Genomic DNA, 447,996 nt, shown 5'->3' with positions numbered 1-447,996 from the left:
ATCATGAGAGATAAATTGTCGATTGCAATTGAAAAAAATCTCCAAAATCGAGACACACATGAGACACACGTTTTTAAATCTGGATCTACAATAGATAAAGCCTTAAGCCTCAAACCGTAAAAAATTGATCAATTATAGCCGAATGCGAGGAAAATAATTAATTGTGTAATTGATCTAGTTCTTATAGATCTTATGTCCCAATCTTGGACTTTGTGTTGTTTGGGTTTTTATGCTCTTTTCAATTGCAGTTGATAATTTTAATTTACAAAAAATTTGTTTAAAATTATTTCGAACTAGATAAGATGTTTTTTTTATTGATTTTTGGATACTGAAAATGATGCTGCAAATTAAATTTTACTGGCGCATTGTTCCTGAATTATTGAAGTTTAATGTACAAAGAATGGATTATTTTACATTATTAATGAATTATTGAAGTTTAATATACAAAAAATGAATTTTTTATGTTATTTAATTACATTTTTTTGTAACATAATAAGTGGAAAATTTGTTATCTTAGAAAAATCCTGTATTTGAATTCTTTACAACTTAAAAATAAGAGATATCAAAATTGAAAAAAAAAATACATTTTACAGGAGATGAACAATACTTCCATGACTTTTAATCAAAATTTCAAGGTAATATTAATATTCTTTAAAAAAAAAGTCAAATATTGTTTCAAAAAAGCTATTTTTTTTACATTAAATCTCAATTATCTTAAAAACCTGACATACTAAAATGTTTTAACTTGTGATTTCTATCGTGGTTGCTATCGTTTTCAGCATTCAAAAATCTATAAGAAACATCCAATCTAGTTTGAAGTTGAAAGCAATTTTTTATTGTAAATTAGTGTCTATAATTTATCCATTAATTTATCCATTATCGATAAAAAGCTGGTTCAATTATTAATATTCACTTTGTGCTAAATCCAGATACCCATCTGAATGTCATATAAATAAGGAAGCATTTAATCGAAACAAGATGGTTTATATGGAAATTTAACGCAGAAACTGGCATCGTGTATTGGCACGGTACTAGCGCCCTCTCAGCGATAGACGGCTGGGGCGAGAAACAGTAAGTCATATCGAGAAAAAACCAGAAAAAAACTCGCAATATCATATTTCGATAGAATTCGAATTAGTTACATCGAATTTTATTTCTGCATTGAATGTATAAGTTCGTTTTAGTTGTGTACGTTATAAATACATAGAAAATGTAGAGAACGAATCTGAAAGCATCTTATAGAATATAAAGATCAGATCTGATTATTGTGGTCACTTTGATGTGTTACTTCGAGAATCATAACGTCGCATCGATAAGTTCCGAATCATGAAATACGCCATGTTGAAGTCATAAAGTCGCATTTGAATCATTCAGCCGATCGATTTTTCAATTTACTTTACGAGCGAGAATCCGCTTAATGCGCAATCATCACTCAACAGAACATCAAGTTACGTTTTTTAATCATTTACGCTTCTATTTAACATTAAAATAATTTTTAATAATTATTTTGGAGTTATTTTGATATTAGAGAAAAGTCACTCAATACCGACATAGCACTTCCCATACAGTACAGAAAGATTGCAAAATAATTGCAGATACAATATATCTTATTGCAATATTGTAATATTGTAAATAGATTGCGCAATGTATTTGCAATGTTGTTGCAATGTCATAGCATCATAAAAATGTCTGCCTTCAGCAAAATTGCGCTGTAATGTTGTAGAAATGTTGCAGCACAATATATTTGCAACTATTATTAAAAATAGTTCTTTTATTATTACTGAATGTAATTTGAAATACAATTTATGATATAAATAAAAAAATACAGAAAAAGAACTAATCAATATATATTTTATATTATATATAATTTTATATGCAATTTTATATATATAATTTTACATAATTGTTATATTTTGTACTTAATTGCAAACTTTGTATGCATATATATATATAGGGTATTTGATAAATAATGATAAAACTCTCGCTTGGGAAGAACGGACTAAACTGAGTCGGAAAATTCTCTACCATTTTGTAATTTTCGCAATAATTGACAAGATATCAATTATTAAAAATCATCAAATATTGATTTTCAATAATTTTTTACTCAAGTATTATCAACTTTGCAGAAAAACAGCAAGAGACAAAAATTATTTATTTTCTTCTTATAAGGCTCTAACTTTTTCAGAATTTTTTATGTACTTTTTAATACTATATTTTTTATTGATAGCTATATTTATCAACATGAGAACTATATATATATATATATATATATATATATATATATATATATATATATCATTGCCTTTTGCTCCGAGTTATTTGATGTTATTTGACAATATAAAGCAACGTTAAGCTTGCTCATGCTTTACAGCCGAGTGTGCCGGTTTATACTGCACCCTGATTTTATATTTAAAACCGTATTAAAAAACTTCTTTATGAAAGAAAATAATATAAATAAAACTAATTTAGGAAACTACAAGCATTAAAAACGACATAATATTATTAACAATATAGTCATTACTACTTACATTACGCAATTTGCAAAACAAAATCGTAAGAATTTTATTTTTGCATTCATAGAATTCATTTTTAGCTGATTTCGTATAGAAACAAGCCACAAATATACGAATTATACGTTTGTACTTCTTTAATTAATTTAAAAAAATTTATGATTTTATTAGTATTAATAAAGTGCAATAGATTCTGAGAAATAAGGGGGTGTCACTTTAGGAAACCCATGTCAGTATCTTTCCTCTACCTATATGATGACTTATGTTCTACTTGAGGAAGTACAGATGCATATTCTACAATTAGTTATTGATTCTATAATTAGTTGATTATTGTCGCAATAATTCATTATGCAAGCAATGATATATAGTATCACATAACATCATAATTCAGTGGCTGTTATATATTAGTTTAAAGATTGATCTCGCGCGCGAAAAATCCGACTCAAATATTTTTCATGACGCGTCAGAGGGTCGCACATAATCGCTATTTCTCATTATCAGTATTGTAATTTCAGCATCGAGACCTGTTTCCATACGCCTGAAGAATTAGAGGGTTCAGAGTTTCAACTTCAAGAGTTTCAACTTCAACTTACTTTCTCACCAAGGATGTAATTGCGGCGAAGATGCAGTGCGATCGTCATTAGGTATGTGCATGCATTGTCATGATTTTAAAACTAAACAAAAAAATCTTTACGTATTAAAAAATATAATATATATTTAAAATTTAAATCAAATATCTCAACTTATATGAATCATTACTGTATCTCAAATGACAGATCTGACATTCTTGCAATGTTATCAATTTTATTGATATTCGATTTCTATTCAAACTTGAAAAAGTTCCAACTTTATGATTTTTAAGTTATTTTGATATGTAATAAAACAAAGGTCGAAGCTTTTAAAAAGCTTAATTTACAAAAAAGCATTAAAAGGAATTAATATATTTTTTAATGTGTTTAAATTTTTTTTTAGTTTCTTCGAATTGTGTTTATAAAATTTTTTTTTTATTAACTATAAAAATTATTTACACTTAAGCATTTGAATCATGATTCATGATCATAATTGACAAATATTTTTGAAATGTTCAGGAATTGTTGTAAGTAAAAATTTTCTGATTTATATTAGAATATAAATATATTTATGTTATTATTAAAATATATATTTAACATATTTAATATATTTAATATATTTTTATTATTTATATGTTTTCTGATTTATATTAATTAGATTAAATTAAAACGGTTTATTTTTGTTTATTTATGAGAACAATTTGAACCGCCAAAAGGAGAGGATTAGATAGGATTATGTAATGATTTTTTTATACTTCGAATAATTCTAAGATGACATCTAAATAAAACAATCGGTCACATTTTTAGGGTATTTCAAATAATTCGACACGTCTGCGCAACTGTTTGAGCACATCCAGATTTTATTTAACCATGTGCAACAATTTCTGATAGGCATATTGATTCGCAGCTATATCAAAAGACTAGAAACCAGTCTCACTCGCGTGTTCAACTCTCAGACTCATACTCGGAAAACATAACACGCTTGGGGAATTTTATGAAAACTAATGAGGGCACTCTGATTTAACTGAGTTCCACAATATCTGACCGCAATTCGACTGACGTCAATTAAAATTAAAAAAAAAGAGAAGTGTTAAATTACTTTGATTGCTCACAGTTTGAAATCATTTGATCTGAATACATACGGATAATGATGGAATTTATACGGAAATATAAATGAATTTTGCGAGTAACATAATTTATGTACTAATTTATGTATTTTTATAACTAATTTATGTACTTGCCGAAGAGTCAATAGTTTGACAAAACTCGAACTGCGGAAATAATTGGTGGACTCACGATCATGCGTCACAGATTACGTATGTTGCATGCACGATTTAATCCTATCATTGCCTCCGTTTGTGAGACATTGATTTAACATAAATGTATCACCGCTCGCTATGTGCCTACGATCTTTACATATACGTAAAGATCTTACATACATACGTAATGAGATTGAAGGATAAATACTTCCGGACTTACGCGACTCCTCAAGTCAGTCTCAAATTAAAAGAAAAATCTTGTAGGAAATACATAATTTTTATTTATTCACGTATGAAATTGGAAATGCGCTCTGTTTAAAAATTTTTCACTTATAAAATTTAAACTTGTTGAAGTTCTTTATGTACACAATTTGAAACTCATTAAATTTACTTGCTTATGAGATTCTTTTATCTCATGATTCTCATGAAATTCAAAATTTTATACAAATTAATTTCTTACACGATTAAAAATATTTTTCAAATATATCTGCTTAAATATCTTTTTTATCCATAAAATTTATGAAACATTTTAAACTTATTTATTTGACTAAAAACTTTAAGGATTTAATTAAAATTAATAATTCGATTTTTTTTAAAGTAAAATAATTTCTTTTTAATCATGTCTGTTGCGCATCTCTCTCTCTCTCTCTCTCTCACTCACTCACTCACTCACTCACTCACTCACTCACTCACTCACTCTCTCTCTCTCTCTCTCTCTCTCTCTCTCTCTCTCTCTCTCTCTCTCTCTCTGTTATCGCGGAGATCGCTCTGAAGAAAGATTTAAGATGATAAAACAATTATTTAAACTGCGCTTGTTTTTAACTTAAACTGCCATATCGTGGAGCAGCGTGTCCGTGAGTTCGATTCGCACATTTTCAATTCATAAGCGTCATCATCACCGATTCCTTCGTACGCCGAACTGTATAGCCTAGAATGTCAAGATGTGATACAAAAAGATTGTCAAAATTGAATTCATCATCATCATCACCATCCTCATCCTCATCATCATCATCATCATCATCATCGTCATCATCATCATCATCGTCATCATCATCATCATCATCATCATCATCATCATCATCATCATCATTATCATCATCATCATCATCATCATCATCATCATCATTATCATCATCATCATCATCATCATCATTATAATTATCATCCACATCATCATTATCATCATCATCCGACGACGCCGACACATTCACACATACGCTTCCTCGTGTTCTACGGGATTACGATTATGAGCAATGTCGTTGTGAGGTGCAACGACCGACCGTCAAGTTCACTAGCTACCTAGCCATCGACTAAGCATACGTGTTTTACGTAATACCGTTGTCTACGTATTATCGCCTTAAAATCTACGGGCAACAGTCTTCTCGGAATCTGACGTGTGATGTATACGAGATCACTTCCCTTTGATACTTTTCCTCTTTCTTTTCTTGGGCTATGTAATCTTTGCCCTATGAAGATTCGCCATTTCGTTAATTATTTCGATATTTTGATTCATCGTTTTCTACTCTGGCAATTGAGATAGTGGAAAAAACTCGAAATTAATAGAGTATTCTTTTTGAGCGTATTTTCCTTTACAAGAATGTTTTCTGGAAGTTATGTAAATATGCATTTATTTGGTTCTATAATTTTCATACTAAGTTTTACACGTCTGACGTCGAAACTTTGAATACATTAATTCGAATTTGTGCCTAATTCGGTTATAAATAATATTGAGATTTTTATTTCTCTTTATTTTATTTAAATTGTAAAATAAACAATGATAGAATATCATAATGAACATGATACTCTATCTCTGTCATAATTTTTCGATTAAAAAAATTAAATCAGTTTTTTGTTGAAACATGATCAATTATCACATTTCGATCTATTTTACTTTTTGTTGAAAGTTATTCTTTGACTTGAATATAATTTTTTTGTCTATATTGTCAGTTTTTTCAGATCTAATTAAACTTGTTTTTTTTTCAGAAGAATATTTACTTTTTACAAATTACTAAATTTATTGTTATTTCTTCTCATTGCAAATTTTTTTCTGTCTTCTTATCTTTTATTTCTTTTGATCGATCTTATATCTGATCAAATATTCTTAATTAAATGATCATATATAGAGATTTAATTAGCGCGAGCGTAACATGATAGACAGCGCACTGGTCTATCATGCCAAAGGTCCCGAGTTCGATCCTGGAACCAAAATAATTTACTCGTGTCTCGTCTCGGAAAAGGCCGGCAACTCCTGACAGTATCTTGCCCACAGAAACCTCTCGAAAAACCCGCCATTCGGAACTGGCATTAAAACTGTAGGTCCCATATGCTTGTAGCAATTGAATAATCAGCGTACGCATACAAGCATATGAGAGGTGTAACACAGGCCAGAGGCCTAACATAAGAGAAAGAAGGAGAAGTGATTATTTCTACAAATATCAATATTTTTTCTTTTAAGAGTTCTCTCAAAGGATTCATTTCCTGTATGTATTTCGCTGCAACTAAAAACAGCCTCAAAAGAGCTTCAAATTTATTCGACATCATTCTACTCTTCGAGAATAGTCTGACTTAGTTATGGAAGCAGACAATATTGTTCCTCTAAGAGCGATTTCTTGGTTCATTGGGCCTAAAGCTCTCTTTCAATGATAGCTCGCGTCTACACATCTGTCAAACTTCAGCTTCCAGGCAGTATCAACATTAAAGGTTTTATCTTTCGCGACCTCTCTGGAAATTGCGATGTGTATTTAAATATTTATTTCCAAGTATCGTTATCTGTTGACCCATCATTCAGGGATGCTTTCGAGCGTCGTTGAAGTTAGCCGTCAAATGAGCAGGCACAGTTTGTTCCGATTTTTTCTTTCCGGGAGTAACGCCTTCGACTTACCGGCATCCTCCGAGCTGCTTCTCGCGTAAAGAGATCTGCTGATGCGATGTCGGACGCCTTTGCTCAACGTACGTCCACCCTTTCTCAATGAGGCGAACCTGCCGAGCGACGATCTGTCCGGCATTTGTTCCTTCTTGTCAGCATGAGCGCAGTTTAAAGTCGTGACCGTGAACTCAATGTCCTTAGGCTCGTAAGAAATAAATTCTTCCACTGGTTCCTCGATCGTGTCGCGATCGATCCATGTCAGTCCCATCTCGACTTTTTCTGCCAAATCCTGCCAGTGCTTTCGATTCTCCGTGGTGCCTTCGTAGAGCGGCAGTATCCATGGAAACGTTTCCGATAAGACTTTGTAGAGTGGCAGGCAGATCACATCAATGAAGCCGACCTGCATTTGTGGTAATTCATCCCTCCTCTCGCGATCCATCATCGCCACCGGCTGCTGATTAAGCTGAAGGCGCTCTAGATCGCCTTGGTCGAAGAATTCATCAGCTACCAGCTTTGCTACGCGATGCTGCACATCCCAAGGCTTTGCTATCGCGCTCACGTCACATGCTGTCATCATCATGCCACATAGCACTGCAAAAAAAAACAGACAAAATTAATTAATTATTTGTAACATTTGACTGTTGAATAAAGATTATTATCAAGCAATTACATTCTTTCTTCTCCTCGCTCTGCCAATCAAACTCGCCCTCGTCGATCACTTCCATGAAACGATTCCTCTTTTTAAAATACATCGCTAGGTCGGTTGACAGAATAGCACTCTCCACGACCTTCATCACGCGTCTGTAGTCCTCCATCGATAAACTCTGGAAGATGTTGTTGCTATCAGAATTCAGGATCATGACGCACTGATCGAAGTGATGATGTTCCATTGTGCTGGTTGAGTAGAGGATTGCCAGTGGAGATTCAGTTTTCATCTGAAACGCATTGTTGGTGCCACGATGATCCAGATCGTGACAGAGACAAGCCACTAGGAGTCCAAGAATTTCCAGATCGGTCATAAATTGCTCCATTTTGCCGGTCTTCAACATCGCAAACATCGTTTGCGCGACATTCAACGCGTGCCGCCAATTATGATACTTTACTGGCCTGTCAAGAATAATTCCCAATTGTAATTTTGTTTAATTTGTTAAGATTGCGTGTTTAGAAGTTTCGTGAAGAAATAGCATGGAACAAAATAAATAATGAAAGGATATCCACCTATAATTCTTCTTCACACTCAGGATCCACCTACACAGAATGTCGTACGGTATGTGGAATTTCTGTATAAGATCACATTGCTTGAACATTCTGATGGTAGCACGGCACGTGTCTTCGTCGGTGAGATCAAAGTCGATGAATGTAAAACTGTAGAGGTTGTACGTTTCCGCGGACGGTATAGGATCAGAGACGAGGCGTAGAGCGTCTTCGTTGTTGGCGGTCGCATGATAACTCAGACACTCGAGAGCCACCTTCTGCTTCGCCATTAGCTTGCACGCGGATTCGTACATCTGCGTATTATGAATACCGAGACCGCAGAAAATAGCAAATGCCTCGAATATTGACACGTCCGAGTCGGTAAAAGATGTGCCGTTGTCCTGCAAAGAATTTTGTTCATTACTAATCCTACATTACTCGCATAATTTTTTTTAACGTAATTATTCGCGTGGGGTGATTCTGATATTCCAATATCATACTTCACTTTTCATTGTTCTCTTTGATGATTTATAATTAAATAAAATATAAAATATTCTACATCCTTTAGATAAATGCAAAATTTTTTTAAACAATTTGTTAAATAATATGTTTAACAAATTGTTAGTCTAAATAGCATTCATACATTTAGCGAATTTATTTAGCGAATTTATTAAGGCTAAAGTATAGGTATATCTCCTCACACGAATAATGAAGAATTAATAAATAGTCGCTATTAATAATTTTATCTAGTGGTTGTTAACAAGGGAACGTCTCTTATTATTGTATAATATCAGAAATAACATCTATTTTTTTATCGATGAATTTTATCATGATACAATATCATTGCTTGACACCCAGCGATCTGTTCTCAAGCAACGTACAGTTTAAAAAGTCAATAACATAAAAATTGTGTGATATTTAATGCAGCACATGCAGATTATCATTAACGGATTATTAAGGATTAAATGCAAAATACATATATCTAAATGCAAATACAAACTATCAATAACAGATTAATAGATTATTCAAGATTATTGTGGATTATTACGGATTATTATTGTACTTAAAAATTAAAAATGAAATTTTATCAATTCAAACCTTGTTGATCAATTGAGCAACTCCGATGACAATTCTTTGTCCGTTGACGATCGGCATACACAGAATACTTCTGATAGGTTCCTTTCCACTCTCCATTACGTCTTTCTTCAACCACGTGGCGACGTCGCCAATGTTGAGAATTTGACCCGTCACGGCAACGTATCTTGCTATCTGTCCCAGGGAACTCGATAGATTGTTGTTACTTGGTCGATACACCCGAGCTTCTTGTGTTTCATTCTCCATCTCGAATACCATGGTAAATTTACTACCTTCGGCCGATGCCTGAAAACAATAGATTATGAAAACTTTGAAGAATAAAAAAGATCTGTGATATCTCCCTTAGATGCATCCAGAGTATAACCGAACATCGAGCCTGTGCATTCACATGATGTGAATCTACATTCATTTCGATAATGGCTGCGTTCGGAAACGTCGCTTGGATGCCTTCGATGTTTTGGATTCATCATCTTGTTTAACATTAATGTTAAACAAGGACAATATGATGAATTTAAAGCATCTATAGGATCTTTGAATGTAGACGCAGGCTCGCGGCTCGATAGTTTGGATGGAGCCTAAGCAAATAAAATCTTAAACTATTAAAAGGATTTAAAGGTGTTGATTAACGTCACAGAAGTTAAGCGACGAAGGAATATACGTTTGCTTCGTCGGAAGGGCTGAAAAATTTCGTCTTCTTGTTTATTTACGTAGATATATATTTGATTTATAAAGTCGAAATTACTCACATGCTGTTGAATAATGTCCTCCATGTCGATGTTATTGCTCTGAGCCGCCAGGAAAGAGAAAAAGATCATCAGACTTACAAATTCGAGTAACACGTGGCGGTGCCACTCACCTCTCTTCTCGACAACGGCTTTCTGCTTTCTTGCACCGACTTCCCGGGCCGCTCGACGATTTTCTCGAGATGTCCCTAAAATAGATCTTTGCATTTTTTATTGTGTTTTTAATTGCCATGTAGAGCATTTAAAATTAAACACTGGGATATTTAAAATTAAAACACTAATTTGTTTTGTGACTTTTAGAGTTTAAAAAAATTGCTCTACATTTTCTGCGACTTTATTATACAATCCGATACAATATTATTGTAGGTAATATATCGTATATGAAAAATTGAGTTCGTGGAGAGAAAGTACTTACTGCCTCGCCGCAGTCCAAATCCAGCAGGTAAACGGCGCATCTCTCGCACTTGAGCAACTCCTTCGCCTCGGTCATGATCTTTGTGACGAGACACTCGAGATTGTTCTGTTCCTCGAATATGTTCCGCGCCAGATTGAGGAGTATCTGATTGCGCCGGTATTCCTGCACGGACAACTCGAACAATTGCGCGTTCTGTATGCCGATGCCACAGAATGTGAGGTATCTGCGATAATCGATGCCGTCGTAAAATTAGACGTGCGATCGTATTAATAAACGTATCGATCGCCCGCGGTGCCGATTATAATTGCGCATACATGGCAATTACATAGTCTTGTAACTGGCCTTGCGCCATTATGTAATCAGTTAATGTAACTATGTTCCAACGTTTATCTAAGCGTCCAGTACCTGATTATTATACACAGTTATGCGAAGCTATCAATTTTTGGAACATATGTTTTACAATTTTCCCACCTTTGAAACACTTCGACGTCTCTGTCTGTAAATTCGTTGCTGCCGTTCGTCTTATTGATGATCTGAGCAACCCCGATGACATCGCCCTCGTAATTGCAAATTGGCATCGACAGAATCAACGTCGTTTTGTATCCGGTTCGCATATCAATGGCGCTGTTGAATCTCGGATCCTGATGAGCGTGAAATATCTATTTTAATCTTGTCGACAAAGATACAAAACTGGTCATCGATTATAATTAGCTCTTATACAATTACTCAGAAGGTTAATTACACATTTTTTTCTTTATCGAGCATACGGCGTCGTAATAATTACAACGCCATGAGGTTAAACAGAAAATTCAAAGAAATGTATCGAAACATTCTAAGAAAAAAAAAACGTGAACTGAAACCTTGTAAGCGTCTTTGATGTTGATAATCTCCTTGGTTTGCGCTACGTAACCGGCGATGCCGACTCCGAACGGTATTTTGAGTTCCTCATTCTTAGCCCGTTGGATGGCTTCCTCGAGCTCGGTTTCCTGAGTGACGTCAAATAGTTTCGCTACCAGGTACCGATCCTCCAAAGGTCCTTTTGCCAGGAACAGGCTGCCACGATCGGCATAAGTGAGTAGGCCGACGTTTACCAGGATCTTGTGGCAGAGGACATTAATGTCCAATTCGTTTGCCACGTCCCTTATCAGCTCCATAAACAGATCGCTCTCGTCCAGTCTACCGAGCTCCTCGCGGCGATCCAGCATTAGCGTGCTGTAAGGCCTGGAAGATTTAATACTTGCGCTACCTAAGCGAGTTTCAGTTAAATTCAAAAAGATTTTTTAAATATTTATTATTTTATCAAAATATAAAATGAGTTATATATGATATTTATATATTATTTAGTTTATCATGTTTTATTTGTCATGTGTTATTTAATGTGACTTGGAGCGATTTGATTATATAAAACAAAGATATGAGATAAAGTTATTTTGTTGTTAATCTATTGTTTTTTTTTTTACCTGTTGGGACTCCTGCTGCGCTTTGCGGGTGAACTCGAGGCCAGCCAAGTCTGAAAGAGATCGGATGTGACGCTGTTACGTTTGTTCCGATTGAGAAGGTTCTCTTCCTGCTGCTGCACACTGGGCGCGCTCGATACGTTCGGTGTTATCGTTTGCAGCATACACGTGTTCTGCAATCTCTGTCGAAGCTGGAGACTCGCTTTTTCCCGCAGCCACGTTTCGACCATAGCAGGATGCGTCTCCAGATATCTTTGTCATAAAAATTTAACAATTGTGCACACACAAATTTTTCACAGTTTTTATAAATTTTGATTTATTATTTTCTATAATGGTTAACAATAATAATAATAATATCTAAACGTTATGAAAAAATAAAATAAAAATAATTTGTGTAAAATGTAATATGTTGTTGTATGACATCGCTAACATTTCGTTAAAATTCTTCAAAAAAATTTAAAAATAATTAGTTCGACATTATGCTGTCATTGAGTAACACGAAATTGATATGAGTCAATTACCTTCCAACTCTGTCCATAGTGAGGTTGTCGTCCTCATCGTACTCGTGTATAGTGTCTTGGCAGCTGATTCTCTTGCTTCTATACAGTCTGGCGATCTCAATCTCCTTTACATCAGTCTTTGTGCTTGTACTTAGGGGTACTTTTGATTCTGATCGCACGGACGTTTTCAACTTTTTGGGACTGTCGTTAGTGGAGCCGACAATGTCCGATTGCTCGAGATTGGATGAGCGCACTAAAGGACAGTCATCCTTCTCCGGTGTCCTCTCGGACACCGGTTTTGTAGAGATCTTCATCGTCTCGAAGTTTTCGAGGTTGTTGTTATGATTCGCCTACCAAAGGTATCGGAAATCGAAGCTATCTGTTTATTTGCCACAATTTATTTTTTATCTCGCTATTCTGATTCTATGATGTTATTTTGTGAAATTGAAAAGAGAAGTATAGTAAACTGAAACTCTAGTAAATTGAAAATTCTAAACTAAATAAACTAAACTGAATAATGATTGACTTTTAATTGACTGGGAGACCTGGATTTTAATAATACGTTTTTATGAAAGAACAGTTTTTAAAATACATACGTTTTGTCAATTGGTAAACATTATTTTTTTTTATTTGGATGTGTTATTACTACAATATTTTTACGTGCTAAACTTTTACAAAACATTTTGTATTTTTGAAAAGTATGTATGAATCTTTACAGTAAAAATTTATATAATAGAACATAATTTTTTACTTTTTAATTTTTATTTTTTATAAAAGAGAATTATGAATAAGTAACAACATTAGATAAAAGTTTTAGATAATTATTTTGTTCTAAAGTATTAAAACCGATATTCAAGAATTCGTATAGTCTTATATTTTTGTTATATGTAACTTTTCGACAATTTTTAAGTCGTTAATATCCAGGTTCTCTAGTCACAAAGTGTCTTTAATTTGTTTAAATTGCAGCCATTCTGTTATAACGACAAAAGCATTAATGCAAATTGTTTAATTACTTCCGTGTCGACGGCCTCCGACAACTCATCATCCACTTCGTCTTCTGCTTCCATATCACCTTGAGCTTAATGTAACGTGCATCGAGCGCAATAGGAACGTTCACTTATGCGACGAAAATCATGCGAATAAGAGGAAGCTTCACATCTCGTCGCTCCTTCGTTTCCCGTACATCTTCGCGAGTCTCAGAAATATGAATCTGAAAAGATTTGAAGTTTCTTCATAATACTCTGCTCTAATAATTTTTTTTTTACATTGTTCTTATGCTCTATTCTATATTACTATTGATAATATTGAAATATCGTTTTTGCTTTCTTTTTATAATTTGTTAGTTTACAAACACAATTTATTAAAGGAACATTAGTTAAATTAATTTAAATAAATTAAACAAACAATTCTCATTACACTGAATGTGTCAATAAAGATATGAAATTATTATTGTTGTAGCAATGAAATTACTTTATTTAGACGAATACCTTTGATAATTTGAACTGATTTTTAAATATGTATGTGTATGGCAATATGTAAAATATTCAATTTTCTATTTTAATCGCTTCAATTAATAATATAATTCATGACGTAATTCATGAAGTTATTACTTTTGGAATAATCTGTCAAGATCTCGTGACTTAAATATACTTTAACATTTTACAATCTTATTTAAATGTATGAAATGTTATCTATGAATGTTAAGGATCGAAGACGAATGAATTTTATATTTTATGGGTTGTGTAACTGTTATATGGCAAGGTCTTTCTTTTCTTTTCAGTTAGTCGTTTCTCTTGCGCGTTTTCGTCCTCTTTTGTTCTCCTTCGTCCCCTACGAAGGATCGAAGGCAACGACCCACTGGGGAAATTCATGTCTAATCACTGAATTATGAAATTACGCAATTCAATATTCATGAAGAAAACCGTCCAGCCGCCGTCGTCTACAATTCTCAATGAGAATAACCGCTTCGTATTAAGTCCCTTGTTAATATGTTTCCTGTCGATGATTATCCTCCCCGCGCCGCGTCTCTAGCTCATACAACTCTGACATTTTATCCGTTAAATTGGAATCGAGACTACGGATAATTAGAATATCACGACGGTACGAGTAGATGCGAATTCAATGAGTATTTTTGTGAATTTTCTATTCTGAATATAGCATCGCAATTATTTTTATTACGAGATACCATCGCATTATATTACATCTTTTGGTAAATAAATCATTATGTTTAAAGTACTTGAACACATTCTATAAGCTTATTATATTTTTATTTTTAATTTGAAAAATAAGAATATGTTTTCTTTATCTGTACGGTTATAAAATTATATTTATAAAATTAAATAAAATTTAATATAAAATATGTTGCATTTTATATATATATCGTTTATTTGCGTTACCAAAGTTTAATTCAAGATAATTTAATAACTTTAATAACTAATAACTAATATCTTGAAAATTATTGGAGTATAATGATGTTCTCGCAAATAATAATAAAAATATAATAATAATAAAAAATAATAATAAAAATATTTACTGTCAAGACAAGACTACAAGTCCATTTTTTAAATTCTTTTTCATGTTTATTTTTAATTTTTATATTTATTTTAATTACTCGAATCTAAAGCACAAGTCTTTAAAAGAGTTATCGATTTAACATCAATTTTTAATTTTTAGAGATTTAATTTAATTTTTGAAAAAGTGTAAATGTATTCGTATTTATATTAAATAGTCATAGAATTTGCGTATTGATTGTCTAATTAGAAAGGAACGTCTTAATTACTTGCTCAAGGAATTTACACGTTTAGGAATTCGCGATTAAAGAAGTTTTCCTTAAGTTTGGTCATTTATTTGCTTACAAAACCTGAATAGATATGCCAGCATAAACATAGCCATCTGCATTGCTCACCTGCAGTAAACCATTCGCGAGGAATGTCTTATAAATGCAGCACACCCGCGTGTCCGGCCCGAAATAGCCATCACTCCTGCAAAATGTCATTCGCGATTTCTTTCCGCACGTGAACGCTCGCCTTTACGTACAATCGAGTCCTTCGTCGACAGTCACCACGTCGAACACACATCATTTCAAACAAATCACAACGTTCCTCGACGTTTTGTCATCATTTTTTCTTGAACGTGGGCGTTATGGAAACGTACGAATAAGTATATACAAAAGTTGCATTTTTATTTTTATTCCACCCGCGATTCCCTCTCAGTAAACATGCCCTCCTTCATTTCGTCGCGTCAATATCCTTTCTTTAATTCAAGCATGTCAAGGATACATTCGATCTACTGCGTTTCGTTCTCGTCCCGGCATATGTCGTACACGATGTACTTCCGAAAATGTTCAATTGCGATCGACTGGACGGAACCGATTGCTCAAAAAGCGCCGACCATTGTCGCGCGATCACGCAGACGCATCTCGATGTAACTCGCATAACTTTTTTTTTTTTTCACGTTCAAGTTCGTCGCCGTTCGATATATCCGTCACAGCGTGTTTCCCAGTCTCTGTATCATCTACGAGACTGCATCACTTGTAGCGTGTCTTATCCGTTGCAAGACGGATCAAGCACGGAAAGCTTCGCCTCTCCCAAAGTTGAACTCAACCTTGGTTTTTTTTTTTAATCACACATCTTTATCGCGTTATTTCCTGTACTAATTGATCTTTCATTTCTTTCTCACATCAATTTAGGAGGAACAATTTAGCGACAGGATCACGCGCGATCGACATGAGCTCTAAATGGGAGGATCTTGAGCCGCTTCCGGAAGCGAGATCATCACCTCCTCCGCACGCGGCTTCGATCGCCGTCTCCACGTCGCGTCGTCGGCCTCAAATAGAAAAGTTGTTCCCTTCCTCCTCACACCTTCCCCGCAAGTTATTTACCGAGGTTCGCTCTGATCTCGCGCGGGGCAGGATCAACGCGCAGCCCGTTGACACGCGACCGCGAACTCGAAACCCTCAAAACCCTCAAAACCGCATCGACCGGTGCGTCCTCGCGAGCTCCTCTTTCTCATCCTCATCCTTTCTTTGCCGACAGAATCGTCTCGTAATAGAGTCAATGCCGTCGCGAGATGTTGAGACCAGCAACCGTTTAGTAATAAACTAGTCTTTGAAAAATCTTCAAATCATCGGATAGATTATTATTCGTTTTCAAAGCACCATTTCTCGAAGGTGCATCACTTTGTTCTCTCGATATCATAATCATTTCAGATCAGCTCGCTGGCACTCGCTTCGCAGCTTCCACTTGCTCGGGACACCTCTTGTTTCCGTTTTTACAGTTTCGGAGATTCGTATTTCGAAGGATTTCCCTAATGATAGTCCGAATGGAGGATCGTCCCAGGTCCGGAATGATCGTTGCACTACGATCACCAGCAGCGCTATCGTGTATCGCAAATACGTCTCGCACCGGGACACGTCGCGACGCGACGGTCGACAACGACGTCGATAGCAGACAGCTACGGACCGGTTGAAAGCTCCGAGCTTACTGAAGTCTCCCCCTTGGGTCAGGCGGACGCGGGTGTTCGAGGAGAGTGGCGCGGAGTAGTAGAGCTCGGCTGGTTACGCGTCCGAGCCTCCCACGGCTTCTCCGCTCCGTTCCGCTCCGCTCCGCTCCGCGCGTGTCTCGTACGCGCGCTACCGTCCGCGACCGTCTTGGGGTATTACTATCTCCGCTTCGGACGTGGTCCGAGTATGTATACGTCTGTATACGTCTGTATACTTGAATATCTCTTCTTAATACACGTGAGTCCAACTAATTCTTATCCTTACGATCATGAATACTACTCAAATAGGTATCAGTACATCTATATACGCAGCGAAGCTCACAGACGTTTATCTCATCTTCGTGAGTAAGGTAGCCGCGATATGCGCGTGTGCACAGAGCTCACGGATACTTATCTTCCAACTGATGTGGACAAAGTTGCATGTGTGAGTCTGTGTACATGTCTATACATCTTTATATATATATATATATGTATACGTGTGTGCGCACGTGCGGCAGGGATACCGAGAGGAGACGTCTTCTCTCTCGCGCGCTCTCTCGCCGTGCTCCGGGAAAGATCGATAGTAGCCGGTGGAGAGAGAGTATCCCGGACGCAGGCAGGCAGGCAGGCAGGCAGGCAGGCCAGACGGGTAGACGAGCAGGCAGGCAGGCAGGCAGGCAGGCAGGCAGGCAGGCAGGCAGGCAGGCAAGCAGATAGGCAAGCAGGCAGGCAGCAATTCCCTACCGCTCGCGAGATTTTTGGCTTGAAATTTCGCAAGCACCCGCCGATGTGCGTCGATATTCGATGATGCCGCGGCTCGATCGATCGACCCGCTTCGCTCTTAGCCGCGCCGCGCCACGCTTCGCTCTCCCGCGCGTGTTTTGCGGAAGCTAACGAGCGCGGAACCATTAATCGAACACCTGTTCCTAATGCGTTTCGGGAAATTTAACTATCGACGTGTGCATCGTTATTAATACGGGTATTTGTACGGGTGTACGGCGTCACGCGGTTGAATTTCATTTTCGCCCTTAAGAGCACTGGTATTCCACTCATGAAATTTTCATGAAATTTAGGCAGTATTATACCAAAAGTTACCACACGATGTATCTATCATTAATAGTCGGGCTGTTAAAATAAATGAGATTACTTTTTTCCACGTGCGTGGCCTTTGATATTCGATATAATAATTGAGATGCGTAGAGAGAAAGAGAGGGAGAAACAGAGAAAAAGGGAAAGAGACAGAGATTCTGCAGTATAGTACTTAAGAATTTAATCCTTCTTCCAACGTAATGAGAAATAATCCTATTAGTTTTTATGACTTTTTGTATGATCGCACTTACGATAGATATTAGTTTTTAGCCTCATAGAAAATATTGGAGCGAGGAACTGGAGTATCTACAACTTTTAAGCTCTACTTAAACATGGCTTGACATTTAAAAGTAGTCTCGCAAATTATGATTTTCTTGTGCTTCTGAGTTTCGATTAATTTTAAGTGTTGTCAACGGAATAAACAGCATCGGTATGTTCTCTAGTAAACAAGATTTAGATCGGCTAACAATCATCGCATCCTTCTCGCTCTTAATGCCATATAATCATTTGGTATTATATGTAAACCCTTATCAATGCTAATTGGCAAGCGTTTCGTGTTAACACTGCGTGGTTTGTTACGCAACATACGCACATGCGTACATACGTAACTTTGACGTACGTCCATCACGAGAAAATCGGACGTTTACATCTATATATATATACAGTGTGCCGCACATTTTCCTTTAAATTTTTTATTTTCGCTGTTTTTCTCCTTTCACTTTTGACTGAGATTAGCACAGTATTTTAATTTCCAGAATAATATACTTGGATAATCGGACTTCCAATTAATTTTCCGTCAAGGCCGAATTTAAATGAGACGCCTAATTTGCCAAAATCAATAAAGTTTTAACCTTAAATATTAATACAATTTGAATGTAACATGTAGTTAATTCTGCATTTAAGTCTTTTATCAAACTTTAACTAAGACATTATCGATTATGCATTCACTCAGAAAATTGCCAAGTACGAGAAAACAGAACACGTTTTCTGAATATTTTGTATATTCAGATAGTGTATAGTGTCTTCTTTAGATTCTTCTTTGCATAATATTAATACGTGAGTCGGAAATATGTATTCTTTCTTGAAGTTATCTTGATTATGTTAAAATTACGCAAACGAACTGATGCACGTCTGGTCTCTTGCTATTATTTATGCTAATATGATTTTTATCTATTTAATTAGTTAACATTTTTATCCTTTTATCTTTGACAAAGATATTATTTATTTGTTTATTTTTTAAAATAGATTAATTGAATAAGGATCACTATCTATTTTACGAGCTTCTATCTATGACGTCCAATCTTGCCACCGAAATCAATGTGTTTACATTGATGTCTGTTATGGACGAGAAATCAAACGCATTTCTGAATTCCCATTTCTCAAGATTCTTTTTAGGACAGCCAGTCGACAATTAGTTGTTCCGATTTAAAATGGATGTCCTCACGAATAACAGATATAACGTCGAGGTCATTTAGTCAAACTGTCACAGCTTTATCTTCTTTTTTTGTATTTTTCTTTTTCTCTTTTCATTATCTACTTTGCAATTTGATTTTAACTACGATTCTAATTCTATCGCGAGATTAATGCAGCAAGATTGAATTGTATTTTCTGCTACGTTACAAAAATAAGTCACGCGTTTAGTAAAGCGTTTTTTTACGACAATCTGCGAGGTCTTGCCGTTACTTACAAAGTTGTATCCAAGTATTTTGCATAATTACAATCACCAAAAGGAATTATTTATACTCTTGCGATTAACTTACTTATGCAATGTTTTGTGATATGAAAGTCGAGGTGTTAATATTGGTGGAAGTTTCTAAGTATCATGAAAGGTTAAATAAAAGAGCGCATATAGGATTTTCACAGAAATATGAAGCTGTGATAGAATCTTCAATATTTTCTCGCAAAATTATGTTTTTTAAATTATAACATTTTTATGGAAATAATTCATTTTGATCAAACTACATGGATATTATTCTCAACTTTTTCTTGATTTTTTTCTGCAATGATATTAAAGTATGGAGGAAGATTCAAAGGATTTGGGATCTCAAGGTCTGCTTCGATTTTCGCGTATCGGCGAATTAAGTTTTGCGGAGCCGCACACGATAAAATATGTGTGACACAGCCGATATAGGTGGACAAATTGCCAGGAACATCGATATCGCCTAGGACAGGATTTCGTCCTGTTGGATTCTGGCCAGGGTTATGGTTTCGAAAATGGGATAACGGTTTAAAGGATGAGAAAAAAGAAGATTGTGGGGAAAATAAAAATCGCGAAGAGGATCATCGAGATTTGATAGTTGCTAAATGACTTTTTAGCGATGACGAAGAGGAAAACGGGTCAGGGATTGAATGAAGGCATTAAATTTCACTCAGGGTCGACGACGAAGGCTAACGTTTTATCGCGTTTACTTTACGATCTTGCATGCAACGCCGCGTTACTAATCTCTGCCGCATCACGGAATACGGAGATGGCGGTTGGAATTGGGATAACGCGCAAAAGAGGTGTGAATGTTTAAAACTGAAAAGCCTTCATTGAAAAAAAGAATAAATAAAGATGTTATTCGTATAGGTCAAGTGCTAAGAATGAACATTTCGAGAGAAACTCGTGAAACTCATTAGATATGAACATATGTGTGTGTGTGTGTGTGTGTGTGTGTGTGTGTGTGTGTGTGTGTTCCGTTTTTGCCAATCGCTTTTGTGTAGATAGAGCGGACTAAACTGAGTCGAAAAGTTTTTTTACTATTTTGCAATTTTCGTAATAGTTAACAAAATATTAATTACTAAAAATTGCCAAATATTGATCTTAAATAATTTTTTACTCAAATACTATTAACTTTATAGAAAAACTGCAACAGACAAAAATCATTTATTTTCTTTTCATAGAATTCTGAGAATTTTTTCAAAATTTTTTCAGAATTTTTTAATACTGTATTTTCTCATGTTAGTAAAAATGAGAAAATGCAATACTAAAAAATTGATAAAAAATTTTGAAAAAATTTTTAGAGTTCTATGAGAAGAAAATAAATGAAAATAAATTTTTTTGTAAAGTTGATGGTATTTGAATAAAAAATTATTCAAGACCAATATTTGGCAATTTTTAGTAATTAATATCTTGTTAACTATTGTGAAAATCGGTAGAGGACTTTTCGATTCAGTTTAATCTGTTTTATCTACACAAAAGCGATTGGCAAAAACATGCTGTATATATATATATATATATATCTTAATATTACGCATATAGCTTACAAATTCACATTGAAAGAACGATTTTGCTGAAATTTCTATAAATTTAGTTAGATATAGATCTAAAAATATTTTTATTTGGATCATAAAAATAATGATATAAGACACTCAAACAACTAGTTAGAATAGTAAAGCCCTTACAGTTTTACGTAATTATTTTTATGGCATAATTATTTTCAAATTTATCTACACTGAAAAAAATTTTTAATTTTAATAAATTATTTGTTTGAATAGTACCCATTAAATATTTATATCAAATATAAGATATATATATATATATATATATATAAAATATAAAGATATATTTATTTAATACAAAAACTATTAATTTGATTTAATAATCATTTTTTTTATTGAGTAAATATGTATTTATTCACTCAATAAAGAAATGATTGTAAGTAAAGTAAGTTTAGTTGGCACTATTCAAATCAATATTTATTAAACTTTAGTACACACATACATTTTTATAGTGTAGCTAAATTTTTAGATACTTCAGAAAAACCATGCATGAAATGTATTGTAGATAAATACGAATTTTGTATTTGTGAAAAAGACTATGTAAACACACGATATATAACGAACAGAAAATTTCTTGTGAAGGATAGGTTATTTTATAATCATCTAGTGAAAATGCTTGATTAGGAAGATTACAGAAAATGATCTCATCTTCTCGTCATCTTCATCTTCCGTCTCTGTATGCTACAATCATTATTGCTATATCTCATTTATTTACTTTACCATGTTATTTTGTCATTATTCCGAAGCTTTGCATCACTAAAGGAGGTCATCAACGTTTCGTTATACAGGGGCAGTCGAAAAAACCATTGGACCATCATCAAGCTCTTCCATTAAATATGTGTACGACGTTCTTTCGTCCATTCAGTCGTTTAGTCGTTCAGTCGTTCCTTCTTCTCTTCATCGTCGTCATTTGCGTTTTATTACGGTTCTCTTTACCTACCTCATTTCTAATGATGTGGTCGACAGCTTTTGTGCACGACGCGCTTTATTTCGTATAGAATTGAAGTCGCAATATGGACCCCACGTATATCGATTTTCTATTTATAGGATAATTTAACTAGCTTTATATATAATTATTTGCTCGTTATGGAATATCAAACAGAATTGATCTCTTCGGCTAATTACAGATACATACGAAATGATAAAAAGAATGATTATATTGTCTCTGAGGAAATAAACTGCAAGGAAATAAAATAAGAGTGAACAAAAGTTACACAATTTATATAAAAAATCATAATGCAATAAAATAATTATTCTTTCAATCTTTGTTTAATGCTATTATTTCTATAATTCATATATAAAGTCATTTACTATCATAGAAAAGAAAGAAAATATGTTTTATTATCGATTTTACAATTGAAATTAGTATACTCTTGCGGAATATACATTGGGGTATTATGAAAAAGATATACATACATGATTCGAAAGGCAATGTTAATTATAGCGATATATAATTTCGTAACAAACTCATCGATTAATTAATGACGTTAGTTCTGCACTATTAATAATTCCAGCCCTGCTGTTAAATTAATATACAAAGTTTTTCGAAGGGATACTTCATTTTTAGAATACTGTCCACATATGTCCCATACGCCCACGGGGTTGATGTTAGCTTCTTTCGTGGCGACGATGGCGGTGGCGCGATTAGTTTAACACCCTTGCTAATGATGATCGGCGTTGTTCACCGAGTAAACCCCCGGGGTGCGAAGTTACGCCCCATTTCGCCTCCTCTCTTTCTGTCTCTTTCCCTCTCGCCCTATCGTTCCTCGTTTACAAATCCTTCGACCACCAACGACATCACCGTCCTGTTTACGTTTCTCCTCCGATTTCTTCGAAGAAAAATAGTCAAGATTTATCTATGCTCTTCCTACGATCGATATTTACGTCAATCGGACAACCGAAATTATTAGACTGTTCGCGTGCGAAAAATCGTACAGCTAAAAAACGCTAATACATAATTAAAAGTACGAATGATCCTTTTATTTTGTATTATTACAATACTATAACTTAAATAAAAGATTCAAATGTAACCAAAATATAAAAATTTCGCGAAATTAAATATCTAAATTAAGTATACTTCCACTTATATTTGGAAAAATATTATTGATTTTTAATTTTTCCCCGCGTTTCTAAATCCCGCGCACAAATTCCTCGTAATATCCTCCGATTTTGTACGCACGATCGATCGAATACATTGTATACTGTACGGTGATCTACGTGAGCTAATGACAAGTCAATGCTTGCGGCATTGTGTAGAATTGTTAATGCAACGTAAACGAATTTCGCTGTAGATTGAGTGCATTAATAAGCTTTCAGAGCTATCGACTACAGCGATCAATCGATCGTCGTCAATTCCCACTAGCAGAAGCGCGCATTTCTTGTCCTGTACCGCTCTTGCGAATTCAGCGAATTCCTGCTCTTCGATCCGAGAAACATCGTCGTGCCATGGATGACAGCCTCGGGGATGTTGTTCGGCCAATAATTCACTTGGGTTATCAATTACGATGAAGATATAGTTCTGTATAGCGCACTTAATTGGAGACACAATAACATTACTAGACACTATTTTGAGGTGTCCAAAAACAGATTTAATGATATTTGATGTGCGATTGTCTACTAAAATGAAGACAATAGCTCGCGAAAATTATATAATAATTAGAAGATATATTGTCTCAAAAAACATAGCGAGTAACCGACACAATGTATCTCTTGAAATGGAAAGAAAAAAATGTTAACGTACATAACAATTTACAAAATTTTCCGAGTTAATTAATATGATATTCAGTTTGTGATTGTTGCTAAAGTGAATTATTTATTGTCAAAGATCTTCGTCGGAATCATGAAATCTTTCGTAGGGTGTGATGGATTGTTGAAACGTTTCGTAATCCTTCTTTTCCTCTTTCTTCGCCAACAACTTTCTCCGTTCCAACGTGAGATATATTAACAACGGACAATACGCCACGTTCACGATGCCCACGATTCGCATAACCCATGGGAATCCAATGGCTTTAACCATTTCGCCGCCTGTGATGGGTCCTTAAAAAAAGCGGTTTACGCAGTATATATTTTCTATAATATATTCGAGTTCTTTTTAACCATAAATTGTCTCAATAGGAATTGGCGTCTGCCAAGGGCGGATTTGACTTTCACTTTATATTTCTACTCTCTAAAATTATTTTCTTTTGTTCTATATATACAATCAGGCAAAATTTTTCGATTGGAGTATCTTACCTAAGGAGTAAGCCAAACTGACAGCCACTTGTTGGATCGAATAAACGGGTCCATAATTGCCATTTCGATCTACTAAGCTGGCTAGTAATGGTACTAGAGCTGCATCCGCGACGCCGATGCCCAGACCCATTCCCAGATGAGGGAATATCAACTGCGACATTGTGTTCGCCAACGGGATTAGAATGGCGCTAACGCCAACCACGAACATAGCCAGGATCGCCACTTTGCTGCGCCCGTAACGATACGCTATTACGCCGAAGAAGTTGGTCCCGATTAAATAACCCACGCTGTCTGGTATAAATACTGTACCTAGTTGCCATTTCTGCAAAAGTTAAATAGTTAATCAAAACAGTCCTTTTCTGTATTTTAACAAAATTAGAATTTGCAGAATTATTTGCAGACGTCGAGCGTCTTAAATAATTACTTAAATAATTAAATTAGGTTTCTAACTTTTTATGCTTAGTTCATCAACATTGATCAATGTTAACTGTAATTTAATGGAATTTTGATTGTTATATGTATATTGTCTGATTAATTGTGATAATGATTATACGAGTAGTAATTAAATATTGAATTTATGAAATTGTATCCAAAACTTGCCATTGATATGTTTCTTGAAATAAGATCTCTTTGTCACAAACCTTAGGTTTTATGTGAGTCCGAAGCCAAATTGGCAAGCAAGGCTCTAGTATCGCCATCGGCGAAGTTGAGCACCAAATTGCACCGGAGATAATGAGGATGTGTGGATTAGATAATAAATGTAACCAAGTAGGTTGCTGCTTGCTTGTCTGATATATATAAAAAAATAAAATTTAATTAACAATTTTTTCTTTAATACATATAAACACGCAGACTTTAACATAAAATACGGGTGTGGCGACTCACCACTAGAGGTCCAGCGACGCTCGCATCCGAGCGAGTTGGACCTCTGATGGTGAGTCGCCACGAAAAATTTATTATTATTTTAAGTCTTTAGAAATATAACTCTAATATAATTTTTGCAATACTATTAACAGTTACAATTTATTTAAAAAACGATAGAATTGTGTAGCAGACTCTAAACTTTTTAAAAAATGATTCTTTGAAAAAGAATATCTATATCTAATATATATATATATATTTCGAATAATAAACTTTGCTCTACGCATTTATTTGTAAATATAATTTTATTTGTAAATATAATATAATTTTTTTTATTATCTTAAAAAACGTACGTAAAATACATATTTTAAAATAATGAATGTCACATATACCTCGATGTTTGTTTGAACATCTAATGTTAAAATTTGCAGACCTGAGAAAATAATGTATTTTTGTGCAAAATATGCGCTTTCGACAATTACAATTATAAAAAAAGATTTACTTACAAATTAGTATAATAATGAGACTGGATACCAATAGAAATGGTGCCATTTTTCCTTCGAGATCGTAGAGCACGGAACCGATCGGATAGCCTAAAAGAACGCCTAAGGCGATGCTACCAAGAACGAAACCCATGATTTTAGATCTTTCATCTTCCTCCGAGTATTGAGAGGCGACCAATGACATGCCGGAAACTGCTATACACGCTGAAGCTATACCTTGAATGCTCCGGGCCAAGAATAATATTTCGTATGTTTGTCCAAAAGCGAATACTACGACACAATGAAAATTCGAGTTTATAGAAGTTCCTTTGAACTTTATTTCAAGTCTTTAACTTCAGGCACTAAATTAATGGTAGTTTCGTGAAAGCAAACGGTAATTTTGTAAAAACAAATTTAAATTTCACAAAATAATCGAAAAATTTTTTAATTTAAATTCAACTTGTAACAATATTTAACTGATATTTCATTTTTTACTTCATTTTATTTATAATAAAACAACGTTTTTGCCTGAAATCATGAAATGAGAATCAGGGATGAACACGGAATTCCATTCGTTGAAAAAGCACAGATACGGATGAAAGCTCGTCTGTAACTTACGTAGAGCAGCCAGCAAGAGGCTGAGATTTCCCAGGAACAGAGGTCTGGCATAGCCTAGAGTACCGGTGAGAATGCCCACGGCCGGATTCAAAATTAATTGGACCAGAGCCTTTGAGCTTAGCAATAATCCCACTCGACCGTTTTCGTCCTCTTCGATGTTCGAGGTCGTATTCGCGTCGAGCGTGCACAGGTAATCGGGGATAATCGGCACTGAAACATGTCCGAATCAGCGAATTGTTTAGTCCGTGATTTGTCCTCTTCGTCTTTCTCTCGGGTTAGTTGTAATTACCGACTACCGTCAACAGGACATTATCCAGGAAGAGGCTGAGATAGACCACTACGATGGTGATCATGCGACTGTTTTTCAGATCGCTTAATCTCATCCTTGCTCATTGATCTCGGTTTAAAGTAAAATAAAATTGAATACACTGATACGAGTCACTATATCCACAAAGAATTTAGTAAAAACTTTAGGGATTTAGCTTTAATAAAAGTTCGAAAACAATTTTTTTAATTCTAGATAATTAATATATTGATAATTAATGATTTTTAAATAGATAATATTATTCAAGTATAAAAGTAAAATATAAAATAAAATTTAATATTCAGCATTTGAATCTTCAAAATAAATTTTAAGAAAAAAAGTAAACATGAAATGTGAAGTATAGATAGGTTCTTTTATTTAGAAGTATACTATTTTGGACGATCTACATTTCTCGATCTATTTACTCAAAACGAATCTCTTTTGAATTCCAAAAATTGCACGTTTCTCTTTTTTCGCTCTCTCTCTCTCTCTCTCTCTCTCTCTCTCTCCTCCTTCCCCCTCTCTCTCTCTTTCCGTCGACTTGATAAGCACGTAATTCAAATAGTTCGAGAATTTTTTCTTAATTTTTCTTTTTTTTTTGTCACTTGAAAGGCCGTTCTAAACGTGACTGGAAAGCGAATGAGTTTCGTGCGGGCTTTTATAGCCGCTGGAGCTCGTCCTTGCGCAGAAGCTTTTTCATGGGGGGCAACATGAAGGTTGGTCTGGATAGCGCGCTGTTTCACGAGCCGATGCACTTTTCGATTTATCTCCATTATAGCGACTTATCGGCCGTCGCCAGCCGCTCTGATTTTCGCGGTTTTCATGATGGTCTTATGATGTGGAAATAAACCTTAGCATGTGGTATAGGAAAACGCCGGCGACGAGGCTGACGAAGGAGCTGCGCGCGTTTGATAGAATTTTCGGAGGGTTGCGTACGTGTATGTTTTTTTTTTTTTTAGATATGAGCTACGTATGCGATTGGTTAAAATTAAAGATTTGACAAACTGAAAATTTTATTACTATTGCGTTTTCGATCGATGTCAAACTTGAGTTATTAAGCAGCTATCATGATTAAATAATTTTCAAAGCGTAGACAGTCACAGTCGATGTATTATCAAGTATTTATTATAATATCTTATTTGTCTTCATTATTTCAAAAAATAAAACTCGAAAATTCAATGTAAATTTGTAAGTACTATTATTTAATTGTAGAAGCTTTATTTATGATGTTTATTATAGCTTCAACATTATTGATATTTCATACATTTCTTAAAAAAAAAAAAAAAAAAATTAGCTCTAAAACCGTCAGTAACTGCTGTTGAAGTTTTGAGAGAGATTTTCAATAATGGAATAATTTTATATATCGCTGAATTTTAATGAAGGTAGCTTTGCATTTAGCATCACCAGAAAAATAATTAAAAGGGATGAAATGGGCAAATGACGAATTGTTCTCTCATACGTCGCACTGCGGTGAACGCAAATTTCATTTTCGCGAGTCCCTTTGTTGTATACTCGCTATTTCGCTATCTCGTCATCGATATTCCCGCAGAGCACACACCTGTGTCCTGCTTGCGAAATTACGATCGACCATAATGCAATTTTGACGTTGAGGTACATGCCAAATTGATTCTGCGCCGTGTACGGCACAGCTTTCCATTCGTGTCCTCCTCGCATGTAGCGACGAACTTCTGTCGTCGAATTGATCAACGAGCTTGTAAATAATTACGGAGAAGTTCAATGTTTAGCAAGATTTATACTTATATTTATAATTGCGTTTCCGTTAAAGAAGTTAACTAGAATCTTGAGATACGATTTATTAAATAGATCTTGAGAATCAATTTAATATCATATTTATAACTGCGATTTAATGGGAATTACATGAGATGAAGAAAAGACAATCTGAGTTTTATTTTATAACTTCAATAATACAGACTCACAAAAAAAAGTACCCTGGGGTGCAGACCCAGCTATTCTTATGTATTTTGAGTCGCTGAATACGAATCTGACATAAAAATAGGACCATCCAGAGCAAATTTTCAATCTAGAGCAAAAAAATGAGTAAAAAAATGAGAAAAAATGGGTCATTTTTTCGCTCTAGATTGAAAATTTTTCCTGGATGATCCTATTTTTATGTCAGAGATTCGTATTCAGCGAAAAGTATTCACTCAAAATATATATATAAGAATAGCTGGGTCTCCACCCCTACTTTTTTTTGTGAACCTGTGCGCGCACAGGCCCACTAAATATTATATTTTCATAAAAAGTCTGGGATACATCTATCAAATTTGTAAAACATTCTAATTGTTTACCGAGCAACACGAAAATAAACTTTAATCTGTAAATAATTACAGGTTTAATAATCTGTTGAAATAGAGCAATTGATTGAATTATCATTAAAAATAAAAATTGAATAACTCGCGTGTAACAATTAATTATTTTTTATTATATAAGTAATATATATGTATATTAGGAATACAACGAATATCCAGCAATTATCGAACCAATTTGGCTGATTTTTTTATAATTCGATCATCTGGCCCTTGTGAAAAAGTCGTTTTCTACAATTTGAATAGAAATAATTATGCATACTTAAAATATAAATTCTCAAAATATTATATTATACATATGTATATCTGGCCAATCTATAAATTACATATTCTTTTATTAATGTTTAAGTATTAATTAATGTATTGTGTTATGTAATGTAATGTAACATAATTAAAAAATTAAATTAAAATAATTTTTATCTTTTTATTCTTTGCATATTATATTTTTGCTACATATTATTTTTTAAATATTTTACATTTTCCATAAGAAATATGAACATTTCTGTGTTATCAGACAATAATCTATTTCCATCTTCTGTATAAATATTAAATTTGTACAGCATATTTATAATAGTTTACACAAAAAGATTCTCTTTTTATTTTAATAAACAATTTTCAATTTTTCATTGTTGTTGTGAAATTTCTGAATAAAAATCTGATTATCCGATTTTGCCGGATGATATCCGGTTATTCGACAAATCCGCTGTGTCCTTAATATTTACATACATAACAATCAAATTGAAATTGTCTTATTAATTAAAATTTAAATAATATTTTTATTTCAAAATATTACTTTTGATCGAATGGAATTATACCTTAGGCAACACTAATTCATAAAACAAGACGCAAAATATGCGATAACGGCCTATCTTTGAAATATAATAAATGAAATATTGCATGATTTTATTTTATAAAGTTTTACATTTTTCGAAGCAATAGCAACCTGCTGATGGCAATAACAATGCGGCCTTGGTATTCGTTATTGCTCTGTATACTGTGTATACAGCGCGTTGTGTTTACGCAAGGTCGTCACCATTTGCACATTGAAACTCGAACCGGCAGGTTGTTGCGAGAATCGTTCCGTGTGTCATCGCGTTATTACTCTTCGAAATGTGATCGCGACAAGTAAATATTAGAAAATATTAAACACCGTCATATTACATGATTACTAAGCCCTCCGCCGGCAATATTGGACTTTAAAAATACAGTCGATTTTTGGATTGAATTCTGGTTGATAAATTTAAATCTATAAAAAATAACTAAAATACAATCCAACTTCTATAGTAGTGAAATCTCATTGTCAAAGCTTTTACAAGTATGTAAGAATTTTTTCAGATTTTTATACACTGAAATAATAAGAATTTGAAGTTCGAAGATTCAGGTTACGAAAGATGAAAATTTTATTATACATTGCCAACAAAGAATTAGAATAAAATGATTATTAGACCACATAATTAAGGATTTGTAAATGTATCGAGATGACTATTGCTTATCGCAAAAATATTTTGTGTAATTTATTTTATTCGGAATAGGAATTGTATGGAACGGAATAGAGAACGGGAATAATAAACTATTGTTTCGTGATAATGGGGTAATTAATTATGTACACATCGCAATGTATTTAGCGATACCTTTTGAATATGATAAAGCTCGTATCGTATTTTGAATTTATGATTTAAATATAATTTGCCTATTATTTAGTGATTAATAGAGCGGAATAATATACAAATCACCTGATCAAGTTATTCTAGTAACGAGAAACTGCGTTATATCGATTATATATTAATAATTAATTTGAAATAGAAAAAACGGAACAAAAATTAATAAATGTTAATAATCGGGCAGTGAGAGTATTATTACATCGCGATAGTTGGAGCGCAATTAATGTAATATATTGTTGACAATTTCACATTTGGTTAAATACAACTAATTGATGTGTGATTGATGTCTGAACGTTTCGATTTCTTTTAAATCATTGTCAGTAATGTTGATATAATTAATTTTCTTTCAACGTCGATACATAAAATTTTTCCAATAATTTCATATGACATGTTGAATATGGAATTACTGGTTATGATCTATTAAGGAGGATAGAGGATGAGTTGAACAATATAAACTTATATCATTTCATCATAAATAAATTCAAATAAATTTACGAGTATCATTATTGTACTCGTTCATAATCACTTGATTAAGCAGCGGAGAGACAAAATTCTCAACTGTAAAGTAAGAAAAAGTTTATCCTCTGTCGGTTTTAGAAATTAAATTTCAACAATTGCGGATTAAGAATTGCGGATTCAATTTTATGTATAGACATTGAAAGAAAATTAATTATACTCAACATTGCTGAAGATGGCTTGAAAGAAACTGAAATGTTCACACATCAATCAGTTTGTATTTAATCGAATATGAAATATTGTCAACAATATATTATAGTAATGCGCTCTCACTATCCAGTTATTAACACTTATTAGTTTTCGTTTGAATCTCTATTAAAAATTTAATATAATTTAAAAAAAAAACGGAATGTTTAACGTACAATTATTTTCCAGGATACGTTAAACGCATGTCGGCGGGACTAAATTGTGTACGACCTTGTAACGTTTGTTTGGGTACGCAAGATTATTACAAGTCGAGATGTCATTCATGTGGCGATACTTGAGTCAGCAGGTAGCGCGTCATGTAATGATCGAAAGTGCCGTGCAAAGTACGAGCGATTATTTTATTGCAATGATTAACATGCGCGACCGTGTTTTTGCGAGAGTTATGTTGTGTCGTGTACGAATAAGCAATGAAGGAATCTAACAATGAGAAGAGCCTCGAAGTCTATAAGTGGAATCGAGTGACGGCGCTATAATAACAATGGAATGAGTAAATAATTATCTTTTCATTCATTGTTACTTGTTACGGAAGTAATCATTGTACGCACAGATAATAATGATTTTTCTAGATATTTATAAATTATTTTAATCGTTGCTATAATTAGATACGTATATTTTTATTTTGCAGATCAATGCAATTTCTATCACAACCCTGTTCAGTGCATCGTATCGATATGTGTATGTGTGTGTGTGTGTGTGTGTGTGTGTGTGTGTGTGTGTGTGTGTGTGTGTGTGTGTGTGAGTGACCGAATATTACTACTCTATAAATCTGAATTAATGGATAATCTCGTCAAGTATGCCACTGATAATCAGTGAATGAAAGGTGAAATCCCTAACGTAGCTAAAATTTATTATGTGATCTAATGATCTAACCTTATTAATGCAAATTCATTGAATATGATATTGAAAGAATATGATATTAAAATGAACATGCAAAAAATATCAGTATTTTAATTATATAATTTTCAATTATCTTCTCTATATGAATATGCTTGATTATCTTCCCTCCCCCCTCTTCGAAATGACACGTTATGTATAGAGAATATCATTATCTTCAAATAGTAAAAGTTTCGAACAAATCTTAAGAAAAAAAAGTTATTTTGCAATATAAACCACCTTTTGTTCAAATTTCGTGAAACACTCCGCAATATTACGGGTCTTTGAAGTTAGTACTTTTAATATGTGCCAGATAAGGAGCAACAGTACATTTTTAATTATAGCGCAAAAATGGTATTTAGAAATTCGAAAATTTAAAAAGAACTATAGATATAATATAAATTTCCTAAATCAGAGGGATAAAAATGGGGGATAACCAGATAAATATTAATTATAAAATCTTAGAAAGTTGCTTTATTATTTCACTAATATCCACTTCGCTTACAATTCATTCTCAAATACCAATGCACAGTAGGGAAATAAAAATTATTGTTCAAAAATTGCGATCTACAGGAATTTTTGAACAGTTATAATTTTTTTTTGCACCACCGAACGGTGCCTTCATGCGCTGGCGTTTCGGGCAACTGCCTTCCCCTCCCCCCTCCCTTCCCCATCGTTCCACTTTTTTAATGAATGTCATTGTAACGTTTGTGTCTTAAAATATAAAATTATACTCTTATACATATCTTACTTGATACACTTTTTAATACATTACACAATAATCGTAAATATGAATTATAGTTTAGATGAATTAGAGCAATAAGATGTAATGAAGAAAAGAAATCTTGCAAATTATAAATTTTATTTAATCATCAGTGCTGTTTTCTGTGATTTTAATCTATTAATTATATTTTATGATAAATAACCCCGCACAGATCTTATGGAAAATGGATTTTGATCAAATTGCTTTAAATTTTAATATTTTATAGCTTATGTCAAGCTGATTAAAATTCTTCCCGGGCACAAATTTCCGAATGTCTTAGTTTTTGCTTTAGGTCCTTCGGAAAGTCTTTATATTTTATATGAAAAAGTACAAAAAATCGAAATAAATCTTTTTTACTACACTTGCATATGTATCAATGTCTATGATTTTAGCTTTTCTCAAAATTATCCGGAACGAATGACATGTACGTGACAGGGGCATCTCATTTTTTTGAGATGCTTAATCTACATGAGTTTCCTTGCTTCTCACAAACAGAGTGCTTGATTTTCCTGAATCTCCTTGCTTTTTTGGAATTATTAGGTGTTGGAATTAATTCGTAGCGTTTTTTAATGAAAGAATGTTATTTATTTCACATGAGCATTAAAAAATACATTAATGAAAGTACTTCCCATCACTTGTAAAACGCTACGAATTAATTTCAACACCTAATAAAAAATAAAATAGAGCTTTTTCAGGTTGTTTTATATCGTAACAATATTTTTCAAAATATTAAAAAATGATATTTTTTTTGTGACATTATGTCCGATGATTTTTTCCATAACATATGTATACAATATATATTCATGATGTATTAGACAGTATTTATAATTAATGTTAATAAAAAAATTTGTTCGAATTATTTTTCCATACAATATATGATGATCTTTCAAAGATCCTGGAGTAAAAAGGCATTTGGAGGTTTTTGCTCATAAGGACTTTTAATCAGTTTGACATGAACTACAAAATATTAAAATTTGAAACAATTTGATCAAAATCCATTTCTCGTAAGATTTGTGCGGGGTTCTTTATTTATATTTTATGAAAAATTTATAAAGATGAAAGCATTAAAAATTAAATACTAGATTTTAAAGTAGTCATAAGCGGGTAATTCTGCTAGCACCTTCGTCCTCCTCATCATTTTCGTCTTCTTCTTTTTCTTCTTCTTCTTCAATCTCTTCTTCATCGATTCTTCGTTCCCTTACCATATTCGTTGGACTAGTGTATCGTATAGAATACATTTCGATATGTTGCTTAGAGATAGGTGAAGAATTATCTCTATTACAAGTGGTTTCTGTATTGCTTCTCTCTTCCAAACTTATTCTCTGAGATTTATAAATTTTTGGCTGCGCGTAAATGACATTATTTGTCGCTAAAAACTGAAAATTTAAAAGATTTTCCAAATTAAAGATGTACGACGGATTTTTGTAAAATGATTTTTATACAATTCAATCGTTAACATTATTACATTCTAATTATTATCTTTTAATATACGTAATTGCATTTATATTGAGCATATTAAGAAAAGAGTGTTTTTTTATTTATTATTTGTAAAAAATATATGTCTGATTAATTCTTTATGGCTTAATGAATATTCACCTCCGTGTTCTCGACGTACATTCGCGGGGTAATGTAAGTAGCATCGATTTCCTTCATTTCCGCGTAACATTCGTAATTATTGTATGTAGGCATTTCGTAGTGATTCGGACTTCTGCATCTCTCGAAGTATTTTGAGTTCGAACTTAAATTACCATAGTAATTTGGACATGCTGATGGCATTCGCAAAATCTGACTTTCTCGAGCAGGATAAACATAATCGTGAGAAGAACATGACTGCAAACGCAGTTCCTTTAATGTAAAAAAAATTAAATTTTTTGAAAATAAATTAAATTAGTTTACATAATATGATAAAAATATCAATTAAGAGAATTAATTAATTATATTTATAATTAAAATTATAATAATTGATAACACACTTTAACGTTTTTGAAAACAATATTAATATCCAAAATTCGTTATTACTTTAATAATTAAAACTCTTGAGTAGCCACCACAACGATATTAAATCGTGACGTCAGAAGCGAGAAACACATTAATTTTTATTGCGTGCAATTTGTAAATAAAGATAATTTGGATAAAACGAAATGTTAACATCGCTTTAAAACAATTACAAAAATGAACGAAAACTATCCTTACCCCCTTGAGTCAATAAATAATCGATATTTAAAAATCAATAAATAATCGATAAAAGATACTTGGAGTGCTTTTATTCAATGCGTAATCTATTTTCATATACCTTTTATCACTTTTTTACGATTATTTACTGATTGTCAGAGGGATAAGCATAGTTTTTGTCATTTTTACAAATATTTTGAAATGATCTCATCATTTTGTTTTATCCAAATTATCTTTGTTTACAAATGGCACATAACAAAAATTAACGTCTCACTTCTGACGTCACGATTCAATATGACTGTGATGACTATTCGCGAGCCTTAATCAAGAGAAAATATAGCGCATTGAAAATGTGTAAAAAATACGTAGCATTCTAACCTGCCTGATAATTGTATTAACAGTCGAATCGGTTAGTAGATTGACAGGATCGAATCTTTGTCCTGTCGAATCTTTCCTTTTGGGTATGTGCGTGATATAATATATCCTTGGTACTAAGACACCGAAAATAATTAAATAAGCCGTGGCAACTGTACCAAAGAAAATGACTGCGTCACGATTTTCCGGTTGCATCAATATGAAGCAAGTCAACCATATTACCCATATTACTAGAAGACCAATAGAAGCGCCGAAGAAGTATTTTTCTTCGTGGTAATTATGTTGTATTCGGATAATGAAGTAGCAAGTGACGAACAATGCAATTAATAAAAATATATCGTATCCTGGAAACATACAATATTGTAATTATAATTTTAACAAGAAAAGCAATACTATAACACAACCTTATAGAAAAGTACTACTAAGCATTAGGAGTATTTTGAGGCACTACTGTACTACACTACTGTAGTAGTGTAGAAGTGTTCAGTAAAGCCCATTCTACAATGCAGTAGTAAGACTATCGTAAGAGGGAGTAAAATATGACGTAAAGCATTAAAACCGTAAGCGAGTAAGCGAAATGAGTTATTCCCATTTCGTACGTCTTATTACTTTACTGCCAGCCAAGCTTATTATGAGATAAGGCGCGAAAAAAGCGCGCAAGAACTTCTTACTTACTACTGCTTACTACCATTGTAGAATGGGCTGAATAGTGCTAAGATTTTCTATATATCCGCGTTTCGGCAAGATACAAAATGCAAGAAACGAGTACAGTAGTGCCTCAAAATACTTCTAGTGCTCAGTAGTACTTTTCTACAAAGGTTGCTTTTGAATAATTTCAAAAAAAATCATTAAAATATAAAATTTGATATATATCGAAAAGTAAGAAAACGCATAAATAATTTTAATATTAATATAATAAAATATTAACAAACCTTCTAGAGAGATAGAAATCAAAATAAGGCAAACTACACAAATTAAGATTTCTAAGAGAAAAATAATGCACTTATAAGATTCAGATATTAATGAAAAATTAATAAACAATCCAGTCAATATACCTAGTAACGCAAGAAAAATGAGACTCCTGATGACGACAGCTGAGTTCATTGTGCTCAGAACGAAATACATGATCGACATGGCGATTTGCACGCCGCATGCGAAGAGCGCCATAAGACTCTGTAAATATCCATTAATGTGAATGATGAAAACACCGCCTGTAGACAAGGCTAAAAAGAGTGCTCTCGAGAGCATGATTGAGAATGTGAGGCCGAATGCGAGAGTGGTGAGAAGGATCTTCCAAGCGTTCAGGTTCTCCGCGCCGAAATAATCGTCCGTCATGTAGAAGGACAGTGCCGTTAATAGGATAAATAGGTTGGCCAGGACGAGGACGATTGTGAAGACTAAATTGCCGTGAAGAATTTCCTTGGCCGTGGTATAATAGATAATAAAAATTATCATGCCGCAGCACACAAGAATACCACATATGATGACAATCAAGAAAACAGGAACATAGAAGCTGTTTTTTAGAACATTTTTGCCAACGACATCTACTGAAATGTCAAAAATAATCGATACGTTATAGACAAGTGATATTAATTTCTCAAAAAATAAGGCGTGTGTAGTTTAAGAATTTGTGATAATCGTAATTCCGATAGAGATTTGTAGACATAATATTTTAGGTATATAAATTTTTAGATAAAAATTATAATAAAAGAAAACTAGAATTTAATATTTATACACGGAAAGAACGATTTTGCGCTGAGCAATTTAAAAATAAATAAATAAATACATATAGATGAAGTATTTAAAAATAAATAAACAAATAAATACAGATCTGAAAATAATTTTATTTCGATCAAAATAACTAGGATCTAATCTCAAGTATGACAAACAATGCTGTAAAAAGTTTTGACATTTTAGCAATCAGTTTGGATGACCTGTATAATTATTTTGATAGTCCAATAACATTATTTTCATATCTGTATCAGAGAGATTATTTGATAGCAATTCGGTGTGAATGATTCGTGTAATTTATGTACTCATAGTAATTACATTTATATCATTTTTACCTTTGTTACCGCGACTCTGAAAATTCGTGCAGTTTTCGCAATTCTTAATGAGATGCTCCAGACAGAGCCCTGGCATTTCGAATATCGTCCTCTTCGGAAGAACGCGTAACTTGGGCATTTCGATCTCGTAAAAAGCGACGTCGATGAACTCGTGCTGCATTTTCGTGGTAACCACGTATCTCAACAAGTGTGATTCCGGTTGCATGTGGAGATACTCGTAGACATCAAAATCGCGAATTTCCCGTTGCGATTCTAATGTCTGCGATTCTGAGGATTGCGTCATGATGCTACTCTCCTCGTCGATAGAGCAGTTTCTCTTGCGGAAATCCTGGAAGACTTCCGCCAACTTGATGACGGCCTTCCCAATGTCGAGAAGATACGGAGAGTGGTTCGCTGAGTTGTTGAAGTTCTCCAGGAATTCACCCGCGCTTGAGAACTCGCCAAGATCGAAACGAGGAATTTCCGGTTTAATGACATACGATTCTGATGGTATGAGGTCTGGAAAATTGAAGATATTGTTGGTATGCTAAATTTAGATTAATATCTCTCTCATTTAAACTTCAGCTTACTGTTAAATATCATTGGTAATATAATAAGTTATCGAAACTAAATTTCCAGAAAAAGAGATTATATGAATCTTCTTTTTATAGAAACTTAATAAAAACGTTTATATAAAATAATATAATATTCTATAAGATCATATATGCAAAACACAAATTGTAGAAATGAATGCCTTAAACAGTCTAGCTGGATCTTAAATGCTTGTCTGTGAATTTATATACTTGTACTACGTATATAATTTATATACTACGTATATGTAGTCCTTTGATATGTGCATCAAAATGATGTTTCGGTCTTGAAACGCTTAGGCCCGATTGCATCAACGTTACTTTAACTTTAAGCGAGGCTTAAAACTCTCTCTGTCTCGTTTTTTAAAGCGAAAGAGAGACAAAGACAGAGAGAGAGTTTCAAGCATTGCTTAAAGTCAAAACAACATTGGTGCAACTGGACCTTATTCTATTAAACTATCTCAGTAATATCAAGAGTTAAATTAATTAGTAATATAAATATCACGAGTTAAATTAACTAACAATTTTGATGCTTCTTTCGTATCTTAGAATAATCTTAATAATGCTGACATATTAAAATATGACATATTAGTAAATAATTAATTCTTATTGCGAAAAATATTACCGGGAATCGAACTCGGATCTCTTGCATTCCGAGTATATAAAATGCGTATATAAAATGTGAACAGATTTCATTTTAATTTTGCACATTGTGAGAATTTCTTGTTATATTAAATTCACGTGAATTAATTTATCTAATCGTTGTAACAACATCGATTAACTATGTAATCGTAGTTTAACTACCTCCTCGTTTCGTTTTAACTTTAATTCTGGACAGAAACAAAAGGCCGCTCAAACTAAGGTTAAAGTTAAACGATGTTGGCACGAAACTGTCTCTTAACTTTCAATTACCACAGCTACACTTGCGTAATGTAGCTGCTATTACGAACACAACTTGACGTCAATATTTAATGTAATGTAATATTTAATGTAATGTAGTATTAATTTAGATTATTGTTTCTATGTTCACACAACAGATAATTGTTGCATTAAAATTATGAAGACAGATAAATACTCCCACTAGCCCGATTCCCTTCAGTCCTTTTCACTTTTATATTTGATTAGATAAATGATCTTTCTTTTATTATAATATAAAATATAGACGTTTTGCTTTATAAAATATATCATCGCGCAGAAATCAAACTATTATCCCTTAACAATTTCTCCATTATCCATGGATACTTAAATTTACTTGCCGTTAATATCTGTATTATCAAGAGGCAGCAGGATCCATGTTTCTCCGAAATTTCTCAATTTCTCATTCTCTTCCAGCCATCGTTGCACATCATTTCTCTTACCGATTGCGACTATCACCGTTTCCGTGACGTTCACGTACCTGTCACCGTTGACATGCCTGTCACTTCGTTTCACGCACACACCAGCGTCCTTGGTAACTTCTAGGAAATGATCGAGAACAGATTCCGTGTTGGCGTGCACCAGATCGACGATCTTGTACTTGGTGCTCAGATAATGCGCCAGGATATCAATCATGGGCACTGTGAAATCTCGTTCCTTGTAGATGCCGATTCGCAAAGCGTTGTAACTGTGAAGATACTCCATTATGGCTCCATACTGGGATGGCATCAATATACCCATCTCATAATCTGGTGCGCAACTTTGTTCAACCGCCATTCGCAAAACTTGTCTAAACACTGTAATCCTATCATGACACGTGTCGAAGATTCTCAGTCCTGTGTAACATACATAATAATTATTCATGAGAGTACTTATATTTCAAGTATTATACTTTAAAGCTTATAATTTTTGAAATATGTTTACAAACATACGGATACATTTCTAAAAACATATGTACATTTGATGTATTTGCTAGCATATACATTTATTTTTTTAATTTTAGACAATTTTTTAGAAGAAAATTTTATATTTGCAATGATATTATTTGATTTAATTGATTAACTATCATTAACATTTAATATGTGATTAATTTAATTTACTCTCTGCTTAACAATATACTCAGAGAAAGATTTCTTCAATTCAAAGAAATATTCCTTTGCTATACGATTAAAGTCAATCAGAGAAATATATCGATTACTTGACACTTTGTATTCGGATTCTTGACACATGTATAATTTCACATTTTTGTAATGTGAAATAAATAATTTTCCGACTAAGAATTAAATTTATTTGTTTTTTTCCAAAAATCGCTTTGTTACAGTATTCCAAAGAAAATAATAATTTTTCAAAATAAATAATTAGAGTTGTTTCAGCGAGCATCTCTAAATTATTTTTTTGAAAAGTCATTTCTCAAGAGTACGAAATTTTTTCTAGGCAGATTTTTTTTCTTTCAACGCCTTGCAAATACAACGCATGATTTTTTTAACACAAAAAATTTTTTATGTTTTCCTCTGTATTTTTGTTACATAAAAAAAAGAACAATATGATATCTGAGTTTAAAAAAACATTTAGAATACAGAAAGATGTAAAACAAAAAATTTTTTTCCAATTTTTTACAACTGATTTAACTCACAATTCATACGTAATAAAAAATAGCAATTTACAGGATTAATCGCACAAGTGCACGTTGAAAAAGTTTGTTTATTTCTTTAAGAAATTTATATTCTCAAATTAATGAGTTTTCACGAAAATAAAATAATATTTGACTAATTGTAAATTATTAATTATAAATTGACTAACTATAAATTATATAAATTTTTATGATATTTCTATTTTACAAATTAATTTTTTTACCGTTATGCAGTACAGACACACACAAAAGTGGTCTATTTCACTTACCTAATTTCACATTCGGTATATGGTTATATTTGTTTAAAGTCCGCACGACATGCAATATCGTTAAAATTTGTTGAAGACCCTTGTTTGACGATACATTGCAATGCTGTCCGTAATTCGCGTCCACGAAGACTGTCAAATGTCAAAAGTCAACAAAAGTAAACGTAAAAGTTCTTCTCAATTTCTCTTATTATTAATTATATCGAAAAGGGGATTCGCTCTCATAATCTTGACCTTGACATATATTGTCAAAGTCATGACCTTGAGTAACCTTCAACAGGTTTTAGTCATCGCCCGTCTTTCACTAAAAAGTTATTAATAAAAGAAGTTTATAGAAAATAATATGTCTCTTTTCTACTATATAAAATAGAAATTTTCTGTTTTGAAATATATTTTACAACTTTTTACACGAAGTTCGAACAAGACTTTCGAAGTCCTGTTGGAGACTTAGGGTCACTCAGGGTCACGATTTCGAAAATCGTTTCGCGTGGAAATCATTCGCCGCTTAGCAGGAGGGGTGAAAATCGTTTTGCGCGGAAAGTTGAAACGTTCTTTTATAGATAATATTTCTTGAATTCGTCTACCTCACACGTCTCTCTCTCTCTCTCTCTCTCTCTCTCTCTCTCTCTCTCTCTCTCTCTCTCTCTTTCTCTCTCTCTCTCTCTCTGTTTAAATTTAAGATATCTGACTTTTCATGAAATAATTGCTAACTTTAACTGTTAATAATTTTTTAACGAATAACGAGCGACGGAGTAATAAAACTTATTACTCAGAGTCATGATCTTATGATATATCAAATGATATCAAAACACATGATATATCAAAGTAAAGGTCATGGGAGGGAGGATCCTTATACTTATTCGGTATAATTATTTTCTTATTGAAATAAAAAAGTATTTGAGAGATAGAGAAAAAATTCTTGTAGAGGAGACCGAGGCAAGTTATCACACGGAGTAAGTTACAGTTAGTTTTTTAGTTATCACAGATGGCAGTACATTTTTATGAATTTTTATATATGATTTTTTATGATACTCTACAACTTTACTTTGTTTAATCGCCATATTTGAACTTTAAAAGAGGCTACGTATGTTTTCTTGATTTTCGCTATCAAAAATAATATTATATATATTATATATATATTATTGTACAAATCGCTTGTGTTATTTTATATATAAATTAGAGGTGATTATCCTTTTGTACATTTCTTTTATATACATTTGATTATAATAATATATTTTGTTTGAATCGATATATGTACTGGTTTTCGAATTAAAAATGGAAGGTTGTTACACTTTGATCGACGCAGGTTGTTACAGCATAACAACTTATCCCTAAAAACTATTTTTTTTTCTACGGGATGATGTACAGACTTCTATAAGTAGACTGCCGACTTTGTCTCCATGTTTGAAGACAGCGCTGGGCAGCACCATATTTGTGTTCACTCACTCTCAAATGTATAAATCACACGGATAATAACGTTAGTGTTTTTATATAAATTTATGCGATATTCACAGACGCATACGTGAACTGAAACAAAGACAGCTTGGAATCTGGTTCATCTCTTTCTATCAGCAGTCTATTGAATCAGCAGTCTAGACTTATAAAAGTCTGTGGAATGATGCGATCTTACAACAAAAAAAAAAACAAACAGAGGATCTGTAAATGTAAAAACATATGTGAAAGTTAAAGGAAGTTAAAGATGGCTACCTTTCTGTGAGAAAAGCAGCAAATGCATGTAATATTAATTTTATGACTTCCCAACGTTAACTTTAATAACTAATTAAAAAAAAATTTTTGTAATATAATAATATATTTTTGTAATTTTATATCATAAATTAATTTTATATCATAAATATTTCTTGTGAAGTACTTTGTGTTTGATTTAATTGTAATCTTGAATTTGCTTACATATACATATACATTTCAAATAATACTGTAAATGTAACATTTTGCCCTAGCTCAGTAACAACTTGCCCTACAGTTGGGTAAATTGTTTAATTGTGACAATTTACCTACTGATAGAAAATTTTAATTTTCAGTATTTAAAGACATAGATACAAAAAATGACTATCTAGTTAAAAATGTATTTGAAGCAATGCGTAGGTATTTATTAATTTAAATGTATATATTACGGAAAAAATTGCTAATCAAAAATTGTAACAACTTGCCCCGGTCTCTCCTACTTACATGTTTTTTTATTATACTCTAGATAAAATAAAATTTATAAATTTATAAAAAAAGTAGTGGTGGTGGATGGTTAAGTTATATATTTGTTAAGAGATAATGTATTACATTTAATATAGTTATATTTATAACTTTTTACTGCTTTAAATTAAATACAGTGCTAACTAATTTCCTCATAAATATAAATTATACGTAAAGAAATTTTCAGATTCAAATCTAATTGATTAAAGTATCTGATTATTAAATTAACGGCTTACCAGTTAAAATAGCGTCACCTGTGGTCTCCAATAATGCATTATTTTCACAGCACAGTATTTGTTCGCTCGTGCTCAAAGTTAATAGAATACTTAGCAAGAACGAAGCCTTAATGAGCATATCATTCGCCATCGTTTAATTTGTCATCAAGGCATAAATTACGCGCATGCGAACTTCGGCAAATAAAATCTGTATTCTGATCACTAATAGCTTTAAATTAATTTTGTAAGATTTTCCTAGAAGTCATATTTTCCATAGTTTATTATTTATTTTACAATGAAATAACATTAAAATAAAAAAAGAAAGATAAAGAAGATAATTAATGATTACATAAGTCTTTGCTGCTATTTTATATTTATTTTATATTATATTATACTGTTATTTTGTGTTATTTTTATATTTGTATTATTATTATAGGTTTCTATTACTTCGATTAGCCATAAAAATCAACATTTAGCAGTTGTGATTTTAAGTGACACTATGTAGTTTTGCAAAGAAACATTTAGCACGAAAGATATTTTTCGTTTTCTTGAGCGTTAATTTCGATTTATTAAGTCGCATTTATTAAGTCGCGTGACAAGCATTACTTCGGCGTTTAACAATCAGTATGAAACACGCACATCCCGCTTTACCTTCGCTGTTCCAATTTTTGTGATTACCGGCGGACGTCAGAGTCTATTTTACGCTTGGCTGATGGACCTAAAGCTTCAGAACCTTAACTTTGATATTGATCTTCCCTCTTGAATAATCTTGTTACTCGGAAAAATTCTACTCTCCGAATATAATTTCCGTCGAGATGCACATGACTGCCCTTTGAATGACGTCGTTGACGAATTTTCACCCCTCGTTTCGCCACTTTGAACGTATTCGTCCCCAAGCGCTTGATAAATTAATCTGAGTGGTTTTGTCACTTTGAAAAATTCTCCCCCCGAATAATAGTGATCCCAGATTCCTCAGGCGTAATGGTCGTCGCGAGAATCGCTACGTGCTTTCTCATTCCATGTGGAGTAAAAGTCGCCATGACACTACACGACATTCGATGCTATCTCTGGAAGCCGTACTCTTGTCAGGCTAGTTCTATGTTTTTTTAAATGGATTATATGATTAGTCACGTTGCTGCTAGGCGTGATACGTAAAATGACAGTTGACTTTTTCTTTTTGAATGCTGTAAAAAGGTGAGCTGTAAAATGTTGAGTAAAAAGATTTAAGTAGAATTTGAATAGAATTTGAATAGAATGGAAAGGACAGTTTTGCTCAAGAATTTAGCTAGATACAGATTTGAATATAATTTTGTTGGACTAATTATATAGAACGCTGATTGCTAGAATGATTATACATTTTTCGCAGCTTAATGCTTGAGATTCCTACGTAATTATTTTTATAATCCAACAAAATTATTTTCAGATCTACATTTAGTCAAATTTTTAGATAATTGAACAAAATTGTTTTTTTCCTTTTTTCATTGATGTGATCAATGTACATTAAGCTTTATCTCATTCAACTTTATTACACTCCAAAATTAAAAATACAATTACCTTCGATATTTTCTTTATGTATTACAATCATTATTATACAAGAAATACATGCTATAAAACGTCGTCTTGTTCTACTTTGTAAATATTTAAAAAAATGGCATTTGATGTTAATTTTATTGGAGTCAGAACGATAGTTTAATCACCCTCCGACCTGTTAAGCTGTTTCTTCGTTGAGAAGAAGGCTGAGAATCAGTATAAAGACGTGGCTAACTTAATTTTCATAAGTTCGTTTTACGACACTGCATATTCGTGTGATTACGAATTTAATTTGTCTAAAACATAGGGCGAATGTTACGACGACTGTTATATAATGATTTTATATCCTTCGTGATATTTTGCTTTCTGCCAGAAAGATTAGCAGAAACATCTTCATGGAAATTTTCTCATTTGAACCTTTCTATGATTTTGAAATACTAAATATATATTTTGTGCTCTTTCCTCTTTTTTTCACATAAATGTTGGATATTTTATAGATAGTCGTGGAAAAAGTTTGAAAATTGTAACTTTTTATTATAAATAAGATAAGCTGATATTTCGTGAAAAATTATATATTTTATGTTGATATATTTTGATATAATAACATATGAAATATCTCTTAAAATATTCATGTTTTGATGATCTTATAATATCATACCTTTATATGTTATTTAAAACACATTAGAAAATGTCAAAGTTACACAAGAAACTTTTACTCATGGGAGTTTGGAAAGTCGACAACTGAAAAATCGCTACGATTTTTTTATTACGAGTGCTTATAAATCGCTTTATAACTAGATTGTCAATATTACTAATGGAATTATCATAGTTCATCTATGATAATTAAGATAAGATTATCGTAGAGCGCATTTATTTGCTAGTTTTTCAATTAGCGTTTATCTTCTAAAGCTTTCTAATATATTCGAGACACTCTACAAGTCTCTGCCAGATGGAGTCCAATATAAACTCCGGAATCAAAACGCAAAGCCAGCAACGCAAAAAAATTCAATGTGAGTAACATTTCAAGGACTGTAAAGTGTTGATACGCATCTGAGTGACGCTTATCAACACTTACAATCCTTGAAATGTTATTCACATTGAATTTTTTTGCGTCGATCCCAATGGTTTTGTGTTTTGGTTCCGAAATTAAAATTGGACAAGCCTACTCTATAGGAACGAAAATATATCATTCTAGCTATAGATATATCTGTGTGGGATCACCTGCTAACAGGTGGCAGGTAGCCGATGGTTAATGTCCAACATAGCATTCGAGCGTGACGCAGCACGCTGCTATCCTAGACCCAGTCTAGGGCAAACTTGTATCTCTGATATGACTGCGATAATCACTTTCCCCGGAATCATAATTAACGTACGTTGCCGTGCACGTGAAATTAGACAATCTCTCGGGATCCCCAAAATAACGTAAACGCCCGTTTTGAACTTTTATCGAGCACAAAGACGTTTTGTCTATTATTCTGAGAGTTGTTCTTTTTCCTATAAGAGAATCGCGTAGCCACGAACATATCTAGAGCGGTTCCACACGTACGAGAAACGTCTATAAATTCGGTCCTAGACTCCGAAACTTGTGATTCCGTACACGGCCAGCATGCCAGTCGAGGAAGTGGCCAGCTAGCGAGCTGCTTCGATCTGTACACTCGGTTGCTTCTCGCTAGGCGCACACAGGTCTAGACATCTATATAATCGAGCTACGTTAGTAATTACCTGGCTAAGGTCGCACCATAGTGCTCTGTAATTATCCGAAAAGTTGCGTGAATGGAAACGATAGGGTTTAGAAAGCCGACAGCGGAGACCGGTTATTCAGTGAACATAAAAGATGCTTTTTTTAAGACTGCCTATTGTTCTAATTGTGTTGTATTTGTAAATTTAATGGAAATAGTAATTTTAAAAGAATCATATACAGTATAATAAATATGTAAAATGAAAGATACAAAATATTGTATAAAGCAAAAAGGATTGAATTTCTTCTTATCCTATGTAATTTTAAATATATTTTTTAATGTTTTTCATCTCCAAAGTAAGATAATTTAATCCATTACAGAATGTAAAATATATACTTAACTAATATAATAAAATAAAATACGTTTTTAGATTTGAATTTACATTATAAATAAATAGAATCATAGTAATTTAGGAACGGAGGTTAAAATTGAACCACTGTATTTCAAAATTGCTTTTATTTTTCATATTAGCTTTTCTTTCAATTTATAATTTTATTAGAAATACTTATAAGATTATAATAATACGCTAAAGATATCTAAAAATGAATCTCTCAACTAGTGTAATAATTTTAAAACAGCAATTCTGTTTCCATTCATTTTAACGCAGGAGAAAAAAATTGTCATTTTTTAAATTTCATGATGTACTTTACTTCCAATTGAAATTCTACTTTTGAACTGTGAAATTTATTCACGAATCTATCGCAAGGTCGCAATGTATCGTTTCTTGTTCGTCATGTCCAGTTAACGCCAACGCGCTTGACATGAATCTCTCACCCTGTAGATTGTCTATCTAGCTAAAAAAATCTCTGCAATCGTGTACACATTGCATGTCAAGGACGTCCCATTACGCAACTATGGACAGTTGCAAAAGTTTCTGTATAAAGGAGGCGGCAGATCGCCGCGTTGTTATCGAACGACATCTCACCAACTTTAAATTCGGGATTTACCGCGACCTGGAAAAGAAAAAGCTACTCATCTCGAAATCCTCTGGAGAGTGATGGACTCGGAGTCCGCGATACTCGCAAACTCGCCTAAAGAGATCTCGTATTTGATATTTATGAAAATGACTTTATTACGACCGTACCTTGAGCGTATAATGTCCTGGCTCGAGCTCGGAAATATCCACCCACTGGCAGTCGATATTGTGCTTGTAAATGTCACTGCAATTAACGGAAATACCTTGGTCTCCGTAATTGGCGCATTTGTATCTAAAACGGTAACGATATTTCAAATTGTAAACTTCAACTAATAGACTGATTTAATCGCGATCATAAGCGCAAAAAGAACAAGAAGGAATAACGATAAAATTACACGTGCGTGTCAAATATGAAAAGAGGGGCTTACTATTGTTATCATGTGTTATTAGAATTTTTACCTGGGTTGAACATCGGGTATACATTGATTGTCTTCGAGGCAAAAGGACGCTTTATGACCTTCGGCAACTTTATTGCCGCTCGAATCGATTACGTCGAAAGTGGCGAATACTTCCATCGAATGATAATGCCTGCAAAAACGGAAATGGTCAGAATTAATGTTTCTTTCCTGCGTCAAAATTTATTTTTATCATTGCAAAAATAATTCCCAAATTTAACCTCAGTGTTTTAAATAAATCGATAAATTTAATTAAAATCATTTATTGCGAAACGTCCGAGATTCTTCGCTTAATGTTTTAGACTAATTAAAATGTTTTATTTTCTTAACAAAATTTTCCAAAAAAATTTAATTTTTATTTCTTATGGCCTGGTCACAAAATGGTTAAATATTATTTATATTGGACTATTTTTATCTGATAATAACTCAAAAAAAAATTGAAACGTTATAATACAGGATGCATCACTGAATACTATTTATATTAAATTTAATTTTGCGCTCCGAGAACTGACTAATGATCATTTTTTCTATTAATAATTTTTATTAGGACTGTATTTATTTTTCTATTTAATTTTGCTTTTTACTTTTTATTGGAGATGTTAATAATCAATTATCATACTCCGAATAATTTTCTTTATATAACTCATTGATTTCAGATATACTGCGGTTATTATTCATTAATAGATAAGTACTCGTACTAAGAATGCTGAAAATATCCTGTTTATATCTATATATTAACTCTCTAACGGTAAAGTTTTTTCAAAACGTATTTGATAAGGTAGAGTTAGATCCAATTTAATGCTTTGTTTACTTTGTTTACTTTTCATGTAGTCAATGTAAAAAATGAATAAAAAAATAAATAATAATATGAAACTTCTTCCTCTGTTTACTTACAGAAAAAATATATAGATACACACAAAGGGCCACATTTGATTAAAGTAAATATTGAGATTAATATGTAATATTTTTTAGTGGACCTTACCATTTTCAGTTCAAGCAACAAAATTTAAGTAAAAAATATAATAAAGTTTATTAACTAACTTTAAATAATTGCAGTAAAATAAAAAATACTTTGGTATTCATATATTTCAAATTTTATATTTATATAGGCCCGTTTTAAGTCTTAAGATGATATGAATCAGTCAGAGGTCAATCAGTCTGTATTAACATCTTAAGGCATTACTTAAGACAATGTTAAAATAAGAACCGACTATAAATAGGCCTTTGATTGACAAAGCTATGGGATCTTATATATTGGACCAGTTAACAAAAATTAAAGCGGAAAAAGATTTGTTATCAGTGCTCATTCAGCGCCATTATTATTGATTATTATTGACTCACATATGACACATGTGCCATTCCCATAGATGTTTAGGCACAGACGGACGGAAATCCGCGGTACCCGCATTTAAGATTCTCGCGGTGAAGCGTAACAGTCGTCTTGTCTCCAGGTGCCAATTTTCAGACTCGCTTTGCATCTTGTAGGCTTGCGAGGCCACGCAATTTTCCTCCATTGCGCATTGCAACCAGTACAGTTGACGGTCTTCCAAATGCGCCGTGCGCATCAATTCGATGTGATCGAACACGAGATCAGCCATCTCCCGATGACACACCACCCCTGCCATGTTCTCCGTTGACCCTAAAATTACGATGAGATTATTTCATGTCGATCCATTCTACAATTGCATAAGTAGTTATAAGAATTGATCAATCAGTCGAATATTCTCCTCAAATTCGATTGTGATTGAATTCTTACAACTACAGCCACTTACAACTATACACTTATTCAATTGTAGAATAATAATTTTTACGCGATACCGAATGTACGATGAATACTAAAATTTCACGCTCACTTTTTGAAATAAACACGTATCTCCTTATAATATTTTTTATTTCAGATGTGTATATTAACATTTACTATGAGCACCCGATATATTTGACAAATACTGCATGGGAGATGAGAGAAAATAGAAAGATAATATTTTTACTATCAGATTTACATAGAAAATCAGCTGTGGCATAAATCGGAAATAAGGAGTTTGTGAAAAAAAATTTTTTGTTCACAAACTTACATTTTTTCAAACTTCTAGACATAACTGCTTTTTTATGCAAGTCTGATAAAGAAAATAACCTCCGCAAACTTTTCTCATTTTTTTTATATTTATGGAATATTTCTCCTTCGCGAAATATTTTAGTTAATCTTTAGAATACACAATTAAATACTTGAACGATTAAGGAATAATTGGTATTTAACTTTTCGTCTGTAATTTGGATCATTTTTAGCATAAGCAAAAGGACTGCCTAGTTTTATAGGAGAATTTGGGCTCTGGATGAACAACTTTGAGACATGTCTAAAATTTTAAGGTATCAAAAGAGAATCAAAAATTTCATAAACTCAACTTTGAGTGCCAGAACTATCTAAAGTTCGCTATTATGACCACTAGTCTTATCCAATTCTCTGCGTCCAGGGCATCTCCCCGCGGTGACGGTAGTAACGGATTGTATCAAAGACATTAAAGTAATATCTAAAATGTATTTGCTACAGTTCATTAATCCGGCAAAGTCCTTGGTCGCGATTCATGTCGTCATGTCACAAAAATTCGAATTTGCTCGTAATGACGGCGATGCTCTTGAGTTCGTCCTGAGGGAGGGGAGGGGGGAGGGGAATGGACAAGCAGTGAATGTACCAATCAGGGTAAACCAACCTTTGGTACGGGGTCACCCCGAAGCAACTATTGGTCGTGATGAGATTCATTGTGGGCAATGTGGAAAATATTTAAAAAAACTAGTCGCGTAAACATTTGTTGGCTGAGGAAGTGCTAGATTTCTTGGAACAAGAGTCTAGTAGTTTCACAACAGCCTCACTCAGCACATTTAAATAAATATGTCATTGTTGGTACCATTATAAAAGAAAACGTATTGAAACGAGAGATGGAAACGTTACAGTTAAAAATACTGAACCGCAGTTTCTTTGTCAAATCAATTAAAACCTTTTGTTTCATACTTTGAGTGTCTCTTTCCCCTCTCTCTTCATCGATTAATATATATCACTTATAACTATTCATTTGGGATTCAAAAAAGATTTTAGTTGTCTTTGTCAAGACTGAACATATTCCAGATGCTAGATAATTCGAGAAATCGAATAAAACCAGTTCTACATGGTACACAATACATGGTCACAATAGCGAACTTTGAACAGCTGTAGCACTCAAGGGACTCATTTTACAAAGTTGTGCATATGGAAGTTTTTAATCCTTTTTTTATCCTCTATAATCCTAACTAGACCTCAATGCTGTTCAACCGGGGCCCAAACTAGGCATAGTTCTTTCACTTTGAAATTTTTCTGAAACAAAAGAAGGCGGAATCTGATTTCTTCTTCTAACATATTTTGTTAAAAAAAAAAACTATTTAGTAATATAATAGAGATGTCGAAAAATAACTCTGAATTTTTCCACATTTTGTAGAAGGCTTAGAAAAGTAAAAAACTTGGACTGGACAGAAAGAGAGAGAGAGAGAGAGAGAGAGAGAGTAAAAATTTAATTACCGATAGAGGAAAAATCTTTCTCTATATCAATTTTTGCAAAGATTACTTCATAAATAAGATAATTAAAATCATGTGATAATACCGCATTATTTGTTACATAAATATTACTCTGATAATATTTTATAAATCATATCTCATCGAGGATCAGGTCAGAAGTACCTGGACAATCTGCAACCTTGTCATGTAGACACTCTGCCAGATTTCCCTCGTTCCCATTGCACTGTACCCCGCTAATTGATATTGGGATGATTTCCCCATTGCCGAAGAAATTAGTCTGTACTGCGTCAGAGGCGTAACCAAGGCCCAATTGACGGCAAACCACGGCGGCTTCGAGAATGGACCAACTGTCGCCGCAGATGACACCCCAATCTGAAATTAAGTGGTCACACGAATTTGGTGTGTGTCTGGTGAATTCAAACATTATTACAGTTTTCTCGCTGATATATATATTTAAAATTTAAATACATATATAACCGGGATTTAAATTCGAATATATTTTTACCTTTTTATTTTATTTTAACGATTTAATAGAGGGATTAAAATATTGTTATTTACAAAGAAAACACGTCTATCTAACAAATATTCATATTAACTATTTTGGTTTTCAATATTTATCATAACTCACGTTTTTAGTGATTCTTTAGACAAAGTTAAAGTTCCTGCTTTAAATTATAATTAAAATTAGTTTAATTTTGTATAGTTCTACACATATATAATTAATATACATATGATTAATTATAATCCTCAAAGTAAATTGTTTTGTTACCTGTACTGCCCAATTTAATTTCCACTCGACCCTCGGAATGTACGCGTCCTCCGGATAATCGTAGAGCCGTGCCTTGCTGATATGTATCCTTTAGTCTGGTCTTTACTGGCTTTTCTTGCGAAATTGGTGGCGATGATCTCGTTTCCTCATCGCGCGAGCAAATGACGCCGGCAGCTTCGTTACTACCGCAGTCGGAAATGCCCCATCCGTCGAAACGGCATTTCGCAAGTTCGATCTCGGATCCGTCGCAATAAACGTTATCCATCCAATATCTTCCTTCGAAATATTTTTTATATAAAAAAATTGCACGCTTGTGTCTCATATTTTAATTAAACGCGTTGACCGATAAATAAAAAATAACATTGCACATGCTTGAACAAATAACAGAGTGAAATAAAATAAATTGTAAAATAAAATTGGAAATATAATATCTATATGATATTATTACTATAGTTTTTCAGAGATAACTTAACGCCATACACTAAAAATATGACGCGTGTCTGCCGATAAATTGAAATAAACGAACGACTTATTATAGATGATCTTGCTTGTCTCGGTCATACAAGCAACTGTTGCGCTCGACCGTGAAAGACAGTGGTTTAAAATGAAAAAATACTAAATATCTCATCTCACTTCTAGCCTGACCAAAGTAGCCGTATGTCGTTGCTTTAATTGCACCGTTATAGCCTAATTGCTTGCAAACCACATTGGCCTCGAAGTCGTCCCATTCGTCGTCGCATATACTGCCCCACTTCCCGTCGTGAAGTATTTCCACGTTTCCTGTGCATATAGCAATAAAATCTCTTGCTTACGTTTTTCCTATTGCAGCAACTTGACACAATAAAAAGGAAGTAGTCGATGTGCAAACTTTCAATTCATGGAAAGCATTGTCACAATAACATTTCAACAACAGTAATGAAAGTCATTTAACTTAAAGACAAAGTTTATTAAAATTTAGTAAAATATTAAAATAGTATTATTAAATAATTAAAAGAAAATTTGCATTATTATTAATATTATAAACATACGATAACATAAATCATAAATGTAATACTTAATTTTCAACTACAGTTATAAAAGTACATCTAAGTTTTGTGTCTCAAGTGTCCTGTTTGAAATACAGATTCTGTACCGCAGAATGCAAGAACCTCTGCCTTATGGCAATACAAGGAGGTTTAAAGTCTTTTCACTTGTAATTTACAACCTGATAATAACGATCATTGTACAATCTTCTAAAATTTTTGCTTTGGTTTCAAATGCTCTATTGCTTCGTAGAAAGATTTTGCTGAAGTTTCTAAAAATTTAGTTACATACAGATGTGAAAGTAATTTTATTGAATCATAAAAATAATTATGTGGGACTATTCAAATAATTATGTAAGAATGTACTCAAACTTGTTGCTGGAATATCAAAACTTTTTGCAGCATTGCTCATCATGAAATTTTTATATACAGTGAGAGCAAAAAGTATTCGTACAAGGAAATTTGTTATAAAAAAAGCCTTATTTTTAAAATAAACATTAATTAGCAATTTTATACAATAAATACATTCTGTTCTAACATAAACAAACGAGCTTTGCATGTATTCCTAATTTTAGAAGCTAAATTTCTCGTCTGTATGAATTTGAAACTTTTTGCATTCAAACAATACAGTTTTTAATTTTCGCTTATTTTTCAAATGACATATTTTATATAATTAATACACATCTTTTTGGTATATATAATTTTAAGAAACATACAGTCTATTTTATTCTTTATGAATAAATTGTTAATTATCCAACAAGAAATGATTGTCTATTAAACGTCGAATCGACGATAAATTGATATTGAAATCATTGTATTTATATTGACATCAATTCGATGATTCATTTCTCGCTGGATAATATTTACTTTTTAAAAATAAAGTTTTTTTAAAAAATATTTTCTTTCTACAAATACTTTTTACACTCACTGTAATTATTTTGATGATCCAACAAAGCAAAATTAATTCTTTCTATGAATAGTCGATTTTAATTATTACGAACAGTAATTAAACAACAGTAATTATAGAGAAAGACGCTTAATTTTCTGTCATGTCTTTTATTAACGGTTTTAAAAATCAGTACTGTCCTAATTGTATTAATTTATTTGATTGTTTTATATAAATAAAAGCATTAAGTATGTATTAAACTTTAATTACAATTTTTTATTACAACTTTGAACATCACTTGCATTTGGTTCAATAAAACGCGGCGACTGCGACTTTCTGTTTTAACAACATATGTAGAAAAGCGTCCTGCAAAGTCGGTCGGAGTTGTGGAGATCGCGATCCTATTTTACGATCTGATTTTATGATGACCATGCTATGCTGCGATTTCTGGTATTGCGTGTACATATGTGACATATGACACATGGTTGTTGGCATAAATCTTCCTCGAGTTGACCTCTTTTTAATCGTCATCGCGCGAGAGCGATTTGAATGGCCGCGCGATAAAACTCGCGCGCGAGCCTCGCTTTTTGTCCCCGCGAAACGGAGCGGGAAAACAGAGGAAAAGAGAGAGATTTATAATCCGTTTATATTGTAGCCGCGCGCTTTATCGCGGGGAAAATATCAACCCTCAACGAGTTGTGCGTCGTGCTTTCATCTTGATCGGATTTACGATTCGGGATGCATCCAGTTTACGGCACGTCTCGTTGGTGTACAATCGATACAATCGCCGTACTCGGTCTGTGTAGTATAATAAGAAGACCGAGAAGATGCGTAATTGATTTTAGTGCACCAATTGATCCGACTAAACGACGAAGTTCTTCTTTTGTTCCGCGTACGTCACAATGCGTTTCATATGCTTCCTTGAATCGCGTGAATTTTATGCGGGATGCATCGTCTTAAGATAAAATGAAATAAATCGTAAACGAGAGAATTCGCGTTATTATTACTGTTATCATTGCATTTATCATTTGTTATTTACGCTAAGTTGAGTCCCGGTGATTTTAAAGTAATCCTTTTCTCAACGAAGACTATCGTTGCTCGATATTAACCTTCTGAGGATCGGCATGTTTTTGATCGATTTCTTTATTTTAAGGGCTAGAACTTTTTTTGTCAATGTCATAGGATTGAGTGACGAAAAAGGTAACGCCATTGTCGAGTCTCTAAAGGGGTTTCCTCCAAAGGTTAAATATTTTAAAGATTAAATCTAGCATAAAATAAGTTTTTATTGCACCTTCATGTTCGCCGTTTTCACCTCCTGTCAGCTTTAATGCTCCCTCCTGCTTCTTTAACTTTCGGAAGTCCTTTCTTAACTTCCTAACTATACGCATCTTCTTGTCACGGTTGCTGGCCCAGGTAGCGTTGTTACTTGTGCAAAATTCAAATATAACTAACAGCATTATCAAGCTAAACGCGATTCCCGCTCGTCGCAGTTGCAGTCTCATTTTTCTTGTGTGTTTTGAAAATTTTAACGTTCAACTAAACAAAAGCTTTATCAATTGCCAGAGTCTAATCACGATTTGCACGACTTATATTCAACGTTGCATGTGATCCATCGTCCGATATTGCATGCGATATTTTAAAATAATTAGAATTTCGATGAGCACTCACGATTTAATCACACTTTCCTCGGGTTGTTGTTCTTTCGTTACGAAGAAGGACAGAAAAAAATTTACGTTGTACTGAAATCGTGTGCGCACGATTCCACGGACTACTGATCACGCAATATAACGCAATGCGTTCGCTTCTTGTTTCATAACGCACACTTGTAATATGTGACGCCGGCTTATAAGATCATCGGCGGTCCAGATGGCGAATTGTTTCTTTTCCCGCATCGCCGATCTCTTCCTGAATGATTCGTTAGCCCTGATGACCCGTTTAAGTCACATGTCGACGCGATTAGAATAGCCATGACTCGTCCCTGACGAAAGACTTTAAGAGGAAGGGATGTTTCTTCTCTTGATTTACGGTTCTTGTTTTGCAACTTCTTTCGTCATTCTTATTTTGCAGGATATGTGTTCCAAAATTTATAATGCAGCTTTACTTTTAGTTTAGATTATAAAATGCATGACGATGAATACGTAAAATACAATTTCGAAGAGAATACATATATGTGTAGGTTTTTATATGAGTAATAAAAAAATAATTTTAATTTAATAATAGGATTTAAAATTAAATAATAATAACAATGTGTATATAAAAAGAAAAATGTAATTATTGAAAATATCTTTGTGTGCAACTTAAGTCGAATTTGAAGAAACGATCTAAATTCGAACATTATTGTAAAATTATGAATCAAATCTTATTTTAAAAGAAAGGATCAAAATTACATGCTTATTGTGTCTAGAATTTTTCGTTCATTCTGCGTTTGTTCGCATGCTGAAGCTGTGTTTTATTTCCGAAAAATTTACACCCGATTGATCGATTGGTATCGATAAATCTTCTTGATTTTACGAATGAAACTATGTGATCCACTGTGATGATTAATACTGACATCCGCGCGATTCGAATCAACTGTTTATAACGCTTCGGGTCTCGTAACGTTGCGGAAACGCGCGGCATATTGTTTCGTCGTGCACGTAGATGAAAATCAATTAGTTTAACCCTCAATTATTACGGTTAAGTTTAGGCAATCATGATGAGGTCATATTGTGACCCCAATAATAAATTACATTAACAACGCTTAGAAAGCAATTTTGATTTTCATTACTTAGCCCTCTTTATAGAAAGAATATCCGAGAGAATATCATACCTTTAAGATCTGATGACAGAAAAAATAAGATAAATAAAATAATAAACTTTAACTATTCGAGCGCTTTCTCTGATAATCTTTACGAAATATCGCAGATCAAGTTTGACCTCGTTATGGTACTCGAAAACCGATACGTCTATATATATATATATATATATATATATATATATATATATGTGTATCTATATCGCGACGGCTTTTCAAGATAGAATATTTCATATACCACAATTTATCATCGCCCCACGTTGGACAGCATTAAAGTCTAATAGATAGAAAATAAATATACAAAAAGATGGATCTGACAATAACCTTCTTCAATGTTATCTAATGTAAAAAATATTGCAAAATCCAATAAACTATTAATTTCCGTATTAATTGTCGCAAATATCTTGAAAAAAATGTTATATAATGGACATATTATATATATATTAGGTGTTGGAATTAATTCGTAGCGTTTTTTAATGAAAGAATGTTATTTATTTCACATGAGCATTAAAAAATACATTAATGAAAGTACTTCCCATCACTTGTAAAACGCTACGAATTAATTCCAACACCTAATAATTAGATATAAAATATGTCAATTTATTTATATAATTATGTATAAATATATACGAAAAATTTTTTTCCACGGGACCGTATATAATGAAATTATATCAATTAACAAATTACAAATGGGCCTTTAGGAATCGGTGCTGTAATAATTGCGCGTTAATTTCGATTGTTTTATAAACCAATCCTCTATAAATAATATATTTGTCGAACGTTTCGGCTAACTTCTAACCTTTATCATTAAATTTTAATTCACGAGAAAAAGAATTTGCGTTACAAGAACTATGGTGTTAGGATTAATTTGTATTTGAAGTACTCCTAAGGTGAATCTCCATAGCAATTCTTTTAAGTTTTTTAAATATTTTTCGACTCTAATATTCATTTATTATCTTTAAGATTAAATATTGTTGATCATTCAGCTTATTAAATGGTTATAAATTTTTATGGATTTTATGTAATACATTCGCTGATGAAGGCTAGAAATTAGCCGAAACGTTCGACAAATATATTATTTATAGAGGATTTAAAACAATCGAAATTAACGTGCAATTATTACAGCATCGATTTCTAAAGGTCCATTTGTAATTTGTTAATTGTTTTAATATAAAGAATCTTATTTTATTGTAAATATTGTAAAATTATATATTATTACTAATATATAATTTAATATATTATTTATTTCTTTTCTTTTAGTTTTCATTATTAAGGATTTTGAATATTGAGTTCAAATTGCGTGTTTCATTTTACGGATGAAAAACAGAACATTCCTATGCGTCACGTTAATCTCATATTTTTTCATTATCAGTGAGTCGTTCCGATAATATACCTGTCCCAAGAAAGTGAATAAGTGCACTTGCGTGTTTTCTCTTACGATTCTTCGCTCTGATGGACGTGAGGTTGGGTGTCATCATCCATTACCAAGAAAAAGTCTATGGTTCGAAAAAATAGTTTAGAAAGTCTGCGGTGAGACGCGGGTCTTGTCATTCAATATGTATCATTCGTAATCATTGCGCAACCATCGTCGGGGATTGCATGTTTTATATTAAATAGAAGGCTTGCAAGAAAGAATCGAGGAATACGTTACTTCATTAATAATTAAGTCGCTTTTATGGCACTAAGTATATTGTGGATAATTTTTAATATTTCGTATAAATTCTGAATAATGTTTCAATAATTAATCAATAATTAATTGTATATTAAATAAATACAAACAAAGAAAGTGTCACGTATCAATTATTTTGTGATTATTATTCATTTAATCTTTTATAAATTTACGTGTGTTTTATCGGCATTCATATTATACTTTAAATTACTTATAGCTCAAAAATATAAATAAAAAAATATTCTTTGTAAACACAATAATTCAAGTGCGATTGAAAGCATGTGTCAATTTTTTGCCTCCGTTCTCCGATTAATTGCAACTTCATCGTAATCATTAATTCGATGTGATGTCGGGATAAAAAAAATTCATATAATTCATGTAATGGGCCGTGCTTTTAACACGCTTCATTCTGTGACGTAATCGCGCGAACGAACGCGTGGTGAAGCAATTATCGTGTGCTATGCTCGAGTGAAAACGGCCTACGGCTAAATTCTTGACATACTTAGGTCATGAAGCGCCTCTAACATCGAGGGATGAAGGGACCCGAGAGATTATTTGGTCCATAAACGATTTCTTGAGCTGAAGAAAAAAGAATCTTTTTTTTTTCACTCTCCCTCATGTAAAGCAGATAATTGCTTTCGTCATAAACTGGAAGACCCATTCAAGTTTATATCTATATTTCCTATTCATGATTTTTAATAAAGGCAATTAACGCGCGATAGGAAAAATATAAGATTAAAAATCTACTAAATAATAATACTTATTATTTTTAAAAGTAATATAAAAGGCTCTGTAGTAATAAGCAAAAGGTAGTATAAAAGAAGGGCAACGAGCCAATGACGCAAATAAAAAATTATAATTCAGCTAAGAAAACTTAATACAAAAACAATTAAAATACAATAAAATGAAACAAACGTTTCAACTCCAATTGAGTCATTTTCAATGCCATCATACGATAATATAAATGTCGTTCTAAATTGAAAATTAATACATAATCTTACAATATCTCTTTCTTAAAATTAACAAATAATTCTTTCCTCTTTCGGTGTAATACGCTGTGAGTCATTTTTATCAAGAATTAACAAAGTCATAAGAAAGTTCTGGAAAAGTAACCGTATACAAAAATAATTAATATTAATCATATAAAAATTAAAAATATGATGATATACCTTAGTAAATCTGTTAAAAGTCCCATAATACATAACGAGAAAAAAATGTAAAATGTGGTCCATTTTGTGGTACAGTAAAATAGTCTTATTAATTTAATAGGTTATTAAAGCAAATTCGCAAAAGTAACGAGCATCTAACTTAAACGATGTCACACAACGAAATGTCAAACAGAAAAACATTATCAATAAACGGAAAAAGGAAAAATAGGAGGAAAAGGACAGAAGATGTTAGAAAGGAGAAAGTGAATGTATAATGTCAGAATACAAATCCGGCAAAGACCATGTCATTTTGTCTATTAATCCCATGCTTCTGTTTTTTAATATGAACCATTTCTGATATCAACCTTTTGTTGTATGAAGGCTCTATATCCAATATTTCTACTTTATCCCATTTAAAGTTATGATTCTCCACCATACGATGGTTGGAAATCACTGATGGAGATTTTGAACTTATATTGATATCAGAAACATGTTCATGCAATCTGGTCTTTAATTGTCTTTTAGTTTGGCCAACATAACTGGCATCACAATCATCACAGGATATTCTATAAACCACATTTTGACTCTGAACGTGTTCCAAATCATCCTTTCCTCTCCTTATGAAACTTCTCAATGTGTTAGGAATAGTAAAAGCCAATTTACAATTAAGCATATTAACAACAGGTATAAATCTTTCGGATATCGTATTAACATATGGAATCGTAAAGAACCTTCCCCCACTGTCATCCTTATTCTTATTTAAATTGTTAAACTTATTAATGTGATATTTTATTCTATTATGAATGGTCGAAAAAATAAAACTTAATGGATATCCATTCTGTAAAAAAACCTTAATAGCGTCAATCAAATTATTTTGTTGGAATTTCGGATGACACAAACAAAATATCTTATCCACGACTCCTAAATCACACCTCTTTTATGACAGAGCGGGTGGTGTGAATGGAAATTAAGAAATCTGCCGGAAAAGATTGCTTTACGGTAAATATCAAAAATGAGATTCCGTTCATCGATAATTACCATCGTATCTAAATAATTTATTCTTCCATCTCCATGGTGAACTGTAATCTAGTATGTAGTGAATTGAAAACATCCAAAATATCATAAATACTTTCAGAAGGAGCGGCTAAGATAATATCATCGACGTATCGGTAGTAAAACAACAGACGACAAGGCAGCATTCCAATCGCCATCTTCTCGAAATCCTGCATAACAATACTCACTTATTATTTTTAACTATAACGGTAAAAAATTGCATATTTTACAATATTCCTTTTTTACCGAATGTTTTTTATCTTTTGTATAGAATATTTGGAGTTATGTGTGTAAACTATAAATATGAGCAAAGAAAGGACAATAAAAGATATCTAGTTTAATAAAACAAATATTGACTTTATGATATTATGTTTTTATTTTCCACAGTGTGTCTAAAATACTATCATAATTTTACATGGCATATAATTTTCTTTTCTTTCTTTTTTAGTAAACGCTAGAATTTAATTACGACTTATCGTTCATCGAATCAAAGATGTACGATTGAAAAAGTGTTTGTCACGCCTTTGAATAAGTAAAAGTTTACTATTGGCGCTCCCTTGCTGAATTGTTAATGTCCAATCGATACTGGCAGCCTATTCGGCTGCTGTATCGAAGGTGCGCGCGTGTATGTGAACGACAGCGAGTATTGGATTGTTACAAAGCCTTGAATATGGAGAAGCGAAAGTGGATCGCTTTTTTGTCGCGCCCACGGTAACGATGGACATCATAAATCGCGATCGTATATGCGCAGCAGCACGGGGATGTTGCAGATGCTGGATGTAACGATTGGCGTTCACTGTCTGATCGCAAGTGCACATTTCACCCGATTAAGCACATAGCGTCGTTGAGTGGCTTGTCGATCGTCGATTTGCTCGCTCGATGAGTACACTTAATTTAATAATCGCGATTTCTTCGCGTTCGGTTATACAATCGGCGAAAGTACAATATATACCGATTAAAAAAGAGAGATTAAGAATTAATAAAGATCGAGAGAGAGAGAGAGAGAGAGAGAGAGAGAGAGAGAGAGAGAGAGAAGAATGGATTTGGAAAACAATTCGAGAAATTTGCAACCATAGCCAACTAATTTACAGAAATTCCTCGTATTCAGTCATTTAAATTGAAGAAAGAAATTCAAGGGAAAAAAGAATATTCAATTATTCAAATTTTTTAAATATCCGTTTGAAATTCTAAATTCTAATTGTTATATTGCCACGAGAATAATCTATGCAAATAGCGGCGCGAAGGCAAATTTTTAACTGAAACTAAATCCGTCAGTTGAAGAGTTGTTCAGAAATTGGATTTTAAAATAGTTACACCCGATTGAGTTTGGAACTTGTAGTAATTTATTTCGTTCCATGAATCTCCCTTTGCGTTTACATAGACTATAAATGTATGTAATACGCAATGTTCAGCGACTGTCGAGGGTCTTCGAGGAGAAGTATATCATTTTTATATATCATGTCATTTTTATATATCATGTCGTTTTTATTCGTTGTTGAGCACTTAAGCGTAAAAACGAGTCTAGACGTTGGTGCAATATTTATTATACTGAATCACTCGTAATCGCTTGCGTATCGAAATATGTGGACTATTTTCCAGAAAAGTTTATTCGTATCATCGAAATTCATCGAGAGACTTTAAGAAAGATCTTAATTTTGTCCGGATATTCTATGTGCTCTGTTTGTCCCGCAAATATTTCCCACTCCGCATTTCTTACATATCGCTGCAATCTGTTTGCTGCTATGTATATTAAAACAACTCGTCAGTTTTAGTTTTTCCGATAAATATAACGATAATCAATATACTTTGAAATTATTAATTTTATTATATATGTATATTACATTTGAATGAATTTTAAATAATATAATTTTTAAATGATTTTTATTTTCGGATTTATTATATATATATTTATTATAATATATACATTAATAGAAACTATAATGACTATAATAAAATCACACGGAAAGAATAGTTTTGTTGAAATATTTAATAATTTAACGAGATACAGATCTGAAAATAATTTTGTTGGATAAAATAATTACCTAAGATATTTATATAAAAAAAAAAAATCGTAATTAAGAAGCTCAATTTAAGCTAAAATTAATGACAGATTTCTTCATATTTTGACATAAAAAAACAACTGTAAGAAATTAAAAAAACAAATCAGCTTCTGTCATTTCATGAGGTACTGTAATTGTACTTGACGCAAGATAAACGATATATCTCTTTAATCTTCCCTTCCGCACGCGTTTGAAATTCGCGCGCCGGCCGGCGGCCAACAATGGCGGCCGCATCGGCGGCGGTCGATAGAGTCTAGGGACTCTACCACGCCCAATCGCGGCCATCCGCAGGCGGCAACGGCGGCAGGAGTGCAGGACGTGCGCTACGCGCCGTCTCGATTTCACGTCTCACTCCCGTGAGTTCGCGCGCGCCCGGCGAGAGTAGACAGTAGACACGCTGTGTCCTTCTCACGTCACTCCGCATCGCTACGCAAAGGAGCGCAGCACGCAGCAGTCGCAGCAGTCGCAGCACACCGCGCCGGCTCCCGCTTCCCCACCACTTATAACCTCTCATCCGTCCCGTCGCGCTCGCGGGTGTCTCACGCCTCGCGGCCTCGCGGCACGCCACTCGCCAGTCAGTCGGTTTTTGTCCATCGCGTGCTGCGGCTTGTAGCGACTTGACGCCGCGAGAGCAGCAACTGAGCGGGATTTTACACAATCAAACACACACGGTGACGGAACCGTTCGTCAAGTTTGAACATTTATATATTTTATTCAGTATCTTTCGTGCCACGACGACGCCCGACGCCCGCGTCGTCGTGTGGGGCGCGCGTTTTCGATCGGAAGGAAGGAAAGGAGAAAGACAGCCACGTTTCTCATTCTATCTCTTTCTGTCAAGGGCAGGGGGAGAGGAAGAAACGCACCTCGTGGGCCCGTGCGACAGATCGTGGTCGCGACTGCCAGTTGAGTGCGAGTGCCGCGAGACCGCGCGGTCGGCCATTGTGCTTTCTTCTTGTCGCCGATACTTGTCGCGCGTTGTCTGTCAGCTTAAACTAAAGTGTTCAGTGTCGACTTATACCGGACGAGTCTGCGAGAGAGACCGAGAGACGTGTACGTGCGCCGTAGCTCGCTGCCGGCTTCTACTTCCGGAGCTGCACTGCCGTCGCTGTGTCGCCGTCATTAACGTCATCATCATTGTGTTACCGTCATCGTCATTGGCGCCTTCAGCCTGCGGCCAGCCAGTACCAGAAGTAAGTGCGGCAGACAAAGATGGGACGAAAACGTCGTTTCTTTACGGAGCGGAGCGCGGACGCGAAACTCTGTCGGTAACGACATCCCTCTTTCCCTTCCTCCTCCCGCGACGTCCTTGCCTCTTTCTCCTCTCGCGTGGATGACACGCTCCATTCTGGTCGCCGGATCATGTCTCTGCCCCGCTTCACTCCGAATCGGTGGTTCCAGGTGCCACCTCGATCGTTCCTCACGAGAGCCAGCGTGACAGATCTTGAACCGGCGTCGAGGTAAGACGTTTGAGAAAGGCTAAGGAGAGGCCGGGGGCAAGCAGTGGACGAGAATGAGAGCTCACGTTTCGATCTCACGCTCCCGCGTTTCTCGCGACACACGCATGCACGCACGCACGCATGCACTCACGCATTCACGCACTCGCGACCCCCTCCCAAGTTCACGGCTGTCACGGACAGGTGCTTGTTTCGGAGTTGCCAGAGAATGTTAATCCTACGGACATTTCTCTATGAATGGCTTTTATCTTAATTTCTATTACACACGATGGATCATTCGAATTCCCAGATTAATTTTCATCACTTTAACAAACATAGGAAAATTATTAAGTAATTTTTACATACGCAATATATATATTGATCAACAATATTAGGTACCTTATTAATCATTATGTAAGGTTTTTAGTTAAAAAAAATGATTTATAGCATTTGCTGTAAATTATCCTTTATTTATAATGCCGGTAACTAATAGACGACAATTCAGATAAAAGAATCAGAATTTCAGATAATTTAAATGAAGAAAATATAGGTGCTTAATATTTTTTTGTCAAAGCTGTTCTTTAGAAAGTGTTTATAAGGTTGTATATTTTTAAAAGAATTGTATATAAATGTTATAATTAATTACTTGATGCTTCTGATTTTTTTTTAAGAGCAAAAAAGTATGCAGTGGATCGATTGTGTACATCTTGAAATAAGATGAAAATTACAAAAGTGAGCAAATTTACTAAGTGCTGACCAATTAAATTATAAATATTCTAGTAAATTTGCTCACTTTTGTAATTTTCACCACATTTTAAGATACTCAATCGACTTCCAGGATACGAACATCTAATCGTGTGTACACTAAGGATTAATTGTCCCCAAGTTACGCGCACTTGATATCACACACATTACACATATTATCAAGTATGCGAATATCTCGTCCGCTTTTACATTAATGCTTGATAGCAACTCGCATAGTAACCATCTATTATAGTTTCTATTGTTCAATAATACTAAATTATCTGAAAATTTCATGCGAACATTAGCAGTGATTTGATAATAAAGTGCAAAAGTGACTTATTGAAGTCGATGTTTTTATAGCACCTCAATCGTTTTTCCGTGGAACATTATACGTAAAGTATTCCAGAATATTATTCTTTTGATCCTCAACTTTTCTTTGATCAATTTGTGTGAAGTTGTTTCCTTTAACTAAAATATCGAGGGAAATCTTTTTATTCTTTCAATATTTAACATATTTGTTAGTCAATTAAATTTAACCGAAGTTTACTTGAAGGTAATAGAAAAGTGTTCTTTTATCATTTATCTTTTCACTTGAAATTTAATTCGTTAGAAAGACCTTGGTCTTAATTATTGATCTAATATTACTCAGGTATTTTTTTTTTAATGTAACTACTCATAGATTGTTTCTGACACCTCCAATATCATATCATTTTTTACCTTTTTCTTTGATAATTTCTAATTAAATATTGATAATATTTTATATTATCTTTTAGCTAAAGATAAATATAAAATTTTTTTTAATTGTGAAATGATTTGTATTAAATTAATATATTTAGTTACCATTTAAACAAATATTTATTAAAATATACTAAATGTAAACATATTTATTCCTTACAAGAATCCATTAATTTGACTTAATAACTGTCATTTTTATTAAGTAATACTACTGAAATGTATTTAAATTTAATAAATCTTTTTCGTTATATATATTAACGTCTAAACGTGTGTATGTGTGTGTTAGTGTGTAAATAACTTTTATATTTACATTTAAAATTTATAGAGCGAGAGACTTCACGCGAGTAATGAAGGGTTAATTACTCTTCAATCGTTAATTATTCGATACTCTTGATCGGGAAAAGTTGATTCCAGTCGATCGTAGAATTCGCATCGCGCGACAGGAACACGTGCTTGAATAAACACTTATTCTTGGAGCTTTAACTTTTCGGGTTTAAAGGGATTTAGTGTGCTCACGCGGTCTTCTACTTGTCGCTGACGAGGACAAATAGGAGGCTTATTAAACCGTCATTGTCGTTAGACGCGATTGCCCGATTGTTTGCTCTGCAAAGAAAGAATCTGGACCTTCAGAGTCAGATATTTCGCTGCTTGATAGCTCTATTATCAGTCGTAGACGCGCGATTAATTTGTCGTCTACCTCTTTTTATCTATCCGTATGCTAAGCACAAATTCACGTACAAATTTGCAACCGCCGAGTTGGATATTCGACTAGGTGCACTCAGATTGCTTTCAAATATTTATAGTTTGCGAGCGCACGCACGTAAGATACATCTGTGACGTACGATAATTTACATAAGATGTAAATTCCAATAATATTAAAAGCAAGCAGAAATAGCATTAAAAGATCACGTATCGATAAAGCTTTTTTTAGTTTTTTTTTTTGCTTTCTTCATCTTATACATAGCATCAAATAAGATACGTGACTGTGACTTTGTGCAAATTTTCGCTTTTTTTTTTCTTAAACTTCTGAAAGCATTATTATCACATTATGACAAATGTCTAGTTTCAGTGACAAGTGGGATCCTCAGAAGCTGAACAAATTCTTCTAGACAAGACCCTTTTATTTCGCTGCACAGTTAAACATACATGACTGAGCAATGACGTTCTTCATCGATTCGATGACATGCAACAAACGTTTGTTGACACAGAAGCGAGGTGAGCAGGAATACTTGGCAATAAATCGTAGCATCCGAAAATTGGTGCGAAAATTCGGATATTGTCCGATGAGAGAGATCGGTGCAAATCGGTTAAATCGAGAGAGAAAGCGAACTTCAAGGTCGTTGAATGAGGCTTTCTGGACCGATGTGAACCCTGCGTTCAACTTTATCAAAAATAAAAATTAATACCGTAGCGCGTTTGTATCTGTTTGTACCGATCATTATTTCGTTTGTACCTCAAACAGTTAAACAAAAAATGAAAAATAAAAAATGGCCAGCGCGCAACTTTAAGATTTTTTAATTTCATTTAAATTTGCCAATTGAAAGAGAATCGTTTGTACCTCTCTTACTTTCGTTTCTCAAAGGATTCGGAAAAATTCGGCAAAAATTAAAAAACGCTGTTTCTTCGGATCTTTTGAGGTACAAACGAAAATCAAAGAGATACAAACGGGTACAAACAATTCTCTTTTGAATGCCGTTAGTCTTAATATCTTTTCAAATGGATAATTTCCCAATATGGCGATTGCACAAAAATTGAAAAGTGCTGTATTTCCGAACTCTTTGAAGTACAAACGAAATAATGATCGGTACAAACTGTTTTAGGTTACAAACGCGCTACGGTATTAATTTTTATTTTTGATAAAGTGGGCGCCAGGTTCACATCGGTGCTTTCTGGATAGAAGAGGTATATACGTGCATATATCTGAAGGCCAGCGACATGCCGGTAGCAGCCTGTACCTCTGTCTAGCTAGCAAAATCAAATAAGCAGAATCGAGAAAAACCTTTTGAACTATTTAGTGCTCATTTTGTACTAATTTGTGCTACAAAAACAATTTTGTTATCATATGCCGTTTAGAAGAAACGTATGCTGCTGCCAGCTTAATATGAAGCTAGCAGGACCACAAGAAAAAAAAAGAAAAAAAAGAAAAATAAACTTAGATTCGAATAGTACTGATTTTGTGCTAATTTGTGCTATCAAAAAAAAAGTTAATATATTGATCCATTTCTCAAGAACCAATCTCTAACTAAATTGTACACAATACATTGTTAGGTTCAAGAGCAAAATATCTTTCGCCACGAGCAGAATCAATCTGTTCATTTGGTCTTGCTAGCTTGACAGAGATGCAATCTGTAGGACTTGCAATATTCATTTACGTCGCAAAGTCTATCCGCTACCGCGAGTTGTAGTACGGAAAAGCTTACACGGTTCCACACGCACGGCCGGTCAGTAGTTGTCGATCGAAGTGCTTATTCTCCTGTAATTATAAACGTTAATACGTCGTCGGATAAATAAATATGATGTAAATCTCGCTCTCGAGCCCACCTCAGATGATATGTAATTCGTCGATGTAACTCTGATTCTCTTTGTGTAACGCGAGGTAGGAAATTTCTCTACTGAATCAAGTAAATTCTTTTGGAATCTCATCAAAGAGCGAAAATTGAAAAATAATGGCTTAATTTTTAATCTTTAAGAAATTTCGCTTTTCAAAGTGAGATTCATCCTAAGAGTTTTAGAGAGCACAAAAAAAACGATTTTGTTGAAGTATACAGGATGTTCAGCGTAACGATCCGCACGATTTTTCACACTTCCGACAGTTAAAAAAAAGATTGATTGGTGAGTATTCATCTATTTTATATAGGCTACAACATGTGATAAAAAAATTTAAAAAAAAAATGATTTTTTCATAAGGAAGTCAAAGCCATCTTGAATTTTTTAAATAGCATCGTACAATTTTTTTCCATAATATTGTAGGAGTCTTTAAGATGAATTCAAATCACTGTTGAAATATTACTTTTATTGATGTTTTATTTATTGCATATTTTATTAAATAAGTACATGTATATACGTTCTGCGTTTTAGTCAGAAGTTCTAAGTACTGTTGTTATAAATTTGATATTAAGTATTAATAAAATCAATAAATATCAATAAAAGTGACATTTCGGTAGTAATTTGAATGTTTTGAAGACTCCTATAATATTATGGAAAAAAATTATATGGTACTATTTAAAAAATTTTTAATGACTTTGATTTTTTTATGAAAAAAAATTTTTTTTTAATCTTATCGCATGTTGTAACAGATGAATACTCACCTTTTAACTTTTTTCTTAACTGTTGGAAGTATCTGAGAAATCGTACAGACTGTTACGCTGAACATCCTGTATAAGATTGTCACAAAACTGAAAATCAAGGTAAAGTCAGATAATTTTGCAAAATTAAAAAATTTCTGAAAAATTAAAATTCTTGGCTTTAAAAGAAAGTATAATATGCTTACATCATACGCAGAAATTTTGGAACTACCAATTTAACAATTAAATGCAAGCTATGTAACTGTGTAGCAACATTAATAGCAAATTACATTGCTATGTTAAATTGCACTGTCAACAAAATATTTGGCGGTTTTCAGAAGGATGAATATACAAAAAAATTTCAAAATATTATTGAAAGCAGGAAAAATGAAATTTTGTCTGGATATCAGGGAAAAGTTATGGAATTTTACGATAAGGAATTTGTGATAACTCTGAAGTATGTAAATATTTAGTTAAATACAGATCTGAAAATAATTTTATTGAATCATTAAAATAATGCAAAACGTTCAAGCATAATGAGCATAATGCTGGAAAAAGATTCGACATTTTAGCAATCAGACATCCTGCATTATTTTGATGGCCTAAGAGAATTATTTTTAGATCTGTATGTAGCTGAGTACTTACAATTAGATATTTTAACAAAATCGTTCTTTCCGTCCGCAATCTTTTTTTTAATAAAAATAAAAACTGAATAGGCACAGTAAAATAATAGATTTAATAATAATAATTTGCAATATTTACGACTTCAATTATATCTATATTTTATACGCATGATCGCTTCTTGTAAAGATTTTTCGTTTTATTAATTAATGCTATTAAATATAAATAGCTATAAAGTAGCTGGATTTTATATATACATTCTTTTATTCTTTAAAGAGAGAAAAACATGATTTTCTACCGTTATTCTGTTCAATGGTCTGTCTTGTGTGCGGATATTACGTACATAAGTACACATCGGTATCGCATGGACCGCAAACCGTTGAACCACAATCATGAAACCGTCTCACTAGACGAACCACAGACAAGGAAACATTCTTTTGATTCATTACAATCGACGAGTGTCGCAAGTTGTTGAATATCTTATCTACAGTTAGAAGTGTTGTAACACGATAATATATCGTCAATGAAGCTACCTACTCTAATGAAGTCTATGTCGACGGATTGCAAATTACGGAATCTGAGATTGAGGCACGGAATTTGAAACTTCCGCATGGTATGACGCGTGATCGAAATTAAACGCAACCGTGGAATATCGTACGAAATTAGATACTCCTTTCTAGGTATTGCTGACTAATATTGAAGGTAAAATATTGATATCAAAGGTATTCGTTATCACATTCTAAATATACTGTATTTTGATATTGACAAATAATCTTTGTTAACGTGATCCCCATTAACGTAACTCGCGTGGAATAAAACGACAAACTTTTCGGAACTTTTACTATATTAATTTTTAATCACGAAGTGCAATAATAAAACAATTTTAAAATTTACAATTTAATTTCTTCGATTTCTAATTTTACATTGAGAAAAAAGTTATAGCAATGGTAACAAAAAAAAGAATTACTCACAAATGGTCATTTTTCTTAGTTAGTTTTGTTAAACTAGCAGAGTAAAATATTATTTTGTTAGAAAAACAAAATTTGGTAAATTTTTTTTATTTAATTTTATTTAATATTAATTTTTTATTTAATTTTATATAATATATTTTATTTAATTACTCGCGTCTTGTATAAAGAATAACATAAAATTGAATTACAATTATAAAATAAATTTTTTTTTGTAATTTTAGCTAAATAATCTATTATCGTGGAATTATAAAGCGGAGATGATTAAAAACCAGAGTTTTGCACTTCTCGCCACACCATGGCCAATCATGTGATAGCCATTTTTTCAGAGCGATTAGTAATCAATCAATCTAAATTTATATACCCTTGCTAAGCTAGAGAAGTTAAAAAATGCCTGCAAACATAATTAACATAATAACATTTCATTCTGTAAAAAGAGAGATATACTATTCTTATATAATTATTTTGTTTTGATAATCGAAATATTCTATTTGTAACTACAAATCTATGAATATCATACAAATAAATAGTTTTGTCATTAAATTTATTTTTATTAGTAAAAATTTTAATGTCGGCGTAGTAATCAATAGTTTGGTTAATCATACAAAACATTTCTTTTATTTAGTATATATTACACGGAAAGAATAGTTTCGTTGAAGTCAAAACTTAGCTAGATTCAGATCTGAAAATAATTCTATTGGACTATCAAAATAATTGTTGGACGTTCAAGCATGATAAGCAATGTTGCATTCTAGCAACCATTTTGAATGTCTTTTATAATGATTTTGATGGTCCAACAAAAGTATTTGCAGATCTTTATTTAGTTAAATTCTTAGATCCTTCAACAAATCATTCGTTCTGTGCAAATGTTGTGTTTAATTTTTGGCGATATTTTTAAGAGAAAGATATGTAAATTAAATTTGGTGTGCCAAGAAACAAAGGGATTGCATATTTAATTATGCTCCTTTCGTATATAACGAGAGCGAAATACAATGCGCTCTACTCGGTCGACCGTCGTCACTCGCATCGGAGCAACTTTCATCTAGCTTAAACTAATTTCGCAACGCTCGTTGTACGTCGAGCATTTGTCAGCCGAAAATAAAGCAAGCTCTGCATCCTGCGTAATAGTAGCGCACTCAAGGCTGCTTCATTATTATATCCAGACACTCTTTCTTCTATAACAATTCACATAAATCTGTGATTAATATCTTTCTTAATGTCATTTCATTTTATCTCTCAAAAATATTTTACAATTTATACCTTTTTTTATAATTATAATTATCGATCTACAAAATTTATATTAATAAATGTACAAAGAAATGTGAGGAAACAAGGGCGGATTTAAGTCGAACACACGTAAGTTCTTTTCTTTCTTTTTAATGAAAATGAAACCAAGCACTGAGCTCGACAATTTGACTACTCTTTCGTGTACAAGTATGACTAAAACGTTGCAATGACCTAAAACGTACACAATTTCTCTTTTTTTTCTTCCGGACGTGTGTACGATTGTAGTTTTTCTCAGATAAATTTGAAGAACTTGAACCAACGATCTATATTGCTGAAAGTCTCGCTAAAAATTCCGAAAAAAACTCATCCGCGTTGCAAGTTACCGGTCAGTATTTGAGACGAAAGTGAGCCAAGGTGATCCATAATCCGAGATGGATAAAGGATGCGGATATTGAAATATCGCGTGAGCTAAAGGCTGATTGTAAAAGAAGCTCTCGCGCTTCAATTTCGCCGATCGTAAATGTTTATTATTATCGTCTTCTGCGGAGAACGCACAGCGTTTCTTCCTGTCGGCCAATAGCCATTTGCGCTGATACGACGGAATTGGCTTTTCCATCCCCTTTGGACCCTCACGTCTCTCTCCCTCTTTCTCACACACATACACACACATACACGTGTACATTGTACATCTGTACATGATATCGTTCGTATACACACACACACATACACATGTATATGGTGTCCCAGATTAACTGTACTTTTTTTGAAAGAAAGCCTGCGAACAATTCCGAGGGAATGTTCTGCTCGATTTGATGAGACATTGTACTATTACAAATTTTTCAACTTTCAATCAATTCCTCAAAGATCAAACGTCAACGTATCAAGTTTATCTTGAATTGTTCAGTACGTTATTTAGCTTTTAAGAGATTCCTCGTTTTTATTCGTTTATAATTTATAACTTAAATCCTTCTCGACATCTACGTAAATGAAAATTCGATTTCCGAAAAATTCATCGATTGCCTAAAAAGAGAACCCAATCGATCTGGGACACCATATATGCGATGGACGCATCGCGTTGTACTGCCTATGATACCGTCAGTCACGTATAAACTGCATTACTGATTGACACAATGCGAACGCCTTTAATGCATATCAACGTCAGTGGTGCGTATTGTTCCATCGCGGCGTTATTGGCAATTTCTATTTCATCGTGCAACGCATGTATCGCGAGCGGCGATCGGCGAAGAGGATCGTCCACGCGAGCGTAGTGATTCGCTTCGTTCTCGATTTCATCTTTTTTGAGGATTTCAGAAGTGGATGGTGGTTTCTCTCTTTTTTTTCTCTCCTTACTTCCATCCCTTTTTTCCAAGCATTAAATCGTGCTTGAATCGCATTTTATCGTATACACGGTTATCGTGGCATTCAAATTAATTTATCATATCGATGTATATGTGTTTTGCGTCGATTTTCAGCGGTAGCACATCGTAGTTGTAAACTGGCTCGTCGCACAATTACTATGTTGGTTCCCTCTCTGTCTCTCTTTGCCATGATAAAATGTACGCAATTCCGCTACGTACTAAGGAAAAAGAGCTGGTAAATCTAACGATAATGCACTGGAAGGAAAAATGATTATAGTTATCGTAATTTATAGTCATTTTGATGCCAACTATATATCCTTTGATAAAACTATAAATATAATTATTACTAACTTTAAGTAATTGTACTGTTAAATTTATAATATCAAATTATATTCAATTTGAGTTGTTTGTAATAATTTCTATAAGTCGCTATTTTACCTACTCAATATATCATTTGACTAAAACAATGAAATTAAATAATTTAACTCGAGAAAATGTATTAAATTTGAATCACATTTAATTCATTATTTGACTGAAATTTAGTTTATTATTTACTAAGTGCATTTAATATACCCTGAGAAATTTCATGCATTTTTTGAGCAGTTACTAAACAGTTATACCAACTTCTGTCTAATAAGTGAAAAGGAAAACTACTTAGAATCCCAATCAGGATGTAACGCTTTGCTTGCAGTTACTGCATACGAAAGTTGCGTAAAATCTGAATCTAGTTAGAGTTGGAAAAAACTCGGGCTTTTTTAAAAAAAACTCAATCCACTGGATTTTATGGAGATTTTATTGAGTTTTATTGGAGTTTTTTTTTTGGATTTTTTTTAGAGGTTTTTTTTAAATAAAATTGATTATTTAATTTTTTTTTCATGTAATATTTAGTTTACATTGTATTTATTATTATTTAATTACATATTCAAAAAAAATTAATTATAAATAAATTGTAAAAATATTATAGTGATAAATTTTTTAAATGTAAAAAAAACACTTCTATATAATGAAAACTCAATAAATAGAAAATAAGAAATGTCAACATTTTAATACTAATCTAGAAAATAAAAATATTACAAAAATCGTGCAAACATTTAAAATAAATGATTGTCAAGGTTGTGAATATAAGATACTGTACACATTTTTTTAAAAATTTGAAAAATTTTGCCAGTTAAAGATTGTTTAAAAAAAATCTATAAACAGAATTTTTTTTAATATTATAAATAATGAAACAAAAATTTCTAATCAATGCAGTGTCTACGTAAATTGCACAAATTTTTGAAGCAGGAAAACTGTTTTAATCACTGAATAAAATTCTATCAAGTTCTTGCCCATTTCTTACTCAGCATTGGCACAATTAATGAGAATACAGTAATATTAGACAATAACTGGATGTCTAGGAAAACTGCATACATTTCTATTCAGGATAGTGCAGTTAATATAGACGATGTTTACTTTGAAACTGACAGAAATGGACTGATTTACATTTTCATACACATGGAAATTAAAAATAATGTTATTTAATTTACATCTTTTAACTCAAGGAATTGAATTGTCATTGTTCCTTTGATATATCTAACAGAGTAAAAATATAATTATTATTACTAACATTATAGCTTGCATTACAGTAATAACAGTACAGTAATAACTATAAAAATAGAATTTCTAATCATAATTATTTTTACTAGGCAATTATAATCACAAATACCAAACACTTTTCTCTCAACGCAAATTTGCAGAAAGAAATAGAATCGTTAAGGTTATGCGAAAGGATCTTAAAAAAGAGAAATACATACATACGGCACTCCAGGCGTTCTCTTCTTCGGTAAGAAGCAAATATTGGCGGTGAAATGGAATTATGTTTGAAAAGGCAATTAAATGAAATTGCACAGTGAATTGAATGGCTCCGAGAGGGAATGCGATCGCAATTAATAGCGAGGATACTCTGTTAGCGTGCTCGGGAATCCAGACACGCTCGACACGTTGCGCATCGTCGTGTCGTCAATTTACAGTCGCATATCGCCGTATCTCGAACAATGGTATGAAAACCGCGTCGCATTCCAGAGCGCGCTGGGACGGTGCATCGCAAATGGTTAACACTCTTCGCCATTCAAAAACCTCTTTCCATCCCAATCATATTTTCTTGAGAAGAAATTCTTGCGGGATGTATTGTCGAAAGAAAGCGCGACTCATCAAGCGCATTTAATATATCATTTATAACGATATATACGTGATGATATCGTTTTAAAGAATACGAATGTGAATTAAAAATATTACGTATTGTAATAATGTATTTAATAAAAATGAAGATGAATAAATACATTTATAATGTGTTGTCCGGAAAAAAATCCGTGCGGTTTTTCAAGATAAATTCAAAAATAAAATTTTATTTTAATTAAAAATAATTTTAATCTACAATGCAGGTATGCATCATTTTGCACCACAATATTTTTCTATAAATAATTTCACAATTTCTCTTTCGTAAGAGTCCTTTTAAACGTCGTCTACTGATAAAATCGCAAGATCATCCAATATAAAATCGGAATACAGTTAAAGCAACATACCATATACAAATATATATCCTATGCTCATGTTCCACGTGACGACGAACAGTATATTGCGAATAATAATCTCCAATTATTTGTGGCTTATGTCAAAGAAAATTTACTGCACTATATTGCTTCAAAAGATCGTTCTTTACATTCAGTAGAGTTAAAAAACCTCAATTTTGACACGCCGAAGAATTCTCTCATTCCTCGAACGTTTGTCTAGGTTCGAGCAATCCGCAGAATTAATCGAATCGACTTTCAGCGAGACGAGGCACGATATTGGGAGAATTAAAAGAAAAGAGCACCTCGTCGGTCAAAGTCCGTTTGCGCGGGAGAGGATAATTGGAAGGGGCGCGAGAACAATTTGCATCGAGCAGAGAATCTATCTAATTCCATCGGTTTTCTAATCTCCGTACGTTTCCGCGGTTACTCATAATTTATATCCCCGCTGTGATGCAGGCGAGTCACATTAAAAGCCTCGATCGTATATGAATACGTGGAAATTACGCACATTCCGCGCGGCGCTTATTAAATTACCGTCGGCTGTTATCGTCAACGATATAGTTGCGTCCTCGGTTGCGTCGTTATCTTTATCTCTCTACTCCTCCCCTCGTTCTCCGTCTCTTTCTCTTCTTTAATGCACCTGTCCGCTGCATCGCCATTCATGCGTACGCACATGTGTGCCAGCGACGATGAAAGAAGCTCACACACGATATCCGTGTGGCAAGGAATTTGTTCGGATTCTTAGACTTTGAGAAAATATTTATCAAAAATATGACGATTCATATATGATCCCGTTGATGTGTTCGCTTTAAAATACTAATGAGAATTATCAGTGTGATATATTGATATATGTAGAATATAAAATGAGCTAACATATCGTATTTTGCATTCAATATTTTAACTTGAATTTTTTCTATAAATATCATGTCTTTTTTATTTCAATCATGAAATTAAGATTTTATATTGTATGCAAAATAGTATTTTGATAGTAAACTGTGTATGTACGCGCATGAAGGGGGAGGGAGAGTAATTATTATTTTTAAAATAATAACAATGATAAGATAATGATATAATAATGATATAATTATAATGATAGGATGATTAATACTATATTAATTTGTTATATAATGTCAAATTTATATCAAAATTAGGTTTTGATAAAATGAATTAGTATTTACATATAAAGTATGTATTAATTACTCATTATTGAGTCTTGTGTCGATGACATCTTTTGTTCACCACATTATAAGCTATATTATACGTGAAAACGGATTTCACTGGAATGCAACCCAATCTATGATATAATTAGTAGAACCTTCACTTTCTAATTATATGGAAAATTGAGTCCCGGAAATGAGTTAGTTTTCACATATAACATGGAACAAATGATGTCATATAGCAATTTCAATTGAATGCACTCAGTGTGCACTGATGCATATTAAAGTTATACACAGATTTGTGAAAAAATGTGTGTTTATTATAAATATAGAAACGCATTAAACCGCGATCTTCATTACATTTTATTATGCTGTAGATAAAAAATGTATTTTATAATTCAAAATATTTGCATTTCACTTTTACACTCAGATTAAATCAGTGTATCAACGGCTTTAATATTCACCAGTACGCACTAATGCATCCTACCGAATTCGTTAATACACAAGGTTCAATAATAAATAGTTTTTGAACTATATGACGTATCAAAAGTGTAAAATTTGCTCACAGAGCATCTTACATTATAAGTTAAAAACTATATTATTGAGTTTTGTGTCAATAACATCTTTTATTTATCACATTATAAGTCGCATTATATGCGAGAATGAACTTCTTTTATCGGGATCTAATTTTCCATCATATAAATAAAGGTCTTTTGATTTGAGTGCTTGAAATGTCGATAAGTGATAATACAATAAATTGAGAAAAACTCTCTTTGAATCCAGATTAAGCTAACAAAGACGAACAAATGAACATGAACGAGTATTACTAAAGCTCTATATTTATAAGAATAGCGTAAAAGACTGCTGTTTGTGTAATAATCATATCATATTAAAAAGTTGCTAAGCGCTTGAATGATAGACCAATTAGATAAAAAATGGCGGTTGAAATAGCCAATAGAAAAATGCAATAGGAAAGCAACCAATAGGAGGATTGTCGATATTCACTCAGATAAAAACAATTTATAGCGTTACTCTTAGATCGACTCTACACATGTTCAAGTAAAGTATAAATGTCAAGTATAAATGCGCATATATACGAATTTATATCGTGTATGAGACAAAGCTGCATAGTTATTCCAATAAATTTGTATTGCATTGTATATGCGGCGTGCGCATGCCATACTTGACAAATTTATTTGAACGTGTGTGGTCGGCCTAAGAGAATACGTTTATTACAGTACATTACTTTACAAGTATCATTATTTAATATTTAATAGACATCAAGGATGAATTGATGCTTGACAGCGTGAAAACAGAACGTATTCTTATAAATATAAAGCTCTAAGCGTAACAAATTATTCCTTTGTTTTTCTTATACCAAAAGAAGATGGAACAGTAGTTTGTTTGTGTTTTTTGCTTGATTCGGATCCGCCTTTCCGCCATACTTGACTTCACCAGATTCTAAAATTTAAATTTTTGTAATATATAAACACAAGTCAAATTCGCCATTGTTTTTCAGGATGCGCGTGTACAGGAGCGAGACGGTGCGCGCGAGTAACTCGCCGATGAACGCGCGAAGAAATGAAATGTGCGAAGAGGAGAGCCATTAGGAATCCGCCATTCTCGGCGAATGTCATTCACCCTGCGTGTACATCGTAAGAAGAAAAAGAAGAGGAAGGAGCATCATCGTCACGAGGAAGAAGATCGAACGAAGTGAGTGAATTTGCCCGCACCCGAGATTTCAGCACTTATAGTTCGTCATCGCTCGAATCTTCTCATTTCGTCGGAAATCAGCTATCCGTAAACGTGTTTCATCGGCTGATCCCTCGCCCCGTCCAATTCGCCGGCGTCAGAAGAGTGAAAGGCAGTACTTCGCTCCACGCGGCGCATCTCTTGACTCTTGAGACGCAGCAGATTGAATCCCAGCAGATTCGCGCGTTATTTTCGCGAGGTCACGCTGAGGCACGCTCCGGAGACTTTCTTCGTCCATTAACGCCTCGATACAGTGCGCTTTATATACACGTATTCTTCAAAAGCGTCTTGATATAGTCTTGTCGCCTAATGTCTACGCGAATTTAATGTACGCGAATTTAAATGCAAGTTTAGGTCACGTCGTTATACTCTCACTTTTTGGTCAAGTAATCCCTCGACCGACCGTTCTTTCTTATTCGCTATAATACAATTCTAATGATAGAGATGAGAAATTCTATCTGAATGACCGTAGTGAAAGAGCACGCTTGTCGATGCTCGCAAGGCCTTCGCCGTCTTTGTCGAGGAAAGGATTGATGGAATGTTCGATTGAGGAAGAGTCGATGAATGTCCGTGAGGATCGACGATTGCTAGCCGATCGTTAAACGCCGCGGCTCAACAGCGAAGAACTATGCGGTCTATGCGGACGAGCTTGAATGTCGAGAGATCAAATTCCATCAAATTCAGAGATTCTGTAGATCCACTGAGTGATCTATGAACGGCGATAAAGCTTCTTCTGTAACATGCGCACATTATTTGACTTTGCCTATTAAGATAGAAGAGGTCCCAGACTGATAAAATTATCCAGCAATTAGTAAAACCGGAATCTTTACCGTTTACTTGGCGATGCGTTCTAGTTTTCCTCGATCGAGGCTCAACAATTTCTCTGTGCACCGGGATTACTTATCCTAATTAGCCTAATTCCAAGCGAGAACAATTTCGGAATCACTCGCTTCTCGCACTCGCGCAAATTAATCTAAAAGCAAGTGCTGTTTTTCCTTCAAGGAGTTACTGATCGTAAGAACGCGTCTTCATTCGAGGCTCACTTCTCTTCCGGGAGTCGAATCGATTTCAAATAAGTCCAGCCCATCGATTGATCGAACAGAGAATCATCTGACGTAGCATTGAGATTCGTAAGTCACGGTGCTTCCGTATTGAGGTACATCGAGAAGATACGCGGATCTCCGTTTGATCCTCTCTAAAAGGGGACCGATTATAGACTCCAGTAGTGTCCGCGGGGACGCAGATGGGAGCTTGTCTGATAGAAGTCCCATCAACTCCGTACGACAACAATCTAACGTGTTCCCAGCGATCGACTTCACGGCTGCCGTCGCGTTCTCCACCGACGTCGCTCACCGACGTCACCATCGACCATAAGGCCTCTTCTTCTCCCACCCGATTCGGCCACAAAAATTTGATCAAGCTGGAATTGATGGAGTTGGAGAACATCGTTGCGAACACCGTGTACCTGAAAGCGAGAGAAGGTGAGTCTCGTTTATGCTTGTGTTTATTGCTGTTTGATTTTAAATTTTATGTTTATACAGGGTTGGCCATATTCGACGGAAAGATATTTTTTTTTTTCAATCATGGGAAACGTCGTTACTCGATCTAACATCTCTTTCCCATGATTGAAAAAAAAAAACATCTTTCCGTCGAATATGGCCAACCCATGTATTAGGTCATTTAAAAAGTATCCGCGGTTTTTTGTTCAATTTTTGAATGAAAAAACCGCGGATACTTTTTAAATGACCTAATATTTTATGTTTTATATCAATATATTTATTCGCGGAAATTATCGATCATGTACACATACACTCTCATGTACAGCATGAGGAGCGATTAAAGACTAGCAGAATAATTAAACGAGTAATTATAAATTAAATTCATTATAAATAACATAAAAATCTGTTTTTTTTTTATCGAAATATATTGGTTAGAATAATATATTAATGAATGATGTTTTATGATGTCGTAATATTTTACGTTTCATTGTTTCCATTATTTTAAGAGCGACAAGGTAATTAGGAAACTGAGAAAATTCACGCGATAATGAACAAAAATTGTTCCATGACGGATAATAATTGCGCTTTGGTATAACATGTGTCAAGAACAGTTATTGAGTTCGGTCGATTAGCGCGCGCGCTGAATGTACAATTCTGGTATTGTGTATCTACATATAATGGCCTTCCCGGAACACCCTATGGCCTATACACAGCTTTCATTACCGAGAGTTCGGCTGGGCGACATTTATTACGCGCGTAAAGTCGCTCCGTAGTTTAGCTGCGAGATTGAACGTTCGGATTTAACGCGCAATATGCAATCGTTACTTTCGCGTTTAACGCGTTTCGAATTGCCGTCATGGAGAAAATTAAGATCATTAGGCGTATTTTTTTGCAACACGTGCGATTCGTGGGATAAATATTTCCGCAATCCCGTGATTACGTTCTCGATGGGATTCAGACTGTCATTTACGGATGAAAAATTAAAAAATTTTCCTCCTTAGAATTTTTCTTATTTACGAGAATTACGTCAATTAAACAGCTTTAGATTGCGGAAGATAATAAAACAACGCATGAGATTTGCGCATTTAATACTTTTATACGTTGCACGCAATTTAAATTATTTTTATCGATAAGAAAATTTGTTATTTATAACTAACTATGAAAGACGGCAATTGTGCAGTTGTAATATACGTACATTTAGACACGCGCTGGATCGACAAATACTTATCCAGCGTTTTACGATGGCTTGTTGTAGGTGTCCGTGTTTTAATGCGCGCGTAAAACGATGCTTGCGCCGACAGCTTAAGCGCCGTAACGCGAGCGATAGATCGAAGCAAAAAATCTTCGCTGCGAGAGGATCATCTTTTTCTCTCTGCTCGGCCCGACGCGTGTTTTAGCACACCTATCATCGTCATAGGCGCCGGTAGAATGCGAAATAAAATAAACAATTGTTCTTATTTCTCTTTTATCTTCGTCAAGATTTTGATTTATGACGCTGTGTTAGTTTAGAACAAATTTATTTTCGTAAAACGCTATGCTATAAATGACTCTAAATTCTTTAGCCTCTCTCTTTAATATGTAGAAACAAATTGTAAAAGAGTAACAAAAATAGCAGGTTCGACAAATATGATGACGATGGATTAACAAATGTACGAAAGCTATTTTATTGTTGTAATTTTTTAAATATAATTTTCTGAATACAAAAGAGGCCAAAAATAGTAAATTGTTCATTTTTAGAGAATATAAAGAGGCACGTTGTCATATTTAGAACATCCGTAGCGTCCCGACGCGACGCCCATGTCTTATACGAGGATAGGCACCTTTGTGGTAGACCAAAAAAAATTACAGTGTATATTAAGCACGCACAAGCTCGGTATCATCGCCGTAGATTCATTATTTAATTTATGTACAGGACGAGAGAAAGCGAGAGAAAAAGAGAGAGAGAGCAAGATATTTTGTTATCTATTTTGCTCTTTTATTACCTCTAGGCGGAAAGATCAATGGCAATCAAAGAAAAAAATATTTAAAAATTATAATAATAAATTGAAAATAAGTGAATCTCTCTCTCTCTCTCTCTCTCTCTCTCTCTCTCTCTCTCTCTGTCGAAAAGCGTCTTGATTTAGCGCTAATCAGCTTTCTGACTTTAATTATTTAATATTTAAACATCTATAACCTAGTTCCTTTGTATGGCAGTCTCGTGTAAAACTCTTTCATATAAACGGTTAGTTCCTCTCGCAATTAGCGGTGTTTGTTTTTTTTTTTTTGCGAGAAATTCAACCAACGAAAATAACATCTTCCGCACACCTCAGACACGTATGCCAAAAAATAGGGACTTGTGAAATTTTTGCAGGGACAAATGCTTGATTCGTTTTCATTTTTCCGTCCTGCTCGTCGTATATTTTTAGCCTCGTTACAGGGTACAGTGAACTTTTGCTGACAGGAAAACGTGACGCTTTACTTCTCGTTATGCTTTGTAACGCGTCCCCCACGAGATATGTCATATAGGAATATGACAGGTATTTCAGAATTTTTCACGTTTTTTTCCCCCATGGGAATTTATAGTTTAATCAATTTTTACAAACAAAACTTTAATATGAAGTTCTTGATTAGAAATTTCTATTTGTGTCGCAAGAAAAGAAAATATTTTGAAAATTATTCAATTTTGAGATTTAATATCTCTAATGATTGACAAATTCTTTTTATGAGTACATCTTTCTGAATTTAAGAGAACTTGCAACAACAAATATCAAGCTATCTTTTTCGAGATTAAAGATAAAATGCCGACTACTCAAACTTAAAAAACAAAATTTAGGAAGCTTTACTATGAATTAAATTTCAAAGATACGAATGAATACACTAGTTTTTTGATTTGTAAGTAAACACTAATTCGAGTGATTGAATGCCTGAAATCTCCTTTTCCCGGGAGAACCGTCAAATAAAATTTGCATACAGATCACGAGGTTACATTAGCTCGAGACGCTCGAGACTAAGCTTTGTCAATCACTGTAGTTAGAATTGATCGGTTGCAAGTAGTAAATCCAATGGGGAGGGTCACCCACCATTGGCCGGCATCCAATTAGTGCATTACGAACGACGTCCTGTCGAAGAGTGCAGGCGTGTTGATGGTCGGAAAGTAGGTAAATGGATTCGCGTGATAGCGAACCACGTCAATGGCCTTGTATAATCGTATTGCCTTGATAAACTTTATAAATGAAAGCCTTGCGGGATAGATCCAACCGCCGCGAATTACGTAAGTATACAGGATACCCAACCGTTGAGTTATAAGGATAACGGGTTAATTAGCGGTCTTCTGTGCTCGTAACGCAGCGACGACGTAATTAGCGGCCGTTCGATCGGGAAATGTCTATAATCAATTTGTTGCGCCGACGAAAAACTTTTCCATTTACGAAATCCCAATTTATCACGACCAGTTATTTTCTGTCACCATAACGTTTGCGTGAGGACAAGAGCAGGCAATAGGTACGTCGATAATTCTAGATTATCTCTAAATTAGATTATCTCTGAATATGGCTAATTTTCACGTACACAATTAGTATTAAGCTCTCCTTTGAACAATTCCAAACATTAACATCTAATTTGATAGAAATGTTAACGCATTTTTTTTTTAAATATCGAATTTGAATTATATTTTTTCGATGAATGCTGATACGTCTTTTTTAATAAACAATAGATTTTCTGATAACAACAAAAATTTTAACATTTTGCAGAAGCGAAAAGATTTTAAATTTTACTTAAGAAATTGAATAGCCTTAGTATTTATACAATAATTTCTTCGTGCAATTGTTTTAGAAATTTCCAATGGTGTTTTTAAAAGTTCTTCCAATCTCTCGATTTTTCAAACATTTAAGAAATATTTTAGGAAAACGTTTGAATTTATGCAAAGATACGGTTAATAGTATGATAGATGTGTTTTTATAAAATTCATAAAAATGTATTTATGCAATGACGTCAAATGAAATAACGATGCAATAATACCGAGATGATGTATTTTACGCGGCTTTCCTCGTAAGCCAAAGATGCGTTTCGCGGGACCGACATACGTGTAATCGAAAGTCACGTTTCGTCGTGTTGCGGGAACTTCAATTATCATAATGATAGCAATAAGTATTTGTGCGCAATGCAATTATTGTGAATAAAGCTACAGAGTTATGCTTGTCGCACACGCTGATATAATTACGTGATGACGATGGGGCGTGAGAAAATTTCATGATCGCGAGAACGCGGTCGAGAAGCGAATTGTCGCGAATAAATTTCCACGCTCGGGATAACAATAATTATTTTAAGTGCTACGTTTAACGATATAAATCGCGTGCGTGTTATGTGTTTGTATGGAAGTTAATACACGAAGAGAGAGAGAGAGAGAGAGAGAGAGAGAGAGAGAGAGAGAGAGAGAGAGAGAGCAATTTTGTTGAAGAATCTAAAAATTCAGCTATAATAGATACAAATCTGAAAATAATGCTGGACCATCAAAATAATTTTGTAGGAATCTTAAGTATAGTAAACAATGTTGTAAAAGATTTTGATATTCTAGAAACCAATTTTGTCGTCCTACCTAATTATTTTGATGTCCAACAAAATAATTTTCAGATTTGCATGTAGCTAAATTTTTAGAGTTTTCAGTAAAATTGTTTTTTCCGTGTGCAATTTAAAAGGAGCACCAGTGTGGATCTTTATTTTCCACTATTAAATTAAATATGTACAAACAACACACCGCGCTTTGTTCATATCCGTCAGTTAACGTAAAAAATGCGAGAAAATTATTATTCATACCAGAGTTGAAATTCGCGGAATAAATCAATTTACGAGATTCGATTTAAATACGTCTTCACTCTTGCGAATTATTTTATTTCGACTTTCGATTCCGGGCTCTGAATTCTTCTACTCTTCATTTTCGCTCGTATAATTTCGTCGAATACCCTTTTTTCGTTCTTTTCTTTTTTTTTCCATCACTTTCCAGGATTGGACGAGATGCGCGCGAGTGCTCGAACGTTGTGTATTTCGTTTTATCTCTCCCCTTCACGTGATTCACTGAGCCGAATGTGGTTTTTCATTTTGCGGCATTGTCGACTACACACCGATTGAACGGGATCGCCAACAGCTGTACAGAGTAGTCCGCTGCAGAATAGTAAAAATTTGTTGAGAAATTTCGAATACTTAGTTCAGAGAGTGGTTCAATAAAGAACAGGCCTTATATTTCTAATCCTACGAAACTTTTATCATCGCTAATGATTATCTAAAATTAATTTAATGATTAATACAAAAACTCTTTAAATCCTTTGAAATGGAATCTCACTCTGAAAATTGAATCAGTCTTGAAAAAGAGGCGGCTCATTTTTCAATTTTTAAGAGTGAGATTTCACTCTTTAGAGTGTCGGTTCTAAAAGTTTTAGAGAGGGGAGGCAAAAAGTAAAAAAAATTTTGAAGCGCGAAATGTTCGAGTCATAAACCGTACGTAATTTTTGTACCGTTCGACGTACCCCTTTCACTTTTAACAACTGATCGTGAAACACGATAGGTTTGTTCTATATTCATATATATAACATACAGCATGCATTAGACAGGTCCTCGTCCCGCGCGATGTAATTCGCATGCATCACAGCACCCGCTTCCTCCCCCATTTTTCTCCTTTTTCCTCCGCCGATGTGGAAGAGAAGGTGGAGCTTATGCGACCCTCGACTTCCGCTTGTTGGGGATCAAACAAGCGGGTCTGTGCACGCGTGTCGACGAGATACAGGGTGCCCCGAATGTGATCGCAAGCATCGAGAATTGTATTTCAATCTCTCGAATCCGAATTATTTCAAGTTTAACGAAAATGTTCAGTAGTTGAGTAATATCTTCTTCAATATTGAATAACTTGCTTAATTTTGGCCAATGTTAACTCGATTCACGTCAGTGAGATAAAAATACGATAATACTCTTGAGGTTTCCTGTACGAGCACTTTCTATACAGAAATTATGCATTTTGCAGATTATCTCTGTGTTCAAGTACACTTTTAGAATGCCAACGTTTCGTGAACATTCACTTCATTAGGACGAGGAGCAGCCTGATACTGAGTGTGATTTTATCTTATTTCTCGCGGATTATTCATCGGATGACAATGAAAGTAAACTACACAGACCGCATAGAATTTACGTTATTCGAACTATTCTCATTGTTCGAATTTTCTGAACCCGTTTGACATCTCCATTCATTATTCGTCAAAGTTTCTGATGCATCGCTTTAAACGGACAAATATGGAAAGTTCTTATCTTGACATATGGTTCTCTATCTCTAAATCGACTTTCCATCAGATAATCTATTATCTCTCGGTGCAGTAGGGATATAAACTTTCTTGGAATAATCTGTATGATGAGCTTGTTCATGGAAGCGAAAAATTGGGATCATACATCTCCTATCGCTTTTCCCTGTCTCTTACGTTTTTCTGCACGAGCGATACCGCGGGGGATTTTTTTTCGACGAAAGCTGAGGAGTCTTTTTGTCACAACCAGAATTCATTTAACGCAAATGAATGTATAGAGAGTGATTAAAGAACTCACTTTCATTTATCCTTTTTATCCGGGAATTGTTCTTTTATTGATTCAAAATTGATTCAGTTTTAAATACTTTTTTAATTAACTTTTGAGTTTATTCCCTGACAAAACAAGATTCACTTGAAATCGTATTCATATAAACTTTTTCTTCTTCTTATATTCTTTGTTCTTTGTTCTTATTGTAGAAATTTAGTTTGTGATAGATTTTTTTATCATTTATTCAGTAGGCAACAGTATGTTAACATTTAAATATTTCTTTGTTAGGGATAGATTAATTGTACGTTGATGGAAGAATTCGTGGAAATCAGAAAATGATTGAAGGATCTTGAATAATTCGCATGTACTGCAAAAGACGAATTATTCTCGCATATTTATCGACAGTAAACTTTTTAAACTGTTCTTTTCTTGCCTCTACGTTATTAAATAGCGGGATTATTCGATAGAAAGTCTCATAATAAGGACTAATACACCATAAATCATTATTGCTGTTTATATCAATGCGCGTCATCGCGTAGAATGTGCATTGTAACGCCACGCGCGTTTTTACAACGCGTTATCTAATGTTATGACGTTCGCTTCAAAGATATTAATAAATTTCTGTCGACGTGCATGATAACTTTTTTCTGTCAGGATTTACCATCGCAACGTCATGCATATGAAGTAATTAATGAGTTTTCAGGTTTTGCAATTGAACGATGCTAAATCATGTGAGAAGCTTAGTTTATCGAAAACCGCGATTTTCGAACATTGATTAATTTTGACGTTATAATAATATTACAATTTTAACCATTACAAGGGAACGACACGAAGTGTTTTTTTTCAATTGATCTGAATTTTTGCCAATAGGTTGGGCATCGAAAAAAAATCGACACGATTATTTTGCTATTTGTTCAGGCATTCAATACTTTATTAAGTTATGAAACTGGTCGGACAATCTTAAAACTTTAGATCGTCGGTTGAAATCTTAATAGTGATAACTTCTAAAATTTTTAAAAAAATTTTTTTTAATTTTACCTATTAGGTGTTGGAATTAATTCGTAGCGTTTTACAAGTGATGGGAAGTACTTTCATTAATGTATTTTTTAATGCTCATGTGAAATAAATAACATTCTTTCATTAAAAAACGCTACGAATTAATTCCAACACCTAATATATAAAAATACGTCTCACGTCATTTTTAATCAGAAAAACACCAAGAATTAATTTTAAAAGACTTTTTATCCAAAAACAACTTATATATTACGAACAACTTATATATTAACATTTTAGAAAAATTTAGAAATATTTTGAAAATGACACATTAATTCTATTAATGTGTTATTTTCAAAATATTTTTAAATTTTGCTAAAATGTTTATAAATATTTTTAAACTTTCTAAATACTTCAAATTTTCTAAAAAGATAAAAAAAATTGTCGTTACTGATATTTGAACCGGCGATCTACCGACTAATAAGCCAAATTATTTGTTTTGTTTTTTTTTAATTGGTTTCAGAGCATATTCATGAATTAATATCAAAATTTTTGTAATGATATTGACTGATATTATAGTTATAGTTCAAAATCCAGCTAGACCGTTAAGGTCTAGCTTTGATTGCTACAGTTTGTGATATTAGTTTATTTTAACTGGAGGTGCAATTTTATATAACGAAAAAAAGTTGGCTTTTATCCCTGTACTCTACTGCAATCAAAGCTGTTCGCTGTTCTCCTGCTTCCTTCATGGAGCGTATCTTCGCTGACTTTAAGCGAAGACCAATGAAGACACTCATTTATTTTTGTTAGCTTTTAATTTAAAAACATTAATATGGTTTACAATACACTAAGTACGTTTACGTACACTAAGTACAAGAATACAGCCGTATCATAGTAGTAGTTACAGTTGCATCAGAGATTTGGAAACAAAAATATTACACTTAAAATATATACATTTATTCATTTAAAAATTGTATGGTTATGAAGTAGGTATGTCATGTATTTCAGCGAGGTGCTTCGCTATTAGTTGAACAATATCGAACTTTGAGTTTAAATTCGCTGTATATAAAAATTGATGAAGTGGAGGTAAAATTCCAGCTTTTCTTAGCTGCATAAAATGGCATCTTGATTATTTAATTGATATTTTCAGTTAATATTGTATAGTTAAAACATCCTTAAGAAAAATAAGTGTCGTATTAATTTTTTTTTTTTTTTTTTTTTTAAATAAAAAAGCTTACTCGCTTATTCTTGAGCCTTTAATCAAATAAAAAAATAATGTATATGGTCTCAAAAAATGAGGTTTCATCTTCATCTTTTGTTCTTTAAATACGTATGAAATTTTTGGAAAAAACGAAATTTTTTTCCAACTTTGACATGTGTATCTTTGAAACTAAGCTGTTTTGGACATATGATTATATCGGAGATTATATGAAGCTTTCGTTTCGAATTTTTATGAAAAATTACCTCTTAATCTTTTAGCGTATCTACTTAGGACATACCCCGTATCTAAAAATTTTATTTATATCTAAAAATTATTAAGTGATTTTTATAGGGCTGAGTAAAAAGTCCTGGGCTGACGAATCTCGAAAAAACTAAGCATTTTTGAAAAAAATGTATAAAAATTGTAGGATTTTAAATGATCTATTTACTGATCTGGTCAGTCTGATCTTGAGTGGCGTCTCCAAGGTCAGAACAAGATCACATCGATTTTTATGACATATCCTATTTTTGATTCCAGAAACTAGCTGGTGTCAAGAGCTTTTCAAAACACTGTAATAAAGTTATTTTTTATTAAGTACTTTTCGACGAGTTATGAGGTTTAAAAGTCACAGTACCGCCAGCATTATGTAAAATATCCGATCGACGACTAACCTCTTGAATGTTGTTCAGGATCCTAGATAATATTCGTTAAAATCAAGGCCATTAGAGATTATAGCTCTTATTTAGAATTATCGTTATTTTTCACGTTATTTTCATCAAAAAATTTTTATTTGAAATTTTTTTTAGTGTTTTCTTTAGAGTTCTGGATAGCGCTATAAGAATTCTAACAATTACCTTTAGTAATCGAGGCGTTAAAATCAAGACTAGTTATAGTCATAGTGTTTGTTTCCTAGAGCGAAATTTTCTAAGTATCTAGGCGTGAAAAATTTTTATCAGATTTCCAAAAGTTTGATAAGAGTTCTGAGCAGCTCTAAGAGTTCTAACGATTATCTTTAATAATCGAGGCCTTGAAACCAAAATTAATAATTATCATTATTTTTTGAAAAATCGAATTAAAAATAAAATCGAATAAAAACATTTTTATTTAAACAAATTTTTTTTTTAGTGTTCTCTTTAGAGTTCTGAATAGCGAACAAGAGTTTTATCAAATAGTATAGTCACTTTTTTCTTTCTGACTTGAAAAGAAAATTATGTCTAATTTTCGTTTCGCGAAAACATGAAGTTGATTGAAAACACCTCAAACTTTCAAATCACGTTTTTTTTTTGCATTTAATCGTCAAAATCTATCAAAAACTCTAGAACTCTTTGAGAAAGAGCCTCTAAAACTCTAGAACTCTATTAATTAAATCGAAATTTTGACAATGGAATGCCAGCTTCACAGAAGTTTATTATTGTGTATATAAAATCTTAAATATTTATGTATTCTTCACGCCAAATTGGACGGCCTTTGTCACTGACTCCTATAGATTTTTTTATTGATTTTTTAATATATCCCTCAGATTAAAATACGTATTCAGTTATTTTTTAAAATGTTTATCTCTATTTCCTAGATATGAATTTTTTAATATTTTCAATTTATTTTATTTAGCAAACGTTTAGTTGAACATAACTTCTGTTTAAATTATTGAAAAACAAAAAATAACTATATCAATTCTGTTTAAATCAGAGCTGAGATTTAGTTACACATTTCAGCCGATTTTCAGTTTGGTTCCTGCTCCTTGTGCCGATCGACCTGTTTTGTACTAGTTAGGAAAAAAATATGAAAAATACTTCAAGTTTTTATTTCTATTTGAAAAATTTGATCGAAATGAAACAAAGTCGATTTTTTTCAAGATCGATATTTTTAATTTTTATTAAAAAATGCTCCAATATTCTTAGTAAAAATACAAACACTTTTGATTATGATCAAAATTTCCGTTTCATGTTTTTTAATTTTTGAAAATATTAAATCTATTATTTAATGTTAGTTGAGTTTTAATTTACTGATGAGTTACATAAATCATATTATTTCATGACGATACTAGAGAATATATTTTTGATTTCACAATTATTTAGGGAATAAGAATTTATAGGAATATTATCTGAATAAAATAACGTCTTTTAGAATATGTGCACAAATTTATTAATAAATATTGGATCAGATTTTTTTCTTTAATCCTACGTTTTTTTATAATCTAAAGACAACTTTTTTACAAGAAACATACCATTTTTTTTTTTAGGGGTAATACTTTTTGAGTTTCAGATACAGGCTTTGCTCTTTCAAATTAAGTCGCAAAATATTCTTTTGCTAAGTTATATTCTTCTGTTAATGAGAACTTTATTTGGCAAATTATTGGCAATTTATTGGATCTGGTCCACTCAAACAGTTCATGTAGAGTAATCTGGCAATCAGATGGGCGTTGAAATCTTGCACGAGTAGTCATTCTTTTTATTATATCATACCACCTATTCCATCACATATGGTAGACCTTTGCCGTAGCAAAAAATGCTATTCAGTCTAAAATCTTCTTCATGATAATAAATATTTGCAAAGCCCTTGAAATTTTTGAATTGTTCAGAAGCACCATCAGAAAAATATATTTTAGACTTGAAGTAATCCTTACAAATTGATTGATAATTTTGGAAAACACACCTAAAAAATGGCTATATTAAAAAATCAGTAAAATAATCAAAAGGGTCGATGACGAAGACCATCCGATTTGGCGACCCATATATATTTACGCTTTATATTATTTATAATATTGTTGAAAAACGCAAATTATTCCTGAAATTTTAACTTGGCACGTTTTTATACAATGAGGAAGAAAGCAGACTTTTTCCGAAGGATGGAAAAAGAAATGTAGGAATTGAATGTAGTAATATTGTGTATATTTTCGACAATAAATTACGAATGATAAAGGGAGAAATAACTTTCTTCTTATTTAGTGTTTCTATCGCGACGGATCTCTCGAGGCGTCATTTCGAATTCTACGAAGTGCCGGGCTAAATCTTGTAACGTTGATCCAATATCTGCTGTTATCCTCGTTTGAGTGAATTCCGTAACTTCCGGCAGTTTTCAATCCAATATTTTGTACTTTTGTATTTTACTGTCCATTCGCCTTCACCAAGATGTTTATGACTTATATCTGCTTCAGAATCCAATAGACGTAACATCTTTAAGGATAAAGTCTTTCACAAATGACTTGTTATATTTTTCAAGTATAACTTATTAATTGAATTATTCATGGGGCATATTTTATTGTAACTTTAAAATTATAGTAATTTTTATACGTGATTTTTTATATGCGATTTTATGTTTTTAATATTTTGCAACATATAATATTTATTTAAGAATTTTTTAACAAATTTTAAATGAAATAGTTATATCTGTTAAATACAAGTTTACAGTTTTTTTCCCTAAATGTATGATTTTAACATGTCACTTTATCGTCGAACAGAAGTTACACTGACATTGAATAAAACAAATTTTATCGCATTTTTAATATATCTTTTGACGCACAATCGCACGCACGCAGAATTACTGCACAATTTCATTCGAGTTCTAATTAATGGTCATCAAACAGGAAAACCATGCTCGTATTCGTTTTTAATTAACGTACAGCGTTATGGATAAAAATTGGAGAATTCTGCCGTGACGCGATAAATTTTTCGATAATAAAAATTTTTACTAATTTACAAAAATACAAAAATAGAGAGGTACGAATAATAAAATACAATAAAATGGGTAGAAAATAAAAGCGGCAAGTTGTTAAAAATCTTAAAATTGCAATAAGTTTTTTTTTATTGTTTACATATTTCACTTGACATATTTGGACGTTTTTCGTATGTATGAAAATTTTTATATTTTTTGGATAGGTGGTGGTGACAGCAATAAAGGAAAGAGTAAGAAATGGCGGAAGATACTTCAGTTCCCACACATTTCTCAGTGCATCGGCCTAAAAGATAAACTGGGTGAGTCAGTAATAATTGAGGTCACAAAAACTTTGAAATAAAAAAAGAAATTATAATAAAAAGCTATTTTACCTAAATAATATTTTGCGGTCGTAATTTTCTTGGCAATGTAGATGTTGTGTATATAAAATAGCCGCATTAAAAAACTACTTAATAGATCTGTGCGATTATTGAATCACGGGCCTGCATCATGTAATGCGCATTATGCAGTTGAAAAAACGCTGCAAAGGGCGGAGAAACAATGTTCGTTGCGTGTCCCGTTAACCTACTCTGATAATGCTCTCCCCTGATTTGAAATAATGAAAACTTGCGAACAAATAAGACTTATTCTCGCGAATATGAGCTATATAAAATACGCAAGAAATTATTTTTTCTACTATTAGAAGTCGTTACTCTAAACACTGCAATAATATTAAGAAGATTTTGATGAATTTATTGTTCTACTATTATTTATTTACATAATTATAAATTCGAAAAGGGATTATAAAATCGCTAATTATTTAAATAAGATTTTTATATCTTAAGATTTTATAGTTTTAGATTTATTTTATTTTGTGATATAATTTTTAATTGATATTATGAGGATTAAAATATACAGAATTAATTTTCAGAAGCATATAAATTATTAAAAATTGTCTTTGGTTGAATAAATCTATTCAAAAATATTTCCATTTATTTTTCCAACAGTAAGAAAAAATAGACAGAAATCTTTTCAAGCAACAAGCAAGTAGCATTCTACGACTTAATTTTAACAGGATCAATTAATTAGATTTTACGGACATAAATTAAATTTATTAAAAAAATTTATATTCGTGCGCATGACGTACAGTTCATTTCGGAAAAATAATCAACGTAATTCATGTCGGACAGACATCAGGTACAGTTATGTGGTGGACCAGCAGCCGATTGGGCGGCTGCTCTTCCGACAATTCTGCCAGGACAAAAAGCCAGCCTATCACCGCTACAATCTCTTTCTGGACGCGATCGAGAAGTACGAGATTGAGCTGGACGAGAATCGCATCGATCTGGCAAAAGAGCTGTTCGAGCAGTACTTGAAGCGGGAGGGTTCGGAGGTGGTCGACATTCTGAACGATTCCTTGATCTCTCAGTGCGAGGAACGACTCAGCACCGGCGGCAAGGAGCTTTTCACCGAGGTCGCGCAGACCGTGAAAAATTTCCTGGCTGGCGAGCCGTTCTCAGCCTTCCTCAGCAGTTTCTACTTCTACAGGTGAAGTGCCAATGAATAAATTGTGTGGCAGATAGATAATATAAATTTGTAGAAAAGAATTTTTTTCCATGAGAATCTGATTCTGACTACGAGAAAGAATTGAGAAATAGAGAGACGTTTTTCCTACGTTTCTTCAGGTATCTCCAGTGGAAATGGCTGGAGGCGCAACCAGTGACATACAAGACCTTCCGGATGTATCGGGTATTGGGCAAGGGTGGCTTCGGTGAGGTCTGCGCTTGCCAGGTACGCGCCACCGGTAAGATGTACGCGTGCAAGAAATTGGAGAAGAAGCGCATCAAGAAGAGGAAAGGCGAATCGATGGTACTAATCGAGAAAAACATTCTGCAGAAGATCAATTCCAAGTTTGTTGTCTCGCTCGCGTATGCGTATGAGACGAAGGACGCTCTCTGCCTCGTGCTGACTATCATGAATGGCGGCGATCTCAAGTTCCATATTTACAATATGGGCGGTGAGCCAGGTTTTGACATAAATCGCGCCCGATTCTATGCGGCCGAGGTCGTGTGCGGTCTGGAACATCTTCATCTTCAAGGTATCGTCTATAGGGACTGCAAGCCGGAGAACATACTGTTGGACGATCATGGTCATGTGAGAATATCCGATCTCGGTCTCGCGGTGGAAATTACGGAGGGCGACATGGTGCGCGGTAGGGTCGGCACGGTGGGTTACATGGCGCCTGAGGTGATCGACAATGAGAAGTACACCTTCTCGCCAGATTGGTTCAGCTTTGGCTGCCTATTGTACGAGATGATCGAGGGCCAAGCACCGTTCCGCGCTCGCAAGGAGAAGACCAAACGCGAAGAAATCGACAGACGCGTCAAGGAGGATCAAGAGAGGTATTCGCCCAAGTTCAGCGAGGATGCCAAAAGTCTGTGCCAACAGCTGTTAAAGAAGAGTCCGAAAAACAGGCTGGGTTGCAAGTGCGGTCGACACGGGGCGAAAGAGGTGAAACTCCATAGCTTCTTCCAGTGCCTGAATTGGAAGAGGGTCGAGGCTGGTATGTGGGAACCGCCGTTTGTGCCGGATGTAAGTAGGTGTTATTTGATGATCGATCGTTTAAATCCACATCGAGGTTTCATGTTTTCATTTTTATTCTCGTTTAATCTATTTGTTCGTCTATTTAAATTCCGAGAGTTTAGATTAAGTTTGCATATAAATTGTAGCTGTATATACAACTTTAACACTAATTTCGATAATTATACTAAATCAGTATAATATTTACAATTTTTAATTAGCATATATTGTCATAAAATGAAATGGTGTTTTAAGAAATCGCATAAATTGCTAAAAATTTTAACGTTATAATATTTTTGTTTTATTATATTTTTGTGCTAGTAATAAATTGTCCTTTTTGTATAAAAGATTTAATGTATGTGTAAAAACATTGAAGGTGGTAAGAATATGAAAATTATTAATCGTTGATACGTTTATCATTACAGCCTCGTGCGGTTTACGCTAAAGATGTTTTGGACATCGAGCAGTTCTCCACGGTGAAAGGTGTTAATTTGGATGCCACGGATGATACCTTCTACAGCAAGTTCAACACCGGCAGCGTGTCCATTCCATGGCAAAATGAGGTAAAATAATCCTACACGTCGCATCTGTATCATAATCACCGATTGTGAGACATATTGCGCCTCAGGAATAAGGCCTTTGACCTTTCTTATAAAAATAATATTGTTGCTACGTCACACAGTAAACGACCAGTTAATAAGATCTCCATTATAACATGAATGTAAATCGCATTCTTCGACCACCTACGCGTCTCAAGCACTTATATTGATATTGATAGTACTTTAAAGGATCCATATATCACCCAAGATTATAATTTAGATAAGATGATTCAAAATAATTTTAACAATATTTTTAATAAATTTAATTTTCTTCTTTATTTAGACTTTAACTTTTGTTAGAAAAATTTTAAAAGATAATGGTCTCCGTTTATTGAGATTGAAGTTATTATTTTCCGATCGTAAATTTCTGTCAAATGGGTTGTACACTAAAATAAAAAATGATACAATATTTAGCTATCAACGTTTTAGCAAACATAATTTTTAATCTTACAAAGATATTACATAAATGACATTTTCTCATCTCTTAAGTAGATATAGACTAGAGTCTATAAACAACAAGATATATTCTGATTTTTTACGGCGAAATGTTGAAACTTAAGAAATGAGAAAATGTCATTTATGTAATATCTTTGTTTATGTAATATTTTTGTAAGATTACAAATAATGTTTGCTAAAAATCGAAATGAAATTCTGAAAAAATAAAATTGAATTTAAATTTAAAGCGTAGCAAGGAAATAATAAAATCTCGTTATCTAATTGCACTTCAGAGGATTTTGCTTCGTTTCGTTTTTTGAAATTATTACATGTACATGCAGAACATCTGGAGAATGGCACTTGGATCAAAAAATATAGAGCTCGTGTTTTCCTACGTCAGAGGCAACGCGAGAGGCTCGTTATCACTGGCGTTATTCGAGTAGATGTATTTAAAGCCGCGATGCTGCATAAGACGCATTACGCACGAGCCACCTTTAGCTGCCTATGTTAAATCACTTACTACGCACCTCACGGAGTTAGGATTGTCAAACAAATCACAATCTAACGCGCTTCATTTCTTCCTCTTGCAGATGATAGAGACTGAGTGTTTTAAGGAACTGAATGTATTAGGTCCTAACAACACGCCCACCCCAGACTTATTGATAAACCATACACCACCCAACAATGACGACAGAGGCTGCTTTCCTTTTCGGAGAAAGGTAGTATTTTTCGAAATTTTGAGTTTCATAAAATTATTTAAAATCTAATTTCGAAGAAAAGCAACAGTAAATCCCAGATACTCGAAAAACAGAGAATCGAAAGAGATTTTGAATTCTTTAGGACATTTAAAAAAAGTTTTAATTTTAGTTTAAAGAATAATCGAAGAAGATATTTAGATATATTTTTTACTTTCAACTTGTGAAATATTTTTTATGTGTTATTAAATTAATTTTACAATTACTGTGTAGGAAAACATTATATAATAATAAAATTATGCAATTACAGAGGAAACAGAGCGATCGCACAAGGGAGATCCCGTTGTCGGAGTGCCACTTGCTGGAATTGTCTCAGACGCAGAGCTCGGAAATGCCAGCCAGCTGATCTATGGTGAACAAGAATAACAGTCTGAATCGATTAATGTCGTCATCATTTCGACGTTGTCGCCATCCTGACGTTACTGACGGCGCGCGTTCGAGTGCCACTGGTGGCTACTGCGTTAAGAGCAAGCCGATCTCATTCTCTCTTTCGGTAGCACCCGAAGCCACGGCAACTATCCCTGAAAATGGCTGCATAGTTCGCATAATAAGAAGTCGCAACGACTGCGGGTCCGAAGCATCCTCTCAGGTTTATTGGGGTGAGATTAAAGATCTACTCCAGGATAAAACATGTATCCGCGCAATTTTACGCGCGCGCTTACAGCTACGCATATGTGGCAAACAAACGCGACACACGGAAGCCAGACGCATTGTATGTTTCTGTCAAATTCGAATGACACGTTCGTTACCAAATATATTTTCCTCGAGCTCGAACGCGGGAATGCTCGACGTGCACTTTTGCACGTCCATCAACGTATATCGACGTGTTTTATCGAGCTTCGATGTGTCCAGATTCACGAGTCGCGGGCGAGAGAAAATTTAGGGCGATATGTAGATAATGATTGTGTCACTCACAGCGCGATTACGTGGCATACGTAATATTCTGAACGCGGAAATTCGATTTTCGGAATGTATAGTCAGTGGTAACAGTAATTTCATTTCTCATTAACTATGAAATGGCGTACAAAATCTTTAATTTTAAGTTTCGGTCTTATTTTAACTTGAAATGAACGAGTACGTGTAGATGTACGAATGGATGTGCAATTATTTACAATTATTTCTTCGACGTACTTATGAATCTTTTTTAAATTGATGAATACAAAAATTTAATTTGTATTAATTTTCAGAGAGCATTTTCTCTTAGGATAGATGTTTATTCCGTATCATTTTATTTTTAATGATTGAGGATGTTGCTATCCCATCGAAAGTATCGGAGAGAATCACTTTGGCGCACGATTAAACATGAGAAATCGTGAGTATGCTGCAATTTTATTTATTATTATCCCAAATTGCTCCCAGTGCATTTTTAAATACTTCCCAAAAATTTCGAGACAATCGATTTCCTTTATCTATCTTTTGATTGTCAACGATTCTGATGTACTGTTTCGTTAAGGTCGTATATGTCTGAGGCGAATAAGCTACATGGAGAGAATTTTGGTCGTAACCGCGTTCGCACTTCGATGATTTATTAACGTGCTCGATAGAGTCTAGAATGGAACTCGTGGGGGCCAAAATAAAGTAGAAACAGCTTGTAGGCGAGCGATAACGAGTACACACGTGGAACGGACGGGTCGTAAAAGAGCACGTGAAGAGCACGGCGCTTGTCCTCCCGCCCGCACGTCTGTTTCCTCGCTCGCTCGTTCTCGCGTATCGCAACATTAAGCTACCGGTAAACGGACACCCGACACTACCGCGAGACAAATAAACACTCGCGTGCACTCGCGCGTTTATAAACGTTAACCCGATATATCTGGAGATTGTAATTACGGAGACATGTGCAACATATGATACAGCGAGTTGACGGCGCCGAGAAGACGCTACATCTAAGAGCGCGACGAGCGAATTAGTAGCGAAGTATATTGATCTAGCGTTGCTAAATGGAGACATTAGATAAGTCTTATAAAATGACGAATGATAAACTCACGATAAAATGTTTAATAACGCTGTCACCATATAGCAACAAATATTATTAACGGTAAAAAGTAATTTTTATCTCAGATGCCCTTAATATACTGTATAAATTCAATCGAGTTCAATCGCGAACGTGGATTAGTGGACCGTTACAGCATTTTAAAGCTGGGCAAACATCTAGAAAACATCCAGAAAATAAAGAATAAAGAGTAATATACGAGAACCGCATCTGTCGACAAATTGCAGTTTCCGGAAACCACATTCGAGCGTTATATATTTTTGAAATATTGTAATAGTTTCGTATCAAAGTTGTGATACATTAATTCTATCACGATCATTATCTTAATACGAAAAATTTCCATCTCACACTAGATTGGTCCAATATTTGAACCGATCTGAATATGATGATTTGATTTTAATAATAAAATTTCTGACAAATTATAGATTTAACGGAAAAAAATCTGTCATTAAATAAAATTAAGATTCTTTAGGTCTACCCTGAAAGGGGGCAGAGTTTTAATATTTTATTATTATAAAATATTTGAAATCTCAGTGATGTTTTCTTTATTGCGTATCGCGTTAAATTCTCGCGCGTGCACTTTGGAAAACACTGTTCGTAAAACAATCGAAAAGCTCTTGAATTGGATTAACGGGCACATTCGGACAGTTCACGAGCAATTTGGCCGTTCTCCAATTGCGAGTAGTGCCAACGATTTGAGTTCCTGTCAAAGAATTCTCTCCTGCCAGACAGTCGTCGCGAGTCAGTCGAATATGTCATCTCCTTTCGATCTTATAAATCCGGATGTGAACGCCGATGCACTCGGAATTCTTAATCTCATTAAGAATCTCTCCGCAAAACTCGACTCCGTTATGTAAAATAATATTAAAAAATCGATCGACGTTAGATAAAAATAATGAACAAGAAAATTAATTTTTACTCTAACGATCTTTGCGGTAACTGCTGTATCAAGTGAACACATTGTACGCAGTTAGTCTTGAAAGTTTGTTATCAGTATAGTTTCTCGTCGAGGAAGTACAAAGATGAATAGAAATTCAATTAAAATAAGTGTTTGAGGAAAATCTCATACATTTATAAGCGACAAAAAGCATACAAATGATTTCTCATCTTCGTATGTTTTTTTATATTTTTTTTTTATTCATACGGAACCGGTGTAGAAAGAGAGATACACAAATGATAGAAACAGGTTCACATGCGTATACAGTTTTATATAAAATATGATTGAAGTAGAATTAATAAAATATACTCGAGATTTTTAAGATTGAATTCTTCGAATCGATAAGCAGAAACTTAGATTAATTTTCGTGGATTGAATGAAAGATTCTATATTTATTATCACAATTATTTTGCTAAATTAATGAATTGAATATAAATTGTATAATTTAATTGTTATATACTATTAATTATGATATTGTTATAATATTTTATAAGACGTATAAATTACGCCTAACAATCGCCATGTGAACAATACCCCGAACAAATTTCTCTTCATAACTGCGTATAGCTCTGTAAATTATCTTTTATTGTAATTATGATAAATTTAGCAAGATTTAATTTACAGGAATAGTTGAAGAATGGCGTCAAATAAGTGTCAGAAAAGTTGATTTCTAATATGTGTATATATTTTATATATTAAATTTTTTATTAATATTAAAATACTACACATATTAAATATAAATAAAAAGTTTTTTTAAATATTGACATATATTTTTAAAAAATATTAAGAAAAACAATGTTATTTTATTTGAGTTTCTGTACAGAGAATTTAATACACAAATTTAATAAGTGACTTCCACAAATTGTGGATTTAAAATCTCTCTCTTTTATAACTCAAAATATTATTTCTGACACTTGGCTGACATTTGACATTCATTTCTTAACATCCGCGTAATAATGCATAGGAAAATATATGTTTAGCGGAACGATGATTGACTGAATGATGGTTAACAAGTAATTAAACTTCTTTGACGTCTATATCTTTGGCCTCTAATCATCAGTATGTACATGTATCGTGTGCACATAATGTATGTGAGAAACACTAATCTATCTGCAACTGTTCGAGATTGGTGTTGCGATAAAGTAAAAAAGGGGATAGTATGACTTAACGATCTAGATCACTTTTTGTCGGATAAACCCCAAGATAGTCACTATGTCGCACAAATCGCAATTCTCCCGACGCGAATGCGAAAGTATTATATTTGCCAAACAAAAAAAAAGCAAAAAAAATCCTTACTTTTGTTAAAAAAAAAAAAGAAATGTGTAAAGTAATCTTCGAGACCAATATATTTAATAATTTACGCGATCTACGTGTACAACAAATCGTAAATTATTTAATTATTACTTAATTTCACAAAAATGAATTCCTGCCCATTTGTAATTTATTTACCTTCGCGCAGACATACTTGAATGACATTAGATTGCTAACAAAATTAGCGAAGAACGTACAATTTATAGAATTTTTTAACGTATCGATTTGTAGTCTTCATTTTCTTTGCTGGCAACGCACGAGTTCGCTATTCAGTATAGAGAATCATATATCTTTTAACTGTGATTTTTCAAAGTGTCCTGTTTAATTTTGTTATTAGTATATCGAATATTTTAGAAATATTTTTAAAGCTTCTTATTTCTAATTACTTCTTATTACATTATTTTATATTATTTCTCTTATTATAAGACATACCTATCATTTCACATTATTTATAAAAACATGGATAAGAGAAATCTGGCTCTAACGAGATCCGTCGCGAGATCTACTTGTAGATAATGATGTCCAACTACTATATATTCACAAGAAGAATACCAAACTATTTAATAATTTTTCTAAGGAGAAATAAGCGCGTAATACTCTCTTATTCCCATAGAAAATATATATATTTTTCTGTCTGTGTATGTAGCGTAGATAGATAGTTATACATACATATACGATAGATTGCTGAATATACTTTTGCAAATAGTATGTGTTTCTCTTGCACAATTCGTATTTAAATTATGGATCTATGTAAACATTTTATTTATGAGATTACCTATCTAATTCATAGAAATTCACGCACGCAAATGTATATGTGAGATGAGAGGCGGAGGATAAATGTATATGAAACATAGTTATTTAATCTGATCCAAAAATTCGAAGCATATATGAATCATAAAGGATATTCTCTGATCAATATTATTCATATATATAATAATATTTTCTGTCATTATATATAAAATCTCATCGAAATCATACTTCGGATCATTAAATAACTCCGTTCCTGATTATTACATAATTATTCAAATATGAATTCTCTAAGCCAGATCTAAGCGAATAATGGCCATCGATGATAAAGTGATCATTGACTAATAATTATGTAACGTTAAATTACCGGCTTAAGTGATGGATATGTCCTCCGCGTTAATATTCGCCATGTCGCGTTATAATCATCGTTCGATAGTTCATTCCATCCTATACGATGCGTGTAACGCATCTTCGTGTTACGGAGTGAGAGAAGAATCCGAAAAGAAAAATTAGCTAAACATCTAGATAAGCTAAATATCTAGATAAGTATACCGCTTGTTCGTGTCTATTAGACGTGAACGAGAGAGAATTTTGCGAAGCGAGCTAGGAATACTCAGGGGCATGCTTCCATCATTATCAAATCGAAGACAATTAACGTAAATATGCAGGAAGCGAATGCTGATGTTGCAGAATGCGAAAGAGGTAAATATTACTCGGAAGAACCGTCGTCCGATTTTATGCGTGTTATTTCAGTGGCGTGACAGTTCTGAGTATCGCGCGGTCTCCAAATGTGCTATGTAATTTAGAATCGATTGATAATAAGTAGACGAAAAAAAATTATCGCCTATTATTGTTATATTTTATATATCTCATTCGAGTATTTTTTTCTGTACAATGTCTGTCTCGTAATTTTGCGCATCATTAGATGGGATTCGTTAAATGAGAGAAATCGAGAACTGTCATTAGCATAAAGAGACGATAAGTAGCGAAGTTTTAAATTGATATCGCACGCGACACATATACGTATACCGGAAGAGGTGAACGGTAATGTCGGATATGACGATTCGTCTTTTATCACATCGACTTCCCGCTTATATTATTATATGAGTAACATTACATGAAGAGGCTGACTGTTCTGTATAAATACGTCAGTGATAATCATAATAATATTAATAATAATATTGATAAGGACTAATTAAGCACGGATGTAAATGTATGTTTTGTACACTGTAAAAACAATACGTAAAATTACACGTATAGTGTTACAGGAGTAAAATTACACGTCATTACACGTATGATGGATATAAATTATAATTGTATACACTTCTCTTATAAAATTTTACACTTGTTGCTCGTGTTATTTTACATATTATTTTTACGGTTTAGGGTGAATGAGAAATTTGCGAAAAATCATGCTGTTGAAGCGACATTATCGCTGTACGTATCTATATCTCGTCTCCCCATTCATCTTTCCTCTCTCGTCTTCAACGTTTGTTGCCATCAACAGCTATAATAAACGCCTCGGCACTTCGTTGTTATGTCGTATTTGCCATGCCAAGATAATGGAGATAATACGTTGATTGACTTATCACGGTGATGTTAACGCGTAATAACAATACCAGTAATATATATATAAGCGATCCAGAGACCACCGGAATAATTGTGACACCGCGATATGTTTTTCAACGACGGAAATAATGCAATTACAAGATTATTGAAGGACGATCTTCTTAATGATCGCTATATAAAATTATTCAAAAACTAACTTTTACAAATTTATTCAAAGATTTTAGATTTACCTTCCTCTTTGCGCGCACAATTCTAATTTTATAGTTATTCATTATGTACCGCGTAATGTGACACTCGAAGCGCCCGGTCCTTTATTAACAATTGTCATATTGTTGCAATGGGAGACTGTCGCAAATCAGCTCGCCTCAGAGTTAATATGTAATTATCGTGACGTCGTCCTGTAGATTATAGCGTGCGATATTTTAACCAAGTGAGTTTCAATAAACTTCCGCGCGAAAACGCATTTATAAGCGTTTAATTTATTGTTACCGCAAGTCTCGCGGAAAATGACGAAAACACAAGTTGTAGCAACCGAAAGCTCAATTAAGAGCGCGAAAAATTATTAATTTAAAACGTTTAATAAGCTCATTAATTAATGACTATGCGTAATATCATTTCTACGCTTGCATTCTTTCGATTTAATCGGTTCCAGAGAAGGAAAATCGGAGAATTATTGCCGAATGAACGATCGTCAGACGATGATTGATACGGAATTTGACACACTTGTCAATTCGTTTTTTGTAGAATCTTCGCGACAGATTTCGATGTTTTTCACTACACGACTTTAGCGACCTGCGAAGTTACATGCTTTCGGAACGCTTTTTAACGCGGAGTTTTAAGTAAGTTTTAAGTAGACCGATGATATCTTGATTCGTTTCGCAGATCGACAATCTTCGGGAAAAAAGCCCCAAACAGGAAAATATAAAATAGCGTTTTATTCGAAAAGCCAAAAATTCCTGTTTTTCTTTGTTTTTTTTTTGTTTTTTTTTTTTTATAATTTCGATATGTTGTACGATTATGGGGAAAAACTAAATATTATACATATATCAATATATATGTATATATTTATATGTATAATATTTATAGTTTTACTACACACGATAATATATATATTATCGTGTGTAAGTTATAAATACGCGGATATCTACTGTATTTATAACTTATATGTTTATACACATGCAAATATAGAGACGTATATAATCGGACTCGATCTTGTTAATGTTTTTTTATTATCTTCTTTCCTTTCGCAGTTAAAGATGGTTCGCCAAATGTCACAGCTAAATTTCTGCGATTTCGACAAGATCGATTTTATTTGGTTACGAGCGAGAGGGTTGCATAATTAATGTACAGGTATTTACACAATAATTATATATATATATATATTGTCACATTTCGCGTTTTATACATATATTTTTTCTTCTTTTCCTTTTACTTTTTACGTGCTCAGATCCTAAGCTACAGTTCTTAATTCGCATGATTGTTTAATCTGTAACGCGAGAAAGTGATGCTTTATATAAGATGATTCCAAAATCGATTCGAACACACTCCTACACATTTCAACACAGAAATTAATACAAAAGATACATTCATAATATTAATAATATTCTTACTCGCTTTCTCGCTTTCTTTCTCACCTAATTTTACCAATTCATATCGATATCTTATTGTCACGAGTCAGAATGCCTGCTGGTTTATTATAATATCTAATATTAAAATTTTCTATCAAAATCGATGAATTTACAATGATTATTTAAAGTTTCATTAAAAGCGTCGTATCTTATTTTTTTATAAACTGTCCTTATTCTGGTTAATAATGACATTGATAATTATTAATTTAAAGATTTCTCAAATATATATATATATTCGATCAACATTTAATAAAAAATAAGTTATAAGTGGCATAAAATTTTAAATATTTGTCATAATCGAGAACGTTTATTTAAAATGCGTTTTACTAACGTAATTACAAGGTCCGGTAGTTCAGTATTTTACGTAATTCCGCGCTTGCAGGCATCCTGAAGAATGTTGATGAGTATTCATGATTCTCGAAACATTCATAAAAATATAGTTAAAACGATGAAGAATTATAAAATTATCACTTGCTGCGAGAGAGCAGCATCAACGATTCGCTTTTCGATTACAAATATACGTTCATCTTCAAGTTCGCAAAAGAAAGTTATTGTCTTGTATGCTGAGAAAAATCACGACGATAACAGCTTTACTTTATGCTACAAAAGCTATTGTAGTAAAAATGTCACAACTATATGTTTTCTAATTTAAGTATATCTAATTTTTAGAGAGGGCGAACGAATCGCCGAGCTGCCTCTTAAATTCGATATTGCGATAACTAAAGCTACATACGTAGGAATAACATTTAGGATAATCTTTCAATTAGGCAAGATCTCGGTTCATTAATATTAAAAACACGTCTTTTGGTCCTAGAACAACTCTGCTAAAGATATGTGCAACGGTGTCATTTTCTGGTCCGAAGACTATTTTCCGTTCTTAAAAATGAAAGTCTAAGGAAAAATAAAATATGTAATAATAATGTCGTTAATTAAATTGAATAAAGAAAACTTTTTGCCAAAATAATTAAGAAAAGAAATGGCGAGTTTTGAAGCTGTCGAAATTCACCCATTGCTCCGAGCATTTTAAGCCTTATTATTCATACACGAAAAAATCGAGACTTAAGTATAATCACAACATTTTAAGAGACACAGATGCATTCAAAAATCGAACAACGTACACACCATTTAATCTTGTCAATAAAAATACATTTTGATGGCATCAATGGCGGGCGAAACTTCTTTTTTTTATTAATTAATATCGAGATAGATGAAGATTTTAGAAATTTAATAATGATATTTTTTTGGTAATTATAATTAAAATACGTTTATAAGTTCATGCGATTTTCAACACAGACCAGATAAAAAGATTGGAGAGACAGAAAAAATAATTTAACAAATAATAATTTGTCAAAAAAAAAGAATATGTATTATCTTAAATAATATTAAATATGTATTACATTAAATAATCATAAAGTTACAACATTAAATTTAAAAAATAAATTGTATGTGATATTTTTTTTTGTTTTATTATTAGAAATTTTTGAAAGTGCGCATGAGCTTACAAACTCTCCTAAAAATTATTTTTTTCAAATGCGAAGCTCGTCTTCTTATTCTTTAAATTGCCTGCACACATCACTTTTTCTCCTTAGCATGTATTAAACGTAAATGGAATGTCTTTGAAGAGCCGTTTTTTTACTGTTGCCGTTTTGACAGAATTACACACACGCACGCATACACACACGCACACACATATGCATTTTATCACCTGTGGCAGTAAAATATAAAAAGTATTATGCGACGTTGACAATCAAGTGCCAGCGCGTAACAAATGCGCTTTTAACTCTTCGTTTTCTCATTTCAAACGCAACAAATCGCAAAATTGATAATGAAAATTAGGAATTAATGGTTTAATTTAATAATAAAAGCAAAAGATAACGCGTTAAAAATGCGTTAACGAAGAGTTAAATCTCCGCACATACGTGCGTATAGATCTCTATTAGGGATGCAAGATATTAACGATATATCAAAATATTCTGTATTTCTTACAATACGATACTAAGACAATTTTGCAACAATCACAACACATGTTGCTTGAAATCGCACTCTTCCGTAAAATATTCCATAATATTTTTTCATGAGATACTCGATCTACTTTCTCGTAAAATTTTCATAAAATAGCATTACAAAATCTCTATAGTATATTCTGTGAAGATTCTTATTATAAGCATTTTCAATGAAATCATAAAAATATGCGAGAGATGAAAATATATATATATGTTAGCTGTTAGTATCTACATTTAACATCACAGTTCTTTCGTTATTTCTTCTGTAATAATTTTCTCTTAAAAGCGAGTCTTTTCTCTTAAAACGAGTTTGCAACACGTTTTGATTATTCGATAATTGAAAAACGATAACGTATTAAGCTATCTTTGCAAAAAATGTACTTTTCACGGATGTTAAAGTAATATCGTTTCCGGATGTTGCATCCCTAGTTTTAATCTAAAACGGAACGGATCGCGGATGTGTAGAACGAAATGAAGCGGTAAATATATGAAATGTTCGTCAGTTTGAACGGACAATTCTCGGTTAGAGTTCAATTACAAACGCGTCCGAGTGCCAAAACTACAACGGCATTGAGATAACGAAGATCATGATATACACATAGACAGCAAACATCGCCCATCGAACGAACGCTAAGACTAATTATAAGACTAACAGCTTAAACAGTGCTTAATTAATTATAGTGACACTTGATCGTTACCTCAACTTTTTGGCACGTCGGTCGGATTTTTTAATTCAACTCCTCCGTTGGTTCTAGCACATTTCATTTGCACGGCGAAAGATATAATCGCGATGAGACCCGCGGTCGCAACCATTTCTCTCCTTCACCATCTCAAATATGATACGTATTGCTTGTAGGCTTGTATTTAGAAGTATATACATATCTTTGATCACGCGATTTCGATGCATAGTAGGTATACATTAAAATCGCGTGTAACAATTTATGGACCATATAAATAGAGTTACTTCGAATTAAGGCTCCTTTGAGATGAATCGATCAATGAATAGTCTTTGTAAGCCATGCACTGGATCTCGGTGTGAAGTATTTTCTTTAATATTTAATATTTAATCTCTCATACAAACTCCAAACGTTTCGATCTTTTTCAATGTCAGAAATTTACCTTCATGAAATAATTGTGTTTCATGATATACAATAACAAATGAAAGCATTACAATATATTACTAATAAACTCAGAATATTGCTTAATATTTAAATTAACATATGTAAAATTTAATTTAACTTACATGAGTTTCGTTCAAAGGTAATGAGAGAATGACATGTTAACAAAACGATAATTATAATTCATCTAACAAATAAGACAATATGTATCGGTAAAATAACCAAACATAGATAAAGAAAACGGAAGAGAGGAAGTTTTATTTATTAATCTATAGGTTGTCATAAGCGCTGTCTAACAATTCAGTGTCGGTATGTAAATTTAAACTATTTTTTTATTTGCGAATGAAAATCATTTCCGAAATAAACCTTTTATTTAAAATTCTTTCTTTATCAAGAATCTGTATGTTATTCCAATCGAATTGATGTCATGTTCTAAGCGATAGTCCTCGTAATTACAGAACTATTGTGTTTTCCAATTTATATGATTTTTGTGTTCACCTATCCTCGTTTTCAAAGTTCTGTTCGTCTAACTCACATATGACACACTCCTCAATTTATTTGTACATCACATTGTTATGGAGCTTAGAAGATTTTCCTTCTATGCTAAACCGAGATCCAGTGCATGGCTTACAAAGGCATTAATTCATTGAACAATTTATGGATTTATTAATTTAATTTGGGGAAGAAGGCTTGCATAATGTAATTCGCTCACATGTATTCTTCATTTAAGATCAATTAAAAATTAAACTTCTTAAATTATATACAGGGTGAATCAGAGTCGTTGAATTAACTTTTTATCCTATGAGAAAATTATCGACTTCATATCTAATTGAATTATAACGTGTGCAATTATTTTTTCATAAGTAAAAAGCTGATTCAACGACTTTGAGTCACCTTATATAATTAGAATTATGATTTTTAAAATTAAAATTTATTTTGCAAAATTTTTTTAATTTTTAACGCTCTACATGTTTGTTATTTTTAATCTTTGTAAGAAATAAATCAAATATAATTGTGATAGAAAATAATTTTACCAGTGATAAATCTCGATATTTAAATATGTCAAATTTACAAACATGATGTAATTAGTATTTTTAAAATACATTCTTAATAACGCTTCGTAATAGTAGTGATATTCGCTGACACAGTGAGTTAATCGTATCTCCGAAACATTCAAATAATCAATTATTTTATCCAGATAATCCAGAAATATAACGTTTTTGGATTATTTGGATTGCAATATTTATTTTACAAATTTCTTTATAATTATTCTATTCGAGCAAATTATTAAGATTTACAATTATTAAGTGTTATCTGCAAAGAAAAATAATGGCATTGTAGTTGTTACTAACAGTACCAATACAAAATCAGTTATATATTTATCTTTGTGAAAACATGAAGACTTTGACGCTAACTGTCTAGTAAAATCAATGAATTCAGAAGCGTGCAGGCGTGTCATCGCATATATCTCTTTGCCGTGAAATCGAACGAGAAATAACAGCCTTGCTTCGAAATTTGGGCGGGCACGTCTTGACGGGAGTTCATCAAGGACGAGATCCGAATCTGGAAGACGAACCGTTTCGCCTTAATTTTTTTGGCGTCCTAACACGTAGATATGGCTGCCTCTTGTTCTAGGACGCTTGTTCTTCAATCCAGAAGAGTCAAGAGAATAATACCGTCGATCCTGTGGAATCGATGTGCTAACCAATCTCGCTCCCAATCGCATTTTTTCCCGGCAGAAGGAAGCGATTATAACTCGAAGATCGACAAAAATCCTCTGCGTCTTCCGATTCCGGAAAAGCCTCGTCTTCATCGTTCTGATTTCGATCCGGTTCGTCTTGACTGTTTATACCTGAGCGGGTTTCGCCTTGCCGACTACTAGCATTATCTTCTGCAACCGCCTTGTGGTGTTTACTGTAACAAGAGTAAGCGAGATATTATAAATGTGATAACCACGATAACCCGAGGTCATTGGATGCAAGTGTGAGTCTAGCAAAGGAAACGCGATCAATCGCGTCTGTTGATTGTTAATATCTGAGATATTAGGGTTCTTTGAGAGAGATTCGATTTGGTATGTTTGAATGTGTATCATGTTTGAGTGTGTCTGTGGTGTCGATGTGTGTGACGTGCAAAATCAAATCTCAATAATGTCCTAGTTAACTTAAGTGAAAGCGCCAGCAATTACTCAATTAATTATTTACGACTAAAACGACGTTAAACTCTTCAAATTTGAAAAGGATGTGTCAAGATTTTAGAAAATTAATAATTAAAAAGATTATACGATTTGAACAAAATCATCGATGTGCATCAAAACAGTCGTATGCTGATTTCCAAATCGAAGAAATGATAAGCGAGATGAACAGGCAAGCAAAAATTTAACTTTTATTTTTGAAAGCTTATAAATTATACAATATTGTTATAATATATAATACAATAGAAGATAGTTAATAATTAAGATAGTGCGATAAAATGTACAATAGAGCGAAGAGAAATTGTGGTAACAATTAGAAGCATGCATGAATCGAGAGCAATTTTGAAAGATGAGATAATCCTAGCAAATGTTCCAATCAGATAAAACGAAAAATAGAAAGCAAAGAAAATATATGAGTGCTAAGCATGCGTGACATGACAAGAGTAAAATTATGTTACTGTGTGTTCTGAACCTTTGCCTTTTGTGGCCCCACGACTACCATCATCTTCTGCAAACTTTGGGTGACGGCGCCTGTGGGAATAAATAAATTATAGAATAAAAACGAAATAAAAGAAAAATCGTTCACCACCACATGTAAAGATAACTCCTTAACTTATGAATTAAAACCAGGTAATGAACGCATGTCTTATTAAAAATCACTCTGTGGTTTTGACTAAAGTAAATTTAGAGCTCTTTTGTGATATTCTTCCTCTCTTTCTCTATCTTTCAGTTTTATTCTTAAAAATGATATGTGATCAATGTCTTAATACATTTTCACAAAATAAAGCGAAGGAAGTTTATATTTAATATTTTTTAACAACCGACATTGTGTCTATAAATGCTCGATATGTTAATATTGATCAAAGTTTATAATATATTATGTAGAATATCATGTTACGTTTGTTAGACTTACCGACTTTTTGTTGAAAGAATTTCGGTTTGTTTTTCCACGAGATAAATAGGAGGTAGACAGGTATGGAGGAAAATATCATTAGACAACCGTATCCTAAAACAGAATTGCTTTTGTGAGATATTAATTTTTACACAATCATATCACGAATCGTTAATAATATGACGGATGCTCACCAGTTTCAACGGGACTCGCGTACATCGGAACAATCGTAACGAAGAGAGTGGCTAGGATGTAAAAGATCGGAAAAATGAGATTCACTTTGATCGGTCTCAACAAGTTCGGCTGGCTCCACCTGAGCCATGGAAGGCACAACACGGAGACGCCTATGCTGAGCTACAAGTTGAATTAAATTGTGCTAAATATTGGGTCATCTAAAAAGTATAGTACTTTGTCACTAGATATATGACCATCAACACACATCTAGTGACAAAAAACCGCGGATACTTTTTAGATGACCCAATATAAATGGAAATTATAAATCTATAAAATCTAAAGAACTTGTATATAATTAAAATAATAACGTATAATTTATTATTAAAGCATAAAAAAATAATTTATTATTAAAGTAGAAATATTTCAAATACTTGCTAAAAATAATATTGTTGATGAGATATCATAATTTTTTAAGATATAACGGATTAAAGTTGAAATTATTTAAGTTAACAATTAGAAAGTTAGGAATTATAATTTTATAAGAATCACATATTATTTTTTCTAATTTAATAATGTACAAATATATAATATATTTCGCGAAATTAAAAGTTATGTTATCGCTTAGAATTAAAATACGCGTGTTGAAAGAATTATCGAAAAGAAATCAAATATATATACAGATGCAAGAATCGACTGCAAATTCATAACTCAATTGCGTCAAGTGATCAGCTAATTGGAAAATTATTGTTGTTCCAATTGAGCTAATTAATCGCGGGCGAGTATATATATATATAAGCTTCTAAGAAATATTTAGTGGTCGCACTATAATTACGTTACACGACCTTCGAATGACGAGGTATCATTCATATAACAAAGTCGGGAAGGTCATTTACTTCGTGTTAATTAATGGAAAAAAGAAATCTGAAGTCATGTTCACGAAACGGTATCTCTTTGATATCATAACATTATTACGCAAAATTTATTTTCGTTATCCGACAAACGTAAAAATCGTACGTACCCAGGTGGCGAAGCCGACATAATTGATAAGACGGAAAATGTTGGAAGAGCACAAGTACACCATAGATAATAAGGCCTGGAAAAAGATTGTGTTTTCAATTAAGGGTCCATGCTTATGATAGAGTGCCTTTTCTAATTCTGACAAAGTAAATTTGCCCACCGCAACAAGTTTGACAATGGAAACAATTTGTCCGTTAAATTGTCCGCTCATGTGTTTATTGAGTCTAACAGTAATCAAGTTGGTCAACAGGCATGAAGGGTTGATTTGTACGTGAAAATTTTGTGTGTGTTGTTTCGCGATATAAAGATAAGATAACAAATCGAATTGAAATCAATTGTTGAAAGGAAATCATATATCTCTCTATTTTATGAATTAATTTATTAGGTTAATATAAAATTAACAAGTAATTAGTTAAAAATTAATAACTTTAATATTAATCTTTAATAATTTAAAGATAAATTCTTCAAAAGTTAAGTATTATCTTACAAATAAAATTCAGATATGTAAAATACGATTTTACGTATCTGTGAATTGGGAAAGAATTACTATGTTATTGATAGAATGCATTTTACATGACGTAATAGTACATCACCAATTAATATCATAGTCTTCAGTCGATTTATATATATATACATTCTTTTTTCTAAATTAAGAAGCTTTCGAATTGGAGAGAAGAACAGTTTACCATGCAAATTACAGCGGGCGCAGGTGTCAGTCTGGAAATTTGGATCATTGTCAGTATCTCTGGCATTTGACCCTCGCAGGCACCCGCATAGAAAAGTCGCGAGGACGTGAGTAAAATGCCGTTAACTGCGCCAAATGTAGATAGAGCTACGAAAACCGGTATCGTCCACGCCATCACGCCAAACAATCTGTTTGCGTATGTCTGCCAAATAAAGACAAGAGCTTTAGGTAACAAAGTAATTATACGTCTGCTAACAATAAGGCAGTTTAGGAGCTTTAAACAATTAACTAATTAGAAAATTTTAGAAAATTATTAGTTCATACACACGTAGATAAGAGTTAATTTTAATACGGTTAATACAAAAAAGATAAAATGATTCTAGAGTACAAGTAATATATAAATATTACTTATTTTCAAATGTAGAGACTAGAATAAATATGAACATTTATAATGATTAGAATGTACAGATAGAAATTATTATTTGATTATATTAAAGGAAGATTTAATGTTTGTATATATTTTAAATTACATTTCTTCTAAAATTCTTAAAAGACTCCTTTTTTTTTTATTGGAAAAGTATATTTGTTGTTATTTACCACCGCCACAGCTTCGCTACCGAGCACTTCGACGGGACTAAGAGTAGTGTAAAAGGCCATATTCGTAAAGACGTAGACAACCGTAACGAGAGTGCACGAAATGCCGATGGCCTTCGGTAGATTCCTAAATAAATACACGGTTATAAGCGTACAGGAGTAACATAAATTTTCTGCAGCGGCTATTGTCGCTGAATTAACGTTCAGTTATGAACTTCCTCTGAATCGCGTTTAATTTATTGCGCGACAGGCTTAGTTCTCACCTAACGGGGTCTTTCAGTTCTTCAATTATGAAGTTCAAGTAGTTCCAACCGTTGTAAGCGAACAGGCCTGAATAAAAACTGAGTGCTATAGACGTGACTTCCGTGTTGCTGTTGTCAAACGTAAAATACTGTGTATGTCCTAGGAAAATAAAACATAAAGATCATGAATATCGAAAAATTATTGTTCTATTAAATAAGAATAATTAATTATTAATATTGTTAGTAATCAATATTAATAATAAATGTATAATTTTAGTAATCAATTTTTAACGTTTTTCTTTAATTTATTTAAGTACATTACGTAAAAACGTAATCACAAAACGATATCTATTTACAATGTCTAAAACCGGAGGCATATTTTTCTACTGGATTGCTAGCTAGATTAGAATCTTGTATTGGCTGCGATTCTGACAATGCCAGCATCGCAACCGATACATGATAGCAAGAATCTAATCCAGTTAGCAATCCAGCAAAGAAACAAGCGTGACTATGCCGCTGACTATGTTGTGACTATGCCGCTGACTTTAGTAACAGTATCTCGCTGACACTTCGATTTCTTGTATTTCATAATTAGAATTTCTTTTTAATTGGTCCTTTAATGAATGAGGCTGGATTGAGGGATCGTTAACGAAAGGCGAGCGTGAAGTTCAGTGGCGTGTAAGATCGGACGAAAAGTTTCGTCAGAATTGAGATGATTGTCGCATACCATGGTCAAGGAACCATTTGCTTCGTTGAATAGTCCAATTTAAGCGATTCCTTGCACGCACACCGACTACATCGCATCGCCTGCGCACCTTTTTGATTGGGTAAATTGTCTCGTCCGGGAAGCATACGATGTTGAAAAAACGTTTAAGTAACTTCCGTTGGACGGTTGATTCTTATAAAAAAAAAAACATCTTCCTATATAGATTATGTATGAAGATGATTTTTTCAAAATTACAATCTGAGATTGAATCATTCTTGATGCTAATTTAATTGCAGGTTGCTTACAAGAATTTTTCTTAGCTCCATATTTTTTTTACATCTTTCATATCTTTCTTTTCTCGGAAGGACGTTCGCATGGAATGCTAGAGATCAGAGTTCGAATCTCGGCCGAGATAATATTTTTTGCAATACATATTAATTATTTACAGATTTTAATATGTCATTCAGCATTATTAAGATGCGTAAAAGCATCGAAAGAGATGTTAAATTACTGGTTAATTTAACTCGTGATATTACTGATGATTACTAGTAGTTTAGTAGAGTTTGCGTTTTCAAGATTGAAAACTTATTTCGGTGCACAGTTTGAAGGATTGCATACGTAATACATAAATTCACACAGAATTATACAAGCACTTAAGATCTAGCTAGGTCATTATAAATGCATTTATTTCCTATTAGTTATGTTCTCACATGTATGTACACTGTTAGAAATGTAACCACGAGCTTCCTTTACATGTAAATGAAGCTCGTGGTTATGGACGAAATTAAAAGTAATGAATGATTTCTTAATATATCTGAAAATACTTAAGTTACAGTAATTACTTAAATGTAATGAACGTATACATTAAATTTCATAAATTTTAAAAAATACATTAAATTTTATGTATATGTACACAAATATAATAACTTTTTAGTTATAAATATATTTAATAAATTTAACGTAATATCATGAAATTAAGTAACTTAAAATTGTGTAACTTAAAATTTAATGAAATTTAAGAACATTTCTAACAGTGTACGGTTTTATGAAATTTAATATTTTTTCTATTCCATATCTTTGAAGGAAATATTAAAAATTGATTGCTACTAAAATTATACATTTATTATGTTGATTAATAATAATAATAATAATAATTAAAAATATCGATCGAATTAATTAATTTATTATATACACTTCATAATTTTATTCTTCGATGTCGGCAAGAATGAAAGAAGTGACGGGAGATACGATCGCGCGATGTATTAAAAAAAACGTTAGAACTATCGATCGATTAAGTTAGACAATTTACGGAGAGAAAGTCTGTCTGACACAAGAACGATTCTTTCGACTTGTTGAAAGTATTGTATATACATTATACCGAGAACCTCGGTGTCTCGATGTTCCGTGAAAATGTTCGCATTGCTGGTTAAGGAACGAGAAAAGTTCACGATGCACGAAAAACGAAGAACGTGATCACGTGGCGATTAACATCGCTCGGGATCGTTGCAAATCGCTGCAAACTGCACGCGATCGAGTGATGTCGTTGACCTTTCACCTCATAATGCACTCTAGCAAGTCTATTCACTTTGTATTATTAATTTATCTCGCGTACTACTTCGAAGATATTGGATAGAAAATGTCTAATTCTGTCTTTGTAAGAATATTTCGTGACATAAAGATATTAGGTATTTTATTTTATTCCGAATTATATTATTGCTTATATTTTAAAATATAAATATAATATGTGTATTACAATATAATATGTATCTTATAATATGTTTATATTTTTTAATAATAGAATTTATTATCTTTTTAGATTGAATATTTTGCATTGTAGATTTATTTTAAAGCGTGATTAATTTACAATTTAAGCGTGTTATTTTAACACATTAATATGTTTAAATGTATAATTTCCTTAGTCTTTATTTCTTGTTAATTTTTTTCCAAACTCGTTTATCTTACAAATTAAGTATCGTGTGCAGAATTTTATCTTGTTATTGTATAATTACAATAATGGACAGACTCACCAGTGCAAAGCTGATACGCTCCGGTGAAGATTATTATGAAAAGTGCGAGTAATTTCGCATACGTGAAGATGTCCTGCACTCTCGTCGCCCATTTGACATCCCAGCAATTTATGAAAGCGAGAATACCTGAAACAATCAATGCAAATAATCGAATTAATTACCATGCGACAGAGGACGTATTCAATCAAGACGTATATAATTTCTTTAATTAAGAACAAGATTAAAAAGACATCTCTTATGTTAATTTGTGAATATCTCTATTGTGAGGTAATCAAATTACTTAGTTTTCAACACATGATACATTGTTCACAGGTGTGATATATGAACCTATTACGCACGAGTGAAACTAAGTCAATCTAATTAAGAGTTATGTGTAGTCACGAATGCCACTCGGTATTACATGTGTCGTTCACTTTGAAATACTTATACGACCTTTCGCTGTAATTTTATACTAAAGAGAGGCCGTTTTTTAAATCTAGCTTTAATCGAACTGGTTGCACACACGATTTCATTACTTTATCAATATCTATCGAATAGAATGGATATATGTTAATTATCAACTTATTTTAGAAAAATAGAATTTACTCTAATTTATAAGGTAAGGGAAAACACTTGCAATCGGTTTTCTTTTTTTTTGTCTATTAACGATTCCGCAAAAATGAAAATCGTTATATGAATTCATTGGTATAATTTATTGGTGCAAGTTGAACAACAGCGGAAGTGTGATAATTTTTAAAGTAGTTTTTATAATAATCATCATGATTTTACGTTGATTTTTACAAAAAGAAATTATAAATCTTTAGTTTAACTATAATTGTAATAACTTTGATTACAGTCTTTTCTAAATTTTTACAGATAAATTTTTCATCATATTTTAAATTTTACTAATTAAAAGAATTTTCCTATATTTTTAGGTTGAAAATATGATTTATAAAAAAATAAAACAAACATATTTATATCACACATATCGATTATTTTGCTTTTCAATTGGATATCTATTATACTTCTGCCTGCTTGCCTCAGCCTCTTTGTTTCCTCGTTCATTGAGGAATTATACACAGGACAATCTCATCGTGAATGCTCGATTTGCACGAGGCACAATGCTAATATTAATTCGTCAATAAAGGATTTCATTCCTTTGACGCAGAGTTTGAGGCTCGGAGTTATGTCCTTGACAGATTCGCGTAGAACAAAAGGAAGAAGAAATGTCAAGAGACTGATGCAACATCTCGCAGAAATATCGCGAGACTCCGTTTCCCCTTTCGCCCTTTCCCCTTCGAGCGCTGCTTTGTGTTTCCTCCTCTTTCTTCTCCCTTCGCCCACTCGTTTTGTCTTTCCTTCCTTTGCCTTTCTTTTCGTCCCGTTATCCCCCCATCGGTGAATTATGCTGTTGTGGTGGCCAGTTGTCACATTATTAAATTACATTTGTTCACAATGAAGCGTGATTGCCATCAGGCTTTTGACTCGCGAGCGGTCTCACATCGACGTTTCCATTCGGTCTGCGACGATCTTCTTTCCACTGATCCATGTGTCGACATGATTAATGTGTAAATTAACGCATGTTATATTTAAATTTATCTTAAACGATCTGTTAAAACTTTATCTCCGAATTAAATCTCTTAAATTTGTCCAATACAAGAAAAGTGCCTCTTAAATTTGTGCTTACTAAAAAAAATAGAAATTTTGTAACAGAATTGAATTACGACAAAGTTATTATTTTTTAACGGAATACATTATTGCAGTTAATTTGTCAATTCATCAGCGAATGTCAGTTACAATTAGGAATAACGATTAATAAATCTCCATCGCGAATTGTTGCACTTAACACGAATAAAAAGTGAAAAGATGCGAACACGTTCGCTCTGGTCATTGATCTTTATCACTTACTAGTGTGAAGTGGAAATGGATTGCCATTCATTCATATGAGAAAAAAAGAATTAAATCAAATGTTCGTGAATATATATATCTACATAAAAAATAAAATGCAAGGTATGGCAGAACTTTCCGTATAATCTAAATCTCTTACAATTAATTAAATACTTTTTCTACTAATTAATTAAATATTCTTTTTACTAATTAATGAAATTATATTAGCAGTATATTTTTTCTAATTTTATTTGAAATGTTTAATTTAAGAAAATATTCAAGAAAGTGGGAAAAAATTTTCTTAAGAAAAAGAGAAAGAATAAATTGTCGAATAAATTTATAGTTTTTAGATTTCCCCAAAGACGAAACTTTATTACTAATTTATAATCTTATTTGAGACACTTGATAGACTTATCATAAATATTGAAAACGCGACGCGTCATTTATTCAAAATGACATCCTCAGCATCGAGAACGAATACGTTCGCGTTACATTTTCCTTCACGAGAAAACCTATTCCCGGTTTGTCAAATGATTTATCGGGAGGAATAAATGAAAGAGACTATATGGCGGAATCTTATTTTCTTCAAATACTATAGAGAAGCTTTACTGACAATGTCGCCGATAATCAACTTTTTACTTTATATCTTATAGCATTTCTTTTCAGCAATTTTACGCGAAATTTAGAATAATCATCGCTTTATATCTCAAAGCATTTTTCTCCAATTTTATGCGAAATTTAGAATAACATAATTGATTTGTTGATTGAGAAAAACGAGAGAAGTCTGAACGTTCAACTAATGATAGAATGGCTTAATTGGAACTACACTGTTAGAAATGTTCTTAAATTTCATCAACTTTTAAGTTACACAATTGGATTAATTTCATGACATTACAAATACATTATAAATTATTATAAATTATATTAAATTTAATGTATTTATAATTAAAAAATATATTTGTGTACATGTACATAAAATTTAATGTATAATATTTTTAATGAAAATTTATGAAATTTAATGTACTTTTCATAAAATTTTATTAAAAATACATTAAATTTCATAAATTAAATGTACACATTCATTACATTTAAGTAACTACTGTAACTTAATTTTTAATTAAATCAGTCGTTACTTTTAATTTCGTTTATAACCACGAGCTTCATTTACATGTAAAGCCGCGTAAATATTTACGAGAGAAACACTTCGTCAATTGTCTCCCCCCCCCCAGAAAAAAAATGACTGAAATGCAATTACTTCTACGTATTTGTAAGGCGATCTGCAGGGGTGTCATCGAAGCAAAAGAAATGCGTAGTCAAACGACCGCAACCGCAAAGAACACGATACGCTTATTCGTGGTCGTATCTTCGTCCGCAGAATAAATTTCTAAAAATAAAATTTTTGCATAATATGCATCGTGTATCTTATGTAAATTATCCTTTAACGTATCTCGTAACTAAAATTCTAAAGAAGTATATTTCAATTTCAGTGAATCCGGATTATTTCAATAAATGCAAACTACAATTATCAATAACTATTAAATCAACAATGAATTAATAGTTAAACTTTAATTAATTAGTTATCTCAACATTATGTATCAATATACACTATTTAATTCGTTATAGATGAATTCTGAATTTTATTAATGATATTTCAGTCAAAAAAAATATTTTACGAGAATACTTTATGATACTCGATTAACACACATCTGATTGAACTCGCCCGCGAAAACGTTGAAAAAAAGTGAACATTACAACACGGAAACGTGCGTAAAATTACGTGCATCCTCGGATTTCCGCGAGAATACGCTCATAAGATCAATCCCGATATGATCGCCAGTTGTTTATTCCTATCGACGACCATGAACAAATTCTTTTTTGTTACAATATTAACTACAATATTAACATTCGATCACAGATTGCACGCCCGAGTCTCTCCCGCGATCCGCGATTGCTCGCGGAAATTGAAAGGGAATAAAAATCACGTATGCATAATCGCTCATGATTTCTACATTGTGGAAAGGAAAGGCGGAAAAACGGAGTGTATCTTGATCCGTGGGAAGGGTGTTATTATCGCGCATATTCGTATGAAGGATGCGAATCACGATTTGCTGCACAATCACGTTACGCCACTTAAAAGAGAAAATGCTTATTAATTTAAAAGTTATTTTTTCATTCTGATCAATATTCTCGCGTATATGCGGCATTTCATACCTCCTCTGACAGAAAAAAGATTTATGTCGAGCGAATGTATTAAATAGAGTAAATAAATATCATAAATTAAAGCTTGTAATTGTGCAAAAAAATCAGAATCTCTTTTTTGTATATTTCTTAACTATATTGTTTATCAATCTAATTTAATTTTGCTCTTCTATTTCTTTTTTATCGTTATATTATATTTTAGAGGATTATTTCGAAGCTTGTGACTTCTTTTTTAAACTCTTGCGTCTTGTTAGTGATTTAATGCGTCGACATAACTAAGAACTGCGCTCTATACCATGTTTGTTACGTGAAAAGAATAGCAGAATCCTTTCTGGAAAATGAGCAGAAGAAACAAAACATCAAGGCTAAAATACATGACATAGGGAAGCTCAAGGTTGTCAAGAATATTGTCGGTGTCACTGCTCAGGGAATTCCGTGCCCACACGCAGCTTCCTCGAGATACATATAAGTGGTTTTATCGTAAATTCTCGAGTAATGGTCCAACAAATTGCCGATCCAATATTGCATGAGTAAATAAAATATTTCTGTAAATCATTTTTCTTTACCTAACAGCATTTCTTTTGCAATGAAAATTTTACGTTTGATGCGATATTTCTCTAAATGCGCGCGGAGATCTTCAATTTTTTTTATCCATTACTATAAAATACTTTAAATTAGAAATTTAAGTACGTTTATAATTTCGTATAATAAATTTATGAATAGATTTTTATTCGTGCGCGCGATAATTATTGAAGATATTTGTATCCTATTGTTTGTACTACAAAAGTTACGTTTATTTGTTATATATTAACATGAACATTTTTTATATTTGTCAATTGCTACATAGTTACGTTAACTAATATGAATTCCTGTAAAAAAACGGCAATTCACATTTATTTATGTTATATATTAGGTTATATATTAAGTTCTGCTTTACATATGTTAACAAAAATATATAATTGTAAAATATTAAAGATTATATGTCGTAAACAATTAAAAAAGCAAACAAATGCTGCAAAACATTTTTTCTTATTTTATTGATAAGAAAAGATAGGACATTTTAAAACTTTTTTATAACTTGTATAAATTGTATAAATAAAAAGAGATATTGGACCGAAAAAAGATTGCGAGACTAACTTACTTTACGCTCACAATTTGTAATCAGTGAATCAAGCGGCTCATAAAAAATCTATAAAAAGATGAAATAGAAATTTTTTATTCGAATAAGATCTGCTGAAGATCTGTCGTAAGCAATTAAATTTTGCAATCAAGCCAACACGACAGTTGAAATCAGTAGAAAGGAAAGGCAAACTACATAAAAGAAGAAAAAATCTGCGAACGCAAAAGAAAATAAATAAAAAAAAATGACAAATCAGACAGATGAATTAGAAATAAAAAATTAAATTAATTTAATCGGGTGTTATGTTAGATGCATGATAAATTATAGTATCTTGATGGATACGATCGCTTCTTCGAGACGGGCGATATAAAGAGGAGCTCTGAAAACAAGTTGAAAGATAAACGACGGGTGAAGAGGTCGAGAGAGGAAGAGCGGAGGATTATAGACGGAAATCAAAATCATCCGGGATGACATTCTTGACGCAGTCAGGGGCACGATTGCTGTGGGAAAGACGAATTTTTTGTGGGTCACGTTGTGTCGGCCCGTTTGAAACCGTTACTACTGACGGACGCGCGAGTCAGTTAAGTTTAATCATCATCCACATACGGTATTGTACCGCGATTATTCATCGCCACAGGAGCGGCATCGCTTCCATGCTTTGATTGCAATTTCGTGCAACAAATATCCACTCTGTGGATAAACTAAATCATTGCGTTCCTCCGCATGCATCTCAGTATCCGCGTTCGGTTGCGTAATGTTAGTTGCAAAGCAATACATTGAATAAATTAATATAACGGAGTTGTGGAAAAAGAAAATTTTACGAATGCAGAACTCGATCTACACGTTAGATAATATTGCGAAATCCTTCCATTTTCGTCAACTTCTGCAGAAAAACAGAGAACTGAACGCATCAATTCTATATCAAGTACACGTATAATTATTTTTACTATATCAAATATTTAGCGCACATGGATCACAATTTTTAAATAGGTTTCCCGTGTAAGCCTAAAAAAAAAACAATTTTTTTTGCTTTGTTTTATTTCGCAGATATATCACGACTGACGGAGAGGCTCTGGATTTTGTTCTTGTGTCGCGGAGATGTGTCCCTCGATTTTTTATTGTCTACTTACATATGCAGCAGACAGCGAGCATTCTTACGGACTCTTCGGGTGGCGTGCAGTCCGGAAAAATCGGCTTGAGGACGTAGACGCTGAAAGTTAAAGCCACGATAGCCTGACTGCAAGGACGCACTATCATACACTCAACCCATAGTCTGATAAATGCCAAAAAGGGTCCAAAAGTCTCCATAATGTATGCATAATCCGCCCCCGATTTCTTGATCATGCAACCGAGCTCGGCGTAGCAGTAAGCCCCTATCTGTCGAAAGATATGGAAAAAAAAACAAGAATTTAATTATTAGGTGCGCAACTAAGTTCTCGCTGTTATTTTGATGAAAATGCATCAAAATAACAGCGAGAACTTAGTTGCGCATCTAATAATACATGTGTTATTTAATTTATTATATGTGTCACTGCATACATCGAAATGTATTTATCAGAATTGATTTGCAATTGTAGCAATTTGAATTTCTATGCTGTCACTTGAATAAACGGTGTGAGCTGATACATTGAAAAATCCGAATTCAATGCGAAAGAATTTTATTCATACAGACATTACCGTCGTTAATCAATCATTCTTCTTTTTATTTGTAAATCTATCAAGAAGCAATTTTTTTTACTTTTATTAATACATTGGCATCAGATATAATAAAGAAATCAATTAAATAAAAATCGACAGACCAAAAGTCATCGAGAAATAGTTTTCCAAGAAAAAAACAAAGGGATAGATTATGCGTACCATAGAATAAATTCCGGATGCCGTCCAAACGAGAAGACTTGCATTCACGCTTCCGGTATATTTAAGGACTCCTGTTGGACTGACGAAAATGCCGGAACCGATGATGGACCCGACGATGACGGTGACTCCATTGAGAAGCGACATTTTCGCTTCCAGCTTAATCTCGTCGTTGCCCTTTTCGGCGGAAGGGATCGGATCGTAGGGCCCCTTCTCGCCATCTTTAATGCTCCCTGATTTTGACATTCTTTCTGAAATGCACAAGGAACTATACTTTGTACGCATTTTTTCATTCGTCAAATATTTTTCTTAAATCTATTTGACATTTTCTATTATTTTATATTTATATCTCGATTATATATTGTCTCGAACGAAATAGAACTGGCTCTATCTTACGTCATTATGGTAAAAATGTATATGATAATAAAAAAAACTTATTATAAATGTTTATTATATCGCATTATAAGAAAGTTTTATATTAGTCTTAGTGAATGTTTATTTATTAATTATATCGAATATTAGATAACAGAATTTAGTGTAAAAATCGCAACTTTAATTTTTATGTAACATCTAATTCACACTCTCTTTGAAATAATAATAGATGCATTTATCATTTACACCAAGGAAAATCACGAGCATTTGTTGATTATAGAATCACTATCTTATTGATGTTTGCTTTTATTTATAAATTAAAATACTTTGTATGTGGAGTAGATGAATTTATGAGCAAACTTGTCAGGCTATCACGATATCTTGAAATTACTTTAAACGACGGAACATACAGTGCGAATACTTTTCGATGTCACAACGCAGCTTGACAACGCAGCTAACAATTAGATCAGTTTTATCGTTAAGATGTATAGAGAAGACAAAGATACATTTTTGTGGAAATATTAACAAACCGATGTACATGAAAATATTCTTTTACCTATTTCAAAAGCCGTGGCAATAAAGCCTTTGTGTACACATGAATACATTTTATGCATTTGAATCTTGCTTTTTTAAATTTTGCTTTTTACCTTATATATAATAAGGAAAATTGTTCAAAGTTTTGTAAAGTTTATGATAATTAATGTTGTTATTCTCGTTTTACACTGTTACTCGACATTCAACAAAGATCCAGCCAAGTGTATCCTCTTGACTTTTCATTAGACAATTCCTTAGAAAGATCGTGCAGATAAAAGTGTTGCAATTTGTTTAGATATATGCAATGTATTGTAATGTCTTATTACGTAACAAATTGACAACCCTACTATTCTATTGATATCCGCGCAATAAGTCGAAAAATAAATCGAAAATTGTACCTCATCACGCAAGAATCGTAAACTACCGAAGAATCATTCATGCGCATTTTATAGTATTCTTTATTTCCTAAAGATATATTTCTTTTCCATCAAAAGAGCAAAGAATTTCCTCTTGAATTAATGAGCATTCTTTATTTTACATCTTATTCACGAGATATTACAAGCTATTTAAAGACCGATGATATCTTATTTTGTGAGATGATTTGCATTTTCCAGAATAAAGATAACGTAATTTGCAACATTATCTTGTAAAACGAGAAATAAAGCGCGAAGAATTCATCTTCACATTTCTATTTTTCCTCTCATCGGTTCTAAGTAACAGGATCGATACGCGTGTATAAATCGCGATTCTGTATTTCATTGCCCGAAGACTACTCTCGAAGGATTTCTTGTCCTGAATAATGCATCTGAACAATCGCGCAAAGCGAGACGAGAACACGATCTTTCGTAATGAACTGTGTCGATTTATCTATAGGATAGAAAAATCTCGTTGTACGTGAGAATATAAGCGAGGATTCCGAGTGGGCGAAAGGTTGCTTTTATTCCAATTTTTACCGATTCTCAGCATACAGCATACAGAAGACAAGTTTGTCCTGTGAAAAAAATTCAATCTTGCCATCCTTATCATTTATACAAATAATAGGTCTTTATCACTCAAAAAAGTGATCTTGCATTTATAGTGGAAATTATCTAAGTACGACAAATAGCTAAAATAGATAAATTTCTAACAAGTACTGTGATATTGGATATATATTACATCTAATCATATAAATGACAGAGATAGAATTTAGATTTATGCTATAAATTCTACGCGTATGTAATTTTCTATCAAATAAAAATAGCTATAATTCTAGCTGAAGCAAGAAAATATTTTTTTGCGTGATTAAAATTAAATAATCGTTGAATGTGCATCTGGATCGTTCTAATACTGATATTATTAAAAAAAAGTGTATAACTTACAGGCATGTAGTCTCAAAAAGGAATCGGTATCTAGAATAGTGAGGAGAGTTATTGAAAATTATGTAATAATATTAACCGTCGTGTTTCTTAATATAATTAATGTAACCAGATGTTCCGATTTCGATGGTCTCGCTTTTAAGATGTTTATTCTTTTATCCCGTCAAACGTGTTAAATGCTCAGATTTTAGCGATATAATAACAAAAAGAACCCGCTGAAAAATATTTTTTATAAATTTGGACAAATTGCAAGAGCATAGAATATGTATCACTTCCAGAAAGCAATATAGCAGTTGAAAAAGTTCTCTGCGCGCACAATGAGCAAAGTATGGGCAGCAGAAAAACTTTGTTTTGATAATTATTTATTTTGAGAACAATATTATATATTAGGTGTTGGAATTAATTCGTAGCGTTTTTTAATGAAAGAATGTTATTTATTTCACATGAGCATTAAAAAATACATTAATGAAAGTACTTCCCATCACTTGTAAAACGCTACGAATTAATTCCAACACCTAATATATATATATAATAACAAAAACTAACTTTAATTCCATTTATCAAGGATTTTATACATTTCTTAAAGATTTATCTTTCTTATTAAAATTGACAATTTCGAACGATAAATAATTGCATTATTTTTTTAAATAAATTGCTATTCTTGTATTTATCTTTACATCCATACATTCTTCCCCACTCGCGCTTAATAAAAAAAAAAAAAGTTTCCCGTTTCAAATCTAAAAATATCAAGTCACGTTAAATGTAACAGATAAAATTCTGATTCCTATAAAAAGGCATAGAACTTTTTCGGCTTTAAAAAGTATGTCTTTTTCATGATTTTTCAAAAAGATATATAAAATGCAAACATTGAATTTTTTATACATGAAGATTAATCCGATTAATCGCAACTTTTTATTTTATGTTTCACTGAAAAATACTCTTTTCTCTTCTAGACTTTGCATGGCATACAGCGTTTCACCACGGTATTAAAAATATCTCCGATCTGGTTTATGTGAAACAAAAAATTTAAAAAAGATTTTAAAATATATTAAAAGTTGTAGTCCCTATCGGATGCTTTTTTTATTTCTTTATTTTTTTCAGAAAGAAAATTTAAATTTTTGTAGAAATTGATTCCTTAAGTTTGAAAATTCGCCATTTTATTAAAAATAAAAAATCATATCCGAGGGATTATAATTTCTAATATACTGTAAGTACCTTTCTGAATTTTTTATTTTTAATAAATTAGGTCGAAGATATTTCTGGTATCGCGAAACGTTGCATGCTATCGAAGAAAGAAAGGGTATTTTTCAGTAAAATATAAAATAAAAAATTGTGATTAAGAGTGCAAAAAATATGTACTTTTATTTACAAAAAATTCAATCCTTGTAGCTTATAAATATTTTCCAGAAAAAGAGGCATACTTTTTAAAGGTGGAAAAATCCTCCTATGCCCTCTTAATAGGATATAATTTCTATTTAGAGTGTCTTTTTAAAAAAGGTGATATTAAACTTTAGAAATATATAATACTCGTCAAAATAAAAAAAGTCAACAGTTTGTCGTCAAACTAAAAGGGTCAACAGGAGTGACAAGCTAACTCATTTACACCTCATTTGTGGTGTAGCTACAAATCTGCACTCTATCAGACTCTACCATATATTAAGTCTCGTAGAAGAAATTTTTTGCCATGAAATTTGTTTTGGTTTATATTTTATGAAGCTACGAAGCTTATTAAAGAAACCAAATTTTGCAATTTTAATAAAAATATTTTCATGAATAAAATGGCCCTTTATTTACAATACAGATACCTGTCTTTATGCTAATATTTTATCTTCAAGAAGTAATATTAGAGTTGGGCAGTGCTAAGTTAAAAAGATAAAAATTAAGTTAAAAAGTTAAAAAGTTAATTAATTTTAACTTAACTTAGTTTTAAACTCTTAACTTTTTAACTTAATTTAATTGCATTTTATCGGTAATTATTAACTTTTAAGTTGATTTTTTTTAAGTCAATCTTCAGATACAATGCGAAAGCCTAATGAGCATATAATTTAGTAATTTTATATTGTATAATCGTTAAATGTGAACAATAATCAAATTCATTAATAATCTTTTCTTGGTGAAAGAAAATATACCAAATATATCAACATTTGATGTTTAAATTTTAATATATTATACTTACTTTGTTCATATTCGGTAAGATATTGATAAAATTTTATTATGTTGCTTATATTCAATTTAAAAAATTTCGCTTTAATTTAGAGCTGTTCTTGATTACATAAATATTCAATTTAAAACGCTGATTAATCATAAATTTTTAGTCCATTAGATTTCGGTAATAAATTGCAAATTGTCTTCAAATTAATTCATTTACTTCTGATTTATGTCGAATACTTAATAACATTTATTTGTTTTCAAAAAAATTTAGATTTAGCTTGATTGATTAAAATTTCTCTTAAACGGATAATATTTTACCCTTTTCGGTATAAGAATGCCAATAGGTCTTATACATTGCGACCTCTATAGCGTATTCAAACTCATCCTAGTTAAACATTTCTATATGAATGTTATTATATACATGAATATTCATGCGATGTGTATATTCTTATAATTATGGTTAAGTAATGATTACATTTTAAACATTAACTATGACTCGACTACTGACACAGAAAATTGAATACTATTGTCAATAAACATGAAACAAATTTGTATTGAAATCTTTGAAAATATTCGATTTTCAATGAGAAAATGCCGAATTATGTGTTCAAATAAACAGAGAACGGCATTGAATATCTGCTATAGATTAAATTTATTTTTTGCTTAATAATTCGAAAATAAATAATTTTTAAAATACTGCTTATTAAAACTTTTTAGTTTGTTTTCACAAGTACTACATATTCCTAAAGTTTGATATCACCTTTTTCGAACATCTTGTATTTTATTGCTATTATTATTGATATAATTTTCTGTTATGTTAATGTTACCGTATAAGCGAAATTTGCGGCACTTACAAGACAAAAGAACGTTTACGTAAATAAGCATAATTTGTGCTTGTTTATGATTTGAAAATCCTAGAGAGGACCTTTTCCTGTCTCACGTCATTCTCACCAAAAAATTACAATTATATTATAACAGAACACAACAACAGCTAGACAAAACAATATTATTATTACTATTTACGATATCTATTTTATTTCGATTTAAATTTTACTTACTTTTTTTACAAATTTACAAATTCACTGCAAAAAAAAATTGGCTTCCGTTATCACATTTTCTTTCTCTGCTCAATGCTTCCTTATTCACATGCTTTGCATGATTTCGCTTCGTATCAAAGTTGACGTTGTCGCAAACGCGGCCGTACGACTAGTGGGGAAAAATGAGTTTTGGAGAACACACAGTCGTGTACGTAACCGCGAAATTAATTAGAATTTCTGCGTCATTGTCACAATGTTTATCCAGGTTTCCGGCCAATCGCACGCGCAATTATCGACACACCTTCACTATCGTCTGACAAACAACCTGTTCTTGGCAAAAACCTGTTCTATGGTGCAGTATGCCTGTATCTGTGTGCTCGTACGCTTATTAATCGCATTCATTAGTATAAAATATCAAAACACATAATAGTGTCCACTTCAGCTGTCATTCGATTCGCCGATCAACACTGACGAGCCCGCGCCGTGCCCTACAACTGTCAACGTTACATTGGTTCCACTGATCTGCCGCGATTAATTAATCGCGATTCATTAATGTTTAATTGCCGATTATACCTAGATCGTATTTCCACGGAGTTCCCGAATGAGAAAGTGATCGAATATCAGACTTAATATTTTTTCACAGAATGTCTTACGAAATTTACGATGCAATAAAATTTAATAGGTAAAATAAAATTGACAGCTGTTGCTTTCTTATCCCATATTTCGTTGCCCTTTTTTGTAATTAATATTTATTTGTCAATTGACAATTGAAAAGAGTGGATTGGACGTGGATATAGATTCGTGAATGTGAAAAATAATGTTAGAATTTAAGTGGCTCTTCGAAACATCATCAATACTAATCAGAGCGTTGAATCATTCACCCAGCAGCCGGTCACATCTACGGTAGATGGAATTATGGTAATGAGGATAAACATAAATTGTTGAAGCAAATAAAAACGGTGAAAAGACACTAGGAATTGCGAGGCTTCTTTTTCCATGAATATCCAGTAGAATAAATCCGTACTTCGTACTCAGTGGAGCATGTCGGAACTTTGCTTGCAAGGCTGCAGTCTTCAGAGAAGAATTATTTTTATAAACATTTTTGACACAATTTTTTAACATTAATCTGCAGAACGATTAAACGATGTATGATTTAGGGCTATAAGGAAAAGTCGCCTACATCTCTCTCTCTCTCTCTCTCTCTCTCTCTCTCTCTGTCGTACTTACTCTAGGATTAAAAACAAAAATTACTAAAACAAAAGCACCGAAGAAATCAAAATATTTCTTTATTTATATCAAACATTGATTCATTGGTAACATAAGAAAACAATATTGTTTGAAAATAAACAAATAATTGAAAATTATTTAAAACAGTTTTTTTTAAATAGCTTTGAATACGATTTGGAGACTGGATCATTAAATTGTATCATTGGATTTCTAAATCGTACTTCTAATAAACAATCATTAGTTTTAGAAGAGAGATCTACATTTTCTTAAAATCCAACAAATAATATATACAAATACGCTTTTTTATACAAATATCAAAATATAGTAATTATAAAAATATTATTCAATTATTCAATCTTATCATGCTTTATCTATATATATATTTACGTTATCTTATTTAAATATAGGCACAATAAAAATTAGTACGATTTATTCAATTCTCTCTATTTTAATTATTGACAACAAATTTATTGACAGCAATATAATCCACAAATATATGTATTGTTAATTTGATGCTTGTATTCGAAAAGAGTTTAAACATCAAACATCAAACAAAATCAATTTTAAATGTTACTTAATCGTAAACGGACGACTCGAAGACAAAACAAAAGTAACTTAAGCAATATTATTAGCGTCACATCTGGTTTGTCACTTATAAAAAAAAATATTTTGTTTAGAAATTACAATAAAAGTATAATTTAGCCAACTTTCCTGATTTGTTTTGATTTGTTTATTTGATCTATAGAAAATCTCCAAAAATAACAAAAAATTTTTATTCTTTGTAAATATGCTCAATTCTTTTCTAGTAAAAATATAACATTAAACAATTGATAAAAAAAATCTATAGAATAATATAAGAGAGTAAGTGAAGGATTAGTAATTTATTTATAGAGATTATAAGGATCTTAAAATTCTTGGAAAATCTCTGTATATTATTAACAATTTTACAAAATAGTGCATGCACTATTTCACTGAAAAATACATTATAGTCCTGAGAACGTCCATAAGATGTCCTAGGACATCCTAAGAGCGTTCTCAAGACATCACTCTGGACATCTTTAGGAAGTCTCTTGAATAATTATGTTGTAAGTGATAATCTTACAATCAGCCTAAGGTCAACGTCCTTCCAATCTTATATCAGTTGTAAGTCAGTTGGAAGCGGTTTATTCACACTTCTAAATCGCTACGTGCCCGTGTTTTTAATCATATCATGCGATGACATATCATCTCGCTCGTGACACGATATGTCTAGCATTGAGCATAACATGATCTCATGTTGCAATCTAAACAAATCTTGTAAAACATTCCGTACACCATTTTTTTCCGCGAAAAAAATTTCAGCAGAAATGGGAGAAAGTAAGCGCGAGAACTAATTATAAGGAAATAATTATAAGAATACTTGTCCGACTTTCCAAATAAAAATTATTATTATTATTTACGTTACGTACACTATAAAATTTTAAAGATAAAAGTTCGCTTTTATCGAGGAAAGCGCGTTCTATAATACGCACCTATGTCTCGCTGCATAATTAATATGCTAATATAATAAAATCATTTATATCCTGCAAGTAATTTTTTAAACTATTGAATTTTTACACGAAATCTGGACGTCATAAATATTTGTTGTACTGCCGTAATTTTCTACCGTTGTGTTTCACGAATTTTACATATGAAGTACCCCTTTGATCCAAAGCCATAATGCGTCAAGCTGGCACTTGTACTGCTTCAGCTGCTGGAGAAACTCGCGACAGAATCGCGTGTTTTGTGTGTGTGTGTGTGTGTGTGTGTATGTGTTGTGTGTGTGTATATGTATGTGTCCTGCCTACCAACATCGCTTGTTTCATTTTTACGCGTGAGTATACACGCATACACGTGTACACATGTGTATTATATGTTCCTGAAAGAAGAGGCTTTGATTTGTTCAAGCTGGTATTATCTAGGGCCCCTACCGGTTCCCAACGAATTCGCTTTGAATCAGACATCCCGACAATGTTCCACGAAACGGTCCTTTTAGTTTCGTCCTATACAGTTTCAGTTTCTAACGGATTTTCACACGCAATTTTATTTTTTAGATACTTTATTATTTATTTTTTCTTAATTTTTTAACTTTTGATTTACAATATTTATTAAATAGAGATAATAATATAATATAATAAAATATTATATTCGAGAAATTAAAAAATTATAAAACGAATGAAAATATTTATTTACATATCGAATCGTTATGTCTTTTCTTAGGTTTATTATTATTTTATTTTAACTTATGTCAGAATATCTATTAATTTGTCATTTGTAGTTTTTCAATTTTTTATAATTTTATATCTAGAAATATTAAACTTTTTAAAAATATTGTTTTAGCATTATAAAGTATTTAACAGATAAAAATATCTTGGTTGAATACTTAACGTGCTCAGTAAGATTAACCATGGTATCCATGAAAGTTTGGGCGAATGTTGCATCATGTTTTTTATTGATCCTAAACCCTATCGCTATATATACTTACTGTCGAGTGTCAGTCTGAGGCAAACTGTACTTAAACCTGAGGTAAAAACAAAGACATCGATGTTATCGATTACTTTTCCTGAAGAATGATGACATGTCTTTTGCGATGTGAACATGACAAATTGCCTTTTTTCCATTAATTTACATCTCAGGTCTATAAATAACCCAATATCGTTATAATCTCAGTATTTTAAGTAAAATTTATCATCAAGAATTAAATACGATAATTTCCCAGAATATCTTATTCTCTAAACATTAATACAAATTTTTGAAATTGAGAAAATAAATAATGAATATTTGTGTATAAATATAAAATGTTTAAAACGGAGTAAATATTTGCTTTTAGAATCTCCAGATAATCTCTTTCTTTATACTAAAAATTGTCAAAATAAATCTTACATCGAAAAAGCATTAATATACATTGCTGTCAGTATAAAAACTCAATTTACATATCTTCGAATAATAACACAGATAATATGAAAATATTTTAAAATGATTACAATGGTTTTAAGAAACAATTTCATGTATGTACGTAGTAATAAACAAAAGCTTTATTATTATGTACATGAAATTTTCGTTTAAAACTATATTGCATAAAACTAAAATTATATTGTATCAAATCTATAATCATTTTGAAATATTTTTGGTGTAAAAAAAGAGAGATTATCTGAAAAACATTTTACACTATTAGAATTGCGCAATATTATGCATTCGTAACTGTAGAGTCAATCCAATAGGTTTAACCATTCTATAAAATTAAGATTCTTGATATTTCGATATTAAAATATTAATAAATATGTATACCGCGAAAGAATTATATTTCTATCATTTTTCATCTCAATTTTATCGCGAGACATTATAATTATTAATATTTATTTAATGCTTATTTCTATCAATGTAGATTATGTAATCTCAATTCAATTTACTCTTCTCATCTTTTTCTAAGAATTAGAAAAAAATGAAAAATAAGTTGATTCGAGATTAAAATTAATCTACATTGAAACGGACATACATAAATCGTAGCCGTTAAGCCTTAATGTACAGTTAAAAAGCATAAACAATAGAAACAGGCAATAAGAGATTTCTACCTATCAGAAATCGTGTTACGAAAATACACGATTTCTAATAAGTTTGTCATTACCTGTCTCTATATTATTTATACTGAAAAAAGAGTTTGATTATATAGCTATCAAAAAATTTAGTAAAATAATATTAAATGTTTGGTTGTATTAATCAAACACATTTAATTAGAATTATTTCATTAAACGTAGTAGCTATTAGTAAATTCTTTTTTCAACGTTTTTTTATGGTGTTTCAGACTTTAAGCGTCGCTGGCGAATGTCGTAACTGTATAAAGAGAGAACAGTTTCCAGATGATATCCGATGAAGACCATTTCATGATTGTTTCAAGCAGAATTACAGCGTAGGCTGCGTTTGTCACCGAGAAAATTACGAGTACGAAGCGTGAGCGAATTCGCCGGTTCGCGTGATTTCATAATTAGCTCTAAATTATACGCGTAACGAACTTCCGACTTGCGTATCGGGTAAATAATACGCGAATCTCGCATGTTCTCGGATATTCTTCTCGAGTATCTTCAAGTATCCTTATATTCGAGCGATGTTAACCGATGGCAAAAGGGCTGTCAATTTCTAACGGCGGCAACGGCAACGAATAGAGAGAAAGAGAGAGAGAGAGAGAGAGAGAGAGAGAGAGAGAGAGAGAGTGTATCAAGCGACGAGAAAATCAATAGGCCACGTGGGTCGCCGACTGGATTTTCCGAACCCAATTTTCACCCTTAATGCTGCAAGCTAATAACTCATTGGCCAAGTCGATAGAAATGCCCGTTATTCCACACGAAACCGATAACAAATCTTGTGACACCACAAGCTGATTATACGAGCGTCGAAAGAGTTCAGGAATTTCAAAAGCGATACTTAAGCAGTTGCCTTATTTCTGAAAAGTTCTTCAGGAAAGGAAAATTCAAATCAAAAAGAACTATAATTTGTACATACTCTCGCTGAGGGATCAATTATGTAATTTTTCCCTAAAGCGGAAACGTGAACAGTGAAAATTTTGTGTATGTACATGTATATATATACACGCACACGCACACACGCGCACACATACACACACACACGCACACGCACACACGCGCACACATACACATGTATACATATATACACTAGATGTTTCAAACTACCTGCTGTCGAGAGCTTTTCAAAACACTACAATAAAGTTATTTTTCATTAAATATTTTTCATTTATATTTTTCGAGTTATAAGACTCGAAAGTTATAGTATCGCCGGCATTAGCACTACACAAAATATTCCGATTAAAACTTCTTGAATATTCTTCAGAATATCCTGAATAACATTTGTCAAGATCAAGGCTGTTGAAGATTATTCTTCTTATTTTCATTTTTGCACTAAAAATTCATTTTTACGTAAAAATAAAAATAAGAGTATAACCTCCAATGTAAATACTGTATAGAAAAAAGAATCCTTTTTTACGATAATATAAGGTTTTGTTAAGAAATCTTATATTAATCTTTTGAACAAGATTTGTTTCAAAAAAAGATTATTTTTAATTTTTTGTATCAAAACTTTGTTACATTTAGGAAGTGAATAACTAATTTAGAAATATCTTGATTTAAAATTGGAAGAAGTTTGAAATACAGCTTTTTAGCCATAAGTATAAATATCTTACAAATTAACGTAAATATTCTATATGTAATGATATATAAATTAAAAAATAATTTTTATTAAATGTTCATTAAAAAATAATATTTATTTTTATAACATTTTGAATATTTTTTAAATCTTCTATGGCTTTGATTACTACTTTTTCTAAGAAAATTTAATAAATTTGAGGATATTTATAGTCAAGATTGTATAATAGAAAAATAATATAATCGTAAGGAGCACCGTAATATTTAATATGTATAGTTACAGCGTGTTGTTATTACAAAGTTCACTATTTATAAGATACGATCGATGTCAACATATATTACATACTTAACACGTGCCTCATGCATTGGAAAAATCTTTTAAAGTTATTCGCCATTCTCCAAACTATATCTCTTCTGAAAATATATCACTTGCGCCAAAAACTTAGATGTTTTTTACGATATTATTAAATAAAATAATTAACTCACATTTCCATTAGCAAGATAGTCATTTTAATAATAATTTTTAATTAAAAATGATAGTTTTCATTTTTATACATTTTATATATTTTAGTAATCTTTCAATAATATTTCTAATATATATATTGTCATATCTTTCTGCCTTCTTAAAAGGATTTCAAAGAACAATAGTATCTGCAAAATTAATTCTTGTAATAATTTCACTTAAGATTACAGGATTAGTAGTTTAATTGAAATAAATGTCCACGACAAAAGACGTTTTTACTCAACGAAGCAGACTGGCAAGCGGCTGCAATGAGTGATTTAACAATAAAGTATCGGCAGAAATTCTTCATGCTTTACTACATCCACGAGAAATCTCATAGGATTCCTTCGCGTGACCAGACGAGTTTCACTCACGCTGTTTGAATTAAATCACCCTCTCTGGATGCAAAGCGTCCTTCGAGAGCGGCCATATTGCGCGAAGCGCGAGACCGCCACGCCGAGGGTGAGCATCACCACTCCGCATTTTCACGATTTCGCTGGGGATGACGAGGATCTCCGTGTCCACGTCATGTACCTCGTCCCCCAGCCCGATATTTCCTAGCGTTGCCAAAAAATTTTGCGAGACTTTTCATTCAACATATCACTGGAGAAAAGCGCGACGCACACCACGCCACGCCGCATTTTCCCTCTCACCTGTTTCCTAAACCTCGCCGTAGATCCTCGACGCAGGCTCGTCGACGAACACCGATGTCAAAGTAGAATGACAGTGAGGTAGAATGGGGACAATTAGTTTTGCACTCAGGAATCGATCTCAGACGATAGCCATGGCGTGAATTTTACCTCCGAAATGGAATGCCAGGCTCACTCCTTCTCTGTCTCTCTCTCTCTCTCTTTCTTTGGTCCTCGATCGAACTCGTGCACTGTCACGAATATTGTATTGTTATACTCGTCGTCTTCGCACACTGCTCCTTTTACTAGCGAACACGAGAGCTCGGAGACGGAGGCGCGAAATGCACGGCGCGGTAGTCGGGCTCTCAATGATTGCCGTTCTTCGCCGACTCCGACCCGTAGCTCCGAGCGTAGCTCCGTTGATTTTAAACGTATGTGTGTATGTGTGTGTGTGTGTGTGAGTGTATTTTTTGTGTATGTATATGTGTATGTACGTGAGTGCAGGGGAAAATCGCGCCACCCAGACCACGCTACCCCCAGACAACGTATCGAGCGGCCTATCGCGCAGTGCCCACCTCTAGTACGCCTTTCTCTCCGACTTTAGAGGCAAATACGGGAAATAAACGAGCGTAGGTGGATGGATTAATCATGCGAGCTAAATGGAAAATTAAAAGATGTCCCATTACGATAATTAAAAGAAAAATCCATACAACAACAACAATAATAATAATAATAATAATATGCATGTATCGTAATTAAATTTACATTTAATTAACTTACTTAAATTGTTTACATTGTTTAATATTTAAAAATTAAAATTCTTCTCGAATTCTCACAATTCTTCTCACAGTCGAAATGTAATCAAGTAAATATTATAACACTTTAAAAAAGTTATTTATACAATAATTTAAATTATATCTTTCGACATGCATTTTATTAATGGTAACTTTGATACTGATTTTGATAAAAAAAATAAGGAGGAAATGAAAAAGACGTTATTTAGATAAATGTAATGTGTTTCGCATAAAATATTACGTTACAATGCGACGTCCGCTCTTATTCATTTCACAGTTTACGTCGCGGGAATTTTAAAACACTTCAAGAATCGACGCTCTTGACGTACGCCTATAAATTATGTTAGCACGATTTATAGCACGCGAAAACCAAAGAGGAAGAATCGACATTCTGTTTAGCTTAATAGTCACTTCGTATCTAATAGTCGTTTAATTTTGCAGTTTAATTTTGCAGTACTTGATCATCTTTTCTCATTTTTTTTAAAGATAAGTCGTCCTTAGTCACAAGTTCAAATTGCTAGATAAAAACATTCATTTGCAGCTGAATGCTACGTTCACTATTTCCGTTGAAATTTTGCATTGCCCATTCGTCATGTTGAAAAACCTGCGCCGATTTGCAATAACAAGGCTGGAAAAGACCTCATCTAAAAGAAAGAACAATTCAACATCATTATGTGTCGATACGTGCTTTCTTCTCGGAAAAAAAATTTTTCTAGCTCTCATTAAAACTTTCCTCGATCGAATTCGTTGTTGCGTTATTTTTACCACAACACGTGTCGGTATCGAATATCACGTTTCGACATGTCGTACATTATTGTCCGTAAACAAAATATATTACTACTGTAGTCATAGATTATAAACTTACATTTAGTATTCTTCCTTTAATCTATATTATTTAAATAAAAGTAATTCTGAGGAATATTCGTTATACGACTTTCCTCAGTGCCGTAAAGTATACTATCGTGAGATAACGAAGAAAGAGAATGCATAAGATATATTTCAATCAACTGTTAGGTCTACAATTTTCTTATCTCACTGTAATAAATACCCTGCTTTATTGTTTTTACTCGAGATCGTTCCATTTTCGTGAAACACTCTTTGCTTCTGCTGCATCGATAAAACATATCTCATTAAAACCCGATTGCACCAACATTACTTTGACTTTAAGTGAAACTTAAAAATCTTTTTCTTTCTTTAAAGCCAACAGAGAAGGAAAGAGTTAAGTCTCACTTAAAATTAAAATAACGTTACTTGTTAGTGCAATCGGGCCTAAGATTAATAGACTCGTTAAGGCTTGTTGAGGCAGATAGACACTTTGCAGCCTGAAGTACCGATTAGTAATAAAAAAATTGAAGACTGGTCTCATCTCGTTTGATGGTGATAATATTTTTATTTTATCGGAATGTGCTCTTCTTGCATCGAGGACTCAATTAACAATTATTTGCCTCTCTTATTTTATATATATATATATATATATATATATATATATATACATATATTCCGCGTTTGCTTAATTAAGTTTGCTAAATTGTTGTCAAACAGTCGATCCGCTCGTTAACGCGAATAATTTAGAGTTGAACCTCGTGAAAAAATTAATATAATACTTACAGACGAACAATTAAAAAATCGTTACCATGGCAATCGAATAATAACTCGCAAGATTCCGTCACTTCGTTACAACGTGCAAATCAATTATTCGCAGGTTGCGTAATCTTATTCTATCAATTATCTTTGATAACTTTTCCTTTGCACTCGCAAACATTTATCAAAGTAAAATTTAGCGATTGAATAACGATTGAATTAAAACGATTGAATAATAAGATATTTCAATGCGTATTTTAAAGGATACCTTTGTCTTTTTGAGATATGAACCTGCAAGTAATAATACCTTTTATTAAACATGTTTTAAAAATGTATGTTATTATAAAATATAGAAGCTTGATGTAAGTTAAATTATTAATTAATATTAATTATTAAGTTTTGGTATTTAATATTTTTCTGTAAGTTAATTTTTATAAGTCGTCTCACACCCACACCCACACCCACCCCCCCCCCCACACACACACACACACACACACATTTAGAGCCCGACAAGTGAATTTATGTAAGAAAAATAAGTTTTATTACACGCAACGTAAAAGAATCGATCACCGACGTTATCCGTTAGAAATTATTTGAGAAAGAAAACAATTACTTTATTTTTTATTTTTTACTGTATGTACTGCGTCACGCTACACTGAAAGTTTTCTTTGTTCTGTGAAAGACCGTACAATTCACTCAACAATTGTTAAGAGTTGAACAATGAAGAAGGGCAGACTAAAAGGTCTCAAAAAAAAAAAAGAAAGTTGAAAGAATTAAATTCTTTGTTCCTTTCTATACCTTTTTCAGTCTTGACCAGATATATTGATTTTCTCTTTCGCCTCGCATGATTGCTTTGCGAATAATTTATGATTTGTTGTATGGAATAATTTTACAAAGCGGTAAAAGTGAAATAAAACATTCATTTCTTCAAAAGATGAATGGTTATTGATGGTTATTGATGGTTATCTTAAAACATTTTTGTATTTCAGACTGTTTGATAAATATACAAAAACATATGATGAATCTTTTTATAATTAAAATATAACGTTATCAATTAAATAATGTTAGTCATAATACTATTGTTAGAAAATAGATTTTTCAAATTTATTTGTATTTTTTATCATTTGCTTTCAATTATACTCACGTAATTGGTTGCAGAAAACTAATCAATTAGCGATTAATGATTTTTTAATATGATTGGTTTCTATATTTAGATCCATTAAAGAACTAAATACAAGAACTAATCACATTAAAGAATTACTAAACTCTAACTGATTGATTTTTTTTGCTGAACGCAGCCATTCTCTCTCTCTCTCTCTCTCTCTCTCTCTCTCTCTCTCTCTCTCTTTCTCTGTCTTATTATACTATAATGTAGATTTTTCTTTTTTTTATTATTGTTATTCTGTTGTAACATAATTTTCTTATATTATTGCTATTCTATTGTACTTCCAGTACACCTGAGGAGATATTATCCCAGACTCTAAATAAATGTACGCTTTCTCTCTTTCTCTCTCTCTCTCTCTCTCTCTCTCTCTCTCTCTCTCTCTCTTTCACTAAAATTCTATATTTTAATAATTATATTAAATTAGAATGTTACAATGTACATATGAGCAAATTTAATTTTTTCATTTATCATTGAGCAAGACATTTACAAGGCTGCTATGATTATTGATATTGTTTTATGGAGATTGAATAAATTATACTTTGAAAAAAAAATAATAATAATAAGTTGCTCATACGTGGATGAATGACGAAATGTCATTCGAAAATCCGTAAGATCCGTGGAATTATGGAACACACAAAAAATTTCAGGAAACGATGCAAATTTGTTTGTATAGCGACGTTTAATCATGTATACTGTATACCATTATTACATTGTTTTTACAGAAATCGGAACGGATCATTGAACATGGAAATGCTGTGTGGCGACATAAGTGACGAAAGAAAAGAAATGTGATAATAAGCAATCTTTGCATTGGTTACGATTGGAAACATGTTATTACATGTTATTACTATGTAAATTCTTTACATAACTTAACGACACGCGCCTTTCGGAACGGTAATAATATCACGTTACCGAGCAATGTAATGATCGAACTGATGATTTGTTTCGAACGCAGGAAATAATAAATATGCGATTCACTATTAAAAAATATTTAAATTCTCCTGTTAGCTATTATTTGAATCATCTGAACATATATATTCTGAATGGAGAATAGTATAAGAGATTTGACGTAACCCGTTGCAGTATTAAGGATTCTTGTTACGTAAATGTATTTTAGTGACGTCAAAGAGGGAATCGATTCCGAAATGCGGAGGAAAGGTCCGCTTACGTCATTGTGATGACATAGTTATAATCTTTCTTCTTTTTTGTTTTACAATTAACTATGTCATTGTGCTGACATAGTTATAATCTAGCTTCTTTTTTGTTTTACGAGAAATATACAAATAAAAGGAAAAATCGACACAAATTGTCCCTCGAAAAAAATTTCTCCAAAAATCAAATGAATATTTATCCAGTTATCATTTAAGATAAACATGCGAGAAAGAGAGAGAGGGGGGGGGGGAGACAGAAAGGGAGAGACAGAGAGAAAATATTATTTTATACAAACTCTTAAAACTATGTTACTAATTTTAATTTAATGGTTAATTTATTATTATATTTAAAATAAAAGTAATTTTACATGGAAAAAATGATTTTGCTAAAATATGTAGCTGTAGATAGATGAATTAAATTTGAAAATAATTTTGTTTGAACCATCAAAATAATTATGTATGACGCTGTAGTAACTAGAGTGTAAACTAAGAATGAAAATACTAAACTAGAATGAAAACACTTAAAACCTTTTGCAGCATTGGTCACGTTCAGCAGACTCAACTGCGGAGCAGTTATATATAAATATTATTACGACAAACATACACAAAATTCGATTTAAACACTTCTTATCAGCTTGCGTAACGGTTATCATCCTGTCATGTCATCGTGATGTCATATCACTGATTTTGTGTTTTAAATGACGACGGTCTTTGCTTTAATATATGCTTTAGTTAATATTTGTCGGTCGATTATTGATAATGAAGCAAATAAATCCAAAAAAGCGAATCCACACTTCATGATCCGGCGAACCCTAACTGGACGTAACTATAGATAAAACATGTATAAAAGCAGAGAATGAAAATAACTCGTTTCTTATAAATTACAGTTACAAGTTACTTTTTTGGTAACTTTACTGATAACTGCATTACTTTTTTTTAATAACTATATAACGATAATATAATTACATTTTTTTGGTAATGGTAACTAATTTTACAATTACTTTTGTCGTTACTTTGTATACAATTGGACAAAGTTCGATTGAACACAATAGTCACTCAATAGCACTTGAGACTATAGAAAGCCTAGGCATCCGTCCGCTGTGATTGGTGGTCGTCGATTTTTAAAAAGTAATGGAAAAGTAACAAAAAGTTACTTTCTTAAATAACGGTAACTAAAATAAGTTTCTTTTAAAAATCGGTAACTATATAGTTACTATATATAGCCATGCAATACAGAATTTGCAGCAATATTGTTACAAAATCTCTGCAATATTGATGCAAGTGTTACTGCAACTTTTGTGCTGTAGGAGTAGTAACGAGTATAACTTGTTACTTTTTCTACTCAGTAATAAGTAATTATAACTTATTAAAAGTTACTTTTTAAAAAGTAACTTTTCATTCCTTGATAATAATAAGTCGTTAATTCTCACATATTCTATCACTATATGATAATAAGCACGTGAAATTTATGCGGGATAAACAATCCATACATTACAAAAGTTTGTAGCAATATTGTTACAATGTTTATAAATGTTACTGCAATGTTGCTGAAACACTAATACAATATTATTGGATTAATGTGTGCTGTATAAAAGCTATCGAAACACTTAGACGCATCAAGATAAATCGATATTAAAGATCTAAAGCGGCTTCTAAACAATGAGTATTGTTGCACAATATTATAAAAATAATAACGAAAATATTATAATTATAAAATATCATAATTATTTGATTATTTCAAATTATATGTTTATTTTAAATATGAAATCAAAAGATTGTATAACGTCGATTTTAGATACAATCAACACATTATTATCAGAGTAATTAAGCTACTGAAAATGATTTATTGAAATATTAATTATGTCATTGATGATGATATTTATGCTAGTGCTTTCAGATTAATAACGAGAGTTAATCGAGAATCGAGTGGAGGAGATGAGCACGGAAAAATAACCCAGCACCTGAACTTTATCGAAATTTCATACCATCGTTTTTTAATCGATTTCAATTAACTTTGAATTAAAAAGAATTACTATAATTAACTTAATCCATGATTATCCAGATAGCACAACTGTTCCATTTGAACTCGAAAAGAATTCATTTTCTTGATTTGTTTGTGAATTAACGTAATATAATTTGTCCGAAATGAATTAAGAAGAATGCCTTTCCGACAATTAACAAAGGATTCCTGGCAGTATAAAAGTACTTCTTATAAAGTTAAATTGAAGTAAATTTAAAGAAATCCTTTTTCTGTTCGTAATAGGTTCGAAAAAAATTCATTTCTAGCTTGGTCACAATATATTTGTAAAATTATTTCCGCTATAAGTCATGTGCCGCCACTAAAATTGTATCGTGCTTGAGTGATTACTGCGAGCGTAATAGAAGTTAATTTTTGCAATAGCGTTTGGTATACATACATACAAAAATATACATACAAAATATATATGACTACTGATATGAAATATATGAATACATATGCATGATATACATGATCATACGTGTTTAAATATAAAAGTAAAATTTAATTTGAATAAAAAATAAAGTTACTTTTAAAAATTAAGAAATATAAATTATCGATTTATTATTCAAATTTCAAACAGCTATAATTTTGTTAAAAATAAACAAAATTTAAATTTAAAAAAGAGTTTTAAAGCTTGAAATCTCTACTTTCAAATGATTATTATATTTTTTGAATTTATGTAAGTTTTATAATTTTTACATATAGAAAACTACGAGTTAAACAAAATGGGAAATATTTTCTTCACTTTGTGAGCATGTCCAAAAAAAAAAATTACAAAACTTTTTAAATTTCTAATGTAAAAGGTTAAAGGTTTCTTTATAAAATCGGTTTTAAAAAATGTCCCTACGATATTTTGTTACTAAATTGTAGCAAATTAAATAAAATGAATATTTTATATACTTTTTTATATTTTTACTTTTTATTTTTACTTTGAGTGCTCATTTTTAACTCCATCAAAACCATCAAAATTTTAAAAAGTAGATTCTTAAATTCTCTCATCAGATAGAGTAAGATTTAGATTTTATTTCATTTTTAACAAAAATGGTACCTGTTTCAAATTTGAATAATAAATCGAACCACGAATTTTTGCACTGTAATAAAAATATGTGCTGCAGCAAAAAATATGACAATACCCACACAACACGAGTGATTATTTTCCCATTTACAGTCAATTTTTCCCAGTTGACCTACAATCGACTATGAAAAGTCAATTGTCAATTAACTATTCTCAGTTGATTTAAGTTACTGAAAGCGTCCAAATTGATCGCAGCCTTAATGTCGATTTTCAACAGCTGTTTTAAGATGCATTCACATGCAAGCGTCAAGCGTCAAACAACGGAAGCAACCAATCTGCTTACGGGCAGTGATGTAAAAAATATTTTTTACGCCACTGTAAAAATCACCTCATTGATTGCTGCTGTTTGACGTTTGCACCTTATAGTCAATAGCAGTCGACTGAAAGTCAACTAAGCATAGTCGAGTATTAGTCAACTATGGCTTAGTTTCCACCGACAATTTAAACCGGATCAGAATGTAAGAACCAATCGCTCGGTGAGTAGACTGCATTCCGAAAATCATAAAAAAAATTTGTTGCAATCTTTTAGTCGGTAAGTATATCTGTTTGGTCTATATTTTTAGATCTAATGGAATATGCCAATCAGATGCAAGAGCTCATTGAGCGCTCAGAACGGTCGTGCTTCTGGGGATTGATTCTGTATCTTGAAATGAGGTAAGGAAAGTGATGAGTGAGACTCTTGTCATTGGCCAGTGCTAATTGCGCATTCCGGAAATTCCGCTCCATGGAACATAGGAAAACACATTTTAATGGAACGGAATTGGCAGAATGGAGCTACAATCACGACAAAAAAAATTTGCTTTTTTGCGTATATCTCGGAAAATATTGATTTAAAAAAAAATGTATTCAATAAAAAATAAAGCTCTTAAAATTCTCTATAAAGAAGGTTCTATGCATAATTTTCGTAATAATTTTAACCGTTTACGCGTAATATGAATTACAAGACCCTTCCAATTAGGCTATAGGTTGTACAGACTATATGTAGCACGATTATATGAACCAATATCAATTTATCATCTCTAGCCTTGAAAAGTAGACGATGTATCCTAAAAAAAAGTAGACGTTGCTATGTAGTTTACATCCACTTTGTCAGAGGACAATAGTGCGCGACATTTTGCGGTTACAGGTTTTGGGTCATGTCTTCTCTCAGGTTTCTCTTTGGTATGACCTACCAAGCAATGCTGAGTTCAGATTCCTACTCGAGTCGTCACCCAAGTATCACTCCATTCTTGTTGTTTGTCGTACATTAGACAAGGATGACATGACACTTGGGGAGCACCCAGGTAGGAATCTGGACACGTCTTTGAACTGCGAGAACGATGTCGTGGAACGGAAGCGACATCTAGATCGAACTAGTTCAGATGATCACTTTTGACATGCTTTTTTTGATGGCCTCGTCCATGTAAGTTCGGTCTTCTATTTTCTATACTCCATGGCAACGTCTATGGATTCCAACTATATGAAGTTGAATATAAGCTGCGTCGGAGGTTGGACTAGTTGGAGTACTCTTTTTCTACACAGTACACATGACATATGCTATAAGAGCATTCCAATGTCTCAGATTTGCATTACATAATTGGTTAGGTTAGATTAGATATGTGTGTACGTATTTATACATTTGATTTTTATCCGACATTTTAGGAATTTGTACGCACATAACAGTCTGACAGATAAAACGTAAGATTAAAGAATATTAATAACAAATTACACGGTACAAAATTAATCAATATTTAATACCAGCAAGGAAAATTTGATTATGGGTAATTTTTATCATACAATTGAAAATCACGTTTATTTATAATTCTGAGATATAGTTTTATAACTCTTTTATAAAATGTATATAAGTAAAAGATAATTAAGATTATAAGTGAAGGAATATAAGGTTCGCTTGGAAATAGTAAGATGTTTAGTACAATTATTCGAAAAAATTTTTAGCCAAAACTCATTGTAAAATTTAATTTATTATGCAAATAAGATTTATAATTTCAAAAATGTAATACGAAATAACATTAAAAAGATGATAGTTAAAGTAGAAGTTACTTGGAAAAGTAATATTGTTTGTACGTCATTATTTGTACACGAAACTTAATGCAAAATTAAATTCCATTTAATTGTAGAGGCCTACTTAGCATCGAGACTCTCTTTCTTTGGTAATATAGTTTCTAGTTCACCTAACTCATTCATCTCTTTTACTATGTCCAATCCGCCAATTAGATCTCCGTTCAAATACAATTGTGGATACGTCGGCCAATTGCTAAACTTTTTAAGTCCTTCTCTAACATCATTGTCCTGTAATATGTCAAACGATTTGTAATCTGTCTTGTAACTGTCCAGAATGGAAACAATTGTTCTGGAGAAACCACACCGTGGATTTGCAGGATTTCCCTTCATGAACAGCATACATGATGCTTGATTCACCAGTTTCTTCAGTCTATCGTCAAGAGATTCCTTCGCTTTCGTTGTGTTGAGCAGTGGAGCATCCTCGTTCAGATGATGCTTGATCTTTTCGGTCAATGCAGATATGTTGACACCATCTACTCTGCTTATCACATTGCTGTTTCTCAACAAAAGAACCGTGGGTACAGCAGCTATTCCAGACTTTAGAGACACTTCGGGTACATTTTCTGCTTCAATCTTAGCAAATTTTACTTCCTTGTACTGCTCCAGCTTGCTCATCTCCTCGAGTACGTCATTTACTTGGGAACATTGCTCTGCCCAGGGCGCATAAAAGTGTAGGACAGAAAGTTCCTTGGACCTTGTACAACAAACACATATTTATTAAAAAAAATATACAGAAGAAAATTGTAAAAGAATGTTTATCATACTCATATGGACTATCCCTTACAAGAAGAGAAAAATGCATGAATTAATTCTTGATAGAGAATAAAGAAATGTTTACAATTATGTCACATTTTTGTTCTAAAAGGCCTGTCACTTGAAAAATATGAAACATTTATTTTATAAAAATGGACATTGGATTGAAATAATTTTGAAAGAAAGGAATTTACTCATAAAAATTATTGAAATTAACTTTATTCGATGCGTTTTTGAATAATTTTGTATAAACGTTTTGAAGCGTTTTTTAATTAATCAGTTGGTAAAATTCTTTTTTCTAATTGGTCCATCAAATGCTTCAAAGCATTTGTAGCAAGACTTTGACCTAAAGTAGAGAATGAGTCATCATTGAATTATCATTATCATTAAGTACACAAACGTGATCGCAACATGTGCAGCATGGTGGAAGTAATATATACTTCCCCCATGCATATGCAGTTCATTAATATTAAGTCGACATAACAGATTTTCTAAGGCCCACGGTTTCACAACTCACGATTAATTCTTAACCGAGGTTCAACTTGTTTCCCATCTCATTCTAGAATTGGAAAGAGATAATGAATAATGCCCATTTCATAAGTAAACCTTCTTCATAATAACCCATATTTTTTAACCTAAATGATTGTAAACTTTAACAATTAATATGTTGATTCGCAAGGCAAAGCGACATTTTTTTCTGCCAAATTCTTTCATTTTATGCAAAAACGCATTGAATAAGGCTAATTTCATTGATTTTTGTAAATCCATCTGCTTCATAATTACTATAATTTTAGAAATAAAATTTATAAAAAATTAGATAATTCACAATTTTATCTTATTCCTAAAATTCTATGTTAAAGAAAAATTTTTTAAAATTTTTAATTTATTCTTTATCTTTTTCTAATCCTAAGAATTGAAAAGATAAATCGTAAATTAAAGTTAATCTTATATTGGTGGAATTGGGTCTAAGAAAAAAAAAAGATTATTCTCATGGGAAAAGTAGGTATTTGGTTTAGATGTGAGAAGAGGTTAGAAAGCTTCTTTCGACGCGGTTACTCACTTGACGAAGTCATCGAATGCTTGCTCCGTGGCTAGCTCGGTGATCGCCATCGCGTCATTCGCTTTCAATTAGCCGGATCACTTCGTGTTCCACTTCACCGTAAAATGACTCCCGAATTCTTGATATCCAATGCGTCTACGCGACTATCGGCGCCGCTCTCATGGCCGCAACTTGCAAATAGATCATCTCTCAGCGCAATCGCGTCGCTCGACGGAGCTTCCGGAATTGGAGGATCGCCGCGAAACGAGCAAATAAACATGAGAGTGGATAGAAACAATAAAATTAGTGACATGAGTTAAGAAATGAAATTCCGTTTAATTTAAGTCAAACTATAATATGAAAAATATATAATATGAAAAATGTATTGTAGAATGATGAAGAACCGAAGCTCTTTAAATCGATTATATATTTTGATTGATACTTTTTTCGTCATCAAACGTACATTAACAATGCAGTAATTCGAAAATTGTTGATGAAATATGTTTGTTATTTCTGTTTGACTTAAAAAATGGCATTGTTAATGTTTAAGACCACTAGATTAATTTTAATCTCTATTTAATTTGCTTTTTATCCTTTTCTAATTCTTAGAACGAGAAAAAGATAAAAAGTATATAAGTTAAACTAAGATTGAAGTTAAATTATTTTGTTAGAAATAGGTATAAGGTAATAGGTGATAATAGGTATATAAGTGGTAGCGAAGAAAGTATCAATGAAAATATATTAATTGATTCAATTCCGATTCTTGATCAGTCTATAATATTAACATTTTTTATGATTTGAGTTTTTGATTTATTTATCGAACGTCGAGGAAAATATTTATCGTAATTTAATAAATGTTTATTTGTTTAAACTCTGGCGGAAAAGATTTACGAAAATTATACAGATTAAGACAAAATCTTAAAAATTATTAATTTTTCATATATATTCGTAGGGACGTAGAGCGGCGTTGTTTCTTTAAAAAATCTAGAAATCCTCCGCCCTCATATTATTTTTAGATTGAAAGACATAGAGATATGTTTCATGCAATTTCTATAAATGAATAAAAATGCATTCAGGATTGAAAAGCATTCATTTTAACATTCGTAAATTAATATAATATTTCTGAAAATCTGAATCCATTTCAATTCATTTCAATCCATTCTCGTTTGCTGGGAGAACTACATGATACTACAACGTTGTTAACGCTGTTGCGTTATATAAAGCGCAATAGAAGTGTTGTTATTTACGTAAATAAAAAAATCATGAGATAATGTTGCTGCTTTCCAACGTATTTCATAGCAAAATTACAAATCTTGATCATTTCCCAATAAACGAGAATGGATTAAAATGGATTGAAATTTTTTTCTATCCGAATGCGTATTTTAAAAATAGCGAATACTTTTTTTTCGATTTAATTGGATTCAATTGGATTCAATTAGATTCAATTGGATGCAATTGGATTGAAAAATTGCAATTCCTATTCAAAATTTTGAACAGTATTCACAATGCACAGAAAAAGCTAATATTATTTTTAGATTGAAAGGGATCATAGAGATATGCTCCATGCAATTCCTATAAATGAATAAAAATTCCGAATTGAAAAGCATTCGTTTTAACATTCGTGAATCAATATTTCTGAAAAATCTGAATCCATTTCAATTTATTTCAATCCATTCTCGTTTGCTGGGTTGTTGTGATTAGAATATTATTAAAATTAAATTAATATATAGTTAAACTTTGTTTTACGTTTTTGTTTATAAGTTAAATATTGGGTCATCTAAAAAGTATCCGCGGTACTTTGTCACTAGATATATGACCATCAACACACATCTAGTGACAAAAAACCGCGGATACTTTTTAGATGATCCAATAAATAAAAGTTTACAAAATTCTCTAGTTTTTAATGCACTGTGATATAAGTCTAGGTCTGTTTTTTTATTGCTGCACTCTCTGAACTGATATATACAGTGCAATAAATTGAAGTGAAATAAATATACATTTGTTTCAAGGTAAGTATTTCTTATTTGTTTTACTATATATTGTTATAACTTTTACTAAAAGCATTGAACGTCGATGGATTTCGTTTCACAATCATTGTCGAGGGCGGATTACAATAAGAACTGATATGACTCATTCTTATTTCCAGTGAAGGGGATATAAGCTTTGACGAAAGAGAGATTTTGGTTTCCATCAATCTATCAAATATCATTTTTCTTTGGTATTTTTTTCAAAAGGAAATCGAATTGATCAGGAGAGTCAGAAATTAAGATTACGTGTCACGGGACGGGAGTCATATGTTAAAGAATAATACTTAGACAGTCACAAGCGTGAAATTAGGCATAGATCATAATTCAAATATGCTAGGAGGGAAGGGCCCTCACCTTACGCGAGACAGGCCTGGCAACGCAGGTGCGCCACGAGAAACTAACCAATCGCGAATGGACATTGGCGAGGGTGGTGGTCACGAGTAGGGCAGAGTGAGGAATGAAAACGACAAGAAGAGAGAAGAGAGAAGGGGAGACCTGTCAGACGGTCGCGCGGTCGGCGCGGTCACAAAAAGCTGATGCAGACGTCGTCGGACGGTGAACGTGCACGTGCGGTGATTAGTTTTTTTTTCTTCTTCGCGTGTGCGGTGGCCCGCGATGTCCAAGAAGCTATCGCGGGCCGATGCCCTCAACAACATCTCCGCCTGGGACACAGAGGGAGTGTTGTGCCTGTTGCGCAAGGTAAGTGAAGTTCGTCGCGGTTGGCTTAACTTCTGCCGCGCCGCAGTCGCGCCTCACTTCGCGCCGTTCAAGTCGTAGAGCGTTGAATAGATGCAACTTTTCGGCGGACACTGACTGTCACAGTGGTCACAGTTAAAGGCGTGATCGCGAGGAGGAACGTCGGGAACACCTAGCATCGCGCAATAGGAAAAAAAGAGAGAGAGAGAGAAAGATACAAGGCGCACGTGCGCATCAAAAGCGGTAAATACGCGAGTATTTATAGCATGACTTCTATAGAGAGGAGAGGATCGCCGCGGAAAAGGCACAGGCAGACTCGCTAGGATTCCTGAGCAATTTTCCGACGATTAAGTTGAGGCTACCGACCTTTGCCGATTTTCTCTCTTATTCGTAACTTTCCACGTTTCTCATATTTGTAAATTTTTTTATCTTTTTCCAAAAACCCAGATAGCCAAGTAGAAAGCAGATTTTTTTTAATGTCTGCTACACACTACCAACAAAATGACAACAGAATTAGATGTACATAATAGTTTTGACAGATTGCTAGGAAAAAACATAACAAAATCTGTAAGCGTCAGATAATATCGGCAGAATCTGTTCAATTTCTGCCAACAATTTGCCTTCATGTTATGTCGATAAGCGATGTTAATAGAATATAAGCCTAATGCGAACACAGTTGATAGTAGACCGTCATTTTCTGTTCGAACCTGCTGACAGTCTACTAGAAAATTGCAGACATTTGGCTATCTGGGTATTATCTTATACGCTGAAGATACTATAAAGGGATCAAGGATCTAGCAAATCAAATTCTGATGCAGAAATCTAACAAATATATGAATATTTTGGATAATTATAGACTTATAAAGTTAGCGAGATGTGAAGAAGAAGATTCTATAATTTTATTAGGTGTTGGAATTAATTCGTAGCGTTTTACAAGTGATGGGAAGTACTTTCATTAATGTATTTTTTAATGCTCATGTGAAATAAATAACATTCTTTCATTAAAAACGCTACAAATTAATTCCAACACCTAATATTATAAGAATAGATTTTTGTTTAATAGATTAATTTTATTATAAAATATGTATATATATATATATATATATATATATATATATATAATAGATACAAATTCTTTGTAATGCAACTTTTATCTTATCCGAATTTTTTGTGTATCTAATAGAAGTTTTGAAAGTGTCTCAGAGATATCTTTTAGATAAATGTCTAAGCATTCTTTAAAAAAGGCATATTTGGAAACGCCCTCATATCATGACCGACCCGTATATCATTTTTTTTTGTTTGATATTCAATAAACGATAAAATAACAACGATAAGAACGAGTGGTGTTTCTGAACGCAAAAATAGGATCTTTGTACTTATTGATTTAATATATGAATTTCACATTATTGCAGATTATCACAGAGAAACAGCTTTCTTTAGAAAGACGAACTTCTGATATACGAACTTCACATATAATGAGAGCATTTTGCCTAAAGCATTACTCATCAAGTGTTAAAGACATTTCTGAAGAACGCGGCCAGCGAAAGGGACGCATTTCATTTGCATTTCTTCGCGCGTGATCAAGATTGCGCTTAACTTTCACGCATTCCTCGATAAACGCGTTTGCCAGTTTAAGACTACGATCGTTGTTTCCTTACCGCAACTTATTTCTCTTACTTCACGGAAGAAATGTTAGTCGGCTCCGATTTCTTCCTCATAGTCATCATTCTATATGACTGAAATATAAATTAATTATAAATCCTTTTTTTTACTGAGATATTTAATTTTGCGTAAAATACGAAAATCTGGAAGTGTATTAAAATTAATGAGCGATAGTATATATGTATTCTTTAAATGAATTTATATCTCAGAAATATAACTGCGCGCCGCGCGCGCGCGCGATTACTTTTGGATTTTCAACCTAATTAATTTTAAATATTAATAATTCCTCCAAATTATACTAAAGTATTTTTGAAGTGCTTTTAAGAGCAATAAACAGAATTATGCTATCTGTTATATCTTAGATAATACAAGCCAAAGAAGTCGTATATAATATATGAAAAAATAAAGTACCTTTTCAAATCGACACGGAGGATTGTTTCATTGTAAATAACTTTCTGATACTCCTGATTTTGATACTCCTAAGATATATACACAGTATGCCCCTTGTTGTTGAAAAGGCGTCTCAAACTTGGAATAAACAAGAGTAAAGTATTTCCTAAAATCGAGACAAAGCACCAATTGCAGCATCAACCTATTTATAATTATGTTTTGTTCATTTTTTATGTTTTGTTAGTTCAATTTTGTTTATTACTTCTAAAGTAATTTTGTATTTATTTTTTTTATATATTTTGTTATAGATTGGGTATGAACTTAGCACTCCCACCTTCAAACACGGATAAACAATTAAACAACTTGAGCTCTAAAATTAGAAATAAATAATTAAAATGAGTATCTAATTAACATTTGATTTTGATATCTTATTCCGATTTCAGCAGAGAAACTAATTTAGGTTTTTTCCCGTAATTTATTATACATTAAAAAGATATGAAATCACATAGGAAAAAAACAATGGGAAAAGTAGGAAATATTTTATCCTATCTATTCTAGTAGTCCATCAGCGAGATAGAAATGTTAGAATTAGATAATAAATATTCGCGCATAGTTATGTTTATGAAGATACTTTTTCTCGACACATCATCATTATCGGACCGGATTTCCTCTTTTTTATTATTAATTGGAGAATATTTCTTGATATATGACAGATATCAATTTCTATATACATATATGTACGTACTCTTTATCAATACCATATATCCTGTGATATTTAACTGAGAATATTCTTCATTTACAGAACGGACTGGAAGAATGTTGCAAGGCTGTGGCGAAACGGCAAATCGATGGCGATGAGTTGCTGGTGAGTCAATTAGTATATTGCTATGAAAAGAATGACCATTCAAGCAATTTCCTGATTTTCATTTTCGGTTAATCCATCCTATGCCTTGCCGGTGTTCCTGTCGATAACCCTTGAGTCACTCGAATATGGATTACGAAGTGCCTTAAAAAATGGAGCGTTCAGACTGGAATCTCAGTTTTCGCGTTATTAATTTAATTAATTTGTAATTTAAACAATTTGAATAATATTATTTTCAACAGACAAAGTTATATCAGCATATTTAAATATACTGGTTCAATTTTATAAGTAATATATATGATTTTTCACATATTAATTATTATATGATAATTATTATTATGATTTTCTAGAATTTATATCTTAATTTGTAAGAAGATTTTTAGATCGTAGCTACGCGCATCTATCTTATTTACGTGACTATGTATAACGATAATTTTTAATGCAAAAAATGATTTATCTGTCTGAAAATGTCTTTTCGATAACTTAATAAATTTCCAAAATTGCTGATTTAACTTGTAATTAGACACTTATAGTTAAAGACGCGTGTCAGGCGATAATTATCTACCCACTTCCACTGATAACGCACGGACTGCATTTTTTTCCGGTTACAACAGCAATATATTTCGAGACAGCCGGCGGCGACGCGTGCTCTCTTAACGGGACCTTAATTAATTGTAATTATTCCAGCACTTGACGGATGGGAAGCTGACTCTCTGGAAGAGTGACCTCACGCATCCACTGATAGGGTGAGAGAACGAACCAAATCCAGTTTTATTTCTGCCCGCATCGTATTATTTTCTCTGCTCTTCTCTTCGCGGAATCGTGTCTCGTGATTTTTTCTTATAACGCGTTCTCTCTTAACGGTATCGGATTATTCAGTATGCGAACAACTCATCGCATTCACATACCGTTTACAAGTGTTTACGTACTTAAGGAGCATGAACGTAAGACATAATCCGACTAGACAGTTCTTAAATAGAAAATGCCACATAATACATGATTAATACATGATTTTAAAGTCGTCTCGTTTTTAGATCTTTTTATATTTTTTTAAATTTAGAATCTATCTTTATTTCCTGAAATAATTTTCTAATAGCAAGAAATTGCTGACTTACACGACGCAGCAAGAATGTGCTACGTGGCTCATTCTTTATATAAAGACGCCGTCGCAAGCTATTTGCCTGGATGTGTTTCGCGCGACTGGATAATTATTTGACGACTGCAAGTCGTGCATAAATGCATAAGTCTACCGCGTGGGTCATATTCGATCATTCCACTCCACATTCGTGTCGATTTAATGTTTTATGGTTTTACGCTATTCTTTATTGCTTAACACTCCATCTACACGAAAATTAACATTTTATTATAAGGTATTCGATAAATATTTTTTTAATATTGGTTAAAAAATAATGACAATAATATAAATTCAATTAAATTAAAAATTATATTGAAATAATGAAAAAAAATAATAATGCCAATAACGAGCCGATAATAGATGTTTGTATGTGAATTTTTTAGTAAGATTAAAACATGATAATAATTAGTTAAACATTCTGACTCATGCTCGCAAATAGTATACATACTTAAATAAAGCACAAATTTCCTTTTTAATGCATTAATATGATGAACCGTTATTGACATTGTTATTACTTTTTTTTTATATTGTTTCACTGGATTGCGAGCCTCTTGAAATAATTCTTAATTTAAATTAAAATAAGAATGGGCTACGAACAAAAAAAAATTGGATATTTATTAGAAAAATGTATATGATGCAGATTATAATAAATAATGAAACAGATATTTCGAATATTTCGATTTGTATTAGTTCATTTTCAAAGACAAGTCATTTTGAAAATGACTTATAATACGAATATCGAATGGCAGTTTGAAAAGTTACTACTTTGGTATGTTATTATCAAATCGTTAAGTTAAAGCGTTAAGATTTACGAACTAATTTAGTAATGATAATTTTTATAATATTTTAAAACTGCTGTTCGACATTTGTATTATGTATTCAAAATGATTTGTCTTCGTCTAATAATGAAAATAATCTGATAATTGGACCGTCAATCATTATGTAAATATCTTAGCACATCAATAAGCGTCCAGCATTATTATTTTGTCCTCGCTTGTATTATTATCGTCGTCCATTATTCTTTCAATATTGATTAACTTCTGTCGCAGAAAATTATGGACATTTGTGCAAGAATTGAATAAGTCTCCAGAACTATATCTGCTGGATAAGATTATAGAAGTACAACAAAACGATGATCATTTGAGCGATAGCGGTTCCTGGGGAACTGACTTTGAGGATGAAGCAACCGAGGAAAATAATTCTACCGCAAATGTGCAAGAAATCATAAAAGCAAATCTGATCAAGAATAAGCAAGTGTCTTTACAACAGAATAATAGGATACCGATTAGTAGAATACCAACGCAGTCGAAGAAAATAATAAAACCAGAGCAGGAAGAGACTTACGCCAATTGCAAATCTTTTCCAAACGAAGAGGAGAATATGTATGCGAATTGTCAGGAACCGAAACCACCGCCAATGAGAAATGTTTCAAGACTGCACAGTGAGTTGGAGAAAACTCTAGCCGGGAAATTAAAGTTGGAATTGGAAGAGTTGAAGCGGAGGAATGGTCCAAAGAAACCTGAGATCAGGCCGAAACCGGAGACTCTACCATTGAGAAGAATTTCGATGACAGCTTCCGATAAGAAATCTCCGCAGAAATCTTTCCTGCACAATGGACCAAAGATCCAGCACGAACGTGTTCCTAATGAACAAAGCAAAACACAAAGTTAGTCTTTTTAAAATATCTTGATTTTTTTCGATATGGAGATTTTGATTCTTTATGTAATATTACTAAATATTATATTGCTTGGGTTTCCAGAAAGAATGAGTGTGCCGCCGCCACCGGAACCTAAGAAAAATAAGGATTATACGTCCGAGGAAATCAAGAAAGGAGCCGATAAGGAGTTATCGAAACCACCGATCATCTTAAGAAATTTTGATCTTGTGGCAAATTTACCGGCACAAACAGAAGAGAGCGAGGACGAATATGAGCCATTCGACGAAAACATCATTGAAAAGAATGAGATCTCGCGAGTCGATAGTAAGCAGTCGTTGCACAGCGGTCGCCAGGGATCAGTCGAAAGCGTTTACAAGCCTCCTAGCGCTGCGAGTTACGAAGAAGAAGAGGATTACGAGATTTATGAATCTATCACGGAAACGGTAAGTCAAAATGATTCTTGGTCAATGGCTTCTTCAGAATTATGCTTATGATTCGAGACAGTGAATTATTTATGTTATTGTCATGTTGCATTAGCCGGAGGATAATGATTACTTAAGCCCCATTCAAAGGACAAATGATATACAAGAACCACCTCCTTTACCCGCTAAATCGCCGCCTCCACTGTTTTCGACTCTTCCCAGTAGAATCAGATTGGAGAAAGGTAAGTGTATTTTTCAGCATTATAAACAGAATATGACTAAACAAGCAATTAAAAAATATTACAGTTTCATATAAAATGTTATAACATGATACAATCTTATGAGTACTAAATTCTGTTGGTAGATTATTTCTTATATTACATTTTGATCTTGATAATGCTTATATAATAGAAAATTATAAATAATTTTTTTTTCTTTTAAAAATATAATCATCTAAACATTCAAGAGCACTTGAGAAAACTTTAAAGATAGGAAAATTTGATTTGTTACTCAATACTATGTTTAACTTATCTGAAGCATGATTAGATACGAATTTGTGCGAATTCGTTATTAGGACATTAGATGTATTAACAATGTCATGAAACATACGTTCTGGTGAATGCGGAAAAAATGCAGGGTACCGTAGACTCGAGACGAGAGACGAGCAGGATCATTCGTAAGAACTTCTGAGCATATGTTCGACAAATGCTGCTTATTGTTGGTTCCCATGCAACCTGATGCAGGCATTGCCATCGCAACACTGCGGACAGTCGCATATCGGCCACAGTCATCAAAGGATTCACGAAACATAACGTTCTCTCTTTGTAATAGTAAAACGACGCAGAATAGTGTTTTGTGTCGCAGTATGTCAACGACGTTGTCGCAATTATTTGCTATTTTTCGTATGAAAGAAGTCAAAGCGAGACCTTCGACCTTCAATATGAATAAAAGATTTCAAACGTCGGGATCGGCAAGATAAATCGTCGTGGATTTTCAATTCGAATGTGAGACAACAGTACAAAACGTCGAGTCGTGGAGTAACGTAACGAGAGTCTACATTCTAGGTTTGTTTTCTATAGCTGAACAGTGTATTCAAATGTAGGTATATATTTGTTATTTGGTTAAAAAAGCGAGAAAGAAAGTTTTAGTATAGTCTAGTGCAAGAATAAAAAATAAGCTCTGTTTTCGATTGATATAATCGAAAACTACATATAGCTCTGTTTTTTATACTTTTTGCACTTAAAATGAAATAGGTATGTATGTTTGATATTTGGTGATATTTGGCAATAGTGAGAAGGAAAATTGTAGTACATGGCTCAGGTGCAACAATAAAAAACAAATCTAATCTGTGTATACAATGAATTCTCTGAAAAGAAACGAAGCAACAAGTTGCACGGACAGAGAAGAGAAATACTAACTATTTCTCATTGTGATTCGTACGACGTGCGCGTGTGAAAGGATTTGATAAGAGATCGAGAGAGCAAAATACTGGTGATGGAATGTGTTCCTGTTTTTATCTGCGTCTGAGCAAACAGCTCCTAGGAGGCCTGGGCACGCGCCTGGCCGATGAGGTCGCCGATATGATAGTGCGGATCAAGAGAGGCCTGTCTACGTGTTGTTATACGCAACCACCTGAGCCGCCAGGTACACAAAATGATTAAACAATGCATTGTTCGATGACTTATCTACGTTTGCTCCGGTACAATGTCATGTGATCATAGTATTAACTACGAATGTTCCACTAATGGAACATCTGTTCGCTCTTCATTTATCGAAGATCGTCGAACCTGGCGGATGGAAATAAATTAAATTAAATTTAATTTTGGAAATTAATCTTGCTTTCCATATGCATCAATTTACAATAATTATATCATATAATATATTATATAATTTAATATAATTATGTCTTTACAATATGTAATTCGTAATTAATATTTGCAATATATAATAATTTATGAAGATAAAATTATCCAAATATCACCGTGATATCAGCAGGTAAATTATTTAAAAAATTGGTGACAATGTTTCCGAAATAACGTATAGGTAAATTTTATACATTATTTATTCGAGTATATTATATTTATTTTATTAAATTTGAAAACTTCTCGACATTAAAAATATAAGTACGTGATCTTCCTTTCGTGTGATTTACTCCAACAATCGGAATTCATGTTGATAATCATTGCTCATGTTATTTCTATACGTCTTATATTTTAGTTCACTGCCTTAGGAAATAACACGTACTACTGACAATTTTATTTTCTTTTTACAAAGAAAACTATCTTTATCAGTTCTTCTTTGTTTCCCGTAATCACTGCATAGGTTCGTTGACTCTCCCGTTCTGATTTACGGAAGTTATTCTTGGACACACTTTGAATGTCCCATGCCGAGAGACCAACGGATTGACCACTTTTCTTTTTTCGCAATGCTTTTAAAGGCTCGCTCTGGAGTCAAATGTCAGTTTCGTCGCGATCTTTAAAACAACCGTATCGTGTGCGTTTTTCAAATCAGTTTCCAAAGAATGTGAAGATAGAAAAATTCACGACAATATACTATTGATACTTTTAAACGTATTTGTATCGAGATATATGTGACAAATTGCAACACAATGGCAACTATAATTAGCGATTCAAAACGAAATATATCGCTCCATACGACGGTACGCCGGCAAACGAATTTTTCAGAATGTTTGACACAGGAAACTCTTACGCAAGCTAGACTTAACTTAGCAAGTTAGTAATGTGATTTTCCTGTATTTTAACACTAAAACTGCTGATGATATTATTTTAGTTCTACTATTAAGTGTTTCCCATTTAGTGATACAAGTCGATACAAATCTCATTCTGTCTTTCTTAATATGCAGTAACAAAGATGAAACTTGTGTCGACTTATATATCACCAAATGGTAAGCATCTAATTATTTCAATTTTTTTTCGCGTTAAATATACAGTACAGAATATTGAAAATATATGAATATAATGCAAATATTTCTAACGATATAAATAATATCATAATAACTTTTCACTAACTGAAAACAGGAATAGAGGAAATTGTTAAATGTTAAGCACCTTCGGTAGTTTTAGCGGCAATTTTAGTGTTAATTAAGAAGATTTTTACAACGATGTATATTTTATTTATGGTACAATCGTTCTCATTTTTATAAATCAAAATTCTTATTAAATTATATAGTTGAATTACTCTTTTGATGACACAAATTTTTAATATTATATGCATTCATACATTTGTATTCATTTTGTTTCCATTCTTTGGAACATTATTTTATTGTACGAATGTAAAAAGTTATTACACATTGATACATGTATTATATAAATACATAGCAATTATTGTATCAATTTACGATATTCCCTTGAATGTTGGTCTTTATCTTGATTGTATTTTTATATATTTGCAGAGCGATCACCGGATAAGAAATCAGCCACATTACCTCATGCTGGCAGTAACACTTCGATGTCAACCGAGAGAGCCACACGGCCGCTACCACCGCCGCCTGAAAGATCTTATATAGACAAGCCCTGGTTTCATAATATTTCGAGGGAACAAGCAATTATTCTGATCAAAGAACGTATGTATTAATTAGTTTTTTAAATTAAAATTATATTTCTAATTAAGTTTTGCAAAGAGAAACTCAGCATATATTTTTTTAATTATCAAAATTGAAGTTATGAATTATAACTTTAGAATACATTATAATAGAAATATCTAAGAGTAAAAATATAAGAACATTATAATAGAAATATCTTATATCAATATTTGATCTACTTTATCATTTTTCTATTATAAAACTTTTTACTTAAGATGAAAATAATGTAGAATTTATAATTTAATACGAGGTAGTTATTGAATATGTAATTGTACATTTTTAGAAGGTACTTACAGTAATCCGCAAGACGGATATTTTCTTTTGAGACCGTCAACGACAAATCTTGGTAATCCTTTAACCTTGGTTCTTTGGTATAAGGATAGGGTCTACAATGTTCCGGTCAGAAAAAGAAATGACAACAGGTACACACCTTGTTTACCATTATTATTGTATTAAGACATTTTCTGCCATATATTTAATAATATTCGAATCCAATTTTAGCTGTTGTGAAAAACATTATGTTAATGCTGTATTAACCTGATAAAATGATTGGACAAAATCTTATAGGCCCAACATTTTACATATAATTGAAAAATTTTAATATACAGTTTATTTTATCTTAAGAATCCAAATATGAAAATTATCCTTTTCACGATGATAATTCGCGTACAATACTTATAAAGTTATTTTTTGTTAATTTATTATTAACATATACAAATAAAATTTGGTTTAGAAGAATGTTACCTTACAATTGTTTAGATATGCATTGGGCTCCGCGAAAGTGAACGAGCTGTCTTTCTCGACGGTTGAAGAAATCATAGTGTTTCATATGAAGGAAGAACTCATGCTCTACAGCGGCGGCGTACAAACCGGAAGTACTAAATTGACTGATACTCCACCAAAGTGATTTTAGTCCACTACGTCCAATTCTACTTTAGGCAGGAAGAAAAAATTTTCGTCGATAATTTCGCTGTACATAACAATTATATATAACGTGTATAAACACTGCCGAATAAATATTTTTGGTAGATATTTCAACAATATAAAGAATAGGCTGACCAATAAGAATTTAAATGGTGCCTTTGTGTGCATTTATAATAGATACATGAATTAATCATTTTCGTAATCGCGTTGCACAAAACATTATTGTTATTTTAATATTATTCTAATAACAAGTTCTGATTCGATTTTTATGTCTAAGATTCATCTTGACATAAATTGAATTACGTGCCTTCAATAAAATGACGTAATAAGCTCGAATATTGAACGGATCTCTATTATGATACACATATTACATATATTTTTAATATATATCTCAATCTCTTACTAAGTAGGTATATTAAGAATAAAAGTTCATAGCGCTACTTCATTTGTCATGTTTTTTAAAAAAATTTGACAATTATACTATTCGATAGAGCAAAGCTTTAATAGAATCTATGTTTTTTTTTAATTGCAACGCGCGTTCGCGTGATTTTTTAAAATGGAGTTATGAGCAATTAAAAAAATGCTTCTTTTATTTATTACCCTCGATAACTCAATAATAAAAAATTAGAGACATTAACAAATTTTGTAGGGAAAACTTTAAGCTTTCACATTACAAAGTAAAAAATTTAAGTTTTCTTGGACCGTGTCAAACCACAAAGTAATAAAAAAATTTCAGCTCGTAGCTTTCTATATCTAAAAATTACCAAATTCATTAATAATTTCAATTACAGAAATTCAAAAAATATAGCGACTTTTCGAAAGTTGAAATTTTAAATCTTTTCTAAAGCCCTTTTTTCTATTTAAATTTTGTTCATTTTAATAAAGTTATAATTGCTTGAAATTTTGAAGTTTGCAGCGTTACAAACTTTTATTCCAATCTAATATTTATGGCTACGATATGCGTATAAGAGAGTAGTTTTTAAGAAGAATTTTGTGAATGCTTCGTTAAGCGGGGAAGTGATATTGTATTTTTTTATCAGTATTGTTATATTTTCACGCATCAATCACTTTTTTGATCTACGGCGACTGATAAATAATTGTTTGTGTGCACGTGAACATATTTTGGCTTTTGAGGAATCAATGACGTGTATGAAGATTTTATTAAATCTTTCTTAAAAAATTATATAGATGCTTCTCTATGCGTATACGAGACGAATGTTCACACATCCATAAATGAAACGGCGCAATACTGATCCTACCATCTTCTTCCGTAGTTGTTTACGTTTTCTCTTGTCTCTCATCCTTTTCCTCGTCAATTGCGACTATGCGCGATCAAATTTTGTAAATGTGAATCATACGATTCGCGCACATCACGTCTGCGCCGCTTGACTGTATCTCTCTTGCTACTGAGAATGTGAATGATAACGATAACGCCGATCAAGCCGTCGAACGTATTGATAAACGATTTCGAAATTGTTACCATCATTGCGCGATCAGTAGTGGAATTCCTTCGGTGGGCGAAGTTGATTCCTGTTGTGGAGAGATTTTCAGTGATCGATCATCGTAGACTCTTGTAACTGTATACGTTATCTCTTTTCGCGTGATCACGACGATTATCGTCTACGTGTGCGTGCCCCTGAACTGTGAGCTAAGCTAATTGATGGAAGTGAAATCATAATGTCCTTCACGTTAACTTGGATGTCATGAGTCAATATATCTAACCAAATCACTTAAGGACTCTGTGATCTCGGAGGAAAGAAACATTTATGATAAATAAATCAGATACTTAGATATATTTTTTATTGAATGTTTCTAACGTGACGTAATAATTAGAAATTATTACGTCGATAAAATTCATGACATTTGAGCGCTAAATGTTATCTGATAATAATCTTTCTTTAATTATAACGAGGCGTATTATTGACATTGTATTTATTTGCTTGCTGCACACAGGATTTTGCACGAGTTGAATTGTATTATAATTACTTCGAAAGTCATTTATATCTATTTAATTTTAGCAAAAATTTTCAGCATTAACTAATTAAGCTAATTAGTTAATAGCTCTAATTTATAAAGCCTGAAAAATATAAGCTCCAATTTATAAAGCCTGAAAAATATAAGCTCCAATTTAAAAAATGCCTGAAAAATTCGGAAGCTAAATGAAGAGTTTCCGCGTTTAGTTTTTCTGCGCTTTTTTGTCAAAATTGTCCGACGCTTTTATCAGGAAGAAAAAGAAATTTTTCGGAGACGGACTGCGTTCATTTTGGATGCTTTCAACGCTTATATTCTTATTTTACGATAATCTTTCCGGAAGCCTGTTTGAAAGTACGCGCGAATGGCTTGCGATCACGTGGACGTTGTGGAGGTCGTGGTCATGACTCGTGGATGAGGTCTAGTTACATTTTGAGAACATATTTGCGATGTCGTGGTACTTCCAATGATGGATACATCTACAGTACAAAGGGTAGGCAAGAAAGAGGGAGAGGGACGGCGGGATGAACGGATTATACGACGAATTTGTGCGCACCGTCTCATTAACTGTTGACAAGTGGAGCCGTCAATTGACTGCCTCATTCGATACTATCACTTATAAAACTTTTGTAGGCGCGGATTTGAACGGGGCGTGTTTAGCTGTGTTGGGCGAGGAGGACGAGGAAGAAAAAGATGCTGTCGTGAAACCCGAACTCCGACCTGGCCTCCGGCAGGCACTACGGACGCGATAAACAATGTTGACGTGAGTCAATGGCGCTCTGCGAGCAAGAGGACGTTGCAAGGGATAAGACGAGGGTGAGAGGAGCAGAGCGAAAGCAAGATTACAGAAACGATGTTACTGCCTGTACGAGTAGATAAGACGTGTTAATCGTGGAGAACGCTGATCCAAGAGCAATGGATGATGAACAGCCGGCGAGGGAAGCCAACAAGATCTGTGGAGTCTGTGGTGACCGGGCACTTGGTTACAACTTCAGCGCTGTCTCTTGTGAGAGCTGCAAGGCTTTCTTCAGGAGAAATGCATTGAAAAACAAGGTGAATTCCGCTCCAATTTGAAGCATTTTTATCTGATTTCTCTCAGAGTAAATAATCTTAATTTCATATCTAGAGAATCTTGATTTTGAATCTAGTCCGTATTTATAGTATCAGATCTTTAAGGTTTCCTTAAATTTATCTTTGAAATGCTCAGTAGCCAATAAAGTAATTTGTAAAGCATCTAGAGATAAATTTAAGAAAGCTTTAAATATAAAGCTTGATTATAAATATGGACATAATTCCTCGAATTCTTGGAGACTTCAATGAATTTTCTGTTCACATAATTATTTCTGAGGAAACTGTTTTAAAAAGAAATTTCGTTTTATCTTCCAGCATTAATTTGAATATCGAAAAATTTTTTCTTAAATTTAAATATGACTTATTAAAAGAATATATTAGATAAACATTGTTGGATGATTGCATATGACTCATTAGTAATCTAATGCTTTATAAATTTTAACTTCTCAAAAAAAAAAAAATAAATAAATAAATCATGTCATTGTGTTAAATGTATTAGTTAATTTGAAAGAACTCGTTTCAAAAGAACTCAAGAAGATTAATCTTAATATTAAAGAGAACTTAATTCAAATTCAGTTTTTTCACATTTAAAAAGTGAATCAAAGCTTTCTTAAACGAAAATTTTTAAATTTTCTATAACTAATTAATAATTTCATGTTTTGAAGATCTTGTTATTGAGAAGAATTTTGCAGTATCCATCGGTCGATCGTAATTTGTTTACTAATGCGATTGGAACATCTCATTTGACTTTCCAAAAGATTAATAATGGGCGTATATAAGAAAATGCAATTATTAATCTTAAGAGCAACATCTGCATATTGAAATTTATTGATAATGGACTGTTAAGAATATTAGATAAGATGTCTTTTCTTTCAGATATTAATGTTTTAGCACTTAAAACTGATATTTTTGCATTTAAAATAATTTTCATTTAGTAGGACAAAAAATTATTATGATTTATTTATGAGATTAATTAAAAACAGACCGATCAAGATAACGAAGTTCTTGATAATATTTTTGAAATTTATAAGAACGTTATCAATAAATATGTATAATAGCATATTTTATAGGCTAAAAAGAAACATGTATTCTTGTTGTAGGACTTTAAATGCCCCTTCACGGAAAACTGTAACATTACAACTATAACCAGACGATTTTGTCAAAAATGTCGTTTGGACAAATGTTTCAATATTGGCATGCGCAAGGATTATATTATGTCTGAGGAGGACAAGGTTTTGAAACGTAAGAAGATCGAAAAGAACCGCGCAAAGAAACGATCTCAGCTTGACAGTGGCAAAACATCGAAAACCAAAAAGGACTGCGTGGACGACTGTACGTTTGAAGACACGTCAATGTCGGTCAATTCGGTCGCGTCGACAATATCGGAAACATACTTTTGGGAGTCCGATAGAAAATATACAGACCTAGATAGCAATAGGCAAAACGTCGTTGAAAGTATGAGTCCAGTGACAGCAGCGAGCGTGCCAAGTCCTTCAAGTCCACCAGAGAATATGAATATCGCCGAAACAAAGACTTTAGATATGATGAAGGAATCCGTTCACGGTTTGAAGACTAATCTTGCAAGGTATGACCAACTTATCTAATGTGTAGAGAAGGACACAGAAGTGAATTAATCAATAAAGATTAAATAGATATTGTCTGTTTACAGCCGCACGAGATTCGCCGATCTCAATGTAGCGCCTCAGAGTGTAGGGACGGACAAAAACTCTTCTCTAAATTCAGGGAAATACGAGCAAAATTCGTTGCAATTCAATTCCGAGTTCGCAGATGTTAACCGCGAATCATCAAACTCTGCGTACAGCTCTGCGTTCGAAGAAAACGTGCCAAATTATTCCAAATTTGAGCAAACTCGCGAACAGAATTCTTACGTAGATCGCACTTTGCAAGGCGAGACAAGTCAGTCTGATCTGGATTCGTCGCAACTTACGAAAGAGGAGACATCAATATGTCAAAAGCCGAAGGAAACGTGTTCAAGCGGGAGTAATTTGGTCGCAAAGTTTAAGCAGAATCCCAGCCTACTAACAAAGTTTGTCAGTAATCCAAATTTAGTAGCGAAAATATTTCAAGATCGGAGAATAATAATGAAGATTATGACGGATCCTGACATGATTACGTGCTTGGCAACGGATCCACATATCACGCAATTCTTGGAGGAGAACAACGCGATCGATACGATGATCATTGGACGTGATGTCAAAACAAAAGTTCAATCCAAAGAAGCTCCGGAAAATAATAGCGATTCGGATGATTCTAGATATACGCCAAAATCTAAAGGGAGTCACGTGGAAAATCCAATTCTGACGGACTTGATTACGAACCGTAACTCGGAAGATTGCAAAGATCAAAATTTAAAATCTAATGCAAATGCAGACTGGAATAAAAATACAGCTGACGTTACCAGAGATATTCTTCAGGACGTTCAAAGGTAGTCCTCGATGCATCATATTAGGTGTAATATTTTAACGATACGCTATGAAATCTGCTTAAAATTTAATATTTGTTTCAGAATAGCAATTGCTGCCAATTCTATAGAGTCTATCTTATGTGAAGCAATCAAATTAGAATACTCAGCATTTTCCAATTTCGGTGGTAACCAAAGTAGCAGGGAATTGAATGATGCCGAAAGAGCGAAATTAAATGAGCTGATAGTTGCTAACAAAGCATTATTAGCTCCGTTAGACGATGATATAACGAATTTGGTTGACGAGGACTGTAAATTCAAAGTAACGTATTCAAAATGTTATGTCTTTCGTATATGTATAATTTGGGGGGAAAGATAAATAATATAAACATAAAATATTTATTTGCAGAGTAATTTTGGACAATCTGATCCAATGTTGTTAGACGTTATAAATTTAACGGCTATAGCAATTAGACGCTTGATAAAGATGTCTAAGAAGATAAACGCCTTTAAGAATATGTGTCAAGAGGATCAGTTGGCTCTGTTAAAAGGTGGCTGCACGGAAATGATGATCTTAAGATCGGCCATTAATTACGATCCGGATAAAGACATGTGGAAGATACCCCATAGTCAAGAGAGCATGTCAAGTATCAAAGTTGACGTTCTGAAAGAAGCGAAAGGAAATTTATATGCGGAGCACGCAAGATTCGTCAGAACATTTGACCCTCGGTGGCGAGATGAAAACATCATTTTGATTTTAAGCGCAATTGCTTTGTTTACTCCTGATAGACCGAGAGTTGTACATGGTGATGTTATTAAATTGGAGCAGGTAAATCGAAAAATTTTTTAAGTTACTTATTCTAAAACATTCTTATACATTAAAATACAGTATATAATTTATAGTAAAATTTACATAATATTAAATCAATATAAAAATTAACAATTTATAACATGTTTTTTTTTAGCAAAGTCTTAATTTTTTATCTTGATATGAAACATTTAGAAAATTAAATTTGTAAGATTATATTTTTTATAGATTTCTTTCTTTCAGAATTCGTACTATTATCTCCTTAGACGGTATCTCGAGAGTGTTTATCCTGGTTGCGAAGCTAAGTCCACATTCCTCAAGTTAATACAGAAGATTTCTGAACTCCATAAACTGAATGATGAGGTCGTGGGAGTTTACTTGAATGTCAATCCATCCAGCGTAGAGCCGCTGCTTATAGAAATATTCGATTTAAAGCACTGATTATTAGTTTGTAAAGTCATGAGTTTCTACTTTATGTGTATAATGGGAAAATTTAATTAGTGCATTCAAATATAGCATTTGTTGCGCATGTTTCTAGGATTATTCATAAACGACGAAAATACGCGATAGCTATATCGCCGATCTGGATATTTTTTATGAAAATGTGATTATTGTAAGTAAAATTTCAACTGCATTGCCTCCTGTATAAATAGTATCAATATGTTTAAATATCTTTAAACAATGAAATGAATATATATATATATATATATATATATTACATGTGTGTGTGTGTGTGTGTGTGTGTGTGTGTGTGTGTGTGTGTGTGTGTGTGTGTGTGTGCGCGCGTGCGTGCGTGCGTGTGTAAAAATATCGAAATAGTTAACGTGAAACTGAAATGTACACGCGTAAAAATCGCCAAGAATTAACTATATTTAGAATATAGACATGAATCCAAATGGATATCAATGTCTATTATAGTTTTTTAGCTCTCATCACAAGTGGAACGAGTGATTTGTGCGTCTCAATCCGAATAAAATTGATTAAACTAGAACGTTAAGAGTGCCGTAATTAACAATAAGAATATTTTGCTTCTTAGTAAGCACATATTACATTGTATCATTAAGTATTTCGCGAAATATCTTGAACTCGATATCATTCTCAATGCGTACTGAGAATAAATGTATGCGTACAACGACAGCATAATAATTCCTAAATGGCTGTTTCGATCATGTTTTCGAGAAATAGTTAAATATATATATATATATATTTTTAAACACATGGATCGTTAAATTTTAAGTAAATGAACGTTATTCAATGCAACAAGTTCATATATTATATATATATATATATATATATTATATATATTATAGAATTATAATTATGTTGTTAAAAATTTGTTTTTAAAAAACAAGTATATGAATGAAAAAAACTCAACTATATGAATTATGATAGTTTCAGCTTTAGCCAGAGTCTACATGTAAATAAGAGAGAAAGATGTTATACTTGTATATGTGTATTGCTGCAATGTACACGAGATAAATTGTGATATCGTGATATAAATATATTTTTCAAAAATACACAATAAAACGCTTCTCTTGTACTATATATATTTAATTAACACTAATGATAATTTTGTTACATCTCTCACCAGATATGATACATCTGTGGATCTCTTAATCATCTGCGTTCGCTTGTTGGTATAAAGCCAAAAGTGTACAAAATGAGAATTATTATCGAACCAATAATACCCGCGAGGAATACGAAACCGAAGATAAAAAAAATCAAATACAATACAATTTTAATGAATAGACTGAAAATCAACCATACGCAGCTCCAGGCCGTGTTCCAGATGGCTTTTAGTCCCATTCTTTTATTACTGAAGTTTGGTGCGTATAAAGGAAACAAAATCCAAATCTCGATTGCGCTATAAAAAATTTGTTGGTTCTTGTATGTCTATCTTCTTCCATCATGATCCTATTAATTTTTTTTTAGTTTATAAGGATAAAATAATCCTAAAGTACATCACTCTCTAACAACATGTACTCAAGAAGATTTTATTATATTGCTTTTATTATATTGATTTCGTAAAAATTTATATATGTACATGTTAAATCGATATTTACAATCTGTAATTTTTACAAAAACGATTTTTCATTTTTTGCAGATCTGCGTAGCTTATCATTTGTATATTTAGATCTGCTACCCTTGTGCGTAATCGCTTCAATCAGGAACTTAGATCTTTCTGATTAATCATCATGCGAGATAATTCGTTTTTGTTACTTTTGTAACGTATTTGCTATAGATAATGTATTTTAGCACTGACTAAAAAACGCTAGCGTTTTTTTTTTCAAAATTTCCTTATTTATTTATATCTTATCATGTACTTTCTTCATTTCCATGAACCTGAGCACTATTGTAGTCAGACATATAATTTTTTAATTCTATCGAATGTTCTGTCTTTTGCGTTTCCGGATAGTGATCGCGTTTGTAATGGAAAAAAGTTTCGACGTTGCTATCATATGGCTTGATGAACGAACAATTAATCTTCTCTGCGGCCAGATAACAGGCGCCTAATGCCGATGATGTTGTCAAGTGCAATAAACTCAACTCGTCCACAACATTCCTGTTGTGGATTTCGTTCATGAAACCATTTTTCATAAATTTCCACGATTTCCATACGGATCCGACACAGATCACCTTTAAACCGCCATGAGCCAGTTTAAGATCCTGAAAGAAAAATACAATTAAATGAAATTATTGGAATTTTAAAATATTTTTTTAAACAAAGTTTTATTTCACAAAAATTAAATCATTTTCAAATATATATGCATGTACATATATTATATATATATATATATATATATATATATATATATATAATTCACATGAATTAAGCATTAAAGATCCAGCTTCGTTATAAACATTTAATTTCTAGTTCGTATTGATTGTGTTCTTACATGTACGGTCTAAAATAATATTCTTATTAGATTAAAATAAATAATTCTTAATCGTTTTGTTTTTTAGAATACTAACGTTATGCGCCTTCTTCGAAACGGCGTTAATATGTTTCGCCAGAAGTTGTCCAGCTTCCTCAAAGATTTTCAAGCACAGTGGATCACCCCTTTCGCAGCCGATTGCAATTTCCTTGGCGAAACCGGCAATAATGCTTTTGTCAAAGTTTGCATACACGTATGGTAATATACTCCGCCTATCAGTCACATTGAAATAACTTTTCATTGCCGGCCAAACGTAACTTATTGATTCTGGTGCTTCAATGAATCCATCAATATCATCGAATACATATTTACAGGCACGATAGGCGATCCAGTAAGCTTAAAACAAGCAAGAGAAAATAATTAATAGTAGCTAATATCAATAATTTAAATGTAAATTATTGAAGGAATTTATTTAAATGAGAATTTAGATCAATTGTTGTCAATTAAAAGAATAAAATATTAGGTGTTGGAATTAATTCGTAGCGTTTTACAAGTGATGGGAAGTACTTTCATTAATGTATTTTTTAATGCTCATGTGAAATAAATAACATTCTTTCATTAAAAAACGCTACGAATTAATTCCAACACCTAATATTATTTACGAATTTTATTTTACTCTCTCTTACAAGATAAAATTAAATTAAGGATTCTAAAACTAGTCTACTATTTATTTTTCTTCTATCCATTTTTATTTATCCAAAATCTAATAAAGCTGATTTTGAATGTTTTGAACGTTTTGAACATTTTTGAATTTTGACACTTTTCCATATTATGTTCTTTTACAGTAAACAATGTGTACCTCCTCCTTCGTCGCCCATTATGTGTCCCCATCCCCCACAACTGTGAATCTTCCCGTCCGGGTTCATGAGTAAAGCATTGCTGCCAGTTCCAGCGATCAATACGATCCCACCGGATTCTAGGCCAGTCCTAAGGCTACCAAGAGTATCTGAACTAATCACATAATCTTTGGCAGACTGCGGATATTTTTCCAACAAAGTTTCCACAATTTGACGATTGATGGTCTCCTCCTCGCAACCGCTTAAAGTAAGTGCCTATTGATGAAAAAAATCGGTAAATGAATTCTTTCTTTCAAAAATCAAAGTTGATTCCATTTAATCGAAAATTTGAAATTTGAGAGTGTCACAGAATAAATTAGACTGTTTATTTCAAAATAATTTTATATGGTATTTATGTGTCATTTAGGATTGTTACTTATATTTATGATTATATTATTAATTATATTTTGCAGTTATAATATTATAAGTAATTATATGTGTGTAATACATATAATTATGTGTTATTAATAATGAAAATACTCAATTTTTACTCACTACGCAATCTAAAGGAACATTTTCTGGTATATCTAGCATTTGTTTACCCCTCTCTATCATCGCGCTGAGTCTGGCAGCTGTCTCGTCTTTTCCAATTACCTAAAAATAAATCAAATTTCTACATTCTTTTGTGATCACTTTCTTCAGCAGGTGAAACATTTCTGTAATTATTTGAATCGTTTATTTTTAAAGTGCTGCAGACTTAGTTTCAAAAATTTTGTTGAAATTTTCCCCTTGATTCACATAGCACTTTAAAGATAAACCATTTGTATATCTTTTTTAATCACCCAATGATTAGTGTGTGGTCCTTTAATTTCTGTTAGCTTCGCACCTTTTCCATCGAGTATTATGAGTATGGAGTGGGTAGCGCCTCTGAAAGTTAATTAATTGATGATTAATAGGAGCAAAGTATTGATTAATTACACGGATCTTAACTAACTATTTCTTGTTGAATTCCGTGAATATTATGTAAATTTTTCTTCTTTTTGTTAGATCACTTTGTGTAACACCATCAATTACATAATCAGTTATATCGTCTCTTATTTAGTGACTCGATTATTTTCTTAACAAATAAAGATACATATCAACATATCCACTCAGCGAGAGATATGCATGACCTGTCATAATTAAGCTCGGCTGAATAAACGCTGATTGCTGTTATCTCTATGTCTCAAATATCCTATATTTCTCTCTTTTTCTCTACAACAATTGTAAAAATCATTTGATATCTTGAATAAAAAAAGTATTAATATTATATAATTATAAAATGATAAAAAAATATTAAAGTGCTTATGTTTCTAGAAAGAGAGAGAAAAAGAATAATATCAGATATTATTCATTTATTACAGCCACTTCCGATTCAGAAATATTATCATGCGATAAGATGGAATGTATTTCGTGTTTTTTAAGTTTTAATCGTATGTAATTTTGCTCCTTTTTTACCCAATTATAATGATTCGTGAAGCATTTGTTGCATCTTGCTTCGTATTTAAAAAATTAACCCGAATATTTTTTTAATTATCTACACAATAACAGTTTTGTGAATTACAGCAGGAATATTTGCGTTTCTCTTCCTCGATGAAAGCAAAATTGCCGCTTTAAATCTTCGTAACTGCGTCATGATAAGATAAATATTACAATAAAAACAAGAACAAACATTGCGAAACGCTACAAAGAGCATTGCAAAATAAGCAAAGGAAATATTCGAACTGTATGCATATTTAATAATTATCGATCAACAATAATCCTTGAATTGATAATAGTTATCGATTGTGCCATGATTTAGATTTGACAGATAAAATCGTAGACGAAACAAAAATGAGATATATAATATAATTCACAAGATTTTTATCCGGGTTTTCTCGGATAAATTTTTTAATTTTATAGAAAACAAGAAGTGACAGAGTATGACATAACACATTTCATAAAAGTGACAGACTATGACATAATGCGTTCCAATATCTCATGTTTCCGATAACTTTCGATAATCTTGCATGTTTCATCGTGCTTGCTCATAAAATAAAATAATATATTAATATTTATATTATTTTGCTTATATGTATATAATCATAGATAAATTTGAATTGTTTCGAGAATTTAACAGAATTTCTCTTTATTATAGGAGTGCACACACATAAGAAGATTTAATTAATTGAATTAATTAAACATGATTGAGAAAGAGAAACTCACCCTTCTATACCACCGATCCTAATATCTTCGGAATATTGTGGCTCGACTACTTGCGTAGGCATCGCAGTTTCCTGGTCCGTGGACTTTGTCATCTTTGCCTGCTCCCTCAGGTTTCTACGTAATTGATACTCATCCACGGTCTCCTTCTGTTTCTTTATTTTCTTGCCTTTCTTCTTTTCTGCCATTTTTCAAAATTGTTGGTTCAAATTCTTGTAGCGAACTTCGTTGTTCGATGCGAACGTATCACGAGGATTCGGCAGGATCTGGGTGTGATGGGATAGCATGGGATGTGGAATATTAGGTGTAATAAAAAGAAATCCATTATTTTTTCAATAGATGGCTTTAGTAATCTGTATCTCGCGAGATACAGATTACTAAAGCCATCTATTAGAAAAATAATGGATTTCTTTTTACTACACCTAATATATTGTATTACACGGAATGGAATTTATTGCTAATTAAATAACTCAAGTAATTAAGTTTTAACTCAATAACTGAGAAAATAAAGTCTGACACTAAAGTCTGGTTCGATCAATGTCGAAAGATTAACTTTAATTTCGGTTTAACTTACTGTTCGTTTTTCTAATTTTTAAAATTCAAAAGATAAAGAGTAAAATCTTAAATGCGATTGACCAATTCCAGTAAACTAATCGGTCGATTACGTATGTTAAAATGACCCTGAGAGTCGGTTTGAAATTTTATCATATCTAGTTTTCTAATAAGTAAATTCCTTCGACAGTTGGAACGTGATAATGGAATTGAGGAGCACACTTTCAAAATGCATTTTGTCCAAAATTTATAATTTTCAGAAAACGAAAAAGAAAGTCACAAGAAAACCACGCGCCTTACAGAAAAAAACAATTCGCCTCTAGTTAAAGGACATAATGCATTTCGAATGTCTATACCTTTTTCTAGCACATAAACTGATAAAAAAATGCTTTTAAAACATCGTAAAGTAGCTTACAATATGAGTCTTTCAACACTGAACATCATCTTTAACTCAAAAATTTTGGACAAAATGCAATTTGAAAGTCTGCTCCTTAAATGATTTCGTTTAATGCCTATCAAATCTAATAAAACAATTAAGTATCAGTTATAACTTTATAGTTCAAGATTGCCATAGAAATGAATTTTGAAATTCTTTGATTTTTCCAGGTTTTCCAGATAACAATAGAAAATTTTCTGATCAATATCAAATATGTAAATTTTAACATTTAGAAGTAAGAATTGTAAGAAATCTATCTTATATTATTAAAAACAACATATTATACATTTAGAAACTTGCCAGCATAATGAAATCTTGGATGCAAATTCAATCCAACAAAAAATAAATAAGTATTAGAAAAAAGAATGCAACTATAACGGAAAAAAATAATTGAATAAAAATATCGAATAAAATATAAATTTTAATTTTACAATTTGAAGTAAAAAATATATAATATTTAATAAAATATGTATCTTTTAATATGTATCTTGTAATTGTAAACAAAGTTTAATTAAAGTAAACTAAGTTTCGTATTAAACTGTATGGAAATTAAAACAAAAAATAAACTTGACATTATAATGTTTAATTTCTAAAAAGGGAATAATTACATTTCATTTAATATAATGATTGATGCATGGCCTAGTATATAGTTTGCAATACTGACTAAAAAAATCAGTATCATTTGACTATAAATGTTAGATACATTATTTAAAAAATTATAACAATTGTTTGGAATAAAAGCATTTTATAAAAATTGAGCAAAGCTCTAAAAAAAACTCCAGATTCTTTTATAATTTTCCTTAATTTTTCTATAATCAATTGTAAATTTCCATGATTTCCCAGTTTTCCAGATCTGTGATAACCTTGTTATAATAGTTTCTATCGTTTTTCTGGTGTCCATCATCAATGTCAAATTTAATCGTTAAAATCATTGAATTAATAAAATATTATTATTCAAACGGTATAATGATTGCCATATTTCCTGCAGTAGATCTGATACTTTCTTTTGATTAATGATTATGATTGCTGTATGTATTTTTTATTTAATGACAAGTTCCACTATATAAAAATAAGAAAGATATAGAAATGACATAATCACTATACATATAATTGTCATGATAAAATCGAACAATCTCGCATATAAATAATTAGAACAAATAGATTTGCTCGTTGAATAACAACATTACTATGGCATATACTTAGGCGATAAATGGCTCGACACATTTTCATTTTATGCTAACAAGCAAGTTATCTCGACGGAACGTAGAATTATATTCCAAGATAAAGATACATGCATAGTCGTTCGAAAACAGATTGTTGAAATAGCGAAGGTACATTCCGCACGAATATCACTGCCTTAGATGCCTCAGACAAAAGAAAAGAAACGTATCTCACATATTTTCGACACTCGTATTACACTGGATTAATGCACGTAAAGCATCTAAATGCACTGGCATAATTTAATTAATTATCATTAATTGCGTTGCAGGTACGAAAAGTAATCGGCACACAATCATGTATCCGAGATAAATTTATTTAAATAAATATAGATGTATTATACCAATTTTGATTATAAGTGATGATTCTCTTATTAATTGGTTTATGACAGTCTTGTTTCTAATAATGTCTTGTTTATTATAACTATTTTTAATCAAATTTGAAAATGAAATAATATATGTCTGTGAAATAATAATATATAGTCTGTTAAATAACGTGACAATATTATTGGCTGTTTGATTGCTCAAAATATTTATATGCTTTTCCTAATATTTAATTTTATTAATTTTATATAAAACACCTTTTAGTATGCACTAATTTGATATAATGCGAGTGACCGAATTCGCTATTAACTCCTAGCGATCTTGCGCTCTGCAATTGCGAACAGCGTTGATTATTCATAGCATGCTATTGGACTACCGATTCAAGCACAAATTGAAACGAGCCATTATTGAATTGATAATCGTTTCTTTCTTTTTTGCGCGGAAATTGCGAACGCCTACGTCGCAACAAGTGCACTTTGCATACGTAGCGGCTAATTTCGAAGTTGATAAACGAAGTAAACACAAGGTCATTACAGTAAAAGAAATATTGTAATTTAAAAGAAATATATAGGAAACAATTCTAAATTTCTAATTTTATTTTGATGTAACTCCTAGGCACTGCTTATAAGAAAGAAGATAATTAGATATAAATTAGAAAAAAATTAATTAAAGCAGTGATCAAATGGCTATCTTGAAAGTTGGCGAATTGAAGAAGTAAATATCATTACAATAAAAAAATATACAAAAAATATTATACAGGAAATGGTTAATTTAAGAAAGATTCTTCTCTCTGACTCACTTGAAAGAAAAAGAGGGATCAATCTAAACAGAACGGCCAGGCCCTCATTCCAGCCGGGAAAGTCACTTAAAATTCTTGCTTGGAAAAAAATCGCGCGTCCTTGAAACAGGTTTGACAAACCTGAATCACCGAAGGACGCTCGTTCAGTCCTCCGATGTTCCAGGCTCAGCGTGCTGAAACTTACGTGCTGAGACTCGCTCTCCTTCGGCGTCAGGAATCGGAGCTGAGCAACAAGTCGATAGTGAAAGAGACAGTGTCTTGGCGTTCAGTGCCTAACGTGCGTGCCAATGATGAAAAGCATTTTTTTTCACCAGTCTTCCAAAAATAGAAAAATTCCGTGAGAAACTTTCGTGTCTCGGAACGGAGTGCGCGATCCAGCTGGGAATCGCCGTGACGGCGTGAACGTCGAACGAAAGCTGCCGATCGTTCTTCCCCGCCGAATGAAACAAAACACGATTGACCTCACTGCACGACGCTGCTCCCGTCACTGTCGCCGCCGACCGGCCGACCGCAGCACCGCTCTACTCTATATTCTACTACACTACACTTTGTGCTTTGTGAAGGCAACTGCCAACCCCACCACGGCCTACATCACCTACTTACATGTCACACATTCACGGGCGCAGGCTTTTGCAAGATATCATTGAACTATAGATCGCAGGACCATGAATTTCGGATCACAAATCTAGATTTTAGAATAGCGACTTCAAGCGAAAGCGAACCATTTTTTATACTCGATAAATTTATTTTTAGTCTTTCTATGTATAATACCTTTGAACTTATACATTAACAAATGATAAAAAGTGATACGTAAATAACATTTTACAAGAAATAGATAAAACAATGATAATTATTTATTATTAACATCATGATTAATATATAATTTATTTACATCTCACATTCTCTAATGAAATTGACTACTCTTTTATTTTATTTTCTCTATGATTATTCCTTACAATTTTAAAAATGTTACAATAATATTTTCATATATGCAGTATATAAATATATATTATATATAAATATATCATATATATTTATATGTATTTACATTACACATATATGTAATTATATATACAATAGAAAACACTTAAAATATATTTGTATACTAATATGTATATACATTTACATATTTTATATTTCGCACGAAAATTAAAGTTTATGTATAACTTCAGCCACAATTTCAAAAAATGCTAATGTTTCTTAAACGTAAAATCAAGAATTTAATAGAGAGAAATTTTTATTAATTCTTTAAAAACTATGTTTATATATTGCCCGAAAAGATTAATTATATAAAAATAGATCTACAATAACAATTTGATAAAAATACAACATCAGAAAAATTAGTATTTTATAATTTAAAATATTTACACTCACTTTTTGTTGGTGTAAATTTATGACGTTTATATTTATTACACACAAAGTTTAAATTTATTACGAGTTAAATCACATTTGTGTCTACCTATATTTACATACAGAGAGAAAATATAATATATTGTGTGTGTGTTTGTGTGTGTGCGTGCGCGTGTGTGTGTGTACACACAATGTGTACTTAAAATAAGGTGACAAATTTCGGAGTCGAGCTTCCCACACCATAATGAAAAAAGTTTATATGAACATATATCCACAAATCTACTGTTATTCAAATATAATTCAAAATGTTTGCAGGATCTCTACGATCCTTTATCTGTGAAGACACTTAAATCTTAGTTTATAAAGTTTCATTCGCCAATGAAGATATGCTACATCAACGCATCTTTGATGCTTCTGACTATTCACAATTGCCCCAGGATCTTTGAAAGGGTGCGACGGTCCTAATCTAAGTGTGTATTAAATCAAATGGGACATTTAAATATTTATAATTAAAAATTAAAAATAATATTAAATAATAATAGATATTACTTTTTTTCCATATTAATAATAATTTTCCTTCAATAACAATAAGTTGACGGATATATGCTCATATGAACTTTTTTTCATGTTTGATGTAGGGAAATCGGTCCCAAAGTTTGTTACCTTTTTAATTACATCTTATATATATTAATATATACAATATATGTATATACAATATATATATAAAAATTAAAAGGTATGGTCAAACTTTAGGAACACATTCTTCACGCCAGACGATAAAAATATGTTGCATGAACATAAATTTGGAAATGCAACCTTATCGAATTGTTTCTAAAACACTATCGAATGAAGTGAATTCTCAGATGAGAGAAGAATTGGTAATTGAATAATGACAATAATAGCGAATTCGATTGGATATATTCAGTACGGACTAAACATATTAAAGCCGTCATAATTGACTTAAAAATATATTTAATATGAATATTTAATGAAAACGAAATAAATCATGAAATCTTCCATATATCTTATTGTGTTTTAAGTAAAATTGATATTTTATAATTTGAAATATCAGTATTTTATTTTCGCACAGATTAAAAATCAGTGTACAATGGCTTTAATCTATACGACTGCGTCCAACTGAATTCGCTATAAATACTCTAATGTGTGTGTGTGTGTGTGTGTGTGTGTTTCTAAATATCAAATAGAAATTACCAAACAAAACTTTGACTGAATATAACTTTCTTCACTTATACTCAATATTGAAATTATTCTGTAAATGTGTGTGTGTGTGTGTGTGTGTGTGTGTGTGTGTGTGTGTACACACGCATAGGAATAAGATATCTTCTTCGTATTACATAGATAGCGAATTATGAACTATTTTGAAATTTCTATATCTCAAAAATGCAAAATTATATTGAAATAAAACAGAATACACTTTAAAGCTAAAAGTTGATATTTTTACGTGATATTAATAAAATTTTTAAAAAATTTACTGCCAATATTATACTTTCAAAATCGTTTTTTATATCGTATTTATCTTATTTTTCTTAGACGTTATTTTTCTTAGAAATGCGAACTAATAATCAAATTTAAGAGGATCCTAAAGCAAAATCCAAACTCCGATGAAGTCACTAGAGGTCATTGTTTCTCCAAAAAACGTACCGATATGTTTTTATATACTATCATATCAATATGTCATGCAACCTATGATACATGCAGTTTAAATAACGGATTCGTGTTTAGCAAATAAAAATATATTGGAGATGACTATTCACATTTGCAAAAAAAAGGTCAAGTTTTGTCTAGTGTTATTTATGAAAAATAAATTAATTCGTGTATCTGTAAACAGATTATTAAAAAAGAACTCTTCACAAAGAAATGAATGATTATATATTATATATTCATCCTCTATGTATGAGGAATGTCTTAAAGTTCAGCCATACTTTTTAGTTTATTGTACAAATATATACAAATATATCTTATGCGTTTATGTTTAGATATACAATTAATTAAATTTGTTTTGTACAGATATCTTTATATTATATAAATTATAAAATTTAAGCAGTTTCTCACATATCATCTTTCCAAAATCTAAAAATCAGATCTTTTGCTTGCTCTTGTTCATTATCTTACGATATATAATGCAAATTTTTGATTAACAAATGGACTAAAGGCGATGACATACCTAATCAGTCTCACTTCTTGTTTAATATTTTTGTTTCTTCGCTTTATACAAAATGGAATCTATACTTTTCTAAAAAATAGGATGAACAATTGTCATATTCACACAATTTCATTCTTATTATCTATGAAATCATATATCATCAAGATATGTTAAAATGTCACTTGTTCCACACATCCATGAATCTGTTCTATAGCTTTACCGGCAGATTGTTTCCTCCATGCGAAATCACGTTTAAACATCTACTAGCCAAAAGTTACTTCATTAAATCCATTTGTCAAAAATTCAAAAATGCAAATAATTTCGTAAGATAGAAATAATGTAATAAACCTTGCTCTTCTTTGGGTGCAGAAGTGGTATCCTTATTTTCACTTTCCGTCAAATCATTTTCTTGCTGTACATCGTGTGTTAAATCTAACTTGTTAGTATCGTTAGTAGAATCGTCTTGTTGATCTTTATGATCTCTCATAAATTTTTTATTGTTCTTTAACTTATCTTCTACATCGATTTGCTGTTTGGAAACATCTTCTTCAGATAAAGTAAGATGATTACTGTCAGGTGCATTTTTTTTCATTAGTTTATATTTTTGGTAATCTTTTGAAGCCTGTCTCATGCGAATTAGAAAGTCTGGTAAACCTAAGATAATCGTCATAATTAGTTATTACAAATGCATTAAAAAAAATTCATAATTGATTTTATAATTTGTGACAAACCTCTCAATGCTACCCATGCAGTAACAGTAGATGGCACTGAGACACCAGGATCATCAAAGTAAGTAAGTCCAAATTCAATGCCTGGTTCGTGAAATTCTGTACAAGGCTTTATCACCATGTACGACCAATATGTTCTAACTCTGTTACATACAGATATTAAAGTGTTAATTACACAGGTCCACAAAAAAAAGTACCCTCTGCTAGGGTGGAGACTCAGCTATTCTTAAGCCTTGTGTCCACGATGCTAGAAATCGATCCGAAATCTCGGATGAAGAAAAAATTGACCAATCGCAATGGTCATGTGATCAAATTGTTCAAATGATTTGTTAATTTTTTCTCTGTCCGAGATCTCGAACCGATTTCTAGCATGGTGGACATCGGGCTTTATGTATTTTGAGTCGCTGAATACAAATCTGAATACAAATCAAAATAGAATCAATCTAGAGCGAAAAAATGACCCATTTTTTTCCCATTTTTGACTCATTTTTTCGCTCTAAATTGAAAATTTATCTTGGATGATCCTATTTTGATATCAGATTCGTATTCAGTAACTCAAAATACATAAGCTGGTTTCCACCCCAGCATAGAGTACAGTTTTTTGTGGGCTTGTTATTAAACAAAGAATAAATATCTCTCTCTCTCTCTCTCTCTCTTATTGGGATATTTAATTTCGATAGCTTAAAATGTTGTTATTAAAAAGCGCCTAAGTCATCACAGTGATATCTTGATATCAGAAGAGAGAAATGACATGTTAATTTTTGTTATTTGCTGTTTATAAATAAACACAATTTGGATAAAACAAAATAACGAGATCGTTTTAAAACATTTATAAAACTGGATGAAAACTTTGTTTACCCCGCTCCCTAACAGTAAATAATAAAGTGATAAAAAGCACATACAAGTGAAAATAGATTACGCATGTGCCTTAAATAGCAGCACTTCGTATGCCTTTTATCACTTTTTACGATTATTTACTGGCTATAGGAGGGATAAGGATATCTTTTATCCATTTTTATAATTGTTTTAAAACAATCTCATCATTTAATTTTATCTAAATTGTTTTTATTTCCAAATAACATGTACTTGATAAAAATTAATGTGTCATTTCTCACTTTTAACACAATTCAATATGGCTGTGGTGATTACTCAGCCCTTAATTACTCAAAAAAAACTGTTTTATTAACAAAATATAATACTAGAAGAAATAAAAATTAAAGAATTGATCAACTGACTTAATGATTTTTCATACACATATATTTTATATGAATGTTTAAATATTGATTGTTAATGCTGACTTCTTTATATACCTATAAATTCCTCGTTTTTCTGGTACATTAGGATGTTCCGTCACTCGACTGACAATAACTACAAGTCCTTTTTCTCTATCCATAATCCATCGTCGTTGATACACATAATCTCTATTAGAAAATAATTTCTGCACAAATATAAATTAACAAATCATTAAGTGGATAGATTCATCTAAAAAAATGACACATTATATCACACTTACAGGCCAGATCATTTCCCAATGGATAACATCAGTACTATGATTAACAGACGGTTTGGACTTCGGATCAGTCTCAACAATCTGTAACTCCTGAGCAGTGGGATCCCATTGCTTTCTATAATCTACATCGATTTGTACTTGTAAAAAATCTTCAGCGGTAACATCGGAGAAGGAACCATATACTTTATAGGCAAACAATCCACCCGAATCAGGTACTACTTTCCTCCATATTAACATATCCTGACGCTCAATGAAAGGTTGCCAATTGCCATCTGCTGTATATATTTTGTATATTACACATAAAAATTTGACATACTTAAACAATATATAATATAAAATATATTTATGTATATAATAAAATGTTTCACACATACATAGTTGAATAGCCGATACAAGAAAAACTTACAATTTTCATCAGAAGCATCAGAAGGCTGAACTCCACTACATTTACAATATTTTATATCAGGCTGTATAGTATCAATAACAATTCGCAAATGACACTTTGTGCAAACTACTGTAGAGTCTCGTAATCTATAAATTCCTTCAATCTCACGATTATATCTGTGATATAGAACGTCAAAAAGGATTATTATGTAAGAATATATTTTATATGTCTTGTTCTTACAAACGTTCATAGCAAGTACCTATTAATTTCTTCATCAGTTATCCTGTTGCGATCCCAGTTGTATATGCTTACTCCAGCAGCGCTTATCAGGAAGTTTTTGGCATTTTTAGCAAGTCTAAGTCTCCACAGCCGCATGAATTCTCTCAGTGCTACCTCATCCCATATTCTCGTATAAAGGTGGAATATTTGTATGTATCTCCTGATCCTCTGGGCCGCCACAAATTCAAACTGTTTCTTACAGGCCTGAGCTGTCTGCGTACCCTGTTCTCGGAACCATGAACTTATCCTCCTGCGGTAGCTACCGAGTTTGCCGCGACCTTGCGTCCTCGGACTGCAGTGTTGCAGAACGAGCGCTAATTTACTAGTGCCATTGCCATAACCACTATTGAATCTTCTGAGAGCATAACTGGATAGCTTCCACGTATACATCGTTTCGCTCTCGACACTGCTAAATTATGAATCCCTCGTACGGAGCACAATCAGTTCATTCTCATTTACGATCTGTCCGGATCTACTTCGACCAATCGTATAGATAACCGCGGACTTGTGATGCTGCGTGAAATATCTCGTGCCGGTCTCGGGGTTTTTCCGTTCTCGCCGTCGATAAAAACGTATCGCATGTGCAAGAGGTATCTTCTCTTCTAGACACTCTCTTCAACACATATTATTTATCAACACATATTAATTATCGTGAAACTAATTATATGAGAAAATTGCGATCATCATTATTGTCCGCGATGCCTAATCGCGCGTACATACATAACCATCGATCACGGAGGAACGTGAAGGAACGAGGACGTGCGAGGACGGCGCCAACGGCGTCGATGGCGGAGCAGTTCCGTGGCGAACATGTGCGAGGTTGGAGTTTAGTGTGGCGCGAGGAAGGGAATAGTAAGGCACTATTCGCATCCGCCATTTTTAGTCATTTTTCCACTCCCTTGCTCTCTCTCCACTTCGCCGCTAAACTAAGAAGATTGAAGAGAGAACAAAGAGTGGGGAAGGGACTAAAAATGGCGGATCCAAATACCTAATATTATAATGCTCTAGGAATAGGTCGAACAGCCAATCGGTTCGCAAATTTTAAATTTTTGAGGGCGTGGCCAGTCGTCGTGAGAGTTGGCGCCAATTTCGAATATTCCATTTCTTTCCTTAAAGAGATAAGGAAGGCCCGCACGTCGACTTTGTGAAAATTCATGGTTCGCTCATCGTGTCATATATTGTCGATTTAATCGAGCGTCGAGAAATTAATCGCGCGTAAGAGAAATTAATGTAAATTACATAAATTGTAAAGAAGCAGTCATATGATTTCTCCCTTTAATATTATAATTCAATTCATGACCGCGGCTTTCTTCAAGTTTGAATATATTAAGAAATTTTTAAAGAAAATTACATTTAATTACTATTTATTTTACAGATTATAGTAGTAATAAAATAATACTAAAATATCTAATATTCTTATATAATAATTTATATGTTTAAACTGTTGAATTAAATTAATTTTAAAATTGTAAAATGTACAGGAATATTATTAAACAATAAGATTGACTTTGATTAATTAAAGATGTATCAAGTCTACAGTTTCTGTAGAAAATGACTAGAATGTAGGTACTTTTCATATAAAAATAAATGTTATGTGTGTATGAAATGTTCAAGGTCAATATTTATATTTAATAATACATTTTTGGATAAAATTAGAATTTAAAATAAATACACATATATTTTAATACTGAAAAAACATTTAAACATTTTCTCATTTTATTTTAATTATTTTTTAGAACCATATCTACTTCTAATCATTTTTTATCCAGGATCTAAATCACGCTAAACTTTTTATATTATCTTCAGACATAAATACAATATTAAAAACTGTTACTTTTTCGTAATTATTTCATTTTGTTAAAAAGTTTACATCTTTAAAAGCTTCTTTCGCTTATTGGTGTTATTCTCTCATCGATCTACATTTTTCTTCTAAATTTTTTCTTTTAAATTCATTTGTTATCAATAAATTGTATAGATATTAAATTGATTTGAAAGTTTTTGAATATATATAAATCTATAATTCTAATCTAAAAATTCGGCAATATCTAAACTCTAGTAACCGCAATGGCACAATTGCCGTGATTTCCGTGGATCGTACGTTTTTTGCGCGGCCAATCCCACGTTTTTCTAATATTAAATGACATTAGAACGAAAAATTATGGAAAAAATCATAAATTAAACCAAAGTCTCGCAAAATATGTAATACTTTTGTCGTACTGTAACTACATACTGGACGGAAATGAAGATCAGGGGCGATACGATGGCACAGCAGGAGGCGGGATTTTGGATATCGTTTTTTTATTAACGTTTTATCAGTTACAATTTTGATTACATACACATAATGTGGAGTCGTCTTTAAACACACGGCTGCTATGATACAAATGACGAGGATAAAAATTTGGAGTGCGTAAAAATGTGATTGGATGACAATTCGCTCTTTTGCTTCTATCTTCCTCCCTCCTGCCCTTTTCCCTTCTCGCTCTCCGCTTGCTCTCCTTCACTACTTCATTGGTCATGGCGATGGGCCAACCTTGAACGTATATTAATATAATATACCGAGTTTTTGGCCCATGTCCACTAGAGTACAGGGTAGGTAGGTATGATATCCTTGATCGCAATTAAATCGTCCCTAATTCGCTAATATTTTACACGCAATGTCGGTGCGCAATCATCGCTCAAGACTGGCCCGGCGTTGACGAATCCGTTCGACCCGTCCAATCTCAGGACTGCGTTTCTCACACCGAGACCACGGAGAGGCACCGGGAGACTCCGTGCCAAATTCAGAGGACGGTATTTACAGAGGGAATTTATGGAATAGCAGCCGCGACCGACAAACGCGTCCCACCGTGAGGGATATTACGTTTACACGGAACGGCTCCTCGTCTCTTGCTCGTCCATGTTGCTTGTAGACGTCGGGAAAAACGAAATGCAGATCTAAAAGACGTCTGAGGATTATCAGAAAGGCCGAGACGTCTTTTAGATATTTGTGCAACTCGTGGAAATTGCGGAAACGCATCACGACGGCTTTGATTACAATTAATTCTGATCTAGCTCCAGCTAATGCAAATAGAAAAATTTTCTACGTAAGTAGTTACATTCAACGAAAGTTAGGATTGATTGTACCGATATTCTCAATTAAGCTTCTGAGAATAATAATGTTCGTTGATTATAAAATAATTATTTATAAAATGAATTGATGAAAATGTGTATCTAAAATCGTTCAAAAGTGCCGCTTTGAGATGAAATATTCTATTTGCATTCTCCTTATACGCGGTTAATTGAATGATTCGAATTGTGCCTACAGCCGGACGTATACTCAGATCTACAAGGACGAGGCGAAACTTGGAAAAATGCCAAAGTGCAATGACATGAACGAGAAAAGGTCCTCTGAACTTGGAACAATAACGGTAGGTTGCCTTCGCGCGTATACGTTGTACTCAGCGACGAGTGGCACGTCTTCTTTTTTTCTTCTTCCTCTCTTTATCATTGTACACACGATTGATTATCTGTCAACAATTATTTGGAATATTATCCTTTTAGGTAAACAGTATCGGGGGTGGACAATAGGGTGAGACGCTAATCAGTCTAGGTAATCGCGACGCGATACACGATCTCCGTGTAACATTAATCTGTTTTTGCTGAAACACGGTCGGTGAGGGTGATATGCAATTTGTGATTCGCAGAGACTTTTAAATTGTGCGTAGATCGCAACGAGTTATAACTGAAGTTTTCATTCGAAGCGGAGTATCAATTACACCCGGCATTGAGGATCCAAAGACGATCTTTCCAAATGCACATATGCGGCCGGACTTGTGTGGACAAACGATTGAAAACTTGACGAAGATTCATTTAGCGAGATGAAGCGAATATCGAATCTTTTCTGTCCTCCTTTTATCCTTTCTCCATAAAAGTTAAAAATGGATCACCGCTGAGAAATCTCTAATTATTAAATATCTACTAGAAGGTCTAAACATTTTTAATAAAGTTGCTCAATTACTAAAATGTTAAAATGAGGAACTCTGCGAAGATCAGGCCTACGACTTGGAGATTTGCTTGACATACAATCGAATTGGAAATGGTGAACCATGATTGTGATAGTCGCTCAGTCCAAAGTTCACAAGTAAATCCCATTCTACAATTGCGTAAGTGTAATTTTAAGCGACTGTAATTGTAAGAATTGACTAATTACATATCGAATATGAGAATATTCTATTATGAATGGTCAATTCTTACAACTACAATTACTTACACACTGATATTTTTTTAATGTTTGAATTTGACACGCACTCCTCTCCCTGAAAACGCACTTGAAACCTCTTCGATTCAGAAACCGAAATATTGCGCGACGAAGATTCTCGTATGCATAATTTGCGTGTGTAATTATGTTTTTCAGACGGTAATTCTATTGCGCTGATATACTTCCGTTTAAATAAAAAAACAATGATCCTTTATGACGCTTGCGCGCGAAAAAAGAAATAACTCGTTGGCATGTTTAGACTTGACAAATGGTTTCGCAGTTCTTTACAATTTCTCATTCTCTGACAAAATACTATCATTCCACCGTAGATCGTGTATCATTAATCAAGCGTCGAATGGAGTGAATGAGTCAGTTAAATGAACACGGTACTCGCGACACTCATAAACGCTAGATGAATAGTTCGTTTATTAATAGTCTATCAAATATTAATCGTGAATTACAACGATATCGTGGTAATACGACCAGCAAATGTCATTCGTGCTAAATCTTGTTGAAGAATAGAAATTAAGCTAATCGAGCGCTCGCTGTTTATCAGCCGGTGGCTTCATGAATCGCACTCTATACATGCGATCGCAAAAGGTTTAATTGAACGTTATCGTTTTAGTACGTTTAATGATGCAGTTTACCACGAGAATTCGGCGCGAATACATTCAATTTCTCCGCTGCATGTAATTACGCAACATGAAAACGAAGTAGAAGCTTCCAATAACTAGATAAAAAGAAGATTTAGACTCAATGAATGTTAATCATTTTTAATTTATCGATGAAATTTGCTTGAAAATTTGCTTGAAAATAAAGTCGATTCTAAATACACGGCTTTAGTTTAACTTGATTTCTATTAGCTTCGAAAGAATCCTGCAATTTTTGTTTGTACACTAGAATGTGCAAATTTAATTTACTCCATTATTTTAAATGACTCGCCTGAAAAAGATATTAAACACGTGCTTGTGTGAGATCAGAGAAAAATGTTAATCAGAAATAGATGTACAAACATTGTGGAATAAAAATTACTAAAAGAAAATGCTAATCGAGAAATATTATATGTGACAAGTGCTTTATTCGTGCCTTGTAACTCCGTTACAATGCGCAATGTGCGAATCAAAGGTAATTTCAGCAGAATTAGATGAAAATAGAATGACTTATTAATGAAATTGCAACAGCCCTTTGATTTGCTTGCGAGTACTGAGGATCGCGCAACAAAGACCGTAATTAATGCGAATTTGCATTAAGTAATTAAGAGTGATACGCGTATTAACGACTTTTCGAAATATGTTACGCGTACCTTTCGCTCTCGTGATCCTTTATAATCTAGTTGCGCATTTCGCACGGAAACGAGAAGCGCGACTTCAAAGATAAGCGTTTATACGTCATCCTGATCGCCAACGGAGGACTCGTATCATTACGTCGCATTAAAAATATTTGTTTCAAAAAATATCGTATATCTTTCCATATCTCGTAGGTAAGATTAGAGTTGACGATTATCCGTTTATCCGGATATCCGAGATAGAAATAGATTAGAGATAAAATATCCGATTGAAGCGAATCTTTCGGATCCGAATTTGTTTCAAATTGTTTAGATATCCGAACTGTTAAAGTTTAATAATTAAACTGTTCAGTATTCGGATTTCGGATTTTTTAATATCTTTCTCTATACATACAGGATGTGTATATATGTATGAAAAAGCGAAAGTGAGAACGCGAGCGAGAGAGAGAGAGAGAGAGAGAGAGAGAGAGAGAGAGAGAGAGAGAGAGAGAGAGAAGGTGAGAATGTAAAAAAGGCAAGAAACAGTAAAACCGAGAAATAAAGTGTATCTTCCAATAAGCAATACAGATGACCCAATGTGATACAATGGATCATCCTTGTTTACCAATGTTAAACAAAGATGATCACTGTGTTGTACTGTGTCGCTTGTTGAAAGGCACACAGAGAAAGCGAGAGAAAAAAAACTTTATATATTTATTTTGACTTATACAGGACTTATACATACTTATGTCCCGTAATTCATCCGACAATGCTCGTGGACACGTAAAGCAGACTAAACTGAATCGAAAAGTCCTTTATCATTTTGCAATTTTTACAATAGTTAACAAGATATTATTTACTAAAAATCGCTGAATATTGATTTTCAATAATTTTTTACTCAAATACTATCAATTTTACGGAAAAACAGCAAGAAAAAATAAACAAAAATTGTACAGTTCTGAGAATTTTTTCTGAATTTTTTAGTACCGAATTTTTTCTCATGTTGGAAAAAATAAGAAAATGCAGTACTGAAAAATTGATAAATTCTGAAAAAATTCTTAGAGTTCTGTAAAAAGAAAATAAACAATTTTTGTCTCTTGCTTTTTCTATAAAGTTGAGTATTTGAGAAAAAAAATTATTAAAGACCAATATTCGACAATTTTTAATAATTATTAATTAATATCTTGTTAGCTATTGCGAAAATTGCAAAATGATAGAGGATTTTTCGATTCAGTTTAATCCGTTCTACCTGCCCACAAGCGTTGATAAAATATACGGGACATCCTATATATTAATATAGATTAAGTATATATTTACATATTAATATAATTTTAATTAACTAAACAGACCATATCTTTATTAATAAAATGCAATAATTAATTTCTGAGAAATAAAGGGATGTCGCTTTAGAAAACCTATATCAGTATATCGGCGACTTTCCTCCAGTAAAGTCTATAATTTAATCAGAAACCAGATTTATGAGATAATTCGAAAGATTGGATCCGGATATTCAGATACCCGGATGTCTACAGATTCGGGCGAAATCGTCAACTCTAGATAAGAAAAATATACAGAAGAAAAAAAATGCGTTCGAAATATGATACTTTCACCGAATTCGCCGAAAACTTGCAATTTATCCGTCTGTTCTTATTTATAATTCAAAACATTCGTATGAGTCTTTTGATCATACGATGACAAACGATCACGAGAGTTTCGCTCGAGATATCCCCCGTAGCACGATGACTCTTTCTCATAGGACTTTTGTTCGAAACTAAAACAGTTTTTGGTGAAGATGCGGCCAAGTTTACATACGACTATACCTCGCATCGCAGTTATTTCGAATTAACACTGTTTTGAAGTGCATCGCCGATTATTCGAACGGAGCAATTGAGATTTATCTAACAATCGAAATACATACTCCAAAACAATTTACGCGCAGGAGGGGGGAGGGGATGACTTTTGGAAAAAGGAATCTATAACGCAGAAATGAGAATATACTTGTATCTAACGATATCTATTAAACCTTCGTCAGTCTGTTCCAACGTCCGAGGACCAATCTCACCAGAGAACCAACTAACTAATTCGCTTTAGAGTTTTCGTCTCTTCCCGAAGTCCGAGTTGTGGAAAGAATCGAGGAACCGATAGAAGTACAGCGAGTTAGAGTTAATCATCGATAAAACCGGCCGTAAATGTTCATCGGTAAATGGTCTTACGAGTGTTGCTTCCCTGTGAATGTGACTAGTTCGACACTGCGGAATGTTAAAAGATTTCGTTTTGCGGCGAGACGCCGCCGTTGATCGCACCTCGCGGACGCGTTGGACGCGTTGGACGCGTTACAGTTAACGAGAATCATAACGAGGATCATCGAGAGACTTGTCGAATGTCCTTTCCTTATAAGGAGAGCGAGTCGTGCCGCTCGAGGCTGGGCGATGCACTTTCTCCCGGCAAGGATTTTAAGTTCCATACGTGTTCGCCGCCTCTCCGCGTGACTTCGCCGCAAACAACATTACGCCGCGTTCGGTATACTTTCGACCTTTCGACTTCGTCGTGCGGATCGGCTACTTTCGAGTTTTCGAGCCCTAGGCCCGTGAGCTGTGGGACATTATAATTCCGGCTTCGTGTGTGCTTCGCTAACAATTAAAAATTTGTCCGCCTATTACTTATCATTTCGTGTATTTTTTTGTCGTTTAAATTCAATTCACATTATTAGGGTATAATAATTAATTAATTAATTAATTAATTATAATAGTGTCATTATAATTCGTAATAATATACAACATTTGTCAATAGATCATTTATACTAAAACCCACTGCATGCTCGTGTCGAAATTATTCGCATTTTCTCCCACATTTTCCCACACATGCACTCATATACGTGCGTGCATGCATCGACATACATACACATGCGCTCTCTTCCTTTCTCTCTCTCTCTCTCTCTCTCTCTCTCTCTCTCTCTTTCTTTTTACACGCTCAAGTGTATTTCACAAAGTACACCTTCCTCTTACTTTTCGCACACTCTCACGCCGTGGGACTGTACTGGCTTCACGCGTGGCTTATCTAACTAATTCATGATTTAAGTGTGATTTCGGGGTATACGTGTACGTGAAAATGTGTACATGTGTAAATGCACGTATAAATGCGCGCACATCGGCACGCGCACACCTCCCCTCTTTTCTTTCAAGATTTACAATTACAAGCGACTCGTCTTTCGTTCTCGGTACATTCTACATGTAAGTTGTACGCATGTGTGTAGCCTACTTTGTTGCAATAAGATAAAAAAGAGAAAAGATACAAAATCAATGTGCGGCAATATACCTTTGCGTTAAAAAAAACCGAGGATATAATGAGAAAGCAATAGCGTTTCCCTCTCGAAAAGAGGGAGAGAGAAAGATTATACGAATGATACTCTTGTGTCGCGTATGTGTATGTGTGTGTGTGTGTGTTTGTGTGGGTGGGTGCGTAATGTGTACTATATGAGACAATGATCTTTGTACATATTTTAAAATGTATTCCCGCGCGATATCAACATGACGAAGATGCGGAACATGCTCTTGTCTTGGGAAGACGCAAAGTTGATAGACGTGACGAAACGCCGATGTTTATTTATGTATATATGCCGTCGTAGCCGTCTTTCTCTCCCTGCTGTTCCTTCGATGAAATCTAATGAACGTCGGACAAACTTTAATCCGTTCGCTCATAGATTCCCGACAATAGTTTAATTCAAAGATCCCGCAGCCACAAAACCCCTTGTTTGTTTTCCCTTCTTTGGAAATTATCAAACAAACAGTAACAGAACAAAATGTAATTTGGCTTAAGCTTCGTGGAACAGAAGAAACTGAAATCTGGAAAACTGAAGGCTTTCCTCTCGGCCACGACGACGCGATTCCGTTACAAATCAATTACAATAATGTGGAAACGCGCGCGACGCGGCGCGTACGATAATCCGCGAGTGCGAATTTCGCGATCTACATCGACATAAAGTATTTGCGAGAGCGATTTGTGAAACGCAAATTACTTATGTGCTCGCGTCCATGTATTTATGTATATTGTGTGTTATGTCATATGCGAAGAGCTTGCATTCCGAAATCGAAGCAGAGCTCGTACCTACGTCGTGCTCAAACGATGATACTAGTCACGCGGGAAAACATTGACAAATCGCAATTCGCGCATGTGATGTGTATAGTAATTATAACTAAACGATGTTCCCTTTTCTTACATTTCGACGCATGAAAAAGTTACGAAGTTACGCATGCGATTAATGATAATGGAATTACAGCTCCAATATACATGAAATAGTAAGATAAAAATAGAAAAAGAAATTCAATGGAATTCATTCAAAATAAACTATTTATCGTATGCGTTTTGTTAAAGAAACTCATTATGACTGTTTTCCAGCTAGGATACAGAATTATACTGTGTTCCATTGTGTAAGATACTTGTTGGAACGCAATTTAATTCATACAACACTAGAATGCATTGTAGTCTTTCATTCTTATTCTTATGATTATATTTAGCGTGTTAATAATAGATTTATAATTTTAATTTAGGCTTAAGTTATCGATTTTTCGAAAATTGACAGTTTTTGGTGATTTTATTTCAAAATAAATGACTACCAAATAACTATTTGAAAAATTGATAACATTGACATATTTTACATGCTCGTATTTAGTTTTTTAGTGTCGAGCAGTGTTACTGCATTATATGTGTACGTTGTTGGAAAACACCCTATTATGTATACAAATTATAAAACTAATCATCATTTGAATAGAATATCTAAACGGCTATTTTAATGTGATATATTAATTTCTTTACTGTTATTAATATCATTATTATTATTAACCAAATATACAACAAGGAATTTTCGATTTTATATAACGGATTGATTTATTTGTAATCTTGAAAGTTTCGGGGTATTGTTCGTATATTATAAGCACCATAAAACTGCAAAATTTCACTTATATTATAGAAAAAAACCTCGTTTGTATTTTATAAATAATGGAAGAATTACATAATTGAAACAAAAAAATAGTATGTCTGTAAATGGACGCATAGTAAAATAATTTCGTGGTATTATTCAGATTATATATCTATTTACTAATTTAATTATTTCTATTTACTTATATCATCGCATGTATAACTTCGAATTTTATCAAAGCAAATACTCTTTGCAGAATATTAGAAATATCATAATATATCAAAACACCAGATCTGCGTATTACATTTTAAAACTTAGATTTCTTTTCAATTCAAATTGGAACGAATTATATTATCTACAATGATGAGTCACAACGACAATTAAAATGTCATTCGAAGACGTCAAAGAGCATATTAATTATAATAATATATGATAATCAAATAATATATTAAGTCAAATAATATATGATAATCAATAATTTGATTAAAATTGTCTTTAAAAATTTTATAAAAATTATCAGAATGCTAAAAAAAGGGAACATAACGAATCACAAAGAGCAATATAAAAATAGGAACATATATGACGTATATAAACAAAATGAGGAACATATACATGATGTTTAAACGTAACACGCAAGGAACTTGATTCAGATTTACGTACATATATATATATATATATATATATATATATATATATATATATTACGTGTTCGCGTGTGTGCATTTATGTGCTTTCATCTGACAATACATTGTATGAAATATCGAATCACCACGCGCATAACTTATGTATCGAATAAAATGATAAAATCCTAATGTTTTCGTTGAAAAGAATCTTTCTTAGAAGATCAAAACACAATTAGATTAGTGAACGTAAAGTATTCACCTAGATATATAATGTTAGAACTCACATATATAATTCGTGAGACGTGGGTACGTGCTGTGCTACGTGTCGTACCGTAATGTATTCTAAACATAAAACACGAGGCTTGTTTACACGAATGTTAAAAATGCTTTGACAATTTTTTTCCTGCACCGTGGGAATTGATTCCGTGTCTTGTCTCGGTTTTGAGAAAGCTTTTACACTTATGTTATATATACCAACCATGTTTAACCTTTGGAACGAAGTCTTTCTTACATATTTAGTGTGCAAAATATTCTTACGCTTTTCGTGGTTCGTCAAATAATTATTATATATAGTAGTAATAAAGGATAAAATTCTACGAGTCCTCGGAACAATCAACGAGGCTATGCATTGACATTCGGTCGGTCCCCGCGCTTAAAAATCTTTGAGTCGAAGGTGACTCTATCGCTTTTTCTTCTTCACTCTTTTTCTGTTTCCAGTTTTACTCACTCACATCCTCTCACATTTATTTTCGTTTTCTCTCTCTCTCTCTCTCTCTCTCTCTCTCTCTCTCTTTCATATACCCCGAACTACTATCACACCACTCATTCTATCTAACTTGCACACTAACGTTTGCACAAATACGTACTTACGATATAGTTCTTACAATATTTTATATATATTCATTTACTCTATTAATTATATCAATACTGTTGACGGATAGAGATTCATTCACAGATCGCACCAGAGCGGACAATCGTCTCTGACGCGCGTGGCATTAACATTCCTTTTTCTTACTTCTTCATCCGCAAATGATTCTTTACTTCCTTCGGTCACATCGTTCTACTTTTCATATTTAACATAATTTTTGACATAAAGTTTTTTTATCACACGCTAAAAACACTTGATCTCCTTCATTTTGGAGATAGCCGTCCGTCCGCACAGTGCCTCGAAGCGATAGAGCGATCCACGCGAATAAACGGGTGCAACTGTCGTTCTTCTTCTTCTCCTTTCTTCTGCCGCTTCCGTCATTCAGTTCCTCCGCAATCTTCCCATATATCGTCGTGGTGAATTCGGAGACACCGCGCTACCTCCCCTCCGTTCGAGAATTAGAAAAACCATACAAACTCGAACAGATGCCGCCGCGGCATATTATCCGTCCTCGTCTTCATTCTCAACAGCATCGCAGCATTAACAGCGTCAGCGGGTTATACAATGATTTGGCGCGAAATTTACCTATCGGCGAATCAGAACACTTTTGCACCGGCACAAACACGTTTCCCGCTCGCATCGAGTCCCAAACGTTGTTATCTGGTCCGATCATCTCATTCTCCCGCACGAAATAATCCCTATTATGGTTATGATTAAGTGTAATCATTTATGACCGCGCTGCGCGAGGAAATACTCTATCTGTTGTAGACAGAGTAATTGCTGCACCAAGCTCTGTAGCGGGTCCTGGCCCGGCTGAAGTTGGCCCGGCTGCTGCCCTTGAAGTCCCTGCGGCTGCATCAAGCCTCCACCAGTAGGCTGAGCAGACGTAGGCGGCAGCATCGTGGTGCCCGGACCTGACTGCTCGGCCAACAACTGCCGTTGCAGTTGTTGCGCCTGGTAATGAGCCACCGCCATCAGTTCCGAGGACTCCATACCCATCGAGGCGGCGGCAGCGGCGGCGGCGGCGGCGGCGGCGGCCACGTGACCCAATTGCGGATGCTGTTCCGGATGATGGTGGCCTGGTGCTGCTGCTGCTGCTGCTGCTGCTGCTGCTGGCAAGCCGGGCTGACAGGCCAGCGTCGGAAGCATGCCAACGTGCGACGACAACCTGCCAGTCATGGAGCCGGCTGCGGAGGCCAAATAGGCGGCGGCAGTGGGGAGGCTAGGATTCTCGCCCCGCTAGGGAGCCACGTTCTTGGGCCTGCGCCCCCGTCGCCCCCTGGTGGGGGGGCGCGGGGACTCCTGGCCTCACTGGCTCACCGCGGGGCTCTTCTTGTCTTGCTGTTGTTGACTGGCGTCCTGCGTTCCCTGTACACCTGCAGCCGCACCCGCTTGACCACCTTGGACTCCCTGAAGTAGTACATACACATACTCATGCAAGACATAACATTAAAATCACATTATTTATATGACGCTCTCTGAATAGTATTCTAAAGTCAATACCTTTTCCTTAAACTTTATTTTTCTTTTAATCTTCTGTTGAGTCGAGCATCTTTAGTATTGGTTTTTCCGAGATATCAACCGAATAATGACATCAATCTCCAAATTCAGAACTCAAGTAAGTTTCAATATCTGATATCAGTTATTTTCATAAATTAGTTCAGCAATAAACTAATTCAGCAAAATTTTAGACTTGTTGCATATCTAGAGCTCTTCAAATAAATTATGCGCGTGTAGGTACATTTTTTAATCTAAAATTTTTGTTTTGCTGTAGAAAAATGGTTACCTGATTACCAGGACCTCCTTGTGGTGGACCAGGACCACGATCTGGCGGCCAAGAATTACCCGGTGTTGGTTCCGAGTGGAATTGATGAGGATGCGGCGGTGGTCCACCAGATGCATCATGACTATGAGGATCCAGATTATTTGCGGCATCGTACTGCGTATTTTCCAACCTTGTAATTAATCGTTCGTCCTCATCCCCGAATTCACCGCCCATTAAAGAAGGTTCACCCACGACCATCACATCCTACATGAAAATAAAAAAAACATTTAGTCAATCTTTAGCCTGCTTTTTGACGACGTTGCACGATCGACGATGTCCTGCTTCATTGAGAAAACGAATTCGAAAAATTTACCTGCGATGCTAGAGAAAAATTTGGCCCTGGTGAACGTTTCTTGCTGGGCGCAGGAGGTGCATTGTTGCCCGGTCCGGATGTACTGCCCTTCCGCTTTCTTCTTTTACTAGCCGGCCGTTGAGACTCTGGAAAAGAAGGAAATCGTCGTGAGCACGACGCTGCGTGCATTCGTTGGCCATGTTCGGCCACGTGTGTATCTACACACTGATAAACTTAAGAGCACTACCCAGCTGTGGACCTTTCTCATCATCAAAGGTCTCTGACACGCACAAGCACAAGCATGCATTGATAGACAAACACATAGATATGTGTCAGGTTTATTTCTATCTTTCTCCCACGAGCTACTTTGCACTCTCAAGCGATGTTTACAGAGAAACACGTTTGGCAATATATTATTTGGTGTTATATACACTTGGTTCCACGGTTTTATCAAGTTTAAATGATATCGGATAGATATATGAGCTATATATACAAAATCGCAAGTGAAATGGGAAACGCGGTGCACGCACAAGCACGATAAAGACGGGCGATAAGCTGATGCTAAAAGCCATGTCTCGCAAATAATAGAAGCGAATCAATGCTATCAATTAATGTAATATATACAATTAAAAGGAAATTGAGAATTCAGTCATAGTAATACTTTTAAATAGTAATCCTTAAATGTAACTTCATAAAATGGCTTAAATGTTTGAATTAAAATTCGATTGATGAAGCAAGCGACACAAGACTATTAATAGAAAAGTCCATCTAATTGCTAGAAGATTTCGAATAAAATCATCAAGTTTCACGCTCGATAAGAAAAAACCGATGGAACCAAGAATCTCGATAAAGCGGTAAAGAAAATCAACAACGAACAGTGCGTCGTTCCGCGGATAGCAAAAACCGATTTCACGTCTATTAGGATCGAATGGCCGTTCGGCTTCACTGGCTGGTGCTTCTCATGTAAAGCAACTGTTCGTCTACCTCTCTTACCCGGCGGGGCAACTATCCTCTGCCATTTCTGGAACAAGGTCGTCTTCAAACAATCACGAGGTGACAACGCATACGCCTTGTGCCTCGACATCAGTTCCTGCATTGGCTCCAGAATCACGCATAACTGTAAAAGAATCGTCGTATAGTTTCTAATGAAAAGTTATTAAGTCAAGTTACAAGTTCAGTTTCGATAGCGTTCAAAATCTCTTTTAATCATCCGGAATTGACGCCAACATAGTTACTGATTCAACACTGTGTCTCTAAAATTTATAATAATTTAAACAATATAAGTAAAAATGAACGAGAAATGTTCAATACAAATTAGAGAAGAGAGCCATATTCAGTCAAGGCAAATCTTAGTGCTAATAATACTTTATTCAATTTATTAATTAAAAGGAACTAATTTCGACGAACCAAAATGATGTAACTAGTATAAAAAAAGAATGAATTTCTAAGTCTATTTCAATAAAAATAATGCAAACTTGCAAATAACATAAAGAATGAATTATTTAACATTTTTGACAAAGATTTATAATTGAGTGGGTCCTCTTTCCTCTAACAGACCTTGAAGACCGTGAATGTACGAACAAATATTGTATATAACAAAAAATTTAGATATTTCCTAGAAGTTTCTATAACATTCTAATAAATATTTAATGCAAATTAAACAAAACAACTTCTGTGAAAGCTCATAGAAAATATATAAGTTTTTTTTATTTCCGCTGATTCGTTTTGTATATATTTTCGGGAACTATATTTGCGTTCTATACATTTTCTATACAGTGAATAATATCGTTACATCACGTTACGCGGCAAGTATAAAAGGTGAGTAACATAACTAATCACTTTAAGGAACAACTGGAGTTCTGCGCGACGACGATATATTCATCTATCCATAAATCAACTGAAGCCCATTTTCATCGTCGGCGAGTTTTCACCCGTGTGGAGAAATTATTCGAGACGGTTCCTACGCGTTTCCGAACATCGTATACTAGTTCAACAATGGGCGAGGACTTTCCCGACGTAACAATCGACGGGCTTTTCAACTGACTCGAGACGATACACACGGAATGCACGTCCCCCTCCCTCCCGGTGAAAGCGCTTCCGAGCGCGGAAAGAAGGTGGTTCGTAACCCGGATAGCCGGAGATACTTTCGAGAAGGCAGGAATATGCCGTGTTCCGATCTAGCCCCGCACCGACACATCTTCCTGCAATATAATTTTCTGACTAAGTACTATGTCCGCGGTCGATACTTTTTTCCGTTATAAAACAATACACAACATAATATCCCTTCCTCATGTTTTGGCACGTACAATGATTCGCACACATTTATCTAAATGAGCGTGTAATTATGCATAATGTATTTCTTCTTTTTACTCCAAATTTGTGGTCTAAATGTTTGTTCTAGAAGTCTTTGCGTTCATTTATATTATACTAAACTTAATAATAAAAAAAAAAAAACATAATTTAGATACCTTTTATCTATTTTGAGCTCAATTGCTTTGCTAATGATTTTTATTGTCAAAAAAGTTTAACCCGGAATACTCAGCTGTATCTGTATTTTGTAATTCTTAATAGTGTCGATATCATTATATTGTCATGTATTATATGTAATAAATAAAACTGTGCAATGGCAGTATAACTAAAAATGTAAATTGTAGTAGATTAAAAGTTACAAAATACAGGCATTGGGATGATTTTACACTCTGTAGCAAGAAAATAAAGTTTAGTAATTCAATTTTTTGTACTGATTAGGAATTTATATTTACTTTTTTTGTTTCTTCTTACTTTTTTCAGAAATCATAAAAGTAAATATATAATGTACAATAAACTCAAATACTAATACATTGTAAAATAATCAAAATACACAATATACAGTTAATAATAGTGACTTAATTGGAGTAAAATCATAGGTGACCGTGAAAAGAATTAAATGATTATTCCCGGGTTAATAAGACAAGAAAATTTCAATTCAATTAAAATGCGGTCAATCTGGCGCTGATGCATCAACGTAAAATTAAGACAGCGCATGCAGTACGGAAGATACGTACTCTAAGATAGTTGAGAGTGAAGTTGGACATGCCCTGCCTAGTGATGTTTTTGCTAATCTGCTCAAGCATTGTCGGGTCCTGCTGCATACTGACAACGCTCCTTGGAACCAGTTCTCGATGCGTCCTCACCGACATATGCCACGACTTTATCCTCATGAGATCGTCGAAGGTGAACTCCAATATTAACCTACCCTCCGTTAACACCTAAAATAAGATTTCGGATGACAATATTCGCTTCGGCTATTTCGAGGGCGCTTGATTTTGAGGGTCCTGAAGAGAGTTCGCAGGACTTAAAGCTTCCTGCTAGGTTTTACAGAAATTACGGAGATCCAATTAAACTTTAATCCTTCCTATCTTTATGATATCTCTCTTTTTTTTGTTTCAAGAAAAGAACAATTGACTTTTCTAATTGTGCCAACTCAAAATACTAGCACTCAGCAGTTTTTATGGTAACTAAAAATATATATTATATAAATTTTTCATTTGTATATTGTATCATAACTATTTTTTTTTATCTCAATCATTTTATTTCAATTGTAATTATTTTTCTATGTTTTTAACTCAACAATTAAGTACATAAATATTGATAATCTGAAACGTATAGTTTTACTACTGCAATAAATTTTGCAAAATATTCGTACCTTAGTATACATCGGTTTTCCATATTGCGTGACCATTGTGCACTGATCACAGTCCAGCGTTATGGTGGTATTGTGAAACGATTCCTTCTGATTCCTCAAAGTATAGTAAAGTTCCGTCACTCCACCATCAAATATCGAACGGAAGTACCTGGGTATTAACGTCCTTCCTATCGCTGAAAGGATAAGATGGAAACGATTAGAAACAAATACAACGAACACGTTGCGAGGAAAGCAAAGCGACGATTAAGATCGACAGCTATCTTAAATCGGTCGATGTTTGCTCTATGTTGGGCACAATATTCTCCGCGATAACATGCACCTCTGCAAAATTGTTATCTTCGCGAATAAAGCTAAATAAAGCAAACTGTCACATTTAAATTTCAATGTTTAATTCTACAACAAACTGTCGCGTTTAATTTTCAAAAATGTTTAATTTTATACACACTGTCACGAAGAATGAATAAAATTTTATTAAGAAGCGAGATAAATATAAACCGAAACGTAACGTTGGCGGACGAACAAACAAATGAAAAATATCTTCTTTTTTTTTCTGTTTAATTGCAAAACGCATTTTGCATCACCGGACTCGTTCGGTCGTTCCAGCGCATCTTATTGCGCAGATGCCCTGTCATTTATACTCGGATGACGACGACATGCATCCACACGACATGTAATCACATTGTCGTCGTATATTTTCGAGACGGTGGTGCGGAACAGACATTAAAATCCACCGACTGCAAGATTGCCGCGCGGTGGCACGTCATTATTTAGAACAGAGGTGGCACCGCACGAGCTTGGCAGCGATTAAGTATCAGTGACAATGTGTGAACTGTGATATCGCAAAGATGTAAGGAATTATCTCGCGGAAATTATCTGGAGAAAATCGATCACATTAAACTCAGAAGCGTATAGATGTCATAGAAACTTCACTCCACAGTTTATCATTTTGCTTCTAAAAAAAAAAAACATATTTACTTGCAATTCATTTCCTTTTCATTTTGCAATTTCTTTTCCTTTCTTATAAAAATAAAGGTACTTCGCTCGTGTATTATTCACACACACAGAAAGAATGATTTTGCTGAAATATCTAAAAATTTAATTAAATACGGATCTGGAAGTAATTTTGTTGGATCATCAAAACAATTACTTGTAATGAGCAATGCTGAACAAATTTTGATATTCTAGCAAGTTTAAGCGTCCTATATAATTATTTTGATAGTTCAACACTGTATAAAGTGTGTCTAAAAATTTATAACCAGGTACTGATCTGATGAAAACAATTTGATGAACTATCAAAATTGTTTTCAGATCAGTAATAATAACTAAATTTTTAGATACTTGAAAAAACGTCACGTTCTTTCGTGCATTATTTGTAGTGACAGATTCTTGGGTTAGATATGATTATGATTTACGAGCCGAAAGAAACCAACTTCTTTCTCATTAATTAAAAATAAAATTCCGTACAATAATATTGGCAAGAAATAAAATGTAATAGATTAGTAATGTATTAGGTTCAGTCTAATTTTATTACGTATAACACATTTTTAAACGTTTCTTTCCGAATTTGCACTGATTGCACGAAAGGTAAATTAGAATCAAATAATAAGTGGTACTCACAATATCTTTTCGGTCCATCTTCCAAGCAGACATGGAGGGTGAGGGTGGCGTCTTCTTCGAAGAACTCGTTTGCAAAGGACTCCCACCAGATGTTGTCACTTTCCTGAATATAATAAACAGAAAAAGGAATAGTTTGAATACTATATATAAGGATTTTGCGAATTTTATCTTCGGCGTGCATATTTTGATGTCATTGTATTGATTATTGTCGCATCAATTTCTTTCACAAGTTACGAATTGGAAACGTTAATGGATAACGAACAAATGATCAAGAATTAGGCAAAGAATGGAGATCTCAAAGTGCGACAAAATGAAAAGGAGAGAAGAGAAGGTACTTTCTCCCCTTCAGAGAATCGTATAGAAAATGTAAAGATATGAGAGAGAGAGAGAGAGAGAGAGAGAGAACGAGAGCTTGTACCTCAACGCTGAATAACGCATGACTGTCTGGCTTGAAATTATAGCATTCCACCCCCTCCCAGTCGTAGGAACTACCCCTTGGCTCTGTTCGCCACGCTTTCATTCAATTATGCATCCACCACTATCTCCCTTCGTCTCCCTGCCTGGTCCACCTACACCTAAACCCCGCAGGCACTCCTCTTGTTATTATTTTCCCGCGTGTGGTCTCTCGTCGGCTTTTCTTACACGCGAAAAACCGCCGTCATCAGTCGCTTTTGTAACGACCGCGATTTTGGAAAAGGCTGCGGGCATCATGAATTGCTACTCCGTTATTGGCTGAGATTGTTCGTTCGATAAATCTTGAATCCGTATCAAACTACGCATTGGAAATTGAGAATTACGAATTGAAGATTAGAATTCAACCAATTAAAATGAAACGGATTAAAAATAAAAGTATCTGATTGATTAAATTTTAATCTTAAATTCATAATTCTCAATTTCCGATTTCTGCGCAGTCTGACAGATTTTAAAAAAACGAAGCGACTCAATCTAAAACAGATGTGCATTATGTGTGATAGGATTTGTACAAAATAATATTGTTTATCTCACGTCGCCTGAAAAAGATTCTTCCACATATACTGGCTTTGTCAGTTTATATATTATATGTGTGTGTGTGTGTGTGTGTGTGTGTGTGTGTGTGTGTGTATATAACATGTCTCGATGGACGAATTCAAAAGACGAATTCGAGCAATTCAAATTTGAATTCCTATTTTCTCATAATAAGTTATTTACAGGTTTTTATGGATGATAGTTATTATTAAATCAATGATCACTTAATTTAATTATGAGATTATTATTTCAGTTCGTAATTGTATTCCAAGTTCAACAAACTGAATTGTCATACAGTTTATAGAACTAATTTAAGTTAATTGTACTTATATATTCACATATAAATATTCCTAAGCGCCAAGATTCACTTTGGCCAAATGTGACACATTCTTCTCCCTATTTGTGTTTAAACACATCTCGAGTTTATTTCACTTAATATTATTTGTATAAAATAACAATTTCATATTCAAATAAATTCTTTACAGCGTTTAAAGATGTTCATTAACATCAATATTATTAAATTGCTTATCAATTTAATTTCTGATTATAGCGTACTCAAATTTTAGTATAGAACTGCGTTTCAAGGCCGACAAATAATCGGCACGCAGTTTGCATAAACTGAGAATTATAAAATTCAAAAAAATATTATTAGATTTCAAGATCCGCTTTGACCAAATAAGGCTTTCTTATTATATTTGTGTTTCTTCTTGTATTTGTCATAAAATATTATCCACAATTGTACATAGTTAAATAAAACTCTTATGTTAGTAAAACGACGGTATTCCTCCAATAGTGCATATCCTTTAACGTCGAAAATCCTTTAACGTTGTAAAATGATTTTCATTTCCAAAGTGCAATAAGGAGAGACAAAAAGTAAATAATTAATAAACGTTTCATTATTTCCAGTAACATATTACTTTGTAATTATTTTGTATAGAATTACATTTCTCTAATTTTTTTCTATCACTGCGCTAATATCTATATCCCGTCGATAAAACTTAAGAATTAATTTACTTTAGTAATTCTAGAAGCAGAATTGATAATTAAATGAAATAGGTACACATAAAAAAAATATAAAAAGTATCGAAAAAGCAGTACTAAGAAAATCTTCTGAAATAAAATATCTAATGACATTACTATACGTCCCAAAATATCAATCCACGCTACGACGTGAATTGTTTTCTAAGCACGTTTACTTACACGCTTATTGTCACAACAATTACTGTATTTGCCGTTTTAATTTATTATCCACTTCTACTATCGCTTGTCAATGCAGCAGCTTTTAATTTTACATAAACACGACAGAATCTCGTCTTATGGTCTCAAGTTAAAGGAGAACGATTAAATAGGACTAATTGTAAGTAGTTTTTAGATCGTAGAAAGCGTATCATCTGTTTTTTTTTAAATCGAAATATCAAACAGTTGAAAATAAATAAGATGCAAATCGAAAATGAGATATCGTCCGCAAAGCTGGGACAAGTGCGCCACTCATGTCAAATCCGCATAGACAATCGGTTTCCGGGGCGGGCACCGTCGACACTGCATTCGCGAAGATTTATTTCGGACGTAAGCTACGCCGTGCCAAATCAAGCAAACTGTTACCACTCCCGCGCAAATTGATATTTCTGGCAAGCGCGATTCGGCCCGGACGGAGGGAGGCCGAGATAGAATAGAACGGAAAAGTCGGCGAAACAGTGACGCGATAAGCGTGGCGGAACGAGCAAGAAGACGTTGCTCGACAAATAGACGATATTCAATAATGTGCGGAAGCAGCTAGGAAAGAAAAATGCCTTCTGGGGGCTGTTCTTACAAACCGCAGCTCGATCGCATCGCAACTGGTCTATACTATATGTTTCACGAAATCATTCTAGCGACACGATGAGATCAGCATTTGCGCACGCGATATGAATTCTGTCATATGTCTAATGTGAATGACATGCGCTTCGATACACGTGTAATATGTGTAATCTGTCCCGGTGCAATATATGCAATATGCGTTTACAAAAGGTGGCAGAAGTGCAATTTTCATATTACGTCGGATAAATCTTGCAATTAGAAAATTTCTGTTAGATTTGACACGTTTCCTAAACAGTCCATTAAAATTTTTGTGTTAATTTAACAGATGAATAAGTTAGAAAGTAACACAGATATTATATTATGTAAAGAATTAATGAAAAAGAGGTAATAATTACACAATTTATAAGCAATCATATTTCTTCATTAGAATTAACTTATAATATGTTAAATTGATACATGTTATATTCACTTATCTTAGAATTTATGTTTAAAAAAATTATTTTTGTGCAATTTGTTCATTTATATATGAATAGTTTTATTTTAACACTAAAAAATAATAAATATTAATTTAATAACAACAAAATATTCAAATAATAATTATGTTAAATTAATACATACAGATATATTAAAAATTTAATACAGAATTTTAATAAGAACTTGAGTGAAAATCGTTTCTCATTTAAATACAAAATGTTTTTTACTGTGTCGATTTTGGTTCTTGGTCAAATCTTCTAATATTTTGAGAAATTGTAGTTCCAGGTGTCCTGATTAAAAGTGTCAATGGGCGCGATCTCCTAAAATTAAATTTTCAAGATATATTATAACTGTTCAAACTTGGTCAATTCTATTATTTCGGATATGGGCGATATAAACAATCTCGATCCCACATCTTACAGCAGAAAAAAATATCTAGATGAACCTTATAACATGCGAAATAAGGCTGTCATAATTGCATTTCGCTTTGCGATCTCAATTGTGATTAAAAATGATAAGTAAAATAATGTAAGTATTAATAAGTATTATCATCAATAGAGCCCGGATTTTTCCAATGATCATTGTACCGATTCGAGTAACAGTAGCACGTTTCACACGATTCTTCCCACTGCTATTTAACTTGGGTAATGTTAAAAGTCGAAAAATGTACGCACACTAACTTTATTCATATGACATTACTCATTGTTTATTTTTAGCCGCAATTGAGATTGCGAAGCGAAATGCAACTATGACAGCCTTATTTCGCATGTTATAAGGTTCATCTAAGTATTTTTTTTAAGTCTGATTAAGATTGTTTACATCGTTCAATATCCGAAATAACAATTAACCAAGTTTGAACAGTTATATCTCGAAAACTGTTAATTTTAGAAAATATGAGAAGATTTGACTGAGAAAATAAAAATCCATAAAAAACGTGCGGAGTCCTTTACATTTGAATATATTTTTTGCTAAAATTCTTTGTTTTAAGATGTTTATTAATACTACTATTACTCTCCAATCCAATAATCAGTATATTCCTGTGCATTTTCTTCGGTTATGTAAAAAATTATATAACAAGCCTTTTTTACAATCTTGCGTAATTTTAAGTTATATAATCACATTCCTCAAATTTTGACTTTCGAAATTAAAAAAAGATTGTTCAATTACGTTAACTTTAAGCAATGATACATTAATTTAAAGTATACTGAATCCACGAATACCAGTTAAAGAAATTTCGAAGCAAATACCGATTAAGGTTAAATTGACAATCAATGTAACTTGGTACTATTTAACATAACTTCAGTTTATGATTGAGTTTCAAGTTCAATAAACCGAATCGGCATACGGATTATAGAATTGAAAAATGTATTTGAAAATTTATGAATATTATTAAACATCAAGCTCCGCTTCAATCGAACATAAAATTCCTTCTTTTATTTTTGATATTCACTTATCGGTTTAATTATTCATTTATTATTACTTTAAAAATTTTTAGTTGTATATATTTGTGACATTCGCATTCACAAATGAATACACTAACGCGAATATGTTCCCAATAATGCATATGGTAATTACTTCAGTCGTGAAGAGAGAGACTCTGTGAACGTAAAATGACAAACTTCGCAGACGCATTTCATAATCAGTGTTTTCTTGTTCGCACTAAACTTGTCAACGAATGAGAATCGAATTTACCTCGAATTAACTTCAAGCTTGTCGCGAATGAAAAATCGAGAAAGTTTTACGAGTCATATAATTAATGCCTCTCGGTTAGCTTCACGATTCTCAAAACTGTCGAATCTCGCGAAAGTTTAGCGTTTGTCATACATATTTCAGTACGGTAATTAACTGCTCATTAATCATTCGAACCTTTAACCGGCACAATACGGATCTGACAGTTTTTCTTATAATATTCCAATGTCAGTGTATTTTTTAGCATGTCAGAATTGCATATTATCGAACGTCTACAGATCATTGGTTGAAGCCTAATAATAAAAAAAATAAAACGCTTCGGTACTTCACATTCCCGATTTAGAGAAATTAATTAACAATAATTCCAAATAACAATGCAAGAAAAATTTATAGCTACATATTATGGGATGTCTGAAAAATTCAATTCAGACTACAATATTTATCAAAATTTCCATTATATTTCTATAAATGTATGCAAAACTTTTAATAAACCGTTAATAATTATTCATAATTTTTCTTGTATTTAAATCATTTTAAACCGATATATTATTTACTAAATGAGTATATCTTACAAATATATGAACATGGAAAGAACAATTTTGCTAAAATATCTAAAAATTTAGCCAGATACAAATCTAAAAATAATTTTGTTGGTCCATCAAAATAATTAAATAGGAATCTCAAGCATTATGAGCAATGGTGTAAAAAGTTTGAACGTTTTAATTAAACTAATTTGGTCCTACATAATTATTTTCAGATCTGTATCTAATTAAATTTTTAGATATTTTACAGCAAAATCATCCTTTCCGTAAAGATTTGAGAAATTCCAATGCAAAATCTCTCGTCATGAAAGAATATATATTTGTTGACACATTGATGGATATCCATCTTGGTAACCGTCGCGGTGCAGTTCATCGTACAATTTCGTCACATAGCAGTTAAACACACACGCATTTTCAATTCATATTAATCACATTAGTTTCACTTCTAACATGGCCTTTTGCCTTTAAAAGTTGAAAAGATGGAAGAAAATAATAACATTTTGTCTTCTGTTACATTTCTCTCTATATTTTAAATACTTCATTTAAAAATCTATATATAAGATATATAAAATGTGAGCGACTAATATTGCCGCATCTTAAACTGCTTCACTCTTTATTGTATTTATACGTATATACTTGTATATACTTTTACATATGAAAAAAGAAGACGAAGTAAGATTCAATTCAGTGATATTTTAACTTATATAATTCTTTAGATATCAGTTGAAGAGTCATACAATTGACAAACGAATAATATATAATACTCAAACAGAACAACAGATCATGATCAAAGTGATGTTAAAGTGATTGAAATAATTTTAATAATCATTTTATTAATAATCATTCCAACTTGTCATTATAACTTGTTTGATCCATTTAGATTGAAAAAAATTTTTGGTTGAAAGTGGACGAACCAGTAGATTCTGATCATATCAATCAAAATTCTAGTCAAGATAACCAGATATCCAATTATGATGACCGGAATTTTGATTGATATGGTCAAAATCTGCTGCAAGTTCGTTCATTGTCAACCATAAACTTTTCTCAGGGTGGGGGATATATACGAAATAATATCTTTGCAATTTTCTTACAATTCGAATCTGCGTTTTTGGCCATTCTATCTGATTTTACATATTCCGTCCGATAATTCTCTCGTCTTGAACAAAAACCACCTCTCCGACAGCGTGCAAGAAATTCGCATTTGCGTCCTCGCTACGGCGAACTGTCGAAATTCAATATTATTCCCGCAATAAAAATTGGTTCCTTCTGTCTGTCATAAACTATATGTCGCGCGAGTGACAAGGAAATAACAAAAAGCGGCGTTCATACATACGCACCGTATACTTTCATTCACCCAAGTTAATAACAGCGAAAATTGCGATGGTCGCGGGGTAACGTACAGAAAAGTATGACGAATACGACGCTTGAATCCACGCCGACAAAAAAAGGCTCGCGAAAAAAGGCATACGGTATTATACATATTTCGCAATGTTTTTAATATTAAAACGTTAAAATATTAAAACGTTAATAATATTCAAAATATATTTTTAACATTATTAACAAATAATTTAGAAAACACAATGTCGCACAACTCTTTGTATTTTTTTTTTTTAACATACATGTATATTTACAGTTTTTTTTTCTGAAGTTATTTCGAAAAATTGCTGAAAAAAAAAAAGAAAGATATTTTGTGCAATACTCTCACGCGCACTCATTGAAATGAATTACGCTATTAATGCACTATGCATCTCTAACGTAGAAAGAAATCGATCCCATATAAGCAGCGAGCGGAGGAAAAAGGGCGCGGACATAAATCGCGGCGTGATTTTCGCGTGTCCAGGTCGCGCGTTTTTCGGAGCGGCCGTATTAGCGGCGGAGTTAAATTCAATTTGTCCAGAGGCCGGAGGGGAGAGGAGGGGAGGAAAGAGAGAGAGAGAAAGGAAAAAAGCAGAGGTCCACCACGCTCGAGCTGAGTCGTCCTGTCCGTCCGTTCGGACGCGCGTCGTAATAACCGGGTAGCGCGCAGCGTTTGCGAAGCCGCGTTTTCGCCGGCTCGACTCGACTCGACTCGGCTCGACGTCGCCCGCCGTCGAAAAAATGCTCGGCATCGAGAGTCTCCGCGAATTCCAGTCCGATTCCAGCATACCGGGCGTGACGAGAAAGAATCCGTTGTAATTCCACGGTGTTACCAGGTAACGCGTCGCGACGCGACGTTGCCCTGAGAGGCGGTGGCGGCGACGGCGACGGCAATGGCAGTGGTGGCGTCTCAACGTCGACGCCGTATTTTAAACCCGCCGCCAGTGCTCGCGACGAATAAATTTCTTTCCATCGATTCGGCCGTACCGACCATTCTCGAGACTGCCCGCGACCGATGTGTCTTCGCTCCCTCCTCCTCCTCTCTCTCTCTCTCCGTTCTCTCGGTCTCCTCCCAAAATTCTCGCTCTTGTCCCCGAATTCTCACCGGCTAAGTACGGTTGTAACTTACGGCTGCCTTTTGATTCTCATCTCACGTTATTAGCACCAAAACTCATCGATAAATATCTGCACGTTTAACTCGGCGAGTTAAACCGACGAGATACAGAAGAAATTGCATAGTTGCATGTATGATGCTTCGGTGAATACGCAAATCTCGATCTTATCCTCTACGAAAAAATATTGGACTTGTTTATTATGTTTTTCTTGAAGGCTCAAGCTGATACAGTTAATGAATGTAATCTAATTGCGAGTCTTATATATAAATTTGGAAAGATGTATCTTATATTACAGTTTTACACGAATGGTATTACGTAAAAATAAATTAGATCACGAAATATTTAAAAAAAAGAGAAAGAGAAAGGAATTATACTACACGCACGTAGGTACAATATGAAATTATATATTTGAACATTGCTTTGGTCTCAAAAGTACTATTTCGTAAATGAATTTATATTTGTACAATATCGCGACCAACAGTCGCGTATAATTTCAATACTTGGAAACGAACGTAGGAGATCCTTTTCGCTTTTTGTTTGTAACGTTGTTGTACGTAGAAAGTAGAATAGAAGTAGATCGAGTTTCGATTCCTAATTTTTTGAAAATTTCTCCCGTTCGTCGCGAATCGACCTTTTCATCGCCTTCGAAATCCGCCTTTTTCATCCTACGCGTCCAATGTCCATTCTTCACTTTTGTGATTTTTCGCGCGTTCCCGTCCCAACTGGCAGCGCGGACTATACACCGGGGTTGCCGTCGGTTCTTCGCCGGGACTGTACCACCCCACTGTTGTTAGGGGGGTGTGGGGAGACTAGGGGTGGTATATGATCGTGTATATACGCCGCCGCGAAAGTATTGTCGGCGCGCTCCACCTCTCGATTTTCTCGCGAAAATCCTTTTCACAGGCAAGCCCGTGGCCTAGGTGACCGCGTGCTATATCGAAAATTTGCAAAAATTCTCCGCCGTACAACCACCATTTTTGAGAAATTTCGGACACGCGACTCGCCCGTAGATAGATTCGATAGGATTTCTCTCTGACGCGACGAGCCCGGACAAAACTCTTCCGGCCGATCGGAGTATATACGGCCAGGGGCGGCGGCGCGAGGGACGAACGTAGGGGGGAAGAACGAGGGGATGGGGGGTACAATATGGGTTATCGAGGGGGCCCCACCCCCAGGGGAGAGCAGGGGCCCTCATTTTATTACCCAGGCTCCCATGACGGTTCTCAACCTTGGCCGAACTTGATCTTCTCTCGCACGCTTCCGATAGCCTTCCACGCTCGCATTCGCGCGTCCAAGTTTTAGCGTAAACATCCGCGTGAGACCGACCTGTACTTATCCGCGGTCTCGGTTAGGTCGCCAAGGGTGCGCGTCTTTCGACGTGAATGTGCTTGTTGCGGGTACAGTGGTGAAGAACAACCGCGACGATATTTGCCTCTATTTTTATCCTACGACAAGTAGCGCGAGCGAGCGAGCGAGCGAGCGAGCGAGCGATCGAGCGAGCGACGTGACGGATGCGCGCGATGGAAAATGTGAAAAGTGTTCGATAACCGTGTAACGGAGGCTTTTGCATTCGATAACGTCATCTCGCGCAACGACGTCACCGCGCCGACACCCGCACGCTACGGACTCGCTCTTTCCCCTGGGATCTCAAGTTTCCCTCACGGAAAAAACCAATTTTTCTGTAAAAATCCGTCATTTCTACGTAAGGTTTCGCTGTCTCTTATAATAAGAAACGCGTTAATGTATTAGTGTCGCTAAGCAGTTTCGCATTTATTAATTCATATTTGGATATTCTGGATGTTCTGATACTACGAAGAATCTCTTAGATTAGATTCTTAGAGAAACGTTCGTCTAAGGGAACATTTTTCAACGTTTTGCAAGGCAAAATTTTCGACAATTTTTCCTTGTAAATCTCAAGTATAGAGAAAACAGACTACTAATTACTTTGAGTAAATAATTTTTAATCAATTTTGGAATATTTCTATTTCAGACGTGTTTATAATGTAAAATATAGTATTCAGGATTTTTTTATATTAAAACATTTGTGAAAGAAATGATAATTTTTTGTCGATATCTTTCCCACGTAACAAAAGTAAAAATTCGTCCAAAAATTTGTAAATAATTTGAAAAGAGAAGTTAGTTTCTTAGAGAAGTTAAGCCTGAAATCACTATCGTTTATGTTGTTTGTTGTGAGCACGTACCTTCGTCATTTCTCTTTCATCTATTTTCTTTATAAATGCATTCTGATCGTACGAGTTTTCATTTTCAATCGTAAATACGTGAAAATCCAAATTAATTTCCCCGAGTTTCCTCGTTAAAAGTTACTTGTTCAAACATAATTATTTTCACGAGATATTAACAATGTAATTATTAAAAAAATTTAATATAAATCAAGATATACAATCAATTTGACGACCTTTAAAAGTTAGGTGAGTCATTTAAAATAAAAATAAACTCAAACTGCTAATTTCTGATAAAAAATTCACTCGGAATTCTCGGGAAAAAAACTAAAATTCAGATCTGTGTAAATCGTAAACGAGCCACGACGCTACTTCACTGATGCTTCTTATACTGTCTTATCCGTTAATCGTGAAATTATCGCGTTGGCGTGTAATGAAATATGTGAAAGTCGAGGAAAAAAGGGCGGAAGGGCGCGTTAGCAAAAGAAATGCGTGCGCGTGTAGAATCGCATAGCGGGTGTGCAGGAAACCGCGGCAAGGTAAATGAGGCGCCATCAGTCACAGTCAAAATGCTCCACGTCATAGCTGGGAGTGGATCTCTCTCGCGTACGTCAAAGTCCAGCGATGGAAATTAATGCACTTTCTTTCGCTGAGTAACGAGTGCCGAAACGAGATGCCCACGAGATCACGCGAGGAAAAAAAAGTCTCCGCCGTATTTCGCGGCATCTCCGTCCCTTTAATCTCCAATTTGTTGTGCTTACACGCAAAGCACGCTAAATACGTTTCTACATTAAATTCTATGTTAAACGTAGCGATGGACAATTTCCGTTTTATACTATATTTTGTATATTTTTTGTACGTTAATGAAATTATACAAGGTTCTACTTGCAAAAACTATAACTTAAACACAATCGTGTGATATTCCACGTTGATATTACGAGCCGTGAGAAAACAATAATCTCGCGAATATCTTTGCATGCAGCATCGATATTCATTATGCGCGGTGGTCCTTTAACAGTCTGATTTATTTAAGTTTCCTTTTATCCTTCTTATCTCTCGCATTTTAAGCAGAATCACGCGGCTATAGAGGCTACAGACATTTTAGACTAATTGGACTGATCGAAATTTCTACTGTCGAAATATAAATCGGTCCCTTATTTCAAAGCGACGTAAACTCGAGCGACTAAAAAATTAAGTTTCCCACAAAATGGATAAAACTATTTTTAACTTGACAGAAAATTTTTGACCAATCAAATAATATCGATAGTCTTATAGCGATGCACAGTTTATAGGTATATATAATTGAAAGATGTATTTTTATAGAATTTACGTATAAAAATATTATTAGGCATCAAGATCTAGCCTCGATCGTATTGATGATAAGATGTAACTTTTCTTTCTCAACCTTTAAAAGAACCATTCTTTTGAGTTCTGACGATTTTGACAATTATTCCTTTAAACTATCCTGTTTGAGTCATGACAACTTTTGTGATTTTTTTATTAAGTTAAGTTAATTAGTTTTCACTTTTAACGATTGATAAATACTTATTTAACTCATGGTTTATTCATGGTAATAATTCGAAAATCACATTTCCTAAATATAATCTTTTAAGTAAAGAAGTGAAGATTGAAAATACGCTATAATATATGTATAAGTCTCGGAAATCACGTCCTTAATTCTGAGAAAGAAACTCTAGAACCTGGAAGTAGAAAGATGTACGTTTTTTACGCAAACGTAAGGCATTTTTTGCATTCGTATCACGGAACTTGACGCAGATTGTAATCAGTCCGAAGTATTGATATGTTGTAACAAATATACTACGGTTAATAGTAAACGAGATTACTTTGACGTAAGATTTACTACGGTCGGAAATGTATATAAATATTCTGGATCGCTTCATTAATTCAATGCAACGTAAAAAAAATCTCCACATTATTACGACCAGGCCGTATATCACCTCGATAAACTGCATAAAGGGTTACATAGAGAAAATACACATAATCCCGAGAAACTCGTTTTCATATCGGTGGTGAACCGGTTAAGAAACTCTTCTTCTTCTTCTTGCACTGTTAATTACCGTTCAGTATACACGAATGCGCCGTCTGCCTTTACAGTGTATCGGAACTCGTTTAAACGTTCACATTGTATATAGTGATTCTCATTTTTTGTCTCGTAGCTACAGTCATCGTCTCCGTTTTTTTACTGCATCTTATACACGCAGACTCTCCCTCCCCCTCCCCCTCCTCTCCCTCCCCCTCCTCTCTTTCTCTCTTCTTCTTCTTCTTCCTATTCTTTTACCCGCCATTCTACTCGCTCGTATCATTCCCGCGCGTGAGACGAGATAATACGTTCCATCCTTCCTTTATTATCTTCCATCCTCTTTTTTTTTCCTTAATACTCCCCGCCATTCACTTTTATTTACGTTTATCGCCTCGACTTTACGCAAACCGGCCGCCGCAACGCTAAGATCGCGGCTACAACGAATAAATGTGTATGTACCATTTTCTTACTTCACGCCCCGATTCTCTGGTGAATTGGCCGCAGCTAATTGATATTTGAAATTACGTCCATGAGATCATTTGCCAATCGCTAAACTAAGTCTTTGCCATAATAAAAGGCTGTTTCGTTTCTATTACACGATGCTAAAAAACATGGAAATCGTTCGTTTTCAGATATACATATAAATATATCTGAAAAAAAAAAAACGAACGCACACATGCACGAAATCGTTAATCGAAGAACGTACTGGTTATTAATTAACAGGAACGAGCGGCACGAAAGTAGTTTCCGCGTATGGTTTATCGGGGAATGGCGGCACGTCATGTCGCCGCAGAGAAGAAACGACGCGACGGCTCTCCGAGAAAGTATCGAAGAGAAAGCACATCAAGTTCCTCGCTCGGTCCTATTCCGCTTGCAAGACGCGAGCAAAGAACGCGCACGCTTGAAGCCTTTTCTTTCTTTTCAGGTCTGACCATCCTCGCAACCTTCCCTTCGATCTCGATGTACCCTCGCGTCCATTAAGGCTCCATCGACTTCATTGTTACACATTCTCGTAATACGTACTTCGAAACTGGGTAGTGGTTTCAACGCAGACGTGACGCTCATGAACGCGATCAGCGAGAGCTACAAGTAGAGAGAAAAGGAAGGAAGAAGAGAATGAGAAATTGCATGGAAAGTATACGCATACGGAGGGTCAATCCCATTTAAAGATCGATTTGGCAGCAACTTACATTCTTTCAGCGCATCTGTTTGTGTAATAAATTAATTTGTGCGATTTTTATGTGAAAGTCTGTCTTTCCCGTCTGTCACGTCTACCGAGTTCTTTTTCGATTTGAATCTCTGCAATTTACCTTTGTAAATCTTTTATGGGTGCAAATAAATGCAACAATTCTAATATGTCAATCCAATACAATTCATTCCATACACAGAGGTAGTGCTAATGTTTTTTTTATTAGAAAATATCCTTACGCCATACATTTATCTGCTTACAATTTTTCGCAAAGTACGTGTCAACTTCTTCTGCTATCGGCAACATTAAATGCATAATAGATATATCGGAAACACGAAATTCACAGTGTGTCGTTATAATACAATATATGTGTGTGTGTGTGTGTGTGTGTGTGTGTGTGTGTGCCAACGTTGTATATTCAGAACTCGAAATAATTATATAATTCGTCTCAATTTCTCGAGCGTATTTTCTCTATTAAGTCATTATGCGAATTCGCGGCTCCTTTCCCGTCCATTAAATCTTTTTCTCAGTTCCTAAGATAAAATCGATCGTAATATACATGGAGAATATACGCTTTATCGTAGAAGTAGTGTTTCCTATTGAACCCCCGAGCACTATGGTGCATCCAAAGCTTTCTCTAGTAGGTCATTACATTGCTTTGAGGTTTTCATTCTCATCCGCTTCCATTAAGATCCTTCCTCGATTTTATTATTAGATAGATATTTTTGTTTTCGAATTATATTTCGGAACTTGGTCCACCGCGATTGTTATTAAAAGTCGTATTTTTTTTTCTATTTTATTGTAATCGACAACCGATAGGAAACACATGATAATCCCAGCCTTTGAAATCCTCGTTTATTCGAACTGTGCAACTGTACAACGCAACAGACATTTTTCTTATTCCGACACGACTGAAACTTTATTCATAATTAATTCTGCCGCACACGAACTCGCCACAGCCATCCCACGTTTCACGCAACCGCCATACGCGTTAATTCTGGTCCGAGCTGTCGTCAACTACACGTCCACGTTTCGTAGTGATACCATGTTCTATCCGATTGTACTATAAGCTTCTTTCAAGCTTAGATTCTACCGATTCGAAGCAGCGCGTTCGGAAATCGATTTAGCCCTAACCAGTATGGACAAACAGAAATTGGGGGAAAGAGAAAGAGGGCAGAGAAAAGAGAAGCTAGAAAAGAATCTTCTTCTATTCTATACTATCGCGTTTGTCCGAAAGAATGGACTCATCAACTTTGGTTCAAATTTCATCGATCTTTATATGTTTCACTTCTCTTGCATTCATTGCAGATTTCTCGATCCTCTCTCGAGGCAAGGTTTGTTTTATTATTATTCTTCTTTGTTTTAATACCAATAAATTCCTCAATTAAGACTTTTATCTTAACAATTAACAATTACATCAATAACAAACGATTTATTAAGACCGTATATGTGAATACACAACAAGTAAGAGTTTAATACTTATTACGAAACTGGATCTTAGATGCTTTCAATAATTATTATAATTTCTATGTAAATTTATATACTAAATATGTATATATAGTTATTTAAACTGCATTTTTGTTCCTACATATTCCTACGATTTCTACATGCAAAGAATATTAAGGTCTCGGTAGTCTAAACTATGTAAAGGACGCTCGTATGGAATACAAGAGATTCGGGTTTGACTCCCGGCCGAGGTAATATTTTTCGCAATAAATTTATTTACAGTTTTTCAGTAAACATCTTTCTAATAGGATGCCAGATTAAGCATCAAATTATTAAATTGCTTATTCATTTAATTTGTGATATTACTATAGTAGTTTGATTTCGTTTATAAGTTCGAAAAATCATTTCGGCGCAGTTCAAATAACTACATATTTAGTATATATAATATATATATATATATATATATATATATATATATATAAATTCACACAGAAATTATTTAAAACCATCTAAGATCCAGCTTCGACCATAATAAGCATTAAACTCTTACTTGTTGTGTAATTACATATCATATTTAAAAGTAATTGTACAAGTGCTCGAGACTGAAAATATTTTAGAAATATTCTCTTTGATGAATTTGAAGACGATGTCTTCTCCGCCCGAAATGTCTCCCAACCTCTCAGGTCTTAACTTTCTTGGCAAGTAAGTCTCAAATGAAATTTCCGTTAAAGCAGAGTCGCGAGATTCACCGATATTCCGAATTGAGAACATCGAAAATTCGCGAGTATAGCCCGGTTGCGTCAATGACTCAACATTAGTAGTTTTGATTAGTAATAATTAATGTTTTTATTCATTGTTTATATTATATAAATGAAATCATAAAAAATAAAATGTCTAAAATTTAGATAGATATGGATCGAAAGATAATTTTGTTGAACTGTTAAATAATTATGTAGGACGCTTAATTGATTAGTATAATGTCAAAACTTTTTCCAGTATCGCTTATCATGCTTGAGATTCCTAAGTAATTACATATTTTGATGGTCCAACAAAATTATTTTCAAATTTGTATTTAGCTAAATTTTATGATGCTTCAGCAAAAAATTTTTGGATACTTCATCGTGTATACATAAAAAAAAAAAACAGCCAATTATTTAGCCAAGTTGCTAATCCACTCAATCTCCCGATTTCTGCTTACACACAATTAATCCGGGTATCAAATATTTAAATCGATCGTGATTCTACTCGTTCCATGTTAGATTAACGGAGAATTTTCTTTCCCGCGCGAAAGGAATGGAGGAATATGAATTCTTAAGCGCGTACTCGCGAGACCGAAAAGCAGTCGTTGTGTTGCTGACTACAGTCGTTGCTTCTTCCTATATCCGTGCCAGGCTAGCTCTTTTTCTTTGTTTTATTGTAGCCGGTTTTCTCGCTCTCGATTAAATCGGTGGCTCTCTCTTTCTCTTCTCGCATTTCTCTCTCGCTGTTCCTCTTCGTCTTCGTCTAAATAACTTTCGGCGTAGGCAGAACTACGCCAAACTTTGCAGTAACGGTACACTTAGCAGCCTCCTCTCCTACTCGTCCTTTCTATCGACCGCGTAAAGATACTGCGAGCAGTATTCCAGTGATCGCTAATAAATTCTCTTACGCATCGAAATTAATATTTCCATTCATTTCGATTGATATAACACGTCTAAAAATAATAAACAGCGATGCAAAAGCGCTAACGATCACAATGATTTTAACGTTATTGTTAACATTATATTGTCGTAACATATTTATAACGTTATTATTATTGATACGCAGCACATATAATGTTCAGTAATGGGGTCAATGCAACTGGATTAGAATCAAGCGTTGAATCGACGTCGAAATTCATTTCATAAGTGATTCAAGGTGAACGGTCAGCGAATCTTGAACTGGATGGCATTTTACACGGCGCTAATTGCCGTTTAAATTAACACACAAAATTTTGCCTAAACATATTCTGCGATCACGCTAATTATTTCTGCGATCACGAGTACGTCATGTCTTTTCATCCTTCTTATATATTGATAAAATGTGGTCTCTTTCTTCTTGTTTTCAAGAAGAATGCCAATTATATTTTGTTCCTCTTTCATTCATCGATCATCGTTATCATGTTTCCCGTAGATATTTAATGTATTCCTGGTTAAGGATTAGGCTTCCACCTCCCTCCCCCCTTGGATGGTCAAAAATAAATTTCCTAGTCTTTCTAAAATTTTGCTAAACAAAACGTAAAAACAATTAAAAATTTATTAAATAATTAATTAAATCGTAGATAAAAATAAGGCATACCAAATTGTCAGAAAACAGTACTTGCTTGTAACTATGCTGTTAAAAAAAAAATACATACATATATATATATATATATACACACACACATATGTATATTCCTTTAACTCCTGTGTGGAGCATAAGGCTTCTGAGCTTTCAGTAACAATGGTTTTTTTTCCAGAATTAAGTTGTTAGTCTAATGTCCAACCCCCAGCTTGGAGGATCCATATATATATATCCACTGATATACGTATGAGCTCTACAATTTAGCCAGATCTGAACGGTGTTGGTAATCAAAAGATTTCTTAATCACCAAATGGAACTATTTTCTTCCTTAAACACGAAAAATTGCGTACGTAAACGCAGGTTAGATTAAATCCGGATCTATATTGATCGCGAGTCAATCGCACTGAGTCTCACTCGACGTCTCATGCTGTTAACAATTTATTATAAAATTTCAATGTAATAGAGGAAATAATATACATATTTTAAACAATAAATTAAAAAAAATCAAAAGTATTAATTTTTTATTAAAGCGGCGTCTACAATGAAATTTTAAAGCATAAAACTCAAGCTTTAAACTCTAAGCCGTAAGAAATTGATTAATCACAATCGAACGTGAGGAGAACACTCGACTATGATTGGTCAATTTCTTAATGCATAAAACTTAAGTTTTATTCCTTAAAATCTTATTGTAGATGCTTTAGATAATACAATAAAAAAACGTTGCATTGAACTTCACGATTGATATTCTTTAATTTCTAAGCATCTAAAAAATAAGTGATTTTATAATCTCATTTCAATCTTAAATGATGTCTCTATCATCGATTCTTGTTGGATTTTCATTTCCAAGATTTCTCCCAAGAAAATAAAATTACTAAAAAGATTTATATATAAAATTTTGCCTATCGTTTGTTGTAACTTGTTAAGTACAATAGTTTTAGATAATTTAGAGCAAGCTTTTTCATTTTAATCTCTTCATTTTAACCACGTCATTCTTTATTTGCCCTCCACTAATCACTAATATATATTTGATGATATATATATATATATATATATACTTAATCATTGACTTGATCTCAATTACAAACAGCTATATTATATTTACAAATACCTACTATAACATTAACGAGTATACGCAAATAATTCGCGTGCTAGCATTCGTAACATCCGCTGAATATCTAGCCTGTCTTTTCTCTTTCAGATTATATCTTAATCACGAATCAATCAATTTTTCATTATTTCAGCGTCAGTGGTATTATAAATCGAAGGACGGCCAACAATGGTCCAATACTTTAGATATTCTTTTATGTATGGGAACGTCTCTGCGGCGGCGTTAGCACGGAGCTGACGGAAGCAGCGGAAGAAACGGTGGTGAACCTTGCAAACGCATGCTGACAACGCACGAGATGCGACGATAGCGCGAGGAAAGATGATTTATGACCATAGGACACGCCATGTCGTTTGCTAAACTTCACGAACGAATGCAGGCGTGTGCGTGTGCACGCGTGTGTCCACGTGCGCGAGGGAATAGAGGCTGGACGAAAAACACGAAAAATGAAAAGAGGACGAGGCAAAATAGAGGGCAGAGAGAGAGAGAGAGAGAGAGAGAGAGAGAGTAGAGTAAAATTTATTTCGTCCTAAAGAGAGAGAGGAAGCAGAGGAAGAGCAGTAAACCTCAAGATATTATATTTGATATATAAGTATATACAATAAATAGTAAATGCAAAGAAAAATATATAAAGAAAAACTTATAAAGAAAAATGAAAGAAAAATAGATAACAACGTGTGTCTTACAAGAAAGTAGTACGAAACAAAAAGAGCAGGTATGTGACTGAGTAGCAAGTTTAAGAATATAGAAGTATGTTGCATACAAAAATAGAATAGTTGTGCAATGATCGAGACCGGAATCAATTTTTAACGCACATGTACAATCATTCATCAAATTTAAATTATAAATAAGAAGAATTTTCTAACAAATTAAGTTTCCAATTAAAATTTAACAAGTGTTAGATTTAAAAAAAATAGAATTTAGGACAGCTATCACAAAACATCTAATTCTCCACATCAAAATAGCAAAAGTGACTCAATTAAATTTTCGTTTAGAGCAATTCAAATCGAAGAATTAAATTTTGTATAATTTGAAATCTTTTGTAGAAAATTTCGTTTAATTTTGAAATATTATACATCGTTAGTCAAGCGCGATCGAGACTAAAATGAAGGGAGGAAGTGAAATTGTGCCAAAGGCGGACACGATTCGAAAGGATTGTAACACTGAAATTTGGACCGCTGTCTTTGCGATGTTTCATGCCTCGTTTACTCTTGTCAACTTTACGCGATCGTGTTTAAAAGCGTCTTGTACACGCACCTGTCGTCGTGGAACGCACGCGTTAAAACGCATAAGCACCGTGTGACTCACAATGTGTACAATCATTACAACTGCAGTTTGTGAAGCCGCTCATCGTGATCGCGTGCTAGATGAAAGAAAGGTCGCGATATTTCCGAGAGAAATTCATATATATTTTTTCCTTTTAATTTTAGTACGCAAAATTGCTGAAAATTAAAAGAGCTTTGTTCTTCGTTTCGATAACTCGTTATATTTAATTGAAGTATTTCTTTTAACTATCGATAGATTTCTTTGAAATACATATTTTTTGGGGCAAAATTCGCGCTGTGGTCCTTGAGCTTAACGCGCCGCGTTGACCGTATTTTCCCACAATTTTCCCCGACGGACGCGTTTAACCGCAACCTCCGGTTTACAATTAAACAACGCGTTTACTGCAAAAACGATCACCGGTGATTCGTTTCGGGCAAAGAGATTGCGCGGGGTTTGCAATCTTTGGTGGCCGATAGCCGTGGCGTAATGGCGCTTCGGTTACATCGCCACGGTGAAAAAAAAAAACGCCCGTTTTTTTTTTTTTACGCTCCTCATTCGAAATCGCCGTCGGCACGATTCATAAAATAAAAGTGGCACTGCGTGCAAGAGTGTCCGATTGGCTTGTCGAACCAACGCCGTGGCATTAAAAGGTGGCATAAACGCGAGCAGCTTACAAGCAGGCACGTTAACTCTCTTTGCGCTCATTTTAACCGCCATACGACACGTCGTAATTTTACCGAGAGGCGCCACTTTCACGCGTGCATTAATATCTCGATAGTGTATGTAAATGTTTTTTAACGAAGAATTTATTTCGCTTTGATCTATCGGCGTGCACCACGCGATTTCGTTCTGCTTGTTGAACGCGCACAAACGCTATCCGGACAGCTGGATTTCAACCACTGATGGCAGTAATTTGTTAGTTAAAATTGGCGTTTGCTTCAAGAAAGACCAATGAAATTGATAAACGCAAATAGCAAAAGATTAAAGGAACGAATAAAAAAATTCTTCTTTGTGAAAAAAAAAGAAAGGAAAAAGCCAATATTACTTATGTTGACGACCCAAACGTGAATTCGGGTCGAGTACGCAGAATATATAGCTCGAGTATGCATAAGTAAAAGCAATTGCAATACGCCGGTTCGATTCTGACCTTTTCTTTCTCCCGTCGCGCGTCGTAACGATCGATGCGGTCCACATGTATACATGCGTATATATTGACATACACGCTCCCTTTCTCTCTCTCTCTCTCTCTCTCTCTCTCGTTTTCATATATGCTAGTGCCAGCAAAATATAATTCGCACACGCCCAATCCCCTGTGCGTCGCACGCGAAAATGACCAAAGAGAGAAAAACGAAATTTCCCGAATAGCTCTGCACTCGCCGAGATGATTGTTGTGGTATATGAACTCGACTGGGAAAAAATGTCTCCTTTCATTACGAATCGCACTCCCATACTTTTCAGACATGGCCGGACGAATTGATTTATGTATTTATAATTGTGGGGAAAGAAAGAGAAAAATGTTTTCAAAATAATCGAAGATATTGAAAAAAAGAATTTTTCTATCCCCCCCCCTTCTCTCTCTCTCTACTCTTTCGATAGAATATACATTGTATTGTATTTTTTAACATGACAAATTTGACAAAATAATTTTATTTTTCATCAAAATAACTATACAGTTACAAAATAATTATATAGGATGTTTAAACTGATTGCTAGAATGTTAAAAATTTTTGCAATATTATCATAAACGCTAGAGCATTCTACATAATTATTTTAACGATCCAAAGAAAATTATTTTCAGATCTGTATACTTAGCTAAATTTTTAGATACTTCAATAAAATCGTCCTTTCCACGGAAAGATGCATGGAAAAAGAATCTATATATGTGTTTCTCTCGTAGAACGTGCAATTTACATGAAATTTAAAGCTGACGGGAGATATTAAAAGATGTCGAAAAATAATAATAAGAATCTCACTCGGATATCTACTTTAGTAGGTTTGACGTAATAATAAAATCTAAAACAAACTATAAATCGAAAAAAATAACGAAAATAAGAACTTAAAAAGTCACGCAAAGTGTCCGTCGGTGAGAATCCGCTCCGAGTCTGCTCGTCTAAACACGCGGTGAAGTTTTTCGTGTTGGCACGCGTACAATCTTGAGAGACGCTGACAGTCTACCACATCGTTTGCTGCTACTCTTATGCGATGCTAACGACAGAAACCGAAGAATTTATTCGGACCGCTTATCGAGACCTCCCAGGGAAGAAGACCGGTTGTCCATCCGCGAGTCGAAGATTAATGAACGCAGTGCTAGAAGCGGAGGCTCATTAGAACGCATTAACCTCAGGCGTTTCCTTTTTTTTCTCGCATTATTCAATCCTAATGACATATTGACCATTACTCCGAAGTATCAAACCTTCAAAAAGGAATATATGGCCATCGCTGCCTGTCGTAAATTACGCATCATTGATGAAGAATAATTTTCGACGTGTGTGTATGTGTGTGAATGTGTATAGGACTTGTGGAATATGCATACAAGTATCGCAAAATGTAAAGATTTGTATTTGTATCCAAAATGATTGCAAGATTCCATCATATTTCTGAGTTATTGTAATATCGCAGAATGTATTTAGTTATTATGAAAAAATATTTTTTTTGTATATTGTATATTCTTATTGTTACTTTTAAAGCTAATTTTAATTAAATACTTAGTATTAAATTATTCTTTTCAATTATTCTTTTTAATCTAATTAATTCTATAAATATATCGATTGATAATATTCCTAGATATATATAATGTATTATATATATATATATATATATATATATATATATATATATACATACAGGGTGTATCATTTTAATTGACGCATTAAAATATCTCTTGAACAATGCATTTTAAAGAAAAAATGTCAGACAAAAGTTATATTCGGTAATGCTTAATGCCGGCGGTGCTGTAACTTGCAAGCCTTATAACTCGAAAAGCACTTCATTAAAATGAACTTAATTATAGTGTTTTGGAAAGCTCTCGAGGTAAGCTACAAAAATATGCAATGAAATATATGGAATTCCATCTAAGAAATTGATAATGACCTTTGACGTGACCTTCAAACAACTTTCCAAAATCAAACCAGTAGCATCATCTTATGTTCCCCTCCAAACCATATAACTTTTGTCTCAAACATTTTTCTTTAAAATGTATTGTTCAAGAGATATTTTAATGCGTCAATTAAAATGATACACCCTGTATATATATATATATATATATATATATTGTATATAATCGTAATTTTTTTTAACAGCAAGAATAAACTTACGACGCGCAATAGCAATACAGTTTTCTTTCGCAAGTAGCCTCGATTAATTTTCAACGATTCGAAATCGACCGACACGAATAAAACGACATGTGCGCGAACAACAATGCGTGTTCCATGGATCATATCTTATCGCCATTATCGTGGATCTTACAGAAGAGGCAGGTTTATCTGCCGGAGGGAAAAAAATATGGGCCAGATAATTTTATAGTGTAACAAAAAGCCGCGCGAACAGAAATTCGAAGGAAGAAATTTGCTATAATACGTTTCGAATAAAAACATTTTCCACGTCAATATACACTTGTCATTGATCCCTATGTCTCTACTGAAAGCGGAACAATTGTGAAGTTTGATCAAAGCTATACGCTTGTTTCTATTGCTTTCATTAATTAATCTCTCCGCGAATTATACATTTTTTTGCAAATAATTTCATTGAAATTATGAATTTGAAACTTAGAATCTTTCTCGATATACTATATTTCTCGTATAAATATAACAGAACAGTTGACTTTAAAGTCATATAAGCTTTTCTGCAACACAAACGAAAATTACGAACGAACGATTTAGCAAACACGATTAAACAAAGCGGCGTGCAATAACCTTTATCAAAATAACGACATCTCGAATTGCGATAAATAGCGCATTCGATTAAGCATACCGTAAATTTTGTCGCGCTGACCATTTCAGTATCACGAATATTTTTCAAAGGAGTATTTATTTTCCAGGTTTTACAACAAAAAAAATATACATCCCCTTTGTTCATGCGGTAATCGGAAAATTGACAAAACCATCGCGTAGTCTATTAAGTATCAGGAATTTTAGGTTCCCGCAATTCGAGTCGCGATTCGAGTGACAAGATTTTTAATTTAATCAAGAACGATATCTATATATTTTACAATTAAACGCAATCGACTTTAGTACATGGTATCCAACCTCGTTTCAACTTTTTATTCCGTTTTTACGGAACTAATTTTAAGACTGATTTTTACAAAACTGATTCTACACGCTTGTGGGTAAATTATACCGTCAGTAATTTATCGAATCGATTGCGCATCGAACATAGAATCGCGAAGAATGAATCGAACAATGAAATCGTGCAAAGGATCGACGCGACGAAGAGCGAGTGGACTCGCTAGATTCTCGAATATCACAAATACGCAATCATACGTAGAAATGGAAAACCGTGAAAAAAAAGAGAAATAAATTGGAAAGTGTACTCACCTCCGAGCGCTGCGATAACCTCTTGTTCAACTCGTGGATCCTGTAGTCCGGTTGGTTGTATCCATAGGCTGGAGTATGCCTCCTGGGGACAGGCAACGATCTGTCAGATCAAACCGATCGCTCATGTTAGGCGTGCTGTGTCTAGCGTGTTATTTTCGTGTGTGTACGTCGCGAATGTTTCATGCATGCATTACGCGACCTCCTCTCCCCATCGCTGTATCGCGTCGCGTTGCGTCGCGTTGCTACATTGTGCGCCCGAATTTTCGTAAGGCGCCCCGAGGGGTGCGACTACACACTACCCCTAGGTCGGCACTACCCCCATCCTCTTCGAGCATGTGCACGCCACAAAACGCGCTCGGACGTGGCATAGATTCGCGAAATGTAGTTTACGACTTTCACCACGACCACGCCATTCTCAGTCCCTTTAATGCATCGCGTTACGGAAGCGGAGGTTTCAAACAGCACAGCCTCGAAGGGTTTGACGCAATGCCAGTTTTTAATCGACTTTCTTAAAAAATTGTTCCATACTTATTCGCTTAGTGTCGTCAAAGTGAATTTTCCGGAATAAGAATGTTGTTAGATCATTATTATAATAAAATAATTATATCGAAAGATATGAAAATACAGCCAAATGTGACTTAAATTCAATAGATTTTTTATAAAAACGATTTATTCCTTGAAACCTGATACTACTACTCTTATTGAATTTTATAAAATAATTATAGTATTAATACATTACCGTATTAAAATAATTATTAATTTAAGTAAATAATAGTAATTTCCGCAAATTCTGAATTCAACATTTTCGATATTCGAAAATTCAAAGATTCAGATTTGTCTTATTAGTATAGTCACTGCTAAAAAATATTTCTCAAGCATATTTATTATATATACGTACAACGGTTTTTCATCGAGGGAATTTAGGCGATTCTCTATTGTCCAATTTTTATCAATGTAGAAGTTAGGCTTAATTTCGGTTTAATTTATTTTAGGAAAAAATAAAAAAAATGTAAAACACATTAAAACTCCTCTAAACTAAGAAAAATTTCCGGTTAAAAATGAACGAACCAGAAGACCTCTGGTCACATCGATCAGAATTTAAATTCTCAACCAGAATTATAATAGATTCAATCAGAAAATTCTGCTTTTTATTCATTTTTAACCAGAATTCCAATTAATAACCAGACTTTTTCCAGTGTATTAGTAGAAACGGACATAAGACAGAGAAGTAAGCGATTTAATAGTTTAAATTAGATATAAGAACCTAAAACCTTGATATATAAAATTACCTACGAATATGAAGGCCTTTAAAACCAATTTCTTATTTAATAGCGCGTATACGATCTGAAAACGTGTATCGACGAAAGTTCAGCCGCTCAGCTGTTTGGTAAAATAACGCTATATCAAATCAATAATGATGCGAAGGTCGTTGTATTTATTCTGTCAGTACAATTGTTGGCGATCATCCAGACACCGATAATTTAATGTCACGAATCAATTATAACATTATCAAACATATTACACGATATAGCAAGCAATTTTCACGAATTAGCCAATACAACGACAAACTGATTGCAATAATTTTGTAATGACAAACATAAACGTAAATTTATTCAGTATTTTTTGTCTCACTTGAGACCGTTATATTTATCGCTTCATTATAGTGATCTATTAATTTATTTAATCAAACGATTCATCTCTCTCTCTCTCTCTCTCGGTTAATTTTAAGATTAAAGATTTTTAAAATATTTATCTCATATCACAAAATAAATCATCCGCACAATGTTTTTTATGATCTTTTTTTTTTCCATCTGTATTCCTGAAACAAGAGACGATATTGTTAGATGCCTTAATCGATGCAAATCATCGAGGATCGGCTCCCGGTCATTCGTAGAGTAACAGTTGGTTAACCGGAGGATAATTAACGTCGCGTTGATAATATTTAGTGCTCGGAATGCCCGGGCCGGTGTGTACTGAGCGCATATTCGCGCCCCGAGGCCGGACGAGCGATCATTAAGAAGCGAGCGCGGTGCGGTGATTAATAACAAGAGTACGCAGAATATTCCAGAGAGAGGCAACACAGAGAGTCCGAACGCGCCGCACTTCCGGTAACGAATTTCGGGATTACGTTTGGCCCACAATCGATACTACATTTAGCACATTACGCGTTCATACGCGACATTTCGCGTGACGCGCGGATTCCGCAACGTAACGTTCCAATGGAAAAGAAGAGGAAGTAAAGATCGAACGTTTCTTTTCGGAATAAAAATTGTAAATACTAGATGTCTATCGAATACAAGATTATTATGAGAGATCGAGAGATCACCTGATGCTTAGGGCGATCTTATTTTAAGAGCGTTTTAAGCTAAGTAATGCTTGAAAATGCTAATGCAACCCTCTGATTAGCTTATGACATCTTAATCCTTATCGTGTATACGTTTTTTAGTACCCATTAAGTGTATATGGGGGTCATTCATGTCCGGCGTATTTTTTTTTAATGAATTAAGTGGTTCAAAAAATATGAAAAAATTCATATAGTTTCCTTAACTGTTCTATATGAAAGATTTATACATAATTTAATAAATCTGTTTATTTTTTTTTTAATATTTTATTTTTGCGAAAATATAAACACAAATTAGTATAGTAGTGGTACGTTCAAAAATTTGTAACTTTTGATCAAATCGTGAAATTTAAACTAAAAAAAGGAAATATAGTTCAAAGTTCATATTTTAATTTAAAAAAAATATATAAAAAAATTAATTTTTTAATAATAACTTAAATGATTAAATTCGGGACATAAAATCTTACAATTTTCAAACTTATAAAAGTAAGCATTCCTACGAAAAATTGACATTTTACTTTAAAAAATTCATTTTTTATTCAAATCTATAATCTCATACATTTTCAAATAAAAAGACACTTATAAATAAAAAATACATACGAGACATTATAAGAGAACAAAGAAATCATAACATCTCTTCTGCAAAGTGATTTGCCATTTTTATTCTAAGATAACACTGAATAAAAATTTTGTCGTTATATATATGTATTTTACTTACAAAAATAATCAAGAAACACGAAAAAAAATCATTTCTTATTTGTACAACAAATATGCGTTGAATATATACGGAAGTCATTTTGTGTCCGCGCTCAATTTTGAATATCCACTGCACAGCAAGAACACTGTCTTTTTCTATCCCACAGTTCTTTTTAAGAATAGAACAGTACTCAGAAATGTATTCATTTGTTTTCAAAATATTCATAATTTTAAAAATCGCCTGGACACAAATAACCCTCGTATACACGGTGAGGGTTAAGGCAGTTTCAAATATAAGAATCAACTATAAATATCGGCCTTAGAGCTCCAGATTTACAAAAATAGTGCATTTCTTTTATCTAGAGAATGCCGACAATCGCGTTATCCTATTGGTTGCTTCTTTTATTTCGATTGTCATTTTTTACCTAATTCATCTATCGTCTCATAAAAAAGAAAGCGCTTAGTAATTCTTTAATATACAATTATTAAGTCAAACATGGTAATTGTTTACATACTTTTGTAAATCTAGAGCTCTCTATTGATGCCTGGTGCAAGTCGGAAGAAGTCGGACTTTTCCCCGAACTCGTAATATCGACCTTCACGTGCCACGATTTCTTCCGCGTATTGGTAACCTTGTAAATCGCTATGCTAATTAGAACGCACTTAGTTGCAGCGAGAGACAAAGATAAACAGAGTACACGTAAAACGTTGCGATAATGCGAGAATGATAATTGCGCGGATTGCTAATGTACATGCGTCTTAGAGACTGAGAGACAGACTTGTTCCTCGACATTGCAAAAGTATACATTATTGCTTTATTCGAGTTCTATTGAATCTACCGCGGAAAGATTTCTGGGATTTTCCACCGGATTTGTGATGTCATCGCGATATCAGTGCTAAACATCCGGTGTAACACAAATGATGACGCGAGATAATTCTTTTTACCGGTCGTTGAGCTAGATAGAGTTAATTTTAAAGTAAATAAAATATTTATATCTTCGTCCGTGTGTTCATTGAAAAAGGTTAAAAAAATGAGCCGAAACAAGTAAGGAAATAGCATACAATATTTAATGTATCAAATTAATTTGTTGAGTAATAATTATTTATTGCGCACAATTACCGCGCTTGATTCTTATGTTCTCTTTTTTTCGGTTTTAAATAAAATATTGCAATAAATATTGGATTTCAACAAATCAGAATCTCGATAGACAATGGCCTTCGGCGAATGAACGAGAGATAAGACGCTTCCTTTGAATCTTTGTTCGACGTGATCGATAAGATAATTTACTTGAACACATTCCTCGAAATCTATATTTTTCACGAGAAAGCTTTAAAAACTGCATAGATAGATAAACGTCTAATTTTGCAATAAATAATAAATAAATATATAGATTGATAGATATGCAAATTTCACTTATGTAAAAGTAAAATCAATTGAATAAATTGAGATGTTTATCGATAATTGATTGGAAATAAATCTGACAAATAATCAACTAAATGAATAATTATGAATGGCTAACAGATCAGATCGAGAGGAAGTTCGGAATGATTTCCTTATTTCATGTGCGAGAAAATACACCTCGTCCAAAGATCGATCGCGTCGGGAAAGAACTTGGACTTTCTCGTCTCTGGAGAATCGATGCCATGGGACACGTCACTGTCGCACACGCACACGCACGCGTATGTGTGTGTGCGCGCGCGCGCGCGCGCGCGAATCAGATTTGCTAGGGGTGAGTCGAGATCTCAAGGGTAGCAGGGGTAACCCACTGTCGTGTACGGTTTATTGGGGAATGACGGGACGCGTGGACAAATCTTTCGTCCCGTTCGCTGTATCGCTCGATTAAAAACGATTGTTCGACGTGACGTATTACTAATAATAATTTTACATAGAAAAATTAATGTTACTAAAGTATCTAAAAATTTACTACATACAGATCTGCCGAAAGTAATTTTGTTCCACCATCAAAATAATTATTATAAAGCTCAAGTATGATAAACAATGCTGTAAAAAATTTTGTCATTCTAGCATACCATAGTTAGAGCGTTCACACATCTAATTATTTTGATGAGCTCAAATAAAATTAATTCTGCATTTAAGAAATTAAACAGCTGAATTTTTAGATACTCCCGCAAAATTATAATATAAATATAAAATGAAGCGTTAGCAAACAAAACTGAAAGATCACAGCAGAGACATTTTTATAGATTTAAGCACAAGTTATTTTAATGCGCATATTCAACAAATGAATCTTCTTCTAAAACATTAGTCGTAAAAAATTTACTTAAGAATAAAACTGAATTCTTATTTTTTCTTAAAAAAAAGTTCTTACACACGCACGTTTACTTCATTTAGTAATACTCGCAATTTCGTCGTGTGAAATAAACAGTTAAATAGTCACGTGGTACGTAAACTGACGTAACGAGACGGGATCGCTTCCGGAATATCAGCGGACACATCGGAAACAAGTACACGCTGCTTGACGAATCGGCCGCGACTTCGTAAGACGGAATTGAATCGCGCTAATTTAGTCCGATAAGGTAATTTAACGCGAGGCACGTAGCGCTCGTAGAGTGCCGTCGTGCAATAACCTCGGCCTGCGCACATGTAACGCCCGGCTTTTCATTCAAGACGTGCCGCACGATCGAACTAATTAATTCGTCGCACGGCACCACGTCGCGGGCGTGCGGATTGCCCGCCAGAATTTTTGCACGGCTTCCTGCATCCCCGTTCGTCTTTCGAATCCGGGGAGAGGATCGTGACAGATCATTCCGCCGATACGGAACTAATCCGTCGAATGAAAGAACCAGCCAGTCTCTCGCACGCGCGCGCTTCAGTTCGAAAGGCACGAGGCCTGCTATTTATAATATTTTTCAAGACTCTGTACTCTCAGAAACAACACGATAAGAAAAGGTTTTACTGAAACATCTAAAAATTTAGCTAAATATATGAGAACAAAATTTATTTCAAAATAATAAAGGGAGGACTGGACTCAAATTGATTACTAGATTATTGTAACTTGTAATTATTGCAATTATTGTACTTTGATAAGCCACGACAAAAGTTTTTTCAGTATAACTAATTTTTAGATTATCTGCGTTTAGCAATGAAATTTATCTTTTTTAGATACTTCATTCTTCTCGTGTAGAATTTGATAATGAAATATCCAAAAGGGATTTATCAATCCTGTTTCATCTTAACTTTCTTTTCTGTTATCATTTCTATAATGTATAATATTTTCACAAACACTTTTGCTGACGAAACACATTCGTCTATATCTCGTATAATACACCAAAATTAGCGACATTGTTCTGTGAAGGCATCGCTATTTAATGAATGAAAACATTTATTACGAATATTACGATGAGATACGTTCTAAAATTATCTTTTTAGGTTCTATTGAAGAGAAAACCTTTCTCTCGTTGCACTTGAGGTGACTAGTTCAATGCGAATTTATTCAGTGCGCTTCTAATACTGCTAGGCTATCATAAACATTCAACACAGATAAGATAGAGCTGTTAATCAGGAAATTATTCGATTCGTCGGATATAAAATATTCAACTCCCCGTAAGAATTTGTAAGTAATTTCTCTTTTCGACAAAAGTGATTTGAGTTTTCTTAAGAATTGTGTTTTAACTAAACAAAGAAAAAGAAATTTTCAAAACAGATTTTTTAAAGCTAATTTGGCAAATTTGTATACATGTGTGTAAGGATATCTCATAAGTCTTGTACGAATCATAAGTTTTATACGAAATTTACGTTCAGGTAGTACGTTACTCTTTTCGATTGCAAAAGACGGACATAATTCATCGTTAGTTACTAAAATAACATTGGCAGCACGAGTATCGATCCGAAGCCGTGCGGTTATCTTGCGCGACGACTTGTTCTCATCGATGCTCGGCATCGGACGTTTACGCGATAAGTCCACGACTCTTCCTGAAAGTTTAGACATTTCGGAGAAAGTTTAGACTTTCGAGAATCTGTTTACTTCTCCAACGTAATAATATTTTACTTGCATATGGACTAATCAATAGCTAGTTTTCTCTGTCGAGCATTCAATAAATTTTTATAAATAAACATGTTCTTCGCTAATTATTAAAAAATTAGTATCAGTACAAGAATGTACTGAACTTTAATAAATATTTGTTTAAATATAATATTTACTAACTAAATGTGAACGTATTTATTCGATATAAGAACTATATTAATTTAACCTTAATGCATTCTACAATAGTCGTAAGCGTAATTGTCAGTGATTATAGTTGCAAAAACTGACTGATCATAATTAAATATTCTCTTCATATTCGAATGATTGGTCAATTCTTGCAAACTACAACTATTGTAGAATAGACATTGGTACACACGATTGGGTCCATTCGTATCTTTTTACATTTCTTTTTTTTTTTAGCATACATATATCAAGTAATTACTTGTAACATTTATATATACATTTTTGTAAAACACACAAATATTTTCCTTACAAATATTTTCTAAAGATGTTAAAGTATATGTAAAAATCACTTAATAATTTTTCTATATTTAAAGTGATGAAAATTAAACTGGGACACGAACGACCATCGTGTGTAATCAAGGAAAATCATCGTTTGTACTAAGGATCAATTATCACTTTTCTAATGAGTAAATATTTATTTACTGTTTAAATAAAAATAGTTAGTACTATTAAAAAAATATGTATTAAGATTTAGTATATTTTTTTTAAATATATATTTACGAGTATGTAACATATACCTATACATAATACAATCAAAGTTGGAATAATGCGCAAGAGTGATACTCTCCGTCTCAGAGATAATTTATTTCGAATTGAAATAATATTCGTGAGATTATTTTCTTTTCCTAGCATAATTATATTCCTCTCATACTTTCTACTTTTGACGCATGTTTATCGACCGCTAACCGCCGCGTGCCTGAAAGGGTTAAGGTAAGGGGTCAGGCCGCGTCCGATTACTCAGGTCGGCATCGTACGACACCCCACGTGCTCGTGCCGGAAGCGGCATCGGCGCGGCGTGGCCGATATCTCGTCGCAACCCGTCGGAGTCCACGGGATTTGCAAACAGGTCGCCGTGGGTGGCTTCGCCCGTTATTAAGCCGCGGGAGTTAATGGCTTTAGTTTAGTTCGCGTGGCTAATGGGCGTCCCGACGCGCCGCTTCGCACCGCACCGCACCGCTCCGCTTTGCTCCGCACCGCACCGCATCGTGCCGCGCCGCTGGGAATCAGCTGACCGGCCAGCTGGCCCGCGTGGCTCAGCTCGGCACGTCGCCGTCGCGTCGCGTCGCGTCTCGTCGCGTCTCGTCGCGTCTCGTCGCATCGTATCGTATCGTATGGAACCGCCGGTTGAGAATCGCCGCCTGCAGGGGTCTCAGATTGGGTTAGCAAAGGGCGCAGTTTGGAGCGAGGGGGCGGCGGCACTGAGGGAGAGGAGTGAGAAAGAGAAAGAGAAAGGAGACGAAGAGAAAAAGGGGGGAGAGGAGGGGGAGAGAGAGAGAGAGAGAGGCGGGAACTGGGGAACAGCAGGAGGGTGTTATTAGGGGTTGCTCATGGGGTGGTAGTACGATCAATGCCAGGGAGTCATGCTAACCCCCAAACCCCTCCCTTCGAAGTCTATATATAGCGCGCGAGTACACACATGTATGGAAGTTCGCACGTAGCCGAGTGTGTATGTCGAAAAGCGTGTGTCCGCGAGTGTGTATGCACGGGGTTAGTCTACGCTAGAGAAGGAGAGGAGAGGAGGGGGGGGGGGGTGAGAGACGAAAACAGGGAGGAAGAATGAAACGCGCGAGGCGTAATAAACGTACACGCGTGTGGACCGGATATTTTGAACTCTCTCGCGGACTCGTGGCATTATCCGCGGCGTGTTTTCCGCGTGTCGCTCTTGTGAGTTTACCGGCAGATTACTAACGACGACAACGACGATATCGGATCCATTGATATATACGCGTGGATCCGGCGAATTGTTCCGCGTAATAATGTCTCGCGGTGATATTTTACGTGCAAATCGCTCGCGCTACCTCGACAATTATATTGAGTTTCAAGTGGAAATGAGATCGATTATAGTTGTAGCAGAATCGACTCCACTAACTAATAGGCTACTAGGGAAACGATTAACTATTAACAGTTGCTTGCTTATTTATCCCATAGCGCATCACGTTTTTTAATTCTTAATCGTTATAGTAACATGAAAAAGGTCGTTTCCTTTATATCGAAAGAAAACTGATATTGTTTTCAGTTCATCTCTACAGCGTATAAGTAATGGTATTTTTCTTTCAGAGAGCTCGAGATATATAATATGTAGGTACGTGTAACCCGCACGTGTTGTAACATTCTTTAATAGTTTCTTTTCCATCTTTGTAGAGAAAGGATGGTAGAGCTAATTGCTGTAGATGAAACGTTAAATTGACCCGGAGAGAGAAATGCGCGATGCTTCGCACAGTGCAGGGTTGTGAGGGGCACTCGCGTATATATACATGATGCATTATGCGCTTCAAAGTGATGTACCGCGTGTAATGCGCAATCTGCATGTCATAAGGATAATAATGGAGAAAGGCACAAGCAAGCTCGTTCGGGGATGTTATCGTGAGCTTTAGTCCATGCACACGCACGTCACACGGTGCAGCAATCCGATGTGCGGCCTAACTGTCCAAGGACGGCGCGACACGCAGCATTCGCTATTAACGAACCTTTCGTATTGATCGAAGGGACGATTCTACCGAATCTAAAATCCCGTCATCATCATCATCATCACCGTAGTCGTACGAGAGAGAGAGAGAGAGAGAGAGAGAAAGTTCTCTCATCTAACGTCGAAGAACAAATAATTATATGTTAGTATGTTGTAAATATTTTTTTGATAAATATATATACGTAATATAATATCATAATACAGTACAGTGTCAGAAAATTATTTAAAGACAAAAGTAATTAAATAATATTCAAAATCAATTAAAATCGATACGAATATTATCGGTTTTGCCAAATCTAAAATCGCATCATAACTATTAAGTTGTAATAAAAAAAAATTTTCCTATATAGTACCGAAGTACAGGTAATAATGTGTATATTTCAAGGTGTAAATATTTTTTTGTTAAATGTATATACAATATAATACTATTGATAATACAGTATAATATCAGTAAGTCATTTAAAGGAAGAAATAACTGAATTGAATAATAAGCGATACAAATGCTCTCTTATCGATTTAATCAAATCTAAAATCGCATCGTTACCATCACGATCGTACAAGAGAGAAATCTGTTAGCATCAGAGCACAAATAATAATATTTATATGTTGATATGTAAATATTCTCTTGTTAAATATATATGTGTACAGCATAGTGTTAGGAAGTGGTTTAAAAGAAGAAATAATTGAACAACACCGAGCAATCAAAAATTTTGAGGGCACGATACGAATGTCAGCGTAATCTTCAATCATTTCCGATTAATATAATATATCGATAAAGAAGTTGATATAATTGAAGAGTATAAAGAAATTACATCGTAAAGAGAAATTTCTCATTGACTATACAAGTACGTGTCAAATGTAACGTCTAATTTTTTTTTTTTTTTTTTTTTTACATTAAAACGCACGGTTTTGTGTAAAATTAAAAAATAAACACATCGTAATTATCATCATTACTTAGGACTAAATGAGAAACAACTCTTTCAAACTGCTATAATAGATATTTTGGACGTCACCCCGTCCAAAGCAAGCACGATAAATAAGATCGCTCGAATCGCAGATAACGGCAACGCGTGGGCTTGCTCCTCTTAATTACACGCAGAAATTCACTCGCTGGTCCAGATTCGGAATAACAGCCGACTCAGCTTCGTCGCCGACGCCGCAGCCGCAGCAGCAGCAGCCGCAGCCGCAGCAAAAGCAGTAGCAGCAGCAGCAGCAGCAGCGACGCGACCGTTGAGCCACCACCTTATACTCTCGCAAGGACTTTCCGTAGCTGGCGCAGCAGTAATCGTGCTGCCACGCCAGCAATTTATCGCTGCCCATGACGGCGTTTTATCGGCGATATTCGTCCCTTTTTCCGCCCGGACCCTGGATAATTCACCTGGACCCGGCAATCCAGCCCTCTCTCGGGTTCCTCCCACCTCTTCTGCCTCCTCTTCTATCACCGAGATGGAAGAGCGGACGACGATTTCTTCTCAGACATATTTTGTTGGCACCTTATAGTCTGATGGCCAAGCTTGACCATTACGATTCGACTGCGACCAATATAACCCCCTAAGGTTGCCATGGGATTCCTCGCAATCGAGTTTTCCGCAGATACTGACGGATTGACGGACAAACGTGTCGTGGGAAACGAACGGAAAATCGATCAGAGAGAACCGCGTCGTACCATCCTGCCGCAACGCCATAAAAGAGCAATAATCGCGACACGCGACTCGTTTCGAACTCGGGCAGCTTCGGCTGGCCATTGCTGGAAAAGTGAGCGGCGTGAGCCTCTCCGTGATGAAATCGCGCGCGAGTAATAGTAAGCTATAGTTATTTCTTAGCGAGTATGTTGAAAGAGAAACACTCCGAGTTGTAACCTTTTTTTTTTAAATTTTTGCCTTTAGTTCTTTAGGAGGAGAGGGGGTGGGGGGAGGGGAGGGGGAAGTTTAATTATACAATTTTAAAATAAATCATCACAATATTGTAATATTATATAACGTTATATAGCATTTCATATGGCAATTGTGACAATAAACTATAATTAAGTTTTCGATGGCATATAGAAAGTCGAAAAGATTGCTTTTCCGAAAACAATCCTGAAAATTTGTTACCGTGTGCAAAATTTGCGATTTTTGTTGGGTTATTCTTCTCATTAAATGGAAAAGTCTAAAATAAAAATTTTATTATATGAATAATTACGTAACGAAAAGAAGTATGAAAAATATTCAGTTACAAATAATTGACTTGCATTATTCACGAATGGATATTATTCAGTAGCGCAAAATACTTGGTGCGCGATGCCGACGTAAAATGTTTCCTCATATTCTATATCGAAATCCACAGAGGCAGACGAAACACCTTCAGGACAGAAAGGATGAATCTTTATTTCGTCACCTTCTTACGTTCACAGTTTTAAAAATAACAAACTTTGCATCGCACAATGTGTCTTGTTGCTCATTTATAGAACATTTGCGTTCGATTATTTCTGTAATTTTAATGCGATCTCCCGTTATATCAATTTGTCATTTATTTCGTCATCGATTTTAAATTACAGATCGATAATGAACCGCCAATCTGGCACTTTAACATCGTACTCTCAAGTAGCTGTTTTACAGTTATTTCTTCACTATTACTGCAAACAATAACGATATGCGAGCTATCGATGCAATGCGAAAGAAAAAAAAAACATTAAATTTATATTCGATCGCATATACAGTATACTGTGAGATATAAGCAGCCGCCTTTCGTGATTTATGTGTAACTCGATAAGGCAAATGCTCTTCGATGCGAGCAAGATGCCGAGGAATGAGAAAAAGATAAATTTTGCAGTTCGTTTGGCTACTGTTTTGCCCGATTACTCGTTGACCCCTGACGATTAGATATCAATTAGCGGTGCGAGCCCTCTTTTAACGAAAGTCCAAAAGGCAAGCAGCAAAATTGATAATTAATACTGAGCGATAAAAAAGATGGAGCGGCCCGAGCTCCCACATTTTACCTTCGCTGTGCAATTTCTCGCGATCGTGTTTTCGTGATTGATGAATATGTGTACGAATGATGAATGTGTTAAATAACCATCCGTTATATCTACTATATTTAAACAACCTTTGTGTATCAATATAGATAATAGTGATTTAATTACTATCGCACTTATGTACCAATTTATCGATATCAAAGTACTTAGATGAAAAATTATAGCCTCCGTATTTTCAAATGCTGATAGTTGTGATCAACCACCGCTGATAGCTGTGGAGAGCAAAATATTTTTAACTCGAATAACGTTCGACTCTAATAAAATTTTTTGCGACACGCACCCGCAAATCGTTTTTTGTCGCTTATGTCGCTTCGGAAAATTGGGAAATAGCACATTATAATTATGGTCGGCACATACAAAACAATATAAAGATACCGTATAAGTAGTTTAATGAAATTATTAGATTAAATTTCTGCTGCTAGTAACAAGGTTTTACCGGCGCACATTGAAAATCGCATTATCGCTTGCTTTGCTCCGCGAAAATTGGTAGACGTGATATATTTTAACTGTAGTAAATATACATACGACGCAAGTAGTGTTTGGCGAGCGTGTTAGATTGAATTTTTGCTGCTAATGAGATTTTCGCGACGTACATCGAAAATTGCATTACCGCTTTTGCTCCGCGAAATCGCCGGACGGTACCTTTTAACTTCGCCACGATGACACATTTAAAAATTCGGTTTGTAGTCGTATAATAACAGGTAATCGATATATCTTCCTAACTCTAAATAAAATATGTCAATAACAAATAATTCATCAAAAATAAATTGTTTATAGCAATTTATTAGATAATAAATTTAACTCTCTATCGGCTAAATTGGATCTTGGAAATATAGTTGATAGGTATTTTGATTATAAAGTCTGGTATACGGAAGAAACAATTTTGCTAAAATATCTCAAAATTTAAACAGATATAGAGCTGAAAATCATTTTATTGGACTATCAAAAGGTAATTATATAAAGCTTAAGATTGCTAGAATATAAAAAAATTTGGTAAATTTTCTTCAAATAAATTGCTCATTATATTTGAACGTCTTACATAATTATTTTGACATTAAATAAAATTATTTTCATATGTGTGTGTGTCTATAAGTTAAATTTTTTAATACTTTAATAAAACTGTCATTTTTTCATATAAATAAATTAAAATCTGTATAAAAAATACAATTCTCTGTGTGTGTGATAGCAAAAATTCGTTATTAGAACTTTCGCGTATGCAAGAATAATATAAAAATTCGCACTAAAGCTCAAAGATTCAGGTTAATAATGAAATGTGCAAAATTCCACATGGCCGGAGAATTAATGAGTTTGTAACGATTCATTGCACTCATAATGTTTTGGACACGACTCCCTACAGTTGTAGTATGGCTAATTCGATTTGTGCAACATGATGTATCTCTATGATATATTTCTATTTTGAAGGAGACTAAAAAAAGAGCAACAATATTGTAAACACGTGAAAACTTTAAATGTATATTAAATCCACTTTTTGAATTGTTAATTTAATTAATTTAATCATTTATTCTTGCGCATCCGTGTCCCACTCCTGTATAACCTTGTCATATTGATTGTTAAGAAATCATATATCTTTTGTTTACATTCATAAATTTTTTATTATTGAGTAATAAATTGATTATAACAATATCAGTTATATTTACTGGGTATCCTTATGATAAGGAAACGAGAGTATGATTATCGAGACAATGCGCTTCTACACGTTCGAACAAAATGATTGTGTGTCAGAAAACGGTGACACATCTGTTCGGGCTAAATTGCCGTGGGATTACCGGGTTTAAAGATGTTACACGATCTTGAAGAACCGGTTCGGTTATACGAACGAAAAAGGAATCTCATGAATCGTTTACCCCCCTTCGTGTCAACCCCGTTTCAACCTTCGTTTTCACCTTCGTTTCTAGTTCGGACATCTCTGCGACCAGTTTCGCTGACTAACACTTCTGCGTGCATACGCAATTGTAGTTAAAAATCCATGTTAATGCATGAGGATCAATAATCATTACATCAAACACTTAATAGAATGTTTCGCGTGTAACCCTATGCTCTTATTGAAATAAATGGCGGGTTATGTGGCGCGAGTCAACGACTGCGATAATCTCTACAATTCTCGAAGAAATGGAGATTCGCCATGTAATCGCAGTATCAAATTTCACTATTGCAAACATATTATTATCATCGTCCGATCTCGACCTCTCGCTGTAACGTAAGGCTGGTTAGTGCAGTATCAGTGGGTGTAAACGCGATATAAAAGTGCACATCTCCATTATGAGTTAGATAGCCTACAGCCTACGGTAAAATAACGTATCGCACTCTTGATTTTCATTTTTACTATATAGTATTGTAAAAAAAAAAAAAAAGGGAACATCACAGAGAAGCCGATTTGAGTTGAGCGTATTCGATCGGACAACGGTAGCCGTAGAATTAATAAACGCATGTCGCGGATAGTCACGGTTTAAATCCATTCAAACGACGGCTCGTCGTTCAAACAGAACGACGCGATTACGCGATGCAGAGCCATTCGGCGCGCACGCGACATATCGCGCGATTAAAACGGCGCGGGTAATTTATCGTCGTAAGGTAGACTCGCGCGACAAAGGAAGCGCAAAACGAAAAGCACCGCCGCGCCGCGCAGTCGTCTCTCTTATTACCGGCGCGTTAGCGCTGTTTACACGGAAATGACGGCGCGATAAATCCGTGGTGTCACGGTCCATCGTTGTCCACGGGGCTGGAAAGGCTTATACCGGTTTACGGTAGGCGGGCCCACCGGCTTTACACCGATAAACCACCTCCTCCGCTGTTTATTCGACTATCCTCCGCGATTTAGACGTACCCAATCAAGCCGCCGAGATTGATTCGCGAATAAATTTACGCGTTTCAGCGCGGTGTGATTACCGCGTACGGACGCGTGCGATAATTACGCATACCGTGTCGCTCTATTATTGATAAAATAATTATCGGCCGACGACATCGCGAGGAGGGATTAGGGTTAAACGCGGCTCCGAACTTTGCGCTCAACGATGTAGTTATCCTCAACGAGGAAACGTTGAAGAATGACTTTTCTTCAGAACTAAATTCAAATTGAAAATATCACTGAGAGAAAAGTTTTTGGTATTTGTAATTATAATAATAATTATTTTATTATACCTTGAAAATAATGTTCCGATTAAATCGAAAGGATCAAATAAGAATAGGACATTTTGGTGAGGACAAACAGAATTTTTCATAACGAGATGCTAGTCTTGTTGATTTAATCACAACATTTTTCTTAGTGTAGTTCTGTATACAAAAAAGAATAATATATATTGGTTGTCCCCGAAACGATTATATATAATTCTACACTCGTTTTTGAGGACAATCATATTGTATTCTTTTCGATTGTTGTAAAACTTTTATTGTTACTAATGTATACTATATACTAATGATAGTAATAACTAAAATAAAAATAAAGTTTCTGTAATCATAATTATTTTACATTACACATGCAATGTAATCAGCACGCGTACTAAAAACTTTTATCTCAAGGATTGTCAGATAGTAATGACCAATTTTTTGAGAGCGATGCAGATTAATTTGCGATCGATTATACGCGACAATCGTATGTTGCGTCCAGATGTTCTTCCTACTTCACGAAGCGTGCTCGGCAATTTATTTCCCGTATAAAATATGAATTTTATCAGAATCAGAAATACAACACGATAACACATATATACCTATATAGTTGAATATAGTTTGCGTGTCTAATTCATAACGGAGAAACTCGTTCCATTAATATAGCGTGATTTGTGTGTATTCATATATAACGCGTGATACATTCTGACTTCACCCGACGACGGTCGTGCAGAACAGCGATGACGCATCGTTACCGTTAGATAATTCAAACCATGTGTGCTCAATGAAATTAATTTTATTAATTCAAATTATCAAATTTTTCACAATTCCAATTCGGTAATCGTGCCTGACTTTTTTGTCAAGATTTTTCAGATAAGATTAAAAATCGAGGTAAAATTTTATAAAACATTACCAAAACGGCAAATTGATTCGAGAATGGACTAATGCATCTCGCCATTTAATAGAAAGTCAAAATGTATCTCTCTGGCACGAAGGAATAATAAAATGAACATCGACCGCGACTAGAAAGAGAGAAAAAGAGAGGAAGAGCATAGGATTCTCGGGACTTTTTCTACTAATTAACTGTAAGTCGAGAGTAACACGCGCGCGTGTGTGTGTGTGAGTGTGTGTGGGTGTGGGAGGCTGCTAATTTATTGCACATTAACGTCACTTGCTTCTGACGAGCGAGCAAGGAAACCACGCGAATGCGTCTTCGCGCGACGCGCACGCATCTCGAGCCAGAATTCGTCAACGGATGACACGTGAACATTTGGCCTAAACTATCGCGCGTAAAATGACAAAACGTTCCAACGAGAGCAGGTGAATCATTCTATTACCATTTTAATCTGTCGTCTGTTCCGCGACACGACGTGCGCGAACACGCCGCGAGTCATCACAAAACGTGACTCTGAAAATTGTCGTAAGAAAATGCATGACGCAATTATTCGAAATACGAACCTTATCGTTGCCGATAAAAGACGATCAGCCTCGAGACAAGGAGCGCAATAATTTTCATCGAATTCAATTTGTGTTTTTGTGTATCATACGTATAGATACATACAATTATCGCGTACAGTAGAGACAAGGAAGCGTAGCTTTACGCCAAGTATTCAGACTTCATTGTCGAGGACGGACACGGAATTCATTGCAGCGCCGAAATACGAACTTGCCGAAATTAAATCGGTTCCAATCCCTGATTTTAGCTCCTCGTACGTCTACCTGCGGCAATTGCGAAGATCACTGCACATATTCAACGGATTTATATAATTTATAAGGGTCCGTGATTAAGTTAATATCAGAAAGCGACCGTCGCGTCGGTTCGCGATTACCATCACGCTTTGTCCACGTCATCATATTATTAAACACATATATATTGTACATAAAACACTCGTCCTAATATATGTAGTATATCCTGACCCGAGTATTCGCGCAGGCTGGCAGGCTGGTACAAATCTTAACGCTAATGCACCAACGTGAAAATAACAAAGTTGAAATTTCGCGTACGCGGCACGAATTAGCGCGTCTCGCTATTGTGCTTCGCTATTCTTGGCGTGATAATTCGGGACGAAGGACGGGAAGGTTGGCACCAAATGCAATCGTTTTCGCCCGACGCGGTTCGTGACTTTTGACGCGATCGCGATCGCGAAGAAAATCGCGCGCTCGTTCCGCTCGCCCGTTTCGGTATATCGTACAGTATACCGTATAGTCTGTTAAAAGTAAACGCAGCAGCACGCGATGACGCCGAGGAATCCTCGACTTCCTCGGCTTCCTCGGCTTCCTCAGCCACGCTCTCCGTTGTCCTTAATTGGGTTTATGCATCACCACCACCACCACTACCACCACCACCACCACCACCGCCGCGGCTTTAATAAATGCGGCTAAGGCAAGTGCATTCTGTGCATCGCCAAGTCCAGCCACGCGCCGCGCGCTACTCCAGCAGGCCCTTATAAAGGCTCAATCAGTCTGATCCCGATTGAGTCATTAATTGCCTTAAAGAGGGCAAGGCCTTGCCTTAGGCACTTAAAACGCAAAGCCGCGTCTCCGAGAGCGAATTACATCTCCATCGGCTTAGCTCGAATAATCTGATGCGGACACGTTGCGGGAGGATTTACCAGTGTTTATAAAAATTTTTGGAAGAATTTTGCCGGAAAATTAAAACTCCACAGGGAGAGAATGGTTTTACTAAAGTATCTAAAAGTTTTACTAGATACAAATCCGAAAATAATTTTGTTTTGGACCATCAACATAATTATGTAAGACGCTTAAACTGATCGCTAGAGCATTAAAATTTTTTACATCGTTATCAACGTTTAACCGTTCTGTATTTAATTTTGATGGTCCAATAAAATTATTTTCAAATCTGTATCTAGCTAAATTTTTAAATATTTTCACAGAATTATTTTTTTTTTTTCGTGTATGCTCGATTAGAAAATAAAAAATATATAAATCCATTTTTATGCCCGGAAATAAGCAGCTTATAAACCGCCGTCATCAGCGACATCTCTTTATTCTTTATATATTTACGAATATTTAACAGAAATCCAAATTATCATTAATAAACTTTTAATTACGCTACTTTGCGAAGCTGTCATCGTGCGTTTCCGAAACTGGAGAATTAATGGCCGCTTTCAGTTGAATATTTATTTTGCAACTGTTGAAAGTTTTCTTCGATGAGATAGGACTATTCTTCCAGATTTAAAAATATCCAGATTTAAAAATCCAATCAGTGCAAAGCGTTTACTAAACGCTGATTTCTGTTGAATGCGACCAACAACATCGTTCATGTATATAATACTAATAACTTTATTGAGATGCAATAATAAAGAAATTATAAATATATAAAAAACATAATATAATTAATTAAGGGCTGCACCGTAAAATGAAATATCAGCAATAATGCTGTTTATGAATCTGAACCTAAAAACTACGAGACTGAAACATAAAAGTTAAATCAACAAAAACGTAATAGAAAATAATAATATCGTAAATCACACGCATAATAAACTAAAACTGTATACTGAGAAAAATGTATATGTATGATATACAATTATGAAACTAATTATCCGGACAATGCGCCATTATCGATGATTTCTTCAAATTGTTACACTCGGTATAATTGTTACTACGGTTGTTAAGAATTGTGGTTCTACGCACGAATTACAACAATGATAATTTCATTATTAATTGTTCAAATGTAAATATAAATTATCAATGCCGTAATGCATGCATAAAACTATAATTTTTTAATATCCGGATAACAGTTTGAAGAAATCAATGTAATGGAGAACTGTTCAGAAAATTAGTTTCAAGATTGTAATATGCACATTTTTATGAAGATGTAATTTAACAAACGTGTACTTACAAATAATCATTTTGAAGTTACATTCACGAAACTAATTGTTCAGAGAGTGTTTCAGTATATCAATAATTTCTCCAAATTATCGTTCAAGTATTAAAAATTGTGCTTTTACGCACAATTTTTACGCACGCATTACGGCACTAATAGTTTATACTTATATAAGTATATGGACAACTGATTGTGAAACCAGTGCTGTTAGTTTGAAGAACAGTCTGAAGAATTCATCGATATAATGGCGTACTATTCAAACGATTAGTTTCTGTTAGTGACTATAGCTGCGTTCCGATATTCATTGCCAGTACTGAAAATTTATAGTTTCCATCACTATAGATTTTCACTGACAAACGTAGCCTGTACGTGCAATATAAAACTATCAAAAACAATTTTGATCGATTGATTTTCTATACGATATGATAAAAAGTATGCTTCTCGTCAATTACATACTTATATATTTATTAGGCATAAGCTAACAGGCGTATATAAATATATGAATGGAAATTTATTTTACACACATAGTACACAGTCAAGAATTTAATCCTACGATATGATATCCTATCGACTACATAACTTCCAAACTAACCTTTATTGCTTTCCGATGCAATAAGATGAAAAGATGGATCATCTCGAGAGAGACCGGGAGAGGTGGATTGGTTATCTCCGAAAGGATAACATAATATAATTCGAGAATGAAAAAAAACGGTAGAGCGTAAACATGTTGATGATATGTGAATGCAAGATCGAAATTACTAATGCAAAAACTACATTTTGCTGCAAGCACTTATATTTGTGTTCTACGCACAATGCGGCTCGCCGAGTTTCCGCGTCTTGATGGCACCGTTAGATAACTCGGCTATCTATTCGTTATCGTTCGCAATACCGTGTGGTACGCGTTATACTCGAGGATAGAGATAAACAGATCGCCTAGCGATCGCGACACAAACTCATGCTCGGACGCCGAATTCGCAAACTCCAGCCAAGATCAACAATCCGCAAACGACGAAACTAGAAATCGAGAACATCCGCAGCGATCAGTGACGCAAGACGCAAGCAGTTGTTACTGATCGACGTATCGTTGAAATACGATACGACGCCAAAGACGCGAGTCGATTCCATTAAGTTAATTTAGGTTCATTGGAAATGGAAAGATTTATGCATATTGTTTTAAAGCACCCGCAATAAACATGGAAAAATTTAATTGAGAATTTAGTCAAATTTATCACTTATTTGTGATTAAACGATATCAGAAGAAAAAAGATTAATCAGAAGTCTTAAAGATAACCAGAGGTGAATTGCAAGCAAAAATAGGACGACTAAAATGAAAAGTAACAGAAGAAAACTAAAAGTAATAAGAAATAATAGAATAAAATTATGCAGTTAAATTCGCGATTTCTATATATTTTATTCAACGATTTTTAATTTATGACAGAACAAGTTCAAAGCAAAGATCGTCGATGCTAAGAAGTGATTATCATTCAAGAGTATCATTACACGGTGTCGCCGGTAATGCAATGGTTGAGAACATGAGATTCTCTCGCATGTATCACATGAGAGAGAGGCAGGAAGAGATGATGGTACTTCTCTCTCTCTCTCCACATTGCCATCCCTTCGTCTATTCTCGCGCAATACGCCTCTAGGCGCTTCCATAACTTGCAGGATCTCTCTGCCCTTCGTCGGCATTCCGTTTGTATATAGGGTGTCCCAAAACAAAATCTCTATTCTCTTTATATGAGAAACATCCTAGTATCAACAATTTTTAAATTATAAAACAAGTGAAAAGAAGACTCTTTTTGATGGAGATACATTTTTTTTAATAAAATTTTCACGTAATTCTTTAGTGGAATTTTTTTATTTAAAACTTTGTTACACAGATACATGGGGAAAAAAGACTGGAAGATGATGACTTTCTTCAATATTTTCGTGATATAAAATTGAATTCAAAAAAACTATCGTTAGTAATACTACCATTAATAGTTGTAAGACATCTTATTTATTGTATCTATCATCTCTTCTTTTGAGATATACCTTATACATGCATTTTTAAGTGCAACTTCCGACAATCCTTCATTCGCTTTCAATGTACGTATCAAGAGGTACTTCTGCTCTTTCTTCTTCGTTTCAAACAAATCGCCCGCTACATCATACCGATAATAATGGCAATACCATCGTTACGATGGCATGAAGGACCAAATCTCAAAGTCTTTCTATTTCATCCCGCTTCCTATCTTGTATATGTATCTTCTCCCTTGGAAACCGATGCAAAATTAATCAGGTGGCTCAGCCCAATCGTAGGTATCGTCGTGCATCGACGGAGAGAAGCGCGTTCCCGAATCATCGGTTAAAAACCTTCAAACGCGAGGAACCTCGACGCGCCTCTATGAATTCGGCCAGTCGCGTCGGTTCTATTATTAATGATGATCGGTTAACCATCGCCTTCCACTGGACAGTACACCTCACACGCAAGCAAAATCGCGTGCCGCCACGCGTGAATTTTCAGATCCGTGCGCGTGCGTGCGCATTGCGTAAGGAGTCTGCTTGCTGGCCCTCCGCTCGGCTGCTCTGCTGCTCGGCGTACACACGTGCGAGGATGAAATTAGCCGACACTCCTTCCTTCCTCTCTTCAGCCTCCTCCATCACCGCCGTTTATTCCTCCTCTTTTCCTTCTTCTCCTCCTCCTCCTCCTCCTCCTCCTTTTCTACTCTTCCCTTTTTCGCCGGTTTCCCAAACCGCGTCCACACAGCCCATGGAAGTCGTTTTCCTTTTCTTCTCCTCCGCACTCCCCCTCAACCCTACCTACGATCCTCCCTCTCTCCCGATGATGCGTGTAAACATAGGTCGTGCATGGCGCGCATGAGACCAATTTTAGAAACGACGTTTTGTCTCGCGCGATCCAAGACCGATGTCTCTATCAGTCGTCTGCCGGAAACTTGGAGGGTGAAAATTGGGGGGGAGGGTGAAAGGGAAAAAAAAGGTCGGGAAGAAGAGAGAGAATGATTTCCGTCGCAGCTGTTACCAATCCCGTCTATCCGGGGTGCTCCATTAATTTCAACAATTCTGTATCACTTTAACGCAATTATTGGGTATTCCCGACGTAAAAAAAAAAAAAAAGATACGTTCAACTTAAAGAAGTTGCCTAAAGAAATTCATTATGATCCTTCATTGTAAAGCATGTCAGCGACGGAACTGTTTAATATTTCATTCTATCGATAAAATCCGCAACTTTTGAGCAATTGTCGATCAATGAACCAACATTATAATTTCACGTCCGATAAACGAATACAAAAATATTAGGTGTTGGAATTAATTCGTAGCGTTTTTTAATGAAAGAATGTTATTTATTTCACATGAGCATTAAAAAATACATTAATGAAAGTACTTCCCATCACTTGTAAAACGCTACGAATTAATTCCAACACCTAATAGAAGTATGTATTAAGTGTTGGAATTAATTCGTAGCGTTTTTAATGAAAGAATGTTATTTATTTCACATGAGCATTAAAAAATACATTAATGAAAGTACTTCCCATCACTTGTAAAACGCTACGAATTAATTCCAATACCTAATACAAAAGATTTTCAGAAAATTTCATAAGCACAGTTTCGACGAAAATAATGCCCACGAAATTGTACTTTTAGTCGCAACCGTTCGAGGATTAAGAATTCTTTTAAAAAATACAATCACCTATGAAAGAAATCTAAATTGAAATTCTAAAGGAAAGAATCTCATGTTTAATTCTAATGCAGAAGATATTTTAGGTACATATTTTATATTCCCTATTCCTAGAAAGCACGTGCTGTTGTATGAACTTAAATATAATGCAGCTATATTCGACTTGCTGAAAAATACAAAGGAGAGACTTCCGGTTACTTTGCATAACAAACAGTGCGAGTCAGCTCGTATCCACTCGTGCTGAAATTTCTTAAGACATCCGTACTGTCCCAAATACGTTAAACAATATATTTTCTACAGTAGAGGTCAGTTTCTGCATTCATATATTTTTGTATATCTTATACTTATGATTTTGGTATTTGCTTTTTTTTTTAAATATATAAAATTAATTCATTTGCGAAAAAATCAACCGAAACAATAACAGATAATGGGTAAGATAATTGAAAAGAGGAATCAGTTTTAATTTCATTTTAATAATCTTGTAATTTAATAGTATCTAAACTGAACATTAATTTGGACAATATTCATCTTGCCGAGCCGACGATGTTCCAAAATACTTATTTTCTTTCTATAGATACCTGTCCCTTCAGTGACATTATACAATAGGTATTAGACTACCTAGAATTCGAAGTGTGACGACGATCCTTCTACCTGCTCTCCTCCATTGTGTATCCCAGTCTTTTTCCAGAAAGATTAAAGAAGGTCGTCTTGACTGCATTGGATAGCAACAATACAAAGTAAGAAGTAAAGCGTTTTTTTCATTTTTTTTTTATATCTAATATTTTTCTAATATTGAATTATTTGTTTAATATTTTTCTTTATTTTAGTTTTATTTTAAGTCGTGTCTCTATTTTAAAGAAATATTATATCTCTCTATTTTACAGATAAGAATGAAGAGTTCAAAACATCAAATTTTTTCGATATCTTCTGAAAATCTAAAAATGTTTCTCTTTTAATAAAACATTTGTAAAATTGATAATTATAAAACACTCCTGATCTTAAAAATGGGCCTACCTAATGACGAGTCGAATGTAACAGAATTATCACTTTTCTTGGCAAATAAAAACTGTATTAGAGCATATATATTTTTCTGTAGCTATACTTGTTTAAACACAAAAATTTGAAAGTTGGACCTAATGACCGGAGATATATTATTGCGCCTTAAAAATCGTTTAAATAAAAGCCTTTTTGAATGCTTGTACTTTCAACGAAGAATTTTATATTGATTCCAATTAATAATCATTGCAAACAAAAATCGATACAATAATCAATGAATTCGTACAACAGATGTATGTCCAAAAGATATCACAAAAAACTTGAAAAGCAAAGAGAGAAAAACAAGCAGCTAAACAAAAATTATTTGAAAACATTAAAATAACTTGTCGTACGATTTTGGTAAATTAACATGTATAAATTTTATTAAAAATACGTTTATAAAACTTTAAAACGGTTTTTTTCAAAATGATATTTTCAAAATTGATAAAATGACTATTTTAAAAATTAATCAAACAACTTCGTCCTTTTTAACGAAAGAAGACCTTTTTGGGGAATAAAAATTTTAAGAAAAAATAAATAAAAAAATATCAATTTTAAATTCGAAATTGCTAAGCAATATAATAAAAGTGACAGACAGATCAGAAAGAATCAAATAATTGGATCGAGAAATAAAATTCAGTTTCAATCATTCAATCGATTGAAAAAGATAAAAATTTTAAACTCAATCTAATTATAATACAGAGAATAATTACAGAAATGCTATTAAGAGTAATCAAAGAGTATTAATTTATACAAAAAAACACTGAGCCTCTTAATAATTCCTATATTTGTCTACTTAAATCGATTTCGCAATAACAATTTAAATTTTGATCTCTTATGATATGTGCTCGAAATTCTACAGTTATTAAATGAACTTGCATTCGAGATGCCATATAAAATATGATTATCTCAAAAATGACTATAAATTATAATGAAATTATAGTGATTGTCATCATTTTTATAGTAATAATAATTATAGTCATTTTCTATGGATTACCAATTATACATATTTACTAATAGAACAATACTTATAGTAATTATTTCTAACATTATAACAATAATAATCATAATTATAATAAAATGTAATTATATTTACAAAAATCTAAAATTTTTCTCTCAGTGTACATTATGCCGTACTTAAAAATAAAAAATTTTTATTTCATGTAAGTTCAATATTCACTCTTATTTTTTTCCATTTTATAGTATCTTTTATTATTTTGTTTTTCTATCTTTGGAATAATTTCATGAATAATTTATTTAATTTTAAAATTCTCGACAATATGTACCATTTGATAATTTACTACGTGAATTTTTACTTTTTTGATTCTTCCTCGCCTTTGAACGAAGAAATAGTTTGACTTTAACATACGCATTGAATTTCATAATGATGTAGAATAAACATGATCCAGCAAATTCCATAAAATCTAGCAAATTAATTCAAGAATAATTCCAGGACATTTCAGGTAAAAATTTTAATGTTTTAATAAACTAACTTTTATTTCTTAATTTAATTATTATTTGTTTGTTCTTTACCTCACTATCACTTTATTGAATTAATGACTTTTAAGAAATTAAAATTTTTCAGCAAAATTGAAATATGATACATTTTGAAACTTTTTAATATTTTCTAATAAAATTAAATTTAGTTAAATTCCCAAAAATATTTCACGGAATAGAACTAGTTGCATTTATTTAGATAATTTACGAGTAGTAATACGTCATACTATCGAATCATATTCTTCCGAATGAATTATATACGCGGAAATCTACTTTTACAAGAAAATCGAATATTCGATATTCAAAAATATTAGCATATTATAATTAAAATATGAATAAAAGAGCATATAAAATCTAAAAAAAAAAAATATTAATTTTCATTATTCTTCAAAGAAAATTTCTAAAAATTATTAATTTTTCGGAATAAAAAAATCTTGTGAGTATTTCATATTAATTTTTTTCATTTTTGTAATTAAAACTTTTTTTTGCGTATCTTGAATTCTGTGAAATGTTTTGAAATTTCGAAATACATATTCCTTAAAATTGCGGAAGAGAACTGAATGGGAGCAAAAACGTGCGATGATAAGTATCACAAAAATGATAACAATTGTCCGACATTAATCCATAAGTCCAGATTTAATCAATTTACTTTATATTATTATAAGAATGCATCTTGATCTTGACTCGATATCAAAGTCACAGACAACCGTCAGTGATGAATGTAAGAGAAAAACACAATTTCGCAATGGACACACCTCTGGTAAAATCACGTCGATCGATTAGCTCGTCGCGCCTCATTATCCTCTTCGGTTTCGCAAGAAAGCCTTCCTTATTCCGAGCGCGTCGCTGTCCAGAAGAAGATCGGTCGACACGTGTTCTCAGGTAATAGGAACGGTCGCGAGAGATACGACGCAAGAAGGTGCGTGAGAAAAAAGACGAGGAGGCAGACGAGAGCGGAATCTAGCCGGCGCGGCGTGGCGGCGATCAACGATGAGAAAGAAGGAAAAGAGAGAATAAAGGAAGAGCAAGAAGAAAGGTACCACAACCAACACCGTCGCCATACTTAGCCCGTCGTCGTTGATTCTCGAGAGTGACGATCGCGAGAAATCGGAAGTTGAAAAACGTAGGATCGGATCGCCCAAACGATAGAGGACTGGCTGCTTAACATTATCCGCGCCACAGCGAGACATGACAGGCGTGAAGAAGCACGATCCGCCGTTAAGGCGAGACAAGGTGTCGTCTCTTGGAAGACGAGATGAAAGAGTGAAAGACTAAAGAGGAGAGCGCCGTGATATCGCGCGCGCGTGCCACGTGGCCGTCGCGCGTGTCGCGTGCCACGTGCACGTCGCATCGCGTCGCGTCGCCTCGCGAGATCGGCAGTGAAGAGATTTCGTGCGGGACTTGTAAACGTCGTCGCGAGTGATTTATCGATCGCGGCTCGTGACCGCCGAGTGCCGATCGTTTCTCTCTTCGGACGAAAACGTCCACCGATCAAAGAAGCCGGCAAATCGGGATAACCTGAAGATACAACTCGGCGCGGTGAACTGCATTATACATGGGAATTTTTATATAGGGAACTTTTCGCGAAAAATAATTGCTCCCTTTCTCCTTTTCCCATTGATATTCATAATGCTTTTATATGAATCGTCTAGTGTACATTACGTGATAAGTGCGCGATATTAACATGAAGACAAAATATTACAGTTATTACTGTCGCGAGGATAATAAAGGCAATCGAATTTTAAGGGTAATCGATACGTTACGATAAAAACATTTAATTCAATAATTCAACAAAATCTCTACCGAATAATTTCTATAAAGTTATTGGCTATGTTGGTATGTGGTACAAAAAATTAAAATGTTTTATCATAAAATTATGTGTAATTTTATAAAATTTCTCTTGATAATTTTTTATTTTAATATTTCACTCTCACGCAAATTGGTTGAAGACCAGTTTTTTTTACAAAATTATCAAGGAATGTACTTAATTTCAAATTTTCGCATTCACAATGCAATGATTCTACACAGAATTAATGATAATTGTAAAAAAAAAAAAAAAATAACAAATACACAATACTAAAATTATTAAAAAAAAATTATTATAAAAAAAATGTATAATTTTCAAGTATTTATTATTCTTAAAATTAAACATGACAACTTTTTCTCTTTAAACTCACATGTTCTTTCAATGAAAATTAAACGTTTTGGTTAGGCGCGACGTAACGCGATACAAGAGATACAGATACACTCGAAGAATACATGTGATCGTTGATCGCGATCGAATAAACGTGTCTCGCGATTAATTCTGCTGAGATCTCGATGATAAAGTGAACAACAAGAGCGCCGCCTCACCCGACACCGTTCTTTGGAACATGAGACGCAGCCGAGACGCCTTGCCAAGAGGCACGTGCCTTTCATGAACACGTGTGTAGCAGGTGCGACACCACTTCCCTCCAGGCCTCCACTCGGTCACCCCGTCGCGTCGCCGTCGATGCATACACGCGGAAATGACGTCGTGATCCGGGAAGCGCGCAGAAAAAGATCTGCCGCGTGCATTTCGCACCTGGTTCAAGTATATCGCTTTACTTGAGCGATAAAAACTGAAGACAAGGTCAGATATCCTGACAGACGGGCCGAGGGAGAGAGAGAGAGAGAGAGAGAGAGAAAAATTCGATAAGATATAAATAAGACGCAGAAAAAAGTAACTTTCAGCATTGTACGTTGAAAAACATTTCATTGTCGGTTCGTAGCACATGAATTGTCAGTTGAGGAGAGAGAGAGAGAGAGAGAGAGAGAGAAAGGAGCTAAATTGTATTTAATTGAAAATTAAATTTCACTTGACTTATTATTTTATAAACACGCATCTATTTTCTCCTTCTCTCTCTCTCTCTCTCTCTCTTCGATATTGAAATATGAATTGCCAATTATAAGCCATTAAATTTAATTAACTGAAAATTTCAATTAATTAAAAAACTTGATGCTTAAAAGACTGCTATTATTTACTCTTACCTATTTGCTAATAATTAATAACCGAAACGAAAGGAGGGGGGGGGCACTGCCCCTGAAAATACATAGAAGAGCAGCGGTTTGCGGAGCGATTTATTTGGACCGGCTCGTACAAGTTATACAAGATCGCGCGAAGCGAAAGTTATGATTTAGCGAGGAATAATCGCCGGTCGGACCGCGCGAGGCGAATCTAAAAATAATCCGTATACGCGCGGCACGTTTCACTGGTACTCCACCCATACACACGTAATCTTTGGTACACGCACAACACGCCAATGCGTACGTGATGCTAAGATAAGCTTCGCACATTCTCTCTCTTTCTTTCCTTGCGGTCATCTCTCACTCCTTTGTACCACGCGAGATGGGTCGACTGTGATTAATGCCCCCTGCTTGAAAATTTTACAGCGAGCGGCGAGCAACGAGCGACCGTTATACGACTCATCCGCGATCGTCTTGGAGCATAAGGGATACTTTCACATTCCCAAACGTCGCAGATTTGTTCGCTCAATTAAGTCCGAACGTAGAGAGTCATACGCAATCATCATCGAGCGACAGATTTTTTTTCCGTCGCTCCGCGGCGGCCACAATAAAATCCAATATTCGATTCACGCAATCGCTTTTACAGCAATCCCGTATTACGCGTAAAGAGAAAATTCTTTTGTAAGTAAGGAAACAAAGGAAAATCGGAAGCCATCTGACGGAAGAATTCTTCAAATTTGCGGAAATTGTTTGCGTAAAATTAATGAATTTTAAATTGTATATAATATAATTGTAACGTACTCTGTAAATTCTTTGAAGTGAAATCTTGCTCTAAAGAATGAAAAAAATTTAGTTAATCTTGAAAAAGAGTGACTCAATAGAGTGAGACCTCTCACTCTTCCGAGGAAATACACTCTAAAAGTTTTCAAGAGAGTAAAGATAGTCGAGTCGAAGAATTCACCAAAAGGTAAGGTAAGGAAATATTTAAAAGACACAGATAGATATCCTTATTCTCACACTATAGCTTTCCATTGCAATCGTCAATACGCTGCGAACAAATAGAGATTTATATTAGACATAATAATATATACGTGTGTATGTATATGTTATTTGTCAATATTTTACAGATTGTTCGAGTTGTACTCCACTAGTCTCGCTTGTACTATGACATATGATCTCGATAAATCGGAATGTGACGCAATCGAGAGATGTAATCGAATCATGGACAGTTAGGGGGTTATGAATTAATTCAATTCTGGCTAATTCAGCCAACATGAGAATGTACGCTTGACGGAACTCGCACGACGAGATCGTACTTGGACGAATCGAACCAAGTTAGAAGAAGCGCCTCGGCGCTGAAAAATAGGTAAAGTTTCGAGCGTTACGCTTATCGCGGCATTGATGACGCGCGTGTTGTACACACGCGCTCACGCACACACGCATACACAGAATGCATAAACAGTACGCACACAAACGCCCGTACAAAATTATGTAGGAAGCTATAGCACGAGCAGACGTTCACTGTGGTATAACGTTGCTACAGGCCACCGACAGCTTTAGAAAACATCGTTCCTAGAACGTCAGTCAATCGTTTACGCAATCTTCGAACAGAAATCTCGAGTTTCGCAGTATGTGCGAGCGTTTGTCAATCGTGCGCACACACGAGGTTGCTGCCGTGAACGCGAGTGTGGCGAGTATTAAGCAGTTACGAGACACGAAAAAAGCCGCTAATTTTATATGCATCGAAGTAATCACATTGCGATAATATACCTGCGATATTATACTCATTTCAATCCGAATATAAAAATTACCTATGGTAAATAAATATTCTTTTTCTTTTTTCTCCCCTCCCCTCCCCTCCCCCTCTTATTATTGAGCACTGATTTCGCAATTTAATTAGATGTATCAGATGCGCAACTAAGTTCTCGCTGTTATTTTGATGAAAATGCATGAAAATAACAGCGAGAACTTAGTTGCGCACCTAATATTAAATATTAACAGCTGGTAATTCGAAAATGCTCCTTTTCCGTGCAAATTTATGGAATGCTACTTGAAGGAAGGAAGAGGGGAAGACTCGACGATAGCCGCAAATCTCAATCATATTCCGTGACTGGTTCTCGACTGGGAGCGTAGTGGCTCATTACGTCTGTCATATGGTAGCATAGGTGCGGACGGCGAAATGTCGGTGTAAACAGCGGCACGTCAATCATTCGTTTACGCAATACACGACGGCGCAGATCGGCGTAGCGGCGTGCACGACGGCGTTACACACGGCGTCGTTACGTGTACGTGAGAAATTTCTCTTTTCCCACGTGGCACTACGGAAGAAGCTTTCGGCATACGTAAAACTTATGTATAACAAAATAGATACGGCGCGTACGTGACGCGTAGTCCCTATACCTACTATCAGATTAGGTGCAACACGAGTATACAGAGTTGAAAAATGTAATATTAAATTGAATACATTTTTACATGTCCCAAACGACCCATTTGAATTTTTGTGTTTCTTTTTAATTTAACACGAAACTTGTTAAAAAATCACTCAATATATTGTTAATTTAATTAAATACAGTTAAACAATTTAATTCAAGGAAATATATTAAATTTAACTCGAATATTTAGTTATTTGCCAAGTGCGTTAGTACTTGACATTGCTTACTTTGATATTTAACAGTATATGTTGAATCATCATGGATATTTTATTCATTCATCTTAAAATTTATGTTTTAAAAAATACATTAAGATTAATAGAAAGATAATTTTTTAAACAGTAAGAATCTTATCGGATCGTATATGTGAATATACAATCAATAAAGTTCATAACGATTGAAGGATTTATAGTGCTTAAATAGTTCGATGTGAATTTATATATTACGCATCAAGTCCTGTCAAAAGTGCGTATCGAATTGATTTTTCGATCTTGAAATAATGCATCGACAGAACTATAGTAATATCACCAATTAAATTGCCTAGCAATTTAATAACTTTAATGTTCATAGGCATCCTAGAAAGATCTTAACACACATTACATTATTTTTATTTATTTATTTACTCATAAATTATATAATTTTAACACTGAGAAATATTGAATATCGATTTAACATAAAATATTAAAATAACACAATCACATGTTGAATTAACACTCGGACATTTTAAAATTCTAGCAAGGAAAAATTTTAACAAGGATCAATTTTAACACAAATTCAAAACTTTTTTTACTATCTTTTTACTAATGTAAGAAAACATGCGTTAAATCGATATAAATTCGCCGATCGAATAAATAATAATCTAAACGTGAAAGACGAGATTGTATGTCCTGTTTCGCTTGGCGAAAGAGCATCGCTCGTTACCGTCGTCATTATCGCGCTGTTGTGTCGTTGGAGTCTTTGTCATCGTTATCATTGCGCAACCCAGACCACCGGGGATGTATTTGTGCGTAATCATTGCGACGACGTGCGATCTCCACGCGAGTAAGAATAGTTCGTATATCTTTACGAGCTTTTGCACTAATTTAGTTCAAAACAGCTATGTTACAGTACGACGATTGTCACCTTAAAATGTATCAGCGTTCCTAGTACTTAAAACATAATAGCGAATATATAATTTATATATATGTGTGTGTGTGTGTGTGTGTGTGTGTGTGTGTGTGTGTTAATGAGAATATTATAGACTCGGAGGAATGAAAATTATCCTAACTCCAAATTTAGTACACAAGAGCCTTTTTTACTAAATATAAAAATGTAAAAAAAATGTCTATATGCTATTTTAACAATTACATTGAAAAAATCAAATATCTCTATGCGAATAACATTTTAGTAGGATGGTAATGCTCATTTATTCAGACTACGAGATGGAAGCCGTAAATAGCCTCATTTTAATTATAATTGATACGAAATACTTTAGTATTTCGATAATCGATTTCTGATGCGATAGTGGCCGCAGAATACGCCAATTGTTCCATTAATTTCGCTAATAGAAGTTACCGACGTGTAATTATTTCTAGATAATGACATAAAATATATTATTATTATTATTTCGATTCGTGGTTGCGATCAACCGTGGACCGACGTCCGCCAATTAAAGTCTCTCTTCCCTTTGTCAGTCTCTCTCTCTCTCTCTCTCTCTCTCTCTTTCCTTTTATCCTTAATGCAAACATTTATTGCATAATTATATGTAACCAATAATTTATTTACTAATCGAGTTTTTTCAGATATTTTCTTTATTATTATTATTCATCTCTTATCTATTTTTTTGATTTCGTATACCTTAAAAGGAATTATATATTGGGAACATATATGAAATAAATTACTCTGCTATATATAACTTTTTTCCTTATATATCTCCTTATATAGCTTCGGAAATTTTACACTTTCTACGGTAGGGCACCAGGATCTTTAGCCCTTTTGTCATGGAAGCACCAATTTGTTTCGTGGATTTACGGTCGACGCGGCACGCGCCAAGAAGATGACTCGGGAGTATTCGCTATAAATTTAAATCAACGAAATGGCGATGCATTATGTTTCCGGAGATTTGTACCGAGACTTAATAAGGAATCATTCTCTCTCTCTCTCTCTCTCTCTCTGTCACGAGACTTCCAAAATATACGCCTGTATGAATATCAACAAAACGTCGCATCACAGATCGATAATTGCCGCTTCACAAAGTCAAGCTGAATGATCATGTCACAGCTTTATATCACAGCGATTTAATTTACAGTTTTGTCTCAGCAAGAAAAGCCCGATGATCAATGCTTGAAGTCGATATCTAATTCAAGAATTCGATACATCAATCAATAGCGAGTTGTTCGAAACGCGTGGCTGACGCATACTTGTAGCGATTGTCTCCGATAGAGACGTCACTCAATCAAGTTGTACTTATTCTTCACGCTGTTAAAATAATAGATAATAAATTTGAAATTGCGATTTAAAGTTTAAACTTAAACAGAGGAACGAGAGCGCGGGACGACAATCGACGATTCTATCATGGAATTACGAATCTTTCGTTTCGTCGAGAGATTAATGATTATTCATCGATCGTATTTGTTGAACGTTATATTAGAGTCTCTTTGAGTATTTTATTATGGAGATAATAATCAATCTTTCTCCGCGGATTTACAATGTTGGAGAACGAGCCAATTCGCGGACGTATGGTATGAAGTTGATGCTAAATTTCAGTCAAGAAAATGGTAAATAGCAATCTTTCAGTCGTGACGTTTCTGAAAATATAACGGCATCTTTATCCTCCGAGACACGGCGTCCCGGTTTATCTCGAGCCAGTTTATCGCCCAATGGCTCCACCGGGAAATGGATTGATAAAAATGAATACACTCCTACATATAATTCCAAAAAACTATATTGTACAATAATGTGAACATTTCGCGTAAAAATCAGTTTTCACGCATGAGAATGACAAACTATTATATTTATGTTAAGCTAATTATTCTTTTTTAACCTTTACAGGAAGACAGGAAGTTACTAATACTACAACGACGTTGAAACAATGCCATATTTTGAGACGAGGAACGTAACGAATTATACTCCGCCCTCTAAAGATTATAAGTTACAATTACAATAAGATTACATAAATCGTAAAAAATAAAGTTGCAAAGAGTAAACATGTTTATGAATATTCTACATTAATATCTGTTTAAGCGGTAATCATCTTCTTTCTATCGCTGTCGCTGTACTCAATCACAGATTCCTTCAATAAAAATCTGTTCATTTTCAATCTGTTTGCGAATCCATCCGGAAAAGGTTTAGACAGCTATCAGCCAGTCGCTACGGGCGTTTAGGCCTTTTGTCACGGCTGCACCGATTTGTTTCGTGGATTTACGGTTGGCAAGGCACGAGCCAAAGAGCGCTAAGACTCGTATCTTGCGTTCTCTCTTCCTCTCTCGGACTCGCAGTCGTCGGTATAAGTTTAAATCGGGAATGGCGGGCCGGGAGGCCGTCATGCGGGAGGCGCGATGATATTTTTATCGAGCTAAATATAGGTAAACCTCCTATACGGAACGCCATACCGGCGCTGCCGCTCCGGTGTGCTGAGGAGAACCGTGAGAGACGGAGAGAGGGAGAGAGAGAGAGAGAGAGAGAAGATCCGGGGCGTAACTACTCGTTAACTGGCCGCACCACGTAGCCGACTGGCTCTTCTCCGGGTATCCCGGGGTGTCCCGTGACCGCAAAGAAACACTCGTGGAAAAAGAGAGGACAAGATCCCTCTCTTGATTAATACCGTATAAATGAATGACTCTCTTCCCGCGAAGTCGCGTTACTCTGATAGCCACAATTGACGTATGATCCTTGAGGTAACCGTGGCGTTTTAACTGTCGCGAAACATAAGAATTATAATAACACTTGAACCGTTCTCGATACGCGAGACACGTAGACGTTCAAGTTTATCGATTAAAAATGTGAGAGTATTAACGAGTTCATGTGCGTTATCAAGAAAGACTGAGATTGCACGAAAAGAACGCGAAGACGTATATGCATAAAAGAGTATATATTAAGAGAAAAACCGGTTGCAATTATCATAATTTCACTATTTATAGTCATGCTCAGTGTTAACTATACATATATTATTTTTATACAACTATCGTATACCTACACACATAATTGTAATATAAACTATAAATATAATATATATAATTATCAAGTATAAATATTATTATTATTACTACTACCACCTGTATTGTACAGTAATAATTGTAAAAACTATTATATAAAACTTTTCCACCGTAATTATTTTGCTATGCAATTATAGTTACAAATACTAAATATTCTTTGCTCACAATCAGTGTATTAAAAAACTTTTCATCCGAAATTCCAATGAATGCATCATTTTTGTTAGATGGTTGGATAGTTAATAGAGATGCGACAGTTTCGTACGGCGTATATATCAGACAACGCGCTAATCCATTCAATTATCGGATATCTTGCGGAATTTTTGCGAATGATATCTCGCTGAATAAGAGAAAAAGAGGACTTTGGTTCCGACGATAGATTTGATTAGAAATGTATATTAACCGAATCATGTAATGTTGGGTCTCGATGTATCACTTATCGCTGCTTCGTGGTGCTTTGTTAACATCGTTCGCCCTTGTTTACACCAATCGTTTGTATTGCGGCGATAACGCGGGCATTTTTCAGACGAGTGGTCCGGTTCCTAGCCGCTTTTAGCGGACCGTACAATATAATCGTACTACCATAGGGCGGTGTCCCATGACCGCAAAGAGCTTCCGCAGAGGGAGATGGAGGGAATGTAATTTGAATTCGATTCGAGGGCGAATCACCCCGGCAGGCGTACAGTGGAGTAAAGCTCCACCACCGCCGCTGCTGCTCGACACAGATTCGCGTAAAAACTCCTGTGTTCTGTCAACGTGTTCCCTCTTTCCCTACAACTGCGGACATTTGTAGTCGCTTTGGCTCTAAATATTGCTTCCTGAATGTGGCTATGCGCGTAGCACTGAAACACAGTTATACACGATTCACATCTTCATGTTAAAGGACTCTCTCCCAGGAATAAAAAATACTTTAATAAGTTAGATACATATCAGAGTGCTATATGAATAAATCAAATAAATAAAGAAGCAGCAAATACGATCGAGGCTGGATCTAATGATATTTCTATATGTAAACTTTAAATACATTTTTCAGACTTGGAGCGCGTTCATAAAGTAGAATAGTAATATCACAAATTCAATGATGTTTATTAGTATCATTGTTAAATTGATCGTCAATTCAACAGTAATGTGCTAATAAACATCTCAAAACATTTAAAGAATTGATTGCGAAAAATACTTTTATATTAAATAATTTTATATTCTACTAATAATCTGAGGCAGCCTCCTACTTAATAATTCCAATATTTGTCAACTATAATAAATTAAGAATTTTTTATTAAGAATGTTTCATATTTTTTTTTGGTTTAATAACAAGTTCTATAAAACCAAGATATTTGAGGTTTAAAAGAGAATCTATGACCTAACGAACTTGAGGAAATTGGAAATATAACCTTCTAAGGAAAGTCTAGCAAATCAAGTGTTTCCCGAGCAACTGCACTGTGCCATTTCATTTAGTACAATGAAAGATCGTAGTATTCCACGGGCAAGATATAGCCATTCATTATTCAGCATCATTATATCGTTCTTACGTATCTGTAGTATAATACTATATATATATTATATATACATATGTATCGTTTCACCTTTGCCCCTCGTGTCTAAACAAACATGCTAATTACGTATTTTCTCTATCATAAGCAATATCGTATCGTATCGTAACAAAATCGTTGAATAAAGGAAAGTGATTCTATTCTGTAGTAACAATTTTCAATAATTGTAAAAGACAAGGCGCATGATCGAATTTATTTATTTCTCAATATTTACATGAGAGAAAATTTACGATTGTAGAAAATTTGCGATCGAGTCATAAATTTTAAATTTCTTTCTTGTTTTATTCCATTCTTGTTTACTCACAAAGATAGTAAAAATCGGAAATATGATATGGAATACTATGCCAAGCATTTTTCTTTTTCTTTCGCTGCATAACGTTAAATTCATTGCAACAGATCATCGCTGCAACGAAGACAGCCACATTCCTTGAATTTCTTGGAATGTTTCTTTCATTCCGACTTTGTTTGCATATCAGCCGTATCTCAAAATAATTTTAATTTTGAATTAGCAAGTATTTGAAGCATGAAAAGAAAAAAATTATACAAGTACATACAAATTTTCTCAATAAATATTTAACATTCACGAAATAAATAGAGGAAGAAACGCGGTTATATTTACACGTATTGTATAGATAATAGCGATGTACCTAAATAAATTTTTACAATAAATTTGTAAAAATTTTTCCAATTACGAAATAATTACTAAAATCAAATTTAGTCAAATAAAATTTAATATTCGACGATTCGTAATTTAAGTTTTCATATGATTGATAAAAATAATTAATCAGTATACTAAATTAAAGATAAAGACAGTAATTGTGTTAACAATCATTTTCATCGCCATGCGATGAACCATAAAAATTTCACACGTAACAATTTCCTTTATACAAGTACTTATACAAAACACAAATGGTTAATGTATCGTAATGTGAAATATCGATATATTGTATTTCAGCATGTTTTCGCTTCATTAACGAAAATAACGCGTCTCTTTCTCATCACAGCGATTCGCGGAAGACAGCTTGATGACAATTCTGACGCAGAGAAATTAAAAAAATGAGATATTTTTACATTTACATTAACATCATACATTTCGATCATTGAGATACACTTACAAGATGCTAAAATATGTGTTCAATCGTAATCAAGGTTCTGCTATCGCGGTTTGAGATTAACCCATCACGATTTCCGGTCAGAGATAACGAATAGTCTTTAAAAAAGAACAGAGGGAGAGAAAAAGACGAAATAAAAAGCAAAGGCAACGAAAGGGAATGTGCCATCGCACGCGTCGTTAAAATGGTTATAGAGTATAGATAATTTGTGTGTTTTTTTTTACTATAATTTTACACATTGTAATCGAGATTAATCGTCATTGCGCGCTGCGATCGAACTTTATCTTCGTCATGCTAGATTCCCAGGCAAGCGACCATACAGTGTCAAGATCAGAGGTACGGTGGACTTGCTTTTAATCTGATGGCCTGATTGGGCCGGATGTTCCGTTACTCTGCGAATCCAAGTGTCCCGGTATTTCCTTCGTCACGATATTATCACGCGAACGTGACGATAAGATCACCTCGCGAAACTTTCATCCGACTACCGTCGCTACGCAGATCGCGAATCGAATGCGCAACGCATGAGATGCATCAGATATGGAATTAGGTTATTGAATGACGTTTATCGCTGCTCTTATCTCCTCGGCTCGGCTAAATGAAGCTTATTGTGTAGCAGTGGTGTTAAATGATTTTTCGTCAACTCTCTCTTGATGTTGTAAAATGTAACGCGACGAGATGTAATTCGGCTCGTTTGCTAAACAATATGACAGACGCAATAAGACACATGATCTTCGCTCTATTTCGACTATTTTAGCGAAAACGCGTTATATCCAAATTGCTAAGGAAAAATCATTCGCCTTCATTGAAAAGTCGTCTACCAATATCATACTGATGGATGTAAGAATTATTCAAGGAAATAGTGTTCGATAAAATAATAGCAAATGAAGGTTAAAGATGATTGTATAAACACAGTTAGTAATACTAATTACTAATCGTGTATTGAATCAATAATACTGACAGTATACATCAATATTTTTGGTGTTTTTACAACCTTACACGATCAGTGATTATTAACAATACATTTCACTTTAGTTTTCGTACATTATCTATTGCATTGTGACACGCACATATTGTGACATGGATCCCAATAAATCGATACTCAAAATGCAGATCAATGTCAGTGTTTCACATCAATCCATCAATATATATTAATCACACGCGATCAGTAATATCGACAGTATTAACAAATATTGACCGTGCAGGGTTATCTTATGATATTAGAATAAAAACAAGTGAATTTATTATAGAAAATCAGAAAGCCTCCTTGTACATATCTTGTACGTAAAAAATAGTAAAAAACATTTTGTGTTTGTGCTCGAAACGATCCACTACAGAACTTATTAAAAATTTTGTATTGAATTTTTAACATAAATGAGTGTTATTTTAATATTATGTGATTATATTATTCAGTTTGTGTTAAATTGATATTTAACATTTCTTAGTGTTGAAATCATATAATTTACGAGTAAGTGAACAAATAACATAAAAATAATGTGTTTTAAAACGTAAATTCTAAGATGAAAATGAATAAAAAAATATGGATTAATTTAACAAATCATAAATGTTAATTTTACTGAAAAAAAAAATATGTTTTCACAGTTGTTTACAAATTGTCTCAGTATTATCTTTATGTTTTAATTGTTTTTGCATAATATTTATGTTACTTTCTAACATATTCATTAAATTAATCCAAAAATTTAAATAGACCGTTTGGGACACGTATCGAAATATGTATTAAATTAAAAATAAATTTCCCAACTGTTATATCTGATTACAATGTGAATTCTAATGACTTTCAAGCTTTCATTTATCGTACATATGTACTCGTATATATACCAAGGAATATTTTTAATAGCTGAAATTTAGAATTACTCACACACTTCTGTCATATAAAAATAGATGTAACAATATATTTATAAAGTGCATTAAAATATGTATTGAATGTATATTTATCGAATTACCTCTCTCTCTTCTTTTTCCAAGCTAGAGAGCAGTTTCGAGCAGTTTTTGCAACAGTTTTTTAGGATTAATTCAGCTAGCAAGAGAATGTTTCAAACACGATTGAACGAGGACCGCTCAATCGTCATAAATTCGACACGGGCGAACGTCCGATGCAGCGTCACGACGTTTATTTTACGCAAACGCGCATCCCACCTACCGATGGTACCGCCGCATAGCCAACACGAAAATCGACGTGTTCTGCGCGCAGGAGACGCGACAATAAAAATAGAATGTCCGTATAAAAGCATCCTAAGTGCAAACGTTTACCAATCCTCCCTCCTACCCACCCACCCTCGTCCTTCTCTCTTTTTATCTCTCTTTTCGCAAAAGAGAGTCGGCGTAAAAACACGGCCTTGCCCGGCACGCGGTACATGCGAACTCACCCATGTGAGGTAAGAGTGAGTCATTTCAAGTCAAGTCGTGGAGAATAAGACAGCGAATACGTGCCCGTACACGTCGATGTGCGTGAGAATGCACCGGAGGGAGGAGAGAGAAAGAGGATAATTTGTTCTGGGAATATGTCCCGATTAACGAAGGTATTTATTTATGCATAGAATTCGAAAGTGGCACGAGACACGACAAAACATAAGGCGGTACATTTAATTAATGGAGTTGAGAAATTTAACGAACGTACGGAGTGTATTGCGAGAATACACACAAGATGAAATTAATCGATTAATCATATCAAATGAGATATGCAAATTTTGAAAAAGTGTATTTTTAGTTCTTTTCGTGCACTTGAGAGTTGGCATCGTTGATAAAAATGTTTTAAAGCGTGGATTCTGTTAAAAAATTCATAATAAACAATAGTGGAAATTTTATATTCTTGAATTTATCTAATGCTATCGAATCGAACGGCACATTTCTAAATTTATTTAAATAGATGGGCTTCACAGCATTTTAATTGGTCCTTTTTGCTTCTGTTTCCGGCATTTATCTCGTCTATACATCATTTTTGTCTTCTCTGTATCTAACAGTGCTGTACAATACAACAATAAAGACAATAATAATAATAATAAATATATATGCAATAAAATATACATTGTCTCCTAATACGAATGCAATACTTTTCGACTGCAGAAAGAAAAAAAACTAATCGCGAGGCAAACGAGGGCGAGTCTAGAGAAGACAGGAAGAAATCTATATGTACTCGCGAAGAGAAAAGAATCGGCAACTATCAGCGTGTTCCTCGACCTCGAGGTCGCGCCCGCCGTTGCCCATCGCTTCCGGGAGAACAACGCACGTTTGAAGGCACGTTGCAGGAGGAGACCGTTTGGTACAGGACGACGAACTCGGGAGCGGCGGTTCGCTGCATCGCTGCATCGCTGCATCGCTCGCTCGTTCGTTCGTTCTCTCGCGTCGCGTCGCGACTCGCCTCCTCCTGGTCGACGACTCGCGACTGCGCCGTTATAACTGCGGCTTGCGGTCGGAAACACGTGGGAACCCGAGGGAGAGGAGGTTCCTCCGCCTTTGTGCGTATCGGCGGGTGCGCGCGTGCATACGTGTGTGTGTGTGTGTGTGTGTGTGTGCGCGCAACGTCCCGTGGGAATCCATACCTCCGCGCAAAGGGAAAGAGAAAGAGGGATGGAAGGATGAAGAGCGACACACAAAAGCGATCCATCCCGAATGCGGAGCAGCCTCCCCCTCGCCCTCCCCCTCCCGATAAATCCCTTCTTCTTCCGTGTTTTTCCTCCTACGCGACCCCGGGGACGCCGTTTTACGATGCTACGTGGAAATCGCTGTCCTTCGATCGTGAATTCCGTCGATCGGCCGGCCTTCGCAATCGTCCTGAGCCGCGAGGATTAAACTTTTTCGAGGGATTTTAATTGTAACAGGATTCGTCAATGAGTTGTTCCAAGTCACGTAATGTTGTTTATGTCATATTTCATGTTAATAATACATCAAAATAATGTATTTTGCAATAATAAAAATACATACTGTTTTTATATATTATTAATATATTAAGGAAAATAAATGTGTGTGATAAAAATATGGCTCGATACATTATCATTTCTTCTTCAGTATTTTTATTAAGTATTTAAATTTATATTTATTTCTCAATTTTTGTATCGTACCGTATCGCTATTACATCGATAATTGTTTTTGTGAAATTTCAATAATTAGATACAATTAAGTGACATTTATTCAAACTACTAGTTACTTAAAAATTTATATTTACAAAAATGTCAATTAACAAGAAAATCTTTTATTGAAATAATAGTACTTGTGCAAGATTTTTACGAAATTGTTTTTTTTTTCTATCATTTCTCGAAATGATTAAATGTGACCAGTTAATCGATTTAGCGTGTAAAACAGTAGAAATTTACTTATTTTAAGAAATCCGTTCGAGATTCTAAAAAAATCTTAATATTAGAAAGAGAACGTCTCTTTTCTTGAAATTTCTACATAATTTATTGTACACCATAAGGAAGAATGCATAAACAGATACGCGAAAATTACTGTCGCATTCGATGTCGAGGGCACGGGTAATCGATTTCGAGCGGGCGCAAAGCTCCTACAAATCCAGAATAAACCTTGCGCGGCAGCTTGCTGCTGCATAAAAAATAGCTTTGCACTCACGCGGGTGTAATCTCGCGTGGTACGCAACGCAGGTAGCGAGCAGCAAGGCGATAGACACGTCCACGTGAAGGGTTCGATAAAATCCCGCCGTTTTTTTTTTTCCCGCCGCGCTGCGCCGCGCCGTTCGTTTTACGAGCTAACACGAAAAATATCGTCGTCCCCACGGAGATTTCTTTGATCGGTCGCCCGTTGCTTTGACGAAGTTTACGGAATTTACAAATTTTAACGAATTTTAGTTTCTCTGAGAAGTCTTCCGTTTTTCATTCATGCAATATTCTATAAAAGCTACTGTCAGACTTGTACACATATCTATGATATGTGTATGCATCTATCTTGCTCTCGCATGTACAATTACATGCGGAACGATGATGGCACGGATATAAGGGACGATTAATTGTGCGTTGCCATCCAAGGCGTACCGATAAATCTTTTCCGTGTTTTTCTTAATCCGCCAACATGAAGATCGCTTTCACGTAAAAAATTCTACCTCTGTTAGCATTGATCATTCGTGATAGCTTCGAAATTAAGTTGGAAAGTTTGCGCTAGAAAATCAATTTTGACTTTTAAATCATTGCGAAATATGCCTGATAGTTTCGATTTAAGAATAAAAAGAATAATGTGTCTCCCTTCACTCCATGCGTGACAATTAGAAAGTAAAATAAAATAAAGATATTAATTGGGAAAAAAATACAATTTAGAATTTAATAGTTTTAAAATTGAAAAGTTGATCTCTAGAAAATGTTTTAAGTAATTATAAAAATTCAGTAAGTCGATTGCATTACAAATGAACGAAATTAATATTGCACTCAATTGTAAAAGTACAGAGAAATTTAACTTTTACTTTTAAAAACAACATTATATTTATACAGAGTGTCCCGTAAGTTTTTACCAAGCGCTTTTGTGTAGATAGAGTGGACTAAACTGTGAGTCGAAAAGTTCTCTATCCATTTTGCAATTTCCGCAATAGTTAATAAGATATTAATTTACTAAAAATTGCCGAATATTGGTCTTGAATAATTTTTTCAAATAATACTATCAACTTTACAGAAAAACTTTACAGAAAAGAAACAAAAATCATTTATTTTCTTCTCTAGATAGAATTTTAAGAATTTTTTCAGAATTTTTTATCAACTTTTTAGTATTGCATTTTCTTATTTTTCCTAACATGAGAAAATACGGTATTAAAAAATTCTGAAAAAATTTTCAGAATTTTGTGAGAAAAAAATAAACAATTTTTGTCTTCCGATCTTTTCTCTGTAAAGTTGATAGTATTTGAGTAAAAAATTATTGAAAACCAATATCCAGTGATTTTCAGCAATTAATATCTCGTTAACCATTGCGAGAATTGCAAAATGGTAGAGAACTTTTCGACTCAATTTAGTCGGCTCTATCTGCACAAAAGCGTTTGGCAAAAACTTACAGGACACCATGTATTTTCTCGAGTTAAGTTTTTGGATTTGCAAATGACAACCGACAACGTATATTATCAGAAATGAAGTTATAATTCATAGAGATAATAAGCAATTTATTCAGCAATCTAACGACATCGAATGCAAATCACGTTTCTTTGCAGTTACGAGAACGATTAATGAAGGGATAATGTGACACGTACGACCCACGCATAATCTACGACAATTCATCTCCCATGGAAAATAGCTGGGAACAAAATATGACTGGGGCTTCGAGGGTATGAAAGTTTGAAAAGCTGGCCGCACTTAGAGAACTATTCCGCGCACTAGTTCCACGTGGCCTCCACCTCCTCCGCTGGAAGCTTTAATCCCTATAACGTAGGAAGTGAAGAAGTAGACTTTAGTACACGTGAGAAACTCGTGGAGCACTTGAAACGATCTTGTGCTTTTAGCGTGTACTACACCGGGATGTTGCGCGTTGGGAAAAATGCGGCAGGTATAACCGCCTCCTAGTTAAAATCTTATTGTTGTCTACGTACGATGGTGTAGCGGTGCATGAGAGCTGCGCCAAGAGATTACATTTAATTTTATAACGTTCCATATATAGCTGGATTATGTTTTAGTTAATTTCGTTTAATAATGAGAATTATTGAAACATAATTCTTAAAAACAATTAAAAATTAAAACCGAATACAGTGAGAAGAATGTTTTAACTAAACGTATAATAAGAATGACATTTTAATGAGATTAAATATAGAATTTCTAGTTACATCCTAATCAAAATAAATATATATTAGTGTCATACATCAGGATGTTTATTAAAATCTTATAAAAAAAAATCTCTAAAAGAATTCATAGTTATCCAGATAATAATTAAAAAAAAAATAATAATAATAATATTTTTGTTCAAAATTCCAGATAAGATGAGACAATATTTTATTAAATGCATCTTTGAAATAAATTATAGTACAAGTAATGCAAATAAATTACATATTATAAATTAGAAGACAGAAATTACATCTATCATTTTTTACAGAGCCGCGAAACTTATAAAATAATAAGAAAGATTCACTACAATATCTCAGTGAGCTATTCTCTTTTGTTGAGTATTTTACCTTATACTGGCATCTTGAATTTTTAAATAAAAATTCACCAGATATGCAAGAATGTATGTGAATATACATATGTATACGGATGTGTATGCCAATTGTAAATATTTTACATTATCAAGAAAAAAAATGATGAAAGAAAAAACAATATTTTTAGTAAGAAATAAGTAAAATTCTAAAAATTTTCCTAAGTGCTGATAAAATTCCACGAAAACAGCTAAATTTCAAATGTAATCGCCTAAAAATTTCAGGTTTTCCAAGTATTTCCAGATAATAAATATCTTAATTATATTATGTCAGAGCTAGAGAATAAATATAGAGGGTTTTCCATTTTAATTACTGCAGGTGAATATTTTGAAAAATACGTAAAATACGAAAAAATGTTTCAGACAAAAGTCGTATGATCTAAAGGAGGACAAATAATAATAAAATAAATTTTTGGAAAAATCGATATAATTAAAAATCGATAGATTATATAAAAGTCATTTGAAAAAATGAAAGTATATAATTTTTTTTTATTTAATACAACTTTTCTAATTATTTTGCATATAAAAGTATTAAGATAAAGACAAAAATAATTTTTTATTTATTTTACTTTAATCTAGCACAAATTAACATACAATATAAAATATCTTGTAAACTAATTTTTTGATAATTAAAATACTATTATGTACATAATAATGAGATGAATCAATTGGTGCAAAGAAAATATCGTTGCTTTAAAAAATATATATAGTTACAAATTGTAAAATGCATAATTTTTTAAATACGTAACTATGTGTTTTTTTTACATCTGATCCATCTGGTTATTCTATAGAAAGATATTAAGATAAGATTATAAAAAAAACTTATTAGTTTACAAGATAATTTATATTTCATGTCAATATATGCCATAATAAAGTACTACCATACTAAAGTATAAAATAACTCAAAAAAACTATTAATTTTTCAATATTCTTACCTTAATATTTGTATATAAAGTACAATTAGAAGAATCATATTAAGATTTGATTTTTCATTTTTTGGTTAATTATAATTGGTAATGATAATGTAAAAATTGTACTTTTCTAGCTATGGTTAATCAGTAAATTGATAGTTTTGTAGTGATAACTTTAAAAGTTACTCACTAAAAATCATTAGTTTAGTAATTAATTATAACTAGAAGCACACAATTTTTATCATCAAGTGAGGTTAAGCTTAAATCACAAGTTAGCCAGATAATGAAAAACTGGGCTTAAAGAAAAAAATTATATATTTCCACTTTAAAAAATGGATGTGATGATTGTCAGATAATCTTAAAATATCGATGTTTTTGAAAACTAATTTTGCTATTATTTGTCCCTCTTTAGATGATATAACTTTTACCTAAAATATATTTTCAAATCTTCTTTTTTTTCTCGAGATATTTGCTTGGGACAATTAAAATGGGACACTGCGTATAAGAGAACAAATGTTTATTCAAACTCTTTTCATTACCTCTAACAGGTACTACATTCTTGAAAATATTAGGTATATTTGCTATAAAATTTTGCATAATGTTATACAATTATAAAACCCGATATGTATACATGTAGGATTTTACAATATAATTACAGTATAAATTACAATACATGCTTCTTATTTTAGCATTAAATTCAATTCAAACGAGTCCCACTGACAAACGATAAAAATTATCATCATTATGCCTCACCACGTCCACGGTTGCGGGAACAATTAGACATTATACTATGCGGTTGTAATTTCTAATGAATCAAGTTCGATACGAATTGTAAAATTATAGGCGCGAGCGCGGCAAAGACAAATGAGCGCGTAAACTCTCGTAATTTGTCAAGTACGTAAGTGGAATGAACGCAATTGACCCGAGATTCTTGATTACTTCGTAATGAGAAGAGAAATCCATCGACATTTTATCGGACGCCGTTTAACACTCGTCGTTTACTCGTTCACTCACGTCGCAATTTTCGCGCAGACGTATCGCCGACTCGACCGTATTTAATAGAAACGACTGACGCCCATCGACCTGTCAATAATATCAAAATTGTGTACCGCGGTATTCCGCGAGTTAGCTACAAACGTAATTATTGGAATAAATTTGCATGACTAGAATCGGGTCGTTCCATCTCTCGATAGGTTCATTTCATCGATGGGCCAATCATGGTACACGCTTCCAATGGAAATACATTCTAATTGGTACAATAGGATGGACTCGGCTGTCATGAAGTTTATAAACTTTCCGCGTTCGCGTCACGCCTATTAATTTCCAGGGAGTATTTTCGATTATGTCACTCGCTCAGATTTATTCGTAATTATTCGTTCAAGGAGAATACCGTAAATATAAACACGATTTCTTATAACAGAAAAAAATTTACGCGTTAATATTATAATAGAAATATATCATGGTACAACAAATCATAAGTATTATTTACTATTTTTATCTTGTAAATGATACAGAATATTTTTATGGATATATTTTGTTTTTTGTTTACCCTGACTGGAGTAAATAAAATTTTTCGCAATTATATTTTTTGACAGGCTTTATAAAATGCAAGCATCATATTTAATGGATATTATTCAACAATAGACTTTAACAGGTTTAACAGGTTTATAAAAATGCAGTAGTACCATTTTATGTAAGATACTTGCATTATATAAATATATTGATACTAACTAATATATTATCCATTTAATAAATGAAATATTAATAGTCTAAAAATAAATATTATTAGGCATAAGAAGCGCTAATATGATCGTTATTTATCCTTGTGTTATTTACTTTATTAAGTTAATTATTTACTTTAACCCCCTCGTCAATATAAAATATCATTTCCTAATAACACATCACTGATTAAAATATTTTACAGTCATGTTGACTAACTCAATATCATTTATCGATATAATTATATCTACTCCGAATGTAGACATTACGTCTATCTCTCGGAAAATCGATCAATTTTTTTTCCATAAATGTGTTCAATGCGACAGGAACTCTCGAAAGTCGGTACTTTATAATTTCACAAAGAGCGAATCGCGCAACATGAAAGCGGGAAAGCTTTCCTACTCTATTCGTGGGCAGAACGATGATCGAACGCGAAAAACAGAATGAAGATGTAGAGTCTCGTGAATCGCTTCGTCGTGACCCCGAGCACGCTGGAAGGATTAATCCTCGCTGGATGATCACACACGGTGGGACCTAACAACGAGGCGCTTCGACCTGTGGACCTGGTGGACCGCTCAGAACTGGTTTCCAAAATGATCCTCGACTCGACCCACACAACACAACACAACACAATCATTCCTGCCGCGCGTTCGCGATGACGCGAGTGCGAGCGGAGAAAAAGGTCTTCCCTCGCTTCCATTGCGCACTCCCGGCAGAATGCTCGTGTACTCGCGACTCGCGTCCATTGTGCGTCATAATTTCATTGTGCGAATAAAAAGGTGTCAAATAAATCCGGCTTAGGGTAAAAACTGAAAACGTAACGTCGGATCTACCGTATTACATTGTTAATGAAACGTATCTTGACCTCTTCTTCAAATCGCGATGACGGCGATATAAATCGCATCTCCAGTCAAAATATCATAATGATTAAACATTTGTATATTTCTATATGACTATTGTTAGAGCTATGTGATAAATATTTCAAAATAAGAAAAATTATGAAAAAATTTCACATTTTATTCTAGCATTTATAAAAATAATTCAAACAGTTTAGCGACGCTTTACCATCTGGATCGAAAGTTATCTCAAAAATAGGAAGTAATATTTTTTTACAATTGTGTTTTAATAGAAATTTTTTGGAAATGTATTATTGAATAATGACAAAAATCTCAATTCTTTAATATAAGTTGGAAATATTCGAAATGATTTATGTAAAGTTATATTGCAGAAACTATCCTATAAATAAACAAAACATTTTTATTCTAAATCTTTGTAACTAACTGATGAATGGCAACACTTTGCATAAGTTATTTTGAATATTGAAAGTATTTATACAAAAACATTCAGATTATCATTTTTATCATTTTTTAAATTTTAGTTTGTAACAACGAAAATAATAACAAATAAAGTAAACAAACAAATAATAATAAAAATAAAAAAAACGTTAAATACAACTTCCATATGTATACGTATGTTTGTTCAAAGTATAAATATTAATATATGCATACATCTATCATAGTCAGTTAAGCATCAAGATCCGCTTCGAAATTGAAAATTCTTTGCTCTTATTTAATGAATTCTTACAATTTACTAAAAATAAATTTATCATTGAATAAATTAATAAATTAAATCGCGATTAAATGACGGTAGAGTGAAAAATGATGGAAAAATGATCGCAGTGTTACTGCTGTGTTTCCAGCAGAGCGCGATAACGCTCCAGAAACTTGTAACGCTCATTTCTAACTCACAATTTCGCGATTGTAACTTTTTCCAACGGAAAATTGTGATATATGAGCCGACGATACACGGACAAAATATCGATTAATAAGCACAATGTGAAGTTTTAGATCAAATATGCCTGTGCGCGCCATATAACGGCAGTTATTAGTTCGGAACGGGAAAAAGCGCGGAACTCGAAGAAAGTTACGATCGAACAAAACGCGCACGGTTGCAGTTGCAATTGCAGTTATAGTTGCAAACAGCGTTCATCCTCTGAGCTCCAGGGCGACAATGCGCAATGCATTGAAAATCGCTTCTCCTCCGTACGCGTGCTTATACCCACTGACATTTTACAAGAATAAATACGCGATATAATTTATACCGAAGTCAGTGTCTCTAAAATTTATGCGTGGAGATGCGTACAAACGGCGGGCTCGCGATCGCCTTGAAAATACGCACGTACACGTCCTCATCTCGCCGAGGAAAAGTGCATCGAGACACGAAACCCAAGACTGACTTTTCAAAGTTTCCTGCGCGCGTCGCTCGAAGGGCTTTATCCGACGAACGGCCTGAACGACGAGCCACGCGACGTACCTTTCAAGGTGAGCGGGATTCGTCTTCCGAAAAAAAACGTCGACGAATGGATCGACGGAGGTCTCTCACTCTCTCTCTCTCTCTCTCTCTCTCTCTCTCTCTCTCTCTCTCTCTCTTTTTCTCCTATGTGCTTCAAGTAGCTTCGGACATCGATGCATACGAAATTTTTATCAAGAAATATGTAAGACTTTTATATCGTGTAATAACTAAACTCCTCGATAAAAACGGCGAACAGAAAAATGTGTCTCACGCACTGACGATATCGCACTGGGATATACAGAACCGTTCTAATTTGAACGGTTACGATACGTAATCTCGTACCTATCATAATTTTATCCTAACGTAAGTTGCAAATTTAATTCTGGCTAAAATGCAACTTGATTCAACGTTCTGATTGCATTGTTAATGCGACAGCTCTTATCTCGACGCGACGGTCGAGATCGCTCGTCCGGTAAAGAGAAAAAGTTCTGCAAGAGTCTACCACGAAGTCTTTCACGGTATAGGAATTGTGAATCGCGATATGTAAAATGATACGTGCTGAACAGGAAGAAGGGGAGATACCTGCCTTCGTTTCGTTGTTGTAAAAGCGAGCAGTACTAAGAAATTAACGTAAATACATATTGCATATACTACAACAAGTCTTATATAAAATAGAATAAATAATTATCTTAATTTACTTCCCTTATTCCTTAATATAACTTATCCCAAATATCTTAAATAATTTAATTTCTATCTACATAGCTTTTGTCCCTTCGAATATAAATTACCAAATAAAAAATTTATGCGAAGCTACAGTATCTTTCGACAAAATTGAAAAATGCTTTGTGAAGCTACCACAAAGAAAAAAGACGAATCTCCACGATTATTATAAAAAATGGATCAGTTCGAATTCAATTATAGTATAAAGTCCAAAGAACGACGCGAAAGGATCGTAAATACGAAAATGATTATCTCCAGCATCGTATCTCTAAAAAGAAAAAAAAGAAAGGGGAAAAAAAGAAGCAAAAATAAGAAACGAGGTGAAGCGACTTTCGAATCCATTCGGAAGATTCGCAACCGGACCTACTACCAGGTCCGACGCGAGCAACCCGGTCGTAGAGCGCGAACTGGTCAAACGACATTTTCCACGTTGCAAGGTGCCTGCAATTTCTACCGGAGAGATGCATCCCGCCGATGCCTCAGTGCCTCGGCGGCAAACTCAAACTACGATCGACTTTGAGCTCACTCGAAACTTCGATGCGCCGTAGCGCGTGTAGCTAAGTTCTCTCACAGAAGCTGAGAGAGCGAGAGAGAAGAGGAAGAAGGGGAGGGGGAAGACAGGAGAGAGAGCGAGACGAAGGAGAGATGGCAGCATCGAAAGATAGAGGTAGGTTGAGGTGAGATAGAAGGGACGAAAGAGACGACGAGAGAGCTCGACGAAGAGGAAGAGGTTGAGTTGGAGGTGTGGAGGAGGAGCAGGAGGAGACGAGAATATGGAGAGAAGGCGAGAGACGAGGGGGAGGAGGATCCGAGGAGGCGGCCTTGAGAACACGGACCATGGAGAGACCAGTGCAAAGCGGGAGAGGGAGAAGGGAAACGTACACAGAAGAGAAGACGAAGAAAGAAACGGAGGGGAGCGGAGAAGGACGAGGACGAGGAGGAGGAGGAGGAGGGGAGGGGAGGGGAGGGGAGGCGAGAGAGTCAGAGACGGGAGAGACCAGCCGAGCCAACTTCAACGCGAACGAACTGCTTCACTGGCAAATCATTCGCGGTTCTCATCTCGCGTCGCGATTCTTTTTCGAAATCGTCCATAGTGAGGAGGGAACGACGCGGAGAAATCCTCGAGTCATCGTCCAAGTTTCCAAGTCATCGGAGCCGGCTTCTCGGCGGAGCGTCTCGATATTCCGCGGATCTCTCCTCGAGTACCACGAAAGGGTGGGATCGAATGGCACTCGCTCCGACACTTGATGATCGATTTGAACGTGCCAGCATGGCAGCGGAGAGATTCCTGACATTTTAAAATCTCGCGCACCGCCGCGCCGCAACACGCGTTACGCAATTGAGAGATGATGCAAGAAGAGTGGCGACACGGCGAACGCGCATCGATGCAAGCAGCAACAACTTACGTCCCGCTGCATGACGCGAGCTGACGATTTAGGCTAATATCTCTCACGTTATACAACAAATTATATAAATATCAGATGGATTTTGCAACGGGATTGTCAACGTCGATTAAATTTACCTCTTTTTACATAGAGAACTACTACGCAGGAAGCGATAGAATAAGTAAAATCAATGATATTAAATTCTTCCCCCCCCCCACCTCCCTCCCTCCTTTTATGTTACAAGATACTTTCGTACAACTTTGCGCTTCGCGTCCTCGCGATGAGAACCCCTGAAGTGAAGCAGAGCGCGCGCTCTCCGCGCAGGTAGGTCGCTTGAACCCACGGCTCTCTACGGAATATACGAACACTTGGCGAGGTTCGCGAGGTCGCGTGCGCTGCATTTGGACAGGCAGCTAATCCCATTATTTATAGCTCAATGTTTGATTTCAGTCGATCGCCCGTTATTTCCGGCTGCGACACCGGCTACACCTGCATGCAGGGCTTGACGTCCAAAGTGTCACCGGTTTGAATAGTTGATAGTCAAAACTCGTATCGTGTTCTCATAACGCATAAAAGAATTAACGATACGTCGCGCCCATTTAATAAAATATAACAATGTTTTAAACGGTATGACTCAAAAATCGTCACGTTGAAGTTGCTCACGGAAAAAGAATGGAAATATAAAAAAAGAAAGAGCATATTTTTTTTACTCGAAACTTATCGTTTAAACTCATTTTCTGGAAAACTTTGTTTTTTTTTTTTTTTTTGTAAGTTATATCGCCGTTTCTAGCAAACGAATGATGTATAAAAATTTTGACACTTATTTCAAATGTTGAATTAAATCAACGTAATATTGTATAATGTAAAACGTATTTTCCTAGTTTGCGAACAAATACGTTTATAGTACAGATTGTAGGTATACAGTCTAGTTAAGCTATGCAAATAATTCCTTCTTTATCGAAGAATTTTTTTCCCTATCCACTAAATAAACTACTCCTTGTACGCGTAATACAAGAATTTAGCGAACAACGTACTACGGACTATTATTAAAGAATGAATTATTCGTTGAAGATGAAAGAGAGCAGGCGTATGAGAGTGCATCTTTATTTACTGGAGACCATCAAGTTGAAATAGCGGGGCGCGTGTAAAAATAAACCATCCGAATTGTCGAGGTCGGGACAGTGTCCGTTGCTGAACGGCCGCGGAACTTGTTTGCCATCAAAACTTCTTTTCGCCACGTAGCAATGCGAGGTGACGATGTTAATCGCGCGAGCCGGAGACAGGTCGTTAGACACATTCGCGTGGCCGGGATCTGGATAAACGTATAGCTGTCGAAACTGTGAATGAACCGAGCGAATGAATTAAATGGGCGCTTTGTTGCAACACCTCGAGCGAGTTAACGAAGCTTGTGACGCGTGCACGCGCTTCCGCGCTGCACATTTTATAAATAAGCGTGCGACACACGCACACGCACGCACACACACACACACGTCGCATCGCGCTCACTCGCCGTTAAGACCGAGACAAAGGAGAAACTGTCATCATTGATGAGTTGATCAATGTTCAGTTTAATTTCTGACCCGATTATCAAATCTAATATCTACGCTCATCAGAATCTCAAAGCGTCAGAAACGTCAACGCTTTCGTAACGTTGTTGGCGATTTCGCTATACTGCACTGTTTCGTGAATTCGTCCAAAAGATTTCGAGGATAAATTCTTTGGCTCATTCACGCACAAAGTTGCATACCAAATCGTAGCAAATGAAGACGAACGATCGATATTTTTACTTCTATTATACATAACGTCGTATTTAACTCTGAATAAATAAACACTGTTAGATATCAAAGAAGCAATGGTAACCCAATCCCGAGTTAAATAACATTTTATTATTTTCAACTATGTGTCAAAATGTAAATCAATTCTGTAGTTTGTTTAAAAGTAAACAACGTTCATATTAACGTATACGTTTGGTAAATAATAAACTAAATTTGAGTCGAATTTAATACATTTTCTTGAATTAAATTGTTTTGATTAAATTAATGACGTATTGAGTAGCGATTTATAGAAATGATTAAAAATAATTCAAATTGAATCTAATTTGATATTATGAATTTAACAGTGAACACTTCGTATCTCTTCGAATACGAGGTTAAACAAAAATTTAACAGCAATTATTTTTCTATTCAAAACGTACAAACCAAATCACTTTTTAATACAAACCCCTTATCGATATACTTATCGATATACTTTTTACAGTAGGTATTCAATCAACTTTTCAATACAACCCCAAAGAATAAAATATTTTTTATTGCTTTCGGAATCAGAAATATTTTTCTTTTATTTTACCAAATCTTTCTATTCATTCATACACATTTCTCTGTGTCATCCTCATCACAGTATCTCCATATACTATACTATCATTTCTCAGTTGTTTTCCTTTTGCTTATAGAAATCTTACTACAGCTCGCTGTATCAACACTGCACGCGGCGGTGCCTCCAATGCCCGGTTACCAGCAAACTAAATATTACAGATCGCTGCAAGATTTTCCCAGGTTTGCAATTGCCATTGTAATTTCGCTTTTGCTCAAAATTTCGAATAAAGAAATAATTACCTTCGGTTTTTTTCATTTAATATATCCTCGTATATATATATATATAATCAATCTAAATTAAAATAACGTAAAGGACTACAAGTGACGTCGAAAAATAATCACGCATCATTAGACACATTAACGAGATTCTAACAGTGAGCCTACAGTCAGCCGATCGTGCATCTTGAGGGGAAGTCCCTTTGCGCGTCGGCGACATCCGATAGCGGATTCGTGAACGCTCGGAGATAAGGGATGTTTACACTGACGTCCGAGAAATGCAGTCTACGTGTAAACACGCGCGCTGCCACGCCGCTGCAGTGATTCGTGAGAGATCTTCTTTAAGTGGGTGTAATCGAGAAACCTTTCGAGGCAATCTGACCCATAAAACTTAACGGGGTACGACGTACGTGTACGTATAGATCGACTATCGGGTATCGGGCCAGATAAGGGAGTAAATGAGCGGGTCGGGTAAATCAAGGGAATTTCATGGCACCATTGATCTTGGCGCGAGCGCGAGAGCAGGCTATCCTCGTTTCACGGTGAATCTCCACACGCGAAGCGATTATGCACGTTGAAATCATAATCGTTCGGTGTATATCGATTCGTAAAGCCTAATCGGCTCGCTAAGAGGCTGGGCATCGATCACGAGTTTTATCCCGACCTCGGGATTAATTTATCCATATTAATTCTGTCGGTTGTATCTCTACTATATATGATGATGAATAATTACGTTTCATTAATTTGGGAAAACCCTGAAAGGAACGCGTGTGATTACAAAATCGGTTATGAAACGCTATTCTCCCCTCGCTCGCGTGGAAATATTTTATAGCCTACTAAAATATTTCGCCATTTTATTAACGGAAGGTTTTTTAATTGCGGTACATTGTACGCTTAAGAAATTCATAGCGCCGACAGAAATTTTGGCTATGGTTGTGTTAATTAAATTAAAACTAATTACCCAGCAAACCCTAGTAATTTACATTTGGTGTGCTATTACACCGAGGTTTCTAATTAAAATAAACATAGCTTCGTTTGCTAAGTTCGTGGAACTGGACGGATGCGGCCCTGCGACAAGGAAAGCTTGACAATCCGGGGAGACGTTTGCCAAATTACACCTGTCCCAAGAGACACCTGCATCGATGTTTCTAGGTAAACCGTGACTCAAGGAGACCTTTTTCTTTATTGTCTGTATCTTTCTCACCTTTTTTTTTCTTGCAAAGAGTTCAAAGAGCTCTTGTATCAAAGTACAAATATTTGTTGTTCCAAAAAAAAAAAAAAAATGTTTTTCAAAACCTTCAGAAATTTCTTTCTGGCTTGATGATTTTTCATTTTTTTTGGTTAACTTGTGATTAGGTTTAACCTGATGATGATGATGATGATGTAGAAATTTTTCGTTAATCACTGAACTGATGATTTTGTAGTAACTTTTAAAGTTACCAAGTATAAAATTACTTTGTACTTTTGTTTAGTGATTAATCATAACCAGAAAAACATAAATTTTTTCATTATCATCAAGTCTAAATCATAAGTTAATCAGGTAGAGAAAAAGCGCTGTAACAGTTAATGGCCTAGTTTACAGCACACGTTTAGGTTGCTACCTATACGATGGATGTCTTTGTTTAACGTGTAGATTGAACAAGGAAACTTATCGTATAGATAACGGTCTATACGTATGGTGTAAACTAGGCCATTATGTATCAATGTATCGAATATCTATACAATAACTATACGACGAATGAAAAGAAATTTTATTTATGGACTTTAAATTAGAAAATGAAGATCGAATTATCTATCCATAGTATTTAATTATCACATTCACATTAATACGTGGTATGATAGAAAAAGTATATGAAAATAAAACATATAAAAAGGTAAAATGTAACTTTTCGTGATAACTTTTAAACTTTAGCCTGAAATTTCAACATCGATATCTTCTTTCATCACCATGTAATGTAAGATTTAATAGTTTACGTACCACGCACAAAGTTCGTATATGTTTCTTATTCGTAATTGGTTACTCAATTATACGGATTGAATCTCGCTCCTGACAGATGGGCGAACTGACTGTTTATTAAAAAGATTAACATCTATGTAAGCGGTCGAATCGCTAATGGAAATCAGTTTCAATGGAATAAGTGGAAGAATCCTTGTTATACAAGAAAATCATTTCATCGGCTCGATAATTCTTTCGCCGCTTCGACTTCCGGCGTGCACGATCCATATGTATATCATGCACGTGCGTGTGCGTATGCGAGTACGTGTACGCTCTCCTTTGCCAGAAGAAAGGGTGCGCGGCTCTACGAATGCTCTCGCCTTGAACCTGCCGGGCCGCGCAAAGTTTCACGAGAAACTGGAACCGACCGACGTGACGCGACGCGAAGCGACGCGACGATGCGGCCTGATACGCTGCCTGCGCACGGCTTTATGCACAACAACTGCGACGGTGCATCTCTCTTCGCATACCTCTCCGACAGAACAAGCCCTTCCTCTTTTTCAAATCACACCAGGATATAGGTATCCTAGATTTGCTCCATCGAAGAAAAAAGCTACCAAACTTTCCCTCTTGTCTTGTACTAATCGTAGAATTTACAATAATAAAATATCCTTTAAAGACTGATATTACGTATGTCTTTAGCAAAAAAAAAAACCTATTTAATTGAGGCATCTTTTACTAAAAAATAAATATGTTGGTTATATAACAAAAAATTTAATTGCTTTTGCGAAAAAAATTTCTCTACTTTACAAATTAATAACAAAAATATTCGTCTACGTCAACTAAACAATTTAGTTCGCATAAAATTACAGCTTTGTTGCAGGTGTATTTTAAATAAAAATTTTTTGTTCAGTATATTTTAACCAAATTTTTGATGTTGCAACAAAATTTTCATGTTCACGGAATAAAACATTTTTCCTAGTGTACGTTTATAAAAACATTATATATCCCTATTTTAATGAACACAGTCGTAGAAATTTTCACGTTTCATCAAAAGAGTTAGAGAATAAGAAGTATCTTTATCTTTTTTATTCCTTATTATTAAAATGTAAAATAAATGTAAAAATGTGTATCGACACCATTTACGTTTTAACATTTTGAAAGACAATGCTCGCTAAATCGACTGTGTAACAGAAAGTTTAATAAAAATATCCGATTATCTAGAACGTCTAGACAGTGATTGAAAATTTAAATTGTTTAGTTATTGTATATGTTTTCAACAGGATAGTATAAGATACAAGATTCAAGAGAATACTGTAAAAATACATTGGGTTAATCATTTCTTGATAGAAGAGTTCTTTTACTTAAAATATTTTTATGTATCATCTAATAAATAATAGAAAGTTATTATATGCAAACAGATATAACCTCTATCGACAATGCCAACAATTTCTCGACCGAATGACAAATTAATCGAGCAGACCGCAATAAATCTACAATTCCACTCAGTGGTACTTCTTGCCGATGTAAAAGTAGATCGCGATCGTACAGCTCTTACTGATATTCTAAATGATTCGTACGTGCGCCGGTTACGTCGCACCCCGACGATTACTTTATGTACCTCCAACTAACTAGAGAAACACCGTGCGACGTACGTGCCGTACGCTAATCCCGCTCTAGTCGCGCTAGCGGAAAGCCGCTAGAAAGACAGCCCGCGGTTGTCTCTCGCTTGAAACGAGAAACGGCTATGTCGCAAAAACGAGAGGAGAATCGTCCTGCATCGAACGGCATGGCTGTTATTATTGTACGCGCTTAATTGTAAGGAGTGTTCTGATGGGAGGAGTGAACTGAAGATATAGCTGCGTCGTTGATACCAAATAACATAATCTTGTGCATATCTGTAATGGGTATGTACCCAATGACAATCTATTCTAACGATTTTCCTGCCCACGTATTAATTATAAAATTTACATCAAAGTCGAACACATATTATATACTTCGTTAAATATATCTGGGAATAGTTTTTTCCTCCGCAAAAATACCGATAAATGACAATTATTTTAATTTCAATATTAAATACTTTGTAAAAAAAGTGTAAAGATTAAATTCTTTACAATTTTGAAAGCGCAATAGACTCTTTCGATATGTAAATTTTACATACGAGTGAGTGAAGTCATTGACACGATTAACATGTCCCCGGTTTTCTGTCAAAGATTTCGTCTTGGATGAATCTTTGACATTTTGAGAAATATCTCCAGTTAATCGCTCTACATTTTGATAACCTTTTTTTAAGGAAATGATAACGTACAGAACAGTGGCGTCGATTTTCCTTCGATTTTTCATTCGAAGAAATGTCCAGCAAAAGAATGAAAAGTCCAATGATCTATGAACGAAGTAATGGTAAATCTCCGGCAGAGTGATAACAGTCTCTGGTATAAAGTACAAAAATCTGATGACTTTTTTTAGAGACGTCATAAAAAAATTGCCAACAGTAATAAAGCTACAATTTCTATTATCAATTATCCGACAGGACAGCGACATCTTCGACGCATGGATTTTCAGGATCCAACGGGACATTAGTTGAAAAATAGTAACTGTGGTCATTGCACCTAAAGCTATTTAGCTACATCTTCAATGGTCATCAGGAGATTCAATTTGTTATGCTTAAAAATTAAGACAAGCTGAGATAAACATTTAAAAATGTAGACCGTTACATATCAGTTTAGACTCTCTGGTTGTCAGTATTATATAATAACAGAAAACATGATAAGTAATTTCGATTTTTAAGCAGTTTTTTGTTATATTGTATGAGTATATTTTATTCCTAAATTATGAGAAGATAATTAATATGAAGTATATTGTACTATATACTTCATATTATTTTAAGAATTTAACAGTAATTTAATTTATTCTTTCTTCTCTTTTAAGTTAATAATTAGATTATTTGTGTTCATAAAGGTTTGAATTATAAATATTTTTTCATTAAAAGTGTGAAATATATAAAAAAATTTTGAGCTAATTTATCATTATTTTTGTTATTACATTAATTCCTTTGTATATAAAATTTATCGACAGCAATAACTGTACCACTCAATAAAATTGATAGAATTCTAAAACCTGGGATAAAGTCTGTTGTTTAATAAGCAATTTTTAATTATTATATTACAGCGTAAGATTCGACTTAAACGTCCGCAAAAGAGGTCGTTTCATTCGCAATTTGACGCAACCTCACAAAGCATCTCTAAACTTCAAAAAGACTTGTGCCGCGAAGAAAATTAACGTTTCGAGACCCTGAAAGAGAGGCAAGGTGCCGATTCGCTTTTGTCGCGAAGCGATCAAGGTTCTTCTTATCCTACCGAGAAGTCTGCGATAAGATAAGGCCACCGACGGTGCTCGTACTCCCGATCGTACGTATAAACGTTTCGTATGCGCTACAATGTTCTTCATCGAGCTATTCGTGATTAATTTTTTACTTACCTCGCATCACATGAATCTAACGCGATAAATATTTTTTTACGACGACATTGACTTGCGATATCAACATGCGACGCTATCACGACAACTCGTTCCGACTGTCACCTTCGTAACTATCTTAAAACACATTTTTACACATGCTCCAGATATTTTGCGATCATTAAAAATTTCAAAAATTTGGTTAGGTCGGTTAGGCTATCCGATTATCATTGCTTCATGATAACACTGTGTATCTTTCTTCCAACCAAATTTGAAACGTCTTACACGCACGCGTAATCTCAGTAAGTATGCAGCCGGTGCAAATATTTGAATGATGTAACGTAAGTTATAATATATACCTGGAGAATTTTAAACCGTCAAGGTTACGCAAATTATCAAAGCTGTTCTTTTTACTCGTGAAAATGATAAACCGAAACATATCTTCGTATATAACATATCTTCGTCTCATTATGAAAAATAAATGAATAAAGAATTGTTTAAAAATTATATAATTTATTTATATTTAATAGTAATGCAAATATTTACAACTGATATTCTCTTACATGAATTATTGCATATTTGTTAACTATAATCGTATCGATTACGATAATTCCAATCACGGAGAATTCTCAAAAAATTGTACAATCTCTTATACTTTAACAGAAAGATTAATGATTCAAAGTTCATTCGGAGAAATAATTATAGATCTTGATAGAAGAATATACTGAAATATACTGAAGCAATATCCATCGATGAAACAATATTTGGGTTTCCTCAAATTACGAAGATACATGTACGCTAAGAAGCTCAGTAAAGTGTCGAAAATTAGTCAAAACAACTATATAAATGTGAGTTTTTTTATCTATACAACATATTGCAACAATAATTTTGCAAAATGATGACTAATAATTGACTAATGGTAAAAATTTTGACATATTATGCAAAAAATGTTTCATAAAACTTTAAACGCGTTTATCTCGAAAACGTATTTTCGAATATGGTGATCACAATTCCAAAAAAAAACTTATTAGTCTGAAGATTTTTACGGTTATACTCAGAGAATATATCATTATCGCCTGAATTAGATTTAATAGTCTACGTTATTTTCTATTTGAAAGAATAAGGAAAAAATGAGCAAAATTCGAATCATTTTTTCAAACTGTCGACAGTTCGAAAATATACATGTGATATCCATTATCCCCGTTCAAGTGAAAATTCAGGCAAGTCCATTCATTAAAAAAAAAAAGCTCCATTTTTTGCTTTCAGACCAACGATATCTTGTACTTTTATCACCGTTTGACCGTGTTCGCGGTACAGACCTAACTTCAGCGCCATCTTAGTATTACTCTGTAAAAAATAAACGTTAAAAAAATTTTTTTTTACATGTACATTGCACGCACTTTCTACACCTGTATTACTTTTTAAATATATCTAAATTTGTATTCGTTAAAAAAATTCTCAAAAAATACCTTTAAAATCGGCTCTCAAACGTAAAGATGCCTTCAAATTATAAATATTTTATTATTAAAAGTGTAAAAAATGAATGAAAAATCTGTGTTACATTAATGAGTGGCTATTTCCTTGTACGTAAATTTACGCATCGATCTAGATTATTCTAGAATTAATCATTGCGTGCGCGCGTATTTTAGAATTTTTTAATTAATATACCTATTATATAAAATTTCATTACGTTTTCGCGTAAATGTTAAATGGGATCGTCGAGTATGTTAAAAAGAAAGCTTTACTTAAACTCTGCGAGCAAAGTAGCATCGTCATTCGTACGAATGTAGCAGGGTGGAACGCTTATGTTAATGAGCCCGCGATTATCAGACGGGGACGGTGAGCGTAGAGATGATGCCGAGGTGATAGAGACGTCCAGACCGGATACGAAGAAGGCCGAAGAGGAGAAGTACCGGATAATCGTCGTCATGCACATACCGAGTATCGATGTTCTTAACCCCTGACTATCTCTTTCCTCGCAAGACGAGCCCCGCCGAAGGAGGAAGTCGCGAACGAACGTGCATGCACACCTGCGCCAGGGGCACCTCCCACCTGCGAGGCACCTGAGACACCGGGAGATACCGCCGTGGCGAAGACGACTGACTTTTCGACGCACCTGACAGACAGTGAATACTCGCGTATATATGATGGTGAAATCAATAGCCATTTTTCCCCAATGAAACACCTACAAAAAATTTCGTCCAAAACATTTCGGCCACTACATTCGCAGCAAGTTCTATTTCACGAAAAACAAACGGATTTTCTTACATGTCTTGTTATAAAGCGAGCGAATTTTGAGCGGACCGATCAGTCGATTTTTCAGTGACTATTTGGAATATAGTTTTGGCGAATTTGGCGAATCCGTATTGACGAATTTATATTTAGTGATCATGGTATTTGGGAAATCTTTGAAGTTATCTACATATTATTGTATCTCAACTGCGTTGCGCGGAGTCGAGTGTGCAACGGTGACCAGGAAGATCCTAACCGAGGTAACGGATTCTCGGGGTATACTGTTACTACGCCTGAGAGAACGTACTAGTGAGCGACTACCGGACGATTGGCATGGAACGAAGTATCGAGCCGTAAAACAATTGTCTAAAAATATCCACGATGGAAAAAAACTCATCGGTCCGTGACCGAGTCACGGAATAATCTCGAACCAATCGAAGACAAGCCGTGAATAATCTTAACTTAATATTGTCTTAGACGTAAAAATAATTGTATACGTATAAATGTGCATTTAAAAGTCATTTTAAAAATATTTAAAAAACATTATATCAACATTCAGAAATATTATTGTAAGTGACTGTGCGTATTTCAATTTTTTTCAACTAGTAATTTATGCAATACAACGCTATTGTGTTCGTACATAAAATTATAGATGATGATCTGATTCAGAAAAAGAAATGGAAAAAGAATAAATGATCAATGAATATGCGAACTCTTTGACACCGTTCTTGACCGGTAGTATCGATTATTTACTAAGAAAGATTGTTTCATCGGTATTTAGCTAATTAATATTCTTAGCTCGAAGCAAACTCGAAGCAAACATGCGAAAAAAAAATCGTAAGAACACAAAAGTTTATCACAAAAGTTAATTAGAAAATAATTTTTTAAGAATAAAATGAAGTATGTCACGATTTATCAACGACATGAAGCAGAACTAAGATAGCTTATAAACGGTGCGCAAGAGCTAAGCTTCGCGGGAGATTCCTTCGACCACGCGATAGTTTTTCGTAAAACCTCGCGTGACTACCTGCCACACAATTCTCCCCTTTACCCTCCTCCATCTACCCTTCCTCAAGCGGGCCCGAGAAAAAGTTTACATACGCCTTCACGCAAAGTTCCACCCCGACTGGCGAGAGACGCACGTGCGAGTGTTCTTTCGCGTGACGGTGAACTGTTATGGCTGGTATGACGACAGATTACCTATTTATATCACTACATAGGACGTCTCTGCAGAAACTTGCGTTTTCTGCAAGCATAGAAATAAAACACAAAAAATAACGAGGTATAACAAGATTTTAAATAACTTAAAGGAACTGAATATTACATTTTAAACTAGAAAAAAAAGTCCGGCTGAATTAATTAGAATTCTGCTTGATAAAATATACAAATTAGAATTTTCTAGTTAAATCTATTAAATTCCAGCTGAGATAATCAGAATTCTGATTGATATGATCAGAATTTTCTGGTATGTCCATTTTCAACCAGAAATTCTTCACAGGAACGACGCTATAGGCGCTATTCTATTCTTCATGTCGTAATTTCTATGCTTGCTCTTATCGTTAACACTTGCTCTGCAGAATTCCTAAAATTAAATGGCTACTAGTGATTACATATAAATCTCGCAAATAAAAACCTACGCCTCATTTTTATATTATGTTTTAATAAGCCTTATTCATACTTTACAGCTTATACTGTATGGACGCATCTTTTCGATTTATCGTTTTATTCCATACGTTCTCATAGCTTTATACAGACTTTTCGATTATTAATTTTCGATGTCAACAATATCTTATTATTAGCTAGTCTCACGAAAATGTATTTTTTCAATTGTTAAACCACTATATTAGAGCTGCCATTTTGAAAATTTCGAATTTCTCACAACTAAAAATCCTCTAATCAGAGTCAAGACACGACACTAGATACTTTTGATTGGTCCACCATGCATGTTTACTAACTCGAGAGAGAGAAAGAGAGGTGGGGGGGAGGGAGATACAACAGAAAGAAAAAGAGAAAGAAATAGTGAATGTATGCCCTTCTCTCTCGCGTAATTTTGCTAAAACTAGAGATCTTGCATACAAAATACAATTCGTGTCCAGACTCTGATTATATAGAGGGTTTCTAGAATTTCTGATATCCAATTTAAATTCAACGAAATCAGAAATCCTCTACAACAAACTTTAGAAGATTGTCCATTTTTTAATTATTAGCATTACCATAGGGAATAGAAAGCCATTATATGGACTAGTGACTTTGAAACAGTGCCAAGTTTTCAGGCAAAGAGAATAATAAATTATATATTTGAATGAAATTTTGATTTAAAAATTTGAGTGAAGGTATTTAACAATCAGTGATATCCTCCTATTAAATAACAATCAATGTTAAATTTATTAAAAAGTCAGCAATCGCGCGCGAAAGAAAATGTGTGATTTCTGGATACATCCTGTATAATTCGAGTGCTGCTTCTACAACAATCTGTAAAATTGCTTTGAAAGCAATATCTAGGATCTTTCTTTGTAGAGAAATAAGAGGAAACGGCGCTTTCTCGATGTTGAGCGAGATATCGGCGACGTATGTATTTTATTTTCACATATGATCGAGTATACAAATTATTTCTTCTGTCGTAATTTTGACGTTTATGGCACATTCATTACGGTCGCTACGGCAGGGAAATACTATTAACATATCGATCTTATGAAAATTACGCCTGCCAAACGCGACAAAAAATTTGTTGGCGAATAGAATTTAACGTCGATTTTATACACTAGAGTCGCTAAATCAAATTTCTTCCAGCATAATCCCACAACTGTACAATTTGTAATAGTTAAAATAAAGAAATAAATATGCAGTTAAAAAACGATCGATTATATCTGTCTGCCGATAGGATGCTCTATCGGAAGAAAATCACAATGCAGATCACAATCCAGATAAAAATAACCAATTTTTTTAATCATTTTGCTAAATTAAACAGTTATAAAATCCTAATTGTGTGTTAAATCAACGATAAAAAAAATCGTGGTTTTTAGAAAAAATTTTAATTGATAGAATATAATTAAAATTCAATTTAATTCAGATTTTATTCTTACAATGTGAAATGTGAAATGTATCACATTTGCGTGTGACAAAATAAGTCTTGAAATCAATTGTATACAATAATCAAATGTATACAATTATCATGATATCTTATATAAGTTACGTACTCATCTTATCAGTACTTGTTAAAGTTTTGTAGAGAGAGAATCAAAGTGTTGTAATATACTTTAATGCATCGTCTACAATACACAGAGAAGAGTAAGAAATGAGAGTAAAAAAATTGACCAACCATCACAGATTATTCTTCTCGCATTCGACTGTGATTGGTCAATTTCTTACTCTCACTTCTTAACTCTGTGTATTGTGGACGACGCATAATACTTCTCGATCGTCAAGAATATAAAGTTTAAACCAGTAATAAAAAGCACAAAAAGAATGTAGTTTAAGATGTATAAAACATCTCATCAGGCTCGTCAGGTTATAAAAATGTATATATAGCAATTAGTATAAAAAAAACTTTTTTTATACTAATATTAATGTTAAATTTAACAATGAGCAATAAAAACATTTATTATAATAATAATCGAAAAATCGTGGTTTATTACAACAGCTTCCATCGTCTTTCCAAATTCACAATCGAGTCATTCGTCCAAAAACATCTTTTTTCATCTATTTTCCTCCTTCTCTTCTTTCCTCCGCTTCCATAAGATGTAAGATGTAAGATGTATCGAGCACATCGTTGGTAATGTTAAAAATTTACCTGTTGTAGTAGTGCGAGGGAAAAGGCTGGCAGTTGAAGAATGGGTCGTTGTGCAAATGCGGTTGTCCAGGCACCCCTGGTCCTTGTGGATGCGCGTGTGGACCCATCGGACCGGTGGGTCCAGGGCCGCAGATACCGGGCGCGCCTTGGGGCTGCATACCGGCCGGCCCCATCATGCCGGCCGGGCCCATCGGATGGGGCGCCGCTGGATGATGCGGCGAACCGACCATGTGAGGCCCCGGGTGATGGGGATGGGGCGAGGGCCCGCCGCCCCCCATATGCGGGTGAGGCGTGTGAGGCGAACCGCTCATCATTCCGTGGGGCGGCATCGGATGGGGACTCGGCGAAGCGCCGTTGAGATGAGGCGCCGCGCTGACCCCGCCATGCGGGGTCGGCGGTCCACCGTGCGTCGGCGTCGTCGCCGGCTGTGGCGGCGGCAGACTCGGTGGTCCGGCAGGGCCCGTGCCCGCGAGTGGTGGCAACGGACCGTTCGCCATATTATTCAGCTGCGTCAGCGATGCCGCCGCCGACGCCATCGCCTGCAGAGGATTCGTGGCGCCGCTCGCCGTGTTGATGCCTAAGGCGTTGTTGCCGAGATGGTGATTGTTGTTGACGGGGTTGCCGGCAACCCCGGCAAGCGCGCTGTGATTGTGATTGTTGTTGTTATTGCTGCTGCCGCTGTGGTTGATGCTATTGGGGTTAACAACAGCGTTGCTGTTGCTGTTAGGGGCAACGCCGCCGCCAAGGGATTGCAAGGACGGTGGCAGCGGTGGCGAGCCGGCGGGGGGCGCTGCCGGGCCCCCGAGGCACCGGCCCGACGGACCGGGGGCGGTTACGCTGCTGGCCGCTACCGACACGCCGGCGTGGAGTGGGATTCCACCTGGAGGGCGCTGTGCCACGCTCACCGCCGGCATCACTCCCCCCTCCACGCTCTTCACCCTCTCCGCTCTTCACCGACTCTTCTCTTCTGCAACTCCTGCTGCTGGGCTTTCCTTTTTCTTTCTTTCTTTCTTTCTTCCTTTCTTTTCTTTTTTTTTTGGACTAGAGGACGAAACGTGCTCCTTCTCTCTCTCTCTCTCTCTTCCCTTCTCTCTTCACTTTCTCCTTTCCTTCCGCTTTCCTTTACCCGCTTTGGTCCAATTCTCAGACTCTCCTGTTCCCTCTCACACCCTGCTTTTTCCCACTAATCTTTCTACTAAATGCTCCGATCTTATTCGAACTTGAACGTTTAAAGCGCAATTTCCCTCGAAACACGTGCAGCAACCATCACTACCTCAAGCAAGTTTTGCTCCTGACAAAACATGCGTAACTACGAGATTGATTTTAAAATCAGAGTTACATTTTCGAAACTCCGATTGTCAAAATATCGAAAACGTTGCTCAATTCCTCTGTTATGAACGATCACTACGAAGGAACGTTACGTATCACTGCACTGTAGGAGTATCCTTCGACGTAAACAAGGGGAATCGCGCGTTACTCCAGGGTGTACATTCGGACGGAAGGTATAATGGATTCGGACGTTTTGTCGCGTTTACACGTTAACGCGATCACCTTCACTATATTATATCATATATTCTCAAAGCCTTCGTCTCGTGTTAAACTCACGGATTATCCCGGCAAACTTGCTATCACACAGTCACGCGACAACGATCTCTCCCACAAATTCCACAAATGTGTGAAGAACAACTTCTCCACCACTTCTCTTTCTGTTCTCGTCTTTTTAAGAGCTATCCAAAAAACTAGACTAAAAAAACAGCGAATTTCCCGTTTCTTGCACTGGTACTTCCCGCGCGATATCGCGATTGCACTGTCAACTCGGTTAACCTGATTCCGCGGTCACTTGACGCGAATCACTTTTTCGTCTTACTCGTCGTAGATCCGGGCCGTTTTTATTCAATAAGTACACGCGTGCAGCCGAGTACCTCCGTTCTGTTTATACCTGAATACACTCCGATCGCGTGTTCTGACGTGAAACGCGCGCGCGGTTACGACATGCTCGGCACGCAATCACCCGGTCACGATATAAGAGGGGGAGAGTTAATGCCACTGGCCAACGACGATGCGTCCGCCGCGGCACGTGGCCGTCACGTCGGTGTCGCGACGCGCAGCAACAGCAACAGCAACAGCAACAGCACCTACGTTGCGGATCAACGCTACTCGCCGGCCTCGCCGCCAGCCGGCCATCCTCGCACCCTCGAGAGATCTCTCTCCCTCTCACCCTCCTCCTCCGCCTCCTCCCCCTCCTCCTCCTCCTCCTCCTCCCGGCCACTTACTACTTTTACCCGGCACCTACACGCGGCACGCTGCCGTAGGCCGTGCTACCCAACACACCGTGCCGGCTGCTGCTCCAGCGGGATGATCCTTCGCATCCCTTCTCCCTCCTCCCTCCTCCCTCCGGCCCCCCTCAGTCGCCACTCGGCGACCCGAAAACCAAACCGGCGCGAGCACACCGCTGCTCTCCGACCGACCGCGTCACGCTTACGCGTCCCGGCATTCTCGTTTGCGCGGCGCGCGCCCTGACGATACGATAACTCGGCCGACACTGACTGCGACGATCGCACGACACACTTTCAGATTACCCTGAGTTGTACGCGTCGTTTTGCGCCAATCTTCCGTCGTACGACTCTGCCGATTTCTTTGTTTACCTCTGCTCCGAATTCACGTGAGTGGAGAATTCCGTCGCGCGCTAACAAACAAGGGCTCCCCGATCACCAAACACTTGTCTAATTATTCACGGAGAAAACACTCTCGGCGCGTGACACTGCAAACGTTACTTCACACGATCGACGGGACAAAGAAGGATAGAAAGACGAACGCGATGCCGCCGCGTTGCGTGTTACCACGACGACGTAACGGCACGAGCGGCAGAGACCACGGAAAACCAAACTCCACGAAGGCGCTCGCGTTACTGACTGAAGAGCGGCGGGCGCGACAGCATAGCACTCGGTTGACTCGGCTCTCTTCGGCTGTTGTCGGAGGACGCTGTACGTGGAGAGCAGCGGGGAGAGAAGGGGGAAGCGACGCGCGGTAGAGTGACGAACGAGTGGGGAAAGAGGGGATAGAAGATCGTGGGACCGTCGCGCCGCACCGCGCCACGCCGTTCGGCTGGTGGATCGGAACGACACGACTGACGACGGTAAGAGAGGGAGGGGAGAATGCCGGGCGGCGAGGGAAGTGGGAAGTGGGAAGTGGGAAGTGGGAAGTGGGAACCTCATGCACGATGCCCGCGAGAATGAAGGCGGTGGTGAGGGGTGCCACGTGAGCGCCCGACGCCCGACGTCCACGCAAACGGACACGGTCCCAACCTCACGTGTCATGTGCCCGGCGAACCCTTTCGACGATTTCGGGAACTCGGGAGCCAGTGCAAGCTGTTCGTTCTTCCACTTGCCAACACGGAGCAGAGTTTGATAACGCTGATATGAAATTTCGGGAGGATAGGAAATATCTAGGAAATATTGTGCTCCTATACGCGAGTTCGTGTTCGGAATTAATTTACAGGCAGTTGATGAATTTGGTTAAAATTGAGTGGTTAAAATTGAGAGGTATACCGACGTAATTTTTCTTTCTTTTTTTTTTTCTCACAAAGTTAAACTATCGTTTAATCCGAGGTATGAAGAAGAAAAAACTGAGAAAAAAAACCTGATGATACAGCTTAAACATGAATAAAGCACCCACAATTTATTTCACTTTTTTTGAAAAAAGCGGTAATAAAAGTCAAAGGGAAAATTTATAAAATCAAAATGTTTATTGAAATCTTGTAAAAAAAATTTCCTGGAAATTTCTAGATATTTCAGGTATCTTGCTCAAAATTCCAGATAAGATTAGAAAATGTGTTCAAATGTAATTTTGAAATAAAGACGTGAAATTGGAGGGCAAGAACGCAAATAAAATAGATGTACACGTATATTGAAAATCGGTACAAGACAGGATTCAAGACAAGATACGGTTTTGACTATTTATTTGTGGATTGTATCATTTTCTACAATTGTCGTGAAATTTATAAGGATGGTGAATTACACACATATACACACACATATAATATATAATGTAATATTAGAAAGTTATTATTGTCGCCATGATTTTTTTAAATAAAAACTCGCAAGCACACAATATGTACAATATGAATACGCGGATGTGTATTCCATACGTATAACTGACTGTCAACATTTAGCATTATCAAGAAAGAAATAATAGTCTTAAATAATTGAAAGAAATAATTGTCTTTCAAAAAAGACAAAATTTAAAAGTAAAATTCCAAAAATTTTCCTAACCTCCGATAACATTTTATGAAAATTCTTGATTTACGAGAAAAAAGTCCTAAAGAAAGAAGTCCTACAAAAATTTCACATTTTCTAGGTTTTTCCAGGTAATAAACATCCTGAAAATATTAAAATTGTGACAAAAGTAAATATTTTTCAACTAAATGAATTTTTTAAAATTTATTTTTTGTCACATATAAAATGTTTACGTCAATTTGGGGGATGCTTTATTATACTTATTGCCAAGGCTAGATACCAAATATATTTTGTTTAACATATTGATGGAATATTTAGTAAATATTATCAAACATAATAATCGTAAACAATCGTTTGATAATAGTTACTAAATATTTAGAAGAGGAAAATTAGCATTTAATTGATTTTGATTATATTACGACAGGTCATTTGAGTCTTTCTTTTCTTTAAAATACTAGTACATCGAGAAAAATGTTTTGATCTTTTTTGCAGTACGAATGTGAAGTCATTTCAAACGTATTTTTGCTAAACACAAAGTCGTTGTCAAAATTTTATCTACTATCACATCACAATTTTGAGAAAATGGCATCAAAGTGGCAAAATACGACAATTTTGAGAATTTTACGACATTATAACGTCAATATGAAATTTGTTTAAATTTCATTAATGCCACACAAAAGTATCAATTTTAACTTTAAAATGCATTTTGTTTCGTTTCAACAATTTTTTTTTAAGGTATATACATGTAGATACGTGTGTTACATGGGAAAAGAGTTATTTTTAAATTCATATATATAAAAAATGAAAAAGTGTATCGAAACGAACGAAAATGTATTTTAAAACTAAAAGTTGATAGGTTCGCGTGACATTAATGACATTTAGAAAAAAAAAACTTGATATCAATGCTACAACGTCATTAAAATCCTCAAAATCGTCATTATTTTTGCCTCTTTGCTATTTTTTTCAAAATTGTGACGTGATAACTAAATTTTGTCAACGAATTCGTACTCAGCAGGCAAAAATTACTATTCAAATTCATGTTGCAAAATAAGAGTTGGACAATGTTATATTACTACATTTTTTCACTAGTCATGCGTTAACACGTCGCCTAATCGATCTTGTCGTGTTCCAATTTCCTTATAAGGCGATGCCTATAAACATTATGATTATATATATCCGTAGATAGAATTCGCATATCGCAAGGTACAAAACATTTCCCGAGTAACGTCGCGAGTTCCATTTAACGCGGCCGTGTTTAGGAAATTCGAACGTATGTACGGGATGTGCCGGTGTAACGAGATCCGGAAACGCCAGTGTCCGATTCCGTTTGGTAAATTATTGCTGGTGAAGGAGGAAGTCGGTATCTACGGCCAAAGTCGGAGGATACGAAGTTTCACTTTCCGTGCGATTCGAATCGCTTCGACTTCCTCGCTCGCCTCTTTCCACCCACCGTTTTCTACCTCTCGTAAGGATTGATTTGAGGGTATCCGCTAGGATCACCGTAGTCCGGAAATCCGATTCATCGTAATCGGGGTCAAGTTGAACGTATTTGTACGGCACGAGGAAGAAGAATCACCCTTCGCCGTCTTGACGTGCACCGACGTGCCGAATTGACCAATCGATCCACGAGCGTAAACACAACTGTACTTATCCGAAAATTCGTCACAATTCTAACATTTTTCCATTCATATATTTTTTCGAATAATATGTAAGAGTAGAGAAGAAAAATAATGGAGAGAAAAAAATCTTTATTGTGTAAGTGACTTTTCAAATATATCTGCATACACATATATCTCTTATCATATTTTCCAAAAATTATTAATGCAATAAAATATTTTCTCACGAATTCGGTTATACAATTTAAATAATAAAATAAAAAATATTTAATTAAAAATCATAAAAAAATATTTTATTGCACATAATTTTTGGAAAATATGAGATATGCAGATGCATTTGGAAAGTCATTCTTATAATACAATAAAATTTTTTTCTCTTCATTATTTTTCTCTCTACTCTAACATTATCCGAAAAAAATATATGAACGAATGTATGAACGAGAAAATGTTAGAATTGCGACGAATTTTCGGTTAAGCGCAGTTGTGTGGGTGTTTACGCGCGTGGATCGATAAAATATTTTCTCATGAATTTTTTTAATACACATATATAAATTCGAATAATTAAATATTTTTTAAATTAATTTACTATCTAAATAATAGTCTAGTTGCTTTCCTCTAGTTTATGAAAAATCTCGGGAATATTTTTTAAAATAATTTTTAGAAACTGGACGGATTTGAAACGAAGTTAATCTTACCGTGATACACGCAGTCGATGCGCGAGATGGAGATTTAATGTAGAAATCTACTGATTTGTGGTAGAAAAATCGCATTTTGGAGCGGGTAAGCATCGGATATTTTCCCGATACAGTGAAAATTTTCGTCGCAACCGACAAGCCGTGTCATCCGCAAAAACCGGAAGGTCGTTCTATCTCGGTAAAACACGGACCGATTCCCACAGATCGTATGAGTACGATCTCGATTTCTTTTTCACTGTTGTCACGAGGAAAGTCTTGCAAATTACGAATATCGAATGCGAGCGATGTCAGTTTACACGCACAGCAACAATGTGAAATATAAATAAATTCAATATTTACAACGTATCTTATGGACACGTCAAATATGTTATGCGATATAAATTGTAACCAAATTCCCGAGATTAGAATATTAATTTAGCAAATGTGATGTAATAATAATTTTAAATATATACTATATTAAATTTATACATACAATATATAACATTTACATATAATAGTAAAATAATAATAACTACTTCCTTTATGTGCCTTTATTCAAATATCTTTTTTCTCCTATTTTTTTTTAATTTTTGAGAAATTCTGTATAATTTTTGTTAAATAAACTCTCCCTACATTTCAGAAATATTTCGATTATTCTTCTGTTATCACACAAATTTTTATTAGGAAGTCAAGCATTCTACATTTTTTTGTAGACTTACTGAGAAAAGTAAGTACTTACTAATTTAAAAAAATATTAATTGATTCAACTAAATGCAGCGAAATTAAAAAAAAAATTTGTAAATTTAAACAACATGTTTTAAATTACAAGATTTTGTTAACAAGATTCTTCTAAATATATAAAAATTTGAACTAAATAATCACTACAAAAACTAAAGATATTTAGTCTCAAGTTAACTATTTTTTTTCTCAGTATAGAATTAATAGAAAATGTAAATAATTTGATCATTACAATATTCCTTTTTACAATATAATTTGATTATTATAATATTCTTATATGTAATTGATATATCGAATGAAAAAGAAATTAAATTCAAGTGATCAAAAAAAAAATAACAAATCTTATCGTTGCATGCGATTTATAATAAATAAAATTAGATATGTAATATTCTAATCGCTGACAATTCAAGTTAACATAATTTATTTTGTAGATAGATTTAAAATTAATACAAATTAATGATAATGAACACAAGAAATATCCATGGGTTCAAAGTCCAGTGACTCAGGAAATATTAAGCCTCATTCGCAACAATCATTTTATACGCTGTTTTTTCTGGATGCTGTGCCAAAAGAACCGTGGCAGCTTACTAACTGGATTACCGATGAAGTAATTTCGGATTAAAAAGTAATCGACTCGCCGCGTCGTCGTTCTCGCGGTTGCGGGTTAAAGGAATAGTCTGCGAATCATCGTCCAGTGGGCGCCAGATTAAGGTAGATGATGAAAGATAGAAAAGACGGAAAATTGTAAAAATCCATAGTTGGAGATTCCAATGTCGCTAGAATTATTCTATTACATTTCTTTTCTTTTATTTACATTTCATTTTCTTTTATTTCGCCACCTAGCAATTATTGTCAATAAACAATCAGTTTATTTGGCGAAAAATAAAATAGAATAGATGATACTTCAATAAAAATAACTTAGGATTATATAATAATCAAGGATTGCATACAGTGAATGCAAAAAGTATTCATATAAGGGAGATATCTTTATAAAAAAATTTTTTTAAAAGTTATTTTTTAAAAGTAAACATTAATTAATAGTAATTTATTAACAAGGGATAAAATAGATTGTACATTTCTCAAAATCATTTTACCTAAAAATATATGTGTGTAATAGTTGAAATATATTATCTTAAAAAGAAATGAAAATGAACAATTGTATTATTTGGGCGCACAAGAAGTATTCATACTTTTTTTATTTATAATAGAACAGAACGTATTTTTGCAAAAATAATATTTATTATCTACAAATAAAGCTCTTTTATAAAAATTTCTCCTGTATAGATATTAAAAAAATTTTTACGACACTGTATATATGCAAAAAAATCCTGCACATACATTTTTAAGAAAGTATTTTATAATATTAGGTGTTGGAATTAATTCGTAGCGTTTTACAAGTGACGGGAAGTACTTTCATTAATGTATTTTTTAATGCTCATGTGAAATAAATAACATTCTTTCATTAAAAAACGCTACGAATTAATTCCAACACCTAATATATTATTTCGCAATCTGCGAAATAAGTGGAGTGAGGAGGGGGGTCTTAAAAACAGATATCTGTAAAATTTAAAAATGACACACGATGCACAATTAAACAAGTTCGAAAGAGTCTAAAGTCAACAACAAGGTTTTGCGATCTAAGTCGATCGTGACATGGAGTAAAGACTCAGATAACTCACTGCCTGGTTACGTATAGGTAGAGTTTAAGATAAGAGGTATCATTGTCCGTGTGGAGAGGCCGCAAGTCGACCGCTTACAAAGCGCTGGGGAAATTCCGGATATCTTCCACCATTTAACAGAAAATACGCTGTAATCCTTTTTGACCTTCACCTTCTCAAAGTTTGCTCTTCCGTTTGTTGCAGAGACAATAGGAAAGAGAGAGAGAGAGAGAGAGAGAGAAATGTCATTGATATATTTAACTCATCCACACGAAACGTATCAGCGTCGAAAATAGAATGACTCGACATTCAGGCATAAAACGTGATCACAACCGTCTTTTTTTTTCAGAATCAGAATCGCGCTAGTCTCTAGAACCCGTTACCATAATAACATTCTACTTCTCGATCCTGAGTTCATCGAACTTCTGCATTCCCCCGCTGATTTCCTCTCGTTCATTGTACACAAATTGCTTTGCCATCTTCAGCAACAATTAGTGAATTCGTTCAAATAGAAAATCAATAAAAAGTCTTGACATCATGGTTTTTTTTAAGTTTTCGAAGGACAACAACTTTGAGATCTTAATTTCTTTTTCCTAGATTTTTCTTTTTTCCATTTTAGAAAGTGTGAACGAGCGAGTGAAGATTTAAATGAGATTTTGTAAATATAGATGATATTTCTAGTCTGCACATCACGTCTTCGAGCAGCCTGTAGTTGGAAGAAAGAGCCGAAAAATGCTTGGTGTGAGGATGGACTACCAGGAATTCTACAGAACCATTAATCTGTTTCAGTGTGATACCCGAGGTCTCCTCTCTTCCACACACATACACATACACACACACACACACACACACACACACACACACACACACACACACATACACAAAACTTTCCCTTTTGTCCCCCCAAGATCCCTCGCACCCTTGCGGCTTACGTCTTGGGTCTTAGGTATATTTGAGACAGGTAGGCATACCTAACCCAGGTCCACATCTTGACCCAAGAGAAACGAACAACGTCCTTGAACGAAAATTTATAACGGATCGAGTAGTCTCGATGTTCAGTCTCGATATTCAATACTTACTCACTCATTATTTCACTCGAAAAACGAGCAAAGGTGAAGGACACGTCAACGCAGAAACGTGTCTACGACGTAGACAGAATGAAGAGAACGCAAGAATGGAAGAGGAAACGTAGATATTTGTCGATCGCATTGGTTTCCGGTGAATCCACCGAGTAGCGAATGGCACCTGTTTCAGTTTGCAAAAACGAGTTACGGTTCGAACGAAAGAGACTCCTTTTTCCTTGCGGTGGATCAACCTCGGTGGATCTATACTCGAGCATAATTGATCACGGACGGACGGCGAGCGAGCGAGCGCCTGCGTAAGAGCGATGTGGTACTTTGTGCCTCTTTCACGCTGATTTGTGGTTCGCACCCTGGCATGGCACGCAGGCTGACCGAGCGGGCCGAGCGGTGGGAGTCGATTATCTCTCCCTTCGCAGTTCGCGGAGCGAACCGCTCACGTATCGCGTCTATACATGACGTACGGCGTGTATTTACCTTCGCGCTTCGCGGCGAGTTAATGCCTGACGGCTTCTTCGGCAGCCGCGCGAATACGTATGTGCAGTTGAAAAAGAGTTCGCCGGCACGATTGTAGGTGACTGCTCATAAAAGAATTATACTATATATCAGTCGAGATATATATATATATATAATATATACGATATATTTATATTATATTATATTTCTGTATAGAGAATATTAACAAGTGTTTGTAACGAATAAGATTATATGTATTTTTTATAATATAAAAAAGTTTAATGAAAAGTTTATTTCCAATATTTTGATATCTTTAATATATTTCTGAAAAAATTCATTCGACTCAATAATCAAGTCTTGAAAAAAATTACTAACAAACTATTATAAAAATGCATTGTAACAATATGATATAAGATATTATTGTTGATAAATTAATAAAGAATTACAATATCAACCATAATCCTAATCAATAATTTCTCAATTAAATTAATAAATCTGTAACTACACAATAAAAATGATATTTATGTTAAACTATTTCAAAGTGGTAGTTTCCAGACACATACAAGGTCATTTACAGAATCTATTGTATATAAAATCAATTTTCCTGCAGACGAATGGATCTCCACGCGGAAAACAACGCGTACACAACATACACATGTTTCGCTTCGAATCCATCAAAATGCCATGCGCCAAGTCTCCTCGGAGCTATCGAAGGCTCGACGAAGTGAATCCTTACGCGACTCCTCGAAAGTTCGTCGTTCGGGGCCGCAGGGGCCGCAGGGGCCGCAGGGGCCGCAGGGGCCGCACGATTGGGACCGGCAAGTAGACCAGCGGGCGTCGCTGAAGAAGAAGGAACAATTAGAGGCCAAATAAAGACGAGGAGAGTTACAGTCGAGTGGGTTCGCAACGAGCGTGTGTGTGATTTCGGTCACGCCGTGCGCCTGTACGTTGACCTCCGCTCGACAGGAGGAACAGAGAGATCCGGGGAGAAGGAAGAGGAAAAGAGACGCACGGGAATGTGAGAGAAAGAAGGAAAGAGAGAAGGGAAAGAGGTAAGGAGAGACTGAGAGGATAGCATTTACTCAGCGTTCGTTTCTCCCCCTCCCCCGCTCCCGGTTGAGAGAGCCCTTCGACTTGCCTCGATTCGAACTCGCTCGTTGCCACCATCGAGAGACAGGCCGAGGAAAGGAGACGGAATGCGGACACGTTTGAGGGAAAAGACGAAGAGACAGCGTGAAAAAGAGATGGAAAGACTCGACGAGAGAGAGAGGGAGAGAGAGAGTCAAAGCGGAGCGGAGCGGATCGGGGATACGTCGTGGAGGCTGAGAACTCACTCTTCAAGAGACCGAGCAGCAACCGGCGGTATATATACACACACATACACATACACCTCTGTGTATGCAGGTAAAAGAAAGAGAAAGAGAGGAACACACATTCTCCGTGTTCGATGATGTACATCCACGAACAGCCGGAGAAACTTTGTAACCAATGTCGGAAAAGCGGTCGTCACGGCCGCCACCACGTGGTCGTTGAAAAATTATGTGCCATAAGTGGCCAAGATTGTTTACGCGCCGAGACGAATCTCTCGTGAAAGTTTCACAGTGAAATGAAATTTCAGCCGAAAGGACCGATGATCTCGGAAAATGCGCGTATACTTAGCAAGATTACACGGAAACCGTGTCGCTAATAGAAACGCTCCTTTCCACGAGAATTAAGATAGAGAACGCGCGCGAGATGGAACGATTATTTTTTTTTTTATAAACAAATTAATCGTTCCATTCGAACATATACTTCATCGAATAGTGTGTTAGTGATGAACGAGCTACTAATTTTTAAAACAAATATTCTTCAAAACAGCTATATAATCATTTCCAAACGACATGCCTAAAAGACATCATAAAGATATCATATAAAGATGTTTTTTGTGGGAGATACACGTTTAAAAAATATCTAAAAGACATCTTCTAGACATCTCTCAGACGTTATTATCTAGGTTATTAATATTTTTGTAATTATCAATACTTAAGCTCAACTGCACAAACTTGAAAAGTACAAGCAATAGAGAGAAATAGAAAATAAAAGATTTCAGCAAACCTATCACAAACTGTGTATACTAAAGCATTATTAAAGCACAGTTTCTGATAAGTTGAAATCTTATTTTCTATTCCTGTTGTCTGGTGTTTTTCATTGTGTATCAGGATTTATTTACTTATAGTGCAGCCTATCAAAATAAAACACGATTTAATTATAAAAGTACACAAGAGAAGAGAGAGAGGAGGGGGGGGGGGAAGAGAGACATAAGACAAAAAATTTTTTTCCACAAATAGATAATTTTTACTGCGTAAATGCCGCGTTAGAAAACTATATTGCATCATCGTTGACGAAGCAGCGAGAAAGAATGCGAGACCGCAATATGGCATCGTCGTAAGAAGCAAACCGATACGCGGCTTGTGGCATTACCGAACGATTACACGCATCGATGCCGAGTTAACGTACGAAAATATTCCCTTTTATCAAGACATCGCGGTTCACTCCATTTACCTTCAAAAGATCCTCGCGTGCTGGCTACAATCTATTACCCTCGCAAATAAATCACGGTATTAGAAATACGAATGTAAATTTTTTCACATCGTCGTTTGTTATCTCTCTTTTTTTTTTACTGATACAATATTTCCTTGTTAACATGAGAAATTATGTTTTTTTTATCGCTGACGCATCATTACGTCATCACCGAATCGATAAAAGTAAAACTCGGTACACTTTTGACAAGGTATATATGATATCATTTCACAGTAACGTGACGTACGTATAACTTAAGCGGTCGAATGAAATAATCCAAAAAATATCGCTCTACTTGCATCACATTTCCGCGTGCTAACTGTTCAACAGAAATCGTTCAAATATCAAGACCCGGCAAGACCGAGTGGATAAAAAAGATTAAAAACCGATGTAATATATTTCACTATTGTAAAGTCTCAACCATCGCGTCATCATCAAGCAACCAACTGAATTTGAATAATACATTTAAATTTGCATCTTCCAATTTGTATTTTTTAATTTCACATCGCAAAACTATCTTGCACATACAATTTTATTCAATCAGCAATGTTCATTAAAAATTTTTATACTGGATGGAATAATTTCATTTCGAAATTCCTACATTGTTCTATATTGTATTTAAGAAATAAATTTTTAAGATAATCGTAAGATAATTTAACGCAATTTAAGCGACAGCTGGAAAGCCCTCTCGTCTATTTCGATAGTAAATTCGAAACTTCTGCGGCGCATCGTCATTGAGCAAACAAGTAGGTACCACGTCCTTGTCCGAAGGACGAGAAGTACTCTAAGTTCGATATACTTAGCGGTTACCCAATCACCCTCAATCTAGCCCGCAACTATCTACTAACTCCTCGGTGACACCGTCGCACGCGTTGCGTCGTGTATCCGTGAAGGATGCAACCAAACTTCGAATTCATGGTCGCGGCGCTCTCTGAAGACGATCTCATTATAGATTCCAACTTGCTTCTTTGCAAGAGACGAGCGATCGGTCTGTCGCATCGCCGCGCCGCGCCGCGATTTTAAAACCGTGCGTATGTCAAAATGCAAAGAGTAAGTGTTTTATTTTCATATTTAATTAAATGATTTAGAGACCAGGGAGATATAATTAATCTTAGAAAATGAGTCCTATAGTAACGATTTTCTAATTTTTAAATATTACAGTATAATGATTAGTGAAATCATTTGTACTGTCTTGTTCATGTAGATTAATTATCGTATTATATTTATATGCTACGTTCAAGTGCTGCAATTTTTTAGTTGAATAAAAAGAAAGAGGGATATACTTTTAATTAATAATTTAATCATAACATAGAAGTCATTTCTCATGAATACAGAACGCACTAATAAAATATTCACCCCCAAAAAAGACAGTCTTTGCAAAATGCAACAAAATTAAAGAAATCCTATATGACTAAATTGCAATCATAATTTAGAAAAAGCTAACTTATAAAAAGTCAATAATTCTTCGTATATAATATATACATTTGCAACATTACGAGTCATTTTACTCGCTACTATCGAAACACATAAACAGCCTCATCTTCATTCTCGCGAGCGAGCGAGCGAACGTAATAAAGCATTCTACGCGTGCTTGACCAAAGATATTCGCTCTCTTATGGGAGTACATAAAGTGTTTCGCTAATTAATTTATATGCCGTCGTACGTTAAAACGATTCAGTGTCATCCCCTCTTAACTTGCCTTTTTCTGTATCGCGTCCCACTATCGCTGGCACTTTCGATTCTTGGACATTTATTGGACTATCCGGCTGCGGAACAATTAGCTGTATCATTCGGCGAATCATTCGGTGTATCCCTACTTTTACCGAAACTCCAATTAATGAATTCGATGAGATAATGGATCAGAGTCACGTTAACATGCACGGCCGATCGCATCAATCGTATTATCGCGACACGTGATCTCGGTCCACCGCTTTTGTTTTCACCTGTGTGACAACTATGTCTCGCATCTCGCATCGAACGGTAGATGTGTCGCATCTTCGGTACGAACGTGGCGCGGCGGCAGCACAAAATTGACGCGCGCCGCTGCGCCGCCGATGAATGGAGTTACATCTGCAGTTACAGCGGTACAATGATATTATCGATGATAGTTACGCGGTACCACGACCCGAATTTCTACAACAAACGCCAATTAGTTGATCGATCTGTGGCTCGGATTAAATTTCGTTAAATGTGATCGAATTCCACGCATACGTGTTTTGCTCATTCATCTCGGGTTTGTAATAGATATCTTCTAATCGGCAATATATGATCTGTTTCTAAAACGCGTACGCATGTACGCATGTACGCGCGTCGGCCTTTATGTAAAATCGAACGACAATAACGCAATAATCAGATTTCTATTATAAACGTATATTTCTCTTAGGAGAGAGTAATGAGTATATCTATCGCCAAAGTGGTGTAATACGAAACGTAATTGCTTGCTGTTTAGCCTCCATCTACTTTACAAGCGCATCTTATCAGTAAGGTTAGACATGATATTAGAAATAAAAGTTTCAAAGGATATCAGAGAATTTAAATGGATATCTGACAGAATGAAAAACTTGCGCTTATCCTCTGTCTACGATTAATACCCTGTGACGACATTCCTTTCCACATAAATTAATTGTCGACATTTGCGACTGGAAGCTATTTAATCCATTAGGTTACTTTGACGAGTGAGACTCCTGGAAATATCCCGTTACCTTGACTCACTTCGATGATCACATCGTCGCAACTTATAATATTCTAATAACAGCAATAGCAATTATTAATTTTGTTTGTGGGAAGAAAATATTATAACAATAATTATATATGTGTATCTTAGCGTTTCATCTTATATTATATTTTTATTATACGCGAGTATATGTAATACCTATTATATAATGTAATAATAATGGTAAATAATGGTAAAGTAATAGGAGTTTAAGCTAAAGACTGTGCTAGATAGGATAGGTTATATAATATAATGAGAAAAGCCGGTGCGTGTGGTAATTAATGGGCTTTCTACAATAAACCATTAGTAATAGAAGAGTTAATTGTAAGCAAGTCAGTAGTGTGTCATAAAGCAATAATAAGTCAATAATCATTAACTGCGTGGAGATGATCAAATTCCAATTTTTTAACAAGAGTTAAAACTTTGATTACGTTGAGACTGCATCAAAAAGCAATATGTATCAAATTGCGGTCTGCTCTTTTTATCGAGAAAACTGATATAACTTGAAAATTTCCTCACACAAAGCATATTGTGTATCTTAGTGTTTCCTAAAATTTGTGATTTATAATTTTCACTTATATTACTAGTGTATATATAATGACACTGATGACTAACTTATTATAGAAAACCCATTATATACACATATACATATATTAGTTGCTAAACTTAGTTATTAACAGGATTGTCACAAATTTTGTATCCTAAAATTTCAAATTTCATAACTTTTCCCCGATTTCCAGACGAATTTTCATAATTTTCCCTGATGCTTAAAAATTTTTTGTATTTTGTAATGTTGCTGATGCTTGCATTTGATTATTAAGTAGTATTCCAAAATTGCATAGATTTGATAGATCTATGCACATTAAATTTCTTCAAAGCCAAGAATTTTTATTTTACGAAAAATTTTTCAAAATTTCTCTGACTTCCCTGACTATTTTCGATTTCTCTGACATTTATCAAAATTTCCTCGATTTCCAGTTTTGTGGCAATCTTGATTAATTTAAAAGGAATCGATGTTTATGGATGTATATGATTAATCATTTTGTCCCTGAGTATAAATTTTTCACTAAATCGAAGATAATACACAAGTCAACTGTTTCAATGTCGAATTGATAATTTTTATTGAAAGAAATAATAAAAATAATTGATAGGAGTGGGGGAGGAGGGTGGGATAGTGGTACAACGTACATTTTGGTTTTTATTTGATAGCTACATGTACCAACAGGTAAGAAATAAACATGGTATACATATATGTACCGTTCGGGGCAAAAGGATTAAGTTTATATCGTAAAACAAGTCCTTTTTTGGCATATAAGCTGAATTAAATAAATTATTCTATTATATTCTATATATCTTTATTATATGAATTAAACTTCTGTAATCCTAATTTGCTAAAGAGACATTGTAGTTTTATGTCAAATTTTAAAAATATAGCGAGAAAGAAAATTAACAAGCTAGTAACATCGGTGACAAGGCAATGAGATAGTTACCCCGAAGGTGATGGCGTCCAGGCTCTATCAGAGAATTAACTTAAAAACTCGTAATCTTATCTTTGGAGGTCATCTAATTATACGGCAAAACGGCGTTAATTCGCGGTTAATTTCTTAACGAGATAACGCTACCCGCTAGGGGTAAAGGGGGAAGGGACTGCGTCGTGCCGCGGTTGCGTTAGAACCTCTAATGGCTCTGCGTGGCTACGTCCGAGTGCCCAGTGGGTGGGTAGGTAAAAAAGGGCGAAAGCTGTGTTAATTAATTGGCGCGTAATTAAAACCCGCAGCGACGAAAGGGGAAGAGGCCACTTGACCAGCTACTTCAAAGAATTCATGATACTAATCCGTGCTAGAAGATTTGGATCTCACAGCATGCATACACTGTTAAATCTATAGTGTCGAATTTAACCTAACGTGAGTCGCTACTACTCCTAGTAAATATATCGTATAAAACGATAATTAAATTTGATATTATATCGTGTCAATTTGACACTATATAATGTTAAATTAACACTGTACAGTGTCAAGTATAATCATTGTTTTAATATAAAATAACGATATGAATTGAGGAGGATCAGTGGCAACTCACATTAGGTTAAATTTGACATTATAGATTTAACAGTATGTGATGGAAAATATAAATTTGCATATAGAGAAGATGAAAATGTCGTGGCAAAAATTTCAAATATCACGATAAATTAATAAGAACAGTATAACAATATATCTCTTTCTTTTATTAATTTTCTAAAGGTGATATCGTCTTGTTAACAATGTTTTTATTAATTACTAAAAAATAAAAAATAAGTGATTCTTATAAGTAAAGAGTCTATTAATATTCTATCAATGCAATTTTTTTAACGATTAAAAGTACTTTCAGTGTTAAAACGCTCTATATGTATATATATATCCGTCTTCAGTACTTAAGTGTAATACATGTGATAAATAAGATACTTTAAAATATATATCTACAGATACAGATACTCAGATACTTTAGAAGTATTTGAATATTCATATCTATATACATTTTAAAGCATCTCTTACTTATCACATTAGATCTCAGATACATATCAGATACTTTTAATTATTATTATTATAATAGTGTATGTAATATGATAATATGCACAAAATATACATAATGCTCCCCGAACGACCCGAACGTAACTTATGTAAATCTATATGGCGCCATGCATAATAATAATAGTTAAACGAGTAGAGTTAGATCAAAAATGACTTTCAAAAGGACTTTTTACCATTAGAAATATATTTCGAAAAACAATTCAGATCGCGTTTAGTATCTAGATATAGATACAGATATTCCAATTCGAGTGCATCTCAGATACAGGCTTACGTGTATGTAAATATACTTCCTAATACTAATGTATAATTGATCTGCATAGATCCCAAATTTACTCCGATTTTATCCTGAATTTAATTTTGAAGTAAACGTTGCAAATACAACACTCGCTCCTAAAAGAAACAATAAAAGATAAAAACTTGAATAATATAAAAATCTTGATATGTTTAAACTTTAAGAATTCTCGCTGTCCATATGCATGAGAGCCCGGTTCTTGAACCTACCTCGTATCCTAGAACGAACTTCAAAATAGTTAAACGCATAATTCCGCATTCGTGCGCGTGTGTGTGTGTGTGTGTGTGTGTGTGTGTGTGTGTGGATCTCCTAGGTACACCGCATAATTTCAACGCAAATATCATCATCATCACCGAACCAAAATCATGCACCGTTAAGTCGATGTTGGTGCGAATACGCGTGCGTAGACGCGCGCGCGGAATAGGTCTCATCCTTATCCGCGCAGCGGTCCAATTAGTCACAGTCAACGTGGCGTGGCGAGAAACGGATGAAAAACTTCCCTCCGACCAACTTCCTATACAACGCGCCTCCGCCTTTGCTTCTCGCCGGAAATTCCGGAAATAATAGATGCGACTGGCGTTATGAATCTTATTTACCGCGCGCGCCGCTCTACCGGGCGCTACAAGAGCGCAATTCACTCCGCGGCGAGGCCGACAGACCTAGAATTAAGACTGCCAACTTTATTCTCCGTATTTTGTACAATTTTGTAGATTTTGAAACGCAGAGATTCTCCGTATTAATAAGAAGGCATTGAAATTTGCGAGTGTAGAAAAAATAAATGCGTACACAATCACATTTGGTATAATAATGATTTAGGAAAAGTAAATATGTACGTATATAATATTATAATTAATTTTAATGTCCAATATTTAATTTATATTTGTATAAATTATCTTTACAATCAATTATAATATTATAATTATCTCTATTATTTTGTTTCTTTAATTTTTCACACTTTACTAACGTAGTTTCGCTAGTTTCGCATTTCATAATCGCTCTAATGCTCTCTGCGATAAACCATCGCCACGTCACGCAACAAGAATGTCTGCCAATAACATGAAAATGGCCAACTGAAACTGTATGAAAAGTCTATGCGTGCTTTGGAATGACGAACGTGCAATCAGTGTATAAAGCTTCGTTGCAAATTCTTCGTCAACAGAGTCGCGAACAGAGATATAATCTTTACCTTCCGAGTATATATGAGTATTTCAATATAAATATTCTTCTTCCGAAATACGATTGAAATTCTCGTCACGATTAGCAATCAGCACGTATACACACTTTGTAATATTTCCAACTACTGTAATTATCTTTCGAAATTATGATAATTTCTGACGCAATAAATATTATTTTAATTTTTAATTGAGTTTTTCGTACGGACAGACTTCCAGCCGTTCGAAAAAGTTATCGCGGCAAACATCTCTCGTTTTACTTTCTAATAAATTGGTAATACGTAAGAAATTTGAATTCCTTTGCGCAATATAGTGGCTTTAAGAAATATGTACTAAAATAAATTCACGAAATGTGTAGTTGGTAGAAGAAATGCACGTATTACGGCCTGGCAAGGCCAGCAGAAGTGAGGATCGTTGGCACGGATCATATAAAGAAATTTCATGGCACTTGCCACGTGAATTTATTAGCGTCTAACCATCAGAGCTACTATAAACGACGTCTCAACGAGAATTATATTATCTCCACGGTAATCTCGCAACACCGTCCCACGAATTGTCCTTTTCCGCAACAGATACCTTCTTCATTCCTTGCTGCCAGATACGAAACTGATACTTGGAGTAAAATGATTAAGTGTTCAACTAATCTGCGCTATCGCAAAATCATCGCAAAATCATCATAGAATCACTTAAATTTATAACGCTGCGATTAAAAAATATTAAAAGATACTGTCACGTATTCAAAGAAATTAAAATGTGACGACAATTCCATTTCAGCTGTATCGAAACATTTATGACGAAACAAATGTAAAAAGAAAAGTTTACCGTGCACATGAAATATATAGCAAATAACGGTATAAGGGCGAAAGATCAAGGAACTCTCGCGAGACGAGAAAAGCTGCATACTTTATAAATGACTTTATAAAGGAAATCTCTCGTATAGGACATTGTAAGTAATTATAATCGTGAGATTTCACGAATTCATCGGAGTTATTCGCCGCTGCGTCTTGATGAAATAATAAAAAGTATTCCACGATAATCTCGCGCGTATTCATAGTAATAATAATTTAAGAGAATCGCAGGAAGGGGAAGAGCCTGACGGAGGGCGCGTGTACATTTGTTTTAATTTTCCGCGCGACGTATCCCCTAAGCGACGTAGATTACCGTGACGTACCTATACGGCACGAACATGGCGAACGACACGAAGACGTCTCTTTTGGGAGATTTGGGGTTGCGATTGCCGCCGGCCCTTCGTCTCCCAGGGGGATGCGAGGTCACGGATGGACCTCACACGTAAAGGCGATGCGGCGAGGCGACACTTCTCTCGCTCTCACGAAAGCGTTTCCGGAATCGCGCGAGCCTCGAATCCGCGAAATCAGGCACGCGCGCGCGTCCTGGAATCGTAATTAACATTCCCGGCCATTAGCGCATGGCCGATGTTCATTGGCACGATCAATCGTCGACGAGCGATAAAGGCAACGTTTGCGCGTTTTACGGTATCGCGCCGCCTCAAGAATTCGACTACACTACAGATTTTCTCGTACATCTCGTACGTCGGTAAATAAACTCAAACTTAACAAATACATCTAGAAAATTTCGAAGTATTCATATTAGCGATAAAAGCGTCAAATTTTTATCGCTTGAGTTAATTAAGGCTAAAAGTCGATGTCGTAGGAATTGAAAATTATTATTTTTAATCCTCCGTCAGTCATGTGGAATTTTGTACGATTGCTAGCCGAATCTAGTTTCTGAATCTAGTTTCTGAATCTTTGAGCTACACTGTAGATTTTTATATTATTTTGAATTGTACAAAAATTAAAAAAAAAAAATTCTTGCATTCTTGTGAAAGCTTTAACAATTTTTACTATCATACGTGCGAATTGAATTTTACTGATTTTTTTTATAGATTGAAATTTATCTACCGGAATTGACAATCAAAATATCGACTATGTGGCTAAAGTCAAATTTGACCGGCGAAGGATTAAGTACGCAAAAAATTTAGAAAAAAGAGCATTGACTAATGATGCTTACGTTTTGAATTTAGATCATTAAATGAAAGAATTGGCAATCATCGGAATCATTCGTGACAGTTGTTGAATTCCAAGGAATTGGAATAGATTTCTCAAATGAGACTTTCGTTCTTCTGATGCGCGATCGCGCGAGTGTTCTCAAGACGTCGACTAGACGTCGTGTCGAGAAGAAAAGTTGGAGCGTGCGCAAGTGCGAAATTTTGCAGTCAACGGATACATCTTCCTAGCGAGCGAATAAGGTCGGATTAAAACCAGCACGTCGCGTCGGCCGGGATATCACGCCGAAATCACGCCTATCTCTTTTATTTCGTTCGTCCTGCTCCGCTCGCCGCGCTTCTCTCCCTCTCTTCGCTCCGCACTTCGTATCTCTTTTTGCTCAGCCTTTAAAAATCGTTCCGCGGATGAAAAAAATCCCGCCATTGCGCCGGTAAATCCACTCGAATATCCGCCCACACACACGGGCGTGCACGATACGTGGGCTCGCCTGTAATTTCGAGGTTTTGCGCGAGCAACTGCGAACCGAGTTAAAATTTGTCGGCCGGAGATCAATGTCTCGAATTCTTGTCTTCGTTATTTCGAATATTTAAATATCCGATACAACACGAATAAAGTGGTAATTGATTTTTGTATTTTATGACATTGAGAGATCAAGGATCGATTGTCATGTAAGATAATATTTATAATTATCTACTTTTAAATACTCTTGAAAGAGCGGAGTGATGTAGCAAAATTTTTCATTACATACGATACACATATACGCAATCGTAGTTAGAAAAAAAATATAAATCACAGATAATTTCAAGATTTCGTAAATAAATATATTGAATATATCTTATAATGTTTTGATATTAAAATATACTTTTGTAAAATCTTGTATCCAAATTACATTAATTTTGATGAAATCATGAAATCGTATTAAGAAAACACATAACTTTTATGATATTTGAATAAAAGTTATCAGAACTCGTAGATATCGTCAAAGTTAAACTTACGTAAATATGAGCACCGTCGCGTGGGCTGCAGCGAAACCAATGTAAATGTAGTTCGCGGATTCACATACTAACACTGCCTAAAACCATGTTCGAACGCGTTAATGGTAAATTAACGCAGTCGTTATAGAACGTAAAATAGCTTTGAAAAATTCAAGCGAAAGCAAACTGCGATCTCGGGATAGCCGGGTTTTCACGAATTAATAACAATTCATTATTCTAGCTCCGATGCTGCTAAATATAATTAATAAAAATCGACGTTTGTAAAAAATTGTGTGTGTGTGTGCGTGTGTGTGTGTAAATCACAATTAATATTTATTTTAGTAATTAAATAATTAATATCCCTTATTTTAATATAAATTAACTCGCATATACTCTATTTATCAATATATACAGAGTAATGCATCTTTATCCCATCAAATATCATTATTCCATTATTATTTTTCATGTTACACAAGATATAATTAAAAATATTATTATTATTTTCGTGTTCTTCAAATAAATCTTGTGCGAAAATTCTACATCGGATAGTTAACATTAGATAGTTTAGACAAACGGTTTAATAAATGTGCATTATCTTATATATACTATATAAAACTATTTTATTAGAAAAATAATTTCGCGGAGAATACAAAATTGTATACGATAACGTAATTTGCAATGAACAAAATATCGGTCGAAATATTCCCGCGTGAGAGTCACTGGCTGCGCTCGGCTCAGTCAAGGGAGGAGGCAAGGGAGGTGTAGAGGGAGGAGGGGGTGCCGTGGGGTTGGATGAAGCGAGGGGGTGAGAGGGAGAGGCGGCAGGGGTTGGTGCCAGGGAAGGTTTTGATCAATATCTCGCCCCCACCCCACACCACCACACCACCACCCTTCGTAGCGGTACACCATGCCCCCACTAGAACCCCATCACCCGACCACCATGAATAACCAAGACCATATAGCGGCCTGCAGATTAAATACATCGTGGTACCATACGATCAAACCACCCCCTCCTCCTCGTGCACCCTATCCACCCACCTCTTTCCCTCCAACCTACAACCCTCCTCTTTAACAGCCACCACCGCTTTCAACGTCGTCGACCATCGTGTTCCTGTAAGAACGACTGATTTGCCGCACCACCGACCTGAAAGGGGTAGACGGAGAAGAGAGAAAGAGAGAGAGAGGGGCCTGGCGGGGGTGGATGTCGTGTCGTGTGTAACTTGGATGTACGTGTGTGCACGGAAAACCTCCTTTTCCACCGCATTCCGATCTCACGTTTTCCCATGAGACCTCCTCATACAACCGTACAAGGACAACGTCCCCCCGGGGAGCGTTTTGCAACACCGCCGATCGTGAACGAATCCTTTGCCGTTGCGGTGAGAGCAGGAAAAAAAAGAAAAGACTAAAATAGCACGTGCAACGCAACGCGTGATTACCGCGCCTGTGAGAAGACGCGATCTGCTGCGTCTAGATTAGGTACGTCTAAATTCAGATGCGTCAGACAAAAAAATAGAAATTGACTGATTTCATCAAAAAAAATCTTCTCAAATATATTGAAGATAACACAAATTAGAAAGTGCGCGTGATAAACTAAAGAATCTCTCCCAAACAATTACGATACGGACTTGAATAAAAAATATGTTATTATACAATGATAACATTTGTATTTATTTAGATATGAAAATATATACTAAAATAAACGTAAGAGATATGTTTCTTCGACACACACACACACATATATATATATATATATATATATATATATATATCGAAAATTGTATACGTGAAAGTGCGATGGTTGAGACAACATGATGAACCTTGGCATCTGAAAATAATCGGTTATGCGTGTCGGGTCGGCGACTCGACAGTTCGCTATTAGGCGCTAATTTAGTTGTAAGCTGCGCAGGGTTGCGAGGAACGAAAGGGATCTCCAGGGACGATACTGGTCCTGACTCGAAGGCTCGCTACATCGCAGCTTCTTTGAGGTCCCAATTGAGGCAAGCGGGAAACCGAGCGAAACCTCGATTTGGTTTTCTCGAACTTTGTACACGTTCCTTAGGTCGAGAGCTATTACTTTATTACTTTTTCGTATCTTTGAAACGTCAAAGAAAAAAATAACGCAATATGGAATATTCACACGTAGCGAATAAATTTGAATTTACACCAAGATGGCGAATATGTTTAATTTAAAAAAGTTATCCTTGTAAAATCATGAAAATAATACATTTAATTAAATATACTGTCGAGTAAAGTCAATATAAATATATATAATTCTAGAAAAATAGAGGATAAAAAAACTTTCCTTTCTCCAATTTCATACAAAACCAAATATTCAAGAATGGCCACATCGTCATGAACGTTACTAATATATGTTGCTAACGACCAATCTATTCGCCTATTCTGTTATTAAATAAATTTTCCGTAATATTTATTTAAAATACGACCGATTCGACTTACTATTAAAACCGCAAAGCCGTGGCGCGCGAACATTTTTCTTTTTTTCCGTTTGCGGATTTAAAAACAATCTCCGCGCCACACACACACACACACACACACACACACACATACACACACACACGACGCACGCACGCACGCACGCACGCACGCACACGTACGCACGCACGCATGCCACGCTTCGCCACGCCGCGCCGCCGCGCCGCGTTGCCGCTCGCGCAAGCCGCGGGGCACTTTTATCGCGCAGCAAAAATACGCTACACGAAGCAAACAGAATTTTCTGCCATAGAGAAACGGACGGTCGGAAAATACGAATGTTATGCTAAGCCAGGAAAAATGTACGCGCGTGAACATATTTATGGCATCGACGGATGCTGTCGTCGCTCTGTCTTCCTTACACGAAACCGCGGACAGCCCGATCGAATTGGCAAGGCAACGGATCTTTCGAAATAATAAAACTCGCAACTGTCATGCACGTTTTATGCACCGATCTGTATAAGTGCTTCTTAAAATTATTCACGCGCATTATTATTTTGTTTCGTCGTCGTGATAGCAATGAAGACAAAAAAAAAGACAGGTTGCAGCGACAATCGTTTTATGCAAAGTCGTGATTAAAAATTGATCAATCACAATCGAATGTGAGAAAAAACAATCAATTACTGTAATTGGTAAATTTCTTACAACTTCTATTGTAGACATTACCACTGTTTTACTACAGTGCGCGTGACAGTAACGCACGTAAATTCAAGCGGGCGGATCGTGAAGGACGACACGGCCAACTCATTCGGAAGCATAAATCAATTATAAACAATGTGTACAAGTATTAACATTTCAATGAATAGCGGCACGAGCGGCAATGTTAATTACTACGAGCGACGATATGGTTTTTGCTATCTAACGCGCGTATTTGCGCTATCGACACGCCGCGCGACATGGTTTCCGTTATCCGCGTGACCCTGTGTGCTAAGTGATAATGCCGTTTGTTATCATCTTCGAAACTAATGAAGCGCGCTGCCCCCGCCGTTAGCCTGTAATCTACTACCGGCGTCGAGCGTAAGTGTCCGAGCATTAGCAAGTGGAGAACGATCTCTAGGGAGGGAAGGCTACAATTTATTCTAGATAAAGTTTCGTCGTAATTTTTCAGAGATCGCTCGTAATCGATAACGGATAGTACGTTTTAGAAGACAATGCTGCAAGTTAAGAAAATAGGAGAATAAAAATATCCTATTCTAAAAGAAATATTTTTATATTTACTAAAAAAATTAACGCTAGACAGGAAGATCTGCAACGGGAAGATCTTCGTTTGCTGTTAATTTGCATTTTGTATCGAGACTTATAAACAAGTCAGAAATGACTCGTGCGAAAAGTAAACCTTAAGTTAAAAATTTGATGAAAGTCGTTACACTTTCTCAAACTTTGCTCAGAATTAATCGCGAAGATATTGTCAGTTTCATTCCTCAGTCACTGTACGAAATTCTTGACGTCTGGACTGCTATCCTTTTGATCGATCTGACTCGGTTTGTATACGATTATTGGAATACTTCATCCGTACTTGTTCCAGCAAGTATTTACGATCGGATACTGAGGAGGGCGTCGAACGAATAATAATCTGACGGTATCACAATTTTGCTGAGGTACGCGCCAAATTTCGCAGTCAATTCTATGAAAGTTGGGCCTTGGACGAGTTTCTGATTGTTTGAATTACAAAAAGATCATTTCAGTTCCTGGATATATATATTGTATTAGAAGAATTATATTTCATTTTCAACTATTTTTGAACAGATTTCCTTCATAATTCATTGTAAATTTGGAAAATTTTACTCTATTAACATTGTTGTAAGAAATATTTTTGAAATTATTAAAAATCATTCATTAGAAATGAGTCAAATTCTAATTAAAAAGGCTTATTGCAAAATAACTCGGCTAAAAATGATAATATGAATGTTGATGAATATTGATATGATTTTTCCGACTAATTCGGTATAATAGCTTATGCCTTTTAAATTCTCTGACAATATGCGGAAACACTTTGAAAAATACTAACATTAATTAAAAATAAGAATGTTGAATAGATTAAACGGAAACGGGCGCGCTGCATAATGTATTGCACAAATGCTAATAAATTAATATATCAACGTAAAGGGGTTCTTCTTCAGTTTAAAAATTAATGAAACGTCATTTCAAATTGTCCGTAATTCATATAAATAAATTATAAACAATAAACAATTAAGAGATTTTTAATCTCGATTTGTAGAATGACTCAAAAGTGTCACACGCGTCCAATTGATCGTCAAGTGAATCTCTCCCATCGAGAGATAACATACATAAAGAACGATCGCAACCGCGGAATTCGATCGCGCGCGATCCTGTATAACAACTTGGACACGGTTTCTTCGGCCGATCTGGCGCAAAAGCTCGAATTACCTTCAATTACCCTGAAAAACACGTTCTCCAAGTAGCGTTTTGGTACGGCGACGTACCATAAGTGATCCATCGCTTTAAGGTTGAGCCCAGGTACGATGGTTCGCGGCTACGCCGTTGCTACTCAGGATTCCAGTTCTCCCATCCCCTGGCCCCTTTCCCTCCCTGCGAGCCACGATCCCCTTCCCTCCTACTCCCCCCTGATTCCAGGTCCGAACCCCGCGCCCTCCGGCAACCCCACCCACCTCTAGCTGGAACCTGTTCCGTCCTTCCTCTCTCACCTCTCCTGTCGTTCACTCGCTCTACGTTCCTCTCGCTCTTTTTCCATCTGTCTCTCTCTTCCTCCCTCTCTTTCTCTTTCGCTCACGTATCTGGCTGCTGCTGCTGCTGCTGCTGCTGCTGTTGCTGCTGCTGCTGCCGCCGCCGCCGTTGCTGCTGCTGCTGTTGCTGCTGCTGCTGCTGCGGCTGCTACCTCGGCTGTATTTCTCTGACGTGTGCGACAGAAAGAGAGACAGAGACAGAATGAGGCACGAAGAGAAAGAGAAAAACAGTGGAGGAAGGGGTAAAGGGTGAGTGAGAGAGACGAGTGTATACGCGAGAATGTATGCACGTACATATATACGTTGACGAGTGACAGAGAAAAGAGAAGAAAGAGAAGTGCCGAGCAGAAGATAAAGAGAGAGATAATAAACGAGAGACAAAGATGAGAAACGACGAGAGGAGAGAGAGAGAGAGAGAGAGAGAGAGGGGCACATCGTGCACGCGCTTCCATTGTTTGCAGCGTGTCTCTCCTACGCATCTCTCCTTCTCTCCTGTCGTTCTCCTTGTCACTTCTTTCCATATCTCCCCACCCCCCCCCCTCTCTCTCTCTCTCTCTCTTTGCGTCCGACTCTCGATTTTTCCCTTGCGCATTTTCATCCCTGCCATCTCGCACCGTCGTCACGCCGCTGCGGGTCCTTTTTTCGAGTCGGTGCAATTTTTGTCACTAGTCTTCACATGCATGCAACTACGGAATCTTCATAGTCGGACCCAAGAGTGGCTCTCTTTCGCTTTTTCGTCACTCACGAGGCGCGAAAACTAAGACAGACAAGGGGGGGAGAAGAGAGGGGGGGGGGGAGGGGAGGAGAGAAGAGAACAGTAGCGAGGAATCAGGGGTCAGAGAGGAGGCAAGCAAAATGCAGCGCTGAGTGGGAGGGAGCAAGGTTACTGGAAGAAGGACGTAACTGGGGCGATGATCCTCTCGGAGAGAGAAATCCTGAGACTCCTCGCGGCTCGCGCGCGCGACCTTTCTTGCGAAGACGTTGCGCTTTTTGTCCATGACGTACCCAACGTGTCTCTGCTCCTGTCCTTTTGTGCCCCTCTCAGCTCCTGCTTCGTCCGTGCAGCACCCGGCTCCCCTCTCCTCCCGACCCGTCCGATGCGTCCCCTCGTGCTACTCTTTCGTTCTCCCTCGTTTACCCTCCCTCGTTGTTCTCGCCGACGCCGACGCTACGGGAGATTCGACGCCGAGGAGAGACGTTACCAGGACGATGATCTCCGGTAGGATTTTTTTTCTCTCGGTTCGTCGATCGATCCGCCGACACGAGACACCATTGCAGTATTTGCAATTTCGTTTTGTACATTTCCATTTGAGAAAATTTCTAATAAATTTCGATCGATCGATTATACTCCCTCAATCGTTCAAATCATCAACTTTTTAGCTCTTTTATAAAGCTTTCCACGTCGTCAGTATTATACAAGCAATATGTCAGTGAACAACTTTGAGAAATTTCAAATGAATTTTGATGGATCGGTCATATTTCTTGGACCGTTTGAATCACCGCGCGATTTTTCGAAACTAGGGTGTTTAGTGAAATCTTGTAAGAAAATTCCCTGAGAATTCGCAGATTCTACAAATATTTTCGTTAAAAATTCTAGGTAAAATTTGAAAATTTTTTAATGCAACTTTGAAATAAGAAAGTGAAATTAGAGTCCAAGTAAAGTATAAATTATCATTTTCCACAATTGTAATCGCAAAATCTAAAGATAATTATATAAGAAAGGTGCATTAAAATATAATATCAGTAAGCTACTTTTTTTTCTGTTGAGTATACTGTCGTCCTAACTCGTTTTAAATAAAAACTCGCGAGACACGAAATGTACGTGAATATACATACGAATGTGTAGGCCATGCTTACTGCTGACTGATTGTCAACGTTCTGCACTGTCAAGCAAAAATGATAAAAGAAATATAATACTTTCCAAAAAAATCAAAATTTAAATTAAAAAATAAAATTTGAAAAATTTCCCCAAGTCCCGATAAAATTTCGTAAAAATTTCTGATTTTCGAGAGTAAAAGAGGAAATCTCCCCCTAAAATTCCAAATTAGTTCAAGTAGTACACTCTTTTTTTTTTGTATAAAACAATTCTCGGCGTTTAAGCAATGTTGTAAACAATAAAAATCTTTCGCTAAGGCAAATGCATCTAATGCTAAATGATAAAATTAGACGAAATCAAAATGCAAAATGATTGATAAATAAAGATTATTGAAAATCTTGCAGGGGAAAATGCAATGAAATGATTTTGCAATTAAACGGAAATGGCGAACGATAATAGAAAGCTTCTTTCCGACGAGAAAGTTTGAAAATAAAGTTCGTTAACGAGGGATAGGGGATGAAATGCTACTCGCCAAAGTCTATCCGATTACAAACAATAGTCGATTTATATTTTTTAGTTGAAATCACAACGATAGTTTGTCCAGATTTCAGCCAAAATAATTCATAATTTCGGGATTTGTGGGAATCGTCGCAGAAAGGAAAGAAGAGGATAGCGGGAAGCGGGAAGAAAGGTAGAGAAGAATATCGCGTCTTTTCGTCTATACGAAGATACGTCTTGTAAACCAGTTTTCATACGCTTCGTTCTTCGGGCCGTAGAGACGCAGACTCATCTCTCTCGACCGAGACACCAAGGTCCGTATTCACCGCTGCATACATTTATCGCTAAACATGACACATTTACATCACGAGTTTCATATTAAGCGATGGAAACTCCAGTACCGGACGGTTAGCGTTCGACGCTAAATGCGAATGCCCGAATCTCATCTCTCTTTGACACCCGACGTGCAATCTAAAGGCAAGTAACAGTTAGACGTAACGTTCACGTTTGACATTAAATGCATGACTAGAAGGACGTGGGAGTATGGGCCTCCCTTTCGGAGAGAAGCAAACACATACGCAGACTGCCGGAGAGGACCTTCTCCTCTTTTTCGTGCCGGCTTTCAAACTGGTTTTACATTCGACCAATATTGTCGGGGTGTAAAGCGTTCTCGTTCGCCGTGTGTCGATAAGTTTGTCGCGTATCTTTTGAGCGGGTGCGCTTGTTTGGCGCCAATGGACGGACGTATTTGAGAGCGTCGAAGCTGGCGAGATTCGCGGCAGGACTGCAGGCGAGAGAGTTGAGAGAAGAGGAGAGACCAGAAGAGAACGGAACGGAGAGGCCTTTCTCTCCGTTGATCGTACGAGAGACTCACGGGATGTAAAGAAGAAGAAAACGACGATGAGGATAGATAGGAAGAACAAGAAGAAGATGAAGAAAAGGAATATGATAAGAACAGGAAGAACAAGAAGAAAATGACGATGAAGAAGTCGAAGAGCCAGCGAGCGAGGGGGCGCGAAGTGAAGGTAGGATCGAGCGAGATGACCACATCGCGTTTTCCTCTGATTTTTTGCCTCCTTCGCATCTCCTCCTTCCTCTCTTTGTACATCTACGATCTCTCCCGCGTATCTTTTCTGTATCTTCTCCGACCCGCTCCTCATCAGTGATCGCGCGCGGTTACCACGGCCGCGAGTGCGGCCGAGTTATCCCGGTGACACGAGGATGACGCGCGCGCAAGCGAGATTGCCGATTTACGAGGATAATAAAACGATAACTAGCGTCGGCATTCCGCGAACGCAAAAATTGTACCTGTTGCACGGCGAAGATACATCGCGCTACCGTTTCTTACTACTATAATATTTCTTTCGGCTGTATAACTGAAAAATCGGGCCCACGTCTCGAGAAGTAAGACTTCTTTGAGGAGAATATCATGAATATTCGTTGTAAACATGAACTTACGCGTGCGATGCTCTCTAGCAATCCTTTAAGTACAATTTTATTAGTAATTTCGATGATAGTTTAACCAACGGTTCTTACGGAAAATTCTAAATTAAATGTAATTTATAATTAACTCGACATAACGCATGTAATTATATTTATCAAGTTTGTACCGAAAAGCATCTGAAACGAAAAGTTAAAATGTACACATATACTTTATTTATATCATCCAAATAATAAATTTATGTACATACATATCCATCTTGTTGACTCTTGCATTTGAATTATTGTTACATTTGACAATATAGGTAAGTTTAGTTCGTTCAATTATTACAAAAATACACATGGATTTGTTAATAAAGAATCGCGTAAATTACACCTTTCTTGCATCTCTTATTATACTTTAAGAGCAGTGCTCAATCGCATTATTATCGATTTGTTTCATACATTCTGTACATTCAATTTTGCTTATATATTATCAGAAAATTTAGCAAGATTCAGAGATGAAGATGGATCATTTATGCACACATCGATCAGGATAGGCGAACAAGTTCGCGTGTGAATATAACTATTTACTATCCGTAGCGTACATGCGCTTACATCGAGGGCGATTGCTTCCAATTTCATGTAATCTGCACGTCGGATTTTGTGTAAAGATGTAGAGGTGATATTAGTATTGAAAGTTAAATATCATTTAGACTTTAGAAAGTAAGGAAATAAATGACGAAGAAAGCAGATTATGTGAAATGCAATCAACTTTAACTAATCGGAATGCAAAATCTTCTCTGTACGTAACAAATTTGTAGAAGAAAGATAAATACATTTACAATTCTATCCTAAAAATAAACCTTTGCGTTTACGAAAAATGCAAAAATATAAGCAAATATTGCGCTTGTGCTCTAATATAAATAACAAGTAAATTCATAACTATATGCACGCACGCAATTATTCATAACGTAATTTGCATAACAAACGGAGGTGTATAACAAACCTGAAATATATAATATAATTTCGCATGACGGCTACGACGAGTACAGTGAAAACAATTATTGTAGGATCGTCAACGTTCTACGTATTCAAATTCTGCATTTGTAGTCGGTTAAACATTCTAATTTTGTTGCACCGTGTACGCGCCCATTGTCTCCCTCTAACAGTATATGTGTACTATTCATAATACTCAAATGTACAGGCGCGTTATTTACGGTACGAATATCAAAGCTCGACTATCCGAACCTTCGGAAATATGTGTAACTTCAAATAAATGCAATAGCTCCAGTAGATATTAATGTCGCAATTTGCAACAGAAAATTTCAATATTATATTTTATACTTTTTCTATATGCAAAATGTTTGAAGAATTCACTCATTTATAAAAAGACTCATTTATATATTAACTTTTGAATCTTTTGGGAAACATTTCTAAATAATACTTACTATTTTCTATCATCATGCTCACTTGTCTTATTATAGACAATCGGACTGAATACAAAATAATCGGAAAAGTTAGCGACCATTTAGCAGCGAATGGACAGTAGTATTGAGTAACATCCAAAACATACTATAAATATTTGTAAAAGTTAAGATCAATGAATGAATTAAAATTTAATTTTATATCGCGGTTATGTTTAATTTGTATAATAGCAAAGGTTAATAATAAGATATGTACAATTTTATTTCATATCAACCACAAATTGCATTAATCTACCATCAATAACGTCTTAATCACGTATTATATCAATAATAAATCGAAATAATGATACTTACTTTGTGTTATATTCTGTGTGTATGTATATGTAAAAAATTATAACAAAATATAAAGAATATTCGGGAATTACAATTGTGATAACACGATTACACACGCACACATATATTTGTATACATATACGATTTTGTTTATATTTTGAACATATTTCATAATATGAAAGCACAAATTGTATTACGATTAAAAACACATTTCCAATTGGAATTGCAAATAGTTGTCATATAAGTATTCTGATGAAAAATTCGCATCCGTTCCAATTTCTTTAGATATTTATTATTTCATCGTTATTTGTTTCATATTTTTCAGTATTATAGTTTAACAAGGCTTTTCAGCTTAAAAAAGTGGAGTGAAGTCATGTGACTTTTCTTATCTTAACACAAAAGCGCAAAGGATACAAAATGCAATTGCCATTTTCTAAAAAATAGATAATGAATAAAATTTGAGCAGTAAAACAATAATTTTTTATTAAATAATAGTTTACTTATAATAAAAATGAATATCTATGTAGAAAATATTGAAGAAGAATTATTTATATTTATAATGATTATTTAAATTTAATTTAGATATTGATAATTCCAGTGGAAACTTGCCACATTTTCACTAGTGTGAAACATTATATTTAATAAATAATTAATAAATCCGTCTTGTGGATTCCTTTTCAAATGACTTTTCCAAATTACAGAGTAATTATCATTTATTCGAGTCATCACATAAATATTTCAACAGTTCAGAGCAATAATTATATTTAGTCATATATCTTCCCAAAATTTGTTTTGTACATTTACCTTGTCTTAGGTCTGATTTATTAGAAATTTCATTTGCATTATATTACAATTTCCTAATATAACTATAACTAACACAACTATTTTTTGGTAGAGCATTTCAATATTAAACGTATAAAAATTTCAACAAATATTTACCAAATTTTTTCGTAGAAAATCAAAGAGAAAGTAATAATGATTAATGTATGTGACGCAATTGAATAAATAATATTAATAAATAGGCTAAGAGCAAAAGCTGGATTTAAATTGCTAATATTTAATAATCTTTTAAAATACAAGATACGATTTTGATCAAACAATCGGGTCTCAATATTGATAAAGTAAATATTATAAACGGTTACATCCTAATACAAAAAGTTTCTTAAGATTGAATATATGTTACTTGTTAAACGAATAATTAAACGAGTTTTATTTCCTATTAGAAAATACTCACTATACATTTTGAACTTAACTTTTTATATCGTTAAGATGGTATAATTTAATGTAAAATACTTCTCCATACATATCAATACGATGAGAATTACAGTCTTGAGTTCAAGGTTCGAATATATGAATTAAATTCTGTTAGAAATACAATCAGATAATACAATCAGTAAATAGAAACGATTGTAACGGTCATCAAGTTGATCGTTTTATGAATTCATGTTTATCTTAAAAGAGGCAAAAAATAAAAGTGTACAATATAAATAGAAAGTAAGTATTATATTGTCGATAAAGAGAAAAAATTTTATTAGAAGAAATATTGATAGACACTATGAGTATTTCTAACTGTCGGATATAACTGTATCTTTTATTAGAGTCATTAATTATACTGTAATGTGCAACGTTTATAAATGATAATTTAAAAAAATAGAGTCAGCTCTATAAATATATATTGTAGTAAAAATTAATGTCTTTGGAGCACTTTTGTAAAATCATATTATTTTTTTATCTTTATGTATTTACTTCTTTTTTGGCAAATATAAAACCGATATAGAAAAATTTTTCTAATCTTCTCAAATGAATTATAATTATAAACAAATAAACTGATTTAATTCTAAAAAAATTTAATTTCATTAAAAATTACGAGCTATCAAAAAAAAGATATTCCTCAACTCATGATTAAAGTTTCAGCTTATTTTGAAAAAAATATCCATTGAAATGTATGCAATAATATTTTTTAAAAATAATTTGAATATATTGATTTAGTGATGAAAAAAAACAAAGATTTTATTTATGATTTCGCACCTGCAACCACTCACTTATAAATATATATAACGCATATGATTTATATTACTTGTATTATGCAATTGAATTTTACGTTATTTATATTATAGTCTATTTATCATATATTAAATATTGTTATAATATGATTGTTATAATATGGTTGATAATATTGATCATATTTCAAAAATATAAATTTAACACGTTAATAACACTTAGAGAGAGAAATAAAAAATTACAGCATTTATTCAACAAATATATTATAATTTATTTTTTTATCTCTATGTACATATACTGAGACTGAATTAAATAAGAATATTTTATTTATATTAGCCGCCATTCTGTTATATGATATTTATAACAATGCATTTTTCAAGTACTGCGATTGGTCATTGAATGTCCGTCTCACCTATTTCTCTCGTTTCATTTACTTCCATTTTATACTTATTATTAGGAAAACATGCAAAAAATCAATTCCGCGCATTCATATATTCGATAGGATTCATAATAATTTAATCTAAAAAAAAAAGCAGATGCAGAATGTTTACTGAAATCTTGTTAAAAAATTCCCTAAAAATTCCCGGATTCTCTAGGTATTTTTCAAAATCCCAAACAAGATTAGACAATTTTTTTAATGCACCTATGATATAAATGCAACTTTAATGCAACTATGATACAAATTGGAGTGCAAGTAACATAAACTGTAAATTACAAATTGGTAAATGATAGGAATTCCTCGAAACTATATGTCTACAATTAAAGAAATATATAGGATAATATGTGTAGGAAAGATTCATTACAATATGTCGACTACTCTCTCGCGCTGAATGATTGTCTTCTACTGTCATCCTAATTGTTTTTAATAAAAATTCACGAGAATATGCGTAAATATACGTGAATGTATATGCTGTATTTATTGCTAACCGATTATTAATTTTGCATTATCAAGAAACAATATTCAAAGAAAAAATAATGTATTCAAAAAGAGTAAAAAATTTCAGAAATAAGTAAAATTCTAAAAATTTTCCTGTACCGATAAAATTCCACATAAATCCTTGATTTTCAAAGGAAAAAGAAATCCCTTAAAAATTCCAAATTTTCCAGTAAACAGCCCGAGATGAAACTTCATGGATCGGGAAACTTCATTTTCGATCGCAATCGCACAGTTAGTTACATAATAAGTTATAATATAGTTACGTAATAATATGAATGTTCAGAAAATTTCACACAATAAGAAAATCTCATATATTTTTCATGTATATTTGTGCACTTCCGATATTTTTAATATTTATTTTTCTCCGTAAAAAGAAGAATGTTAATTGATTATTATCTCGAATAATTTAAGGCACTGACAAATGTTATTTAATAAAAATTCAATAGGCGATACAAGCATTAGTAACATTTCGATTTACCGTGTCCCATCGAGTCGAAGGTGTTATCAAAGTAGCCTTGAGGCAAGCGTGGCAGAAGGAACAGGCGAGATAGGAAGTCGGACGATAAGAGACAGAGAAGGAAATGTTAGTATGTAGGAGACGAGAGTGCATACATATTTGTGAACTTATGTGTACTTATTTATCGGCGATAAGATACGACCAGTACACTCGTGCACAATGCATGAACAGTTAGACCAAACACGTAACGGAATTATAACGAAAGGGATTTAAAATTCTCGTTGTTTGTGCAAGTCTCTAGACAATAACTCAACAAAATAGCGCGAAATATGCATTTCAACTGTATAAAGTTTTTTTTAAAAGAAACATTAATAAATTGAAAATGAACTAAGGGAATATAACATAATATGAGAGAAAGAATCTCCATGTTTGATCGAATATTATTAAGCAAATCTTTCTGTTCTCAAATCTTTCTTATGTAAACTTTTAAAATACATTTTTATAAATTGCGCGTCAATTTTTAATAGGTATTAACTGATACAAATAATCACAGAGAGTGAATCTTGGTACCTAACAATATTTTTACGTGAATTTTCAGTTAATCACATCAAGATTTGCTCTGATCAACTGTAACTTTTTTCGCTTATTCGTGCTATTCACATATCAAGCGAGTTTAACTTATTATTATTTATTATCTAATAAACAACACTTCAGCAGCTGAGAAATATATCTACATTAATTAGAGAAAATTTATCAAATTGGTTATCGAAAAATTTCTCCAAAATATCAAGAAATGTTGAGAGATTGGTCACTGAGGTAATTTTTGTACAAAGATTAAATAATTCAGCGGCAATCCAAACGAAATTTTGAGTTATCCAAGGTAATTTTTGATAAATCTAAATAATCTTTAGTGTTCTCAGGTAATCTTGGATAATTTAATAGGAAATCCTAAGTAATCAAAAGATAATATCAAGTAATCTGTAGATAATTCTAGATAAATATTTTTAAAGTCTCAGATAATCTGAGGTAATTTAAGATAATTTTTGTTTTTTTAAATTAGTGAACGTCATTGAAGAGCATTTTGTACCTTTTTACAATACTAATCAAATGTTTAAAACAAAATTCTATTTCAAAATTTAGAAGTTTTTAAGTGGCCGCAAAAAAATGATATTTAAGAAGATGAGAATAAATATATATTTTATGACACTCTATTAATATGCATAGGGTGTTAATTCTTTAATTATTTCTCAATCTGATAGAAAATTGATTATAAAACAATTAAAAAAAATTTAAAAAAAAGTAAATCAAAAGGGCACACACCACAACGCAAGATATCGGTAGCGAATATTTTATATTCGGCTTTAATAAATTCACAAAAATTAATTAAATATAAATATATACGTTTTGACCTTAATAAGGCCATCTTCAGTATACATATGTATAAGAAAATTATGCAATTTTTTCGCAAAATACATAAAACCTAGCAATCGTTTACATGTCTATAATTATTAAAAAAATAATTGTGTAAAAACGCTCGTTAATTAAAATAATTCTACGATCCAAAGTAAAATAGAGAATATTAATTATATTATTGTTGTGGTATATATGTCCTTTTGATTTACTGATTAAATTTTAAACTACTTATTTATATTTATTGTAATTAAAAAAAAATTTTAGTTACGTCAGAACTTTAATAATGTTTAATACATACACATAAAAGTTTTCAGATATTTGTTCCGCAAATGTATCTTTTTATTTATACTTAACTTAATTGATAGTTGCAAAATTTTTAATTTAACACTAAATTGTGATAACGAAGAGTCTGTATTACTATTGGTGTTTTTTTAAATATTTTTTATTTTATAAAAAAACCGATTAATATTTATATTTAATTGGATTGGATTGTATTGTTAGTATTGAAAAATCTTAAACGTTACGAGTAGTCGAACTTGTTACTGTCTATACATATAATACATACGTTCTGTTTCCGAAATTTTTATATTTTTGTGTTCCTGTATGCAATAAGTATTTGTTTTGTAAAATTGCGTTTTTTTTTTCTTAAGCAGTGAAAATCTAAAATCGATGTTCTCGAAGATACTTATCATAAGTGATTTATAAAGATATTTTAGAGTGATCTGAAGAAATAATACTTTATGAACTCGTATAAGGTAATCTTAGATGAGCAAAGTAAATTTGGAAAAATTTCGAGCAATCTTAGAAAATATGGCGGAATTTTAAATACCTACTCTAAGATAATATGAGGTAATATTTGATAATCTGGAATAATTTGAGGTAGTATTAGATAATCTTAAGCAATTCAAGGTAATTTAAAGGTAATTTGTATCAAGGGTAATTTTTATAACTATAACCGCTAGTGACCAATTCCCCTCGAGAAATATAATCTCTACATAATTTCAAGATTAGCTCATTTTTCTATCGACTACATACACATCGACAAAAGTTACAAATAAGCATTGTATAAACGTAAATATTTTCGTTTCACGTACAACATATTTGCTCTAATATTATTTTCACATTTCCATATCTCATAAATAAATATCACAAGTATAACATTAATTTAATAACAGTATAACCGCAATGTCTATATTTTGTTGTTAATTAAATAATAAGCAACTTATTAATATATAGCAGGGTCATAATGTAATTAAACATATGTAGGTACGAGAGACGCAGGGGTTAGGCTAATCGTTGGCGGACAATCGCGGAAGAGTGTCAGCGGGGCAAGATTGCGAATTAAGCTCCGATGGAGATTGACCCCCTTAACCCATCCCATGGATTCACCCCAGGTGCTCGTCAGTGTCCGACCCTGAAACGGGGAGCAGCGGCGTCGTAAACCCGCCGCGCCGGCTCGGTCGTTTACTCGGTTCGTTTTACTGTGCGGGCGGGCGGACTGCCCTTTTCGGAATCCCGCGTGGCTTCACATCGGCTCGGAATCGCGATTAAACATTAAGAACGACATAGGTTGAATCAGACTCTCTCCTAAGACCTTCTCGCAGCGTTCCTCCGATTAATCTCTGCTCCCGTGGCCCTTGCTGTACTTCGTAATTTTAAAATAGCGCAACAAACGGCATAAAAGATCGCGTCGAGATCGTCGATCCCACGTCAGTTGCATATACGCGATCAACTTTTCGCACAAGGATCGTTTTAATGCTCGGAATTAATAGCTGTCTATAGTTTTCATCTGATAATTATTATATACAGTCTACGAACGCATCTATTGTAATTGATAATTAAGAAAATAAAAGCTGCGATCATCAGAAGATGAAAAGAGGGGGGGAGGGGGAGGGTAGGGGAAATTCTAATAAATCTACTCTTCAACTAACAATAAGTATCATAAGTGTCTATGTGTGTGTCACGCAGAAATAAATGCAAGTAAAGAGAAACAAAGGCGTTCATTTTCGCTATTAAAAAATCATATAAAATTATATTTCAGTTACAATAATAAAAAAAAACTGAACATTTGTAAGTGTTCCGCGCAATAACGTCGGATAGATAAAATTCATTCCGAGAAAATCTGCCTCCTTCAATTTCCGGGAAGCTCACAAATCTCTCTTGAGAGAAAGCTCTCAAAATTTCCGTGCAATTGTGGACTACATTAGTTTTATGACACTCGGACTGTGGCAACGAATTGTGGCGTCTCGTTTGCGCGCATTGAGGGACAAGAAGAAGCACGCGGCATGCATCCTCCTCGGTGCGTTCTATCTCGCGAGGAGGGCACCGAAGTCGTACGATATCCGTGCCCATTCATTCCTTCCTACGCCGTACACAGGAGCAGCGAAGGCGGGCTGGCCTAGAGGCTGGGATAGAGAGAAAGGCAACTACGGAGGGAGGGGGAGGGGGGGGGGGAGAGGGAAATACAGCTGCACGAAGACTCTCGCGAAAATTACCGCCTCGGCTGTACGGCTCTTCTGAAGAGCGCGTCATCCCCTTTAACCGGGGGATTGAATTTTTCCCCGACGCGGAGAGCTCCTGGCACAGGGTGCGCACGACTCCGCCGCCTTCTCTCCCCTCCCGCGTCGCCCCGCCGTGACGCCCCGCTTTCCCCCTTCCGCGCGTAAACCCCATACCCAGGTTCCAGCAGTCCTCCCAGCCTCCACCCGCCCGCGCTGCCGCGCCGCGCCGTCCCCTCGGTATCTCGCAGACAGCACTTTTGCAGTCGCAACGGAGAGTTGCCCATAGCAACTATGCGTCGCGATGGAGACGCGCGGATATCACGGCCGCGATAGAATTGACTCGCGCCGCACCGTTGTACGCGGTTGTAGAAGGCAACAAAAAATGCAAGAGCAAGAGGGTGGGCGTTGGGGAGTGGGAGAAAAAAATAAGAGAAGGATAGGAGGCGAGGGGCGCGAACTGAAGAGAAAGAGGAAAAGAGTACGAAGAGTAACGCCGCTGAGAAAGGGACGTAAAGAGTATAGACATGAAAGAGAGAGAGAGAGAGAGAGGAACGGTTGGAAATTTCGCATATCTTCTATATCCGAGGGTATCCGCGTTTAATCCTTGGAGCTATGCAAGAAAGAAAGTCTCAAGATTAAGGAACGCAAAGGATACTGGCAAAACCGTCGTTTTGTTTGCCTAATATTTTTCATGATGTATTTTCTAGCGCGGTGCTAATGACGAATTAATATATTAGCAATCTATAAGTGAACGTTACTGCGATAAGAGAGAAAGGGAGGAAAAAAGTGAGAGAGAGAGAGAGAGAGAGAGAGAGAGAGAGAAGGAAAAGAGTGACACGACCCCTGTTGAGTCCCGAACGAGTAAAGTGTCTTTAACAAGTTCGAAGATGAGTCCTACGAGAGTTGGTAATTGTAGTTCGCGCAAGCGAGACGCGCTCGCCCGCGAAAGGCGTGAAATGTAAATAAGAATCGCTAAGTATTTTAGAGAAACGGCTCATTAGCCTTTGACACGTTGGATAAATACCGTATTCTAATTTCGCGAGATCCGAGCGACTAAATTAGATAGCGCATGTAAAGGAAATAAAAACGCGCATCCACGTATGTTATGAAACACACCGACGACAATTTTCCTAGAAAATATTACGTGTATATTCTCTCATTTATATGCTCATTTTTTTAATGCTTTGTGTGTGAGTGTTGTACGATACGTCATTAGTCATAGTGTTTCGTAAGTTATTCCCGATCTGACTCCCGAGCTTCGATATTAACCATATTCAGTGTATACGATATCAATGTTTCAGTGGCTTTTAGCGATACCATTCGTATCTTCTCGCGGATGCATTAGCAATAATTATTACGGCGCCAGCCAGCGTAAATCAACGCGGATAAACGATCGAAGTTTACATTCGACAACTGGAAATAATAAGCAACCTTAATCTGAACACGAATTGCAGCAAAGCCACCACCGCATTACAAAATAAGGCTCCATTATTCATTCGCTTAAACTTAATTATCGAAACTAATTTATAAAAATCTTGGGAAATTTTAACAGGGTCTTTTTTTAAACTGAAAACTTAAAACTTGTAAAACAATTTTCGAATTTTCCGGCAACTTTTATGCAAAATTCCAGCTAAATTAGACAATTTTTTAATGCAACTTTGAAATAAATTGAAATGCCAGTAACACAAACAAATTAAAAAATATACTTATACTATAAATTAGTAAAAGACAAGAATTTCCCGAGACATTTATGTGTATCATTTTCTATAATTGAAGTCGCGAAACCAATAGGATAGAAAGATTTACTACAATATATTATAGTATATCGGTGAGCTACTCTCTCCTGCTGACATGAGCGGTAAATACTGTATACTGTTATCCTGATTCTTTTTATAAAGGTTCGCGAGACACACGAGAATGTACTTTAATATACGCGAATATGTATACGTACCAAATTCATTGCTAACTGATCGTTAACATTTCGCATTATCAAGAAAACATGATCAAAGAAAGAAAAATGTTTTCAGAAAAAAAAAGACAAAAAATAAATAAATTCTAAAAATTTCTTTAAATATTGATAAACTGTCAAGAAAAGAATAAAAAAGTAATCCTCTGGAAAATTCCAGGTTTTCCAAGTTTTTGTCAGGTTGGAAATACCCTATTTAAGATTACTATAATAATAAGTTGCTTTAAACCGCTATAATGAATAAATCGAATAAAGGCCAAATACCGTCGCAGCTAAATCTTGATGCTTAATAAATTCAAATGTAAATTTATATACAGTTTCTAATTATGAAGATAACGCACCGATTTTAAGTTTTATTTTCAATTAATTTTACATTAACATATTCAAGTGCTGTTTTTTTCTCAGCTACTTCAATGCTATCAGTGTCTTAGCATTTTTACTGATAAAAAATAAATTTGATATACATCAAAGATTCGCTAGATAGAAAACTAAATGTACAGTGCTTCAACGCGAATTATTTCGCTCGCGGACGCGGCGCCATCGAAAGCACTATTTCGAAAAACGGGCGACTAAAAAAGAGCGAGGATAACCCGAGGCCAGAGAGAGATCCTGAAAATGAGAACGACGTGTTCCCTTTGACGGATTCCCGTGTCGCCGTGGCGATCAACCGGATTAACGCCGGATTGTGAGCGGCCGCCCGCAACGGACGCGCGGTGCAAGCGCGTCGCGACGCGCGTCACGTCGCCACGGAGGTCGAGGAGGCAGGAAGAGCAGAGAGGCGAAAAAGACAGAGTTCGACAGAGAACGACGAGATCCGCGAATAGTGGTAAACAGGAAGCATCCCTTTCACCCGTTTCACGTTCAATTTTAATGGCTTTGACGTACATGAAGTAGATTATTGTTGCCCAATAAAAATTTTGACAGACCTTAGTCTGTCTTAATCTGTATCTGCCTTTAACTCGATATTACTGCAAGAGACCTAGTTTTGCATTTGCTGCGGTTAACTTGTGGTTAGGCTTAATCCGATGATATGAATGTAAAAATTGTGTTTTTCTATTTATAGTTTATTAAATAATATTGTATATCACTAAATTGATAATTCTGTACTGAATAATTTTTAAAGTTACTACTATAAAATCATTAGTTTAATGATTAGTTATAGCTTAAAAAAAGCAATTATCAAGTTAAGTTATTATGAGATTAAATCTAAACCATAAGTTAATCATAACATGAAAAATCAGATTAAAGTATGACAAATCCCAGATATTATATACAACATAGCATTATTTTCTTAACTAACTTCATGTTATACCATTGTAAAAAAAATTTTTTTTAATTAATTTACTAAGTATATTATATATTACTTAGTATATTTAATTAGTATAATTTGCTCGAGGATCAAACTTAAAAAAAATATTAATATTGAAAAATTTTTGTGTTATTGTTAAGCTCTTAGAATTTGAGAAATATCACTTTAGTAACACGGAATTAAGACTGAACGTGAAAAAAATTATTACTTTATATTACTTTAATCTATTTTCATAGAGTACTCAATACTTTGAGCGATACAGCTATAAAATTTTCTGACGATAAAATTTGATTGCATTCGTTTTATTTGATTGCGTGTCAGATATTTTTGCAAAATTTACTTGAAACAAATGTCTAAGATTCAATGGTGAATATCTTCAAAATATGAAATTCTATTGAAACAAAATTTAATATTGAATATTGCATTTGAAATAAATAATAAATCCTTCATCTGTCATTAAGATTTGATTCATTAGAAATGGAACATGCATTTTTGCGTTTAATCTGTGACGACAATCTCAATGATTCCGATCTAATTCCGTAAAATATTTTGACACCGATTCGAGTACAATAATGCGAAGAAAGAAACGGAATGAGCTGAGAAAGAAGCTCCGTTACAAGAAACATACACCGCACCGATAGAATTGGAGTCCTCTCACTTTGGAACAATTCGCCGCGGGATATCAATATTTTAAATAAAAGGATGTTACAAGAATACACATAAATTGTTTGTGTATACAAGATCTCATAAATATTATGTCAACAGAAATTCATACTATTGTAACATGGAATAGACAAGATTTTATCTCGAATTCAAATATCTAATTAAGTCTTTATCAATATTCCTCTTTTTCTACATCATGTCACATTTTATCTTCTAGCTGCTTTCAGACATCTTTATCAAAGGCGAGGATTTCTAAAGGAACATATATATATACACACACACACACACACACAGAGTGAGTGCAACTGTTCGTGCAGGGGAGATGTCTTTTTAAAAAATCTTACTTTTTAAAGGTAATCTTAATTAGCAATTTATTAACAAAAGCAAAATATATATTTCTCAAAATTATTTCATCTAAAAAAATATGTAAAAATGAAATTATATTAAATATTATAGGATTAAAATACATATTATTTTAATAATAAGCGAAAATACAAAATTGTATTATATTTAGACGCACACAAAGTATTTGTACAATCGAGAAATTTAGCTTCTCATGGATACGGTTATCGTCGCGAAGCTCTTTTATTTATATTAGCACAGAACGTACTTATTATCAATAAATTACTAATTATTTTCTAATAAGGCTTTTCTTTATAAAATCTCCTCTGTACGTGAATACTTTCACTGTAGTTTTAAATCGCAAAAAGAATTTGTTAAATTATGCAAGCATAAAGTATATTTACATTTAAATTCAAGGTGAAATTTTAACCCGAGTATAATTATGTCTCCTCAATACTCTGTTCGAATATCATCACTAATTGTAAGATGTGGACTCTGAAAGAACGTGATTGTGAAACGTCGTTGTTGATCAGTAAATACGGATGCATATGAAGTAGATATTCGATTGTCCTTGTCACAACGGTCGCTAGTTAAGATCGAAATGGAATTTAAAGTGCGGCTTAACGTCAAAGTGCGGGCGATTGTCGACCGAATTTACATCCTCGCGTTTCGCTTAAATCTGACGTCGAGGCGCGAGGGGAAACCGGTTCCATGCACTTGGAATTGATGAAAATAACGTAATTCCAGGCAAGCGACGGGACGCGCGACGGTAAAGCTGCTCGATGAAGCGCGCCGCATTATTTATTCGCGTACGATCGCGATCGGTATCGGCCGAATCTTCCGCTGTTCTCTCGGGCTAAGAGATAACGAGCAGATTACAAGAGTACGTCTCGAAACTAAGTGTAATCTCTCGCTCTCTTTCTCTCTCGTTCATCTCTCGATTCGATTATGAAACGGAACGCGGTAAACGCATACCGAGCATACGCGAGCGCGAAGAAGCGCGTGCACGCGGCTTTTGCGCGCGGTAAACGCGAACGCGAACGCGAACGCGAAAGGAGCACGTGCATCGTGCGTCGTGCACGACGAGAGATGCGGTAACGTATACATCGTACATCGTACATCGTATACGTATAGGTACATATGATGTACGTGCAACAGCGGAGCATCGTATGTATGTGCGCACACGGCCCATGTCCGCGTACGCCGCGCCGCGCCGTCGAGAGTAGCATATAGAGCTAGGTATCCCGCGTACATGCCCAGCTATGTGCACACGGGGGATATCTACATATTTGCCCGCACACCCGAGTATTTACACGAATGTACGTATGTGTACGTGTGTGTGCGCGCGCGTCGTACATCGTTCATATATGTATATATATATATGTATATATATATATATGAAGAGATGAAGAGAGCGCGAGAGGAGGACAAATGGAGAATGAGAGAGAGAGAGAGAGAGGGAGTCCAGGGTCGAATGATCAGCTATAAACTGAATCAGCGGGGATAGTATTGTCCTGCGTTTCCCTTCTGGCCGTTGTACCCCTTTTCATCCCTCGTCTCACTCCCAGCAGAGTGAGACTGAACCACCCCACGATGCCTCGATGCGACTCGACGAGCGGGAAGGGCGGAAGGAGACAGAAACGAAGAGAGGGAGAGATGACGCCATGCAACTATCGTGTAGTACATGTCGTTGTCGCTGGAACTTTGTTATATTTGGAGCAAGATTCTGCCAGACTCCGTGCGAGTTTAAATGGTTCCTACGACCCTTGACCGACATTATTCGTCGGCAAAATAAAGATCTTCTATAGCACGTGTTACAGTGTTACAGTGTCACAGGACAAATTAACATAACGTTGGCACGTGACTTTCGTAATGCAAAACATAATATTTTTCAAATAATATTAGAGAAAAGTCGCCGATACCGATGTACTACTTTGTTTTTAGACAATATTTCTTAAGCAAAAGGTAAAAATAAAACTTTAAAAACATTAGTACGTAAATACTAAAAGTGTTTTCTATCTTAGTTGTTTGCAATAATTAATTTTTTCGTAAGATAAGCAAAAATGAGCGTCTGACAAAATGGACTCCAAAACTGACACAGTAGACAGTAATGTTACGTATTCCTATTCTTTTTCTTTTTTACAGGAATTATCTGTATAAAGTATACCTACAAATGAATGTAAGATTTTCCAGAATTTTTTCACTTCGTTATAAAACATTTTTACTAAATTATATGCATATTTACTTTATGCTGTTCTGCAAAGTGTAAATATGTAACGCGATAGTTATTCGAGAATTTTTCCATATATGCACGATTGCCTTCAGTTCCAATAGAGCATTATAAAGCAACATTATAAAGATTAAGTTAGCTCATGGTCTGTTTTACAGACAGGTACGGCGCTGCACCCCAATTTTTAATTTAAAATCGTATTATGAAAAAACTATGAGAAAAAATGATACATATAAAACAGTGATTTAGAAAACTACAAGCATTTAGAAAGACGTAATATTATCAATAATATAGTTATTTTAACTACGCAATTTGCAAAAAAGAAAATCGTAAGAATTTTATTTTCGCATTCGAAGAATTCGTTTTTAGCTGATTTGATACGGAAATAAGCCATAAATATACAATTATGAGTTTGTACTTTTTTAATTAGCTAAATAGATCACGATTTTATTAGTATTAATAAAAATAATTAATAAAGTGCAATAGTTAATTTCTGAGAAATATGTGGGTGCCGCTTTAGGAGACCTATATCAGGTCGGCATAGTATATCGGCGACTTTCCTCTAAAAATAAATCTAAAATTATAACAATCGTCTTTTTTAATCCTTTGAAATTGAATTCTAAAAAATTTCTTCATAATGGCGACTCGTAAAATCTTGCCCGAGATTCGCAAGGCACATAAAATCGTCCAAGTTATCCGTGGCTGTGAATCGAGCGCCAGTGAAGTACGGCGTGTCGAAATATTCGCCGAACTTTCCAACCGACGAATGATTTTAATGGAACATCCTGTTACAATCTCGAACGAGCGTGCGCCTCCGTCGCTGCTCTGTTTGCCTCATTTTGTCACGTAGCTAGGTTCAACGACGACGATATTTTAGATAGAAAACGTCGCCGTGGCTAAACTAACTCCAGAGTCTCCTCAGGTCTCGCTCACCACTCATGATTGACAACTTTGCCCGCGAGTACGTTAATTTCATTTTTCCTTCGTCGAAATTCGCGAAAATATCGATATAAGCGATTACTATGTGTGAATGAAGATATCTGATAATGTAAAACTCAATTCGCAAAAATGTCCAAGAATTGAAATCACTTTCTCAGAAAGAATTTCTGCTCACAGGATAAAAGGTATTCATAACGTACTTAATTTTATTACAATCTTATGCAGAATAAAATGTAATATATTAACATTAATATCAATAAAATTCTTATTTTTCTTCTTTAAATTAAACAAGATTGACTTATTGCCTTAAAGCAAGGGTAACACATATAATTTATATATTCTTACACTTACATGTAAAAGAAATCTTTGATGTTATAATGCAGGATGCCGGCGCGATAGTATTTGACACGAAACCGATCTAAGATTTTTTTCTAGATTTAAGGATTTTCCATTTAGGAGTTAAATACTTTTCTGTCGTAGTAATTTAATTATCTCTATATCGATCTTATTTTATGATAAATCAAAGAGCAATAGCAATGGATCCGGAAATCCTTTCTAAGAGTACACTTCTCCTAGATAGATGTCAGACAAAAGTCGCATTAACGATCTTACAAAGTACAATAGGTACCTGTTTAATTCGCACATGCAGCGAAAATAGAATACTAACTAATCACTATGAAAACTATATAAATTCGTATTAGAGCATTCAGTTTGATCACGTAATACACTGGCGCTGATACGTAAGTGGGTAAGCCTCACGGAGGTAATCCGTCTCACGCTCGCGTTACATGTTCGTTAGAAGGGAATATCGGCGAAATATATGTTCGATTAATCAATTTCGTCGCTGCATGACGGATTACGAGCGCGCGCGGTAGACAAGGCGCGAGGGAAGACGCGGTGACTTGTTGTTGAGAGTACTTTGTCGACGTCTGCGAGAGGCTGCGGGACACACGCGCATCAAGCTTCTGACGAGTGTGAACCGGGCTTAAATCGATCATCGTGAGCGCAGGAGCGGCTCAAGAAACACGCCCGGTGCATAGCCGGAGGGCCGATAAGCAGCGGTGGCACGCAACAGGCCACTATACAAGCTTCGCAGAAAGAGAAGGCAGATCTCCAGCACGTCTCCAGCCTCCTCGCCTCAGCTCGAAGCCTCGGATCAAAGCCACTTACGACGGTAGTACTTACGGCTGTTCCTTTCGTTCAGGATAAAAACATTCCATTCATCACGAGCACATCGCGGAAGCCAATTACCGTGCGGCTCTGTTTCTTAATTAGAACTGGTCGCGCGGCGCGGGCGTAAAGTGAGAGAATTTACTTACGGATCGCGTTCTAATTTACGGAAAAGCAACGGCGAAACCTCACCAAACAATGTTGCAGGTCTCATTCAGTTTCGTAAAGTAAAAGTGAAAGCGTGTAAGCGCGTCATTGAGATACAGGTCGATTATTCAGGAATTAATATCTAACTTTGGTCGATACTCGATAACTCGGAACTCGAGAGAATACGAGAGAGAGAGAGAGTACAATGTTCCGTGACTCGGAAATAATTTAAAGACGTAGATACATTTCTGTCATTTATAATATCACTTTTTAATCGTAGACCTATGGAACTTGTGGTCTCAAGTACGCTATTTATCGTCTTATGTACAAATTACTATTTATGACAAACTTGGATATTTCGAAGCATCATCTACGATTCCATGCTGGAGATTACTTCCGATATATTTTCGAGATCTCAATTATGCGTGTACGAGTCGTCGTCATAAAGGCGGCGAGTTTTTCGTAATTGCAAAGCGCAACATCCGTGGCATTTCGCAAAGGGAGCTTTAATGTAATAACGTCCAATGCATTCGCGGGACTCGCGTAGGCAAAAGAGGTCTGGTGTACAGCGAGAAGGCCGGCCTTTTCATCGACATCGCGCGTAATTGCGAAGACTAACTAAGTTACCGCTTCGCAGTAATGATAACGAGGATGTCACAACCCCCTAATTTGGGTCCACGTCGATTGACCGTATCAGCGTTACGCGGCACCCGATAATACTATCACTAGCGAAGACGGAGTACGATGATATCGGCGAGAAGTCACATAAAAATACATCATACTTGTAGTTAATTTTCTGCTAAATTATCTTGGATCGTACCGCCATATTGATAAAATAAGAAACGTGACATATATCAAAATAAGCAACTTTTCAGAGAATTTTTCTATTCTAAATTGAAACAACATTTTAATTAGAGTAGTGAACATATGCATAACTTTACTTTCTTTCTACGTTATGCTTTCAATTATAATGTATTCTTTAAAACTATATTATGAATTTTCAAAATTTGAGCACTATATACTGTGGCATAGTAAATTACATCTCCCTTAGAATTGTGACATTTTGAGTTATCATATTTCAAAAGTAATTTACACTAATATTTGAAAAAAAAAAAAGTATAATACAATATATCTCTGAATGATGATCTCTGAATTTGAAATTTGAAAACAGTCTCAGTTAAAATATTCTATATCTTAAATATACAAAACTATATTATAACTTGAAAAAAAATTATATTTCTACAAATTAAACCGATTAAAATACACATGTCTTTTAAGGAAGAAAAATATAATACCGAATAGGAGATTTTTTTATAACTGTTAACATTCACGATATTTAACTTAAAAATTGTGTTTTCTATGAATAATTGTTACGAATTCAATAAGAGGACAAATGACACACTTTTTTCCCTGCTGGTGATTAATTGGGAGAGCTATAAATATGTTTTTCCATCAAAATATATTAATCTTTACAGATAATTAATTGATTTCCTTTCATTATCTCAAAAAATATTAATTTTTGACTTGCAATGCGTCATGCTTGTTCCATGTTCAATGCGATGATATAATGTTCGAACATTACGAGACGTACATACAACTTACACGACGATCAAAGTGCGAGTTGAGTGTCGCGTTCGGTAGATGTACAGTGATGAAGTAAAACTTGCGTAGCTAAACTAAAGACCACACACAAAGACGTGTAGCTCGACGATCCGTGTGAAATTGAGAACGCCAATGGGTATATGCCGTAATCTAACGATTTGACACGACTATACGCATATTGGGATTAACTTATACATAGGCGTGGCGATCGAGTGTAGAATTGCCTACAACGATAAATAAGAACGAGATGATGTCGATCTCGGATATCTTTCACGAAACACAAGCGGTCCAATAAACACGGCTTGGTCGTTGTGGTTTTATAACTTGCACCACGTCTGCACACTCTCTGACTTTCTTAGTCAATAGATTCGCCGTCGAGGTAGGTATACTCGCTTGTTGTTGTATACACGAGGAAAGGATGTCCCTAAGGAAAGGATAGTGGGCGCGAGAAAGGATACAAAGGAGAATACAGCAAGAGGTACCATTTCCACGGAAACGCCCTCGTCAAGGTCGCACCGAGGTGAATGACGAGTTCTCTCAGGCGATATTACCGTGTGCGGTTCTTCATTATTAAGTCACATTGTTTCCCGAGAATGTTGTTTAGCGCGATACGGTTCTAACGAGCAGGTACCTGGCGATAAAATCAAATGGAACCAAAATGCATATACCTACCTATCTTAAAGATTTTATCGAGCCAGAAATTTACTCCTTCTTGATCGAACGTTCGCGAATACTCTATCACGAATTGTCTCGTTTTCAATATAAAGAATCAATTAGACGATTGCAAGATTTTTATTTTTTCAACTAAAATAGAAAATGATGTCGAAGAATTTCCTCCACTTTCGAAGTAAAGGAAACCTCGAATGATAAAATTTGATTTTGTAATGAAACTTTAGACTTGTAGACATATAGGTTATGTAAATAGATAAATTTAGAAAATATCAGTCGAAGCGCAGAAACAGTTTCAAGGAATGAGATTATCTCTTATAAGTAAAGAGGTTTTTAGCTTTTTTTCTCTCTCTTTATATCTGAAAAACTATTCAAAACGTCAACAAATGTTTTATACAAGGTTTTATAAGTTGAAATTATCTCTGTTATCATCTCTCTTTATTCATTCAGTTTTAATATAAAAAAAAAGTTACTTTTAAAATACATATCATATATTTTCGAAATTATAAAAAATAATAATATTGACGTAATAAGAGAGACGTATTGTAATTATAAAACATTTTCTGTTGTATAATAAGTTTCATTAAAATCATAATTTAACACTTTGCAAGGTTTCGTTGTAAAAAAAAAAGAATGATAAAAGTTTTGATAAAGGTCTAATTATAAACATCAGTTGAACGATAAATTTGAGAAACGCATTAGATTGATTCAATAAAACAATTTCATAATTTTGATGAAAATTATGAAAAATTTTCTAGCAGAATGACTCTATGCAATTTCCTTGAGTGATTATACCTACGACTAAAAAAAAAAAAAATCTCATCTTGATCGACAACAAGAAATAGAAGCATATTCGATAAATAATTAACATGAACCAACTTGTGCAACAACATGCGACACTGCACGATATTACATAACGCTGGTAAAGTCAATCCTCAACCAAGGACATTATTTTCCGCCTTCATCGTGATCAACGATACGCGTCGTCGCGCACTGCCAACCGAAGCATGTTTATATTATAGCAAGAAATACACTATAATCTTATAATTCAGTCACAAACAAATGTAATAAAGTGTAGTAATTTTTTATCATATAAAGAAACCTTAATCCCTTCTTTTCCTACGATTTTTACGCAATCTTTCGTAAATTAAAAAGTCAAATTCCATAAAGTGCGTTTGGCGACAAGTATATATATAAATAAATAAGGTACACATAATAAATTAAGTTTACAAAGAGAAGCGATCATCAATCTTACATCTCTGTTGCTTAAGAAAAGTGAGCAGAGAAGTGTTAATGGCCAAACAGCCAAACAGCCAAATGATCAAAGGCGAGATCGGAGTTGTAATAGAGAGACTTGATCGTGCTGCAGTAAATACATACTTATTCGTCATTATTGCGGCATATTTACGTAAAATTGAAAATTTTCATAATGCAGAGGAGCCACGGCGCATACTAAGTTTCGTACTTATTAGCATACATCGCTTAAATCTCGATTAGAGCTTACGGATAACAGGATCGTAACCGCCCGAAGCGATCGCTCGTCGCCACTCGGGACTCGCTAACCGCAACGAAACTGGACGTAACGGGTTTTGGGGTGACGAAAGTCGTTACAATTAAGGTGGGTCTGATAACGCAACGGTATATTATTTTTACCGTGTGTTCGTTAAAACGATAATAAAAGAAAACGATGACAACGCGAGTATTTTCTTTGCACGCGTATTTCGCTAGTCTTTCACTAAAATTCACTGAAATTTAAATACTACAATATGTATGATTGCATATGTATATCGCGTACGGTACGTGTGTGTTACGCTCGAGTAATATTTAGGTAGGAGCCGATACCGTATAAATCAACATCAATTGTTTATCTGTCCGCGGTACAATATTTACCATCCAAGTATTTTTTCACGACGGCCAAAGTATTTTTATACGCGCGCACACACACACACACACACACACACACACGCGCACGCGCGTCTGCCAGCGTAAGCGATAAACCACGGCGTTACGTAATCATATATCGCAAGGCACGTGGAAAAATTATCGCAAAGCTAAAGTCCTTAGATATAAATGTTAGCTTTTTATGTACGCTTGACAATACGCATGGCAGTTGCGAAGATTCACTGAGTAAATATTACCTATTTGTATTACCTAAGAAAACTTAAGTTTGAGTTAACATTATAGCATCTTATTTTTGCCCCAACTTACTACATTTATATCCCAAGCAAATTATGTAATCAATCATGAATTTCGAAGCAGTAACTTATAGAAGATTATATCAAAATTTGGCACAACTATGAAAAAAAAAAGATGACATTACTCCACGATATAATCAATTTTATAACGTGTGTTGCATTTATCATTCAACAAGTTTGCCATATTTACTGCTTACCATCACACAAAATAAAAATTTGTTATTACTCAAGATGATGATTCATTTTATAAGTATTTTGTTTGTCCTCTTGAAAGTCTGCGTTCGGTGGGAATCAGAAAATTAATCGAGAAAAATTTCTCACAAAAATCTCGACTTGTGAAAAAAGTTGCTTTTATCATCTTGCGGACGGAATTGGATCGGTTGAGTGTCACTGAGAGACGCGCGAAGCACGGACAAGTGCACCGATCGACGCGTGTATGTATACATACCTGTGTGTGTGTGTGTGTATGTGTATCTATATACATGTATAGGTACGTGTACAGACGCTTATGTACGTCGTCAACGTCGTTTTCGTGCACGTGAACGCGTGAGCGTGAACGTGTAGCCACCGACAGCTCCGCCCGCGTCCTCCTTCCGTTCGTGTACCTAACTGGCCATGTACGAAAGTATCCTGTATATAATGTACTACATAAGCTCGTTACATAGAGAAGGAGAAGGAAGAGAAGGATAAAGGGGAAGGGCGTTCACAAACAGGGTGTCCCCGAAAAAAATTCGATCGCTACCTCTGATTATCTCTCTCCCTCTCCCTCTCTCTCTCTCTCTCTCTCTCTCTCTCTCTCTCTCTCTCTCACTCTTTCGCGCGCGCGCGTAGAAACGCTGTTACAAAAAATCGCATTCTGTAGAAATGATCGTGCGACGATCTGATCCGATCGAGTAATTATGATAAGTCAAGACGGGCGACGATAAGCAAGATAAGACGCGGAAGCGAAAAACTCCCGACGCGTAACGTAAACGGGAGTGCCCTCTCCGATAAATTACCCTCGTTTCGCCCCAAGATGTTAGACTCACACTGGGCGCGCAATTAAATTTAATCGGGTACACACAGAGGATCCCTTCGACGTAGGGAGACTGCAAGTCAAAAGTCCACGTACGTGTCATTTACTTTCTTTGTAACCACCGCGTACATCTGAGGCAAGTACACCGTGTATGTATATGTATTGCACGAGTAACGCGTGTATTTCATATATAAACCATAGATATGTGGACCAACACGCGCATATACATAATGTGATATAAACACATGTATTCGGTGGAGTATGTACAGCGCGTAGGTGTGGATGAGAGGAGGGAGAAGAGACAGGAAGGGAGGTTAGGGGAAACAGGGGGAAAATAGGGAGGGAGGGAGCGAGCGAGCGAGAGAGAGAGAGAGAGAGAGAGAGAAGGGCGAAAAGCCGCAGGGAAACTATTGACCGGACGAGGTATTAACGAGCGGCAATGCTATTGACAAGAGATCGGTCCGAACATCGAGAAAAAAGGAGATAAAAAACCGCCGGTGGCGCAATAGATCCTCGGAGGCATCGAAAAAGCGCGGACATGAATACGGTTGACCGAATTTCTCCGTGGAAAAAAAAGCGGGGGCGTCGTTGTAACTCGAGAAGGGGGTGAAGAGGGAACTGTCGAGCACGAATCAATCCCCGTTCACGTAATTTGAACGTCAAACTGCGACAGTAAAAATAAGAAAATTGCAAAGCATCGAAGATTGGAAATAATCTAAAGAAATGTGACATACAATATTTTAGACGCCCTCTCTTGTATCGACGATTTCATTCCTTCTTTAAATACATTAAAAAGAAATATAAAATACAAATTATAAAAAAATATATTGAAATTTTTGTGCAAGAGATCGCAATAAAAATAGCTAAATTGCAGCATGTTTAAAAGGTAGCTACAAAATTGCAATAATCGTCGCATGAAAAAACAAATAATGTATATGTGATATTTTCACGCGTATAACCGCTGTTATACATAACATATACAAATACGCCTCTGTCCTCGACGCGAATATATGTAACAAGCATCGTAAAAGGCTATTCGCTGCTAATTATCGTAAAAAAAAAAAAAAAAAAAAAAGAAGAACTCTGTCGATGTGGCCGTGCCCTTTGACGCAACTTTTTCTCGTCTCGTGGAACAAGCACGGAATTGAAAACGAACGAAATATTAAAATAGAATAGCGAGAGAAGAGAGAAAAGAGAAAAGGAGAGACGGAGGGATTCCGGGGAAAACTATTTTACTCTCTACGAATCGTGCGCACGACGGCCAATCCGTGTGCCGTACGTCGCAAAAATAAAACTTACGAGCGGATACGCGATCGAGTAATCAAAAGACGCGGCGGAGAATCCTTTGCGAATGTTAAAAGGGCTTTTTAATTATTTCCATTTTTCATTTATTTATCCGGGGGTCGCGCGATGCGAATCTGGTCGGCGAGAGTGCTGCTCGTTGCCCTTTAACGGAGGCGGGTAAAATATTGCGACGGGTGCGACGCGCAAACGGCACACAAACGATAGAAACCACTACGGAGAGAACGAAAGATCGCGAGGCAATAGTTTTACGGTCGATTCGCAAGAGCGGACAATTTCATCGCGATCCGAGCGGGAGATGGAAGTCCTGTATTTCCCGCGTTTCTTATAACGATTTTCCATATTTTCCTTACCGGCGCTACCGCGGAGGTAGAATTAAAGCTTCGAGAGAGCGATATCGAGGCTCTCAAGTCCCGAGTTTTCCCACAATTTATTGGGGTATTGTCACATTTCACACAATAGAAGAATCCTGTCCTTCGTAGTAATTTAAATATTTCGATCGGATCGTATTTTGATTAAAAAAAAAAAATTTCGTTTCTTATAGGTGCCACACATATTTTTAATTCAATACAATTTATTTATGTAATCGCAAACAATTGCTATAACCAGATATGTATATACAGAGTGCCCCTAAAATTCAGCATCACCCATCCTGAGTAGATAGAACGGACTAAACTGAGTCGAAAAGTCCTCTATCATTTTGCAATTTTCGCAGTGGTTAACGCGATATTAATTACTGAAAGTCGTTAAATATTTGTTCTTCAATAATTTTTTATTCAAGTACTATCAACTTTACAGAAAAACAGTAAGAAATAAAAATTGTTTATTTTCTTCTGATAGAATTCTAAGAATTTTTTCAGAATTTTCTATCAATTTTTTACTGCATTTTCTTATTTTTACCACCATAAAAAAATATAATATTAAAAAATTCTGAAAAAATTCTGAAAAAATTCTGAAAAAATTCTCAAAAGAAGAAAATAAACAATTTTTATTTCTTACTGATTTTCTGTAAAGTTGATAGTATTTGAATAAAAAATTCTTGAAAATCAATATTTAGCGATTTTTAGTAATTAATATCACATTAACCATTGCGAAAATTGGTAAAATGGTAGAGGACTTTTCGATTCAGTTTAGTCCACTCTACCTGCTCAGGATGGGTGATGTCGAATTTTAGGGACATCCTTATATATGAACATTGGGAGATGAAATATTGAAAATAAAAGAGTGAAAAAACATTAATAAAGTAGCGCAAGATTTTTTATAGTATAAGTACCTTCAATCATACACTGCACTAGAAAAAATAATTTGGTTGCATTAATTACAATTTTAATTGAAAATATAAATAAATGAGAGTTTTCTAGTTGAGTCTATCATAATCTTAGTTGAGATAAAAAATGGAATTTTTATATGATCAGAATTATTTGTCTCGTTCATTAGAATGTTTTCTTAATATATCATATACGATTTGATGTCATTCATCATTGTTTCATTATTGTTATTGCAAACAGGCAAATTAAAATGTCCACACCTAACTCTAATGCTGTAACGATTGCGTGTACGGTTCCACGACCAATGCTTTACGGATTCTACACGACTTTCCCGATAACGCCGAACCCATATTGTACGAATGTGGGTCACGCTTTGCGCGTACATTAAGCGTCGCCGATAATTATATTTTCCCGCCGTGGCGTCCGCCGATAAAGCGTCATGGCCACGAACGGCGCGGCGCGGCGTCGCGTCGGTGCGACGCGACGCCCGAAAGATCGGCCACGGATCATCCGAAATGCGTCTAGATTCAGACAATATCTGTGGAATCGATCGAGATTGCAGCGTAAAACGACGGAGAGCGATGTAACAATGCTGTTACGTCTCGCAAAGGTCGGAATTTGTTAAAACGCGTGGAAACAAGCAAGTGTAAGAGCCGGTGGGAGAAATGGAGAATGGAAAGATGAAAGGGAAGAAAAAGAAGGGCTGTGAGAAGAAGGACGAGAAGATGACGGAGGATATGGAGAACGAGAGAAGTTTCTCTCTATCGAGAGGGGGGGAGAGAGAGAGAGAGAGAGAGAGAGAGAGAGAAGAAAAAAGAGAGAGGCAGGCAATACCGCAACAAAAGACAATAGTTGTCCTACTGGAGGGCAACGTGAACTTTTGCGCCGTCGGACAATGCTATCGCCGCCGGGCACAGAGCGCCGCGTGACAAAAGTTTGTCTGGTTTTACATGAGAATCGGCTGGTCCTCCACGAGATCCCACTCTTTCTGCCCCCGCGCTGCCGAACTGCCACCTCCCGCGCGGTATTCCCGCCTTCACCTGAGCTGATACCCGATGTCCGATGTCGGCGAGAGACCAAGCCCGCTTCCGAGAACGCATCTACATCTCGAGAAACCGACTGAATTTTTATACCGCTAGACGGTACGGACTCGAAAACAAAACTGCTTTCCTGCCAATTATCGGAATCGAGAAGACGCGAAGATGGAGGACGCTAGCCGGCGGAAAGACAAACAGTCCGAAAGAGAGAGAGAGAGAGAGAGAGAGAGAGAGAGAGAGAGAGAGAGAGAGAGAGAGAGAGAGAGAGAGAGAGAGAGAGAGAGAGAGAGAGAGAGAGAGAGAGAGAGAGAAAAGGTGAGTGCTCTCTGAGAGCGTGTGTGGATTTATCGCGTCAACAACAGAGAAATAGGAAAAAAAGAGGGCGGTCGAGGATGTCGAAGTTTTGGGACGGAAGTGGCGACCGGCGATTATCGTCTTTAAGCGGATTTAAGAATCCACGTCCACCACGGGTTCCCGATTCTCGAATTGGGCAAAGCCCAGCGAGTTCAGCGGTGTCGGAACCTTTTGAAGACGAAGACAAGGTTGACGCGGGTGGCGAACCTCCCTTCGTCACTAAGCAAAGTAATAATCCGGCATCCGTCGGAAATTTCCAGCAAGAATCTCGACCAGACGTACTACTCGACTTTTGTGGCGGAGACGAAGACAGCCTGATCATCTCCCGCGTTTATGTGTATGTACACATTGCCGGAGAAGAGAGAGGGGTTGGGTTAGCTGTCGGAGGGATCCAAAAGGAGTCCTCAAGGGGTGAAAACGCCGAGAAATGCTGATTAAATCCTCTTTAGTGCGGCCGACGGCGTGGCGACCGCATTAAATAGTTGCAGAGGGACATTATTCGCGAATTTTATCCAACGTATTCACGTAAACGAGGAAACGCGAGTTTCCGCCGGCCAAAAAGTGGCCGAGTATAACGAACAACCTTCCGGTACTCCGTGTGAATTTCCTCCTCTCGCACTTACGCGCTCGCTAACGTGCGCTAAAGTGTGCGAATCAAATCGCAAGCACTCTCGTTATCACAGGCACACAAAGGCAGGCAAGGGATCGTATTAAAAATTTATTGCTAGGAGATAGCATCAAATGGTAATTATAATTTCTTTCTGTTTTCGTACTTTTAACCTTAATTTATTACATTGATTATTACATTACACTTATGTTAAATCACGATGAAATACTTGCAATCAGATTCAGAAATATTTTATCGTTTGTAGAATGTTATTCATATCTTTTCTTCTTTAAAATCACAGCCACAAAAATTTTATCACTAATGATAAATCTACGTACAAATGTAAAATATTTGTAATATAATGTATCTTGAAGTATTTAACCTGATATGACTCTTTTTAACTTTTTTTTAAATAAATTTTATTATAAACTGATGAGCATGATTCATATCTTTATCCTGAAACTTTGGGTATATCCAGCGGACTCAATGATGAGCGTTTAATAAATTATTGCCTACACTGATTGTGAGAGAAAAATGTTTGGTATTTGTAACTACAATTACATATTATTATAATTATGATTATTACTGCTATAATAATAACAGTAACTGAAATAAAAAGAAGAAATAAAAAATATGACTGTCTCAAAATATAACTATAAACTTATAGTCATTTGAATCATTTTTAATTTCAACTATTTTATGATTATAATGTTATAATAACTATAATTATATACATTTTAGGTTGCCAACTATATACATTTGTTGCTAGAACTGTACATATATATAGTAACTGTTATTATTATTATTATTATAGCAGTAATAATCATAATTATAGTAATATGTAATTCTAAAATAATTAAAACTCAAGTATTTCGACATAAAATAATCCAAATATAGAGAAATTATGTTTTAAAGCATTTTATATTACAATCTTCCCCATCCTTAAAGTAAAACATTATATTTTAAATAACATTATTAATTCAGTTAACATTACGATATAATTAATTTTTCAAAAAAATTTTAATTTTTCCCAGAAACTTTCTTTATTATATCAATGACTTATTATCCGATTCAAGAGTATTAACTTTAAATAAGTACGAAAGAAATGAGTACCGATTTAATCGATATACGCTAAGTTACGTCACTGAATGGCTGCGATCATCCGGGAGACTGCTAAAAATAAACGGAAAAAAAAATCAAAGCAAAATCGAGCTAGAATCGATATCCAATGGCTAACGCCTTGAAAAAAAAAAAAAACGAAACGAGAGACGAATGGAAGAAAGAAAAGAATGGATTCCATACGCGCAAGGACACAGAATTATTTCGCGAGACTATATTCTTCATGAGAGAATCAACGGGGGATCTCAAGGACATCGAATACCTGTCCTTTTGTTGAGAAAAAAAAAAAGAAATAAAAAAGCGAGAGATGAGAAAAATGGCGAACGAGATGCAAATATATTCGCTTCACGGCGAAGTCAACGGGGCGAAAGTGTGCAGAAGGTCAGTCTCCGTCAGCGACAGGTGATCACATATACGTACGAAAGCGGAATTCAAGGTGGAGGTGAATTACCTGGTCGGGATTTAAGGCTAGGTCGCCACCTTCTCGGATGTCCCTGACTCGTCGAGCTTCCTCTGCTTCCATCGAGTATCCTATCGGCACATTCGTATCCTTGATCGATGCGACGCGCGTGCGCGCGTTTCCCGTAATATATCAGCGATTCGACAATCGATTGAACATGGCCCCCCACACGCGCGATTTACGTGCCTCACGAATTTCACGCGAAATTCCTTCACTTGTCAAGTAATGTCAAAATTTTACAAAAAAAAAGACTTTATACGTCCAGAAGATACGACGCGCGATTTAAATTATTAAATGAGATGAAAAAGTGTTGTCGCGTGTCAGTAACATTCTTTCATCTCATTTAATAATTACTGAGTAAAGTATTATAATACGGGAAAAAATCTGGTTGCATAAATTGAAAATCTGATAGATTCATAATCCTCCATAGCTAACGCCGAATTAATTTGTATTGGGTTGGAGGAAAAGTTCTGCGGTATTTCGTTAGCTTCAAATTATATACAGAATATATTCGCGAAATTTTCGACTATCTGACATGAAAGCTTAAAATTGGTCCCAAAAGTTCGTTTTTTGAAAAATGTTCCCACGACTTTACGTTACCGAGTTACATGTGGATTAAATAAAAGAACATTCTGATTTTGATTGCTCCTAACTCCGTTAAAAATCATCGTACCATAATTAATAAAACAGATTCTTAAAGCTGAAACTTTACCCTATCAAATGGTATCATGATAATTTTTTAAATGTAAAATATATACAAATTTGAATTAAAAATATGATATTCCTTATAATCATTGCGCAATGGTTAAAAAAAAAGTAATGTCTTTTTTTTAACTCAAATTTATATATATATTCTACTTTTTAAATTGGCAATTATATCACTCGATATAGCAACGTTTCAGATTTTTTTTTTATTACAGTATGATTATTTTTAATGAAGTTATGAGCAATCAAAATGCTCCTTTTTACTTAATCCGCGAGTAACTCAGGAACAAAAAATCTTAGAAACATTTTTAAAACAAGATTTTGTAGGGAAAGTTTCAAGCTTTCACGACAGATGGTCGAAAATTTGCTCAAACTTTTTTTTGCTACAAACCTACATGCTACAAACCTACAAAGTGCAAAGAAAATTTTTTTCAGCTTGTAGCTTTCTATATGTAAAAATTATAAAACTCACATAAATTAACAAAAATATAGTAACCATTCGAAAGTAGAGATTTCAAGCTTTAAAATCCTTTTTTTAAATTTAAATTTAGATCATTAACGAAGATATTGCATATATAATTTTAAGCTAAAAAATACCGCAGAATTTTTTCTCCGACCAAAAATACTCGTACAATTAATGACGCTAGGTCTGTAACATCCATTTAATTTATATTCATTAATTTTAAGAAAAAAACATTTATTAATTTTAAGGAAAAATTCAAAATCATATAATTTATATATAAAAAAAAAAGAAAAACAAATGTTGAACATATTTAAAAAAAATCAAATTTGCAGATGTAACATAAAGAAAATTAAATTGATTCATTTTTGTCAAAGAGATTTATAATTGAATAGGCCCAATAGATACACCATCAGCGGATCCGGAGGTTTAATTAGAAAGGTAGAAAGATAAATGAGATACTTATAATTAAATCTTTTAAACACATTCTAGTTGAGATAACTAGAAAAATTCAACTAAATCTTGATTAGTAATACGTCATCAGAATGCATTTTGTTCGTATTTCTTGGTGGTAGTAATTAAGACATATTTCTCAACGAATGCATACCATTAGTGCAAAAATTGAAAAACAAGAAATCCCAATTCTTCTGCAACGCAATTTCGAGAAGGTGCACTAGATGGACATTACGACAGCACGAGTAATTGCAACGCATCGATATAAGAAAGACATGAAAGAGGTAACCCAACTCGGAGCTACCCCAAATCGTATTCGTGTGAAACTCGACACAGAAACTCGACCGCGTTTCAGTTTTGCTCGCGCTAATTGCTTAAGTCTGTCTGAGTGTACGCGCGCGACCAATCTCCGTGGGGACCGCGCCCACGTGCCGCCGGAGTTAACTTAATTACGGTCAATTAAGCGTCAATTAACCGAGTGGCATGCGCGCATACGCGCCAGCGACCTTCCGTATCATATACGTATGTACGACTGTATTCGATTAACAAGGCGCAGCATCGATCTCAAGACATCGACATGACTCAATCCGCGCAACAGTCTTTCCTCCCTCAGGAACAAAAAAATGATTGTCCATATTAACGAACGCGACACAATTTTTTGAAAGAACCTCGTGATATAAAAATAATCTCGAAAAACTGATGCAGATAAAACTTTTGGTTGGTTAATTAAAATTTTATATTTATAAAATTATATTAATAAGAATTGTCAATGAAAATTATATTATAGAAATTTTGTTCTATTAAATACCTACACTGATTGTGAGACAAAATTTATTAAATATTAATAAATAGTTTTCTTTTTTTAGTAGAGTCCTAGCGGAATATTTACTTATAGTAAATAAACAGATGGTTCTTGTATCTAATAAATATGTTACATTTAGTAAATATTCCATTAGAATTCAAAGAAATATTTATTAAAATTCAGGCATTAGAAGGACGTAGCGGAGTTCAGTTTCTCCTAAGAAGAAAACTATTTAGCTTATAATAAAAGGCGCAACGTTGGGTTCGAACTTGGAAGACAAAAATAAATTAAAAATGTATACAAAAATTTGTAACTATGTATTATACAGTTTTAATAAGAACAATAAGTAAATTAAGAAATAAGAAAATGTAGTAATATTAATCATTTGTAATTGTAATGTGTTACTATATGGTTAATGTTACTGTATTTTCTTAGTTCACTTATTTTCGTACCTATTCTTATTAGAATTTTATTTTATATATATATATATATATATATATATAATATATAGAATGTATGTATATATAATGTATGTGTGTGTATAGTTGAGACGCTATTTAATTACAAATTCATAGTTACTGATACAAATTTTTTCTCCGAGCGTTATATCTTAGTTAACTATTAGTCAATAATGCTTATTTTTCCTAATAGTTATACACCTAACAGTTACAAAGAAATTAGAGTTAATAGCTAAAGAATAAACTATAAAAATAACTAATAAAAAGTAGCTCTATCTTAGACTAGACAGCGACTAAATAGCAAATAAAAAAATAAAATAAAACCTTATCTCTTCTTTTATTATTAAAAATTAGCAATAATTATAGAAGTGAAAAATTTAAATATGTCACTTCATTATGAACAATTTTTTGTTGTTTAAGTACACTTTTGATCAAATTCTTTCATTCTTTCATAAAAAATTTATCTCGTAACTACCTGATGATTTAGATGTAAGATTTGTATCTTAATTACAGGCAATCACTAGACAAATTTTTTTTATGAAATAAGGCAACTTCAATCTGGATTCACTGACCAATTTCAGATACAGCAACGCCCTCTATTATCATAGTTTTATAGATAGCAATTACATCACAAAAACTGATTATGAATATGCATTAGTAACTATACCCAGTAACGAGTTAGAAAGCTCATCTAATTAGCATTAGCTACTAAGTAATCTTGTATATGTAAAAAAAAAACAAAATTACGCGGAAAGTCAATGCGGCGAAAATTTATTCGCAGCTTCGAATTTGACTTTACTGATGAAAAGTTGATAGTTTTTACTTATATTTTTTGTAAGCTTGTTGGCTAGAAAATATTATCGACTGTCAGTTATACTGATATCACACACTTATCGAAATATTAAAGAATTTATTGAATGTGTATATCTAGTAACGTTCTATCATAATGATACGCTCAAAAAATTCTTGTAATATATATATATACATAAAATCACACGGAAAAAAGGCTGCAGTAAAAGTTTCTGCCCAGCTAATTCTGATTAGCTGAAATTGCATTAGCTACTCTGAATAGCCATAAAATTTACTAATACATATAAAGGATTTGCTGCTGTAGCTAATATAAGAACGTGATAGCAAAATATACATGTCCGTTACAGTCAATTTATTTAGCAACAAGTTGATTGTCATAATTATCGGATATGTCCGTATAAAAAAAAATTGTTTCTATCATAGCTAAATATGGTTCGCTATATTTGTTATCAAATTGTCTGCTACATATAAAAAACATTTGCTGCAATGATCAATACATCGATATAACAGCAAAATGTTTGTTTGTAACAATAATAATATTTAGGCCTCATAGCTAATGTGAATTAGACCACGCAGACTCGATGTTAGGTATCCATAATACTACTAAAATTAGCCACCTAGTTTTTAGCTGTAGCAACTAATCTTTTTTTTTTCTGTGCACATATAAGTATAAATAAACATAATATAATTTAATTGAATTGTGTATTACTTAGAAACATGGCGCGATAGTATTCACTGTCAAGAGTTAATGATCTTTTCTTTTACAGATGGGCATCGATATTGGCAGCATTCGCGAGACGACGAATCACCGTAATAATTAATGACACTCGTCGAATCCTGCGCAAAAAGTTGATCGTTCTGTCGAGAACAGAATGCGGACGCTACACATCGTTCCAGAAATAAAGCTGTCATCGTGTTCGTTTCAAGTACCGCATAACGCGTCTTGAATAATAAAATATGAAAGATAAAAATACGCGCCAATTAGCCGAATTAAGACTCCGGAACAAAGCAGATACCGCGAATAATAACGAGAACAATATCACTGAGGGAACGCTACAAAGAAATCATGGAACGATAAGATACGCGTGAAAACCAATCGATCAATTTAAAGTATTGGATTTAGTTTCTCGATTCATAGCCAACTTTACAAAAATCTACGTTTTCGAAACATATCGAGACTGCCGAAAACTCTCCAAGAAATAACATGTATTTTCTAGTACACACGAAAGTTTCCGAAACCAAAAGAAAAATATTCTGACCGATAAGCAACAAAAATCCAACCGAAAATCAACCATGTGAGTGAACGGTAAATAAACCAAATGGCCGAAATGGCGAAATCCCGCTGTACTCTGGATATTCACGCTCGAAGAGTGCATCAATAAAAATCGTTAATTAATACTTTTAACATAAAATGTTGCAAACGTTGCGAAATAATATATTACCGGATCGAGTCAAAAAGCTGTCCCGTATATATTTCAATAAAAAAAAAAAAAATAAAAAAAAAATGTATAAATAATATATATCGCAGAGAAATCATCTGGCGTAATATTCTGCATTAATATATCCGTGTGTCATATGTGTAATACTATATATAAACAAAATGTAACGTACGCGCGCGGATATGTGCGATTTATAAATATATTTTAAATTTATCCTAAATATTTTACAAACAAGACGTATACATCTGTATCCAACGACGGTGTCAATTAGCAAACACGTCGCGGTCGTGGTCAAGAAACTTAATTCCCGCCGCAGCCTTTGTCCGTGACTCACACTCGTTGCTCCATTTTTTCGCACTCGCCCAACGAGTCTCTCACTCGGAAGGAAACACTCCCGCAGGCGAGGCAAGGCGAGGCGTGACAAGGCGAGAGAGAGAGAGAGAGGAGAGCAAACGCTTTTCCTTATTCATACCGGCCATTATCTCCGACAATGTTGCGCGATAAATACCACCGTGGAACCAATTAAGCGGACCGCGCGCAGCACAGCGCTTTTATCGCCCATCTTTTTTCTTTTTTCATCTTTTTGTCGACGACATGCGCGCCGCTCGATCTCGTGCCACTACCCACGTGCCGATTAATGAGGCGCAACGGGGAGAGGAACCGGAAAGAATTGGCGGTCTGGTTTTCGAGAGAAAGGGGAGAAGGGACGAAAGCGGTGGAGGAAAAAAGCGAGACGCGAGAGAGTGAGAACGAAAGTCGCTAAGATTGTTAAGAGTGCTAAGAGGCGGCCGATGCGACGCGACGCGACGCGACGCGACGATGCTAAAAGCGCCACGCGGCCGCGTGAATAATAATCCGTGATTAATAGAGTGCTAAGCCAACAGCGTGGCGCGCCCGCCGCATGAATGGCCGTAGTACTATTAAGCGCCGGTTATATTACACTTACGTTGATACGAGACGAGCCGTAGAGCCTGGTCGCGCAGTATTGTGTATCGCGGCACGCGGCTAATTTTGTCTGCCCAACGAGATGCCGAAGGTGCACGTCCGACCATTATTTAATCCGTCGTATCGCAACGTATCGCATCACATTGCATCGCCTCACGTCACCTCGCGTCATGTCGCGTGAGTTTGCACGTTGCTCTCCCGATTCGCGAGATATGTGTGTATATGTAGATTATACAGGTAACAAAACGGTCCTTCACCGGTGAAATATCGCGAAAACAAGGTATTTGAGGAAAAAATATTTCATATACCAAAGTTGTAGGGTTTCAATATAAGTGCAAAACATTAAATGATGGACGACACCCATCATTTGATCTTGAACACAAGCGGAAGAGTTTTCAAAGTTAACTTTAAAATTTGTAATGGAAACCCCTCCTCTTTTTATTAAATATTCGTGTAATGTGATCTTTCTAGTGTACGATAAGACTCCTTACGGTTAAGTATTTTTCGAGATGTGAGATTTTGTTCAGATACCTAGCATTAACATTATCCAAGGTGTTCGACTAAAGACTGAAATCTTTTGAATGTTGTTCAAGGTTATAACCTTGATAACAATAGATACAAAATCGAAGCCATTGAGGCCTGCATATTGCACTTATTTTCTATGTAAAAGTCTTAGTTAAAGACTTGTCTTGAATTTTTAACACATCCGAGTGTTAATTCAATGTAATGCGATCGTGTTGTTTGAATATTTTGTGTTAAATTGATGTTCAATTCGTAGTGTTAAAATAATTTAGTAAGTGAACAAATAAATATAAACGATGATTTTTCAAACGTAAATTCTAAGATAAATAAATAAAGTGAGTTAATTTATATTATAAAAATTAATTTTAATAAAGAAATGATTATTTACAATTGTGTTACGTTTTTTGTGTGAATTTTTTTACATAATATTTGTATTACTTTCTATCATTTCGTCTTATGTTAAATTAACCAACTATGTATACTTATTGTATAACAACCTCAGATCATACACAATGCGAGTACATAATCTTTCGCGATTTCGCGTGATCCTGTCACGTTGTTAAGTTAAACAGGCTTTTGAACTACACATAAATTAATAATATTAACCCCCCCTGTGATTAAAATTAATATTTTTTTAAATGATAAATCCAATTGTATCATTTAGGTTTTTATCAGTTAAAGAGAACAGTCACAAAATGAATAAACATTATTCAAAATTTTACTTTCCTATCACAACATATCAACAACAAATAATCTAATATTGAAATACTAGAAACTTAAAATTGAAATGACGTAAAAATTTCAACAACATTAAACGTCGTAGACGAAACAAAATATGTTTAACGTTAACGTCGTTAACACTGATCGATGACGATAGTCGCTAAATTATAACTTGAAGATTGAATATCCAGGAGAGAATGTTATGTTATGTATGCGCCTGTAACACCTAAGCTGCCCGATGCGCCGAATACCGCGGTGTCTCGTCAGGATTACGGCGCGAAGCGCGAATTCAGAGGGAACCAAGAACGTAATTTCGGAGATAGCCGTGACCGCGGTCATCGGTTGGCGGTTCGCCTACGTAATACGTACTACGTATAAGTGGTGAGTAGAGGTATGCGCAAACGGCAAACAAGAAGTAGCTACTGGCTGCTTCCACAGGTGGTCGGGTCACGAACTGACCCCACTCTATCGTTCCATCTCATCGTCTCTCTCTCTCTCTCTCTCTCTCTCTCCTCCCCCCTCTCTCTCTCATTTTTTCTCCTTTTATCTCTTTCTCCTTCCCACTGTCACATTTCTTTCTTCAATCACCTCTCCTTCTCTTCCAGTTATTCCTTCTACGTTCTTCTGTCACTATTCTTTTCTCACGTTTCTGTCTCGATGCACTCATTCGTTTTTCCTTCTGTTCTTTTCTCTTTCTTTGTCCGAAGCTCATTCTCTGCTGACCCATGAGCATGTTATGTTAGATGTGTAGGCAGGCAGATGTACGTAGTACTCGTAGTAGGTCGAGTGAGCCATCGAAGGAAGGAGAAGGTGACACCGTGAGTACCTAGCATTCGTAATACTGACGTACCGTAAAGTCCTTCCGACATTTCGACTGGTTTACGCTTGGCTGCAAACTAAGGAAGCTCTGATTTCCTGTCTTTCCTAGCAAGCACATTCAGAAATGTTCAAGCCGCTAATTGCTAAACGTAACAAACGTAACTCACTCAGGTACTTTTTACTTTTTACATAATCTAATTCAACGAAAAGATTTTATGCAACATTTTCGACGGATAGAACAATAGAAAAAATTTTAACTGAAGGGAAATGAAATATTTGAATCTTAAGAAAATTACTCTATTGATATTGAATGAATACAAAAATTCGTGCCCACTTTATTATTCAAGATTAAAGTAGCTGCAACTTTGTTAAAAATAAATGAAATAAAAAAAAAAGTTTAAAACTGTATTTTCGAAAGGTCACTATATTTCTGTGAATGACTTTTACATATAGAAAACTATGAACTGGCCAAAATGGAAATTTTTCTTTTTACATTATGGACCTGTCACGTGTCCAAAAAAAATTTGCAAACAATTTTTTACTTTCTAAGGTGAAAACTTAAAATTTTCTCTACAAAATCTCTTTAAAAATTTCCTTAGATTTTTTATTACAGCACAAAAAATGTTGCCACAGAAAATGAATTTTAAAATTCTCTGACTTTTCCAGATTTTTCAGATGAAAATGGAAAATTTTCCATGGCTAATATAAAATATGTAAATTTTAATATTCAGACTCAAGGATTACAGGAAAGCTATATTTTTAAAAACGGAAAAAAGCTTAGTAAAATTTAGCATAGTAAAATTTTGGGTGCAAATTCAAGCCAGCAAAAAATAAATTAGTTTTGAAAAAAAGAATGCAGTTACGACAAAAAAGAGGGATTAAATAAAAATACTGAATAAAATATAATTATTTTGTTAAAATCATTTAAAGTGCGCAAGTTTTGAACTATAAATACAGTCAGATATAATATTTAAAAAATTATAACTATTTGGAATAGGAGTAGTTTAAGGAAATTGTGAGCAAATTTCGAAATTCTAGATTTTTTTACATTTTCCCCTGATTTTTCCCTGTTTTCCATGACCAATTTCAATTTCCCTGACTTTTCCTGGTTTTCCTCGGTTTTCCAAGTCTGTGGCAACCTTACTGTACTGAGTTATCCTAGATTAAATAAAAAAAATATTTTTAGTATGATTGCTCATAACTCCATTAAAAATTATCGTGAGCGCGAGTATCACAATTAATAAGCAGATTCTTAAATTTTGCTTTAGTGAATAGTATAGTTGTTGATAATTTAAAATATTGCGTCCTGCACTTACATAAAAAAATTTTTTTTAATCGGGCATGAACTTTTGCACTTTAAGACAATGTAAAACGTTAAAAAAAAACTTACAGAACCAATACATAACATACATACATATTTGACTTGGAACATATGAAAGAATAAAGACATAAGAAGACAGTTTTTCGTAAAAAAGATTTTTTTCTTAAAATTTCTTTCTTAAAAAAATCTGAGTGTCCATCCAATCGTATTTTTCGTACGATCTAATTTCGGTAATCTAGATAAAAGTTATCTCCGTATAACGCGGTTGCCTTTGTGAGTCAGTGGTGTTTAGTATTTATGATCGTGAAATAGCCACGAGAGTCTCTTATGTCGGCACGAGTTGCGTACGCGTGAAGTAGCCTGGTAAACTTCACGACGAACTCAAGGCCATGTTATGTCAAAGCCTCAGATATACATACATTCTGTATCGCACTAGACGACGTAAGAGCAATTCGCCGAAGATCTTCTAATATACTCGGTAAAATATACAAGTGGGAAAGCTTTGGAGAACGATTCCTATTTCAATTTGTCGCAATGTTATCATTAATCAAATTTTATTATATCGATTTAATAATAATTATTATTCTCGCATATATTTTTTATTTGAATTAAAATTGTAATAATTACAAATTAAATATACACATGTAGAAATACAATATTTCTCTCTAATATTTCATTTTAGAAATCACATTTACATAAAAGTTATCTTTAAGTAAAAAAAAAATTGCTATATCATATTTATTTCACTGAATAACATATTATAGAAGAATTAAATAAAATCGTCAGGCTATTGTACATTGCTAATTGAAAAGTTTCCATAAATAATATTATTGAGAAAAACTGCAGATTTATGAAGAATTCTCTATACAGGATTTTGTATCATAAATATTAATATCATGATATTTAGCAAAATTAGCTCTTGAATGTAAACGTCTCTATGTTGCGTCATTTGTACAATCGTCAACTTTGAATCGATAATAGAATGTTAAAGATATTAACACACACATAACTCATATACATTCATTTTTGCTCTCTCTCAATCATTAATTAAACAAGAAACACTTGACAAACAAGAAATATTACCGTGAAATGAATAATCACGGGGAGGAAGGAAGTATTTTACCAGAGAGAGAGAGAGAGAGAGAGAGAGAGAGCTGGCAAAAAACGCAGAAAGTACATTCGCGGATTACCAATCCGTGGTTGTTTATTCAATTCCATCAGCGACGGGGGTGCGAACGCGAAAGGCTGTTCCGCTGCCGATGTCCGCGGAAACCGTTTCCATTCGCTCGCACACCCAAAGTCCGCAGCAAGAGAACCGGGTTGCGCCACTCGGTTGCTCGGTTGCCTTCAGTCGTAGGATGCTGAAGGCACTGCGGTTGCCATGGCGACCCACCACCACCGCAGCCCGATGTAATTATTTGAAAAACGCCCGCCGCAGCCCCATCCCTCCACCCAGCCCACCACCCCCGGGCGGGGGTTGCCGGGTACAGAGTGATGCAAAAGTAACCGAGTGGACTTTGCATTCTTGTGCCGAGATACGGCATCAATGTCATCACCTTAATGATCCATCTTCTCTCGTGCCTATCGAGACGACGAAACATCCCCCAAGGAGGAATATTATATCGTCGAACGGATATTCGGATATTCGACGCGCAAAAATCCGCGGTTCTATTTCCGAATTTTCGTTACAGCATGCCCTGCCGAAAGTAACTATCACGTACGTAAGAACTTTTTATCGCACGTAGAGCACCATCGGACATTGACTTCCGGATTCTGTCGCGGACTGTACAATAAATATGCGGGCTTCCGCTTCGTAAATTGGTTCGCTCGAAATAATTAAATGCGAAATTTCCCGCCGCTTTTTGAGATAGCGAAATTTTAGTCGCAAATTTTTTACGATCTCCGCGAGAGATCCGTCGAGAGTAGCGACTATTTTCGGGCGAAAATTCAACTCGCGGGGATTCGGCCGCGAGATCCACAATGTGGCAATCCGTAAATCCGCGTATCGCGCCCGTATTGGATTCTGAATTTTTCGGCCAATTTTCCCGGCGATCGGTTCAGCGGTTTAACTGCGGCGTATGCACGCACATACGCTCGTACGCTTCGGATTCTAGCCTTTTCCGGTAGATATGTGATTGGAATGTGACGAACGAAATCCACTCGACGATTATTACATAATGGCGTTCTTGGATTTAGCAATTTTAGCGTTTATAATATACACAAGCATATATAATATACGCGTATCGCGCAATATAAATCCGTTACGCTTGTAATCAATCGTAATGATATTAAAACGATTGCTACCTACACCAATGCAATTTATTATTATACCGCCCATGCGGTATATATATACGGAATTTAACGATATAACGGTATATATTTTCTTTGCACTTGTTCCAATCTGGAAAAATTTTTCTTCTTATTAAAATCTTTATTAAAATATACATATTCTATTTTGCTTCCAAGATTTTTTCGCGCCAAATTTTTCTCGAGGCAATTTTCAGGCAAATATCAGCCTCGAATCTAGAAATGAATTCGAAATCCAAGATAAGCGAAGAGTTTTTATATTATTAATTCATATATCTTTAAAGGGGTCAGCTTTTTCCAGTTGTCGAGCGCTTGTATATTTATTACGCGGAAGGAAATTTGTGAACGAATAAAATGTAAGGAGCAAACAATTACGTAGACGTTTATCATATTAACGGTAGGAAATTGCTTCTCGGAATAAAAAAAGGAAGGAGAGTGGCATTTATATTCTTACAACTTTTTTCTAAAAGAACAGTAAAATACTAAAAATACAATTTTTTAAATTATTTAATTAATTATTTATTTATTATTTTTTAAATTTTCTAAATTGTATAATCATCTCTAATTAGAGGACGAGTCAACTTCTGAGTCGGAGTATATCCTCTACTATCCTATCCCCCCCTCTTGCATCTACCTGAATGCTTAAGGGTGTACATAACGCGGTAGTCGGAGTGTGAGTCAAAAATCGCAAACGCGAAAGTACGCGGGGACGAATTTCCTGCACCGTGGCTCTCGCCCCCTCGCTTCGTCACCTCGTCAAGCACGTAAATGTAGGTGCGACTTGTTAAAAATTATAATTAGAATTGTGTGCTCCCGGCTTGTTGCTACGCGCCAACCATTTTGCTCGATGAAAAGGATCGCGACCTCACTTTATTTACATCTCAATTTTTGAAGATGCACTGTCGTTAAATAAGGAAGAAATATATATTTTCGATCGTTCATTGATTCCCTGAACAATATCAGCATTATTTTCATACGTACAATTCCTTATTACATTTCTAGCAAAAAGATAAAATATAAAAAATACATTTTTAAGTATTTTTAAGTAAGAAAATGATGAACAAATTTTTTCAGCCTATCGTACTCGGAAAAAATGGTTTTCCTGATGTGTATCTAAAAATTTAATTAGATACAGATCTAAAAATAATTTTGTTGTGAATTTTGTGAATTGTCAAAAATTTATGCAGAAAGCTTAAAAGCATTGATGATAATACGCAGCAAAAATGTTTAACATTTTAACAACAATTTTAGTTTGAGCGTTTTACATAATTATTTTGATGGTTTAAACAAAATTATTTTCAAATCTATATTAAAATTTTTAGATACTTCAACAAAATCGTTCTTTCCATATATTTATTAATTACTATTAACTTCATTTCGAAAGTAGTTTTAGACTATAGGTATACAGATGCGATTAGAGTAATGGAAACAACATTAAGGTCAGACAAATCGATCGACAATTGGAAAACACGCTCTTCCGCGTATTTCGCGACCTATCTCGGAGAAGACGATGTCGGTCCACGACGGAGAAATGAACGACGGAGAAGGTGGGCTGAGAAGACGAGAGAAGAGAGTGGAGGAGGGAGGCGCGAGAAGAAGAGAGAGAGAGAGAGAGAGAGGTCCGTGGCGATGCTCACTTGTTGCTCGCTCGACTAATTGCCAAGTAATTGGCCCCGTACCCCCGCTCGTATAAAGTTTGCTTCATTGTCTTTAATAACGCCGTGACCTGCGCTAATGACTCACGTCGCATTCGTCAGGAAAGGGAGACGACAAGCACTCAATGAAAAGGATCGACAAAGCTTCGCGCACTGTAAATGCCCGAAGAATCGAAAAGTCGATGAAACGTGCATAACGTTGAATGCCATTCTTTTAAATACTTACGTAGTGTGGCTGAAAAAGTTATACGAAAGATACGGCCACGTTTTTCAAATTGAAAATGAACACAAATTTTCACTTTTCACCTTACGAAAGAAATACGTACGTTTGTCATTGTCTGCGTTTATTTTATTTGCGTTCTTTCTTCGCTCGAGATCGCTCCCCTCGACTTGGCATGCAGCAATTAGCACAAATGTCACCACACTCACATTATATCAAATACAATATAATTAAAACATTTCTTTTTCTGTACAAATACCTATATCTATATACGAAGAAGGCCATGTTTGATCAAAACAAATCTTGGTGCTTAATAATATTTTTGCGTAAATCTTACAATTTTCAGTTTGAACAAATTGCGCGCCGATTATTTGTCGTGAAAGACATGCAATCCTAGATTAAAGAATTTATTGTGAAAAATACTATTCCAACCAATTTGTGACATTACGTATTGCAGCTTCAGTCTATAGGATTGTAACAAATCAAGACCGACAAATGGCGACCGGCTTGCAGTTTTCTCAAATTAGAAATTGTGAGAATTACGCAAAAATATTATTGAATACTACATGGAAAGGAATATTTTTGTTGAAACATCTAAAAATTTATCTAGATACAGATCTGAAAATAATTTCGTTGCAACATTGTTTATCACGCTTGAGACGTAATCCTACGTAATCATTTTAATGATTCAACAAAATTATTTTTAGATCTGTAATTAATTAAGTTTTTAGATGTTGAGCAAAATTGTTCTTTCCATGTAAGATTTGCTATGATCTTCTTCAGAACAAATCAATAAATATACTTATAGTAAAAGTTCAATAAATTAGAAACAGATTATCCATGTCAAAACAATCAATTGTATCCTGATAGAAATTTATGCTGTTAAACTGAACATCCAGTCAGTTACAATCTAATATTACTAATTTTTCTTAATATACAAAAATATACATAACAAAATTAGATAATTATTCAATTTAATCATCTTAGTAGTAATCCAATAAATATTGATAAAATTATGTTCATTAGACATATTTTTGTACGAAATGAAAGCATCTGAAAGAAAAGCGTCGCTCTGCCCCGCGAGATATTCATCAGTTGACGATTGTTCAGGTTAGAAAATTTGTTATACACATAGACGAAATACAGCGATATGAGCGTGTGCTTATCTATTTATTGTCCTGTTTTTATTCAATAAATAAATTCAGATTCAGGGTGTGCGCATCTTTTGTGCCCAATCGAGATGTAACTGCAGACAAAGCGTTACATCTCGATCCTAAATCTCGATCCTAATTTTACTTTTCAGTTACTAGACAGAATTAATGAAACTGTCCAGTAACTGTTCAAAAAAATGTATGAAACTTCTATACTAGAGATTCACGGACTCAAGAACAAAGCGTGTTTGCGGACGAGAGCCAATTAAAAAGGGAATCTTTATAAAGGTATATAGAATTAGTGAAAACAGCTTTGAAGACATATAGATATAATAATAATTGGCATGTATTTTAAACGCGTGCTGTAATGTTTTCGATGACAATGTGCCGCGATAGTCAATTATCTAATTTTTTCAAATTCGCTTCTAAGCATCATCGCAATTACTGAAGATCGTACATTCGATAATAAAACGTTGAAGAAATCACGAAAGTTGCAGCATACTTAGCATGGCACTTGATTCTACGCAATGTCCACTGAGAATTATCAATTATTAAATAGAATGGGGAAATTTTTAAGTGAGCGAGTAATTTCTCGTGAAAGGCGCGGCAATTAAAGCGAATAGTCTGTATTTTTCTAGAAGTGCCGGAACAAATCGCACTGGAAAATTACAGCGGAAAGAAGGGAGCATATTATCTAAGGATACATTATTAATTCACCATTATCATTACTTTCTCATTATTATTTATTATTTAGTAAATGTCTGTTATTATCCTTGATTTCTCCGCTCAAGTCCGTGTCGACACATTTAATGAATAATTATTCAATTTACGAAACAAAAAATTCCTAACTAAGAAATATCGTGCACAGTAAGAAATTACTGGTAGAACTGGAGTTACGAAAGATAAACAAGAATTACTTGAAATAAAGATAACGGAAGATAAGTTGTTTGCGAGATCATCACAATAAAAACTTGATTTCCTTACAATTTACTCGAGATTAAACTAGACACGAAAAAGAAACATTTTGGCTTGTAGATCGAAACGAGTGTAGAGATACGACGCGGATGTCCGTGTAGCTTCCATCAAAGCGAGCGGGTGGACGGGATACCTAAGGTAAGGATACCTAAGATAACCGACTTAACGAGGTACACGTGTCGTGCGCAGAGAGACACCTTGGTGTATGATGCGTCACATGTGCGGAAGTAAGAAGCTGGCAGCTTCGAGGAGGAGATCCGTACGATCCCCCAACTCCAGTAACCAGGGAACCAGGGACAATCCGTGCGTGACCAGATGTCCGATGTATTGTGCGCGGAATCGCGGAGTGTGACTCATGCCCCGAGTCGACGGTGTCGACGGTGTCGACATAAGGGAGCCACAGACATTGGAGGATTGGAGGATCTATGACGCGCGCGTGACTACCTATCTATCGGTGCCGCACATGCATTACACCGCATAGGTATTAATGTATGTAACTGATCGTAACTGATCGTAAATTAATCCCAACATCCGTTTCCGGGACCCTCGAGTCATTTCAATCTCGTAATTTTCACTTATATGTATTTATAAGATTGAAAACTGTTGCAACAGCGATCGTATAATTTCTTTCAAGAGGGTAAGATTGATTAGACACCCAAAATTCGCTAGAAATATGGAATAGCGAAGAGAAAGAAGTGAAATAATCACTAATAAATACTTGATGATGTTTCAAGAGTGTCTAGAAATATTATCATTAAGTATAGGTATTATAGTATAGGTGTATGCAGCAAGATATAGGGCTAATAATGCTAATATATCGTTGCTAATATAAATCATTGTCCTAGATTAAAAACCGAGATTAAAGTTTGCCGAGACTTTCCGAGACTTTCGGCAATAAAACAGTTTTATGATGGTCAATATAGATTTACGATGACTTTTCCTCCTCGTCGCTTGGTGATCATGTATCATTCTAACAACGGTCCTTCGAGTTGAATTAGTAACGGAATCATTAACGTAATATTTCCTTTAAAATGTACGAAGGAAAATACTTAATATAAATGTATAGTAATGCGCATACTTTACACGCTTCTGACTTTTCAATTGACTAAAGTGATTAATCTCTTCCTTGAAAAGCGCACTAAGGCAAAGTTAGCAAAATTTCACATTTTTTTGTATAAAGTTCTTATCAATTAAGAAAACCGGTAAAAAACTAATTTTTCTTATTAAAATGATAAAATAAACAGGAATTTTTTTTGTCAATATTCTAATTCACAGCTGAGATCTATATTAGAAAAAAATGTTAATTCTGTTCTACTATTCTTCTTCTCATTAAAAAAAAAGATGAAACTTAATAACACTTATATCGTCAAAGTTTTGGTTTTAAAAATGTATTTCACATATTAATTTAAAGATTTTAAATAAAGTTTTGTTACTATTCATTGGTTCATTTTTATTGGTTAATTTCGTCGTTTTTCTTTAAACTATATGATTATTATAATTTAATAATTAAAGCAAAAATATATTTTTCATAATGTTATATAAATATATCTTAGTATTATATATTAATTAATTTTATAATTCTCACCAATTTATTCCATCAGATAAAATCCGAAACAGTAAAAATCGGAATTTACAATAGTTCCTTTCCACCCACTGCACTGTTCCTACGTTAAGATAACAACAATATAATAATGAATAATATATTGGTAACGTGAATTAAAATTTTTTCACTACTTAAACATTTAACAATTTTTATTACAAATTTTATTATACATTTATATAATGATTAAATTATTTCGAGATAAGAATGCGTATAGACTAGGTATATATTTTGACAACAAATAAAACTGATAATAAATTAGTAAATTAAGATCAAAAGAAATAAAGAATTTTTTATTACGTTTACCTATCTATTATATAGTAAAAAATATTGAAAACAGAATTAAAATATTAAAGATTAATTATTCTTCTCAACCTTAAATTGACTATTTACAATTCCATCCTTAAGACAAAACACTTGGCTTTCATAAATACTTGAGCTGATAGCTCGAATATATCACAGATATCCTACTTGAAATTGATAGTTTCGAGCAATTGAAATAACTTTGGAAAAAAGGCAAAACTATGTGTTATTACAAAAAATAACGTTTCTGTACAATACGAAATTGAATTGAAAAGAGTTTTTCGAAATCACCACAGACCTCGATGAGAGGCCGCAAGTTGCGCGCGAAATTCCCACGATAAACCATAACCGTGTGAAACCCGAACAAAAGCGATCCGATATTTGTCCTGTAAATAAAGGGTAATTCCTGTAAATAAAGCTTTCTAACCGAATCAAAAAAAAAAAAAAAAAAAAAAATCACGTATTTTCCGAAAATTCTCCAAGTCGAGCCTTTGAGTTGAAGTTCGAGCTGAAGGAAAAGCTCGCCGTTGAACGATGTGCTCTATCCCAAAATTAAGATGGGAGCAGATCCTGCTTGTACATACATGTATACATGTGGATGGGAAGAACATTTCAAGAAGGACACGGGAAAAAGGATGGATGCGACAGGAACGGGCGGAGACGGGGATAGCAGACGGAGGAAACGGCCGGAGACGAGAGAATCTCAGTGCGACGCGTCGCGCCGGCTAGACGGCATCGTAAACTCTGCCGAGGAACTTTTGAATTTTAGTAAGAGACGCTCTCCTTCTCCCTTCGTTTCACCCTTATCCTCTCTTTCTCGCCCCGATTTCGGCCGGTGTCGCTTCCTTTCCTCCCTCATCCTCGCTCTCTCGCCTTACTTCTATAAATTAGGGGTTCTTCTCGTTCCACCCCGTCTGCAACCGTGCTACCTACCCTCGCACACTAGCGTCGATTAGGGAAACACCGCGTAGCGAGCTAACATATCCTTGGAGAGTCTTACGGAGTTCCTTATCGGAGTCGACAGAGGTCGCCAGAGAGACAAAACTAATAAAAAATAAGAGAGAGAGAGAGAGAGAGAGAACAGAAAGAAAGAAACGCGATCCCGAAGGGAGTAAGTCTTCTCCGAGTAACGATATAATGCAAGAAGTCAATAATTTATTTCTTCAACACAGAATGCCAATGTGCTACTGAATTTGGAGCATCAATCTAAAACCTTCGCGAGAATAGGATATTATCAAAGCTTAGATAAATTACGAAACTGCTTTTAAATCGTAGATCAATAATGATAATGTATCACGTCAAATCAATAATTAATTTTCACGCTAAATACGCGATAAGCGTAAAATCTATCAGTATGGATGCAGGCTCGATGTTTCGCAGGAAAAACAACAACGACGCATCAAGAGGCACAAAAGTAACAAAACGAGAAAGTAAAATTCGTACAAGAGATCCTTATTATTCATAATTTCCCGTCGGGACGAATTTATTTCGAAAGTGTTTCGGGAAGTTGGAAACTCCGTAGGTAACAAGTTTTTTGGTTCGCGCGAGGGAAGAAACCTAGTTTTTTTTTTTATCGTTGCTCAACGCGCACTTAGCATAGAAACGTCCTTCCGGGTCACAGGTATTCAGATTTTCTATCCCTCTGCAGGCACCCAGGATTCTTTCTCCTTCGGGATACGCTGCGAAGGGTGCTGCCTGGGGAGGGTAGCTCGAAAGAAACGATAGAGCCAGAACGCGCAAAACGGAAGGGAAGGTGAGCGGAACGGTGGGAGGAGAGATCGAGTAGAAAGGGGCTGAAGGGGAGTAAAGAAAAAAAAGGCGGCAGCCATAAAGAGCGAACGGGAAAGAGAGACAGACCGAGAGAAAAGGGGTAGAAGGGAGGGGGAGGGGGAGGGGATAATTCCACGGCTAAATATCGGTAAAAATCAATACTATCTCTTTTCCTCGACGCATTGCCGTCGCAGCTAATAATGCACGCAAAGAGCGCAACTCCAAAGGACGATCGATATATCATTTTTCAACATGATTTTCCGTCCATCGATCGCAGTAACGCATGCTTCCATCGCGAGAATTCCCCCGTACAAAATACAATGGATAACGTCCTACTTAATCGGCGGAAACATTCATGATCGACGAAATTACAGAATTAGAAATTTGCGTTTATTTGCTATTCCGCAAAATACTTGTAATTCCTCTGAATATATAAAGTGAAAGAAAAAGGAAATGAAAGAGATATTGTTTATTGATAAAAATATATATCGTATAAGTATCTACCTTTTCGCCTTACCTGGAATTATTTCGAAAGATAACCATATGCGAGTTTCAACTGTGCTGTTAAAATAACTTGGCGTATATACGCGGAGGTGATAATCTTTATCAACCTTCTTCGTAATACGACAGTTTGGGAGCCGAGAATGATTTCAATGCAGCGGTGGAAGTTGGTCTTAAGCGGACGAATACCAATACGACTGACTGTCGTATAGTACGAACAAGTTGTTACCAAGGTAGTAAGGAAATACTCGCGTAAGAAGGGCAAGATATTCGAGAGCCAGGGGAAACAAGTTGCAGCCCGAGAAAATTATCAACCATAAATTCAAGGCAGGTCGAGACAGTGTCTGATACATGGCGTCTCGTTGCCATTTCCAAGTGCAATGCAACTTATACGCGTTTTCTATGCAGCAGCATCTCTGCAACGCCGTAGTGTACTAAATGACTCTGTAAAAACGTTATCAACCTAGTACTTTACATTGGTATTTTACATGGTTCAAGCAAAATCCAAATCTAATATATTATTTAAACACATTTCTAATAATCTGTTGCAAATTGTATTAAGATTTTTTCAAACTATTTTATAATTATATGCATAGATAAAGAAGCATTTATTTTTGGCAATCACTTCGTTTATCTCGTTATCCAAATTTTTACCTTTAGCTTGATTACTGTTATATAAACAAAAATAAATGTCCATTTTCATAAAAGTGTAACTATAATTTTATATTACTATAATTTTTCCGCAGAGCAATTGAATTTCTGCGAAACCCAAACGAGTCACTCGTTTTGCCAAAGAACTCCATTCCGAACTGCAGTCCGTTCAGAATCTGCACAAATAAAATATCGAAGATTAGCCGGAGGTCCATCAGCGAGCTACCTTCGCGTCTTTCGCGTAAATCTCTTGAAAAAAAAAAATCCATTACGCGTGTTGTGCACGGGAATGTTTTTCCGGGCGTAGATTTGATACTTTTTCGAGTGTTGACGCGATTTACACGTCGCCGCGGCGACACGAGGTGATTTTGTCTCGCTCGCTGCATTTTTGAGAGAGAAAGAGAGAAAGATCGCTTCACGGAGATCCAAATTTCCGCTTGTCCTTTTCTGAAACGCGGTGAGAGTAACGGCGTGGAACCATGAGCTCGACCACGACCTGAGACAAACGGTAACGAAATGCGCGCCTGCTGTCGCGCCGTCGCTCGCGACGCCGAGGCGAGGATCCCCACGTTCCGAGGGATCTCTTTGCACGCGAAAGTGTAAACGGCGATGGCGAACGCACCAGCGAGTGCTGCCTCGGTCCGACCAAGAGTCCGATCGGGCGATCAACCGACCGACCGACCAACCAACCAGCCAGCCAGCCAGCCAGCCAACCAACCAACCAACCAGCCAATCAACCAACCAACCAATTAACCAACCAATCAACCAACTAACTAATCAACCAACCAAACAATCAATGAACCAACCAACCAACCAACCAACTAACCAAACAACCAACCAAACAATCAACCAACCAACCAACGCCTCCTCCTACCATGGGCGCTCTTCCTCTCTCTCTCTCTCTTGCCGTCTCTTCTCTCTATCCGTACCACCAAAGGAAGAGTAAAAAGGAGAAGGGAACCAAGTGGTTCTCAACAAGTGACGTATGTGTAGAAAAATAATTTTTTATCTACTTTATTCTACTTTATTATATCTACGATATTATTGAGGATTCTATCTATACGAGCGATAGGACAGGGTACCTTCAATGTATCGTTCCGTATACATGCGAACAATTGATGCTTCTTTTAGTAATTTCAGTTGAATGGCAATTTGTCAAAATAAAATTGTTACTGAGATATATTTGTAACGCCTTGCATCCATTATATTGCTCCATGTTCAATTATGTAAAAATTGACAATGAAATTGTAAGATAAACTTTTTGTTTCAACACGTCCTCTACATCTTGTTTCATATGTATTTAACTATTTAAAAAAACTTAAAAGAAAAATTTGTAATACAATATCATTGCAATTATTATAAGAATTTCTCTTTCTCAACGATATTACCCGCGAGCGCAATAAAGAATATATAACTTTCCTCCGTCTCTTACACAGTCTTACAAGTTTTACAAAAAAGGATACAGCAAGATGGAAAAAGGGAGTGCTTTCACGAGATTTGTGAAATTGCTGCAATTTTTGTGCTACCTTTAATACGCGCTAACTATCGATCCGTGCGTTATGGTCGCAACAATCGAATCTTTCGTCCATCTCGTACATCTCGTTCTCTGAAGAAATCGACAAAAGAATGGCATTCGAGCGTACTAAAAGGCGAAGGGCGTAGAACGGAGGATGACAAATAATTTGCAGACAGCGGTACGGAGAGATATCGTGAAAAATTAAAATACTGGAAATATGAGAACCTCCGTTCACTCTTTCCCCCTCTCCTCACTGTCCCCTCTGCCTCCCTCAAACCCCGACTCACCCTCCACAACCTCTGCGGGGTGGCTAGGAGGGTATAGGGTGAAAGGGGGAGGAGGGGAGTAGGAAAGGAAAAGGGAGGTGGGTCGCGTACAACACCATACAAAAGTTCGCGTCACCTCGCGTCGTACAATCCGTGCCAAAAGCTCGTGTCCACTTATTTTATTTCAGTCTTACTCTCGAACAATACGCCGGGGATACTTATAACGGAAAAAAGAAGAGAGAAAGAGAAATACACTCTATCCTGGCTAATTTATCTTACTGCAATTTCTCCGCTCCTCTGGCCGAGAACGCGTATATGTGTTCCCTCGGACGGGACGGGACGGGAGGGGGGAGGGGAAGGGGAGGGGAGGAAAGGGGAGAGGACGACAGAGAAAAGTGTTAACCAAGTTGTGACAGGTGGACGATTATTCAATGTCGACGAAATTATAGGGTTACCCTATAATTTATGTAAGTTAATTAAGAGTGGACAGGAATTAAAATTCATATTAGCGAAACTCGCCCGATTTTGTCATTTCAATTTTATAAATCCTCCGCAATGACGCGCCATCGTCTTGGCTCGTGGCTACTTAATAATCTTCGTATATATCGTTAATTAGACAGATTAAAGGCAATCTATCGTGTCTCCGAGATGCGGCGGGACTGATTAATGACATGCGCGACTCTCGTGCACCGCGAGGCTCTATAATAAATTCCATCTAGAATGCGCGCTCGCACCGATTATGCTCGGACAGTGCATTAATCCTTGTTCTCAGAAAAATATTCCGGTAATTCAATACGACGCTATTGAACGATTTTCCGTCGTTACGGCTATAAATTTGCGCAACGCCGCGCGATGCTATGAAATCGTAAAAATCCTTCCCGGGAAAAATGCGGAACAATTCCTTACCATAAATTTGCCATTATCGAAACGCGCCTCTTCTCACACGCATTAAGAAAATACATCGATTATTCCCGTTGCGACTTTTATTTGAAATACGAGCGTTATTTGTCTCGCGTAATAGCACCGTTGGAATATGACATATTAATTTCTTCCATAGGAAGATCGGTCGGCCGTTCCGAGTGCATTTTAATCCAAAAAGAACAAACGCGGCATTTGACTCGCGCAATATTAATTTCCTAAGGCCTCTCGATGGCACGGGAAATGTATGTATGTGTACGTCGAGTCACCCACCCACCTAGCGCGCTTCGCTAGCAAAACTTCCCTTTTAAGTTACGTTTATTCGCGGCTCACCTCGTTTCAACTCCCTCGGGAAAACAGCGGAGAGCTTATAGCACCGTTCGCTAATGATGTTGTTCTACTTCCTACGCATTCTTCATCGACGTATTACCGAACACGATCCTTTAAAATCGAGCTATGTTTTCGAAATGCACCGATATCGAGTATCGTTATCGAATACGTTTTCAAGTAACGTATATGAATATATTCATAAAACGTCAAAGGTTATAAAATGCCATATCAATACACGTATATATTTTCCGATTATACCCTACTAAATCCTTCGTGAATTCCGAGTCACGACTTTCCCTTTCGAAAACTTTTTCTTAACTGCTATATATAGAAGATTATTTTTTTAGGCACCTATTAAACATCCAATTAAAAAAAGCTTTCGTTCCACGAAATTTCCAAGTAAAATTTCCAAAAATCTCGATACATTTATGCTTTTAAGATTTAATGCTCCAAAAGTCTCTGATCTTTAATTTTAAATATTTTTATAATTAGATTTTGTATACTTCTTAATTATTTTAAAATCTTCCCGCTATTAAAACGTAACGCTTTACCATTCTAAAGCATTTTGATGAAGCATGTTGATCTCTGATATATATGTCCAATATACAGCCTTGGTCAAAAATGTCAAGCATCTTTATTATCTATTTACCATTATATAATACGTTTTAGCTAAAAAATTGACTTATGATATTTATTGTGTCATCCTTCGTTTTAAAAATGCTTTAAATTTACACATAATGCCGGTAACCACGATAAAAAATGTAATATAGGTGCCTAATACTTTTTGCCAAGGCTGTGTACCGAGTGTAATAGAGCTACCATATCTGGCTATTTTCTCCAAAAATAAACATTTTCCTGAAAACTGATTCAGACGAAAGTTGCAAAATCATTTTGAATTTTGTAATCGGAATCCCCCTACTACATATTCTTGCAGCTTATTTCAAGAACTTTTCAAAACACTATAATAAAATAAAATTTTTTTATCAAGTACTTTTCAAATACTTTTCAAGTTATATGCTTGAAAGTTACAATACCACCGGCATTAGCATTACCCAAGATGATTGGCTGACGGGCCGAACCAACCCATTGAATGTTGCTCAAAGTCATGATCTTGAAAACATTTGTTCCAGATCATTGGAGGTTATTTCTCTAATTTTTATTTTTACGTAAAAACGAAATTAAAAGGAACTTTCAAGCTTTACAACTCGAGAAAGTACTAATTAATAAAAAAAAACTTTATTGTAGTGTTTTAAAAATATCTCAACTTCAGCTACAAGGATATGCAATAAAAAATGGGGAGTTCCCTTAAAAAATTTCAAGGTGACCTTTATATGACTTTGACAACGCTATTCAGGGTCAAACTCATATTATTATATATATAAATACGCTACTTGAAATCCTATAATCTCTTTTGTCTGAAACAAGACTTATTTCTTTTTCAAGAAAATGTATATTTTTCGAGTCTGATACGATCGTTTTATTACACCCGGTATATTAAAGTACTTATGAAAAGGCACATCGGGTTTGCGCTCTATTTCATATTAAGTAACAATTATATAGTTTATCATCGCTGATGATAATTTTGTACCTTTAAATTTACACTGATAATGACCAGATAAGCCAGAGAGATCAAAACGTCAAAACGTCTGTTTTTATCACTGCTGATGTTGTTTATATTGTTTGATTGTATTATATAGCAAAGATATACCTAGCTCGGTTCGAATAGCCTTTGTTTACTTAATATTGAACATGTATTAAAAAACATGTATTAAAATTTTTTACGCAATTTTATCCTCGTATTTGAAAACGCGGAAAGTTCCTTCGCGTTACTCGCGTACCGCGTCTATCCGCATGTTTGACGCAATCGGTTCGGTGGTCTGGCGGAATTTAGAATATTCCATACATCGACGAGCACGGAGCACACCGTGCGTTCGCACCCACGCACCCACGCACCCATACCACGCACGTGGGCACGTGTAACACGAGTGCAAATGTATCTCCCTTCCTCGTATTCGACGAGTACGTATGTATGCGCCTATGTGTGCCGCGACTATATTTCCATCGAACGTGTCGACGCCTAAAAATGACCCCGGTTATATACCGCGGTATTAGCCTATCGTCCCACATGCATATGTACGTACCGATAACTGTTAGAATCGTAACGGATTTTTTTCCGCCCCGATCCATTCTCGCATTCCAGCCTGATCGCGCACATCGTGCAAGTTTCGAGTAATACGTTCCGCCTCATTCCCCGATTCGGCCGATCGAATCCAGGGCGCGTAACAGCCCTGGACGCTTGTTACAAAACTATTCAAAAAACTGGTTTCCGCCATTCGACCAAGCAACCCCGCGCGCTTCTCCGTGTACGTATGAGTGCGTTCATGCGTGCGCGCGAGTAAGAGTCTGCGAGTCAGCGCAACGTAGCGCCCGAAGTATGTGATAAGTTAGTCAAGCGTATGAACGTTCCACGTGTTTGTCTCCGGAACAACGGCAATGACGACTCAAACGATGCGAACGATTAAGATGGATCCCAAAGGGCGTAAATGCGAGCGTGCTCGAGGACTATCAGTAAGAATGCGAACCGAAGGGAAACGAGCAGTAAATAACGTCAGCTACCTGTGCACCATCTTATCTAGGAATGTCAACACACACGACGTGTACCCTACACTCTCGTGTTGTTAGCTTCTTTTATTTATCAAAAAAAATTCTCTACACAAAGAGTCGCTTTGACAATGCAAGGTCCTTTCAGGCTCCTGACAATATTTCTAACGAATACAAATTTAATTTGTTTATCTACTTTCTGCTTTCTTATGTCTCGTAATTTTGGTGTCGATTTTTAGAGATATCAGAAACTAGAAATATACAGAATTAATACGTCAATAAGAGACAATAGTTTTTCCTTTTTTCGCATTTCAACTTTGTCTATTTTGGAATGTTTAGATTTAAGAGAATTTTGTGTATTGCAATGTATATATAAGAATATATTAAATATAGAAACATATATCATTTTTTTTTCTAAAAATATAAAATATAGAAATGAGCCATTTTTTTTCATTAAAATACCATAAGAATAATCGATAAAAAGAAATATTAAAAGAAACGAAATAGTAGTAAAATGAATGTAAAGAACTTGAAAGCTACAGTGTACAATAAAGAGAGAGATCCAAGAAGATATATCACTATAATAATTGAAATTATTTTCATGGTTTCATACTATAGTTCATTAGTTGGCTAAAAAAAAAAATTATTCATTTGACTAAATTTCGTTCGTCTTTATTTCTTTCGATGAAGAATGAAAGAAACAAAAACAATTAAATTAATGTAGTCAAACCAACAATTTCTTCTTAATGTTGATATTATATTATATAGTATTTAACTTAATTATAAATTATTTATAAAATATTTATAAATATTTATACACAAAATTCAGATATAAAGAAGAGCTACATTTAAAATAAATTTTTCTCCAGTAAATATATGTATATTGCGAATATGAAAAAAAGATTTCTTCGTTTCTCCGTTGATTTGATACTTTAAAATGTAGATCGTAAAATTTTACATTCATGTTTCCTAAATAATCTGCAATTCTCTAACCTAAAATTACAGCAAATCAGAATAATAGCAACTTTCACTGCGATTAATAATCATTAGCGTAACCACTGCTGCGTGCAACTTTCTCTACAAATCGCGCTCCATTTCTCAGTACATAAAATCTTTCCAAAGTTTTCTAGTATAATATGTGTTTATAATTAGAAAATGCAATTTAATTTAAAATCTAATATGTTTTAACGCCCGTGAAAATATCCATAACGGAGTTTATCGCAATTCACACAATCGCGATTCGTAGGAATAATAATTTTATATTTGTATGTGTTATCGTTTATAGCAAACTTTAACGTTTGCTTCGATCAGAGAGCGTAATGTCGAAACATTAGATGATTCACGAACATAAATTATACCTGCAAAATAGAGCGAGCAAAGCTCTCTATTTCAATATCTGTGAGGCTATCAGCATGTACACAGAAAAAACACGTTCTTCCCTATAAACATTATATAGCAAAAAGATCCCTAGACTTAATAATCATAATTATTTTGGAGTAGAATAATTACTCGCGCTTTATAGATTGAAAACATGCAAGAAATCAGAGTCAAAACTTACCCTTGATCGAGCCTATCAACAGGACCACCGGGTCCCATCATCGCTGGATGTCCAGGTCCCATAGGTCCAGCCATAGGATGTCCTCCTGGTCCAAAAGGACTTCCAGGCGGTATACCGTACTGTGGTCCGCCGAACGGCTGACCATGCGAGGGGAAATGCGGATTACCGGCACCAGGTGGTACAAACGGTGGTCCCGAGGAGCCGGGTCGGCCAACGAATTGCGGTGGCGCACCGGAAGGTGATCCAAACGGACTGGGCCCGGGCCCGTTGTACGGTGGACCGGAATTATTCGGGGGTGGTGGAAAACCGGTGGAATTAGGTGGTGGTCCAGGACCGGGCGTCGAAGAACCGCTCGGCGCGGGGGAGGCGGTGTACTGTGGCGTCGCCGAACCAGGCGGTGGGCCTTGGTATGGCGGTGCCCCGGCTGGACTACCGGCGCTGCCGGGAAACGGACTCGGCCCTTGAAAGCCCGCATTACTAGGTGGACCGCCTGTACTGTTGTATGGACCCGAGCCAGGACCACCACCCTGGCCGACGGAATTGGGCGTAAAAGGCGATGCCTCCGAACCGGGCGGCGGGCCCTTCCAGGAGGCTGGTGTACCGGGATCCTCCAGCGTGGTGGTGGCTGCCAATGGCGTATTTAGGCGGCTACAGCCTGTAAATAGATGAACAATATAGTGACAATATATACGTTAACATTATGTCTCTTTTATATTAATTTTACAATGTAACTGTAATAAATATTGATATAAATATAAGAATTAATTTGAAGATTAAAATATAGAGAAATAGAAGATATAAAGAAATGGGAGATTGTTTCATATATGTGTTCCGACAAAGGAAACCAACAAACTTTCAGAAATCGTTTTAAGCAAAAAAAATTTACATACAGATATACAAGTCAATTTGGCTTATCGAGATTTAGACAATTTAGACATATATATTATAAGACAAAAAATATCAGATGTGAATATTATCTCTTAATCATATTAATTATTCAAAATGTTCATCTTCTGCTGCCTGCTGCTCATTGTATCAAAACATTATATCTGCATATTCAGCATAGATAAATATTTTAGGCAATTCTTAGGAATAACGTGACACACTTAACATTTTTAACAGTCTATTAATCGACAAAAATGTATCTAGAAATTTGTAGTAGTAATAATAAATAGCTCATTAACCATTATGATTATTTCTACTACAAATTTCTAGATACATTTTTATTATTGAAATGTGCGATTACCTTAATTATTACCTAAACGCCAATCTTCAATGCAAAATAAATATTTAAAACAACACACTGCGTATCTAATGGAAAATGGTGCTTCGAATCCGTCGTTAGGCACTATTGACAAGAATAAATTTTTCATATTTCAATAATCGAGCCGAATTGACCTACAGTGTATATGAACTTTTTGCTTAGAATGCCCTGGAAAACATATTCTACAAGTATAAACGGTCCGACCTGGAGATTTTTGATACTTAAATAATGTTTTGGTGCAAATTTATGTTATGCATATTATCCAGTTTTACAATTTATATACCGAAACGCATGTACATTTTCTTACATGTACTAATTATTGCGACAAATGTTGATTGAGGTAACATTTTTCGCAATAAATTATTTACAGCTTTCTAAAATGCTTACTAACGTGAATATTATTAAATTGCTGGTCTATTTAATTTGTGATATTACTATCATAGTTCTATCTTACTATCATAGTGTACGATTGCATTTCAAGAAAATGATTTCGTCGCACAAATTGCAGACAGAACTGAATGTTATGTATACAAATTTACACTGAAACATTTAAGCACTAAAGATTCAGCTCAAACCATTTAGGCTTTCGATATTCAGTTGTATTCACATTACACATTCTTAAGACACTTTGTATATTCTGAAGTTTGTCTCCTTGTAAAACACCTTATGTAGTATAAATAACATTTTCCAATAACAGTATATATAATACTAATAATACAACAACATTAACAACAGCATCAATAATTGATGTAAATCTAAAGGAATATACCTTTCTTATCAAAAATTAAATTGCGCTTGCAGTAGATGAATCACTGATGCCTAAAACTATCTTATTCGTCTCATGTTCATGACAGAAAAAGTAATGAAAAGCAGCTCATATAAATCATACGACTGAGCTATCATACAAATGAATCTTTGATAAATAGAGACAAGATAAAGACTCTTATGTTTATAAGAGCATCGAAGGATTCATCCTATGTAAACAATACTCCAAAGTATGAACATCATCACAAAGTTTTGCACATTTTTTTCTTATTGAATAAGGACAGAGTCCTGAAAAATCACTCAGCTAGAAAGTACACTTGCAGAAATAAACATATGTAAAAGAAAATCACCATTGTTTGTCCCATTGGCCTTCATTGTCCTGTGATCACCCAGCTCATTCCACCCTCACCGATCACCCACTGCGTAGAAATCCGATATGTAAATTGAACGAGAGTGCACAAACTCGTTCCCGATCGTTCTCACGAATAATAATTCCAGCGCGGCTCAGAGTGGTTGTTAGTTGATGCCGCTTGCTTGTTTTAAGGTTATGTGCCGGCACACCTAACCTAAACCAGTGCGCGATTACACGCAACCAGTAGTGAGCAGTAGACGAATAGACGAGACACACGTCCGGCCGGTTCACAGCTCACGGTTCACGGCTCACGATTTACGACTCACGGCTCACAGTGAAGGCGAAGGCGAAGGAGAAGGCGAAGGCGAAGGCGAAGGCACACTCCAACCGGTACGCTCGCTTCAGGAATCCGCGACCGCGTCGGTCGTTGGTCGCGGCGCATCGCGCGCGCGAGCGAGCTCGTCTCGATGAAACAGCGGCGGCAACAACAACAACAAGGGCCCGTCGCCGTCGTCGTGCGGCGGTCGCGTCGCCGGCATTTTTCCAACGATCGTCGCTCCGCTGCGCTCAGCGCTGACCGTGCGTGTCGCCGACTCAGGACGTCTCAGGACGTCTCAGGACGCCTCGGCCCGGCCGGCGCTCATACGTACTCCAACTCCGGCCGCGCACCCGTTCCCAGGCGCGTGCACTGCTGCGACATGACGCTAGTAACCATTCATCCCCCGCATCGTCACATTGCAGAAAAGTTGACGACGTTCCAAACACAAGCGACCTCGCGAGTGCGCCCGCCCGCGCGCGCGCGCACGTACTCTCTTTCTCTCTCTCTCTCTCTCCTCTCTTCCGCTCCCGCTCCCGCTCCCGTTCCCGTTCCGCGTTCGACGGAGAGAAAACGAGCGAGCGAGCGAGAGATAAAGAGGTAAAGGGAGCGCAAAAGGGTTGAATGAGCGAGAGAAAAGACGAGGAGAGCGAACCAACACCACCCAACTCACCAGATCAACTTGTTAGTCAGGGACGTAAGCTGACTTGGCGCGAAATGCGAGGGCGACACTTTCACGCGCGACAACTGTACTCTCGCTCGCGCTGTCAACTTCACCGAGCTCGTAGAGGGATCGGAAATTGTCGTCAATCGTTTGTTCGCTGTTGAAAATTTTCTTGCGAATTTCTTGCGAATGATCGCGTTGGCACGTCACGAGAAATCTTGATGCAATAACGAGATATATGTATACACACTCCATAGAATCGCAAACAGTCGCGAGAAATCGCGAGAAATACGATATATACCGTTATTGATAATAAACGCTCATAATAAACCGATTTCCATCACTCACACGTGTCACGGTGCCACCGCAGACGGCAGAAGCGCTCACGGGTATGCACCATGCACTACGCACGTGCGCCAGGAGCGTAACTAAGCCACACACGCACCTCGTCCCCAAACTGCTCCAGTGCTCCCTCGCGGACCACGTGTTCCGCCCTCTTTATCCCTCTTCCTCGTTCTCTCTCTCTCTCTCTCTCTCTCTCTCTCTCTCTCTCCCTCTCTCGTCTCCCTTCCTCCCGTTGTCCGCGGCGTCTCCGTTCCCCGCTTCTCGCCTTCTCGATGTCTCCACTCACGCCCGAGTGTCAACTGGATTTCTTCCTCGGCCGCAGACGATAATTGCTATTCCACGCGCCAACACCGAAGAGGGTTGCCATTCTTCCGGTACTTTCCTCCGCTCGTCGAGCGCAGGCGACGGCCGTAGTGAAAAATCAGGGCCCGCGAGGATCCAAGTTTCGTCGCGTACATTCCCGTACCGCCGCGTCTTCATGACGCGACGCACGCACGCACGTACCTCCCCCGAAGGAGAATCGTCTGTTCTTCTTCTACCCCTTCCTTGGCCGCGTGGTTTGTTGTTTCTCGCGCGCGACCACCAGACCACCTCACCACTGATCTCACGCGAATGGCGACGCGTCGCGAGTCGCGACGCGCCGGCTCACGTCACTGCCAGGCGTCCCTGCCGCGCGACAAACGTGTCTCTGTCTCTCCGGCCGGCGCGGACGCCGCGGACGGTCGCGATCGCGACTTGTACGACGCGCACGTTAATCGTTCACGCTCTCTCTGTCTCTCTCTTTCTCTCTTTTTTCAAAACTCTCTGTCTTGCCAAAACGTCGATCGTCGTCGAGGTGCTACACACCGTTACGCACTTGGCGCTCTCGCACCGGTATCGATTGTCACTCGTGTACTCTACGCAGCACGCTTCGCGTAATTTCACGGCTATAAGTTGTAACGTTCTCGGCAGCGCGCTCGCGACCTTTCACGATATCGTTTGCCTCGTAAGCGTCGCGTCGGAACTTGAACTTCTTTCCGTCGCGCTCGACGAATTATTTTCCCGAGGGAAGGAAAGAAGCAACTTGCGTGGCTGGTCTCGCCCCCAAGTCTAGGCGTGACTCGCGCCAATTTGGCGACTGGCTTTCGTATCCCGCGAAACGGTTACACATCAGCGGACTTGGACGCGATAATTTTCGATCGATTAATCAGGAGGAAACTTTGGCAACGCGGTGTCGCCTGTTGCATGCATGCGTCGTGTATGTGTGTATGTATGTGCGTGACAGCAATGTTACGCATTCAAATTCGCAAAGGACACGGAGAACGTTACATGACGCGCGTTAAATCGTGATGAATTTCCGTGGAAAGCTTGCCGCGAATCCGCATGGTTTGACGACGCTTCCAGGAGCGATTTTTTTCTTCGCGCACTTCACTTTGGGCACGCAGCGCGCAAGATTGTTCCAGTATACCGCAATTACAATCCCACGCGTGCCGATCCGAGCCGTACATACTTCACCCCGCGTACTCCTTCGGAGCGGAAACGATCTCACAGTCGTAAGTCGTCGCGCGTTACCGTATCGTCGAATCCGCGTTGCTCCGAAAAGCCACGTTTCCCGTGCAACGCGTGCGACACTTGCGTACGCCAGCGCGAGTCGCGACGCCTACCTCGAAGCCGGGAGAGCGGAAAAACGTGGGGTGGGAATAGAAGAAATAAAAAAGAGAGGAACTAGAGCGAGAAAGTGAGAGAGGAGGAGAAAGATGGCACGAAAGAGACAGAGAAAGGGCAACGACGATCACTACTACGGACTCGCCGTCGTCGTTCGCTCGCGGGGACTCGCACCCCTCCCTCCCCCCCTCCCCCCTTTCCCCGTGTAGTGTTCCCCTCGCGTTTCCAAGGTGGCAACCACCCCCGACAGACAGTGATGTAGGTATATGTATATGTATATATATATATATATATATATATATATATATATATACCGTGCCGTGCACGACAAAGATGTCAAAGACAAGCGCGCGTGCGATCGCGAGAAGCGACCGACAGCTCGCCCCACGTGGAGCGGTTCCCACGAACGTGTACGGCCCTGCGCACCGAGAGAGAGCTGCACCCTCGACCGCAACGGGACTGCGCCGCGGTTACTCTTTCCTCCCGTCGTCGCTGCCGCTGCCGCCACCACCGCCGCCGCCGTCGCCGCCACCACCGCCGCCACCACCGCCGCCGCCAACGTCGTCGTCGTCGTCGTCGTCGTCGTCGTCGTCGTCACCAACCACCACAATATGCGGCGAAAAAACGTCGCACGGCCTCACCCGGCGTGCGTATCAACTAAGGTGGTTTAGCGTTGTTATTCTCGTCGTCGACATACATCCGACATACAGCATCCGTTGACAAAGTGCTAAAATCGCAGATCGAAAGACGTCTCTCTACGCAAACGTGCAACGGCGCATTTTTTTTTCTTCACTCGCTGTCGTTTGAAAGTCGCCCGTCGCGGGGGACTCGCTGCCGGTTGACAGTGTCACCCTAAAAATCAATAAGGGGTTCACTCTATCCTCCTCCTCCACCTCCTCCTCCTCCTGCTCCTCCTCGTTTTCCTCCTCCTCGTTTTTCTCCTCCTCCACGCGGCTCCTCTCCGCTCTTTCACTCGCTCTCGCTCTCTTGCTTCCTACCCCCATGTCCCAGGAACGTCGACAGCGGGGGTCGACCGGTCGTTCAAGTAACGGCTGGACATCACGTCATTCTGTCAAGCGATGATGCAATGCTAGAAGATTCGTTGTTCCCAAAATACCAAAATTTATACGAGATTGCAGTCGTGGAGATGACACTGTCTTACGAGAAAATATTTCTCCTCTCTCGCGAAAATATAAGGAATCGATAAATAACATCAATGCTTGTCGTAATAAATGGAATTTGGAATATTACATACACTGGCAAGTATTTTGTGGAAATAATTAGATCGCTCTATCTGTTTTAGGACTATTCTCAAAAAATTGTAAAATTATATAATTTTTCAAATAAAAACCATTTAGAATATCACTCGAAAAAATTCTTTGGACTACGCGTTCAATCTACTTGGCGAGTTTTTTGTCACGATGAAAAAAGATTCATAAAATTCTGATGGTGACGCACTCGAGTGCTTTCATGTTAAATTGCGGAAACTTAACGTTGCAGCTTCTCCTGAAAGATTTAGTCCACCCGCTCGAGCAAAATTATTGAAAAATATGCAGGAATTGCTATATACGTGAGAAAATATGTTCTTATTTCTACGAGTCACGCGTGTATACGCGCATACATACATTGTGAACATCACTACTCTTTTACGCTGTTATGGTTCCTCGCACCTTCCGCGACTCGCGAGCTGTTAGAATAGAATAGAAACACAGCGCTATGGAAGATTAGACCGACCTACTTCACTGGCACTGCCTGGGAAATTTGGAAGAATTACCGTGTGGAAGTTATGTCGTTAAGATGTAATTATATACATACGTTACCTCACGATCTTTATGATCATTCGTGACTGCAAGATGGATTTTCACTCTCAAATGAAAAATTACATTTATATAAATATATGAAAATTACGAGCACACAATTGAAAAATTTGTGTTAAATTTACACATTTCACGTGCCCCAAACGTGCCTTCACTCAAATCTGTGTGTTAATTTATCACAAGGTGTGACCACGTTAGAAAATAAACTTATTATGTAAAAATTAATATAAAGATATAATTCTGATATAATTCGGAAACAATACATTGTGAAAACATATAGATTTCTTCAGTTAACATTTATAATAGTTAATTTAACAGGAACATTTATCTTTTATTGATTTATTATCTTAGAATTTATGTTCCAAAATTTTATTATTTTTTTATGTTATTTAATCACTCATACATTGTATTATAACACAAAAAATCTTAAACATTAATTTAACATTAAATATTAACATAAAATAATATAATCGAATTATGTCAAATTAACATAATTAGATATATTCAAAATTCAATAAAAGTCTAACAAGGATCGTTTTTAACTTAAGTATAATATGTTTATGTACTAGAAGAAAATTCTTTAAATTCACAATCAAATTTAATTTATAACATTATTATTATTATTATTATTTCAGATTGATTGTCTGAAAGTAATCGGTGCGCAGTCATATCTGAAATAAATTTACTTAAAATAAATTAATACGTATAGAATTACTACTTCAACATCCAACTTTGAACATATTTGACTCTTCTTTTTATACTTCATTTATTGTTAGTCAAAAAAATTTCCGTTAGCTAGATTTAGAACAGTATGAGGAAAAATTTAATTAATTTATCGACTAATATAATTATGACTGAAAATATAGTTCTTGATTATAATAAGTGATTAAAAATAAATCTTAGATATTGATCAATTAAATTTCAATCACTAAAATTAATCGATTAAATAAATTTTTGTATGTAATTATTACTGAATCAATCGATTGATTGAGAATCATTAGCTGCAAGTAATTAAAACATTAATCGTTATTTATTAATTATTAATTTTTTAGTTTAGCATATATTGAACTTATAACGATTAATGTATGCAATCACTTTCCCAACAAAATAATTTATCGATCAATATCGATTTGTATATCTTTTCGGTATGATACGCATAATTTTTGAAATATCATTACAAATTAACAATTAACGATTAATTATTATTTTATAATCGACGATATTTGATTTATTGACGAAATTTATCGTGATTACACATATCATGAATTTTTAATCGATTAATTTAATCGACTAGTTGATCAGAAACTTAATCAATTGATTATATATCAAATTGTTTGACAACTTAACTCCATTAATTGATTACAAATCATGATGATGTATATTTTAAATTGTCAATCGATTATTTTAACAAAGTTAACAAAGAAATTAATCGATAATACCCAACACTTCACAGAATTCTGTTGCAAATACAATTTTTCTTTGAAACATTTTTCATATCTACCATAGTTTTCGAGAAATCTTAATGCATTACTTAAAATGGGACATCCTAGATCGCAACCTAATATTTACTAACAATAACTGAGATAATTACGATTTTATAAGAAACATATTGCTTCTTTACTACAAAAGTGATGGCATAATTTAAAAATTAAAAAATTTAAGTTTCTTAGAAAAGAGAAAGAACTATTTTCTTATACTTGACATAAAATTATTAACTAATCAAATAACAGCAAAAAGAATATATTTTTAACTTAATCGAATGTCATTTTCGTTATATTCGTTTCGTAACTCTTTTTCAAATTATGATGTTTTAACGATTATTTAAGAATTTAAGTTAATTCACTTTTGATGCGAGATAAGCTAACTCATTTACGATAATAATTTGAAAATCAAATTATTTTTTATTGTGTTATTTTTGAAGTAAAGGAGCAATATAGATATTGATGAAATCCACAAGAGTTGAATAAAAAATGATCGATCGACATCTTGTCTTCACGACAGTACGTATCAGCTTCCGTTTTATTGACCACTAATATCGCGTCTGATCTCGCTACAGATTGTTCAAGGCCGCGTTGGGAAATAGGAATACAGTACGAATGGAGTTTACTCCTCGTCAGGTCCACGTAGAGAGATGCGGCAGCATCTTGATACGTATCTGTCGACAAGGCGCCGCTGGTCGCCGGCCACCGGCCGTCGCGCGTGGAGGCGCGACTCGATAACCCTGTGATTCGGGGTCAGCACGATCGTCTTTTATATACGCCTCGGAGATGGAGGGAAGTCGCCTCCGACAGTCGATGCGTCAGCCGTCCCCTTGACTTCGACGATTATGTCGCGATAAAGAACAGTAGTCGGCGAGTGACACGTCGGCGACTACTATTGACATTGATAAACTTTCAGAAATCCCTGTCCGCTTATTTATTACGAGAATGATCTTTTGCGCAAGCAGATGACGTGGGAACAATCTAAATAAATTTGTATTTGGTTTAATGCGGCTTTCTCAATATATAACAAATTGCTTGCCGCGAAAGACTAAGCCTTCTTAAGTGTTTACTATAGTTTACTATATACTAGGTTTGTACCCAGTTTCGATAAACATTGTCGACCTGCGGTTTTAAACTACAACTTTGTTTCCTTTTATGAAAAAAAAATAAAAGAAATAGTAAAGCTAATAAAAACGTCTGCCTGCCCTTTTGGCGAATTGTCCCTGATAGATGCAGCTTATCACGACATAATTGATATGCGAACAATCTATGACTTATCTCGAGTTTTTTTTGAAACGTTGCTTTAATATGTTATATATGTATTGGTGTTCCACAATCGACTAAAAATAACATGATATCAATGTTATAATTTCGCACTTAACAAACCGTTATGTAACACCATGTGTTATTTATTTATATTGTTGAGCGTACGCGAAATTATAACATTAATCATACTTATACAGTAAAAAACATTTTGTATTTGTGTCAAAAATGATTCATTCAAATCTTTGTTAAAATTTTTTGTGTTAAATTTTAAATATCCGAGATTTAACATAATGTTATTGTGTTGTTTGAATATTTCATGTTAAATTGATATTCAATATTTCTTAATGTCAAAATAACACAAGTTATGAGTGAACAAATAAAAATAATGTTTTTTTAACTTAAATTTTAAGATAAATGAACAGAATGTGTTAATTTAACATAAATATTAAGTAATTAAGAAATGTGTTTGCTTATTGTCAGTGTTATGCTTTTTGTATTACTTTCTATATATATTCATCTTGAGTATTCTTTTTGGTCTACATGGTAAGTAAAGCGATTAATAACAATTAATTTTTTAGACAAGTTATTAACGTATTTTTAACTTTAATGTTCAAGTTGATATTTTATTTACTGTTTTTCAATTATAAACTCAGCTACTTAAATGAAATCTGTCTTTATCAATGCTTTTTATTCTATGTTAATGATTAAATATATATTTTACAATTATAATTATTATTATAAAGAATAAAGATTAAAATTTTACTTTTTCTAATTTTGTTAATTAAAGCATTTAAAAAAAAATATTACAAATTATTATACTTGAGATAAAAATAATAAAAATTTGATTAATATATACACAATCCTTTCATGTTTTTAATAATATATAACCTCATTAAATTAAAACGATTATCTTCATGGCTCAATTTATCCTCTGAGGATGCTCAACATGCTCCATAGAGCATATTGGTCCACTTTGCATCCTTATAATTAACGTAATTTTTTTCTTATTTACGAGATATATTAAAGATTTATAAGTACTTGATTATTGAGCCAGATGAATACGCAATGTTTTAAAGCATTTATCACAATTGTATGAAGATTTATATTAATTTAAAGAAAAAGTGTCACAACTAGCCTCGCTCTATTCTATTGTGTTCGCCATCGCATCGGTTCGAAAAGACCTCATACGAGACTCGGCGTGATTTCAGATCGAGAAGCGACTCTTCGACATTCACATCGCGCGTGTGCCCGCGAAAAATCTCACGAGCACAGGAAAAGTTTCCCGATTCTTCGTCCGCGTCCTTATCTCTCGCGTTTCGTCACACACGCGGATAAGGGACGGACGGGAATATCTCCCCCGGTGCACACACACGTGGTGTACACCGCGAGGTGAATGACAGTTGCAGACAGTTCGTACACAAGCACGTTCCAGTGACCCTGCTCGAACGGGCAATACGAAACGGCGCGGACGGCGCCGGTCGATCCTTGCAAGCTCGCACATGCTCTCGTCCGTGCTCTCTCGATTTCCCGCGTGTCTAACCGCCTCTTGTGGTCGCTGCACCCTACCTATCAGCGCAGCGGAATGGCCAAAGAAAACCGCATGCCGTTCAGAGATATTAGGATAAGTTTCATTCATACAAACTTTGGAACAAATCTCGACCTTCGGGAACTGTCGGCCACGCGCTGGCAAAGTGCGGGAACGACTCTCGAGTCTGAACAATTGTACCGTGATATGCGGCAAGGATCGATAAACTGTTTTGCTACGAATAAAAGTGAAAAGAATTACAAAAATATAAAAAATTATATAACAGTGATAAATATGATGAAATATATTTATATTTTAAGTTAGATTCAATTCACAATTAGTCGTTATACGATGATATCGTTATATAATTACGGATGCAAGGTCCAACTTTTTTTCCGGCCAGAATATTTTCAACGAAAAAGCGGATTGTAAATTCTATGAAAGCAATTGAAGATACTAATGCATCGTTTTATACGCTATGTATAATTCATAAGATTTGGGAAAAGTATAACAATATATTTATATTACAAGCGAAAGTAGAAAAAAATCTCTCAATATCGAGAGTAGCTCGCAGCTATTCCTAACTGAACTCGGAAGCCTCGAAGTTCACGATACACAGAAGCAAGTTGAATTCGTGGAAAGGCACGAAGGGAAGACCAGAAGAAGCAGGTTCGTGGTTGGCTGAGCGGAGTGGCACTTGGAGGTAGATGTGAACAAGCACGGCAGAGTCGGGGCAGGGGAGGAGGAAAAGGAGAAGGAGGAGGAAGAGGAGAAGTGGGGAATAGGTCGATACGGTAAACTATTGTCTGGCGAGTGAAGTGCTCATGAGAACCAGGCGGAAGAGAAGGCTTCACGCGCAGTCACCAATTTCGTACGAAATCCGAAGACTCGTCACTTCACGTGGTTAAGAAACCTGCATCTCTGTCCACGTGACATTTTTCCCCATAATATCACCGCACTTACGGCCCTGTCGACAGCGTATCGCAAACAAGAAACGGTCATTGATACCTCGACACTTCGTCACGGGTAAATGATTCGTCAATGACTTTTTGTTATAGAAAATTCGACAAAAATCATTTCATAACGTACCTCTCAATTAAATGCGCTTTCTTTGCTCCAAATTATATTATTATTGCCCGTATTCATAATCAGGCTTTATATTTAAAGCTTTCTTAAATTCATATTCAGATCTCTAGCTCTGTAATCAACAAAATAATTTATAGAGCATCTGAAGATAAATTTAAGAAAGCCTTAAAAATAAGGCCTGATTATAAATACGGGAATATATTATGCATATATTCTCATTTTTAACGAGAATAATTTTCTTTTCGATTTTTCTGATTCCTATATTTTATCTTCACACGCATACAACCACCTAACGACATCTGTCGATACCACTTCGAATATATTTACTACATGTTAATTTCATGCATACAATGTTTAAAACTCTTCTGTCAATACATGGATATATTATCTGATACACTATCAGTTTCAAAATAAAATTAAAAATTTTTATTTTTTTTATACGAATTTCGTTATAACGCTTCAAATCTCCACTCTTCAAACAATAAAGTACAATTTTGCATATATTGTACTTTATCTCATTTTTATTTTTACATTTGTAGCGCGAATCTTGTAGTACAACTATACCTGACGGTAAGAAATTATTACATTGGTAGAAGAATTAATTGTGTGAATGTTGAAATTCTTATTAACCTTTAGAAAGTACAGCGCAATGTTTTTAAAATTTTACAGCTTTTTCTTTCCAAGGAGAATAAGAAAGTCAAAATAATGTTAATTTCACATCATATTGATCGAATTTATCATTTTTTGATAAAAATCTCAATCTCAGATGATCTAAGAATAACTTTATATACAAAGTCATAAATTCGATCAATATGATGTCAAATTGACATTATTTTGATTTTCTTGTTCTCCCTGAGTTTTTAGTAAAATTTATTATAATTTATAATATACTCCTTGTTTCGAAATGTGATATGTGTTTCAACGTCACTATAGTAGCTTCCAATCCTATAAAAATAAAAATTCGATATTACGTAATTGGTCAATCTCTTACAGTTTAGAGTTTAAAGGTTAGATTTTTGCATCTTAAAATTTCATTGTAGACTTAATATAGTGCAATAAGTCGTAAACCGTAAGAAATCGACTAAACATGATCGAATGTGAGAACAATTTACAGCTTACTATACAATGTAGATGTATTACTCTCATTGTTACACACAGACAGCCTATAAAAAAAATAACCAATCATAATCAATTATTGTTCTCATATTCGACTGTGATTGACCAATTTTTTTATGCCTTATAAGCTTAAGTTTTACGCCTTAAAATTTCGTTGTAGACGTTGGTTGCAATTTTTCATATTTTAGCAACATCAGAGAAAAGTTTTGTCGTCGCTGCGAAGAAAGTTAGCAAAGATGCGTTTAGATTTATGACATCTTAACGTTATCATCGTCCATATCTATACCAGCATTGCGAATGATACGCCACGCATTTATCTCACTCTTTGTTTTTTTCTAATTCTAAAGATTAGAAAAAGATGAAGAGTAAGTTGTGAACCGAGATTAAAGTTAATCTACATTGATGGAAATGGGCATCTACCAAGTTACAAAGCGCGATGACACGTTAAGCTCGTTCTACATTAGTCGCATCGCAGCATCGCAAGCGTTACAGTCCAATTAAATATCTAGCTTGATATGTTGATTGAACCTCCACGCTTGCGAAGCGACTAATAGAACCAGTTTTACTTTACTCAAGCATCTTGATGTCACAAAAGGGAAAAGCGCGCGCTGCGAAAAACGCAAATCGTCACGACGATCGTCGCTGTTTTTCTTTCTCTCAGCAGTGGCTATTCCATTCTTACAATTAGTACTTTTTAAGTACTTTATGTATGTTAGTACGTAATACATAATTAATACATAAGCTTATATAGCTAGCACAAAACCGTCTGGACTAATAATACAAGCATGTTACGTAAATCAATATAGCAACTTTATGCTAGATATTTGCTGGTCCAGATTTCATGCTATTAGCTGTGTTATGCTTATGAATTTCATGCGCTACTATGTGCTACTAATGAAAACTTTACATCGAGCATAAGCGGAAGACATTGACGGGAATAATCCGCTATGCATTAGATTCATTTGACGGACACATCGCTGTATCGTGAATCCCGATCATACAAGTAGAAAATAAAGATTACGTAAGTCCCAATGACGTCATAACGTGGAAGAATATTGCAAGAGGTTCATTTAGCCGACTCATTACTTGGCTCAGTGAGCGAGTCGTTATCTTTTCGAATTAAACTTGTACCATACGACGCGACGTCGGCGTTGCTCCGGTTTTAGTAGTCCGCTTAGAGAATAAACTCAACGATCGCCTTTAGCTTTCGATATTTGCATTTGAAACGCGGCTACTTGTTTTTGCACATACTCGCTTTCCTCTATGACTCGACTTCGCTCGTTATTTTCGATTTCGACTCGCGCAATTGCTTTATTTTCCTTGAGCGATTAAACGCTCGCACTGTTATACATCCGTCTGACTGCAAAAACTTGCATCGCGGTTAGAGCAACGTAAAAACGCGCTCTCGCATAATTCCACGTCGTTATAATCCTTTTTAAGCGCGACAAAAAGTTTACATCGTATAATTTGATGGGCTCGAGCGGCGCGAGCGCGGCAGATTAATAATCGCACGGCCCCGGCCGATGCACACGCGCGTGTGCGTGTGACAGAAACGCGTTGGTTACATAAATCATTTTTCCACGCGACGTCACCCGCGAGTTCGCTCCTCGAATGGTATTGACGAGAAGAAATTAAAGCGTTCTCGCTGTCGCCTCCACGCGATGATGTGACGATGATGATTTCAAGGGAAAGCCGCGGATGTTTTGCCGCGGGTCTACCTGCGATTCCGCAGTGGTACGTAGGAGTGATTTGGTATGCGGCGATGCGTGACAATACTACAGCAGCCGCCGTATTTGCCGATTGTCACTGGGGTAGACGGAGAGGTAAACACGATTTTACCCTACCTGCACCGCTTGGATATGTGCGAGAATTGAGAGAGAGACACCCGGATACCTACTCAGCGTTCGCGCTGAATTATACTTTCATCTAAAGACTCTATACGTGTAACAGAGTTTAGCCACCAGATAACAAACAAATTTGAGTGGCTCAGTCATTTTTGTCAACTTCATTAAGTTGGAATGAGTAAGATAGTATAAGTCGGAATAAGATAGCATATATAAAAACAGATAGTACGTGCATGTATATATATACTGCACCTTTCTTTTTCACCACTTTGATCGTGTAGTAAACGGACAGTCGAAAATTGGTACAAATCGAGAGAGAGAGAGAGAGAGAGGGCTTGTTTGCGCAACACTGAGTCCATTCTAACAATAAGTAGAATTGTAAAGCTCGTAACTTATTCTCGCAAGACTTGTAAGAACGTATCATGGAGTTATAATTGTAAGGATATATGAAAAACTGTAAAACGTACGGTTATTCGTAAATATCTACGTCGACTAGCAAGCATCTGTCTATAAAGGCACTACATAAAGTTATAAGTATTCCAGTCACAAGTTCTTACAAATCTTACAAGAACGAATTATAATTGCCTTATACGATTTTGCTTAAAATTGATCCATCTTACGATGTGAAGGTGTAATTTTTTATTCGCTCTTCACAATCGCACACGATTGCTACATACGGTCTAAAGTTAATTGATGAAAAGCAATGTTATTAAATAAGAAAAATTGTGTTATATACTTTGCATACATTAATCTTCTTTCTTCGTTCTTGCTTAACTAAAAATGATTGTGCAATCGAATCGATGTCAATACGTCGACGTCAAATGTTGATTGACATTTCTGTCATCTTTGACCTCATTATAATTATTTTTATAGCTATTGCAAAGCATTGCAAATATTTCTACAAAATTTCTATCGTTTTTCTAATTCTACATCGTTCTACATATTACGTATAGATAATACTATGGCCAAGATTGGAACATAAAATGTGTTAGGATGGGATGGTATGATCAATTCTATATGTATAGTTTATATATTAATATTTATACTGTAAACAAAGTATATACATATGAAAATTATTTGTAACATTCTATTTTTATTGAATAACACAACATTTTTATAGTTTATTCACTTTATTTGTTATTATTTTTATTGGTATGAATTAAAATTTAAGAAATAATGGCTAAAAGATATAAATATATTTGTATAAGTACTTTAAATATTTAAGATGACTTATGTAAAGTTTCATTGCGATTTACCGATTAATTACAAAAGTTTAGAATAAATAAATATTTTGTATATTTATGGAACAATTAATTTCTCCATCGTAATGTAACTTTACACAAATCATCTTGAATATACTTAAAATATTTATATATTAAAAAAAAATTGAGACTTTAGTCATTATTTTATCATTTCTGTTAGACACACACAGAAGAAAAAAGAAGCATTACTTCTTATTAAAATAATTTTTAATCTAAATGATAAATCGTTATTAAACATTCTTTATATTATTTTTAAAGTCTGATCTAGAATAATTTTTTTATTATTTTGAAATATCGAATCGTATCTCCTTAACGATGTCAAGCGTTCCACGTAACGTTTACAACGTTACAACGTATCATTTCATTCTTGTTTAATATTTGATAACAAGAAGGATGAAATGATGCGAACATTGCAATCGCTTAACAATTTGGATATGCGTGTGAATATATATATATATTATACTTTCCGGCTTTGCATCGATATACAATTAGTTAGAAGTCAGAAGATAATAGAAATCTTATAAAAATATTCACAATTGCTGTTAATATAAAAATAATTACAATGAAGTCGAAGATGATAAAAATAACAACTAATATTTAACACAGATCGTTCATTGATGCATTCATTTATCGATTCGACTAATTAATATATTTTTGCTGAATGTTAAATATTAAGGAAGTTGTAAGAATTACAACTTCCTGCAATATGTTAAGAATTACTTGAAAAAATTACAGATTATTCTAAATTGCATTTAAAAGTAATACAAAAAAATTAGAGACAGTTTACTATCTGGATCAAAAGTTATTTAATAAAAAATATTTTTTATAACTTATACTCTAATAGAAATATAGAGAAATGTAATATAAAATAATTTATATAATAAAAATCTCAACTTTTTTATATAAATACTTTATAAATCCAAGAATATTTATGTAAAGTTACATTGAGATGCAGAAATTAGTTGCTCAGTAAATAAACAAAATATTTATTTGTTATAAATTAATTGACGAATCTGAATTTTGCATAAATTATTTTTAATAAATACTTAATAAGTAATGAAAAAAATTTTTTTAATTATTATTTTTTAGATTAAGGTAAAAAAAAGAAAGATAGTGCAAATATATCCTTTCTCGTAGGATTTTGACAAAAACGCCTCTTGACTTTTATTATACATAATTTATAATGTGAATAAAAAAAATTAAATTTATCAAATAATCTATATTGTAATTGTTATTTAAAGTAATCTAATTTTAAGAAAAATTAAGACATTCTAATCTTAAAAATAATTTTTTTCAAAATTAACTTTTCTTTTAACTTAAGTTAATTCAATCTTAACTTAACTTTTATTAAGTCAATTTTTATTCTTTCAAATTTTAACTTAATTTTATTAATTTTATAAGCCACTAATTTAATTCACAGTTAAAGAAAAAACATTAACTTACCTAATTCTGGTTATAATCCTTTGACAACATATGTCAAGGTCAAGATTACCGGAGCTGCTTCCCCTGTTCTAAATATTTTTCAAACATTTTGTATCGGGTAACAATAAACTGACAATTATGAAATGTTTTTCTATTGTAACACAAAAAGAATAAAGAAAGGTAGTTCGATAAATAAGCTGTTTTCCTAAATTTTGAGCTGCCCTGATTTAATTCTTCATGGAATGGTGTGCAATGCTAGCATTGAGAAAAACTTCTGGTTGAAAATAAACAAACCAAGAAAATTTTCATCATATCAATCAGAATTCTGATTATCTCAAGAATTATGATAATAAATTCAACCAGATCCAATTAATGCAATCAGATTCTTTCCCTAGTGTGTGAATGCACCTGTTCATAAATACACTCTCGTCATTCAGCATTCTCTGTAACTCGATAACATTATTGAACCGGAAAGTAGATCCGCATTTCGTTACGTTCGTAAAATCGAGCAAGCTCCAGCTTCTTTACGAATAATTTTCATTAATAATTATACAATTAAAACCATACGGACTGTGAGAAGAAAAACCATCTTCGCGACGTACATATTGTTTGTCGCGGAAAAAAAAAACTTTTTACGATCCTTCAAGAAGCTTCAATATACCGAAAAGCAATCAATTATCGATTCCGTGATTCGCCAGTGGCATCGCACAGGCTCGTGGATGATTACCCCGGAATATTCCGTAATGACACGTAAAACAAAGAGACCGAGCATCTTGGGGAGGAAAAAAAGAGGAGCGAGAAAAAGGAAACGACGGAACGGATGGTGAAAAAACGGAATAGGAATGATTTTGCGACGATAAAATGTCCGCGCAGTCCGCCATCGCCGGACTGGTTAAACAGGTTATCGGTTTATGACTGTCGTAAAGAGATTTTAAATTTCGCGGCACATGTGCATTCCGCGCCGCGGTGCTTCACCTCCTTTTTCCTTCGTTTTTCAGTCGTTTTGCCGAGTTCATAACGACGCGCGCTGACGGCTGGACCAATAGGAAGCGATCTCTCGATTACGATGAGCGTACTCACGGAGTAAAACTCCAGGCATCTTAATTTCTTACCGATCTCGTCCGCGATCTCTGCCCCGCGACTTTGATATTCTATAGTAAGAGAAAAGCAGTGATTTTACAGCTATAAAGACAACTATACAAGTTTTATACGTAGAATTAAAGTTCTTAGTTGAATAAAATATCTATATAGTTACAATTATACAATAGTTCGTTCAACTAAAAAACAATGAATACTTTAATTCTATATATAAAACTTGTATAGTTGTACATTTATAATTGCAAATATGTCTTTTTTTGTAAATATATCTCGCCTACGTAGCGAGTAATTAGCATTTACAATTTTAATAATAATAAGCACATGCCATTATGAATATAATTAAAGTTGTTAAATGACAAGAAATATTATTAAGACAGAAAGATTATTTAAATTATTGCTGTATTTGTCAATGTACAATACAATTAAATTTCTCTGTATTTTCTCAAAAATATACAAGATGTAAGAAAAAAATTGTTAATTATTTTTTCTCTAAAAAAAAAAAAGAAACAAATTTGAGAGGATTTCAAGAACGATCAATCTCTCTCTTTGAAGATATAAAGCATAAACGTACCGTAGGGGGAGGTAAATATTGGGAAATTTTGTCGAAAGAAAAAGCAAGTACGCCTTTTAGCAAAGATCTAAAGAGCAAAAATGCGTTCTTGCGATTGTAGAGACACGATAGCTCATTCTCATTTGGTGCGTGGCAATAAGAAAACCCGTTTATAGTAGATATTTTATTTCCAACTTAGGAACTGAAATGCCCATATATAATAAAAAATATTTGTATCGTAATAATTACTATTATTAAAGTGGGAAAACGAGGGTTATGCTAAAATCGCTCTACTAAGTATACAAAATGAAGAGAAAACTCGCAAAAAACGAAAAACAATCGTAGACTCTTTTTCTCGAAACATTCGAAGATTCTCCCGCGACTCACTCTCACTCATTCATCGGCACGTTTATTCCGTACACTCTCACGCGCGCTAAAAAAAAAAGGACTCGAGATTTATATAAAACAATCGCGGTAACAGAATATAAACGAAAAATCATATAAAATCTTCCACATGGAATTCTTTGCACATTGTAATTATTCTCCTTAATCTTTTTTCTTTTCGATTCGCGTCTACCTTCTTAGTTTTTCGAACTGCAGTTAAGGGGCTCGTCAAAAGCATGTACAAATGACCGTCGCTATCTAATCAGTTTGTTTTTTTATGGCACGTATTCTCATAAAAGCCTTTCCCTTTGCGGAGACTCGACGACGACATCCGCTTTGCCGTCCTCTTCGTCCATCTTCACTTTCCTCGCCGCTGCAGCGTTGTACGAAAACCCCGCGATATTACAGCGAATCGTAATCAGTAACGGAGATCCGTATACTCGACTATCTCCTTCTTTCCTCTCTTTATACATACGCTAGAACCCGTGGAGTTTCCCTTTAACTTTTTTGTTTCTGTATATATTTATCAGACTTGGACGTGAAGATCTATCTTAAGATTGTGTATGTAGTTCTTTCGGGCGATCGCGCCAGAGATCCACTGGTACCCAACAACGCCCGTTAAAATTTTTTCGAAAAGACTTACAATAGAATTTCTTCGTCGCATAGCACCATGTCGAAAAGCGACGCGACGCGACGCGACGGCGTAGTCGCGACGCGCCCGGGTCGCCGGAAGTCAGCCGCGGTACTTACAAAAATAACAACAGTGGTAGCGTCTCATGTCCTGACCCTTCGCGCTGATCGATAATCAATATCGAATTCTGTTTCTCGACTCGTTGAATACCACTGGAAAGGCTATTGTTAATTAGCCGCGGTCTCGCAATCGGCGCCGCAACGCCTTTGTTATCACGAAAGAACCATCCGAAAAAACGTGAATAATTCATACTCTTGAAAGACATCAATATAGAAATCTGATTTTCTTTTTTTTCGCTAGAATGATCCGAAACGGATCTTTCTTCCTCTTGTACGTCTTAGGGTTACGAATGCTTTAACGTTATTCTCATATTTATTAGTATTCTTTTGATCAGAGTATCCTAAAACGAACAAATTCTATTCAATATGTCTACATTTAACATGGATATACCGTCGGTAATTTTTTAAAAATCTGTTTCCAAAGTATTGTGGTGGCCCGCGATGTTCGATCACGTTTAGTAGCGATCGCGCATAACAAGTAATTAATTGATTGCACGCGGTTTCCGGATGCTTTTTACAGAGATAAAACGAAAAGCTTACATCGCGCGCTCCCTCACGTCGACACGGCGCGGCGTTAGAAAACGAAAGATCGTCACAAATGTCTTCCGAGCGAAAAAAGAGACCATCGGAAATGTGAAGAAAAATATCGTTTTCTTTCCTCATAAGGAAAAACAGCGATACGACAATCGTTGGCCACACGAGCAAGACAGCCTGTGTACACTTACTAAACTTAACTTTCTTACGTAATATGTTGAGAGATAATGTAGGATTTGTCTAGCTTAATGATTTACGTAGTTATATACAGTATATACATGTCGCTGCTATAACATTGCATACGTGCGCTTATATCGTTAGAGGTGACTATAGAGCAGTGTGTATGTGATTGTGTACGAGTGTTTCTTTTTTTTTATTATAATGAAAATTGTCTAGCTTATACACAGTACATTGGGTTTTCGCGAGCGTTACTACATAAGATTTACTCCGTTACACACAGTAAACAATTATACATTCCGATGATCCGCCGGCTATACGTTCGCCATAGTTCTTTTCTTTTTTCTTTTTTACGCATCGGGTTTATCACATGGTGCGTTCAAAATAAATCAAAATGTACACTTGTGAAAAACGAAAACCGAAAATAAAGACTCGACGAATTTGAAATTAACGATAATGATACTCTTTTGAGAATATATATCTAAATATGTGAAGAAAAGAAAAAAGTAATTGTTCTCAGGAAGAACTTTTTTTTATGACGGAACGAGACACCAGGAAACTCTAGCATAGCAGGTAATCTTCACAGGCAAGTTTCCAAATCAGAATATTTTGTCTTATAACATAAATTGAAAATCAAAAACGCGCGTAAACAATTTATAAAATAAACATATAAAAATAACGATTTTCTGTGGATTCCATCGACTGTCTCCTTGAATAGCAATATAGCAATACATTTTGTGTCGCATTTTTATCACAGGATTTTTTTCTTAATATCGATAATCCTCTAGAGTCTCGTGCAAGGACGAATCCAAGAATCTAATTTTGGAAAGAGGGCTTATAATATACTCGCACATATTGGATATAACGTTGTAATATGTATACGTATTAAAATTATTTAAAAAATATTAATTATATATTAAATCTTATTAATTATATCAAATCGAGCGACAACAAAATATTATGCGCGCACATATATAACAAGGCCCACATATTATTGCAATTCTCATCAAATGCAAATATTTCTTTCTAATCATCTATTAGAATATTTGTAACTAATGATATGAAATATATCATAATTTGAATACATATCTTCGTATAACATCTGCATTTAATCTGACCGATACTTCATTTTACCTTTGCGCGAGACCCTGTGAGATTATCTTTGTTCTATCATGAATAAACACTGTGAATAATTTCGTCTTGTTGCTTTGAATAAAAACAACATAACTGAACATATAGTTTGAACAAATCGCATCACTTTCATCATTATATCGCGTCACTCGCTGATTTACATTTCGACAGCGAAGAAGTCCGACGGATCCTTGTCTCTCTAGTAATCAAAGCGTCTTTCGCTATGCCGGAAACCCTAAATGTTGAGATCCCATTGTCTATTTAGACGTTGGAGCGGCCGGCTGTTGATGCGGCGGCTGCCCCGTCATCCCCGTCAGTCTTGGTTGCGAGGAAGCAAGTAATTCCTTGTAATATGCGTTAAATTCCGGCGGTAAAAACGACGACGCGGTGGCAGCAGCTGCGGTGGCCGTGGGCGGAATCGGCGGTGGGAACAAACCGTTGTAGAACGTGGAGTAGTACATAGAGTCCAGAATTGGTAGGAACTTGCCGGACGCGTTTGGCAATTGTGGCAAAGGAAAGGGAGCAGAATTATTTTGCGGTACCGTCGGTACGAATCCCGATGGTATGCTGGGTAAACTGTGTCGCCGCCCAGCCTCGTTCTGTCTGGGTTCCTGATGGTGATGATGATGATGATGATGATGTTGATGTTGCTGCTGTTGCGCTGCCAAAGATGATTTCTCGCCCTCGCTAATCCTACGATATTGATGATCCCTACCGGCCTCCGCAGCCGCTTTCCTCCTATCAATGCTCATTTGTTGTTGTGGTTGCAATGTCGTTGCCTGAATTCTAGGAAATGAACTTCCACTATGATTCAAATGATTCAAATTGGGTACGTTTGGTATGATGGGATGACTTGGCTTCCTTGGTGTGTATGGCGAAATCGGCTCATTTCTCACCGTATACTTTCCGTTCACTTGTTGCTGCGATTGCTGCTGCCTCATTTGCACGCTACTTATCGTTCCTATCGCATTTTTATTAGGTGGACTCGGTATTTGAACGTGAGACGGTATGACGTGATGATTGTTTTTGTGCTTGGGATTCACTAGCGTAATCTCGAGGTTATTCGACGCGATAGTTCGACTGTCAATTACATTTTGGTAGGCAGGAAAGGGTATTCGCTTTGGACAGTCGACGACAGGTCTGTCCGACAATTTATCCTTAGCCACGGGTGAATTCCGCACGTCCAGATTTAATGGATTAGGCCTCTGCACTACAGGTACTCTGACTATTTCTAGACTGGGCCTAGGGAACGTCGGTTTCTCGTTCTTTTGCGTCAGATCGAGAACACCTTGTCCGATGTCGTTGCTGGAGCTCATTTGTGGATGTTGCTGCGAGCGCTGTTGTTGCTGTTGTTGATGCGGATGCGGCGAGTGATATTTTGGAGGAGAGTTCAAAATATCCTTGGGATTTCCATAAACCGTCCTTTCATTGTGCACAAATATCGACCTTGATTGTGTCACCTTTGGTAGTAATAACCTGCCATTTGGAATATTTGGTGGAACGAAACGATGGCTTGATTGTTGCACAGACGAAATAGTTGATGGTACGACGTTCGCATTCGCATACAGTTGCAATAGCGCGGTATTGTTCGAGTTACCAAGATTTATTATTCGACTGTTTATCATATTATTGTTATTCATCATGCTAATATTGTTATTGTTGTGATGAACTGGTAATTGTTTAATCGTTGGTATTCGCGGCGGATGATTTTGATGCTCATGCGGCGACGGTAACATATGTCCTATATCGGGTGTCACAGTGACGGATATCAATTTAGGAATGGAGTTGGGCGTAACTGGAAGTGGATACGGCGAGATCGACGGTTGCTTCTCTTCAGTAGACTTCATTGTAGCAGGCAAGGATGATGGCGATTGCTGCTGTTGATGCTGTTGCGGCGACATACCAACACAGCTTTGAATTACGCTCGGTCGCACGTCCAGATCAACGGCGGTAACTTCGAGACCGCCTTCGCGCAAAATCTCGAGTTTACGTTTCTTAAAGCTGGGAATGATTATTTTGTCTCGACTCGTGTCGTTCTCGTTTTCAAGGTCGATCACTTCAGGTGATCTGGAGACTGGTGGCATTATCGTCTTTTCCGCGAATTTCTCGCCGCCGAATAGTGGTATATTTTCCTTGCCTTGTGCCAGTAAAGTTGTTTGCTTGGGATCCAACTTGATCTCCTTCATATCCTTCTCAGGTGGAGGTGTTAGAGTGACGACCGTCGACGCGTTTGCCGCTACACTAGTCACAGGCAAGCCTGGTGGCGAACACGATGGTGGAACTTGTTGGGATATCAAAGGACTGTTGAGCTGCCTCTCCAAGACACTCTGATTGTTACTGGTACCATTCGTCGGTGTTGTGGAGGGTGTGCTATTGGGCGTCGAGATAGATGTATTGGAGGATGGCGGTGGACTTGGCAGTTGGCTAGCTTGCTGGCTGGAAGGTGTCGCATTATTGGCGATTATTGTATTCAAAGATTTCAGACGTTCCGGCTTCACTCGCACGCTACGTAATGAGGATGTCTTGCCAGTTTCGGCTTTGGGTTTCTCACTCAAGAGTAAAGTCTGCAAGCGGGAAAACATATGGTATGAAAAAATTAAGTTGCATTAAGCATAGTTTCACGTTAATTAAATTAATGTTGCCAATTACCGTTGTTGTTGCTGACATTATTGGTTGTAAGGGTGGTGTTGTGGTCGCAGGAATTACATCTATTGGTGGAGGTGTTTCCGACATATAGAACTCGCTCGGTTCCTCCTTGATGTCTAAATCTTCGGATGCACTCATACTCTTGGTACGTCGTCCGAGATTCAATCTCACTTTTGTTTCTTCGCCTCGCTGATACCTTTCGTAAGGTAACAACAATCTGCAGATACAACACAATTTTTTTATAATTTAAACGCATTTATAGGGGATAATCTATATTAAAAAAAAAAAAAATAAAAAAAAATCTTTCTAAATATTTGTATACAAGGATATTAAAATGCTCAAATAAAACAATTGCGTGATGAGAATTCGTTAAAATACTTTACCTTTCGTAGTGTCTACGTGTAATAGTTGCTGCGCTAGTAGAACCCGTGTTACCACCGATGTCATCGTATATAGTCTTCCAAAGGCGCCCAGCACTGACAGAATCATAACCACCAAGCATTTGCACTTTTGTATAGAACAGGAACAGATCGACTATGGAGAAAAAAAAAGATTATTAGAGCCGTAAGCACGAAATAATTGTGATATATATTTTGCGAGAAGGAAACCCTGCTGTCTTAGCTCTTTGCAGTCTGGCCAGCCAAATTGCTGCCGGAATTGCGCGAATAGAAATTTGAAAAAGAGAAACGGTCTGCCTTTCCGGTAGCAAGACCGGTCATCGGATAGAAAATCCGAGGAAAGATAACAAGATACTGACTCTGCCTGTAGCCCAGCAGTGGCATCTTTCCGACCGGCGTACCCCGAGAGTTCATAAAACTCTGCACGTCAGTGATGAACTTCTTTTCTTCCGCGCTAGTCTTCCTTTCGCTCCGCCGTATCCCGGACGAGGGCGGCCTTCCGACCGTGGGTATCACCAGGCTGGTGATCGCCGACGTACTCTTCGACGTCGACGCCACCGAGGCTTCGCTCTCGTTCGAGGATTCGCCCGGCGAAGCGCTGCGCTTTTTACGCTTTCTTCGTGGTCTACCTTTTAATTTCGGCGCTGAAAATCACAAATATCATCACGTTAGATTTAAATTGCATATAATTTTAATATGTTTTAATTGAGAAAAAAGTCCAGCCTTGACATATACAAATATGCGTCGTAGTATAACGATCGTAAGATATGTGTATTCATTACTAATGACGATAATAATAATTGCAAAATATTTCGATTCGCTTTGATTTCTTCTTCTCGACAAACAACTTTACGGTTATTCAAAGAGATTTGTAAAATTTATTATATTGAACAATCAAAAAGCTTTCGTATTGTATATTTGTATATCGCATATCATCGTTAAGCCGTTTCATTCAAGGTTATCAACAGATTCATCAATGAAATTCATTCATAAATTTGATTTCTTGGTTATCTTTAATCTTTAGGTAACCATATATTGTGAAATCGGGCCTCAGAGAGTTTACAAAAAATTAATTATTTCATAATGCATCTTTTAACTCTGCTGGCAGACTTGACAAATTTCTATATTTTTGGAATAAAGTCTATATCAATGTAAATCGATTTTTTCCATACAAAATTGATCTCTTCTATTAAAAATAAAATGAACAGAAAATTTTGCTATTAATAGTCTAATTCAATATTCTAGTATCAGTCAATGTCACTATACAGTGTAGCGTCAACTGATAATGCATTTTCCAATTTAAGCTTTATTCAAAATAAAATTCGTAGGTAATAGATTAAGAATCAATAAATAAATTAGTTTCTTGTCACAAAATATTGAACAGTAAACACTAACCAAATATGTATTGGTAAAATTTTTTATTTTGTTGTATATTATCATGTTTTTCTCATGCAGTTAAAAATTAATATGCAATTTAATAGCGTTTGTATTATCTTCGAAGTTTCTGTTTTTACAAATGTATTTCACACATTAATTTTAATTAAAAAAGATTTTACTATAAGATTTTATTGTTGTTATTAGTTTATTATTGTCAGTTGGTTTGGTTTTTCTTTGAACTATCATAATTAATATCTTCTTGCATAAAGTATAAAAATACATTTTTCAGTACTACGTATTAATCGTTTTCATAGTTCCTGTCAGTTTATTTCACTGAAACGGTAAAATTTCAGAATTTACCACGGTTTTTTCCACCCACTCGACTTTTCTAGTCAACTCTACCTGCTGGTCTGTTCAAATTTACTATACAATTATCTCGTTTAGGTCAATAATTAAAAAGCTGTAAAAAAAAAATAAAAAAAATTTCACAGAAAAAACTTTTATATTAATCTTTAGTACAGACGATGAATCGTTTGTGTCTTGGATTAATTTTTATCACTTTCACAAATACACAAAAATTATTAAGTGATTTTTACATATACTTCAATATTTTTTAGAAAGTACTTACAAAGTTGTGTGTGTGTGTGTGTTTAAAAAAAAGGATAAAGATCATTATTTTTGGTGCTTCTAGTATTTCCAAGGAAAGAAATGCACAAAACACAACTGCGAACGACTCAATCTTGTGTATCATAATAAAGATTAACAACGAAGGCATCAAATATCAAAAAAAATAATCAAAATGACAAAATAAAGGGCTACGAGCTAAAACTAGATGTTTAATATTAATTATAATTAACATTAATATCTAGCTAGGACACGTAACCTTTTATTTTAATTATTAACTCAATTGAATCTTGATTTAGTTCCTTATTTTCAATTTATCAGAGAAAAAATTTTTAAATAAAATGTTAGTAAGGAAATAAATTATATTTTGAGAGAGAGAGAGAGGAGAGAGAGGAGAGAGGAGAGAGAATCATGCCCATTTCCGCCGACGTAGATTAATTTTAATCTTGGTTCAACTTGTTCTTTGTTTTTTTCTAATCTTTAGAATTGATTTTTAGTTGAACCGAGATTAAAATTAATCTACGTTGGTAGAAATTGGCATCAAACACTTAAATCCGAACGGATCAGCGCAACGGGATTGAGATTACGATGTGTATTTAAGTACGTAACATTATTATAGACACACGCGACGAATTAAACAAACTTATATTATGTAAAATAATTTGTGTTTCAAGCATTATAATGTTTCAAGCATTAACGTCGTAAATACGATAGTAAGACACGTAAACACGATAAGCACACGTGACCTGTTGAATACTTTGTAGTGACAAGGTCGAGAAGGTATTTATTTATTTGAATGCGGAACAACACACACAAAATGTTATCGACAAACAGACCGGGACGTCGAAATGACTCGAAAATTCATAATAACGCTATTGGTAATACGATCGACTATTCGCAACTTTAATTTATCAACTTTATTAACTTAATTATTTATCCAATGTGTTCTTTATGACAAAATCTGCACGTTATAAAATCCAATCAAAGCACGTTTCGTTCATTTAATTAAGATGCACTTTAATAGTAATTATCTTGTAAGCAATATATTTTTGAAATTGCAATTGCATAGCTTTATATAGATATCCGATATGTATATATATTTCATTATCAAATTACATAATATAACGCACACCGGTAATTTTCAACCGGATCAACAATAGGTGAGATATTAGATTAGTTATTGACATTTCAATTATCAATAACAAGTTTACGGCCGATATTCACAGTTCGTTTTTATTTCAACAAGATCTCATCTTAATCGTCTTATGCTAATACGGCTCTATGATTGGTTAATAACATCTTATGATTAATTGAGACGGTCTTGAATATAATAATCGGCTATGAATACCGGCCTATGTTTTTCGAAAAGGAAGATGCAATATATCTTAAAAATCGATACTTGAAAAAAAAAAACTCGGCCACGTGTTCCTAGCTATTTTGACGTGTTAAAAGATTACACGTGCACATGTACATACATCGGCACACGTGCGAACGCGCGACACGATGTGTGCATTCAACGGAATAGTATTCACGTAAACACGAGCTTGTAATAATTTCCTTAGAAATTAACAAATATATGTATATTCCACTATCTTACCAGGTATGTTCAGATAAACCACTTTATTATTCCGAATTCTCATCACAATGGCCATTGTTTCCGTAGTGAAGTTTCGAACGACACTCACGATTATAAGTTTATTGCCAGACAGGCGATAATCGCGTGTAACCTTCCGGCGTTTTTTTTTTTTTTTTTTTTTTTTTTCACCATGGACAATGTAACTTGGCAAGGCGAAAATACGACGAGCACGGATGAACAAAAAACAAACGAATCGCAGAGTTCGTTGTCGAGTCCCAGGTTGTATCCCCGGGAACTCGATGAATTCGTGTAAGTGTGAATAAGCGAATGTTTAAGTCCTCCATTGACTACCAATCAATCTAATTCTAAAGCCGATATCTTCCACGAGGCGCGTAGTTGACAACGAAGATTCGGATCGTGTGGTACAAGTTCGTCGAACTGTACTATTTGCACTACTGCCCGCCCTTCGCCGTCACACGTCACACATCACACATCACACATACACACATACGCACAATAATCGCTACGTTGTGCTCGAATCGCGAGATGTCGAGATGGACGGGTACCACGTATCGTGATAAAAGCGTCACGCTGGCGATGAACCGGATCGCGCCGACAAAAAAACTACACTTTGATCGCGAAGAAAAAGCCGCAATTTAATGACGATCAATCGGTTGATGAAGAGAGGTACACTAATCGGTCGGCAGCTAGCGAGATCGGATTTTCGACGCGAACGTGTCAATACGACGGATACGTTACGTTTACATGGCGGGGAGGGGGACGCCGATTTTTCCATCGGTCGCACGCCTCGCGGTCTCGCGGTCTCGCGAACGTCGCGTCGGACGAATGCACGAATGCACGCACGCGGCACGCGGCACGCGAGAGGCGACCGGGCGAGTCGTCGGTGTCGTAACGAGCGCAGGATCATGCGTGCACGCGCGCCACGCGCGCTCGCCAGTTGCCCCCGCTCGAATGTCGAATTACGCACGCGGCACGGAGCGATGCCGGATGCCGGATGCGTCGGAAAAACGACGAATGTGCCAGCCAGACCGATGACGGCGAATTCGGCCCCCTGACAATGAGATTTAGAGCCCACCTATTCGTTTTTCCGTTGGCTCGCTCGCGTCGCGGCCGCTGGGCCTTATCTCGTCTATTACATCCCCTCGGGATCGTTTTCGGTTTTCCGCATCGTGCGAGGCGCGAGCGATCCAATGAAACAGCGTTGTCGCAAGCCGCTTTTTTTTTTTTTTCCCCAGCGCCGGCGCAGGCTACAGTCGGCACTCTCGTATGTGTGTTGTATCGTTAAGCGAGCGAGCTGTTATGTTCTGTCGATCGGTATCTTTGTGTTATCTCCGTGTTTCATCCGGCGAATACAAAGAGGAACGCGCGAGAATCGAGAATCAAATATAATATCGCTCATCTCTTGTTTTATATATTCGGATTCTTCTCGACGAGCGTGTGCGTACGTATATAAATGCGCAAATTGAATTTATTATCGTGTGAGATTCAAGCGAAGCCTTAACAAATATAAACATTATTGCAAAAAAACCTCTCTATGAACGACGTTCGCAAAGATATCGATTACAGTTTATTTATTCGTTATTAAACAGGAGAATGTTAATTGTATCGTATTTATTTGCGAATGACTGAGAGAGAAGCTTTCAAATATTTAATCGAAACATTTTTTAAATTACCTTCACAAGTCCGCTCTCTTCTCTGTAGTTAACACAATTAAAATATGGCGCTTCATATTTTTCATCTATCTCTTTTTTTACATTAAAGTATAGTACAATACAATATTTACAATTAAATAATTATTTGAAAAAAATCTCAAGTTAAAATTATATGAGATATTTAATAAATTATAATTAGTAAAGTATAAGATTGATAGATGATGCAATTCATAATGAAAGATAAATAAAAAGAGAATACGTAGAAGCTTTTTATTGATTGTACGTTTTTCGAGAATTACTTTCAATGTGAAGATATTATGCTGTGCTTTAATTACGTATTGCTTAAAATAGTTATATTATTAATAAATAAGTGCAATTGAAAAATTATCGCCACAAGCTTTCAGTATTAAAAAAAGATATGTCAGGTTTTCGTAATTGTATAATCATTTTTTTCGGAAGATAATAATGATGTCAGGCATTTACTATTAATAGACAGCGTATTCCCTGTGTGTGTATAGTGACATATTATATATAATATAATACGTTCGTAGTATCGAGCAAATAAACTCCAAGGTTGCACGTTACAAGCATCTTTATAACTCAAACGCACACACAAATGCCAGCAGTTAAATGTATGTGAATACGAACATGTTGGTCAGCAATCAAAATAATTTTTCTCTAAAAATATATGTATGATTAATAAAAAAGTTTCTTCTATATTTTTCACTTGTCTTTCTCTTATCAAAAGAGAAATCATTTTTTAGTTGTACGACAATTTCCCGAATATTTCATATTATCCGTTATTGTAAATAAATATATAACAAATTGAAAGAAATCGTTCTTTTGCAAGATCTTTTTACGAACTGAATAATTAATTTTAACTTTTAATACACACGATAATTTTCGGTCCTTTATCACACATGATGAGTCATTCGTGTCCCAGTTTAATTTTCATCACTTTAACAAATATTATACAAACATTATATTAACCCGGTAGTAGGCGTGAATTGACTAACATTTTAGTAGGCGCGTCGCGGCTATTTTGAAATATATTTGCTACACTAAGTTATATATATGTATTGTAATTACACTAATTACTATAATGATAAGTAACAATTAATAAAAAAACTTTTAAATAATGTTTCATTATTAATCAATTACAAAGGAATATAATTACTGGAAATAATTTTATTTATATGTATAATATATTTTTATTTTTATTTTATCTTACGAAAAAACATTAACAAACATTTGAACAAATTGAAAGGTACAAATGGAAAATAGATAAACGACTGGGACGCGACCATTCCCGGATTAATAAGTGACACATATGCTTTGATATCTTTAGAAAGTATTTTTTAGAAAGTAAAAAAAATCGTGTATCTACAAAAATTGTACATAAATATTATAACTAATTACTCGAAGTGCTCTTAATTTTTTAAAGAAAAGAAATATGCAAGACACGAATGACCCAATTATCGTGTATATTAAAAGTTTAAATTAAAAAATTGATAAATGATACATACCCAAGTGATTACACAGCAGTTCATGAGTCTCGAGATCCGGATAGTCAAATGTGTCTCTGCAGAAGAGCACCTTGGTGCCTGGCGTCGCGGTGAAGCCTCCTAACGCGGCCGCGATGGACGAGCACAGCCAGGAGGGCTCGGCACCTTCGAGTCTACGTAGAAGTGCCCTGTAGCGGCAATATCTAGGATATGAGAGTACTACCACCTTCGTTTGGAAGCTGTCCGATCTTTTCAAAGAGTTCAGATTGCTTTCGTATTCCTTCTGCTGTTTCTCGACGTCCGAGAAATCGATCCCCGGATCCGTCAGCACCTGCGGCTGCGGCATCTCGTATCTAAGTGGACTAGTCTCCGGGGACGACGTCGGGGTCGTTGGATAGGATACTTCCCGTCCCCACGACCATTCCAACGTAGGTGAAAGCCATGTGACTAGGTCGTGCACGCGGACGACTACTTTTTCTGAAATCGTCAGCACCTCGTCCTGCAAAGAAAAGTATTTCTCAATATAGGATGTGTGAATTATGGACGTGGAATTATTTAAAAAGTATTTATCATTAGGGACATTATCATCTGCGCAGATAAGTTAAATCGAAATCAGTAATAAATAAATATAATATATAAACGTGTATAATATATACACTAGAAAAAATAGTTAATTATTATACTGTTTCCTCGTTCGAAAGCGAGAAAGTATGTCGAAAAACGATAAAAATTATGTCCAAACAGAATGTCAGTTCATGTACAAGTGTAAACAGTCAAATGAAAAATATATCATTGATGTATCTAGTAATAGTATCATATTATAGCATAATAGTCGATAATGACAGATGTTTATCTAAATCGGAAGAATATAATTGTTATAGCCTATTGTATGAAGCCTGTACTCGGGTAAAATAGTACATTTTCGAATACTGAATACAATAAATAAAATGAATGAAATAAAATTCGAAGCCACTTTTCAAGATTCAATTTTAGTTTTTTTCCTTTTTGCTCTGATACGTTAAACCCTTCTTACAATGAGATTAATCAAACTTGAATCTTAACATTAAATTTAGATCTTATTTCGTTCAAAATTGCACCATTTTAATCTATATTGTAATTATTCTGTAATATATATACTATAATTATTCTGCTATTTCATTTTGTAAGTTGTATAAAATTAACAAAATAATGTAAATATTCATCAACGTTAGGATATTCGAAAAGTCCCGGATCCCTTAAATATCTTGAAAAGTAAGCAAGTATTTTTGAGAAAAAAGTTTCGTACAAAAGTTGTATAGTTTAAAATGCTCTATTTACTGATCAGTTTGATCTTAGGTGACAAAATACTATAATGAAGTTATTTTCCATCTTAAGAAACCATTTTAAGAAACTTGAAAAGTACTTGAAAGTTACAGTATCGCCGGCATTAGAACTACTAAGAGTGTCTGACCGACTAAAATCTTTTAAATGTTGTTCAGGATCGTGACTTGAATAACATTTGTCAAGATCAAGGCCATTGGAGGTTATACCTCTTATTTTCATTTTTACGTAAAAATGAATTTTTAATGCAAAAATAAGAAAAATAATCTCCAATGGCTTTGATATCCAGGACATGATGCTGAACAACATTTAAGAGGTTTTAGTCATAAAAGTTCTAACCAGTTACGTTGGATAATGCTATCGGCGATATTATAATTTTTGAGCTTTATAACTTGAAAAGTACTTAATGGAAAATAACTTTATTATAGTGTTTTGAAAAGCTCTTGACACTAGCGATTAGATTCTGAAATAAAAAAATTGAATGTTTCATTTAAAAAAAAAAAGATTTGATCAGTAAATGGAGCATTTTAAACTATACAATTTTTGTATGAAACATTTTTCTCAGAAATGCTTATTTTTCAAGATATTTAAAAAGATCCGGGACTTTTCAAATATCCTATCTATCTTGCTATATATACATGTTTTGATGTTCAAAACTATTTTCGTTTTCATAACTTTGTTACAGGTATTTGAATTTTACAGTTATTAAAATATAATTAATATTATTTTGTTTTCTCCTAGAGAATGTACATACCTACATAAAATATCTAACTTAAGTATTTATATCTTTATTATTCTAAATAATATAAAGAATATAAATAATATAAAGAATATAAATAATATAAATAATATAAATAATATAAAACTTAAAATTTCATGATTTCGAGAGATATAAAGTAATGACAGTGACATTTTTGATGTATATGGAAGTGTGAAGGAGATTTCAAGACTGAAGAATAACTCAATTTTTTTAAATGAAACATCTGATTTTTTAAATAATATTTTTCTATAGTTATTTAATTATTTTACATGTACAAGTATTAAGATAAGTTTAGCAAAAATCAATAAATTATAAAACATTTGATATACTTTAGTCATATTTTGATACACATATAAATAAAAATATTATTAAAAACTTATTATCAGTAACCTATTGATATATTATTTTGCATAAAATATACTATAATATGTTATAGTGAAAAATAAAATATAACATAAAATATGTTATAATGAAAAAAGTCTTGTTGAATTAATTCTAACAAAGTCAAACAAAAAGCTACAAATCAAATATTTATAGTTAATCAAATATTTACATATAGTTATTTATAGTCTATCAAACATTCTAGTCGAGATAATCAGAAATTCGGTTACAATAGCTCAAAATCTCTGATTTACATTAAATTGATTAAAATACATTTTGAATGTGTTTCTTGTTGGTATAATAAGAACATTTTTCTCAATAGAATTTTTAGTTTTTAAATGATTTATTAATGATAATTGAGAGAGAGAGAGAGAGAAGAGGATTGCTGTTGCATACTTATTCTACATATTAATTTTTCGCAAAGCTTGATTTAATTGTTAGCAAAATCGATACATTGTAGTATAACATAATACAGTAACAAGCAATAGCCAATGTATCATTAATAGAATTATTATTTTATGAAACAAATGAGACTTTTATTTCACTATTTTCATGCAACAAATGTTAATAATTAAACCATTATCGAGAGATCGCGAACCAGCATGCGAGCAAAGATAAGGCATGATGAATTCGGGATTTTGGCGGGAAGAAATTTTTCCGGTAGAATTCCCATTTACCTACATAACATGGCTCTCTCATCGGTATTTGTACCGACTTTCAATTGAGAGCTAGCGACTCTACATGGGAATGCTAGGAACTTGCGCGCAAAAGCTTTCGCGGTGAGATGCAACTATTTACTATCGGGGGGGAAGAGGGAGAAAGATGAGAGTGTGTATAATAGTCTCTCCTTTCTCTATCTATGTAATACGTTATACATATACGTATATAATCCACGCGATATAAACCGTGGTTTATGCTGCATCTCGAGTGCATCGTTATCTGCTCCGCCTCCACGATAATTTAATTGTTCGCCGGTGCTTGCAGAGCGACGTCATTTTCGCCAAGTTTGACTTATTACTTGCCCCGTATGCCTCTGCTCTTTCCGCATTAGACGCATAAATTATTATCGCCCGTTCGAGCAGAGTTCAAACGTTTACGCAACCTCAACGATACCATGTGTAATCGAATGACTTCATCGCAGCTGCGCTACGTGTACATAAATTTATTGTTTTCATTATTAATAAATTATCTCATTGTTTATTTCTGACAGTAATAATTGCAATATAAGGTAAGTGACTCAATAAGTGAATGTGCTTAGCGATTGAAAAATCAATAATATATTTGTATTGTTATGATATTTGTTAATAACGATTTGTTAATAACGAAGAAAGAGAGGGAGAGAGAGAGAAAAGATAATAAACTAAAAAGAAATTAAATATTTTATTTCAAAATAAGTATTAAAAACATAATTTGATTGCAAAAAAATATGTTTATTATTTTAAATGGTCGCAAGCACAATCATATTTTCACTCATCATTTTGAGTAAGACGTAGTGTTTACATGTTTTTTCCAATTTAAAAAAATATCGTACTACTTACATAAATATATAATATTTTTTATGATTGTAAGAAATTGCAAATTAAATTAAAAAAATTTCAGTTCTTATTATTCAATTCATTCATTGAGCATTTACTTTAATTATACGCACATCCGTTATCTATTTAATATGAATAACAACTGTTCTAAATAATTATGCGTTTAATTTCTTTTTGCAAAGGACCAATAACAATTATTATATAGATATGTACAAATTTATTTCGAAGCTTTTAGCTTCGACAAGAAAAAAAAAATGATTTTTCTCGTATTTCCGAACGTAGCTTCTATAGCCACCGACTCTATATAATCCAATAAATTTTCCGCACGAGTGAAAATCCGCGCGCCGTAAGAAAGACACACTCTTTCGGTAATTGTGCAACGCGCCAAGCGGAGCGTGATTTACTTCGTATACGCCCAGGGCGATTTTATATGGCGGCTAACGGAAGATAATTTATTGACGTTGCAATATCCATCGGACCGAAGTTCGGAAACTTTATTTATACGTGATATAGGGTGCGGTCCACTTGACGCTACAAATGCTTCGAACCTTTTGACTGACCAATCGGAAGAAAGAATTTTACTAATTGACCAATGAAAAAAATCCTTCAAAGCATTTGTATCATCAAGTGGGCCATAGCTTATAACGTTCTATTTGATTTGGGAGCCACTGTATGTTGCTCGGGTTATACTTTCATCTTTTAGCTCTCTGTGTATTCGTCCATATTCCCCCTTCTTCTCCCCAACCCCACAGCCCGCTCCTCTTCGCTCTTCTTCCCGTTCTCGTCCCAGAGTTCTTCCAATAGTAGTTTCCCTTCTACTATAACCTTTCTACCGGTCTCTCTCTCTCTCTCGCTCTCGCCCTCTCTTTCCACTGCCATCCTCCCTTTCGCTCTTTCCCCTCAACCCCTTTCTCGCTCTCCGTCTTTGTCTCATCTCGCCCTTCTCTCACCATTCCTCCTCAACCCCCGCATACTCCTCAACCCTCCTTCCCCATCCTACCACGCGCCTCATTCCGTCGTCCCCACTTATTCGCTCGCTGTGCTTCTCCCCCGACGTGTGTTTCTCTCCTCTTCCCCCTTGGCTCGCGACCGGCGCTAGCGATGGGCCCGATCCAATTCCCCGCAAGCTGTAATTTTCAATCGATTCGCAAGCAGCTCTTGTCGTCGAAAGCCATCGACAGACATTAGAATAATCGCTGTCCGATCTAATAATTGAATCATGCTCGCATCACTTTTCGTTACTTCGCGTTAATTCCTTTGCGCGACGTTGCGTTAAATAAAACTTCAAAGTATATTTTTCGTTTGATTAACAGATAATGCCTTGGAAATTCTCTTTACTACGATGATATTAAATTTACAAACTTGATTCTAATTTATTGGTTAATAATTCTGTCGAAATTATTAATGATTCTTCAGAATTTATTTCTATTGTAAAAAACATAGTTGAAAATCAAAAATATAAAATTTCATATTTTATATATTCCCTTCACATATTTTATACATTTCAATATTTAATATGTACATCAATATATATGTATATTCGATACATTTTATATTTAAATATATCAAATTTTATTATGAGACTAGCTTAAAAATATTTTATCCATGTTGATCATGTATTCGGTTGGAATAAAAGTTCGTAGTGCTACGAATTTCAAAATTCAAGCAGCTGTAACTTCGTTAAAAGTGAACGAAATTTAAATAAAAAAAAGTTTTTATAGTATAACTTAAAATCTACTTTTGAAAAATTATTACGTCTTTTGAGTTTCTGTAAGTTTGGTCATTTTTATTTGTAGAAAACTACGAGCAGAATAAAAATGGCAATTAAATTATTATTTACAGATTTCGTATTAAGATGCCGATGAGCAAAATTGTTAAATTACTTGTGATATTATTACTCTGGCTTCGGTTTAGGTTTGTGTTCCAATCGACGAACACTTAGCTTGAATTGAAAATTGTATAAATTCACAAAAAGAAATATGATTAGGAAGAACCGTCTTGACCGAATATGGCTTTTTCCATTTACGCAAAAATGGGAATTTTTCTTCCCATTTTGTGCCAGGTGTCTGAACAAATTTGCAAAAATTTTCAATTTACTAACGTGAAAATTTGAAATTTTCTCTATAAAATCGTTTTCTAAAAATGTTTCTAAAATTTTTTGTTACGAGTTATCGCGGATTAACTAAAAGGAGCATTTTGACTTTGATTACTACATAACTCTGTCAAAAAGTATCGTAAATTATAATTGAAAAAACAAAATCTTAAAGCTTTGTTCTATCAAATGGTAATTACGTCAAATTTTTGTTAACAAACGTGTAAACATAATACGAGTGAAGTGTTAACGTAATAGACAAACTTTTTGTTCCAACCCAATATTTACATTATTTGAACATCACTCTGCAAAATAGTAATTTTACAATTGATTAAGCACACGAATCCATAATGATGGCATTACTATAAGAAAGGCGCACAGTGCGTATCTTACTGAAATCAGAATAATTTGCAGTAGGCTCTACGAAGCAATTTTGAATGCGAGAGATTAATTCTACGGAAGAGAAGGTCGCGACCTCGAAGAGGTTGCGGTTAACCTTCCGTATCGAGATACCTTAACGGAAAAAAGTATTGAATACCGTTTGAATCACGTTTGATCCCATCGCTGCGTCCTACGCGCTCGCGCGTGCCAATTTGTCCTGCTTCTCCTCTTTCTCCTTTCTCACTCTCTCCCCCCCCCCCTCTCTCATCGCGAATATATTCAATATTGAAAATAAACCTTACCACGGGAGGACAGACAAAAAATTATGATTGAACATGAAATATATCATGAAATAAATGTCGACATGAAATCAACCTCCATGAAAAGATTGTTATAATTCTTTGTCATAATTTATTCCGAGACATAATGTATTCTTAAACTTAAACTGTCTTAAAATCCTCCTGACATACTTTGTGAGCTTATCATCTTGACATTTTGTAGAACTGATGCAAACATATTCTTTTATTCCGTCATAATTTCCATACTCTGAAATAGTTTTCATTAGATAGAAAATTTCCTTTATGTTTTGAGAAGTTCATTATTGAGATTGGCTCATCATATCAATCAGAAGGAAATTTTTTCGAAACTTTCAGTGAATTTATTACTGGGGCGATTTCCTAGGAGGGTTCGAATTTTCGGGAATTCCGAAGTTTACGAGACGGTTATTCCACTTGCCGAACATGATTTCGCTGATCGATTGTTTTTGTCCGCGTTTGCGGCGGCGCGGGCGCCAGCGACCGTGAGTTTTCGCCACAAGCACGGTGTAATTCAATTTTGAAGTTCGCAGAGTCGTGGATTTAACGGGAAACAGTATTGTTAACGGCATGCGAAACAAATGTATCGGTTTGAAGTTAGAGTACTTTGTTAAAAGTTGGTCTCATCGTGTGAAACTTGGCGATGATATTCATTCCGCATATTCGCACATGTATAAAAAAAAAAAGGAAATTCATAGAGTGTTCTTATAGCGTAGCAATTTTTTCATAAAAATCTCTTGCTTTTCCACGTAAAAGAGTTACCGTGACAACGGTAATGAATTTCGATGAAACGCGAGACTGCGAGATTTCACTTTTCCGGCATGTACCCCCTTGACTTCCGCATTTCACGCGAGAAGCGGGAGAGCGTGTGTAGACGCGTGTAGCATCGTCACGATTGTTCTAACGCGGTTGTAGCCGAATGCGACGGGCGAGGCGAGGCGAGGCGACGCGAGGCGTCGCGACGCGCCGGCTGCAGTTGAACCCTTCGGCGCGGCGACGCGGTGCACGCACACGGATACGCGGATACGCGGATACGCGGATACTCATACGCTGCGACAGCGAGTCCACGCACCGCCCCGTGTGTCGAATCAGAGTGATAATGTATTCCGACGTTGCTACGGCGATTCGTACGAGGATGTGGCCGATAATCTAAACTGTCAATTCGGTACGCAATTAACATATAGAAAAATAACATCTTTTTCTTCGCAATGAGAGGAAAAGATCTCTTTTAAAGATAATAAGATAGGAAACAAGATCGTTTATGTTAAATAACATTATTTTAAAATCCGAAGCGCCACTACGGTCTATTGAGGTGTTGGACTAATATATATTTTCAAACAAATGAATTAATTTCAGAAATGATAATTACGTGCCGACATGGCACGTCGGCATTAAACGCAATTGATCTGAAATAATAATAATCCCCCCAAATTTCCCAAATTAATCTTAAAAAACTGTAATAAACTTATTGCGAAAAATATTACCTCGGCCGGGAGTCAAACCCGGATCTCTTTTAAAGATCTCAGCATAATCATTAAATTGTCAAAAGAAAATTAATAATTCATTGTACTTGTGTAGTTTTAAAATATACGCAATAAATGTAGGTTTGTAGAAAAATATATGCAATCGAACGATTCACGAAAATAGACTCAACAATGTGTTTTGTTATTTTCGTTAATCATTCGATCACATATTTTTCTACTCTTATCGCGAATATTATTAAATTTATTTATCCTTTAGTCAAATTCAAGTAACAAAAAATTAAAGAAATATAAGTACGTACGATAAATTATCAGTTCCAAAAATTATTAATTATCTCATTTCGATTTATTCACGACATATTATATGAGATATCATTAATACTGAGTGGTATGAGACATCCCAAACGATATTTCGTACAGCTGTTAGCATATATACTGAAGAGTGGGATGAAGACGAAGGGCTTAAGCCAAGACTTGGGTGGGGCTAATTATCAATATGAGAAGAGCGGAATAGAGAAGCGAGCAGAGGGAAGCAAACTGCATCATTAGACTTTCAAAGGAAGCTAAAAAATTTAAGAGACTGAGAGATTTACCTAAAGATTGAAGGAAATTTATACGTTACAAGCAATTACAAAACTGATAAACGATAACTTATAAACGATGGAAATTAAAATGCTACTTTTTAATATGATATACGTTACTGTATTTGAATATATATTTATTAACAATAATACAGCTCTTCTCTCACTTGTAATTTGATATTTATCTTTCTCTTCCTTCTTAATAACGGGTAATAATAAATCTTTTATTGGAAAAGGCAATCTTTTAATTTCTAAATGACCTTTTGCATTATACGTAGCCTCTGAATATAATTTTACAAACGTATCTTATATCAAGATTTAAATAAAGGTGAAGCATGTCCACCATATTATTAGCATAGCCACGAAAGTTTCTATCTGCGTAATATCATCTCGTATCCAGCACTTCTTTATCTCGCGCCTCTCACCAAACTTCTTAAATGGGCTTTTGTAACTTAAATGAAAATAGATTCCAAGAGAGAAACGTGTTTCGAGTGAGAAAAGGAAAAGAGATAGGCGTATATACTGAGAAAATTTTAGTTTACATTTTAGCGTGACGGTAAAAGATGTTTTCGTATACAGTCGTTGTACGCGGTTGTAATTCTTATCGTTTTCGAGTTATCTAAAGCTAGTCATGTAAACTCGAGGCATAAGATATAATTAAAAAATAATGACCGATTAAAATTCACGTCAACCATTTGACCACCGATAATAAATATATGCTGACCAAACGCTATTGATTAGATAAAGTCTTTGTATTTTTTAATTACGCTCCGATATCCGTTATGAACCGCATAAAATTCACTGTACAAATGACTAATTGTAAAATAACTGAAAAAGAAGAAAAACAGATGAGGAATCAGAGTACAGAATAAATCCGCGATACTGCAGTTGACATATTCGTCGAGCGTACATAACACATTCATACGCAGAACGGGATATGTAGCGTCTCGACGCAGTGGTGGTCAATGTCTTTATATGCACGCTGCAAAATCGAAAGTAATTGTGTGCCACAAAATGTTTGAGAACATTCATTCAAATGCGAGAACATCCATGATGATTTTGATGAAACTTGCGTCACGTGTCAGAAAATATATGCATTACAATATATTTACAATAATAAAATATCAGGGTTGTTGCGAAACAGAAAAAAATTTCTTTTCCCTGACTATTACCCTGACTATAAAAAGGAGCACTAAATGAAAATAAAGATAAAAATATCAAAGTTTTTTTTATGAACTATAATAAAAGATATATTAAAAACGTAATAAAAAACTTTTATAGTAACTTTTTAAAAACATTTTTGAGACGAAAAGTTTCAATGTTGTGCTTTTAAAAGGAAAGTATTTATCTTTTCATCTTCGATATCTTGAATTCTATCAAACATAATTTTTAATTTCTTCAATTTTAATTCTTTCATTTCATGAAATAGCCTTTTTTCTTTTAAATTTCCGTTTTTCTTTATCTATTTTGAGTCTATTTTGCTCCTTTAACGGAATTATTAGCAATTAAATAGAAAAAAAATCTCTGACTTTTCTATTTACGTATTTTTTAATTTTCTGATTTTTCGTGGGTTTCCTAGTTTTTCCTGACTGTATAGATATTTATAATTAAAAAAAAACCTAGCAACCCTGAAAGAATTTATGATTAAAAGCAGATTGACAAAATGGGAAATTACAAACAATACAGAGAGAGAGAGAGAGAGAGAGAGAGAGAGAGAGAGAGAGAGAGAGAGAGAGAGAGAGAGAGAGAGAGATAATAGAATTTTTAAACATTTTCAGAATTTTTACTTTTATCATATTTTGAATTTGGATAGGTAGAATTATTACGTCGAATCGAATGGAAGCAAGAGGCAAATAACATGTTCGGTGCAATGTATTTTTCGACAACATACGAATACATGTTGAAAGTTTGCATGTATTTATCTGCATCGCACGTTTGTTCTTTTAAAAGCTAACAATACGAGGCAAAATGTAAACCGAACACTTTTGCAATACGATCGCAACAATACCAGCATGATTTCAATGTGCCGCATAGAGACGAGCAAACACAATTAGAGATAATAATAAACCGTTGTCGAGCGAAATGCGTTTGTCGCAAAATTAAAAAAAATAAATGCGTTGACAGGATCGATAGAATTAATCAGAATCAATGCCAAGTAATATGAATCAGCGTTATTGAGAGCCGCTGGGAAGCATAAATCACTGTTAGATTAAACCCTGGAGCACGCAGTAGTAGATGGGCGAATGGTATGCTTTCAGGAAATATAGGGTGACCCAAAAGTTCCGATCCATACTTCATTGATCTGCAAGATAATCGCTATTAGAGCTGACGTCGAGTCAAATTGAGCATCTATCAATTTATTTAATGAAATATTGTTTCAAATATTATTACTATTATTATGCAATAACAGTAAATAATTTACTTATTCGAGAGGTTTAAAAATATGTTTTCTAATACATCTATAATTATTAATAATTAATTTCATGCTATAAATCAAATTAGATGCGATTGATTGTTTTATGTGGCATCATGAGTTGATTAGATAAAGATTATTATTATTGTCTTTATAAATATTAGATAAAGATAAAGAAAAGTATCTATCATCAATTATTATATTTCCCTAGAATATTTTCATTATAAATCTGCAAGTGAATCTGAAGTCGGACATTTTGTTCGAAGGATAATTCGAAAGTAATTTTATGAAACATTGCAAAACTCGTAGATTAACAATCGATTTTTCCTCGTTACATAAAGCAATTGTTTTGTAATTTTTTCTCGCTCGTGCAGAACATATTTCCAAAATTGTAAAATTACTATTAAACGGGGCAATTAAAATCAGGCCAGCAATTAAAGCGTGCGTAATAGAGACTTCTCGTCGTAGCAAAAGTCGAACCTTAATACGAGAGCGATAAACGGGTTTTTGCACAATTCGACTATTCTGAATAAAAACAGAACTACCTTGGTATATCGTGCACGAGCTCGGGTTAAAAGGAATTTGATTATGCTCGATGGTTTACACACGGTGCTTCTGGATCGATGCAGCCTCGTGGCTCCCTCCTTCTTCTCCCCCCCCCCCTCCCTCCTCCTTTCTCCCTCCCCTTCTTCCCCTCTCACTCTCTTCCTCTCATCAGCCCTCTTCGTCTCCCGTCCGTTCCTCTCCTTTGCACCATTTGCCCTTTCGCCTTTTTCGTCCGTTGCATATTATATATAGCTCCAAGTATTGCCGTGTAGTATGCAAATATGCACACGGACGTACACACAAAAATATTTGACCGTACTTCTTATTTTAATTTAAATTTATACCATGCCGTTTTCTATGTGCAGATAACGATATAACATCATTCTCGCTGGCGATCCGATAAACGTTAAATGGTAAATACGGTTTGTCAACGATGCGGTATGCCAAGAAGATGACGTTGAGAGGAAAGTCGTTTCTTTCCTGAGATATGCATTTTAATATGCAGTACATATAAACTTCTCTATATCGTGCAACGTAAGGGATTAACCAAAAGTAACTCGAGATGTATTTTATTAAACTGGTAGGAAACTGGTAGGAAACGCTGAGACGATTAAACATAATTGATTACAGTCCTTCGCCCATGCCCTTATAAACAGAGCTTTATCGATTATGTACGTAATGTCGCTTCACAAAGGCCAGTTTATAGCATGCCATCAAATTATTAAAATCACACACACACACACACACACACGCGCGCGCGCGCAGCGGGGAGGGAGAGACATTTGCTAATAAGCTTTTGAAATGACAGGCTCGTGTCTCGGAAATTAATTAAATTAATATTTATCAGAATATTATAAATGCTAATACGATGAGGTGGAGATATGTAACGATCGATAATGAAGTAAAATATGTTCGTTATTTGCGTCAAATTTTTTTCATCTTTTATCGTAGACTATAATTAAACACATGCAGCATTTCATTAATTAATGATAAAATTGTACATGTCTGTAAAATTCGTTCAAACTCTCTACTCATAGATGGAGTACCCAGTGCGACGATCGTTTCTTCCTGTATAAGTCGTGCCGAGAACTGCAATAACAGAGGGGTCGAGCAGTTGCTTCTTTAATTCAATAACCTCGTGAAACTGATACGAAACGTCCACATTGGAAAATTGCAGCAGCGCTCTCGGCGATCGATACTTGCGCAGCATTTCAAATTAAAACGCACAGCGATTTTTTTATATTCACTCAGTTAATTTAAACACATTTTGCAGAAATTACATTATACATAAAATTTATATATAATGTTTGAAAGAGCGATACAAAGAGAGAAATATACATATAGGACAAATATTGCTGTAATGTGTATTTATATATAAATATTTTTTGTGAACTCCATCCTCCATAAATCAAATATATTACACAAATGAAATATATTATAAAAAAATGATGAATCACAAATGAAATATATCATAAAAATGACGCAGAGGTATTGAGATTTTATCATTCTGCAAATATGAGCGCGCGCGCGCGCACACACACATCTCTGAATATAAATTGTTATTGATGATCTCTTCGAGAAGAGTGGATTCGCGCGGCATTAGTTATTCAGGCGTAAATAAAAGACGATTTTATAAGAAGATTCCGTTTGAAAATAAATTTAGTCGAATATATCTTTGAATTTGCACTCCGGCGAAATGTCTGACTATATCAAATGCAAACGAGTATATTCAACTGCGCGCAGCGATTGTCGACCGTCGTCTTTCTGTCCCCTTCTTCGCTATAGATTGTCGTAACCATGGGATTTCTGAGAGCGAGTGAATTATCGTACTAACGCTTTAATTATCCACATCAAAGTGTATTTTCATGCTAAAATACGTTTGTCTTGACAAGTATACAGATTAATTTAATTTAAAACATTAAATACAATTCCTTAATGCAATTTTTATATGGAAAAAAACGTTTTTGTTAAAGCATTAAAAAATTTAAGTAAATTCAGATCTGAAAATAATTTTATTGGAGTATCAAAATAATTTTCTACGAAATTCAAATATGACGAGTAATGCTGCAAAAAATTTTAGCAACCAGTTTGTCCTACGTAATTATTTTAACGTAATCCAACAAAATTATTTTCAGATCTGTGTCGAGCTAAATTTTTAGATATTTTATCAAAATCGTTTCATTAATTTATCTAAATGATAAATTTTGAATAAATTATAATACAACTTATATTTGTACAAAAAGTGCAATTTTCTCTCTGGAAGTAAATTAAAAATAAAATTAAACATATATGGAATAAAAGCAGCACGAGATTTTTGAAAGAGAATAGAATCTCGATAGAGAAAGAAAGAAAAATTTTCCTAATAGAAAATTGCTGTGCAACTATTAAATGAGATTATTTGGCAGAAAAGATGGGAAAAAATTATATGATTTCATATACTTGCTATTTTTTTTTTAATTATACGTAGTTATTGTATTTTTAAAAGTGTGTAATAAATTTATACGATCTCGAAACATGCATTTCGTGCAACTTTGTTGATCGTTATTGGCGAGACTTGAAACGCGCGAAGGCCTTGCTCGCAGCCGGATGAGAAAGCGTGTTGCAGTCGATGCACGTATTTACCGATACACGCGTGTTAGTATTCACGCAAGGTCAAGATGATTCGTGCCTCCGATTGATCATATTCTTTTACAGCTCTTGTTACCATCATATTGTGAAACGTCGTTTCAAGGACGAATCTATACGCACGCAAAAATGTAATGATTTGCGCGACGTCTTTGAATGAGACTCTTTCCGGATTATCTGTGCTTTTCATACGCGTTTCATCGTGTAACGAAACTTCACGCGAGATTAATGTAATATATAATAAATCAGTACGTACATCAAATCGGATGTAATGGTTTCGCCGATTGTGGAATCCATCTCATACTCGGTAATCTCGACATTGTAAAGCCTTCCAGAACAAGTTTCGAGGAGAAGACGTAGGTATGTTCTTCATTTTCTTTCCACGAAGAAGTGCCGAGAATATTTTAATAAACGATATTGTATGACGAGAGATGTAATGCGAAAAGAATTGGAGACGTTAAGAATCAGTAGAACATACAGAACGACTTGAGAATAATATTTCTCATCTTGAAAGCAGAACTTTTTGACTTAAAAATACGATGTATCCGAAAAGAACAGTTTTGCTGAAATATCTAAAAGTTTAAGTGGATACACATAGATCTGAAGATAAATTTTGTTAGACTATCAAAATAATTATGTAGGACGCTCAAGCTAGAATATCAACATTTTTTTGCAGTATTGCTTGCGAGTTTTCTACATAAATATTTTGGTGGATTAACAAAATTTCTTTCAGATCGGTATCTAATTAATAGCTAAATTTTTATATATTTCAATAAATTTTATATATTTCATTCATTCTATGTATAGATATATATTGTTATCTTGTTGTTAGCGTGATTTTAATTGTATGTTTCATGTAGAAACTTATTATCGTTGATCGTTATAATAAAGAAATTCCTAAGTATGACGTGTCGTACATATATGGAATTTGAATTGAAATAAATAATATTAATGATATATCTACCATTTCTTATAATTCTCACTGTTAAATAAAGAATTATGCAAGATAAATTATGCAAGATAAATTATATAAAGAAGATATTTTATCTATGACAGTCGAATTACCTCGGCGACGAGCAATTTCATGAATATGTATGAAAGCGTTACGGGAACATGATGTATCTCTTGTTTCAATTTCCGCACATAAGATTATTATTTGTTTGTATTTAGAAATTACAATCATATTAAAAATTATGAAAAAATATACAGGGCGTTATCGCAATCAATGTTTATTGAAAAAAATCGAGAGACACGAAACGCTCACTAATACTTGTAAGACTTCGTTTCAGCTGTGTCTTTAGTAAGATATCTCTTTAGTAAGATAAATTAGTTAACAATCTCGCGTGAGATACATTACACCTATGGCTATTACGGGAAGAGAAAAGTGAATAAACGAACGAAAAAAAATTTCTTGCGTAAAAAGATAACGAAAAAATTCTTTCCGAGGATACAATCGTGCCGCTTATTTAAATTAAAAATCTTGTCCCCAGTTGAAACAATGCTCGACGTGACGTCATTACCGCAACTCGCCCTTTTCACCCGTATATATGCGCGATAATCATCCCATTGTGAGCAATGCCGGAAACGGCGTAATGCCAGGATGTCTCGTCTCGATCTTCGAGGTAATTAAAAATGGTTCAGCGGCCACGACGGAAAAGCGCAACGGACCGCGTGAGAACCACTTTGTTTCCTGTTTTAGATTCCATGAAAGGCGAATCGGCATGGCTCAATCGCTAATTGCGCACGGAAGTTCTGCTAATGAACTGATACGATAACGATAAGACTTTTTTTACTCGCGTCGGCGAGTTACGAAAATTTTTAAAATATAAATGCAAGTTTAAAAAATATACATAAACTTAATTTTTTTTAAGAAAATAAATTAAATGCTATCTAACGTTGTACGTGTGTGTACATATAAAGAGATAATTGATAATAATAATAATATTGTAATTCTAACTGAAGACCTACACAGTCGGAAAATTTGTATTGAAAATATTTATATTACGTTTCACGTTCCATCTACATTTTTGTGTTAATTTAACATAAAATAAATATGTTAAGAAGTAACACACGTATTATATAAATAAATATTATGTACAAAAATAAAATGAATATTATATAAAAAAATTAACACAAAAAAGTAACATTGAGATAATTATAAGCAAAATATTCTTGTAGAAGCATATTTTCTGATAATGAATAAAATTAATTCTTATAATATGTTAAATTAATATATTTCGATAAAATTAACGTTTGCAATTTGTTAAGTTAACATATTATATTTATTTCGCTTAGAATTCACTTAGCTTTAAAATACATTATTTTTGTGTCGTTTACTTATTCATAACTTGTGTTATTTCAACTAAGAAAAGTTGAATAGCAATTTAACTCAAAATATTCAAATAACAATAACACAATTACACATTATGTTAAATTAACACTCGCATATTATAAAATTTAACAAAAATTTTAACAAAGATCAATTTTGACACAAACACAAAATATTTTCTACTGCGTAGGAGAAACCCGTGTAAATAAACGCAATGAAAAATATTTCCAATATACAATAATCACATTCTAGTGAAGTTTCGACGATTGTATGACCAGCGGACGCCAATTAGGAAACGGTTAATGAGCGTGGGAATTAATGAGGCTAATACTCAATCGGAATATCGGAGTAATGTGCTTCGAACGTGCAAGATGAGGAAAGTTCTTGTGGCGGCAGTGACCGAACCTTTACGTTCGCCATCAAGTTGAAAGCTATTCTATAAGTCTCAAACGTAAGACTACATGCATAACGTGATGCAGTCATGCAACATTGGTGCAGTGCTATTCCTGCATCATGACTCGTTCCAGTGGTTCTCCATCGGTTTCAAAACAAATTCGATTAATTCAATTCGCTTACATTTGTTTCGTGTATACATACGTTTTGTACAAATATATATAAGATTATTAAATATTTTTAAATATTTATTATCAATTTCAGATTGCGCGTGCGCACGCGTTAATATTTCTCTGATCTTACATATATCTATAAGATCTATAAGATAATCGGATTCTATTTGACCTAGTATGTCTTACCTAATATATCCTTCTCACTATTTATCGGTGAATTCAACAAACTGCAGTTGAGCAGTCTATTGAATTTACTGTCGTGACTCGCACAGACTATCCGTCTGACTCGATTGCATTAGTTTATCGTTCAGTTTGTTCATTCTGCTTGTTCATATTGTTATTAAAACAAAATGCAGAATGTCGTAGTCATGAATGATGTAATATTTCGTAGGTAATTGCGTTCTATAATTACTACATAGAATGAACACACTAAGAGATAATTATCAATTATTAATGTCCGCAGTTCATTTTATTGTAGTTTTGTGCTTATACTTCACAATAGTGTATTTAATTTATATTTTCGTCACAACGTTTTATTTGTAACTAAAGAGGAAACTCTTTGTGAGATAAAACTAATATGACTAATCTAGTATAGGCACACTGAGTGCACGAGTATATAGATTGTAACATTTTTTTAAATATTTTATTATTACACATTTCATTTGCTAACTATCGTGAAAAAAGAGGATAAGTAAATATAATAAATAGATAAGTCAATTGTTTGCAAAATAGATTTTTGTGTATTGTTACATGTCAATGAATATGTTAATAAACTTAAAAAAGTAACATTTTATTTCCACTTTATTTTCCATTTTTCAAACATTATTTAATGAGAAAGAGGAAAATATAAACAATGTACTTAGGTCATATTGGATATACATGTACCCAGTATGGCCTAAATGCCATTTTCTTAAAATCTTCACTGCACTTATGTAAATATTTAATTTGGCGCGAGACACTGTCGTGTCTCCTGAAAATGTCTTATATTTCTTTTTAATGTTCAGAAATGTTTTCTCTTTTGAATCTGACCGTCAGCTTTCAATTTTAGATTCAACAAAAAATTAAACAAAAATCGCAAAAGCTCAGGCCATACATGGTCCGATTACCTTATGAAAATTTGAACAATACACGTAGAAAAGTTTCATCGATAATAACGCGTCAACCGCAGGACGAAGGAGAAAATATTTTACCTAAATAAGGCGGAAGATCGCGTGCGTCAGTCCTTTGTAGCGATGTAAAAGTAATAAGCAAATTCTGGTTTGACTCGCCTCCCCTTTATCCTCGGTTACTTTATCCACCCTTTGAGCACACCTCGGACAATTCCTACGCCGCCGCACTCCCCTCATACCGTACAAAGCGTGGCAAAAAGGGTCGCAAATTCGCATTAAAGTCGCTGTCGCGACTTCTTCCCGCCTTCCCTACATTTTCGAAGCACTCTCGTCGAGCCAAGAACATGTAAGGAAACAGGACGCAAAATGTGTGCGCGTCTGTAAATATTTACGTGTTGTGTGTTATATATAAATCTATCTTCGCGAATTATTATACACATATAAATTATTCAATATTGAATATATTATATATGTATTGAAGAATCCACGAATGTGATTTTTATCATTTTGATATCAACGATATTATTGAAATTAACATCAATTCTGAAGCGCCTCGTGTATTGCCATAATCATACAAATCAAATGTACACAATCATTATGTAAACGCTCTCCCGAGGAGTTATTTGCGTTAATCGTAAATAGCGTTTTTAAACGCAATCGGAAATCGCAGAATCATGGTTTAAAATTACGCCGGCCCGGCCGGCGTGAAAGATAACGAGCTGCACACATCGTCTTCAGTTCTCGTGATAACGAGGGAAGCTTAACGTTAAGAAAATATACACATCGATGCACCGTACGTATTTATATGTATTATCATATATGCATTATCGTTATTTCGGAAATGCGGCTCCGCTGCATCCTGAAAAATACTTCCGATGTAATTTTATGTAAATGTTCTCAGTATATACAAATATTTCAAAATTGTTTTAAATATTTTACTCGGGTGTTATTCAAATATAGAAAGTATCTCGTATACAGAGGGAATATTCAGAAAATATTTCAGTAAGACATGTATGGAAATTACGGTACAAAAGAAATCTACGCGACATCCTAAGAATACCTATCGGATGCCATAGGAAAAATATGTATATAAGTGTATATAGGTAGATATGGCGGTGGTTGTACGAGCAAAAATATTCTCGAGACATCTCGCGCTATAATATGGGCTATCACAGGGTTATTATGATTTCTCAGCGAGAGATACGTCGACGAGACGTATCTCGCAGCTTTCCTTTCGTCGTGTGAGTCGAGCCTGCGCCCGCGCGACAATTTACGCGTAATTTTGTCGTAAATTTGTCAAATTATCCCGCCGCGCCGTGTTAAACAGCACGTCACGGCGCGATCGCTCGTTGCACTTTGCATAAGTTGCGTTGCACTCGATTGTTAGTTCTATCTCATTATCAGTCAACGGACTGTCGTTGCCGCCAACCGTCGCGGTTGGAAGAGGAGCATCGGTGAAGCAGAAGCAGCAGTCACCTACCGGCCTCGCGCCCGCTATCATTTTTCAAACGCTCCCGAGTTATTCTTTCACGACGTTGATTGATGACGGAGACGTGTTCGCATAAAAGATTCCACCGGGCTGCGCCATAGCGATGAAAGGGAAGATCTAAAGGATCTTTACCCGGCTATAAATTGCTAATGTTTTATTGCCGTAATATCGCGCGATGACAGAGAGGGAAAGGTGGAGGAGAGGAAGGCGCTAAAGGTTCTTTAGACTGTTTCGATCCCGATTATGCTGGCTAGTTAATACCGCAGGGCCACTGATGATACCGCACTGGTGTGATACGACGAAATTCGGAAGCGATAGAAGGGACGAAGAAACCCAGTTGTTGTATACTTGTTAGTTGTTGTTGCAACGCGAGTGACTCGTTAAAGAGCTCAACCGAGTGAAATAGCTTCAGTACAGCCTTGTCGTACTAACTCGTACAAGGCGTACCGTATTAAATACGTATCTTTCTCTCCTAAATATCACCATCCGTGAACAACTGGCTCAACGAGAAGCTAAAAGCGAGTTGCAAACGAACCTTGTGTTTCGTATTAATTCAATAGTGCGTTACGTGACCGTATGTAATTTAAAATCAATACTAAAAACCAATGTGCAGTTTAACTTTACTTTTAAAAAAGAATCCCATTAATAACGAATAAAGTAATATTGAATAATATTTAATAATAAATTACATGTATTATTACGTTACGTCGAAATAATTAAAATAGCATAAACTGTAATATCTCTTTTACAGAATAATACGCAATATCAGCTAATATTTTACTGACCATATAATTAATACTACACTGATTAATAATTCGTTAATGCTGTTACTATTATATTAATATTGTATGCTCCAAATTACCGAATCCGAATACAAATTAATGTTAAAAAATAAATAAATAAATAAATAAATAAATAAATGTAGCGGCTATCGGAAATGTAGAAATTGACACTGCACCAATTACTCTGATAATTAATTCTCCACAACGGGAGAATTAATTCAAAAATATTGATATTACGTTACTTCGTTAAGTATACATTTATAATTACTATACGACAAAATATTTACCTATATATAATAAATATTCACTCATGTATACCGCTAGTCTAGTAAACAAATCCGTACAATAATTAAGATCGGTACGGTAATTAATTGTACCTATTCTTTGCAATATACATCACGTACATTACACATTTTTTACGTATGTAGAATATGCATATACATATATGTATATAAAAGAGAAATAGACATTTAAATATTTGTGCGCGCATATATTTGTATATACGAGATTCGCAAATTAATTAATTATTATATTATTAAACATAATTGACCTCGCGTCGTGTCTAAACGCGATTCAATCAAATAATAAATTCATCGACGTCAACATTGTTAATCGAGTCGTTAATTATGTTACAGTGTTGTTGTTTGCATTACCATATTCCTTCGCAAGCGAGTGAATAATTTACAGTGAATAATTTTTTGCTCTCTTATCATTAAGTTATGCTCAATAATTATGAAGAACATTGACTGTCGTGGGCCGCTCATAAATTACAAGATACCTAATATCCTTTCGCACTTGCAAATAATCTGGATTAATATCCGGAGTAAATTCTAACTTAAGACTATTAGTTAAAAACGTTCGTATATTTAACTTTCCAAAAAAGTGAAAAAGTAAAATCTATCGATGACTTTCAAAAGAAAAATAGTCAAGTTTCTGAATTGTGTCCCCGGTAAAATCTACATTCCCGACATTCGATATCTTTGACCTAATGAATCAAAGTATTCTCCGATATAGTCGTTTCATGCGAGTAAATCTCGCAAAGAAGAGCGAAGAGTAATTTCAAAAGATGAATGCTAGCTGGCAGGCAGTATGGCTGTCAGCAGCTAAAATCTCGCAGATATATATATATATATAAGAAAGGCAAGGGAAAGGAATTCATCTATCGATTTGAATATATGAGGGAAGAGATAGTTAAGGAATTATTCCATAATGGCGGAGAAACAACAAAGTTCGATGCCGAGAGAGAAATTTATTTTCCGGCTGCAAAGTAGCGTACGTTATGAGACGCGAATAAGCAGCAACATTGTGAGAAACTTTCGGACGAGTGATTTGCCATCGCGCGAAGGGAGAATCGTTCTCTTTTTCGTCGACAGCGAATTTCGGAACCGAAGACCTTCCGAGAGATTATTCTGGTCATATTAAATTCTTCAGCGAGATAGGATTCTCGCGGCACGGTGCCGCACCGCGAAAGATATTGTTGAAATCCACCTCGCATATTCCGTACTTTATATGTAGCGTGCGTTCCTGATACGAGCTATTAAAATGGAAATTTAAAAGACGAGTGCATGTGATACCGTGAAAAATATTTTAATCGATGTGGCAGTAATATAGTTTAAAGAAGAAACGCATCATTAATCGTAATAAAAATTGGCATAGAAATAAATTACGTAACAGCATAGAAAAAAAAAAGATTATATGATATAATTCTTATTTTGAAATCTTTACTTTCACTCTAATATCTTTATTTTCGACATATAAGGCTTGAAATAAGATTATTTCGCCGGCATAATTTGCTTACACGTAAAAATTTGATCTATACATATATAGTTACACCGAGAAAAAAATATATTTTCATTATTTAATAATAATTTTCTTAATTTGAAAGGAAATAATATCGGATAGAAAATTACAATGTCTTCAAATCAACAATGAGGACAGAATATTGTTGAAATTTGAGATTTGATTATCAAATTTATTACATAAAAAAAAGATTTCATTATTGATTATGTAGGGAACAATGATATTGTGTTGAATATAATCGTTTTAAATTGAGAACAATTTTTTTTTCTGTAAATATAAATTAAATATAAAACATATTTGAAACATATTTGAAACATATCAGTGAAACTAGGTTACACTCTAGTCGATGTTATTTACCATTGCGTACCAAGGAGGAAATTGCAAATTAATCAAATTGGTTAAGCGAATCAATCAAGTTACCTTACCCGTCGTCGCAGTACGAAATTTCACGAAATTTCATTCCGTACTACTCTATATCTCCGCGTGAGTATAATTATGCAATTTTACTGGTATAAGAAATACTCTGGGGCGAAGTAGGTACGCTGGCGCGTCAAGCAGCCGCATTTACATCTTTATACGCTGACGGGCATTAAAGTTTGCGCATGTATGCAGGGTGATTTTAATATACCTGGCTGCGTACACATTTCCGCAAAATTCGTCAGTTTCGTTCGCATAACAGTGAGCGTTTTAACATTTAACACGTTCTTCATTCAATTATATTATACTTCCTCTTTCATATTACATCTCCTGAATCCAACAATTTTCTCCATGGCGCTCGACGTATGCGGATATTTAATGGAGGAACGCAACTGACCTGGCACGCTGCCACATATATACGAAAGCTTATCCAAGCAGCTTATCCAAGAGAATCTGTCGAATTACGGGCTACGACATAACGCCGTGCAGCGTTAATTATTAAATATTTAGCCACTCCGACGTTTATTCTTTCCCCCCCCCCCCCCAAAAAAGTGAAAAAAAAATTCTTTCTTGCGCGGAGCGTTTCGTTTGGAGCGTCACGAATGACGATGGGACGAGTTATAAGGTCATGGATTGACTATTAACCAAAGCTAGCTTGCGACAAAACACTCTGTTGCTGTGAAAACACTAGCAGCCAGCACTAACTTACCCCCCCCCCCCCCGCGCCTTTGTGAGAGAAGGGTAATATCTATGAAATCGCCTCGATGTAGCTCACCTCTGGATCGATAACGAGATGTTTCACGCGAGAGAGACGTTTCAGCGCGGCGCGCGCGGTTACACTACCAATCCCGGTTAAAGCTAACCGTGAGTAACGCGACTCGTCTGTTCCTAATCTATTTTATAGCTGGAGCTATATTCTCCCACAGAGCGAATCGCTAACTGAGATTGGCTTATCCCTTCGCGGACAAATTTGTCGAAATGAGATTCAGTTATATAGTGTTGGATCAGGTAAAATAATAATGTTATCGTGCAATAATCGAAATGAATATTCCTATGAAATATCCACGAATCCGCTCGAATCCACGCAGTAAGCACGGTCAAGGGTGATGAATGACGGGCGATCGAATTTCAATGGAAATTCGAGAATTTTTGTCGCGACAGCGACAAACGTTATGCTTTCGAGAGCCTCGGTCGAAACTGCAACCGCGCGTGAGGCGAGAGGAAAAAAAGAATCGGCGGACGCGTTTACCAGTCCTTCAAAATGGTACAACAAAATTGGAAAATTGTATTGTATTTCAGAGAGCGACGGGCAGGCGTCGAGCACGTTTACACGGACAAATATTTATATCGCGTTGACGGTTTTGTTTATAAATGGCAGCTTTTCCGTATCCGCGCCATACACCCTCGAAGCCGGTGGCAAAGGTAGGAATTGAGGTTTTTATATTAAAAAGAAAAAAAAAAAATTTGTATTCTATATTTCATTCGCTGGTAACAAAACGTAAATAAATCAAACGACGTGCGCACACGCGAAAGACTTTTATGTGCTTTAAATTGATTATAATGTGTGCTTTGCTTCGCATGATGAATAATGGATTTTTCATTTCGCGAACGTGAATCATACTGAAACGCCTGCTATATCGACAATTTGTGTCCAATTAAGAGCCCGATATATAAAACGAGTTAATTTCTTTCTTTCATTCTTCCTTTAAAATAATAATTTATTTCGAAATAGCTCAAAAAAGTTTCCAGCGCGCACGGGATGTTCGAATATGCGCGATGCACGTTATTACGAAATATTTCGTGATTCTCATCGGTAGTTTGTAAAGTCAGAGCAAACTCACGCGATTTCAAAGCAATAGCCGCCGTTATGGAGCTCGCGAGAGCTTGACGCCTTTTGAGCAGCCCTTATTACAAATTACAGAGATTATCGTTCAGATAGTAGACGGGAACAAAGTCGGAGGTAATTCTGATATGGCGCGATACGAGGTGCAGATTAATCATAAGGGACTTTGCCCTTCGTCGTGTCTGACGAGCAGTGCAGAGGCAGCCTTGCCTTCAACTCCGAGAGAACTCACGCATTTCTATGCTTTGATGCCTTCCCTTTCAATACAACGACCGCAATAAAAGCGATATATAATTGGACTGCGTTATGGTAAAAATTAATGCGAATTAATGCGTAGAATTAAAACAAAGAAAAAAAATTGACTTGCGGCAAGCGCAAGTAAAATTTTACATTTTGAGTTTAATTTATTCAAAACTACTATTTGGTAATAGTGATTTGGTAAGTAGCTATCTGGTACATAGTAATTTAACTAACTAACTAATTAATTTGGTTGTTCCCAAAGGAGTGACTAAACAATGGCGTTCCTCGAAGTAAATTCTACCGGAATCTGATGCAACGTGTGATCTAACAAATTACATAGTGAAAAACATCTTGTATTTGTGTTGAAAGTAGTCGAGATAAAAATTTTTTTATATTGAATTTTTAAAACATATTCGAATGTTAATTTAACGTAATGTATTATTTAAATTTTACGTTAAATTTATATTCAATATTTCTTAGTGTTAAAATAAAGTAATTTGTGTTTGTTTGTAAATAAATCAAATAATATAAAAATGATATATTTTAAAACGTAAATTCTACGATAAATATAATAAATAAAATATGTGAATAAAATGTCAATTTAATAATTATAAATATTAATTTTAATAACATTTGCCCCCCGAAATATATTTTCACAATTTACGTCCAAATTGTTTAGCATTATATTTTTTATATTTATTGTTATATATTTGTGTTACTTTTTAGTATATTCATCTTGTATTAAAGACAAATGTGTCGCATCTAAAAACGATACCAATAATATAAAAATTTTATAGATTATTCTATTATTACGTCAGTCAGTCAGTATTTGTATAAAATTTGAACACAATTTCTTTTATTGGTTTAAAAGTTTTTTTTTAATTTTTTCATTTGTCTTGATTTATTTTGTAAAATTTCATTATGTAATACTTGTAAATTTGATGAGAAGTAACATTAAGAATTACATCAAATTACATATATATATATTAACCTTTAGTTTTAGGCATCCTTTCTACATACGTTTGGTCATTCGTATTCTGGATTAATTTTCATCATTTTTATAAGTACATAAAAATTATTTAATAATTTTTACGTATATTATGAATATCTTTAGAAAGTATTTGTACAGTTGTATATTCATAACAAATTGTAGATAAATTGTTATAATTAAATATAGTTATATTAATAATATGAGAAAAATGCACTGTTTCATACAAAAATGTAAAATTCTGAAACAAAAATATTTAAAGAAAAAAATATGATTCAACATCTAAAATTAACATTCCAAACTAAAAAAAAAATTCCAAATAAAAAAAAATGGTTCAAGTATCGGCTGTCCAAAAAATTTAGTTATTGAGTAAAATGATTTTTTTTAATATGCATGGTTATAAATTGAAGATATAATATTTACATTTTAAACAATGCGTTTTATTATTGCTATTGTGTTAGAAAAACAAAAAAGTTATTATACAAAAAAGTTTTTTTATAACATTACAGATAACATAATACAATATGTAATATTACTGACAACATTTAGCACAAGGGTACAAAAAATCATGTTTATTAAGAGCTAATATGTTGTCTTAGGATTAAATTCTTTTTTTAATAATTCGTGAAATATTCCCACGATATAACAAAGAATTAGTTGAAAATAAAGAAAAAAAAAATTTTTTTAGTTACAAAAAATGTACACTCGGTACACATGTTGAATCATTTGATGACTCAGAATGTAAGTGAACTTCGGAGTTATGCCAGTTAAAGGATACACACGAATTGAGACCGATAACGCACAAAAACTTGTTTTCTTATAGATGCCAAACTTTTTTTAGGAATAGAAAAAAGACCGGTATTTGATCAAGTGCTCTTAGTATTTCAAAGAAAAAAAAAAATGCGCAGGACACGAATTAGTACAACTAAAGGGTATATGTATTAAGCGTTAATAAAACAATAATAAAATATTTGCATAAGTTTATTTGGGTCTATTTACTCGTTGAAAAATTAATTTAAAAATGTAATCATAAATATAATCATTTTGCTGCATAAATATTATATTGTTACCCATATTATTGTTTTGTTTTTTGCAGTTGGTTTCAGAATGTATTTAATATCATCAAAATTTTTTGAATGATATTAAATCTATTCGCGTTGCTTAAAAATTCCTAAATATTTTTATACTTAAAACGAGATAAATACGTATTTCTGACATTGAAGAAAAATAAAGCTAAAAATATTGAATGCAAAAAATACATGCAACGTAAGCAGATCTATCGGCTAATACCTATTACTCTTTTCTGACAGATTGTTTGACTGCCATACTTTTAGCTAATATTGTACAGGGTGGGCCATCTATTGGTACGTTTTTAAAAATGCGATCAAATGAGCATACATTGATATTTTTTATTAATTTTTTTTTTGTTGTGAAGCTAAAAGTATCCGCGTCAAGAATGAAAAACGATTTCGTTCATGTGGCTCCCTCTACTGGCCTTACAGTATGCCATTCGGTCACCCCAATTATTAATGACATTTTGGACTATTGTTTTTCAAAGCTGGAATTGTCTCACACTTTGGGCCACAGCCTCAATATTCTCGGGTGTGCGCACTGTCCGAGCTCTGGGACCACTTCTGTCATCCACTAACATCCCTTTCTCACGAACTTTCCTCACCAATTTGCGTATAGCTCCTTCGGTGCTCCATATTTCTTTTCAAAATTCGTACAGTTTCGGCGACACAGCACTGACTTTGAAAATAAGTTTTTAAAATTTCAAAACGCTCTTCAAGAGAAAACATGTTGTTTCGTGCCGCGGACGGTATGACTAATAAACTGTCAAAATTTCGGGTCTGTAGCTCGTTCGGTGTTGCCATACGACGAAATTCAAAAACGTACCAATAGATGGCCCACCCTATATAACCAAAATATTGATACAAAAATTTCAGTAGACTGTTTGGAACACATGAAATGTGTTAAAAACACAAATTTGTCAACTGTGTATAAAATGACGTTTTACAAATATCTGGCATTATTGAGACTATGATTGAAGAAAGTGATTCGAATTGTACCGCAATCCTTGACAATACGATATTTTTCTTTGTAAAGAAAAATTCTCATTTCCACCGGAATATTTCATTTTCGTTCTATTACAAACGTAATTGGAACGTTAATTCTAGAAATTTTAATTGTAAAATGTAATATTACGTCGTACAACGATGCGCGTGTTTTATCACACAATAAAGCTAACTCATTGCTTGATGAGAAAAGTTATATTTTGTTGGTAAAATGAGATTAATCTTAAAGATGATAACTCCGAGCGTTTAAGGAATTTGTCACGCACGATCGTAAAATGACATCGACAAATCATACTCTATCATAATTGATGGTATAAACACACATCTGCTTGAGTAAGTATCTTTGATAACGTTATTCGAAATGTATTTTTAAACGTGTCTCGTGTGCATAGCCTCGCTGCGTCTATCAATGGACTGTTAACGAGTGTCGTTCTCTATTGCGGACGACATATGCTGACAAATGGGATAGACTCGCGATGGGAGACATTAATATTGGCAGACGCGGAATTGGCGCTGTCCGATTTCACGAAGCAATCAGGCCGAGTGGCCACTGAAAAAAATCGTTATCGATCGAATCATCCGCGATCACTACCACCACCATCACCACCACCATCACCACCACCACCACCACCACCACCACCAGTAGCAGCAGCAGCAGCAGCAACAGCAGCATTATCACGAATGTTATAAAAACCCTTGATACGTCCAGCAAAACTCGCCATTTCTTCTGACATTTATTAAACTCGCGGACGAGTTTTCCGCTATTCGATCCGATGGAATTAGTCATCGATGACATCGTTAGACGTCTTTAATGAAGCGCTCGATAAAACTATCACGAGCATAACCGACCACATTCCTCGAACGCTGCAGAGTCCTTTGGTCGATCTGAGATTAATTAATTAAGCGTTACTAAATTCATGGAGATTGGAATCGTTATCGAGAAAAGGAATCGATAAAATGTCGAATGTATACGTTGTAATCACTCGCCGGCAATCGCGTGCCTCAAAACAAAGACGAAAGAGAAGAGTTTAACACGTGAGCGTACGGGGACCAACGGAGTGGAGCATTCTGAACGAGAATGTGAACTTTATTCGCGAAAAAAATAGCCGGATGGTTTAATTAAAGTCTCGCAGACAATCGTGACTTCTGCACCGCGCCGAAGAGATAGCAGGCTCACAGATTAGACAATTAGAATTTCCCGCGATTTGTTGTTGTACCTTATTCGTTACTTTATTATATCTTTATTACACTCGCGTGCTGATTAGTAATTACGTAAGCGCGCGCGCACTCGAATATATATAGGAGGTGGGACTACTTAATGCGCAAACTGTGATCGATAGTCGTTAACATTAAGGTGACTACGTTACGAGCCTAACCGGGCCACCTTAGCAGACAGGAATGATTTATGAGAAGCGTAAGAGACGGCGTATAAAATGCATTCAGCTCCATATAAATAGTGCAGCAAAGTTGCGACGGCATAACGAAGAAAAAGTGCCTTTAAGCGTGACCTTCGCGTCGTTTTATAAGAGAGAATGAAGCACGCGCGCGCACGCACGCGGATAAATTTATATTTAATCGACTATTTAGCCTCGGGATAAGCATGAAAATATGTTACACCACATCTCGCAGTTATCTCCGTAAAAAATAGCCCGAAGAATATTATTGCGATAAAATCGCAATTACTTCGATCAAATTTCACGAATAAATATTTCAAAAATGTATAACGGAGATAACTGCGTTTTATTAACCCGAATAACGTCTAGTTACGGTATATTTTTATGATACATTTTTTCATACTTTTTTATTATTTCTACGCTCATCCTGACTCGTGAGAGTAGAATGTACGTACCGGTTACCACCATCATATTCGTCGTATATATATATATGTGTGTGTGTGTGTGTGTGTGTGTATCGGTGAACATTTTTTAGGTACTTTAGACAGAAAAGTAGAGAGAAAACAGACGCAAATGAAACCAGATCGATGAAACTGGAAGCAAGGCGAAACTATTGCAGCCGGCTGTACTCGTTGCAAGTCGGCGGCTGGTTTATTCTGCAGACTGTATCTTGAGAGAAAGAGAGAGAGGGGGGGGGAGAGAGAGGCAAGAGGGGAGAGAGATACAAATTATTAAAGTTTTAATAACCGGCACGCCGTCACGCCGGCGAATAACATTGTCTTTGATTACGGGAATAGAATCACCATCGACTCGTCCGATTTAACGAAGTTTAACTTCATCGTATTTCTAACGAGAAGTAGACAGTTTCAATTTGTCGAAAGATAAGAAAAAAATCAGCGTGGTCTCGTCGGGAAAGTTCGAAATTCGAATTATTCGTGCGTAGGGCGAGTCGACTATTTATAACTTGCGCTAATTATAGCGTTATATACTAGCAAAGCCAGATAGCATAATTCGTTTTATTCTTGTCGCAACGACATCGCGCCGACATTCGCCTTTAAACTTTTCACCATCTATTGCGCGTCGTGCGAATTTAGTTGCATCGTGATTACGTCAAAATTATAATAATCTATACACACGCGAGAGTAATTTAAATTAATTGACATCGCAATTTCTGTTATCGCTGCGGAAACTTCACGGATCGGTAAACTTGACGGGTTCGTTTCTTCACGGAGGATATTTTGCATTAATTAAATCGATAAATAAATTGTAATCACAAAATGTAATTGCTGATTGTAAAAGCCGAAAAAATTCAGTCGAATGGGATACAAGAACACGGAAAGTAGGTGCTTAAAAATTTATTATAGTTCGATGCAAAATTGAAAATAATTTTGTTGGACCATTAAAATATTTATGTAGGTACACTCAAATTGATTGCTAGAATGTCAAAACTGTTTGCAGAATTGCTTATCATGCTTGAGATTATCACATAATTATTTAGATGGACGATAAAATTATTTTCAAATCTGTATCTACACAGTGAAAACCATTGTGTATTTGTGTTGGAACAGTCCATTCACAGTTTTTAACAGTTTATGTTGAATTTTTCATATATACTCATATGTACTCATTCGAATGTTAATTTAACATAGCGTGATTATGTTATTTAAAGATTTTGTGTTAAATTGATATTCAATATTTCTTAGTGTCAAAATTATATTACTAATAAAATTATACTTTATTAGTAAGGATGCACCGGATATCCGGTTGAAATTTGATATTAAATTGTTAATTTTGTCTTATACAAATGTTCTAGAAATAAGTATGCATATTTTTATACATTGTTGCAAAATTACTATCTTTTTCTCTCTTCGCTTTTTTTTTAGAAAACACTTTTTCGGAATTCGGTCAGATATCCGACTCGAAGAAATTGCCTTCTCGGGTATTACATTCTGTCCGGATATCTGATATCCGGTATCCGGTAATTTTACAACCCGGTGCATCCCTATTTAGTATGTGAACAAATAGGATAAAAATAAAGTGTTTTAAAACGTAAATTCTAAGAATGAATAAATAAAATATGGGTTAATTTAACATATCATAAATGTTAATTTTACTGAAATAATATGCTTTTACAATTTGTTTACAAATTGTGTCAATATTATTTTTTTTTTGTATTTATTCTTTTATATAATATTATGTGTAACCTTTTAACATATTCATCTTGTATTAAATTAGTCTAAAATTTTAAATGAACTGTTTGGGATAAATATCCAAATTCGACACATTTTTTCCCAATAATGTAGCTAAATTTTTAGATAAAAAAAAAAGTAATTTCACAAAATCATTCTTTTCGCCTTGAAAGTTTATACCTTGGAAATTCAATTATTGTTCACGGACTTTTTGATATATAAAAGCGATACGATATGTATTTGAATGCGATGTAAATACGGTTATCGTATCTTATCGAGACCGAGTTTACGGACAAAGCTGTATCGCGACGCAACATCTTTCTCGCTGCATAATCACCCGATAGACGCCGGCGCGAGTGACACAAGAAAAGGGTTAGCCGGCGGCACGATTTGACCCGAATTGAGTTCACCGTGCGGTAACGTTAACATCGTCCACGATTTCGTGTGTAACTTTTTCGAGACGTTCTATGTACATGAACGATTCTCATACACATGTTGCATCACCTAATGCTCCAACTATACATAAATATTGCTACAAATATCCCCGATATATCTTTTTCCTCTGCTGTGAGGAAAGGAAGAGAGGTTTCTTCGATAGAATGTCAGAACGACCAGTTCGTTTCGTTAGATTTTTTTTTCCATTGAGAAAATCCGTAGTATATGCGCCATGTATCTTTTGAGATATTTGTATTATTATAGACTACGGAATAAAGATGTCTCTTCATGCGTTGTTTAAGAATTGTAGATACTTACTGTTCATCACAGATTTGAATATTTGGAAAATTGTGTGTTGTATATGAAATAAAAACTAATTTATAGGATTACACAGAAATGAGATAAAAAATCTATAAGCTTCGCGTTTGACAAGGGAGAAAAAGTAATCGCTATTATTTTTAATAGCATCTTATAATAAAATTAAAAAGAACGCGCGTGCTTATTATTGTAT

General features: G+C 34.7%; 15 protein-coding genes and 6 long non-coding RNA genes across 47 annotated transcripts in view; 6 read left to right on the top strand and 15 right to left on the bottom strand.

The window, feature by feature from the left end:
- Positions 1 to 3,919: 3,919 nt before the first annotated feature.
- On the bottom strand, positions 3,920 to 17,480 carry Pde6 (phosphodiesterase 6). 5 transcript variants are annotated; one of them, XM_087405575.1, is made up of 13 exons: positions 15,514 to 17,480; positions 13,622 to 13,818; positions 12,630 to 12,987; positions 12,112 to 12,360; positions 11,512 to 11,872; positions 11,123 to 11,292; positions 10,652 to 10,874; positions 10,350 to 10,424; positions 10,240 to 10,278; positions 9,497 to 9,778; positions 8,423 to 8,799; positions 7,875 to 8,311; positions 3,920 to 7,795 (listed from the first exon to the last, which is right to left on the bottom strand). In XM_087405575.1, the coding sequence occupies exons 3-13, from the start codon at positions 12,920 to 12,922 to the stop codon at positions 7,158 to 7,160; spliced, it is 3,144 nt and encodes a 1,047-aa protein (XP_087261701.1). In that variant the 5' UTR covers positions 12,923 to 12,987; positions 13,622 to 13,818; positions 15,514 to 17,480; the 3' UTR covers positions 3,920 to 7,157. The 5 variants fall into 5 exon arrangements, with proteins under 5 accessions (XP_087261701.1, XP_011055165.1, XP_087261700.1 ...); XM_011056863.2 differs by having other exon boundaries at positions 12,630 to 12,958; positions 15,514 to 17,479; XM_087405574.1 differs by having other exon boundaries at positions 11,512 to 11,863; positions 12,630 to 12,958; positions 15,514 to 17,478.
- Positions 17,481 to 22,701: 5,221 nt separating this feature from the next.
- LOC105146539 (synaptic vesicular amine transporter) lies at positions 22,702 to 31,779 on the bottom strand. The gene is made up of 7 exons (XM_011056859.2): positions 26,919 to 31,779; positions 26,630 to 26,839; positions 26,036 to 26,302; positions 25,922 to 25,962; positions 25,310 to 25,456; positions 24,669 to 24,990; positions 22,702 to 24,473 (listed from the first exon to the last, which is right to left on the bottom strand). The coding sequence occupies exons 1-7, from the start codon at positions 27,010 to 27,012 to the stop codon at positions 24,256 to 24,258; spliced, it is 1,299 nt and encodes a 432-aa protein (XP_011055161.1). The 5' UTR covers positions 27,013 to 31,779; the 3' UTR covers positions 22,702 to 24,255.
- Positions 31,780 to 32,976: 1,197 nt separating this feature from the next.
- Positions 32,977 to 47,248, bottom strand: boss (G protein coupled receptor bride of sevenless). 3 transcript variants are annotated; one of them, XM_011056857.2, is made up of 9 exons: positions 44,345 to 47,248; positions 43,715 to 43,948; positions 41,277 to 41,405; positions 39,719 to 40,213; positions 37,894 to 38,391; positions 36,883 to 37,374; positions 35,831 to 36,171; positions 34,877 to 35,125; positions 32,977 to 34,656 (listed from the first exon to the last, which is right to left on the bottom strand). In XM_011056857.2, exons 2-9 carry the CDS (start codon positions 43,842 to 43,844, stop codon positions 34,375 to 34,377), a joined length of 2,616 nt encoding a protein of 871 aa, XP_011055159.1. In that variant the 5' UTR covers positions 43,845 to 43,948; positions 44,345 to 47,248; the 3' UTR covers positions 32,977 to 34,374. The 3 variants fall into 3 exon arrangements, with proteins under 3 accessions (XP_011055159.1, XP_087261704.1, XP_087261703.1); XM_087405578.1 differs by having other exon boundaries at positions 34,877 to 35,110; positions 43,715 to 47,248; XM_087405577.1 differs by having other exon boundaries at positions 36,883 to 37,371; positions 43,715 to 47,248.
- A 155-nt stretch (positions 47,249 to 47,403) lies between these two features.
- Positions 47,404 to 56,726, bottom strand: LOC105146536 (Lysyl oxidase-like 1). The gene is made up of 8 exons (XM_011056855.2): positions 55,843 to 56,726; positions 53,277 to 53,423; positions 52,644 to 52,919; positions 52,037 to 52,246; positions 49,675 to 49,972; positions 48,338 to 48,466; positions 48,047 to 48,170; positions 47,404 to 47,915 (listed from the first exon to the last, which is right to left on the bottom strand). The coding sequence occupies exons 1-8, from the start codon at positions 56,051 to 56,053 to the stop codon at positions 47,793 to 47,795; spliced, it is 1,518 nt and encodes a 505-aa protein (XP_011055157.1). The 5' UTR covers positions 56,054 to 56,726; the 3' UTR covers positions 47,404 to 47,792.
- Positions 56,727 to 64,215: 7,489 nt separating this feature from the next.
- On the top strand, positions 64,216 to 105,103 carry Gprk2 (G protein-coupled receptor kinase 2). Of its 5 annotated transcripts, XM_087405583.1 has the most exons (10): positions 64,216 to 64,732; positions 67,251 to 67,402; positions 78,871 to 79,064; positions 80,106 to 80,584; positions 93,200 to 93,295; positions 94,166 to 94,523; positions 94,661 to 95,567; positions 95,981 to 96,118; positions 97,180 to 97,308; positions 97,595 to 105,103. In XM_087405583.1, the coding sequence occupies exons 4-10, from the start codon at positions 80,347 to 80,349 to the stop codon at positions 97,688 to 97,690; spliced, it is 1,962 nt and encodes a 653-aa protein (XP_087261709.1). In that variant the 5' UTR covers positions 64,216 to 64,732; positions 67,251 to 67,402; positions 78,871 to 79,064; positions 80,106 to 80,346; the 3' UTR covers positions 97,691 to 105,103. The 5 variants fall into 5 exon arrangements, with proteins under 5 accessions (XP_087261709.1, XP_011055173.2, XP_011055171.2 ...); XM_011056871.2 differs by having other exon boundaries at positions 64,216 to 64,465; positions 78,871 to 80,584; XM_011056869.2 differs by lacking the exon at positions 67,251 to 67,402 and having other exon boundaries at positions 64,216 to 64,465; positions 78,871 to 80,584.
- Positions 81,978 to 93,219, bottom strand: LOC147909975 (uncharacterized). Its single transcript, XR_015544878.1, has 2 exons — positions 88,301 to 93,219; positions 81,978 to 88,168 (listed from the first exon to the last, which is right to left on the bottom strand). It is a non-coding gene; the product is annotated as an uncharacterized LOC147909975 (long non-coding RNA).
- A 148-nt stretch (positions 105,104 to 105,251) lies between the features above and the next one.
- Positions 105,252 to 137,591, bottom strand: LOC105146545 (Y+L amino acid transporter 2). 5 transcript variants are annotated; one of them, XM_011056882.2, is made up of 12 exons: positions 137,217 to 137,589; positions 124,218 to 124,465; positions 123,491 to 123,737; positions 117,176 to 117,301; positions 114,464 to 114,602; positions 114,204 to 114,327; positions 113,608 to 113,808; positions 112,923 to 112,997; positions 111,925 to 112,084; positions 111,752 to 111,844; positions 111,311 to 111,369; positions 105,252 to 110,561 (listed from the first exon to the last, which is right to left on the bottom strand). In XM_011056882.2, exons 2-12 carry the CDS (start codon positions 124,458 to 124,460, stop codon positions 110,559 to 110,561), a joined length of 1,470 nt encoding a protein of 489 aa, XP_011055184.1. In that variant the 5' UTR covers positions 124,461 to 124,465; positions 137,217 to 137,589; the 3' UTR covers positions 105,252 to 110,558. The 5 variants fall into 5 exon arrangements, with proteins under 5 accessions (XP_011055184.1, XP_011055183.1, XP_011055179.1 ...); XM_011056877.2 differs by lacking the exon at positions 105,252 to 110,561 and adding an exon at positions 136,938 to 137,120 and having other exon boundaries at positions 111,249 to 111,369; positions 137,217 to 137,591; XM_011056881.2 differs by lacking the exon at positions 111,311 to 111,369 and having other exon boundaries at positions 137,217 to 137,590.
- Positions 137,592 to 137,811: 220 nt separating this feature from the next.
- LOC147909974 (uncharacterized) lies at positions 137,812 to 147,882 on the top strand. The gene is made up of 2 exons (XR_015544875.1): positions 137,812 to 145,454; positions 145,542 to 147,882. It is a non-coding gene; the product is annotated as an uncharacterized LOC147909974 (long non-coding RNA).
- On the bottom strand, positions 146,921 to 149,039 carry Grx3 (Glutaredoxin 3). The gene is made up of 2 exons (XM_011056883.2): positions 148,853 to 149,039; positions 146,921 to 147,733 (listed from the first exon to the last, which is right to left on the bottom strand). Exons 1-2 carry the CDS (start codon positions 148,900 to 148,902, stop codon positions 147,100 to 147,102), a joined length of 684 nt encoding a protein of 227 aa, XP_011055185.1. The 5' UTR covers positions 148,903 to 149,039; the 3' UTR covers positions 146,921 to 147,099.
- A 2,312-nt stretch (positions 149,040 to 151,351) lies between these two features.
- LOC105146549 (uncharacterized) lies at positions 151,352 to 163,390 on the top strand. The gene is made up of 9 exons (XM_011056885.2): positions 151,352 to 151,557; positions 154,409 to 154,471; positions 155,156 to 155,214; positions 156,653 to 157,269; positions 157,363 to 157,703; positions 157,798 to 157,924; positions 161,095 to 161,265; positions 161,567 to 161,705; positions 162,043 to 163,390. Exons 1-9 carry the CDS (start codon positions 151,474 to 151,476, stop codon positions 162,188 to 162,190), a joined length of 1,749 nt encoding a protein of 582 aa, XP_011055187.2. The 5' UTR covers positions 151,352 to 151,473; the 3' UTR covers positions 162,191 to 163,390.
- On the bottom strand, positions 152,677 to 155,190 carry LOC105146548 (uncharacterized). The gene is made up of 3 exons (XR_846203.2): positions 154,352 to 155,190; positions 153,628 to 153,772; positions 152,677 to 153,290 (listed from the first exon to the last, which is right to left on the bottom strand). It is a non-coding gene; the product is annotated as an uncharacterized LOC105146548 (long non-coding RNA).
- LOC147909973 (uncharacterized) lies at positions 160,945 to 162,153 on the bottom strand. Its single transcript, XR_015544876.1, has 3 exons — positions 162,028 to 162,153; positions 161,578 to 161,784; positions 160,945 to 161,190 (listed from the first exon to the last, which is right to left on the bottom strand). It is a non-coding gene; the product is annotated as an uncharacterized LOC147909973 (long non-coding RNA).
- Positions 163,391 to 163,827: 437 nt separating the features above from the next.
- Hr96 (Nuclear hormone receptor HR96) lies at positions 163,828 to 170,006 on the top strand. Its single transcript, XM_011056887.2, has 7 exons — positions 163,828 to 164,671; positions 164,812 to 165,231; positions 166,350 to 166,834; positions 166,919 to 167,695; positions 167,777 to 167,993; positions 168,081 to 168,500; positions 168,723 to 170,006. The coding sequence occupies exons 2-7, from the start codon at positions 165,094 to 165,096 to the stop codon at positions 168,918 to 168,920; spliced, it is 2,235 nt and encodes a 744-aa protein (XP_011055189.1). The 5' UTR covers positions 163,828 to 164,671; positions 164,812 to 165,093; the 3' UTR covers positions 168,921 to 170,006.
- A 465-nt stretch (positions 170,007 to 170,471) lies between these two features.
- Nagk (N-acetylglucosamine kinase) lies at positions 170,472 to 174,635 on the bottom strand. The gene is made up of 6 exons (XM_011056888.2): positions 174,436 to 174,635; positions 173,034 to 173,118; positions 172,747 to 172,845; positions 172,215 to 172,467; positions 171,453 to 171,751; positions 170,472 to 171,146 (listed from the first exon to the last, which is right to left on the bottom strand). Exons 1-6 carry the CDS (start codon positions 174,618 to 174,620, stop codon positions 170,796 to 170,798), a joined length of 1,272 nt encoding a protein of 423 aa, XP_011055190.1. The 5' UTR covers positions 174,621 to 174,635; the 3' UTR covers positions 170,472 to 170,795.
- LOC147909972 (uncharacterized) lies at positions 172,783 to 174,442 on the top strand. Its single transcript, XR_015544879.1, has 2 exons — positions 172,783 to 172,896; positions 174,368 to 174,442. It is a non-coding gene; the product is annotated as an uncharacterized LOC147909972 (long non-coding RNA).
- A 3,957-nt stretch (positions 174,636 to 178,592) lies between the features above and the next one.
- On the bottom strand, positions 178,593 to 185,074 carry LOC105146552 (stAR-related lipid transfer protein 7, mitochondrial). Of its 3 annotated transcripts, XM_011056891.2 has the most exons (7): positions 184,157 to 185,070; positions 183,919 to 184,073; positions 183,516 to 183,787; positions 183,313 to 183,440; positions 182,006 to 182,145; positions 181,623 to 181,928; positions 178,593 to 181,534 (listed from the first exon to the last, which is right to left on the bottom strand). In XM_011056891.2, the coding sequence occupies exons 1-7, from the start codon at positions 184,564 to 184,566 to the stop codon at positions 181,527 to 181,529; spliced, it is 1,419 nt and encodes a 472-aa protein (XP_011055193.1). In that variant the 5' UTR covers positions 184,567 to 185,070; the 3' UTR covers positions 178,593 to 181,526. The 3 variants fall into 3 exon arrangements, with proteins under 3 accessions (XP_011055193.1, XP_087261711.1, XP_011055192.1); XM_087405585.1 differs by having other exon boundaries at positions 178,593 to 181,928; positions 183,516 to 183,784; positions 184,157 to 185,074; XM_011056890.2 differs by having other exon boundaries at positions 178,593 to 181,928.
- Positions 185,075 to 186,457: 1,383 nt separating this feature from the next.
- On the bottom strand, positions 186,458 to 197,262 carry LOC147909971 (uncharacterized). Its single transcript, XM_087405604.1, has one exon. The coding sequence runs from the start codon at positions 197,260 to 197,262 to the stop codon at positions 196,807 to 196,809; it is 456 nt and encodes a 151-aa protein (XP_087261730.1). The 3' UTR covers positions 186,458 to 196,806.
- A 129-nt stretch (positions 197,263 to 197,391) lies between these two features.
- Positions 197,392 to 302,516, bottom strand: Chi (LIM domain-binding protein 2 Chi). Of its 7 annotated transcripts, none has more exons than XM_011056892.2 (9): positions 293,885 to 302,515; positions 227,541 to 227,640; positions 203,503 to 203,605; positions 201,886 to 202,058; positions 201,245 to 201,448; positions 199,185 to 199,317; positions 198,222 to 198,346; positions 197,870 to 198,112; positions 197,392 to 197,493 (listed from the first exon to the last, which is right to left on the bottom strand). In XM_011056892.2, exons 1-9 carry the CDS (start codon positions 294,796 to 294,798, stop codon positions 197,392 to 197,394), a joined length of 2,097 nt encoding a protein of 698 aa, XP_011055194.1. In that variant the 5' UTR covers positions 294,799 to 302,515. The 7 variants fall into 7 exon arrangements, with proteins under 7 accessions (XP_011055194.1, XP_011055195.1, XP_011055196.1 ...); XM_011056893.2 differs by having other exon boundaries at positions 199,194 to 199,317; XM_011056894.2 differs by having other exon boundaries at positions 227,541 to 227,622.
- A 60,872-nt stretch (positions 302,517 to 363,388) lies between these two features.
- LOC105147138 (LIM domain-binding protein 2 Chi) lies at positions 363,389 to 387,843 on the bottom strand. Of its 2 annotated transcripts, XM_087405603.1 has the most exons (3): positions 385,188 to 387,843; positions 382,809 to 383,463; positions 363,389 to 382,689 (listed from the first exon to the last, which is right to left on the bottom strand). In XM_087405603.1, the coding sequence occupies exons 1-3, from the start codon at positions 385,210 to 385,212 to the stop codon at positions 382,635 to 382,637; spliced, it is 735 nt and encodes a 244-aa protein (XP_087261729.1). In that variant the 5' UTR covers positions 385,213 to 387,843; the 3' UTR covers positions 363,389 to 382,634. The 2 variants fall into 2 exon arrangements, with proteins under 2 accessions (XP_087261729.1, XP_011056255.2); XM_011057953.2 differs by lacking the exon at positions 363,389 to 382,689 and having other exon boundaries at positions 382,805 to 383,463; positions 385,188 to 387,842.
- A 24-nt stretch (positions 387,844 to 387,867) lies between these two features.
- Positions 387,868 to 403,082, top strand: LOC147909970 (uncharacterized). Its single transcript, XR_015544877.1, has 2 exons — positions 387,868 to 388,416; positions 388,492 to 403,082. It is a non-coding gene; the product is annotated as an uncharacterized LOC147909970 (long non-coding RNA).
- The window catches only part of LOC105147137 (uncharacterized), a 173,057-nt gene continuing 127,855 nt past the window's right edge, over positions 402,795 to 447,996 (bottom strand). For 2 of the 4 annotated variants that reach the window (XM_011057948.2, XM_087405571.1), the window contains exons 3-7: positions 415,422 to 415,899; positions 409,005 to 409,289; positions 408,631 to 408,781; positions 408,251 to 408,464; positions 402,795 to 408,165 (exon numbers count right to left, since the gene is read on the bottom strand). In XM_011057948.2, coding sequence (XP_011056250.1) covers positions 405,859 to 408,165; positions 408,251 to 408,464; positions 408,631 to 408,781; positions 409,005 to 409,289; positions 415,422 to 415,899 — 3,435 coding nt within the window. In that variant the 3' untranslated portion in view covers positions 402,795 to 405,858. Of the gene's footprint in view, positions 408,166 to 408,250; positions 408,465 to 408,630; positions 408,782 to 409,004; positions 409,290 to 412,243; positions 415,399 to 415,421; positions 415,900 to 447,996 lie in introns of those variants that run through there. The other 2 variants (XM_087405572.1, XM_011057951.2) reach the window with 2 other exon arrangements.

The sequence above is a fragment of the Acromyrmex echinatior genome, chromosome 4 (genome assembly GCF_024713525.1).
Source record: "Acromyrmex echinatior isolate Ae372 chromosome 4, ASM2471352v2, whole genome shotgun sequence".
Lineage (NCBI taxonomy): Eukaryota > Metazoa > Arthropoda > Insecta > Hymenoptera > Formicidae > Acromyrmex > Acromyrmex echinatior.
This window is presented reverse-complemented; position numbering and strand designations above follow the sequence as displayed.

Excerpts from the sequence above, each read along its gene's own strand:
- Chi (XM_011056892.2), bottom strand. The coding sequence starts at position 294,798 with ATGCCGGCGGTGAGCGTGGCACAGCGCCCTCCAGGTGGAATCCCACTC. Across the intron at positions 203,606-227,540 it reads GGTTATCGCAGCGCTCGGAG|GAAAGTGACAACATCTGGTG; the intron begins GTGAGTACACTT and ends TATTATATTCAG. Across the intron at positions 197,494-197,869 it reads AAGGAGGTCCTGGTAATCAG|GGAGTCCAAGGTGGTCAAGC; the intron begins GTAACCATTTTT and ends GTACTACTTCAG.
- LOC105147138 (XM_087405603.1), bottom strand. The coding sequence starts at position 385,212 with ATGAAGGCCAATGGGACAAACAATG. Across the intron at positions 383,464-385,187 it reads GGCCAATGGGACAAACAATG|GCTGTAGCCGCCTAAATACG; the intron begins GTGATTTTCTTT and ends ATCTATTTACAG. Across the intron at positions 382,690-382,808 it reads GTTGATAGGCTCGATCAAGG|GGAAGAACGTGTTTTTTCTG; the intron begins GTAAGTTTTGAC and ends TAATGTTTATAG.
- LOC105146549 (XM_011056885.2), top strand. The coding sequence starts at position 151,474 with ATGTCCAAGAAGCTATCGCGGGCCGATGCCCTCAACAACATCTCCGCC. Across the intron at positions 155,215-156,652 it reads CTCACGCATCCACTGATAGG|AAAATTATGGACATTTGTGC; the intron begins GTGAGAGAACGA and ends CTTCTGTCGCAG. Across the intron at positions 157,270-157,362 it reads TGAACAAAGCAAAACACAAA|AAAGAATGAGTGTGCCGCCG; the intron begins GTTAGTCTTTTT and ends TTGGGTTTCCAG.
- LOC105146545 (XM_011056877.2), bottom strand. The coding sequence starts at position 124,460 with ATGTCAAAATCAGGGAGCATTAAAGATGGCGAGAAGGGGCCCTACGAT. Across the intron at positions 117,302-123,490 it reads GCTCGCTGTCTGCTGCATAT|GTATTCTCGCTTTCATAAAT; the intron begins GTAAGTAGACAA and ends TGATTGTTTCAG. Across the intron at positions 114,328-114,463 it reads GAACTGAAAGACCCCGTTAG|GAATCTACCGAAGGCCATCG; the intron begins GTGAGAACTAAG and ends GTATTTATTTAG.
- LOC105146539 (XM_011056859.2), bottom strand. The coding sequence starts at position 27,012 with ATGAGATTAAGCGATCTGAAAAACAGTCGCATGATCACCATCGTAGTG. Across the intron at positions 26,303-26,629 it reads CCTCTTGCTGGCTGCTCTAC|TATTCGCTTTTGGACAAACA; the intron begins GTAAGTTACAGA and ends ATTGTGTCGTAG. Across the intron at positions 25,963-26,035 it reads TCTCATTATTATACTAATTT|GTCTGCAAATTTTAACATTA; the intron begins GTAAGTAAATCT and ends TTATTTTCTCAG.
- LOC147909971 (XM_087405604.1), bottom strand. The coding sequence starts at position 197,262 with ATGACTGGCAGGTTGTCGTCGCACGTTGGCATGCTTCCGACGCTGGCC.
- LOC105146536 (XM_011056855.2), bottom strand. The coding sequence starts at position 56,053 with ATGAGACTGCAACTGCGACGAGCGGGAATCGCGTTTAGCTTGATAATG. Across the intron at positions 52,247-52,643 it reads AATTAAATTGGGCAGTACAG|ATTGGGGTGTCATCTGCGGC; the intron begins GTAACAAAACAA and ends ACTTAATTTCAG. Across the intron at positions 47,916-48,046 it reads CAGGACATTATACGCTCAAG|GTCGCGGTAAATCCCGAATT; the intron begins GTACGGTCGTAA and ends TTTCTTTTCCAG.
- Grx3 (XM_011056883.2), bottom strand. The coding sequence starts at position 148,902 with ATGGCGATCACCGAGCTAGCCACGGAGCAAGCATTCGATGACTTCGTC. Across the intron at positions 147,734-148,852 it reads GCATTCGATGACTTCGTCAA|GTCCAAGGAACTTTCTGTCC; the intron begins GTGAGTAACCGC and ends TTGTTGTACAAG.
- Gprk2 (XM_011056869.2), top strand. The coding sequence starts at position 80,347 with ATGGGAGCTTGTCTGATAGAAGTCCCATCAACTCCGTACGACAACAAT. Across the intron at positions 93,296-94,165 it reads CGGCCTAAAAGATAAACTGG|ACATCAGGTACAGTTATGTG; the intron begins GTGAGTCAGTAA and ends CATGTCGGACAG. Across the intron at positions 95,568-95,980 it reads AACCGCCGTTTGTGCCGGAT|CCTCGTGCGGTTTACGCTAA; the intron begins GTAAGTAGGTGT and ends TTATCATTACAG.
- Nagk (XM_011056888.2), bottom strand. The coding sequence starts at position 174,620 with ATGGCAGAAAAGAAGAAAGGCAAGAAAATAAAGAAACAGAAGGAGACC. Across the intron at positions 173,119-174,435 it reads AGGATCGGTGGTATAGAAGG|AGGCGCTACCCACTCCATAC; the intron begins GTGAGTTTCTCT and ends ATTAACTTTCAG. Across the intron at positions 172,468-172,746 it reads ATGTTCCTTTAGATTGCGTA|GCACTTACTTTAAGCGGTTG; the intron begins GTGAGTAAAAAT and ends TTTCATCAATAG.
- Pde6 (XM_087405576.1), bottom strand. The coding sequence starts at position 15,603 with ATGACATTTTGCAGGAGTGATGGCTATTTCGGGCCGGACACGCGGGTG. Across the intron at positions 12,959-15,513 it reads TCGCGAATGGTTTACTGCAG|GCGAATCATAACAACAACCT; the intron begins GTGAGCAATGCA and ends TACCTTTGGTAG. Across the intron at positions 10,279-10,349 it reads AGCCGTTGTCGAGAAGAGAG|AGCAATAACATCGACATGGA; the intron begins GTGAGTGGCACC and ends CTGGCGGCTCAG.
- boss (XM_011056857.2), bottom strand. The coding sequence starts at position 43,844 with ATGGCGAATGATATGCTCATTAAGGCTTCGTTCTTGCTAAGTATTCTA. Across the intron at positions 35,126-35,830 it reads TTAATACAATTATCAGGCAG|GAACTGCGTTTGCAGTCATG; the intron begins GTTAGAATGCTA and ends TTTACATTAAAG. Across the intron at positions 34,657-34,876 it reads TGTACGTCGAGAACACGGAG|TTTTTAGCGACAAATAATGT; the intron begins GTGAATATTCAT and ends TTAAATTTTCAG.
- LOC105146552 (XM_011056890.2), bottom strand. The coding sequence starts at position 184,566 with ATGTATACGTGGAAGCTATCCAGTTATGCTCTCAGAAGATTCAATAGT. Across the intron at positions 183,788-183,918 it reads TGATGCTTCTGATGAAAATT|CAGATGGCAATTGGCAACCT; the intron begins GTAAGTTTTTCT and ends AAATATATACAG. Across the intron at positions 183,441-183,515 it reads ATTGGGAAATGATCTGGCCT|AAATTATTTTCTAATAGAGA; the intron begins GTAAGTGTGATA and ends ATATTTGTGCAG.
- Hr96 (XM_011056887.2), top strand. The coding sequence starts at position 165,094 with ATGGATGATGAACAGCCGGCGAGGGAAGCCAACAAGATCTGTGGAGTC. Across the intron at positions 165,232-166,349 it reads GAAATGCATTGAAAAACAAG|GACTTTAAATGCCCCTTCAC; the intron begins GTGAATTCCGCT and ends TTCTTGTTGTAG. Across the intron at positions 167,994-168,080 it reads ACGAGGACTGTAAATTCAAA|AGTAATTTTGGACAATCTGA; the intron begins GTAACGTATTCA and ends ATTTATTTGCAG.